We start from the raw sequence: 576,716 nt of genomic DNA on the forward strand, positions 1-576,716 counted from the left end.
TGTAGTGTGTACTGAATCTAGGAACATACACATGTCAGGCAAATATTCTACCACCAAGCTACATCCCCAGTTCTTACATAGGTTTTCAATAAAGGCTTGGTGAGTGATTTTTCAGAATGCCATGGGAACTCACTTTTTCAAAAGCAAACCTTGTGAAAAAGATAAAGCATGCTGACCTATATATTGTATATTCTGTGGTCATTGGCTTTCTAACCTCAAAATCAATCTCTAGCCTTAAAGGCCATTCAAAAAGGGCATTGAGGACAGCCTTGTGGCGTCCAGTTCTGTTGTAGCACAGTAGCACAGTCCCGGAGTAATGTTGGTTTGTGTTTCAGATAGGTGGTTTAGACCTTTAAATGCTGTGTTCTGAGACTCTTGGCTTTTTTCCCCTCCCTTTCCTCGTCTGCCCTCCCTCCCTTTCTTCTTTTTATTTTTTTTTTGTGTTTACATGCATGCTTGTGTGCACATGCGTGGTGCCTCATGCATGCTTGTGTGCACATGCGTGGTGCCTCACACAGGCCTAGAGCTCACTATGTAGCTGTTCTGGTTTCATTCTGCTGCTATGACAAATACCACTGCCAAAACAGCTCAGGGAAGGAAGGAGTTTATTTCTCTATAGTGGTATGTTATTTGTGTTTTAATAAATAAAGCTTGCCTGAAGATCAGAGGGCAAAGCAGCTGCACTAGTCAGCCATACAGGCCGGGGACTGGTGGCACACACCTTTAATCCCAGGACTCCGAGAAAGAAGCAGGTGGATCTCTATGAGTTCATGGCTACTCTGGGCTATACAAACTCAGTCCAGAAACAGAAACAGGTGGTGGTGGTTCACAGCTTTAATCCCAGTATCCCAGCACAAGGGAGATGGAGACAAGAGGGAAATGGCTGGGTGTAGAGAGGAATATAAAGGGGATGAGACAGGAACTCAGTGGAGCGTGGCGCCTGAGGTTTCATGGACACTGGATCTCGCCCTTTCGGCCTGCAGATTTGGTAGAGGCAAGAGGTCTCTCTTGGTGGTTGGCTGCTTTGCTTTTCTGATCTTCAGCTTGAACCCCAATATCTGTCTCCGGGTTTCTGTCATTTATGCTATGTTTCACCTTACATAAATTAACAATCAAGACAAGCTCCTAATCTGATCTAGGCAATTCCCCTTTCAGACATGTCAAACTAGCACAATAACCAAGGATGGCTCTGAACTTCTGATTCCTTCCCTTCCCCCTCCCATGCGCTGGAATTGCAGGCATATATTCCATGGTTTATACGGTACTGACAATTGAACCAAAAGTTTCATGTGGGTTAGCAAACACTCTACCAGGACAGCTACACCATGAGGTGAGTTGCTTATCTCGGAGGGATTTGGCTGAGTTTCTATTTGTGGCACTCTGGTACAGTGCAATGATAGGGTATTTGCCTACCACGTGTCAGGTCCTGGGTTGGATCCCCAGAAGAGAACAAAGATTTACAAAAAAAAATTAAATAAATCAACCAGTGTGTAGTGTGTGTGTGTGTGTGTGTGTGTGTGTGTGTGTGTGTAGACTGGCCCAGTCAGTAATGTGCTTGTAGTACAGGCACCAGGATTTATTTATTTATTTATTTATTTTACAATATTCTTTCTGCTTGTATGCCTGTAGGCCAGAAGAGGGCGCCAGACCTCATTACAGATGGTTGTGAGCCACCATGTGGTTGCTGGGAATTGAACTCAGGACCTTTGGAAGAGCAGGCAATGCTCTTAACCACTGAGCCATTTCTCCAGCCCCCAGGCACCAGGTTTTGAGTTTCAACCCCAACATCCGCACAAAAGCTGGTCACAGTGAAAAGCAATTGTCCCACTGCTGGGGCTGAGGGAAAAGACAACTAAACAGGCAGGTTTCTAGAGCTTCCTTGGCAGCCTAGCCAAATCAAGGAACCCTACATTCAGTGAGATACACCCTATCTCAAAATAATAATAATGATAATAATAATGGAGTTCTTCACCATCTTTCCTCCAACCAGCCAGCAGCCCTCACTATGAAGGTGGAACTGTTTTAGCAGGTAGAAGATCTATCCCGGACCCAGGTAGTGCTACGCCAGACCATCAGGAAGTTTTTCCAATTTCTTCATGCAGAATGCGAGTCCACATTCCTTTCCAGAAGGAAATCTCTGGACACTGTCTTCTACAAACCAAGTGCCCAAAGGACAGTCGGAAGAAATTCAAAAGGAAAGAACACACCGTGCAATCAAATTCCAGCTTCCCGACACTGGTGCATCTCTTCTTGATAAAATGGCTAAGACGAATCAGAAACCAGAAGTTAGAGTTGGTTCGGAAAGCCCAGCAGCAGCAGATTGTCAGGGCTGCCAATACATACGTACGCACATACATACATACATACATACATACATACATACATACATACATACATAAATAGGCTGAACAGGCATCAAAGAAGACAGCAATGGCTGCTGCTAAGGCCCCCATGAGGACAGCACCTAAGCAAAAGATTGTGAGGCCTGTGAAGGTCTCTGTTTTTAAAAAATGCACAGCCGGGCAGTGGTGGCGCACGCCTTTAATCCCAGCACTTGGGAGGCAGAGGCAGGCGGATCTCTGTGAGTTCGAGGCCAGCCTGGTCTACAAGAGCTAGTTCCAGGACAGGCTCCAAAGCTGCAGAGATACCCTGTCTCAAAAAAAATCTAAATAAATAAATAAACAAACAAACAAATAAATAAATACATAAAAACAGTGACCCCTAACAAGAGCCCGACTTTTGCCGGGCGGTGGTGGCGCACGCCTTTAATCCCAGCACTTGAGAGGAGGCAGAGGCAGGCGGATCTCTGTGAGTTCGAGACCAGCCTGGTCTACAAGAGCTAGTTCCAGGACAGGCTCCAAAACCACAGAGAAACCCTGTCTCGAAAAACCAAAAAAAAAAAAAAAAAAAAAAAAAATGCATAGCCCAGGCTGACCTTGAACTCGTGATCTTCCTGTCTCTGCCTCCTTCAGCAAATCCTACCAGCCTGTGCCACCTCAACCGGCAGTAGGAGAGAATTTTAAATAAAGATCCATCTGTAACTCTACATATGAGAGCAATTGAGGAAGACACTCCATGTTGACCTCTGCCCTCCATACATACACACCCATGCATACACACCCATGCATACACACCCATGCACACACCCAAATGAACATATTACATAATACATACATACATACATACATACATTTTTTAAATTTAAAGATAAAAAGAAAAATTTTTTAAAGTTTCCATTAGGGATGATAAAAAAACATTACATAGAAGGAGAATGGCAATGGTTGCCTCATTAATATTAAAGTCCGTAATAGTCCTGTATTGTACAATTAAATTGTAGGACCCAGCCCTGACAAGCTCAAGAGGCCTGAGTCTCAGTAGTTTACCCTAAGGCAATGCCTGGTTCCAAGAACGACCACAAACTGAGACTATCCAGGCACCACCCAGAAACAGACCATCCAAAGGAAATTCTACCATTCCAACCATTGTAGGCACCCCTAGACAAACGTCAGCCAATCAGAGCTCCTGAACCTTAGAAATCCTGCACCCCCACCTTTGCTACTATAAAGACCCAACCCTAACTGAGCTCGGGGCTCTCAGAACACTTCAATATGTTGGACACAGGGAGAATCTGAGTTTGCAAACTTGTGTAATAAAGGTTCTTTGCTTTTACATATAGGACTTGGTCTCCTAGTTGGTTTTTTTTTGGGGGGGGGAACTCTGTGATCTGAGCATAACATAATTACTAAAATGGTAAACTTTTATGTTATACATGTTTATCATATAAAATAAGGCTGAGAGACTAACTTGGTTCACATTCAGAGCATTCTCACCCACGTGTCTAGATCACCAGGCCTCATGTAGTACTTTTCAAATCCTCACAAAACCAATAACAAAATAATTAGCTTATTAAATACTTATCATAGCCTAGGCATTGTACATTGTTTTATGTCATTTGTTCTGGGCTAGCCCTGAAGTTACAATCCTCCTGTTTTAGCATCTCGAGTGCTGGGATCACAGACCTACCTATGTTACCACATTCAGCTTGAACACTAGGGTTTGAAACTGAGTATTCTTAACTGGGCAGTGGTGGTGCACGCCTCTAATCCCTCCCTGCACTTGGGAGGCAGAGGCAGGTGGATCTCTGTGAGTCTGAGGCCAGTCTGGTTTACAGAGCGAGTTCTAGCACAGCCAGGGCAACACAGAGAAACCTTGTCTTGGAACCTCCCCACCTCCCAAAAAGCCAAAATTCTGAGTATTCTCGAAGACCAATGGTTTTTCAAGACAGGGTTTCTCTGTGGCTTTGGAGCCTGTCCTGGAACTAGCTCTTGTAGACCAGGCTAGCATCGAACTCACAGAGATCCGCCTGCTTCTGCCTCCCGAGTGCTGGGATTAAAGGCGTGCGCTACCACCGCCCGGGAAAAGATGTATTTCTTTGTGTAATAACTCTTTGTTTATGCCTGAGTGTGTATAGTCACAGCACTTGAGTTGCAGGGGCACTTGGAAGTCCAAAGGGGCTCTTGTATCTCCTGGAACTAGAATTACAGGCTGTTGAGGTGCCTGCTGTGGGTTCAGTTAATTGACCCAGGTCTTCTGCAAGAGCAGTTAGTGCTCTTAACTGGTGAACCATCTCTCTGGCTCAGAGAATTAATTTCTAGGGGTTGGGAGTGTGGCTCAGTTGCTAGAGTGCCTGCTTAGCATGCACAAAGTCCCAGGGTCCATCCCCAGCAACACGTACAAATTCAGGAACCAGGCATGATGGCACACATCTGTAATCCCAGCATTTGGGAGGTGGAGACTGGAACATCAGGGCTTCAAGGTCACCCCTGGGCTACACGGAGTCCGAGGCCACTGTAACCTACATGATGCACCGAATGATGCCACCACCACCACCACCACCAAACAAACAAAGCCAGCATAAAAGAGCACATTAAAGCCTCTGCTAAGGAGGAGAAGCAGCCAGCTCTCCTTCCCACCTGCCTGGCAGTGCTCACACGAATTCCTTCCCTTTAATTTCGTAACAGGCCTCAGATATGGGAGCTCTGATTACCCTCATTGTAGAGGAGGACGTGAGCCGCAGCGGGTATAATTTTCCCAAGGTCACAGAACCACTTTTGACACCAGGAAAATAGAATTTAAAATCTCTTTGTTACTACTGTATATTGTGTACGGGTGCACTCACTACAGAGCATGCGCATGTGGAGGTCGGAGGGCAACTTTGCGGACTCAGTTCTCTCCTTCCACCTTCCTGTGGGACCCCAGGATTGAACCCAGATCACAGCTCTCAGGCTTGTACAGCAAGCACCTTTCGCCTGCTGGGCCATCTCATTGGCTTCAAGTTAGGATCTTTAAACTGCCCCCCTTCCTAATAAGAATATTCTCAGCCGGGCGGTCGTGGCGCACGCCTTTAATCCCAGCACTCGGGAGGCAGAGGCAGGCGGATCTCTGTGAGTTCGAGACCAGCCTGGTCTACAAGAGCTAGTTCCAGGACAGGCTCCAAAACCACAGAGAAACCCTGTCTCGAAAAACCAAAAATAAAATAAAATAAATAAAAATAAAAAAATGAAAAAGAATATTCTCATGTTTCTAATACCAGAAGGGCAGAATGGCTAGCCTCTCTTCTTATTTCATTGAAGATGTCCCCCTGCATCACCTCCTCCTCATGACTGATCTGTTGATTATAAAGAGTACATAAACGAACCCCTTCACCTCTAGGCTGCCATCCTTACCATCAGACAAAAGTAGGAGTCTCCAGGCAGACGTGCCTCTTTTGTGTACTCCTTTTTTTTTGTACATCATCTTTCTTATTAGGTTTCATATTGGATAACATCGATAAGCACAGATTTATATGAGCACATCAATGAGCGAGGTACATAGGCTCTAGGGGGTCTTCCATATTTCCATGTCTTGAATTTTCCTCTATTAGCTGAAGTTTTTCTATTCCTGGAATCCTCTTACTCAGATCTCTTACTTGCGTCCCACCGTTTTGGGTGACCGAATCACCCCGTCATCCAGCCCCTCACCTTGACCTTGAGCTATGAGCCACTTTGGGGAAGGGCGCATCGCTTGGCCTGTCCACTTCAACCTCTACTACGACAGAAAGGGGAGTCCAGAAAGTGCCAGAGGCTCTTTGAGTGTATCTGTCAGCGTCCGTCTGCCCATCTAGTTCATTTGCCTGCATTTTTATACAAAACCTAGTGTTAGGCCCTCTGAAGAATCCATATTGGTAGCGATTGCACGCCCCCACCACGGAGCTTCTGAATATTCATGTGGGAAGCAGAAGGGCCGTTATCAAAGAAGGGAGAAAAGGCAATTCATAAATATTAATAAAGGCAGGTCCACGTGCTCCAAGGAAAGCTATGAATGTTCACGAGAGGATGACGTTCAGGCCCTGGGCGCGCCCGTTGGGCGGGTGCCCGAGTGCGAGCGCGCCTCCGGGAGCTCGGGCACGAGCGCGGGGACCCGGCGCCGCCGGAGCAGCGGGGTAGCACTCGCTGGCTGGCTTGCCGCTGTCGCTGCGCTGCACCGGGCTCCTGCTAGTCGGTGGATGGGGGTGTCCGGCTGAGCCCCGGGATCCGCGTCCCTCCAACAGGACCCACACAGGTGAGGTCTCGGGGTTAGAGAGTGGGGGACGACGACCTTAGTCTGAACTAGACCCAGTACTGGGGGGCAGGGGATCGAATCCGGGTGATGAAGGAAGCCAGAGGACTTCAGATCTCTCATAGGACTCCTGGGATATGCGCGACTCTCATCCCCATTGGGTCCCATCCACACACTGAAAAAGAAGGGCCCGTGGGCCATCGCCCTGGTTGTACCCAGTTGTGCGGGAGCTCAGCACCAGGGCCCCGGAGTGAGATGCTGGATTGCTGGATACTAGTGGCATCATTTCAGAGCATCGTGTGTGTGTGTGTGTGTGTGTGTGTGTGTGTGTGTGTGTGTGTGTGCTTGCCGGGAAACACGGCCTGATCGTGCTGGAGCAATGTGGATCCCCTATATCAATCCAGGACCGTTATCTGGTCCGGTTATCTTGGGCATCTCAAAATCATCTTTGTGCCTGCAATCTACTTGTGCCCCCTTGGCGGGATGTGAAGGCTTCCCCAGACGGTGCATTCTCGCAGTGTCAGAACCTCTGACTGCAGTCCTGGGGGAGCGATTGTTTTACTACACAGAGCAGATCGGAGAAAGAGCGAGTGTGGCAGAGAGGAGTGGTGTGTGCAGAGCCGGCTGTCGTCCTGAGGGCCCGGGGCGCTGCAGATCAGGGGGCTCAGCTTAAGGGGTGTTATACAATCCGCTCTTCTGCCCTCTTGCCTTTCCTTTCGCATCCTGTCTTCTGGCACGACTCACACCATTCCAGGCGTCCAGGTCTTTTTTGGCAAAGGGACAGTGGAGTATGTGCAGGGGCTGCGTGGGATGAGCTGGGCTTCCTCGGAGTGCCAGCCATTGTGCTGCCTAGAAGAGCCTTTCTTTACTCTGACAGAAGAGGGAGAGGAGGTCTGAAATGGAGGTGAATGGAACAGAAGAGAAGGGGGGAAGGGTACGGAGTCCAGTGAAGGGGTTGCTGAGCCATGCGCAAATGAGTATTTATTCTTTCTGGCAAAATGGACAGCTAACGCTAGCCAGGTTTTGCAGAAGAGCAGTGAGAATCTGGAAGTAGATACGCGAGGACATTTTAAGGGTCTATATGGGGAGGGGAGCGAAGGGGAGAGGAAGCACAGATTCAACTAGAGAGCAAGTGATGGAAAGAATAGAGAGATGGAACGGGCAGTGTGGAGGTGCAAAGAGGCCCAGCGGTGAAATGTCGCTCCCATCCACCATTCTCTTAGTTCAGTGAAGAGGGGCTGGTGATTTGTGCTGCAGACCCAAGCCGCAGCAGCTTCTGTACCGTTAGGCTGCAGGGAGAGGCTTATGTGCTTCCTATCGGGTGTCTGTTGAGCTCTCTGTGTGTGCATTTCTCTTCCGAATGACATCACGCATTTGGAGTCAGAAGAGATGGAATAGATTGTATGAAAGGCTTAAGCTATAGTCTGCACTATGTTCTATAATAACAAGAATACAACGACTTGCCCATTACTCCCTCTCTGTCATTTTTATATATCTAGTTATTTTGGAAGCACAGGGAGGATGGTTATTATATGGATTAACATCAACTTTTTTGTGTGTGGGAGAGGTGAGAAGAGAAGCCCAGGTGTCACACACGCTAAACAAGTGCTCTATGACTGAGTTGCTCCTCCATCCTTAACACTTGCTTTTAAAGGAGGAGGGCTGGGAGAGAAGCTGAGGCTCGAGGTCTCAGCAAGCTTGCCAGGATGGAAGGATGGAGGGGCTACTTCAGACATGTCAGTTGGGAAATAAAGGTAGCCTACCTAGAGGAGTACAAAAGAAAATGAAGTAAAGAAGGCAGGTAGGGTACCCCATTAAAAGGGGTGCACCAACACACCAACCCCTTCTCGAGGCTTGACTCTTGCTTCCTCTACCACAGCCGGAGATACAAATGCTCTGTCTGGGCTGGGTACCGTATTAATACAGATTCCCATTTGTGCTCTCAGATTTAGCATCATCTACCCGATCATTTGCATTGTACTTCATGTCTCCTGGGTAGAGTGCTGATGAAAACCAATCAGTACATCTCATGGATTGTTCCTACTAGCCTTGTTTCTGGGCTCCGAACCTTGATATTCATGTCTTCTTTTATAATACTTTTTTAAAGTTTGACTTGATTTATTTATTATCAACCATGTGTCTGTGATGTGTGTGAGTGTAGACACGAATGTGCCACAGCACAGTTTGGAGGTCAAAGGTCAACTTTCAGGCATTGGTTCCCTTATGGGATCCAGGGATCAAGCTTAGGTCCTCAGGTTTGCAAAGCGAGCACATACAGCCCACAGAGTCATCTAGATAGGCCATTTCTTTTATAATCTTGTAGTGGAATTTTTTTTTCTCCAGGGTTTGTCTGAGTCAAATATAGACCACTCTCTTTTTTAGATTTTTTAAATTATGCGTATGTGTCTGTGCACATGAGTGTGGGTGCCCTTCAAAGCCAGAGACATTGGACCCCCTCCCCCCGACTCCTGCTGGAGCAGCTGTGAGTCACCCTACATGGGTGCTGGGAATTGAAGTTAGTGTGTGCTCTTCACCACTGAGCCACCCCTCCAATTCCTAAGCATGTTTAAGATCTGTATGGTAGTCCAGCATTCAAAGCTCAGTACGTTCATTTGCTTTCTTGTTTGAAGCAGGCTTTCGTGTAGCCTAAGCTATCGTGGCACTGGCTATGTAGTTGAGAAGGACCATCAATTCCTAACCTTTCTTCCCCCATCAACCCAGTGCTAGGATTTCAAGTGTGCATCATCGCCACAAACAGCTTGAAGTTGTCTTAGTCCCGGATTCTTCTCAGACTGGCTTTTGTTGCTGGTTGATGGTATGAATTATGCAGTCTGGAATCAGCACCCCAGCTAGCGTCATCTTCTTATCCTAGATCCTCTGCTATTCCCATAGAGAAACACACATTACAAGGAATCATAAATATCTGTAGTCAATTGACAACTGATCAGTTTTTGTGTCTCTCTAAATTGGGACCCGTGATCCAGGAAAATTTGACCAAGTGAATTAAAAAAGAGTCCTTGATGGAGAAAAAAAAATTGCCCAAATTCTTTCAGCACTTTTCCTCTGACTTGGTCACATTTTGAAGCAGTGTACACAGAACATCATGGCAAGGATATTTTTCACATGACACATGCTTATCCACAATTTTTGTTTCTTGATTTTACTTGTTTATTTGTTTGAGACCAGGTCTCGCTATGTTGCCCTGGCTGACCTGGAACTCATTATGTAGACCAGGCTGGTCTTGAACTCTCAAAAATCTGCCTGCCTTTGCCTCCTGAATGCTGGGTTTAAAGCCAGGAGCCATGACTCCTGGCAACCACACTTTCATGTAAATAATATATCCTGATTTTCTTAAGAAAGTAAGATCGGGCTGGAGAGATGGCTCAGCGGTTAAGAGCATTGCCTGCTCTTCCAAAGGTCCTGAGTTCAATTCCCAGCAACCACATGGTGGCTCACAACCATCTGTAATAAGGTCTGGTGCCCTCAGGCATACACACAGATAGAATACTGTATACATAATAAATAAATAAATTAAGAAAGTAAGATCACCTTCAGTTGTAACTTTATTTACTATATTAAAAAAATTTAGATTCATTTATTTTGTATGTATGAGTGCTTTTCTTACATGTATGTCTGTGTGCCACATACATGCCTGGTACTTTTGGAGGTCAGAAGAGGGAACTGGATCTCCCGGAAGTGGGGTTATGGAGGACTGTGAGCTGCCATGTTGGTGCTAGGAATCAAACTTGGGTTGAACAAGAGCAAAAAGTGCTCCTAACCACTGAACCATCTCTTCAGTTCCTACTTATTATTATTTTTAAGTATTTTACTCTTGTGTGTATGCGTATGTGCACAGTGGTATGCACACATGTGTCTGGGGAGCCTCGGGGTTCAGAAGAGTTTTTCAGATTCCCCAGAAGTGGAGTTACAGGCACGTAGTTGTGAGCTGCCTGGTGTGGGTGCTGAGAACCAGACAGAGGTTTTCTCTACGAAAGCAAGTTCTCTTAACCGCTGAGCCATCTTCCAGGCCCACAAATGTGATTTTAAAGCACATTTTGTAGATGAGAAAACTGAGGCACAAAGTGCAGATAATTTGCCTAAATTCTCACAGCTAAGGTCATTAGACCAGGACAGAAAGTGAGGGTCTAGGTTCTCAGATATCACAGACCAGAGTCTGAATTGACACAGATCTTTCTACCTTTTTTGGTTTTTCGAGACAGGGTTTTTCTGTAGTTTTGGAGTCTGTCCTGGAACTAGCTCTTGTAGACCAGGTTGGCCTTGAACTCACGGAGATTTATTTGCCTGCCCCTGCCTCTGCAAAGGCGTGTGCCACCACCACCCGGCCTTTCTACTTTTTGTTGTCCTGTGAGCTCTCTCTCTCTCTCTCTCTCTCTCTCTCTCTCTCTCTCTCTCTGTCTCTCTCTCTCTCTCTCTCCCCTTTGGTCTGAAATTTCAGGGCCTTCTTTTGCAACACTTTTTTCTGACTACTCCTGTGGTAGTTTGAATGTAATTGGCTCCCATAATCTTATAGGGAGTGGCACTATTAGGAGGTGTGGCTTTGTTGGAGTGGGTATGGCCTTGATGGAGGAAGTGAGTCACTGTGAGGGTGGGCTTTGAGGGTTCCTATGCTCAGGATACCATCCAGTGTCTCAGCTGACTTCTTATTGCCTACAAGGTATAGGACTTTCAGCTACTCCAGCACTATGTCTGCCTTCATGACACCACACTCCCTGTCATGATGATAATGGGCTGAACCTCTGAAACTGTAAGCAAGCCACCCCAATTCAACGTTTTCTTTATAAGGTTTGTCATGGTCATGGTCATGGTTTCTCTTCACAACAATAAAAACCTTAACTAAGACAACCTCCAAACTTTTTCCCCATTTTTTATTTTATGTGTAGGTATTTTCCTTGCTTGTATGTATGTGTACTGTGTTCGTGCGGTGTCCAGGAAGGTCCGAAGAGGGTGTTGGACCCACAATACTGAAGTTAACAGATTGTTGTGAGCAGCCACGTGGGTGCTGGGAATCAAACCAGGATCTCTTAACCACCAAGTCATCTCTCCAGCACCCTACACACAGACTTTTAAATTGTTATTTCTTTGAGATGCCCAGCATCCTCCTTTATGATCCTTGAAAACTCTGATACCATTATTTACGTTATTTACTTTTTTTCCTGGTTTTTTGAGACAGGGTTTCTTTCTTTTTTTTTTTTTTTTTTAAATGTATTTATTTATTATGAGTACATGTTCTGCCTGCATATATGTGTGCAGGCCAGAAGAGGGCACCAGATCTCATTGCAGATGATTGTGAGCCACCATGTGGTTGCTGGGAATTGAACTCAGGACCTCTGGAAGACCAACCAGTGCTCTAAACCACTGAGTCATCTCTCTAGCCCCATAATTTACTTTTAAACTGATGGTGAGAATTTTTATCATTAAACTATTTATTTTCCTTTTTAAATGTCTTTACTAAATCTTCACTACCCCAGTGACTTGTTCTTAGTTTATTGGTGTACACAGTATCTTCATCCTGTGAATTTCTGCACCTTTTTGGTACCTTGAGTTACTCTTGGCTCACATTCACTGTCTAAAATGGTTCCTCTAGGCCGGGTTTCAGTCATTCTAGATCTCTGACATCTAACATCAGAATTTCTAGTGACTCCCTCTCTTTCTGACCCATCACTGGGATTGTCACACGTTTCTCACTCTTTTTCCTCCTCTACATATGAGGCTGTGTGATCTCATATCCTTCAAACAGTGATTTTTCTGTCACTCTCCTTTTTTTTCTTTTCCTTTTCTTTCTCTCTCTCTCCCTCCCTCTATCCTCCCTCTATACTCCCTCTTTCTTTCTTTCTTTCTTTCTTTCTTTCTTTCTTTCTTTCTTTCTTTCTTTCTTTCTTTCTTTCTTTCTTTCTGTCTCTCTTTCAAAACTCAGGCCTGCTTCATACTTGATACAATGTTGAGGATGACCTTGATCCTCCTGCTGGGTTAGTAAAGTGGCAGTAATAGGTTTATGTACTAAGATCCATAACCTCATTAACTAGTTGGCTAGGTTTTCAGTACCATCCATAATTTCTCTTCTATTGAGCAGGCCCTAAGTCCAACACTAGACAGCTGTTGGTTACCACCAGGATATGAGTGCCACCGTCGCACCCTTGGGAATATCTTGCGGTGCTGTCATTATTACAGTTCATAGGTGGGACCATTGGTTGCTTCCCTCCCTTGGCAGTTTGCTCAGCACCTTTTGTTACTATGTAAGCTTGTCCTCGGAGAGGAGGCTTTCAGGTCAGACCAAGCTCAAAACCCCCAAGTTTCTGAAGTACATGCTGTCTTCAGCAATAGGAACTTACCTTCAAGCTCTGATGGGCAGCCAAGGGCAGCAGTGATCGCCTGCATTGCTTTGGGAGTCTGCTGGACTCTTTTAACTGACAACTCTAAAGGGGGTTTCATATGTCTGGTACTGAGGGTTTTTTTGCTAGTCTATGATTCTTGGGGGGGGATCATTGTTAACCCAAGTAACATAAATTTATTTAATCATATATGTAAACATATGCTCATATACTTATATGGATTATAGTAATGTTAGGTAAATAAAAAATAATGTTTCCTTATGGTCTTTTCAAACACCCTTCTTACTATTTTTCCCTCCTCCTTTCCTCTTCTTCTGATTGAAGTCTCTCCTCCATCCCCAATTAAGCCCACCCCTTTTCTTCTTATTTCCCCCTCTGTATCACTAGTGCCCTGTTAGTGCCCTTTCTAGCACTTTCGCCCCTACCCCATAGTACAATTTTGCTTTCCTGGTTTTTAATGGCTACTCCAAGTTATACACGCACCCCTAAAGACTGACTTTGAGACTGACCTTGAACTGATCCTTCTGCCTCTACCTTTTGCTGCTAGTGTTTAACTATGCTTCACTATGCTGCACTAAATGATGTTTTTAAATCCACAGAACAAAATACTGTGGCTTGAAATGGAAACCAATTTTACTGAAATATAGGTTTAGCCAAAGACTTTGTAGGGGTTTGTACACCATAATGGAGAACTTCTGATTGGCAATTGGTTGAGCATTGCTTTAAGGTTGTGTTGGGGTAATGTGGTGGCTGCTAGGCACACATGAGTTGAATACTTGTAAGGAGGGTAGTCCAAAGAAAGACTGTAACTATAAAATGCACACCGCATTTCAAATGACTTAGTACAAAATATGATCTCTGTATTTTTAATATGAATTATATATTAATATAGCCATACTTTGGATATATTGGATTAAGGAAATATGTTTCTATAATTAAAATATAAAGCTATTAAAATGAGTTTCTAAAGGTGTTAGTTCAATGCCAGCATTTTTATAGTAATTCATGAGGAAATCAGATCCTGGGATACGTGCCACTGAGTCAGCCACTGCACTCAGGAGTCTTGGCAACCTCTCATTTTTCTCTGTTGAGAATGATCTTAGTTAGGGTTCATATCGTTGTGATGAAACACAATAATCAAAAGCAACTGAGGGAGGAAAGGGTTTATTTTTGTTTATGCTTCCCCAACACAGTCCATCATCAAGGAAGTTAGGAGAGGAACTCAAGGTAGGAGCCTGGAGGCAGGAATTGGAGCAGAGGCCATGTAGGAAAATTGCTTATTGGTTTGCTATCCATGGTTGCTCAGCCTGCTTGATTATATGACCTCCACATGCCTGCTTGATTATATGACCTCCACAATGGGCAGGGCCCTCTCATATCAATCAAGAAAATACACCGTAGACTTGCCTGAAAGCAAATCTTATGGAGGTATTTTCTTAATTGATAGTTCCCTTTCCCAAATAACTAACATGTCTCAAGTTGGCAATAAACTAGCCAGGACAGGATGGAAACCAGGGCCTCTACCACTAAATTACACCTCCAGCCTTACTCTATTTGGTTTGGAGTGTATTTTCCCCCAGCATTTTGTCTCTTTCTCTCTCTCTCTCTCTCTCTCTCTCTCTCTCTCTCTCTCTCTCTCTCTCTCTCTGTCTTTCTTTTCCTTTTTCATTTTGAGATTTAGTCTTACTATGTAGTCCTGGCTGGCCTGGAACTCATTATGTAGAAGAATGCCATTGAAGTCAGGGACAATCTACTTGCTTGTGCCCCCAGAGTTTTGGGGCTACAAACATGTCCACCCTTTCTGGCTGGCAAGCCTTTCACATAATCACCCTATCATGTTTCCTGTGCAAACTAGAAATGTTCAGAACATATTTTGATGTCATGGTAACTGGCTTGATCTCAGCAAAAATATCAGAGTAAGGGCCAGTTCTCACCCAGCATCCCCTCTGCTTTGTGTAGAGTTTAGTTTTGTGTATAGAAGTAGAGAGTGAGCACTTAGTGGGCAAACCTCATGACTTTTGGTATCTGTAGAGACTTACACATCTAACTACCAGAAATCATATAGAACAGAAGAGAAAAGCTGGCTACCTTTCCATGTTACCAGGAAGGAAGCTGGGCATGTGTAGAAGGGTGGCAGATGGTGATGCTGTTGGACACGGTATATGGGGCAGAAGAGCTTGTCTCAATGATACACATTGATTGGTTGCCTGGCCGCAGGACAGTCAGTGTGCTAAAGTCCTGGAGGATGTCCAAAGGACGTCCGTGCCTTCAAGGAACTTGTATTAAAATTGGGAAGGGCCCTAGCTTTGGGGACTGAAGCGTAAATTCCAGATGAAGATAGGGTTTGGCTGGGTGGTGGTGGCACATGCCTTTAATCCCAGCACTCAGGAGGCAGAGACAGGCTGATCTTTGTAAGTTCGAGGCCACCCTGGTCTACAAGAGCTAGATCCAGGACAGGCTCCAAAGCTACAGAGAAAGCCTGTCTTAATATATATATATATATATGGTTTGAAGAGGGCTGGATGGGGGTGTGGGTCACAGCTGCTGGGCTTTATAAGACTTAGATGTGTAGTCCTTGTGCAATATTCAAGATGGCTGTGGTTTTGGCCTTTGGAACACGGAGGCTGAGTCTCTCCTCCCTCCGCCCTGCCTCCCCATACCTTCTAAACAGGTTATCTCTCACTCTATATTCCAGGCCCACCTGGAACTCACTCCATAACTCAGGCTGGCCTGGAACCTGAGACAGGTCCACCCCAGATTCCCAAGTGCTAGAATTATATTTGTGAGCTGCCATTCCTGACTAAAAGCTTAGTTATATTCTGTGTAGATTTTTTCATTGGGTATACCCGTGATAGGGATCATACACAGAAATCTTCACATACACGGTAAGCACTTTGTCATTGACCTATATCCCTTATCCCTGGGGCTTTATTTCTTTTTCTTTTTTCTTTTTTTTTTTTTTTTTTTTTGGTTTTTCGAGACAGGGTTTCTCTGTGGTTTTGGAGCCTGTCCTGGAATTAGCTCTTGTAGACCAGGCTGGTCTCGAACTCACAGAGATCCGCCTGCCTCTGCCTCCCGAGTGCTGGGATTAAAGGCGTGCGCCACCACCGCCCGGCTTGTTGTTGGTGTTGTTGTTGTTGTTGGTGGTGTGTGCATGGGCATGGGTGTCTGCATGCGTGCATGCATGCGTGTGTGAATGTGTGGATATGTGTCATATCCTTGTGTGCATGTGTGTATGTAGCTGTGCTCGCCGATGTGAGCGGATGTGGAGGCCAGAGGTTGGTATCCACAAGGTTCTCTTAATTGCTTCTCCACCATATTTTTTCACCCGTAGAATGGAGGAAACTTTGTCTAAAGCCGAGTGATAGTATAGATGGGAAATACCCTGTCAAGATTGACAGCAGCCACAGCACTGAAGGTACTTAGGGCATCCTTATTTTGTAGAACAGGACCTCTCTTTGAACCTAAAACTTGCTATTTCAGCTAGACTGCCCGGCCTGTGAGTCATCTGCCTATCACACCCTCCAGTACTGGGGTTACAGACACACACTGCTCTACGCCAATTTTATGTGAATTCTGGGGCTCTCAACTCAGGTCCCTATGCGTATGCAGCAAGCCCTTTACACTCCGAACCATCTCTCCAGCCCCAGGATAGGTTTCTTGTTTCATTAGGCATATTTTATTAGTGCATATTAATTATCCAAGATGACAATTATGTTTCATTATAATTTTTTCACGCATTTTTATAGTGTGCTCTGATCATATCCCCCTCCTTTACCTTCCATGCTCCCTTTCAAGTCCCCTTCAAGCTCTTATCAAACAAATCCCCTTCTACTTTCTTTCTTTTTTTTTTTTTTTTTGGTTTTTCGAGACAGGGTTTCTCTGTGGTTTTGGAGCCTGTCCTGGAACTAGCTCTTGTAGACCAGGCTGGTCTCGAACTCACAGAGATCCGCCTGCCTCTGCCTCCCAAGTGCTGGGATTAAAGGCGTGCGCCACCACCGCCCGGCCCCTTCTACTTTCATAAGCATTTTTTAAATCTAGGTTTTGCATGGGGGTGGAGGACTCTTCGTTTTCCAGGGGATGTAGAGTAATGGAAGATGTGATCTGGCTCCTCGGCAGAACTGGCACGGAAGCTCGGTCCAGACTCACGCTGCCCTGTGTGTTTCTTCCAGGGAAACGGAGCTTGACAGTTGCAGTCACCCCACTGTGGTGCCAGGATGGAGGCCCCGCTGGTGAGTCTAGACGAGGAGTTTGAGGATCTGAGGCCCTCTTGCTCTGAGGACCCAGAGGAAAAGCCGCAGTCTCTCTACGGCTCATCTCCTCACCACCTGGAGGACCCTTCCCTCTCTGAGCTTGAGAATTTTTCTTCCGAAATAATCAGCTTCAAGTCCATGGAGGACCTGGTGAATGAATTTGACGAAAAGCTCAATGTCTGCTTTCGGAACTACAATGCCAAGACAGAGAACCTGGCTCCGGTGAAGAACCAGTTGCAGATGCAGGAGGAGGAGGAGACTCTTCGGGATGAGGAGTAAGACGCCTTAGCTCTTCTCTCCTGCACCAGGCAGAGTCCACGGTTGGGCTTCTTGACCTAGAGCTAGTGCCGGTCTAAAATGTTACGTGGGCAGGACTTACATGCTTACGTTACCGTAAGCTGCTGGTGACAGCTGACATTACTCTCTACGTGTCTCCCTGTAGTCACCCTGGGAAAGCTTTCTTGGGTTGAAGCGTTAGAGGAATAAAGGGTTCAGGTTTTTCTAAATACAAAATAGACTTTTTTTTCTCAAGACAGGGTTTCTTAGTGTAACCCTGGCTCTCCAGGAACTCGCTCTATAGACTAGGCTAGCCTTGAACTCACAGAGATTCACCTGCCTCTGCCTCCCAGGTGCTGGGATTAAAAGTGCCACCACTGCCTGGCCCAAACTAGAATTTTAAGAACAAGAAAATGTAGGGATCTAGCTTCCCCTCTCTCCCTCCCTTCCTCCATTCCTCCCTTCCTCTCCACCTCTCTCTTTTTATCTTTTTTAAAGATTTACTTTTATTTTTGTGTATGGGTGTTTTGTCTGCAAGTATATATGTATACCACACATGTGTCTATTTTTATAGAAGCCAGAACAGGGTTTGGGATCCCCTGAAACTGGAGTTACTGATAGTTGTCCTGCCATGAGGATTCTGGGAATTGAACAATGTTCCTCTGAAGATCAGCTAGTTCTTCTGACTGCTGAGCCATCGCTCTAGCCCTGCTCTTTTTCTTTTTACATATTTACATACTGTATATGTATTTGTGCACATGTACGGGCACATACGTGTCATCATGTATGTGTGGAGGTCAGAGGATAAGTGTCCACCTTCTACCAGGTGGATCCCGGGGCTTGAACTCAGGTCATCAAGGCTGGTGGGAAGTGCTTTTACCTACTGAGCCATTGTTCAGGCTCTCTCCCTTCCCTGTGGTACCCTTCCCACACATTAAAGATAAACTCCAGAAGAGAATTAATTAGCTGGGCAGTTTGGCTCAAGAAACACCTAAATTACAGAATTACAAATCTCAAAATTGTTTATAACTCCCATTGAGATATGTCTAAGTAAGACAGCATCTGAATTGAGAGCCCTGGACAAAAGAAACTTGGAACTAGGTGATGCGGCCTGCCTTTGAGTGCTTGCACAGATTTCCCATGTGGCTTACTGACCACCATCCAGGGCCTTAACAGATGTGAAGGAGAGAAATCTGAGGGAAGCATTTCCTGAGGCGAAGCGAGGAAAGAAGCAATCTTCTCCATAAAGAAGCCTGTTCCGGGGCTGGGAACTTGGCTCTGTTGGTAGAGTGCTTGCCCAGCCCACAAGAAGCCATGGGTTCCATCCACAGCACCAAGTAAACTGGGTGTTGTGGCTCACGACTGTAACCCCAGCACTCAGAAGTGGATGCAGCGGGATCAGAAGCTCAGGGTCATTCTCAGCTACAAATACTATTTGGGGCCAACTTGAATACATAAGATCTAGTCTCAGAAAAAAAAAAGCATTTGAAGGGTTTTTAGAGATTTAGAAGAAAATGCATGAGTTCCTGTATGGATAAAATATGCATCAATTTTTCTTTAGAAATAACATAAAAAATGTCAAGTAGTTGGATTGTTAGGACCAACTGTATTTTGTCCCTCCCCACCCATGTGGGGTCTCTAAGCCAGGGCTTTGTACTTACTAGACAACGGGGCTACTGCCAATCTACTTCTCGGCTCCCCCTTTTCATTTGTGGACTTGAGTAGGAAAAAAACCATCCATAATAATTGGGTAAGAAATATATTGAAGACCCTGATTGCTTGATGGCTTGAAATTAGACAGGGCTGCCCCTCTCGAAAATACAGGAGCTGGGCATGCTCTGTATCCCTCACTGTTACACACCCCGCCCCTTACACGGGGCTTCGTGTGCAGTAAGCGACCACATGGTGTTCTTAAATGGATTATTATACTAGTGAACGTGCTGGATGAGTAGTAATAACTCACCTTGTAGATCCATTCATTGTATTTCTAGGCCACTCTTTTCTCTTTAATTTATGCTAGTTCATGATCAAACATTTCACTCTGGTGACCGGACCTATGACTGTGGGTTGTAGGTTTCAGTTGAGTTTTAATATTTCCAATCGATTCTTTCAAAATTTTGCGCTAGTTATAGTTTGCTGAAAAAAAAAAAGAGACTATTGGGCTTTATTAGAAACACAGAGTCTATGAATCCTAATTTTCCTACTCTCTGTGTGACCTTGGTCAAGTCCACTTAGCTGTAGTAGATTGCAGGGGTCCTCATTTTTGAAACCTCCAGAGCTCAATTGTGATGAAGCAGGGCTAAGGACTTGCAGAGAGCCCAAGTTCCTCCCTCACTTCAGGCATGCTCTGAAAATGGCGTTTTAAAACGAGTCCAGTTCCGATTGTATTGCTTCCAGTTAATCATCTCTTTGCACCTGAGCCCTTCCTCTGCCTATTAAGGTGAAAGCCCAGTGAGCGGCTTCTCGTTCCCACCTGGCACATTAGCAGAGACCGCTCCATGTTAATTACCATCACAGGGGATTATTGGGCTTCTCAAGCAATGGTTTTCTGTCCTGACTGCCTTATTGATGCCTCAGCTAAGAGACTCAGCTTGGATAATTGCTGAGCTGGAGGTAGGGGAAGATGTGGGGAGTAGGAGGGGAGGGAGAGAGAGGTCAACACTGTACTTTCCAGGCACATAGTGCATATAGAACCTCTGTAAAATTCAAAATAAAAGTAAGAATCACGTTGCCTACTTTGTTTTGCAGGCACTATCCAGATCTCTCAGCTGTGGAATTGTGGCTAAGCAAAGGAAAAGGATGATTCAAAGGTTAACCTGGTCCTAAGTCTCCCCTAGTGCTGCTGTGGTAACCTGCTCGGGTTTAGTATTTACAGGGATGGCTCATCCCCAAATAAGCTGGAGAGATTTTAAGTGGAATTAGAGATAAAGCGTAGAAGCCCCAAATAAAGAACAAGGGGATTCGTGGTGAAATGAAATTTCTTAAGACAGCACAAAGCAGAGGAGATGCAGCAATTGCCCACAGGTCATCCTTTCTGTAGTTAGGAACCATTTGGCCAATAGGGGATTGACTAACTTGTCAATATATCTCTGATTCAAAGCACAGAGATTCTGGCATTAAAGGAAAGCCGTCTAGGTGGCACACACTTGTGCACTCTGGAGGAAGAAGCAAGAGGATGACAAACCCAAGGCTACATAATCAGTTCTAGGACAGTCTTGTTTGTATGAGACCATCTTTAAAAAATATTTAAAGGGAGAGCCAGATTTAAATAGTATGTATTCTATCTATCTATCTATCTATCTATCTATCTATCTATCTATCTATCTATCTATAATCTGTCCCTCTGTCCCTCTGTCCCTCTGTCTGTCTATCTATCTATCTATCTATCTATCTATCTATCTATCTATCTATCTATCTATCATCTGTCCCTCTGTCTGTCTATCATCTATCTATCTATCTATCTATCTATCTATCTATCTATCTATCTATCTATCTATAATCTATCTGTCTGTTTGTCTGTTTGCCTGTCATTTAGATAACATCTATCTATCATCTGTCTGTCTATCTATCTGGTTTTGAATTCCGTTTCAGAATCATCTCCCCTCCTCCTCCCTCCCTCTCACTCTTTCCCCTTTCCCTCCCTCGCCCCCATTTACTCCCCTTCTTCCTGTCCCCTTACCCTTTTAGGTTTTTTTTTTTTTTTTTTTTTTTTTTTTTGGTTTTTCGAGACAGGGTTTCTCTGTAGCTTTTGGAGCCTGTCCTGGAACTCCCTTTGCAGACCAGGCTGGCCTCGAACTCACAGAGATCCGCCTGCCTCTGCCTCCCGAGTGCTGGGATTAAAGGCGTGCGCCACCACTGCCCGGCTAGCCTTTTAGTTTTTGAAAGAGGATCTTGCTTGAGACCACACTGGCCTTGAATCCTCCTGCCTCGGCCTCCTGAGTACTGAGATTAAGTGTTTACACCACCTCCAACTGGCCCGGAACCTATTCTTCATTTATGTGCAGTCACTCTTTTCCCTAGAGCCTCTATGAAGTTACTATAAACTGAGAGCGGGAAACCACGCCAAAGAAACCAGAAACTAGGAATGGACAGCTCTTACCCACTTCCTGTCTTGCTAGGGTTGTTCTCAGCCCTTGCAATATTCAATAGAAGTTTAAATGATTGGCAGCAATAGCGGCTTCCCATTCCTCAGACAGGATTTATAAGCTAAAGAGAATGTTAAAAATAAAGTTCACACAAGACTATCACTAGACATATTTTAAATGGCAGATAAGTCAAATGGGGAAATTTGGTAGATAAGTTATCTTTAAGAAATTCTGTTCTTTCTAGCTTGGTGTTGTTGTTGGCACACACCTTTTAGTCCCAGCACTCGGAAGGCAGAGGCAGCCGGCTCTTTGGGAGTTCAAGGTCAGTCTGGTGTACAGATTGAGTTCCAGGACAACCAGGACTACACGGTCTCAACTAGAAGTTCTCTTCTTAGAGGTTCAGTTCCCCATGTACAAGGGAGAAATACTGTTGTTCTATTTATATACTCGAGAGAATCTAAAAATGTTGTGCAAAGGTACGACTACAAAAGCGTACACATGTGTGAGCATGGGCCTTGTATTATTGGACTTGGAAATGGCTGACTCAAAGACAGTTATGGAATTTGTTGCTAGCTTAAAGTTTAATTAGCACTTTGAGCTGCTTATTATATTGTCAGTCTACATGTCTAGATTGTGTGTGTGTTTATTAGGACTGATGTAGCCCTGATGGTATGTTGCCAGGTTCAGGCTTGCAACGTGTATACATGTCTTTGTACAAATCTACTCCATTAGGGCTGCTCACACTCAGACAGCACCCTTTTTCAAATGCCTGGCCCACTTCAGTAAAAGTCAGGGTAAAGGATTCTACGGACACCAAGACCAAACTAAAACACACATATAGAAGCTCATGTTTAGGATTCCGGCACTAGGGGCAGTTTCAGGAGGATTGCTGCTAGTTCTAGGTTAATTTGGGCTACAAGCGGGACCTTGTTTTAAAGAACCAAAAGAAAAGAAGTATGCAGACAAAGAACCTTCTCTCTGACCATGGGGACCAAATTAAATCTCAGGCTTCAAGGCTGCCTCATGGCAAGGAAAGAGACAACCTGATTAATCTTGTATGTTTGGTAAATGAAAGTGAAGGGAGCTTGCAAAATCTCTCTACTTGGTTCGAGGCCAGCCTGGTCTACAAAGGGAGTTCCAGGACAGGCTCCAAAAGCTACAGAGAAACCCTGTCTCGAAAAACCAAAAAAAAAAAAAAAAAAAAAAAAAAAATCTCTCTACTTGGATGGGAAAGCAGTCTGTGACAGCTAACACCCCAATAATCACCAGTGTTAAACTAGGCTGATCTGGCTAGCTAGGGGAGTGTCCCCTTCCTCCTTCACCACCCACATGAATCCCTCCTGAAACTGAATCAAATGGTCAAGGAGTAGAACCTTCCCAGGTAGAGCCATCCTGAGGAAGCTGTTCTTTGGCCAAGGATATGCGAGCCGCTGCCTTCTCCAGCTAGCACCTCCAAACAGGCAAAGTCTCCCTTCTCCACCTTCTCCACAGTAAGAGTAAATGACAGGATGCTTCCTAGAGTGCGGCATTTATCTGTTTGTTTATTGTTCTGGAGAGGGAGCCCAGGCCCTTGCACATACCAGACCAATGCTTGTTACACCACTGAGTTACATCTTCTTCCCTGAGAAGAGTTTAAATCTCCCTGGGCGGTGGTGGTGCACGCCTTTAATCCCAGTGCTTGGGAGGCAGAGTTAGGTGGATCTCTGTGAGTTCAAGGCCAGCCTGGTCTACGAGAGCTAGTTTCAGGACAAGCTCTAAAACTACAGTAAAACCCTGTCTCGAAAAACCAAAAAAAAAAAAAAAAAAAAAGAGTTTAAATCTCAAAGTAGCCAGGTGTGGTGGCTGTTATGCCCAGATCTCAGAATCCCCCCAACCAAACCAACAAGGAGACCGAGTCCCCTATGTAAAAGTGAAAACAAGATTGCAAACTCAGACTCCCTGTGTGTCCAACATATTGGAATGATCGGAGAGCCCCAGCCTCAGTTAGGATTGAGTTTTTATAGTAGCAATGGTGTGGGGTAAGGGCTTTCTAAGGTTCAGGAGCCCTGATTGGCTGACATTTGTCTAGGGGTGCCCTGGTGAATGTGTGCTGGCAGGTGATCCTATCTATTCAAAGGAACATTAGGAATTTCCTTTGAATGGTCTATTCCTGGGTGGTACCTGGTGGTCTTAGTTTGTGGTCTTTCTTGGAACCAGGTATTGCCTCAGGGTAAACTACTGTGATTCAGGCCTTTATTGAGCTTGTCATGGCTGGGTCCCACAGTGGCCTTAATCCCAGCAGAAGCAGGCATAAACAGGGATATTGCTGAGGGTTTGAGGCCAACCTGGGCTACAAAACGCCTTCCAGGATAGCCAGGGCTACATAGTGAGACCTTATCTCAAAAAAAAAAAGTATAAAAGGGAATATATCCACTCATAAGAACCCTAAACTGACCCCCCCCCCCATCGGCCACCACATGGGTGGGGGTCTCCATTCTTGAGGCTGGCTGGCATGTTCTGCCTTTGCCTTCTGTGAACCACAGCTGTGGGCTGGAGTCCCCCAAAGAAGTCCTGGCACCCCCTGATCCCCAGTCAGAATAACGTCAGTGGGGACTTTGCACTTAGAATTGGTGTCTAAATCGCTGCTTCAGTTTATGATTTGAAACTCGGTTTATCAAATTCTGATGCCCATACCAATGTCAGCCATAATCTGAATCACGAAGAGCTGAAATCGTGGGGAGGCCAGCAGGTTTGCTGCTGTGCGGCCAGTGTTCAAAGGCCACCCCTGCTGTTAGTGAATGTGTAAATCTGGGCGATGTGATTGCCAACAGTGCGTTCTAGGTTCTCATAGGCAACAGCCTGGAGAACTGTGAGTGATGAACGCGTTCATCTTCATGGACAGCTTAGAGGAGGGCTGCGCTCAGGAACTGCATGTGAGAGAGGACGGCAGTTGAGTGACTACAAGGGAGTGCAAGAGACTGGAGGAGCCTCAGCTTGAAGGTCATTCATGGACTTGGAAGGATGAAAAGGAAAGAAAACACGAAGATGGTTTGAAATCTTCAGGACATACAGGGTTGGGAAGTTGCCTAGAACCCGAAATTAGCCTGAAAATTCACTAGTTGCTGAAAGTGGTGGCACACACCTTAAACTTAGAGGCAGTCCGGATCTACATAACAAGTTTCAGGCCAGCCAGGGCTATTTAGTGAACCGGTGTCTTCAAAGTAAAACTAAACGGCAGAGTAGTCAATGAAGGCTCAGGGATGAAAAGCTTGTGACTATCAGGTTCTGGACTTTAGCAGTCTCAAGGTCAATAGAAGAGGTGCAGTCCCTTGAGATCCCAGCTTCCCTTCGGGAACAAAAGACACAGCCTATTTGGAACTTTGCTGAGTCTCGTTTCTCCAGCATTTCCTGCAGGGACACAACTGCAGGAGGATTCTTTCCCAAAGCATTCATTCCAAAGCACAGTGATTTAAGAGCAGGCCCATGACCTTTCCAGTGGGGGTGGTGGGTGGAGCATTTTTTTTGAGTTAGCAAGACGTATTTTCTTCTTGGTTCCACAATGCTGGTGGGACTTGGCTTTATACAAGTGCCTGACAGCACCTGGGATATCATTCATGGTTTAAGATGCAGGCTCCGGGGCTGGGGAAATGGCCTAGTGGATGAAGTGCTTGCCACATAGCATGAAGACCTGAGTTTGGATTCCCAGCACCCATGTTAAAAGTTGGGTGCAGCAGGTGAGTTCGTGTGGAACATTAGTGTTGAAGGGGCAGAGGCAGGTAGAGCATGGGGACTCACTGGCTGCTAACCTAGCCAAAATGATAGGTTCAGCGAGAGACTTGGTCTCAAAAAAATACGGTGAAGAGCAATAGAAGACACCCAAAGTCATCTGCAGTTGGCTTTCTTTCCACCCAGCTCCCAAATAAATATACATGAAGACTTATTATTACTTACAGACATCCAGCCTTAGCTTGGCTTATTTCTTGATGACTTTTCTTAAATTATCCTGTCTACCTTTTGCCTCTCGTCTTTTACCTTTTTCTGTTTCTATATGTCTTTTCTTTCCTTCTTATTCAGTGTCTGGCTGGGTGGCTCGCTCCTTATTTTCTCAGTCCCTTTTTTGTCTCTTTTTTTCCTATTTATTCTCTCTGACTGGCAGCCCCGCCTATCCTTTCTCCTGTTTTGCTATTGGCTGTTCAACTCTTTATTAGAACAATCAGGTGTTTTAGACAGGCAAAGTAACACAGCTTCACAAAGTTAAACAAATGCAACATAAAAGAGTGCATCATCAACAACAAAAAGAATGCAACACATCTTTGCATCATTAAATGTTTGACAGCATAAAAATGTAGCAAATCTTTAAATAATATTCTATAGCAGTCATCCTCTGGTATCCACACACACATGTACAAGGTGAATTTGCATACACAACCCCCACACACATGCACACACAGGAAGCAGGCTCTGAAACCTTGCTGAGTGGCTGTCACATGAACACTTGATGACTTTATTCTCTCAAAGTGCTTTCTTGTATGCTAAATAAAAAATACCAAGTAGATGCCTCTCCTCTCCTGTCAATAAATTGTTTTCATGAGTTTTTTTTTATTTACCGGTTTTACATACATTAATTTTCCAGAAAAATCTTTTTATGTATCTATATAATTTATTCTATTTTTAGTTTTATGACAGTTACCTTATAACTGTGTATTTGATTTCAAATGTCTGTGATCAGGTGCCTACTAATTCATTCATTTTCCTGATATGCTTGTGACATCAGAATTTTTTTCAAATCATCTCCGCTCATCCTTGTACCTGCTAGGCAAATGCTCTATCACTAAACTATAACCTTGGTCCCCAACACTCCCTTTTTGCCAAAGAGATGTTAGGAAATCAAGTGACCCTTTGTGTGTGTGTGTGTAAAGAATCAAGAAGAAATATAACATCTTTCCCTTCTAAAAACTAATTGTGTGACTATGCAGCCCCCGCTGGCCTGAAACTTAGTATGTAAACCAGACTAGCCTCCAACTCATAGAGATCCACTGTCTGTGCCTCCCCAGTGCTGGGGTTAGAGGTGAGTGTCACCATGCCCGGCTTTTTTCCATTTTGTACATTTGCTTTAGTACAAATGGAAACACGGCTCCTTTAAGCTCTACATAAGAAGAACACATGGTTGTGTTGCCGTGTGCTCCCTGGGGCACTTTGGAAAAGAAGTGAACAGTCACAGTATTGGTATTATCCTCTTGCCCATGTTAGATTTCAAGGCCCTAATTCCTGAGAGAAGACTGGAAGCCTCTCAAGTTGAAATATGTCACCAGTCTCAGATAGGGTATCTGCCCAACCTTCTCCTCTACCCTCTGGTTCTCTTAGACTATAGGAAAGGGCCTTCTGAGATTCAAGAATAAACTATTTGGTCAGGGTACAGATTAATTTCTAAACAAAAATGGAACACCTTTCCCTCTGAACCCTCTGGACAGGGCCCCAGCCCCATGCTCATGACTTTCCCCTCTGGACACGCCTTGACTTCTGTTTTTCAGCTGCTGCCCCTGCATGCTGGAAGGCAGATGACCTCAGCCTGGCACACACAGCAGCCTGTCTCTGGCTTGGCCCGGCTCTTCCTTCCTTCAGGCGGGGTCAGGCCGCAGATGTGTGCTAATGAGAGCTTTTCTTTGTTTACAGGGTTTGGGATGCTCTGACAGACAATTACATCCCTTCACTCTCAGAAGACTGGAGGGACCCAAACATTGAGGCTCTGAACGGCAACAGCTCTGACACGGAGGTACCTCTCTGGGGCCCGCTATTTAGTCAGGATTGGGGGGATATGGAAACCAGATAGAAAACTGTCCGACAACTCAAGAGCCTTCTAAAGCACTAGTTCAGAGTCACTGTCGGGAATACAGCATCGCCAGACTCAATGTCTCTCGACGGCTGTTGAGAAAGATAAAACATAAGGTAGGAAGGAGACCTGGTGTGTCTGAGGTCACTGGGATGGCCATGCATAAAAAGAGTAAGAATGGTGTCTTCGTTAGGGTTCCTACTGCTGTGAAGAGACACCTTGACCACAGCAACTCTTAGAAAGGAAAACATTTAATACGGTTTAGAGGTTTAGTGTCCATTATCATCGAGGCAGGAAAGCAGGCAGATGTTGTGGAGAAGGAGCTAAGAAATCTACATCTTTTTTTGTTTGTTTGTTTCTTTTTGTTTTTCAACACAGGGTTTCTCTGTAGAATTGGAGCCTGTCCTGGAACTCGCTCTATAGATCAGGCTGGCCTCAAATTCACAGACATCTACCTGCCTCTGCCTCCCGAGTGCTGGAATTAAAAGCTTGCACCACAACCACCCCACAGAAATCTACATCTTGATCTGCAGATGGCAGCAAAAGAACTAAGACATTTCCTCCAATGAGGCCACGCCTCCTTCAGCAAGCCCACACCTCCTAATAGTGCCACTCCCTGTGAACCTATGGAGGCCATTTTTATTCAGGTCTTCTCAACTGGCCACCCACTTCCCCAGGCATTCTGATGGCATACCTGTAATAATCCCAGCCCTCTTGGGGCTGAGGAAGGAGAACTGCCATAAGTTTGAGCAAGGCTACACTAGAGAGTGAGACCCTAGTCCCCACAGATATACAAACAACAACATTTTTAAGAATTAGGGTTTAGTCCCATCAGAAACATTGTTTGAGCAAGCGCTGGTGGACTGTAACGCCTGCTGGTTAGAGCCAGGGCCCAGATGAGTCGACTGCACAGTGGGTAAGAAGCTGTTGTGTTTGTTCCTTTTCAAGTACAGAAGATGACTTAGGGCTTCAATGGAGCTGAAGAGATGGCTCAGTAGTTAAGAGCATTTGCTGCTCTGGCAGAAGACCCGAGGTCAGTTCCTAGCACCATGTCAGATGGCTTAACAACTGCCTGTAACTGCAGCTCCAAGGGATCTGATACCCTCCTCAGCCTCTGTAGGCATCCTCATACAAATGGCATTAAATTCACACACACACACACACACACACACACACACACACACACACACACACACACACTTTTAAGAAAAGGAAATTGGTGCCTTCTTTTAAGTTGATTGTATAGTCTCTCAGAAAATCCATAGTGCTCCTGGTGAACTGACTGTATATATATATATATATATACATATATGTATACACATATATAGACTGACTGTACATACATAGACTATATATGTAGTGGTATTTTAGTCAGCAGAGCAAAGCATCTCTGACTGATTTATAAACTAAGGTGGTGCACGCCTTTAATCCCAGCACTCCTGAGGCACAGGCAGGCGGATCTCTGTTCAAGGCTAGTCTGGTTTACAAAGCAAGATCCTGTACAGCAAGGGCTACACAGAAAAACCCTGTCTCAGGAGAAAAAAAAAAAGGACATTTATTCCCCATAGTTCTAGAGACTGGAAATCTAAGATCAAGTGGCCGGCAGATTCAGTCTGTGGGGAAGGCCAATTCCTGTTCGTGGGTGGCACTTTCTTGTGAGGTTCACATATCGTAGAAGGGGCAAATGAGATTCCTTGAACTTATTTTATAAGGGATTAATACCATTCACAAGGGTTCTACCTGCGACTTAAGGTGCTACTGGCCTTGTCACTTTGGAGGTCGATGTTTCTGAAAACACTGAGTGGTGGTGGATGGGGGAAGACATCCACAAACACTGACGTCATATGCAGGTGAAAAGGCTGCACAATGGTATTTCGCTGGGGAGTAGTGGCACACACTTTTAATCCCAGCACTTGGTTGGCAAATCTCTGTGAGTTCAAGGCCAGCCTGGTCTACAAGAGCTAGTTCCAGGACAGGCTCCAAAACTACAGAGAAACTCTGTCTTGGAAAAACCAAAAAAAAAAAAAAAAAAAAGACAGTTTCTACTTTGTTTGGCTTTCTAGTTTCAGCCATGAAAAAAATTGACAATTTTGTATTCAGAAATGCTGGCACAGCCCTGGGTGGTGGGGACTCAGCAAATGGTGAATAGTGGTGTATCACGTCTTCCTGGAAGCTCAAGAATTGGTCCCAAGTAAAAGAGCAGGAAGCAGATTTCCCTGACTGGGCACTCTATCTGCAGACTATTGCTCAAAATACAACAGTGAAGAGATCAGCATTTGTTGAATGCTTCATATCCTTCTTAAGTTTTCTAATCATGAGCAGTACAGAATACTCGGGACCTCAAGGCTTCATTGGCAGGCAAGACAATGACTTTGAGGCAATATTTTACTGCAAGAACACTCACACTGACATGGGAGCCTGGGTCTCAGGTCCACTCTGAACTCCTGCTGTGCATTTTCTCTTGCAGCACAGGTCTGTACAGTATCTTGTAGTCACCCAAAATAAAAGACGGTCGAAATAATGCAATGAGTCTAGCTATAGAAATCAATCAAGTCATCGTGATTCAAGAGGCAGATTTTGCTGGGTTATTTAAGTCTGGCACAGGACAGGTGATAAAAGTTGATGGAAGAAGTCCGCTTTATCTCATTCTCCATTACCACCTGGCTTTATTAGAAGAATAAGACTTTAACTGAAGAAGAACTTTAACTGACCCCAGTTTAAATGACTTAACAGGTTGACCAGTACTCCGAAATCCTTCTGTTAGCCTGACAAACCAAATACTCATAGTATATGTATACAACTGGGCAGTCTGGATTTCATGAGCCTTTGTAATCTTCTATTTGTGGATATTGCCAAGAATCAGTTGTTTGTTTCCCTACCTCTTTATGCTTGTCTTTATGACTAAAATAAGGAATTGAATTAAATATCATAGACACTGTTCAATCCTGACTGCAATGAGAATGATTTGGGCTTTGTTGAAATCAAAGTGACACATTTATACAGTTACAAAAGATCAACCACCCAGTAGTGATGGCATACACATTTAATTCCATCACTCGGGAGGTACGCCAGGTGAATTTCTGAGTTCGAACCAGCCTGGTCTACAGAGCTAGTTCCAGGACAGCCAAGGCTACACAGAGAAACCCTGTCTTGAAAAACCATTCAGAGCCGGGCAGTGGTGGCGTACACCTTTAATCCCAGCACTTGGGAGGCAGAGGCAGGCGGATCTCTGTGAGTTCAAGACCAGCCTGGTCTACAAGAGCTAGTTCCAGGACAGGCTCCAAAACCACAGAGAAACCCTGTCTCGAAAAACCAGAAAAAAAAAAGCCATTCAGAAATTTATGAACAAAGCTGCTTTGGACATTATTATATACATCATTGTAGGAGTATGTGCTTCCCTTTCTATTAGGAAAGCCTGGGGGTCTGGAAGGCTGAGCCATTTAGCAGATCTATTTTTAACTTTTAAGGGATTGGCAAACCTGGTTTCCCTGGCTATGAACTATTGTGAGCAAATTTTGTGTAATGATCTTTCCTGTCCCTGTAAGAGACAAGTCACGCCCACTCCATCCCCTGTCCATCATGAGTCCCTTCTTTTCTGTCTCTCTCCCAAAGAGGCAGCTTTTGTCTCGTTCCCTTCTCCCCAGTTCTTCCCTTCCTTCCCCCCTCTCTGCCTCTCTCTACTCTTCTCCCTTCTTCCCTTCCCCCTTTTTCCTTCCCTTCCATAACCCACTAAATAAATACCCACTTTTTCTGCATGATGTGCCTATCTGTCTTGGTCTCTCACCACCTTGCGGCTCCCTGCCTGGGACCCGGCTGCCTTCGTGGCCACCATGGTCTCGGGACTGCTGCCTACTGCTGCCACTCGGGGCCCTGCAACATTTTACTTAAACAAACCATTACATTGGTGCCATTGAACTCAGTAGGCCCTGCTGCTGCTTGGGGACCTGCTGCATGGTCTCATGGTCCACTGCCCACCACTCGGGGACCTGCAGCATTTCTGCTACTGTGCCCCTCGGGGATCTGCAGCATTTTACTTAAACCATTACATTTTGTTGCCTGTTTGAGACCAGGTCTCACTATATAACCTAGGTTTTCCTGGAATTCACTTCACAGTTTAGGCTGGCCTCCAAGCTTCCAGTCTTTCTAGTTTAGCCTGTTTGAGCAGAGATTATACTGGGCTGTGGGTCAATAGGCCCAATCCTATTCTTTCTTTCTTTCTTTCTTTCTTTCTTTCTTTCTTTCTTTCTTCCTTCCTTCCTTCCTTCCTTCCTTCCTTCCTTCCTTTCTTTCTTTCTTTCTTTCTTTCTTTCTTTCTTTCCCTCCCTCCTTCCCTCCCTAATTTCCTTTCTTTTGTTCTAAGGTCTTATGTGACTTTCTGAGGAAACACGAATAAATGTCCATTTACCTCCTAGATAGGGCATTGATGACAAACCAAAGGAATCATTATACTCAAGTCCGACTTAGTGAAGTGGTGAATTTATTGAGGTTACTTATAAGAGCATGGATGACAAAGGTCTGCATCCTTGAACAGCTGCTCCCAGCATGGGTGGAGACTTGTGAAAACTTCATCCTTGGAGCTCCTTGCACAACTAGAGTCTCCCATTGACAACAATTGTTACTGATTATATGACTTTAACGAGGGGTCTGGTGACTCTTGTCACTTTTGGGAGCTTCCTGGGTCTTAAAAATACCATATATTAGGCTGGGCAGTGGTAGTGAACTCCTTTAATCCCAGAACTTGGGATCCAGGCCAGCCTGGTCTACAAGAGCTAGTTCCAGGACAGGCTCCAAAACCACAGAGAAACCCTGTCTCGAAAAACCAAAAAAAAAAAAAAAAAAAAATTAATTAATTAATTAAAAAGATTATATTTAAGTTCATGGTTAATGCATTCATTGATAGATTAAATGAATAAATTCCTTGAAATCTATTATTCAGGGATCTGGGGAGATAGTTCAGTGGTGATATACTAACTGCAAAAGCATGAAGATCTGAGTTCAAATCCCCAGCATCCATGTAAAAAACTGAGCATGGCCTGTGTACCTATAATCTCACTGATGGGAAGTGGAGCCAGAGGAGGCTTACCCAGCTAGCCAGTCTAGCTGAATCATTAAATTCACAATAACTGGAGCTGGAGAGATGGCCCAGATGTTAAGAGCACTTACTCTTCTTCCAGAGGACTTAAATTCGGTTTCCAACACACATGCTGGGGAGCTCACAACTGCTGGTACTCTGGCTCCAGGGCTAAACCACCATCCCCAACTTCTAACCTCCATGAGCACCTGCATTCACACACACACACACACACACACACACACACACACACACACACACACAAATATTCTAGAGAAAAAGTCCAGGCCCAGGTGGTTTCATTGCAGTGATCTACCAAACATTTAAAAAGGAAACAATGGCAATAGAACATAAATTCATTCACCAAACAGGATAACATCCAGCTTGTTTTATGACCTTTTGTTGTGTAGCTATTTGCTCTGAATTGAAGCATTCCCTCTGAAAGGGAAGAGAGAGACTCACAGGACTCAGGAACTAAATAAAAATACCCTAAGAAGTAAATGGAGTAGGCGGGGCTTGTCCCTTAAAGGGACAGGGTACCCGGGTGACAGGCCAGGCCATTAGATCATAATATTAATTTTTTTTTATGGCTCTTTTGCTTGCATGTTTGTCTGTACTATATTTATGTGCCTGGTGCCTGCAGAGGTCAAACGAGGATATCAGGTCCCCTGGAACTGGAGTTACAGATGACTGTTAGATGCTATGTGAGTGCTTGGAATTGAACCTGGGTCCTCTGGAAGAGCAGCTAGTACTTTTAAACACTGAGCCAGCTCCCCAGACTTCTTAATTTCTTTTTTCATTTTTCCTTGGCGCTCCATTTTGTTCCTTGTAATGGACCTGATTCTATACCTCTCCACTTTGTTCAGTTTTGTTTCCTTGAGACAGGGTCTCACTGTGCACCCTGGCTATCCTGGAACTCACCATGTAGACCACACTGGCCTTTGATTCACAGAGATCCACCCTCCTGCCTATGCCTCCCAAGATTAAAGGTGAGCGCCACCAGCTTTTGTTTTGTTTTATTCCAGAAGGGAGTAGGGGAAGCTTACTGACTTGTCAAGCAGTCTTGAGCCTTTAGATTCTCCTTCTCAGCCTCTTAGGTCTCTGGAATCACAGGCCTGTGTTATTATGCTCTTGGTATTTTTATAGAGTGTTTTCTCCAGGGCACACTGTGCATTGTACATTTCAGTTATCATAGTCTATTTAGAAGAAATAGTGTTAGGCCGTGCTCTTGAGTGATCGAAGGGTCTATCATTTCCCCTGGAGATCCTGAGAGCTGGCATGTATCTGTATTACATCGTCCTCTAATTAGAAACCCCTCCAGTGCCTGGTGTGAGAGCAGTGTTCCTCAGATGCCCCTTAGGGAAGGAGACTGGAGTCTGATGAGTCTGCAGACTAGCTCCCTCTGATTTTGTAAGACACCCCCATCCCAGGCTCTGTCAAGTTGTCTGGTGTGTCTGAGACAGGAGCCTCGCTGCTTCAACTTCACCGGTGAAACCACCAGCTCTCCCTAGGGTGACAGGATTGTCGCAGCCTTTCTCCATGGCTGCTAGAAGAGACCTGGGGTCCAGCTGCCCCCAAGGAAACACCCCAACATTTTCTATTGTTTTTTTGAGACAAGGTTTCTCTGTAGCTTTGGAGCCCCCTCCTGGAACTAGCTCTTGTAGACCAGGCTGGTCTCAAACTCACAGAGTTTAATCCTAAGTGCTAGGATTAAAGGTGTGCACTGCCACCACTCAGTGCACCCCTACTTTTTAATCTCACTTAGTCCTCATCTTTTTAACCTCATTCTCACTGCCAACCTGAGGGCTCCGGCTCCCAAGCTTTCCAACATCTTCAGTGTGAACGCATTTACCTTTGAAGGTCTGCTTGGAGAGGGTGTGGCTCTCCGGCCCCTGGGCCAGCAGCTGCTTCCCAGCAAGCACCTTATTCATTGCTGACTTCCTTTAACATATTTTGCTCCTGTGGAATAGTCTTATTTTAAATCCACTTACTCTCATTTTATTAGAACCTGGGGAGGAAGCAGAGGTAACTGTGCGTGCAATGTTCGGTGTGCCTTCCTTCTACTGCAAATAAATGGAAACAGGAGGTGGTTTAAATAATTGTAGCATGTGGGAACTTCAAGAAAGACAATGTGGGGATCCACTTAGAGGTCCATTGTAGCTTAGCTGTACATAGATGATGCTTGGTGAATAACTGTGCACTTAGATTTTAGGTCAAAATTTTATCCTTGAATTGTACATGTAGATGCTATTATTTGACAATTATCTACTCTGGTTGGGTTTTTAAATGAATCATTCTATTCTGTTCCTGCCTATGACATAAAAAGATCATCTTTTGACCCCTGTAACCTTCACTTCATAGTAGATAGTGATTGACGCTAAGATAAGAGGAGACAGACATCCGGGACAGGAAGATCCATCTTTGTAATTCATCTCCAGGCAACGAGGAGGCTCTGTTATGTGGAGGCGGTGCTGAGTCTGGGCCCTGACTGCACCACCCTGTCCTCTCTTTGTCATTTGTTCACTAATTCTTTCAATAAGTGTTTGTTGACCAAATACCATGGAGCATCTTGCTGTGCGAATACAGAGCCCTTGACTTAGCCCACACAGATGGTTCCTGGTTGTTCACAAGCACAAAAGGGACATAGTGCCATTCCTTGGGGCTGAGCACACACTGTTAGGTTCCTTTTATTCTTCCTACTTTTTTGACTGGAGGTAAAAAAAAAAATGCATCTTTGTTTTCTTAATGTTATTGCAGCAACCACACACATTTGAATCAGTGGAGGAGGGGTGGGAAATACGTAAAGAGGCTGAATATGAAGTAGAAATTCTTTTTCTAGGAACAGGATAAACTGGGATGCTTTAGCAAAAGGCCCTGGCTTATAATTGCTGTTGGACACAGGGACTCAGCAGACTCTTAAGCCTTCCGTGGATGGCTACACAGCAAGTGTTACTGGCTCTGCATGAGTTTCCAACTTTTATTTCATGGTGGCAATCCTGATGCACACCTTCTCCTCAAAGCAAGATGATAAAAAAAAAGCTTGCTATGGTCAGCTCCCATTCTGGATCTATGTCTCCTTAATTCTAGGAAGAAAGACACTGGGTGGATACTTTTTCCTTACAAGATCCTCATTCGCTTTGACAGCATTGGAAACGGCTATCAGGTTTGGTCCACAAATGGGTGCCACGTGACAGGCTTGTGGATCATTTGGGGGAGGTACCTTTCTCATGCCACACGAGTGGCCAAGGAAGTGACTCTGATGTCTGGTCACATAATCGTAGGAGCGTCCGTACACCGTAGTATCCAGTGCTGATGTTTTCCAGAACGCTTCCTCTCTTGTTTGGTTAAGCCTTTTGCTCAAAAATACTACCTCGGTTTGGGGGGAAAGTGGAGTCTGTAAACAGCCAGCGTGATGGGAAAAGGTTTGTCCGGAAGTGACAGAAGCTGTCAGAGCAAAGCAGGGTGTGGGGTGGCAGTGGGGGCGCACAAACTTGGTGGGACCAGGTCGAGGTGACGCAGCGTGGAGAGTCAGAACACAAACCGGACAGAAGACGGAGACCTGAAACTGGGCGGATATGGTGAAGCCTGTGACTGAGCAAAGGTGGCAGGAGGCGGGAGGAGCGGGGCTCTCTTGGGGTGCACTGTGTGTGCCGAGCCTTTTGGTTTATTCTTTTCCCCGTGCCTGATTTCTGAGAAACAAGAGAACAAGGACCGCTTGTAGTACTCACAACAGTGACATTGCTCATGGTGGCTTTTCTAAGGCTGTAATTGGCTTTCAGATCTTTGTCTTATCCTAATAATTTATTCCCAGACCTGAGAGGGCAACAGGAAAGAGCACTCCAGGAGTGCCTCGCTCAGGCCACAGCTGGGGCTCATTAACGGATGTCTAGCCATTAGCCTTCCTTCCCAAGAAGCCCTGCCCGCCACGTGTGGGAGAAACTTGGGGCAGAAGAGGATCTAGTTCAAAGGTGCAGTATTGAGTTAGTGAAGAAAATGCATTGATGCTCGACCACATTTCAGAAAGTGTAAGCACCCATTTGCCTTGCGTCTGGTTTTGGTTTTCTGGGGCTCTCAGGCCTGGAACGACCTGGGTAGATATGGTCTGAGGATGACCTTGAACTCTTGATCTTCTGCCTCCCACCTGCTGGGATTAGAGGCAGACTTGACTACACTTGGTCTTTCCCTGTTTCTTCAGGATGAATCCAGGCCTTTGTCTTTGAACTCTATTTGTAATTTTTTTTTAAATAAAGTATTGGACTATGTAGCTCATGCTACCCTCTTTTAGCCTCTTGATACCTGGGATTGTTAATTCCACTGGCAAGAATAAAACTACTACCACAATTTGAGCTAAATTTAAAGCAAGTTTAAGGGCAGGCCAGCACTGCCTCCTAAGTCAGGTTAAAGAGAGCAGCCTGAATCCATTGTTGGGACCCCTAGTAACTAAAATCAAAGGAGTAGTTGCAAAGCAGATTTATAGAAGAGAGACAATGGGGCAATAAGAAAATACAGAAAAAAAAACCCTCAAAAACATCTTGTGATCAGGGAGGGCAAAGACATTCTCGGCTAATCAAGGGCTGGGCAGTGGTGGTGCATGCCTTTAATGCCAGCACTCGGGAAGGAGAGGTAGGCGGATGTACAAAGTTTTAGGACAGACTCCAAAGCTACCCAGAGAAACTGTGTCTCAAAAAGCAAAACAAGGGGGCTGGAGAGATGGCTCAGAGGTTAAGAGCATTGCCTGCTCTTCCAAAGGTCCTGAGTTCAATTCCCAGCAACCACATGGTGGCTCACAACTATCTGTAATGAGGTCTGGTGCCCTCTTCTGGCCGACAGGCAGACACACAGACAGAATATTGTATACATAATAAATAAACACTTAAAAAAAAGCAAAACAAAAACAAAACAAAACAACAAACTAAAGAAAGAAAGGTCATGGATTGGGGAAGATCAGGTTTTAGGAAACTCAGCTCTTAGAGTACATAGAAACTTCTTTTTAACAATACAACTGAACGGCTTCTGCCTTCAAAGTGGAGTCAGGCAGGTTCCTGGGGATTACAAGTGTACACCACCATACATAGCTACACATTGCATTTCCATAGCCTTCATTTCAACCCTTCATATCTGATTTGAGTTATAGACTAAGGTTCCTGTCAGAGACTTATAAGTCCAGGGGCTGAAGAGATGTGGCTCAGAAGTTAAGAGCACCAGCTGCTCTTCCAGAGAACCTGAGTTCAAGTCCCAGCAACCACATGGTGGCTCACAACCATCTATGAGTGGGATCTGATGCTGTCTTCTGGCACACAGGTGTTCCTGCGGACAGAGGACTCATATATAAATAATACAAACAAACCAAGTAACTCATACAGAAAACAAAATCCTCCCGTTTCCCAATAAGAGCCACATTCCTACCTCAGGACTGCCTGACTCTTGGGAAGTTCTGCCATGTAAATGTAACTATGAACAAAGTGTGGCCCCAGGAGTTTTGTTCTGCCCAGTGGGGAGCTGTAGAAACAAGCAGTACCGCGGGTGGTAGCCTTGGCAGAGACACAAGCGTATGATGGATTCCACTGCAGAAATAGATGCTGCCATCTGCCCAGCAGCTCCTCCCGTGATTCCCTCTCCCTACCTGCCTTGCCCCTTCTCCAGGTTGAGAACAGATGGCATTCATGATATATTTGCTGAATGTTTTTCCTTATAATGACAACGTCCTGGCTTTAGGCAGAGATAGGAGGGCATGTGCACGGTTGGGGAGTACCTGCCAGAGTGGAGCTCAAAGAAGGAAGTTTTGAGGCTAGATTACACAGCAGCTGGGACCTCACCCCAGTGCTTCCTGATAGAATAGGAAGAAGTGTCCCAGGGGACAGGCCAACCAACATATTAGCTCTCAGAACCAAGGAAGAGCGGCTCCTATATGCGAGGTGGCTCTGTGGAGGGATTTCCTGGATCTCTTTTGCCAACACCTGTGTGATTTTCATCTGGATTCTTGGAAGGAGAGATTCTTAGGGTGGGTGACTGAATGTGTGCAGGATGCGAACATAAACTCTGGATCATTAACGGTTTGCAGTACGGCCAGTGAAGCCAGAGTTGTTGCGATGTATTGTTGGACTTAGACACCTTCGGGCATCTCAATAGTTGTGAACTTCTAGACTCTTTGGATTATAGAGTTGAGGGGGCACAGGACAAATGAACTAAACAGAATTCCCTTTTCACTGTTTTTCTTAGGCTTTAGTTTGTCCTCCTTGCTCTTTTCTTTCCTTTCGTTCCTTTCTCCCCTTCCTCTCTCTTGCCCAACTGACACTACTTAAAGCATATATTTGCTGCATGAGCTAGCTGTGATGTCACTCACTGTGAGAAGGTTCCTGCTTCATCCGAGGAGAACCTGCTTGGGAGTTAAAGAACCCTGCTGAGCCCCTTGAGTCAGAATGGTGCTGCCCACTCCTACCCTGTTGTCTTCTTCTGGCCATGCGGGCAATGCCTGCTGTATGACTGAATAAGATGAAACTCAGACTCCTCTCCATATTTTCTCTTTATACGACGGGAGGTTAAAACGACCCTTCAGTTAGTCTTGGTGCTAATGGTTGGGCTGTTTAGACAGCGGGAGGCTAGAAAGGGGCAGCGTAGCTAGTCTACTGCTGATGGTTACATTGTCACTGCCCCTTCTCCTTCAGATCAGTACAGTGGGAGCCTAAAAAGGGGCGGAGTAGCTAGTCTACTGCTGATGGTTACATTGTTATTGTCCCTTCTCCTTCAGATCCACGAGAAGGAAGAAGAAGAGTTCAACGAGAAGAGCGAAAATGACTCTGGCATCAATGAAGAGCCTCTACTCACAGCTGATCAGGTATGAATGAGAATCCCCGCTCACATCCCGGGAGGGAGCCTTTGTTCTAATAGGAAAATGTGGAAGACGGCATCCGTGCCTCATTCATCCAAGTCAGAAGAAAGATACGCGGTCTCGTGCTGCCTTGCTGATGAGTACAGTAGCTTTGATAAGAGGCTCTTTATGTCTCAGTTGATCTGCTCACAGTAGACATGGACACAATTCCTAGGACCTGGGTTGGTTGTAGCACTTGGTGACAACAGCTGGAGCCATGTTTAGTTTCCTGGCTTTACTCCCTGAAAAGCCTCTGTAGACTATTATTTTTCTTTTTTAACGTTATTTTTTATTTGTTTCTTTTTGTTCTTTAATTTTGTTTTTCTCAAGACAGGGTTTCCTCTGTGTAGTCCTGGCTGACCGGGAACTTGCTCTGTAGACCAGGCTGGCCTCAAACTCAAAGATCCCCTGTCTCTGCCCCCCAAGTCTTGGGATTAAAAGCATGTGCCACTATGCCCAGCTCTCTGGAGATTCCTTATACTTGGAGCTTGGGCACTTAAGGAAGGGGTCTTAAATGCTAGTTTTTTGAAGACATGGTAACAGGTGAGTTTTCTGTGTGGTGGATGTTTTATCACATTTTATAGAACTCTGGAATTTTTTAGCCTTCCAAAAGGCGTTTAGAGACATTCTGTCTTTGTGGGAAGGGGGAGGCCATGTTTCACTTTAGGGATGGAGTTTATGATGTAATTTTAGTGATTCCTCACTTCAGAAGTGCTGAGTCTTCTTCCCAGTCAACAAACATCTGTGAGTGCTTATTTGAGCTAGACACCACGCCAGCTTTCGAGCTGTTCTGAGTGCGCCCCACTGGGATCAGCAGAGCCAGAAAGAGCATCTTAGTAGAGGTGATCTTCAAGCCTATGGCTAAAAGTAGGATTCAGTTTTTTCTTTTTATTTATTTTTTTAAAAAGTAGGATTTAATATGGGTAAAGAATAGGGGATTGGGACTGGAGAGAGATGACTCAGCGGTTAAGAGCACTTGCTGCTCTTCCAGAGGTCCTGAGTTCAATTCTCAGCAGCCACAACCATCTGCAAAGGAATCTGGTGATCTGGTGCCCTCTTCCGGTGTGTATGAAAACAGAGCACTCTTGTACATAAAAACATAAAAATACATAAATAAATAAATCTTTTGTTGTTGGTTATTTTTTTTTTTTTGAAACAGGGTTTCTCTGTAGCTTTGGAGCTTGTCCTGGAACTAGCTCTTATAAACCAGGCTGGCCTCGAACTCACAGAGATCCGCCTGTCTCTGCCTCCTGAGTGCTGGGATTAAAGGTGTGTGCCACCACTGCCAGGCCATAAGTAAATAAATCTTAAAAAAAGAAAAGAAAAGAAAAGATATGGGATTGAAGGAAATCATGTCAAGAACAGGTGCGGTGTCCATGCCTGTAAATGCAGTGCTTGGGAGGGAGGTGTAGGAGGGTCAGGAGCATTTGGTCAACCTTATTGAATGAGACCCTGTCTCAAAAAGCAACAAAACAAACACAAAATAAAAGAACATGTCTAAGCCAGGCCGTGGTGGCACACTCCTTTAATCCCAGCACTCGGGAAGCAGAGGCAGGTGGATCTCTGTAGGTTCAAGGCCAGCCTGGTCTATAAGAGCTAGTTCCAGGACAGGCACCAAAGCTACAGAGAAACCCTATCTCAAAATACAAAAAAAAAAAAAAAAAAAAAGAACATGTCTAAGAGTTACTTTGTTCTGTTTTGCTTTGTTTCTGACTGGCCTGGAACTCTTTATATAGACCAGGCTGGCCTCAAACTCAACCTATAATGAAATCTGGTGCCCTCTTCTGACATGCAGGCAAACATGCAGGCAGAACACTGTATACATAATAAATTTTTTAAAATAGATTTATTGTTACTTCATGTCTATATGTGAGAGCCTCTATGCATGTTGGTGCCTGGTGCCTAGAGAGGGTGTCAGATTACCTAGAAGTGTAGTTACAAGCAAGAACTACCAGGTGGGTGCTGGGAACTGGACCCAAGTCCTGTGGAAGAGCAGCAACTGCTCTTAATTGTAGACTCACCTCTACAGGTCCAGGGATAGCAGTTTTTATTGTGACTTGAAGGGAGGGATCGTGCCGCATTGATAGGCTCTCTATTCGTCACCTTTTTCATTAATTTGAACAAATACTGAACAAAAGCCAGCTGGTCTTTCTTTTGAAAAAGGAGTTTTGACCTAGGGAGTGGCTGTCTTCAGGATACCTGGTCTAGGGTGGGTTCATTTCCCAAACAACAGAAATAATGGCTTGATGTCTCAAGTACTGTCTAGGAGAATTCTGGAGACACAGCTGTTTTCCTCCTCGTTTGGAGTTGTTCCGGGAATGTGTGCGTCCCTTCCCACTCCTCCCCCCTCCCCCATGTTACAAGAAGTGTGACAATTAATGGCCTGGGTTTTGTGTTATAGTTGGGCAGTCCTTCGTATCATGCCAAAGCAGTCTTTTGCCTTCTTCCCCCTTTTGTATTGGGGTATAAAGGTGTATGGAAAATTAAACACGGGTGGACTCAGAAGTAAGAACTCAGTATGCAGTAGAGACTGAATGGCCCTCCTGGTACTATCCTATGTTTGTGTGCTTCTTTCTTTTTTCTTTTTTTTTTTTGGTTTTTCGAGACAGGGTTTCTCTGTGGTTTTTTGGAGCCTGTCCTGGAACTAGTTCTGTAGAGCAGGCTGGTCTCGAACTCACAGAGATCCGCCTGCCTCTGCCTCCCGAGTGCTGGGATTAAAGGCGTGCACCACCACCGCCCGGCCTGTGTGCTTCTTTCTTATCTCTGTTCCTCCTACCTAACTTTTCTAATCTTCATGCCCCTACCCTGGAATGTATGAACCCGCTGTGGCTAGGAGCCTGGCAGAAGTCACCCGAAAAGGTGGCTCGTGACATTCTCCTTTCTATTTTATTTTATTTTCAGGACCAGGTCTTAGTATATAGCCCTGAGTGACCTGGAACTCATCTTTTAGAACAAGTTAGCCTTGAATTCAAAAATTCATTTGCCTCTGCCTCCCAAGTGTAGAAATTAAAGGTTTGTGCCTCCACATTGGCCCCTCCAGGACTCCCTACCCATAGAATGGTGCTGCCCATACTTAAGGCGGGTTTGACCTCCTCAGCAAACTTAATTAGAACTCCCTCACAGCCATGCTCAGAGGTTTGCCTCCCAGATGACTATTGGTATGGACCATCACAGTCACAGGGAAATTACTCTCAGCCAGAAAACCCTGAAGGGGGGCTGTGCTGCTTGGTCACATTTTATAAAAATGCCCTTCAAAGACAAAGCATGTCCTAAATCTGCAGGTTGATTTGAGAAAGTGTGTGTATAAAAACAGGAATTATTTCAAAAGAAGAAACCCTAAGCCTGTTACTTCCTGTCCAGCCCCGCAGGACAAGACCTGGCTCCAAGATCACCGTCTAAAGGTGGCGTCAGAGCACTGGGAAGAGAAGGACGCGTCTAAGTGTGCTGTTGCCACTAAACTCATCCAGACCCACTTCCTCGTGAGGGCGGGGCTTACTCCCTTTCTTTCTGTGCCAACAGCTAGTGTCCACTTCATTCATTCTGTGTGGCAGCATCTGTCTTGACCCTCAGCTTATAGGAGCTGAGCCCCATTAACAGTCAAGTTCAGAGCTGGGCTTCTTGCCTTTTTTTCTTCCTCTCCAGACATCGGTTGTCCTTCTATCATTTTGTGATCTTTAGCTTCAGGTTGTACTGGACTGCTTCGATTCCTGTCCAGGAGAACTCTGGAGAAACAACTGTTTTCCTCCTCGTTTGGAGTTGTTCCGGGAATGTGTGCTTCCCTGCCCCCTCCTCCCCCCTTCCCCATGTTACAAGAAGTAATTAATGGACTGGGTTTTGTCTTATAGTTGGGCAGATAAAATACTTTCCAACTCAGAAACAAAATGCTTAGCAAACTGAAGTAAATGTTTACTTCCAGGCAGCCCTGCTTCATTTCCTGAAAGAGCTGCTAATTTCCAATAATGCATTCATCTAAATGGAGCGCTTGGAAGAGGTTTACATGAAAGTGCTTTACATTAAAGACAGACTACGTGCAATCCTTTGATCGGGTCTATTTTTATTATTATCCAATATTTATGAAGACAGAGAATAAGTTAGGAATGCTGCTGAGTACTCAGGTGAGCTGGAGCACCCCAGGAGGGAACAGAGCTTGTGCTGTATCCTTAGGTGATTGAGGAGATCGAAGAAATGATGCAGAACTCCCCGGATCCCGAAGAGGAAGAGGAGGTGCTGGAAGAGGAGGATGGAGGAGACATCTCATCCCAGGCAGACTCAGTCCTGTTGCAAGAGATGCAGGCCTTGACACAGACCTTCAACAATAACTGGTCCTATGAAGGTGAGGGCCTGGGCTGGGTTGACTAAGGACCAGACTCCTCATTGGTGCCAGGTACTGCTTTTTGTGGATATACATTTCGTACTATAGTTCTTACTATGAAACCTTGACTGGCCTGCAACTCGCTATCTAGACCAGACTGGTCTTGACCTCACAGATTAAAAGATTGCCTCAGATTTAAAGACTGTGCCATTGTGTCCTGCCTAGGTACTGTTTATATTTGGCTCTCAGAACTTGGTCTTTGCCCTAGTGCAGAGTATGAAAATCCAGGAGAAAGGTAATATCTTCCTGATTTGGTATTAGGAGAAAAGTCAGTGTTTCTACAGAAAAAGAAAAAAAATGTAGAATAAAATTTAAGTGCTAAAGGTAAACAAACAAGACTAAAGTAGAATAACTAGGACACTGAATATATGTATGCACACACACACACACATACACACACACATACACACACACGCACACACCCATACACACCCATACACACACATACACACACATACACACACACACGCACACACCCATACATACACACCCATACACACACACATACACACACACGCACACACACATACACACACACACACACACACACGGTAGGACAGTGACTGTAGCATTTGCCGTGCATTCACGATACCGTAGTATCATAGGTCCAAGCTCCAGTATTCTGTGTGTGTGTGTGTGTGTGAGAGAGAGACAGAGACAGAGACAGAGACACACAGAGAGACAGAAAGCGAGAATAAGAGCTAGCAGTCTTCGTCTTCTCCATGTGCCATCCTCAAACTAACTTCACGCCCTGCCTCTCAAGACTGAACTGTCATCTGGAGGTTAAGGGATTTGTCCAAGCCCACAGCTAGAGAAGCAGAATCATAAACAGAAGCTCCTTGCCACTCCGAAAATCTTTCCCACAAAAGTACGGTTGGGGGGCAATTTTATTACTGAGTAAGCATTAAATGAGAACAGTCTACAGATCACAGGCAATCCTCCAAAGGACAGCAAAAGCTGAAGGAGATTGTACTCTTGTTATAACTAAGTGAATGGAACCCATTACCTTAAGTAGGTTTTGCAATTTGTAGTCAGGTGGATGAGCTAGGCCCTGTGCTTCCAGAACAGTGGGAGATTAGGTCGTGATGATTACATTTATTTCAAAGCAGTGGCTCTCAATTCCTGAAGGAAATCTTCCTGAACTGTGGAGATGGGAGGAGGCTTATTTAACTATTAAATTTTTAATATATGTTTGAGAAGGGAAGACAGAGAAATTCTAAGAGAAAAGGGAGATAGAGAAGAGGAGAACTCTCTCTCTCTCTCTCTCTCTCTCTCTCTCTCTCTCTCTCTCTCTCTCTCTCTCTCTCTCTCTCTCTCTTTTTCTGCCTCCCCCGTGTGTGTGTTGGGAATTGAACCCAGTGCCTCATCCATACACTCTCACTGAGCTACACCCTCAACACTCTTCCTTTCTTTCAGTGGGGAGAGCGAAGACCCCATTTTCAATTGATGCTTTTCCTCGCACCCTGTATACATTATAAGAGGCAGTGCAGATAGCTCTTGAAACCAGGGCGATGAACTCCGGAGTCCAGTCTTTTAATGCCTGTCTTACATTACCAAGATCTCTAACACAGATTTATCATAATGACTAAGAGCAGGCTAGATGAAGCGTGAAATGAAAACGGCGTACAAATCAGCAGCCGTCTTAGGGATGACTGTGTGCATGCTGATCTGCAGGAGGAGGCCTGTTCTTGCAGCCAGGTCACTGGGAATGGGAGGGTGGGGCTGGGAGAGAAGGCGCCTCCATCTGTCAGGGAACCTAGGTCAAAGTTTCAGGAAGAGGTGGCAAAAATTGAGATAAAAAAATCAGGCACCACGTCCTGAAAACAAAACTGCCTGGCCCTGAGGAGATAAAGCAGGCAGGGCGTGGTCACTGCAGGAAGCCAGTAGGGTGATGGAGTGGGTTTGGATGCCTAGCTGCATTCACCACCCGCCCAGTCAGGCCACTCTCAGCACACAAAGGGCCCAAACAGAAGCAAACAGCAAAGCAGAGTGAAATGGCAAAAAAAAAAAAAAAAAAAAAAACAAAAAAAAAACAGGAGGACAGCTCAAATACACCCAGGCTGAGCAGAAATAAGAAGGGAAGGAGGGCCCTGAGGTGACACAAAAGGGGCTCCCTAAATCTATTATATCTATTTTACTAATATGTTTAATTGGCATATGGCAAATTAGTGTGCTTATGGGATACAGTGTCATTTGAAGCATTTCAATACATAAGTAGCTGGCTTCTCTTTCATCAATACATGATCATTTCTTTCTGGTGGAGTTCTCTCTCTCTCTCTGTCTGTCTCTCTGTCTGTCTGTCTGTCTGTCTCTCTGTGTTTGTGTGTGTGTGTGTGTGTATTGCTAGGATCTGAGCCCAGGGCTTCTTCCATGCTAAGCAAATGTTTTGCCACCCAGTTCATCCTCAGCCCTGGACCAGGAAGATTTAAAATCCTTTCTGCTCACTGGGTGTGGTAGCACACACCTGCAGCACCAGTATTCGGAAGGCTGAGGCAGGAGGAGTGAGAGCTAGAGACCATCCCTGGCTACATACTGAGCCCTTGTCTCAAAAACCAAAACAGCAAGGGCTGGAGAGATGGCTCAGCAGTTAAGATTAGTGGATATTCTCACAAAGGACCCAAGTTCAGTTCCCCAGCACCCATATGGCTACTTAGAACCATTTGTAACTCCAGTTCTAGGGGATCTGATGCCCTCTTCTGGCCTCTGTGGGTACCAGTTACATACATGCAGGTAAAACACCCATACACATTTAAAAAGTGTCTCTACTGCTTTATTTTGTTTATTTGTCTGTTTAGTAGACAGTGACTCACTATGTGGACATGGCTGCTGTCCCGGAACTCTATGTAAGCAAGGCTATCTTTGAACTCACAGAGATGGATCTTTCTCTGTCACTGTGCCACTGTGCCTGGCTTTCCTACCCTTTTTGGAACAGTCAATCCATTGACAGTGATCTAAAGATATTATAATTTACACAGACTTATGCAACAAGATGTTAAAGGTATCCATGTCTGTAATCTCTGGTTCCCTTTCTTTGTCTTTGGAAGTAGCCTGCTGACTGATAAGGCTTCATTTTTTCCTTCCCTTTCCCAGTCTTCCCTGGGTCTCCCACAGTTTGCAGTGTAGACTGAGGCATAGGACCATACACCCTCAGGTCATGTTCGTTTTAGTGTCAGCTGTCTCCATGACTTCTTGGGAGAAAACACTACCTCTTATGTCAGTGTTCATCACAGATACCAAAGCCACAGTATTATCCCCATCAACCTATTCTATGTGAATATGACAGAGACAGAGGGCAGATGAAGAGCGAGCAAGGTATCAAAGCTGGGCATGTTCTTCACTGGTTACAGAGCGCCCGTGCTTCCTTGTGGACACTTTTCTCCTCTACTTCATTTGTTTGTTTGTTTTTAAGACAGAGTTTCTCTGTGTATCTTTGGCTGTCCTGGAACTCCTCTGTAGACCAGGCTGTCCTCAAACTCACAGAAATCTCCCTGTCTCTCCCCCTCGCCCCCCAGTGCTAGGATTAAAGGTGTGCACCACCACCACCCGGCTTAGGTTTTTCTCTTCTATACATGATATAACACCCCTTTCCTCCTTGCCTTTCCTCTAAATTGTGATGGTCTTTCAGAGAAATGCTAAGGAGTTGGAGGGGACGCCATCTAAGAATGATCCTATCTCCAGCATTTTCATGCCTGTCTGAAGGTATCACTTTCCAAATCCATCTTTGTCTCTAGGGCTGAGGCACATGTCTGGGTCTGAGCTGACAGAGCTGCTGGACCAGGTAGAGGGTGCCATCCGTGACCTCTCCGAGGAACTGGTCCACCAGCTGGCCCGCAGAGACGAGCTGGAGTTTGAGAAGGAAGTGAAGAACTCCTTCATCACGGTGCTCATCGAGGTTCAGAACAAGCAGAAGGAGCAACGGGAACTGATGAAGAAGAGACGGAAAGAGAAGGGGTTGAGCCTGCAGAGCAGCCGAATAGAGAAGGGAAACCAGATGCCTCTCAAGGTATGTGAGCAACCAGAACACTAGAAACAGCCAGCCTGGAGCCCTAACCATCGCACGTCCTGATATCCACCCTGTAGTAGACTCCTAAACAGTTAGAGTTCCAGCTGTGTGACAGTGGGTCAGGAAAGCAGGGGATGCCTCCTGTCTGTCCAGCTTCCCCGAAGGCCTCTGGTCTAAATGGAGGACATACTGAATAAGAATTAAAAAGTAAGTAGATACGACCCGTTCTCCAGGTCCTTGAAAAGATGGAGTTCAGGATCTCTGCCATTGGCATGGATTACTGCCCAACCTGGTCCCTTTGGGGCATGTGTAGAGTATTGCTGGGCTGTTCGAATGGCTGAAAACTGCCAGAGACCTGCTTCCGTGGGGTTCAAAAGAGATGTGTGGAGACAGCTCGGGGTGGGGGTGGGGAGGTAGATGGATAGGAACTGAGGGTGAATCAGGATGGCAGCCAGTGTATTTATTGAAAAAAAAAATACACCTTGTATATTCTATACTTGCATATAGGACTAAATGGGAGAAAGGAGGCATGTGAGCTGGGGTGTGACTTATGGTCAGGGTTTGAAGAAGCTAGCATTGACCTTGACAAGTTAATAAGCATCAGTCATCTGTTAATGGAAGGGTCACAAGTTCCTCCTGCCAGAGATCGGAATGTTTCCCTATTTAGCAAGCAGAAACTTTCTTTAAACCCCCAAGGAAATAAAGACTGTCTAAGTGCCTGACCTTGGGAAAAGGACTTTCATGGGGCGGGGGGATCAGACACTCCATTTTAGAATATTGCAGTTGCTTGTATGGCTTATCCAAATAGCTAAAGCTTAAAGTGAACAAAGACGAGGCTAGATACACATTACTGTGAACCCGAGTAGATAGATCTTAGGAATTTATAAATTGTCATTATCAAATATACTTTATTTATTAAGCATGTGTTAGTTATCTAAATTTCCTAGCAGCTTGGCGTTAACTTGTGTGGGAGCAGGCAGATTTATCACGCAATATGGTACCACGGTGGCAGGGATATTTTTCCAAAGAATTATTTTGTTTAGAGAGGCTGCCATTTTATGTATTTTCATCCTTCAAAGTCCACACAAAATTTCCCAAAGGGAAAGGCATAAGGGAACTCCCATAACACATAGCAAGAATCGCTAAAAATCAAAAATAAAAGGTGCCAGGAATTGTGTTCTGCAAAGTCAAAATGCTGGAACTGTGTGAAGCAACAATGGTTTACATGTGGTCCACGCCAGAAAATGGCTGGATGGCTCACTGGTTATTAACAGGATGACGTCCATAGGTTTATCTAAGCTGCTTTTCACAAACCTATTGAATTAGGCCTGGGCCATGTGACTCTTGAAGTTTTCTTGGACCAGGCCACTTCTGGAAGCCTGCCTTTCCTGATAGCTGCATTCTCTGCTTCACCCTATGGTCTTGGCATCATAGTTCTCCAGAGATGCATTGTTCTGAATTACTTTTGTTTACGTGATACAGGACGAAATGAGGAAGTCTAGAGGGTGACAAGGGAGTCTTGTAGCCCTTAGGGACTTACCAAGATGAATCTCTGAGACTGCTCACTATTCTTGCTTAAATTCTGACTTATCTGTGTGCGCCAATGGCTTACGTTGTGGCCACTTATCCAAGGTAGTTCGACAGCTGATGAGCATTTGAGCCAAGACACAGAAGTCCCTGGGGTGGTGACACTGGGGCAAAAAGCCTTTGCCCATCTTGAGTGTGTTTCTTCCTTAGCGCTTCAGCATGGAAGGCATCTCCAACATTCTGCAGAGTGGCATCCGCCAGACCTTTGGCTCCTCGGGAGCTGACCGACAGGTATGTGTAGCCAGAGTTTGCTCTTTCGTTCTTTTAGACAACTAACAGCTCAGCTTCCTCACCGCAAGTGAGAGGGATGGAGGCACAGCACTTATCCCAGAATTTGGGCAAGTGTGAGGTACCCTAACATTTTCTTCCACTCCTAAGAAAGACACAGAAAATGTCTTTCAAAGGTCGTTTTTGGTTTTTGTTTTAATTCTGGGACATGAATAAAACTTAAAACTCAACACCAAAAGGAGATCTATGAATTAGTTTGCCTTAAGAATAAAATACAGGCTGGAGAGATGCCCCAGCTATTAAAGACTAGGCTCACAACCAAAACCACAAGAATAAAGTGTATTGGGAGAATCTGTTTCACAATAGATTCCCATCTTAGCGCCTAATGAGTTCTCCCATATTGGATGACCAGCTGAGACAGTGCCTCCAATACCACCTCTTCAACCTCCAGCTCTGATTGTAAGTCACACTGTGATGTCTCTTTCTTACTTCCATGTAGTCAGCTTCGAAGTAATGCAATGAAATACCCGAGACAATTAACCTTAGAAAGTTATTAACTCTATTTGTTTTTATTGGTTTGACACTTGGTAAGGTGGCATCCCTGTGGGTGTGGGTGTGTAGGAATGAACAGGCCCATGTTAAACTTGAAGAGAGAAATGGAGACAGAATGGGGTGGGACACATAAAAGTTCAAGAGAGAACACTTAGTAGCCTTGAAGGGCCTGCATAATGACCTCCCCCTGAATCCTAGCCTTAAAAGGCCATAGTGCATCTGGGTACCACAACCCCGGGATCAAGGCTTTGCATATGGACCTTTGGAAGACATATTACATCCAAACCACAGCATCTGTGATGCAGCTTGAAGTTCTGGCTATTAAGGCAGAGTTCAGCAGTTTTGTTGGTTATGTGCTGTGATCTGTTGCTAGGTCCTGGAGGTGCAAAGGTGAGAAGTCTTGGCCTCCCCCCGCCTGGAGGAACAGAAAATCTAATGGACTTGGCAGTGTGTGCACTGGCAACTTTCAAGTGTGGGTGGGATAAGTGATCGTGAAGTATGTGTGCTGTTTGAATGGTTGAAATGGAATCCTACATGTTAGAATTTTACAGCCATATCCTAGAAGACATCTAACCAGTCCTTCCTATTCCTGGGAGAACTGAGGCCCAGAGTCATAAGGCAGTTTTCCAGGGCCTCACTGCCAGTGACAGGGCCCAAACTACAATTCCAGGACACTTGGCCTTGAACTTATCACCTTGGACTTCCTTGGGGCATGACTTAAGATCTCTCTGGCTTTCTGGTCTTTGAGGTCCACTGGGTGGGTACCTGAGGGTTTGCTTTATTGTAAGAGGGAGCAAATCTGACAGTCAAGATCTTGGGCGGAGTGGATATGTCATTTGACAAAAGAGAAATAATTCCTTCATAAATTGCACCGTACCCACTGCCCCTGTTGTTATCTGAGAGGAGAAAGACTCCCCAAGGTTCTGAGATCAAAATATATTTTATCATATTAAGAATGTAGAATTCGCAGGGCAGTTAGTGGCGCAGTCCTTGGGAGGCAGAAGCAGGTGGATCTCTGTGAGTTCAAGGTCAGCCTGGTCTTCAGAGCCAGTTCCAGAACAGCCAGGGCTGTTACACAAAGAACCCCTGTCTCGAAAAAGGAAAACAAAAAAAGAATGTGGAAGTTGGGGCAAGGGGAGTTTTCCCCACTGAATGTGGGGAAAGCCTTGCCTTAGAGATACATGAGGGGGAGGAAGCGAGTTCTGAAGTAGCGGTGTGCTAGTGAGAGTGGGTGGTGCCCAGATTTTAAAGCAAAGTATGGTCTCTGTGCAAGTTGCCCATTGTGCCTGAACCCAAGAGGGAACAGTAACTCAGGCTCTGCCTGCCCTGTTTGTCTTGGCAGTACCTGAACACGGTCATCCCTTATGAGAAGAAATCCTCTCCTCCCTCCGTGGAAGATCTGCAGATGTTGACAAACAGTGAGTTCCTCTTCCTCAGCCCCAGACCTAGGATGCCATCCCTCCTGGTCCGTGCACTTCTTCTTCTCAGTTCCCCGATTTCTCTAGAGATAGTTTCGCATGGGGCAAAATTCTCTGCGTATCATATCCTCCTGAGCAAGGCAAAATTTAAATACCCTACTGTGGCCCCCAGTTTTTTTTTTTTTTAAAGGATGGGGAGGGACTTGAGGGGTAGGCAGAATTTTCTGTTTTCCCTGCAGCTCCGGGGCTTTGTCTACCTCAACTGTCTACTTCAACTTTCTACCTCAACTGTCCATCTGGGACCCTTGGAGCAGAGCGCTCTGTCTGTGGGCCCCCATTGTAGTGTTGATGTGAAGGCTTTTGGGGTGGGGCGAGGCTACTTGGGAAGAATAGAGTCAGTTTTCCTTCCAGGAAGTGACTGCCTCTTCTTCACTTAAGATGCTTTGTTCTGTATTGATAGATTCTGAGCTGGGGGCGTGGGGGTAAAGGGGTGGGGGTGGGGGGGATGCAAACCAACACATAATAAAGCGCTTTTCATCTGTATATGACACAGTACAACCTCAAAGGAACAGTGTCTGATAGCGGTCTTATCGCGTTTCTCTTATGTAGTGGGAGCTGTGTTCCTGCAGCCCCAGCTCCTGGTCGCCTGGTTAGCTTATGCCCCGAAATAACAACACACAAACTGTATTCTTTTAAACACTGCTTGGCCCATTATATCTAGCCTCTTCTCGGCTAACTCTCGCACCTGGACTAGCCCATTTCTAATAATGTGTGTAGCACCCCAAGGTGCGCTTACCGGGAAGATTCTAGCCTACGTCCATCCTGGATAGGAGCTTCATCACATCTGCCCTGGAGAAGAGCGGCATCGCGTCTGGCTCTGAGAGGAGCTGCCCTGCATCTGCCTCTGAGAGGAGAGCTATAGAGTCTGAGCTCACTTCCTTTTCCTCCCAGCATTCTGTTCTGTTTACTCCACCCACCTATGTTCTAACCTATGAGGGCCAAACAGTTTCTTTACTTTTTAACCAATGTCCTTCCTCCATCACTCTTAGGAGGAGAAAATTCTAGACTGAGACTTGGTGACATGCTCAGTGGATTAGATAGAAATTCCATTTCTTTCCAGGTAACTGAGCTTGCTGAACGACAGCTCACAAGGCTGCTCAGTGCACTGTGGCTGCCCTGAAGGGGATGGGCCACCGCAGGGCTATTGGTCATGCTAGAGAAAGGGAGAGGGACTTTTCACTCAGCCTAGGAAGACAAATATCCCCTACTGCACCCCCACCCCCAAGTTAAGGGTGAAGAAAGGCTTCCTTTTTAGCCATCTGGGGAACAAAAGCAGATCTTGTGGCAAACAGATCTTGTCGGCATTCATAGACATCATGTCCTTGAGAATCAGGGATTTTAACTTCAAAGTACATTTGCTCGGTTTAGACTTCTGCATTTGTATAAGTATGCACCATGATTGGTTTTTCAGTACTACGAACTGATCCTAGGGACCTGTGCATGCTCTGTGACTTTGAGGTCAGCCAGGTCTACAGAGTGAGTTCCAGGACAGCTAGAGCGACATAGAGAAACCCTATGCAAAAAAAAAAAAAAAAGTCTAGGGCAAAGCACCTGCTGTGCAAGCCTGGAGTTCTGAGTTCAAGCTCCAGAACCTACAGAAAGGTAGATGGACAGAACCAACCTTATAGAATGGTCTTCTGACTTCCACATAGGACCCATGACCCAAATGTATACACATGTATGGGCACACACACACATAATAAATAACAGTTATTTTGAAATTATAACCAGTGTGTCCATCATTAGAATACTATAGGGATATGGAAAAGTGGACAAAGCAATTCAGTGTGCTGGTCAGTTCTATATAACTGACAAAGTGCCTGAGGAAATAACTTAAAGGAGGGCAGAGGTTTTTTGACTCTGCTTCAGAGGTTCAGTTCATCTGTTTCCGGGTCCATGGTGAGACCGAGCATCACGAAGGAAAGGGGACAGTGACATGGCCGCTCATCTCATGGCTGCTGGAAAATCCAGAGAGCCCCACGGGCAGGTCCTCAGGGACTCACACTCTAACTAGGTCTCACCTTCTAAGGTTCCATCTCCTGCCAATATCCCATCAAACAGAGAACATATCGGTCCATTGATGATTTCAGAGCCCTCATGATCCGATCACGCCCCCAAAGCACCATCTTTGAACATTCTTGAATTAGGAACCAGCTCTCAGTGCATGAACATTTGGGGGACATTTCAGACCAAACCATAATGTTAATTTTCTCCATCATCACGGTGACTACTGTGGCATTTCAATTATGTTTTACAAGTTTCCAGATAGTTGCAGCTTCATGAGCTGTGAAAGTCTTGTTTAGTTTACTATCTGATGTGTGTGGGTGTTTTGCCGACCTGTAGGACTGTGCAGCACTTGCACGCATTAGATAGACGAGCGCATCAGATCCGTTGAAACTGGAGTTGCAGACAGTTGTGAATCAACATGTGGGTGCTGGGAATTGAACTTGAATCCTCTGGAAAAGCAGTCTGTGCTTTTAACTGCTGAACCATCTCTCCATGAATTTGCATCTAAAAATACAACACAGACCCAGCAGGATTGCTCAGCAGGTAAAGGCCCTTGCCACCGAGTTTGGGACCTGAGTTCCATCCTGGAGGCCACATGGTAGAAGGAGAGAACCAAGTTCTCCAGTCCTCTCTCTTCCTCCACATGCATGCCCTGGTACACACGCACACCCACTGTAGCACGTGTAATAAAAATTCTTAGGTACAGCAGGAAGCAAACAGAAGAAACCAGGATCCCCAGCATCTAATTCTGTTGAGATGTCTATATATCCAAAAACATAAAGGAAACAAAACCCTGATAGGCTGTGGGTTCAGTCTTTTCCCCTGGCCATGAATGGTGATTTGTATCATCATATTGAGTCCTATTCTTCACCTGGTTCTGACCATGTTCCAAGTCCTGACCATTACCCAGCCTCAACACAGACCTGGATTTGGGATCCCACCCTTGTCGTGGTTGCCTCCTGACTCAGGGCCCGCCGATCTTCACTGTTCACTCTGCTTATGAAGGTGAAATACGACTGTTGGAAAGAGTTAGGTAGCATAGAAACAGTCCCAGAAGAAGCATCCTCTGTGGTCTCACATTCAGAACTGCTTACCGGTTTCATGCACTGTTCTAGATTCTTCTATGTTAGCATACATTTGTTATAAAGCTAATACATGTTTTTCAGCCTTCTTCATTGATAAGTCTATTTTATATATGTAGACCTCTCATTTTCTTAAGGTGGTATAAGATTACAAAACCCTGTCTCAAAAATCAAAAAAAAAAAAAAAAAAAACGACTACAAAGGCTAGACACACTAGTTTGTTTAAGGAAGCTTAAATTGGTGAAGGAATCTATTGTTGGGTGCTTTTGTTGAAGTTATAAATAAGGCTCAGATACTCTCTTACAGAATTTCCTTGTGTTGACTTCTATTAATGTAAGTTGTGAATATGTGAGCATGTTGTTTAGTTAACAGAAAAGGATTTATTTTTGGGGGGACAGAACATGAGCTAGACCAGTGTCCTAACATTGAATTACAGTCTCACCCCCCAGAAAATGCAGTTTTAAAACTTTTATGAAAGTGTTCCTTCAAAGCCTTTAGGTTTTCAAAGCTTTCCTACTGTTTGTTTTTTGTAGAAGTCAAGTAGATACTTCAGCAAGCGCTGTGAGGACTCCCTGGGAGTCCACAGTTCTTCAACTCTGCACAGTCTAACACTGTAGTGGAAACTTCTATGACCTGTAAGGCTTTGAAGTTGACCTGACTTGAGGAATGAAGAAAGGACAGACACACAGACAGAAAAGCTGAGGTTGGGTGGGCCACATACCCTAACGGAGATGTACCAGGAGAAACCTGGAAACTCGGCGCGTTAATTTTATTCATCCAAATTGAGGATGTGGGTTTATTGCACACAGCTGAACCAGGATGCAATAATCATCTGATAATCAGCTGATCTCTGCAGGGGAGCAATTTCAGGTTGCAGTCAAGGGAAGCAGGAAAGTATGCTTGACTGTTTTTAGCTAAGGGTCAGTGATTCATAACAGCTGCATTTGGACCAAAGGAAGGTTTTGCCATTTCCCTGGGGCTGAGGCATCAGGGCTCTTGACCTGACTGTACTCATGTCAACAATACACTTTCACCCAGGACTTCATTTCCTCCCCACAGGAAATAGCAAAGATTTGTCTAATAAACTTTATTTGTGGTCAATAAGTTGAAGGTGAGGATTATCACAATAACATTGTTTGTTATTGTTGTTTTTCAAGACAGGGTTTCTCTGTAGCTTTGAAGCCTGTCCTGAAACTAGCTCTTGTAGACCAGGCTGGTCTCGAACTCACAGAAATCTGACTACCTCTGCCTCCTGAGTGCTGGGATTAAAGGCATGTGCCACCACCACCCGGTGCAATAACATTTTTTTTTTATGTGAGTAGAATATCTTTAAAGATAGTTTCAGCTGGGTGTCGGCAGCACATGCCTTTAATCCTATCACTTGGGAGACAGAGGCAGGCAAATCTCTGTGAGTTTGAGACTAGCCTGGTCTACACATTGAGTTCCAGGCTAGCCAGGGCTACATAGTGAAATCCCGTCTCAAAAACAAAACAAGACAGTTTTATTAGTGATTAGCAATTAATATTTAACATTTAGGTTGACTATCTCCAAAAACTGATTTTATCATTTTGGGCCATTGCTTTATTTATTTATTTGCTTCATTTATTTTTATTAAAGATAAATATTTGGTAGGTGGTATAGAAGTTATAGATGAACCAAAAGGGAAAAATCGAAAGAAGTCCCTGTTAGGTCCACTCTGCAGAGACAGCACTACCGCTCTCTGCGAGTGTTCGCTCTCATCCGGAGAACACTGACTCTTGGAAGCCTGTAGAGGACTGCGCCTACTTACACTCAGTGAATACCAGGTTTCCTCACATCATTTCTTTCTCGCTAAGGGTGGACATTGTCTGGCCTTAGAAGCAAACCCCATACCCTGATAATATCTTAGCCCACATCTCCCTCTCTCTCCTCTAGTTCTCTTCGCCATGAAGGAGGATAATGAGAAGGTGCCTACTTTGCTAACGGACTACATTTTAAAAGGTGAGAGCATCCACCCTCCTCGCCGAACAGAAGGGCTCCTCCGGGCTCCTGTGCCAGCTGTAGAGCTCATGCTGAAGCCCCCATAGAGCGCCCACTGCAGGCCAACCAGGTTATGGTCCCATAAACCCCTCGTTCATCATAAGGGGCTTCACTACCAGGCCTGGGGAGATTCTTACTTCAGGTCACCAGTGCGTGTGCTCGTGAGGAACAGGACACCAACAAAGAACTTACTCTAGAAATCCAGCGGCTTTTGCACCATGTCATATGTAGTTAGGAAAAACAAAGCCTGGGAAGAAATTAATACCTTTAATATTAACTTGAAAGGAGAATGTTGTCATGATTATCTTTGTCTTTTCCTAACCTTTTTTTAAAAGGGAGTACAACTGGAGAAGCAGGGCCCATACATGCTAGGCGAGCATCCTCCCATTGAGTCACAGCTTCTGCCCTGTAACTTCTTTCTGAATTACTATGGAAGTTTTCAGAGCGGGCAACAGTAAAGAGGATTAACTCACAGCTAACCTTTTATTTTGTTTTTATTTATTTTTATGTATATAGGTGTTCCCCCTGCATGCGTTTGTTCTCCTTGTGTGTTCCCAAAGAGACCAGAAAAGGCCATCAGGTCCCTTGGGACTGGAGTTACAGATAGTTATGGGTTCTGAGTTATGTGGGCTCTAGGGAATTGAACGTGGGTCTTCAGGAAGAATAGGCAATGCTCTTAACTGCTGAGCCATCTCTCCAGCCCCAGCCAGTGCTCTTAACCCTTGAACCCTCTCTCCAGCCCACACCAGGCTTATTTATACTCCTATTCCCGTTTTGTTTCGAAGCAGATGTCTGTTAGTATTTTTGCATTCATAAATATCTCAGGGTACAATTCCAGAATCTGAGAACTGGACACATAGCCGTAATGCCATTATCCAACTAGGACTGGGGATGGTGATGGGTGGCTTGCCTGGAAGTATGAGGCCCTGGGCTCCATTTCCAGAACAGCAAAAAGGGAAGAGGCAAGGCCGCAGGACAAACTTAAACATTGTGTGTCACTGGTGACCTGACCGCGGTTCAGATCACGTTGGTCCCCACAGTGTTTCCAGTTTATTTGCTTGCATCAGGACCTGGTGATGGTCCTTAAAATGTGATGATTTATCTCCTAAGTCTCTCTCTGCCTATCTTTGTGTCTCAGCTACTTCCATCTCTTCTTCCTGCCTTCCTCCCCCTGGCTGGCCTCAAGCCCTTCTGTAGCTGAGAAAGACCTTGAAATCCTGATCTTCCTGTCCCCACCTCCCAAGTTCTGGGATTACCATGAAGCTCAGCCAACAATGTATCTTTAAAAACCAAAAATACAAACAAACAAACAAACACCACAAAAAACCATATATAGCCTTTCCTTTCCTTCTTTATTTAAATTCATTTGTTAAATTATAGAATAGATTTGTCCTAGATTAGTCTCAATTCCAGCCCAAGGTTTACTTTATTCTTTCGTCTCCTTTATTTATCCGTAACTGACGGAACGAGAGACTTGATGAGGTCCAGGCTGAGGACTTTTGCTAAACACCTCATGCTGTGTGGTTGCAGGCCCGCATGAGAAGCCCTGCACTGTCTGGCTGTCTTCTCTTTGTATGTTGCCGGCCATGATGAGCACGCATTGTTTGGACCCATCATCTTTGAGCTCACATTTACATGTAACCTAGAGCCTTGCAAAAGGCTTATGGAACCCGGTTATGAAATCCCAAACTGTGCTCTTTCTATGAGGATCAGAGGGGTTAATATTAAATTTCAATAGGAAGAATTTAGGTTAAGAATTAGGAAGAACTTGTGACTCTCAAAGACTTTGCAAGAATAGAAGCTTTTCAGAGAAGTGTGTAGAGGTGGGTTAAATGAGGTTGGCGAGCCGAAAGCTAGACTGTGACCCACCGAAATGTCAGTGAATTTAGAAAAGCAGTTAATATTTATGGGGCATATTTTACAAGTCTCTCAGCAACCCTGTGAGTAGTGGCTCAGCTCCACCCTAGCATGGCCAGTGAAGGCATCTCCGTAAAGTCACCGCGTTAGATCCTCCACGGACCCTGGAGACTGCAGTGCTTGCTCATTGTGACAGACACCTGTCATTCTCTTCTGTTCCTGGAAAGATGACTCAGGACTGCAGCCATGGCCTGGTCCTTGGGGGTGGCTTTCTGCACAGCGTGACCTCCGCGTGACCTCTCTCCTCTTCTGTTTCAGTGCTCTGTCCAACCTAACCTCACCTGGGGAGCAGCCTCACTGCAGGAGGTCACTGAGCAAGAACGTCATTCCATCACTGGGATTGCATGACACCATGTCACCTCCTGCGTGTATTTAAACGTGTATAGCTTAACCTGGATTAAACACGAGCAACCGTGCGGGGGGTCCTTTGCTGTTGGCTTCTAGTGCTAGTAATCTTTGGATGCATGATCGGGCGCAGGGCCGGTGATGCTCCTTCCTCACCGCCTGTGTTGGGGAAGGCAGGTGCCCTCACCACTCATTACGTAGTCTGGCTCCAGCCCTCAGCCCAGCTTATACTCTAAGACTAATTTTGAAATAAACCTTCATTTAATTAATATTCTTCATGCTTTTTGGAGAGTGGTGTCCATTGGCTCTGTGTTCCAAACCCTCCAGGGAAATGATGTCTGGCTGTTTTCAAATGCTGGCCTGTGGCCATGGCGCTGTGGCCCTGTGGTGGGTACGGGTGGATCCATGTGATGTGGTGAGGTTGCCTACGTCACAGAAGGAGGCCGTTCATAGTGTCCTCAGTTTTCGCTGCTTGGCTATAGTATGTGGGGTAGAAACTAGCCAGTCTGAAGCTAGGCAGAGATGGAGAATCCCAAGCATGAACCTGTAAGTGATGCACCTGCAACGCCTCCATGGGGGTGCTGGGTTGGATTTGGGGGCCTTGGAGCTGGAGGGAAGTAGCTCTGTGGATCTCAGCTCTCTGGGAGAATGCACCCAACCCTTTCCTGCACTGAGATTTGTCACCATGCCCTCTCTGTTCTCAGTGGCCTGTGGGGAAAGAACAGTATCCTATGACGTGGCTCCTCCTGGCTGCAGCCCTGAGGCCCAGCAGCACTAAGTCCTTCATGCAGTCTCAGGCTTTGATAGCAGGCAACTGTCAGCCTCGCTAACGTATCACGGATGCTGGCTCTGTCCTAGCATAGCCTGAATTCCACGGCCTTTTGTCTTCTAGCTTGTAAGATACTAACACTAACAGTTCCCATGCTCCTGGCTTTCAAAACAAAAGAAGGTGGTCACTGCATCCCTGCTGCCAGCCCTATCAGTTTCTATACATTGTCTCACGTCCCAGCAACCTGGAGTCACAAGCAGGTACGTATTCATATCTTCTGGGCTTTCCAGAGGAGAAAGTCATGAAGCAGAGATGGTCAGTAACTCACCTAAGGCTGCTTAGGAGACAGAGATGAACCGACACTTAGGCCTCATCCAAGCAGACCTTCTCTTGCTTGCTTAGTGTTTGCTTAGCCACATGAGCCGCTCCATAGAGAGCCTGACAAGGACGACCCTAGAAGACAGAGAGTGGCTTCTCTGCCGCTCATTCCCCAGGCTTTGCCTTCCTTGAAGCACATAAGAGGCAAGCTTTGAGGATGGGTAAAGGAGGGAGGCCTCACTCTACCAGGGAGATGTCAGAGTCCCGGCAGCCCTGTCTTGTGTTGTACATAGCACCAAGCGATACAGAGAACCCCCACAGAGGACACCCGAGCGGCCACAGGAGGTAAAAGAGACTGCAGAGCACACACACAGATCATCAGGATCTACACACTGACACGGATACTAGGCCTTCGACAAGAAAGTGACTTCAATTCTGCAACTCATCAAGAAAGTGACTGCAACTCATCAGCCGCAAGACTACGGATGCTGAAGGTCACTGGTGACATGAGATCATTGGGAAGGTTAACATTGTGCCAGTTGTAGGGTTTTTCATCAGTTTTAGCAAAGGGGAAATAACACACATACACACACACACACATATACACACACGCACTTTTCCTACTTTGGGTTTATCAGATCTGGGTCAGCCACTTCTTTTTCCCCAATTTATCCTGCCAGCAGGTGTCTGAAGCATCCGGAGACAAGCTAATCAAAGCCAGTGGTAGTTAAAAATAGCCCTCAAGTGTCTGGGACCCTCTTATTCCAGGAGGAGATTATCGGAAAGAGAGGGGGAGAAGGGCGCCTTGATTTTGTCATCCTTTCTGCAACAGGAGTTGAGAGGGTACGTGAAAGCCATCTCACAAGATTTTGTGCCCCCTCCCCTTCCTTCCCTCTATCCCCGAGAGTCAAGGTTTGGTGTCCAGCAATACTGAGCATGCCTAGAAAAGAGACAAAAATCCTTGGTCTGGCCGAGCCCACCTCCAACAAGCCCTCCCCGTAGCTAGCTAGTGTTTGCATCAAGTTTTGGGAAAGCATCACTGCGCTCTGAGTAGAGCCTAGAGCTGGAACCTAAGGGTGCTCAGCCAGTGTTAACAGGTAAAACCAATGCTCTTGTCGGGCGCGCCCTCTGCCCATTGTTCTGGAGTAACACAGCAGTGTGGGGCGGAGCGGAAGCCCAGACGGTGAGCTGCATTTCCAGGTCTGTCACAAAACCCACACCAACTCTCGGAAGTCCAATCCACAGGAGCCCTCCCAGGGCAGGGTGGCTGGGAGGTCAATGAATTCAAGTGCGTTTCTATTAAAAGATTTTTCTAAACCTAGTCTGATCAAGTCCCTGGAAGAAAACTTATTGTGGTGCTGGAAGTCAGCCTTTAATTACGTGGAGTGGAAGTACATGATGGGGTGGGGTGAGCGTTTCCCCAATCTTCTCTGGTTTAGGATGAGAGACAGCCATGAACCCTCAGGGAGAAAACAACATGGCAAGTGATTGGTGGCTCCAAGTTTTGTAGGACGAAATTGGAATTTTTCTGTGAAGTTATAAAATAAGCCCTTTCCACTTTGGCTTCAATGTCCGGAGTAGAACCATCTTCAGCTGGTGGTCATAGAGACTGTAGAGAGTCAATGAGTAAGCATTGATCAGGGCCTTTCCAAGACAGGTATGGCCTTCCCGCTGGTCTATACCCCTAGCACCGACCCCATTGCTGTAAGATGTATCACAACTTAAATCTTCAGCTACTTGACTGAATCTATGCCATGGGCACGGCTCAGCACCTACCGTATCCTAGGCTCTCCCAACACAGCCTGGTCATCTTGGGCATTATAGGGTCTACATAGGAGGCTGGGACACCCCAGAGAGCCCGTTTTTTTCCTGTTGAGAAAGCAAAAAGTAGGAAGAAGAGCCTCATTTCCTGGAAGCCAGGAGAGGTGACTCTCAGTCCTGAGCCAGCCTCCATGATTAGCATGCACGAGAAGGGAGTAATTATATGCTATTTTAGAGGAGAGACACTCCCATTCTTGATGGCGCCTGACTATGTATTTCTTTGTGAGGCTGAGAGGATCGCCGTCATCCTTTGGATTTCTGACTGAGCCTGAGGTTTGCTCTCTTCCTTCCGTTGGGAGGGAAGCACAGGCCATTCTGCTGACCCGGAAGGTGCTTTGGCTTTCTAAGGCCTTGCTTCTAAAGAACAATGAGCCACCTTAGCCCACAGCCCAGCAGCCCCACATCTTTTCCAAGCCCTCATGCATATTCATCTTGCTTCCCAGAGCTCAGCATGGAATATGCAAATTAGCCAGGCTGGAGCTGGTTGGCATTTCTATAATAGCTTTGTCTGAAAAAACCCCAGGGACACAAGCTCTCTCTCTCTCTCTCTCTCTCTCTCTCTCTCTCTCTCTCTCTCTCTCCCTCCCTCCCCCTGTTCTCTCCCTTCTCTCCTCCTCCCCCACTCCACTGTCCCTGCTCTCCCTGCTCCCTCATGTCCCAGAACAAGAAAATGAATCATAGGATGCAGGAAGTGAGGAGCCAGGGGTTTGTATTCCAGTTCAGCACATTTCCACTTCATCCTTGGCCCTCCCTTTCTCCTGAACATAATTATTTTATTGTCTTCCACCACCAATATTGCTGGATCTGACAGTGCCCCAGAGCCCTCGGCCTGTCCTCTGCTCTCGATTGACCCCCTTTCTGTGTGGGCACTTATTCTATGCCAGCTTGTCCACAAACTCCCAAGTGCTTTGTGTCCTTGTGCGGAGGAGTTAGTCCTAAAAGCCTTGAGTACCAGACCTTGATCTCCAGGCAGGGGGTTACCTTTCTACACAAGACCCAGGAGAAGGCTTGGCTGTTGCTGCTATGTCACTTGGACGCACAGGTCCCTGAACCTCATCTGTGCAACCATCAGCAAGGGACTCTCGCCCACTCCTCCGTCCCAGACAGCTTCTCCTTCGAAGATCAACTTCCTGACTTTCCTTCCAGGGCACGCCTGCCACTCAGCAGGTCTGTGGAAAGCAGATCCTTAATTCAGGGGACATAGGTTCTGTCTTGCCTGTCCCTAAGGGAGCATGCCTTGGGGAGGCAGACTGGGACGGCAACCAGCATTTTCTAGTGCTGTTCCATCCAAGGGCCATGGGTCAGGGCATGTTCAGGGGGGCAATCACCTCCTAGAACTTCTGGGGTGAAAGGTCTCCCTTGGTCTGAAGGCTGGTTCTGATCAAGTTTGATAGAGGCTGATTATTCTTAGCTGCACTACAGATTGGGTCTAATAGTTTCATTTCCAGTGTAGGGATTGAGCCCAGGGTCTCCAATCTTATTCCTAAAACAATGTGGGGGAGTCCCCCGGGGGGCTCACGGAGCAGCAAGCTCCGGTGGGTCCCGCAGAGTTCCCAATGCCCGGCGGTTGTGAGCAGACCCATGGACACAGAAAGTAGCCATAAAAGCATTTATTGAAAGGGGAGAAAAGGGGGAGGGAGGGAGGGAGAGAGAGAGAGAGAAAGAGAGAGAGAGAGAGAGAGAGAGAGAGAGAGAGAGAGAGAGGGAGAGAGAGAGAGAGAGAGAGGGAAAGAGCCAGAGAGAGCGCGGCCACGCTGAAGAAACAGAAGAAGGAGAGCCAAGATGGCGCGGGCAGGTCAGAGGTCAGATGGCATGGGCAGGTCAGAGTGGGCGTGGCTTGTCCCTTAAAGGGACAACAAAGCACAACACCACTGAGCCACACTCCCAACCTAAAGACTGACTTCTATGTAACTCTGGCTGGCCTGGAACATCTTATGTAGACTAGGCTGGTGTTGAATTCACAGAATCCACCTGTCTCTCCCCGCCTAGTGCTGTAACTACAGGTATATAATGCCATGTTTAGTTAAAACCTAATTTTAATTAGATTTTTGTTGTTGTTATTAGGGTTTTTTTTAGACCTTAAGTGGGGGTTTTATTGAGATAAAAGGAATTGGGGAAGAAGGAAGAAAGAGAGCGGGGGTGGGGAGAGAGGAAGTCTGTTATCAGTTTTTTGAGACATGGTCTCATATAGTCCAGGCTAACCTCAGACTTTCTATGCAACCAAGGGTGGCCTTCAATTACTGATCCTTCTGCCTATGCCTCCTAAGTGATGGCACTACAGGCATGAGCTAAGGCTGCCTCCAAAATAACATATATATTTTTTAAATTACTTAATTTGTTTAAGCCTTAACTTCTATATTTTAAAAGTGAGATTACTGATAGTAATATTTCTAGTAAAAATTTCAGTTCTGTTTTGAAGAATCTTTAATGTCTTAAATGCACACTAAGTACTTTGTAAGTGGCTTTTACTAGTAAATTCTGAGGAACGTGGTGAAAGAGCTGGACCCTGTGGCCTATCTAGCTTTGGAGATGGTCGTTATTTTTTTAATCCAAGAGACAGAGAAGTTCTGAAAATAAAAACAAAAGAAGACAGATGCACCCTATTCCCCTAAATCAGCCTGACAAGGACTCTAGCCTTGTGGCTGTTGTTTGTCTTATTTTATGTTTTTGTACAGTGTCTCAATATGTAGCTCAGCTAGTCTCAATCTCTCTCTCTCTCTCTCTCTCTCTCTCTCTCTCTCTCTCTCTCTCTCTCTCTCTCTCTCTTGTTCCCCACACAGATAGGTTTCTCCGTGTAACCCTAACTGTCCTAGAACCAGCTCTGCAGACAGGTTGGCCACGAACTCAGAGATTCACTTGCCTCTGTCTCCAGAGTGCTGGGATTAAAGGCGTGGACCACAATCGCCTGGTTTAGCCTCAGTCTCTTAGTGATCCTCCTGCCTTGGCCTTCCAAGTGCTAGGATTATGGATTTGATCGATGGTGCCCGAGTCTATCCATATTAAATCCTGCTTAGTGAGAGAGGTGAAGGAGGAGGGGCGTGGACTGGGGCTGATTGTAGAACTCCTGGGCCCCCAGGGCTGGGGAAGAAGAGACGAAAGAGCAGGCAGGAGGCAGATGCATTCTGCTTCTTCATCAGGTTCACTCCAAGAAGTGGTGGAAAAGAAGGGGTGTCAAGTCAGAGTTATTTTGAGTTTGCAGGATAGGTTCTATTTTCACTGGCAAGGCGACAGGTGGAGTGACGGAAGAAGAAACAGACAAAGCTGCCCAGCATCGTTCAGAGATGCTGAGTTAGGACCCAGTGTTAGCGTTGAGTGAAACTGGAACCTGAGGGTGACTCAAAGACACCCAGAAGCAGCCCAGACTCCCTGCAGGGAGACTCCTGCAGCAAGCACAGGAGCCCCAGAGCCAGGCAGCGTCTCTGCTCCTGCACGTTTACTCCTCATGCCTCAGCTCTCCCATCTGGGGTAGAGAACGGAGGGATGCACTGGCTCTGTGTATGATTTGGCGTTTTTTGGCTCTGGAAGGCAATGGGCAGTGTGAGGGGGAGGAGAAAGAATGTTTAGTGTGCGGACCTGAGATTCCTATATGCTATGGGTGAGAGGGTTCTCTGACCCACTGGTCTCCTATCTGGGATTTTGTTTATTAATTCTGAACTTAGACTCTTGCTGAGTTGCAAACCCAAGCTTGCGGGGACAATGCTGAGGACGTGGAACATTCTCAGCTCCGAGTGACTGAGTGACGACTGACCTGAAGGGACTTTTGTGAATCAAGTTCAGAAGTCGAGAACCTCTGAGGTGCTGTTGAAAATGGACCTTACAGGTCCAGACTCTGACGTGTTTTGATTTGCAACTCCAAAACTCCTGCTCAGCAATTCTAAGGTGCACTCCAGCTGGGAACCCCTGGGATAGGATTGTAGAAAAGATAACAGAAGCCACTGAGTCTGGAGGGAGCTGGGGAGATTCCATCATAAGAGGGAAAAGCTATTTGACCTCCTTCCTTCCAACAGGAGTCACGGTGTCGATACACACTCCATCCAGCCTAAAGGAGAGCATGGGTTGGGGGTGTAGCTCAGTGGTAGAGCACCTGTCTAGAGATAGAGGCCAGGTTCCATTCCCAGTAATTGGACAAATGGATGGATGGACGGACAGACGGACAGATGGATGGAGCAGGAAGTATATTGGGTATTGGAAGCTGGGTGGTGGTACTCATCTAATTCCCTAACTGGAGTGGGTATCTGGGCAGCTTCTTCAGGAGGAGCTAGAACTGTTGAGTCGTACCTACAGCACTACCGTTTCATGAATATCGACCGAGCATTCTTCCTACCGCAAGAGGCCCACAAGATGGCATAGCTAGCCCTCAAGAAGTCTGATGGAATAAACATTTTACAATGCAGTGATGTGAACAACCACCAGAAAGCCACATGAATCACAGGTGAAGAGGAGGTTCGTACACACCTGAAGTGAGTTCTCTGAATAAATAAGCTGAAAAAAAAAATCAGTAAAGGAAAAGGTATAATGAGATCCACACAACTGAAGGGAATTGTGTTAAATGGCTGATTGTAATGAGATGCACATAAATTGTAAGGCTTGTAATGAAACAAAAAAAATCATATTCTTGCCTGGTAATACTGGGTGTAATGTCTACACCTGAAATAAGTCATCTCGGTGTGCTGAGTGTAATGAGATGCACATAATTTTAAAGAGTTTAATGAGATGAAAATAAATCAAACACTTGTCTTAAAATGAAAGATGTACAAAGATGCACACACCTGAAGGGCATTGTCCTAAATGGGTTCAATTTAATGAGATGCGTTTAATTTGCGAAGGGGCTAAATGAGATCGGCCCAGAGAGAGGCTGAGAAATCTAAAAGAAGACCTGCTTGGAAGTGGTGGAATAGAACCTGCCTTGTGGGCTAGAAGTAAGATGTCAAGAAGCACACAGTATGATGCAGGCAGCACTATCTGCTGGCCTTGGTTCTTATCCCCTGGCCTGCGATGCCCTGCAAAGCTGAATTAACATCAGCCCAGGTTGATGCTGTACGTAGTAAGCACCTATGAAAGCTTAGGGGATGGATAAATGGCTTTGAAGTTGGAGTCTGTATGGAAAAAAGGAAAGAAGGGAACTATGTAGGACCTTGAAAGAGGAGCCGGAGACTCCTGTTCTCTTCTCCTTTCCCCTCCCTTCCCTCTTCTCTCTTGTTCTTCTTAGGTGGGGTCTCTTTATGTAGCCCAAACTGGTCTCAAACTCTTACATCCTCCTGCCTTTATGCCTTAGATGCTTGGATTACAGGAACATATGCCTACCTATGTCTATTTATTTATTTATTTATTTATTTATTTTTTGGTTTTTTTTCAAGACAGGGTTTCTCTGTGGCTTTGGAGCCTGTCCTGGAAGTAGTTCTTGTAGACCAGGCTGGTCTCGAACTCACAGAGATCCGCCTGTCTCTGCCTCCCAAGTGCTGGGATTAAAGGCGTGCGCCACCACCACCCGGCTTGAAAGGGCCTTTCTGATGGACTGGCAGTGAGGGACAGAAGCTAGACTGACCAGTTTCTTGGGCCCTACTATCAGAGTTTCATTTTAGACTAAGGAAATCCACTTACCCCCCACTCCGTACCCCTCCCTGTCATTACCACAGAGGACATCTCTTTGGGTTGGGTAGCATCTGAATCATGCAGACAATGGCTTGCTGCCTCCTGAGAACACAACCACCCACACCACAAACTCACTTCCAGTTGTCAGCATGGGTGAGAAGATGGCACCCCGGGATGGAAAAACCTTGGGCAGAAAACCACATTGGTCTAATTTCTTCGGGACATATTTTCTGCTGTGTGTTTTGCAGAATCCTTAAAACATATGCCTTGGAAGAAGCAGAGACAGATCAAGTGAATCTAAGGAACAGCTAAACAGTTAAATAGGCTTCTTTTCCTGCAGGACTTTTTGGAGCCCTGACTATAATGTGCATTGCACAAAATATATGACATATTTATCTAAGAGCATTGGGGTAATTTGGTTGGTATTTATTTTAGCTAAGAGTATTCAACCAATTTGGTCATGAAATTTTTTTCTTTTATATATATTTTTCATATATATATATATGATTTCTTACTTTATTTGTATGTGTGAGTGCCCACATGTGTGTTATGTACACAGTGTGCCTGCCTGGTTCCTGCAGAGGTAAGAGAAAGGTGTCCTGACTGGCAGGTATCCTTACAGGCAGTTGTGAGCTGTCTAAGGGGGGGGGGGGTTCTGGGAACTGAATGTGTGTCCTCCCTACAAGAACAGCAAGTGTTCTTAACTGTTGAGCCTTCTTTCCAGTTCCTTTGAATGTGTGTGTGTGTGTGTGTGTATGTGTGTGTATTCATTCATTGAAACCTCTTCTTGAAGTGACAGTGAAGTCTCTCCCAATTCTCTCTTTTTACTTATGTTTTATTTTTTGAGGCAAGTCTCACGTATTCCAAGCTGTCCACTAACTGATTATGTAGCCGAGGATGGCCTTGAACTTCGGGTTCCCCTGCCTCCATCTCCAGAGGGTTAGGACAATTTATGTGATCTACCATGCCTGGCTCTCCATCTTTCCAGTTCTGGGAGGTGATGTTGTAATGGGTTTGTTATCTTTTTGTGAATCTTCCTACTTTTCTGACCCCTTCTGCATCCTTGGCCTGGCCGCAGGGAATGCAGAGATGAGTCTGGGGCAGACCCTGCCCTGGACATAGTATGAGGGTTAAAGCTGCTGCTTGGGCTGCATCTCTTTCCACGTTCCAGGACTTCCTACCTATAATCAAAGTAAGGTGGACATATGAGAGTGATGTGTGGACCATGGCTACACCGACTTGGATGATAAAGTCCTGGGGCAACAGTGGGGAAATACAAAAGTCTACATGGGAAGAGAGCTGCGGTCAGGTCTCCACTGCAGTGCAGAGAACTGTCAGGAGAGGGCAGTGCAGAGCTTCCTCTGTCCTCTCCATGCTCTGACTTAAAAGAGTGTCAAGCTGGACCATCTTCCTCTCCAGACACCCACCAGAGGTCACCCTGAAAGCCCCCTACTTTGTGCCTTTCTGAGGGAGGTCAGTTCAACATAGGGGATTCTGGGGCTCCAGATGCTGTCTGGCCCAGATCCCACTGAAGGCATAAAGGACCTCTAAGGAAAGAGAGAACTGTGCACCAGCATTTCGGTAGGTGATAAGATTTACTGAAAACTTCGCGGCCACATTCAGTACTGGTTTGGTGGATACATTGGAAGGAGGTTGCATAACATTAGGCAGGTGGAAGGGGCTGGAAGAGATGTAGGCATGTGTACCCATGTGCACATATGCACACATGTCTGTGCTGATTAGGGTGCTTGTCACGGTGCTGAGTGGAGGAAGTTATGTGTGGATGTATGTATTTTAACAAGAAAAATGAACCAGAAGAGGAAACACGTTTTATCCACTGCGTGTTGCAAAAGTCTCACGCCAAAAAAGCTTGCCTTTCCTCTAGGTATGGCATCAAAAGGGAGTAAAAAAATGATTGGATCACCCAGATTATAAATAAGGTTATTTGTTTCTCAAAAATCCCTAGTAAAACATTAAATATCAGCTCTTTTGGGGGGAGAAATACATTCATTTCCGGGAGACCTCAGAAAAGTGACTATCCTTTTGCTCCGCCCAACCAGGTAGAAGAGGGGAGGCCCTGAAGGTCCCAAGGGTCCCCTCCGGTTGAGCCAGATAGCCACTCACGTCCTAGCACTGAAGGAGATGGTTAATGCACACTTACAAATGAAACTGCACATCCATCACATTAAACCCAATGGAAAACACACACGTGATCAGTCCTGCCATTCACAGCCATAGAATAGGAAGGGACAGGAGGAGCGGGTGCCAATCATGGGCCCTCCGAGTTGGGCTTGGAGGGTGTGAGGGCGGATGGTAGGTAGCCTCCTCCCAGGAGCCCCCAGTTCCTTCAGCGCCGAGCCCAATGGTGTGTGCAGATCAGTTTGTCCACCATCTTCCTGCCACGTTGGGTACTGAAGGCAAGAGCAGCAGCACGTCTTCAGCCCCTGGCTTCCCACTGGGATAACGCTTCTTTCCGATGTGTCTTCTGCCTTCTCTGGAGGATGGAATGGAGAAGGAGGCTAGAGGCTGGCGGTACCAGCCTGGGAGCAGAGGGATACCATGGGGACCTGTGGAGGGTCACAGAGGGGCTGGGCTATCTGAAGAACTCCATCTGAGGAGAGGAGCATCTAGGGTAAAACGTCAAGGTCCTATCGTTACAGGAGATGTGATGTGATCGCCTCGGGACAGATGTGGTCCCCAAAGTCATCTTAATATGGCTCCCGATCCAGGTTCTGCCGCCTGCTTGGTCCTAGAGCTGACCCAGATGGAGAGCCGCTCTTAAGCTCTTCAGGTTGGACCCACTGACAATGCATTTCCAAGACAAAGGAGAAGTCTCTTTGGGCTTCCATCCCCTTCTCCTAAGTCCACGGCTGCTGTGCTAAGAGACAGGGTCCTAGTGGGGCAGGCTGGAGCCCTGTGCAGTCTGCGTCCCACTCGGATCTGTAGGATACGGTGTTGCCTCAGGCCCTCCTCCTCTGGCCGCCAGTTATGCATATGGACCATCCTTGAGTGTCTTTCAAGGGAGCTCAGATTCTCCTGGGGGGAAATGTTAGACCCCCCCTCTCTCACCCTTCCCTCCAAGTCTGCCCCTTGGCAAATGTCCACTCTGCAAAAAGCGCCTGTCCACCTCACAGGGCAGGGCTTGTAAACAACCCAAGTCCTTTTCCGTGTGGAGCCATGGGTGCCACCTGTCTTCGGGTATTTGGTGAGTCCAGATCTCACTCTGCCTTCCGTCACAGGCTGACTGGCCCCGGCAATGGAGTGCCCTGCAGTCCGAGGGTCTGGAAGTAGGTGTTCATGGAAGCGTGGTGGTTGGGAAGGAGCAGGGTGTTTTGCCTCTGCATTTCTTCAAGCTATGATTCGGGGAAGCTAGGGCCCAACTTTCTTGGTGCTGCCTGCCCACATCCCCTCCCTCCCACCCTGAACCCTCCTGATGACACTCCTTTCCTGCTCAGTGACCAGTGCCACCTGGGCTGCCTGACTACTCCAGGGAGTCACTGTGTTCCAAGCCCAGGTCGCTGACATTCGTTGTCTGCAGCTCATCTGCCTCCTCCTCTAACTCCTCCTCCTCTTCTTCTTCCTCTTCCATATCGTCTTCATCCTCTTCTTCGGTTCCATCCAATGAGTCATCGTGTGCAGCCATCATGGCCTGCTGCATGGCCATGGTGGCATTATCGGAGGACAGGGACTGCAGGTTGTCCAAGTTGATGGAACCTGCATGGGAGAGGAGAAAGGTTAGGTTACACAAGGGCTGTTGGTCGGGTCCAGCAACTTTAGTGATGGACAGGGTGGATGGGCTGGCTCGTGGGATGGTTTGTAAGAGCACCAAACACTGAGTGAGACAGTTCACCATCATGGAGATGCCCACCCCTCCATTCTTTGGCTTCTCTTGCACCATCCCAGGCAATACCCCAGGCTAATACATACTCAGTATTCTCTATGTAAGTATAGGGAGCACTTTGAGTTTTATTTATTTATTTTAGTTTCTAACTACTACGCTATGAAGCAGGATCCCTGATCCCAACTCGGATGAGGAGGAAACTAAGTCTCAGATAGCTAAGTCATGGATTCAAGGAACTGTGTCAGTACTGACCGAGCCGGGATTTTCTGAAAACTTGCCCGGCACCACCTCTATTTATTCCTCTTCTACCTCGACAGATGGTCACCCACCACACAGAAACCGGGGTACAGCCATATGCATGAAGCTATGCATGCACATGGGCGTCTCCACCCTACTGCCCACACAGTGGCCTTCACGTGCCAACCTCAGAGTTGTCTCACTGATTAAATTATTCATTGTTCACCAGAAAACCAACAATTTGAAGAGCATGTATGAAGGGTGTGATGGAGAATCTGGAGGAACAAAGCTTCTCTTGGCCTCTGTTCACAAGCCAGATGCCCGCCTTGGTATTTATAGATGCCGTGGCCTTGGAGAGCTAAGCCGATACTGACTGCACTGAGCAACCCAGGGATATGAGGAAGGAGGAGGGGGTTCTGATGAGCAGTCACTGATGCTAAGGACTGTCATCTTCCACTCCTTTGTGAGCTTGCTTTACGTTTGTTAAAAATTTACACAAGGAGTTTTGGAGTTCTTTTGGCTCGTACTTGTAATAGTCATCCTAGCGCTAAGAAGGCAGAGACAGGAGATCAGAAATGCAAGGATTTTTCTTTCCTTTCCTTTTCTTTTCTTTTTTTTTTTTTTTTTGGTTTTTCGAGACAGGGTTTCTCTGTAGCTTTGGAGCCTGTCCTGGAACTCCCTTTGTAGACCAGGCTGGTCTCGAACTCACAGAGATCCGCCTGCCTCTGCCTCCCGAGTGCTGGGATTAAAGGCGTGCGCCACCACCACCCGGCCAATGATTTTTCTTGACTACAAAGTATGTTTGAGGCCAGGCTACATGAGATTCTGTCTCAAACAAAACAAAACACAAGCATGCAATAGCAAAAACAAAAATGTGCACACAACATCCCTTCTTATAGTAAGACTTATAAAAAGTAGAGGAAAGCTTTTTATGTGAAGGCACAATGACAGGGGCCCTGGTTGGGTGAGGAGACGGTCATTTCTTGAATCTTTGCATTCCAGGAGCCCCACCAGCCCCAGCCTATGGCGAGTCCTGATCTTACCATCAGGGTTCGTCCCTGGGGTGCCACCCTGCTGCTGCAGGACCCCGGCAGCAATGGAATTGGGCCAGAATCTTTGGGTGGGCCGGTGCTGAGACTTGATTTTCTTGGCTTTGGGAGCAGGATCTGGATTGCTGGCATCGAGCATGGGCTGCAGGATGCGCCTCCGAGCGTTGATGAACCTGCCCAGGGGGAATTGTGAAGATCTGGTTAGTGGCTATCTGGGTCACATGGGTGGTTTTGGGGTGGGGAAGATGTGAAGGCTAAGCTGCTCCGTGGTGTCAGTGGTCAGATGTACCAGGCTTGGGGTACCAAGCCCTCTGTGTCTGAGGAGTTTGTGAATTACCTGGGGCTTGGTGACCACAGGCAGTGTGGGAAGAAGGCATGAGGAGTTGTCATTATTTTGGGGCATAAGCCATACAGATGGCTGGGTGCCGGGGTCGCAGCCCCACCGCTCATATTACAACACAAAATCCACCGGTTTTGAACAGAGAAAGGAAGAGTTGTGCTCAGAGTCACCGAATTCTGACTTGGATTTATGACAGTGGCCCAGCTTTAGGGTCTAGTACCATCCATCCGGCCTGGCCAGAACAGATAAGGATACTGATGTTCCTGTGGGCTCAGGAAGGCATCTCTCCCTCCTCCTTCCCACCTTACTTTGTAAAATGCTTTGGTTTCAGCACATAAGGAGTTGGGTAGACCAAATAGCCACAGCTGGCTGTACCTTTGCTACCTGATGCAGGACCCTCTGGTCTGTCTGCGCTGGGCTAGTGAGCCCAGATTCTCGGGCAGTGTTGGTTTCTAGGGATGTGTTTGACCCAATCTCCCAGCAGAGGGCGCCGAGAAGCTGCTGTTGCAGCCCAGGACAGGCTGAGTCAGGTTCCCCGACTCAAAGAGGACTGGCCTGGCAGTGGAGCTGAGGCTGAGGTAGGTGTGGGCATTTTACCTCCTTTCCCTGATCCGCATTCCCTTGCCAAGTGTGTGCCCCTGGATCTGAGAGCCTGTGGGCAGGTGGTACCAACTTACCAGTTGTTAACTTGCAGGAGGGTGAGGTTTGTCTGGGCCGCAATCTGCCTCTTCTCGTCTTCTGTGGGGTAGGGGTGCTGAAATGAAAGAAGGGCCGATGAGCTGTAGCCATGTGGTTGGCCCGGAGTTCATCAAGACATGGACACAACCGAAGGCTTGGGAGCCCAAACTGGGGAAAGGCAATGCTTGTTCTCAAGGGCGATAGGCCTAGCGTGTACACAGAGGCTCCCAAGTGCCTTAGACTTCCCAGCTCATTCTCATAATGGAGACCAGGGTAGTGTTTAGAGTCCGTTCACTATTGATCACAGGACACTTTCCTCTGCTTCTCACTTGATCCCTCCGGAAGGCGGCTTTCTCCGAGCTAGGATCAACAATGGCCTCCAAAGCCATGGAAGGTAGTAAGTGGGGGAGAGGGATGGGGATGGATCAATGCAAGCTAAGTTAATTGATATTTATATCTACTGCGTGTCAAGATTTACACTAGACATTTGGAAAGACAGGATAAATATATCGGTATACTGTTGACGCCGAACCTTTTAACCCTTTGGAATGTTTCCATACCTTTAGCTTCATTTCATCGAACCAACTGCGAGGCAGATCAGATGAGAAAACTGCCCCCTGTCACTCGGATGGAAGTACTGACTCAGTTCTGCAGACTGTGGCTCTGTGTGCCCTTGTGGAGGGCTGAGTGGTACAGGTGTGCCCTGTACATGCATGCTGCATGCTTCGGCCCAGCCTTGATTATGTGTTTACTCTCCCTCTTCAACCACACTTCATGAGGGTATAATATGCTCTTTTGAATGCGTGCTTGTTGCCATCACACACAAATGACCACTGACGGAGGAAGACAAAGGAAAGTTGGAGATGCTGTGGTTTGGGTACTGAGTGCTATGGAAGCTTACAGGAAGGAAATATGAATTGGCCGGAACCCTGGGAAGATGGCTAAGGGGAGTGGCATTAGAGAAAGGAAAAATCTGATTGGATGTGGTACCTCATGCTTATAATCCCAACACTTCAAAGGAGGAAGCTGGGGGATCAGCCTTGTCTATAGGAGACACTCAGGGAAAAAAATAATCCTAATAAAGAAACAGAAACAAAAGAAAGGGAAAGCCGAGGGAAGCAGGTCTTGAGGCCAATGGGTGCTGAGGCCGATAACAGAGTTAATGTGTTTCTAGGGCTTTCTGAGGCTTTTGAACACGTGTCTAACATCCAGTAGGCATCATGAGAATCAAAGGGACCAAAGATTCTCCTAGAAGCAGGGGAGACATGGCGGTCTTCAGGGTAGAGGGCCAAGTCATCCAGCATTCTCAGACCAGGACCATTCTTTCTGCTTGTGTTGCCTGTAGAATAGAAATGCTGGGACGTTCGAGAGTCCCAGAGATTGGGCCTCACAAGCCTGCTCTGCTGTGACTAGCTGTGAGACCTCAGGCCTGGCACTTAACAAGACATTATTAAGTTATGTAATGATTAAATACTTGTAAAGAGTTCGTACTGCAAGGATGGGGTGGTGTGGGCAGGATGTTTAAAGCTCACAGAGGGAGGAATTGGAGTGCCACAGCATTGGAGTGCTGTCATTAGCAGTGAGGAAGGAAAGCAGCCTCTTCAGCTGGCCTCAGGATCATGTGTTGCTTAATTTACACCTCTGACCCTGACCACCACACCAGGGCATCTGACCCTGTGACTCATACAATATTAAGAGGCTAACAAGAAGGAAAACATGCCAACATTACCAGGACCAATTTCATGCTAATTGGGAGGGAACAGAAGGAGGCCAGAAGGGAAGATATCAGGCCCTGGACCGGAAGGGACTCTGGGACCCTGGTGATTCACAAGGTTCACAGGAAGGTGCCAAGCAGCCTCCTTGTCCATGGCTGGTAGATCTATGAACCAAGTCATCCCTTGTTACCTATGAATGGTTGGTTCTGAGATCCTCATATATATCAACATCTGTAGATGTCCCAGTCTGGTTCCATAACATGGCACAGTATTTACATACAGCCCATACATCCTACACAGAGCTGGGCACTGAGCACTCTGGAAGCTCAGAGAAAGGGAATCCATGGTGGCCAGATTCTTCTGGGTTCTGAGTTACTTACAATACCTCAGACAATCATATGGAAATATGTTATATTAGTTAGGGAAATAATGTTTTTTTTTTTTTAAAGATTTATTATTTCATTGTGTGTATGGGGGTGTGGCCACAGAAGCCAGAGAAGGATGTTGGATCGCCTGGGGTTAGAGTTACAGATAACTTTGAATCACGCAATATGGGGGCTGGAACCTGAATTTGGGCCGTCTGGAAGAGAAGCTAGCATTCTTTTTTTTTTTTAATATTTATGTATTTATTATGTATACAATATTCTGTCTATGTGTATGCCTGCAGGCCAGAAGGGAGCACCAGACCCCATTACAGATGGCTGTGAGCCACCATGTGGTTGCTGGGAATTGAACTCAGGACCTTTGGAAGACCAGGCAATGCTCTTAACCTCTGAGCCATCTCTCCAGCTCGAAAAATAATGTTAAGAAAGAGAATTTGTATGTGCCTAGTGTAATTTTTTTTCAAATATTTTCAGTCCACACTTTGTTCAATCTGTATTATATGGAACCTGCAGGTATGTGAGTTGACCACAAAAAAAAAAAAAAAAAAAAAAAAAAAAAGGACTGTCTTTCAGCCTCCACATTCTGCATTACTGTTCTACAGCTGAAGCTTCTTCTCTTGTCATCCCACTGCGGGCACTTATAAATGTCACTGAAAATTTGTCACAGGTCAAATCCTCAGAGAGGCCTTTTCCAGTTCTCTGAGGCCTAGGTAATCACCAAGGCCTCTGAGTAAGTGCATTGCCCTTATCATTCAGGGACATAAGTATCCTCCAGGAAGCCGCGGGCTGCTCTTTGGCAGGAACCCTGGATCATCAGATGTCACCTCCACAAGTCTACCAGTCATGGCAATCGTGTTCGCGTTCAGTGATGCTATATGAATATACAAGTCAGCAGACACAGGAGGGACATGTGGATCAGGTTGGTTCTTGAGCTGAGCTAAGTCACCAGCTTACACAGGCTAGATGTCGGCTGCTTCCAGAATTCTAGAAGTCAAATACATCTGAAGTTGGGAGTTCACAGCTGACGTGAAGGGTGTGTATGTGTGGGTCCTCTATTGAAGGTGGCCTGTACCAAGGTGTCTTTAGATCATAGGACAGAGGTGGCTTGGTTTGGTTGGGAGGCTGTCTAGGGAGGTGGGGCCTCAACTTGGCTTTGAGGAATAGCTGAGCTAATCCAGTAGAGAGATAGGCCTTCCAGGCAGGAGCCTTATACCATGACTTAGCTCTAAGCCAGTCAGCATCTCTTCTGCTTTCCCCTGTTAAGGCGCCTGAGAGGGAAGTCCCCAGCCTAGCATGGAAGGATGGTGCTTTCTATCTCTTAGGAGGGGACTACCAGTACTCAAGGGTTGAATACCTCAAACACAGATGGACAGACTTGTATCTAACAGCTCAAAGAATGAGTATTGCCTAAGACTTGCTGATTATTAGATATTAGATCCCTTACTACTTCCACTACCTGGTCCCACCACCTCTCCTCAGAGCAGTAACTGAGGAGGCAGGGTGGAGGCTGTGGCTAAGTAGAAACACTTAGCCCAGCTTTGGGAACAGGTGTGTGAGCCAGAACATTCCTGGCACCGCAGCTGAGGGCCAGAGGAGCAGCCCAGCTTGTACACGCCTCAGACCACATGATTCCTGAGGACAGAATCAAAATAGTCCTGGCTCCTGGTCAGGCCACGATTGAGTCAGTGCTACTTTTAGCACAACTGGAAAGGCTTGAGGCCAAGGACAAGAGAGGGAGTGGAAGGAGATCTTAGGAGGTACGCACTGTGCCATGGGAGCCACCCTGTGACCACCAGCTGGGGGGACGCCCCTGGAGGCGCAAAGGAAGGGCCCAAGCTGGAGCTGAAGCACCCTCCAAGTGCATGAGCCTTCCTTGGAAAAGGTATAGCACTGAGCAGAAGATTCCAGATCCTTCTCAACATCAACCTGAAGACTTCCACAACTGGGCAAGGCTGCTCGATGGTGAAGAACCATTGAAGAGAGGGCAGAGTCTTGCCTCACCATCTGAGGACTGTTTGGCCTTGGCTACTTGACCTGTGTCTTTCATTCTTAGCTTTCTCTGGTTATCATGGGAGTAGGAAAGGAACCCATTTACTGGTCTTCAGAATGACGAAATGGGCTGGCAGAACAAGCGTGTGATTCTGACAGATGTATACAGGCCTCCCAGACTTCTCCAGTTGAACACTAAAATCTAGGGACTTAAAGTATGTGCATTAAATGAATGTTTTCTTGTTTGTTTGGTTTTTTTTTTTTTTGCAGCTCTTCCTGACTGCCCCCTTCAAACCTCCACAGTTCTTATCTCTTAGGGCTCAAAGGACACTGAAGTAAGTAGCTTTTAGTTTGAAGGATGAGCTCTGGTCAGAAAAAACTAGTCTAGTAATGATTTTTGTCATCTCTGACAACTTCTTTTGTTCAAACCCACCCTGGTATGACCCTTCCACCTTCTTAGCTCATGTGCATCTCACTGCATGGTTGCCAAACCTTTCTCCACCCCACCCCAAGCCCCCAACCTCAACAACCATATGGCAGGGGCTTGCCTTGGGGCCTTCATTCTGTGGGCATGGCACAGGTTAGGAGGGCCTGTGACCCAAAGGGAGGCAGCCAATAGGGCCAGAGTTCATTGTGGTTTGGTTGCTGTATAGTTTTCTACTGTGGAAGTGTCCCACCTCCTGCCTTGAGTCTCTAAGCTATTCTTTGTCCCTGTAGCTTCTATTTCAGCCCATTCATCACACTGCAATAAGACTGGTTCTTTGTAATTTGCTTCCATCCCTGCTCCTGCTCACCTTAAACCCACATAGTCTCCTTCCAGCTTCAATGCTTCCTTAGATCCCTCCCACTCATAGGGGTAGCTTGTTATCTACCACCCCAAAGAGAACAGTAGAACAGTTGTCAGGTTTTTTTTTTTTTTTTTTTTTTTTTTTGAGAAAAGGTACCATAAGTTTCTCTTTCTCTCCTTCCCATCTGCACAGAGATGGCCTGGCCCACTGTGTTTGGCACTTACTTGTTGAATGAATTCATGTGGAGGTTTGGGCTATGTGTAGCCTTAGAAGGAGGATAGATAGTGACTCACTGATTCAGATCCCCAGGAATTAGGTGACACCCCCCCCAAGTCACCCTACTGCTTCTCCTTGATTGACTGTAAAGTGTTTGTGGGGAATCAAGAGGGGATACTTAAGAATCTATCAAGATACCCCACTTCTGCTGGGCGGTGGTGGCGCACACCTTTAATCCCAGCACTCAAAAGGCAGAGGCAGGCAGATCTCTGTGAATTTGATGCCAATCTGGTCTACAGAGCGAGTTCCATGTCATCTGGGGCTACAATCCTGTCTCAAAAAACAGAAGAAGAAGCCCCATTTCTGTAGAGGGGTCGCAGACGTGAGTCTATAAATAACATGATTTCTATATGGTTTGGATCCTGAACCTGTCTCTCAGTAGCTTCAGATCTTGGCCAATTTTCCTCATCTGCAAAGTTGGGAAATCATCCTGCCAGCATCAAGGTGGCTACATGGATGACGTGAGTTCACAGAACTGTGTGTCACATTCCGTGTGTGTTTGTTAAAAAGAGGTCAGAGAGGGAAGAGAAATCTGTGGCTCAGCACACATGCTCCAGCTTAGAAAAGGCTGCAGGTGGTCTGCTGTCCGCCAGCAAGAGCCCACGCCCTTCTGCAGGTGTGCCATGCTCCTCTGGTCTGCTGTCTGCCAGCAAGAGCCCACGCCCTTCTGCAGGTGTGTCATGCTCCTCTGGTCTGCTGGCCGCCAGCAGGAGCCCACGCCCTGTGGTGTACCATACCATGCTCCTTTCCCCCAAAGGGCTTTCTTTCCTGCATCCTCAAAGACTGCTAGGTCCTGTGCACATGTGTGTTTTCTCCTAACCTTCACAGGTTTCCGAGGGATAGTGTGAGACTGTATATCTCTCATGACATTTTTGGAGGGCATCTCTGAAAGCCACCAGTCTCCTGTGGACTGTCCTGGACTCTCCGACACTCTGTCACCCACCCTAGGGAGTCAGAAGGCAGCTTCTCTTTCGGTACAATGAACAGTGGGTGTGAGTAAACAATCTCATGCCATAGTAGAAATTCTAGGCTTAAGACTCTTTGGCATTGAGAGGTGGGTGCCCAAGAACAAAGCCAGCTGCTTTCTGCTTCCCATTCTGGCCATGCCACGGTGCCATGTGGGTCATCAAACTCCAAGGTAAGAAGGTAAGAACAGGAATGAAAAGAACTTCATGATGAGAGTATTTTGGAGGGAGGTTTTAGACCCTTCTGGCAGCAACAGTTAAATGTTAAAGCAACAGTGGACGATGATCACTTGAGAGACAATTGTCATCCGAAGTGACCACCAACATCCCACTCAATCCCAAGCCCAAGCTGTCCTTAAAGTCCAGCCTAAAGGCCAACTCCTTTCCCCCAAGACCTGTGAATAAACACCTCCAAACTGCTCAGAGCCTAAAGACTTCTGGAGCCCATCGTCTCCCCCTTGAGCCCAAGAAAGGGCTGTGTAGAGATAGTGGTGCTTTACCTCAGCTATGGCTTGGGGGCCAGGATTGGCCAGAGGCCCCTGACTGGTCTCCACAGCAAGCAGACCAATGACTTGGCTATTCTGAGAAGACTGGGGCACTGGGCTCTGTGGTGCCACCGGCACCCACCGTCACATGGCACTCAGCGCAGGGTGCTCTGAGATGGTTCAGACAGTCTCTCTGTTGAACTCCATCTGCCTTTCTGGGATTTCGACCAGACTTTTCCACAGTCATACAGAAGTCTATGGGGACACTTCCCTCCTGCAGACAGCAGTATTACCCCTGTGGGATGCCCACAGCAGCTGGCTAAGTGAGGACACTTCAGTGTGTGGAGAATGCGGGGCTATGCAATCAAGCCACCGGCAAATTAGACTTTGTTCTCAGTTCACAGATCTCAGAGAAGCACACCGCTAGCTCTAGTTATACAAGTAGTAAGGGGCAGGTCAGTGGTAGGGTTTGGTCCCCTGCACCCTAAACCAGGCTATTCTATCTCTAGCCACTTGTCAAACACTGTGCTTTAGAACACATTAGCAATCGTCTTCAACATGGTGTGTTGGTTAGCTTTGTCAACTTTATACAATCTAGAATCAATTGAGGAACTGTCTAGATTAGGTTGGCCTAGGGTACGTGCTCTGTGTGTGTGTGTGTGTGCGCGCGCGCACATGCACGTGTGTGTGATAGGAGGGACACATTCTTTTTATTATCTTGATAAGGAAAGATCCAGACAACTGTGGGCAGTACCATTCCCTGGGCTTGGGAGCCCAGTTTGTATAAGAAAGGAGAGCTAACAAGCTAGCAAAGCTATCGCATCCATTTCTCACTGCTTTTGACTGTGGATGTGACATGACCAGTTGTTGGAAGTTCTTGCCTGGATTTCTCCACAATGATGAACTGTACCCTGGAGCCATAAGCTGAAAAAAGCCCTTTCTCCCCTAAGTTCCCTTTCCCAGGAGGTTTAGCTGCAGCAACAGACACAAAGTCAAACAGCAGACACTGCTCTACCTGCTTTAGAAGGAGGAGCTCAGAGCTAGGGCAGCTGACTGACCTGTTGAAAGCCACAGAGCAAGTGAGCATGGAACCAAGCAGGACCACAGCAGGTCTACAAGCCTCCCAAGCTCGGTGCCTGATGCCCTGCCGTCTGCCTTACTTGAATGTGCTGCTCCTACATTTGAATGGGTCAGAGATCTACAGTCCTTCTCATCCTTTCCCCGGAGGATGTGCCTCCTGTTGTCACTTTAACAGACACCCTCCTCTGTCTGGGCACATCTCTGAATATGATGTCGAAGGACTTTGTGTAAAGCCGGGCGGTGGTAGCGCACGCCTTTAATCCCATCACTCAGGAGGCAGAGGCAGGCGGATCTCTGTGAGTTCGAGGACAGCCTGGTTTACAAGAGCTAGTTCTAGGACAGGCCCCAAAGCTACAGAGAAACCTTGTCTCAAAAAACCAGAAAAAAAAAGGGGGAATTTTGTATGATCTGATACTTGGTTCTGGACAGCTATTCTGTATCTGACCAGCACAGGCAGCCAGTGTCTCTCATCTTTACTGACTCCTGCATTCTTGACTCTTTGGAGTGTTTGCTCTGTGTATTTAAGTGTTTTGTTTGCTTTTGAGACAGGGTCTCACACAGCCTAGCCTTGAATTCCTGTTTCTCCTGTCCTTACCTTCCAGGTGTCTAGATTAGAGGCATGTACTGTCATACCTTGGCTCCTGGCTTTAATAAAAAGATGATGATGATGCACGTAGGTATGTTTCTCCCCGTGTGTGTGTGTGTGTGTGTGTGTGTGTGTGTGTGTGTGTGTGTATGGAGATCAGAGAACAACCTATGGGAATTGGTTCTCTCATCCCACCCTGTAGGTTCTGGGATTACCCAACTCATGTCGTGAAGCTTGGTGACAGGCACCTTTCATGCTAAACCATCTTGCTGGCCCCAAGTGTCTTCTTTCTGAAGACTCCCATTCACTTAGCAGTGCTGCCCATGCATCCTAGTTTTCTGTGTCACCTTACAGTCAGGACTCTGCACCTAGGACTTCCAGGTCCCTGGGACTTGCAGGTCAGATTTGCTGAATACGTCTTTGATGATATAAAGAAAGCATCCCTCAGAGTATGAGAAGAGACAGAAACTAGGAAGTGTCAATCAAGTCCTAGCTCCTCCTCTGGCACTGCATCCCGGGTTGATTCTCAAGACACTGTCTTAAAGTGTTCTCCAACTAGGTGGGCGTTGTTCACCTGCAACTAATCTTAGCTGGGTGTGAGTAGAGCAGAAAAGCCAGCTTGGAACTACTTCATGCCAAGCTGTGGATGACGGATGGCCTTATGGCCATGTCATGTTCTTGATTTTTCAGAGGTTGATAATTCTCTTAAATTTCTGTCAAATTTTTCTAAGACAAGTCATCTTATAAGACTTCCTGGGTGACACTGGAAGCATTTGGAGCAGTAGCTGGGCCCGTGTCCACTGACATATCGGACACTGTCATGTTCTAGCCTCACCACAAGTCACGCAAGCTGGAGGTTGTATTCCCATTTTTTTTTCATCAGAGGAAATAGACTTAGTGAAAAAACTCCCTCCAGACATCCTTAGTCATCAGAGAAATGAATATCAAAACAACTCTGAGATTCCATCTTACACTTGCAAGAATGGCCAAGATCAAAAACACTGATGACTACTTATGCTGGAGAGGTTGTGGGGAAAAGGGAACACTTCTGCATTGCTGGTGGGAATGCAAGCTGGTACAGCCCCTTTAGATGTCAGTGTGGTGATTTCTCAGAAAATTAGGAAACAACCTTCCTCAAGACCCTTTTGGGTATATAGCCAAAGGATGCTCAATTGTGCCACAAGAACATGTGCTCAGCTATGTTTATAGCAGCTTTGTTTGTCATAGTCAGAACCTGGAAACAATCTAAATGCCCCTCGACCAAAGAATGGATAAGGAAAATGTGGTACATTTACACAGTGAAGTACTACACAGCAGAAAAAATAATGACAGCTTGAATTTAGCAGGCAAACGGATGGAGCTAGAAAACATCACTTTGAGTGAGGTAACCCAGACCCAGAAAGACAATTATCACATGTACTCACTCATAGGTAGTTTTTAAACATAAAGCAAAGAAAGCCAGCCTTACAAACCACAATCCCAGGAAACTTAGACAACAATGAGGACACTAAGAGAGACTTACATAGATCTAATCTACATGGGAAATAGAAAGTAGAAAAAGACAAGATCTGAGTAAATTGGGAGCATGGGAACCTTGGGGGAGGGCTGAAGAGGGAGGGAAGGAACAGGGAGGGGAGCAGAGAAAAATGTAGAGCTCAATAAAAATCAATTTAAAAAAACTTCCCTCTAGGTCCTCCTGTGTCCTACTCAAAAGACTCTCTGTAGAACACATTGATGTATCTAGATCTGGGGGGCAAGTGAGTCCTGCCAGTGAGCTGGTGACAAGACCCCAGCTACATAATTCCTTCGAGTCTTAGAACAGTGCTCTGTACAGGGAGGTGGCTGGGATACAAAGAACATCAGTGGGGTGGTTGACAGAGCCACCAAGATGCCCAGGCAACTGACTGACTTTCACCTCTACTGTCCACTTTGGCCAGGAGCCCTGCACAGGGCATGAGCACCACCTGGAGGTGTAGCCAGTTTCCCCCAGCCCCTGAGCCTCGCATGCAAGACACTAGGGATGCTGGTTAGATAGCCGGGGAACGGAGTGTCATAAATCCTTCTGTATCCACAGACATTCAGGTTTCCTCAGCGTCCAACATGGAAACAGCCCAAGTGTCCCTCAGCTGATAAAGGAATATAAATAAACTCAGTGTGATCTAGACACACGGTGGAGTGCCATCAGCCCAAGACAGAACGACAGTGCTTACTGCAAGGATGGACCTGGACAACATGACACTAACTTAGCTACGCCTCCAGCCTCACGATACTAATTAAAAGAACTCCGTCACAAAGACCATCTTATGATTTACTTGAGTAAGATTTCTGGAAGAGATGATCCACAGAGATAACGCAGTGGAGCCCAGGTCCTGAGAGGCTGGGGGTGTTGGCTAATGGCTGTGGGATTTCTTTCGGAGTACGAAAAATTTCTGGAATTAGGTAGGTATCATGATCGTGCAAGAGTGTAGCTATACTGAAACCTATGACATCGCTTTTATTCTGGAGACAGATTATCTGTCGCCCAGGATGGTTTTGAACTTGTGTCATTTAAACTTGCTTTGCCCTAAAACTTCTGATCTTCCCGCCTCCGCTTTCCGGTTGCTGGGCTTCCGTGCATGTGCCGTGACTCCTGCTATAGTCCTGTATTCCATGCCGGGGATCTGCCTTGCTAGACAGGCACGCTACCAATGAGCTACACACGTACTCTGGAATTATATATTTTGAAGGGTAAATTTTGTGGTGTGTGATGCTAATATTCCAAAAGTTATACAGAGGAAACCCCTGGTTCCTCTTTTGTCCTCTGATTTATTTTATTTATTTATTTATTTATTTATTTATTTATTTATTTATTTATTTATTTTTACCACAGCAGGGATTATAAGAGGACCTGGAGCAGGGCCCTGAGCTCTGTGTGACTGGAAGGAGGTGGTTGTGAGTGGTGCACAGCTGGCCCTGGCCGCCAAGTCACACCAGCCTGAGAAAACAAACGGGGTGGACGGGGAAGGGCATGTATGAAGGAGCCTCACTGCGATGTCTGAAACCCAAGCGTGGGTGCATAAAACCCCACACTCTCCCCCGACAGGTCTCTGGCTGAGAGGATAGGGACTCGGCTTTGCTTTGCCTAGACACTGGTGTGAGCGTTGTATATCCGCTCCCTGAGGTCAACGTGAAGGCAGTAGAGCTGAGTGAGACCTTAGGTCCCACTGTTAGGGCTCAGTTTCTCTTGAGCTTCTTGTCTGTGTGATTTTGTGGAATGTGAGTCTTCTCTGGTTCTTAGCTCTGTCACTGGCCACACAGGACAGTAGGACCTGCCTCCTGGGGTGCTTGTGTGTGCTAAATGAGACATATATGCTATAGCCCTGAGCCTGGGCTGGCTGCTCTAGGGAGTGGTGGGTCCTGCTGGGACTTGGGCTCTTCTCCAAGACCTCCTGGCACATAGAGTCATCAAGTTCAGGCATGGAGATGGATAGAACTGCTGGCAGGTCAGGGTGTCAGGTATTGGAAGGAGCAGGGGTAGCGTTACAGCTGAGGTAGAGGAATGGTGACTTCTCCTCCTCCGTAGGAAGAACCCTCTTTCAGGGCTTCCTGCCTGACCTGTGTGCTGTGGACCTATTGCTTCCAGCTGGAGTCTAGCCTCTTTGGGCCAAAATGAAATAGCAAGAGAATGTCACCACATTCTTTAGGGACTGAAATCCAGCAGCTAAGGACGACAGTGTCCCCATCTCATTCCAGCCTTGCCGCTAAGAAGGCTCTGGGGGTTAACCTCCCACCCCAGGTGCTTTCTGTCATCTCTGTAGCTGCCCACAGCACAGGAGAGCGCACACAACAAGAGGACAATAACAAGAGGAAAATACGACGTTTGCCTGATGGAATGGCAACAGGAAAAGCTAGCGTTTATAGAAGTGCTCAGAATCACCACGCAGCCAAGGTTATGGAATGCTCCGCCTATCTCCTGCAAACCATCCGCTGGCCTCAGACCCAGGCTGGAGGTGAGCAGAACGCTCTGTGGCAGCTTCGCCAGCCAATATACCGTTTAGGAAGTCCGCCACACGTGTGTCCCGACAGGTGCGTGCCAGCTACACACGTCACTGTAGCTTCCGTGATGTAACGAATGAAATGCAGTGCAGAAAGAAAGGGTCATTACTGCTGCGAAAACTAGGTAGACAGCTTTAGAAAACTTGAGACGCAGATTTGCTTTAAAATGCTGAGTACCTCAGCTTGGGTGGGACACATACGAGAGACTGGAATGAAGATCTAGAGAGATCCTGTAACCAGATTCAAGGCCCAAAGTCCATGTTCTTACTTCACTTGATGTGAAGTCGGGATTTGAAGATGTTTTTATCATAGGAAAGGTTTATGCAAGTAAAATGATGAAGTTTAGTCAGAAAAGGATGTTGGCTCTCTACTGGAAGATTAGCAAAGGAATACATGTATATCTTCTAAATTAACATAAAGTATGTCTTTAGGGTGGCGGTTTCTTTTTAAGCTAGCCTTTCAAATTAACCGACCCATATGCTACTGCTAACAGAGCTGGAGACAGGACATGTACAGTACCTAGATATATTTGGGTCCTTCACATCTCCTCTTTCCTAACACTGGGCAGCTGGTATCGCCCAGTATGTGAAGCCACAGTGAGATATCCCCAGAACTGTGGTCCCGGGGTTCTTTCTCAGAGGAACAATGACAACATCACATGTAATTCAGAGCTCAGCTGTTTGGAAGAAATCTTGACCCTCGTCCTTCTTGCAATCCACCATGTGGCTTGGTACACTAAGAATAAAGAAGAGGGGCTGGGGAGACAGATCCGTGGGTGAAATGTATGAGGACCCGAATGAATCTGGATCCCTGGCACCCACGGAAAAGCAGGGTGTAGACCAGGCTGGCTTTGAATTCACACTGCCCCTTGAGCACCAAAATTGCAGGTGTGTACCACCACACCTAGTTTATAACCCCAACACTGTGGGGTTGGAAATACGGGGACTCTGGGGATTTTCCTAGCCAGCCAGTCTAGGGAAAACAGAGAGCTCCTGCCCTGTGAGAGACTGTCTCAGAAATTAAGGTAGATTGTGATAGAGGAAGGCAATCGACATTTTCCTCTGGTCGCTGTATGCATGCACTAGGAAGTGCACCCCAGCCCCATGCAACCAATACATTTCTCTCTGTTTTCTGTCTGTCTGTCTCTCTCTCTCGCATACACACACGCACACACATACACACTTTTTTGTTGTTTGTTTTTGGGTTTTAGAGACAGGGTTTCTCTGTAGCTTTGGTGCCTGTCCTGACCAGGCTGGCCTCGAACTCATAAAGATCCACCTATGTCTGCCTCCCACAAAGGCATGCGCCACCACCGCCCAGTGCATGCGCGTGCGCGCGCACACACACACACTTTTAAAAAGTAGACAAAACTTTGTAGAACAAACAAACAGTTAATCATGGAATAACTTTTAAAAGATCTAGTAGGTCCCCCAAAGGTCCACACATTGTGAATCAAGGATTTAAGGTTCACAGATGACCAAGTCTTCTTGGGAGACTTGGCACGGCTAGAGAGACTATGTATATAGCCAGATATACCCATCTACAGCAAGCACTAGAGGAGGTTTACTGTCAGCGTCAGAGGATGGCAAAAATCAGCAGGTACTTCAGATCAAAATGACAGACACATCAGCTACTCACCTCCAGATTTCACGATATTGGGACTCAGCCTTAAAAACCTTGTCCCAAGCTCAGTCTTTGGGAGACAAGCAGGAGGAGATGAGTTTGAGGCCAGTCTGGGCCTCATAGCAAGACCCTGTCTCAAAAATGAAACCAACCATAACAAACGTATATAACTTTGTTCTTTGCTATTGCAAGAGAAGGATCAAAAGGGAAGAATTTCTTTTTGTTGTTTTTAGGCAGGGTCTTGCTATACAGCCCTGGGCCAGCCTTGAACTCACGCTTTTTCTGCCTCAGCCTACCAAGTACCAGGATGGGTACCACTACCATGCCTAGTTTGCTAAGGGCTGAACATAGTTCTGTATGTTTGTCCTCTCTTCCAGCTTTCACCACTCTGAGGAATAAATGCCACCGGAATTATCACCCAGCAACTGGGAGAAACAGTCCATACCCCCCCCAGTGTACCTGTCTTTAAGCCTGTCCTCCCTCTATTGTGTCTGGTCACCAGGCACTTCTTAGTGTCTCTGATGGAGCTGGGCAGTGACAAGTTTGTCTCTGTGTGCACAGCTGACCATGCTGTGCTTTCTCTCTCTCTCTCTTTATTTATTTCATTATGTATAGTGTTCTGTCTGCATATATGCCTGCAGGGCAGAAGAGGGCGCCAGATCTCAGTACAGATGGTTGTGAGCTGCCATGTAGTTGTTGGGAACTGAATTCAGGACCTCTGGAAGAACAGCCAGTGCTCTCAACTGCTGAGCCATCTCTCCAGCCCAGCCATGCTGCTCTTGATGACTCTGCCTGTATGGCTCAGCGCTCAGCCATGCTCTGCAGAGGACAGCTACTGAGTGTACTCACTTTGATAGAGTTGCCTCGACTTCTTCCATTTAGCCCTGAAGTTCTAAATTCTGATTTGGGAAATCCAGTGACCACTCTCACCTCATTTTCACCCTCCCCCTTCTTAGCCAATAGCAGCAACAAGTATCAAAAGTCCTTGGACTCTAGGTCCCATTTAAGCCTTCTCCAATCTTCTCTGTACCTGATGATCTAGCAAAGCCTTTTTCTGAGACCGTAGTCTCTGCATGCACAATGTGTTACCTGTGCAATGAGCTATCAATCACTCCCTGCTGTGATTGCATGCCCCCAGCGCGCATGCGCGCGCACACACACACACACAGATGTACACTCATGCACACACACACACACACTCACCATGAGATGCTGGAAGAGCCAAGAACGCATTATATTGGTGGCATGCTTGGGCAAGACTCCTCGTTTGTTCTTGGACTTCTTATCCTCATTGTCCAGGAGGGAGGTGAGGTCAAGGTTAACCTTCAGGGCACGTGAAGAAAAAAATCAGCATCAGCAGCCTGTGAGGCCAGTGGCTAGGGACCTGTCGCCATAGTAATGGCACACTCTCACTGCCAACCCCCTTCTCCCAAGTTATTCTTGGGGCCCTGGGGAGGTCACCTTTCATCTCACCCCATACCACCCCCTCAGAGAATGGAGATGAGGCTTGGCGTGAGGGGAGCAGGGGTGTAGGAGCAGGGGAAAGGGGGATGGGAGAGGAAACAGCAGAAAAGGATCATGCACAAAGTACTGAGGATGAGAATTTGCTACAAACCATCCAATAGTAATTAACATTTCTGTGATTCTTTACAGTTTGCAAAGCACTTTCCTGTCCCTCACCGCAGCTAATCCTCATCATGGTCATGTAGGTGGGCTGGGCTGGCTGCAGTTGGTATTAATCCTTTTTTATTGATAAGAACTGAGTCTCCAGAGAGGTTAGGAGACGACACAAGATCATAGAGTTAATGTCAGATCACAGGCATCTGACTAGATCTTTCTATAGATCTGAACTCTGTATCACTGAGGTACAGAGTCGTGGGAGCTGAAGACCAAACCCAAGAAATACAGAGTACTTTGATCTAACTCTGTGAAGGCAGCAAAAGCCCTGGAGCTGATAAAACCTTGTCTAGATCCAGCCTCCTATCCAGGAAGCAGCCTCTTAGAGGTGAGGATTAAGTGAGTCACTTGCCACAGTGCCCAGCACACAGTAAACAATCACAGCTAGCCTTCCCACTGCTCATGCGCAAGTGCACACACCCACACACACTCACCTGCGTATTCTGGATCTGGATGGCTCCCTGGGGGATTGCTTGGGTGACCACCTGACCTTGGGAGGTTACCATGGTAACCGGTTGATATAAGGCTCCACCTGAGGAGACAACCAGTTTTGGGGTCCCCTGCCATGAAGGTGGGAAAAGAGAAGGCCAGCAGGGTCCCCAGTTGCTTGGCACTCACAGGTGAAGACTCTTAGGGACAGTGGCAGGATGGATGACTGTTCCCTTTGTCAGAGAGGAGTGGGTGAGGTGAGAGATGGTGTCCAGAGGGAAAAGCAGAGCCTTTGGTGGGAAGCATTTAGGGGAAGGGAACCTTACTCGGTCTTGAATGTGGGCGCTGGGGGCGAATCATGACATTTTGACTTAAATTTGTTCCAGCCCATCATAATCAAGTCTTGGTGGTCACGGCGTGGAGAACATTTCGGTCAGGAAACTGAGTGGAAGTCCCTCCCTCACCAGAGGACACTCCCTACTCCCATAATTCCCCAGGGGCACTCTTTCCTCTCCCAGGATGCTTCCCACAATTCCCAGAACCCTGTACCAACCTGACACGACTTGTGAGTTGACGGTTGTCATGGCGATGTTGCCCTGCTGGAGTGCTGAGGCTGGGACCACAATCCCCTGGGGGTTATTGGAGACTCCAGACATGGAATTGGGGGAATTCTGCAGGAGGTCCTGGCAGTAAGGGAGGGGTGGTTTGGTGACAATGTCCCTAAGAGCTTAGAAGCTACAGCCCCTGCCCCCACCCCCACCCCACAACTCCTGTTACTTCCAGACACAAACCAGAAGACAGGTCTCAGGACGTCTTAAAATAAATAAACCAAAGACTCATAATAGCCCTACACTTACATTTCCTTCCAGTGGCAACCTGGGGCCAGAATGATCCCCTAATCTTTGAACCTCACTGCACCTACATTTTGGAATATGCAGTTATGAGCTATGGGTTCCAAGCTCAGAGTCCCTTCTTTAATGGGTCGGGGTGTGTTCCAGGCTTGACATTTTAAAAACTCTCCAGGAGATTCTGACTTGCAGAAACCCTCCATTTGTGGCTGGAGAGATGACTCAAGTTATTAAGAGCACTGACTGCTTTTCCAGAGGGCCCGGGTTCAATCTCCAGCACCCACATGGAAGTTCATAACTATCTGTAACTCCAAGATCTGACACCCTCACACAGACATACATACAGGCAAAAGACCAATGCAAATAAAATAATATATAATAATATATCCCAGCCTCCATTCACCTGCTCAGCACTTACTCATCTGCAGGCTCAGTTGCCCAGATGTTCGTCCTGGCCCTCCCCTCTTCCAGCACCTCTGTTCTTCACCTACCTCCAACACAAAACAGCCTCCACTGATGTGTTTGTCTGTTCATTCACCCTTTGAAGTGCTGACTTTCACGCACATGCTGGGCAAGTGATCTACCACCTAAGCCACACCCCCATCTCTCCAGTGATTTGCTTTTGGACATCCTTAGTGCCTATATTATGATACTAAGATGTTTGTTTAAGAATAGTAAACAAACAAACTTGTGCCACTATATACCCTGTCTTCTAATGGCATCGCATGTAAGCCTCCACGCCAGCACACGTTATCAACTCTTCTGTCTTCCCTGAATTTCAACACAGAATTATACTGGGAACAGAATCTCCTTGGCCCAGATTGTTAACCAATTTGCTTTTGCAGTAGCCAAGGCAGCTAAGAAGTAAGTTTTTCTTGTGTCTTGTTCCCCTCATCATTGCCTTCTAGCGGTCAGTAAGGAAGTCTTTGGACTTGATGTGGAAGGTCTCCTGATACCAGAGGAAGAAGGCTTCGCTGCAGGCCTCCCGGATGAAGCAGTGCCCCCGACCCCTGCTTTCTGGGTACCTGGACATGGTGACTGGGTGACTGAAGGAGGTGTGAAAGAGGAAGGGAATGTGTGAGAGATGGATGTGTTTAGGTTTGGAGAGGGAGAGAAAGAGGGCAATAAGGTACAGAGGAGGGGAGCTTGGGAGCTGAGCCTGGCTCTCTGAGCTCTTTCCACCCTCAGATCCTCACCAGAATACAGGGCTTGAACTAGTTAATAGACCCAATGGCCAGCAAGGCCTACATTCCAAAGCTCAAAGCTGGGATCAGAAGGCATGATTAACAAAGAATTGGAAGCCGGGCGGTGGTGGCGCACGCCTTTAATCCCAGCATTCGGGAGGCAGAGGCAGGCGGATCTCTGTGAGTTCGAGGCCAGCCTGGTCTACAAGAGCTAGTTCCGGGACAGGAACCAAAAGCTACTGAGAAACCCTGTCTCGAAAATAAAAAAACAAAAAACCAAAACAACAACAACACCAAAAACAAAACCCAAAGAATTGGAGACAGGTAAGTAGTCAAGAAAATGGAGTAAACACGGGGTGAGCTTCTTAACTTTTATTTTAGGACTTTAAGAAGTTTGATCCATTGGCTTTCAGGAGCAGTTGGAATCTGGATTGAGGAAGCACCCATGATTAGAAGGAAGCTCTAGCCAATGACTGCCTACTGGTGGTTGCAAACAAAAGGAAGATGTCACAGGCACAGAGCACAGTCACAACACTGTGCCTTCCACTGTGGCATCCTGTAAGTCACGAGGGAGGGATGTGGGAGTCGGCAGTGATTTGAGTTTGACTTGATTCTGCCTGGTGAAGATAGCTCCCTCTGTGTCTCCTCTCAAATTACCCCTTTACCCTCCAGGACCATCCCAGCCCAGAGTTGGAGGAGTAGCATTTCCCGAGAAGCAGGACCAGGGTCTGGGGCCCAGTCCTCCATCCCACCCACTGCCCCATAGGGCCTCTGGGGCTGCTTCTCTACGAGGGTAAGGCAAGAGGATTCTATTCTATTCTTAGTTCTTGGCTTTGGTGACCTTGGCCAAGGGAGAGGGCAGTTCTTGCCTTGGCTTCCCCTCCAGAGAGCTGGGTGAGAGCTTCCCACTAGTGAGAGTCAGCTCTTGATCTGTCTAGTCACACAGTTAGAGTTTAAACTGAGCTTAGCACACAGAAGTCTAGAAGCCACACAAAGTCATTGCCCATACCAACTTTCTGAGTGGCACAAGAAAATAAAGTTCTTCAGAGGGCCTGGTGGCTTACTTAGGTCACACAACTGATTGCTAGCCGCGGGACTAGAACTCAGTCCTCCTTACCCTCACCCCATTCACAAATATTGAATAACTACTTTGGGTTTCAAGGGGCTTCTTAAATCTTACCCATGGAAGATAAAAACAACCCAAGTCCAGAAGCACATGGAGAAGACGGTCATCTTGGGAACCACATCACGCCCCTCTTGGATACCCCTTATTTCCTTACAGAGTTGGTTCAGTCTTGAGGCTTGAGATCTCCTGGTGACAATTTCCCATTCAACCCTTCCCACTGAATGGAACCGGTACTAAAGATGGTTGAAGCAGGAACGAACTAAAAGGTAGATTTCACAGAATGGGGGAGCCCCGATGTCAGTATACCTAAAGCCACGGGAAGGAAATACTCAACAATCTTCATTTGGAATAAGCCACGTGTGGCACTCCTCTTCTGGTAGAGCTACATGAGGGTTTTAAATATAAAGACTTGTCCTAGACTCTCTTCACAACCCCAAAGTATCCAGCAAGGTTAGGAAAACACAAGGAAACATAACATAAATATAAGACGTGCCTTCTGGGATTCAACTAACACACACTGTTTTCTAGCCAAAGACAGAGGGTGAGCCCTACCTGGACACCCTTGCTTGCTTACTCAGACTCTGGCTGCTTTTCTTCCTGTGGCTTGGAGAGCCTCCATGCACACTTACTTGGTTTGGGGAACTAAAGGTAACTTTTGTTCTGACTCGGATCATTTTCTCCCCTACTCTTCTCCACCCTACTCTTGTTGTTTGGCTGTGAGGTACTGAGAGGGAGCCAAGGTATACCAGCAAAGAGGTGGAATGGAAAAACTTCAGGGTAGAACGTGTAGGCAGGGCCAGGGGTGGCCACATCTTAGCTGGGGCAAGAAAGAAAAAGCAAAGTCCTGACTCCCTGAAGTTGGTGTCCATCCCCTACATCTGCAAACAGGAGCTGCTTCACACACAGATACATACACACAATAATATATGTGTATATATGTATATGTACATGCATATGTATATATATATTATTTTGAATAATGTGTGGGTGTGCAGGTATGTGCTCATGTGAATGTAGGTGCCCTCAGAATCCAGGAGAGGCCATTGGCTCCCCTGCGGCTGGAGTTACGGGAGTTGTGAGTCACTTGATGAGGGTGCTAAGAACTGAACTCAGGTCCTCTGCAAGAGCAGTACGTGCTCTTAACCACTGAGCCACCCCTCCAACCCACACCGAGCTGTTTTTAAAGACATGAGTTCTCAGGGCCACCGAATCAGGCCCTCAGCAATCTGCCTATTTCAAAACTCTGCTCAGGTGGCCTCCAGCATCAGATGGATCTGAAGAGTACCAGTTAACCATACACATGAAAACCAAAGGGTGTTTGTTACCACTTGGCTTCATGCTAATCTCACCATCACCTTACAGGGCTAACAGGAGAGAGATTGTCCCATTTTCCTTGAAAGGATTAATGTCCAGAGAATGGAAGGGGCTTCCCTGACTCAAATAGCTGTAAGTCCCCTTGAATGTAGGATGGAGGCTCACACATAGAGGAGTTAGATCCACTTCATATAGCTGAGGCCACCTGAATGGGAGAGCAGGGGTTAAATCCTGCCCTCAGAGTCCTAGAGTCTTGGTGTTCTTTACATAGGAGGAGTTCAGCTGAGACCGCACACCCAGACAGGATAGCACAAACTTTGCCATGTGCCTCTGTTGGCCTCGTCCAATGTATCCCTGGACTTTGGTGCTAAACCTCAGAAGCCTAAGCATAGCGCCCCCCCCCCCCCCCCGGTCTCAGACTCCACTTGCTGGGATTCCAGGCTGCACACTATTCTCTAACTCTGTGCAATGGTGACAAGGCAGCTCTGACTCTCTAGGGACAGTCTCAGTCTTTTCTGAAAAAGCCACGTGGCGGCAGCAGCAGAAGCCCTGGGGGAGAATCTATTGACTAAATACACGGTATTGTCATCTCCTCAACAGCTTCCTCGGAGGCTTATCTGCCTGTGTCCCCAGGTGGATGCTGCTGCGTGGAATCACAGAGAGACACCCACGGTGAGCTGAGAAGCACTCCGGCTGCAGTGTTAGCGGCCTCTCCCGCATCCAGTCTTGTATCTCTGTTCGAACTGCCTGGGTACCAGGCCTTAAGAGCTGCCTGTCCATTCCAGGAACTCTGCTGTGTCTCTCTGGGGAGCCACTGGAAGCCTGGACTCCACAGGTAGTATTATTAGAAGCTCCCCATTCTCCCTCCCGCCCCCATGCACTGTTTATTTGAGAGGCAGAGGCAATGAGTCCCTCGGAAGTGGCTGAGCAAGTGGGAGCAGCAAGTTTACAAAAGCGGAGAACTTGCTGCCACCGCAGCGTCACCCCTGTGGTCATTGCTCATTCTTACAGACGTCAGTGGTCATTCCCGAATCTCATTTGTGGAGCAAAAAGGTGACTTCTTCAGAGGAGGGACTTTACAAGAAGGGCCCTGGGGAGTGTATGAAGGGTCATGGAACACACAAAAACTGACTGTGGCTACAAACCTGGATACGAGGTTTGACTGCACCAGGGGAGAGTTGAGCTCTCCTGAGCCTTGTCTCTTCGCTCTCAATAAGGAAAGGATCCAAGATGCCCAGAAAGTTATTTTCTACCCATAGAAGAAATTTCTGGGGAAAAAACCAAGCCAAACCAAAACAAAACACAATGGGCTAAAAAATAAAAGTATGAAGGATAGAAATGGTGGAGACATTTCTCTTGATTTGGAATTTATATCTTACTAGGATGCCCCTGAAATAGGGAGATACACTGGATGACCTTGCAAAATCCCTTGCAATTGAGGATTAAGGAAAAACCAGTGATGGTCTTTAGGATTTCAGCGGAAGGATTAGGGCCCAGCAATCTGCCATCCTTGCCCTGGCCACTAGGGGTCTCTGTGGATCCACAGCCTCAGACCAGTTTACCAACCCCTCCCAGAAGGCTAGGTCCAAGGCTTATGGACCTGCCGTGAGAGGAGGATGGGGTGTATTTCAGTGTCCCACTTCCACCAGAGAGCTTGTCCCACCTTGTTAGACATGGCCATGGACAGAGCCCCTGAGTCCTCATGGTTTCCTAACACCTTACACAGGGAGCACGGAAAAGTTCTCTCTTGCTCAATGTCTTGTTGCTTTAGCGTGGGGATGTTTCTGAGGGAAAGGAGGCTGGCTCTCACTTCGACACTGCCCAGCACAGTGCTGAGTGTGTGCTAGGTGCTTGTTAGATCTGTGGCCCAACTGGGCTGTATGGGTCTAGGTGTGTGAGGAGGTTGCCTCTGTCCCCAGACACCCTTTCTGGCAAAGTCCCTCTGTTCCATCTTAGCCTAAGAACAGCTAGGTTTGCAAAGGCAAGGAAGCTAAGCACATATAAACGAAGCACCTAATCCTGTCCTGTTCCACCCCAGCTGGGGGCTTTGGCCTCCGGGAAAAGGCAGCCCAGGCCTGCAGGGACAAGTTGCAGCTGCTGCTCTTAAGGAACGTTCCTTCCCGGAAGGAGCAGAGCTCTCGGGTTTCACTCACCCTGCGGAGAATAGAGGCCACAGCTCTAAGGCTCTAGAAGACTCAAGCAGCATAAACTCTCTTCTTACCTCCTCAGTCTGGGATGTTGGTTTTCTGTCTAAGGTGATCCCCCTGAGGTGAACCACCTTCCTCTGTCCCCACCTGGCCTGAAAAGTCACAGGTCACATCCTCAGGATGCTCAGCATGCGAAACAAGTCCCAGGGCTTTGGCAGAGGTGACTGGAGCACACCACCTTCAGCCCCTGACAGCTTTGGAAAAGCAGAGCTTGCTGTATGTCAGAGAGAGGCCCACTCTTATGAGGGAGAAATGGGCCATCGGCATCCTCCATAGGCTGCCCAGGAAGGTCAGAGCTAAGAGCTGGTTCCTTTGTAGGCTGCTAAGCCCAGCACCTCAGGGCTGTGCTCACTTCCTCCTCTTCTCTCCTCTTCCAGTCAATTACCAAATCCAAATTCATGCTCCGAAGTAACCCATTACATCACTTCTAGTCTCTGCATCCCTGAGCTCCCATGTGTGTAGCAAGATGTCACCAAATTATAAGACAAACATAGGCTCAGTAGTAATCACACACACGACCATTACTTAGTGTGTGGTGCTCAGCCAGTGTCCTTCTCTTTTTTTCTTTTCCCTTGGATGCAAAAAGAAGAAAATATTGAGTCACGCAGTAGTGGTGCACACCTTTAACCCCAGCACTCAAAAGGCAGAGGCAGGAGGATCTCTGTGAGTTCCAGGCCAGCATGGTCTACAGAGCAAGTTCTAGGACAGCCAAACTGTTACACAGAGAAATCCTGACTCGAAAAGCCAGAGAGAGAGAGAGAGAGAATAATGTCCAAATAATGCCCATCTGAAGTCTTGTGGGGATAAGTAAAATATTATACATATGGTACCTAGTACTTTTTATGTTTGAGACAGGGAGAGCTCAGTCAATGCTGCAGGGGCTCCTTTCTCATCAGTTTATGCTGTAGCCATAAAAGCTCAATTAATTTGCCTTGCAATGTGTCTCTAGCTCTGACCCTATTGCTTATATGCCTATTTTCTTTAAAATATTTAGCAGTTGGCTACAGTAGTCAACATTGAAATATATCACACTCAGGCCTGGAAAATGACTTAGAGGTTAAGAGCACCAGTGCTCTTTCAGAGAACTGGGGTTCAACTGCCTATGGCTCCAGTTCCAGGATCTCTAACAACCTCTTCTGGCTTCTGTGAGTACTGTATACACATGATACACAGACACACATGTAGGCAAAACACTCATACACATAAAATTTTTTTAAAAAGTTAAAGAATAAACATTTTAAATATCCCTCTCATAAATTCAGTTTCATGATAGTCCATCATTTCCATTTCAAGGTCAGAGACTGTCATATCCATTTTTATGTCCTCAGGACTCAGCGGGTTCCACGAGTGCTTGAATGAACATACGATACGTGAATGAATGACTCTCTTTCCCCTTCTCTCCAGGGATTCTAATAAGCTGGCGGCTCCTCAGACTTCTTTCCATCCTAGGAACACTTACCTTTAGAGATGCCAGTAGGCTACAAACTCTCCCAAGCCTGCCTGAAAGGCTGCCCCACCCCCATCCAAGAAGCCTGACCGTTGAATCTGCAGCTTTTCCCACCACGCTGGGCAAAATTCTCCATCCTGAGATGTGTTCATCCCATTTCAGGGCAGAACTGGACCTAGCCATGAGTCTTGTGCTGGCTGGGTCTCAGGGTCGGCTCTCCTGGGAGGTGGCGGGGAAATGAATGATCTGAAGCCACATATGTGGTGTGCTCAGTCTAGGACCCCTTCATTCGGCCCCTTCCCTGCTCTTCAGCTGTTCCTTTCCTATCTTTCCCAGCACTCCAGGCCCTGAGCATTCTACATCTGACAGAATTCATTCTAGACTCCTAGTTCATGCCCCCTGGAATTAGGAACACTCCTGAAATAGTCACCCGGGCTCTCACAGGATCTAATGCAGTGCACACGTAGTCTCCTGGGCTCTCACAGGACCTAATGCAGTGCACACAGAGTCACCCGGGTTCTCACAGGACCTAATGCAGTGCACACAGAGTCACCCGGGCTCTCACAGGACCTAATGCAGTGCACACAGAGTCTCCCAGGCTCTCACAGGACCTAATGCAGTGCACACAGAGTCACCCGGGTTCTCACAGGACCTAATGCAGTGCACACAGAGTCTCCCAGGCTCTCACAGGACCTAATGCAGTGCACACAGTAAGCATCCGCAAACAACTGGAAACTGCATGAGAACCTGCCTATACTTGAGCTGACTCTACTTCTCCAAAGACAGAGACGGATGACCTTCAGATTAAATTAGCCCTTAGTGAGGCGAGAGTTGGTTCTCTCTGGTAGGATGGTTTAGTTAGTATCCTCTAAGGACAGGAGAACCCAGAGCTGAGTCTACAGTGTGGTAGTGGGGAAGCTGCCCCTGCAGGATGCCTGGGATGTTACTTTGGAGTAGGACAGCATAGCTTTCTGGGGAGGGGGAAACAGCTAAGTGTACCGAGCTAGTTGAAACCCTTGAAACTGTTTCCCACCTCTGTGTGGTGGAATCAGTATTTCCCCATCCCCACCTTTGTCTCACTCACTCAGAGAAAAGGAACAAATAGAAAAGAAAGACTAAGCTTGGAATAAGCCAGATCCCACAGGGTGAGTGAAAAGCACAACATGCCATCTGGGAATGGGACTGTCGATTGAAACACAAAAATGTCTCCAACTTTGCCACACAAGGCATTGTGATCAGCTCTCAGGGAAAACCATGAGTCAGCAGTTTGCGACAAAGCTGGCAGGCAGCTGGGATGTTGAGCTGGAGGATCGTGTTCCGGAGGGGCAACACCCCTCCTCAGGTCAGGCTGGCACTTGGGGCAGCTATTTCAGGCTGGAGGGGATTAAGGCTGGAGCATGACGAATGAGCATATTCACACACAACACACACACACACACACTCTGCCTCTTACATCGACTCTGGTCCTTGTCCTCAGGAAGACATGGGTCTGTTTCTTAAATGAGCTCTTGCAAGACCCCACCCATCCTGGGAGACAGTGGCAGAGCCTGATTGGATGACGACGCACAGCAAACCCTATTCACCTTTACCCCTTGTGCCCAGACAGTGTGCAAGCTCAAGTTCATCTAATTCCTCCAAGCTGGACCATCTCCCCCTACCTCCACCTGGCCTGAAAAGTCACAGGTTCACATCCTCAGGAAGCTCAGCATGCAGCAGCAGTCCCAAGCCTTGGCAGACTGGAGCACACCGCCTTTAGCCCCTTGACAACTTTTGAAAAGCAGAGCTTGCTGCGTGTCAGAGAGAAGCCCACCCTTATGAGGGAGAGATGGGAATCAGCATCCTCCATAGGCTGCTGGGGAGTCCCTAAGCTAAGAGGGTGTTCCTTAGTAGGCTGTTTAAGCCCAGCACCTCAGGGTTATGCTTGCTTCCTACCTCTTCTCCCCTCTCCCAAGTGCTTTTTTTTTCTTTTTTCTTTTTTGGTTTTTCAAGACAGGGTTTCTCTGTAGCTCTGAAGCTTGTCCTGGAACTAGCTTTTGTAGACCAGCCTGGCCTTGAACTCACAGAGATCCGCTGCCTCTGCCTCCCCGAGTGCTGGGATTAAAGGCGTGCGCCACCACCGCCTGGCCCTCTTCCGAATTCCTGCTTTCCCGCAATTCATTTCTTTATTCTGTTCATGCTCTTCATCTTGCTATGGCCACCATTCCTCTTCCTGTTGTCTTTCGGCCTTGGCCTCATGTTTCCTGTCTTTGCCTCTGTCAGTGTCTCTCGTCTCATTTCCTTCACTTCTTCTTCCTGAAAACTTTGGCCTCTCCCTGCCTCCCTCCTGAATGATGCTAACCTTTGTTTGTCCTTCCTCCCCCTTTTCTTAGTTTTTTTCCCCTCTTCCTCCTCCCTTTGCGCACCCCACTACATTACTTCTTTCAACCAATGCCTATTGGCCCCTGAACACACAGAAGACATCATGGCCACAGCTGGCATCCTAAGGCAACAATATTGAGGGAACAAATCTATTTCAAGAGGATATTAGCAAGCAGAAAGCACGGGTAGCTGTTTTTAGATCTGTAATAAAGTGATCTGGTGATTTCAGATATATAAAATGCTGTGTCAAGGCGAACGACATGTGCTTTCTAGGAGAGGAAGTGAGAGATGCAGCTTCTCATCTAACATCACATGTGGCATTTGCAGCATTAATGATAGGCTCTCAGGTGCGAGAAGGAAAGGGTTGTCATAGAAGAGGGTGGGTGAGATCTCCATAGGAGAGCAACCTGGCCACAGCCTCTGGGAAAAGGCTGGTTCAGCCTTGAAGACAAGAGGGATTTAAGATGGAAGATGTCCCCTCATCAGGTAGGCATGAAAAAAAATGGCTGTGGTACCTAGAGCAATGTGGCTCAGACATGAAAACTGAGGCTAGACCTATGAGGTCTTGAATGTCGGACAGGCAGATGAGAAAACCCTGGTGGCAATCGGGCTCTGTAGACCACACAGGCTTCAGGATGAGAAATCCAGCAGCAATGTAAGCGGAGCACAGGTGTGGAGCAGGATGGAGGGATGGCCAAGGAAGACAGGTGGGAAGGAGGCAGGGCAATCAGAGGAAGTGCGGGGACTAATTTGAGCTACACCAACTGGGAAGAGCTACGTTCTTTCCCTCTCTGTCTTTGGGTGTCTTTGTTTCACTCAGCTGCCTGAGTTTTTCTTTCTCTGGGATCAGAGGCCTTTCTGGAAAGGCTATACCATGGCCAGTCTCACTCAAGCTCAGAGACACCGAACCTGGGCAACGCGCCCAGAGATCTGGCTTTTGCAGTTAGTGGTTCTAACACCTGGATCATCCAGAACCCATGTTCCTTCCTGACAGACTCCACTTTGCTGTAAAATGCCTGCTTCCTCCAGGCTAGCTTGTCAACCTCAGACAGACCTCCAACCCTGAGGGGCCACTGTGGCTGCTGAGCCTCCACCCCCTCCTTCCTGGCCTCTCCATCCCGCTACCTTGGTACACCCCCCAACTCCAGCGCTCAAGGTAGAGTCGGAGGACCCAGGAGGAGAAATCCAGGGCCTCTCCAAGGACCTGATTATTTCCAAAGACTTGTGCTAATTTTCTGATATGATCCTCACATCTCTGCGAGGCACTAAATCCTCATTACTTTTCCTGACCGATGCATTCTAATTAGATCAACACTTAAAAAAAATTCACAATAGCCACAGGATGGCTTTCCATCTCATTAACTCTTCACTTATTATTTTCATGAAAATTACTGATAAAAATGTGCATCTCCATTTGGTGAGGCCTCGCAGCCTCCTCAGCTCCTATCTTACATCTCTCCCGTCACCGGGGCTGCGCAGCGTCGCCATGGTAACCCACAATAATAGAAACTAATAAATTACAAACGAGATGCTCGTTGAGCAATTATTGTCCTCTTTTATGCAAGTTTCTTGCTAATTTCGATCATAAGGGAAAGTACAATAAGACTCTGAAGGAATGAGTCTATTTCAAGAGAATATTAGCAAGCAGAAGCCAAGGCTGCTGTTTTTAGATCTGTAATAAAGTGATTTGGTGATTTTAAGCAATACAAGGAGGAAATAAACTTCTTTCCCCACGTCCTTTGTCGTTTTTAGTATCAAGTCCCAGAGAGATCGCAGTGGGGTAAAAGTGATGCAATACTGAGTGTACTTGTGAAAGTGGGGGGGTCACAATGTACAAAGTGTGTCCCTCCCCTCGCCCCTGTAAACCTGAGTCCTAATACCTAAAATGAAAATGGCATAGCTCCTTAGGTGACTTTCACAGTAGCTTCCACTACTCACCCTTAGAACGTTAACCTGCATCCCAGTCCCTGTCTGAGGAAGAGGGCCACCGTGAGCCTCCCAGAGGCACCTGTGTCTGTGTGTGTGCTTTCTGGACTTCAGGAACTCGGTGAGAGGAAACGACGTTGTGAGCCTACAGTCTAGGTAGATGTCAGCAAGAGTATACGGGAAGAGTCAGGCAGCTTTTTGAGTTTGTAGACCTGGGGAACACATTCTGTCCTAGAGAGAAATGTTCACTCTTCCCTATTGTGTAGAACAGGCACCATCTCCTCAGAGGAAGGTAGCAGGGGGAATCTTAGAAGGGGTTGGCTAAGGTGTCTTTTACTGAGGCCTTGCACCTTAGGGGGGCAGAGGTACCAGGGAGAGTAAACAGAGGATGAGCAAGAAGCAGTCCTGTGGAATTTCTTATCTACTAGGTGCGCAGAATTTGGGGGAAGGAGCAGTTTCCCTGATACTTTCTTCCAGGAGTGCCAAGAGCCACTTTATGCCCTCCAGAGGAGAATGTTTGCCAGGAGCTCTTTCTACCATCCCCAGGTATCAGTTAGGCAACTATCATTTCTCCTTTACGGACTAGGGCCTGCCCACTTCTTGGTAAATCCTGGAGTAGGGAGTCAGGAATTTCTTTGGAGACTGTTCTTTTTTTTAGATATGGTCATTTAGGGCATGCTCAGATCCTGGCAGGTAGGAGTCTATGTTAAAAAATAATTTTTGTTTTTTAAAAAAAAAGCAAAAAACCTATCCTGGTTAGGTATGGCGGTTAAGGTAGCAAGATCGAGAGTTTGAGATCAGCTTAGGCTACATTCCAAGACCCTGTCACAATCAAGTACAAAATAAGGGCCAGTGCTGTCAGATGGAGGGAGAAAAAGGGCCTCCCTGTAAAAGGGTCTGATAATTCAAATTGCTTTGCCCAGGTCGCTGGAGTCCTTCAGACCTTTCTGCATGCCTGGCCAAGGAGCTAAGGCCCATCCCTGTGTGTTACCTGTGAGTGAAGGTTTATGGAGGGCTGGTTGGGGGAGTAGGGGCCCCCGAGGTCATTCCTGAGCAGGTTATCGCTGTGCATCTTGGTTTTGAGGCAGGTGATATAACGGTTGCAAAAGTCTTTGCAGAGTTCATTGACTTTCTCCAACTCTAGCAGGTGGATCCTCAGGACCTGGATTGCCTTCACCATCTGGGGAGAGGAGGAGGAGCTGTAAGCCAGGTGTCTGCGTCACATCCCCGTCCCTCAAGCCCCCAGTCCCAACCTTGGCAGAGGATTGGTGCCTGTCATTGCTGGGACTCCTGTTTCCCACCCACATGGTTTAAACTCTCCAGATGAGCTGTTGTGACTATTGCTCGCTTTTAGCCCACTGCTATCACAACTGTTCTGGAGGCAGTTGTGGTCTTCTGAGAACAGCATTGACCTTAGCAATAGAAGTCCAGGTTCAAGCTCCAGGTTTGCCATAGATTGTCTATGTAACCTTGGACAACTTGCTGAAACTCTCTCTGCGCCCCCCCCCCCTTAGTGTCTACTAAATGGGAATGTTACACCCTCTCCAACAACTTCACATACTGAGATATCACGGGAGAGGAACATGGCAGCTTTATACAGCTTGAAGTATTAAGCAAAACCAAGAAAGACAGTGATCAGAGTTTTTTGGAAATGCCCCAGAGGTCAGACATTGTCTATTCTTAAGTTATATTCCATGAGCTTCATGTAATATGGGCTGTCTTACTCTGATGACATCTGCTGACGGACTGAATAATTCAGCATGACTTAGCTGGGCGCTGGGTACCAACTGTCTGCTTTCCGTACCCTTCTGGTTAGTGCACAAAGGCCTCTTCAAATGGACATCCCTGATCCTATTATGGCTAGAAGCTACCTTGTATTTGAAGTTTTTTTCTTTGTTGTCATTATTGTTTCTGTTAGGGTTTGTTTCATTTATTTTATTTCATCAGTTTTTTAGACAGGGCTTCATGTAGCCCAGGCTAGTCTCTAACTCATTATACAGCTAAGGATGACCTTGAACTCATAACCCTCCTGCATCTACCTCCCAAGCACGAGGATTACAGGCATGTACCACCAAACTCAGCTTGTTGCTTTGATCGTCATAAGAGGAAAATACATGGAAGGTATGGAAAACACAGGACAAAAAAAAAGTCTTTATTTTATTTTAGGGTAATAGTCTTTATCCAATTACCCTAAAAGAAAAGATTCTGTTTTCCCCTCATTTATTTTAAACTTTATTTATTTATGTGTGTGCATATCTGCTATGGTGCTCATGTGGATGTCAGAAGATAACGGTGGGAGTCAGGTCTCTTCTTCCATTATGTGTGTCCCCAAGATCGAGCTTGAGGTTGTCAGGTTTGACAGCAGGTGGGTCAGCTTGCTGGCTGACATGTATATATTTTAACCAATCTCCAATAAACTTAACACATACAATTTTGCTTTCTGGTGTTCCCTTAGCTCATCAACTATGCTTTTCTAAGTTCCAGAATTGTTTTCTCTATCTCTCTTTTGGACTGTGAGCGGAGAGAAGGCAGGGATGGCATCTAATTGGCTCACAGCGTTATCTTATTTACATAGAATAAATATTGAATGGATGAGAATTATTTTCAATTGTTACATATGAGTCCATATGTGTGCTTTATTTAACTAAGTCTCTGTTGCTGGGTACTTATAGTACATTCAAATTTTCAGTTTTATTTAGAAAAAAGTTACACAATGCGGCTAGAGGGCAAAGTAGCTCTAACTCCATTGTAGAACACTTACTTGCCAAAGCATTCATTAGGCCTTTGGTTTGATCTACACACACACACACACACACACAAACCCCAGAGATTATTTTCTAAGTACGTAGCTTTGTCTTCCATTTCTGCATTATTTCCTCAGTGTGAATTCCTAAGAGTGACAGGAGAAAAATCTACATACATTGCTATGGATCTTGACAAATAAACGCGAATTGCTTCCCAACAGGGGCTTGTTCAAACGGTGTTAGGATAACCAGACATCCATAAACGAGCAGATAAAAAAAAAAAAAAAAAAACCTGAACCTTAAACTCCACATCTAATACAGAGATTAATTCAAATGGAGCATGGGCCTAAATATAAGACCTCCCACTCCCAAAAAACACAAAAACCAAACATTTTTAGAAAAAAGAAAATAGAGTCAGGTGCTGTGGCCCATACCTTTAATCTCACCCCTCAGAGACAAAGGCAAGTAGATCACTGAGTTCAAGGCCAATCTGTTCTACAGAACAAGTTCCAGGACAGCCAGGGCTACACAGAGAAACCCTGTCATGAAAAACAAAACAAAAAAGAAAGAAAATAGAAAGTCTTAGTATGTAGGGTTTGGCAAAGAAGTTTTAGACTTGATACCAAAACCATCATCTAGAAATGGAAGAGTACGTGCTTGCTAAAATTAAAAATGTTTGTTCTTAGAAAGAACCTGCCAGGCATGGTAGTATAAACCTTTAATCCTAGGACTTTGGAGACAAAGGCAGGAAGATCTCTGTGAGTTCAAGACCAACCTGACTTACATAGGGAGTTCTGTAATAGCCAGGGCTACATTGAGAAACCCTGTAAAAACAAACAAAAACAAAACAAAAAAATCATTATCAACAACAACAAAACCCCGTGAAGAAGATGAAAAGACTATGGACTAGGAGAGAATATTTACAGACCGCATATCCGACAAAGGGCTTGCACCTCGAATATGTAAAGAACTCTTAAAACTAAATGGCAAAATAACAAGCAACCCAATTAGAACAAGGGCAAAAGGCATGATCAGATGTTCTGCTGAAGAGGATATACAGATGGCAAATAAGCACACGGAAAGATGTTCAATGTCATTAGCCATTAGGGAAATGGCAATTGCAACCTTAGCGAAGTATCTCTGCACACATATGCATAGTTACAGCTAGAAACCGAAGGCATGCGAAGAACTGGACTGTGGCTCACTTGTGCATTGATGGTGGGAATGTGAGGCCACGTAGTCACTGCAAACAGTGGGATAATTCCTCACAAAAATTAAGCATGTTTGCTCCGTGTTATGAATGTCTTTAATCCCAGTTGAGAGGCAGAGGCAGGCAGTTCAAGGCCAGCCCGGGTTATCTAGTGAATTTTAGATTATCCAGGGCTACATAGTGAGAACCTGTATCAAAAACAAAACCAAAAATGAACAAACAAAACAAAGCAAAACAAAATATCCAAACTAAGCGTGTACTTATTATATGACCCAACAGCTTGGGGGCATTTATTCCAAAGAAATAAAAATGTACATTTTCTCTCTCTCTCTCTCTCTCTCTCTCTCTCTCTCTCTCTCACACACACACACACACACAATGGACAGCTTTATATCAATATATCAAATGGCCTCAAACTAGAAACAGATGAATGGATGGTACATCCATGTCACAGACTACAGATAAATGGATGGGATGGTACATCCATGTCACAGACTACAACTTGGCAATAAATAGGAATTAACGATTAATACACTCAACAACTTGGATGTATCATGGGGAATTATGCTATGAGAGAAAAACCAGTCGTAAAGGGATATATGCTAATAGCACAGTGACATTTGCACAACATCCTTGAAATGACAAAACTGGAAGACAAAACAAACTAGTCATTGGTGGGATAGAGTGAATCATTCTGTACCTTGACTATAATATGTGTACATGAATCTAGACATGACAAATTCACATAGAACCTGCAGATGAGTGTGTGTAAAATTGACAAAAATCTGAATATGGTTGGTGGCTGTGCTCTGATTAAGCAAGAAGGGAATCAGGACCTCTCATACTAACGCTTACAATCGCCTGCAAATTTATAATTATATAAAAATAAAAAAACATGTAGATGGGGTTACTGCCTTTCCTTATCTGCTTATGTTGACATGGATAACGTGTGGGTGATTCTAATGCCAACCTCCTAGTTTTTGATAGCGTTACGATGCCTGGGGACCAGCTCAGACAATACAAACATGAAACAAGGGGGCTGAGGTTGGTCAATAGTTGGTAAAGCAGCACTTGCCACAAGCTTGAGCTTGATTGCCAGGTCAGGTTTAGAAACACAAAGAAGAAACTGTCTCCCTGAGAACTTTGACTATGATGAGCAAGGACTGAGCTCTGAGCTCAACTAATTCAGGTTTCTACCAAATTGAAACGAAGGGTCACAGACTGAAGCTGGACACAGGGCTCTGTTACAAGGTCTCACCCTACAGAGGCCAACTCCACGAGGCTGAGATTGACGCACAAGGAGCACACCAAGTTAAAGGGGACAGTGATGATGCTCGGATAAGTAGTTTGGACCGAAGGGAACTTGAGAAAGACATGTTCTCATCTGCGTTTTCTGCTTGGCTTCAGCCTGGAAGGTCTTGTCTTGTGTCTATTAGGATAGCCAGTCCAGTGCGCGGCGCACAAGAGATACTGAGGACGGACTGGCAACACTGAAACATGTCTTACTGTACGTCTGCCACTGGGCTAAGTCCATTCTTTGCTCTGTCTTATTTATTCTAGCAACCTCTTCTGCAGGCAAGTACTCTTATTGCCCACCCACACTTTATAGTTGAAGAAAATGAAGTCCACAGACAGCTTTTCGTCCCAGTGGCACACAACTGGTAGGCAATAAGAAGCTCTATGGCTTTGCCCCTGAGATCAAATTGCTTCTATGGTGTCTCAGGAGTCAGGTATGTTAAAAATGATGGTAGTATAAAGAGTATGTGGTTCGGGGGCAAGTGAGGGCCTGCAAGGTGAGGGGATTGTGCAAACACACCAGGACCTGTGGTTGCAGCCTCTCTTCTAGGCCATCCCTACCACTGGGAACCGACCTTATTGTTTTGGATGGTCTCTATGTTCTTTCAATGTGCTGATTAAGAAGTTCTTCCTTACACAGAACTCAAATCTCTCTTGCCTTACTGTAAAGGGCTTGCTCAGCTTTCTGTAGAACCAAGGACATCGAGTGCCTCCAACAACATAACCTTCTTCATTTAATTTGATCACTGCACTTAGCAAGTCATCTGACTTGAATAAATTGCTCAACTATGTTGAGACAAACCCAATTCTAATATTATTCTTTTTTCTATTTCCTTTCTTCCCTCTCCCTTCCCATCCTTCCTTTTATCTTTCCTTTTTTTCCTTTTCTTCTTTTTTCCTTCTCATTAGCAAGACTATCCTATTCTGCTTAATATTTGGAGGAGGGAGTGTAGGGTATGGAACCAGGGCCTCTCACATGCTAAGCAAATGATCGATCACAGCTGTACCCAGTGAGAGTCTGCATTTGAAAATCAGCATTTTATTTTAAAATAGTCTTACACACACATACACGTGCTTGTATAAATGTATACAAGCATCATACCCCCCAAAACATGCACCTTTATTCATTTAAGTACATAATCAAAATGTATTTATTATACAAATATGGAAAAGCTACAGATAAGTTAAACAGAGTAAAAAGCAAAAACTGTATCTATATACCCCGAATGCTTAGCTCAAATGTAGTACATGCACAGTGTGTTTTAACTAGTTCTGGTGTGCAGGGGCCAAAAGCAGTCATATCCTGGGGTCTGATAAAGCACAGATGAAGGATTAGTCTTTTATGGGCTAATAGAATTGGTTTAAAGATTTAAGAAGGTAGAGTAAATCATAATGGTTCTCTGAGGCAATGAATATGTAGGACCTCTTCAATATTAGAGAAATAGATGTGCGGTACGGTGCATGAGGGCGGGGACTGCACGTAAGGCAGAAGGCCTGTGGCGTCCAGAGCCGTGCAAACTGCACGTGAGTCCAGGCTCTCTGCTTGCTCTTTTAGTGCCAGTGGACAGGGTCAAGGTTTACGCTGAGCCTCAGTCTCCTCATTTGTAAAATAGAGGTAAGGGACATGCCTAATTCGTTCAGGGCTAGCAGGTAAAATGTGAACATACTTGGTAAATCACAAATAACCAGCTACATTTTTTCCCCTCTTGTTTTCTCATGTAGCCTAAAGTGATCTGGAACTCTCTATGTAGCCAAGGATGATCTTGAACTTCTGGTCCTCATGCCTCTACTTCCCAAGGGCCCAAATACATGCCAAACAACAAAACAAAACAAAAAACCTTCTTTGAATAATTTCTCATAGTCCGTTAGCTTTCCTATAGCTACCCTATATTGGACTAGTGGAAGAATAATCCCTGGGTTCCCTCTATATTTCCAGTGAATAAAGTATTCGTCATCCTATACCTCTAACTTTTGCTATTTTGCCTCTAAGTAAGAATAAAAGGCTGATTTATTAAACTATTTTTTTTTTTTTTTTTTAGGGCAGTGGGGAGTTTCGAGACAGGGTTTCTCTGTGTAACAGTTCTGGCTCTCTTGGAACTTGCTTCATAGACCAGACTGGCCTTGAACTCATAGAGATTAAACGTGTGCGCCACCACCACCTGGCTTATTACTACTCCAAATCCTTCAGCACATTAACAATGCCCTTTAATTTATTTTTTAAAAAGTTTTGCTTATTTTTGACTATTTGTATACGTGTGCGCCAGTGTAAAAGTTTGGATGAGTGCAGGTGCCCCCAGAGACCAAAAGAGGATGCTGGATCCCAGCAGCTGGAACTACAGATGGCTGTGAGCTGCATAATGAGGGTGCTGGAGCTGAACTCTAGCCCTCTAGAAGAGCAGTGAGAGCCCTTAACTGCTGAGTCATCTCTCCAGCTGAAATGCCACTTAATTTAATACTACCATTATGTGTGATAGATGTGTCCTTCATTCCAGTTTCTCAGGTTTTATTCTGTCAGCTTCTATCTCCTCTTTCTGTTCCAAAATAAGAATTCTGCCTCCTTTGAAGATGACCCCTTCAAAATAGCAAATCAAGATGCTATTCTCTTCTGTAGTATTCTGGTATTTTCAGGCATCCTACAGGCCCAGGAAAGTACCCAAGACAGGACAACCTCTTTTCTATAAAGTCACACACTGTGATGTCCTGAATTTATTTTTTGTTACCTGGGCATTTTGGAGAAGTGACTTAAGCTTTATCTATGCAACTTAGGTTAATAAAAATATCTACACATGAACATTGTTGCGAACCTTGAATAAGATTATGTTTGCAAATGTTACTGGCATGTATCATAGGTGTTTAATAATGTCTAGTCTTTGTCCTGACGCCCCTCAACCACCACACATAGCTTCAAGTCCTTTTCTAAATGGCTGCCTCTCTTTTAGGTCTTGGCCTCTTCATTTTCTGATAGTAACTCCTTGTCTCTCAAAACATTTGTATACACAGCAGTTTACAATTTGCAAAAGGCTTCTCTCTCCATTATCTTATTTTGAGTCTCTTCACCCCAGGGATGCAGGCAAGATTATCTATCACTCTGCTAGAGATAAAGGAACAGAGGCTCAGAGATGAGATAGCCTGCTCCCTTCCTTGCCTTGGGGGCAAACTCTTTCCACTTTCACCTTCTGCAAATTGGGAAGGTGGGTGCTCTCGTAGGGAAGAAGAAGTTTATAAGCCTGCATTCCTAAATTGTGAGTTGACATTTCCCATGGGTCACTGGAGTAGACAGAGCTCAACTCAAATGAAGAGTTTTTCACGACTGGAGCAGCTTGGCTTGTCCAGTTGGGAGTGCAGGGTTACTAGGGTGAAAAGGGGAACACGGAAGAAAGGTGAATGCCAGGGCTGGAGGACTCTCAGACGTGTGGATATTTTATGGAAGCTGTCATGCATGGCAAGTTAAATCACATTTGAGTCATGACTGGCATCTTCACCTGCATGGCATCAGAATTTAGAGAAGCAGTGAGGGGCTGGAGGGCACAGCCTGGGCTTCTCAAGTTAGAGGAACTTTCTTCAAGCTCAACTATGTAACTTCGTGGCTACAAGACACTCGTTCGTGGGTTTTCTCTCTCCACTGAATGGGGATAATAGCTGCTCTCTGCCAGGCTCGTGTGGAGACGTCAAGGAGGTGGTTTTGGGGACGCAGAGGTTTCTGTCTTCCCCCTGAAGGCCTTGAACAATTCTTAATCTCTGTACTGTAGTTTTCTCGGCTATAAAATAAGTTAATAGCGATTTGCTGGTCTCAGGGTGGAACTTGGTGGCATAGTGCTTGCAAGGTCTTGCATTTAACCTCCAACACCACAAAACAAACAAAGAGTGACAATGTTTTCCTGAGAACGGAAGGAGACGTGACTGGGAAGATAACAACAAAACAAACACAAACAAAAAACAACTAAAGGAAGACCTGGCTCTTCTAGAAATGTCAGAAGACATTAACACTCCCTCCCTCTCTCCCTCCGTGTGTGTGTGTGTGTGTGTGTGTGTGTGTGTGTAATACCTGAGAGTGGAGCTGTGTTTCATGGCTCAGTTCTCTTTTCTATTTTGTCCAGAGTTGCGTGATCCTGTGTGTTATTTCACTTCTTAAAAAGAGGACGATGAGACTGGGGAGACTGCTCCACTGGTAAAGTGCTCGCTGTACAAGTGTGAGGACTTGAGTTCTAGTCCCAGAACTCACATAGAAATGACAGACGTGGTGGCCTGTGCATACATGCACACATGTTCCCAGTGCTGGGAGGTCGAAGACAGTCGTCTCCCTGGGTCTTCTTGGATACCCAGTGAGGGAGAATAAGTGAGCTCCATGCCCTACCAATGAGAAAAACTCTCTCTCTCTCTCTCTCTCTCTCTCTCTCACACACACACACACATACACACACACACACAAGGGGGGGAGAAAGAGAGAAAAGAGTGTTCTGAGGATTGAACCAACTGCCTCCAGCAAATGGGCATAATATTGTTAATATTAATATTAAGCTTTGCAGGTTTGGAATGGAGATTATATAAGATAATAGATGCAAATAGTTTAGGATAGCACCTGGTACCTATAAGAGCTCTATAGATGTTAATTATTATCATGGTTGATATTCTTATTTCCTTTCCTTTCCCTGGTGGCTGTGAGGTTTGCAGGTCCCTTCTAGGCAGAGAGCCTGGACTGAAGGCTGAGGTGAGTGACTTTCAGATCAGGTTTGGATGAGGTCTCTGTGGGCCCACAGCTCTGGGCTGGCTCCTTCACGAGTCTCCTCACTCCTAGATTCTGGCCTCCAGGCCTGCCTCTTCAGAGTGGGCCCAGGGGCCTGGGAGGCCCCATTTTGGAACTGGCTTTGCGGTCAGGCAGCCATAATCTGTCCCCGGAGCCACACCAGAGCCTCATTAAAACGTGCCCCATAAATGTTAAAAAATTTACACATAAAAAAATTCCATGCATGAAACTGAAACCGTACGTTTTACAGCCTTAGTTTGAAATCTTGCATAATATATAAAACCGTGGCCTTGCACCCGGGGCCCGTAAATCAGGTTTTATAAAACAAAAAGCTTTTACCTTTCAAAGGGGTTTGGGGAACTTGCAAATTTTACAAACTTTACCAAGTGCCAGTCAGAGGCTGCTGGGCCCAAGGAGTGGGTCGGATCTGGAGGCCAGGTAAGAAAGAAACCTGGTGTAGGAATTGTAGTAGATCCCAGAGGACTCAGGGGGATTCCAGATTAACCACCTGGGAGTGGAAAGCCGCCCCATGGCACAGAAATGGACGAAGGGAAGGTCCTAGTGGGGGCTCCAGGGAGAGATATTATTGGTGTCATTCTCTTATTTGCGAGCAAGGACTTTACTGTCACCAGGGAGGGGCGGAGTGCCAGTGGGAGAAGTACAGACTCAGTACTCTAAGGCCGGGGCTCTCCTTCGTGGACGTGAGGATCGCTTTGTAGAAAAAACCGTGGGAGTGAACTCCTTTCTGAGGTTGCATTTCTAAACCCCAGTCTTTTGTGTAATTACGTTTTTCTCCCAGTAGAGGCGCTGTGGAGCGGCGGCCTTACAGGTTTTTCTCCCTCTGTGACTGGGATCCTCTCAGATATTTGGGGCAGCTCTAGGAGAGCTGACTCAGCTGTTTCCATGGAGATTTGTCTGGAAAAGCGGCTCTGGGAGACTGTGAGGAGCAGGGGAGGGTGAGACAGGCGAACAGCTCCGGGAAGGGAAGGAAGAACAGTTAGGGTCTGTCCAAGAGGTTGAAAAAGTAGGGAAGGGTCAGGGAGAGGCTGGAGGAGGGTGTTGGGAGAGAACCTTCTGTAGGGCAAAGATTTGGGGGATCCGAGTGCCCTCCTGACAATCCTAACTATGAAAGTCAATATTCAAGGGCAAAGGAAAGCTGCCCTCACACACACATATATAAAAAATAAATCTCTCAATTATCTCAGCTCATTTGCTTGGGGTCCCTCATTTTATGTCCCTGCTCGGCTGCGCAGTATATCTGTCCGGAGAAAGAGTTACAGTCCGTTGGGCTACGTGTGCGGGGTTGTAAAAAATACAGATGCCAGATTAACTGGCTGTGGCACTCGGCAGCTGATTGAGCTGGTAATAACGGAATCTGACCTTTTTCTAATTTCTAATTATGTGCATCTTGGCTGTGCTGGAGACATGATTCTTGTTCTAATGATGGCTCCTGCGCTTGGCCTCTGCATCTCCCCCTTTTGACATGGGGCTAGGAACCAGCGGCAAAGGGCACTGCTGGATTTCACGCTACCCTACACCAAAAGTTTCAGGATCCAGACCATACCTACTGTGTCTTTGACAGCCAGGATACAGAAAGGCTGAGGATTTGAAACACTACCACAGTGAGATTAATTTTCAGATGCAAAGCATTTTTAAAGGCCAAGTTCATCAATTTATTATAGTCACGTGAGCTAGGGGCAGTTAGCTGTAGAGATGAGGAAACTGAGCTTCAAAGGAATTCAGTCACCAAGATCATACAGACAATGATGATGCTAGGGTCATTACATGTGTGTGTGTGCACACGTGTGTAGTGGGTCCAGTCCCAAGTCTACCCTGACTTTGAGAAAGAGTAGTCTCTTGACTCCATAGCAGTCTGAAGCTGGATTCTGAGGAATTCCTTTCCAAACCGCAGAATCTTCTGATTCCGACCAGCTGAGGAGCAGGGCAGGGCTGAGCCAGCCTTGACCCACAGTCCAGCGGGTGGGTCAGCACAGTGGAAGCTTTCCTAGACTCTAAGAGGCTGTAGCCAGGGTTCACTGCCCATTAGGGGATAAGCAGAGGTAGATTTGGGGTTCTCAATGCCTCCACTAATATTCCTGGCGATCAGTAAGTATTTCTTCCATGTCTGAGTCAGCCCCCATTCTTAAATCATCATAGCACCCCAAAATCCGAAGCCAGGCAGGGTTCTCCTGGTGGCAGTTATCTCAGGTTCCAAACACAGAAAGAAGCAGTGGTGTGAGTAATTCATGCTCCCAAATAATACCGAAGTCATTCACCCGGTCTGTATATGTACTAAATGTGGGTGTATGTGTCCACAAGTGTGCTCATGCATATGTGTGCCTGGGAGATGAGCATATACTTTTACTTTCTTTTTATAGCAACTTTAGCTTCCCGGATTCTGTTCTTTTTGGGGAAGTGGATAACAGCTGAACTCTGGGTAGACGAGGTTAGCACTACCACCATTCAGTGAGTGCACGCGTGTGCACGTGCCTGTGTGCGTGCGTGCATGTGTTGGAGGACGGATTTGCAGAGTTCCCAAATTCACCGTGATAATCTGGACACTTCACAAACACCAAAAACTCAGGTCCTGTGAGGCCATGGTGGCTCACACCTGTAATTCCAGCACTTGGGGGGTGAGACAGCTGGAGCTCTGTGAGTTTAAGGCCAGCCTGGTCTGTAGAGGGAGTTCCAGAACAGGGCTGTGATACAGAGAAAGCCTGTCATGAAAAACCCAAACCAACTAACCAAACAAGCAAAACAAAAAACAAAACATCAGGTCCTGAGGTTATTACTTCCAGGAACCACTCGGCATGATGGACAGCACACTGGCTCTCAGCACACTCCATGATGGACAGCACACTGGCTCTCAGCACACTCCACGATGGACAGCACACTGGCTCTCAGCACACTCCACGATGGACAGTACACTGGCTCTCAGCACACTCCACGATGGACAGCACACTGGCTCTCAGCACAGTCTATGAGGGATGAGCACATTGGCTCTCAGCACACTTCTTCCATAAAACTGCCAGGCTAGATGAGAACTTCAGATTCCAACCAACCCAGGAGCCACGGATGCTAATGATGGCAGTTGCCTTGGAAATATAAAAATGCAGAGTCACAGGATCCCTTTGTATCAGCAGAATCACAGTTCCCTAGTGCAGCCCAGGAACTTGTATTTTACAGGATGTCGTGATTATCTGAGTGGCAAACTATTTGGGAGCATGATCTACTGTGTCCAGTAAGACCAGGTCTTTCCCTGTGTGGACAAGCTCGAACATGCCACTTACCTTCCTTCATACATCTGCCTCCTTTGCCACGGCCGCCAGTCCTCCATGAGGACTCAGAATAACTACCTTTGGCTTCTAGCTGCCAGTCCCCCACTTCCCATTTGTTTGAACCGTAAGGCAGCAGGGGTCAGATGCTGGCACCACATAGGTAGAGGCAGAGAAAGCTTAGGCAGCAGAGCTTGCTGCTAGAATCTTCACTAAAAATGCTTTGAACTGATTCTCAACCATGAAATAGTGTGCATAGTGTGGGTTCCACAATGGGCACTCACAACTTTCTCTTGGATTAGTGAATGAAAGAAGCACTTTTAGGAGATTTGGGTGGGATCAGAGGACCGGAAGACTTCAGCCAGAATGTAAGGTAGAGGGTCTTTACCAGATTGTCCAGTTCCGGGTCATCGCTGAAGAAGGGTTTATGTTCCTGCTCCTGCTGGTGGACAAAGTTCTCGATGTCCACGTCAAAGCTGGCGGAGGTGATGCACTCAGAGCCCTGGGTGGCCTGTTCACATTTCTCAAACAGCAGCGTCAGAAGCGGGAAAAGAGGGTGCCTGTGGGGACATTAAGAGCTCACACATGCGCACAGAGAGACCAGGCTGCTGCTGGGGCCCCCTTTCCAGCAGTTCCATCACTTCTTTTCCCAGGGTCCAACTCCTTGAGAATGTCCCCGGTTCCCAAGGTCTGCCAAGGTGGCAACATTTTGTTTTCTGGCATGGAGAACCCACTTCTGGGGCCTCCGAGGGCTCCTACCTTTCCCCTTTGGTCAGATAAACTGCATGGAGAGGCTATAACTCTTCAAAGATATTGGTGTCCATTTCAGACTCAGCGCGATTCCAGGAAGGAAATGTGGGAACTATCTAGAGAGTTCTTGGGTGTGGATGTTAGCACTAAGTGGCATGCAAGCAAAGATTCGTAGCACTATTTAGGTTAAGTACTTCATCTTGCATATGCCCATTATAGAAACACACACACACACACACACACACACACACACACACAGAGTCTGAAGCCAGCTGAGGGTAACAGATGTGTATAAACGGTTGTGTGTTTGCAAGTGTACACTGGGTGAAATATATGAGCCCCCAAACTCATCCACATATACCCATGTCTGTTGGCAGACTCAGTTTCGTCAAATATCCCAGTTGCGTTTGTAAAATCTGCCTGCAGTTCCACCACCAAATCCTTAGCATGGCTGGAATTAAATGGTTATTTGTATCATTCTATGCTTTTCTCCAGGACAGTCTCTGTGTAAATGATTGCTGTATCCAAGAATCTTGCCATGTAAACTCATAGAAGGCACTTAATAAATCACTCGAGACTGAATCAATGAATAAATTGTGTGTGCGTGTGTGTTTCTAAGGTAAGTTTATATGAGCATAAATGTTTAATCAGATGGGTCTGTGGGTCTTAGTGTAGAGATCACCACCTCCTAGAAGCTTCCTTGACTACCCACTGTCTCCATATCTCTCTCCCAAATCTCTGAGTTTTTGTTTCATCTGCCTACTTACCTAGACTGTAATCAGGGATCAAACCTATTCATTCACTCCTGAACATCCAGAGTATGGCAGAAGTATATGAATCCTCACAGACATTTGTGGAACACAGATGTTGTATGTTTGCACGCTTATTTGCAGACATAACGACACATCGCACTTATTTCTGCACCACATACTCCCGTGTGTGCCTAGGCTGTTGACTCTGGCATGGAGAGAGCCCCAATCCCTTCCCCTGTTCGAAGAAAGCATCTGCACATCTTGGATCTTTCTCCTCAGGCTCCTGAGACCACAACATCTGCTTCTTTATTTTCTATGCAGCACTGTTTCATGGGAGAGGAAGAAGAGGAACCTGTGCTGGATCTGCCTGCTGGTCCTCTGCCACAGGGGTAGCCCGGCTGGCACTTTCCTACAGAACTTTCTGCAGTGAAGCAAATGGTCTTCAGTTTGCACCATCTAACACAGGAACCACTAGCCACTCGAGGCCAATGGGCACTTGATATACGGCCAGTGCAACTAAGATGATGAATCTTTAATTTTATTGAATTTTAATTAATTCAAGTTTAAATAGTCACATGTGGCTAATGACAACCACATTGGGGAACATAGTATAAGTCCTGAGGAGAACAGATACTGGGAGCAGAACCGAGCCTCTAGCCAGCACAGTATGTTCCATATCACTGACTGGGCTGAGGGAAGCCCTGATGTCTGTCCCACCCCAGAACCCCAGACAGGAGTGCTTAGCCTCATAAAATCATACTTGCCCAGCCTCGGTCTCTCCACTTAAGTGTAGAAGGGGTGGGAGGATAAAGGGAGATCTATTCCCACTTCAGATGACCAGCAGATCCATGTTTAGAGAGCTGGTGTATAAACTACTGGGCCCCCAGGCGTATACTGGGCTTGGAGCATGCAAGAAAGAGGACCAATATTTAAGGTTCACTCTCGTGCATCCCAGAATTGCCAGGAGCTCTAATGCACCCAGCAAGGAGCTGACAGGGAAAAACAATGGGGTGAATTTAGCTCCCCCGTTGAAGACAAAGAGAACATGAGGTGAAGGGGTTAAACTCCAGTATAAGTCTTCATTTGCAGCCTCCAATACTGCAGCATATTATAGTCTAATCTAACCTGATCCCAGTTTAATGCAAGATTCTCTTGGCCCTGAGTGGAATACCAAAGAAAGCCTCAGTGGCTGTAATTTAAGCAGAGCCCTGCAGTGGTTTAGCTGAGGGCCATGAAAGGCAAATTCCAGACGGTGTTATGAATTATTGCGCCTTATGAACCTTCCTACTCTCAACAGATGCCTGCTGCCATTTAAACAGCCACTAGATCAATTAGGAATGAAAGGCACAAATCGACTCTGTACAAGGGCACTAAATTACCAGGAACTAATAATCCGAAGCATCGTGCCAGGTGGTGGGGGTGCAGCCCATGCCCCAACCCACAGCAGCCATGCGGTCACTGCACATTCCTTCCTCACTGGCTGGAGGGAGGGTGGGCAGCTGCCAAATGGAGAGTGTGTATGAGTGTGCATGTGTGCGTGTGTGTGTATGTATGGGAGTTGAGTGCAGGCTCTCTGTAGAGCAAGTGTTTGTCCTATGTCAACATGCGTATGTGCATGTGATTTTGTGTTCATGTAGTACATATGCATATAGGGTTGTGTACATGCAACTGGGGGACTGACTTTGTATGTCACAAGTGTAGTATATGCCTTACCTGTACTAATGCATGTGCAGAGTTGTGTTTTCTGTGTACACAAGTGGCATGTGGGGTGGGCGGGTGGGGCCTGCCGGGATTCAGTGCCCCAGCTACGAGCACAGGTTTCCTCTGCTCCTACTCTTGCCTCTGCGGAGCGGAGCAAGCAGCTTTCTTTAGAATGGTCAGGGAGGGCCTCTCTGAGGAAGTGACATTTAAGTTAAGCCTGGAATGATGAGGGGCAACCATGCGAAGAGCTGAGGGAGAGGTGTTTTCAGCAGGGAGAAGGAAGGCAAGGAACTCTGAGGTGGGTGATGCGGTCAGGTGTGATAGTGTGATGGGGGCAGAGAGGAGAGGAAACCACAGAGCTAATACGGCTCAGGTGTCAGGCTATGAGATGCTTAGTAGGTCCAGGCCAGAGCCACAGGGCCACAGAGCCAGGCTTGCAGGGGTGGGGATGGGGCAGAAGGTGGTGGTGTCCAACATAATGAGGAACTACATCACCCTCTTTTGCAGAAGCCACTGTGTGGACCTGCGCTACAAACCCTCCACTTGTACATGTCAGTCTCCTTCGAACGGTTGTAGGAGACACATGTGGGGCTTTTTGTTTCGTTTGATAGTATTTTCTTTCCTTATTTCATTTCATTTATTTGTTTGTTCGTTCGTTCATTCCCTTGCTTGTTCTTTTGTTTGGGATGTGCAGGTGCTACACTGCACAGAGGTCAGAGGACAACTCGCAGGAGCTGACTCTCTCCATCTACTTTGTGGAACCCTGGGGCTTGAACTCATGTAGCCAGTAAATGCCTTAACTCATTGAGCCATCTTGCTGGGCCACATTTTGGGGGTATTTATTTTTCATGTTGGTTAAGGTCCATGGGATTGTCCTGGCCTCCCGCTCTCGACCAGAGCTGGGGAGCTGAGCAGCACTGTCAGCACCCCAAACCTCCCTTCTCTTATCCCACCAGGCTCCTGTGACCGTCTCATCCCACTAACACAGGAGCCCATTCTCAGGAGCCATGCCAGGCTAATGGGGTGCTCTCCTAGATCACTCAGTGAACTAGTCCCCTACTTGCATGGGGATGGTTAGACAACATTACCTCCAGGACCAGTCCAAGCAACCAGTGGCCCTGATGGGTATTAGGACTGCAGTTGTGGCTTTGGGCTTCCCTAAGGCTGTCCCCAGGGCAGTTACAGGTAAGCCCACTGTCTCTTCTGCATTTGTCCATCATGTGCCTGCCTAAGCTTTGTACTGTATTTCCTAAGCTATTCTTCCTGATCCTCAGATAAGTGGAGAAGAAGTCACAGCCCCCATTGGGCTCCATTGAGGAGTCCTTCCTAGCAGCTTCTGCTTCAGGCTTAGAGGACAACTTTAATATAGAAGGGAGCTGACATCTAAGCAACCAGGGATGAAAACGGCCCTGGGGATGGAATAAGGGGAAGAATTTCCTAATGTATATATATGACCTTGGCTTCTAGCACGTCAGTTTGTCCAGCTAGGATGTTTGCTTTTTGGTGTTGGCAATTAAACTTAGAGTCTCAAGCATAGCAGACGAGTGATTTACTACTGAGCTGCACACCCAGCTCAAAAACACAGGTTTTAAGGAGCCCTCCCTTCTGCTGTCCAGGTCCGTGCGCCCCTGGACCAACACCCTTTAGAAGCTTGAAACACGAGGGTGGGGACTTAGTCCCCAGGGCCCGGAAGACGAACAAGATATGAGAGATGGTCATTAGACTTTATTTCCAAAGAGCAGAGGACATTTGACCTCCACAGGAGCTCACCTTCTCCCTCCCTACCCCTTCCCAACTCGGCTCCCCAAAGCCACCTCCCCCCTGACCGCCCCCCTCCACCCCAATCTCTCTTAAGCCGTTCAAAATTTGGAGGAAATAAATCTCACTGCACTAATTCAGTGAGAGTTTGAGCCTCGTCAGTGCAGAACAAATAAAAGGAGTGAACCGGCATGACATTTTACTGCAGAAGAGAGGTCGTTTCCAGCCACTAATAAAAAGGATTTGACACAGACTAATAAAGAGAAATGAATTTCTCTAATGGCCTAATTTAGCACATTCAGCACTGTGCCTCCGCCTGGGTGCTGGGAGCATGGACAGAGGCAGGAGGGTGGGAGAGACAGGCTGGTCCCTGGGAGAGGGGAAGAAGGGATGATCTCAAATAACATTTTATTATTTCTTTTCTCTGTTCCGTGCCCCTGGCCCCACCCCCACCCTCATCACCTCTCCCCAGGAGCATCCAAACTCAAATCAAGCCCAAGGTATGCAGTTCCTGTTAACGATCCAAAGAAATAAAGAAGCTCTCTCCATAGGATTGCAGCCTTGTGCGAGCTTAAGAAGGTGATTAAACCGGATGTGTTGATTTCTACAGGGGTTTAAGTCATCGTTTGGTTTAATTACTTCTGACACGTCTGCCTTCCTGTTTTCTACATCACCCAACTACGCTGGTCAAGAGCGCCCAGTGGGGGGCTAGGTGGGTGGGACTGCTCTCCCCAGGGAAAGCAGATAGATCAGACAGGGACCGTGTGCTGGCTGAAGCCCTTGGCAGAAGTTCCCACCACTCCTCTCAGCGAGGAAAGCCTGAGACCCCTGGGACCGCTATAGTCCTTCTGCCAAGACCAAGAGGCTTTTTTTCAGGGTCAGAAGTTGCTTACCCTACCTCGCTGAGGCCTCTGGGAGTTGGTGAGAATCCACAAAACCCTTTTCACATCCCCCTTCCACTTCAAGACAGGTTCTTCGCAAAGACTGGGGCTGAAAAGTTTCCTGAAAGTTTGTGAAGACCCGGGACGGAGACCCCAGCTTTCCTGGCATTCTTCTACACTCTCTGACTGAGTTCCCCTCTGTGGCTGCAGCATGTGTCTCTTTATGAAAAGGACTCAAGAAAAGATAGCTGGGTCCTTTCCCATTTCCCTTTCTTCCTTCTTAGGCAATTTGACGGTGCTGCTTCTTTTGTTTTTAATTTAAACCATTTTTTCCCTACTTAGTGAAGAATAGAAACAGAGAAACAGGGTGGGGAACAGCTCGGGAGAGGCTGGGAGTCAAAAACGAAGAACAAGAGCGTCAGAATAGACACACAGTCAGAAAAAGCCACCGCAGATTGGAGGAGCTCAGGGATGCTCCCAGGCACCGTCCTTGTTCTCTATGGAAGATAAATCCTGTCAAGTCTCTGTCCCTTCTTTTCATGTGACCTTGGCCAGGCTACAGACCTCAATTATGGGTCCAGCCAAGTATGTGGCCACCTGATTGGGCTGTCCACCTCCTCCTGGCCCCCGTGGCCACCCCGGGAGCCTCCAGACTCCTTCAGTACCATCCCCCATCCCTCCCAACTAGATTCATCCTGCTGAGGTATGGGCAGAGGGAGCCCAGGCTCACTGCCCAATCCTCCTAGAGCCCCAGGTTCCTTCCAAAGGGAAGAGTTAGGAACAGCCCTTCCCAGATGGGACAGGATGATGACCAGAGGGTGGAAAGGATGATACGTGATAGATATTTCTGGGTGGAAATAATCTAGAAGGACCAAAGTCACAGACAGAGTCAGCCTGCTCCAGAAAACACTAATCTGTTGGCCAGAGGGCCAGCTGGGGTGGGACACTAAGGGTGGGGCTGGCAAGAGCTACCGCTTACCCTTATTGCCACGCATGGCTGCCAAAGGCCTTCCTTCCTTCCCAGAAACTCGACCCAGGGGCTGGCATTGTGATCCTTTATTGCTAGTATCCCAGGCCAGAGAACACAGGGGTCACAGAGACAATATCCCAGAAGGCACTGCTCCAGGCTCTGACTCTGCACTGGACCCCACTGACTTCTTGCACGGTGCTTCCCGCCCCTACATTCCTTCTATTGGTTGGCAGAACCCAACTCCACACACCCTCTCTTCTGTGAAGACACTATGGGTCACTCTAACAACCAGGCTGTCCAGTTCTTTCATAGTCACCGCAGGAAACTCTCAGGTTTCTCTCATGACTTCACTCATGGTTCAGAGTGCGAAACAGGCGAGTTTGAAACAAATACAGACTTCGGAGACAGACAGGAACATGACATTTGGGCGCATTACAGAATATCTCTGAGCCTCAGTTTCCCCTTTTATTTAACAGGGATAATCCCTCCCATGCATAACTAAATGAAGACTGATAGTCTTTGGCCCTGAGTAAGCTAGCCATTAATACTCATTTATCCCCTCTGGAGGTGTGTGGACTCCCTTGTGCAAAGCAACAATGATACCATCCACTTCAATCCATTTATTTTTCCTCGTCTGATGACTCATTTGCCTGGATAATGAGCCCATGTGCTAATTTCAATAGAGACTCAGAAAGAGAGGGGGGGAAAGATGGGATGCCATTTTCAGAATGCAAAATCAACTTCCTTCCTCCCTCCTTTCCTTCCTTCGTTTCTTTCTTTCTCTTTTGAATGAACACACGGAGGACAGAGATCAATTTCCTCTGTCCATCTTCACTTTAGTCTTTGAGACACATTGTGTTGTACTGAGCTTACTGCTCATCATCCAGCTAGGCTGGCCGGCCAGCAAGCCCCGAGAGACCAGCCTGTCACGCCATCCCAGCGCAGTGCTGGTGTTACAGTCATGCACTGCTACTCCCAGCTTTCCCATGGAAAGTTGAGTAGCAGAACTCGAGCTCTTTATCCCGCTGAACCGTCTCGCCAGCCCAACATCGTGCTTTTAACGTCTAGGAGCTCGTTCTAATTTTCCGATGTGTTCTTATCAGCACGTCATCTGCCAGGGACACTGTTTTCTGATGTCTCTCTGATGGCAGTCACAATAGCTTCCTGGCAGTGCTATCTCCTGCTCTCTATGTTGCTTTGGAGTCATTGATACAGGGTTTTGGTATGAACCCCAGGCTGATTTTGCATTTGTGATGGAGCTCAGGCTGGCCTCGAACTCCAACAATCTTCTCATCTCAGTCTCCTGAGTGCTGGGCTTAAAGTCATGAGCCACCAGGTCCAGCCAAAACTTTATTTTCCTTTAATCAAAAAATTACTTTATTTCCCTATGAGGTTGACTCCTATTAACCAAAGTTGCTGCACATGAAACCGTTTTCCTTCCCACGAGGTGAGCGACTGCTGTCTGTGACCCGATAACTTCCTAAATTCCCAATGAGTGCAGTGACAGAGAGTAGAACTAGCAGGGGATCAATAGGGCTCTCACCACCGATGAATGGGAAGACTCAAATGAGGCAAGCAGTAACTAGAGATGAGATTTCGGAGACAGGAGCTTGTCGTTCTTTCTGGCTTCGAGTCTGCTGTTACTGGGCAAGCTTGAGTCAGATTTAGCCGTCTGACAGCTTGTGGACATGGCTGCTGCAACAGGACCTGCTTCTGCTGGGGTATGTGGGTGGGGAGGGGTGGAAGGTCTTGGGGTGGGGTGTTAAAAAAGGTGCATGTTCAGCCTCTACTCCCCCCCCCCCAACTTTGAAAGCACCAGATGGAGAGAACAGAGCAGGGTGGGGGAGAACAAGCCAGAAGCCCCTGGTTGGATGTATTTTTACTTCAGGTGTGACGTTGAAAGCATGCAGGATTATTTTTAGTCCTGCCCAGTGGGCGGTATGTTCGCCTGGGTTGCCTTGGAGAGGACTGCTTCTTGTTACTAAATCGGAGCTGCATCTGTTAGGGTTCCTGGGCTGCAGCCCAGCTCTCTTCCCCCAGGTGGGTGGACAGTGAGTGTGGGACCCAGGCAGGCCAAATTCCTGCGCGAGCGCATGCGTGCACTTACACACACACACACACACACACACACACACGGTGGGGGGGCTGGCACATCAAAAACAAAATTAATATGAAATCTCAACAATGTGGATGTTAAGTCTACTCTACAAGAGCAAAAAATCTAAAAACAAAACCTTACATAGGACTTCTGCCCAGCCCTTTCATGAAGAGCAGAGGTAACAGGCACGGAAAAGAATTGGCTTTCCCTGAAATTAGGCAGCTAATGAGTGGCAGTCAGAGCTTCTATCCCTGTCACCAGAAAACCAGGCAGCTCACAAACAGGTCGTATTACAGGAGAGGACCGGGTTAGAGGAGGAGAAGGGAGCTCTGTCCTCTTTACCTTGGTCACCGGCAGGAACTGAACGCATATTCACAAATATTTGGTGGCACTAGCTGAGTTATAAAGAACTCTTAAAACACACTCACGGCAATCCACCCCGTGCCCTTTATACACCCATGCTACTGATTAACAAACTCACACGCTGTGTGGTTGAGTAACGTCACCTAGTAAGTGATTTGAAACTTAAACCTGGATATTCAAATCCCAAGTGATAAACTCTTCCATTTCTCGCACGTGGTAATTTTTTAATTTTATTTTATGTCTATTTCATTTATTTGTATGTGGTTTATATATATTTATATGTGGGCAGGTACGCATGGACAGTCAAAGGACAGCTTGGTAGGGGTTGGTTCCCTCCTTCCACCATGTGGGCATCTGAGGATTGAACTCAAGTTGTCAGGTTTGGCAGCAAGCACCTTTAACCACAGAGTCACCTCACTGGGCCTCAGATGCTAATTTTCTTTCTTTTTTTTTCTTTAAGATTTATTTATTATCGCCGGGCGGTGGTGGCGCATGCCTTTAATCCCAGCACTCGGGAGGCAGAGGCAGGCGGATCTCTGTGAGTTCGAGACCAGCCTGGTCTACAAGAGCTAGTTCCAGGACAGGCTCCAAAACCACAGAGAAACCCTGTCTCAAAAAACCATTAAAAAAAAAAAGATTTATTTATTATCTATACGGTGTTCTGCCTGTATGCCTGCAGGCCAGAAGAGAGCACCAGATCTCATTACAGCCACCTTGTGTTTGCTGGGAATTGAACTCAGGACCTCTGGAAGAGCAGTCAGTGCTCTTGACCGCTGAGTCATCTCTCCAACCCCCAGATGCTAATTTTCGATCACTTCTTTCCTTTCTTTATTCCACCATCCTTGAATGTTATGTATCTTGGGTTCAGAAACCAAGCTTCCTGTGTATCCGTAAGCTTCGAGACTTCTGCCAAGACAAGAAATCTCTGTTTTATCAGCTAGGTTTCCAGAAGTACATCCTCTGCTAACAACACTTCTCCGTGTGGCAACATCCTTCAGCATTTACAGAGCCCTGTTTTTCTCGTTGGATGTCTACTCTATGGAGTAGAATGGCCTTTCAGAAGAGGTTCAGTGATTTTACCCAATGATAGAGTCGGGAGACCCAGGCTTTGCTCTATGTTCTTTTCACTAACCATGAAATGGATCAGTGTATAGCAAATGCAGAGGGCCATTGGTTAAAGGAGGGGGGCTTAGGTCAGCTGAACCGTGGTAAGGAGCCACTGGAGAAAGACACCCTAAAGCCCCAGTATGCTCTTACTCCACCCCACTTCATTTGCACTACTAGGGAGCCCAGTACCGGCTCCGTTCCCTTTTGTAAAGAGGCTGTAGTCACTGGTCACTGAGGTCTCTGTGTACCGAACACTGTATGACCTTGTGAAGATAATTCTTCGGGCTTCTGGATTCCTGGGTAAATTACGTCTTGGTGGGGGTATGGGCACAGCCTGTGAACAGTTCAGTTCTATCTAGATGAAGACTGTGAGTTCTATCTAGATGAAGACTCTGGGCATACTGTTCCAGAACAAGGCAGTTACAGCCCGCTGGCCCGCCGGGAACCTGTGCAGAAGCCAACCTTGGGCGGAGAGCCTTGAGAAGCCAGTGGAGAGGGAACAGAATGGGCTTTCCTTGGAACCAGAGAAACCAGAGCCCGGTGTCACTTCCTAAATAATGGCTTCAGAAGTCTGGAGCCCCTGATGACAGCCACTAGCTGAGATTTTCTTTCCCATGCCAGTAAACCCAGCTGCTTCAGAGAGCAGGGAACAGTCCCTAAAGTTTCTAGCCCATAAAGCCTAGCCAAGGACACAGTCTGGAACATCTGTCCCTTGTACCTAGTACTTCAGAGGCCTTGGCCTAGAGCTGGTCCCGACTTCATCCTTGGAATGGCTCCGTTTCTCTCACGCCATTCTCGGGCTATACCTTATCTAACACATTCCATGCATGACCAAGCAGAGTGCCAGTGAGGACAGAGAGTTAACCCCAGGGGTCACTTAGTAGTAGCCAAAACACTTTGTGGTCACAGGGTGGACAAATTCCCTCAGCGACGCATCGTTAGGAAGCAGCAGTTCCCAGGGCCCTGGCCAGGAAGTTGCAGAAGGGGGTAGTCACAACAGGACCCCTGCCCCCTTGTCCAGCCTGATTGCAGGGACACTGGCTTCCTAGCATCACCCAGTCCAGACTCTGGAAGGCCGGCTTCAATGATGCTGTTCTCTCAGGATTCGCCTCCCTCTGAAAAAGCAGTGTGACTCTCCCGTACAGGGCCCATGCCTAAGTTAGACACTCGGATGCATTTTGGAGCCCTTACTATGGGGCCAAGTTCATCCTTCAGCTACTTTCTGCCTCTACTCTCCTCCCTCCCTGTCCATTCCTCCTTTGTAATACCTTCAGGTCTCAATATGATGTTTTACATCACACAGCACACTAAATGAATGCTTAATTGAATAGCATTGTGAGAATCACTTGAGTAGGAGCCCCCTCTCATCTTCGTAGCCCCTGCCCTTGACTTCCTAGTCCTACTGACCCTGCTTGCTTCAATTTTCCAGAGCTGACACCTAGAGAGACCACCACTTCCCATCTGCCAGATGTGCACGTGGGGTGTGCTTGTGCACTAGTGTGGGGGAATAGACGTGCCCATGGCAGCCAGAGGGAGATGGCAGATCTCTTTTGTTCCTCCCCACCTTATTTTAGGAGTCAGGGTCTCTCACTGACCCTGAATCCTAAAAAGGCTGGCCAGTGAGTGCCCAGGATCCACCTCCCCAAGGAACCCCATCACTCAGTTACAAACAAGCACTTCTTTTCCCCCTCTGTCTCTGTCTGTCTGTCTCTCTCTCTGTCTTTCTTTTTGATCCAAACTCTGGTCTCCATGCTTGAGCAGCGAGCACTTTATTCTTGCACCTCTCCTCAGCACCCGCCCCCACCCAGGTTCTTTCTAATCTTGGCCTGTGCCAATCTAATCCTGACGAAAAGATAGTATTACTTTTGCTCCCATTTACAAATGAGGAAGCCGGGACATAGAATGACTTAGTGCTCAGTTGTAGAGCCAAAGTGTGAAGCAGGCAGCTGCCAAGGCTGTTGTCCTATATCACCGAATGTTTCAGACTGAGTAGGCCAAAGCCACAGAGCTGGGCCGGTGCTTAAGACCCTCCAGGCCACCGAACACACATAGCCCTCTGCACTGGGTGACACCTAATGCTGCGTAACTTTACCCTAGCTATTAGTGTTTTCTTTTCTCCGGTTGAGAAAATGGAGGCTCGGAGAGATTAACTCGCCCAAGGTGACAAAGTTAGTTATCGCCACATCTATTTCTAGAACATTATTCTATTTCCCCTGCCTAGCATGGGTTGCTAGGCTGAATTTGCACCTCCAGCTAAAAGGACTGTCAGGATCAAGGCTTGGGATTCGGTGACCTTTAGGATGGTCTCAAGGGAGTGATCTGAACGCAGCTCGGCTGTCCTGTTTCCTCCCTTCTCTGACAGGTGCGGATTTGAGAGGAACCCAGTCTGGCTGCAAGAGGAAAGAGCGTAATATACATAGCGCTTTAGGAATGCACCTTGCTCTATTGAATGACAGCTGGACTTGGCACGAGATCTCAGGGGGTAGGGCACACCTGGGTGGAAGCTCCCAGCTAATTGGCTCATGAGATCTGGAACTGATCTGAAGAGTCATGTATGTTGTATGCAAAAGTCAAGATTCTAAGACAGGAGAAAAGAAAAGAAAGAATGGTTGAAGGCAGGGCTTCTGGAGCTGCCATGAGGGAGTTTGCTCCCTGGGAAGCCCGTAAAGGCTCTTGGGCAAGGGTGGATGCTGAGAAGTGGCTTGCTCAAGCGCACCGAAAAGCATTGTGTAGAGTCCCCAAAGGAGAAAACCCTCTGCCTCGGGGTCCAGTTGGAGCACCATGGTACTTATGCACTTACTCCACCCTCAGCACTTTTTGAAGCATTAAGTCATTAAAGACAGAACACTGCAAACTAAGATTTTCATGTTAGACCGGAGAGGACAGAACCAAGATAGGATCAAGGCCTTTGAAGGCTACTCCACGGAATCTGCACGGAGGATTATTTCCCTTCCCCCGTTTGTATGTAGGGACTGTGTATCTGTGATCTGGCTCCTTGTATGGGGATTGTACTTCACCCTGGCAAGACTGAGTCCTGTGTATCTCTTTCAACCCTTCAGTAGCCCTTTCGAGTGGGTCATGGAAGGAGCATTTACACCACAAAAATTGGCAAATGCTACTAGACTCTCCCCGCTCCAGCCACTTGCCAGCACATCAACCTAGGGCATGGTGTATTTATGGGGCACTGTCTAACCTTTTTAATTAGTGCCCCCAACAAGTATTATAACACCCTCTTTGCCTAAATTGCTAAGGTTGGTTTGTGTGAAGTGTTGGGGACAGAGCAATGAGCAAGATTGACAGGGACCCAACCCTGTCCTCATGGAGTTAACAGTCTAGCGAGTGGAGGGCACGAAAATGTTAATCCCAGACGTTAATCCAATTAATTTAATTGTAATGGCACAAAGGAACACGGGGCAGAGAAGAGGAGTCACCCTCTCCGGCTGATCCTGCAGCTGACCCTCTAGTGCTTTTCCACGGGGAAGCAAAGCACAACCGTTTTACTCTTTTCTTTCTATCCCGGCCCCCCCGCCCACACGTCTTTATCACAGGTAACTTCACCGCTGCCCGTGGGTCACAGCTCTGAGGGTTCTCCCACCAAAGGAGAGGCAGCCCAGACTTTAGCTGAGCATGCTCGGCAAAGTCGCCCTCCTCCCCCACCCTCGCACCTGGCCAGCCTAGCTCCCTGCCACTCTTCTGCTCCCCAGGACATCGCGGTTTCCATGGGAACCCACACACTTCAAAGGGGAGCGAAGGAGACTGGAGGGGAGGAGGGGGAGTGAAAGCTGGATTAACCTCACCCTCTTGGCCCCGTCTCTGCACTGCCTCCTAATCCCTCCGTCTCAAGCTGCACCCGACACCTGACCACCGTTCAGCCGCGCTGCAGGTGGGGTGCTGCAGTCCAAGTTACATTTGAACTTCTCTGGAAGGAAACATCAGCGTTGCGGTGGGGGCTGAGAAAACCGAGGACCATCCAAACCTAAAGCCTCCTACTCCACAAGCCTCCCCTCTTCCTGTTCCCTCTCATCATTGCTCCTGGGCCACAAACACAATTACCCGGGATGTGTATCCAATCATGGGATCTGCTTGGATTAGACTGAAATCATTAATCTGAGCCGGAGCTCCTGGTTGCCTTGCTGATTAGCCCAGATGATGCTCTGGTATGATCCAATTAAAGACAAGTTCTGCTCGACCCCTCCCCCAGCCTCCAGATCAGAAGGGAACCAATACATTTCATTAACATATCCTTATACACAAATAAAACCTTGGGGGCACTGGCAGGCTCCCTTCCCTTTGTCACACTGCCCCTCTGCCTGTCAGCAGGGGCTGTATCAGTGGGGGGTGGGCAGCCTCTCCCATCTTCCTCCATCTATAGTCCTAGAAGGGGCCACAGGGAAGACTTCCAAAAAAGTAGCACTAATCTGAATGGGAAAGGTCTTATTATATTTATTGATATAAAATGTGGACTCCTTGATGTGTTTGGAACAACCAAACTGCCCCGGGCAGGCAAATCTAATTAAAATTACCGACCGTACAGGAGCCTGGGCATCCAAGCGATGGCTGCGGAGAGGGCTATTGGTACTGGTAGGAGAGGTGTGAATGCAGGAGCCACTCTAGGGCTCTGGGCCTCGAGCAATAGGGCTGGAGGGCTGGGGAGCTGGGCAATAGAATAGGAGTTAGCTCCAACCTATCCAGCCATGTTGGCCTAGGAGTGCCTCTCCTGGGCCAGATCACAGCCTACCTTGGGCAAATGCTCAGGGCTTTTGTTGGGTTAGCCCCAGAGAAGAAAAAGGGTGAGCAGGAAAAAGTGCTAACTGAAGGAAGTTCTGGGCCTACTTCAAGGGACACGGTGGACAGGTCTTGGGGAGCAGTGGGTCACCTCTCCTGCAGCTTGGCTTGGGTGCAGCGTGATCCTGGAATCTTGGGAAGGACTTGGAGCCCATGGATGTGTTGGCCTTGTGAAGTACAGTTTTGCTTTATGCCAACCACGGTGCCAGGTGCTTACCTGGTTGCCTCATTAAATCTTATTAAATATGCTGCTTGAGTCTCTCATGGACCTGAAGCTCAGTGAGCGGTAGGAGCACAAGCCTGAGCTTCCAGAAACTTTTTATGCCTAGCAGATAGCATGATTGGATGCACAATGGTAATTGTGTTTGTGGCCTAGGGGCAACAATGAGAACGAGCAGGAGACCAGTGGGGTAGGGGTGGGAGCTTTATGTTTATGTGTGCACTGTCTTCTCAGCACCCCACCTTGGCCTCTCTGATGGTAGAAACCTATTTTTTTTTAAAAAATTATTTTAATTATATGAATGCTTTGCCTGAACCACAAAGCCAGAAGAAGGTATTGGACCTCCTGGAACTGGACTTACAGACTTTTGTGAGCTGCCATGTGGGTACTGAGAATCAATGAGTCTTCTGGAAAAGCAACCAGGGTCTCTGACCCCTGAGCCATCTCTCCAGCCTGCAAAGATCCTCTTAATCAGAGACACCCTCTATGATCCATGCTTACTACACACCCCCTCCGTATGGTTCTGCGAAAAGGCACAAGATGAGCCTCTCATGAACATATGAACCCCCCAAGACAATGTTGAATCCGGAGGTTTGGGGGACCCTGAGACATGGTCTTTCTAATCAGTTCTCACTTATTTAATATGCTGCTGCTGGCCCACCGACCACATTTGGAGTAGCAATCTAAATAGAGTGTAAGCCTGAGCTTACACTGGGTGGCTTTCAGAGATCATTTACTTCCTCTTCCTTCTCAAGCTGTTCACGCTCACAAAGGCACACAAGAGTTACCCAGGCTCGTGGACAGGCAGCTGTGAAATCTCTCTTTCCACCTACAGCTGCTCTTGCCATGGGCTGATCCTGACCCTGTAACAGCAAGTTCTGTTTAGCCTGAAAGGGCTAGCCTATGCTTTTCTCCAGCTGGTGGAGTCTCTTGCTCAGCCAATAAGACCAGCCACAAACACTGCCTCCCAAAGGAAATCTGTCCAGTTGCTCTGAGTACACAGTGGTGCCTTCTTATTTGCATATCTATTGGGTCCTGGGGTGACAAGCACTTGTGTTTACCTTCCTACCTCACCCTCTTTCCCAGGAGTCCAGCATAGTGCCTGCAATATTAATAGCAATGATTCAGTAGGAGAGTATGAGGGAGGGAGGGAGGGAGAGTGGACACCAAGGGAGGCCCCTTTGTCCTCCCCGAGAGCTACCAAGACCAGTTACTGTGAACAGATTCCAGAATTCTCTGGGCAGAGCTCTGAATCCACAGGCAGTGGGCCTGGCTTGTGCGTTGCACAGGCAGGGACCAGGTACTGTTTTCTTTTTCTGCAAGACCTAGGTGTTGGCATTAGAGGCAATCAGCTTATCTGAGCAACTAAAAATAATGCTGCTATAATGATAATAACATCGCTAATTGCTACCATTATCATAAAGGCATTGTCTTTGGGGTGTAGGGAAAGAAAGGAATCACTCTTCCTATTCACTTGTCTTCCTGTTTGTCTGTCTGAAATGCATCATTCCCCGTGTTACTTGCATTAGCTGTGATGTATCCTGCCAGGGTAAGCTGCACTTACTGGTGCATGGGAACATGTGAACCTGCAGAGGTGAGTGCAAGCCAGAGCCCAGCCTCAACACCAAGTGCAGTCTTGGGCATCTTTCCTTTGTACCGTGGGATCCACATGAACAAATGACAATAAAATCTCATTCAGGCCTGTTTTTAGATAACTACACCTTGTCCTCCAACCACACACACTAGAACTAGAGTTCATTAAGGCAAGTGGGTATTTCCCTGAGCTTCACCACCTTCTCATTCAGGATGCTGCCCTGGGGACATGGTGCAAGCAGAATGAGAGGAACAAGCTACCTGCTCTCAGCAAGCTTTCACTCTGGGGAAGGGCCAGGACCCACACAGTCACATACAATGTCTATTGCAAGGCAGCATGGATCAGAGTCAGTCTGAGGAGCAGCTGCTTCAAGTTCAGTACTGACAAAGACAACTCACATCCCTCTTCTTGACTGACCAACTGATTCAACCTGTCTGGACCTGCAGCCGAGGACTATGTGTTTTAATAAGCTCTCCCTATTTGCATACACACCGTTTATTCACTGCCAAGTTGTAGATGGTGCAATCAGATGCCTGGCCAGCTTGTTGGAGTAAAGGCAATGAGAAACATGGCGAAGAGAGGGTTTGGTTAGCTGAACCGAGGGTTTCTGAGGTTCATTAGGGACCATCTTCCCACTTGAGATGGTAAGGGCATCCTCATGGCTGACACTGTCCAGCCTTTCCTATCACCCAGAGATACTTCCTGCAAGTTAAAGCAAACCCACAGTGGATTCTGAATTGAGGGATGCTCAGGTAACCGCTGCTGGCCATCACTGTTGATGAGTCTACCCTCTGTACCTTCTGACCTGTATCTCTCAGTCGAGACCGGCTGGAGAGTCCCCTACCTGTACACAGCTCGCTTGTCAGCCTCCAGCTGGGCCTGGGGATCGATGGGGGCACTGGGCACAGGCGTGCTGGCGGTAGCTGAGGGTGCTGAGATGTGGACAGGCTGGGCCTTGGAAGGTGGCTGGGTAGTGGCTGTCATCTGCAGAGAGAAGAAAGAAGGCAGATTAGATGGAATGAGAGGTCTTCCTTGGGCTGTGCTGTGCCTGGGAGGGAGAATGTGGTCAGGAGAGCTGCACCTATGCAATGCATCAATGCATTTGCTGCAGTGGGCAGTAACGCAGTCTTCTCATTTGTTTAAATGAATGTGGTCTAGAAAACAACTCAGTAACCAGGGAATGGATGCCCAACACACTTTGAAAACAGATAAATTTATTTTATTTCACTGAGACAGGATCTCTTGTAGCCCAGGCTGCTTTAAAACTTGATCTGCTGCCGAGACTCATCTTGAATGTGTAAGCTACCTGTTTCCACTTCCCAGACACTGAGATTACAGGTGTAGCTTCTGAGTCTTGACCTGAGAACTAGTTCTTACTGTAAATGTTGTTATCGTTGCTCAGAGGTGAAAACAAACAAAAAACCCACAAAACTACAATGCAATAAACTATTCTAAACAATTCTACACTAACTATACCAATTCCTTTTAATATAATATATTGAATTTTCTGACTAAATTTCATTTAAAGAAATGGTCCAATATCTCTAAAAATTTGAAAAGCATTATAACCAAATTTAATTCTATTGTCTTCTCTTAGTTAAATAGACCCCTAAGATGGTGACATGTCAACATATCTGAGGTTCTCCTCCATCCACCTAGTCCTGACACCATGATAGCCTTTGTCACATTGTTCTTGGACATAGCACACGTCTGACTCTGACTCTAGTGCCCTAGTCACCACCACTTGCACCCAACTGACCATATTTAAATAAAAATGACTGAGGTTTCAAAAAAAATTTGTCAAGTAAGTCAATGAATAAATGAATGAATATTCAAAATCACAGCTTGTGTGTTCCTAATAGGATCTATGTCCTTGCTTTATAGAAAAAAAGGGTTTTGTGAACACAGCATATAATTGCTATGTGTATATCCCCAGGTGCCAATCTTTAAAGAAAAACTCGGCCCCTCTCCCTACTCCCCTTGCTTTATACTTCCTGTTTGTTCCTCACCGTGACCATAAGCTATATGTCTATTGGATTGTTTTCTCCCTACCCCTCTCTAAAACTCAAGGAGGGCTCATAACAATTGGATTCCATCACTAGTATTAGATAAATGTTGAACCAAGGGATTAATGAATGACAGAGGATAAATGAGACACTGTAAAAAATATATGTTTTACTATACTGTATCATTTTTGTCAAAAGAAAACATCCCTGCCACTGTGGGATGCACGTGCAAACTGGTTGCAGAGGGGGCTTGGTAGAGCATACAGTGCCTCGAAGCCAGTAGACAATTGCTTGTCCCTTTATTAACCTTTGACCTGAGACAAATCCCTTAAATTGCCTAATCTCAAGCTCCTGTTTTCTCGCCAGTATGCATTTAGGATTGATGGTCTTTAAAGAGGTGCTACATGGACGAAGAGTGAGGTAAATATTGCACTAGACTTCCCGCCGCAGAAAGAGGACATACGCAGTGAAGACGATGGTGGTCCTCGTCACCCTGGTCTGGCCCTGGTTCTCTCATCGCTCCCCTCTAATGGGCATGTTTGCAGGTGCTTCCAGAGTCCCTGCCACGTACTAAGCACTGCGCAATGCTCTGGGCTTGCCGAGAGCAGTGCAGGCAGCTTGGAGAATTCGGCAAGATCATTAAACTGGCAGATGAGGGAATTACAGTGTAATTCTCCCGGGCAACGCATCTCCCACTGTATGTGGCCTGGTGGACAATCGCTTGGACAGTGAACTATACCTCATCGACGATAATTAAAGGACAGACGTCAGCATATGGGAAGTTTCTAGGCAAAGGCTACATGCTTTCTTTTGGTTTTCTTTTTTTTTTATTTTTCGTTCTTTCTTTTTTTTTAAAACATTTTTCTTGGTGATGGAAAGGCTGTCTAAGAAAATGTTCAACAAATTTGCGGATGATGAGAAACTTGGACCCAAAAGGTCTTTACAGATTTGGACGACAGGGTAAGCCTAATAAGATTATTTTTCATCTAATAAGTTTAGATTGAACATTTCTAAAAATAAAACATAATCAATAGTGTATGTGCAGAACAGGGGATACAGGGTTGGTATCAATGCATTAGCTGGTGGCTAGCTCAATATAGTCAAGGTGTAATGTGTCTGTGAACAAGGAACAAGCAAATCCCAACATGAAGTAATGCTGTCTGAGGATGCACTAATGAAAGCCTGGTGCAAAGAGTGAGGGGGTTAGGATCCTGTTTCCCCTCGGATTAAACAAGTACATGGAGGCACATTCGGAGGACAGCTGTCCAGCGTGGTGAAGGGACCCTGTAGCTTGTTGCATGATGACTACCTGAAAGACGTTGCATGTGGAAGCATGGTTTGGTAAGCAGGGGAAATGGGGGGGGGGACATGAGATTCCCCCCTCAACATCTGAATGAGGGGATTATGACAGAACACGGGAGTTGTAGAATGTACTCTAGCCCTGAAGCAAGCACAACCACAAAGCTCATCCGAGGGGAAAATGTCAACGCACTGGTACACTGGGCTGTGTCCACTAAGTAAATTGTCTGGTGTCCTTGAAGGCATCCAGAGGCCTCTACTAAGATGAGCCATGGAGCAGAGAAGCGTGAGGAAGGTACTCCTCTGCCTGATTGGGTAAAGGTAGTGGAAGGCCCTGATGGGATAAAGATGAATGCTCAGAATAAAAATTAAATCAAAATCGGCCATTTGCAGATCTTCCGAGAGACCCCGAGAGACTGTTAGAGGGTGGGAGAGACCAGAGCTGGTTTGAGAAGGAGAATGGCTCAGAGTTAAGTGTCTCATGGGGGCCGATCCAGCAAAGTCTGTATTTCTTTCAGGTTTGGAGGGTGAATGTTTACTTCCAAACAGGTTTCTTTGGCTAGCCATTTCCAAAGACCTGGAATTCAAATAGGACCAGTCACTGTTCACAAGGTCAGAGGCCCTACAGGGATATGGGGTAATTCGAAATCCACTTTAGGGGCAGCAAAGTCTAAAGAGTAGGAGCAGGGGCAGAATCTGGGTGAAGCAGGGCAGGACATGGCTGTTAAATGGCCTCATGGAACGGCCTGTGAAAACTGATGGTTGAAGTTTTCGGGAATTTTGCAAGCTGGTTGACGTCTGGGTGCCTTGAAATTGGCCACGGTGGGAGCACTTACAGCAAGGAAATTGGTGAGTGGTGCAAATCAGGGCTGAACCCTCCTCTCCAACCCCTGCCCCAAGAGCCGACTGCTAGTTATTCACCAGCACACCACTAATTCCAGGATACTCCCCAAGTGTCTTCCTCCACTCTCCTCGGCCTGACATGGGAGGAAACTAGCCTTCATATCCATCCCCGAGGCCATTCAGTACATTCCCAGCTGGTCTCAAAGCCACTCCAGACCCTGGCGTTTCCTTTAAGGAAATTCTACCTGGCTCACTGGGGATGAGGCAGGGATGGCACTAAGGCAAACATGAAGCACTGTCCCTGCACTAAAGGTAGAGGAGGTTAAGACAGAGAGGAGGAGGAAGGCAGAGTTGAGCAATGCCCCTAGAGCAGACTAGGGGATCAGAAAAGACTCAGGCAAGTGAAGAAGCCTGAACCAGGCCTGGGGTTGATGATCCTCTACCGGTTCTTAGTGACATGTTTTGGCACAAGTCTCCTGACATCATTGTATTTCCCAATGTGAAAAAAATATTTGCTCCACAGGCTGTGAGGCCTCATTAAGAGGACAAGATCATGTCTAGGCGAAAGGGCAAGATGGTGATGGCCCATCTATGTGATTCTTGCCTCTTCTCTTAGCTGTGGGCGAAGACCCCGAGACCGGCACCTGCCTGCTTCCCTTTCTTCGACGTGAAAATTACCAAGCTTCTCTGGTTCCCCAACATGGAACCAGTGCAGCCCAAACCCCAGAGCTCAAGGACTCCTGTCCCAGTCATTCTCCCTCGCCTCCTCCTCCTTCTTCCTTCTGGTATGAGCGTGGATGATTTGCCTATATGTAAGTTTGTGTACCACACGCATGCCTGGTGTCCTCAGAGACCAGAAGATCCTCTGTAACTGCAGGTGCAGACCTTTGCAAGCTGCCATGTGGGTGCGCTGACTCCAGCCTAGCTTCTCTAGAGAGCAACAGGTGCTCTTAGCCTCTGAGCCATCTCTTCAGCTCCCTTGTCCTAGTTCTTAAGTGATTTCTCCTCTCTCCCTCCTATAAGTGGGAAGGGTTGAGGCTCATGAAATACATGAATAGATGTACCATATCTAGGGGAGCTAAGAGATTCAGCTCTCTGACAGTCTTGTCTTCATGCCAGGATGAGTAGAGGAATGTCTGAATGGATGTAAAAGAAGCCAGTGCTATTCTAGCTTCCTTCTCTAGTGCTTGTATGATACCTTTTCCATTAAACAACTCCCTTATCCAGTTTCATCAGCATCTAGGCAAATAGTAAAAGGCTGCAGCAGGCTCTCACACTGAAGAGCAATTCTGTGCCGTTCCCCTGTCCACTTTCAGACAAGAAAACAGACGTGCACACAGCTGACGAAACTCCTGGAGACCCTCGTTGCCGGTGTCTATCGCCTTACAAAATTTCAAGTCAATTTCCCCAACAGTGACTGTGCTGAAAGCCCTTCTAACAGGTGGAGCCTAAGTAGAAAAGTGTGGAGGGCTTATTAGCCCAAAGTGGCTTACTGCTGTGCTGCTTTTTCTCTTGGAGGCCGCAGAAGGATGGACCCTCCAGGGACCCGAAGCTAGAGAAAAAAGCGGATGACTAGGGGCTTCAACCCTGAGCTCCGAATTGCTGCCAACAGCCAGAATCCACTGGGAATTCTGCTCTGATATCACAGAGGTGGAAGGCCGTAGCCTTGAATAGAGAACCCCAGCAAAGTCTCCCTAGAAAGGCGCTGTGTACTGGGGAGAGCCGGGCTATGGGCATCACACAAAAGTAGCCCTGAGTCTCACCCTTGATACTGACTGCTGGGCAAGTTTGCCTGTGTAACTTTCCCTTCTGATGCATTATCGGAGGAACGGGAGTGATGTTCCTTACCCCCTATCCCTGCTGAGAGGGCAGCTGTCCCTTTGTGGTCCTGAGAGAGACACCTCGGAGTGGGCAGGACACCTGCTCCGTGCTTGCATGACCAGGTAGCATGGTTCCAATTATCTCCTAGCTTATCTGGCTCTCCTGTCAGACTGGAGGATGCGTGAGGGCAGAGGCCAGGTCTTGCCTGTGTATTGCTGTAGCGCCGCTGTCTGACGCAGTGGCCATCCAAACTCTATGGAACTTAGGAGTGGATGGTGAGGAGCAGCTAGGACTTCCCATCATGCACTGCTACCTTTCTAGCTGACCCAAAAGGCTAGATCATAATGGGGAAGTCTCTGACCACACACCTGATTGGAGCAGTGGGCACCCTGCCAAGATCTGGAGCTAATGGATCTCGGCAGGATGTGCTGAGGTGGGCACCTCCTTTACACAGGCTCTTTCTGCCTGTGAGACTTGGGCAACTTCTTCAACCTTTCTGATCCCTGTCTATAAAATGGGAAGAATTCTTTATGCCTACGGTGAGAGGTGGTTAGAACGAAATGAGATAATACATAGAGAAACAGCTGGAACTTAATAAGCCTCGACATGGTAGTGGCTGTTAAGATAATCCTTGTACCTTAAATCCTGTACCCCACTAGCTGGTTGCCTCTCTTCTCCTCTGTGGGTCTGCCCTGGGGTCCTGTGACATCGGTATACCTCCGCCAAAAGAACCCACTCTGTAATACTCCCAGGGAGGTGGGGCCATAGAATGATAGAAACAAATACCTCCAGTCATCAACCGTCCCCTGTGCAGTGGACTCAGTTCCAGTGAGTCCCAGGTGCCCTCTCAGTTGCACAGAGTGAACACTACTCTCTCCATTTCCACCAGGAGGGCACATGGGAGCGTGACAAAGCATGGGCACTCTGCTAACTGCTCCATTGCACTTTCTGGGTTTACCTGCAGTGCTGGGGACCGAACCCAGGGCCTTGTGCATGCTAGGCAAGTGCTTTCCCCATGAGCTACCCTTGGCTAAGGGCTGTGGATTCTTCCTTTTTTCAGTCTTCTTTTATCTTTCTTTTATGTATCCTCGGAATCCATGCCCCACCATTTGCCATGCCCTTCCAGGCCCATGCCTCCTGGGTTTCCTCACTACACACAGTATTGTTCTTGTGTGTCTTTGATCATACATCTCCTTCAGATTCCTTGCTACAAACCTTGATTGATCCATACCTGTAACTTCTCAGCACAGACACTTCTAAGACACATCCCTTTCCCCACCTCCTCTGAGCCCTCGACCTGGCAGGAGAAAGGCAGGATGAGCAGTCCTAATGGAGCCCAACAGATTCTGAGCGGGTCCAGCCCATCAACGGCTTCAAAAGCTCCAGCCAGTAACTGGCACTCCCTCTAGGCAGGAAAAAGCCAGCATGGGTTCATTTTCGTAGCACCCGGAGACTGCTCAAAGACCTACCTGGGGCCAGGTGGTGGCAGCGCCCTTTAAACCCAGCACTTGGGAGGCAGAGGTGGGAGGATCACAGTGAGTTCAAGACCAGCCTGGTCTACAGAGTGAGTTCCAGGACAGTCAGAGCTACACACAGAAAAACCAAGAGACCTGCCTGGGAGAGGGTCATTACTTGAAGCCATTTGGGCAGGACAGGTGGGAGGCAGCATCAGGCTTGGCCAGTGCCCACACTCTCCGAAGAGGTAAATAATGGACTCAGAGTTCTCAAAGCTGGGGCCTGTTCACTGAACCCCAGCAAAGGGGACCAGCACTCCTCTCTTCACTCTTGTCCCTCACACCGCAGGGTTCTGGGCTGCCCGAAAATGGCTGATGATTCCCATGGCTGCCTCTGTAGGAAGCATCCTCACTTCCACTCCCAAGAATCCATTCTTTCTTCCACACTCTTCAGGATCAGGTACTCTTGGCCCCTGCCTATCTGTATCTGTACACACTCTCAACATCTGTGATATTAAATGAATAGTGGACAGAATAAGTGAGTGATGGTTAAAATGCTCTGGACAAGCAAGATGCTGCAGAGGGCTCCTCAAGATACCTGCAGTCACCCTAGGGAGGGGGAACATTGACAGAATCAGGCAGCACTTGGCAGGAGGAGTTCCTGGGACAAAAGGCCTGAGTCCTCTCCACCAGGGTCCCTGGGCCAGACAAGTCCACAGAAGAGATAGGGTGCTGCTCAATGGGGGAAGGGGTCTTGACTAATGAACTCATTACACACGGCCTTATAGGCAGTGGCTTAGAAAAGTGAGTCTTATCAATAGTTGCAGCTCCCCCATCTTCCTAACTGCGTACCTGGAACATCACTGACAGGAAGCTATAAGAGAGGCCGGGAAAGGGATGGAAACCCTGTCTCATAGGTCTCAGCTTTGTACAGTTTGGGGGGGATGTGACCACTCCCCTCTTTCCCACTCATTTCCACAGGATCGCTCACTTCTGTCATAGTCCCAAGCCAATCAATGATTTTCAGTAGACCCTTTGGGGAGCCTAACAGAGTCTGATTGTGTGCATGTGTCTATCTGTGTGTGTGTGTGTGTGTGTGTGTGTGTGTGTGTGTTCTTAGCTGGAAAAACATATCTGATATGCCTATTGTGTTCCTAATAAAAAAGTAATTAAAGTTCAATCCCATCTGGGCCAGAGAGATGTGCAGAAGACGCAGTGAGGAATCAAACCCCAGCATGGCTGAGCAGACGCCGAGAAACCCACACCCCGGTTCATACCACAGTGTTCACAGGTGAAAGGCAAGAAGGGCAGAAGTTCCTCTTTACCCCTGCAAAACCCAAGGCCCCGCTGGGACAGGAACTCCAATTCACTTCCAACACATAGCACACAGTTGGCAAGGCCTGCAGGAAGCACTCAGCGTTTGTTCAAGAAGATGAGCGAATGCAAGCGATCATTACTGAAATTACTCGCCTGGGTTTGTGGACGATAGCGGAAACAGGGCGAGGGTTGTCCCAAGATGTTTGGCTGCCTGCTGTGGTGGACATCCTACTCTCCAGTCCACCAACTCCAAGAGCAACAGGAATCCTGGTGTCTTACTCACCTAGCCCCTCCTGCTAGGTCCCAGGGACACTGAGTCTCCAAAGATGGCACAGGAAAGGACACAGCGTGTACAGTGCTCCTCAGCCCTGCTGTTGACTTGAATCACCTGTTCCCTGATTTATTTTAGGCTTTGCATCCTTGGGCTGCCAACTATTTTTGTAGCTGTTTGGGATACTTGTCCTGCTTGGAGACAAGGAGTTAGACAATAAGATCTCTGTTTCTGGTGATGGCAGAAACTGAAGTAGTAAGTTAGTCAACAGCAAAACCTAAACTAGGTCCTGAGCATGTTTATTATGGGCTTTCTAGTCCTGGGGCCGGTCTATCATCTCCTATACAGGGGCAGAAAGGGCCCAGCTAGACCTGGAGTTTGCTTTTGCCTTCTCTGCAATGAAGAATCCAGGTCTAAAGATATGGGTGGCCCAAGCAGGCAGGGAGAAAGGTCACTGAATATAAAGGGAAGAAAGGCCCACAACAAAATAAAAGAGAGAGAAGAATCTGTTTTGATGAGTCAAATAGACGGAAGATGGGTCTCCCATATGGTCCCTCGGGTGTTGCCCCCAGGGGCAGGGGGAACTGTCAATCATAGCTACAGAAAAGGCTTAGGAGAACTTTCAAAGCAGATGAATTAACTCTATGCTGCAAAGTGAATGTGTTTCACAGGCAGCTGAGCAGAGGATCCTGCTAGGCAGGGGGCTCCTGGCCTTAAAGAGATGAGAGGGATGTAAAGGAGTCCGATAACATCTGAACCTGCTTGCCCGGCACAGCTGCATGGCCTGGATGGAGGCCATTCACAGCCAGGGGGCCCATCCACCCCCTTCTGCCTTGTTAATGAAACCAGCATGGGGATCCTAATGACTGATCAAAGCCCAGCCAGCTTCCCCAGGCCTGATGCACCCCTGGTTCTGCTTGGAGCATCAGAGCTAGGATAGAGAGGGGAAGCCAGGGAAGTGGGTCAAGAGAGGATGCTGTGGAGTCTGGCCTCTGGCTCGTCTTACCTTCCCTTGCAGGAAGGGAGGAAAGCATCACTCTGAGCCTGGATCTATGAGTGCAGTTTCCTTGGTTCCTGACATAGTTCTCTTTACTCCAAGGGCTGCAGGGGGACAGAGCAGTGGAATTCTGTTTTTATCAAAGGGCTTCCTTCTGAGTTGCCATCTTGTGCCCTCTGATGAACGAGGAAGCCGGTCCTGAGTAAACTGTCAGAGTCCCTCTCAGAGCAAGTCTTGTCATGTCATTCTGTGTCAAGTCCAAGCTACCTGCCTACTACTTATTCCTAATCTCCCCTACCCCCTGAGTGCCACGTTCACCAGAGCTGAAAAAGGATCCATTAAGATTTCTGCTTCCTTCACGATAGCCACAAATAGCATAAAATATCTTGGGGTAACTCTGACCAAGGAAGTGAAAGATCTATTTAACAAGAACTTTAAGTCTTTGAAGAAAGAAATCGATGAGGACACCAGAAAATGGAAGGATCTCCCTTGCTCTTGGATTGGGAGAATCAACATAGTAAAAATGGCAATTCTACCAAAAGCAATCTATAGATTCAACGCAATCCCCATCAAAATCCCATCAAAATTCTTCACAGATCTGGAAAAGACAATAATCAACTTTATATGGAAAAACAAAAAACCCAGGATAGCCAAAACAATCTTATACAATAAAGGATTGTCTGGAGGCATTACCATCCCTGACTTCAAACTCTATTACAGAGCTACAGTATTGAAAACAGCTTGGTATTGGCATAAAAACAGAGAAGTCGACCAATGGAATCGAATAGAAGACCCTGGCTTTAACCCACAAACCTATGAACACCGGATTTTTGATAAAGGAGCTAAAAGTATACAATGGAAAAAAGAGAGCATCTTCAACAAATGGTGCTGGCAAAACTGGATGTCAATCTGTAGAAGAATGAAAATAGATCCATATCTATCACCATGCTCAAAACTCAAGTCCAAATGGATTAAAGACCTCAATATCAGTCCGAACACACTGAACCTGATAGAAGAGAAAGTGGGAAGTACTCTACAACACATGGGCACAGGAGAACACTTCCTGCGTATAACTCCAGCAGCACAGACATTAAGGGCATCATTGAATAAATGGGACCTCCTGAGACTGAGAAGCTTCTGTAAAGCAAAGGACACTGTCACTAAGACAAAAAGGCAACCCACTGACTGGGAGAAGATCTTCACCAACCCCATAACTGACAAAGGTCTGATCTCCAAAATATATAAAGAACTCAAGAAAACAGACCGTAAAGGGCTAACCAACCCAATTAAAAAATGGGGCACTGAGCTGAACAGAGAATTCTCAACAGAAGAAGTTCGAATGGCCAAAAGACATTTAAGGTCATGCTCAACTTCCTTAGCGATCAGGGAAATGCAAATCAAGACAATTTTAAGATACCATCTTACACCTGTCAGAATGGCTAAAATAAAAAACACCAATGATAGCCTTTGCTGGAGAGGTTGTGGAGTAAGGGGTACACTCATCCATTGCTGGTGGGAATGCAAACTTGTGCAACCACTTTGGAAAGCAGTGTGGCGGTTTCTCAGGGATTTCGGGATCAACCTACCCCTGGACCCAGCAATACTACTCTTGGGAATATACCCAAGAAATGCCCTATCATACAACAAAAGTATATGCTCAACTATGTTCATAGCAGCATTGTTTGTAATAGCCAGAACCTGGAAACAACCTAGATGCTCTTCAATGGAAGAATGGATGAAGAAAATATGGAATATATACATATTAAAGTACTACTCAGCAGTAAAAAACAATGACTTCTTGAATTTTGCATACAAATGGACGGAAATTGAAAACACTATCCTGAGTGAGGTAAGCCAGACCCAAAAAGAGGAACATGGGATGTACTCACTCATATTTGGTTTCTAGCCATAAATAAAGGACATTGAGACTATAATTCGTGATTCTAGAGAAGCTAAATAAGAAGGTGAACCCAAAGAAAAACATATAAGCATCCTCCTGAATATTAACCTTCATCAGGTGATGAAAGAAGACAGAGACAGAGACCAACATTGGAGCACTGGACTGAAGTCTCACGATCCAAAGGAGGAGCAGAAGGAGAGAGAGCACGAGCAAGGAACTCAGGACCGCGAGGGGTGCACACACACACTGAGGCATTGGGGATGTTCTATCGGGAACTCACCAAGGCCAGCTGGCCGGGGTCTGAAAAAGCATGGGATAAAACCGGACTCGCTGAACATAGCGGACAATGAGGATTACTGAAAACTCAAGAACAATGGCAATGGGTTTTTGATCCTACTGCACGTACTGGCTTTGTGGGAACCTAGGCAGTTTGGATGCTCACCTTACTAGACCTGGATGGAGGTGGGTTGTCCTTGGACTTCCCACAGGGCAGGAAACCCTGATTGCTCTTAGGGCTGACGAGGGAGGGGGACTTGATTGGGGAAGGGGGAGAGAAATGGGAGGCGGTGGTGGGGAGGAGGCAGAAATCTTAAATAAATAAATAAACAAATAAATAAATAAATAAGATTTCTGCTTCCTGGTCAAAAGCTCATGCAGCAGGGTCTGCTGGAGATGCACAGACAGGGAATATTAAACATCGAATATCTACACCAGTAGACCAGATGATTTAAGTATGTGTCTTGCCTGTAAACCAAGAACACTCATGGAACAGTAGGCATGTGTCTGTGTTTGAGGAAGGGTAGGGTGGGGCTTGTTGTCTTGTGCTTCCTGGGGCTCGGTAAGGGTGGAGAAGCTGCTGCCCTCACTAGCAAATCCGTTTCCTGGATTTGCCGATGGAGCTACAGAAGGGAGAACTTGGCATGGTGGAAGATGCTGCACGGGCATATGCTGCCTGACAAGAAACAGGAGGACTTCCAGGTATTTCTGAGGTGGAAAGAGAGGATATGAACACCTTCTATACGACTAGAACTAGGAGTCACAGGGTGGTTGATACCACAGGAATCGTAGAAAAGAGAGCAGAGTGACATTTGCTGATATTTTATAAATATATAATAAAGGGCCATGACTTTGAGGGTTCCATTAGAGTTGGCAGCAATTCTGAATAGTAGTGGAGGCTGTAGAAATCTCAGTGACTGTGATGGCCAGGCCCACAGTGACAGAGATGCATAAGAGCAGAAACAGTGATCTAGGAATCAACACAATGCATTCAACTGAGGTCCATGCATCTACTTGATACCTCCCTGTAGACAACATTTTCATTAACCAATCCTTATAGAACTCTGAGTTTGAGCATTCCCCCCCCCCCCAACTCTCCCCCGTATCTCTTCAGTGCTTAAAATGAGGGTCTGGATCAAGGGCACAGACACAGCATATTGGAATTAAAGTGTTACAGCTTTTTTATTTTTTTTTTTGACAAAAATACACTAAAGAGAAACCAGAGTATGAGGTATTGGAGCTACACAGTAGAGGGCGCTGTCGCTTCAAGGGAATTCAATAGAAAGCCAAGGGAAGGAAGGTATCTGCTTGAAGAGTTCTACGGGGTTGTTGTTTTTGCAGTTTCTAAATATACAGTTAGTCTTCAGAGTATAATAAACAGGATGATGTCCTTATGAGAAGTCACAGAGTTTCCCCCGGACAAACTCAAACAGCCCAGAGAGCTAGGAGCCACTTAGCTACCATACCATTTTGGCTTATGCCCAAATAGCATGGGGCCGTAACCATTAATGCTGCTCTACTAAAATGGAAAAGGAAAAAAAAAGTCTCCCTCCCTTTTAATAACTTTATTCCCCAAACTTCAAGATGAAAATTGCCAAGTTAAGAACTTGCCTAGAAAAAAAATTCTAATTTATTATAAAGAAGGTCCGGGGCTTGGGAATTTTTTAATGCAGATTCCTAATTTTCCAAAGTGACAGTCTCCTGTGCATTTGAATAGATTATGCTCAGTATTGCTAGCCCTTAGCACAACGGGAACATTATTAAAACGATTGCATGGGTCTCCGAGGAGTGGCTCTGCTTCTCGCTCCCTTTCTCATTTTGGGGACTCCATATCAGAGACTGTCCATTCCTTGCCTGTGAAAGAAACTGGGTTTCCGGGGAGGTGACAGAGAGTTGTGCCACATAGGGAACAGAAGTCACAGATTAGACCTGAAGGGGTAATGAAAGAGTTTCCTGAGAGTCCCCCATTTAAGATGAGTCCCCTGTGTGCCTGACCCACGGTCCTATTATAAGGCCAGGCTTTCCCGAAGACACCGTGTCGGAGAGCAGCTGGTTCCTTAGGATAATGACATTACAAGGGAAATAGAGCAGGGTCCCCCCCCCGCCCCCCCAGAAGCTGGAGTTAGCTCTTGAAAGCTGAGAGGGAGGAAGGCAGGGGGACTAGCTGCACGGAATGCTAGTGGCCAAGCTCACCCTGGCCCTGAAGGACAGAGAAAGCAACCTCTGGGGCCATCTGACTTCAAACCCCAGTATCCCAGGACCAGAGAAAGCAGCATTTCTTCCACAAACCAGAAGATGCCGGAGTCTCTGTTTGGAAACCTTACCCCCTGCTTCCTTCCACCCACTCCATCTCCGCCTTCACTTTTCTTCTACAGCCTCCATCCTCATCCCATTTCTTAATGTTGAAGAGCTCCGGAGAAGGAACACGAAGGTGTGGTGTCGAGCAAGCCTGGACACTAAAGAGGGGGTGCTGGGAAGTCACTGAGTGATGAGGGTTTCTGTACTTACGGGGAGAGGAGTCAGAAATGGTCAGCAAAGCGGTCTCACACCATCTGGCAACCTCCCAGAAGTTGGGAGTGACATTGTGTGCAGGACAGCTGTGCTGGGCTTACACGAAAGCTGGGGCATCAGGAAGCCATAGGTCCTGGTGGGAACAAAGCCCTCTGCCCTGTCTACACACCTGAGTACTTGTGGTCTGTGAGGATGATCGTGTTTGAAACGCTGGCTGGTGTACAAGGGATGGAGAAGGTCAGAGGATGGGGGGGGGGGGCTGCTGAGAAGGCGCAGGAGGGCCTCCCTTTGTTAGAGGCCAAGGGGACATTCTAGTGGGCGCAGTTCACATGCCATTCACCCAGTAGGTGATTATTGAGCTAATATGAACTGATCAGACTTGCTCCTAGAGAAAGGATGAGAACACCAGGTAAAGGCCCCCAAAGGGTACTCTCCTGTGAAAGCATAGCCCCAGAACTCAGGCTTTTGGAGACTCAGGGGCCGGTGGGAGACAACTAAAGTCTAGAGACAAGATGGGATAGATCTCAGTGACCGCAAGAGCCCAATCCACTCAAGCTGGCAGCTTCCCGGGGGGGGGGGGGGGCGGGGGGGGAGGGGCAAAACAAAACAAAACAAAAACCCCAGAGGGACCAAAGTGGTGGGAAGACACCGCTGTTGAAGGTCACAGGTTTTGCAGCCAGGGAGGGAGTTTCAGAAGAACAGGGAGCTGAACTAATGATGGAAGACGAGGGTTGGGGAAGGGGAGTTGAAGTCATGGACCAAGATTCCTGCTTTTTCTAGAAGCCCAGCGGAGCCCGAAGAGATTCTTCTAACAGGCAGGTAGCCAGGTACTGCTCTGAAGGACTCAAGAGACCAGGGGAAGGGAGGTCTGGTCCTGGGATAAATGGGAAGTCTCCTAAACACTCACAACTCATCGCATACCAAGATCGCCAGTATGAATTTTGCCCTAAGCAGGACTGAGGGCTTTAGCTGTTCTTTTCAATGTCTGCAGGGAGAGAGTGGCAGACAGACTCCAGGCTATGGTCCTGGTGACAGAATTAACCTAGGCAGTGTCTGAGTCTGGTGTTTTGTCAAGTCTGATGACTCTTCAAGGATCTGTATTCTCCAGACCAGACTCTCCAGAGAAGCCTCCCCAGGGCTGACCGGCTAAAGCTGAGGTAGGAATAGCCCAGTTCCACCCTCGCGTGGGATTTCCAAGACTACTGTACCTCCCCATTCTTCCCTGGCACACTCACCTGGGGGCTGTCCTGGTAGGGTGGGGGAGGGACATTCTGCGTGGCCATCATTGTCAGAGCTGGGGCTGGGGAGGCATGTTGCATCATGGGATTAATTCACATGGAGGATCTGCGGGCAGAAGAAAAGGGGCCGCACCATTAGTACAGGGTACAGGCAGCCCAGGGAACTAACGATCTCCACGTTTTTTTTTTTTTCTCTTCCACCTGGAACACCTGGATTTGATGGGATATGCAGGGACTGGAGGTTCTTCCGGGGAACAAATCAGAACTGTGGGAGGGGGCTAGGTAGAGAGGGGTTTGCTGTGCTATTTTGACTCAAAAGAAGTAATATCCAAACGATACGTAAAACAATCCGTACCCCGCAGTGATGCTTTGCTCAGCATCAGCTCAGCAATGGAGACGCAAAGGGTAGCTTGCCTGGTGGCAGGGCTACCTCGTCCCTCCCCCTTTGATGAGGGCATCCCTTGCTCAACCCTTCCCAGGCATTCAGGAGAGCCTTCCATCAGCATTCCCCTAGGCCTCCTGCTTCCACACTCGGGGTCTCCAAGCCCAGGCTTGCCCTCCCATGTGTGCTCATCATACCCCCTAGTGGTAGCAAGGGGCATGGCCATCTGCCCTCCTGAAGACCAGTCCAGAGGGGATGTGCCAGGAGGTTTTGGGGGCGGGTGGAAGAACAGGAAAGCATTAATCACTTCCTGGTTTTCTTAGATTCATACTGTGACCAGGACTTTCTCCAGTTTTGGTTCAATATAGTTATCAGTATGTAGAGCCAGAATGCCTCTTACATAGGCAGGGGCAGATCATGAGGGGTGTGTGTGTGTGTGTGTGTGTGTGTCTGTGTGTCTGTGTGTCTGTGTGTGTCTCTCTGTGTATGTCTATTCCACTGCACCCCACACCACCCCCTCACCAGTGCACGCACTGCCCCCTGAGGACTTCAAAGTTTCTCCTTGAGCTAGACCATGGTTTGTAAGCCGAGACAGTCTGGCAGTGCCACCCCAGGAAACAGAATGCCCAGAGAGATGCTGAGCTGCAATGGATGCCCTGAAATATTTAGAGACAAACACTCACACTGTAGTTGCTGATACAGCTCTGTCCAGCATGGGGCAGGAAAGCCTAGGAACATGAGGAGGTAGAAATTGTCTCCTGGGCTGGTCAGTTAGAAGTCTTTGTGAGCCAGTGTTCAGACTTCCCTGTCTCTCCCTGAGGGCATTGGGGGTGGTGGTGGTGTGTGTGGGTCCATCTGTCAACCCCTTCCCAGAACCTTCCAAAATGTCCACATACCTAAAGTCTGTAGCAACCTAAAGGCATCTTGGAGCAGAGAGAGAGAGAGAGAGAGAGAGAGAGAGAGAGAGAGAGAGAGAGAGAGAGCATGTGTATCTCTCTGTGTGTGTATATGAGTATGCGTGTGTGCATGCACATGCACGTGGTTGTTGCTATTACCACTCTTTTCAGGAAGGGAAGGAAAAAACTTCCTTGGCCTGAGCCGAGTCTCCAAAGTACCAGGCATACCTTGACCTCAAGCGCACACGCAAAGCAGTGGGGATTCATGTTTCATTCAACAGATGCTTATCACATATCGACTCTGTACAGGGAACTGTGCTCAGGAGTGAGCAGGATGGATGAACGCAGCCAGATCTTCTCTCCAGGGGGTACGGTTGGTGGAGGGAGGTGATAATTTGGCAGGAAAGAAGAAAGTAAAGTGGGGGTGGGGCTGGCAGGGCAGGGAGCAACAGCTTCTCCTAGGCCAAGTGAGCATATTGGCTTAGGAGGCCTGTGCACACTGCCTCAGAAGTGTGCCTTGCATCCGTCTCTACAAGGTGGTCTAGCCTTTGCATAGGTGCCCAGGAGAGAGCGAGGGGGAGAGCCTGTTTCCTCTGCCAGGACAATATCCAGGTCTGTCTTTATGGCCAGGCTTTGTGTGGGTTGTTTGCAGCTTCAGGGAGCAAGGGCAGACTGGAGAGAATTACAGAAGGAAAAGGAGGAAACAGATTATTTCCTCCTCCGCCTCCCCCTTTGTAGTGTGTGAGATGGATCCCAGGATGCTATGTTCTACATCTGTACTCCACCACTGACCTACATCCCTGGGCCAGAGGCAAATGTCCTGAGACATTAGAAAGACCTTCCGAGCGAAGACCCTTGACGCAAGCCGGGTGTGGTGGCACACATCAGTAAACCTAGCACTTGGGAAGCAAGGCAGGAAGTCACAGCAAGTTTTGAGGGCAGCCTTGTCTATATACTGAGTTTCCAGGCCCCTAGGGCTACATAGTGAGATCCTGTTTCCTTACCCTTCCAACCCCCCAAAAGACTTGATAATAAAACGAGTATATGAGCTCTTTTGAAACCTCGGAGAATAAGGAAATAGAGATCGTGGGAGATGATAAGAACTCTGTCAGATAAAACAACTTTGATGGGTCTAGAGTTTGGGACGTTGTATGGGATGGGAATGAGCCAGGACCCCCACTCCCAACACATACACAAAACACCAGTCTTAGATGTTCGATTACCGAGGGCGAAAAAAAAAAAAAAAAGGTGGCAGGGTTGCAATATCAGAAGTCTCCGGAGGAGGGCGCACAGGGCAGAGACACTCCCGGAGCAAAATCTAGGAAGGTTTTTCTCAGCCTGTTGGGGCAACTGATTCTCTTAACATTGGGTTTGAGTTTGTTGGTAACTTCATTCCGTAAGTAAGAAACTCACAGTGAAGTCAACGCAAAAAATCTCCCCAAAACTTAAAAAGAAAACGAACCAAAAACTCAAACAGGAGAATTTTGATTAAACAGAAAAGTCACAAATTCTTCTTCTTTTGTTCCCGATCCCATAGTGGAAGCAGGGTCAGTTAAGAGAAATACCCCTCGATAATGTCCGCTGCAGGGCGAGGAAGGCTAGCTCCGAGTGCTCTGCTTCTAGAATCAACCATCCACAAGGCGGAGACATTTTTTTTTTTTTAGTTCTCAACCTGAGCCAGGCTGGGCAGCAGGGAGTCTTCATGGCTCTGGCTCCTCCCCTTCTCTGGAGTCACCATAAGCCCCTAAGCCACTGCCCACTGCCCTCTAAGGATTTCTCCTGCAAGAGAACTGGAGGCCTTTTCAAAAGAGGCTTAAGTTACTCTCAGCTCGAACAAGCACAGAAGCTTCTGGAAACTTGACCCTCCGGAGCTCAGCTGTCTTGAGACCCCCCCCACCATGCTTATCGCAGGAGACTTGCTGTACCCTTAATCCCTCCACGCACACACGCACCCCCATCCGGCTTGATCCTCCTTGAAAGGGCATAGACCCCATCCTGGAGAGGAATGTGGGAATCCAACTCATCCCGTCAGGGTCTGGAGGTGTGGGGGGTCCTTCAGTAGTAGCTGGGGTCTTGGACCTTTGGGGAAACCTGCCCTATGCAGTTTCTTTGGCAGCAGAAAGAGGACCCAGTTCACGGCTCAGGGCTCAGGGCTCCAGGGCTCCACGGTTTTATTCAGCGGTTCTGTGGGGTTGCTGGCCCTGTCCAGAGGCCCTCTCCTTTCTGTCACCAGACACCACACCAGGGCATTCAAGGAACTACAGCCAAGGCGGTAATTGGAGGGCTCTGAGGATCAGTTACCCTGGAGAATTCCTTGCTCTGTAGGCTCTGCTTGAGAATTTTCTCTTCAATGCTGAAGCCTGTACTATGAGGTAACTACAGGGTGGGGGAATCCCACGCAGCATTCAACTTCACAAGGTATCCAGCAGGAGGCGATTTGTGTCGCTGATACCAAAAGGAGCCAAAAGTGCCATTTTTGCAGGCCCAGGAGTCAAGTGAGGTAGTGGGGGAGCAGGGCCACAAAGGAGGGTACAGAAGATTCTCCAGTTTGGGACATGGGAATGTGCAGCTTAGGGATGCCCCTCTCCCTGCCTTCACAGCTCTAGCACCCCAGAGTCAGCACCACGATGCCCTCAGACTGGAGCCCAAACTCCAGAGTGTTGACAAACACAGGCTTAGAAAAAAAAAATTGCCAAGCTCGTTAGAAGGAGCTCATTAGGACTTGTTGACATGAAACCCATTAGACCAATTAACATTCCATTAACGGCCCGGGGCACCAAGGGGTTAATGCTGCTGGGCAGTAATTGGGCAGGGGTGTAAGGGTTGGGGGCTCAAGGCCTTAAGGATGAGAAACAAAGACTAATTGGGAACTGTCTGGCCAGCTGGTCTGACAGCATTTGTTCCTGGCCCCTGACCCTAGTGGGGACTAAATTGTATCCTTGCATCCGGTGCTGAGGTAGGAGAAGGAAGGAAAGACCAGATTTGCTCTGGCCCCTCCCTGTCACGCTCCTCTGCTTCAGCCGGGAGATGGCAGGTGGTTGTTGTAAGAATGAGGGGGAGGGGCACTTCCATCCTCAGACCCTGATGATTCTGCTTCCATCATGTAGTCCCCTCCTCCTCCCCCTCTGGTCTTGTTTTAGTCAGCTTATTTTATATTTTATTTTTGGAATAAGGGTCTCCCTTAGGTAGCCCAGGCTAGCCTTGGACTCACCATCCTTCTGTCTGGAATGTTGGAGTGGTCCTGGGGATTCTGCCCACCGTCCAAAAGCAGTTAAGAGAGCTCTCAGACCACCCTCTAGGAAACCCTGTTTTCTCCTCCTCCCTCCCTCCCTCCCTCCCTCCCTCCCTCCCTCCCTCCCTCCCTCCCTCCCTCCCTCCTCCCTCCCTCCCTTCTCTCTCCCCTCTGTCCTTTCCTCAATCCCTCCCTCTCTCTGTCTTTCCATGGGTTTTCTTGCTCAGTACAAGCAGAGCCTATGAAGGTCTCACTCGGAGACTGAGTCTCAGTTTCCCAATCTGCAAAATCAGCTGACTAAGATTTACAAGGTCATTCTTAAATCCCAGGCTTTGGCCTGTGTTTAGGGTCCACAAGTCTACATTCTACAACCCGTAGGCTTTCTTGTGCAAACGCTTTTCCTTTTGGATTGTAGAATAAAGGAAGCCCCCAGCATCTGCAGAATCAGGGACCACAATTAGTCCCCCCCCATATATATGTATGCATGTATATGTATATGTATATGTATATGTATATGTATATATATATACTGATTTGAACGGCAACAATTACATTGTAGCTTCATTCCAAGTGTCAGTTCCCCATTCCTCTTCCTCCCCCAGTTCACTTGCAAGTGGAGGTGGGGGAGGGTCCTGAGTTCAGCAAAACAGACCCCTCTCACATCCTAGCCCATAGACTCCTAGGTTATTTCTCCACCTGCATCCCCAAAGTCTTTCCCTCTCTGTACAGCTGCCCAGACCAGCGGTTCTGACGTCTAGACAGTTTTGCAGGAGGCTGAAATAACACTGTGGACTCAGTAGGAGGGGCCTACGGGCTGCATTAGTAACCTGGCTGGCTTCAGCTTCTCCCTCAGGGGCAGCCGCCTCAACCATTCTTTCCCTTCAGCAACAAGGTTTGTCCCCTGTGACAGACTCCAGTCCAGTTCCCTTCCCAGAAGCCACCTGTAGGCAGCATTGTAGGGCCCCCTCTTTATTGCATTATATAATATAACCTGTTTACTAAATCAAGGAATCAGTCTCCTCAGGATTTACAGTTTTGGATGTGTATAGAGAATTGGACTTTGAGTCAAATTTAAAAACAAATAAAAATGAGAGGCAGCTGTTGCTGATAGTGTGATATTCATCTTTTGGAAACAAATTCACCCCAGTGCTATAAATTATGCCTGGAAAAAAAGTGTTGTTGGTGGGAAGGAATTGGCTAGGTCTCCTCTGCTGGCAACTCAGAGCGATGAATCTTGAAATAACGGTGTCAACCTGTCACTGATTTCATGTGACTCTGTGGATTTATCTAAAGAAACGCAGGCGTGTAGATGAGTGCGCGCGCGCGCGCGCACACACACACACACCACTCTCCCTAGGTCTCTGTAAAATTAAGTAAAGGCTAGAAACCACACGCTGGAAGCTGAGTGTCCACAGGAACGCTGTGGTCCTCGGACGCCTGGAGTTAGTACAGATAACAGGACAGGGGTAAGTCTGCAGCCAGTGGGGGGGATGAAGGAGGATGGAGTGTAACCATTGGTTACAAAGTTCTAACATGTGAACAGGGACTTTACATCTGAGCAGTTTTCCTGATTGAAATGTTTTCAAAGGAGGGAGACATGCAGGGTCTTTATGATGGGAGCTGGAGAATCCTTGGAAAAGCCAGGTACCCCAGGACCTGGACCCGTGAGTTATCACAGCTCATCAAACACATCAAACCCTGCAGAATGCACTGTACAAGATGACTCATGAGAACACTGCTAAGGCTGGGAGGAAGACTCTGGACCTGAAGTCTGGAGACATGAAAGCCAGAGACTAGCAGATACTACTTCCTGCTCCCTCTGATTTCAGGATGTTGTGGCAAACAGCAGTCCTTCGCTTAGTCAGGTGAAGCCCAGAGTGGCTCTTGGAATCCAGGCACAGGATCTATGGTCATATCACTAAGAGAAAGATGTGTGGGCTAGGGTTTGCTCTCAGGTCTGGTCCTTCCGTGTCTCTGTGTCACAAGGTTTGCTCTACAGTTACCCTAATCCCAGGACACACACTGGAACTGGCCCAGAGCCTGGGTTCTTGCTGAATGACACAACCAGAAGGCCCACTTCTCTAATGCCCCTCTGGCTCCTGCTCGCATCTACAGACTTGTGTAGGAAGCAGCGACAACAACAAGACCCACCGAGCCCTCTGGCCACCTATAGCTCATCATGCTAAAATTTTCTAGGGTTTCCTACATGGAAGGTGGTGCCGGGTCACGCCCTAGTATCATGACGATGGTCTCCAGGGAGCAGAGTGGGGACACAGAAGATTCCTTAAGAGATGTGAAAATCCCTTTCCCTCTCTCTTCCATCAACCCTGAGTGCCTCATGGAGCAAATGAGTAACGCAGACCTCCTTTTGGCTCCTCATCCTGAGGAGCCGTCCCACTTCCAGGGCCCTTCACAGGTCAGCTTTCTCTACCCACCGCCCACTTTGTTGCTCACCCTTGTCTGGGATAACAATATGTCACCGTGTAAGTGGACCAATGAGTCTTTTCTGAGCAGCCCTTTATGATCCAGCCTAGAGATGAGCACCAGATTGCTCTAGAAGCCAGTTCTGGAGCGTTATTTTTCCACTCCAAAAGGCAAAGAATTTGATTAATCATGGTTTTGGATTAGGCCCCAGCCTTTGCTGGGAGCACTGAGAATTACTGAGAACCATAGGCCCTCATCATCGCCCTCAGCACCTCCTCACTCTTCAGTGAACAAAACTCTCTTTCCTTGGATCCCGCTCTAGCAAAGGTCTCCCACCGACGGGCCTACTGTCATGCTCTGTCACTCGCGGGGACATGGTTGTAACTCACCGAGGTCCCATCTTATCTGGGCTCAGAGTTCGCTGGCTCCCAGCCCCCTCCAACTGTTCCTCCAGTTCAGTCATTCTTCAGCTTGGTGTGAAAACACAGACCAGGGGCCAGAGCCCCCTTCCTCAGCTGCTCCCACTTGTTACCAACTCAGCGGAGTGGTGGAGCCTCTGTCTCCTGCCTCCCTGCCTAGCTGTCACACCTTCCCTGGCTTCAAAAAGCCGCTGATATATTTTACAAACTGAAACAGCAATTTAATTCCCCCTGATAGCAGCAATTGTCCATTAGATCCTCCTACCGAGGAGCTTAACAATAATTCCTTTCATCCAACTGCTTGCCTCTTCTTGATCTGAGAATCAATCCCATAAATAGCAGGCAAGAGTTTGCACATTACTCTCCCCTCCAGCTTTTAGCATTTTGATGAAGAATCTCATCTCTTCTTTAAGCACTTTACAACTTGGCAATTTCTCTCCCTTTGGTTCCTTTAAACAAAATAAAACGACAACACAAAACCAGAAAGGGGTGGTTGGGGTGGGGCGCGGGGGGGGGGCACGTCTGCTGTATGGAGGCAGCAACATGGTGCTCTCAGCGCTGTCCCGGGAGGGAGGTTTGTTCTCCCTGCTGCTGGGAAGCAGAAGGTGGTTCCCGCACTTCTGATGGGTTAGGCTGCTGAAAAGGGGTGCCGCTCTGCCCCTGTGGGGTGTTATTAGCCTCTCAAACTTTATACTCCCTGAAGCTGGGTCTTGTTTTTGTCAACGGTATTCAACTTAAAGAAATTTCCCTTTTCCCAAACACTCTTCTTTGTACTCAGAAATGGAAGCAAGGGGACAAGATCCCTGCCCACCCCTAAGGCAACCAACCCTCTTACCTAAAGATAGAATTGTGAACTTTCTGTTTTGTTTTAAAACAGGTCTATGCTAAAGGCTCCCTGGAAACTATTGAGGATCACAGTGCCTCATCAGGGCCCTGAGCACCTCCCCTCTTCAGAACGAGGGCTTCTCTCTTGAGCCGCTGGGATCATAGTCATGCCCTATCACACCTCGTCACCCTCCTCCCTTTTTTATCTCCAGCCTTCTGCGAGTGAGTCTACCCAAACATGGGTGGGAGAAAGAGAGGAACACACAAAGGAGGGGGCTTGAGGCTTTGGATGCAACCACGTGTCTTCTCCTTTGCAGCTCCAGTGATTAGTGACAGAGGAGAGCCCTTCAGCTCTTCCACGGGGTGTTGGCGACGGTAGATTGCCAGGGCATCCGGGAGACCCAAGCCTGGCCCCCTGAGATCCCACCACGTGTTCTCTCTTGTCTGCACACATGGAGAGAAACAAGTCTAAAGATGAACCCAGGGACTCAGAAGACAAAGTCCCCCTCGACACACTCGATTCCCAGGTTTATTATTATTTGTGGAGAGCTGACAGCAGCTTTGGGAACAGAGCTGAGAAAACAACACAGGCAGGCCTGGCCCTTGAGGCTCCCAACTCAACAGAGACAAACAGCTCAGATGCTGGGGATCCAGGATGATTGAAGCCAGGCAGCTACCTCCCTGATGCCCTGCCTGCCTCTGTAGACTAGTCTGAGGGTTGAGGGTGGTCCACCAACTTAAGAGGGGAAGCAAGGAAGGGCTGGAACCTAGAGCAGGGAACTTCAAAGCCTCTTAAGTTCATTACTCGGTGAATCTCAGATTCCCACGGAGCCAGAGCCTTTTCAGAGAGTCTGCCAAGCCTTTTCTTCTCTGAGAAGCACTAACCTGTGTTCTCTGAATGATCCTGGCCCCAAGTCTTTAAATTCACCTCCAGGAAAAGAACAAAAACCCAAACCAAAATGATCGAGAAGCAACCTTTTGGAAACAACTGATCTCTGGGCTGGGCTCTAATTATGACCATCAGCTGTTCTGCTATTAGCAGCGGGTGCCCTGCTCTGGTTCAGGGGGAGTCCACGACAGTCCTCACTGCGGCTAGAATGGGGGCATGTGCCTTGACTCTATGTAACTGATGTCCCAAGAAACAGACCACAGAGGGAGGAGGATGCCAGCTCTGATATGAGGGGAAGTGAGTCTCTTCCTGGGCCCCAGACTCATACTCCTTCTGGCAAACATGTCCTCTGTCCCTGTAAGATGTGTCCTCTGCATCTCTTGCTGTGTTTCTTGTCAGTTAGGGCAGTATTCTGTATTTCACAACTGTGTCAATTCCTTCATCAAATTTTTGTTCCAAACACTATTTGGCCATGAAGGCTTCCTTCCTTTCCAATTCTCCTCAGGCCCGCATCAACAGTCAGACCTGGGACACCACAGCAGGACAGGTGGCTTTGTATGTTTCCAAGTCATCAAAAATTCCCCTTCTCTACGACTTCTTGTCCTTTCTTGTCTAGTGATGTCTTTGTTCCCCCAGCAGAGACAAGCTCATGGCTTGCCACTTGCTAGGTACTTTTTGTGAGATTGAAAGTGTACGCAACGTGAGTTCACAGGTCCCTTCCTCATGCACACACCTAGATGGCTACAGATCCATTTCTTTGGCTTATTGTTAAAGTGTAAAACAAACACACCTGGGACCCTTTAGGTCCAGCTGCCATAGTGTCCCCAGCAAGAATGAGTGTGTGGGTTCCTTCCCTCATCATGAATTTTGATGAGGGTAAGACAGTAACACGGAAGGAATAGCGACCTTTTAATGTGCCCTTACCTTGAGTAGGAATGTTTTAGGAAAACAGGGAAAGAGGAAAGGAAAGGAGACCAGCATAGAGAAGGCAAAGTGCTTATGAGAACAAGCTGCCATCTTGAACTTGGCCCTCTACCGAGGCTGTCCTTTGATGTTCACGTGGTCCAGAACTCTAAAAATCATAGGATGTAGAGAATGCTGGTGTCCTCTGTGTGTAGCATGTTGGCTTTGGTTGACAGCTAATGCATGTGCTTCCCTCCCCTTCCCACAGTGGGGCTGCTTCTTCCCTGCTGCTCCTTCCTGCTGGTGCAGTTATCCTGGTAGCAAGCAGGGCTGGTCCAAATGTATGCAAATATTTGATTGCATTCTGCTCTTGTTATTTTTATAGAAAAATGAATGAGTAAGAGATGAAAAAAGAAAGTGCTGATACCAGAGATAAGAATTGGGGGTGGGGAGGTCTTGTAACACGATAAACCCGAGACAAGGATGGAAGGCATTTAGCGTGTTGGAAGCAGCAGATCCGGAGTCTCCTGCCCTGACTGGACTGTGTGCTCAATTAGGAAGGGAAAGAAGAAAATCAAAGAATGAACATGAGATAATGAGCGTCTGGCTGAAGACTGCACCAATGCAGAGGCAGCGCATAGTTGGGAACCTGATGCTCTATTTCCCAGTCTAGGAGGAACTCTGAAAACACATCCTGTAGGCTCAAGCCGCAGGCTGCCTGTTCCTGACTGTACATGCTACCATCGGAGGCCAGAACTCTGACTCACACTGACCCAGGTCCTGTCGGTGCCTCCACGTCAATATGAACCCAAGGGCTTTGTTGGGGCTTAGGTAGAGTAGGGAAGGGGAACCCTGTAGTTAGTCTTTTCTCTGTCTCCACATGACCTTCTTTGCCACCCCACCAAGACTTTCCAGGACCATCTGCAGTGACTGAGAAGAGTCCCTATTCTAGGTGTTTTAAGCCAGGGCACTCTGTAATTAGGAAGCGACTCTTTCTGGCCACATCTGCCTAAGTTCTAGCCGTGCCTCTCCACAGAAGGCCCCTCTGCTGTGCCTGTCTCCCGAGCTTTCTCCTTCCTTCTCAGACCAGAGAGACTCTGGGCAGCCGAGAGAGATATTGTCGGAAGACAGCAATAGCATGTTTTTTCGTAGCCTCTAAAGCAGGCAGCTGTTAGACATAAGGGCAGATCACTGGGCTGTGCTTTGCCTCCCACTGGCTCCTGGCTTCCTCCTGCCATCCCCTTCCCTTTTATCCCAGCCTTAGGAAGGAGTCTGCAGGCCTCTGGCTTCTCCCAGGGAAACCTTTAGTCATGCTCTGCCCGTCCAGCTGCATCAGACCCGGAGACGTGTTTCATATTGGCAGCAGACTCTCTGAACACTAGCAACTTGTCTGAGGAGTGTAGCTCACATGGAGCCTTTGCGATGACGACTAATTTCCTATCGTTATGATGTCGATGGAAAAGAACGGGCTCTGCCTTCAGCAAGTTAAACCTTGTGCCTCTCTTTCCCCTTCTTTCTCCCTAGAAGATAAGCCTCTCCTGTGTCAGGGCAAGGACCAGTGGGTGGAGGAAAGAGTGGAGAAGATAATTTTGCCCACTGGTCCTCAAGGACCAATTAAGAGGCTCTGACTTACAACAGACACCAACCTCCTGGGAGCTGCAGAATGTAAAGGAAAGTAAGCATCCTGACTCATTTTGTCCGGAGCAGGGTGACCTAGGTAGGCAGGGAAAGTGAGCTGTATGAGGAAGGTCATCAGGGTGGAAAAAATGTAAACGGCATCATCATTTAAGATGACATCCCTCAAGGGCATCGATTGCCAAAGCAGGGATGGATGGATGCAGGCCCCTCGGTGCTCTCTTCTCCTGAGGTGCCCAGTTGTATGTGGTCAGAGCAGCGGAGGCTCTGGGGCACTCAGAAAGCCAACCTTCAAAGTCCTTGTCCTGGGATTTGTACAAGGGAGGAAATGATCCCAGTGGGAGACTTGAACCACTAGGATTATTTCTTAAGCAAGCGATGTATGCATGTGGGTTGGCTTTAAAAAAGGGGGTGGTGGGGTGTCCTAGTTAGGGTTTCTATTGCTGTGACAAAACACCATAAACGGAAAGCAAGTTGGGGAGGAAAAGGTTTATTTGGCTTACAATTTGGGTTGAATCTCCTGGAGGCATTTCCTCAGCTGAGGCTCCTTCCTCTCTGATGACTCTAGCTTATGTCAAGTTGACACACAAAAACAGCTAGTACAGGAAAGTAGGCAGGATGAGTAAAGAGAGATGAAGAGGTAAGGAAGCTCATTGCAGAGGGACTGGGAGGGTCAAGGACAGTGGATGCTGGGGAGACAGAGGACTCCTAGCAATGATTCGCAGCCGGGGGATGGCTGCCACGCTGTCCTTATTTGTACCCCAGTTTTTCCTTCACCACATCTACTCTGGCTCAGGAGCAGTGGGAACTCAAGGTTTTAGAGTTACTAGTCAGACGGAGTGAGGTAGGTCATGAACAAACCAGGAGCTCTGATTTCTCAGAAAAATTTGTTCAGGTCAAGCAGCAAGTTGGCTATAGGATGGTCAGTAGAATTCATTTCCCAAATAGCAGACTCAGTAACCAACCACTAGGCTCCTGGCAATGTGTGAGCAATGGGTGTGTCCTATGGAGAAGACAGAGACTATGAGGCGGGGAGTGGGGGTAGGGTGGAGTGGGGGAAGGAGGGAGGGAATGAAGGGTAAAGAAATAATAAATGAAGATTTCCCTGAGCTGAAGCCAAGCAAGTAACTTCAGAGTCAAGAGGATCCCAAGGACTGGGGAAAAGAATGACAAAAGCAAAGCAAGCTTTAGGTATCAATTCTGAACCCCCAAAGAGAGGGGCCGGGAAGATGGTTCAGCAGTTAAGAGCACTGACTGCTCTTCCAGAGCATCCAGGTTCGCTTCCCGGTGCCCCACATCACAGCTCTCAACTGTCTGTAGCTCCAGTTCCAGGGCACCTGACACTCCTGGCAAACACCAATGCACATAAAATATATCAAAGAAAAAGAACGGCGCCCACAATTCCCATGGATCTTCACAGGCAGAGAGGAAGCTAGAGCAGCATCATGAAGACCTGAGGCACAGAGCTGAGGGTGCTTCTCAGTGGCAGAGCATCTGCCCAGTGTGAAAGGCCTGAGAAGAAGATTATGATCTCAGCCAAACTGTCAGCCAAGGGTGTAGATGAAGTCAGTGAGAACTCACCTCAATTCCCATTCAGCAATACAGAAAAAGCATATCTAGAGGTGATATTCCAGCAAAACCAACAATTCTGCGTATTACAACATATAAGGAAATGCAGGGAAGAGGATAGTATTTGTACAAGAAGGAGCAAGTAAGCATGACTGCTGACGGGGGAAATCCAGAGGGACCGGGAGGGGGTCATAGACCACTGTGCTCCTGACCCTGGGGATCTGTCTCTTTCCTGCAGTCAAAACACACAAGCAGATTATGTGGCCGAGTGACATTTCCAAGTCCACACTGGGTTCAGTGCCTTCCAATAAAGTTCAGTCCTTTTTGTTTTATTTTGTTTTGTTTTGTTTCCAAGACAGGGTTTCTCTGTGTATCCCTCTGGAACTAGCCCTGTAGATCAGGCTGGCCTTGAACTCAGATTCAGCTGTCTCCCCTAGAGTTGGGATTGAAGATGTGGACCACTGCTGGCCAGCATAGCTCAGTCTTCTAAACAACCTCCAGTCAGAATCTAGGGGTAACTAACACACAACAGAATGCAAATTTTCTAAGTCTCAAGGTAAAGAATGTAGATAATATACTACCCCTATACCATATACACACTGTATGAGATGGTATATAATATGCTTTACATATAGTGCTAGATATTATACTGTTAAATACAGCATTTCCTTTCTCCCTTTTTTTTTTCTTTTTAGTTTTTTGAGACAGGCTTTCTCTGTGTAGTCCAGGCTGGCCTGGAACTCACTCTGTAGATCAGGCTGGCCTGGAACTCAGAGATCTGCCTGCTTCAGCCTTCTGAGTGCTGCTATTAAGTGTGTGCACCACTACATTTTCATTTTTGAAGCAGGGTCTGGTCACATTATGTAGCCCAGGCTGGTCTTGAACTCTTGACCTCTCCTTAGCCTCCTGGGGGCTGGGATTATAAGCATGTACTACCAAGCTTAGGTAAATTTTAGTTATATATTTATATATTATGCACATATCCTATAATAAAAATTATTACACATAGTATTTAAAGCATTATATTTGGAGCTGGAAAGATGGCTCGGTCAGTGGTTAAGAGCATTTATTGCTCTTGTAGAGGATCTAGATTCAGTTCCCAGCATATACGAGATCACTTACTACCATCCATAACTCTATTTCTAGGGAAGCCAATGTCCTGAGAGCACCAGACATGCATATGGCACACATGCATACATGCAAACAAAACAACCATACATATAAAAATATAAAATAAATGAATCTAAAACATTTTAAAAGTATTACATTTTATGTACCATAATAGTGTATAGAATCATAATATAGAGTATTTAGTTTCATTGCAAAATTAGAAATAAAATTATAGTGAAGGAGAAATGCCATCAAGATGAAAAAGAAAGGCCAAGCATTGTGGATTATGCCTGCCTGGGATATTATTCAGGAGGCAGAGGGAGGAAAATTGCTTTGTGTTCAAAACCAGCCTGATCTACAATAATGATTTCCAGGCCAGCCAGGAGCTACAGCAAGAAACTGCCTCAAAATCACAAAAATAAAAGAGAAAATGTAAAAAAAGATGAAAGAGAAAAGAGACATGAACTTAGGATTCTAATGTATATACTAGTAACATATAGAGTAACATATATGATAGATAATACTACATATAATATAATATATATTATATAGTAAATGGTATATATAGTATTATATGGGATTGTGTATATTGCATTATATATACTAGTATATATTATTTTGTCTGTTTTAGACTGTTAAGATTTAAATCTATAGAGTATGTATTATATATTATATAATACTATACACTAAAATACTATCAAATATAATATTATTGTTGTTGTTGTTATTGTTACTGCTATCATTTTGAGACAGGGTCTCACTATGTAGCCCTGGCTGGTTTCAAGCTGGCAATCCTCCTGCCTTGGTCTCCCCAGTGCTGGGATTCCAGGTGTGTGTGACCATGACTTGCAGAAACTGTGAGCCCTTGACTGCCGGTGTTAGCTCAGACTGACCTAAGTGCAGTTGCCTGAAAGACTAATAGCATCTACGCAGAGATTGGGTGGAGGGGAGCTAAGGAACGCCTTCTTAGAGGACCTCTGGCTCATGCTCTTCTTTCACAGATACTAGACTTACATGGGGCCCAGAGACGGATGATGCAAAGGAAGGACCCCCAGCCCAAGAAGTGCCCAGGAAAGAGAACTGCACATGAGGAGGCAGAGCATCTAGCCAACAGTGGAAACCCAGATTAGGACTTTGATGCTGAGCTCGTAGAAAAACTTTCAGAAGAGGAGAAGCATTTGGGAGTGCCCAGCAGAAAGGTGGCTGGACCTTGGAGAAGCCTGGAGAAATCAGGCCAGAGCCCCCTTGCTTAGTATTCATGACAGCTTGAAAGAAACAGATTCAGTATAGAAAGAAGGTTCCTTGGAACTGCTAGAGAGGGTCTTTGACAAGAGGTGACATTTTTTGAGCATTTCCCAGGCACCAGAACTGTGTGAGGTCACTGCCATGAAAGCCCTATGATAGGTTTCTGTTCTAGTTACATAGACAATGATGAGCTGGGTTTGTCATAGGTAGCTCCAGCATTTGGGAGGCTAGGGAAGGAGATGGAGGCTAGCCTGGGTTACATAATTAAAATCCTCTCTTGGAAAAAAAATATAAGAAAGAAAAAGAGAAAGGAAGGGAGCAAAGGAAGGATTGGGGAAGAGCGGGAGAGGGGAACAAGGGGCAATGGTGATAAAAGACCTCAGTTCTAGAGCTTGCCCAAGTCCTGGAGCCAACAAATAGCCCAGCTAGGAACTGAGCCTTTGCTGGGTCAAGTTCAAATGTGAGTTTATGCGTAATCAAAGGACTCCCATTGACACATGCTGACATGTCCTTCCCCACTGAGGAGACAACATGTGCTGCTCCCTTCTGGAGTCTGAACAGGGAACCAGCTCCTTGGCACAGTGTAGCACTGCCTGGGTTCTTTGACTGGACCATGGGGCTGGGCTAGAACTCATGTTTACCCAACAGGACTTAGAAAGTTCCCACCTAGGAAAGCACCTGCTGTTTGGGGAAACAGTTTCCTTTTCCCCCAGTTCTGAGCATTGAGCATTGATGGTGTGCCTCCTAACGACACAGAGACTGGCCATGAGTCTCTGAACCTCAGAGGCATGAGCCAACACCCAGCGTGAGTACAAGCAGGAGCAGACACCAGAGCCCTTGGTTTGATTATCCTTAGCTTTGATTATCCACCTTTGTCCTCTAACCAACCTCAAACACACATTAATGGCCCTAACTGTCCTTTAGATCTGAGCTAGCCTCCATAGCCCATTCTGTGTCTCCCTGGGAACTTCTGCCTCCACTGAGCTTGGTGGGGGGGGGGGGGGAGCAGGGAGGCAGGCAGGCAGACCCAGGAGAATATGTATGTCAGTTAAGGTTTGTCGTTTACACGTGGAGATCATTAACGAGACTTATTTTTAAATTGTAATTGCAAAATGTAAATGCTCCCCAAACTGATGTGTAATTGCTACCCCATCCACCCCAGCCCTTCCCCTCTGCTGCCAGCTTTGCAAGGAGAGAATTAGAAAATAAAAAGGGGGTGGATTATGTAAGCAAAACGATTTTAAAAAAAGAGAACGAGAGCTAAGAATTTAAGTGAGACAGCTGGCGGCTTCTCTGATTGCCACACTTCCAGCATTAGCTACAAAAATCGTCCTTGCCAATAGCACCCATGCAAGCAATAGTGTCAACTGTACTTAGGTTCCAGGACACACCACCCTGCCGCTCACTTGGAGAGACAATTCAGTGGTGAGTCAGTGTGTCAGGGAGTTTAGGGTGAGAGGTTGGGTTTCTATTTGAACTGATTCCCATCTTCTTGGTAGAAGCCCCCCTATTTTCCAGAAAGACACAGCACACATGGGAGCTGTCTGTCAGGTGAACTCTCTCCCCATTTACTAGCAGTTATAAGATGGCACAGGGGTGCAGGCTGGCCTGTGTGAGCCTAGCAACAACCTTAGCCAGGAGAGAGCAGAGTTCTATCAGGTAGTCCCCGGGGAAAGCCACAGTGCCACCTCAGTCTCACGGAAAATCGCTGGACTTGGCTTCAGGAGGCGACATGCTCACACTAGCTAACCCCATCTGCAAGCCTGGTTCAGACTTCCTATCTTTTATGTGCCCTCCATATTCCTCAAGGTCTTCTCCCATCCTCTATGGACATTGAACTACATCATTGTGTTCTCAGGCTCCAAATGCCAATAAGATTGTCAGCCATGACTTCAGGGGAGTTGTCCCCCACAAAATGTAGTTCTGTCTTGACTCCCGTGGACTACTCATGGCAAAGCATGTTGACCCCCATCACTACACCAGCACCATAGTGCGTCTGGACAGGAAGTGAGACAGTCAGGGCTGCCTGCTCTTTTCTCCTCAGACTCTTCTATGAGCGCTTGTGACCACTAACTACTTGCTTGGGAAACTGGAACAGCCACATTCACTTGTGTGTGTCACCAACTTCCTCCTTCTTTATAAAAGAAACAGGTTTTTCTGAGCAACACGCAATAATTACTCAGAAGGAAGGCTGGAGGATGGTGAGGTTTACAGGGGTCCCAAGACATCATGAAAACATAAAATCCCAGACAGTGTCTTTGGGAGTCAGGACTAGATCTCACCATAACAGACCCAATCCCAGTCATGGCATACAGGAAGACAAAGGGATGGTTTTGGGTAATGGACTTCTAAATCGCTAACCACATTGCTACATAAGTCTGCGGGATCCGAAGGGAGTTAAAAAACCAAAAAACCTAAACCACAATAATAAAACCCGCACCCACACCTGCTAGGAGGCTTGAACGCGAGTTCTCTATTCAAAGTACTTAATCCAGTCCAAGGAACTACTTCTCCAAACCCATCATAAACCCCTGGGGTGCAGTTTCCTTCCCATTCATCAAGTCCTTTGGGGTGTACATGTGTGAGTCCTTACCTGCTTCACAGGGTAAGGGTCTCTGACTAGGGGACTGGCCTTTGTCATCAACATCTCTGGGTGACACTTGTTCCAGCACTGTGCAAACACAGTCATCACCACAGGTGTGTGCAACAGCCATTCACCCGTACCTCATGGAAAATGAAGAGCAGCAGAGAGCTCACAACAGGCCTGGCTAGGGAGGTGGCAGAGAGACATGAAAGATACAGGCAGTGCTTGATATCAGAGGCTGTCTTTGCTAAATAGCTGCTCAGGCGGCCAATTGCTGCTAGAAGGGGTTTTGGGGGAAGGACAGTGTGTGTGTATGTGTGTGTGTGTGTGTCTTGGGGTGGAGGCTTCAGCAGACTTCAAAGGGTAGAAAAGCATGTCTTACTGTTGGGTGATCCCACTGCCTCTGGGATGGTCTTCAGGAGGTTCACCCTTTCTTCTCACTCCCAGCTGGGCCAGAAATGCTTCTTGTCAGCCACGGAGAGAGCACCTGCAGAAGGGGACAGTGGGTTTCAGGAGGGGCATCCACACAGAGGAATGGGCTCTCTCACCCAGTTCCTCCTCCCCAGGACATGTCTTATTATACCGTTTGGCCCATACACTACGGGACGGTTATGGAGTTGCAAGGGGCTGGTGATTGAAACACACACAGAGAGAGAGAGAGAGAGAGAGAGACAGAGACAGAGAGACAGAGACAGAGAGAGACAGAGACAGAGAGAGGTCATCCTTGAAACAAGAATGCCCCTTTAATTGTGTTCCAGGGCAGTTTACATAGGCTCTCCTTGACTAATGTCCAAGCCCTAGCTCTTGAAATTTTTCAGCTGCAAGCCCACTGGAAACCACTCCCCTGCCATCAGGAACTCATGAGGGTCTCATCCCAGAGCAGCTACAAGCACAGGAAAACAAGTTGTTTACTCCGGCAGACAAGGGGTTGCAGAAAATTCAGGGTCTGAGGGTCTGCAGTCCCCAGAATCTTATTATAGAAAGAATGGATTCTATTTTTGCTACGTACGATCCAACTGTAACTGCTGCCATTCAACTCTCTCTCCTCAGCATGGCTGCTGAGTCTCGCCCGCATCTTTGTAGGCCCCAAACTGTCACAGCTGGACTTGCCCTGTTGCTGTCTGTCTGGTTTCCTGACCTCAGGTTGACTACAGCTTCTCACCTGGCAGCAGAGAGGTCTCTAGGAGTGAATTTGGACCCTGGGACAAGTTGACACCTTGTAAGATGGGAACTCAGAAGGAGCAGAGCAGCATGCTCTTTGGGTCTGATGCTGAGCTTTGGGTCCGGGTGCTGACTGGCAGGCTTAGCCTAGCAGTCCGAAGATGGGAGGGACTTGAGGAAAACAGGAAAATAGAGAGGAAAAGACAGGAGAGGAATAGACCAGAACCAAAGAAAGACAACCCGAGGCCTAACAGGAGCCTTGGCTGGCTGCCTTTAAAGGTTACTTTTAGGGTCAAGTGAATTAATTTTCCTAATATTTGAAATGAACCACGGCGTCTGAGGCTGAGTCTGGGTGGTCAGCCTTGCCATTAGGTCTAGCCAGATATTTCCTATCCACCCCGTGACTTTCTTCTGAGGATGAGTTGACTCCAAGGAGGCTCTGTTAGGAGTCAGCATGAAGCAGGGCTACTCGAAGCTGTACTTCCAAGGCAACAGCAGGAAGTTCCTCCATCCAAGAGCCTTAGCCCTGTCCTTGCGGCAAACGCATCTATTAACATCAGCAGCCCCTTCCTAGTTAACACCAGCTTAGTGCAAACACATTTGCACCTAAGCAAAGAATGTAATTAACAAGAGGCATGACAACAGGGGCCCAGAAAAGCAGCCCAGGTTGGGGTTGCAGCAGAGAAACAGAAACTAGACATCAGCCTGAGCAACAAGGCTTTTCTGCCTAGTGTGTGTGTGTGTGTGTGTGTGTGTGTGTGTGTGTGTGTGTGTGCCTTGCTGGAGAGGTGAAGGTGGCAGACAGACAACATCCAGGATCCCCAGGGAGGTCAGAATTCCCAGTGGCAAGAGAGAATAAGGTGTGCTGGGATAGGGTGAGCTTGAGAGATGTTTCTAGAGTAAACAGGTAGCCATTGCGTTTCCACTAACAAACGCCCTCTGGGTTAATACAACCTCCCTGCCTTCTTTATGCCCCTCACTCCTCCCAGGAGGAGATGAAGAACACTGAGACACATTTGCAGGTCTCTCTGGCCCCTGGGAGGCCAGAGAAATCAGCACCAATGGAGGATGGGGCGCTGTTAGTGCCAAATTACTCCTGTCTCATTGCCTTCACCCTCCTCCTCCATGTAACCTTGTCCGTGAACTCTGTAATGAGCCCCAGGGCTCTGGATACAGAGGCTGCAACCTTGGAGGCATGTCTGATTCCTCTTCTTCGAGATCCACGTAATTTTCACTCCCCGACACTATCTCTTCTCACCACTTCATAATCAGAGATAAGAACCATCTTTCCTCCTTTCCATCCCCTGTGGCACAACCTAGACAGGCCATCCTCCTTGGTCACACTTGTCATGCTCCTGCCTGGTCTGTGCCATCAACCCTCAGTGCATCCATACAAATGACTTATCTACAAACAGTAAGAGAAGGAAGTCATGGCCTTTCGTGGGCTTATAGCTGCTCCGCCACCAGGACACCCAGGGGTATCTTGCTATCAGAGGCACTCAGAAGCACGCTAGTGACTACATTAGACCAAGCAAAGCTTTCTGGGTGCCTGCTTTGGGACCGTCTCTGTCTAGGTGTATCCCCCTCTCTATTCCCAGGGGTCCACTACTCTCTACCCAATCAGAACCACTCTCCTTTGCCACACCTGGCCCACAGTTCTCTCAATGCTACCCTTCTATATTTCTACCTGATAGGACCCTAGCCGTTCTTTAAGGTTCATCTCAAACACTCTGGTGGCTGCCTCAGCAGCCAAAAGTAATTTTTCTTCCTCTGTGTTTCTAAGTAACACGGTGCTTGTCATTCTCTGCAAGCTCTTGCCATATTCTGTCATATTCTGTCATATTCGGTCATCTTACACGCCGTCATCTCTTTCTAAACTGCGAACCTCAGAGCCAGAAACCACACCTTACAGGATCTCAGTCTCCAAAGTACATTAATAGAAAATACTTTATTTCATTATTAAAATTAATCTTCGAAGTAATATTTTATCACCTTTACAAAGCATATTTACTCATTATAGAAAACAGATAAATAAGAGAAGTAAAGTTATTAGTTGTAATGCTATAATATGATGGCCAACATTTGATATTTGAAACAAAATGCTTGTTTCTTAAAATAGTACCATATTAACAGAATTTAGTATTTGACAATATAGTACAACTTTCTGTAAGGGGAATTTCTCTATCATCATCATCATTATTAGTTTTTTTAAGACAGAGTTTCTCTGTGTAGCTCTGTCTGTCCTGGAACTTGCTTTGTAGACTAGGTTGGCCTTGGACTCACAGATATCGACCTGCCTCTGCCTCCCGAGTGCTGAGATTAAAGGCATGCACAACTACCACCTAGCAGAATTCATTTTAATAATTATATAACATTATATTTTATGAATGTACTATAATTACCCATCTAAAGTTTTTTTTTTGTTTGTTTGTTTTTGGTTTTTTTTCGAGACAGGGTTTATCTGTGGTTTTGGAGCCTGTCCTAGAACTAGCTCTTGTAGACCAGGCTGGTCTTGAACTCACAGAGATCCGCCTGCCTCTGCCTCCCAAGTGCTGGGATTAAAGGTGTGCGCCACCACCGCCCGGCTAAAGTTTTATTTTATGTTGTTTAGATTATTTCCAGTTTTTCTACCATCAGCAAATAATGACCATTCTCGCCAGCTGACTTTTACCCCACTCCTGCTCATTTTCCTAGGGTGATTTCATGCGGAATTGCCAAGTCCAAGGCTGCCTTCCTTTTAAAGACCTTCCACAGAGTCCCTGAAGGAGGGTCATGCTCATGCCCTACCAGCGGCGTAAGAGAAACATCTTTTTCCTTGCCAAGTAGTTGTTCCCATTTTATAAGAGTGGCTAACGGGGCTTAGGAAAGCCAAACCCAGGTATGTTTGCACCTTTTCTCCTAACAGCTGAGGTTCCATACATCTCATTTCCCTAGCCTGCCCTCTTTGTTCTTGTTTGTCTTTCCAGGGCAAAGCGAATGCTTGCAGTTGGCAGTGCGCACTCAGTGTTGTTTTCCTGGGAGGGGAAGAAAGAGGTGGGCATGCTTAGGGGGCCATTCCTGGAGCCCTTTCAAAGTTATCCTTCCCTTTTGTGCTCCATGTCTCTGAGACCCATGTGGCAGATGGGAGAACCCCTGTGAGCTATTGTTTGTGATACCTCCTCCTTCTCCTGTGAAGCTGCAAATCTCTTCAATTCAGCCTGTGTATTAAGAATCTACCAGGAGCCTGGGCCTGAGCCCAAAGATGAGTCAATCAATCCCCAACCTCTCTCCTCTCCTCCCCCTTCCAACCTTCTTCCCCTGCCCCACTTTCCTTCCTTTTTCTCTTCCTGTCCTGTAGATTTCATATTCGAAGTTGGGTGGGAAGTACTGCCATGTGTGTTTGGTGCTGCTTCTGGCTGCTGTTTTACCATCCTCTCCTCTGTCAGGCACATAAAGATGAGGTCAGGGACAGGCCTAGGTTCAGAGCTAAGCAAGGTAAGAAATCCTGTGTATTTCCCACGTCCTCCAGCTTCTGTCTCTCATCAAGCTCCTTGTGACCCTAGAGAGTGTGTGTGTTCGCGAGTCGGGAAGAGCATTCTCCTGAGGTCCTGCTGCAGTCACAGGCTTCTGACTTCTGCTCTAGCTGCTCATCCACCTGCCCTGGGGTGATGCTGGGATTCCTCGGATAGGATTCAGACCAGCATTAGTCAAGAGAAGCCTACCTGCCTCCCGCTCTGGGATTAATAAAATGCACATTAGTGAGAGGGAGGATGATCAGAGGTGACACGGGCATGCCCCTGCGTGGGACACAGCTTCAGGGCTACAATATACATAGATTTCTCCTTTCCTAGAACTGACAAGCAGCTAGCTCCGTTTGTTTCCCTACCGCCCACAGGAAGCTCGGAGGCAGAAATATAGCCTATAATCTCCTTTCTGTCACTGGCAGTGATTCCTCCGAGCATAAGGAGGGCAGCTCACATGTCACAAAGCTCCGAGGAAGATGAAAGACAGAAAGAGGGTGGAAGGGAGAAAAGAGGCTGCAGATGTGTGGTTGCCAACCGTCCTAACTCAGCCACCTCAGCCCTCAGCATGCTCCTTTTTCACCCGGGCCAACGCCCCCACCATCCTATTCGTCACCATTCAAAGTCCTCCTTTCACGGGCAGCCTGGGTTAATACCGCCTGATCCTGGGCTGAAGCTAGACAGACAGCCTGAGGGGCAGACTTGAAGGACACCCAGAGAACCAAGCCCTGTGGGACCGGATAGGAAAATTCAGAAGTTTGGGAGACAAGAAAGGACCAGAGGTTTGACTTGAAGATAAAGCCCTTTTCATCCTTACTACTGCCCAAAACACCAGAGTAAAGTTTGCAGCTTCTTAGTTCTACCAGACCACACCTTATGGCCCAAGTTCATCTCTACCAGGGAGGGCAGCTCCCCAGAGAATGCCTTTATCTATTTTGCCAACTTGTGCTTGGATGTTTTTGCAGAGAGCAGGACAGTGCCTGGAATCTCTGGTCAGGGACCCAAAGAGAAGGCCTATCCCTTCCACCTGAGGACGTTCCTCCTCCCTGGTGTACTCAATGCCTACATAGAGACTGCACTCAATCCGGAGCCCAGCTGATGGCCACTGCTTCAGTAAGTACGACTGTGACAACGTAGTTTGCCTACCACGTCCCTGCTGCAATTTCCCAATGAGGGACATCCTTCCTTCCGTGTCAGGGTGTGCAAGCTAAGGAAGTATGGCCGCCAGTTTTGGTCACCCACAGATATGTTCTGTGATGTCGGGCAAAGTCTTTCCCTAGTCTGAAAGTAGTTTCACCATCATTCCTATTGTTGGCCTCTTCGCCTTCTACAGACAGGAAGCTGAGCTTGAAAGTACCATCCCATCTCTAAGGATTCACGATCATCCGTTGAGCCAAACTGTCACCCTAAGGAAGGCCTAGAATGCAGCAAGAGCAAGGACTCCGGCCTCCAGGGACCTGACTGTAATGTTGAGGAGCAGAGGTACTCTTTGGGAGTCTGCGAGCCATCTTCAGCCTTGGTTCACCATGTCTCTTCTGTGCAAACCCCAGAAGCTTTCCAAGGTCCAGAAGTCACAAGTCTAGATTTCCTAAGCTTTCCCTCTTGTCCTTCATTATCGGCTTGAACCTTGTCCTCTGATCTAATCCCTGGTACTTCTGAACTTGAATCTTTGCCCCAGCTGAGAGAGGCTGCCCCTGTTCAACACCCAATATCTAGTTCACAATGGCCTGCGCATCCTGTTCCCTGCTAGAGAGCCCAGCACTTCTTTCTTTCTGCCTCCAGTTCCTACCAAACCCTAAGGTTATCTCCAGTTTTATCCCTCCACAGATGAAGATCTTCCCCTGTCTATGATGGGCCCTTAGGCTTTCTGTATTTTCTGAACTTCAGCTCTTTAAGTGAAACGCAATCTCCTTGGTGGTATCATCAACCTGGGTCTTTCTTCCTTTCTTTTTTTTTTTAAATTAATTAATTTATTTAATTACTAAAGATTTCTGCCTCTTCCCCGCCACCACCTCCCATTCCCCCCCCTCCCCCAATCAAGTCTTCCTCCCTCCTCAGCCCAAAGAGCAAGCAGGTTTCCCTGCCCTGTGGGAGGTCCAAGGACCACCCACCTCCATCCAGGTCTATTAAGGTGAGCATCCAAACTACCTGGGCTCCCACAAAGCCATTACGTGCAATAGGATCAAGAACCCATTGCCGTTGTTCTTCAGTTCTCAGTAGTCCTCATTGTCCGTTATGTTCAGCGAGACCGGTTTTGTCCCATGCTTTTTCAGACCCCGGCCAGCTGGCCTTGGTGAGTTCCCGATAGAACATCCCCATTGCCTCAGTGTGTGGGTGCACCCCTCGTGGTCCTGAGTTCCTTGCTCGTGCTCTCTCTCCTTCAGTAAAAAACAATGACTTCTTGAATTTTGCATACAAATGGACGGAAATAGAAAACACTAACCTGAGTGAGTTAAGCCAGACCCAAAAAGAGGAACATGGGATGTACTCACTCATATTTGGTTTCTAGCCATAAATAAAGGACATTGAGACTATAATTCGTGATTCTAGAGAAGCTAAATAAGAAGGTGAACCCAAAGAAAAACATATAGGCATCCTCCTGAATATTAACCTTCATCAGGCGATGAAAGAAGACAGAGACCAACATTGGAGCACTGGACTGAAGTCTCACGGTCTTTATTTCTTGTACTCCTCTGTGCATGCCTAGGTTAGCACTGAGCCTGTGTCGGTCATGCAAACTATCATTCTTGTCACATGGAGAGAAGACGTTACTAGAAAATATTAACTCAGATCAATGCCCTCGCCGAAGCGGTTCAGTCAAGAGTTTGCCTACTTAGTTATCAGTATTAATTGCCGAAGGCATTGCAATTCTCTATGCTTCACTGTGTCCCTGAATCGACTGTTTTTAACTGAAGATGGGTTCACACGCTTCCTGCACTCCCCGAGTGTGAGAAAAGCAGCATAGAGAAGTGGTGTTGGTCAAACATGGGTTTGATGCCAGGCCTCGCTCTTCCCCTCATATAACCCGAATAAGTTGTGTAGTAACAGCTTTCCCTACTCTGAGAAATAGGAGCATCAGTTCTTAGCTCATGGGTATCTCTGAGGATGCTATGGTATTATATCACATACACGGCGCATTTAGTGGGGAGTCAGCGGCTCTGCAGTGACGAGGAGCAGGGCTTTAATAAACAGTGACTTGTCCTTCATAGTAGTAACAGCAATGGTACACTTAGACATCATGTAGTAAGAATCTACCCATCCTTCAAGAGTCAGCTCTTCGTGTTTGTCATCGGTTACTGTGACCTATAGTAGGAGTTATATTGACCACACGGGTGATTTTTATTTTGTTATAGAAATGACATAACCTAAAACTACTGGGTTTTGTTGTTACCATTGCTGTTCTCTGATTTCGGCTTCTGAATCTCAAGGCTTGAAATGGTTTTCCTATACTAACTGCACATTTTCAGAGTCAACATATTTAACGGAAGTAGGAAAAGGAGCATTAAACTGCAGAAACGCAGCACTCATGAAATAGTCTAAATTTGTGTAAATTATTCACCAGTCCTAACTCCTTGCATCCGACTGGGTAACTTTCTCAGCTTGTCCCTGTAAGTCACTTATATGCATGTTTTCATACTCGGTTGCTGTTTTATGCTGTAACTATTCATGTTATAAATGAGATTGAAGAAAAGTCTTAACAAATAATAACAGTATACTGGAAGGGATCACCAACATAAAATGGTACTTCTGTGGTGTTTTACTCGATGGCTTGAAGTTGCCTAGGAAGGGAGGCCATATGCAGTTCATAAAGGCAGACTTCCGCCATATCTTTTGGCTCCACCCCAGTCCTTTGTGAGTTTTGTCACATTGCCTTTCAAAAACCAAAACTTCCTTAAAAATACAAAAGAGACCTAAGCAAGCAAAGCAAGCAAGCAAGCAAGCAAGCAAACACTTGCTTAGCTATATATCACTACGGCCATAAAATTGTTTTTCGTCATTGCTAGTCACCCTTCTCTTTGGTTTCAAAACTCTCAAACTTGCAATATTTAAGAATTTTATACTACATTTTATTAATCATCCATGTGTGTGGACGTGCATGCATCCTGGTGTGGGGCTCAGAAATTCTGTGTCAATTTTCTCCTATCATGTGAGTGCTGGGGAATCGAACTCAGATCCTCTGGTTTGTCAGTGGGCTCCTTCACCCGATAAGACATCTCCCTAATGCTTCTCACCCTTAATCTTGAGACTTGGAATTCTGCCTTCAGAATAGATACAAGAAGGCAGTAAAGGAGAAGCCTAGAGGTTTTGGTTTTGGTTTGTTTGTTTACTCTTGAGAGATCAGTAACGATGTTTATGCATACAAATGTGTGAACACAGAGGGGTATATTGCTCAGTAATTCGAGAGCATAGGCAAGGCTTTGGTTTGGGTCTCCAGCATCACACACAAAAATCTAAACGAAAGTATTAATATACATGAAAAAAACAGATGTAAGAGATTTCAAACCATGGTTTTATTTATTTATGTATGCATGTATGTATTTATTTATTTATTAAAGATTCAGCTCTCCAAAGTTTTCTTTCAGGCTACCCTTCCTACCTAGGGTGAATCACTCCCTCCCCTCTGCTCTCCCAATAATTAAGGTCATACTTCTAGGATAAAAGTCCGAAGTTCTTAGCCACGCCCTACAGGCTCTCTCATTGAATTATTTTCATATGTTCCTACACGTGTCCTTCAGTGAAGCACTGAGCGTCTGGAGAACAAGATTTCCCACATTGCATCTCTAGCCTTACGTCCCACTTGGTGTGTGTTTATGAAGTTAAGAAATGGACAAACGAATAGGAATGCCAAGAGCAGGCAAGAGATTTGGCCAGAGTTTGGCCAGACAGAGAAATGAGCTGTGGGAAGGACTGGAGATAGAAACTATCATGGAAAGGAAAGTATCCTTTTCAGTAGAACAAGACCATCCTCTCCCACCCCAGCTTTAAAGATACCCTTAAATTTGCCCCACAAGGTTTTATTTCTTGGGGGAAAACTTGCACTATTGGCAGACCTCAACACTGAAAATCTGCAAAGCCTTGCCTGTGTCTAGCTCCCTTCACCCCAGCCTCCCTAGCAAAGTCTTTTCCCAGTCATCAGATCTTCATCCCTGAACCTTGCTTCCTCGCTCCTTAAGTTGATGGACGACTCCGCTTAGGTACTGAAACAGTCTTCTCCAGAAGCAGGGAAAGGTAAGTACATCTTGACAGCATTAAGCTGTCCTTGTTTTGACCCAGCTGGAGTCAGCTATGCCTTTCCTCTACCTCCCCACTGCTATAGTTTGGCTGGCAGGAACCTCCTGGTCCAGCTCTGCTCCTGCCCTGTACACACCCTGCTCAACACTGCAAAGATGGCTCTAGCCCTAGCATCTCCTCTGAACAGATCTTTAGCTCTTACTGCACCAGCTCGGGATGCTCTGAGGATAAGATGTCTGCATTCCTAGCATCCACTGGGTTAGCTAATCCTCAGAAGAATCTCAACCCCACGTATCTCCTGAGATCTCAATATGTATTTTGTGTATATCAGGTATTTAACAAATATCTGTTGATGAAAACATATATAAATATATATGTTCAACAGAGGACTGCCATATTAACATACTACATTGCTGATCTCCTTCACAAGGAGGGATATTATCAGTTTAGTTGTTAATCCTCGTACCACCCTGTGAAATGGACGATACTAGTCCCATGTTAAAAGGGAAGTTGAGGTTAGGGAAATCAAGTGACTTTCCCAAAGTTACAAGGCTAGGTAAGGGGAGAAATGAAAGGGCAGGGCCCAAGGGTTATGGTGCAGCCGGTTAGCATAGCTCCTCAGTGCCCATGCCTCAGCTCACCTGCCCATCTGCCCCTCTGCCCACCTCTGCCTACCACCCTGTCCACCTGCCCCCTGCCCACCTGTCCCTCTATCCACTTGCCCCCTCCCTGACCACCTGTCCACCTGTCTTTCTGCCCACTTAACCACCTACACACATGCCCCTCTGCCCACCTGTCCACCTGCCTACCTGCCCACCTATCTTTCTGTCCACCTGTCCCTCTATCTGTTCACCTGTCCCCTGCCCACATGTCCACCTATTCACCTGTCTTTCTGCCCACCTGTCTACCTGCACACATGCCCTTCTGCCCACCTGTCCACCTAGCCATAGGTCAGATGTCAAGAAGCAGAGTTGCTTTTCTACCTCACCTGGGAAATAAATAAGAATAATTTTTCTTCTCATCATTTGGTGAGTCAGTGACATTTCGTTTGACAAAGGATATAGGAAAAGCTTCTCCTGAGACTAGTTTTGGGACCAAGCTCTGATAAAATTGCTTTATTGAGAAGGGATGCCAGGAACTGATCTCCGGATGGCCTTTACATGGAGTAATTTATGCAGAAAAAAAATACATATTTTTAAAGAAACACACATTGATCTCCACGTAGTCACAATGACAATGGTAAGGACAACGCACACACGAATGCGCGCAAGCACACATACACACACACAGACAGAGTCAATTTCTCTCTCCTCCCTTCCTCCCTCCCTCCCTCCCTCCCTCCCTCCCTCCCTCCCTCCCTCCCTCCCACCCTCTCTCCCTCCCTCCTTCCCTCCCTCCCTCTCTACCTGCCCCCCAACACTCAAATGCACAGATTCTGCTCATGGTCAGACCATGCTCATGGTCATAGTCACAAACACTAAAAAGTCAAAGCATTCCAAGTCAGGGGATCTGCAGCCACCCCCACCCCCCCGCCCCCATACACACACTTGCTACACAATGCGTGGTCCTGACTCCCCCCTTCTATATCCTCTGGGGAAAACTGCAATTTTCCCATACAGGAAAATCTCAGTCGTTAAGGAACGCACCAGAAGCATGTCATCGAAGAGATTAATCTCTCAAGGCCCCACCTGAGTCAGGGCCCTGCTCCCTCCTGTGTGATCACACTTCACAGGAGATGGTGCCAACCAGATGACCTGCTGCCTAAGGCACAGCTCCACTCAGGGAGATTTATATCCTGCGCCTCACTCAGGCCTCCACCAGAACCTTCTCTGAGGCGAGCAGAGGAAGGAAAAAAAATAAAGGGAAATGAAATGTTCATAACTCCGCTCCAGATGCTACTCAGCAATGGAGGGGATGGAGAAGGGAGACACTTAAGACGCCTTCCTCCCCAAGCTGCTTGCATAAGGCTGAACTGGCAAGGTCCCGAGAACCAGGAACTCTTTTCTCATCCTGGAGAATTGTGATGTAGGCTCAGGAGAGCCCAGGATGCTCGTTCTTATAGAATGAACACATGAAAACTCAAAGAGGCCAGAAACCGCGCAGGGATTAGCATATATTGTACTACACTGCTCTGAGCCTCGGTTTCTCCTTATGTCAATAAGGTTAGAACTGACGGTCACTTCCAGCACGGTCTGTATCAGGGGCCGCCTTGCTCTGCCTTGATGTCACATTAGTAAGACTTTCCATCCTTCTGAATCTGCTAGAGCATTTATCATCCCAAAGCATGTCCAGTCATGTCCGCTGGCTTTCTGTGTGAGTTGCACAATAGCTGGAAGGCTATAGTGCTACAATCAACACCTCCAGTAAGCAGACAGAGAAGTCAAACTGAGATTATGTGTCTTGGTTTCTGTCACAGAAAGAATCAGCATTGATCCAACTTCCATGGAGTCACCCCTATTTAAAACTGTTATAACACAAAGCTGTGAAAGCCCTAGAGTTTGAACTAATACGCCCCCGTCCCCTTTCTTTTTCTCGAGACAGGGTTTTCGGTGCAGCCCTGGCTGTCCTGGAACTCATTCTGTAGACCAAGCTGGCCTCAAACTTTCAGAGATCTGCCTATCTCTGCCTCCCAAGTGCCGGGATTAAAAGCGTGCCCCAGCACTACCTGGCCAATTTTTTTTTTTTTTAATTGTCAGATTGGTTGAATAATGACTGAATTGTGTGTGGCTTAGGATAGAGACCTGGAGGACCTGGGTAAAGAAGGTCCTTCCTTTAGGAAAAAGTCAAACTCCCCTTTGGCTATTGGAGGGGGGGCAGGATGAAAAAAAGGGGGAACTAAACTAAGATTCAGTCACCCAACAGGTGTTAGTTGAACATCTGCTTTGCGTGAGGAACTGCTCAGGATCGTGACCAGAAGTGATAAAAAGCCTGGCATTTACGAGGCTTGTACTTGGCTGGGAGAGAGGTGGGAGCGGAGATGACAATCACGAGACAACAGAGGAGCTTTATAAATAAAATACCGTGTCAGGTGACAACAATGGCAGGAAGGTAAAAGACAGAGAGTAAAGTATCAGGAGTCAACAGATACTTCACAGAGCTGACATGGGAGCCGGAGGTAGACAAGTGATGGCTGGGCGTGGTGATTTCAAAGAGAAATGTTCCTCACAGTCTTTGGTTGACAGTGTTTTGGGGGAAAGATTTAGGTGCTGCAGCCTGGCTGGAGGAAGTGCACCACTGGGGTAGGTTTTGAGAAGAAAGGCCAAGCTCCTCTACTTTCCGTTTTTCTTTTTCTGTTTCGTCCGTGTGGTTAAAGACATAAGCTCTTAGCTTCCTGTTCCTGCTGCCATGCCTTCCATCTGCGACGGACTCTCATCCCTCTGGAACTGTGAGCACAAATAAACTCTTCTACAAATTACCTTGGTCATAGTGTTTTGTCATGGCAACAGAAAAGTACCAAATACAGCTAATCAATATGATGAAAGTGTGTTATCTGCATATATGAAAATGTCATGATGAAACCTTGTCTGTTGTTTTTTTAGAACTGGGACTGAATCCAGAGCCTCACATATGCTAAGGCAAACCACTGGCCACTGGACCATATCCACAACTGTCTTTTTGCTTCTCTTACTTTATTTTATTCATTTATTTATTTATTTATTTATTTTTCAGATAGGGTTTCTCTTTGTAACAGTCCTAGCTTTCCTGGAACTTGCTTTGTAGACTAGGCTGGCCTCGAACTCACAGAGATCTGCCTGCCTCCAACTCTAAGTGCTGGGATCAAAGGCTTGCACCACCATATCCAATTTTTTTTGTTTCTTTTAAATGTTGAGGGCTAGCTTTGAGTGGTGGTGCACATCTTTAAATCTCAGCATTTGGGAGGCAGAGGCAGGAGGATCTCTTGAGTTTGAGGCTAGCCTTGTTTTTTTTTTTTTTTTTTTTTTTTTTTTGGGTTTTCGAGACAGGGTTTCTCTGTGGTTTTGGAGCCTGTCCTGGAACTAGCTCTTGTAGACCAGGCTGGTCTCGAACTCCAGGACATTCAGGGCTACACAGTAAGACCATGTTTCAAGAAAAAAGGAGAGAGGATAGATAGATAGATAGATAGATAGATAGATAGATAGATAGATAGATGGATGGATGGATGGATGGATGGATGGATGGATGGATGGATGGATGGATAGATAGATAGATAGATAGATAGATAGATAGATAGATAGATAGACAGACAGACAGACCTGGTTTTACTAAGTTGCCCAGGCTGACGTTGAACAAGCCCAGGCACCAGGTGGACCCTGGAATTATAATTCCCATACTTCAGCCCCCCATAGTAACTGAGATTATAGTTCTGGCCCAATGACCCAGACTGGCTAAGATCCTTATTTTATATAACTATATACTAGGAAGGGTTTGGGAAGTAGAATGCTTGCCTGGGATGTGTAAGGCCCTGACTTTGATCACCAGCACCTCCAAAAACCAAACATTAACAAACACTAGTTTTTGAAAAGGCAAAATAAAAGGCAGAAAAATTAAGCTCCTCCAGTAACTTTAAAATCATAAAATAGGCCAGAGTCTGAGAGCCCAAGGGATATAAAACTCAAAGGATACAAGAAGGTATCTATAGGGAAACAGGTCCTGCGACAAGGCATCGGAGGAGGAAAGAACAGACAAGGGAAACCTCCCCTGCTGGGATAAGGAGGGGAAGTTCCTCATGCTATCGGTGCAGAGTTTGTCACGCTCCTTCTCTACCCACATCTGCTGTCCCTCTGGCATCTCCTCAGGTTGTGGGCTAAGTGCAGGTAAATGAGGTGCTCATCTCAGGCACAACGTTCAAGAGGAGGAACCAAGACTAGAGGAACCCAGTAAGGCCAGGACAGTGGCCACACCTTGTCTACTCTCACTGAAGCTAAAGGAAAAACCTGTAGCACGGTCCCTATTTCATGTATACATGTATCAAAATACTGTATTGTGACCTATGAACATGTATACTTATATGTCAACAGAACTGTTTTAATTTATTATAGTTTGCTTACCATGCATTTGTGTCATTAATTTTTCTTTTTCTCTTTTTATTTTTCATTTTAAAGCAATTGCATTAAATATTATTTCGTTTGATGATTGAATTTTAGGGGTCTCCTTAAACTTTGTGTCTGAGTCTAGACAGACCTCTCCCCATGACTTCATCCAATGTGAACTCATGCAAAGCTTTGGGAGGAAGAAGAGGGGCCACAGGAACAAATGGGAAGGCAACACAGGGAGAGGGAATCCTGCTAGCAAGACAGAGGATACCGTCCTAGGGGAGAACCTCAAGATGTGACCAGGAGGGTCTAGACATTCTTTCCTCTCTGGAAACCTTGGGAAGTCGAGCTTTCTGCAGTGTGAAGGAAATCTCATGTTGGTCTGCTGGAGTGTTCAGCAGGAAGAGGACCACTCACTCTAGAAGGCTTGGGGAGCGTTAGGGAGGGGAAGAAAGCTGGTGTTTCCTATAGTCCTGCATTCAGCATCCACCGAGGAGCAAGAAGAGAGGGTGTTCTGCAGTTTTAGAGGCTAGGGAACAAGAGGGAAATTTGGAATGAAAGGAACATTCCTGAAGGACGAAGAGTAGCAGCCCTATGTGTCCCCAAGGGAGAGCTCAGTCCCCAAACCCCATCCTATTTCCTCCACTGCAGCTCCCTGCTTCCCTTCAGTGTTCTCTGAACACCAAGATCAAATCCTAGGGCTTCAGGTGATGATCCGTTCTCACACCCTTATTAAAAAATAAGATACATATTGAACACACGTGTTTGAAACCTTTTATAACCCTGCTCCTACCTAACTTCCCAAGCTTATTATGACTCTCCTTCATGTACCCAGAGGGGAGAGCTGGCAGGTTACATTGCCATGACCTGAATGTGACTTGAACAGTTCATGTTGGAACCTCATCCCACCCAGGTGGTGGCGCACACCTCTAATTCCAGCACTTGGGAGGCAAAGGTAGGAAGATCTCTGAGTTTGAGGCCAGCCTGTTGTACAGAGTGAATTCCAAGACAGCCAGAGCTACGCAGAGAAACCCCGTCTTAAAACAAAACAAAAAGAAAAAAAAAGGAAAGAAAAAGAGACTTCATCCCATTATGGTGACATAAAGGGGTAGGGACTTGTAGAAGCAGTCACAAGGGCTCCATCCTCCTGGATGGGACCATGCCCATATATATACAAGCTTAACAGGTGCTTCCTAGCTCTTCCACAACATAAGCATCAGCTACACAGCGTGAACCCTTACTGAATCTGCTGTAGCTTTATCTGGGACTTACAATCCTCTAAAACTGGGAAATGCATATTCTCATTAAAAGCCACCAAGAATAGATGGACGAATAGAGACTGCTTGTTTCTGTGAAGATAGTTGTATTAGAATCTGGCCACACCCATTTGTTGACTGTTATCTATGGCTGCTTCCCACTCTATGGCATAGCTGAACCCAGTAGCTATACAATATCCTAGAAGAGATTACTGTCTGAACCTTTGCAGGAAAGGTCTGCTGATTGTGGCCTAGGTTGTGGCTCAGATGTGTTCTTCCCTCCTATACAGCCTCTGCTCCCTGATCCCACCAAGCCTGTGTTTATATCCAGGCTGGACCCGCTCTTCCGATGCTCTTGTAGCTGCCCGTTCTATAATTATAAGTAACATTCAATTGTTACTTATTCTGTGATGTCTCCTGAGTTCCTGCAAAAAAAAGAAAATCTTGCATCTCTTTAAAGCCGTGCACATTGTTGGAATGACCACATAATTCATCTGTCATACTGGAATAATTTTCAGAATGAAAGAGAGCATGATTATAATTACACAGGTTTCTCCTGAGAACATTCCAGGCGAAGCAGGTCACATGGGCTCATCTCTTAGTGCCTGTTTCCTTCTGCCTTTGAGGGGAAAACTGGTCACCTAGGTTGCTTCTGCAAGGGGAGCATTCTTAGGGTAAGGGGAGTGGGTAGTCTAACATGGCCTCAGGCCTGTAGTTTCCCTGCTTTAGCCTCTCAAGTACTGGGATTGCAAATATGTTCTACCCAACTGGCTTTATACAGGGAATTTTTGACCCTTAGAGTATAAAATTTCATCAGTGAATACTTGTTGAGATAAAAGAAAGAACGGTGCTGGCCCAAAGCTAGACATGACTCCTTCTTGGACAGAAACAAGATGGGATATGAGCAGATGGAGGAGCTGCTGACTCTATGGCTCAGTTTACAGCTGGTGCCATCCCATGCTGGTATTCGCGTGGCTGTGCCCACTTGCCCAGAACCACAGACCACCATGTGCCTAGGCCCCCTGGGTAATGCCTGGCTCCCCTGCAACCCCCATCAGCTTCCTCCCAGCCCTGCTAATCCTTCTCTCAGCAGCTTGCCCTCCTGACATCTGGCCTCATGGAGGATGCAGTGCATCTCCTGCTCTACAGGGTCCCCATAGGCACCAAAGTGCCGGGTTGACAACGGCCACGGCAGCCAGAAGAGCTTGACTGGCTGCTCGCTATGTTAGGAAAGAGCCAATTCAAGGACTCGAGTTTATTTTTGTGAGCTCTGAGCTGAGGCTGAATGCTGGGTGATGAGAATTTAGATATGCATCTCCCTTCATAAGGCTCCAGCACATTCTATAGGCTTCTGCTCACTAAAATAGGAGATAGGGAGACAGCAAGGGACAGATGACCCATTTAACATTCTTGGCACTCCCCCATCTGTTCTCCACCGAACAGCTAGAGACATCTTTTTGAAGTGCAAATCTCATTCTACTCTATCCCCATCCTTCGCAGGTCTCAAATACACCACTGGTACCCACCCTTCTGAACATCAGCTCCCACATTCCCATGATGCCCATTGAAGATCAATGAGCTCTGGCCCCGTCTGACCCGTCAGCATCACCTAGCTCAATCTCTGCACTCTGGGTACCATGATCTTTGGCCCTTCTAACTGAATGTGCTTCTTCCCACCACAGGGCCTTTGCACAAGCTCTCACATCTTGCTGGCAGGCACTCCCTCTTTATCTGCTTTGTTTTCAGATCACAGACTAAAACCCACTTTCTTCAGGAAGCTCTAGCTGACCGCTCGGACCACATAAGATTCTTCCCCTATGTCGTGTTTCCTAGTTGAGTTGGAACACTTGCTTAAGTTTGTAATTACACACTCAGTTGTGTGAGGCCTGTTTTCCTCATTAGGTTGAAAACTCCGTATGGGCTGAGACCCAGGATTTTTTTTTCCTACACCCAGAATCCTCAGCAACCTACAAACATTAAGGATGCTAGGGGCTGGAATGTAGTTCAGTTGGTAGAGTTCCTGCCCAGCATGCATGGAGACCTGGATTCAGTCCCTGGCACTGTATAAACCATGCTTGCTGGCACACATCCGAAATCCCAGCACTTGGGAGAAGGAGGCAGAAGGATCAGAAGTTCAAAGCCCCCCCCCCCCCGCCCCAGCTATACAACCAGCTGATCTGTCTTAAGGAAAAAAATAGTTGACAAAATAGGCTCCAACAAAAGGCAAAGGGTGAAGTGGCTACCTCTGACCTTTTTTCAGATTGACAAAATAAGAGTTAAAGATGCCTACTTGTTTCTCTTCATCCCCTTCTCTTCTTCCTTCTTACACAGCTATTTTTAAAAGCTTAGTTCATTGCCTGTTAGTTCACAGGTTAAAGCAACCAAACAAGACAGACCCTGGTGAGGACAAAAGACACCCAATGAAGAGGGTGAGCCAGTACTGACCAGCTGGGACGCTCTTGTTTCCTCTCATCAGCCTTCCCACAGCACGGACGACTCACTGAGGATCCAGAGAGGAATCCTCTGCTCGTGGGCCACTCCCTTGCCCCTCCTTTCCTGCCCTGGTTTGAATGTTCCCCTCTAAAATTCCTGTGAAATCCAGCTGCTACTGTGTCAGAATTAGGAGGCAGCACGTGTAAGAGGTACCGAGGTCACCAGGGCTTTGCTCTCACAATGGTTTCATGGAGGCTTTGTTTGTTTGTTACTGGAATGGGTTCCTGATAAAATGAGTGAGTTTGGCTGATGTCTTCCTGACAGGAACATGGTCTCTTGCCCTACTGTTATATGATGATGATCTCAAGAAGGCCCTTGCTCTGGGACTTCTCATTCTCCAGGATTGCGAGGGAACACACACACACACACACACACACACACACACTGCACATCATACACACACCACACCCACCCACATCACACACCATATACCACCACACAACACATGCACCACAAACCATACTCACACATACACACACCACATGTACCATATACAACGCACACACACACACACAAACACACACACACATGCTATCCAACCTGTAGTATTTTGTTACAACAAAAAACAAAGCGTTCTCCTTCCCTGCACCTCTGTCACTTCCGCCCCTGGCTCCTTGCTGTAGTAGGGCGTTCTTTTACATCCCCTCATCTTGCTCCCACTCCAAAGCAAACTCCTTGAGGCTGTGCCTTCCATGTCGTTGACTTTCTACATCTCCAGGCATCCGGTTTTTTGTATTTGAGAAAGACTACAGATTCCTGATCTTGCTCAAAAGGGTTTCTAATGTGAGGATGCCTTCCTAAGGTGTAGATCCCAGAGTAGCGGTAAGTTTCGGGTAAGGTGTAGTACCAGGAGGCCACAGGGCACAGCTGCGCCAGCTGTGCAGAAAAAGCCAGTTCTTGGGACCAACACTAAGCCTCCTAAGCTCAGCCCACATGGGGACTGCGATGCAGCTGGCTCCTTGGCAGGCTCATAGGAAGTGGGGAGCCGGTTAGCTCGCCCTCGCAGGTCTGGAGACACATCTGTAGCCTATGTGCTCACCTAGACTTGCATTACCTCAGCACAACACCAGGGCAGCTGTACTCTTAAAATGGAGCAGGAAGGCCTCGTCAGGTTCCAGCAAGGATAAAAACAAAACGGCTCTCACCTGCCTGGTGTTGAGCCCATGTACCACAAGAAGGCCTTTCTGCTTCTGGCCAACACACAACAGGGAATCCAGCGCCCTGGGCAGGTACTTCAGGCTGCCCGCCCCCGCAGGATGATGAAGCAGCCCACCAGGTCAGGAGCACAGGGATTAATAATGCATCAATTTTAATGCAGGGAGAGGATTTTTTTTTCTGCTTCACAAACAGCAAAGTGAATGTTTGAGCATCCCAGCAGGGGGCTAATGAGGACTCTGATTAGTTATTCGGGCTTCTCCATACTGCCTCCATCCATCCTGCTAGGGAGGAGGACAGGCAGGCAGTGGGGAGGGGGGGGCTGCTGTGTTCAAGGGCTATTATTACATGATGGCCTCGGCCTTGTCTCTGAGCAGGTTTCAGCTGAAAACTGCAGTCCCCAACACACACACACATGCACGCACACACTCACGCACACATGCACACACGTGTGCACTCACGCACGCACAGACAGAACCCCAAATTGGAAAGGTCCTTGGAAATGACCTGGTCAAATGAGGCATTTGGATGAGCAGAGGGACATGACTCTCCATGACCCTCCTCGGAAGCAGTGTCAGCCATCCTTCCCCATACCAAGTCCCAGCCTGCTACTCCCAGTTCCTCCCAGCTCCTTCTTTCTCCAAGGGAATGTTCTGTGTTTCCTTGGGGAAGGCCAAAGGAACCCACTCAGGGATAAATAAGTCAGTGCCCAGCTAAAGCTGTCTGTGAAGTTGTGATCAAGATTTTCCTTGTTGGAAAAAAATCTCTGCCCCCAGCCCAGGTGAGTTGTCAGGCACTAGGCAGGCAGGGTGGGGTAATAGAGAAGGTGGCTTTGGCGATGGCTCCTGAGAAGGGGGAACCTTTGACAGAACCCCCAGGGCTAGAGCTCCACCTCCTCGGTTACCAATGGTAGGCACTTAGGCCATCTTTGAGCTGTTGCCATCAGGTCCTCTACAACGACCCTGGTCACTTCCTGCTGACCTTAGGTCATGGATGAATTCTGCTCATCCCCAACACAGGGCACAGGAGGAGGTAAAGGCATGTGGAGAAGCCACATGCTTGCCGGGAAACGGCCGGGCCATAGAGTTGCCCACATTTTGAACGATGGAGTGCTAAGCGAGAGCTTCCTAGCTCCCACCTCCTCCAGTTCCCAGACTATCTGTTGCCACTGGGTCCCAGACTCAGCGCGTAAGCAGCTTTTGCGACATCACAAGCAAATGTCATCACAGTGAGCACCTTTTCCTGCAGGTGTCCTGAAAGTCCCCAAGATGTCCCCCTCCGCATGCTCCTGAGGACCTATCTGCCATCACACCAATACCAAATTCTAAGAGTACACGCTGAGGTCCTTTATCAGCTCTCCCCAAGGTCGGGCCCAGTCTCATTGTCACCCTCTCAGGCCCTGAGTCTTCTAGGGGACTCAGCACCACGCTGCTATGCCGATTCTGAGGATTCGGCTATTGCTTCACACGCATTCAGAGCGATGACAGTGACCATCTGCGGAAGGTGTCCGTGTGCCCGCCTCTATGCCCAGCGCCTCACTCGTGTGGCTCTCAGTTGTCCCACTCTTCCCCGAGGGCCTGCTATGTCTACAACTGCACAGAGTGTTGAGCAACGGGACTGTCTGCAATGATGGGGACATTGGACCTGTGCTCACCAATGCATGTGACTGTGCTGTCACCAAGACTTTGAATTTTAATTCAATTTTCAGTTTTATTTAAATGTATAGGTGGCCAGCGGCCCTTCTATTAGCACAGACTTAGAGAGCCAGGCTGCTAATGTGCTCAGTGTCACACATTGGTAAAGAGCATGGCCAGGATTTGAAAAATGTCTGCTCCTTAGGCTCACTCACTCTTCCCGTGAGCCTGCCTTCGCGGCATCGTTAACCAAGCCCGTGAAGACAGGAAGGACAGGACAGGAAGCCCAACCCACAAGACTGTGATGTGCTCACTCGCTCTCTACATCAAGTCTGTAAAATGGGAACATGTGTCCAGGGGACAATGAGTAAGACTTGTGTCTGCCTCCAGGTACTTCCAACTCAGTTGACCTAGGAAGAGCTTCAGTTGGGAACCCCAATGGGTCAGATGCCACCTGGATCTCTTACTGAATCGATTGGACCATACCTCCAGGTCCATCACCTTGCGTGTTCCAGCTGTTTTTGTTTCTACCTGATCTTCCCTTTGCAAGAATGGAGCCATCGGCCTTGTAGGCTTCCAAGAATAAACTGAACCCTCTTCCTCTCCTTCCTTTGTCTCCTCCTACTCTGGAGGCAATCTGACAATTCTTCCCAAATGTATGTTAAACCCTCTCCTTCCCATACCACTGGATATGTCCCCCAAAGCCTATGGGGTTCAACCCCCTCTGAAGCCTCTTTCAAACCTCCTAGCTACCATCTGCTCCTGGCCTTCTTGGAGCTCGAGGCAGTCTCTCCAGCCTCCATGCTCCTGTGTCTGTTGTCCCCTTTTCCTGCAAGGCCCCTTCTGGCCTAATCTCCTTAGACCACCACCTTCAGGACTCAGGTCAGGTGATGCTCCCTGGGGAGCTGTGTTGGAGCCCTCTTATCTCAGGACTGCAATCTCCCATGGCCCCAGGCACCTGGGTGATTCTGCTTGCCCTACTGACTAGCAATGACTAGCAAGGTGGTCTCCCCTTCCCACCGTGCCCTCTGAGGTACTTAGCTGGTTCTTGCACTTTCTACACCTTCAGTGTGTATGGCACAAGATGGAGGTTGTGGTGGGATGTACAGGGATATATAATCTTCTTCTCAGCCGTCCCTCACCCCACACACCCTCCCTTTCTCACCATGGCTTGGCTTGCAGGGAGGTGCTGAGGAGCATTCCTGATTTACCTCACAGCCTGCTCTCCTGAGGCACAGCAGGGAGACTTCCCACAGAAGCCGGCTGTGCTGCTCAGCGTGAGCTCTGACAGCTTCACAGATATTTCAAAATAACCTGTTGTAGCCTCAACCAGAGCAGGCTTGGGTCTGTGACCCCCAAACTGGCCTCTCCCTTGGCTTTGCTTTGACCGTTACCAATCTGCATCCCCCACCAGGTTCTTCACACAAGAGAATAGCCAGACGCTGGCAACAGCAAAGGTTGCTTCAACTGAAGGTGTGGCATGTGGGCCTTGGGACCAGATCATGCTACTTGGTCTTACTCTTTACAAAGCCTTTCACACATTTGCATCTGGCCTTCACCACTCTCCTGTGTGCTCAAGGAAGTCAGGTTCAGCTGCCCATTTTGTGGGGATGAGGGGCAGAGTGACCCACCCAACCCCCAATGCCTGATTTTCAGTTCTGACCCAGCTCTTCTGATGCTAAGCTCAGTCTACAGGACAGTGGTGCCAAAATCTTCACCAAGAAATTTAAGTCAAGCATGTTGGTCCAAACCTGTAATGCTAGCACTTGGCCACATGAGGCAAAAAGAGTGTTCAAGGATACCAAGACCGTACTTCAAAGGGGAACAGGGGGGCAAAGTGGGAAAAGAAAAAAACATGTAAAAAAAAAAGTTCGGGTGAACTTTCTGACGTTGTTTTATGTTTTGTGGCAGAGATTTGCTGTGTAGCCCAGGCTGGCCTTGTCTTCTCCATCCTCCCGTGTCAGCCCCCTGAGTGCTGGGCTCGCAGATGTGCACCACTGCAACCAGCTGAACAAAACAGCTTGTTTTAAAGGATCACAGAAGTAGAGGGTTAGAGGAGGGACTGGGAGTTTTATCTGAAGATGTGCTGAGCCCGAGGTTTCAGTGGAACTCTGAGCAGAGCAGGAAACTTGGAATCGTGGCTGGGGTTTTGTTCTCCCTCCTAGTTCACTGTACGGTCTGATCATATAGCTATCCGATATTCCCCAACACTGGCTTTTTTTTTTTTAACCTTTTCTCCTCTATAAGTAATATATCTCTGACTCTGATTTTGGTCTAAGACTTTCACCACAACTCAAATCTCCCTGTCTCCCTCTTGAATCACCCCTGAATCTCTGGGGCACACACGGCCTCATTTTGGTTTTAGGTTCTCATAGCATTTATATATTCTAAGATTCTATCTGTCTTATTTTACCTAGGGCTATAGCAGTTTGTATGTCTGCCCCCTCCTAAGGCAGGGACAAATCTGGTTCACGTCTGTGTCACTCACCGTATGTAGTATCGTGCCTTGGGCGTAAGAGCTGATCAAAAAATATTAGTGGGTGGAATTTCATTGTTAACTGTGTCCCAACGGGGGCTGGTAAAGAGCATAAGACTCAGCTTTTGTCTTCTTAGTGTTGAATGTAAAATGTAGGGACATCACACCTTTGTCTCAACCCTCGTCTTCAACTCTGAGCTGTATGGTGATTTAAAAACTGTCATGCTAAAGACTCAACAGGGTTCTTATAAATGTCAGGCAACACTGAAGAGTAGCGGGACCATACTTCAGTAGGACAGTCAAAAGACCAGAAGGACTGGAGCCTGAAGACCTCTTTGAACACTCATCCCCCTCACTTCTCTCTCCAGTAGAGAGCAATGCTTGAAGCAAAATGAAAAGAAACACAAGAGCTTAAGGCTGCCTCTGCCAGGGCAGACATGGGAGGCTACCAGTTAGCAGGAAGAAAATGCATGTTTTAATTCTCTCTTGCATTTGTCTTTTCCAAGGACAACAATCACCAAACCAGAAGGATGATCCAGAAAGAGTTCAGGTTGAAGACAGGCGAGAGGATGGCAAACTACACCCCGCAGCTTGAAATAAACTCAAGGCCGAAGACAGCAGCAGCTGCACCTTAGTGCAGGGAGAACTGAGAGCTGGACCTGGAGGGCCAATTTAACTGTGAACTGACGAAAGGAATCATTTTGGAAACAGAGATAGATCTCTGTTTTCACAACACACATTAGATTCCGGCAGTCACCAAGCAGAGTTTGGTATTAATTACTAACAAAAACTCTATATTGGATGAATTGCTTATGAAAAAAAGGGACAACCAATGATCAGAATGGCTTCATTGGAAAATGATGTCAGACTAAATTATTTCTCTCTCTCTCTCTCTCTCTCTCTCTCTCTCTCTCTCACACACACACACACACACACACACACAGACACGGTGGGGAGGTTTTCTACATTGGCAGATACAGAAACTGAGAGGTGGGCTGTAGAGATGCATGGTGAGTCAAGTATTAGCGCATGGGCGTGAGCACTTCGGTTCAGCTCCCCAGGGCCCACATAGAGATGGGTGCAGCAGCTCTCCCATGTCTGGAAGCCCATCACTCCTGCAGCAACCGGAAAGTGCAGATAGGAGACACCCTCGGAGCTCATAAGCCAGCCCAGCCCAGTATATGCAGTGGTGAACAAGAGACCTTTTCTTAAAGTAGAAGGCAAGGATCAACAGCCAAGGTTGTCTATTGTCCTCCACATGGATGCTGCGGTGTATGCTTACCGCACTCACACAAACAAACATAGATACACACACAAGCACACTCAAGATGAAAAGAAAAGGCCTGGGGGTATCTTGACTTCAGCAAGAAATACATCAGTATTGCATGATATCTTTCTGGATGCATGGGGAAGGAAAGTTGGATGGGAGGATGGGCAGGTGACTCCCTCTCCGCATGCTCAGTACTGAAGCCTAGACCAGTCTGAAGGGAGATTTTTTACACTGAACAGCCAGCTGTGTACTATGAAGCACCGATCTGTAGCATTGTCGAAGGTACACTTAGCACCCAGGCATCAGAAGGGTTAGTTGATATGTTTAAGAAAGTGACTGAGAAAGAGCTTATGAGGCAGTCGTGACAGACAGAAAGCAAGGGGTGATACTGGACAGAGATGGATATATATTTATGCTGTCAGAATAAAACACAACGCGTACAGGCTGGAGCTAAAGCATTTGACGATGGAGAAAAATGAAGCCTGGCTGAAAACTCAACAGGTAGCAGCTGGCTGGGGTGTGCCTGCCAAAAGCAAAAGAAAAGAAAAAGGAAGCATCATGGCATGAAGAAGACCATTGTTCAGGTCCATGGAAGGAGCACGATTCTGTTTGCAACTGTCCAGAATTGAATACTTATATTTAAACTGGTTTCTAACTCATTCATAATAACACGAAATGCACATATCAATGGGGTACAATATGAAGTTTCAATACAGGTATACTTTGTATGAAATCAGATTAAATGCCTATTTCTTCAAAATATCTACCATTTGGTTTCTGGTAAAAACATCCAAAATCCCTTCTTCTGGCTTTCTGAAGTGCACAGCGCCTGATGCTATTACAGTCACCCTGCTACACAACAGAACAGCACACCATAGCTTCTTCCTCCTAACGTAGGTCCTCATCCCTCTAGCTTCATGGAGCAACACGCTTACTTCACAAGAAGAACATGGATGGGACACAGCCCATCTGTGGAGGAAGTCTGGATGCTGGAGGAAAGAACAGACTACAAGACAAAGAGCCTTGAGGAGGGGCAAGCCTGTTAGTTCAACACACATTTGAAGAACTCTGGTACAGAAGACAGTTGGGCCTCTACTATGCTGCCCAGAGATTAGGTCTAGGACAGAAGGAGGGAGTAACAGAGAAAAAAGTGCCACCTTTGTGTTAGGGACTTCCACCAATGAGAACTGTCCTGGGATGGGAGATCTGCCTTTGCCAGGAGTCATTAGGAAAAAAAAAAATGGAAGCTGCCTGTTGCAGGCACCTCCAGTGTGACAGGTTAAAGCAGTTGACCTACAAGGCCCCTTTCGAGTTCTAGGACATTACGAGACCCCTGACTGAGCAAGATGTTTCTGATTGGGGCACAGCCTCCCCAGAGCCCTGTGAATATATTGCAGAGTTCACCATTCCCTTCACCGGTATCATAAATCTCATCCTACATCCTGGGAAGACTCTTGGGAGAGATTGTCGTGGCCATGACATGTGGCATTTGGAAGGGAGCCAACATTTTCCCTCTTGCTCTGCACAGAGACACCCCACCCCCACATTCCTGGAGGAATATGGCTCCCTCTTAATCTTTCTGTGTCCAGTTCAGACACAAGCCACACAGCTGACCCTCATGGCCCAGCAGCCGATCCACAAAAAAGTTGCAACAGGAAGAGGTCACGGGACACATAAGGAAAACTTGCCCATGCCAAATGGCTTCTCGGAACCATATGCTGGACACCCACAGAGATAATTGGTGGCTGTGTGAATTCCGTTTCTAGTCATTTCTGTGTTTTTGCCCACACTGCTCTCTGTCTCAAATGTGACGTCCCCCATTGTTGCTTTTTTGGGTGTTTCTCACCCCTCACCCCTGGCCTATAGCCATAGTGATAGAATATTGTCTCCTTGCCAACACTCTCCCTACCACATTCAATTGTACTCTGCGCTAGATTGTGGTGAGTGCTGTTTGTGCCTGGGGCGTGTCCTCCACCAGAGGGCAAGCTCTTTGAGGGTGAGAAAAGTTCTTTTGCCTACTGTTAGCCTGTAAGCTGGAGGCAAGATGGCAGCCAGAACAGCCTTGAACTGGCTGTACCAGAGTTCTAGCTGTGGCTAGACCCAACACCTCTTTGCCTTTTCTTGGTAGAGAGTAAAATGAATACCAGAGAATTTCTCTAACGTCCGTTCAAGGGTCATCGTTTTATGATTTCTGTCAATAAATGTTGTCGAAAGGATATCTCTTCCTATACATTCTGCCCTCATTTCTGGAACATGGCTGATGAGTTTTGGTTTTTGGAGACAGAGCTCATATGGTATAGTTGCCCTTGAACTGACTATGTAGCTGAAGATGGCCTTGAACTTCTTATCCTCCTGCCTCCAACTCCCAAATCCTGAGATTATGGTGAGCACCCCTTAACCAGTTAGTCTGAACCCTTCTGTGCTGTCTTCCCATTATCCTCCATCTATCTCCATTTCTTCATCCTTCCTTACTTCTAATCAACATTTATTGAATATTGTTTTTGTGCTGGGTCATCAAAATGGCTAAGATATGTATATAGCTCTTAGAGAGGACAGTGTAGTAATCTTAGAGAACTTAGGCATAAAATATTAATAATATTGTATGGTTGGGATTTTTTGCTTCGTTTTTTAGTTTTGGTTTTTCAAGACAGGGTTTCTCTGTGTAGCCCTGGCTGTCTTGAAACTCACTCTGTGGACCAGGCTGGCATTGAACTCACAGAGATCCACCTGCCTCTTCCTCCCAAGTGCTAGGATTAAAGGCCTATGTCACCACTGCCTTTGTATGTTTAATTTGGGGTGTCTGTAGAGAGTAGGAAGCCAAAAAGGGCTTATGAGACAGGGAGTGAGGAGATGGTAGAACCCACGTAAATTGAAAGTAGAAGAGGAAAAATAGTTGGGGTTAAAGGTTTAAATGTGGATTTGTATGAGGAGAGAAGGGAGACGAAGGAGTGAGTACAGGTTACTAAAGCTAAGAATACATGAACAAACGGCCTTTGTAACCTAGTCCAAAACAAAACAAAACAAACAAAAAAAGAAAAAGAAAAAAAAAACTTGAACACAGGTATCATGCTTCCTAGAAGACACAGGCTATTAAATGAAAATTTCAGGATAGGTGTGGAATAGGAGTTATTGCTCAAGAAGGCCACCACATCACCCAAAATAACACAGGCTATTACCATTGCTCTTGGTTGCTCACCAGAACTAGGAAGTAAAACCTTACTGCTGCAGACACAATATAGTTGATTATAAGATATAAAGAAACCAAGTTGGTACTGTCCCAAAAATTTCCTGCTAGCTAGCCTTCATAGTATAGAAAGAGTTGTGCAGGCTTCTAGGGGAGCAAAGTCATCAATAGCATCACGTAGCAGTGAACTAATGCTATTGTAATCTGCCAGGTGAGATGTGCCCACTGGTGCAATAGTGTCAGGAAGGTTAGAGAGGTAACCATCTGCTTTCTGGTGGGATCTGAGGCCTGTTTCACAGGAAAGAATTCATCCTGGCACTGAACACATGGTCAAAAACTTATAGCTTGGGAGGTTATAGACCTTGGCATGGTGGTGGGGAAGTATCTGCTACGGTCATACTAAAGAGACAAATTGTCAAACTGCTTCTAAATATTGACTTTTATACTCCTAAATGATGCTGCTCTCAGCCTTGGCCAGAGACTAGCGGAGGGCAACAATTAACATAGAAACTCTTAAACAGTCCAAATGCTAAGAATAAGTGATCATTGAGCATATAGTTGTAAATAGGACGTCTCTATCAACCCCACCTCTTCCCAAGGTTGAGGGAACTTTGCAGGTGGGAAGGGGAGGGTGGGGAGGTGCGCTGTGAAAATGCTGCTTCTGAACACGACATGGCCATTATACTTGCGCGCACTCACTGCTGCTCTGGCTACCTGCCCAAGATCAAGTCAACAAGACCCGTTAACATTCCTGCGGGCTGCAATAACTGGACTCAGTGGGTTAAAACAAAACAACAACAAAAAAAAAAAAAACAAGACATAAAACGGGGGGACATTTCGGTAGGTGTCTCGGGGGAAGAGAGGAGGGAGTGGACATGATAGAGTTGTATTGAATACATGTATGAAACTACCAAAAATAAAAGATATTCTGAAGCTATTAATAACATACAAAGTGATAGTGCTGTAGCAGGGATTAGTGTAATGTGTGCTAGGTACACAGGCGGGGTACTGTTGGGGAAAAACAACAACAAAAAAGAACAACAGCGGAAAAAACAACCAACCCAAAACCCCTCGTAACCCTGTACCCTGACCTATAATCTGGAGACCTTAAATCCTTTCCCTCAGCACGCTCTCCCAAGGCAGCTATGAACAAAGATACATCTGTGCAATATGGAATCAGAGGTGCAGGAAAGCCTGTGATCAGATGTAGAAGGAGCCTCAGGCCCCTCTGTGAGCCACCCCGGGGTCTCTAAGGTCCAGAGTCTGCATTTCCAAACTGCTCTCCTCTCCCCTGCCCCCATCACAGAGGCACACTCCGCAAGTCATTTATTCCTCCATAACATTTGCTCGAAGGAACGTTACTGCTGAATTATAGCTGGGCCCATTATCTCACAATAACTGTCTGGGAAATGTTAATGTTAATGCATGGATCATGCAGAATGCCACATTAGGGGTTTTATGGTGGACATAACATTTTTATGAACTTTTTCTCGGGTAGCACCAGCCTTTGATGGAAAGAAAGGGAAAAAAAAGAAAGAAAGCATGAAACAGAGGAGAAAGGCCAGCTTGGGAAAGGCAGTCAGTCCTGGGAGACCGACAGCAGTAGCCTCGGAGAGCCCGAAGGCTGCTTCTCCGACTTCTGCTCCCCCAGGGCCAGGCCCGCCCTGGCGGGGCTAGGGTAGGGGCACATGTGTGTGAATATCTTTAGAGTTAGGTATTTGTGAGTAAGGAGCAATCAGCCAAATTGGCAACCGGTGGAAGAAAGGGTCTGCCGGGCAGACCCATAAAACTCAGCTTTTCAGCCACCTGCCGCTGGCTGGGCATTTGGTGCCAATGTATGCCGAGGGGGGTGGGAAGGAGCGCAAGAAGCTTGGTGGGGTGGCTGCCACACCTCTGAGTGAGAGGAGGGGATCTCTGGCAGAGCTGGTTTAGGGGCTCACCTTGGGAAGTGACGGCTAATGGCTTAAGGAGATTTTAATTTCTGCCATTAAAAAAAGAAAAGAAAAAACACAATCTTGAGAACGGCAGTATTTTACACCTGGCTTTAAAAAGGACCAATAAAGACCATGTTTAGCATTTTATTTCCTTTCTCAAAACTAACGATCTTTGGTTCTCATCTCAGACATATTTTAAGTGAGCTTGGATCTCCTACCTCCGGAATATTCTTTCAGGAGACTGGATTTACAGCTCTGTTCCTCACCTGCCCTGGGCTCCAATTTAAGTCTCATAATCACAGTGCTTCGATCAGCTTGTCTTTCCCCCCACTCCTTCCTCCTTCGCAACCACCGTCAGTGATGTTATTGCCATTTGTCTTCCAAGTCAGGATGCTGTGTAGTCCCAGTCCCGGTGTGACACCTGCATACAGCCGGTCCTTTGAGCGCATACGGATGGGCTAGACTGGGTGGCAGTGCTGGTCAGCAGTTCCTCCTCAGAGGACCCAGTGGGTGCTCAAAGAGCTGGCCACTGTGGAATCGTGATAACCTCTGAGCTGGGGCAAGAGGAGGCTATTGAGAGGTCTGAGGTCTCTGAGGGGTAAAGAGCACAGAGCTGGAAGAGGCTGGCTCCTTCTGAGGGCACACCTGTGGACATGTGCAAACCTAAGCAAACACCTCGTTTGGGGAGGCATCCTGTCCATCTTTGAGGCAAGACAAGTGTGGCCAGAGGCTTAAGGTCAAGACGCTGCCACTTCTTAGCTTAGAAAACCTGACCTTGTCCTGAGTGAGGTAAGCCAGACCCAAAAAGAGGAACATGGAATGTACTCACTCATATTTGGTTTCTAGCCATAAATAAAGGACATTGAGACTATAATTCGTGATTCTAGAGAAGCTAAATAAGAAGGTGAACCCAAAGAAAAACATATAAGCATCCTCCTGAATATTAACCTTCATCAGGCGATGAAAGAAGACAGAGACAGAGACCAACATTGGAGCACTGGACTGAAGTCTCACAATCCAAAGGAGGAGCAGAAGGAGAGTGAGCACGAGCAAGGAACTCAGGACTGCGAGGGTTGCACCCACACTCTGAGGCAATGGGGATGTTCTATCGGGAACTCACCAAGGCCAGCTGGCTGGGGACTGAAAAAGCATGGGACAAAACCGGTCTTGCTGAACATAATGGACAATGAGGACTACTGAGAACTGAAGAACAATGGCAATGGGTTCTTGATCCTATTGCATGTAATGGCTTTGTGGGAGCCCAGGTAGTTTGGATGTTCACCTTAATAGACCTGGATGGAGGTGGGTGGTCCTTGGACCTCCCACAGGGCAGAGAAACCTGCTTGCTCTTTGGGCTGAGGAGGAAGGAAGACTTGATTGGGGGAGGGGGAGGGAATGGGAGGTGGTGGTGGGGAAGAGGCAGAAATCTTTAATAATTAAATAAATTAATTAATGAAAAAAAAAAGAAAAAAAAAAAAGAAGAAAACCTGACCTTGCTTTCTCAAAATCCGAGTCTTCGCACCATTGAATATAAATTACATACTTGCCAGGTACAGTGTGAGTATTCCCTATTCAAAAATCAAATATTAAAAGTTCTAGGTACTAGAAGTGGAAAAGTCCATGCCTGGCATGTAACAGGCTGTGATGAAAATGCTTGTGCACTGTAGATGCTATTCTTTTCAAGGTGTATGTGTAGGTGCACATGAAAACATGAAGAAATCGAGTATCTAAAAGGAGCTGGCATGAGGACCCAAGTTTGGGTCCCCAGCACTCACTTCATCCCTATAACCCTAGCACTGGGAAAGAGGAGCTCCAGGGTCAGTGGGAAACCCCTTCTCAAAAACCAATGTAGAGAACCATAGAGGACACCTGGCATGGACATATGACCTCTACACCCAAGCACTTACATACAGGTGCACACATACACACATGTGCACACACCTGAATGCATGCAAATGTATACACACCACACCCAAGGAAATGTGTCTGCACTTGAGCTTCACCTTACCTCTGTGTACATGCAAATACTGAAATTAGATCAATAAATAATAAATTAATAAACCAAGCAGAAGTATGGAAGTATTTCTGTCTCAAGTTTTCAGATCCTTAAACTCCTTTTTTTTCTTTTGTTTTTTTCAAGACAGGTTTTCTCTGTAGGTTTGGAGTCTGTCCTGGATGGAACTAGCTCTTGTAGACCAGGCTGGTCTTGAACTCACAGAGACCTGTCTGCCTCTGACTCTGGGGTGCTGAGATTAAAGGTGTGTGCCACCACCGTCAGATCCTTAGCTCTCTGAAGGCTAACATACCCTCCAACGCCCTCAACAGTTTCTGTATTGTGCTGACTGAGTGATGCCCCACTTTGAGATGAAAGCCCGATGAAGGCTAGGATCTTAACTGCTCCCTTCACAGACTGATTGCTAATACCCAGGACAGTACATAGCAATGATATATATGCACACACACACATACACACGATGAATGAGTACCTCTATTTCCCCTATGCTCACCCTGGGTAACTCCCAAGTATTTGCCCTGAAGCTTTCTGGGGGATGAATATCATATAAGATTATTAAGAACTTTCCAAGCTTCCTAACATGAAGTGTTGACTTTGGGGGCCATTTAATGCATTCAGAACTTGGGATGCATATGGAGTTTGCTCCATCCCTCATTTCCACCCTTTCAGTATGAAATGCTGGTGTACCTGGGCCAGACAGCGGGCTTACAGCCCGCCTTCTCAAATACCCCCTCCTGAGCCTCCCAGGCTGCTCCCCTCCTTCTGGGCTGCCACGTGCTGGCTTCTGGGGACCCCCTGCCATATGTTCCATTTCAGCTCTAAACTGCATGTTAATTGTTCTGAATGAGCAGCTCCAGCTGGAAAAGCAGGCAGGCCGATTACAGACCTTAAGATAACACCCAACTTCCCGTAAGTCAGGGGATTTCCAGCGAAGGAGACTGGAAAGCCTTCAAGGCCAGAATGGAGCGAGACGGAGCCCCAGGAAGGAAGTCTGCTGTCTAGGGCATCACTGCTCCTTGGTCTCTACCCAAGGAGACCTATTTTAAGGCCACCACACCTGAAGCCCTCACCTCACCATAGAGGGCCCCTCTAGATTTCTGCCACATCCTGTATTCTCAAAGAAGACTCCTGGGATTCACCTGTACTGTGCCTCAGTGACTTTCTTTCTATCCGTGTGAGTCACTTATATCTATGGGAGGGAAAGGAAGGACAGGAGAGATATAGAGGGGGAGACAGTCTTGCAGTGGAATGAGAAGGCAACAGATAAATACATTAAATAGAATGTCTTCCCTACAAATGATGCATTTTTCAGTAGTATGAGGGGTGTCTTTATACACACACACATACACACACACACACACACACACACACTTCTACAGGGAGTTGAGACCAAAGCTCTATGTGCAGTCTTGGTTGTCTTATTACTCCCTATGAGGACCAGGCTCCCCTAGAATGCCTGTCTCTACCTCCCGAATGCTGGGACTAGAGATGTGCACCATCATGCTTGGCCATCTTTATTTTAATAAATGTGTTTATTATTGCACGGGTCCAGAGAGTGTTATATTTGTGGGGTCAGTGTTCTCCTTACACCTTCATGAGGGTCCCAGGGATTGAACTAAGATCGTCAGGCTTGTGCAACAAGGCCCCGTTTTCTGCTTGCAACAGGAACTGCCTCAGACTCCCAGGTGCAACAGAGTCCCTAGCCTAGGTAGGGTCTCTCTGAATCATTTTCCAAGCACCTGCTAATTTCATCACCAGTTCAATGATGTAGACACAGCTTTGCTCTCCATTTCTGTGCAAATTTCTTCCACAGAAGAGAAATATTGAAGAGGCAATTTTTATTTTATTAATTAATTTATTTAATTATTAAAGATTTCTGCCTCTTCCCCACCACCACCTCCCATTCCCTCCCCCTCCCCCAATCAAGTCTTCCTTCCTCCTCAGCCCACAGAGCAAGCAGGTTTCTCTGCCCTGTGGGAGGTCCAAGGACCACCCACCTCCATCCAGGTCTATTAAGGTGAGCATCCAAACTACCTGGGCTCCCACAAAGCCATTACGTGCAATAGGATCAAGAACCCATTGCCATTGTTTTGAAGAGGCAATTTTGACAAAAAGGGACAAAACATATGACGGTGTTATGGGGCCAGGCCATGTGGAGTTGGGAAGATTTCTGAAGGCCATGATTCATGGGGAAGGCAGTTGAGGCAGCACCCTGGGAGCTCACCACCCACACACCCACAGCAGTTCAGGCTTCAGACAGGGGAGGATGCACCCCTCCAGCTGTATCCTTTTCTAGCCTGGAGGCTGCCTAGAGCTGTGGCAGGGGGGTCTGGGGGCAATGATCAGAAGTTCTGAGTCTGGACCATGGTGTCAGCTTTGCCACCAATTAGCTGTGTAACCCCAGGCATAGCACACGGCCTGTTCCCCCACTGTAAAACAAGGGCACTGAAAATCTTGCTCTACAGCATCCTTGGGGTGACCGGAGGAGCCTAAGAAACATAAACATGGAAAAGGCTCTGAGACTGAAAAGCAGAGTAAGCTCAAAAGTAAGAAATTTAAGTTCCATTTCTTTCCAGGGATTGGAGTATCTCCTAACCAGCGGGGGTTAAGGTTAGGAGATGGAGACTGTGTAACTGGAAGTTTCTCACCTGGTTCTCGGCAGGCAGAACTGCTAGGGAAATGGCTGGCTCCCTTTAAACCAGATGGTCTGAAACAGGGTCCCCTCCTCCTTCTCCCTCTGGAGGTGGGGGTCAGGAAGGACAGACAGGAACGGAATGTTTACTGTGTGGGGGTTCAGATTGCAGCTGTACCTAGGGACTCCACAAAACTCTCACATCTCAGAGATTCCCTGTGTTTTCTGACTTCCCAGGAGGGCACGGAGCGGGGGACTTAGAAAGGCCCTTTGAGATAGTTTCTGACCAGAGAAGCTGGGCAGCAGGGCCAGTGTCTACTTCCTCATCGGGTACTGGAGATATCTGAGAAGATGACTCTGATAATGCAGTGGAGCTGGAGACCTAACACTCCCGTGGCCTGCCGCAACCTCCTTGACTTCACCCCCCCCCCCCACTGGACTACAGAATGGTCAACACTTCCCTAACCCAGGCTCCCTCCAGCCAAGAAGGGCAGTGGAGAACAAGCCAGAAATTTAATTTTTCCCTGGAGGCTTGCACATTTAGTTAAGGTACAAGCTTAGCCATGCTGTCAATGGCAAGGCGGGGGGGGGGGGGGGGATCTGTGGTCTGTAGGTACCATAGGTGGAGTCTCATACCTCTATCGACACCAGAGGGTGCTGCCAGCAGGTCTCTGATGAGACATGACCTCATTACTTAGCGGGTGGTGAGGGGTAGGGATAGTTCATGGCCAGAAGTGACCAGTCCTCTGCATCTCTCAAGCCTCAAACTTCTAGGTCTGGAGACCAAATGTGGTTTTTCCAGTTATGCCATCTTTGCTGTGCTTTCCTTGCCTACAATGCTTTTGTTCCCCTCCTTGCCAGTGTAGTGTCTACTTCAAGGTCCAGCTCTGATGTCATTTTTTCTGTGAGTGCTCCCTGGATGTCCTCCAGGCAGCACAGTCACCCCCAGCTCTGGACTCTTCTGGCAGGCAAAAGAGCCATGTCTACATTGCCAAGACCGCTCTTAGATCGTCATCAGATAAGCAGCGTCAGGTTCCAAGCTCCTTGTAGCGTGGTCTGCCCTCTTTGCGCACAGAGCTTGCGCACAATAGGTACTTAGTAGATGTTGACTCAGAGGGCAGTACATCCTTTCCTGGCTTCAAGAAATCAACACCCAGCAAACGAGGACCGGAGAGATATCTGGACTTCCTGAAGGTTGTCCTGGGCAACCACTATCTTTCCAAATGGCCTCTCACTGTCTGCCTTGTGCCCAAACCCTGAGTCCACCAAACCCAAACTGTTTTCTTATCAACGATGAGACAATAGATGATCTTTTGACATTTCCAAGGCTGTTTGGAAGAGGGAAAGATAATATGTAATAAATTCATATACTTCTGTGTGTTTCTTGGCTCTGGCAGCTAAAATTTCCATCTCTTTATGCAGGAGTCCTGGGGAGCTGAAATCCTTGATAATGCCAAACAATTCAACACTTTACACTCTCTTTACTCTGTCTGCACCACGGAAAAATATCGACTTGATGCTGCCAGCTGTGGGAAGTGAGATGCCATATCCTTTCTGCATGCAGAAGTCTATTCCCATTTGCAGGGTGAGAATTTGGATCCTGAGTTTGATCTAGGCAAAGCAAAGGGCAGCCTGGTACTCCTTGCCCCCAGGTCCACGGGCTGCAGGGTGTTGCACACCTGAGACTATCTCTCTGCCCTTCTGCATGAGCTGCTCCGTTCTCCCGCAGAGGCTCCAGCAGCAGCAGATCAGAATCTCTGATCTGAGTTGCAAACAGCACTTCCCTGAGCTTAGCGTCAGCCAGGGCCCTGGAGGTTACAAAGCTGCTGCCTTCCAGCTCAGACTCTCAGCTTGGGACAACACATTTCAGCCCTGGGGCTGACATAAGCATGCATTACCAGCACCTCTGTTTCCTAGAAGAGGAAGCTGGGGACAAAGACCAAGACTTGCCCCAGCCACACTGCAATCTTGCTAGCTCTTCTAGCCCCTTCTTCCAACACCTCGCTGAGAAATTTACCTATTTGTCTAATCACTTTTGAGTCTTGAACAAATATTAAATGCCTGTGATATGTCAGGCATTGTGTTCAGGTCCAGGAAGCTTTCTGAGAGTCCGGGAGCTCAGCTTTCAGGGATCCTACAGAGACAAAGTGCAGAGCTCTTTCTGTTTGAATGAGGGGAAGTTACTGGGGCAAACAAAATCTGGCTCCTGTCGGCATTTTCAAATCCCTCTTCCCTCCTCAGCAGCCGGTTCCCTCCCCGGCCTTATGCGTGCACACATTAACCTGCATTCCAGGCACCCTGGAACACATTGAACACCTGGAGGCTCTGTTTAGTAATGTATCTTCTCTCCCTTTCCTTTCGTAGTGGTAAGAGTGTGAGTTTAGGTTTAAATATCGGCTCTAATGCTAGTTGGAGAACTGTGGTAAGTTCTTTAGCCTGTCTGTGCTTCCTTGGCTTCATATATAAAATGGAGGTACTGATAATGCTATATAATAGAAAGTGGAATCATACAAGAACGCATTTAGCATGGTACCAAGTGCATGGTATTAAAATATTCTAGCTGCTGGGCCTGAGAGATGGTTCAGCAGGTAAAGGCACTTGCTGCCAATCCCAGGAAATGTTGTAGAAAAAGAGAACTGATTTCCACAAGATGACCTCTGACCTCCACATGTGCGCTATCACACCTCCCACCCTACCCCAATAGATGAATGTTATAAATCTTAAAAAAAAATACTGTTGCTATTAATTAATTAATTAATTAATTATGCCATGTTGGGAATGAAACCCGGGCCTTGTATGTGTTAAAAACTCTACTACTAAGCCAAACCCACAGCTTATTATTATTCTAATGGGAAGTGTCCAAAGGAAGGATAAAACGGACTGGGCAAAGAAGAATCTCCTGCCTTACACTAGTCCAGCTTGGTTGCCTCCAAAGATGCCTTTCCATACTTGGGGTGTGAGCCACTCTCTCTGGTCTCCTTTCCGTTCCTATCCCCTCTCTATCTCCACAGTATACAGCTGGTGACTCCACAGCTCAGAACCAGCTGCCAGTTGACATCCTGTGCCTTCCTGAAGAGAGAGCAAGGCAGGGAGTGGGAGAGGGCCCTCAACCCTGAAACTAGGGTTTGGTGGAGTGTCAGCCCTCTATGGAGAAAGAGAGTCATCTGCCTCCTGGGCCTGCAGCCAGCTCATCATCAGCTCAGCACTATGAAGACAGTTCAGAAACCAGAGGAGAGAACGAAAAAAACCTTCTGGGTGTATGCCACAGCTTTTAGGGAGCTTTCTTCAGGGTCGGACCCTGAGACCAGGAAACAGAAGATCCATACAGGAAGATCCTCCCACTCCAAGAAGGAGTTAAGGAGGTCAGCCAGGACAGTAACCAGCATTTTACCAATGGCATTTGTAAAAATGCACATTCCCAATCAAAGGATCCACAGTAGCCCTTTGAGGCCAGCATGACCATTATTGTTAACTCTGTCTAACTGATGACTAGGTTGGGGCCCAGAGATGCAGCACAGCATGCCCAAGGTCCTGAGTAGGTAAGGGCAGCAGGACCCAAGCTTCCTTATCCTGATTCCTAGGCAAGCCCACCTTCATTCTGCCAGCAGCTCTCCCAGGGACCTTGATCATCTCTGTTTCACAGGGAGAGAGCTGAGGGACTCATCCAAACTAGCTCACACATCTTACACCAAAGAAGGCAAGAACAAATACAAAAACAAAACAAAACGAGTGGCACGGTCTGACTGTAGTTGTGACTGAGTGTGTCCCCGCACGTGTTAGCAGCACTTGCTTGCACTCTGATAAGATAGTGATAGCTGGTCAGACCAGGTCTGAGAAAGGGACAGAAAAGGACTAATGTACAGGCAACTCACATAGATTGAAAAAAACCCCGAGAATGTGTCAAAGGTCAAGAATTGTAATCTGAGACCAAAAGTTGGAGCTCCTAACAGCCCTAAAGCTCAACTTTCATTCATCTACCCGCTCATTATTATTCCACTCTGATAACAGGTCCCAATCGCTGCTTTCACTTATTCATCCATCCATCATTCTTTCGTGCTAATTAAAATTGTTTGATACATGCTGTTCTTCCCACTGCTCAGAACATAGGACATGGAGACCTGTCTGTACCTGACCCAGGCTCCCCACTTGTAGGAACTGAGGGCACTGGGGAAGAAACAACTATATTCTATCAAGCTCCGAGCCAAGTCAACCCCTCCAGCTGTTACAGCACAGCTCGGCATCCTTGCAGCTTGAGCCTCCCACTCAGTGAACTCCAGGGTTGAAAGCTAAGTTGACCCAGGTATGTAGTGAGGGACGTGGTACCATCCTCAGCTCCATGGCCAAATGTGATGCTCCTGAGGTGCACAAGCAGCCTCCAGCCCAGGAGATAAGCTAGCTGGCAGGCTTGTCTCTCAGCAGGGTGCATGCTTGCTTCTCTAGATGCCTACAGTCCAACATCTGTCTCCGCTGGTATATCCAGCACCAAGGTACTCTTCCATCTGTTTCCTTAATGCCAGCTTCTGAGGGGCACCCTGCAACCACTCACTCTGGCCTCCTTTGACTTACTGTCCCTCAACTGCCTTCACTATACCTGAGTCCTCCTAAACCTGCAAAGCCCTCTCCCCTAGCACAGTTCCATCCAACAATCATGTCTCTCATATCCATGTGGCAGGTCCTATGGTGTCACATACCAGCGAGAACAAAGGTGATTAAGGCTGTTGTCCTTTAAAGGGGGGTACCGTGGATCAGGAATCACAGAAGGTGACAACGAGCAGACCTATGAGGAGGGAAACATGGGGCCCAAGGACAGGCACAAGGTTCAGCCGGGATGAAGAAAGGACTGGGCTGAGCTTCAACAAATAAAAATAGCGTGGGGTGAGAGGAGAGTGTTCTAGAAGAGGAAACAGCATTTGTAAAGGCAGTAATGGCACCACACAGCAGGAAACAATGCGTTTAACTTGAAGGACAGCACAGAACGAGGCTGCCAAGGCTAGAAGGGTCCAATACGCCAAGCTCAAGGGCTTAGCTTTTTCCTACCAGGAACAACTTGCTTTTTTGTTTTTCAAGACAGGATTTCCCTGAGTAACAATCCCAGCTGTCCTGAAACTAGCTCTGTAGACCAGGCTGGCCTAGAACTCACAGAGATCCAGAAGCCTGCCTCTGCTTCCTGAGTGCTGGTATTAAAGGCGTGCGCCACCACCGCCCAGCAACAACTTGGGTTTTTTTTTTTTTTGGTTTTTTCGAGACAGGGTTTCTCTGTGGTTTTGGAGCCTGTCCTGGAACTAGCTCTTGTAGACCAGGCTGGTCTCGAACTCACAGAGATCCGCCTGCCTCTGCCTCCCAAGTGCTGGGATTAAAGGCGTGCGCCACCACCGCCCAGCAACAACTTGGTTTTTAATACACAGAATGAGTTCCTTCAGTTCAAGAGCCTGCTCGGACTCAGCCCCACACCAGCACTGGGAATAAGCCCCAGGACCCTGTGAATGGTAGGCGAGCACTCCACCCCGACTGTGCATCCCCAGTCCCTTCTCGGGTCTCCTTGTTACAGTGCCACTCACTCGGCTAAAAATTCTCACCTAACTGGAGCTGCCCCCACTGCATGGAGAGGAGGACTTGTTCTCCATCCAAGTTTAGATCTCCAGAAACTAGCAGCTGGCAGGAGATACTAGGTGCCCAATAACTAGTCCACCGTTGAATGAATGAGCTCAAACTGGAGTCGATTTGCTTGCCTCCGGATGTCTGCCTCCATCCTAAACTCTCTGTTTAGACTGACCTGAAACTGTTTCCTCCTCTACACAGGAGGAAGCACAGCACAGCTGGCTTGGCACTTCGCTGGTTTGCATTCGCAGATGCAATTACTGAGGGATGGAAATGGTAGTTTGTTGCTGACCTGTGCCAGGTATCAGGGCTACAGCCTAATGGTTGTCAGGTTGTGTCCGTACTGAACATGCACACACTTTCTCTTGTCCTTAGTCCCTAAACAGTACTGCAGAATGACTCCTTACATGGCATTTACATTGCGTTAGGTTTGGAAAGGAACCTGGAGTTGATTTAAGGTACACTGGAGGATGCGTGTAGTTTATATGCAAATGCTGTCACATTTTTCTTAAGAGACTTGAGTATCTGTTGACGTTGGTACCGGAGGGAAGTCCTGGAATCCATCCCCCATGGACACTCATGGACAACTGTGCTCCGAGGATTGCTGAGAAGGGTAACAATATTAGTGAAAATGCTTTAGGCACTACTTAGCACGCAATAAACACCCCTGTGTTGGTTCCCCTTCTCTTTCATTTACCTGGGGCTTATTAATTACCTACTAATTGCTAGGCACTGTTCTAGGCACCATGTTCAAAGCAGCAAATTAAACAAACTCCCTGGTTTCACAGGACAGACTTCGAACCGGAGGAGGCAGATCATAAACAGGCAAATGCAGAGAAGAGCCAAGAAGGTAGGTTACAGTGTTAAGGGCAGGAGCAGGGGTACAATCTGCTTCTCTATACATGCAGTCATAGAAGCTGTTTGGTTAAATGACAATTGAACAGAGACTCAGGTGACCTATGTGCGTCCCCAGAGGAAGCATGTCTTAGGTGCAGGGTGGGGGGAGGGGAGGACACAGCATGGAGGCCCCAACAGCTCGAGCAAGCACTGGAGAAACAGTGGACTAGGCAGGAATCTGGATCATCTAAGGCCCTGTGAGTCGCGGGGGAGGCTCCGAATGTTTGCTCTGCAGGAAATCCTCTTGAGGGCTTTTCAGCAATGGAGTGACATGACCTGACTGACTGTCATTTTAAATGGAGACTCTGGCAGCTGGGTGTAGCACTGACTGAAAGGGAAGGGAAAAGTGGGGTGAGAGGTTAGGAGGCTACAGCCATAATCCAGGCAGGGGACAGCAGGAAGTGGAGCTAGCAGGGTGGGCAGGAGAGTGGGGGCGTGTCACATCTGATGAGCTTTCTGAAGACGTGGTTGGGGAGTAGGAGAAGAAAAAGAGCTGGGATAACCCCAGTGGGTGTACTCCACCTCTGACTGTCCCCCCAGTCCTCCCTTCACAGATCTGAGTGACTGGAAGCATTGATTTGCCCTTTACTGAACGGCAAAGGCTGCCTTCCATGCGCTGCCTGGCATGGGGGTGGAGAGAACAAAAGAACATTCTCAGAGAGCTTTTAAACATATCAGACAGGAAGAACTGCACATATAATGAGGAAAGTGCACAGAAAAACCATCCATGAGGGAATAACCCGGCAGAAGCCAAGCACCAACACACAGCAGACAAGAAAGGGCTGGGCTAGGGTGTGACTCAGCAGCTGGGTCAGCAGCCAGCACCCCACATTTGTGAGGCCCTGAGTTCAATGTTGGGCATTGAATGAAAGACAAAGAAGGGGTTAGGAGAACCTTCGGGAAGGGAGCAATTCATGGCGACTCAGGTTCAGACACTTCTTTGAAGGTCACCTTCTTGGCAATTTCAGTGAAGTGACTTTGTCTCAAACTTCCCTGAGCTCATTGTCACAGCTGATGCTAGGATCTGCAGCCTTCTTCTATGTGACCCCCCTCCCTAAGCTTCCTCACAAGCCTTCTTTCCCACTGTGTGTGTCCTATCCTCAGACCACTGTGTCGCCCAAGGGACACACCTGAGTCCTCAGTGCACTCCTTGGTGCTGAGAGCTGTGTACAAGCAGACACATAAAGACATGTGTACACACAAGTGAACACACAAGTGCATGTCCACAGACTCACACTTTCACCTACATTTACATACACATCCTAGCTCATGTGAACGCATGACTCTCACACCCATGTTTCTAGGGCTAACCACTTTCCCAAGGACTTTCATCTCAAGTGGACATATCCTTTGCATGTTGGCAATATCATGATTGTCCCAACACTGGCTTTAAGCCCTAGATTTAACTGTACCGTGATCTCGTGAGTAGATATTGGCATCCCATGGTCCCGATCTTCCTTTGCTGTCTTGTCAATCTTCCTGATGGATCTGAGTAAACTTCACTCTCTGCTCAAAAGTGAAAGCTCTGACTGGTCCCTCACTCATAGCAAGACAGAGCTCTGGTTTCTCACCCAAACTTTTCCTTCTCCCCCTAATCCTGTCTCATTCCTCATTCTTAGAAGACCCCAACTTTGTACCCAAGATAAATGGAGAGCCAGCAGTTCTGGACAGATCTAGCTGTATCAGTCCTTCCTCACATAACCCCCATGACAGCCTTGCAAGGTGGACCTGGACCTGCTCACTCTGGAAATGAAGAGATGGATTCTTGGTTAGATTGACACCCGGCAAGTTCCAGTGCTGGTGGACAGTCCCTTCTACTCTCACACCACCCCTTTCCACCTTGCTACATTGTGCCCTGCTTCACTTTATCTTCCCACAGACGAGAGCTGGCTCATGGTCTTCAACTCCAGTAGCTTCTCTTGCTATTCCCCCTCCATATCCTGTTCCAGATCCCACCTCCCCTCAGCCTTTATACCCCAGATCCCCCCCTCCACTAAGCTCAACTTCTTCCAGCATTGCCATTCAGCACTGGCTTCTTCCCGTTGGTGTATGTAGCCCTTTAGGATGTTTCCTCAACTCCTGCCCCTACCTTCTCATCTTGCCCTTGTGAACTGTATGCTTTATGGGAGCAGGGACTTCAGTTTTTGTGCTTCAGGACTCACCGTTGACTAATGGACAGACTCCATAAAGGATATAGTCCATAAATGCGTCAAGCAATGAAAATCTAGTAACAACGAGTTCCTTACCAGAAGTATTCAAAATAACTTCAAATAGGAATCGCTTGTATTTGTGTTTTATGTGTTTCCTCTAGTTAGCATGGAAATCCTTCTCTAAGATTACTAATTAAATAGGATAGGGAGGATAGGGAGCTTTGTGATGTAAAAAAAAATATTGTTATAGCATTAGTGGTGGTGAACTACAGAGCCCAGCTGAGGGGGCAGCTTCCTTCCTCAGATGCAGTTTTCCACTGCTCAGAATGTTCTGGAACATTCCATCAAAAAAAAAAACCCTCCTTTAATCAATGTTGGGGAAAACAAGATTAAAGGTAATATTCCTAGCCATCTTAAAGACATTCAAGTAAGAAATAAAAGGAAGATGGGAGAGGTAGCCACCCCACTGAGGAGAGAGAAGAAAAGAGAGGACGAGAGGGGAGAGAAAGGAGGGGAGAAGGGGAAGAGAGCTTTACTCGTGATCTTATGAGGATGGATTCTTCCTAGAGTTTACCCGATGAGCCACTCTTCAAGTCTGCAAATGTGTTTCTAATGTAAACATCAGCATCATCTGCAACTTACTTTGTCCTGTCCTCAACCCATCCTCATCCCATCCTCATCCTATCCTCATCCCATGCTCATCCTATCCTCATCCCATGCTCATCCCATCCCATCCTCATCCCATCCTCATCCCATCCCATCCCATCCCATCCTCATCCCATGCTCATCCCATCCCATCCCCATCCCATCCTCATCCCATCCCCATCCCATCCTCATCCCATCCCATCCTCATCCCATCCCATCCTCATCCCATCCCCATCCCATCCTCATCCCATGCTCATCCCATCCCATCCTCATCCCATGCTCATCCCATCCCATCCTCATCCCATCCTCATCCTATCCTCATCCTATGCTCATCCTCATTCCATCCCATCCTCAACCCATCCCCATCCTCATCCCATCTCATCCTCATCCCATCCCATCCTCATCCCATCCCATCCTCATCCTATCTTCATCCCATGCTCAGCTCCATCCCATCCTCATCCTCATCCCATCCCATCCCCATCCCATCCTCATCCCCATCCCATCCATTCCATCCTCATTTCATCATTTTCCTTCTCCACCCCATCCCCTGAACCAAAACCTAATCAAACAATAAAGAACCAAACAGCACCCACTCCTCTACTTTTTGGGTTCTGTTTATCCTAGACTCCCCACTTTCCGGTGTTCCTCAGGGTTGATAAATGTCACAGTTGTTGGGGAGAGCTAGTAACAGAGTCCAGGAAAAAAAGCATGCAAAAAAACATCCATGCAAAAGCAAGCTCTGCCACTGAGCCACCTCCCTCACCTAGTGTCCCCACTCTTGAAAAGTTGCTCTTCCTCTCTTTCAGGTCAATCACTTCTCAGGCATAAGGCTCTGTGGACTGCGTGGAAGAGAAACTACAGCCTGCTTATGCTGGCAAAGGGAAGTGGAAAGAAAGTGGTCTTCCTGTGAGTGCTAACTGTACCAGTCCTACCTGGGCCCGCCATGGGCCCAGTCTTTCAGGGAGAGTCAAGGATTGAGTCTCATCTGTGCAGGACACAACAAGAGCATCCAGAATCCACATGACTTTTGCAAAGAAGTCTGTGAACCTGGACCATAGAATCAGCACCCTTAGCAGACCAGGCTTCTGAGCACTGTGCCCAAGGCAGGGGTTCAGTGGGGGCTGGTTGTCTCCTGCTGCTGTCACTGCGACCACCAAAGAGCCTGTCATTAAAGCTTTGTCCCCAGTTTTCTGATTTACATGTACAAATAATCGCTGTCAGGGGCATGAGCCCCAGAGAGCAATAATAGATTCTGGTAGTAGCAGATGCAGGAAATAAAAACAAAAATGAAACACACCAGCCTGGCAGAACTCGATGCCGGGAGGAGTCCTGGGGGAGCAAGGCCTGCTGGGTATGCAGACCTGAAAGGAGACAGCAGTAAAGTATCGACTGCTGTGGGTTCCTTGTAAAAGTCAGTAGAGGGTGTTTTGTAAAATTGGGGTAATAATATACAGACATATTACCCTGAATGTGCCTGATCTCATCTGATCTCAGCTAATCAGGGTGAGGCCTGGCAATAACTGGATGGGAGACTGCCTGGGAATACTGACTGCCGTGGGTTTGCTGGTCATGACTGTACACCATGCCTACCTTTAACCTCAGCACTTCGGAGGCAGAGGCAGGCAGATCTCTGAGCTCAGAGGTCATCCTGGTCTACAGAAAGAGGTCTAGGACAGCTAGGGCTATATGGAGAAACCCTGCCTCAAAAATCAAAACCAAAACAAAAGAAGAAACTGTGGTAACATACATATGAAACAAACATGTCAGCTTAACCATTTTTAAAGCACACAATTCACTGCCATAATGACATTCACGCTGCTGTGCAAACTTGACCACTATCTGCTCTTAATAGTCTTCTGTCACCCCAGCAGAAACGCTGTGCCTTTTAAAGTGATAACAACCCATTCTCACCTGCTCCAGTTCTCAGCAACCACAATTTACTCCTCGGTTGATGACTTTTCTAACTAAACTGTTCATAAAGTGGAATCATACAGTATTTGTCATTTTATGTCTTATTTTTATGGATACCATGTTTCTAAGGTTCATCCATGTTGTAGCATGTGGCATTCCTTTTTTCTGTGGCAGAATAATATTCCATTGGATGGTAATGAACACCCATCAGTGGATGAAGACTTGGTTATTTTTAGAATTTAATCAATCAATATGAAAATACAGTCATAAATCAAGGCAAGTGCAAATACATGTTTGAGTCTCTTTTTTGGAGTCTACATGTAAGAGGGGAACAGTTGGCTCGAATGGTAACTCTCTGACATGAGGATCCAGTGTGTGGCTACCTTATGATTTATGAGAATGGTTCAGTCTCTGCTCAGGAGACAGAGTGCTGCGCACAGTGGTTTTAAGAGGCCACACAGCATCCTTGTCTGCTCTGGAATGGGTACAAAGAGCACCAGGGACCTTAGGAGAAATAATTCCCCTGGCTCTCTAAGTTTGCTTTCTAGTGTGTTCATGCATACTTGGGAAATGGTCCACCATAAACTTGCACTCCAGGAGACAGCTATCCTTAAGCTCCACTTACTGCTTCTGATGGGTGTCACCTGCTCTAAGTCTCTTGATCTGTTCTGACTACTGTACCATCCTGCCAGAACCAGGTTTGGCAAAGTGGGATCCCTCAAGGCAGAAAGTGGATATGGCACCCTTGGCGCTTAACTCTGCCATCACCAGGGCTCTGGTGTTAGGGCATCATCCCCCGTGCCTGCACCCTCTGCCAGGCACGCCCTCCTCCTGTCAGACTCCTGTGGTTAGCTCCTGCCTACTCCCTAGACTCAGTTTGGGTGTCACGCCTCTGTACTGTTTCCTTGATGAAGTGGGGTAGCCACCTCTGACTCCCATAGTGCTTCCCAAATTCTTTCTGGCAGCTCTTATCAGCCACTTCTTGTTTTCAGGTTACTGACCTATTATCCTACCACATTATCAACATAATGAGAGTATAGAATGAGCGTCTTATCTCTGCATCCCTAGCCCTAGAACAAGCCCAGCACATTGAATGAATAGATGAATGAGAATAAAGAATGAATGAACCACGTTGCTTAATGAATGTCTATTGAATGAATGGGTGCATGAATGAATGGGGTCCCAGGGACTGAAATGTGCCTGGTACATAGACTTGGCCTATAGCCAAGCCCTCATTCATTCATCCATTCATTTATTCAGTACAATCACTTCTATGTGTCAGTCTCTGTCAGGTGCTGGGGTCCAATGCTAGTGAGATCCAGGTTCTGTTCGCAGGAAACCCACCAAAGAGTAGATGTAGGCAGAAGCAAACAAGAAATCTACAACAAATGACCCCACTGCCCCAGAAGCTCACAGGGACTTGCATCACATCAAAAGACCAAACAGGGCTTCTCAGCTCCACCAGTTGCTGGGCACAGCTGGCTGTGGAAGGAGTGGCCAATTAGCATGCTACACACACCTGTCGGTGACTGCGCTGAGGATTTAGGGGTGAGAGAATTAACAATCAGGAGGATTTTTGGAGCTCCCAGAACCCAGCCCAGCTCACATCAGAGACCTCATTCTCCTTTAGGGATTCATTCGCTCTGCACAGCTGGTTAATTTTTCATCAAGAGGTGGGGGTTGGGGGTTGGGCGAGTGCTCTGATCCTGTATTCTTTCATGCTGGAGATGGGGCGAGGAACACAACCTTCTATCCACTTTATTATTATTTTTCTTAGATGAAACAGGAGCAGATTGTGGTTGCCAGGCAAGACCCAGCCCTTGCAACGCCTGCACCGCCGCTAGCTGATGAACAGTTATTGGGCAAAGGATAAAGCATCCAGCAGGCTCAGGCCTCTGGTGAAGGTGCTTACACATTTAATGAGCACCGGGTGACATGCTAGTGGCGAGCAGGGATTGTTTTAGGGGACTGATTTAAGGCTCTCATCTTCTGTCCCACCTTTATTCCCTTTTCCACTCAGCTCTGGCTAAACTCAGCCCCACTCTGGCCCTGGGTGGTGGCTACTTGCTCTTCCGCGAACACATCCTTCTCCTCTAGGGACTCCAGTCACAGCACCGGGGACATCTGCTACTGTTCAAATCTGACCCAGAACTTGGAAGTTCAGGGCTGACGATAATGTCTGTTTGTTCATTTGGAAAATGGAAAAAGAGGAAAAACAAGGCGATGACCTCTGAGGTACCAACGTGTTTCACTTCTGTGGTCTCGCTTGATTCTCATTAAGAGCGCTTACTGAAGGCCTTCTATGTGCCCCACATGGAAAGGGACCCCAGGATGTAGCGAGATGAGAACAGGGTGACAAAAACTGCATCATCTGCGGGGTGACAGGAGCACCACGTCGCTGGGAGGGAAGGGAGCAGCTAAAAACACTGTCCCCTAGCCGGGCGGTGGTGGCGCACGGCTTTAATCCCAGCACTCGGGAGGCAGAGGCAGGCGGATCTCTGTGAGTTTGAGACCAGCCTGGTCTACAAGAGCTAGTTCCAGGACAGGCTCCAAAGCTACAGAGAAACCCTGTCTCGAAAAACCAAAAAAAAAAAAAAAAAAAAACCCAAAAATAAATAAATAAATAAATAAATAAACACTGTCCCCTGCATGATGTCATCCATGAAGGGTGCTCTTTCCCTCTTTTCTCAAGTGCATCCCAACAGAAATCTCCCATAGGACAATGGAGAGAGTTCACCGCTCTGCAGGGCCCAGGATTGCTGGGGATACAGCCAGCAGAGCTGAGGACTTTCCAGCTGTCCATTCTCATAGGACCTCTAGGCCTGAGATAACTGAGGGAGATGGATTCAGAACAGTAGACAGGTATCAGGCACTTAGGACTTACTGTGTGCTTTGAGTTGTGCTACGTTCCCGCAAGCTATGTGCATGAGATCATCCCCTCTCTGGAAGAAGGCAGTTTTGTTATAGAGACAGAACCTACGGGGGAGAATCTGATAGATGGTGTACTCTAAACAGCAGGCAGTGAAGCTTATGAACCTCCTGGGGATACGGCAGAGATGCAGACTCAGACTCCGGGGTCTGGACTGAGTGGAGACATGCAGCGGCATTTCTCACAGCCTCCTAGTCCATGCTGATGTCACTGGTCCCTGGACCACACTTTCAATGGTGAGGCTCCATCCTGAGATCTCAGAGGAGCCAGCACCCGCCTAAAGGCTGTGTATGCATGCATGGTTTGCAGTGAGCAGGGGACAAAGTGTCAAGTAACGAGACACAGAACAGAAGAAAAACAGGCAGTGGTTGTCTTGCTCGGGCATTCTATGGGGCTGACAGGTCATGGGACACTAAGAAAGGATCTTGACAACATGGAAAAACAGACTCAAGCCTGGGAGCCAGGGACAGTCTCTAGCCCTGACCGTATGACCTTGGAGTAGCCACTTCCTCAATCCAGAAGTGTTTACAAGGAATCCAATGATTCTCGACCTGGGCAGCATATGAGAACATCTGGGAAACTTTTCAAATAACAAGAGCCTGGCCCTCTTCCCAAGGGTTTTATGTAGTGGTCTGGGGTAGAGCTCAGGCCCAGGTAGTTTTGAAAAGCTCATGTGTATCCTGGGCCCAGAACTATCCTGCTAGACAACTGACCTCTGAGGTTCGGCTTAACTTCCTCATCTTTTCATACAGACAGTGAGGGCCAGGAGTCCTGGCTTCTGTTCCTGGGCATGCGGCCTGGAGCAAAACACAAGATCAGAGAACCTCTAAGAAAACCTCCTCCGCTGTGCCAGAAGTCTGAGCAGGGCTGTGGAGGAGGCCAGGTGGAGGGGCCTCCCTGCCCATCTGGTTCCCATTAATCTCCAGGCGTGTTTCACATCCCTGGCAGGTACTTGGAGCTGGGAACAGCCCCCTGGGTGGCCCTCAGCCGGGCCCTTTCAAGCCAAGCCCTGCTGACAAGCTACAGGGCTCTGTGAGGCCCTCCTGGCTTCCAGTCACCGTCCTGTCTTCTCTTGGGGATAAAAATCCCCTAACAAATAAGAAACCAAAGGAGGCAGGCCCAGGAGCCTGGCTTCTCTTTCATTAGCAGTCTGTCACAGAGCGTGAAGGACTCCGATAAATTCTGCTGCTCAGCAGCTGCCGAGGAGACCCGGGAGGAAGAAGATTCATTTGCTCCCTCAGAAGACTGAGTCTTCAGGAATTTCCAATTCCTTTCCTCCCCCACCTACTCAGCTAGGAATTAGTCCAAAGCCACGTGTTGTCCAAGGTCAACCTGGAGATATCCAGACTTGGGGGCCTGGATGGAGTCACAGGCTGATTGAAGGAGGCATGGGCCTGGGGGAAGGCTCAGGTCCTGAGCACCCCTTCTTTCCTGCAGACATGGGGACGAGGAGTCAGACTGTTTAAAGGTGAATGTGTCCTTCCCCAGAGCGGGAACCACAGCAGCTTTATGTAGCTACTTGGTGTGAGTTGCTCCACCAAGCTTAAGTTTGCCAGGTCCAGTTGGCGGAGGTGCATGGGTAGATTTCTTGCCTGGAGACCGCCTTGACTGGACCCTTCCCAAAGAAGGCATGGTGCTGTTCTTGGGTCTGGGCTCCAGAGTGAGGTGAGCCACAGTGTCATCATCTCCTAAGCTGTGTGACTTTGACTAAGCTAATGAACCTTTGTGCCTCCCATCTATAAAATGGGAATAATAAAATGTGTACCTCATAAAGTTATTATTGCCATCTCCTGAGAAGGAGAAAAGCTCCTCTCCTGGCCTGGCAAGCTCCCAGGCAGCAGGAAGCGTAGAAGTGCTTGCTCCGGAGTCCACACAGCACGTGTGTTCCCAGATGAAAGCAGCAGTGGAGTCCTCCCTCTCGGGAAGGGACAAGGAGAACTCATCCTGTGGTCTGTGTACACACAGTGTGTGCTGTCCTTCAACGCTCTGATCAGGCATCTCCGGGAGGCTCTGGTCAAGCAGCAACACCAGCCCCTAGAACACGAGGACGGGCTGAGCTCCCGTGGCTACAGACATCTCTAAAGTTAGAAGTCAAGGCCAGATGCTCAAGGAACTGTGTGAAAGGGAGGAAGGCACCAATTCAAAGCTTGGCCCTGGTCACAGTCCCACCAATCCGGGTGGCCTGAACCTGGGAGGACCAGCAGGGTCCAGGTAGACTGTAGGAGCAGATGTTGAGGACTCCTTTTCCCTACAGCCTCAGTAGGCAGCAAGGAGAGGTCTGTGTAGGCTCAGGAAATAGCATGGTGCCCACCAGCTAGTGTTTGCAGATTAGATGCTAAAACTTTTTTTTGTTTGTTTGTTTTTGTTTTTTATTTTTGAGACAGGGTTTCTCCATAGCTTTTGGTTCCTGTCCTGGAACTAGCTCTTCTAGACCAGGCTGGCCTCGAACTCACAGAGATCCGCCTGCCTCTGCCTCCTGAGTGCTGGGATTAAAGGCGTGCACCACCACCACCCGGCTTAGATGCTAAAACTTAAAAACAGTGAGCAAAAAGCCATTCTGGGCCAGTAAAATAGTTCAGTAGGTAGAGGTGCTTGCTGCCAGACCCGACAACCTGACTTCAAAACCCGAGACCCATGTGGAAGAAGGAAAAAACCAAAGTAACAAAAAACAAAACAAACAAAAAAAATTCCTGCAAGTCTTGTGTGTGCGTGTGTGTGTGTTTGCGTGCTCACATAAGTACTGGGAACTCCTGGAACTGGAGCTAGAGGCAGTTATGAGCCACCCAGCATGGGTGCTCAGATCTGAACTCAAGTCCTCCCCAAGAGCGATGCTCACTCTTAACTACTAAGCCACCTCTCCAGCCCTGGGGAAACATTTTATGTTCCAATAGAATTCTTTGCTTCACTTTTTTCTATTCTTTATTTCTTCCTTTTGTTCTTTCTTTCTTTTTCTTTTTAATTTTGTGTATAAGTGTTTTGCTTAGAAGTCTTTCTAAGTATCACGTGTATGGAGATCCCACAGAGGGCAGAAGATGGCATCAGGTCCCCTGGGATTGGAGTTACAGACAGTTGTGAACCACTGTGTGGGTGCCAGGAATCCAGCCTGGGTCCTCTGGAAGAGAGCAAGTGCTCTTAACCTCTGAGCCATCCCCCCCAGCCTCAATTCTTTACTTTCCAATGGCTTCCTAATACTTTTAAGGCATGATTTGGCTTTTTACAATTTAATTTTTGACTAATTTGATTTATTTATTTATTTATTTATTTATTTATTATGTATACAGCTAGCCAGAAGAGGGCACTAGACCTCATTACAGATGGTTGTGAGCCACCATGTGGTTGCTGGAAATTGAACTCAGGACCTTTGGAAGAGCAGGCAATGCTCTTAACCACCAAGCCATCTCTCCAGCCCGACTAATTTGATTTTTAAAGATGCAAGTATTTGGAATTCCAAATATAGGAGGTTCTCAGGTTTTTGATACCTACCCACTGCAGGTTTTTTTCTTTTCTTTTCTTTTTTGTTTGTTTGTTTTATTGTTATTATTTGTTTGATTGATTGGTTAGTTGGTTGATTTGGGTTTTTTTCCACAGGGTTTCTCTGTGTAGCCTCGGCTGTCCCGAAATTCACTCTGTAGACCAGGCTGACCTTGAACTCAGAGATCCGCCTGCCTTTGCTTTCGGAGTGCTGGGATTGAAGGCGTGTGCCACCACTCCCCTGCTTTGAGGTCAGTGCTGTAGCCCAGCATCTGTCTTCAGTATCCATGCTGCCTAGGTATATCTACCATGAACTGAACATGCATCGTGTGCCTGGCCCTGGGCTGGGGCTTTTCTTGCGATGTTTTAGGAACCTCACCATGCCACAGCCCTCGCTTGTGGCATATCTTCTGAGACCAGTGGTGTGCCGGCTTAACCTGCTTTCTAGAAGGATATTTTCACTATGGTTAGTTTTAAGCTATCAAAGTCAAGTTCCCAAATATGAAGTTGGGAAGAGACTCAGTAGCACATATCACACAGTAGTTCCTCTATATATCTGGTAGGTAGACTGCTTAGGAAGGCAAGAATTTTGAGTGTTTATTACCTTTGTTTTAATATAATTTATCTATTATTTTTGTTGCATTTTCAAGACAACGTCTCTGTAGCTCTGGCCATCCTGGAACTCCCTGTGCAGACTAGGCTAACCTTGAACTCATAGAGATCTGCCTGCCTCTGCTTTCTGATTACTGGGATTAAAGATGTACAACACTATGCCCTACTTAATACATTGGGCACTGCCTATATATGATTTAATTTTAATAATGGCTGTGCACAGTCGCTGACTTCTGAAATATCTGACAACTGAAATGTCCGCTCTTTTAAGCTGCCCCAGCACACTACCCTGCCTAGAACCCAGCTATTGCTCCCAAACTTCCTGCTGGCTCTCACGCCACACAGCAATAGGAATAACACCAGCTCAGCAAGTGAGGTACAACAGACTATAGGTTGGGCCCTTTATCCACACCTCACAGACAAGTGTGTAGGTGAAGTGACATGGGAGCTTAAGAGACACCAAGATTTCGATATTGGATCAAATCTAAGTTTGCTAGCCTCTCACTATGAGTGGGAAATTTTTTTCTTTAGTCTAGGCTGTACACGTGCGGTGCCCTGGGGCAGAGGTTTTCAGAGTTTCTTCTCAGTCTAAGGTTAAAATCCTAGAGGTCAATAGGAATATTGGCTAAATCCCTATTTTGGTCTCTGAGGCAGTGGACAAGCCATGCCCCATAGGCCTTGGATCTCCAGCTACAGAGAAAAGGGACAATAATCTGCATGGTCTTGATGGTTCCAGACTCTAAGGCATGATGGGACAGCACTTCTACCCAGCAGGTCTCAAGGGCAAGGAAGAGCCTAGATCCCATCCTCTGCCATGCAGCAGCTTGCTCCCAGATAGGGCGATTTTGTGATTCTCAAAGTAGAGCCCTCCCCCACTAGCCCAGACAGTCCCATAGTGGTGTCATACTGGACACCTAAACAGCTGGACCACAAGGTGCCTTCATAGAGATTGGAGCATTCGGTGATAAGACAGCCAGATGAAGAATGGTTTGAGAAAGGCTGTTCAGAGCCAGGGATGGAGGCCATCAGGGGAACAGTTGACCTCCAGAAGTCCCTGGTGGAGGTTGGACTTGTGTATTTCCTGAACTAGATTGATTCCAGGCCTGGAATCCATCATTCCCTTCATAATACAAATAATCACCAAATGTGCTCAAGCACTTGGTAGCCTGGATATTCACTCTAGCAATTCTCTGTGTGGACAGTGATTAGACCATCATTATCTTAATGCTTCTTAATTTATCTTTCTGATTAGCAACTTAGCATTTTATTTGCAAAAAATAGCCTTCTGCTGGGTGGAAGCCAGCCGAGCACAGCAGCTGCCATTTCTCTGCACTAAATCAGGCCAGGCTTAAGTTGGTTTTCTGGTGATGCTATTTCTTGTGTCTTGGCTGTATTAGGCACCACAATCCATCATGGTTGTTGTTGTGGAGCAAAAGCACACCCCTGGGGGCCTGTGGGCAGAGAGGTCACCTCTACTCAGTCGTAGGGCCCAGGATAAGACACACTCTAGGAAAGGCTCCCAGAGTCTCTGCTCTTGTACTGCTCGTGTGAGGGTGGGGGGTGGTACAGGTATGCAGTAATATTTGCCATTAAAAAAGCACTTTTTTTAAAGCAATATTTGGGATCTACTATCTCATTTAATTTTCAAAAACACCTCTCTATATGCATACCACGATCATTTCTGTTTACCAAGACAAAAAAGGTGGCATATTTGCCCAAGGTCCTAGGGATACGGAGCAGCACAGCTAGTTTTAAGCAAGCTCTCTGTGAACTCTCGGGACCAGAGATCCTCACTGCTGTATTACACGGTTTTTTTCTAGACAGCATGAGATAAAAGGTTCTCCAGCGAGCACTGCCAGGGTGACTCCAAGAGAGTAACACCCTTCTGGTTTCTTACACACAGAAGCACCCTGAGAGCAAGCATCTTTTTATTTGAGCCACAGACAACATTCCTTTTTATTTTTTTTTAATTTACTTATTTTTATGTGCATGGGTATTTTGCCTATATGTATGTATGTATGTATATATGTGTGTGTGTGTGTGATACATGCATTCAGTGCCTGCAGGAACCAGAAGAGGATGTTACATTCCCTGGGACTAGAATTACAAATGTTTGTGAAGCGTCACGTGGGTGCTGAGAATTGAATCCAGGTCCACTGGAAGAGCAGCCAGTGTGATTAACTGCTGAGACACCTTTCTGACCCCACAGACATAATTTTCACATTTCCCGTTCTCTACCACCATGAGGAATTAGTTCCTCCCTTTCAACCCTTTACCAACTGCTTTGCTCGAGTCATGTGAAATCTTCCTTCTAGTCACCCCTTTTGTTCCCCCATATTTTAGCAGATCACACTGTGGTGTGGGAGGTCCTTCTGTCTATGAGTCGCTTTATTGGTTAATGAATAAAGAAGCTACCTTGGCCTGTGATGGGGCAGAATAGAACTGGTTGGGACGACTAAACTGAATGCTGGGAGAAAGAAGGCGGAGTCAGGAGAAGCCATGTAGCCCCCCCTAGAGACAGATGCTGGATACCGGACAGAACTTTACCAGGTGAGCCACAGTCACACAGCAATACACAGATTAATAGAAATGGGTTAACCAAAGATGTAAGAGCTAGCTAGCAACACACTTAAGTGACTGCCCAAGCAATGATTTAAATAATATTGTTTCTGAGTGTTTATTTCAAGTCTGGACAGCCGGGAACAAACAAGTGGACTCCTACAACAACACTGCTCTAGGTTTTTTTTCCCCTTCTTCCATCCAGAGGATGTCTTTATCTTTTTCTGTCCCTGTACCATCCTAGCACATCTCTGCCAAGAAGAGATGCCGTTGTCCCTAAGAGGTCCATCGTCATTCCATTTGGATGCTCAGACCCCTGTTTCCTGTGTTTCAACTGTTCCTGACTCATAGGCTGAACAGGGTGCCTAGACATTCAGGTATAGGAGGGAAGGGTAGAGAGTCATGAGTTGGTCTCCAAGCTTCAGAATGTCCTTAAGTATTGAGAACAATACTGAAGGAGCAGGTGGCTGCAATGTTGTGTCTTAACCCCAATCTGAGATCTTGAGGTTATATCTGTTATCCCGTTCATCTCCCTGGCCATTGGATGTAGCTTTTCTAAAATGGGATTATAGAAATCTGGTCTGTATCATCTAATATGCTAGGTAATAGTCATATGAGGCTCTCAAAATTAAATGGAAAAGTAACTCAGTCCCACATTTGTCTAGCCTTATTTTAAATGCTTAGTGATTGCATGTAGCAAGCAACTACTAAACTGGCCAGAATAGCATAAGGACATTCCCATCACCGCGGAAAGTGCTGGTGGACTGCCCTCGTCTGAATTCAGTCTACTTGAATGCCTTCATAAGCGAAGTTAGATACCTACAAGGTTCTAATTAAAGCAGACCATGATCTCACTAGACGGGAGGGTCAATTCTTTTTAAAGTGTGGTGTCTGTACCAGTAACATCACTGAGAATTTGGAAATACAAATTTTCAGGTTGACAGCAGACCTACTGACTACAGAGGTGAGGCCCACTAATGTATGGGTAATAACCTTCAGGTGATTCTGATGCCCGCCACACACTGAGACAGCTTTGTGTTAGTTACCACAGTAATACTGCCATGAATATTATTTCATTTAACCTCAGCATGACATTGTTAGATTAACAGCATATTCCCATTTTACAGACCAGAAACTGGGAGTCAGAGTAGGAAGTAACTAGCCCAAGTTCATACAATAAAGGCAGAGTTCAAGCCAAATATTACCAGCTTCCAAGTCTCCCAACTTGGAGTTCGCAGAGACAGCCTCCTTGTCAAGTGTCCTTTAAAAGGCTGGGCATATTTTAGTTGGCAAGCTCAGCAATGAGACCCAGGGCAGGAAAAAAAAAAACATGGCTAAAGCCCCCAAAGCAGCCAAGGCAACAGTGCTTTGGTGGCAGCAGCCACTCCCAGTTAACTAAATCAGATGATGTCAAGGGATACCCACAGGTCCACTAGAAATGGCTCCCAGTAAGTACACCAGACCAGTGGCTCACAACTGTAGCTCTTTGACAAGGTCTGTTGCCATTTGGGGTTATCTCTGCTGGAAGAATTCAGATGCGGAGTCTACCACTGGGGGATGGCAAAAACAAGGCAGCCCTTTCTTGTCCTAAATGAAGAAAGGAGGCAGATTTGAGTAACCAAAAGCTATGCCCTCTCTACTCATGGACATAGTCTTTACCAAGGTCTTTCTGGTCTGGCCTGACACTGGGGAATCATTTTATAAGGATGCATTGCCTTCAGGGGGCTGGGATGCACTAAAAATAAAATTTTCCCTGGATAACTGTAGCTTTGCTTTTTTAAAAAGAGTTTAAGAAACCCTCCAGTGATTGTATTGGGGATTAGAGACAGAAATTGCTGTTCTTTCTTTAATCTCTGCAGTGGTCCCCAGGCTGGCAAGCTGGATTTCACAGGAAAGAAACACACGGTTTGTTTTGTACAAAAGTCATGTTCTCCAAATAGTCAACAAACATCCGGTGAACACCTACGTTATCCAGCCCCATCCCTCAGGTCATTTCATTTAATCTTCACTACAACCCCATAAGGACCTGTGATTTAAGACAGTAGCTCTTGTTATCCCCACTTGATGAGGAAGGAAAGAGCAGTATTCAGCTGTTAAGTGGCCAGTCAGAACTCAAGTTCAGGTTTGCCTATCTTTGCTAAACTATGCAAGCTTATCTTGTTTAGCAGAAGGATCAGGTAAGGGACGCTATTGGAATCTGGGGCCAGAAAGGAAGAGAAAGTACCCATGATGTCAGGGTATCAGAGAGTATTTGTAGTCTATACTGCATATGGCCAGAGTTATGTGGCCCTCTCTATCTCTATGTATGTCATATTTATACATATACATACAGTTAAATATCACAGGTACATATATCCCATGACTCCACCTCTCCCAGCCCCCTCCTTCATACACACACATGAACACACAGAGATTACCAGCCCTGGACATCAAGTTATGGATTATCTTTGGAATGTGACCAACCTAAAGATGGAGAAACTATCTAGCTAATGCCCAGGAAGCCAATACAGTCCTCTGTTTACCTCTGTGCTTCGAGACCCAGAGCCTCTTGTTCCGTGACAGCTACCTGCACTCTATGTGTCTGGAAAGCAAATGGTCCTAAATAGATGGATTAAAAGTTGTGCAAAGTGTCGCACGACTCAGCTAGGTGACTTTCATCCCTGACTCCACAACAGCCTGAACCTGTACCACCTGAGCTACTATGGGTTGGCTGTAGAAGCTGTGGGGTGCCAGAGCCTCTTTCTCCAGGGGATTTTGCTTAAGAGCTTTACAGAGGGCACTCAAGAGAAACATGTACTGCCCCTCAGCTTGCCTGAACATCTCATGGCCAGCTCTGCACCAGGAAGCGCATTGGAGCTCAAATCCAACAGCCCTAAAGACTCTCACTCTCGGGAAAGTAGAAGAAAGGGCCCATTCTGCTTGTGAGTTAGGTCTGCTCGTGCCGGCCTTCCCAAAAGCAAGAGCTAAACTTTCCAGAGGAGATGCGACCTCTACTCCCTGAGCCTCGGTCTCAGCCCTCTCCAACGTTGGAGACCCCCATCCATACAGTTCCCTGGTGCCCCAGGTTAAGAGGGGTGCTTAGATGCAGAGCCTCAAGCAGCCTCAGGAGTCTGGGGGCAAGTTCAGGCTGTCATGAGGTGCATATCAAAGCCGGAGTTTAAAAACTGTACTGGGAATAGTGCAATTATCTCGCTTCACCACATTCCTCAGCCCCGACTGAGGTTTAATTAAAGCCAAGTAAAAACACAAAGTCGCCATTTCAGATATCCACTGCATGCTGGGTAAAAAAACGAAAGAAGAAAAAAATCCTTTATCAGGGACTTAATTTTTTTTTTCTGTGGGTATCTTCTGGCTCTGTTGGATATTATTCCTTCATAACAGTCCCTTTAAAGAAAAAAATATATATTTAATATATATGTATAAAATGAGTTAATCCCCCATAATCTCCTTGAGTTGTACCTAAAACACAGTTTCTTGCAGGTGACCTTTCCAGAAGAGGCTGTTACTATGGCAACCGCATTGTTTGATTCTGTCAAGAGAAAAATACTGCATGGAAATGTATTTAATTTTGCTTAATTTGATGCTGTATTTAACACTTGCACAGGCTGAAAAGAGAGAAGGGTTGGAAGGCAGGAGCCAGCTCATCAGAGCCAAGTTCATCGGCATCCTCTCCTGAATAGCCAAAGGGCTCTCAGGGTGCCCTGATTCATTGGGCAGGAGTCTGCCCTTGGTCTCCAGATAGGGGCTAGCTCTTCTTCCTGCTCCACCTTCAAGATTCAGTAAGAAGCAGGTAGATCAGGTTCATGATGCACACCCTTGGATGGGGGAACCCCTTGAGATAGGCACCACAAGTTAAATAAGATGGTAGTACATGGGCATGGCGCACTTTGGGCCACAAGTTCTGTTGCTTCTGTTTGGATAAGAGACAATGGAATCAAAAACTTCTTATGTCTCTTTTATCACTAAGCCCATGAGTCCTTGGATAAATGTGGCTCCTCTAATAGAATTTGGTCTTCATGGAAATGTTGCCGTGCACAGGATACTCAGTGACTCAACCATTTGATCAGCACTAGGCCAGTCCAGGTGATGCCACAGGCCAGTCTTAAAGGGTAGTCTCACCCACTGTACATCCAAGGTCATCTACTTGTTGCTCTACAGGTATGACCACACACGGGCATGGAGGTCCTAAAGCCAGGTAAGAAAGTATACTCCATCCAGGGGTCACTGGGAGTGCTAGGAATGGAGCAAGTACAGTTTCTGGTGGTCTCTGTAAATTAGGTACGTGTCCCTAATAGGGGCCACCACAATGAGCATGAGGTTCAAACAACACAGCAACACCATGTTCTCCTAGCTCATCCAGTACCCACTTCTCTGGGTCTCTTATGCCTTCACCTGCCATAGATGCACTGTGTATGCAGACTCTACGTGTAGCTCTGTTTTGAATAAGCTTTGTAGCTGATGACCTTGGACAAGTTGTTTAACTCTTTGGGCTTCATAGTCTTTATTTGAGAATAGTGTTAACTAAAGGCTCTTCTTTCTTTGTCGTTCTCCTGATATGACTACTGTGTCGATAGCTGACATACTTCTAGGTGTGAGCTACCCAGTTGTAGGTGTGAGCTACCCAGATCTTCAGTCACCACATCGTACATACTCTAGCTGCTTGCTCTTTCCCAGGTTTCCAGCTGAAGGATCTACATCTTCATATCACAGGCAGAAATCAGTGTCTTCATACAGAGAGTTTTGTGCCTTTAAGGATGGACCTAGCATGCTTGAGTTGTCAACAGGACTCTATTTCCTGGATTGTATGCCACAATATGAACATTCTATACCCACATCCTGTGCCCTCATACTTTCTGGAAAACTCCTTGCATTCTTCAAGATTCCCCCTTCCTTCCTTCCCTCCCTCCCTCCCTCCCTCCCTCCCTCCCTCCCTCCCTCCCTCCCTCCTTCCTTCCTTCCTTCCTTCCTTCCTTCCTTCCTTTGCTTTAAGTGAAATTCAGCTTTGGCAGAAAGGTATATTCTTCAGAAGCCCTTTCCAGTTTGACTATTTTGTCTTCCATGACCTATGTGCATCAGAACTTGGCATGTATCCATCCCACCCGATCCACTGCAATTTCTACACTCTATTTAGAACTCAAGTCTTGCTTGAAGCATTCATTGTCAGATCTCCTAGTAGCCTTTCTACATATACAGCACTGTTATCCAACCACCGTCCTATGCATTCCTCCTCACTCTTCATGTGGTTAGCACCTAGACCACTGATTCCTCTATCATTATTCCTGCTGTCATTGTCAGGGACTTCAGCATCTATAAAAATGGCCCATTCAGTGCCCTAGCCTCTTGATTTTGTTGATACCCTGGCTTTAATGAACACTTGATTCACTCCTATGAATCCCATAGTCCAAGCCATTCCTTAGACTCTGTCACACTGATCACTGAGTCGCCTACCTCTGAAAGTCCACTTCTGATACCATCACCTTAGTTAGAGTTCACTTCTACTGACAATCCCAGCCCAGAAATCCTTCAGCCTTACTTTATTTAAAAGCTACCCCTTGGCTATCCATGTCTATCATTCCTTGTGTGTGTTCATTTCCTCTTTATCCAGCTCGGACTGCACAATCTAACACTAAAACTACCCTTTGTCAATAACTTGAGCTTCCTCTAAGCTCTTTTTCCACTGCCCCAGCTTGGCAGAGCTCCATCCCTGGTATCCCACCCCCTTATTCAGGGTCCGCACAGAGCAGCTGAAAAATGACACAAATTTGCTGACTAGAGCCACTGCAACCATGACCACAAATCTCACTCAACACTCTCAGAGGAACCTACTACCCTTCCCGAGAAAATTCAATTTCCCAGTCTCTGGGGAGGCCATCACACTTCCTTCTCCCTCCCCAAGTCTCTAACTTTTCCCTCCCCAACCCCATTTCTAGCTGATGACCTTGCAGTATATTTCATAGACAGAGGGTTTCTATGAGATGAGAACTACTTCATTCTTCCATCAATAACCCTTTGATTGCATCAACATCAGAACCAAAACACTCCAGCCATCTCACCCCCATCACAACGGAATCTGTACAAGGCCAGCACTTTCTCTTGGCTTTCAATCCATTCTTCTTACCATTTCAAAGACTTTTTTTAAAAATATTTTTATTATTAATTCTTTGAGAATTTTATGCAATGTATTTTTATCATGCTCACTCCTAGGCTTCTCCCGAGTCCTCCAGAGCCACAGATCCTCATTGCTTCCCTGGTCCAACTTCATTTTTTCGTTTGTTTTTGTTTTTAATAACACAATGGCTCCAGTTAGTGCTACTCACAGACTACTGGGGATGGGGCTAGCCACTAAAGTGAGATCAACCTAGTGGGAGACACAGGAAACTGACTCTCTGTCCTCCAGAACCCATCATCTGTCTGAAGCTCCTCAATTAGGGGTAGGGGCTCATGAACCTCTTTCTACCCAAAGCTAGAATGCTGAGTTGATCTTATGTAGGTAACTATAGCTGCTATGAGTGTGTGAACACAGTGGTCTTAATCATGTCTGGAAGATACTGTTTTGTTCTGGTCTCCCTGACTTCTGGCTCTTACCTTCTTTCTGCCCCATAAGCCTTAGAGAGGGCGTATAATATAGGTGCCCTATTCGTGACCGAGCACCCTGTTTGGACAAGGACATTTTTTAAAAAGCAACTTTTCTGCCTCTTTCTGTATTATTGTACCCTCCTGTATACACACAAATGAAACCTCCATATCGTCCTCCACCTAAGTGCTCCCTCAACGGCATTCCCACCCTACTTTCCAACCATCGTGAGATTCCTCTGCTCAGCAAGCCTGTTCTCTTCATGCCCACTTTCTCGTCTGCCTTTCTCTCTCCACCCCACTCCAGTCAGGTTTCATTATCCACCCCTCCACTGATGACCAGTCCCCACGGTGGTGAGCAACTCACCATGACAGAGCAAGTGTTCCGTTCTCTGTCTTCATCTTCATTTTCCAGAAACATTTGGCACAGGTACTCGATTGCTACTTCTCCAAAACCTTTCTCCTCCAGCTTCTGCCACCCCAGTCACCTGACTTTTTCCATAATTCGTTGGCATTCCTTCTCTGTTAACTCTGTCATCATTTTCTAGAGATACAAAAACCTTCTTGCCCTTTTTATTGTCTCTCCCCACATGATCTTACCCAATCCTGTTTCTTCAAATGCCTTCTCATACACTTGTGTCTCTCAGGCTGACATCTGGCCATTCTTCGTCCCGTGTCCCAGATAGGCGTGTAAAACTCTCTGCTTAGCCTCCTGGCCTAGGTGTCTCGGAAGTGTCCCACACATGATGTAGTCAGAGCTGATTTTTACTTTACTCCCCCTGCCTCAGACCTCTATACCCACTCAAGCAAGCTTCCCCAACTAAGTGAAAAGTACATTCTCCATCCAGTAAATAAAAGCCCGGAGTCCATCTGGGGTCTCTTGTCATCCTTCCACATCCTCCTCATGAGGAAGCCTGCAAGTTCTACTCCCACCATAAGTAGATATTCAGCAACCATGCTCTGTCTTTATTGCATAGCCAAGACCAAGCCAGCAGGGCCTTCTGTCTGGATACTAGACATCTACAGCAGCCAGAATTGTGCTTCTCTAGCAGGCAGTTCTCCTCAGTCGGCTGTCCCAATGGCAAAGCACTGTTTCAAGTAGACAAAGATTCTAACATCTTTTCAGGGATCCCGAAAGTCCCCCATATAGCCTTTTGCCTAGTCCTAATTTCTCTTTCCCCTACTCTTGCCTATGAATTCCCTAGGCATACATTTCTGAAGATTTGCTCTTACTTTTCCTTCAACTTGAGATGTTCTCCCCTCCTATCCATACACAGATGCAACTTTCTCATCCATCACCTTCAATCCCTGCATCCCACTCACAGGAAGCCTTCCCAGTCTCCATCCTAGGCACTCTCCCTCAATATCTTCTGCTCCACATGGATCAAGACCTAAATTTTCCTTATTCTGATTTTGTTTCCTTGTTTACTCTCTTTCCTTCTCCTCAGTTAGACTGTGACATATCTGATACGGGAACTCTGTCTTAGTTAGCATTGGTCTCTGCTCCTCTAAGAAAGCCTTAAACATAGCACACACTTACTACTATCTGTTGCCTGGTTCCAGGATGGCACCATTTGCAGCTAGCTGTGCTGCCAACCCTGTCTCTGAGCTCTAGGACCAGACTGCCCTATAATCAGTGCAAAGCAAGAGTTCCCATTTATCTAACATTCCCTACAGGCTGCCATTCACCCTTCCAAGCCCTAGGGTATTTAATAAAGAAGACTAACCATCTAGAGAACAGCCAGAAGGACTACCACCCACAGGGTCTCTACCCAGATCTGGGTGAGGGCCTCTTTTCTGCATCCTGCAGTGTGACTTGTTTACAACTCCTTGTCTGTGTTCTGAGTGCTGTGATTTCTATACAGTATGATTAGTATTTTTAACTTTAAAAAAATGCATGAAAACAAACAAGCAGACAGAAGGCCATGGTTTTATGAATTGCTGCCCTGTAGACTCCAATGCATGAACTACCATTGTGAGGGCATACAGCCCCACAGTGAGTCTCCCCTCTAGGTTCTAATAAGGAAGTAGGCCTTTTCCAGGAGGTAGGCTTCTAGAGTCTGGGTTGCTACATCAGCCCTAGAAGCCTTCAGAACATCCTTGCCTAAGAGATCTACCTGCCCAAAGTCTCATAGTGACAACTAAATTTGGAAGACAGGCCTCCAGACTCAGACCAACTCATAGGAAGACGGGCCTCCCGACTCATAGGAAGGCGGGCCTCCCAACTGACATGAAAGCACAGGGATCATGTTTGTTTGTTTGTTTGTTTGTTTTTGCTTCCATTTTTTTCTGTCGTAGAAATGTGATAGAAAAAGCCAGGTGTGGTGGCACACACCTGTAATCCCAGCACTTAGAAGGCAGAATCCAGGAAGATGGGCAGTTCTAAGTCATCTCCAGCTACAGAGTACATCCTAAGCTACCTGGGCCATATACGACCTTATCTTTAAAAGAAAAAGAGAATAGCTCATGAACACTTTCTGTTAAGATCTCTCCATCTAGCCTAAGGCTGAGAAATATTTCCTCTGTGCTTCTCTTGGCAGAGAGGGCATCTCTTGGACAAAGGACAATGGGATCCACATCTTGTCCTGGCTTGCTTTCCCTCAACTCTTCCTGTCCAGAGCTCTCCTCTAGCATGCCCCAGTCTTCTTGCTTGGCCCGCCCGCCTGCTGCCTCTCTGGTTGTTTGCTCAGAAACTGGGCTCTGTTTGCTGAGCCCTTCTTCATTTTCAGATTGCCTGGGATATTTTCAGCTCCTCCCCTGGGTTTTGGGAGAACATCAAGTGGCAAGAAGCACACTGGGCTCTCAAGGTGAACACCTACAATGGCCCAAGTCCCATCTAGGGAATCTATCCACCTTAGCAACTGCCTCCTGGTCTGCCTACTGCCGCTCATCTGGGCTCCCAGGACGCTGGGTATGTTTTCAGGCAGACAGACAACAGCGACTCATATTCAAGATGATAGCACATAAGTGATGGGCAAGGACACCTAGGACCTTAGGCTTAGATGGTGTAAGACCAGAGAAATAAAGAGGAATAAGACAGCCAGAGTAACCCAGTCCGTCACTCCTGGAAACTGGTTTACTTGTTGCTGAATATACATGGCCCCATAGTGAAGGCACTAGAAGTAAGGAACAATAAAGGAACACCCTAGACAGAAAAGCTGAGTTATCCCTGCATCTTTTTTTTTGACAGCATCCAAGTTTAAAACACATTTCTTTAATGCTCGCTTTAGTTCCATTGGAGAACAAGGCCCGGATCCTCTGCATTGTGGAGAAAGGGCTCTGACTGGAGAGAGGGAATAGTCAAAGAAACAAGAGATACAAAAGCAAGGTCTGAACTTAACCTCTGATTGTCTGTCTCTTCACTTCAACTGTGTCTCAGTCAGCTAAGCTGTAAAACTGGGACAACAGACTCCGTCTGAGTTGAGGTGCCCATTCCCTGAAATGACACACATATGGGCTAGGCGTGGTAATCAGTAATGGGCTTTCTAGATTTTGATTTTTAATCATCCATTAGACCAAGCACTTAGCGATTCAGACAGACTTACAGAAAGAACCTGGAGAGCTGTCTTTATACCTTACTGCTCTTAGAGACTCTGAGGTGCCAGCATTTTTCTCTATTTGAAATGTCTCTCCCTTCAAGCTTCCATTCAATTTGTATCAAATATTCTAGGAGAAGATGCCAGAGGCCTGGGTTATTGGATATTTGTCGAGTTCAATAAAAGGTACTCGGTGGCTCCAGGCTGATGATGTTCCATGGTTTGTCACTATAACACTTACTGGCTATGGCCCTGCCACTCCAGGCACTGGACATTAGGAAGAGCAAGAGCGGGTTTTATTAACCAAGCCAAGGGACATGAAGGTGCATCTGTCAGAGAGGATGGAGCGGGGTGGCTTCCCATCAGAGATCAAGCCTCACCATCGATCCTTTTGGAGTCAGGTCATTTCTTGTCTCTGTGTGCTAAGCAGAGTCAGGACAAGGCTCTGGGCTATGAGACGGAGAGAGGCCCACAGAGGCAGCCCTTTTTTATAGGCCTTAGATTTCTATTTCTTGAAAGCATTAGTTTATGGTGATTCCTCCTTTAACATGACACTCAATGAAAAGCTTAATAGAAGTGAAACCAGAGCCTTCTGGAAGGAAGAGACCGAGTCTCTGAAACCCAAGTGCCCAGCACAGTGTCCTGAGGTGTGATACCTCCATAGTCAATACTAAACGAATAAGGGAAGCTCGTGGTGGGCTGAGAGCTGAAACACATTAGGGTTCTGATTTGGTTGGAGGTAGGCCTGTACAGCAATCCAGGAAAAAAGACCAGGGAGGGCCAAGGAAGAAAGAATTTTGTGGGATGTGTCCAGACACTATTTAGGTTTGGCATAGTTCAAATGGAGGTTTGTTTTCTTTTAAAAAATTTATGCATACATGCTTGTGTGTCTGTGCACACATGTGTGTATGGATACCAAGGGAGGTCAGAAGTGGACATTGTACCTTTTGGAGCTAGACTTACAGGTGTAAGCTCTCTGATGTGGGATCTAAAACCCAGTTCTCTGATAGAGTAATCAGCTGCTGAGCCGTCTCTCCAAGCCCCCAGAGAAAGATCCTGAATGTCTTATCAGATTGGAAATAATGTACAAATGGGAGTTTGGTCTTAAACGTAAGATAGAAGCTTACTTTCTGAAAGAAGAACAAAATGACCAAGAGGACTAATACAGAGCTCCTGACCACTTTCTTAATAAAGGAGGCCAGAATGAATCCTAGGTCATAGGTAGGACCTAGTCCTGTGGCTGTCCCTATCTACAGACAGGAAACAGCAAGGGAAGGGTACTGAGAAGTTCTCAAATATTCATGATTTAAATCCCTAGACAGGATCACCATCTCCTCTGAAATGCCCAGAGGTAGAACCATAGACATGATCATTGAAGAATCTTAGATGTCACCTCCAAGGCAGCTGAAGCTGAGCATCTTTGATTCCAGTCAAATGAGGGCACCCGATATACCCGAAGATCTCTCAAGTCAGACATCAACTCTCTCTGCAACAAACAGGCATGGTAGCACATGCTACCTATAATCCTAGCACTTGGGAAATAGAGGCAAGAGAATCCTAAGTTTGAGGTCACCCTTAGCTATAAAATGAACCAACCTAGGGACAGCTAAAATGATGCAGGCTTTTGGTCCCAGCACTTATGAGGCAGAGGTAGGTGGATCTCTATGAGTTCAAGTCCAGCCTGGTCTACAAAGCAAGTAGAGAGAGACCCTGTCTCAAAAAAAAAAAAAAAAAAAGAAGGAAGGGGAAAAGGAAGGAAGGAAGGAAGGAAGGAACTAAGGAGAGAGGGAGGGAGGGAGGAAGGAAAGAAGGAAGAAAAGAAAGAAAAAAGAAGCAAAGTAAGGGGGGAAAAGTAATTGTGAAATGAACACAGGCCCAGCACCAAGAGTCCAAGTCCAGGAAGGAGCAAGGTAGTAGTTTTGAGCTCCACATTTCTTCCCATCATCTTATTTTTGGAGACAAAAATTTGCCATTTATTTTCGTTTCATTCTCGGCGAAGTTATAACAGACCGGCAGTTTGTTGACTGCAAGAGACTTTTCCCAAGCCAAACGTTGTCCCCTTATTATTCTGTGCCACTTGAAATATTAGCAAGAACCTGGGCCACAAGTGGATGGACGGCTTTGAAGCTTGAGGACACATACTGAGCAATGCCAGGTCTGGGACACTTACAGAAGACAGTCAAGGGATGAAAGTCTAGAAATGCCATATTAAAACTGAAATCCAAACCCTCAAAGTCTGGACTCTGGAGGTAAATCACAAAGGTGAAATATGTCAAGGTAGATTCAACGGTTTCCCCCAAAGAAACTTCCCCTAACTACAAAGGGAGGACCATTATGGAGCCAGGAGAGAAGATGTGGATACAAGTCATATGGTTTCCAGAATCCTCCCCAGAAGGATCCAGAAGAGTGGGTGGTGGTAGCTGTAGTGTTATTGGCAAGGTTGTGGCCCATGGGAATCCATAAAACTAGGAACACTGAGTTATTCAAATATTAACCACAAGGAGCTGTACTGACAGACTCCTTAAGATAGCCAGGAAGTGTGTTTGACTGGAAAAGGGGACTGAGCAACGGTAAAATATTCAGGAACTGCTTATTCTCATTTCCACCCCCATCTTTTTTATTGTTATATTTCCAGTACGCGCCACAATGCCCAGAACACGTAGGACACTCAATAAATATTTGTTAAATGAATACATGCATGAAAGCCAGCTCTAGGAAACTGTTCACTGTCACACTAAAGCCAGGCCTTTGTGAGGACCCATTAGGATTCCAAGGGCCTGATCCAGTCCCATGAAACTGGACTGAACAGCCCACATCCGAATGCTCAGCAGCCTTTCAGATGGATGCTGCCAAATGCACTCGAAGGGACTCAGGACACCCCTGCCTGCCACTCCAGAGAAGACAGAATAGATCTCTGCCTTCCTTCCACAGACTCACTTCCAGCCCCACTCCCGCTAGACGGTTGATGCCATCTGCTTCCATCAATCAAACGAGTACAAGTCAAAAAAAACAACCAAGAGTCCAAGGGGCTTCGGTGTCAGGGACTTTGGTGTACCTGTGCAAGCGTTAGCAGTCAGGCTGGATTCCCAGCCTTGGCATTAATTGTAGCCCGTGTGCTATGATTGGAATTAAATGACATGCCAAATTAAAGAGTTATTTTTTCTAATAAATATTTTGCATAGGATGTGTTTATAATGGCATTAATTATTTATGCCGCCATATAGAGAAAGCATAAATATAAAAAGAGAGAGAGAGAGATCAGATGGTTCCTGTAGGAGAAATAAAATGAAAATTTCCATCAGGATGATGAATACCTGCTTTCCAACTTTGGGGCTGGGCCTGGGGGGAGGCAGAGAGACAGGGACATCTTGAGAACAAATCTGACACGCGCTATGGAGGCTTTTGAGGGAGGAATATGTTAAAAATGAAAGTGAGTACAGAAACTTTAAATATTTAATACCTGCATTAATTCTAATTCACACTTTCTTTATTTTTCAGATTAAAAATTTACGAGAATTTCCCATCTCTTTCATCCATCTCTTCCCATGGGGCACTTGGCGGTCACTGTGCCAGGGATGTCTTTAGCAGCATTTGGGTCACAAAAGGAACAAGGACAGTAGCCGCTGTCTGATCACCTCCCCCGTGACACCTGCTGTGAAACTGGCTCCATTCCCAACTCCCCTCTGGAAAGCTACTGCTGATGCCAGAATGACTGACAGAAGCAGACACCATTCCTGGGCCTCCAGCCTGCCCAGGAAGCCCGTGGAATCCTGACATGGTGCAGTCAAGTTGCGCATCTGAAGAGATCGCCCAAGTCCTGAGCTGGAGGGTACATGCTAGATACACACTGGCCTGAGGACTCCAAGCAAGAGGCTTTTGTCACATGCAGCCAAGAGGCCCCTCTGCCCTCACATGTTTTTATTCTAAAGTTGCCAAATCAGTTTTATAGGCTGACCTGTCACCACAAGCCAGTGTTGACGTGGATGCAAGGAAGATGTCGCCTTCTCCGCTGGCAGAGTAACTTCTGCACTAACACCTGCTCCCAGCTTCTACCCCGGCTCCGTTCTGGAGAAGCCGGTGAGCAAACTCCAAGGTAATGGCAAACACCAGAACATACGCCCTCATTCCTTTATGGTGCACCTTCCAACACGGTTTGAACCTCAGAGTCAAACTTTCATTTTACATAGGCAAAACCCCATGTTCCAGAAGGTCCAAGATCTCCCTACCTCAATTTGAATTCCTCCCACTGCCGCAAAGTTACTCTTAAAGCAGCAGGTAGTGAAGAAGGGAAACTGGAGCCAGAGGTGTTGATTAACTGTACTCCTTGACTTCAGAGTGACTACAGTGTGTGGGGGTCCCAAACTATCAGAACTCTGGGGGATAAGTGACCTGGAGCCTCCACCATGTCCTCATTCCATCCTTTTCCCTCAGCTACTCTGGGTTGACTGTGGGACTACAGTCAACAAGGAGCATGTTTGAGAAAGTCGTAATGGCTCTCTGACCCTTCAGCTCTAAACTGTCCTGTCTTTTCCTCCCTCTACCCTCATACAGAGTCCCCATCTCAAACACACACACACACACACTCACACACACACAGACACACACTCAGACATACACACACATACATACACAACACACTCAAATACACACATACATACTCAGACACAACACACAAATACATACACACACAAACACTCAGACACACACTCACACAGACACACACTCAGACATACACACATACATACACAACACAACACACACACACACGCATACACACACTCAGACACACGCACCACTTACCACAGTTCCTGCCGAGAACACCTTCATAAATACTGCTGATTAGGTCCTTGTTCTAATGAGGCCTCTGATCCCAGACAATTCCCTACTCCTGCCCACTCTTTCTCGAGTCTACTGCTTCACAAAGTGTCTATAAATCAGATGGGGTGACTCACACAACCACACATGTCCACACACCTAGGCTCCCTCCATCAGGAAGCTGGGCAGGAAATCTCACCTGAAGTGGGACAATGAGCTGCAGGTCAGACTCTGAGAGATGTTTGGAGCTGGTATCTTTATTCCCAGTTACCTGCTGAAGTCAGGTTGTCCCTTTCAGTGAAAATGAAGAGTAGTAATCACCCCAGCTCAGAGACTGGAGGATTCCTCTAAGTAACACCCTTTTCTCTATCACACCTGAAAGAGCCCCATCCTGAAAGGGCCGGAGACGTCCCCACCAATAAACACGTCATGGGTATGTAAGAAGGACCAGCTCCCGTCGCAATCCCTTTCCCATCATGCCTTCAAGACCAGCGTATTCTTTAGGAGCCTTCTCTTGATCCCTAAGGATACCACCCCAGGACAAAAGTGAAATCCACATGGGTACTTGAGATTGCTCATAAACACATGGATGTTTGGTATGCCAGCCTCAGCATATAAATATCCCTATGTGGTTGAGACCATCTTCAACAGTGGAGGAAGAATGAAGGGAGAAGTGGTGATTTACCTCAATAAAGTCACAGACCCAGGTCTGTGTAGTGGCTGATGACGGCAACAGTCACTAGGAGAGCAACACCAGTTCTGATACATTGCAGGGATACAATGTTTCACTTCCAGTGGCTCCAAATAGTTCCTCTGTCATATACAAACAAGTCAAAAGGGAGGTTCACTTTTTGCAGATGCGACTTTCTAAGACCTTGGTAGGATCTAGGCATTCTGGGGTGGTCTCTTCATTTTCCCCTATTTTCTCTCCATTTCTTTACATGTCCTGGCTGGTTTTGCTTGTTTTTGTCAGCCTGATACAAGCTTGGGTCATCTGAGAAGAGATCCTCAACTGAGAAATTGCCTCTGTGAGACCCACCTTTGCCAAGTCTGTGAAACACTGTCTTGATTAATGATTGATGTGGAAGGGCCTGGCCCACTGAGGGCAGTACGGACCCTAGGTAGGTGGCCCTGGGATGTATAAGAAAGCAGGCTAAGCAAGCCATGAGGAGCAAGTCAGTAAGCAGCACCCCTCCATGTCCTCTACTTCCAGGGTTCCTGCTCTGCTTGAGTTCCTGTCCTGACTTCCCACACTAATGGATCCACCTGGAAGTATAAGATAAAAACCCTTTCCTGCCCAAGCTGCTTTTGGTCATGGCGTTTTAACACAGCCATAGGAAGCCAAAATAAGGCAGAAATTACAAAATAAAATATTGGGCAGTGATTCTTCCCCTTACATGAAAATTGATTCCTGCCGCAGAGAAGAGGCTCCTGGCTGGGGACTCTGCGTGCTGTGATTCACTAAAGGAGAGGTTCTTGAAGGTGGGGCCTAGGGTTGGGAGGCCAGGAACAAGGAAGAGTGGTGCCTTACACATAAGTTCTGAACTGCATGCCACTCTAGCAGCAGGATGAAGTCTTGGGCTGTCTCTATCCCACAGGGGTCACGAGTCATCGTTGTCTAGTGTATCCGCGCTGCACACACCACCCACTTGTCAGTCATCGCTTAGCGGCCGGCTCAGTTTTCAGATGGCATGCTGCGACATCACAGTGCTCACGTTCTACAGACCTTTATTTTACGTAGTAATGACCCCAAAGTACAAAAGTAGTGGCAAATGGCAATTTTTTTTCAAATTTATTTTTTAAAACAATCTTTTCTCATTTTAAATATCAATCCCAGTTCCCTCTCCCTTCCTTCCTCCAGGTCCCCCCACCTCGCCACAACCTTCCACCCACCCCACCCCCCATCCACTCCTCAGAGAGGTTAAGGCTTCCCATGGGGAGTCAACAAAGTCTGGCATACCATGTTGAGGCAGGACCAAGTCCTTCCCCCATATATCTGGGCTGAGCAAGGTATCTGTCCAAAGAGAATAGGCTCCAAAAACCCAGTTCAAGCACTAGGGATAAATCCTGGTCCCACTGCTAGTGACCCCACAGACTGCCCCAGCCACACAATTGTCATCCATATTCAGAGGGCCTAGTCTGGGCCTATGCAGGTCACCCCCTCCCCCATCAGTCCGGAGTCAGTGAACTCCGACTAGCCACTAGCTCAGGTCGGCTGTGTCTGTGGGTTTCTCCACCATTGTCTTGACCCCTTTGCTTATATTATCGCTACTCTATTGCTACTCCCTCTCTTCGATGGGACTCTGGGAGCTCAGCCCAGTGCTAACTGAGGATCTCTGCATCTGCTTCCATCAGCAACTGGCAATTTCATTACAGTATAATTGTTCCATTTTATTGTTATTGTTAACACCTTGTTGTTCCCAGTCTATAAATTAAACCCTGTCATTGTATGTATGTACAGGATGAAACAGAGTAAATTTAAGTACCATCCACAGACATCCACAAAAGGACCTTGGATATCCCTTCTCCTAAAAAGATGAACTCTTTGATAAAGTGAAATATGATTCATTTAATTCATAACCCCATGATTACTTTTAAATTGATTTTAAACAAACTAATACCTCCTTCCTTCTCGTATCTGCATATACCCATCTAACATCCAAAAACAACAAAAAAATCAGAGCTGTTTTCTGACTTTTCTCTTGAGCTCAGGAAAGAGGGAAAGTCTCTCAAGGAAAGGAAATAAGAGCTGGGATGTACTTAGGTGGTAGAGCTCTTGCTAGTGCACACATGTTTCTGGAAGTGATGTGTAAAGGTGACCTGGGAAAGCACCATGTCTGAGTTTCAGTTTCCTCCCTTCTGAAATAGCAGATGACTTAGCCCTTCAGGAGGGGGACAAGCTCTCTGGTAGGCCAACCATTGCCCTCTGCTCCTTCTTGAGGGAGCATATCTTCCCTTTAAGGTTCCTCCTGCTAGGTAGGTGCTTGGCAGCTAGAACATGTTCCTCCCTTGCTCTAGAGCACTGTCCCACCCTGGGAAGCAAAGAGGCTACAGTGGACCCATAAGCACTCAAGACACAGTGAGGGTAAGGGGTGGGGCTGTGCGGATCATGAAGAGAGAAAGGCCTGGGAATCTCTTACAGAAGCTAGTGTTTACTGAAGTGGGTTTCTTCATAAGATCTGAACGAGGCTACAATGCCCCCCTATGCTGAAGTAAAATGGAGTTTTTAGGGTTTTAGCGTTGCGTTTTTTAAAGGGTCTGAAGTTGTAAGGAGCCTTGGAGTTCTTCAGGGGCCTGTTTGGCTTTGGAACCCTTTCTTTACCCCTCAGAGCCTTCTGTGCTGTGGCGTCCATGCTGGGAAGTGCTAATCAGAAGCAGCTCTCCCGTTTCATAGATGGGGATACCCATTAGTTTCTAACGTTAGTCACTTTCCTGAGCTCCCCTCATGGGGGAGGGGCTAAGCCACACCTGTTTCCAGGGCTTAGAGAAACTGTGTCTGGGTGCAGCCCTGCTGCCTGTGGACATCTGTCCCCTTGTTTTAAGAGAGTGGGGACTGCGAACCGGGCTGCTTGAAAGTGAAACCCCTGAAGAAAAGCGATCAAAACAGCTGGACAGGCCACCCTAGTAACACTGTATGACTTTCCAGTCCTTCCAGGGACCACCCAGGTGGCATCTTCAAGTCCCAGCCCCAGTGCTCAACCCCATAGTTCTTAGAGTTAGTCATCAGCTCTGTCCCTACCCTGAGTTTCCTGATTCCCTGGCAAGTTTCTTCTAGAAATGAGCTCCTGTCCAGAAACTATGTCCCCAGGGTATGTCCACAGGGACCCAAGATGCATTCTGAAGGACCTGGGGAAAGACCCGGGGCACTGGCCAAGTTCCAAGGCATGCCGCAGACGCAGCGCTGGTGTCTAGTAATAGCCCCCGGCATCCATTTCCACAGGGTGTCAGTTCCTTGTCAAGATGATGGACCAAGGTCCCTTGTAACTCCTAGACTGTCTTCACCTGTTTCTGACGGTGTCAAGGATCATCCCAGACTGCTCAGTTCAGGAAGTTTTCTCCCGTGCAGCAACAGTTTCCCCGCCTCTAAAAACGGAGAAAGCTGACTGGGGCTCCATTCCATGAGGTCACAGGGATGAGGCAAGTGGAACTCACCCCCACACACCGTAATACATACACCTACACTGTACATCACCCGAGACTTTCTCCTCCAGCTCTAAGCCTGGCCAAGCAGCTATCGTCCATGCCCAGACAAAAGCCTGAGCTATCTTCCGACCAGTGCACGCTTGGGGGTCTGGGGATATAGGCTGTGGGTGGTAGCAGCGTCACCGAGAGAAGATCAGGGCCAGCCAGACCGGAAGACTGCCTGCAGTTTTGGCTTCTGATCCAGTCGCTGTGTATAGACAAGACGGAGATAACCGCTTTCTGTGGGGCGGAGTGGAACCCTGGGCGCCCTCTCCCCCATCCTGCTCTGTTCCTCAGCACATGCCCTTGGGCTGAGCTAAGTCCAGAACCCGGCTGAGTAGGGGAATTGTTCTGAGAAAGTGGTCCGTTGGCTGGTTGCTATGGAAACCGACATACCACAGCGTTGACCCCAGAGAGGTTTAGCACGCTCCCCCAGCAGGGATGCCAGCAGCTGGACTGCAGCTGTTACAGCATAAGTGGGGGCTGTGGAGCTGCCGCCAGCAGTCCCTGCTGTTTGCCTAAACTAGGCTGGGCAGCAGAGTCCCTCTGTGGGCTCCAACCCCCACCCCCAACCCTACTTTGCTCTAGCCAGGAAAGGAGCCTGATATCAGCCAGGCTTGATGGGGGTGGGGAGGCACAGAGCTGCACTATCTCAAGAGGAGGTCTTTATGAAGTACAGCATTTCTCAAAGGGTGCAACATCCTCTCCATTATTTCTGTGGAAACTGAGCCCTAAGGAAGAGGAATTTTGGTCCCCAGTTACACAGCAGAGCAGGGCTTAGACTGGCCCAGGGCCCTGGCCATCAATGCTACTGGTGCTCCCATGGCAACTCAGTCTTCACTCCAGAATGCCTCCCAGACAGGGTGCAGACTGGTCATTCCCAGACACCAGCAAGGGAAGAGAGGGAGGGGGCATCAGTAAAGAAGCAAAAAGAGTAGAGGGATTGGGGTGTGGGGAGTTGATCGCAGGAACAGAGAGGAACACACAAAGAGGAGAAGGCGTGCGAGCGTATGAGCAGATGGTAGGGAGTGGGAGAAGTAGACAGAGTTGAGAGGCAGGGACTTCGAGGAGGAGGAAGGGAAGTGAGGAGGTCCTGGAGTGGAGGAGGGATGGATGAGACAGCCTAGCAGCTGGTTCCCCAGTTCCCAGCTGTGGTCTGAAGATTTCCGTCCAGAGGATTGCATCAGAAAGCAGAAGGACAGGACAAGAAACACAGGAAGAGGCAAAAATGGAGGGAGAGGCCTAGAAGTGGGTTTGGGGGAGGTATCAGCTGCCACTCCATAAAACCTGGAGTCCCTCAGGTAGCCTGAAACATGCCCACCAACTACCTGTCCAGCCATGACTCTGTGTTAATCTGTGCTAGGTCCTGATGTTCAACAGATACCTTCTAGAGCTGGAAAGATGGCTGGAGAGATGGCTCAGTAGTTAAGAGCACTGACTGTCCTTCCAGGGGACCAGGGTTCAATTTCCAGCACCCACATGGCAGCTCACACCTGTCTGTAACTCCAGTTCCAGGGTTTCTAACCAGTCTCATACAGACAAACAAGCAAGCAAGCCACCAATGAACATAAAATAAAAATAAATTATTTTAAAAAATACCTTCTTAGACAAGGTCTCAGAAGACAGCTTTCCTCCTTGGGCAGCCCTATCGACTGGTCCGCCACCCTGCTGTATCCCCACAGGAGACCAAAACACAGACTTTTACTTGCCCTCTAGTCTGACCATCTTTCCTGGAGCTCAAGAGTCATCGTCATTACTGTTCATGGAAGGAGAGATGTGCAGAGGGACCCCTTCTCTCAAGGCCACCTCCACATTCCCACACTGGCCCTCACCCTTCTTTCCATGTAGAACTGGGTTTGCCAGCAAAGCATCTTATGAGCCAGTAGCCTCCTTAGTCCTGGCTAAGACCCCCTCCACCTTACTTCACAATGAATTAATTTCTCTTTTAACTCTTCCCCACCAGTCAGCCGAAGCTTGGTCACAAGGCACTGGCAGATTGTCTACATTCTCCTGCCCTCCTAAGTCTCCAAGAAATTGCTCTTATGATGGCTTGATCCCATGGACAAGGGATCTGGATCAATGAGGGAATAAACGGTCACTATGACAGCCCAGAACTAAAGGTCTAGTGTGGCAATGGGCCTGCAGATTGGTTTTGCCCACATATAACTTCTTGACAAAATGTGGTATCTCAAGAGAGTTATTTCTGTTGTGTTTACTGTTAGAACAATGGCACCATCAGAGCTGAAACCCTACTTCTTTTGTTGGCCAACTCTCTTTAGAGCAAGAACCCGCTGGCCAGTTGTGAACTCAGACTCAATTTGGGAAGGAGATTTGCTGGTCAAGAATTTTGCTGATGCTTCCAGTCTGGCCAGTGAGATCATTGAAGGCATTTGTTGAGCAGATGACTCCCAATTCCAAACCTAGCACTGTGAAGAAGATGATGATGATGAGGGATCATGGGAGGAAATCAGGACAAGGACCCCTGACTAGAAATTAGAATAAGCACAACTACACCAAAAAGGAGATAGTGGTGGCCGCGGAGTATTCTGAGGGCTGGTGTGATCATACGGCACGCCCTGTCCCAGAGAAGCAATGTCCTGACCATTTATCAAGGCAAAGCTGTGTAGTGAGTGGGTTTAAGCAAAGTGTAAACGTGAGGTTTAAGCCAGGTCTATGAAACCATCCAATCCAGCCCAACTCTCTGATTTTAAGACGCATCAACATCTCTTTCTAATAGCAAGCATCTCTCTACCCCTTACCATGAAAGGGTAGGCCAGGACCAGGAACCAGGAACCAGGACTCGAGTTCTAAATCACTTCGCGATTGGTCATATCCCATATGAATAATGCACCAGCATTTACGGTTTCTAAATCATTGCCACTATCACCACCTTATTGAAATTCTTATTACCTCATGTGCTGCAGTTAAAGCTTATTTTCCACATGTGATGGGTGAGCAGAGAGAAGCACACATCAGTCAAGGCCAAACTTAACCAACCAAGACTCCCTTCAGGGCCAGCACCCTTACCCCTACAGCATATGGCTTCTGTGTTAGTGTTTCCTGTTCTCACAGATGCTAGCACGTGGCAGATGTTCAGTAAACATATGCCCAGCCAGAAGGTGATCATTTGTCCTAAAGGCCACTGCAAGATGTGTTCAGTCCTGCCTGTAAGGTGGGCTTGGAAAAGAAAGGGAGATGCTGCTGCACGAGCATGCGTGCATGATCCTTTGCAAGGGACATCATCCCAGGCATTGTGCTGTCCTTTTTACGGGATGATGATAAAAGCAATGGAACTAGATTTTTAAACTTAATTTCTAAAACATTCTCACAATCCCCAACCTAGGTGTGCAGCAAATATTTTACTGATGAAAAGGCAAAAGCAAAGACTGAGAGGGATACAAGAGGAACGGTAGAAAAGGGGTGTTCAGTTGATTGGCTGCGATGTGGTCCTCAGGTGGAGATCATCTGAGACCACACGGGTTCCAGACAGGCACCCTACTGCAGGATGCTGGTCAGACCTCCTTAACCAAGACAGATGGGTGCTTGTCTAGGTACTGAGAAGAGGAAGTGTGGAAGATATCCTTCAGGAAGGGGGAAAGGGAAAAGCAGACGTGCACAGATTAGACCCAGTGCACAACAGCATAGACAAGAGGCCGGATCGGTGTGGATCCCTGGGGTACAGAAGCCCAGAGGCAGAAAGGCTAGGGGACTTAAGAGGTCCAAGGAAAGAGACCCAACTCTTGGTGCGCATGGAGTGCTAGAACCAGAGCCTCAAGACAGACTCAGAAAGATCATTTTAGCGACCCCCTAGTTCTGAATGTTTTAAGTGTTGAAGCTGGCAGAATGCCTCAGCGCTACTTGTTTATGTCCAAGTGTTAACAACATGGTAGACACACGTGATATTGAATGAGTAAGTGCCCGAATAAAAATATTGTTGTTTAGAGGCTGGCAGCACCCTGAAGCCGGTAACTGAACCATGCAGTGGTGTGCGAAGGCCTGGAGACATTGGCAAACTCCTAATCCATCCAGGAGAAGACAGATCATACGCTGTGTACTTCTTACTGCTTTTGGTGTTGGGTTTGAAAATGGGTGCTCTGTGTCTATGGGGGTCCCCCTTGAACCAGTACTCAATTTATTTCGATTTGATTGAGGTGCTATGAGATCCCACTATGCACCATACACCATGCATGGTCTTCCATCAAAGGCTGAGATGCACTGGGACTTACTGCCTTCCTGGCTTCTGTGGTAGGCTCTCCACCCCTCCTCTTCTGCCTTCTGCAGCAGCGGCTCAGGGGGTCCCAAGGTGAGGGATATTCTCTCTGTTTCCCTTGGGAGCCAAGCGCTTCCTGACTTGGTTAAAGAAAACCTAGATGACCCCTCCTGGCCATGCTGACTTCCCTGGCTGCCGAAGGCAGAAGAGGAGGGGTGGAGAGCCTACCACAGCACTTCTCTCCCCTGCCATTTCCTCAGCAGCTCCCTCACTGGCCCTGTTTTTCAGACCTCTAGTAATAAAAACAAGCCAATAAAATGAACATGAAAATATATTCATTAGGATTTATAATGCTCATTAAAACTGCCTGTGTACGAAAGCATGACTTAGCTTCATATAAGTGGGAAAAAAATGCAAATTATACTGCATGCAAAGAAGATATTTCCCTAATCGTCCAATCAAATGCCAGCCCAATTATCTGTGGCCAACCCAATGGGTTAAAATTATACTCTCTTTCCTTGGACACAGTGAGGCGCCTGAAAGTGTTTCATTTTAATAAAAATGAAATCTGGACCCTGCAGAAAACCAGCTTCACTAATGACGTGTTTACACAGAGAAAGACAATTTCTAGTTAATGGTGATTACTACCGAGAACAAATTAAACTTCCCGGAGTATATGGGTTAGAGATAATGGGAAAGGGGGAAAAAGTTATGGTTTTAGTGTGTGTGTGGCAGCATGGGGGACAGGGTGATGGAGGAAGGAAGGAGCAAATGGAAGTCCAGGAGGAAGCTGAGGATACAGGGATGCCGGGGCGGGAGTGGGGACAATTTCAGTGACTGGTTCTGCCAGCTTGGGCCGTGGGGGAGGCCTGCGGCTGGTTCTGGGCTTTCAGGATCCCAGGGCCAGTCACCTTTGACTGCAGAAGGGCTGGATTCCTCTGCAAGAGCAGGTGTCCTGGAATCTATCACTCTGTCATTTTGGGAAATCAGGTCACTGATTCTCCCTATCAGCAGTCATAAGTTTAGAGCATTGGAAAGTGTTTCCTACTCCACTCTGTTGACTTAGCCATGGGACCAGAGGCAGGCCTGCCTGGGCCCCAGGTTTCTCATGCAAGGCCAGTAAACAAGCAAATTCCGGACGGGCAAAAGAAAACCGGACCAAGAGACAGACCGAGAGAGAGCATGGTAACTATGATGGTGCCACCACCATCGCCTCACCCTCCCTGCGATTTGGATATGGCCTGAGTGTGTCTCTCCCAAGGTTTCATGTTCTGGAAGTGTGATGATGTCGAGAGCTGGCGGCACTTTTGAGAGGCGGACTCTAATAGAAAGTGGCTAGGTCACTGGAGACACTGACCTCACCAAGACTTAATACCTAGGTGTCAAGATTGAGCCTAGCTCCTGAGCTTCTCTTCATTCCTGTCTACCACTGTGATGGTGGCTGCCATACGGACCTCACCAGAGCCAGAGGGGCCAGTACCTAGTCACTGAATCTCCAAAAGTCTGAGAATCTCCCAAACTCATATTTTTTAAAAAGTACCGTTCCCAGGTATTTTGTTATGACAACAGAAACAGATAAATGTATCATTCTGGATGGTATCTCTTTTCACACTCTTGGAGCAATACCATCATATTCCTCATTTCACCTCTTTTCAAATATTTTTATGAATTCTTTGAGAATTTCACACAATGTGATTTGCTCATAGTGACCCAAACACCTTTCCCTAGCTCCTCCTACCCTCATCTCTCTTAATTACTTAACTTTGGTCATCTTAAAAAAAAAAAGACCCCCTGGGAACAGTTGTGCTGACCATACACTCGCAGCCAGCCACCGCAGTTTGATCCACCTACCACGGTCTCCCCTGACCCCTGAAGCCATCAACTGTCACAGTTCCTCAGTTAGGGGTGAGGATAATGAGCCCCTCCTCTTCCCCATTTTTTAGAACAAAGAAATTGAGGCTGAAAGTTGTTATGTAACTGCGCAGTTTTAGAGGTCGAGCAGATGACGACGCTGGCTTTCAAAGTGAGCCGTGATGAGGCTCACTGCTGGAACGAGCACGGAGCACTGTTCTATTACGGGCTTTGAAAACTAAGTCTCCAGCCCCTGCCCAGCCCGGCACGCAACTGCCTCTCCACCGGTTTGACCATTAGGAGCTATGAAGTTAGACACTCTTTCAATCTCATAAGAAGTGCCAGATCCCTTCTGCCCCTTGACTCATTTCTCCCCCACTTCCTATACCCAGCTGGGCCAGGGGCAAGGCAGAGGGACCCCTCCAGCCTGAGTTTTAATGTATTTTTTTTTGGTAAACAAGAGCAATTATTTGTGAACAGACCCGGATGCAAACAGCCCCCAAATCAGGGATTCCAGCTCAGAGGCACAGAATAATACCGCTTTGGGAAAGAGTTAATAATAGTAAAATTAAAATTGTAACTGAAGCATAATGAAGAATGTGTTACAAACAGGCACTGAAAGGGAAAAAATAAAAAAATAAAAATCCTTCACAGATTAGCCCCTATGGAATCGTGATTGGCTGAGAGCAACAGTAGACAATGTGCAGAAATGCAACTTAATTATCCTGCAATTCTTCACGTGCTACCAAAGCCACACTGGAAGACTTAGATGTTGGCGGCAGAGGCGACAGCAGCCTCCCTCTCCCCGGTTCCTGGAAGAAGATCATGATGAAGGCAGCAGAGGCAGAGAAGAACATCAGGACAGATCCTGAGAAACCAAGAAGTGGCCAACTAGCTAGAAAGAAAACATCCCTCAGGGTCTCCAGAGCCAGTCAGTTGGTGAACACAGAGGAAGCTGTGAGGACCAGGGGTACAAGGATGGAAACTCTGCTGGGGAGACTCGGATGATCACCGGTCCCCAACCCGGTGAATGGCCTCAAAGGAGAGCCCAGGCCTTTCAAGCCCAGTACTGGCTTAGCATAAAGGGTGCTTTTGTGGAGAAATTTGGGGGTCCTTCCTTTCCTCACACAAGCATAGGGGTACTACTGGGTAGAAAATGCCTCCCTTGTTCCAGTTTTTCCCTTCCGGGACCTATACGGGACTTCAGAATTGGACAATCAACCCAGAAGAAGGTGGAGCCTTCACTCTGAGTAGCAAAGTCTCTTTTAGGGATGTTTCTGACAGGATGCCTGATCCAGAAGTCTAGGACCCAAAGCCTCCAAGGTCTGTCATTCTCTCTTCTGAATCTCTTCAACGTTGCTGAAAAAGTGACACCCCAGCCATCTACATATTTTCTTCCTCTAAGAGCTCTCCTCTCTTATTGTGAGTAGGCAATCCTAGGGACAGGGAGATTGTCACCGTTGGTTGACTGGGTAGGTCACACGCAGTCCCACTTAGGAATGGGAATAACCTCCTGAGGTTTCAGGCAGATTCTGAAGTTTCTGAGACTAAGAGGTCTCTATATCCAGCTTCACTTAGATCCTCCCTAGCTTCTTCTCCTTGTCTGACTCCTTAGGCAGCCTCCTGGCTTTGTTTGGCTGGACCCTGAGATGTAGTGGAAACCCCGTCCAGTTGTTTTTGAATCAGAAAATGGACTAAAGAATCGCAGCCTCTTCCTTGAAGAAAGGATTTGGGGTGCCAGTCCTGGGGCTAACCCTTCATTTCCGATCATGGGCGGCAGAGTCACACAAGTCCAGAGGAAGTCAATGTTTCTAAAAGAAACAACCTAAAGGTGTCATGAGGTGATGAGGATGCTGCCAGTAACGCTTCTCCCAGCACGTGAATACGAGTCTTGTCATCGGTCCACATTGGGTTACCCCTCTGTGTAGTGAAGTTGGTTCTGTGACTCAGGACTGAAGTCACTACCTTGGCCACATCAGGTATCAGTCTGGATTCATCCCTTTCATCTTTCTGGACAGGCCAAGCTGCCCTAATTACACACTTAAAGGAGCACCCAGTAGACATTCCACACCTTCCTCTTGCTTGTATTTCCTTTACTCCTGATTTCCATATTCTAATAAAGGGAGGTGGTTGAGCCCTCAGAGGGCATCTCTATCTCCCTCTGAAAATTGATAGTGTTTATTTGGAACACTGAGCTTGAAAGATTGTGAACAAAATCTGTCCCCCCACCCCAATGTATAATCTCAACAGCCGTTCCTCACTAGCTTATCAGCCTGTATAGAATTTATATCTTTCATATATCTTTCTGAAAATGTCTGGTGCACTTTTAAGTTTTTATGAAGTATTCTAGGCACCCTTCTACACTATTAAAATAAGGTAAATTGTCTAGGGGCTGGGCATTGCTCCTCAATGTTGCCCCAGGACCTGGCATGAGGCAAGCTCTCTATAAACATTGGTTAAATTAGATAAAATGCCAGAGCCAAAGTCAAGGCTTCAAGATTAGTGTCATTCCTGTGAATTTCAGCATGGAAATTGGCTAGACTCATGTCAAGTTCCTGATCTCAAAAGTATGAGTATAGCTTGGGCTCAGGCCCAATGGGGCAATGAAGAAAATACTGCAGAGTCTGGAAGGTAGTAGATGCATGGTTAGAGCCCTCACTAAGAGTCACGGCATATATCGGCTCATTTCGTCCACACAAGCTAGGGTTATGTTAAGTCCACTTACTGTCTATGGAACCTGGGACAGTCTCTTTCCTTCCTGGGGAAATACTAACTCCAAAAGGTTAGAGCTGTGTCACTTACTATTACACCCTTGTGTAGATATCGACAAGGTCTTCAATCAGTGTTCATGAACTAAGTGAGATTTTGTTTTTCCCAATGGCAGTGGAGATGGAACTCAAAGCCCCAGGTTTGTTAGGCAAGTCCTCTATCACTAAGCTAGATCCTTAACTTCCAAAGTGACATTCTGACTAGCTTCATGTCACGATCCTATGACTTCTTACTTTAAGCTGTTACTCTGCCATAGGCAAGCCAGTCTCCCATTTCCCTTGGGTTCAGGAGGTCTGATCTGTTATATCCAAAAGCTTCTTCGGCCCTCAGGCTTTTAATTTGCCTGACATTTTCTTGATGTCAGAGAAAGCAGCATATGGAAGGATTTGGCTTTGGGGCAGGAGAAAAGGGGAGCTCATCAGAGCAGACAAAGGACTCTTACCCCAAATATTAGAAGGGGAAAACTCAGTAATTGTGGCCCCCTATTGTGTACGGAGCATAGATTTCCAAAAGGCTTATGAGTCAGGTAAGGCAAAACTGGCTTCTCCCTTCATCTTACAAACATTGACAACTGAGGCTCATAAGGGGGCGTGACTTAAAGTCAGGCAGCTGTTTAAGTGACCCTGCTTCAAAACCAAGGTCCCTCATTTTCAGAGCTTGCACAACGCAACTGACACTTGTGTTTCCAGATGATTGGTTCCAGAATCCCTTACAGATACCAAAACCTATAGATGATTGAGTCCCTTAAATAAATAAAATGGTACCAAAATCTATAGATGATTGAGTCCCTTAAATAAATAAAATGGTACCAAAATCTATAGATGATTGAGTCCCTTAAATAAATAAAATGGTACCAAAATCTATAGATGATTGAGTCCCTTAAATAAATAAAATGGTACCAAAATCTATAGATGATTGAGTCCCTTAAATAAATAAAACGGTACCAAAATCTATAGATGATTGAGTCCCTTAAATAAATAAAATGGTAGCGGGCAGTGGTGGTGCACGCCTTTAATCCCAGCACTTGGGAGGCAGAGGCAGGCAGATCTCTGAGAGTTCGATGTCAGGTTGGTCTACAAGAGCTAGTTCCAGGTCAGGCTCCAAAGTCACAGTGAAACCCTGCCTCGAAAAACCAAAAATAAATAAATAAATAAATAAATAAAATGGTTCCTAGTTACTACATATATCTTGAACATGTTGCCATATTCTGTTTGTTTGTTTGTTTTTCAAGACAGGGTTTCTCTGTGTAACAGCCCTAGCTGTTCTGGAACTTGCTTTGTAGACCAGGCTGACCTTGAACTCATAGAGATCTGCCTGCCTTCTGCCTCCCAAGTGCTGGGATTAAAGGTATGCGCCACCATACTTGACTCCATATTCTTAAAATATTGTAATAGTTACCACAGCATAGACGCTGTGTAAAATGGTGGATAAACAGTATTGTTTAAGGAATGATGACAAGAAAAAAAAATCTGCACATGTTCCGAACAATTGCAATCTTTTTCTTCTTGAGTATTTTTCATGCTTGCCTGGTGAAATCGGCATGGAGACCATGCAGATATTGGGGGTGACTGCATCCTTCTACTTACCCACCCTCACCCCCACCCCCTACCCCCATTGCCCTTGCTGGCTGCCTTGGGATGCAGAAGAGCCTTGCTTGCATAGTGTGAGGAGGGAGCTGCTGAAGTTGTGATCCCACTCCTCTGAAGGGAAGACTTTTCACAGCCGCTTTGGCAGAGTGACTATCAGTGCATGGTTTGAAGCTTGCGGAGATGGGAAACCATGGGTAACTTTTCTATTGGAATCTTTAAAGCTGTATTTTATTCATAAAGGCTGCTTGGAAATTGCCCAATGCTAAATTTTTGCTGAGGACATCAGATGTGTACAGCTCCTTTCTCCAGTTGTCTAATGGCAAAAGTGCGGCGCCCCTCCATTGGCTTGTTTCCTTGGTGCATGCGCTTTTCGGTTCCTGGAAGCTGGAGGGAGCCTGGTGTTACATAAGCTCCTCATCAGAATTAACTTCCAGCCAGCACTGCTTCCTTGGTCTTCCCACCCAAGAGGAACATTTACCTCAGCCCCATATCTTCCCAGGGTGCACAGAGAGACTTTGGTCCCAGTGACTGCCCCCTTATTACCAGGCAGCTCCTAGGGGCATGGAGTCCACCCTGGAGCCTATTTTGGGAGCTTGCCCAGTAAGGAAAGAGAACTGAGGATCTTTTGCTGTGGCCTCGAGGGTTCCCCTTGAGTTCCTAGGGCTCCCTGACAGCATTTATTTATTCATAGAAAACCTACTGTGGGCCAGCCTCTGTGCTGGATGCCCAGGATATGAAAAGGAGCAAGCCAAGATCCCTTCCAAAAAAAATAAAAAAAAAAAAATCCAAAGTAGAGGTGACAGACATGCAAAGAAATAGAAGCAAATCAGCAGGGCTCTAACTGAGCAATATATGTATTCTGAGAACTGGGGAGGAAGGAACTGCTTGCTGTGTTTAGGGGAAGGAGGGAGGGAGTGACATTTGCATAGAACCTGGAAGAATGTGTCCTAATGAAGACAGTAAGAGGAATCACTAAACGGGGACAGAACCAAGCCATCTCCCCTCTGTACAAAAGCACCCATGCTAGCTCTCAGGGAGCTAGACTTCTTCCTTTATTCTGAGCAGGAAATGCAACCATGGGTGTCTTTCCTGATCCCCAGTTCCCTCCTTTCCATAATAGACACTATAACAACATCTACATGATCGGAGCGATATGAGAACAAAATGATATGTGTCTAAGCGCGTGAAAAGGTGCCTACCTTGATAAGTGTGAGCGGGTGCTGCTGTGATGATTATCTCTCATATCACACTTGCTGGCAAGCATCCAAGGACCCTAGTGAAGTTGCCTGAGGCATTAAGACATTGATGGTTCTACTTAAATCCCTGCAACCCAAACATGAAAGGATGAGCCTTTTACTTTTTCTGGACTCTGAACTAGAAACTCCTTTGGAAGAAGCAACCTCTGGCCCGGGAGCTCCTGGGGCAACACTGGAAGTCTTAGCATAGGTCATGATCTGGGGGCAGACGTCAGAGCTGATAGAGAGCTGCTCGGTTCGGTGCACAGGGGTCCTTACGATTTGGATGAAAGTGACCCCTAACACTCTTTCATACTGAAGGTTGGTCCTCAGCTAGTGGGCCTAATCTTTAAGAGGTAGGTTGGGTTGTGGAAACTATTATCTAATCAGTGGATTAACACGTTGACAGATCTATCATTTGATTGCATTATAGCAATATGATGGAGGTGAAGAGAGGTTAGAAGAGATAGATCACAGACTTGGGAGCTCCACGATGTCTGAAATCTCTTCTTTGTTCTGATTATTTTGGAAGAAAAATTGTATTCCATTCCTGTTTGGTGGGAGTGGGCAGCATGTGTGCATGCCTTGGCATGCATGTGGAGGTCAGGAGACAACTTGTGTGCGCCGGTGCTTCTTTCCAATAGGTAGGTCCAGATATGGAGCTCCAGTTGCCGGGCTTGGCAGCAAACGCCTTTGCACACGGAGCCATCTTCCCAGCCTTGTTTGTTTTGTCAATGCCATGAAATGAGTCTTTCATTATGCCCTCTCCGCTGTAATGCTCTGTCTTAGCACCATGGGGCCAGGCAACCACAAACTGAAATCTCCAAAACCATGGGGCCAAATAAATCTTTCCTTACTTCAAGTTATTTTTCTGGGATATTCATCATGACAGTGAAAATCTAATGAATACAGGAGTGCTTTGGAAGAGTCTCCAGATTAACAGCCTAGAATTCCTTGAAGGAGGGAGCGAATGTTCATGGGCAACCCACAGGCCTCCCAGGCAAAAGTGCTCTGCTGCTTTTGATGACGATGATCAAGGTACCAGCATCTGCTAGAATTTGAGCTCAGAGTTCCACAACCTGCAGACTGCATGGACCTTTCAGTGAGTCACACCCTGCCCTGGTTTCGCACATTTGCCCAGTCACCTCCCAAGTGTGTTCCTGCTACATCTGGGAATCTTACAGATTAATACGCTTGTCTCTACTGCGGATCATTATGGGCTCTTGCAACAGCTGCCTACAAGATCTCCTGACCTCTGTGCTTGCCTCCCTCCAACCCACTGTGCGGACTGAAATAGTAGCAATCCTTCCAAAACACAAATCTTGCCAATTAATCCCCTGCTCAGAACTCTTCAGGGTCCCACGACTAGTCTCTAGGGAACGTAGCCTTCAAGACCCTCCTTGATGTTTCGTCCCACCTCTCTCCACAGCCTTTGTCCCACAGTGTGTCTGCCAGATGGAAATTTTACATTTTCCCCTCACCTGCCAAGCTATCTCTGGCGACCAGGACTCAATTCATGAAGTTAGCTTTGCCTGGAGTTATTCCTCCCACCCCCTGCCGCTTGGCTGACTCCTCATCCTCCAGGTATCAGACCAGACCACTCTGCCTCTGGGAGCCTCCTTGGATCCCCTGAGGTTTCCCGAGGTGCCCTGCTGGCTGCTCACAGAGTGTCTGCCCAGACCTGATTACAGCACTTACCATCCTGTACTGGTGGTGCCCGCTTACCAATCATCTGTTTCTATTTCTCCAAAAGGACATAGCCCCTGCTGAATGGAGCTCAGACAGAGCAGGCAATAAACACAAGCTGAATGGATCACAAAAGGACAAATGAATAGACAATGAGCAAGTGAAGGAATGAATAAATGAGCGACTGAGTCAGGGCACATGAACTGAAAAGACCGGATTATACAGAAATGCATAACCGGAGAGCATCCCTGCTGTGGAAACTGGGCACACAATACCAAAGGTAGAGGCGGGGTGAAGGGGTGAACAACTTTGGGGGTTAATCCAGCATGCAGAGAGCAACAGAGGAAGGGGTGGGGGCTGCAGAAAGGCATGGAATATGTGTGTGAAGAGCCCCCTTTCCTCTGTTCTCCTCCTACCCTTTGCATAAATCGCAGCTACCTGACAATAACCTCATCAATAGGGGGACTTCTACTATTTCATAAACTTTCTTTAAATTAAAATCCAGGCAACGCACACACACATACACATATACCCCACAGACATCTTCTTTGCTGAAAAGTTGCTCCCTATAAAATAAAAGAAGCTGTTTAAATGTCTTCCTTCCAAGCTAGCCCCACAGAGCTGGAGCTGAGAATACATTAGCCTTTAATGAAGTGAGACTCTCATCTTGCAGGAGACACCTCATTTAGCGCAATTGTTTCAGAGCCATTACAGAAAGACAATTACAAGGAAGCGGGGAGAGTAATTGGAAATGCTGGCAGGAGTTGGGCGAAATGATAATAAATAAAAATATTCAACCTAATAAGCTTCCAGGAGGGGGTGGGATGAAGAAAATCAACATAATTAGAACTGAACCTTAGCAAGGAAAAACAGACAGCAGGGTGGCAAGTGCTCAACTTGTACAGGAAGGAAGAAGTCACATGTCGCCAACCATGTTTTGAGGGGCTGTGGGCCACTGGCCCTTCTGGAAAGCTGTTGAGGGACAGAGAAAGTGCTTACAACCCAGGGCCCGCTGAGGGTTCAGCGTGTATTCCTCCTACACACAGACACCTGGGTGTGCAAAAAAGGCGGGCCTGGCCTGCCACAGACGAGGCATACCCACCGAGAACAGGCGAAGGGGACCCAGGCATGAGCCTGACTCTGCCACCGCTGCTTTTTGCTTGTGTAAACCACAAGCATGAACGGGTTGCTTTCCGGGCCTCGGTTTTCACATCTCGGCTTGTCTCCAACTCTCTCTGTGGGCTTGTCTTCCTCGCATGTTCTCATCTGATCGGTCTCCGTTTAAGTTCTGAAATTTCAACACGGGAGCCCAGAAGTTCCGCTTACCAACTGGGTCTATTTACTATTACATAAGATCATTCCCAGCCCTCTCTGCTTGCTGCAGGAAGGCTGATTCTCCAGCTTGCTGGTGGGTAGGGGCTTTGCCCAGCAAGGCCCAGTGCGGTTCCTGCCACATGCTGGAAACTGACAGAGAGGGCTGGCTCTTCCTGAAAGAACGAGTCCTGCAGCATTTGCAGAGGAAATGGGCTGCCTGGGACTGGCCTGAACAGGGCGGGGCCAAGCAGGGGTTGAGGCAAGGTGTACTGCTAGCAGTGTGCGGCCCAGTATGTTCTGATTTCTCAACCTGTTTGAAAATTTACATCAGGGAAATGTCTTTCTTGATTTTTTTTAAAAAGGGAATACAAGTAAAACTTGAGATCCAAGATCTCAAATGTGCGACCCTATGAGAATTCCCAGAGACAATCACAATAAAAATCCGACCCATTGTTTATTTATGCCACATGATGGCTCCCTACTAATTCACAAATGTACTGTCTGCATGTAAACAATAGAGGATTCAACGAAAATCAAATTTTAAAGCTTCCAAAGATTGTCTAACAATCATAATCAATTCAAACTAATACTATTCCAGCCACACTTATCTATGGCTGCCTGCTATGTACCAGACACTGGGGAGTTGGACCCCCATGTTCCTTTCCTTAAGAGACTTGCTATCTAGCAAGATTCAGACTGTAAACTAGGTGTGGGAGAAGACACCTTTAATCCCAGCACTTGGGAGGCAGAAGCAGTCAGATTTCTGTGTGTCTGAGGCCAGTCAGGTCACATAGTGAGTTCCAGGACAGCCAGGGCTATAGTGTAAAGAGATCCTGCCTCAAAATTAATTAATTAGTTAATTAATTAATACTAATAATAAAAATTCAGGATGTAAGGCTCTACACATGAGATAAGGCCAATACTCTAAAAACTTGGTCTCCTCTCCTAAGCAGTGGCCCACTGGCCCAAGTCTATGGTTCTCAGATGTTACTACACTTTATCAGTAAATGTTTAATACATTCTCAACAGCTAAGTACATGGTTGTATACACACATGCATATCAAACACATTGCCAATATTTGATGTGATTTAAGAAACATAATGACAAAAGCAATTCTAGTCCATTCGAATACCAAGCAGAATTCAACACTTGTTTTTCTTCTGCAGGTCATAGCATCTGGTTTCCGGTCCTGGGACCGAAGGTGCCTCCGGGTCCATCAGAACCTTGGAGGAGAAAGTTCAAAGCCAAGGATAAGAAAGGAACCTGAGTGTCTCCCTCTTAGACAAACTCAGAGTAATGGTCTTGTTTATTCTTCCATTGGGCAAACAGGTATGATCAACCAGATTGTGCCAGGAACCATACTAAGGAGAGCAACGGCTAGAAGCATCAGCCACCAGCCATGGGCTCTCCATGTAAAAGGACAAGCATAAGTTATCTGGGATGTAGGTACACTGGCCAGCATCGGGAAGTTCAGGCCAGGGGCAAGGAAGGAAATATTGACCTTTTACCAGAAGACTCTGTAGAAAAGATGGCATCAGGACTAGGAAGAAAAGCAGGCTTTGGCCGTGTGGAGGGAAAAGAAAGGCTCCCTGACCAAGGTAAAGGACATTACATTAGGAGGTCAATTATCTGTGCCTGTCCATCTGGAGATCCCATATTCTGAGACTGGGCAATAAAAAGCAAATACTTATAAGAAAGAAAGAAGCTGGGGCAGTTTTGGCGCACGCCTTTGATCCCAACATTGGAAGGCAGAGACAGGGATCTCTGTGAGTTCCAGGCCTACCTGGTCTACAGAGCAAGATCCAGGACAGGCTCCAAAGCTACAGAGAAACCCTGTCTCCAAAAACAAACAAGCAGAAACAGACAAGAGAGGCTAGCAAAGACTCTCTGACTGAACCAACACTCTGAAAACTAGAGATCTAGTCTGCTACTCTGACAGCCCCTCATCTAGCTCTCTAGTGGAGGCCTTAAAAGTTGCCCAACAAACAGCATGTTTTGGGTACCAACGCTAAAGAGAGAGGAGAGCTTCATAATGAGGGTCTAAGTATTCCCATCTACTGGAGAGAAGCTGAGGCATTGCTGGAAAAGACATAACTGAAGACCATTGCCATGATGTCATTGGATGCCTAGTGTGTATGGGTTCTCATCAACAGAGAACCTGAGTTCTCAGCGAAGGAAGGGTATGGAGAATATTGTAGGCAAACAGTCTCTGTGTCCAAGCATAGCGTCTCAAAAAAGGCACAGAAGCCAAAAGCCCTTTGGGATCTGGCAACTGCAAAGAAAGGAAGGACTGTTGGTTCCTGGGAGGAGATGAGAGGAGGCTGTGGCCCTTCTCAGGGTGACCCACTGGGCCTAGAGCTGGGTACCACACACAGCCAATGCTTAGTAAATATGTTTTGATTGGAGACTGCCATTTCAGGAAGGAAGAACTAGGATAAGCAATTCATTCTTCTAAAGCCCCAGGCAGCGCCACATACTGAGGTATGTTTATTAAAGTCTTTTGATGAGAAAAAGAAGCAAGATGAGGAAAGAGAGGAGAACTGAAACAGGGGTGGCCGCCTTCACCTCCACACGTTCCTAGTTCCCAGAACCGAGGCTCTAGGTCTATGTTGGGAAGGTGGAAACTTATGACATGTCTTAAACCTCTAGCCAGAGTCACGCATGCCTTTTGGAGATTATCATTACTCTTTAATTGGCTGGGAACCCAAGCAAAAATAAGTTTCTGTCTGATGAGAGGGGAAAATGAGGGAGTGGGATTTTAATCTGGAACCCGTTGCTCATGCCTTGCACCCTAGCTCCCTTGGAAGGCAGGGCAGCCTGGGGAAGGCAAAAGTGGCAGGAACTATTAGGAAGCCACTGGCCTAGATTGGGGTACTCTCTTGGCTCTTCTGCTGTACCCCCCACCCCCGAGGTCTGTAGATGAAACCTCAGGACCTCTCTTCCCTCCCTAAAGGGAGCAGGATAAACATGGCAGCTGCTCCCTGGGCAATGTAAGGTCCCAGGATAAGAAAGTTCCCTGGGAGCTGGACCAAACTCCCCATAAACGAAGGTTTAAAGATATGCTGACTTAGAGATCCAAGTTCTCCTTATGTTTGATCTTCCAGTTGCAAGCCATAATCAAAGAGAAGCAGGACTCCCAGCTTACTTCTCTAGTAGTAAGTGTGGTCCTCCTACACGCCTTATCAGAGATCATTCAATGGCAAAAGAAAAGTTCTGACATAGACTTCATAAGAATGCACTATGAAAATAATTATGTGAAGTCAAATTAGGACAAATCCACGAGTCCACCTCCATGCAATACAACATCTAGAATAATCAAATTTATGAAAACAGAAAAGAAATTAGGTCTTATCAAGAGCCACCAAAGAGTTATTATTTAATGGGAACAGAAGTTCTGTTTGGGATGCTGAGATTATCCCAGAACTGTAGCATGAATAATAAAAAAAGCACAGAGATAGAAATTGGGGTTCAACCCGAAAACCAGAAAAGCAAAGTAGCCCAGCCACTAGAGAAGTCTTACCTCTACCAAGGCAGGGCGACCACAAACTAAGCAGACTAAACCTCTTTCTCCTCCCATTTTATATTCCCTCTAGTGCTGTGATTAAAGGCGTGAGCCACCAAAAAAAAAAAAAAAGAAAGTTCCCTGGTCCAAGAAGGACCCTTACTAGATGAATCAGCCATAAGAGTTCTCTCCCACAGCAGCTCCTGGCCCCACCCTCGCTTCGCATTTTATATCTTGGAAGGCAGTACCCACCCCACTCTCTGCCCCCTTGCCACGGGCCTCCAGACCCTGATACTGTGTCCTTCTTGGGACCTAGGAATCCTGGGTTACAGTTTGGTCCCTTTCCTATGTATCTTTGATAAGAGATTGCCTCTTCTAAGCCTCAGTTTCCCCACTCTGGGCTCAGAAATTCAGTGGCCTCTAAGGTGTCTTAACAGACCCTAAGCCTCTTCCTTGCCTCCAGGCTTCTTTTCTTCTCTCCCTGCCCAACACCCAGGGTTTCTTACGGTGATCCGGCTGCAAGCCAGTGCTGACCCTCACAGGTCCTGGGAAGTCCTAGCTATCTTAAGTCATCCTAAGAGCAGACAGGCCTCAATACAACCAGGCCAGGTAGGTGGGTCGAGGAGTTAGGAGAAACAGCAAGTTTTCCAATCCAAAGTCATTTCCAACAGCTTCATTTGAGAAAGTCATCCCGAGAACAGTGGGAAACTGCTTTTGGAGTCATGGAAACTTTCAGGAAAAAGTGTTTGCCCCGCTTTCTAGCCTTGGTTCCGTAGGCAGATGGCTCCCTTTTCTGAGGCTTGTCTCGAGGTGGGAGAGTTACAACAGACACTGGGCTTTCAAGGTTGTCTGTCGTAGTACAGATAATTCTGTCATTCCTCCTACAGTAGAAGGACAGGCGGTCTCCTAACACACCTGACAAACTTGACAGTGATGGGGATTATATGGTCCAAGGCTTGAGGAGCTACCACCCAAGCCCAGCCAGTCACCAAAGCTAAGCAGTTTCATGATAGAAAACTCCACCTTCCAGCAGGGAAGGCCTCCCCAGGAAAGACCTAACTGGGTGACCTAAGTGCGATATGCGTTAGATTTTTAAAGTGTTTTTAGATTTGTTTTTACTCATAAGAGCACTTTTTCCTGCACATATGTCTGGGCATCACATGCATACTTGGTTACTGGAGGAAGTGGTGAATAGAATCCAGGGTGCTGGGAATCGAACCCAGGTCCCTCACAAGAACAATAAGTACTCTTAACCACTAAGACAGCTCTCCAGTCCCACTTTAGATTTCCTTTTAATTAGGTTTAAAATGAAAAGTGACAACAGTGAGCTCTTCCTGTCCCTGCAGGCATTTATTTGGCCCTAGGTGGAGACCAGTTGCTCCCAAATGACTTGGTCATCCCCACAGCAGTTGGGATCTCCTACACCAGAAAGTGACTTGGTTCCTGGCAAGTCCCAGCCTGGAGAGGGATCTGCCTTGTGAGTCAACCTCACAGGCACTAGGCCTCCCCCTGATGCCTCCCCCAGCCCAGCCTAATTCGGTCCTAAGTATTCCTAAGGTGCCTTCCAATTTCCTGCTGTAATAAATGGCACAGAATGCAAATGGAGGTGGATGTGGGACACAGATGTTTGCACTAATTTAATTGAGGGAACACCTTGGATTAAACACTTTGCAAAACACTCACAAATAGGTTCAGTGCATTTGGTAATGAAAAGCCTCCCAGCCCCCTGGCACTTTGGAGAGGCTGCCTGGGGCTGGGAGTAGAAGGGTCTGGGGGAGAGGCCCAGAACAAGGGGAAGACAAGAAGTCTTGAACCAAGGAGGAGGCAAGGGAACCAAGGCTCTGGGAGAGCTACCAGAAGATCCTCCACCAGCTGGGACCCACCCTGCTAAGAAACAGAATCTGGCGGGACTGGGGATAAGGTAGGCAGCATCTGCCTTCACAGGCGGGCACCTGCTTACCTCTAGGGGTCAGCAACAGACAGATGCTCCTATCCACAGAATCCGCCTACAACCTGGAGGCCTTTACCCAGCAAGCTGAGGCATCATTTGCTTGAATGGGGTTTGACTTACTGTGTGCACTATGGCATGGGAGGCAGACATTAACAGACCCAGGTACACTGCGAGAGAATGCTTTAGGGAGGTAGATATACCTGATAATTTGGGAGCCACAGAAAGGCCAGCAGTTTGGTGTGAGGGGGTCAGAGGCCAGTGGAAAGCAAGAGAGTTTACTCAATTAGAAAAGTGCTTGCCATATATGCATAAGGACCTGAATTCATCAGGACCTGAATTGGAAACCCATGAACCTACATAAAAAGCTAAAGTGGTTGCATGGGAACTGGGGAAGTGGAAACAGGAGATCCCTAGGGTTTGCTGGCCAGCCATTCTAGCCAACAGGCGAGTTCCAGGTTCAGGGTGAAGCTTTGTCCCAAAAAATAAAATGGAGATGCACTTGAGGAAGCTGATATTAAGTTCTGTTTTCTACACATGTATGTATGCATGTGCATGTGTGCTCACAGACACATGAACACATGCAAAGATCAGCAGGGAAAGAGGAAGGGCATTCCTTCCTGGCTAGAGAACAGAGTTTGCAAAGACAGTGCAGCCTTGAACTCCTGGGGAGAGGGGAGCGCATACGTGAAGATGGGCTACTTTCTGAGGCTGCTCCAACCTTATGAAGTCAACTGAAGGGGAGACAGCAGAGGTCTCCGGGGTAGGCCTCAGTCCCTGAAAGTTCTAACAGGTAAGTCTGGCATCAGTTAGCTCTTCTAATCCTCGCTCTGTGGGTCTCAGAGTTCAAGCCAGCCTTGGATGATTTTATATGCCTGAAAACAGAATCCCTAATTTTCAAATACAATGATTACTTCAAGTGCAATAACCATTATAATAATAACCTCTTATACTTCTGCAGTGCTTTATAGTTTATAAAACACTTTCATATGTCTCTTAAATTCCTTCACACTACCTTCCAGAAAGACAGAATGGGGAGTATGATTATTCTTGCTTTCTAGATGAGAAAATCAAGTCTCATGGCCCCAGCTAAATATGCAACAGAAGCAGGACTCAGACTCAGCCTTCTCACACCTCAGGGCATGTGAGGGCAAACCTTCACTGGCACATTTGAGTGTATGTTGAGCACCTACAGTTAGACCCTGAGACCTCAGCATTGTCAAGAAGTTCCGCAAAATGCAACCTAGGGGAGGAGATAGCCCACGGAAAGACATTTCAGAAGCAAAAGGGAACAGTCACCAAAATCTAGGCACTAAGGAAAACACAAAACACACATACACATAGTCATGTTCGCATAGATCACACTTGAAGATCAGAGCCAGTTTCCCTAGGCTAACCCTACCTGGCATAAAACAGACTTTTACTTATGGTTGGGCAGTAGTCCAAAACGGTCCAGAAGCAGCAGACAAGGTCACCCTTGGGTCTTGGGCTCCCAGCAGCATCAGCACACACAGACATGCACCCATAGGCATCGTCGGCAGCCTGACACATCTGAGCTCTGCTGGTCTCGGGAAGAGTCCACACTCCCAAGGTGATGCTGGGTTTAGGCAGGTGGATGAGTGGGTGGATGACAGAGTGAAGAGGTGAGAAGGAGAAAGCACAGAAGCCTTCAGGTCCCTACAGGAGACTCTTTCCGGGGTCATCATGGGCCTTGCCCTCTAACGAGGAGCTGCATTTCGCTAAGGAGGAGCTGCATTTCGCTCAGTCGAAGTAATACTCATTTTACAGGGTTTGTGTGAACCTGAGTGAAATGAGGCACTGGCACCTATAACACAAGGGCCAGGGCTCCCAAGAAGACACAGAAGAAAGCACCAGTTTTACCAGTGACCTGTGTGAGCTAAGCAGAAACAAGCCTCATGATTTCCCCCATCACCTTCTTTTTGCTGGGATGTGCTCCCCCATCACGCCACATCTCTCTTTTCCACCCACTCACCTAGGTGTTCCAGCCAGGACAACTGTAGAAGCCTGGGTTAAGGAAGCATGTGAGGGATGGGATTGAGGGCCTATGGCTGCCTACAGAGAAAGAAGGAGAACAGACAGCAGAGGAGGGGAGAAGCAGGCAAGACCCAGAGGAGGCAGCCACAAGGGAACTAGGTGGCCCTGGATGAGGGAATTCCACACAGAGAAGCAGCAAGTGCCAAAGCAGCCAGGCAGAAAAGCACAGGAGAAACAGCAAGGGTGGGTGGGTCATTTGGGACCTCAGTGGCAGGAATATCCCACCCCTGAGGGCCTGTGGATGGGGCCGGGGTGGGCAGACGGCATGGGAAGGGAAAAAGAACCTGAAAAGCAGACCATGACTGAAGCATGCATCCCATGGTCAGCCAGGCCACGGAAAGGCCACGAGGTGTGGTTCAAAACAGGAGTTGAGTGGTCACATGGAGTAGTCCCTCAGGAAATAGATTCCAAGACTCTCAGTGAATATCTAAAGCCATGGAAGGTACTAAACACTCTCGCCTGCCCCATCCATCCATCCATCCATCCATCCATCCATCCATCCAACCGTCTGTCTGTCTGTCTGTCTATCTATCTATCTATCTATCTATCTACCTACCTACCTACCTACCTACCTACCTATGTTCTCCTATGCACATACATATATACGATAGTGTATAATTTATAAATTAAGAAAGAGATTAACAATAGCTAAATAAAATAGAATAATTATAATCTTATTACAGATTATCACCACATATTACAATAAAAAGTCATCCAAATTTTAAGAATCATTTACTTTTGAAAGTTTCCATGTAGCATTTTTGGCTAGGGATTGGCAGTAGAGAATCCACACTCAGAAGGCAAACTAACAGATCAGGGTGGCTGCTATACACACAGGACTAATTGGGCTCCAACTATGGGGGCACAGGCCTGTCCTCCTCTCCATCAAGTCTCTCCTTGACCAGCTCTGATGACAAATGAGCCTGACAAGGAGGTCTCCTCTTCGATCCACATAATTAATTATCCCCGGAGAAATGGCCAATTTAGGAGCACGTTTTTCTTTCCGAAGAGCCAGACTGGCTGACTAAGTGAAAGCAACAGAAGTCCCACAAACAGCCGAGCACAGACACCCCCACCCCACCCCACCCCAAGCCCCCACCCAGGCCAGGTGCAGCAGGAACAGCACTTGGAAGTCCTTGGAAACCTCCTTCTGAGGTTCGCGGCTCTCCTGGAGGGTTTGGGGAGAAGCTGAGAGTGGTTATTTTACTAGTGGCCGTGTCAGGCGATAGGGAGGAGGAGGGAAGCGCAAAGCCATCCTGTTGGGTGAACGATTTGTGAGCGACCACATTTCCGTGGGCAAGGGAAAGAGTGAGAGGTAGGAGTTTCCAAACCCTGCTCAACAGTGCTTCCAGCAGGACAGGGTCTTCTTCCCTGTTTTCCTTCCCCTCCCCTAATTCTATCTAAGCCCCTCACCAAAAAGGTTTACGGAGAAGTCTCCAAATAGCCCCCTCTCCAGCAGGCACAGTCACACCAACTGAAAGGAGATTTAATTAGCAAAATCTCGTTAGGCAAACGAAATTATCCGTAAGACAATACTCTTCTGGACAGGGGGTATGATTAAACAAAGCCATTAATTGAGAGAGTCGCTTTGGCAGCTCCCGAGTTGCGCTCATCTCCGGGCAGGCTCCACTCTGCCTCCGTGGACTGGGGGAAGAGACTCTGGCCTCCTTCTTCTGCCAGCCTAGCCCTCCCCACTTCATCTCTGCTCTTCCCAGGGCCCCTCTGGTTAGGGCTGCAGACCTCGGCATCTCATCAGCGGCCTCTCTGCTGCCAGATTCCCGCTAAAGTGCCTTGATTGCATAATGTCTATTTGCATAATGTAAATTGCAATCTCCTAGCTTGGGAGGCAGGAATCACAGAACAGCCATTATTTTTTACCACTCCACAAAAATTCTACATTTAGAAAGCAGATTTGCAGCTCAGAAAGCCGTATAAATCTGAATCCGCCAAAACGCCATTAAATCACACCAATTAAGCTGGACCTATGCAGAGACCCTGCCACCGCTCTCCGTTCACTTCAGCCCACAGAAGGACACAGGACACTGGAGGCTGGGGTAGTGGGGTTGGAGGCAGATACTGAGAGGAGGAAGAGGCAGGGAATTCTAGTCTACAAACTTGACCAGCACCCCCACCCACAACATCCCTCTTAACACACCACACATACACACACACACACACACACACACATACTATTCCAAAAGGACCTGATATGACAAGGAGGGGAAGCTGATCTGTGTTCTTTAGGCTCATTGTCTGATGTCTTATAGGTTGTACTCTGTCTTGACTGTAGATTGCTTTTTTGAAATTATTATTATATTTATTTATTTATTCATTTATTTTTGAGAAAGCATCTCTGTATATGATCATTGCTTCATCGCTGGGTTGGAACTAGCTCTGCAGACCAGGCTGGCCTCAGACACACACAGAGATTTGCAGGCTTCTGCCTCAGGGATTGAGAATACAAGTGTGCACCACTGTGCCATTTGCTTCAGACTTGGGATTTTGGAGAAGAAAGTGTAACTTTAATCAAAAGCAATGGAGGCGGGGGGGGGGGGGGGGGGGGTCTAAGCCAGGTACTTCACAGAGGATTAAGACCGATTCCTATCAGCTCTTTATTAACCTTCTCTCCTCTCCAGCCCAGGGGAAGAAAAACAGTGGGAAGGCAAAGACAAAAACCTGACTCTGGGTTCCCTGAAGAGCCTCTCAGAGGGTCCTGGGGAAGAACCGAGAGTCACAAGGCCTCTGGAAGGGCGCTATTCCCTTGGACAATCCCCCAGCACTCCAGCCTTTCTGAAGCAGTATACCTGGATACTCTTTTGCCTCTTTATTGCTCATTCAATATTCATTTGTCAAAGGGCAAGATGCTAATGTGTATTATTAGAATATCAATAGTTTATGAGTGAACTTTATGGCAAGTACAGTTAAAGGCAAGATTCTGGACCATTTCTCAGAAGCAATAGAAGGGAGTGCTCTTTCTTCCTGGCGTCTTTCCTTCTTGTCCTTTCTTAAAAGTCTTTATTTACTGAACAAATGAATGGGAAAATCACTGTTGAGCGCTGCGTAGCAGGAACGACTCCAGCGTGCCCACGTCTGGATCCACCACAGCCGTCCTGGAGAGTGGCGACAACATGGTTCCTATAACTGCCCAAATTTAACAGATTTCCTGATTTAAATATTATGAAAGGGGAAAGAAAGGAAATTATTCCACACCTTCATGCCAGACTATCTTCATAAAGTAGGACCACTTTAACTATACCTAAGGAAGTTCCCATATTCTCTACCTACAATCTGAACACTAAAGGTGACACTGGGGATGATGTCATCAGACAGTCTCTTGTTAAAGAAGAGTAAACTGAGGCTCTTCCTTTTAAATTTAGATTTTGTTGACATAATAATTGTTAGAGGAAGTTCAGTAGTTGTCTATACATGCATACAATATACACTGACCAGATAATGAAGTAGTTTAAGTCTCAATAACAGAGAGCTGAATTTCAACTGTGCCCAGACTTCCTTCCTATGGCACTTCCCTTGTCCTCTGGGCCTTCCCTTCTTCGTATATACAGAGCTAATAACAGAATCCCATGAAGTTCAGTGTGATGAGAGAATGCACCCCAAGGGCTTAGCATAGCGCCCAGTATACAGTAAACACTCAGCAAGCATTGCTTACTAATATTAAATTTGACTTCATGTGGAAGGAAGCCAAACCCTAGTACCTTTTCATCGAGACTAAGACCGCTTATCCCGTCTCTTCCCTGCCTAGCTCCTGGCACTAGTTGTTCCCAAGAGTCAGCCCTTGTAAGATGGATTGGTTCTGTTTCTACTCTTGGGTGACTTGGGATTTGTTTTTATCCCTTAAGCCCCAGCAAAGCAGTCAGAGCACTCAGATTCCCTTCAAAATGTAGCAGCATCTATATCGGGCGTGGAAAGGGGGATGAGAGTAGTTCCTTCTGGGTACAGGCTCCCAGACCAGAGTAGGTGTCAGAGGGAGAGGAGACCAGCAGATGGCTTGGAGGACCCCGGGGAAGTTGGTGTCCATCAAATCTTTTGTAGTCTTTTAAGCTCTGAGCTTTGCCTGGAGCCTACCCCAGCTTTGACGGCCATGGCAATGGAGATATGGGAAGCCTTGATGTGAGAAAGACTCCTTGTTTACAGGTCTAGAATCCTCTAGTTCCGAGAGTTTAGGCTGTGGGTTATAAACCTACATTCTCTCTGGTGTGGACCATGAGATCACGGTTTCTCCCAGCCCAGGACCACCTAGTACTACCACACTCTGCCTAAGAAGAAGCTGAGTTTGACTTGGAGGGGTTTCTAAGGCTAAGGTTTCTTCCCAGGGTATAATGTGTGTTATGGTGGCAAATTGTTGTGCATTGTTTAAGCTCACCGAGAAGCAGACTCTGGAAGCAAGGTTGTCCCTCAGCACACTTCAGACCCAAGAATGTTTATGTGAGGTGTCCTCTAAAACCCCTGTCCTAGCCAGTGGTGGTACACGCCTTTAATCCTGGCCCTTGGGATGCAGAGATAGGCAGATCTCTGGGAGTTCGAGGCCAGCCTAGTCTACAAAGCAAGTTCCAGGATAGCCAGGGCCACATAGTGAGACCCTGTCTCGAAAATTCAAAAAATAAAAAAAAAGCCCTGTCCTGAACCAGGCTGGCCTTCTGGTTCTGTGACAGGGAGAAAGAAAAGTAATTAGCAGCTGAGGTCTTAAAAACATCATGCCCTTGAGAATAGTTTGAAGGTTAACCATTTCCAACCCAGGTTACTATTGTTTATCCCACAATGTAAGGAGGCCTCCAGTGGGGGCAGGAGGCAGAAATTCAGCCATGAGAAGCTAAGCCATGGATGGAGACTCAACTGGGAACTCCAGCTGACTGCCTCAACTTCTCCAGTTGGTTTCTTCTGGATGATTGTGAGGACAATCGTCTTCCTCTTGTTATTTATTCTTTTATTTGGAGTCTCGCTCAAGGGACCCTTTGCTCTGTATAGGACTCTCTCAGTTGTGAACTCCAATGGGGCTTTCCCTGTCAGTTTCTGCTGATGGTTCATAAGCCCCTGATTTGATTCTACGTTTTCTTTGTGCTCTGAATTGGGATACTCCAATTACCTCTACCACCTAGTCTGATGATATTTTTGCTAGCTGTCTGCTGCTTCTATGCTCCTCACTATTTATTCCTTTATCTTTTGTTTGCTATCTACTTAATAAACTCACTCATTCAAAACTGATAGTACAGCTATCATAGATCATTCTCCAGACCGTACAGAACACATCGTCCCCCCAGGAAGGGCCAATTTCAATTGTTCAGGGAAATGGGTGAGGCCCCATTGTACAGGGCCAATAGCAGTTGTTGTAGGTCATGGTTTCCAAAGATGAGCGCAACAGCATGCAATGGCTTCCATGTCTATAGGTTATATCGTAGATTCAATTAATTACAGATAAGAAATATTTGATAAATAAAGTACCTGTAATGAACAAGTCCAGGCGTTTTGGCTCCCTATTATTTCTAAATAGCATAGTATCAGCAACTATTTACACAGCATTTACATTGTGCTCAGTGGTCTAAGCAATCTAGAGGTGATTTCAAGCATGTAGGAGGATGTACATAGATTGCTTGTGAATACTATGCCTGCCAGTATCAGCATCTCCATCCCAGATTTGAGGCTCTGCAAGGGTTCCAGAACCATCCCTTGTAAATATGGAGGAATACACACATACACTTGCACGCACACACATACACACACCTCAAGCTTGCTCTTCTTTTAGCGGGAAGTTGATACTGTTGAGAGGTGGTGAGGAGTGTGGACCTCTGGACCTGTTTTTACAGACAGAATGAAGTGGGGCTACTTGGCTTTATACAGCAGGCCATGAAAGGCAACGAAGCCTCCACCTGGCTTTTGTTCTCCCTAAGGCTGCTTTGCCTTGGAGTTTAGCAGCCATATTGTAAGGAAGCTCAGATCAGGTGGAAAGGCCATGAAGGTCTGACTAATGGGTCTCAATTAAGAGCTAGTACCAAAGCCCAGAATTTTGAGGGAACAAGCCTGTGGTGGTTATAGCACATAGCTTTTGAGTTGCCATAACTGAAATCCTGTAACCAGTAGACAGAGACAAGCTGTCCTCTCTATTCCTATATAAAGTCCTGACTCACAGAGTATTTGGGCAGAATACACATTCAGCTATTGTGTTTGTATGTCAGTTTGTTACACAGACTAGTAACCAAGACACCACTAGAATAAAACTCTCCCTGTTGTTTCCAGCAAAGCCAGTATCATTTCCACTATTTCCACACAAATCCGGCTATTACTTGTTTCCTCTGAATTCCTTCGGTCACTTCAGATATTCCGTCTCTTCCTTTCTTATCTTGCCCCTGTCACTCTGCGACTACTGTCTCTCTTCTGTCTCCCTCTCCAAAGGGCAGGATCCTTGCACCCGAGGTGGCTTGGGCAACTACAACCTGAAAAACCTTTGACTCCTGCCCATCAAAGAGCCCTGGACCTGCTCTTAGGCTCCTCGCTGTAGGTCCAAGAGTGTCCCTTTGCCGGAGCTTTTCCTGGGTTTCGGTGCCCACTGCTCAGATTGCCCACCTTCCCCCACACAATGCAGAAGGAAGATACAATTTCTCTGCTACTCTCAGCTCTCATTAAGGTTCACGCTCAGCTTGCTCCTTAAACTTGTCTTGACTTATGAGGTCCCAGTAACCTCCGGTATGAGGAGACGTCGATTCTCACAGAGGTCATCCAGCTTCCCTCACCCACATCCACACCGCACCTCTATGCCCAGTTATAGGCAAGCTCTCCTGAAACGGGATGGAGAAAGGCACCCTTCCCCACCCTCCGGCCTGGGAATTCGACCACTCCAGAGTCAGGGCTTCAGAGGAGGTGCCCTGGGAGCAGAGGCCCGTCAATCACTCACTCAGGCAACCAGCACTGAATTGCAGGCCATTAGGCAGAGGACCGGCGCCCTGCTCACTCACCGGGTAGTCATCGGCAGGATGTTAGCCGATCGCAAGTCGGCCATTCTTATGATTTATTCAAACACTCATCACAGTCAATCTATTTTTACACAGAGGTGAAGATGTGCACTGATAACGGTTAATCATTTATAATTCCATGGACTGGTTGAAAGCCAATGTACTATCAAAGTCGCAGTGGTAGTACCTCAGCCTCAGGTAGCCCCTGAAGCACAGTAGAGGAGTCTTTATGTTGGGCCAGGGTAACCCAGTCACCTGCTAACACTTATCAACTGAAAACCAGGAAGAAGGTGAGTCTCAGCCCTGCCCCCACCAGGAACTCATGCCCTGCTGGAGGGTGCACAAGTCAGAAGAGTGGACAGTGGGGTAGTGCTGCAGTTACCCAGACGGGAGAGGTCACAGTGAGCTGGAATTACCAAGAAATGGTGGACAGAGCAGGCTTTGGCCAGGTGTTACAAGTGGGCAGACTGATACCGAGTGTGGCAGCCAGCACTGAGCCGTCAGCCTCCGATAAGGTGGAGTCGTTTGAGTGCTGAAGGAAGGAAGAGATCGGCAGTGTTTCCTTTTCTCTCCTTTGTATATCCCCAGAAATAACTGACCAGAAAAGAGAGCATGAGCTAGAAGCATGGCCTGGATTGGGGCCTGATGTCCTCCATTCTTCCCTGCACCCCTTCTCAGGCCACAGACAGAAGTGGCTGAGGATCAGGTTGGCCTTGCGAACTCAGTGACTTCCTTCCTTAGCACTCACGACACGTGTAACATATCAACTCTACCTTTATGTCCAATCGATACGGTCTAATTAAACAGCATGTCATATTACAGAGCCTCGTTGTCGCCTTCAGACGTAATCTAATTAGAGCCCCACTGTATTTTACGTTGTGACCGGTTCATTGTTCAGTGTGTCTCTTCTGCAATGTGCAGCAGGCAAGGATCAGGCTTCAGGCTGGTCCTGAACCCATAACTTTATAGGGTCAGTGTGGAAAATGCCAATCAAAGTTACTTACAGTTTGGGGCCTCTTTTCTGGTGAGCAGCATGGAGGACAGAAAGCCTTAAAGTTTTGTTCCAGGCTTCACCTGCCAATAAAAGGAGACATGTTTATAGACTGGGTAAGACTCTGCTGGGATAACCAGAGGGTAAGAAGCAGGGTAGGCATGGGGTAGACCCAGGGGTGAGCCTGCCGAACAGCAAAGCTGGGACTAGCAGCCCTGTGATCACAGAGGAGAAAAAAAAAAAAGAGAGCTCTCAGTGGCTAAATGCTGCATGCTGTCCAAAGCGATAACTGCTCACTGGAACGTCTCACCTGGTGGAAGACCATGTGCTGGGAAAGACCCTGTGCAGGGGGACAGAGCTGAGAGCCCTTATGAAAGGCTGAAGGGTGAACAGGGAAGTCTGCACAAGGGAACAAACAAAACGGACCCCATCGCTCATGGCGAGAAGATAAAAGTCTTGCAGCAGGAGGAATTCTTTCATTTAAAAAAATTTTGAGATTATGATATAATTATGTCATTTCCTGTTCCCAACAAGGGGAACATAAGGTAAAAAAGTCCAGTGGAGTAGGAATGAAAATATGCATGGAGAGGAATGATGGGGACAACTTAGAAATCTAATTTTTTATTTTCTTTCTGGGATATTCTTTTTAAAAAAAACAGAAGCATATGTTTATCAGGTGTTTGCTCCATGATCTACAAGCACTGAATGCACAAACAACAGGATCCTTGGGTCCTGTTTTTAAGGTGTTACCAGCACCTCACTGGGGAAGTAAGCTTGCCCCCAAGAAAGAATACCAGCGAAGGCAGCATTGTACAGAGTTATGCTAAGTTCTGGCAGAGAACGTCATTCTCTCTCCACCATGCAATGAAGTTAGCAGGGTTGAAGCACTCAAGGGAAGTTTCACAGGAGGTAGGATGTGAGTCTGAATAGGCATGACTCGGCTGGTGGGAGGGAGAGGGTGTCAAGCATGGAACGTTTGGACTTAAATGTCTCCCAACGGCCTGTGTGTCAGAAGCTTGGTCGCCAGCGTGGCACTATTAGATGGAGAGGCAGAGCCTAGTGGGAGGTATTTAGAACACTGACGGGCCTTGAAGTGGATGGCATGACCCCAGTTTCTCCCTCTTTGCCTTCTGCTCTTCAGTCAGAAGGTGAGCAGTTTTACTCTGCCGCATGATTCTACCAGAACACACCATGGCACAGGTCCAAAGTCATTCGGCCAATCAGCTATGGAGTAGCCCCTCCAAGACGATGAGCCAGAATCAACCTTTCCTCTTTATAAAATGATTGTCTATGATACTTTGTGATAGTGATGAAAAGCTGACTCACACGGGGACATGCTGAAAAGGGGAGGTGATCTAAGGAAAGACGAAGAGAGGAGTGTGGAGGGCCCTGGGACAGGGTCAAGGTTTCTCTGCTTGGTGGATTCCAAAGGGAGAAACGATGCCAAGCAAGCACAGTGGTCTAAACCATCCAGGACCCTGAGTATCGGGCAGAAAAAGATCAGGTCTGGCATCCGAGCTCCTAGTTACTGAAAGCTGTTTTGGTAAGGACATAGTAGGACATGGTTCCACTCTCCCACTCACTTGGGCATTTCCCCTTTAACTAAGACAAGAAAGGCATCCTGGGGAAAGGAAGACTTTCAATTAACTGCAGGCATGAAATATAGCAAGATGCACACATGGAAATAAATTGTCCCTCTTATCCATGATACACTCTAGGCAAAGGCTCTTTTGTGGCTGTTTACTAATGGCTGCATTATTCCTGGTCATAGTTGATGCAGATCCCTCATGAAGTAGACCATGTCACTAGACTGTTAGTCACTGAGGAAAGGAAACACATCTTGCGTATCTTTATATCTCTTGAGTTTTGCAGAGTGCCTCAAATGAGCCAGATTCCCAGTAAGTATCTGCTGAGATGTTGAATGATGGACACTGTTTCCTCCAGAATCTATAAGAGTGACCAAGTACCAGCTCTTAGTTGGCGGGGGTCTCTGATGTGTATTCTTCTTCCATCCTTCCACATTATTTCTGAGTACTTCATGAACTGGGGACACAGTCTCTAGAGTCTATTAAATGAGGCAGTGTGTTCTCTGTCTGCCCTTCAGTACCACCCGTCTGAGACACCAGTAACTTAGAAACTATAGCGGACTTTTCTTCTGCACACGATGCAAAGCCAAGAAGGGAAGCATCTATGCTAGAGGATCGGAATCCAGATTGCCCTAAGGCACTGAACGAGCTTAAAAAGATGGCCTAAACTAGAACATTCATTTTTCCATCACCAGCTTTTATTTCTCGCACACCAACATCATGACAACCACAAATGAAATAATTTTGAAAGTCAGGGGCAAAATTGCCCACAATCTCATTACTTGAACCATCAAATTATACTCTATGTCCACATGCAAATCCATTTTCTTAATAAAATTGTAGGAAATGATTTGACAAGTATATGCACACAAATCTTGGCTTTTATACAAAAAAAAAAAAAAAAAAACAAAACAAAAAAAACAACTGCAGAACCATAATGGGTTGAATCAGTTTGAAAAACAACAGAAGAACCTTGGGTCATCTGAGTTCAGTGCAAGCTCAGGATATGCTGTTGATGCTGCCAAGCTGTTGAATGTGATCTCAGTAGCCATACAGTGTCTGGCTGAGCTGTGGGTGATGTCCTTTGGACTTAGCAGCTCATATTAGTTCTGTATGACGAAATGCTGTTGTATTTTAAGAATTTTGACATTGATGAGTAAAAGAAAGAGGAAAAGAGATGTTTGGTGGTTAAAATCTAGTGGTTACAAGGGCGTACATGTTTCAATTTAAACTTGATCATGGGCAAGTTCCTGAATCTCTCTGTGCCTTAGTTTTTCACATTTAAGATAGGACTAACGAAACTCGATTCTCAGTGTGGCTGTGGGGTTGGGAGGTACCATACAACCTAAGATGTCTTAGAATAATGTCCCATTCAAAATGAGCACCTGCTGGGCACCAGCTATTATTGCATTCTTTTCTTTGGGAAGAGGCTAGGAGGTGGAAAACAGAGGAGAAACAGGACTTGTATCTGCCTTTTGTCCCTCTTAGTAGTTTCCCCGGTAACAGAGTTAGGAATACCATTGCCTAAAGCAACCTGCTCCTCTTCCTCATGATAGACTGCCAAATACGTAAAGAAATTGCAAAAGAGGGACTGTCTTATTCTAGAAAGTAGGCTCAAGACTAATCAAGGACGAGAGAGAGAGAGAGAGCGAGAGCGAGAGAGAGAGAGAGAGAGAGAGAGAGAGAGAGAGAGAGCGCTAGTCTTCACATACACGGGATTCCCTAATAATGAGAAACATTCAGAAATGAATAAGGCTCCACTCCAAATAGTGACTGATCGTACCGAAGGAGCCTCCTGCACTAGATTAGATCTGTGCCAAGGAACGATGTCCCAGATTTGGCCTTCAGCCATTAGCAAAAGAAAACGCATACACATTTGAGAGTGTGTGTGTGTGCGCGTGCACGTGCGTGTTTAAAAAGCAGCATTTCTAATTTCTGTGAGCATGTATGTATGTGGTGTAGCCCATGTATGTGCATGTTTGCAGTATGCACAAATGCAGAAGCCAGAGGAGGACTTCAGGTAGCTGACCTATCACTCTGAACCTTACTCCTTCAAAGCAGAGTTTCTCACTGAACCTGGAGCTCATGGTTTTTGACTAGACTTGTAGTCAGCAAGACCCAGCATCCCCCCCACCCCCATAGCACTGGGGTTCCAGGCTCGTGCAAGATCATAACCAGCTAGTTATTTGAGTGCCAGGATCTGAACTTAGGTCTTCATGGCTGTACACACAGTGTTCTTAACCTCTGAGCTATGATAAAAGCCCTTGTAATTCATATTTTGATAAAATATTAATTGTGCCACCTTTCACCATCATCTCATAATGCAATTCAACCTAGAGAAGCAGAGCATATATCTTAAAGTTGAGGGTCATCCCTTCAGTGGGGCGACTAAAGTATCATCCAGATCATATCCTCTCCCAAGAGTCAGCTGCATAGTTACTCTCGGTAGTTGTGACAGCAAGCACAAGGCCTGCACAAGTTCCAGCCAGGCCAAATTCAAGCACAGACTGGGGTGGGGGGATGGGCTAAAATCCACCCCCACCTGAGGAACTGTTGGCATTTGATAGCTTCTGGGAGAGTCACCTTTGTTTAATGATGCGACCCTTGGAAGCCTGGCCACACTCCAGGGCAGACCTCACCCCCAAGAGAAGTAGTGTAACACAAACTGGACTCCATGGGAGAAAAGAGCAGCGTGTAGTGTGGTGAAGGTAGAGAGGGCAGATATGAGAGGAGTCGAGGGGTGAATTATGATCAAAATACAGGACATTGAATTCTCAAAGAATTAATATAACTACGTCAAGCCACATTCTCTCCCCTTTCCCCTCGTCTCTGGATTTCGATCTGTATGCCATCTCTGTTTCTTTGTCTCCAAATGTCTGTCTCTCTCTTCATCTGTCTTTCTGTCTCTGTCTTTCTCTCTCTAACTTTCTGTCCCTCCTTCTTTTCTTTTTTTTCACTCTACTTGTTTCTTTTCTCCTCACCTCATTGAAATAGATTTTTAAAAATTATGTTATATATCCTAATTATGGTTTCTCTGTCCTCTACTCCTGCCAGTTCCTCTCAATCTTCCCTCCCATCCAGGTCCAACTCCTTTCTGTCTCTGATTAGAAAATGAACAGGCGTCTAGGGATATTAATAAGATATAATATAATATAATTACATAAAACAAATGCTGACATATTGGAAAAGGACAAGCAAACAAACAAAAGGAAAAGAGTGCAAGAAAACGCATAAGAAACAGATATAAATGAAGAGACCCATTCATTCACACACTCAGGAATCCCATAAAAAACACTAAACTGGAAGCCATAATATAGATGCCAAGGACCTGTGGAATAAAAAGAGAGAAGAACCCAACTTAAAAAAATAAATATATAGCCGGGCGGTGGTGGCGCACGCCTTTAATCCCAGCACTCGGGAGGCAGAGGCAGGCGGATCTCTGTGAGTTCGAGACCAGCCTGGTCTACAAGAGCTAGTTCCAGGACAGGCTCCAAAACCACAGAGAAACCCTGTCTCGAAAAAACCAAAAAAAAAAAAAAAATAATAATAATAATAAAATAAAATAAAATTAAATTAAAAATAAATATATAAATATAATAAAAATAAGAAATAAGATAGAATTTTTAAAAATGGAAGAAAAGAAAACCCCGATAGAACATTAGGAGACAAGGAACCACCAAAAATGCCATTAAGTTTGTTTTTTGTTGGCCATTCACTGCTGGGTGTGTAGCCTACTCTTAAGAGTTGTTTGTTTCCCCAGTGAGACTCCCTTGGAGGAAACTAAATGCTCATTTGCAAGTGGTTACCAACTGGAGATTGCATCTGTGTTAGGGATGTAAGGAACATACACTCTGTCCCTCCTGTCTTCACCTGTCTGGGTCTCCATCTTGGTATCTCCATCTGTCTCTGTCTCTCTGTGTGTCTCTATTTCTGTTTCTCTCTGTGTGTCTTTCTGTCTCAATCTCTGTCCTCTCTCCTGTCTCTGCCCCACCTCTCTCTATATATATACACACACATACACACACTTGCACTCCCACACACATATGCAGTTTCTCCATGTTCTCTTATTTTTCACTCCTCACCATGCACCAAGGGCGAACCACCATGCCTGCACCCATGTGCATGATGTGTTAGAGCCTTCCAAAGCTAGCACTGTGTGACCTTAGCAGGCAAATACCATGTCAAAGGCATGCAGTCATGTAGTAAATATGACAATTAGAACTTCAGCTTCTCTTATTCACTCTGAACATGATATGGAATTATAAATGAAACTGATCATTCACATGCATAGACATGAAGGATTCTGCAAAATAATAAACAAAAGGGAGTTGCTGGATGTGCATGCTTGTTTGGAAAAGAGATAAGGTGAAGGAAAGAAGAACGCTTCCCCTGGAAATACTTCCAGAACTTGACAGCCATCCGTGAGCCACACCAGGTAAGTTAGAAGGATGAAGGAGATGGTGTTGCCCTAAACAAACCACGGTCCAATACAGACTATCAAGAGTAGTCCGAGACAGACATGTAGATTCATGCTGACTATGCAATTATCTTCCTGTTTGATCTTGGAGAAGGACCCTTAACCACTTTATGCCTCAATTTCCCCATTAGAAACCGATAGTTAAATGCTTAAAAAAAATTCTTCCACCATCTGCATATGAGAAGGTCCTGATTAATTTCCAGGGGAAGTGCTAAGTCTCTTCCTAAAGGGTCTCAGGGTGCAATTGTGGCTAAGATTAAAGACGCTGGAGTCAGACATGTGAGGGTCAAGCTGGGGCCCATTAATGTTTTCATCTCAGCCTCTCTCAGTGTCAGTCTTCACCTCTCTACGAAGAAGAGGACACTGAAAACAACAAGTGAGAAAATGCACACACCATGTTGATTGAACAACTTGGACAATATTAGTAACTGAATAGGATTATTGATACTATTCAGTGTCTGAAAGGGACTGGAAGCAGCTGAGAGGGAGAGAGACAGGCAAATGGAGAAGACTGGGGTTCTGTGTTCATGAACTGCCCAGAACTTTCAGTTTCCCTGGAGGCTCCTCTTTTCGGAAAAGCTCCTATAGGTACATGAGCAAACCTTCCGAAACGGAAATGAGTGCAAACCTTAGCTGGACAAGGCATTCATGGAGATCCCTATTAAGTGACTTTAGGTGGCACAGTCCTGTGTCCCACTGCTATAACGCCAGAGTCCCCACACTGCTCCACCTATCATGGATGATATTCTGTCATTGCTTATATTTGCCCTATGAGAGTGCCATTCAGGCACTGGAACTCCTAGCCAGCAGGTTCCACATGACGTGGTAGCTGAGTGAACAAACATATCATTACTTAGAACCAAATATACAGGGCTTGAAAGTCTTACTCATTGACACAGAGGATACTGGATAACTTTCCTCTAAGGCTAAGTAGACATAGATTCTACTTCTATACCACATCCTTGGCTCTTTGGATCACAGGCAGGTTGAACACTGAGTGAGAAAGGACCTACATTAGTCCCTGGACCACATTCCCGACTCTCTCTAACGTTGATATTGTACTTGTATGTGTATATGGAATCTTAGCACTGGTAGGTAGCCTAACCCTAATCACTAAGCTATAAAGAAGAAGGAATCAGAGATTCTCTGACTCCTGAACACTAGGTGGAAGCCTGTGATTTGCTCTCTGAGCCCAGAGGGAAGACCCACCTATACTGAGCCATGTGAGCTCACAGACCAGCTGGCCTTTGCAAGGTGGAAGGCCTGCTCACAGGGCAAGTTATCCTGACCCTGGCGACATCCTCCTCAGTGCAAAGACAACAAGACCCAGGGCCTGCTATCTCCATCAGTTAGCTCAGCTCCTCTGCTCACCCTGTGTCTTACATTCCTTCTGAAGACTCCCAGTTGGCCTTCTGGGTCCAGACTCAGCCTGATCTTGCCTATCCATCCCCTCTCCACTTCTGGAGAGTTTTTTGAAACACAAGTAAGATCACATTCACTCAACCATTCCAAGACTCAGTATCCGTTTGATTGGAAGCATCACCCCAGTCCCTGGCATCCATCCTAAGTCCCCTCCCCTGGGATATTGGGTTTGAAGTGTTATCCCAGCCTCTGGCCTGAGAGTTACCTTGGTCCAGACTCCACCCCCAGAAAAGCCTGCCAAGTGCTGACCCCTCCCCAGGGAGGGTCAGGACCACTCCCACAGGCTATTTAGGCTTGCACAGGAACACGCGGTTTCGGGTTTTGCATGGTTCCCTCTCTGTCTCTCTTTCTTTCCCTCGCCGCCATGCTCCTGCCACCCCGGAGTGCTGCATTTATTAAACGTGGGCATCTTTGATTTGGTCTAATCTGGTCTGATTGGAATTATTTGCATCGGCAGAGAGGCTCATCTTAAGAATATTTCTAACACCGTTGTTTTTCTAAATTCTGACAACACTGAAATGCTTGGGAAATTTCAAGTTTAAAAATGCTCATTTACAAATTTGCTCAAAATAAAAAAAAAAAAAAAGGTGATTTAGCCATGCCAAGCCTGCACATTCACTGAATGGCAGTAGAGGTCAGTCATCCCTAAAATCTTAGTGGGCACACGTCCTCCTGTTTGCTGCCTAAGAAGAAAGCAGGCGGCACCGGAAGTCTCTTTTGTCATGGGGCCAGGTATCTGAAGACTAACTCCTGCTGCCTGTGGAGGAGTTTCAGGTTCAAGGTGACAGAGAGGGACAGGTAGGGTAGCAGGTACGTTCTCATCTCTGTTGGACCCAACTAAAAGCTGAAGGAGGACATCTAGAAGTGAGGAAGTGCTCCCACGTGGACCCAGTGAGTGCTCCACTCTCTTGCTTCCTCTACTCTTTTGCTATAGGGAGTGAGCCAGGAAGGGCTTTCTGAAGCTTTTCAGGAATGCCAATGGCCCCAGGCTGCCCAAGAGACTTACTCCCACCCACCCCACTCCTGAGGCTCTACCCTTAGTTCTAGACTTTCCTATTCACCCCCTTCTGTGGCAGCTGCACCCCTCCCTTTATTTCCATCCCACTCTTCCTATCAAAGCCCTAACAGCACATATTTTGTTAATTGTACAAACCTAATGGGGGAATGCATTGGCAAAAAAGGGTAATGGCCATCAGACCAGCAATAAAACAAAATTAATGGCCCATAGGAAGAAATCATGTCCACTTAATCCCAGCTCTGAAACTCTAATAGAATAATGGAATACCAACGGAGGGTTTTTTCTCTCTATGCAGATTGCTTACACCATGTTAATCACTTGCAAAGCAGGCCACATACCACTCTGGCTCACATGACCCTCCAGGGAAAGTAGCAGACCAGAAACATTCAGTGCAAGGCTCATTACTGACTCGCACCACGGAGGCGGTAACACCTTCCCTCCCTCCCCCAGGTGACTCAGGACAGCTAGTGTGGGGCGTCATTGAGGGCCATCAGGTGTGGTGGGCTGGAAAGCAAGGCACAGAATGCCTAATAATAGCAAGCGTTTATTGAGTGCGTATTATGTGCCAGACACTGGCTGGCTGAGTTCTTCCTGTCTACTGAATTTCTGCAGATCTCATGCTCATTCTGTAGAGTCACACAATGCTGTGAGGTAGACACCGGCCACCATGTGTGGCTCTTTACAGTCAAATGCTAATTAATTAAAATTAGATACAATGCAAAACTCAGTCTCTGGACTCAGGCATCTTCATGTCAAGAGTAAGATGGCCACATGTGGCTCCGAGGGTGGTACTTGAGTTATCAACTCACTTCTACTACGACAAAACCAATGCACACAAAGTTATGTGCCTTGGCCAATGTCAAATAGTGAATGAGTGGCCAACTCCAGGACTAGAATCCAGTGACAATCTTCCGTGGCCATGGGGGATGGGGGTTGGAGCCACACCCAGGTTCATGCATGGTCCCTATAATAGTCAAATAGTCAATAGCTATAATAGTCAAAAAGTGGAAGCATCAACAAAATAATGGAGAAATGACATGTGGCTGCTGTAGTTTGGATCTGAAAATTCTCCCCAAAGACCCATGTATTAAGACTTGGTTACCCACAACCAATCCCAAAAATGGGAAGAGAAAAACCACCAACCCAAATCATCACGGCCAAATTAATTAAAGCAAGGAAGTGTAATCACTTGCTTAATAGCAAGCTCTTTATTTGTGTTCATAGGCTGCCTCCCCCTAAGGAGGGGTTCTGGTGGTCAGCACTGGATGTGAGGAAGATAAGGCTTTTATAGCTCAGGGGTGGAGGGTTTCCATATGAGGGATCTGGTGGGCAAAATAGGTGGCGTTACAGGATAAGAACATAAACATAACACGTTAGTCCCTCCTGAAACAAAGATATGGTTACAAGGTGAACATAAGAAGATAGTCAACAGGTAGTCATAACAAGGTAGTCATGGAATGTCTCATAACCTTTTGAAACAAAAGTAGCGTCACAAGATGGTTCTAAACAACTTTTTGAAACAAAGACGTGATTGCCATTCCTGGAACAGGCAGTACAGAACCATTTGAGGTTAAGGTTACAGGTGGGGCATAGCCAAGTCCTTGAGAAGCAGAGGTTTAATCATAAACAGGAATGAACCTAGTTTATCTTTAGTCTAAGATGGCTTTTAAACCTAATATGGAGGCTGGCTGGCTCTTCACAATCAGTGACGCTACTGGGAGGTGATGGAACTTAGAAGGAGGCAGGACCTACTGAGGGAAGTTAGGTCATTGAGGGCTTGTCTTTGAAAGAGATGTTGGGACCCTGCCCTTTTCTCTCTGTCTTTGCCATCCTTCAGGAAGCAGGCCTCCATCACCACACAATCCTACCTCACGCACTGCACCAACACTGCAAAGCAAAGGGGCCATGGCATGGACTAAAATCTCTAAAACCAGGAGTCAAAATAAACATCTTTTTTTTTTTTTTTGGTTTTTCGAGACAGGGTTTCTCTGTGGCTTTGGAGCCTGTCCTGGAACTAGCTCTTGTAGACCAGGCTGGTCTCGAACTCACAGAGATCCGCCTGCCTCTGCCTCCCGAGTGCTGGGATTAAAGGCGTGCGCCACCACCGCCCGGCTAAACATCACCTTTTAGAGACTGTTTTCTTTAGTGTTTTGTAACACGGACACACAACTGACTAACATGGGTCGACGCATATAATGGTGCAGAAGAAACTTGCTAGAACACGGGTGAACCGTGAGGACGTTACGCTAAGTGAAATAAGCCAGCACAAAAGGGCAGATACTCTTTGATATCTGCCACAGTCAAATCCACAGAGCCCGGAAGCACAATGATGGTTGCCAAAGGTTGAGAGTAGGGTGGGCCGGGTGGGGAGTTGTTCAGTAGGGGTGTTTCAGTCTTGCAAGGTGAAAGGCTAGTGGTGATGGCCGCACAACTTCATGGATAAACTTAGGGCCACTGAATGTTCAGTGCGCTTCAAAATTGTTTTATCTCATGTACATTTGGGCACACACACACACACGACCACCATGAACGCCGCCTAGTTTCTGTGGGCAGGTGAGGAGAAAACATTTAGGATCCTAAAAAGTAGGAAAGGGAGGCACTCAGAAGTCCTAAGACAAGATAAGACATGGGGAGCCCAGGAGTGCTGGCAGAGAGAGCAAGGAATCCAGAGTCCCTGCGGCCACAGAGAAAGAAGAAGGGCTGTTTTCTCCCAAATGCAAAAAGCTGCGAAAGCTGTGGCTCAACCACAGTGACTCCAAAGGGCTGGTACTGGGATTAAAAACAATTTATGAAATTATCTGACATTTTAAAACAGAGGATGGAGGACTAGTGGGGAGTGGGGGAGAACAGCTCTCTAATCTGACATAAAAGACAGTCTAGGAATGTGTCCACAGCAAGAAATGATGTGCACGAAGTCCGACAGGGGGAGGGGAACGGGAGGCAGAGAAAAGATGAGCGGTTTAGAACTCTTAACCTCTCGACGTCGAGTGGGAGGGCACAGACAATACAAAAGAATGGCCTTAGTCACCCCAGACCTAGGACCCTGCACAAGTCCCTCTAACTTTCTGGGCCTCAATGTCTTCATCTTTTGGACCAAATGGCAGGACTAGAGCAAGAGCAGCCTTAACATTTCAGATGCCTGCGAGTCCCTTAGATTTTTATCCAGAATGGTGTGTATGTTATTCTGGGAAAGTGTTGTGAATTATAGCAAGATTCTGAGGCTGTCCACATTCCCAGAGTTATAAGTCAGAAGGAAAGATGTCCACCAGGTGCATATTCAGCCAAAAAAGTCCTAAGATTCCAAGAAATTTTGGACGAAACATCAATAAATCTTTTGGTCTTAACCCAAATGTTTATGCTTGCCTTGCCTGTGGGAGACACTGTAAAAATGCAATAAGGGTATCCTGATATACTTTGAAAGGTTAAAATGCTGTCTCTCGTGCAAGTAAATATTCTTCTCGGGGCACTGTTTGGCTAGAAGGCTAGAAGAGAAACTGTGAACCAGGCATGGAGGGGGAGGGAAGAAACTGCTCCCGCTTTGGGGAACAAAGCCATGTGACACAGGAGAAGGGTCAGCTGCAGGATGACCCTGGACATTCCTCATTTGGTTAGAATTGAAGAGGCCCCAAAGTCCCCTCTGGAGAGGGGTCTGGCTCCAAAAGAAAAGTAAATACAGCCTACCCAGGAGGTGCAGCCCGAGGCAGAACAAATGCACGTCTTTGTGCTAACAAGTCCCCACTGGCATCTGGCTTTACTTTGCATAGAATTCTCAGCTGTGTGACAAGAGAAAGTGACAATCTGAGGATTCATCAAGGGAAGCAGTGCAGGCGAAGCACAGCATTTTGCCACCAACAAGCAATAAGGACTAAACCAGGGTCATCAGGGCAGGAACAGAAGGGGCAGCGCCTGCAACCCTACGAGTCAGCTACAGCAAAAGACAAGCTGGAGTTTAGAGCTGGCTCAAAGTGGGAACATGGCTGGAAGTGGTAGCATGAGTCTGCAATGTCAGCACTTTGGAGGCAGGAGGATTGCCACAAGTTCTAGCCCAGCCTTGACAAGATTGAGAGACCTTGTCTGAAAACACCAACCAACCAATAAAACAAAATAAAACCCTCCTTTTTATTTTACATTTAAGACACGAGTCAGGGGACAGGATTTATTTATGGAACCCCAGATGGGAAACCAGGCCAGGGATTCACTCATATATAAAATGTTTTTTTTTGCATGCCAGTCCTTTTGCTAGGCTGAGTTCAATGGTGAACAACAAATCCAGTTCTCTGACCTGCAGGAACCTACATTCTATCTAGTAGGCAGGTTCTTAGTCCTTGTGCTGTGTTCAACCTTGGATAGCAATGAATACTGTCTCACACAAAAATCATAAACATGAAACATTATGAGTTTTCTGACGTGATCTTTGTAAGCGGTGAGGTCCTGTCATGATGACATCAAAGGTGGAACAAGCCTGGGGTGAAGGATGAAGAGGCGGCAACAGAGTCTCCCCAGCAAGTACTCCCGGAACTTTCTATCTCTAGATCCCTTTGGAGATGATATATACCCATATAGTGGGGGGCAGTGGGGCTAGCCATCTTTCTTAGAGCAGTACTGGAAAGAAGAAAATGTTGGTATTAGGTCCAGACCAAACCAACCATCCTGTGCCTCTCAGAGAAGGAGTCCCAGAACCCCTCCAAAGAGCATTAAGGCACTTCCCATTCATTACATCCCAACTTGCCTCCTGGGGCTGGCCCTGAACATTGTTTCATAAATAACTGAACAGGGCTGCAGGGTTAGGCAGATGTGCACAGTCCTGGCTGATGATGAGGGACTTTGGCTGTGCTGAATGGTTCTGGGATGCTGACTCTCAGCAGAGGGGTGGACCGGTGGAGAAAGCAGCCACGCGGCTGGTGTCCCCACCTGGCTCCCTGGATCCCAGCGGGATGCTGCGAGAGCATTTGCTTCCAATTGTTCTTAGCCACTAATTCGGCTCCAGGGTATAACACCAATCTGAGAACAAACGGAGTAGGAAAACCATGCCTTTCCTACGGAGACCCGATTTTACCATAAACAGGGGAGGAGTCGGGGAGGGTTTCTGGGTTCAGTGCACAGACCACTGGGCACTGTGGCAGAGTCACTGGGCACTGAAGTGGGGCCTCCTGCACTGAGGCAAGATGGTATCTCTGCCCTCCAGCTCCCAGGCACCCCGGCTGCAGTGCCATCTGCTGAGGCTCACCTGCTCATTGCTCCTCCGAGGTGCCTCCAGCAGAGGACAGATTATTCTGATGGCGGGGAGATAGAATATGGTCCCTTGCTAGCAGTAACTACCCAGAACAATCCCTCCTGTGCAGCTGACTGTCTCCACCTGGCATCTGCCTGCAAAAGAGCTTGCAGGTGGTAGAGGGTACAGGAGAAGGCTGGGGGGCTCTGCCCACATAGAAGGGTCTAAAGGCCCGCTGGGAGCAAGACTTGCTCAAAATGCCCTCTGTTGGACTACAGATACGTTCCCCATAGGCAACCTCTGGAGGAAACACAAGCTCAGCTCTGTTGGTGGCAAACTGAAGAGCCAGCACCCTCCAGGGGCAAAGGGGAAGAGGTGGTGAGTGAGGCCGAGGCCGGGAAGCAGCTACCTCCTCCTGCGCATTGCCTGTGCAAAACCGCCAGTAAACAAGAGGCCCTGCTCACCGCTGAATTGCCTTCTTATGTCTTAGAGTATTTAAATCGGAGGGCTTTCGGTGTGACCCTCTCAAAAGCAAAACAGCAGACACAACGCCTTTTCCAGTGCACACCGCTTCTACTCAGCCTCCCAGAAGACGCGTCACGGTTTCCATGACAAAAATGCCAGCCTTGCTAGCTGATGATTTAGCTGTTCAATAATTTCATAAATCCGACCTTGAATAAAAGTACAGGAAAGGGAACAATTTTTTAAAAAAATCTCCGAGCAGTCTAAATATGTTTCACGGAATCACGTTTATGAACCTTATTCAGAAAGGATGCTCTAGAGCTTTTCTTAGGGCTCCTTGCTTTATTTCTGCACACATTTTTAGCAGGTTAAGGTATCTAGGTAGGCCTCTACTGTCTAGACATCATAAAGGAGGAGTAGGGAGTAGGGGAGCCTTAAAGGAAAACTTTGGGGTCTGCAGGGCCAGAGAGAGGGCCAAAGGGTGAGCCTATGAGTCATCCTGCAAGGCTAGTCATGGAAGACTAATAAAAGAGGTGAGTGCCTGCCCACAATGTGTTAAGCATCCTCCAGGTACTAGAGTCCAGTGTCCTTGAGGGCCTTAGAGTGCTGAGTCCTTGCTCTGGGCTGCCTGTGTATTCAGAAGTTGTTGTGTGGTATTTCCATTGCATTCCGACAATAAAGTTTGCTTTGAGTCAGAGGGCAAAGCTAGCCACTAGCTGATCAAAATAGAGGTCTTAGACTGAGGACAGACAGGAGACAAGAAGTAGTAAGGCAGGGCTGAAAGAGGATCTCAAGCTTTTTGGACTGAGGAACTGACGAGAGAGGAGGGGACTGGTGGCTTCCCTGCTTCTCTGATCATTCAGGTTCTTACCCTGATATCTGACTCCCGATTTTTCTTGATAAAGAATAATTAGATAAACACATCAAGAAGTTGCTTGAGTTTCTAATTGATTGGTTCATTCATTCATTCAGCAAGCATTTGTTTGACACTGGGTCACTCCAACAAGGTGGGAAGAAATGAAGGCAGGGACTACCTGTCCCTCACAGCGTGCTTCACGGTGCTGTCTAGGTATTAGAAAAGGCATCTAGACAGTGGAGAGGCAGACAAGCTCAACCGTCTTTTAACCCAGGCCCTAAGTGCTTTGAGGAGAATTTCTGTGAGAGGAGGCAATGATAATTAAGGATTCAGCTGGAAATGTCACAGGACCAAAAGCTTCAAACTATATCACCAAGAAAAACAAAACAAAACTTCTCAGGCCTGGAAAAAAAAAAAAGGTGTGGAGAACATCTTAGAAAAAGGTGCAGAGGGAAATGGTGAAAAATCAGAGCTGGGAGGAGTAAGGGAGATGAGGTTGCAGGATTGGGCTTCCTCGTCTGCATAATGGCCACTTGGGACCACCGGGGTCTGAATTGCTCCAGGCTCCCACATTACCTGGGCTGCCTCTCTCCCTGACCCCGCGTTTCTTTAGCTTTCACACAGATTTGGAAGGCAGCATTTGCATTCACAGTTCTTCTCCAGGTACCAGCTCATGACCCCAGTGATACATCCTGGTGGTACCCCGCCACTCCAAGCCTGCCCTGTCCCTCAGACAACAGGTAGCACTGCTGTCATTGGAGGACGCAGTTTTTGCAGGTGGCGGGGGAGGGGATGAAATTCAAGCAATCTCTCCTGAAGAATGAGAGTTAATAATTTATAGATTCATTAAAAGAAAAAAAAAACCTGCTGAAACAAATTTCATGCAAATTGTGTGACAGTCGACGGAAGTGTGCCAGTGTTGCTTAGCGAAGCGTAATAAATATATGCAGCCCATAATAATAAGTTACTTAAACTTGGGTCACTAAATGATTTATTAATTGTCCTCGAATCCTTCCCACCTACAACCAAAACCAAGACTGTAGTCATATTTTACGCTAATTCACATGCTTCCAACACCGAACAACATTGCTGCCCACGGCTGCCCATAGCTGTCCACTCCATGTTTCATCCTTACCCCACCTTTACAGATGGCCATGCTGTCTCACCAAAGAAGTACATGTGCCCCAAACATACAGGCATACACTACATATTCTTGTCTATCTCTCACTCTGCCATTAGTGCCCCCGGTGCCTGAATCCTGACAGAGCCCAGGCAACTAGCCCCAGGTTCATTCATAGCCTGTGTCTTCTCCATCAGGAGTACCACGTCTTAGGACACACTGACCCAGAGAGGAAATGTGGGTTTCTGCTAGCGTGTACACCGATCAGGCCTCTTCCCCACCTTGGTCTATAGGTGATCTCGGTGCTTCTACTCCCTGAAGACCTCACCTACAGAGCAAACACCTCCTTGGGATTTGGATTTATGGAGCCACTCTGGAAGGAGTGATCTTCACTGGCAAGCTAGAGCCGAGAACCTTCAGTGGGGCAGACTTCAGCAAAACATGAAACTTTGGAGGAATATTCCCTCTGAGGAAATACTGCCTCTGTGGATAGAGAAGGGGTGAGGGGTTCTGGAATGAATGGGAAAAGAATGCCAGAGTTGGTGATTCTCGGGGGTGACGGCCCTGGTAACAGGAAGTTGCCCCTGTCCCCAACGGCTTCTCCCCAGTCTTCTCATCTGACTGGGGCTCCCTTGGGATCCTTCTCTATCTCTATGCTCTTTCGCTCTCACACCCAGCACAGGGGGTGTCACCCCCACCCCAATAATTCCTCCAATATGTCCCTACAGCTCCATGGCTACTGCATAGTGTTGAGCTTAGAGGCTGAAAATCAGAGCTCAGTCCCAGATGTTTTGTGGAATTGGTTTAGGAGGTATTTTTGCTGCTGGTGTTTTTCATGGTAATGGTCTGGGTTTGGTTTTTTGCTTGCTTGTTTTATTTTGTTTAAAAATCTGGTTTTAGAATAGACTACATATATAGCACAGTTCACACAATTCTATACTTTAAAATGGTATACACAGTGATGTCTGCCTCTTACATCTATCCCTCACCTGTTCAAACAAATACAAACACGGACTCTTGCCCTTCCAGTCCTGTGTACATCTGCAGCGCTTTTGGTGGGCTCTGCTTTTACTCACAATATATTTTGGAGATCTTTCCACATCAACACAGAGAGCTTCCTTATATTAAATATGTAGTCTTCCCTTGTCAGGACATTCCATAATCTAATTGGTCTTCGATTAATGGATGCTTGAGTTCTTTCCAAGTTTTGGCTATCACAAATAACGTTGCAAAGAACATAGCTATACAGATGCCGTTTCACACAGACACAATTATCCCCTGAGCATCAGTGTCCAGATAGGAAAATTGCAAGTCAAATTGTAGTCTAAAAGGCATATTATCTCTTAAATTTATTTGTTAGTATATTTTTATTTTTCAGTGGGAGGGATCAGACTCAGGGTCTTGCACACACTAGGCCACTGACTTCATCCTTAGCCCCCCATTTTCTGTTATGTGTATGTGTTCATGTGTGTACTCATGCACCAGAGGTCAGCCTAATCTGTCATTCCCCGGGAACCATCCGTCTTTTGAGTCAGGTGTCTTACCAACCTGTGAACTGACTGCCTAGGCTAAGCTACCAGCAGCAGGTGGGCTCCAGGCATCTGCCCATCTCCTCCCTAGTGCTGGGATTCCAAGCGTGTACCACTGTGCTGGCTAGTTTTATGGCAACTTGATGCAAGCTGGAGCCATCTGAAAAGAGGAGACCTTTTTTTTTTTTTTTTTTTTTTTTTTTTTTTTTTTTTTTTAAGAAATTGCCCTCCTAAGATCTGGCTATAAGGCATTTTCTTAATTAGTGACTGATGGGGGAGGGCCCAGTGCATTGTGGGTGGTGTCATCCCTGGGCTGGTGGTCATGAGTTCTATAAGGCAGCAGGCTGAGCAATTGATGCTGGGCCATGATGACAAACCCATAAGCAGCACCCTCCACAGCCTCTGCACCAGCTCCTGCCTCCAGGTTCCTGCCCTCCTTGAGTTCCTGTCCTGACTTTCTTCAGAGGGGAACAGCAATATTGAAGTGTGAGACAAACCCTTTCCTCCCAGGTTGCCTTGGTCATTGTGCTTTATCACAGCAACAGTAACCCTAACTGGGGCATGGCACCACACCCAGATATTTTTATTTAACATGGGTTCTGGGAATTAAGCTCAGGTGCTCAGCTGCAAAGCACACACTTTACTAACGAACTCTATTTCCAGCCCTGTTTTGTTTTGTGGGTTTGGCGGTGGCGGTGGCGGCGCGACTGCTATCATTCGTTTGATTTCGTTCGGCTTTTGCTTTTGTTTTCAGAGGAAATCTCATGTAGCCCAGGCTAACCTCGGGCTTACTGTGTCATCTAGTCTAGTCTTGAACTCCTAATCCTCTTGCCTTGGCCTCATGAATGCTTGAACTCTGAAGGTGAGCCTCCACCACAGACATGTGTAACTCTGCTGGGGCAGAGGCACTTGTAAGGAGCTCGTGTCCCTGCTTATCATTTGTCTCTTGGCGATGCTGATAATTTTCCCCAGTGGTTTTTGTTCTGATTTTATAATTTTTTAAATTCAAATACCAGCAAGGAGAAAAAAAAAAAAACAATTTCTTGTTATCTTCAGCCCCCACTACTCTCCGAAATTGTGTAACTCCCTTCTGTACTCTTTGCAGTTGCTAGCCTAGCCAGCAGTGTGCTGTTTGGAACTTCTACCGCCATCCTGTGACCCAGGGGAAAGCTACTTAGACCAGCCTTCCATGAGACCATAAGAGAGGAAGAACTGAGTTCCTGTGAATGTTGTTTAGCCCTGCCCCTGAACTTCACTGTAAGAAACAAAATTTTAAAAATATGTATAGTTCTAGCTGTGTAGGGTTGGATCTACTCCTGCCAGCTACAAAGGCCTTCCAACAGAGGAGTGCCTCAAATATCTTTGAAAAGGTCTGGACCCATGTCTACCTGCTGCTCGGGCAAGGGTTCTAAATACCCTGGCAATGTCACCCAGAATTTAAATATGTTCACTAGTTTCTCCATTACCTGCACACTGAAACCCAAGTATCTCAGCGCTCAGTCCAGCTGAGCCTCCCCCTCCCTTCCTGGTGCACAGGGCCATGATGTGGCTTTGTCCTTGGATAGCTCCTTCCCTCCCTCTCCGGAGTAAAGCCCAGGACAGTCGGTACCAACATTACCTCCTGCAAACAAAGTTTTGACCGAGTACCTGTCCCCTCCCCATCATGGCCATGATGGCCTCCTCTGTAGATTCATGAACTGCAGGGTCTGAGCCCATGTCTACTCACCCTTCCCCACCCTGTGGGATGCTGAAGGCAGAGGTAAGGTTGCCACACCCGCTTCTTCTGAACTCAGCTGAGGGCCTTGCAAAAGCTGGTGCTTCCCAGTGCTTACAAGCAGACTGAGATCCTTCCCCCACCCATTTATTCCCATCGGTGATCCTGAGTCCTCTGCAGCCCAGTTCTTTAGAATCAAAGCCTTCCCACCAAGTCCAGTCACCTTAGAGAGCAGCTGAAAGGAAAGTCCCACCCAAATGGACCTGCTGGAAGGAGACAAGCAGATGAGCCGTCGTCACCAGATAAAAACAGTCTGCCTTAAGCCTGGCACTATACCTAGTACTGTCCCTCAAAGGTCCATGTGTTAATAAACTTTGGTCCACAAGATGGTGTGCGTGTGTGTACGCATGTATATGTGCATATGTGTTACATGTATAAATATGTATATGTATATATGTGTATGCTATATGTATGTATGTGGGTATGTTTGAATGTGTATATGTGCATGTGTCTATATTATGTGCATATGTTTATTGTGTGCATATGTGTGTATAATATGTATATTATATATATGTTTATGTGTCTTTGTGCATGCATATCTATGTCTATGTGTGCATCTATGCATGTGTTGGGCATGTTTGCATGTGTATGTATGCATTGCATGTACCATGTGTGTGCGTGTGAAAATGTATATATGCATATGTATGTGTGTGAGTGTGTGTGAGTGTATACATGGGCGTGTGTGATGGGGGAAGAGAAAATAACTCCCATAGTCCACTCCTTCGTTGTACATCCCAGTCAGCCAAGCCTGAACATGCTCCAAGTGAACTCTCCACGTGGTCAGCAGAGGAAGCCTCATTTATTAACCACTTCTAACAATGCTTCTCTGTTACCCACAGTTCAGACCAGCCACGTGAAGTCAGAGGCCCTGCTCTAATGGGACAGCAGAGTGGAGAGGGAGGGACTTTTGTTGACTCAAACTGACTTCCAAGGACAGCCCTTCCCCAGTCAGTCCCACTGGGGTCAAAAAGAGAGCCACATGCCAATCGGTTTTCAAGGATGTCCAGAGCGCTGTGGACACAAGCCTGTCTCTAAGAATTCATCTGGAAAAAGAGAAACAACATCCCTGACTGCCAAGCAAGGAAAGGAGTTGAGGGGGAGACTGGAAAATGAAGGGATAGGTTTGATTCCGCTGCCCTCAGGCAACTGCCCAGTCCCCTTCCAGGTTGATATCTACTTCTCTGTCTTCTGCAGTGGTAAGAGCAACTTACTCAACCTGCGTGCTCACGGTAAGAGAAACAGGTATCAGAGAAGGAGAGTTCTTGCCCACAGTCACACAACATGATAGAAGCAAAAAGACTCAAAACCACAGCTCAGCTTCTAGCCCCAGCTGTATCCCTTCTGGCCACCCAGAACTGCCCAGTGCCCTGACCTCTGGGGAACAGCAGTCACACCAGGATTTTCTCCTGAGTGGGACAGAGAGGCAACCCTTGGGGGCCTGGACCCAACATAAATTCTGATTCTTCTACTAGCTCCAGGGAGAAAACATCCTGGGTTTATTTAACAGCATCGCAACAGCTGGGGAATGCCTCCTTTGACACATCCAGCCAGCCTCTAAAAGCAGTGACGGCTGATGCTGACTGCAGAGGCAGACCAAGGCTCTCACCATGCCAACTTCTTTGAAGTTGGAAAAACAAGATGCAGAGAGTAAACTGCTGAGTGTCATCTGTGACCACTCAGCCCCCAGGAGAAGAGAAAGACATCATCCAAGTCTCCTCCGAGGACCTTCATCCTACCTGCTAGTCTCCATTGGTTACAGGATACAGGGAAATAGCTGTGCTCACTCAGGGCTGCTCCTGCATTTCTAGATGAAGGAATCTGGGCAAGCAATGTCCACTTTATAGATGAGAAAACCAAGGCTGGAAGGGATCCTGGGGTTCGTGGAGCCACAGAGCTACATGATACACAGTACTGTGTGAGCATGTCTCCTAACTCAGAATCCAAGTGCTCGCTCTGTGGCCCCAGCTCTTTCTTGCTCATTCCAGCCTTGATTTGAAAACCAGTGGTTCTTACAACTGGCTCCCAAGCCTTTCCTCCTGCAGGGAAGAAAACAGTCCTCTCAGAGCGAGGCGATATTTGGACAATCTGGGGGCCTCCAGACTCCTCCGGAAGACTCGGCCTTCCCCTCCCAGGACCTAGCAGCTCTGCCAAAACAAGAGGAGAAAGCTTCCAACAAAAGTTTGTTTTCATGGAGATTTTATTTCCTTCACGGAGGTTCTCCCACCACAGATTTCTCTTTGTTGGCGCTTGCATTCAGAAGTCACCAGATACACAGCCCCTGACCCCATGGCCCTTGGGGATCACTCGTCTTTATCTCTCCTCCCAGGCCCACAGGCTGCTCATTCCCCTACTCAAAAGACCCTTTGAGCTGCTCTGCAGAGGAGGGCTTCCCAGAGTAGGCAAGAGCTTGAGTGGGGCCAGACCCTGCACATCAGGGTTGGGAGAAGACAGGAATAGACAGTGGAAGGGGTGGGGACATAGGACTCTGTCCAGTGAGGTCATGGAGGGGGAGCCTGGCCACACTCCGATGTCTCTCCATCCAGGACTGTGTTCCCTGAGAGTAGGGACACTAACTAGAGATTTCAGGGAGAAGAAGTTGATCTCTGAGTCTGTCCCCAAAGTGTGGCTCGACATGCATGGAGGCAGGTTCAGCTTAGGTTAAAATCTGTGCCTTTTCTTCACAGCCCTTTTCAGATTGCTGGAGTCCACAGCACTGAGGTTTGGCTCTGGCTTAGTTATCCATATAATACAGGTGCTAGAACAGCCCTCTGGTAAGTGAACTGAACAGAGAGAGCAACTGAACCCCTCTGGGTTCATCCCATCATCTGCTCAAACAAGGATAATACCATTTCCAGATTGGTGTGAAGGCGACCCCAGACATGAAATAGCCAAGAAGATGCCTGGCATGTAGTGGGTGACCCATCCCCCACCTCTAACTGCTGTAAGGACTGTTTGGCACCGCAGTACTACTCTCTATTCTACACAAACCATTTCAGGGGTTTTCTTCAGGGTGTACTCAGGTTGGATATAGTCAGACACTAGAATTTTAGCTTTTCACACTTTGTGGGTGTTGGTCTGTTTGTATTCATGTTTGCTTGTGTGCAGTTGCACATGCATGGGAGTGGGGAAGAGCATGTACTTGGCTCATACATGCCAAGGCCAGAGTAAGTTTTCTACCAGACCAAATGCCTACATTTTAAGGATCTTCTATTTATTATTATTACTATTGTTATTATTGGTGGTGATGATTTTTCCACACAGGGATTTTCTGTGTAGCCCTGGCTGTCCTGAACTCACTCTATAGACCACACTGCCTCTGCCTCCCAAGCACTGGGATTAAAGGTGTGTGTGTCATCATGTCCGGCTCGTAAGGATTTATTGTAACTTGTCCCAAAGAGACAGCACCATTCTCAGTTTTCAAAGCTAATGTCTCATTTGGTCTACAAATGGTCTCACTCCAAGTTAGCAGATGAGGAAACCGAGAACCACAGATACGAGGTGGTTTCTCCAAAGTCACCAAACAGAAGAGCATGAGGCCAAAACTAGAGCCAGCTAGTCTAACATCTGCTGCAGGTGGGTACCCCATGCTGTCCTCAAAAGGACAAGAAGGTGGTGAATGAGGCATCTTGGGGTTCAATACAAAGTCACAAAAGATGGTGGCTTTTTTATTACAGAAAGCAATAAGACTGTTACAGCCTAGATTTGAAAGATTGGACACTCAGGCAGCTCAGAAGGAGCAAAAGCAGGGACGACAGGGCAACTTTCCATGTGTTCACAGCTAGACTATGAGTTCAGACATCACTGTCCCATTTCCTCTTTGACTTGAGGATCTGTGGAAGGGAGCCTTGTGCCAGACTGACGCAAGAGGAGAGACTGGAGGAGAAACCGAATCTACTGAAGTCTGATTTCTAGGCTAACATGAGCCAAGTCAAAGAAAACATTGAAGTCTACATCCTGCGTTCATGTGCGCCAAGTTATAAGTTTAGATTGTTAATTAGCCATCTAACTTCAAGATTTCCAGCACACCGGAACAGATGAAGATGGGGCAGAAACTGAGAAGGCCACTGAGTACAGAGCCTAATGAGAAAACCTTCAATTTGAAGAATCGCTCTGTGGCCATGATTCCTCTACACACACACACACACTGTTCATCATGAGCAATAGTTCCTCTATACACACACATGCACACACACATTGTTCATCATGGGCCATGATTCCTCTACACACACACACACACACACTGTTTATCATGGGTCATAGGTCCTCTACACACACACACACACACGCTGTTTATCATGGGTCATAGGTCCTCTACACACACACACACACACACACACACATGCTGTTTATCATGGGTCATAGGTCCTCTACACACACACACACACACACACACTGTCCATCGGTCCAGGAATATACAAAGACGGTGATCTCCCTCCATCCTCCCACCTGCTCTTCAATGGGATCCCTAAAAGCATTAAGCCCTGACTGATCATCCAGAAATCCCTCCTGTGTTCCTGATCAGTGTTGTCCTGCCAGGGTCAAGCCAGGCACAGGGCCAGCTAGCAGACAGGTGAGAAGCAAAACAACCCTAGGGTGGCCCCGAGGGTACATCTGCCCAGAAATACCAGAATCTCAAATCCATGACCAGCTCCAGAGAGAAGGCTCCCCTGGGCTTCCTGTTCCCAGTCTGGATGGGCCTCCTGCTCAGTCTTTGAAAAGGAGCACTTTCAAAGGGGAGATGAGGAATTCCCCTGAGCCAGGGGAAGCTGAATCTGTATTGTGAAGTGATTTCAGTCTCCTCTTGCTTTCAAATATACTTAATCAACATGAATAGGATCGCAAGGGCTGGAGCTCCTACAGGTAGGATGAACAGAGAAGAATAATGCTCATAAATCATTTAGCATGCAATCCAAACAGGGCTGTATTTTTTTCTTAAAGGAAAAGGTGATACAAACGAAACAGAACCATAAAGGAAATCAAATACACTGCGATTTGTCACCAGAAGTAGAGAGTGTCTGCAAGAAGGGCAGAGTAACTCTTTTATGCCATTCCCATCTGCAGTCTGACCTCCAGAACTCCAGAGTGAATTCTAGCTTGACTTTCTCCTCTCCTTTCCACAAAGCCCAGAGAAAGGGCAGCTGATCAAAACAGCTGCATTCCCATCTACCCCTTCACCCCAGTCAGGGACTGGCTGTCTCCTGAGCTGCTGACTCCACAGGGCACTGGGAGATTCAGAAGGGACCACTACAGTTCTGTGACTATTTTATCCCAGGGCCCAGCTTTACACTGGCCTCTCAGAGAGGCCTTGCTGTACGCCCCACAGAATGATGTCATGCTAGCTCCTCTCTGATACCTTAAACTTCCTTGTGTTCCCACAAAAGCAGTTTTTACTACTTGACCTTATATGACGTGGATGTTTACTGTGTCTCCCCTGCCAGGACATAAGCTTCAAGGGGGCTGAATACTTGGTCTTTTGTTGACCATTCTATTTCCAGGACCTGAAACAGTGTTTGATATATAGCAGGCATCCAGAAAGTATTTGCTGAATGAATGAACAAATAAATAAAATAGCTCCTTCCCTCTCAATCACGGAACATTCTCGATAATAAAACCTGTCCACTTCAAAATAGGGAGATACAGTTAAGAGTTAGGTAGGACTCTGTTGCTTGTCTCTGATTATATAACTTTGACCCAGAGTCAACTTTTCCTGCTCACTAACTTCATCTCCTCCATAAAGAAGGGGTATCACCTCTTTTCTTCTTTCTTTTTAATGGCACCTCCCAATCTGTCAGCTTTGTCATAATGAAACTGAATATCTCCTTTCCAGTCACTGGATGTCAGAAACTCATTGAGGTGAAGGATGAACACAAGTGGCCTCTTTCTCTGAGAAGTGCATAGCTCCAGAATTAGCTGCTGATGCTCCGGGAGAAGATCTGATGTGGGAATGACAAGCCAGGCTTTCCTGAAGTCAGGTGTCAGAGTACCTGCTGCTGGATAAGGAGCATTCCTGATACAAACGGAGGAGAACTGGAGAGAGGAGGTCCAGGTCTGCTCAGGAATGCACTGTGGGTGCCAATCCATATGTTTTCAGCGTAGTCTGTGTGTGTGTGTGTGTGTGTGTGTGTGTGTGTGTGAGAGAGAGAGAGAGAGAGAGAGAGAGAGAGAGACACAGAGAGAGACACAGAGAGAGAGAGACACAGAGAGAAAGACAGAGAGAGACAGACAGACACACACACACAGACAGAGAGAAAGACACACACACAGAGAGAGAGAGAGAGAGAGAGAGAGAGAGAGAGAGAGAGAGAGAGAGAGAGAGGCGAGGAAGGTGTTTGGGGCCCAAAGGAGCAGGCAGCATCTAAAGACTTTTCAATCTCTCTAAAGAAGATAATGTCCACCAATATGTTGTCAAAAAGCCCTTAAACAAAGAAGGTAAGAAACCCAGAACCAAACACCCCAAGAATCAGTGTCTTGTCACCCCGCGCATCCTGCAACACAAACAATGTATTACTCTGAAGAAACCAACCACCAAGAAAAATAAGAAGGCTGCAGAATGTACTAAACTTTTGGCCAAGAGAATGAAGGAAACCCAAGAAAAATGCCGGGAACAGATTGCCCAGAGATGTAAGGCTATCTTTGCTGTGAACTTCTACTTCTGAGTCAGGTCAAAAACAAATTTAAGAGTAACAAATAAATGATCAGACCTTCAAAAAACAATGCAAACAAACAACAACAACAAACAGAATGCCTATTGCCCCAGAACTAAGAAGAGAAAGAATGGGAAGAATCAGGAGAGCTAATGGACGGGGTCAGACACGCAGCAGCTGACAGGCACTGTCCCCTCCGTTCCATACCACGACCTTCTGAAGCTCATATCATAATCCCCATTTTACAGGTAAGGAAACTGAGGCTCATAAACACAAAGTGAGTTGTTCATACTAACATGCCCTGGAAATTACTAAGAATTTTGATTCAGGTCTGCAGATCCTAAAGCCACTTCCAAGCAACATGGTGCCCGCACACTCAAGTCCATCCTTTTACCTGAGTATCCAGGGGAAAATCTAGGCTGTGCTCAGGGAAATTTCAGATTCTGAACTTTTCTAAGACAGCGATGGGAATGGTTAGGGTGATCAACTCATCCTGTTTTCCTGGGACTTTCTGAAATTTAGTTTACCACTAAATTCTCCTGTCCTAGGAAATCCCTTCACTCCAGGAAAGAGGGAGTAGTTGCTAGCCCGAGGTGGAATGGAGCCGCTGCTAGCGACTGAAAACTGTGTAAAGACCCTTAGGAGCCCACACTCCTCATCTTCCTGCGGGTGACAACGTGACTGTGGCAGCATGCCATCTCTGAGATGTAGGTCTGAGCTCTCTCTGGTGCAGAGGAGTAGGGGCCTTAGGGGAGTTGCAGACTCCCTGTGTCCTGACTGCAAACTTTGGCCTCAGAACAAGAACCGTGTGGGCTCCTTCCCTGAGGGCGAGATGACCTCTCCAAAGTAAGGAGGGCAGATTCCTGGAATTCCATCAATGTGGCTTTGGTTTTAGCAGATCACCTCCGACATAAAGGACTAAAATTCAAGACTGCCAGTAAGTTACTCAGAAGTTCCTTCCACAGGGCTCTTGGGATGGACCCTCCAGGACCTCCAGATCAAAGGATTCAGAGAGAAGGGCTGCCTCTGTGGGCTTCTCCTCCTGTAATGGAAGCCACCCCTCCACTCCCTGGTCAGGGATGAGCAGAATGTTTAGCACACAGCTTCACTCTACTGTCTGTAGCTGACCCCTCCAAGGTCCATTCCCTACTCCAGGTGTTCTCCTCCATCATTACAACACCTTGCTTCACCTTAAATAGACTCCCCTCTGACTATGAGTGCTGCAGAGACAACAGATACACTGTTCCTCACCAGTGCCAGGGCTATCATCAAACCAACCCCAGCCCAGAACTTCAGTAGAGACCAAACAGAGGTGAAAGAAGGACAAAGAAAGACACTAGGGTGGGTCCTGGTGGTCACATGGAATGCAATTCCCTCCCACCTACAAGCTTTCTACTTTCGAGGACTTAGGAGAGGGACCCCTTTGCCTCTTTATCATTTTAAAACAACAAAGACAACACCAACCTATTGGTGTCTTTTGTCTAGAGCTGTAAGGACTCACAGCCCAGCTGTCTTCTTCGTCCTCCCATCCTTCCTTGCTCATCACTGGGTAGCACGCTGCTTGTAAATGCTCTTTGAATACATCAGCTGAGTGGGGTTGGTGTCCATTGGTTCTGTGCCGTTTAACTTTCCCTGGTCTCCTCCCTCACTTGCTCAACATGCTGTACCTTTAACTTTTCTTCCCTTCTGCTTCTCAACGCTGACACTACCTGGGCTCTACCCCTCCAGCCTATGACACTAATCAACTCTGTGTGTGTGTGTGTCTGTGTATGTTTCTCCAGCCTATGACCCTCATCAACTGTGCTGTGTGTGTGTGTCTGTGTATGTTTCTCCAGCCTATGGCCCTCATCAACTGTGGTGTGTGTGTGTGTGTGTGTGTGTGTGTGTCTGTGTATGTTCCTCCAGCCCATGGTACTCATCAACTATGTGTGCGTGTCTGTGTTTCTGTGCATTTCTCCAGCCTATGGCCCTCATCAACTGTGGTGTGTGTGTATGTGTGTGTGCGTTTATATCTGTATTCCTCTTGCCTATGGTACTCATCAGCTATGAGTTGTATATCCCTCTGGCCTATGTTACTCATAGACTGTGCTGTGTGGGGGCTTTTGGTTGTTGTTGTTGTTGTTGTTTCATGTGTGTGTGTGTTCCATCCACCTACGGTACTAATCATCTGCGTGTGTTTTTTGTTGCTGTTGTTGTTCGTTTTGTGTGTGTGCGTGTGTGTGTGTGTGTGTTCAGCGTTTTACTTAAGTTGCCTGCCTTGATCTATAGCACACAGTCTCTCAAGACCGCAGGGATTACAGTGAAGTATAAGTAACATTAACTCAGAAGGCAGAGCCCCACTTGTGACACCCCTTGACCTTCTTTTTCTTTATCTGTGAAGCATATGCAATAGTCCCTGCCTGGACTCTTAACTAATTAGATTAGAACATAGACTTAAAGCATTTGTAAATGATAAGATGGACATATAGACCTACTTAATTTTAAAAATCATTTCTTATTCTTTTACATTTAGATTCCTCTCACTGCCTTTCTTCTCTTTCACAAATAAACGATCTAAAGGGTGACCTGTGCTCACAGCTCCACTTCCTCTTAACTCTTTCTGTCCTGACTGCCTGACAGCTGGCTGATGATCCCATCACTACAGTGGTTTGGAGAGTGGAATCTGCAGGGAAGGGGAGCCCACCAAAACAGCATTTCTTTTGCTTTCTTTTCTTTTCTCTTTCTTTTCTTTTCTCTTTCTTTCTTTTTTTTTTTTTTTTTTTTTTTTTTTTCGAGACAGGGTTTCTCCGTAGCTTTTTGGTTCCTGTCCTGGAACTAGCTCTTGTAGACCAGGCTGGCCTCAAACTCAGAGAGATCCGCCTGCCTCTGCTTCCCGAATGCTGGGATTAAAGGCGTGCGCCACAACGGCCCAGCCCCAAACAGCATTTCTTGATGTAAACAGACAAATGAGGAGTCACCTGTTCAAGTGGAATTGATTCTAAAGTGGCAGGTCCGAGTGAGGCAGAAATCCTGAATTCTTAGCAGGCTCCACAGAAAGTCAGAGGTCAGCCTCAGGTGTCCGTCCTTGCCTTCCACCTTGTCTGAGACAGGGCCTTTCTTATTCACTACTGCTTCTCCAGGCTAGCGAGTCCTTGTGCCTCTGAGGCATCTCCTACCCCACACCCTCGCCTCCCATCTCACATTAGGATCAGTGGGATTACAGATGAAGGTTTCCACATCCAACTTCACGTCAGTTCTGGGGATCTGGATTAGTGACTTTTCAGAGCTACGATGAAATACCATGACCAAAGGTAACTTATTTTGGCTAATGGTTCAGAGGGAGAGTCTATAATGGTGAGAGGAGTATGGCAGCAAGAAGTCAGGGAAGGAAGCTGAGAGATCACATTTCAACAGCAAACACAAAGCAGAGGCTATGAACTCTCCGAGTGTACCCCAGCGATGTATTTCTTCCAGCAAGGCTATCCCTCCTAAAGATTCCACATCTTCCATAAACAGCTCCACCAGCTAGGGACCAAGAGTTTAAATACATGAACCTATGGAGAAGATTTTTACATTCAAACCATCATAGAACCCAAGCTTACATTTTTATCCTTACAGCTCCCAGCCTCTGAGACTCTGCCTTGTTCATCTCTGTACTTTTGGAGTACTGTGGTCTGTCTGGAACATAGTAGGTGGTCTATAAACCTGTGCTAGACTAATCTGGACTCCGCCCACCCCTCCCCCCAGTCATGTGACATCACCCCAGTGTACAGCATCTTTCTTTCTGGAATTCCCTCAACACATGGAATCTGTGGCACTATTCATTTAGTAATTAATTAATTTTGTTCCTCTGTGTGACATCTCCTGCATTATAATCTTCATTATTATTTAACTTTATATCATTACTTTTCACAAACTCCTCCCCCAATTAGAGGACAAAGCCCTCACAGATACAAGTTTAGGGCTAGGGTTCAACTGTATTTTATCTTTCTTAAGTGTCTCGAACATATTGAGTACCTAATAAATTTGTGATGATTTAATTGCAGATAGAAAGGGAAGGCCAGCTTTGAGTGGTGGCCCATATGTCAGGGCAACCCATGGGTTGAGAAAGGAGGTGAGAGTCCCAGATTTAAAGCAGGGCCTGCTTAGAGATGTTAAGTACATGAGGATCAGAGAGGCATAGCTCAGTCTGCAAAGCTCCACTCTTCCTCCCCAAGCAAGAATCATGATCACTTTGGGGTGAATTATTACTTATATGTAATAAAATACAGGGTTGCAATTCTAGGTTCAGAAACAGGAGTCACATAATGGTATGACTAAGCCAATAATCAATTTCTCTCTCTCTCTCTCTCTCTCTCTCTCTCTCTCTCTCTCTCTCTCTCTCTCTCTCTCTCTGTGTGTGTGTGTGTGTGTGTGTGTGTGTGTATGTGTGTGTGGCTCATTAAGAATCCACCTGCCTAGCCTTCCTAACACTGAAGACCAAGTACACAAAGATAACAGTGGAGTGGGAAATGTGTGCTCAGAAGCTGGTTCAGATCAGGCATCCAGGGACACCCCTTCCAGACTTCTCCAGGATGGACCACATGCCCTAAAAACAAACAAGCATCCTTGCTATGAGCCAACATACAGCATGGATATAAACATAAATGGTAACTCCAGCCATGGTGGCTATCCTGTCTGGTTTTTACGTCAACTTGGCACAAGTTAGAATCATCTGAGAAGAGGGAACTCCAAATGAGAAAATGCTTCCAGAAGGCTGTAGGCAAGTCTGTGGGGTATTTTCTTAATTAGTGATTGATGAGAGAGGGCCCATCCCATTGTGCCTAAGGCCATCTCTGGGCTGATAGTCCTGATTCCTGTAAGAAAGCAGGCTGAACAAGCCATATGGGGCAAGCCAGTAAACAGCACTCCTCCATGGCTTCTGCTCTAGCTCCAACCTCCAGGTTCGGGTCCTATTTAAGTTTCCCTTCTGACTGCTTTCAGTGATGAACTGTGATGTGACATCAGCAAAATAAACCCTTTCCTCTCCAACTTACTTTTGGTCATGGTCTTTCAGCACAACTAGAAAAACCCTAAGACAATGGCGAACACCTGTAATACCAACAATTGTGCAGCAAGGGCAATTAAGTCACATATTTGAGTCCAGTCTGGACTACATAACCAAGGGCTTGGGCCAGTGAGATGTCTCAGCAGATAATAAAGGCACTTGCTACTAAGTCTGATGACCTGAGATTGATTCCTGGTAACCACATGGTGGAAGGAGAGAGCCGACCCCTATATATTACCCTCTGACCTTCACATATGTACAACAGCATACAAGTGCTCACATACATAAACACATACAAACACACAAGTAAATTAATGTAGTCTAAAGGGCATGGGCTAAGGATATAGCTCAGTGGTAGAGCACATGTCCTAGGCCTAGCACGATTAAACAAACAAACAAAAAATCAAGCACTCAGACTTCAAAACATTCACAACTGAAATAAGCCCGGTATGGTTTCAGTGACTAAGTGAGCAACATGTAACTAAAAGACTCTGTACATGACACTATGTTGCATTTGGGAGATAGGAAAGCACAAAGGACCAGAACCTACCATCCAGGATTTTATATATATATATAACATTATACACTGTGACTCCTGTTTCTGAACCTAGAATTGCAACTCTGTGTGTGTGTGTGTGTGTGTGTGTGTGTGTGTGTGTGTGTGTGTGTGATGTGAGCTAGGCACCCTGGAGGATTTAGTGTGACCCTTAAGCCAGCAGCATCTGTACCACCTGGAGCTAGGATTTCTGTCCCACTCAGACCTGCCACCTTAGAATCCAACACACATTTTAACAGGTGACTCGTGTATGTCAACACCAAGAAACACCGCTTTAATGGGTTCCTTTTCCCCGAAGATGTAGCTCTCCAAAACAAAACCATGCCTAACCCTTGGCCAACGTGCCCCAAGTCACACTTCCCCTTTTCAGAAAGGACTGGCCCTTGTCCTTATCCCTGGGATCCTTCCCAACTCGTGTGTCTAGGATTCAAGAGACTCTGAAGAGAAAAATTAATTCTCTTCTGTCTGACATCCCCCCCCCCCCCGCCCCTTGCTCTCTCTGTGGGCCTCTGGGGAAAACAATCCCCGGGACTCTAGGAAAAAGGCAGCATGGTTTATTTTTTTTCCCAGAGCCTATGACTCCCCATCTCTGCCCCTAGCACCCTGGGGAGAAGGAAATACTAAAATGTTCAAGGGAAGCACCGGTTTGGGCAAATGCAATTTGGTTAGAAAAGGGTTAACTCAAGATCACTTTGGAGAAGACACAAATTCTGCAGTACGAATTTTATTCATTGTTTCTGGAAACTGGGTACCTGTGGGTGGATATGTCTGACTTAGCCACACAGCACTGCTTGCTTCTGCCTCCCAAGCACTGGGATTACCAGCATAACCCTAGTTTAAACTTGCTCCCAAGGACCCCTGGAGGGAAAGGAAGGGCATGGAGGTTATGGTTTAAAAACACGGGCCTTTCTCAGTGCCTGAGAAAGTGTGTCCCCAAGGAAGAAGAGTGAAAACTGAGAGTATCCATGTAGTTCTGACAGCATATCCTACAAGCTCTGCCCATTGCCTGGCCTCTGGGGTCCTCCCGTTACCCTGCAGTTGACCTGATACTCTGACAAAAGACCCAGAACCTAGACAATAGAGGTGAGGCTCAAGGCCCAGGCCCTCCACCTCTATCAGGGTCTGGGGATTTTCTGGGCAGTATATTCAGGAGGCTGAAGTCATGGTTACCAGATACCAGAGCATTCCAACTCAGACTTAAAATGAAGAGCACAGAAGGAAAATTTTACCACAGTGAAATTCCATTACGAGGGTCGTATATTTACAGACAGCAAATATTTTACCTCATAATAAAAGAGATTTTTAATTCCCCAAACACCTGGCAGCTGAGGGTGAGGAGAGGGCAGGAGCATGAGAAATGAATTCACCCATTTCCAAAAAGAGTTTCTAAAAAAAAAAAATCAATGTTTTAAAACATTTTCTATTTAAATAGTATCATCAAGGGAAGCTTTCTCGAAGATCTCCATGGAAATGGAAGTGGGCATGAGTGTGTCAGCCCTAGAGGGTTTGTTGCCCCCCCTCATGAACTCGCCCTCCCCAGATCCCTCAGGGGGCTCTCATTTCTCCTGTATCCTGCCTTCTGGACAGAGCAAGGTTACAGATAGCCATAGTGTCCCCTGGAGGTGGCTGAGCATGCTCTCGGCATGGTCTCCTCTAGCTAGCTCCAGGGAATGTGGGTGGGGAAGGTCGACTCTGGGGTACAGTTTGTACTTCTTCCTCGACGGTTCACCCGCAGATGGCTGTGGCCTCTTGTGTGATAGCCATGCCCTTTTCTATATGGCAGTGAAAGTACCCTTTCCAAGGAGATTATAGGAGGTGCAGGCTCAGAGGCAAAAGAGAAAGGGTGGAGTGGGGTCCAGAGGCTAGCAGTCACCTTGCTACACTGCCAGCATCTACTACTTCCCCAGGACCCACAAATATCACACATAATGCCCCTTGAGGGAGTGGAGGGGGGCAAGAAGGGTCACAGCTGCAGCTTGGCCAGCCCCAGCCTCCAGCACATCCAGAGTGAGATGGGAGGGAGCCCTCATGGGGTCGCCATTCAGACTCTGTCTTTTTTGGGGGGGAAAGCCAAAGAAAAACATGTATTTATAACATGAACTTCCCTCCCCTCCATTCCCTCAGCTAACTGATTAATTAAATGAATACAAAGGCCGTCTTGTTGGGAGCCCCAGCCCCATGGACCCTCTGTGTTTTCTTTAAGCTGGCCTAGCAAACAGGAAACAAAAGGCTTAATTCTGTCTGGTTTCATGAAGGAGGCTGTATGTCACAGCCAGAGGCTGGGGCTCTGCCAGACCCCGCAGAGCAGCCACAAGGCAGCGCGAGACCCCCAGCCCCCAGCCGAGCCCACCACCTCCCAAACACACAGCCTTCCCTGACCCTTGGCTCAAAGTAATCTGGGCTGCCTCTGGGGGAAATGCCTACACAGCAGGAGGAACAGAGAGGAAGTGGGCAGTGTCCAAGAGGAGGCTCTGGAAGAAAAGCTGTGAGGAAGTGAGATGGAAGAATTTGGTCCCCATGGCCATTTCCAGCAGGAGACTGGGAAGGGGCTAAGTGTAAGGGATTGCTGATGGTGTAGGATAAACAGCACTCTTTTCTAGCTGAGATATGACATCCTGGAATCTGTCAGATGGGCCTCTCAGTCTGGTAGCTACACAAGTAACATAAGCCCACATCACAGGTGGAGGCTACAGCCCCGGGCGTGGGGGATGGGGTGAAAAGGCATCAAGGATCCATCCTACACCATCTCTGCAGTCCCCCTCCCCCTTTCTTTTCTTCACCCCCCCCCTTCCTCCCTTTCTCTTCCCTTTCTCTCTCTCCAGCTTTGCTGTCTTTTCTGTAGCCCTTCCATATCTTCTTGGAATTCCCAGTATGCTCTAGGTGGGGGATTGCTCCCCGCCCCCCATCTCCAGCAATCGGAGAAGGATTTCAGCTTCACTCAGTGTAGCCTGAGAAGGGCACAGAGTCTCAGAGCTCCTCTGGCCAATGGCTCTGAGTGGCGATAGCACCAATGCTTCATTTGAGTGTTCCTAGCTTACCTTTCCAGCCCCAAACAGAACCCCTCTGCGACAGGTAAGCTCCCACTCCCTCCTCTAGGGTGTCTGGACAGAATCAAGTGGAAGTCTGTGTTTATCTTCCGTCTGAGCCCGCGGATCAGAAAGGTTTCATGGAAACCAGGACCCCAGACATCAGTGAGATCAGGTGAGGAATGACATCAGGAGAAGGCGATCCCTTCTCTGAAGACAGTAAGTCTGAATGAAGGCAGCCTAGTCAATCTCTGTTGTGGTTTGGGTCTAAGACAGCCCAGGTTCCCAGCTGATGGTCCTGTAGAACCTTTGGGATACAGGACCTGATGGAAGGATGTGGGCCAGTAGAGGTGGCCCTCTAAAGACTATAGCCCACCCCCATCCCCAGAACCACTCGTCTTCCTGATCCATCAAGACATAGAGATGGCACAGGGCAAGTCCTTCCACTACAAACTGAATGGCTCCTGCCTCCATTTCTGCCCAGGCCATGATTCCTGTATCTCCTCCCGAGTCGTTCCTGTCAGGCATTGTGTCAATGTGACAAGAGAAAGTAGTGGGCGTGATCTTCCCACTTCAAGGGCTCACAGGGTTCACTCCACAAAGCTCTCCTGAGCGCATGGAGGGATGAAGTAGTCCTCCACTCTCTACAGAGATGCTCCTGTCTGAGAGATTGTACATTTTAGAGGAAGGTCTCCCTGTGGAAGAGCGGCAAAAAAGAGTCAGCATACATGTGCCCCGCCTGAACCAGTCCTCTGCCCCCTGTCCCTTATCAACGGAACTGGCCGTGTAGTGATGCTCGGGCAGGCACTGAGCGTGACCTCCTGAAGGGTGCCTAATGAGCAAACTAGACATTAGACTCCAAATCACACTAATACATATGACAACAAACCATGATGGCCTCAATGAAGACATGGGGCAGGAAAGATGCTCCGGTCTGAGTCTAGAAAAGAGGTGAGGACAAGAGAGGAAGCTGGTAGATGACGGAAGGAGAGGCAAGGGCTAAGGGAGTGACTCCATCATGGAGAGGTGTCAGGTCAAGACTCCAGTTGACAGAACTTACACCTGAGGTCAGTGGACATGAGGGGAGGAGTCAAAGGCAAAGACGATGCCCAGGCATTTGAGCCTCACAGCCAGGGACATGTGGGGAGATGAGGCAGAGGCCAGGGACACGGGAAGGAGGACAAGTTGGCCTGATCCTTTCCATTCCTCCTCTCATCTCTTTGTTTTATGTCTTCATATAGCTAATGCCTATGATAGTGAAGAATGAAATGCCTCTGCCCTTTGGCCCAGTTGCCTTCAGAAGACAAAAGGCCAGCAGCCAGGTCTGATGAGGTCCCTGTGACAAGGTGCTCTCTACACATACAGCATCTTATGTCACTAAGAAGCATCTTATGTCACTGTTCTATAGATATGAGATCACACAGAAAGGAAGTGAGCTACCTGTCCCTGCTTCTACAGCAAGGGTAACGAAACTGGGTCTGTAGGCCACGTTTGCTTATCACAAGTTAGTCTACCAAGTAGATGCTACTTCTGTTCTTCCAGACCATAAGAGCCAGGAGAGACCCATGAAATCTTTTTTTATTACTATTTTTATTTTATTATTTTGTCTCTATTTTGCCTGCCTATATGTCTATGTACCACAATCATGCCAAGTGCCTGCAGAGTCCAAAGGAGGGAATTGGATCCCCTGTAACTGGAGTTACAGATACTTGTAGATGGCCATGTGGGTGCTGAGAATTGAACCCTGGTCCTTTGGAAAAGCAGCCAACACTCTTAACCCCTAAGCCATCTCTCCAGCCCCAAGCCAGTGAAATTTTAAATAGACCATGAGCCCCAAATTGCTGTGCAGAAGGAAATAAAAGAGGCATGCTTGTGGGGTCCCTTCTTTCCTTTCCTCTTTCCATTTTGTTTTCCTTTTCTTTCTCCTCCCCACCATGTCTTTCAAGGTGCAGAAAGTCAAACTTGGGCTTCCATACTTCGTTCCTACAAACTCTACCAGTGATTGGATTTTCAACCTGACACATTGCTTTCTTTTGCAATCGCTGATTTGATGCCTTCATTTAATTGCACAGTAAATTTAATTTTTACTGACTGAGTTTGAGGGGTGGTGCTGGCAGGGACAGTTAGACAAGGGTGAAATTGAAAACACGGAACTTCCTGCAAACAAAGTCTGTGGCAACCTATATCCCACCCTGCCGGGAGTTCTCCAGCCTCTTTAGAACAATCTGGAAGCTGTTCGGACTGTTTTATAAATGTTCCATCAGTCCCTTGGAAGGGTCAGAGGAACCAGGCAGAGCAGGGGAGCAGAAATACACATCAAGTTATCGCCTGAGATTTGACTGAGGGTATGGGGCCACCCAGGACAAGAAGAAAAGAAAGAGGAGAAAAAAAGGAAGAAGGGGGAAAAGAGATGGAAGAAGAAAAAGAGGGGTGGGCAAGCCTCAACTGAGGTGGCCCACATCTGTGTGAAGGGCAGGTACAGTGAAGAGAAGAGATGACCTACCCTGAGGTCACCACGACCCATTCGCAGGAGTCCCATGAGATCTGAAAACAGACAGCTACATCCAAAACCAAGGGATGTGCACCAGTTTCTAAGGACGCTCAGCTGACCCTTGTTGTTACCCTGACAAAGCCATAGCCAATGTTTCTTTTGCTCCCTGTTTGGTCAGGGGTGCGGTGTGAAGCAGAATGATGTTACCAACATGCCACACTCCCGGCCTCATCATAGAGATTTGACGCCGGCTATCTCCAAGGACTCCACGGAAGACAAAGGCTAGAACTTGCCTCCCAGGTAGCTCTGAATGTCCAGTAAAATGGGGGTTCAGGAAGAGAGATCTGGAGGCTTAACCCTTGGCTTGGAGAAGCTGTTAGGGAGGTTCTGTGATACTGTGAGTAGTTAGGGGGAACTGGAGACTGTCCCTGGGCTTGCTGCTCACCCACCCATACAGCCTGAGCAATAATTAAGTGAATCAGAAGGTCACTGTGTCTATAATTAATTGAGAGATGTCAGCTCCTTCCCATCTGTGATGTAATGAGCGATACAAGGACCAAAGCGTTCCCAAGCACTATCAGTCAGCTATTTCAAGCACCCACTTCCCTTGGTGAGGAAGGTCTTTGAGACAAGGACCTTCAGCGCATCACTTGCTGCAGCAGGCAGACATCTACTGAATGTGTGAAACATGGCTAGTGAGACTGAGAAGCTGCATTTTTAATGTGAGTTCGTTTGACTCCCTTTAAATTTGTATTTAAGTAGCCACAGAGCTCTCAGGGAGGGCAAAATCAAATAATCTCAGGGACATACCTTCTTCATACCTCCATATCAAGAGCTAATACAGAAGCCCTTTTCTCAAACTCGTGGTTGGGGGAGGGACACTCTCTGCTAAGTAGGAGAGGTGCCTCTTTACCCTCATCAGTGAGCAGGGCTACTCCGTTCCCAGCATGTAGTCTTACAGGTGAGCTCCAGTTCTGTGCATCTGGGGCTTTGGGAGTGCTTGGATCCTGTGCCTCTTTTTGTTGTACTGATGAGAGGAAATTTAGACCCAGAGACACGAGGCCGATTTGCCCAAGGTCACGGGGAAAATATGTAAGAGGTTTGACCCAGACAAGACTTTACTGACTCTCAGATCCTCCTCCGGCATGTGGCCACTGATCAGGAAGCTGCCTCTGAATACCAATCCCTGACAGCTACTCTCCCACTCATTCCCGATGAAAGAAAGCCTGGTTAGAAATGTACCCTGACCTCTCAGGAAGTTTCTTGGGAGATTCTTTCCTACCACTCAGGGTCTGGTACAAGGAGAGATAGTTGGTTCCACAGAAGAGGACCTTCTGCTTTAGTAACCTCTCAGAGTACAGTCCTTGGGCAAGAAGCAACCCAACGCATGGACCAACCCTGAGCACAGAGTGTTCTGCAGACTGAATGGCTGATAAAATCCTTGGCTGGCTGTGGGTCACACACAGGGATACACAGGATCAGAGAAATGGACCTCCTCTTGGTTGAGAGTCTGGAGGAAGCTGTGGCCAGTACGTGCCAGCATGTGCTCTTTGGGACAGTCACCCTTTTGAGGATCCCACCCACACCCAGAGATCAAGCTGAGGCTCTGTAAAACATGGGCTCTTCAGTTTCCTCCAAAGAGCTAGTGCCCTGCCCAAGTAGCGGTGGGGCCTATAGAACAGCGGTTTTCAACCTATGGGTCACGACCCCTTTGGAGGTCACAGGGGTCGCCTAGAACACAGGCATTATGACTCATAATAGTAGCAAAATTACAGTTAAGAAGTATCAATAAAAATAATTTTATGGTTGGGGGTCACCACCACATGAGGAACCATACTAAAGGGGCACAGCATTAGGAAAGTTTAGAACCACTGGGCGAGAAGCTTGCGAGCCAGGACAAAGGCCCTAATCCTGGCATTCTGAACCTGAAGCCCTATATCTTAGGAATTCTCAGGATGATGCTCCCAACTGGAGCATCATCAACCATGAGTACCTGCATGTCAAATTCCCTCGAGAGAATTTTATCAGACTGTCAACGAGGCCATGACCCAAACATATTAAGAACCATGATACCCAGAATAAGTTCTGGAGTTTGGAAAGAGTACCAAACTTCACTTGCTACCACCAGGAATCTTTCGCTGGGTGTTTCTCTGTTGTAAAAATGAGGCTCTTGCCTACAAGCACTTGCCTTTCGTTGGCATGACTAGTGTGTCGACCCACCGAAGAAGCATCAGGCCGGAGGTCCCACTCTAAACCAGACTTCTAACACCTGGCCAGTCTCTGCATTCTAGTGGTTCCCCAGAAGAACTCTGGAGCCTTTTTCCCTTTGCAGTCTCCTTACCCTAGCCCAGGTCTCACCACCCGAGGCGGTTAGAGTGTCTGCCTATGGCGGTTAATGTTAATCGCCAATTTGACAAAAGCTAGTTTTACCTGGGAGATGGGCCGCTAGGCACGCCTGTGGAGGAGTCTCTCAGTCACACTGATTGGGGTGAGGGGACTCACCCATTGTGAGTGATGCTGTTCCCTGGGGAAGGGGAACCTGGATGGATGGAAGGGTAAACTGAGTTTTAGAACACTGCGTTCATTGTTCTCTTCTTCTGTCAACTGAACGTGACCTGCGGTTTTATGTTCTTGATGACTTGACTTCCCTGCAACTGGCACTGTGAACCAAATAAGCTTTCTCCCTTCCGTGGCTTTTGTCACAGCAGCAGGACAAGTAACTGAGAGTGTCTCACAAAGCTGCTGTGACGGAGATGGAGACGTGATCCTGTTGCCAGGTAGAGAAGTGGGAGCTTTCGGAGGTAAACGGGTCGTGAGTGAACGAACTAACGCTGTTTCCCAGGAGTGGCCTCCTGATGAAGGATGAGTTCTGCTCCCTTCTCACTCTTCTGGGGCTGTCACCTCTCCTTCTGCCAGAGGATGACACAAGAAGACCCTTGGCCTTGGACTCGCCTGCCTCTAGAAGTAAAAAAATAGATCTCTATTCTTTAGAGGGTTCTCTGTCTTGGGGAACACAACAGGATGTATTGGGAAACCTCTCTCTTCACTGCCAAGTCTTTTCTCTTCTTCTTGCCTCCCAGCTCTCCCGAGCACAAATCATCTTCATCTTAAAAAAAAAAAAATCTTAATTTCATAATCTCACTCACTTGCCTAAGACACTGTGAATTAGAGGTAGGCAAGAGAACGAGGAGACAGAGCACCATGGAAAGAGAGACGATACCCTAGAGCGGATCAGCACGGGTTCAAGTTTGGACTCTGCCATTTCCTGGCTGTGTGCCACTGGGCATGCTCTTCAGTCCCTCTGAACATCCTTTTCCATTGCAATTTGAATTTAGGCGGGGTAAAATGAGAACAGTCTCCTGTGTGGTTGGTGATTAAGTGCTCCGGTTGGAACCCAAACTCACTGACTGCTCATCCCATCTTCCCGCAGTACTAGCTGTGTGATGTTGGACAAGTTCCTTAACTTCTCCATGCCTCGGCTTTATCACTTACCAGAGTGTGGTGAGGATGGGATTCATGGAAAGAACTCAGAACAGCGCTTGGCATACACAGTGCTGAAGCCATGCTAGTGATTATGACGAGGAGGGTTTGTGGTGAGAATTTAATTACCTGGAGCATACGCTGCACCTTGGCAGCTGGCTCGCATGTCGTAGATGCTCAATAAATGACAACATCTTTCCTTTACTAGAAATGCATCGAATGAGTCCATCTTAAACGCCTAGAGTTTTGCATTAGTGGCAAAATATCCAAGTGGGAGCATTCCAACTCAAGCAGTTAAAAAAAAGGGGGGGAGATGAGGCCTCAGAGACATTGAAGCAAGACTGGGACTGGGGTCCTTTACGCTGAGGGGCACACCAAAACCCCAGGAGGAGCTGAATGTCCCCCAGCTATCAGCCAGAGTAATCACAGACTGCGCTCACGGGACCAAGGCCCCTGTCAAAGATGCTGTTGTGTAATAAAGACCCTCATGCAGGAACAGGGCTGGAACTGGGAGCTATGAGCCTCCCGGCCTATGACTCCCCCATAACCCAGCAAGCACTGAGACTCTCAGGAAACCCAGAGAAGAAGACCTGGTGATTTCCAGGTGGGAGGCATCTATGAAGACCAAGAGAGAATTATTGCTCTCAAGAAGGGGCAGGGATTGGAAGTGGCTGGGGTGGAGACTGGCTATTAATGTACTGTCATCAAAAGACCCGAGATCTCGGGATGCAGAGGACCCTGGTGGAAAAGCAGGAGTCATGAGTAGAGTTCCGACTCCAGCCTGTGTTACACAAGAGCTCCAGGCTCAGGGCTCACCAGAGACTAGGGAGGCGGGGCTCATGCAAAGGCATGAGATTTGACTTTGGAAAGCCCTGAGACATCACATTGCTCTTGGCTGTTCTCCTTCCTAGGGGGCCCTGCCAGCAGTTGAGAGCTTGGAATAGCTTCCAGCCAGCCCTTGGATATTGCCTTAGTTTATGAAAGGCCTTTACAGTCATTAGCATACTGGAAACTCAGAGTACCCTGGTGAGAAACTTATAACCAGACCCCTATGCTGCAAATCGGAGAAACTGAGGCTTTGAGGGGTTCTGTGGCTTGCCGGAGGTGGCGCATGTAGAATGTGCTCCATGTGGGCTCTAAACCCTAATTCCCAGATCTGAACTTCTGCTTTGTGCCATAGGCCCCCTCCACTCATCCTCTGCCCAACTCCCCCACCCCACCCCGCTGCCTCTCATGAAGCCCCTCCTTTTTCAGGCTGGGCTGGTTAGTTTTCATCAACTTGACACAAGCTAGAGTGACCTGGGAAGAGAGAGCCTCCTTTGAGGAAGTGCCTCCATCAGACTGGCTGTGGACAAGTTTCTGGGCATTTTCTTGACTTGTTATTGATGTGGGAGGATCCAGTCCACTGGGAGCGGTACCACTCTCGGACAGGTGGTCCTGGGTTGTTTTAAAGGCAAGGTGAACGAGCCCTGGAAGGTGAGCCAGTAAGCTGCATCCTTCCCTAGTTCTGTTTCAGTTCCTGGCCTCCAGGTTCCTGCGCTGACTTCCCTTTCTGATGCACCATAATTACGTGATGAAACAAACATCCTCAAGCTGCTTTTGGTTAAGGTGTTTCTCAGAACAACAAACAGCAAACCAGGCCACAGGGTAAAGACCCCAGGCCTTGGTTCACACAGCTCCTAGGCCCGCATCCTTCTTTGCACTGGGGCTTCCTCCCTGGGCTTCAGTGGTAGAGATATGCTGGGAGGGATCCAGGTTGTTGTAGCCACAGGACAAAGCTGCTGAGTCTCTTGTAATAAGAAGAGCTGGTGGTCTATTATGCACACATTTGTGAGTTATAAGCATTACACACAGAGAAGGAGGCACATAAATTAAAGTGGCCAACTTGTATGCACACATGCACGCTGGCACGGACAGAAGGCTGGCTTTAAATGGAAAAAATTAGCAGCTTGAAACAGTAAAAATCCTCAACTTTGCCTCAGAAAGATGCAGGGCCAACTTCACAAGAGTTTTATGTGTCCCATAAATTAGGGCTGAGAAAGGGCCTCTGCAGCATTCCTCGGCGAGACAGGGGCTCTCTGCCTGCAGATATGCTGTGTGGCAGCATTACAAATGTCCCAAGCAGTTTACATACAACGGCACAGCATGAGTTTGCTAGGGGATATTAGAGCTGGTAATTGCTATTCTAAAACTGGCCTTGTAAGCTTGAAGAAATGTTTTGAGGTGGGGGGGAGAGCCAATTTAAGAGCTTTATAAAGCCATAAATGCCTTCTGAACAAACCAAACGTAATCTATCTAGAGAGACAGGCCATCACTCAAACCCAATGGCAGACCCCACAATGCTGCATAGCAGAGTGAAAGATGCCCTAAAGGGCCAGTGGTTCACCTGCTTGGAGGTAGGAAGCTGGCCCACGTGGCTTGGGACTGTCATCAGGTGACCTGAGGCAATCTGTCCCTCATAGCCCCTGGTCCAATGACAGTTCACAGCGAATTCTCTGCCAGCACCTGCTCTGCTTTCCCCTCATCATCTCCCACACCTCATCAAACCAGCTGGCTGTGGCCTCCTTAGTCCTTCTCGGTGTCCTTTTGCTTCCCTTGACTTTTGGAGATAAAGAGGCTGAAGACTCAGAAAACAAGGCAGGGAGTCCCTCAGTTGGCCTCAGGCCCCTGTCTAGAAAATGGGCCAACGATTGCCTTCCAAGGCTATGGTGAGGCTCAAGTAAGAACCCACATGTGAAGCACCTGCCACTCGCACTTAGTAAAGGCAGCTTGTATTCTTTTATTGTTGTTATTACTTGGAAGGAACAAAGTACCCTAAGCTCACTCAGGTGAGCCTCCACTTTCCCCAGACCTGACTCCTGCCAGGATCCCCAGCATCAGAGTAAAACATCATTTATGTCCCTTCAAACCCCCACCCTCCAACAGCACACAAGATGGACACAAGCCCAGCTTTTCCTGGGAAATGATCCCAGTGCCCGTTTCCCGACTGAGCTGGTCCTTATCTCCCCAAGGTACCGTCAGACACATATTTCAGCCACTGTACCCACAACTGAGCACACACGCCCTGCCTCCCCGCACCACGATGCCAGGACCTGAGTCCTCAGCCAACCCCATCCTTACTGAGAGCCTCTTCATGTCAGTGAGATGTGTGAATTTCTCCAGGTTCCTGATAGCAAAATCCAGACTCAAACAGATTGGTCGGCCACCATCTGCCCTCACCCGCCCCCACCTCAGGGTCCCCCTGGGTCTCCTCACAGCGCCCTCCAATGCCACCGTAATCCTGCTCTCTTTTCCGATGTCGATATTTCATAACAGAAAACAAAAGCCATATAATGCTCAATTACCCCCTCTCCATTGTGTTTTAACAGCCCTATTGACGGCGCAGAGCACCACACAGGAGCAGTAGAAAGGGATTCCAGATCAAGCTTACAGTGAAATGTGGTTTGGGTTAGATGTATTTTTGTAGTTTCTGCAACACCTTATTAAAGTTGAAAGCTATATATAACAGCGTTACCAGTGACGCTTTTCAATGCCGTGGGGTTGGGTTTCCTTGCTGTCCAAAGCACACGTGACCGGCTGCCTGCAAACAGGCATTCCCACGCCCTCTCCTGGGCCTCCTGAGTGGCCCATCAGCACCCCACTCACCCCCCACACCCATCCCACCACAACTTCTGAACCAGAGCGTACAGAGGTGAGTCTTGCATCTCAGGCATCTAGTACTCCAGACACAAATCCTGACACCCTCTTCCTTGGCCTGTTCCTCCCCTACAATTCTCTCGCCTTTTAAATTTTCAAATTGCTTATTTTGTTTTTATTTTGAAATTAGCATACAAAATAATGAGTTTCATTATGGTACCGTCACACAAGCATATCATGTACTCTGTTCTTATTCACCTCCGTTCCCTTCTTTAGTGAACCTTCCCCTAAAATAATCCCCCTTCTACCTTCATGTCCCACACAGACACAATGTGTTTATGTTGTGTGTGTGTGCATATGTATGTGTGTATGTATGTATGTATGTATGTGTTTTTAAACTCTAGACAATAGGAATTATCTTGTATTCACTGCTACTATCCCCTAAATTCTACCCAACATGTTTCTAGCATTAGGATTTTGCTGATACCATACCTCACCCCTAGTTTGCTCACTTTTCTTTTCCTCTACTTTCTAAATTTCTACTCATCCTTAAATTCAAAAAACAAAATGAACACAGAGCTTGGTGACCAGAAAGTACTCTGGCCTGGTCAAAAATCTGCATCTGAAGGCTGGCCCTCCCGTTCGAGTTAGCTAGATCTCTGTGCAATTCCCTTGACTTTTCTTTCTTTCTCTCTCTCTTTCTTTGCTCATCTACAAAACAGAGTCTACACTATGGGGTGAGAAGGGTCTTCCCCAGATGAGATTCCTGAATGAACAGCTACTGTTTATTTTACACTTAGTAGGCACTTGATGTTGCCATGGGAATAAAAGGATGGAGAAGATGCAGCTCCTTTCCTCAAGAAACCTGCAATTTTATGGAGGACAACAAACATGCAAAAATGCAAAGGAAACTCACAGCAAAGCCTTCCAGCGCTGGTTCAGGACAGCAATCTATGAAAAGCCATGAGGCAGTACGTGATTAGATGCCAAATGGATTGTACAGGCAATAATTGCTCTAGGTCGAGGAGTTCAGAGGAGGAGAGTACTGAGGGGTAGGCTTAGTCAAAAGCGTGGCACGTGCAAGGTTGGAATTTATGCTGGCCTTAAAGCATGAACACCCCGGTTCGAGTCTGTGGGGATGGCCCAGGCAAACAGATCTTAGTGAGCAAGTATTCACAGACGACCATGCCAGACAGGAGCAGGGCACGGAACCGTGACTAATTAGAGCAGAACCGAGATCCCGTCCCGAGAAGCTAGAAGAAGCAACATGTCCACTTCAGCAGAAACCAGGCTACAAACAAGAGTTCTCAGTGCCAGGCTACAAGGTTTGAGCAATCTATTGTAAACAGCAAGGATCCAAAGAGGCGAACTACGAGGAGCCGTATCTTGAGAGATCAGGCAATGGTTTGCAGAGTGGCCTAGAAGTGCGACACACAGGTAAGGACACCAGGGAGAAAGCAGTTGAAGTAATCTGGCAGGAGGCGACAGTGTGGGAACTCGGGTGGTGCCGACGGGAATGCAGTGACATGCCAGGCACAGACAGAGGGCAGCCTCCGCCTCTGGTAGGTTAAAGTCTGGCTGACCATTTAATTTACTGTCTGAACTTGGACACTTTCGGAGTGGAAAGGGAGCTATTAACAACCCACACTGGGACAACAGGCGGAAACCAAGACCCTCCTGGGCAAACGAGAGGGATAGTGACTGTCCTAAGAGGAAGGGACAGAGAAGGGAGAGTCACTAGGATTTCAAACCTGGAGGCAGAAGAAGACACAGAATTTGGCAAGGTGGGAGGGTGGAAGAGGTAAGTGAATCCAAGCATGGAGGAGAGAGACTCTGAGAGGACTTCGCTCCCTTGAGTTGCCAAACAGATTCTGGTTCCTCCGAAGAGAACTGTGTCTCGCCTAAATTTTTGCACGGATATTTGTTAAGCTGAATTGAGACAACAAAGACCTGCTGATGGTGATCTAAACAGACTATTGGGGGAGTTGCCTCCTGCCCTCCCCCGCTTCTGTTTGTTCACGTGTGCCTGCCTGGAATTTCAGTGGCAGTCCTCCTTCATAGAATTGACAGGTGACTGTCGGCAGCCAAGGGAACCCTTACAAGGACTTGACCAGTCTAAGGCAAAAACACAAGCAAACAAGGGTGTGGCAGCAAGCACCTGTAATCCCAGCCCTCAGGAGACCGAGGCAGGCGCAACTCTGAGTTCAAGGTCAGCATGGTCTGCAAAGTGAGTTCCAGGACCGGCTGGGCTACACAGAGAAAGCCTGTCTCAAAAAAACTTTTAAATAATAAACAAATAAATAAATAATAAAAAAAAACCATGGCACCAAAATGGCCAACGAGACAAAATAGCTCAGCAAAGATTGCTCTGAACACTACAGAAGGGGCAGAGATTCAGTGCACCTGCCTCCCTTCAGAAGCCTGCAGAGCAGAGGAGGAGGCCGAGGAAAGGAGAGTCAGCCATTACAAAGAGGGCACGCGAGCAGAAACATAGCCTTCCCCTGCTCAGAACTGATCTAGACTTTGATGTCTAGGCATCTTCAAGGCCACCCACAGTAACATCTGCTGAGGATGAGCATCCAGCCCCAGATCACGGACGACTCCAGGACAGTCAACAGGCTGCCAACCCCTGGGACTCCAGCTGGGACTCTGTCCCACGTTCATGCTCACACTTCTTCAAAAAAACAAAATCCCAGAAAGGACATACAGCCCACTGGTCAGCTGCTGCCAGAATCGGATCTTACACAGCCTTCTTGACCCAGAAATTTGAGGCAGAAACGAGCCGTTGGCTATGAATTATCCAGGCACCTGCGGTTGCAGTTACTCGATAAAGCCGATTCCGCGGAGAGTGTAGATTACTCCTGAGTTAACGGGACAGGGGCTTGGGGTGAGGACAAAGTTGCCAGGTCCAGCAGCGGCTCATTACACTGAAAAGCTTCGTTTCCCATCCCCCACCGTAACTCCCTCTTGGAACCTTTCTGAGAGCATCCCCTCCACAAGACTCTAGCTCAGCTAGCCTCAGCAACAGCAAAGGAATAAAAACGAGCTGTGGCTGGCAAGGGTTGTCACCCTTCCCACCGCTGCAGACCCAGGTCACAGTGAGCTCTTGTCAGTCGCGACGCACAGTGACGATTCTCTTATGGGGGCGAAAGACTCCAGACATGATCAGGTCTACCAGAAAGAGCCGAGGGACAGCAGTCCTGCAACCCCAGGAGACAGCCGGATGCATCCCACAAAGTAAAGTTGTCCCCCCTCTATCCTTAAGAATTGGGGAACAAAGAACCACATCAACCTACAAACCAGGAAAGTTAGCAATTACATTGAACTTAGGAACGCTCGCCGACTGTGTATGTCACCTCATTTCTTAGCATTCATTTCCTCATCGCTCAAGTAGGGGCAGCAATAATAAGGAGTCTGTTTCCTAGGACTGTTTGTTGGAGCAAATGAGGTAATAAAGGTGCCCGCAACGTAGTAGGAGCTTAACAAACGTTTAGGTTTCAGTTCAGCTGACATTTTAATAATGTGGTTAGTGCCGCCATGAAAGGGATATTTTTTTAATTAACAGGCATTTTCTCTGAGCAAGACTCTAAATATGATCCTCTGTCAGAAGAAACCTGTATGTCGGGCAACAAAGACAAATGGACACAGCCAGCCCCAGAAGGGGCTATCCTCGGCTACAGGCAGCTAACACCAGACTCAATGATGAGGGACTGAAAGTGTCCCCTTCCCCCACAAATAAGGCATCAAACAAGATGGTCGCTGTCACCTCTGCTAGCCAACACTGACTCTGAGTTCTGGCCAGAGCAATCAGATAAGAAAAGGAAATAAAAAGAGCCCAAAATGGGTAGAAAAGAAGGCGACAGTTCTATTTTTAGCTGCTGTGATTTTATAGAGAGACAATCCCAGGGAATTCACAAGAAAGCTACTAGAATTAATAAATTCAGCAAGGTTTACAAGACACCAAGGAGAGACACCAGAAGTCCGCCTATGCTCAGGGATCAGTAGAACTAACATTGTGAAAACGGACATAGTGCCAAAAGCAGTTACAGATTCCATACAGTCCCCACCCAAACTCCAACACATTTTCAATATAAGTAGAAGAAGCAAACCCAAAATGCTCACAAAAATACAAAGGACTCCAAACAGTCAAAGTAATTCTGAGCAAAAAGGGCACTCCTGGAAGCTTCACAATACTGGTTTTAAAATATCCTATGTAGTCGCAATGACACAAACAGCAAGGTAGTATTATAAAAACAGACACACAGAGCAATGGAATAGAATAGAGGACCAACAAATAAAATCGAACACTTACAGCTAACTGATTACTGACAAAGGTGCAAAATAAAAATAATAAAGAGTAAACACATGTTAGGGAATAGATAGCCTCTTCAACAAATGGTTCTGGGGAAACTGGATATCCCATGTAAAAGACTGAAACTAAATCCCTACCTCTCACCCTTTACAAAAATCAATTCAAAAATAAATAGATCAAAAACTTCAAGGACAGAGCTGAAACGTTAGATCTACTGGGGGAAAGCATTTCAGAATATATGTATATATCATATATATATATATATCATATACATATGCAGCAGTCCCTAAAAAGGGCTCCAGCTGGTCTGCAATGACAAGAATTGACAAATGAAATTCAATGAAATTAAAAGGTGTTTGCACAATAACAACAAAATAATTACTAGGGTGAAGAGAGCCTTCACAATGAGAGACAACCTTTTCCAACTATTCCTCTGATGGGGATTAATATCCAGCATATATAAAGAACTCACAAATGAACAAATTATTCAATTAATAAATGGGTAAATAAACTGGACAGTTTTCAAAAGAAGTGTCAATGGTCAATAAATGTATGAAAAATGCAAACACATTATTCATCAAGGAAATGCAGTCAAAACAATATTGAGAGTACATCTCACCTCAGTCAGAATGGCTGTTGTTGAGAACAAAAGTGAGATACTAGTGAAGTTGGGAGAAGGGGGTATGGGGAGGGGCAGGATGTTTACACACAATGGGTGAGAATTTACGTTAGTCCAGCCACATAGAAATTAGAGTGGAGACTCTTCAAAACACTACAAACATAATGACTATGTGATCCGGATACACCAGCCCTGGATACATGCCTGAAGGGATCAGTGTCAGAATACAATAGAGACACCTGCATATCCATGTTACTGTGGCACTATTCACAATAGCTAAGTTGTGAAATCAACCTCTGTGCCTATCAACAGATAAACATATGAAGACTGTATGGTATGTATATTTAGCAAAATTTAATTCATTATGAATTATGAAAAATGAAATCCTGGCATTTGCAAGCAAATGGATGGAACTGAAGATCTCCGTATTAAGCCACAGATTCAGAAAGACAAAGGTTGCATGTTTTCTCTCATGCACAGAATCTAGATCTTTTTTAAAAGACATAAAAAAATCGGAGGACTCTCATGGAAAAGGAAAGGAAACAGTGGGAGGGGAGGGCCTTGTGAGTGAGTGATAGATTTGGTTGAAGTATATTACAGACATGTATGAAAATGTCATAACATGTTTGGCAGTGGTGGCACACGCCTTTAATCCCAGCACTAAGGAGGAAGAAACAGGTGGATCTCTGTAAGTTAATGCCAGCCTGGTCTATAAAGCAATATCCAGAACAGCCAGGACTACACAGAGAAACCCTGTCTCAAAAAATTAATTAATTAATTAATTAAAAATCGAAGAAAAAGAAAAGAAAAAAGAAAATGTCATGACACCTATTTTTGTACAGTCAATATATACTAATCAAAGTTTCTAATTTCACATACACATTGGCTATGTTTCTATGTACTAGCGGTGAACAAGCTAAAAAGAAAATTAAGAAAGCTATTTCATTTAAAATAGAACCTAAAAGAATGAACTACCCAGAAGCAAATTTGAAAAAGAAGGTGAAGGACTTGTATACTAAATACTACAAAACATTGCTGACATAAAAAAAGACGTTAACTACATGGAAAGATACCCCACATTCAGGGATAAGAAGATTTAATATTGTTAAGATGCCAATGTCACCCTAAGGTGAATCTACAGATGGAAATTGCTGTACAAATTCCAAAGTAGGGGTTGGAGAGGGGTCTTGGTGGTAAAATGCTTACTGTGCAAGCATGAGGACCTGAGTTCAGATCCCCAGCACTGAAACAAAAGCCAGGTGTAGTGGTGCATTCCTGTAAAGCCAGCCGTGGAAGGCTGAGACAGGCAGATCCCTGCAGTTCACTAACTGGTTAAGTGCAAGTCCAGTGAGGGTCCTGCTTTAAAATACAAGGTTTAGAGGAAGATATTCTGTGTCAACCTCTGGCCTCCACATGCACATGTGTGTGCACATTACACCACACACACACACACACACATCTTTTCATTGCTGTTTAAAAACAAAAACTACAACAATTGCTTCTCTGCCTTTTGGGAAAGATCAAGTATAAACTTCCAACAGGCTTTCAAATGAAATTACAAAAGGCCCCTAAGAGCCAAAACTATCCAAAAAAGGAAGAACAAATTTGGAAATCTTACACTGCCAAATTTCATATTCTTACCACTAACTTACAGTAGTCAAAACAGGGTGCTGTTGACATATGGATGGACATGGAGGCTGGTGGAATAGAAGCCAGACTCTAAAAGGAATTCCATAATCCATAGCCAATTGGTGTTTAGCAATAGTGCCAAGTCCACGCAACAGAGTAGTCTCTTCGATAAACAGGGCTGAAGTAGTTAGGTATCCATAGCCGAGGAATGAAGCTGGATCCTTATACATACCATCCACTCACATACACACAAATTAACTCAAAATGGATCAGTAACCTAGATTTAAGAGTTAAAGCCAAAAAAAAAAAAGAGTTAAAGCCATAAAACTTTTAGAACTTAGATTGCAACAATTTTTTGATAAAATCTAAAAGCAATTAAAATCAAAAGGAAAATACATAAACTAGTCCTCATCAAATTTAAAGTTTTCTCATTATCAAGTGATACAAGGGATATTATCAAAAAAATGAAAAGACAGCCTACAGAGTGGGAGGAAATATTTACAAATCATATATCTGGTAAGGGCTTAATATCCACTCTAGATAAAGAACACCTACAACCTGACCACAAAATGCCAAACTACCAAAGTTTGAAATGGGCAAAGATTTGAACAAACATTTCCCCAAGAATATAACCAAATGATCAATAAGCATCCAGAGAGGTGGGGGTGGGGGTGCACATGACTCAAATCAGCCACAATGAGACACTGCTGTACTTACTGGAGGAACTTACAGTCGTGGGTATTGGCAAGCATGTGGAAAGACTAGAACCCTCACGCAGGGCAAGCTGGAGTCTAAAGTGGCGCAGCTACTGTGGGGAATGTTTTGGGGTTTTGTTTCTTAAAAGTTAAACACAGAAGTGCCTTAAATATAGCCCAGCAACCCCACTCCTAAATATAGACCTGAAAGAAGTGAAAACGGAGACTTGAACAGAAACATGCACCCCAGTGTCCATTATAGCATCATTCACAGAAGATAAAAGCAACCCAGGTGTCTGTAAACAGATAAATGGGCAAATGAGAGATGGTTTATACACACAATGGAATATAATTCATCCATAAAGAAGGACTGAAGTTGGGATACGTGATACAGCACAGATGAACAAAAACATCATGCTGAGTGAAATGCTAGACACAAAAGGGAAAATACATTATGATTTTATTTCTGTGAAGCTGTCTAGAGCAGCCAAATTTATAGAGACAGGAATCAGATAAGAAGTTACCAGTAGTTAGGAGTGGGCGTGGAACTCAGTGACAAAACTCACACAAATGGAGTTACCATGAGCTGAGGAAACTGTGAAGTCATTGTTACAATGATTAATGCCACTGTGTTGCACAGTTAAAATTATTAAAACGGAAAATGCTATGCTAAAATTGCCATTTTACATATATTTAAAGTATATATTTTACTGCAAGAAAGAAAACATGGGAAAGGCTAATGATTTAATTTTGCATGAGATGTCACTGAACCCAAAAAGTCAAGTCAAATAACAGAAGTCTTTCCAGTTCAAACTGGTAAATGTAAAAGGGTGTTGCCTTTGCAACACTACTCCATTAGTTCTCAACCTCCCTAAAGCTGCAGCCCTTTAATATAGTTCCTCATGTGCTGACCCAAGTCATAAAAGTATTTTTGCTGCTATTTCATAACTGTAATTTTGCTACTGTTATGAAATGCAATGTAAATATCTATGTTTTCTGATGACCCCTGTTGAAAAGCAACACACAGGTTGAGAACTGCTGCTCTACAGACTAAGACAGCATACTAAGATATTGTTCTAAACGTGGGAGCCTGAGAAATGAACAAAGCCTGAAAAGAAGACCCAGAGATGGCTGCATTGTGGTGGCATGTGCCTTTAATTGTGGCACTTAGGAGGCATAGGCAGGCAGCTTTCTGTGAGTTATAAGCCATTCAGGGCCACCTTTTCTCAACAGAAGAAGAAGGAGAAGGAGGAGGGGGGGAGGAGAAGGAGGAGGAGGAGGAGGAGGAGGAGGAGGAGGAGGAGGAGGAGGAGAAGAAGAAGAAGAAGAAGAAGAAGAAGAAGAAGAAGAAGAAGAAGAAGAAGAAGAAGAAGAAGAAGAAGAAGAAGAAGAAGAAGAAGAATGAAGCTGGAACCAATGTTCCCTGAGCACATCTCACCTTCTACTGGGGAGAGGTGACCCACAAATAGGCCAAAATGGCAGTGGTGGGCTGTGGATTTAACATATATCACCAGTGACATATGAGAGTCTCCTGTCCGGAAACTGCTTGGTTGAACACACAGCCACCATGAGCTGTGTTCCTTAGAACTTGAAGGACCTCTCCAGACTGTGAGCCTAGCACCTGGGAGATCCAGATCCTCCCCAGACCTCACCCCAGGGAACCTAACTGAAACTAGAGCACCCCTCCCCAACTGTCCCCCTACAAGCTCAGTGGATTTCAAACAGCAAGGAACCCTTCTATCTTCCAGAAAGCCAAAGGGAAAAATTCCTACTTTAAAACCCCAGGAGTCCCTGTGGCAGAGGCAATAATACCTACTTTGATCTCTCTCTCTCTCTCTTTCTCTCTCTCTCTCCAAAAAAATCTAAGTGTTCTTCCCTAGTTCCCGCTCTTCTGTCAGGCCAGGTCGCATGCAGGAAGCAGTACAAAGGCCATAGAGAAGCTAGAAGCTGCATCCTTACTCTGAATTCTCTGACAATGATGGTGTTACTTCTGCCTGCCTCAGCCCCCACATTGTGAATCAAAGCAATATTCCCATAGTTCAACCTGTTACATGTAACACCCAGAAGGTGCCAGGCATGCACCTGCCTCAGGGCATGTGTATTCCTAAACAGCACCATGGCACAATTATCTCGGCCCCCATTTGTACAGTGAGGAAGGACCCAGGGACGTGAGTTAAGGCACTTGGCCAAAGTCATAGGCAGGGACTGGAACGCGGACCTGTTTTCTTCCACTGACTTCTGCTGTCACCGGAGGTGAAATCTGAGAGGAGGGCAATGAACCCCCAATCCCTTGCCATCACCTCATCCTGACAACTGATCAGGCGACCAACCAGCGTTGGTCAAGGATGCCAAGGCAGACCGAGTCATCATTCTCTGTGGGCTGACGGGAGACACTTGATGGTTCATTCATTTTACTTCATGGTACTAGGAAGCTAAGCATGTCTGTGCTGGTTACCAACAGCAGCCATTCCCAGCATTACCAAAGATGGCTCCCAAGTATCTCACAGGAAACATAAGCAGTGGCACCAGAGCCCCTGGGATGAAGCAATGGTCAGTGAGGCCGTGAGGCGACATGACTGGAGAAGAGAATCAAGGAAGCCAGCATCAGCACAGCCGACCCTCATTCCCAGGAGCTGCAAAGGCAACGCGTTGTGAGGAGAGTCCACAGCAAAGTCTGTGAGCCTTGTGCTCATGAGCTGTGCTGCTTGGCCTTTCACAAGCTCTTTAACCTCTCTGGACCTCACTTTGCTCAGCTGTTAAATGGGAGAGTTGCTCAAAGACTAGAGACTTAATGCCTCTTCCAGTTCTGATAGGTCATGAGTTCATTTCAGAACATAGTTTAAAAATTAAAAATCCGCCGGGCGGTGGTGGCACACGCCTTTAATCCCAGCACTTGGGAGGCAGAGGCAGGCGGATCTCTGTGAGTTCGAGGCCAGCCTGGTCTACAAGAGCTAGTTCCAGGACAGGAACCAAAAGCTACAGAGAAACCCTGTCTCGAAAAATCCAAAAAAAAAAAAAAAAAAAAAATTAAAAATCCTTGAACCCTAACACAACAACCAGCTCCATTCATAAATTCATTCATTTATTCATAAACATTGCTTGAAATTTTACTACAGCTATGTACTCTTCTGGATTCCAGCAGAGAGGAGAGAGAGAGAGAAAGAGAGAGAGAGAGAGCTGGGGTGTAGTTCAATGACTGGAGCAACTGTGTTGCATGGATATAGCCCTGGGTTTGTTCCCCAGCACTGCATAAACCAGGCATGGTGATGCAGGCCCGCCCTGAATTCCGGCACAGAGGAGATGCATAGAGATCAGAAGTCAGCTCAAGATACTGAGTTTGGGGTTTAAGGGCGTGCCAGGGAATGGAAGAAAGAGATTCCTGTATGGCTAGAGTCTTTAGGGAAGATCACATTATAGAACAGCATTTGGGTGCAAGCCTAGCAAAAGCATCGTGTCGACCACACAGGTATATAGGGGAAGGGTGTTCAGACTGCTGGAACAGCATGCACGGAGGCCCTGAGGCAGGAGCATGTGTGACTTGTTCCAGCTGCAACAAAGACGGAGGAGGTGAGGGTAGATGAGACGGAGGAGGCAGTGACATGAGTGTGGGGGAGGGAAGGAGACCGAGGCATGACACAGAAGTCAAGCCTTTGCCTTCCATTCAGTTATGAAGCTTGAGCCCTCTGTGCTTCTTATAAATGACACTGCTTGTACGTGTGAAGGCTGAATACTTGGTACACGTGTTCACTGTGAGCCTCCTCCTTCCACTCTGGACCAACAAGCCAACTGTAGATTTTGCTGGATTGATTCCATCTGGAAAGACAAACCCAGGTAGTAGGCACCACCGCCTTCCCTGCCCAGCCCCATGCCAGTCCTGAGCCTGGTCACTACTTCAAATCCTCAGACTGGACTCTGCTACCTCTCCTGAAGCTGCCAAGGTCTCCTCCCTCACCCCCACCCCTTTGATCTTCCTGACCTGTCTCTTCCCCACCCCCAGCTGCTTTCCCCCTCTTCCTCCTCCCCCAGGGCCTTTGGACCCGCTGTCCTCTGCCTAAAACACAACCCCCATCCATCTTTCCTGTCATATCCCATCTCCCTGTGGGTCCCCATGCCTTATGGTGTCTTCCTGGTCACTAATCCCATCCTTGAGGGGCTCCGGAAACTCGAGTTACACTTAGAATCTTTTGTTTGTGTGGGGTACCTATTGGTTTTGGTTGGTTGACTGGTTTTGGCTTTTTGTTGTTTTAAGATGATGGCTCACAGAACCTAGGCTGACCTTGAACTCCTGAGTCTTCACCGCCCAAATTCTGAGATTGCAGGACTGAGCTGCCATTCCCTAGCTCACTCTTTCTCCCTCTCTGTCCCTGCGTCCCTCCGTCCGTCCCTCCCTCCCTCCTTCTTTCCTTCCCTCCCCGCCTCCCTCCCCTCCCTTCCTCCCTTCTCTCTCTCTCTCTCTCTCTCTCTCTCTCTCTCTCTCTCTCTCTCTCTCTCTCTCTCTCCTATTTTGAGCCAGGGTCTCTCAGTGGGCCTGGATCTCACTGTTTCAGCTAGTCTGGTTGGCCAGTGAGCCCTAAAGAGCTGCCTGTCTCTGCTCCCTCAGTGATAAAGTTACAGATGTGCCAACACATCTGGTGTGATGGTTTGAATGAGAAGGGCCCCCATAGGCTCATATATTTAATGCTTTACTTGGTCCTTAGTTGATGGAACTGTTGAGGAAGGCTTAGGAGGTGTGTCACTGGGAGCAGGCTTTGAGGTTTCAAAAGACTCACACTATTCCAAGCGACTCTTTCTGCTTCCAACTTGTGTCTCAAGATGTGAGTTCTCAGTCACTGCTCTCTTTGCTATTATTCCTGCCTGCCTGCTTGCTGCCATGCTGGCCATGGATTCTAACCCTCTGGAAGCATGAACTCGAATATTAAACCTTTTGTTTTATAAGTTGCCACGGTCCTGGTGTCTTATCACAGTGACAGAAAAGTAACTAAAAAACATGGCTTTTTAACATTGAGACACAGATCGATTGATGCTGACCTCTCTAGCCCAGGCACTAAAACACCACTGGGAATACACTCCAGGCACCCAAAAATATCCGGAGAGTAATTACATGAAATCGTGAAAGAATGAAGGTATGCCCATGGACAGTGGGAACAGAAGAGGCACAAAATTGGGGTGCTATGGGTATAACCAAAACTGAGAATGAAGCACGGATGGGGCTAGTGAGCCCTTGCCTTGTGCCATTTCATGACTGTTGACGACACCTGAGTTGAGAATTACCGTCACATCTCAATAGCCAGAGGACAGAGGCTCAGAGGGTAAGCAGGTTTCCCCAGCTACAGCACCAGTGTTTGTGGTCTGACCTGCGCTCCCCGGTTCCAAGTTCTGCAGTCAGCAGAAAGAGTAAGTACTGCCCTTCTGTGGCTGGTGTGGAGAGGGGTGGGCTGGGTCACTGCCGCCACTTCACAGTGGCTGTCCATGAAACCAGACTAGATCTGTACCCAGTGTGCTCAGGATCCAGCTGAGGCTGTAGCAAGGATGGGGTGGTGCCTGCATTGTGCAAAGGCAGCTTCTGACAGCTTAGCCCTGGAGGAGCTAATGCTTTAGGAAGTCGGACATCCACTACCCTGCCTGTGACGCTGCCCAGACAGGGCTCAGGCAGGAGCAGAGGCCGCAGCACACTTCTGGCAGAGGCAGCTATCTCTCACCTTGCATTTGTCTCCATCTGGGAGGGGAAAAGAGCCAAGGCAGGAAGGCGCAGGGAGAGAGACCTCGATAGAGAACCGGCCTAAGGCCAGACCAGAGTGTCTGGGATTCTGGCCCTAGGCCTCCCCTAGCTCTCTGCAACTCCTTCATGCCTTGACTCCACCCTACAAGGCCCTCAGAGTAGGCTGAGCTTTGCCTGTGTTCCCGCAACATCCTGGACTTTTGTGACCCTCTTTATGGTTTTGATTTTCCTACAGAGCCTAAATGTCTTCCTCTCCAGAAAGTCTTATGAATGAGAAGCCCAGCTCTAGTTCATGGCTGTGCACTCCATACCTGAGCAAGGGGCGCAGTAAAAATCTACCGAATAAACGATGCCAGCCGCAAAGAAACCGAGGCCCATTTCTGGCTGAGGGACCTGGCAGAGTACACGGAGCATGCTTAAGGAGAGTGTGCAGGCACTTAGTAGGCATACAATTCTGCCTGGGTGACTCTGAGCTGGTCTAAAAAACTTCCAGGTGCTCCAAAATCCCCAAGGGAATCATTCATGTGCCAGTAGTGGGGCAGCCGTGAAAAGCCGTTCTGCCAGCTTTCAATCACGTCAACACGGTTGTCATCACTCTGCGAGCCGGCACGAGGGGAGCATGTACTTGTGTGTGTACGCTCTGCTTCAAACTAATAAGAAACATATAGTCTGTGCCAACCAGTTTTTCCCCCTCCCCATATTATATGGGAGGCACTGTGTAGGCGCTGTTACTTATGTTTATACAGCATGTATAACACATTCACATACGTTAACTTTCATGATCTTCCCCACAGCCTTGTGGGGAAGTACCATCAACCACTAGTTGACTGACAAGGAAAACGAAGCCAGCTTTCACTGTCACACAGTGAGCACATGGCTGGGCCAGCAGTTCCAGCCTGGGTTGTTGGCTTCTTCACTATCTGCATCCATCACTTTCCTATCTATCACTCTGATCCTATCCCAGCCAGCGCTGGAGAACTCACCCTGCACCCTGCATTGTGCATGAGGATCCTGTGAGCATGCCATCCTGGGTACTCTAGAGCTCACTGCACAGTATGCAAGTGAGGTGCCCTGTACCTCACCCTACAGTGTGAGTGAGGACCCCTGTGAGCACACCACCCTGGGTGGGAAAGGAGATAGAGGAACCCAGCTTTGTCCTTCACAGCTTCTGGCCACAAGCAGGAAAACTAACTGGGCCCAGACACTGGAGACGAATCATATACAATCTGCTGGGTCTTGGACCAATTCTCCAGTCTGCCCTAAGTTTCACATTCCTTCTTGGATCTCTGATGATAGCTCAGTGAAAGAGTACTCCCAGGCAGGGACTGGGCACTCACAACACTGGGAACAAGCTCCATTGATCTGGGGAAGATGCACTCTTCCAACACTGGCAGGGGCCAAGCCAGGGAGGAGCCACCAGAAGTGTCCCTCCACATTGTTTGGAATGACAGGAGCAGCAGCCTCCAGCCCCCACACCACCCAGCTCTCACACCTGCTTCTGTATGTCTTCCCCAAGGCTGGAGAGCTCAGTAGGATCTTCCATAGGTGCTCTCCCTGCCCCCTATAGTCAAACAAGTGCGTGCCTTCCCATCTTCTGCCGAACTGAAGGTGGCCAGACCCACAAACTGAATGTCCTTGGGCATCTCACAATCATCAACAAAAAGCGTGGTGTTTGATAGGCCAGTGGACACAGTGCAGCCTCGGTAATCGACAACATCCTCATCCTCCTTTAATAGCAGACCCAGAAAAACCTAGAAGACTATCTATTTAACTTCCTTTTCCTGCAAAAGGATCATGCTTACGCCCCGAGAGTCTAAGAGACTGTGAAGTCACGCGCTTGCTCCCAGTTAGTGTGTTAATCTGGTTGGGGAAGTGAGGCCCACACAGCTCACTGCTGTGTCTCCATGGAGAGTGGGCTCAGGCCACATCTGTTAAGTGACCAGTGGTGCCTCAGGGAGGACACAGAAGTGAAAATAAGCCATTATCATGCATCCTAAGCCCACAGCGTGATTCTGTGGCTTTGTCTCTCCCAACTCTTGGGGCTTGGAGCTATAGTCAGAATGCAGGAGGACGCAGGAGCAGCTTCCAGAGGGGAGAAAGCCTGGGGATCTCAGACCAGGGCAGAAAAGGCCATGCTCAGCAGCACTAGAGAAAGCATGGGGACAGTTCTCTGCCCTGTGCTCTGCACACTGGACCAGCATGGAAAGGAGGAAACCCACACCTAGTAAGGAATTAGACCCCATTATGAGCCAGCTAGCTGTCCTTCGCAGAACTGATGTCTGTCAAGCAGGTCACCTGAGGACCTAGTACTGAGCCCCCAAGGGCTTTTTCTTTACACACACACACACACACACACACGCACGCACGCACGCACGCACGCATGCACGCACGCACGCACGCACACACGCCCTAGCCAGCTTTGCCTTTAGCCTGACCCTGCCTGGCCTCAGGGTTTATGGAAGTTTTTAAAAAAATTCTGTCTTCTAGGTTTTGGCTTCCATGACAGCCAATAGCTCTCCTCAGTATTTGTGAGACAAAAGGCTGGTGATGGGGGAGGTGAATTGAACTGGGTTTCTGTTTTTAAAAACATTCTCAGGAGAAACACAGGTAAAGCCTGGCTAAGCGCTGCAGGAACTCAGAAAGGGGCTGAGTCCCCACAAAGGAAAAGGACAGAGGCAGTCAGAGAGACCTGGGCCATATTAAAGGATGTCTCATCACAGATAGGCCACAACAACTCCAGTTTCTCCTGTCTGTAAGATGACTTAGTGGTATCCTTTGGCCTGCTTCAGAAAGATCAGAGGATCAAATGGGTATGTATTTTCTTTTTCTTCCTTTCTTTCTTTCCTTTCTTTCTTTCATTCCTTCTTCCTTCCTCTTTCTCTTTCCTCTCTTTCTGTTTTTATTAATTTATTTTATGTGCATTCGTGTTTTGCCTGCTTGTATGACTATGTGAGGGTGTCAGATCTTGGAGTTACAGAGAGTTGTGATCTACCGCATGGGTGCTGGGAAATTAATCTAGGTCCTCTGGAAGAGCAATCAGTGCTCTCAACCTCTGAACCATCTCTCCTGCCCAGGGAATGCATTTTCTTTTTTCCCTTTCTTTCTTTCTTTCTTTCTTTCTTTCTTTCTTTCTTTCTTTCTTTCTTTCTTCCTTCCTTCCTTCCTTCCTTCCTTCCTTCCTTCCTTCCTTTCTTTCTTTCTTTCTTTCTGTTTTGTTTTTGTTTTTCTGAGACAGGGTTTCTCTGTGTAGCTTTGAAGCCTGTCCTGGAACTTGCTCGGTAGACTAGACTGGCCTCGAACTCACAGAGATCTACCTGTCCCTGCCTTAGTGATAGGATTAAAGGCGTGCTCCACCACTGCCCCGGGAATGTATTTTCTGAAAGAGGAAAGTACCATTGACAGCAAGCAATGCGCCACCGCTGCAAGTTTTTCCTAGAGTTTCCACAGTCCTCCTATGCCTGTCAGTCATATGATCATCTTTACCCTATGCATAAAAACACTGAGGCTCAGAGGGGTTAAAGGCTGTACCCAGGGACACACAGTTTAGTGACAGTAGATTCAGGGTCAGACTGCAGATGCAGACATCAATGCCAGTGACTCTTTCTCCCAGTACGCTGCCTTCTCGGCAGAAGAAGGGACTGCGGCTTCTAATGATGGTGCCTCACACTGAAAAAGCTACTCCCGTGGGTCCCAGGAAGGCCACTGGGAGCATCAGCTCCAACCCTCTGTGCACACGATCCTTGGTTCTCCAGGGACTGTGCTTCTCTGGTTGTTGTGTGTTGTCAGGATTCTTCACCGGGATTTGTGCTGTGGACGCTGTCTCAGCCATCTCCCGTTCATGAAGGGATCCACGTGGGAGGAAACATAGTCAGGGAACTTGGAGCTGAAGGAGACACTCAGAGCCAGTCAAAGTTCCTGACAGTTGCCTGACAGTACTAACATTCAGAGAGGGAAAGTCACCTGTCAAATGTCACACAGTCAGTCACTAGCCGGGTCTAAAGTGGAGTCCACTGTCTGTGGCCCCCGTTCTCTCAACCGTCCTAACACACTGACTGTTCCCCTGAAGGGTCCAAAGCATGGAAAGGGTGAGGGCTGGGCCTAGGGTCTCTGCTTCTTCCCCTTGGGTTCTGAGGAGGGCATGGACTTCACACACTAACTCATTCAGCGGCATTGCCTCCACTGAGAAGTCTACACCAAAAAGTTGCCTCAGAATCCACCGTGTGTAGAAAGAAACAGGCACTTTTGGCCACCTGGGACAGACAGAAGGACTGAGTAATTCTTTCTAATCCAAGCTGTCCTGCTCCACCCTACCCCCAGTCACCCTGACAGTCTTGCTGAGAGCCCAGAGCACGGTGACCTGGGGAGTGTCAGGTTTCGCCCCTCCCCCTCCAGCCCTCCCCACCCAACTGAAGAGAGCTCCTTCTCCGTGTTTGTGTCCTCAGGGAAGGAGCTGGTTGTGGCCACTCTTCCAGGCCCATGCTTCTCTTGCCTCCTCTGGTTAACAACGGGTGGGCACCTGTTCTCTCCCACGTCTGTATTCTCTCTCTCCTGGGTTTGTGTCTCCCAGACTCCCAGCTGCCCCGGGGGGTTGAGTATCTGTTTTTCTCTTCAGCCTCCAACCAATCTGCTAAATTCTCTGTACTGGTCCAAGGGGCCCCATGCCTTGTCCCAGAGAAGAAAAAAAAAATGTTTATTTTTTTGTTTTGTTTTGTTTTTTTAAAAAAGGAGGAAGCTGAAAGAGCCACCTATTATTGATTCTTGTTCCAAAAAGCTGTGAAGAGTGTGGAGAGAGCCAGAGTTGAAACGCTCTTTCTTCTGTGCCTGGCATAGTCCCGGGTGACACACAGTCTCTCCTCCACATTACCAGCTATGCTCCCTTATCCCCTGGGTTACAGGTGAGGAAACAGAATCAACGATCTTGAGCAAGCCTCTAAACCCATACAAGTAACACAGAGTGAGACTCTAAATACACCATCTAGGCTGGGGCCCCGTGTCCTTGCCTCTGTAGGGCCCTCAGGCCAGGCTCCAGTGGTTTGTCTTTGTCGTTGTCAATGCCTAGGACTGTCCCAGGCATACCAATGGCACTGTAAGTTCTGTGTAAGGCAGGACAAGTGCTTGTGATGCCCGACATCTGGACAGCTACCTGTTCTCTCTAGCCACCCAAATCAGACCAAGCACATGAAGGCTCCTCCAAAGGCCAAGTGAAGAACAGCTGGATTTCCAAACCTGACAGTGGGCATACACTAAACACAATGGCTAGTTCTTCATGAAGTGGGGGGAATTGAAAGACTGGCCTGATACTTTGTGACTTACACCTCCTGTGACCCCCTTCCTGGCCCATCTGCATCTTCCCCTCTCCCAGTACAACCTCCCCCTTTGTTCCCCTAAAACGAGCTGGACAGAAACTGGCCACAGTTCTACAGGCAGAGAACAGTTACACCACCCCTGTCATGTACCCCTCCAACACTGTCTGAAGCCTCCAGAGTCAGCCCGGGGCCCCAGGGCCAGCTGTTTTTCTCCGCATTCCAGCCAAAAATAATATGAGAACCAGGCTGTTCGGTGGAGACTTAATCTAATCTTCATTGCTTCAGTTTTAAAATATCCTGCCTGGTTTAGGGTTTCTTCTTACACATGGGGGTGTGTTTTTAGTGAGATAGGTCTTAACGGGCTACGCTCCTTCTTGTAATTAGAGACCCAGGCAGGCAAGGAAGACCTAGGGATAGGTGTCCAAGCCAAACACATCCCCCATTTGTATCAAGCTCTTTCCAAGTTACATGAAGCACTATGAACTGGGGTGTCCCAGGGCTTGGTGTTTCCTTGTGCCTAGGGGTTCTAGAAGCATTCTGGGAGAAGGACCCAGCTGTCTAACTATGCCAGCTTCTGCCTCTATCTTTAATCTCACCCACCCTGCTTCTCAACCCTTTTCAAAATGGAGACCATAATGTGACCTGCAACCTGCACAGTTGGAAAGGGTGTGTGGCAGAAAGGTTTACCCCCTAGGAATCCCCAGCAGAGTAGGGGAGATTTAAAGAGGAACACTCATTCTGCTGGAGCCGGTATCAGTGCCCCAGTATCAGTGCGAGTGAGTTACAGTGCTCACTGGGTTTCAAACTCCTGCACTGGAGCTGAAGGCATCTACAGCAAGCACAGATTTTGAAGAAGTGATGGTGTAACTTCTGAGACTTTCTCACCTAGAATCTGCTTTGATCTGCCAGAATGGAGACTGTTAAGTGAGCTCCAGGCTATGGCTCCTTCCTGATCAGCACCCATCCTTCCCTCACACCCCAGCAGGACCAGACGTCACAAGCCCTTCAGGACTGGGACCTTATTCCCCTGTTGTATGAAAAAAAAAGCAGAGACTGTATTTCTGGTAAATCAGATTCTGTGTCCATTGGAGGCACAAAGGATATTCCAAGGAACCACTGGAGGAGAGCCAGGCTGATTTTTCTCAGTCCAGCCTTGACAACCCCTCTTGGCGTAGTGAACAGTATATGAAATCACAACAGATTTCAGATTCAAAGATGTAAAGTTAGGCAGAAGTTGCACCCTTTCACAGAAGTCCAGACACTCCTTCACAGAAGTCTAGAAACATTGTGAAGACAAGTTCTGGAGCCAGGCAAGAGAGGGAGTGCCTGAAGAAGACCTTGCTGCTAGGAAGCCTCTGTGGCTATCTTCTCTAGTCTTTACAGCAAGCCTTGGACTTGCCCCATGCCCACCCTTCATTCATTGCAACCTACCAAGGGACAGCACATGCTACATTCCACTCAACAGATGAAGAAACCAAAGCCTGGCAGCTGGGGGACCCGCTGGAGCCACAGAGCCAGGCCCTCAAATTCCAGCCCAAATACTAGCTCAGCATGCTGACCTGCCAGCCTTGATTAGTATCCTCTGCTTCCTCCGCGTCTTCCTCCCTCCCCACCAGGTATTAGATTTAATTAAATTATCAGAGCCCCATTGCGACCATCCTGGGCATGCTGTCTGGATAGAACCCAGTGAGTGCAGCTCCTCCCTCTAAATTCTGCTTCTCAATATAATTCAATTTTCAATAAGTCATGGGTTTCATATGAAGGGTCTCGTATAAAGCGTGGTGTATTGGTTAAATTCAAGGCTCATGGAGACTCATGATGATTTCATCTTCCATATCACTTCTTCTGCCTTTCCACCGTCTCCATCCTGGAATCTGTATTTTATTTGATCCAGACACTTTGCCTCACATACTGTCACCTCTACAATTGCATCACACACACACACACACACATATATGTGTGTGTGTGTGTGTGTGTATGTATCTGTGTGTATACATATATGCATATACACACACACATATATATTACAGTGTGGCAACCCCAGTGCAACACAGCAGAGGCTAAAGGAAAATTCATAACAGCACCATTTACTTGCCTCCAATTAAATTTTTGAAATGTGCTCCGTATTAAGCAAATCAGGAACAAAAGTACAAAATTGGAGGTTGCACTTCTGAAAAGGTGGGGTGGTAGTGTAAATAAATACCAAGGAATTTTTGCAACATGTTGGAAGCCTATAAATTTTATTGGTTGTTTCTTTAATAAAAAAAAACAATTTCAATTGTTAACAACACGGTATTATTAAGCTTCTAACGTTTAAAAATCTAATTTGTCCTAACTCTGTGGCGGTTTATATTGCCCGATGAGTTCAGGAAGGGCAAGGTAATCAGGTTGATCGCTCGCTCTGGTTCAGTTCCTAAATGGAGCTAATAGAGACCCTTTTAACAGCCAGCCTTCTGCTTCTTAGGCCTGCCTTGGTCTCTAATGAGTTACAGCCCAGGGCTGAAGATGGACATGGCAGAGAAATATAACACACACTCCCGTGCACCTATAAACTTTAAGGCCGAGAGAGAGGAAGTATGTTTCCAGTTAAGTTAGAAAGCCATGAATTTAGGATTCTCCACTCATAAGACAGGAGTTCTCCTTATTTCATCACTAACTTACTTCAAATGTGTTTATGCAATTTATTGCTACTGAACTTCCAGGCAACTGGTGTAGAGTTAATGAAACCCAGCTTGGAGAAGCTCTGAGCTTTGAACAGCTAACCACAGTTTAAATGGTTATGACATGCGGTCAAAGCCACAGGCAGGCCCCACTACATTTTCTGTGTTAGTCAAAATCCTTCTCATCTCACCTTCTGTGCCAAATAGATTGAAAGGCAGGCGGGAAAAAGGAAAGAAAGAAAAAAAAAACACGCTGAAAAACAGCCTGCCTTGTTCTTCCTCGGGTTTCCCAGCCCTTTAAACCCATCTATCTTACTGAACGGCAAGGCAAGGCCCCTCCCCCAGGTCCCAAGTAAATGTTTTAGTAACAGTCTGAATTGGTAATCGTGTTGAAATCCTGAATCCCAGGTTGGGTTGAATTAAGCAGTGTGGGAGGGGGCGACCAGGGAGGCACTGAACAACCTTTTAAAGGTAGCCTCCGAAGGATGTACAGACGAAACTGGACAGGCGAGAAGTTAACGCATCTTTCTGAATTACGTGGACACTGACTTTTATTAATCCTCATTGTCACATAGTGTCATCCGAGCTCTGTTCATGTGGGAACCCCAGCAAGCTCCCTCTTTCTAAATGGGCCCATTTTGGAAGAGTAAAGGGGAGGTACTGGGTTTGTCGCTGCCGCACAATAAAAAGGCCCTTTTGAAAGCAGCACTTTCATTAACTTAAAGCAATCTATAGACTTAAAAGCACAGAGCAGTAAACTCCTAGAAAGGATCATAAAACAGCCAGTCTCGAGTTGGGTACACTTCGCTGCGATTTGCACGAGGCATTTTACTGTGGTCGTTGCTAGGCCCATCTCCAGTAACCCCCTGGCCCTCATTCCCTGCAGCTCCTCTTTCTCTAGGCTTTCATGCCTTTTCGCTCTCACAAAAGGGAGGCGGTGACCGGGGAGTCTCGGTAGGGTCAGCGCTCCCTCCCCCCGCTCAGCTCTCGGCTGGAGAAGAGCGCGCAGGAATTCCAAGTCTGGAAAACAACAGCTCCGCCGCGGTAGCTGTTGCCGCGCCCCGGGCCGCGGTGGCCATTCGTGGGTTCTGCGGCTTCAGTGCCCCAAAGGGCTGCAAGCGTGCATGGAGGAAATAACCCCCCAACACACACACACACACACACACACACACACACACACCTCCATCACTCAACCACTCTTTATCTGAATGACCAGAGTATAACCCCCACAACCCTCCCCCCCAGCTCTTCCCCGCTGCAGGACCTCTTCACACTCCACTCACTGTTGAGCTAGGCCCAAACCTTGAGAAGGCAGTTTGAGTGTGAGATATGATCCCGCAATGAGAAACACCTCTACACTCCTACACACACACACACACACACACACACACACACACACATTTGCACTAAGGTCCTGGGGCCTCAGGAAGGTCAGAAGGCAGAGTGAGAGGGCAAAGGAGCAGGAGCTTGGGATAAAACCGTGTTTCTTTTGAACACCATCATTTCACAGATTTGGGTGTGTGTGTTTGCGGGGAGGGTGTCATTTAAATCTGCTTTAGCTTGTTAACTTGGATTTTACCAGGCGATGAGCATTTGAATTCCCAAAAGTCAACATCCTGGAGAAGTCCCAAGAAAACGTGTAAGGGTAAGGAACCCCGAACTTCCTCCTGCCCCTAGCGCAGAACCTTGCACCGATGGGCCGGCCTGTGCGCTCTCCGACATTGCGGAGGATGAAGCAAGCACCGCTTGGGGATGAACAGGCGGCAAGTCGGATCTGGGCTCCCGAGTTCGGAAGTATCTTTCCCTCGGCGTCAGCCACTACTCCACAAGCCCTAGTGGCACCTCGCTACTAGCAGTCCCCTTGCCCACGTCGCCGGCCGCTGTCCCGGCGGACCACCAGCAACCACCTCGCCACGGGGCTGCGCCTGCAGGGTCAGGTCCTCGGATCCACTCCGAGCTGGGTGAGGCTACCTGATCACATCGCACGGAATCTCCCTAGATTTGTCTGCTTTCCGGAATCGTTCTCCTAGGACCCAGCCCTGAGCACCCCAAATCTTATCCTCCTCAAAACTGGCTTTGGGGGAGAAGCAACAAACATTCAGGGCTCATTCACCAAGGCTGGAATCAACTACTTTTCTTGCCTGTGTTTAAGCTTATCCTCCCTCACGCTGTCAGGACCCATACACGCATTTCTCCCCAGATTCCAATAGCCTGAACCCCAATAACGAGTCGTGATCCTGTGTTTCGGTCCTAAAAAACGTCACCCACTCAGGGGTTAGATGTAACTGGGAGCCCAGCGCCTACCTCCAGCCCTCTCTCTTTTGCCGGCGTGTGAACTACACAGCGACCCTTCCGTCCCAATTCTGAAAACAACCTTGGATCCTATAACCCAAACTCTAGCCTGCTCCAAAGCCCAGCCCTCCTTTTGGGGCTGATCCGCATCCCCCTCCCAATCCCAACCCGGGTCTCCCGCCCGCGCGGGAACCCTGGCTGCCCTGTGAAGGACTCTCCAGAAAGCTCGGCCCACTGCGCTCGTTTCTTCCTCGGCTTGGGAGCCCAGCAGATCTCCCTCGCCTAACTGAAAAGAAACAGAAACTTCATGTGGCACATTCAGGACCCTGACCCATCCCCTTCGGCTCCAGGTCGATTTCCGTGCCCACCCTCCCCTCCTTTTACGAATTCATCTGCTAGTTCTTCTCAAGGGCCCCTAATCCTCCCCTCCCCGCCCCAAAGACCCAACAATACGCAGAAAGCCAATGACCCTACAAATTCTCTCCCTACTCCCGGCTAGAGTCCCAGATCGTCGCCCCTCGGGTCTCGGTTTCTCTGACCCCCCCACTCATGTTCCCCGGTTCCCTCTACTGATACTCCTGCAAACCTCCACTCTCCCTGCCTTCCCGGGCCTCTCAGGACGCGACCGCCGCCGCTTGACTCCAGCCACCCGGCTGGTTCAGACAAGGGCTGCTCCCGCTTCCAGCCACTTGAAGGCAGCTCCTGGCTAGTGACACCGAGTAAGCGCCAGCCACCGGACTCCTAGAGCCCGGGAAAGGAGAAGCCGAAGCCGGCCCGCAGTTCCCAGCCTAGCCCCGCCGAGCGCCCAGCCAGGAGCCGCCGGCTGCTGGGATTCAGGCGGACGCGCTCGTCCTTAGGCTCGAATCCCGGGAAGCTCCGGGCGCACGGCTCCCAGCCCGCCCGTTCCAGGCTCGCGGGCCACTGCACTCTGAGTCCGCCGCCCGGCTGCTCATACCCGCAGACAATGCGCGCCCGGCCCCGGGCCAGAGCGGAGCGGAGCCGGGCGAGGCGGCGGCTGCGGAGCTGCGCACCGACCGGGTCCGGGAGCGGGTGGGCCCCGCGCTTCTCGCCGCCTCCTCGCCCGGCCTCGCCTCCCCTCGCGCCGCTTCGCTCCGCGCTCTCCCGGCGCTTCCCCAGCTTCTCTCTGCACGCTCCCGCCGTCCCTCTCTGCTCTCTGCCTCCCTCCTCCCTGCTGCCTCCCTCTCTCCTCCCTGCTGCCTCCCTCTCTCCCTCTCTCCTCCTTGCCCTGTCGCAATGAATAATACTCTGGCTTGGGGACTGGAATAAAACACACGCGCTCTGAGGCAGCCGCCCGCAGCAGCAGCCGCCGCCGCTGCGCCGCCGCCGCCGCCGCCGCCGCCTGCAAAAGCGTCTCTGACATGGAAATGAATGACAGCTTACCTGATGCCAATCTTCATCAGACTGACACCGGCGTGACAACACAGCCTATACTTCCCAGCACTGCTCGGGACGTCAGCGGCACAGGGACCCGCCCCCCGGACTCCCCCCCCCCCAGTCCCCGCGCGCGCACACCTCCCCTCTCCCCACTCCCCCTCATCGCCCCCACCCACTCCCAGCCCAGTCCTTCCCGGGCGAGGAGCTGCTAGAGTGTCTCCCTCTACTGGAGGATAGGCTCAGACAGCAGATGCGGGCCTGCTTGGTGCTGGCGGGAGGCAGCACGCACTGGGGAAGAAACCTCCAGATCTTACTCAGGTTGCCTGGCATAGGCAGCGCAGTGGACCCCAGAAATTCAGACGCACCCCTACTCCATGTCCTCTTTAGCGATCAGCTGGTGCAGAGTTCCAAGACAGCAGGTGCTGTAGAGATTGAGAAGAGGAGAAATTGTCTTTGGACCTCAAGAGAACCCCCAGAAAACAGAAGTCTTCAAACTGGCAAGAAATGTTCTCCCTCCATCACACCCCACCCCATTCCTGCCTGGCTGGCCTCGTTTTTATGATTGCATTTGAATAATTCTCATTACCTTGGCCCCAGCAAAGGTGCTCAGATGGTTAGTTATCCCCGGTCTCAAGAGCTTTTTTTTTTTTCTGCTGTGGGCTTCCTGGGGAGCTTGGTTCATCCAGGAGGTGACAGTATGATGGGGTGGTTCAGGGGGAGCGATAAGAAGGGGAGAGGCTTTATCAGAAGCTTATCCCTGGGCAAATGTCAGGCAAGCGCCTGGAAACCACTGATGCTTCCTTCTTAAAAGTACTTAGCCAGCCAGTGTATCCTGGGAACTGGGGCACAGTTAAGGTTAGGGGCAGCTCTGTCTCAGCTTGGGTCTGCTGGGGTGACCTAATGTGTTCCAGACACGGAAAAGACTCTTCACCTAAGTCACATCTACAATGGAAGACCAAAGCAAGCCGGTGACAACCATGCAGGTTTCCATTTAGTCAACAAAGACAAGCACCCTACTAAGTGCCAAGTATAGGTTCATCCACCCAGGGTGCAGACTGGCTCCTTTCCTACACAGAGGAGGAAAGAATCCCTTCTGCCCATACAGAGGAGCTGCTTCAGCCTCGGGCAGGTGGCAGTTGATCCTGTAACTCTCTCGCCAGTTTGGAAGCCTGGATGAAGCCGAGACAAAGTGCCTGATAGAAGCAAGGGAAGCTGAAAGGGAAAAGATCTAACCCAAGAAGTTGGAACCTGCCCTTTGCTCCATTTCAAGCCTCTGGGCCACTCCTCCCTGCCTCAGACACAGGCAACAATGAGAGCTATAAGATCCCAAGGCTCAAAGGAGACTGCATCACATCCAGATGTCCACATTCACCTGCAATGTTCCTGTGGGGGGCGGGGAGACAACCGTTCACCTATAGATCCGCTGCTACAGATGGGATTGAACCCTCTCATCTTTCTGTAGATGCCCCCAAAGACTTTCACTAGGTGGATTTATGTCACCCCAACCTCTGATCTGTGGCCAAAAACTATGGCTGCTGACAGCATAATCGCTACTATATATTACACATTGTATAATAAAATAATAATAATGACTCCTCTTGCCCTTTTTATGTAGTACAGAAACGCCAGACTCACTAACCCAGACACTGGAGGTCAGTCTGCCATAAAGTCTCAGAGGGAAACCTGCGGCATAGATGAGGAGAGGAGCTAACCCTTTGGCCCCGCCCAAGACTTCCAGGAAAAGGGATTGCTCTCTTTTGGAGGAGGTTTGCTGGTGAGTTATGAGAGCTAGTAGAGACAGAGGGAGAACCAGGCTGGAGGTGAATATTTAGCTGACGAGCGTACTATAGACAAAAGCCACATACCATCCATCTGTACTTATCCAAATCCTCATTTCCTAAAACCCAGTTCTGACGCCCAACTCATCTAAGACAGCAGACCCATGGGCATCAACTATTGACTTGTGGAGTCTTCTCAAATAGTACAATCGCCACTAATACCTTTTCATACTTTACCATGTGCACTGGAACTTTTAGTCACTTTAGCTTGCTTTGGCTATTATTGTAGCTCGCAAAGGCTTAAAAATGACATCTAACATGTAACCATTCTTTTTATAATTGCTGGAAAGAAATGTTTGGCCTCTGCCTACTACTGGTAAGGGTAGCTTCGAGACAGAGGCCCACATTACAACTCCCTTCCTCAAGCCACTTTTATTCTCATAGAGGGAGACAAACTTAATATATAAGGCAGTAAAAGAGCCATCCAAGATTCCAGCTAGTAAATAATTAATGAACATTTGTCAGTATGTCAAATTCCCAGGTTCCACATCTAAATCCTGGATCTGTCCATGAAGAGATAGAATAGAAATTAAGTTTGCAGAGTTTGTTCCAGATTTACAATGTATAAGTTGCAATTTCTTCCCCGTCATCCATACACGAATTGTCACATAATTCAATGCCGCAATGGTATAAGCAAGCAGTTTGCTACAGATCCCATCCATCACACACACACACACACACACACACACACACACCTCTGCATGTTGGAGTTCTTTTTATTTTTTTATTTTTTTGGGGGGGGGGTGTTTCGAGACAGAGTTTCTCTGTAGCTTTGGTGCCTATCCCGGAACTAGCTCTTGTAGACCAGGCTGGCCTCGAACTCCCAGAGATCCGCCTGCCTCTGCCTCCCGAGTGCTGGGATTAAAGGCGTGCGCCACCACCGCCCGGCCATGTTGGAGTTCTTAAGATTATCCATGACTTCTTTTCCTTCCACCTGTTTTTATTTGTCCTTCAGATGAGCAGTCCACAGCGGGTAGTTCCTCTATGCTCCAGATGTGTTCGGACAGTGGTCCAGTTGAATCCTTCCTGTATCATTCTATGAATGAAAACTTAGGACCTATCTGTATTGATCTGCCTAGGCTACTATAACAAAATACCACTAACTAGATGGTTTCAATAATAGACACTTATTTTCTCACCGTTTGGGAAGCTGAAAGTCCAAATTCAAGGGCGCTTTGCTTTCTGTGGAGGCTTATCTTCATGGCTTTCAGATGCCACCTCCTCTCTGTGTCCTCACATGGCCTTTCTCCTGTGCATGAACAAAGAGACAACTCTTGTGCCTCTTTCTTTTAAGAGGCCCCATTCCAACTGGATTTCAGCCCCAACTTTATGACTTCATTTAACCTTAATTACCTTATTAAAGGACCCATCTCCAAATACAGTCATATGGAGAGTTAGGGCTTCAACATATAAGTGGGTCAAGGGGTAGAGACACGTCAGTCTTTAACACTGCCCATCTACCAACTCTTTCCCTTCCCAGCTTAATTGTTTTTAAATGAACCTTGATCGAATGTGATGGGAGACAATATCTCCCTTTCTCTTAGGATCCCTAAAGCCTGGCATTATGCCCAGAATAGAAAACATATTAAATAAACGCTTATTGAATAGAACGGAACGTATTTCTCCATCATGGCTCCAGTTGTAGCTAAAAGACTTCTCACCTGGGGTACTTTGTTTTCCTAAATGGTCTAAGGACTTCTGATTCTTACCCCCATAGACAGAATATTCTTCCTAAAACAAAAGTTGGATTATGAGGCTGGAGAGATGGCTCAGAGGTTAAGAGTACCGGATGCTTTTCCAGAAGACCTGAGTTCAATTCCCAGCAACCACATGATGGCTCACAGCCACCATAGGATCTGATGCCCTCTTCTGGCATGTAGGCATACATACATGCAGACAGAGCACTCATACCTAAAAAAAATACATAAAACATAATTTTTTTAAAAAAAGATTGGATCACATTTTGATTTCCCCTCAAAATCACAGTGATTTTTTATTACCTAAGAGATTTAGCATAAAGGTTGGCTGAAATTTTCAATAAATAATAAAAATTATTTGCATATATACATACACAAAATGGAATATTACTCAACCACAAAAGAATAAAATGTTATCAGTCATGGCATTATAGATAGAATGGAAGGACATCACATTAAGTGAAATAAGTCAGCCACAGAAAGACACAAGCCAGTGTTCTTATTTATATGTGGAAGATAAAAAGTTGATGTCAAGTAACTACTGAGCTGATTATGCGGTACACACTGGCAATATTAAAATATCACACCGTGATTCATAAATACACACAATCAATATGTCAATTACACATAAGAAGTATTTTTTTAACAAGGATATAACTCAGTTGGTAAAGTTTTTGCCTACCATGCAGGAGGCCCTGTATTTGATTTCTGGTACCACATAAGCCAGGAATATGGTAGCTCATGCCTGTAATCTCAGCTCTTAGAAAGTAGAGAAAGATCACCTTCAACTATATAGCAAGTTTAAGATTAGCATGGATTATAGGAGACTCTACTTCAAAAACTAACAAAACAACAACAAAACTCCCACAAAGTTTGTTGGGCTATATAAGAAAAAGGAGGGAGGGCCCTTGCCTCTACAGTAGCAAGAGTGGGCTTCAAATTTTTCCTCCTCCTCTTTCTCTACTTCCGTTTCTTCTTCCTCCATTTCTTTCTTCCCCTCCTCTTTTCTTCCTCCTCTCTCATCTCCCTTATATTCTTCTATTTGCTTTCTCTTCCTCCTCATTCCACCATCCACTGGACCATAGTGTGTGGATTGCGGGCATCAGAACTTCTGGATGTTTTGATTCAGGGTTCCAGGTCCAATTCTAGAGAAAGTAGTCCTAGTAAGGGCTCTGGAATCTATATTCTAGGAACTCTGTGATGGAGAACTTTGGGGACAATCATTCCTGATACCGCTAGGCTCTCGGGTCCCAAAACAAACCCTGTACCCTTTCTCTCCCGTATCGGCTCTAGCTATTTCTCCAGCTAAGTCCTCGGTGCCATTTCATCACCACATTCTGTCTCTAAGACTTAGCCAAAACATCACCTCTTTTAATCATGATCTTGGGTCTCTCTCACTCCAACTTTTGGGTCACCAGGACCTGGCTCAGATCTCCAGGCTGCCACAAAGTAACCAGCCATCTGGGATGTTGCTGGTGTTCTCCGAGTCTTTGTTTCTGCACTTATAAAATGAAGATGGCAATAGAAGCCAACTGATGGGACCATGGGGATTAAGTAGAATCGTGACTGTAAGGAGCTTAGCACAGTCCCTGGCACATGAGAGGCTCTTCAATATGTGGCAGCCATTAGCTTTAATAGCTCTTTACCCAGGGCTACCACAGCACTTTGCTGGGACTTTGATTAGACTGCCTCTTTAATTGGCCTGAGGAAAAGGGACACTGTATACCAAGAGTGCTGTGACAGGCCCTGAGGGCCATAACACAGATAGTGGAAGTAAAAGAAAGAGGAAGGTGAATCCTGGCTGCCATGGCCTCCTTTCCCACCCTGGACCCTGGTGTTTGAGGGGCCAGGACCAAAAGAGAAAAGTTCACTTCTTTCCTGACAAAACACAACAGGACTCTGTAGAGTCGCCATAGTAAGTCTCCTGAAAGTTGGGCCACTGAGTTCTTATTAGAATCCAAGCTCCTGGCCCAGCTTGGATTCCTCACTTTTCCCTTGCCTTCCCTTCCCTTTCTTTCCTCCCACCTTTCTTCCTTCTGACCCTGAGAAAGCACCTTTGCTGATTCTTTCCCTACCTCTGAGGCGGGAGGACAAAATTTGACCACTGGGTACATAATGGCAATAATCTACAAGCAGTGATGGCTTCCTCTTTGTGTCTGCTTCTTAGCGCCTCTCCTTCTCCAACTACACATACAGGTGCATATTCGTTCCTCTCTCTCTCTCTCTCTCTCTCTCTCTCTCTCTCTCTCTCTCTCTCTGTCTCTCCTCCTTCCCTCTCAAGTGTGCTTGCTTGCCCAACCCTCAACTCCAGATGAGAGTCTGTAAGGCAGTGGTTCTCAACCTTCCTAATGCTGCAACCCTTTAATACAGTTCCTCATGTTGTGGTGACCCCCAACCACACCATTATATCATTGCTACCTCATAACTGTAATTTTGCTAATGTTATGAATCATAATATAAAGGGGTCTCGACCCACAGGTTGAGAACCACCACTCTGAGGACTGTGAGTGATTTTGCAGGGTCTGATGAAATGAGGAAACTAGCCCTATCAGTTTGAAAGAATTGAGAAAGAGTGAGATTGGGGCAAAACATTTCAGCTCTAGTAAGAAAAAAAAGAATGTCATGATGAGTTTAAAACTGAGCCATTTCTGAGAAACGGCATCCCAAGAGGATGGCCATAGAAACTCGAACAAGGATAACACAGCCTTCTGCTGTCCCATAAACACCGGAGACAGTGTTTTGAAATTTTGCCAGTCGAAACTGAGGGGGTTGCCAATGGAGTACACAGGGTAGATGTAACAGACCTAGTATGCATAGTGTAAAATATTTCATTACGAATTATTTTAGGGAGGCTCAGAGGTTAAGAGCACTGGCTGCTCTTCCAGAGGTCCTGAGTTCAATTCCCAGCAACCAATCCTCACAACCATCTGTAATGAGATCTGGTGCCCTCTTCTGGCATGCAGGCGTACATGCAAGCAGAACGCTGTATACATAATAAATAAAGAAACCTTTAAGAAAAAAAAGAATGATTTTCCAGCCAGGCGGTGGTGGTGCAAGAGGTGAGGGAGGAAGACTGGGACAGCAAGCCCTGGGCTGAACAGCAAGACCTTACCCTTTGTCTCAAGGAAAACAAAATCAAAGACCCAAACAAACAAAACATAAGAACAACCAAACCCTGAGGCTATAGCCCCATAGAAGAATGCTTGCTCACATGGGAAAACCTTAGGCCTGATCTCCAGGAAAACACACACACACACACAGATTATTCTAGGACTGAATTCATATCTGGTGGCATGTAGCAGGCCCACTGGGGTGCTGTGGAGTGGTGATGAGCAATTAGGGTTTTAGAGTGGTAGTCCAGTGGTAGAAGGCTTGCCTGGCATAAGTGAGGCCCTGAGCCCAATCCCAGGTGGTGTAATACTTTAAACACACAGAGTTTAGAAAAAAAATTATTTCCATCTGTTTCTTTTTCTTTTTAAATGTAGCTATTAGAAAATTTTAAATTGCCATGTGGCTTCCGTTCTATGTTATTGAAGACCCCTGACTGGAGCTGTTGTCTTGTTATGATGTCAGCTGTGTTTCTAGGCTGAAGTCTGTCGTTCATCACTGTAACATGTCACTCTGGCTCAATAGCTCCTCAATCTCTTTTGCTTCCCCAAGCCCTACCTGACTGCAGCAAGGAATGGTGGACATTGTTAAGATATCCATTGCCTTCCTCAAGCTGCAAAGGGAAAAATTCCATCTCTGCCAAAACAAAGACTCCTCTCTTCTTTCCCGGAGGACCCATCACCCTCATCATCATCCCCAGTGTCACACCTCTGTCCCCATGTCTCCATAGCTCCATCTATCTCCATTCTTACCACCCTCATCATCCTCATCCTCAGAGGACCACCCTGCTTCCTTCTGCTCCCCTCCGCCCCGAGGGATGAACTCTGTCAGCCACAGCCGTTGCCTCTGAGATTGCTTCCCACCATAAATGCTTCCTAGCTGAGGACTGTGCATGGCTGGCTTCATTCAACCTTGTTCTGGCCGCCAGAACCTACAGCTACCAGACTATAGGGTGGGAAGACGCAACCAACAGCTCTGGGAAGGATGCAAGCCACATTTCCCACAGGATCTGGATCCATCTTTTGTGCTGTAAAGGAAAATCTACAAGGAGTTAGCAAATGAAGGAGCAAGGTAGCCCAGCTCATCTAGCGCTGGGAACAGGATTCGCTTAACAAGGAAGAAGGAAGAAGTGTGACAACAATAATAACAGTGTCCGTTGACTGTGTCTCAGCTCCAAAACCCTAATTGCTCATCACCACCCCACAGCACCCCAGTGGGCCTGCTACATGCCACCAGATATGAACTCAGAAGTCACATTAGATGGTCACCATTTTATATTGCCTGTACTCCTTTTGTTCTTATCGGCTCTTCTGCTTCATCACTATTGGCTACTGTCACCGTGGCAGTGGCAATACTCATACCCAAATCATAACCCATCCCCTCTAAGAGCTCTACTTAGCTGTCAGTACACAGATCCATGGTCCTTCTGAATTCAAGTTCTCTCCAGAACATGATGCACCTGGATCTTGCTTTGTTCGTATTCTACAATTTCAAGTTTATACTTGTGCCTTGGCTCCCAACCCAAATAGACATAGAACTTCATAAGGAAAAGGAGCACATATTCCTTTCCTATCTTCCCATCTCTTTCCCATTTTCCTGCATTTGGCAATAATGTCAGCCTATATAAACTGATAAATAAATGCTAATGGCTTGACCTGCTGTGAGTATGTACACCTATCCGTCTACAGGTAGTGTCCTGCCCTAGTATTTACGGCAGGAATGCTTCTGTGTACCAGCTCCAGAGTAAGCATATGGACCTGGCTGTGTGGCTGCATTTTCCAGCTAGTACGGTCATGGAAGCTTAGCCACACATCAGCGCAGCCTTTCAATTTCCAGACATCTCTCATGATAATTTCCTGCCAAATCTTTGGAGTTGCAATGAAGAAAGCGGATAATTTGAATCGTTTTCCCATGCATGTTGAGATGGATTATAATCCTAATTTGATAAAGGCTCTTAATGACTCATTAGCTACTCTTGGCTTCACCTTGGGTCAGCCAGCTTCCCAGAGCTTCAGGCAGCTGGCAGCGAAAGGGCGGTGCTCTGGTCATTACACGTTCCCACGTCAGCAGCCCTAAAACAAAAGACACAAGGAGGCCTCAACTGCACAGCAGCCCAGGGATTCTCTTTTCCTCAGCTTCTGACTTTGAATAAAGCCTCTAATTCCCTGATAACCAAAATGCCCAGTCAGGGTCTCTGGACAATATGAGGAGATACAATATACAGAGTCTCCCCTGCACAGATAAGAGAGCTGTGGTCTCATCCTCACTGTGATCTGTGAAGGGGTGACTAGGTCCTGTCACCCCTTCCCAAAACCAGAAGGTGTGGCTTCCTGGCAGGTGTGGCAATTTTAATTTTGCCAACCCATTCTATTTCAGCCCACCAGGGCTCCAAAAGCACAGAAGGGGATTGGAGGAACCCATTCCCTTGCCTCTTGGAAAAGCAGCACTTCCTATAGTCCTGGACTTAGATGATAAGATGGTCATAGAAGTCAAGGTCACAATTTCCCTCCGGTCACCTACTAGAGACTATAAGAACTCCCCCTTGAACTTTACAGAAGTGTGTGTGGGGGAGGGGAGGAACAGACTGGAGGAGCTGAAGGGAGTCAAGGACACCAGGAGGACACGGCCCACAGAATCAACTTAATAGGGCCAATAGGATCCCACAGAGACAGTATCAGCAAACCCGGGGCCTGAATGGGTCTGCAATAGGTCCTCTCCATATATGTTGTGCTTGTTTAGTTTGGGGTGTTTGCAGAACTCTTAACAGTGGGAGAGGGATGTCTCTGACTCTTTTGCCTACTCTTGGGATCCTTTTCTTCCTACTAGGTTGCCTCATCCAGCCTTGATATGAGGGTTTGTGCCTAGTCTTAATGCATCTTGTTATGCTGTGTTCACTGAAATCCCTGCTCATTTCTGAAGGGAAACAGAAAAGCAGAGGATCTAGGGGAGAGGGGAGGTGGTATAGGGGACTGGCCAGAGTGGAGGAATGTATTATATGAGAGAAGAATAAATTTTTAAAAAAATTAAAAAGAACTCTGCCCTTCTTGAAGTCCTGAAATATTACGTGCGTTCATGTGGGCACGTGGGCTTGGGGCGATCGCCTCTTTTGGCCTCACCTCAGTGCCTGTTCGGCCTTTGGTTTTCCTCACAGGCAGGAAGGGCTTCCAGTTTCATGGAATTTTACCAGCCTCACAAGAAGACAGAGATGTACGGAACATCCATTTTTCCGCTCAATTTCTCTTTATTTATTACAAAGTCAGGCACTGCTCAGGGTGCTGGGATTACACTCATCAGAGAAACTGATCGCTTCCTACCCTCATGGAAAACCTTGTATTTAAGAGCTCCACAGTGACTTTTCTGAAAGAATAAAGAGAGGCGTGTAACACACTCAGCAGAGAGGAACCATAAGCCTGGGGACTGTGGCATGGCTACTCACTCCACAGAGCACTGAGCACAGAGCTAAGTCCTCTGGGGTAGAGCACACTGCCGGAACAGACACCGAGATCTGGCTAGACAGGAACGTTAGTGAAAATTTGGTAGAAGAGGTCTCTATTCACCCTGAATGGCAGCCAGTCTTCTCTGTCCCTCAAGAAACCGCAGTGTTTCCTTTGGATTAAGTGAAGAGGAGCAATATTGTAGTTGGGGATGGAAGCTTCCAACTAGGAGACAGGAAGAGATGAACATACCCAAAGACAAGCCCCGGTGTGCTCAAGAGAAAGGATGACTTGCCACCTGATCACCTGATGTCACCAATCATGCTTCCAGAATCGAATTGACTACCAGTGTTTATTTCTTAGAATTCCTTTTTTTCCCTTCCCATCCTGGGGCTTCAACCCAAGTCTTTGTACATGCTAGGCAGGCACCTTCCCTCTAAGGCCATAGTCTAGAGTCTCCCTACTAGATACATGCACAAACAGCCACGAGCGCCATAGATTTTATTTAAAAGCCTCAAGTGTGGAAAAGGAGACTGAAATAAATGGGGGAAATGGAGTTCTGGGGCAATAGGACTATTACAAAGGTAAGCTACAAAGAACAAAAACAATTCAAAAACATTTCATTTTTACAAAAAAAAAAACCCTCCTGTAATCATAAATCATGAATACGTTATAATGGAAAATAAAATTTTTAACTTCAGAAAGTCTCTGGGGGTCCAGGTTTACTCTTCAATGCCAAAACTAAAGATAAATTTTAAAAATTGCAATTAATAATATAGCTAAATTTATTTTTCAAAAATTAAACATAGGGACAACAAGAGGGGCCAACTGGTAAAATTGTACCACACCCGTGCACTCACTCACATACAAAATAAACAAAGGTTTTCTTTAAAAAATTAAATATAAATTTTAGATGATAAAGTTGAGGAAATCTTCCAAAGAATGAAAAAGAAAAAAGAGATTGATAAATGGGTACTAGGGGATAAAATGCTCTGATTACCTCAGCAAAAGGAATGAATAAGGATATACTCCAATGCCCACAACCATTGTCACTTCTATAACATAAGAGATAGAAAAGTTTCTAAAACTTTCCAAAAAGAAAAATGAAAGAAAGAAATAAACAAGCATAAGAACAACATCAAAGTTTTAAAACAGCAACATCAGAAGATGGAATATCAACTCAGTTCCAAAAGAAAATGTTTTTAATCTAAAATTCTACATTTCAATAAATTATCAGTCACATTTCAAAGGGATGTAGAGGTATTTGTAAATATTCAATGGCTCAAGAACCTCACCTTCTAGGCAACTTTTCTTAGGAAGTTTTTAGACGGAGGAACATGGAGTTAGATGATAGCACCCACATGGCAGCTCACAACTATTTTAACTCCACTTAGGGGGATCCGACACCTCACATAGACATACATGCAGCAAAACACCAATGCACATAAAATAAGAATAAACAAATCATTAAAAAGCATGTAAAATATGTATAATATATGTACATAAATATATGCACATGAATGGCAGAAATTAGTTGGGTTGATATGACTGCCTTTGAGAACTTCAAAGGGTCAAGTAAGGCAACTATTGATTTCCAAACTCTGTATTTATAGTATCTTAAATATAGTATAGTAGTATAGTAACTTAGACGAAACTGTTTTTCAAAGCCAATATGCTTCACACATGATCCACCTGGCTCTTCAAGATACAGAATCAGATAATGATTTAAGATTAAACCTTAATCATAATAAATAATGTACATTTATTAGAGACCTCCTGGGGGACTTGACTCAGACTGGGCCATGGAGATGGCTCAGTAGATAAAGGTGCTTTTCACACAATCCCGACAACCCCCACAAAGATGGGTTTGTGGTGGTTTGAATGTAACTGGTCCTGACAGATTCATAGGAAGTGATACTATGAAGAGGTATTGCCTTGCTGGAGTAGGTGTGGAATTGTTGGATGAAGTGAGTCTCAGTTCACTGCCTGCTGCCTATGGATCAAGATGTAGAACTTTTAGCTCCTTCTCCAGCACCATATCTGCCTATGTGCTGCCATGTTTTCTTGCATGATAACAATGAACTAAACTTCTGAAACTGTAAGCCAGCCCAGATTAAATGCTTTCCTTTGTAAGAGTTGTTGTGGTGTGGCCGTCTCTTCATAGAAATAGAAAAATCTAAGACAGAAGTTGGCACCAGGAGTGGGGTTGATAGACCTGACAATGTTTTTGGGACTCAGGGTTGGGAAAGCAGTGGAATGTTTTAAGCACTGCTTAATGGGCCATACTAGTAGGAGCATGGAAGACAGTGGTGCGGAGGGCAATTTTAATGGTGAGGGCCTGGCTCAAGAGGTCTCAGAGGAGGAGAATTCTAGCATGTGGCTTAGAGACTGTTCTTGTGATATTTTGGCCAAGAATGTGGCTGCTTTTTTGCCCTTGTCCAAAAAGTCTTCCTGAGGAAAAAGTGAAGAGTTTTGAATTAATTCCATTGGCAGAGGAAATCTCAAACCAGACTAGCACTGACTCTGTCAAGTGGCACGCAGTTCACTTCCTGCTGCCTTCAGATCATGATGGAGAACTCTCAGCTCCTCTCTAGCACCAAGTCAGCATGTATGATGCCATGCTTCCCCACCATGTTGATAATGGACTAAACTTCTGAACTATAAGCCAACCCCAATTAAATGTTTTCTTTTATAAGCGTTGTGGTGGTCATGGTGTCTCTTCACAGCAATAAAACCCTAAAAAAGCCAAAACAGAAAACTGAACTCAGAAAGTTGCCCTCTGACCTCCACATGCACACACATGCACAATAATAATAATAGTAATAATAAACAAAAATCAAAGAAAAAAGATTTAAAGATTAAGAAGCCTGGTTTAAAATCAGGCATGGTGGCTCCCACCTGTAATTCCAACACTTGGGGAGACAGAGATAAAAGGATAGTGAATTCAAACCCAGTCTGGGCTCTACAACAAGACCCTGTCTTTAAAAAATGTGAAGGAAGAATGTATTGGGAATGTAACTCAGGGGTCAAATACTTGCATAGTGCCTTTGATTTGATTCCCAGCACTACAGAGGAAGATAAGGAGGAGGAGAAAGAGGAGAAGAAAGAAAAGGAGGAGAAAGCTGTAGCTTCTGCCACCACCATGTGATTTCATCCCCCACTGTGGGCATTCCAGGCAATTCTCAAACTATTCAAATAATTATGATACTAAGATGGTTGGTTTTAATGGCAACTCACCACAAATTAGAATCACCTGGGAAAGGCCTTCAGCTGATGAATTGTACTGATAGCCTTAGTAGATGTGAGGAGATTTCAAGTGTGGGTGACATCACTGATAACAGCCCCAACAGAAGGGCATGGTTGGCAGAGGAGGATGGTGCCCCTTTTGATGATGTGACTCCCCTTTTGCTGCTGAACTGATTTACCCTGGCACTGCTGCTACTGCTTCCTTCACTGGTAGCAGGGCCAGAGTTTCCGGCCTTGACTGAGGACCAGCAGGCTATCAGGTTTTCAGAGCCAGGTCAGGACACCTAGCCTTATGGACTGAGCAACTACTGGATTCTCAGTCTCTCTTGTATGAGACAACTTGCTACTATTTTAATACAGCTGATTTAATAAATTATATGTGTGTATATATTCATGAATATGTATATAGTCATGAATGCAGATGCCTCAGTAAACAAACATTCCAATCCCCCTACTTGGTGAACGTTTAGCCATTTGCCTCCTCTTGAAAGCCCTCCCAGATGCCTCCTCCCCAAAATTATTACTCCCAGTTTAGTCTGATCTCGTCTTGCACCCATGTTTCAGCTGTCCATGAACTGTCTCTATCTGCATGTTGATCCTTCATGTAGACATAAGTTCGTGAAAGCTATGCTACAGGCTAAAAAGCCTCAACGTTTCAGTGACTTGCTGCACAGCCTCTTAGCTCTCTTTCTGCTTTCTGCTACCATGTCTTTCCATTGTGGGAACTTTCTGGAAAGCCAGTTTTACTCTGAACATGCCCTCCTTTCCTGAGAGAGAAAAGAGAAAATGGAGGCAGAACCATGAAAAGCCCCTGAAGGATCTAATCAGAAGTGACATAGTATTGTTCCTTGAATGTCATTGGCCAAAGCAAGCCCACAAAATGATGGATATTTATATTCACACACACAGATTAGGGCAGTGGACAGCGAAGGTGTTCAACCCTAAATGGAATTTCTTATCAACCCCACCTGTCCCCAAGGCTGTGGGAACTTTGCAGGTGGGAAGGGGAGGGTGGGGAGGTGCGCTGTGAAATGCTGCTTCTGAACACGACATGGCCATTATACTAGCGGACTCAGTGCTGCTCTGGCTACCTGCCCAAGATCAAGCCAACAAGACCTGTTAACATTCCAGCAGGCAGCAATAAGTGGACTCAGTGGGTTATTTTTAAAAAAATGGAAAGGACATGAAGATGGGAGGGGGATGTGGTTGGGAAATTGGAAGGGGAACATGATCAATGTATACATGTATGAAATTTCAAAGAATAATTAAAAGACGAAAATATCCAATGTGGATGGAGGAGGCTCATGAGGCCCATCCTTAGCTACGGAGTTATTGACAGTTGATGGCTGTGAGGAAGGAGAGTCATTTCCGTTGGCTGTTTTTTATTTTATTTTATTTATTTATTTATTTATTTATTTATTTATTTTTGGTTTTTCAAGACAGGGTTTCTCTGTGGCTTTGGAGCCTGTCCTGGAACTAGCTCTGTAGACCAGGCTGGTCATGTGGCTGCCGATAGGCGGCTCATGCTCCAGTGGCCCCACCCCCATCCACATCTGACAGCAGGAACTGGCTCAGCGGATTATAAAGAAACAAGGAGAAGAGAAGTTGAAAGAGGAACATGTTGGGGGTAGTCTGGGTCGGGGAGTTGAAGAAGGTTTGGGGTTGAGTATGATCAAAATACATTGTATCCATGTATGAAATTCTCAAAGAATAAATAAAATTATTTTTTATATAAGACAGAGAAAGGGAGGAGAGGGAAAGGGGGAGACAGCAAGAGAAAGAGAGAGAGAGAGATGTGGGATTCCCCTCTGTATGCTGTGTATTTGTTTTATTACCACTTGTAAATAAAGAAGCTGTTTTAGTCAATGGCTTAGCAGAGTAAAGCCAGGCAGGAAATGTGAACAGATATATATAGAGAGAGACCAAGTAGGCAGAGTCAAGGAGATGCCACGTAGCTGCCAAAGGACACAGACACCAGAACCTTATCCAGTAAGCCACAGCCTCGTGTCAATACCCAAAATAATAGAAATGGGTTAATTTAAGATGTAAGAAGTAGCTAGAAATATGCCCGAGATATCAGCCAAACAGTATTATAATTAATATAGTTTCTGTGTTATCATTCGGGTCTGAGCATATGGGAAATGAACAAGCAGTCTCCATCTATAAGAGAGAATAAAAGTTGAGGAACAGTGAGATATCTCAGTGCGTAAAAGCACTTGCCACCAAGTCGAATGACCCAGGGTTGATCCCTGGGACTCATATACTCAAAAGAGAGAACTAACAAGCTCAAGTTGTCTCATGCCTTTCACAGTCATGCCGCAGCTTCCTTATCAAGTGAATTAATAAGTAAGTAAATAAATGTAACTTATTGATTGAGGAAGACATCTGACATGGACCTTTGGCCTCCACATGTGCATGAGCACAGGCATGCACACATGTACAGACTCAAAGGAGCAAGTACATACCACATAAGTCCTAAAGAAGTTCAAGGCCGGGCTGGAGAGATGGCTCAGCAGTTGAGAGCACTGGCTGCTCAGAGGTCCTGAGTTCAATTCCCAGCAACTACATTGTGGCTCACAACCATTTGTAAAGAGATCTGGCGCCCTCTTCTGGCCTGCAAGTATACATGCAAGCAGAACACTGTATATGTAATAAATAAGTCTTCAAAAAAAAAAAGTTCAAGGCCATCCTCAGCTACATAGCAAGGCCAGTGTGGACTAGACGAGATCCTGTCTCAGAGGAGAGAGAGAGAGAGAGAGAGAGAGAGAGAGAGAGAGAGAGAGAGAGAGAGAGAGAGAGATTTTGATTGACTGATTGACTTAAGAGAACCTACTTCAGAGGGCATCCACACTGAGCTCACAGCATGAGGAAAATCATCAAACAATCATCAAACACTAATGAGGACACCAGAGTGCAGAGCACCAGGTGAGCCCCTGAAGTCATGCCCTCTCTCTGAGTGCAAGCCAACTGAGTGTGAAAACACACTTGCAAAGAGTTAGTTCTGTTATTCTACAGCACTCTACGGGGAGAGTCCTAATTCACAATGAGCTCATCTATGTATATGATTTATTTAACTTTTGACTTTATGTGTATGTGTGTGTGTGTGTATGCATGCATGCATGTGTCTGTGTATGCATGGAGGTGAGTGCACTCTGAGGTGAGAAGAGGGTGTTAGGTCCACTGGAACTAGAATTATAGACAGTTGTAAGCCATCTAATGTGAGTGCTGGGAATGGAACTCTGAGGTCCTCGGCAAGATCAGTGAGTGCTTACTCTTAATCGCTGAGCCACCTCTCCATCCCCACGCTCATGTATTTTTGAATGACTTAAAAGAGAGGAATTCAAAGGCTCCAACAGTGAGAAGGAAATGTAAATTAGCCAGATTTGATCAGTGCATATTGTATACACATACTGAGATGTCATACTGTACCTCATAAATATGTACAATTATTATGTGTTAATCAAAAAATTAAAAATCTTTAAGGAGATGGAGATGTTTGTTAGACTAATTTGATCATCCCTCACTGTATACATATATTAAATTATCACACTACACCCCATAAATTTGTATTACAATTAAAATAATAATTAGTGTGTGAGTGTGTGTGTGTGTTATGCACTTGTTCATGTAGGTGTGTGGAGGCCAGAAGTCAACATCCAATTTCCTCCTCAACACCCTCCATCTTTGTTTGTTTGTTTGTTTTAAAGGCAGGGCCTGGGCCCCAGTGGCTCAGAATGACCAGCTCAGCTACCACCCAGGCTGTCCACATCTGAGCCTTGGGATGGTCCACCTCAGCATCTAGGACTATCTAGGTCTATCTAGGACCTGCTGGAGCTTGTGAAGGGACTAGTCCTGTGGAACAATATCCGCAGATCTCCATGACTGGGGTTTGGGGTGCTAGGGATCTCCCAGAGGAGTTCCAGTGAGGACCCAGTGAAGATGGTGTGTCTGAAACCAGAGGCCTTGAACCAGTGAGTCAGTGTGATGAGCATTTGCTAGCTGACTGGACAAAAGTGTGACACACTGAGGCTCCCAGTGTCACCAGGAAATATGAAGAGGTGTTGGGGAGGCAGGGAAAAAGGAGAAACAAAGAGGGGTTTTTGTTTTTAGTTTGTTTTGTTTGTTTGTTAGCTTACTTGCTTTATTTTGAGTCTTTTAAAATTTTCTTTTGTGGGGGGGCAGGATATGGGGGGGTGGGAGGTGAGCAGGATTGGGGTACATGATGTGAAACTCTCAAAGAATCAATAAAGAAGTTAAAATTTCAATAAACAGACAAACAAGTAAATAAAGGCAGGGTCTCTCACTGAACGTGTAGATCGCTGACTGAGCCAGGCTGCGCTTCGGGCATCTTCCTGTGTTACCCTACCTCCAGCCCAGCTATGTGGTCATAGACACACAGAAGCTGGGGATCCAAAGTCAGCTCCCCATGTTTGCTTAGCTGGCACTTCACGGACTGAGCCATCTCCCCAACCCATACTAACTTTATTTATTTATTAATTATTATTATTTTAAAATAGGGTCTTACTATGTTGTCCTAACTGGCCTGGAACTTGATATGTAGACCAAGCTGGCCTTCAAGTCACAGAAATCCTCCTGACTCTTCCTTCCAAGTGCTGGGATTAAAGGTGTGTGGCGCCATGAGCAGCCAGTGGTTATTTCTAAGGCCAGAGTATGAGCTCCATGATCTCTTAGGTCTCTTCCAGCTCTAGCCTCTCAGGAGCTGCTATGGGACCCCTAGTCTGGAGTCATTGGTGCTTACTTCTCTTAGGCACAGCGTCCAGGTCTTTGCCTTGCGAGCAAAAACAGTTTCCGCAGTCACGTCACGTGCCAAAGGAATATGTAGAGGGTAAAAATCCATGCATGTCAGTAAAACGAAGTGAAAACTATTTCAAACACGGCTAAGTTCACAACAAAAATGTTAAATGGCAAACGCAGTTTCAAATGAAGCATTTCTGTTTTAAACACATTATTCCAGTCACGGGGAATCTGCAGCTACACAAAAGGTACTTGTCACATGACGTCCTGGGGAAGATTTCACGTCTGAATGTATTAACCCCGAGTTCAGGTTCACAACCTTTCTTCGAGCTTAGCACCCTGCCTGCCTTGGTTCAGAGCTGGGGCATTTGTTTTAGGAAGGTCTCGTGTTTGTTCTTTTGGGGACTGAAAGTGTCGCTCCTGATCATGTGTTTGTCCCCACCCTTCTGCATCTGTACCTGGGATTTAGCTTTTAAAGTGTGGACAGGGGTGGCTAAACTAAAGGGGGTTAAGAAATCATACGTGGCTAATGGATCGATCTACTCAGAGAATGCTGGGGGCTGAGCCCCACGTTCTCATCGCTAGAATACAAATGCTAAGCTGATCCTGTGTGGTTAGAGAAACCTGCACCTTTAAGCTCCACCCAGGAGCGGCAGCGTCCCCTCCAGTGGATGACAGCAGTGGCTTGAGTTCAGTGTCCCTAAGACTCATTCTTTGTATAAACTACCCTGTAGCGACCATAGCAACTCTAGCAATGACCGGTTTCTGTCATTTCCACTTTAGAGATGAGACGAGCAATTGCAGAATGGCTAATTGACCCACACGAGGCCGCATTTGAAGGAGCAGGAACTGGCTTTGAACCCAGGCAGTCTGGCTCCAGCGTCTATCCTAACCGTTCCCTGTACACTGTCTGTCGAGGAGCAGCATGCTGCCTTGTGACTTGGGTTCTTTCCTGACTACCCACTGCTCCCTGCACCCACACCAGCCTGGGAGACCTAAAGTCCACCCTCTAAATGTGGGCACCACAAACAAGATAAATGTGGCTTTGGCACACCAGAAAGGCTGAATTTCCATTGTCTACCTCCATCCAGGTTCTGACTGGATGCCATCCTGCCTGGTGAGGCAGGGGAGGTGTGTAAGGAAAGGTAACCTTCTCTAGGGACAGCAGGGTCCTGCCTTCTCACGGTCACTCCATCCCTAGGCAGGGCTCTTTCCCGTAAAGACCAATCAATACTGCCCCCATCCCACATCCCCACCCTTTCCTGCATCTCTGTCTATAACTGCTATCGATTACAGCTGAGCAGGGAAACAAATGCCAAAATACATCCATCAGTCCCCAAGGTGGCAAAGAGACTTATTAAGGCCACCGCACCTTCTTCTGCGTTCCTGCTTGCCCTAGCTTCCTCTGCCCAGGGGCCATTTCTTTTGGAAGGCCTCCAAGAGTTTTGCAGACATGATCTGACGGCTGGTGGAATTTCCTCTATTTGGGGAAAATTTAAACCCAGAGAAGGAACAAGAACAAGTCCCGCAGTGAGAAGATGAAAACCAGGTGTGTGAAAATGTGCGCCCTGTCTGTGAGCTGTGTGTATGGAAATGTGCACGGACCTGTTTGTTTAAAGAAAAACCCTAGGACTTAGTCACATCTCAGAAACATTTGGTAATTATCGCTGAAATTTTTACAAATCAATTCCTTCTGGTCGCTTAATGTCCTTCACTAAGTGGCTTAATTGTAAGATTTCACTTTATAATTGGGTTCATTTTAATGCAGAAAGAGGAAGATTTGCATACGCAAATGACAAACAGTTAACAAAACCCATTAACAGAGAAACAAGTTCCAAAAAGCCACACACCTGGGTTGTCGGTGGACTCAAAACATATGCACAGTCCCAGCCCAGGCAATCCTCACATCCCTGGCCTTGACTAGGGCAAGGAGTTAGAGGATTGCTGGGCCAGGAAATATTTCAACAAGGTAAAGTGGGCAAAACAAGGGATTTTGGTTTGCTAATGAAAACTCGGAGATGTGTTCTTTGCAAAGAAACTCAGTGGGTTTTAAAGACCCGTCAGTCTCGGGCAGATCTTTGATTACCCATGTCGCAAAGCAACAGCACTGACTTCAGGGTGCTTGCTGCCACTAACCTTAACGACCAAGGACCACCATGCTTCTGTTTCTTCTGCTATAGAGTGAGGAAGCTAAACTAGATCAAAGAGCTGTTTTGGTGGTGCATGTCTTTAGTCCCAGCTCTTGAGAAGCAGAGGCAGGCGGATCTCAGTGAGTTTGAGGACAGCCTGGTCTGCAGAGTGAGTTCCAGGACAGCCAGGACTGTTACACAGAGAAACCCTGTCTCAAAAAACAAACAAAAAACCAAACAAACAAACAACTCTTACCTTCACCATTCACTCTCTCGCCTGCCAACTGTGCTCGTTATGGAGCCCTCGCTATGAGCAGTTGCTACAGAAATGACAGAATCGCAAGGTGGTGGGGCAGAGTGAGGTGTAAATTCTAGGACACACATGCATAAGCACTGGCAGAGCCCTTCCCTTCTAGAACTTGTTTTCTGCTGGGGTGCCATGGTCTGAACGCACCCTACCCTTCACCTTTAAGGTATCTATAGGTAGAGACAATACCTTAAAGGAAGACTAAGGGTGCAGCTCTGATCCAACAGGACTGGTGTATTTATAAGAATTAAAGAAGATGAACTGGGAAGGCATGGTGATGGATGACTAATCTCAGGACCCAGGAGGCAGTGGCAGGCAGATCTCTGTGAGTTCAAAGCCAGCCAGTCTAGTGAATTCCAAAGCTATGCAGTGAGACCCTGTCTTGGAAGAAAAACACACACACTCTCTCTCTCTCTCTCTCTCCCTCCTGCTCTCTCTCTCTCTCTCTTACACACACACACACACACACACACACACACACAGACACACACACACACACACAAGCAAACAAACAGAAAAGATGGTTGTTTCTCCCCTGCCCCTGTAAGAATAGCTGAAGAAAGTAGTTATCTACAAGCCAGAAATAAAAGGAGCCTTAGCAGAAACTAACCTACTGACACCTTAATTTTGGACTTCCAGCCTCCAGAACCATCCAAATATTAATTTCTGATGTTGGGGTGCTGTTGGGTGGCACACACTAACACAGGAGGAAGAAGGGAAGAGTGCTGTATTATGGGAACACAGGTTAGGGGCTCTGCCCAAGCTTTAGCGGAGGTTTCCCTTGGGTCCAGCTGTCTGAAGGGCCAGGAGGATTCACAGATGAGGAGGGGTGAATACTGGATTGGCCGCCTGCATGGCAAGGATGCAGAGGTGGGAGTTTTGGGTTCACTGGGAAGCACTGAGCACAGTTTCTCTCAGTGCAGCCCAAAGGGTCAGAGGAAGAGGCGCCAGGATGAAAAAAGAGGGTGGGGGATGGGGACTACAAGCAAACATGGCCCTGAAGATCTCGAAGGCCAGGGAGCTGCTAGAACTTTGGATGATTGAGATTCGTCCCATGATGCTTCTGATTCTGCTGAACAAATGCCAAGATTGGTTCTGCAGGTGGAGAGAGACTGACAGCTGCTCTTACCCTCTTGTTGGCAAGCATGCAAGCCCCTCATGGGCAGGCTTTGCTTGTTCATACAAAGGCTTCCTTCTTACCTTTCAACACATCTTCTAGGACAGCCTCTCCTTACGGTATAGGCCTTCAATTTAACAAAAATCCCCTTGTTGTTATTAATAACCTCCAGCGTTTATTGCGTTAGTTAACACCAACCAAGCATTAGGCGTTGTTTTAGGGGCTTTATGTGAATTAGATCTTTTAATCCTCACATCAACATTATGAAGCAGATTCTATTAACTCCAGTTTATGGATGAGGAACCTGATGCACCAGAGATTAAGTCACCTGCTCACAGAGCTACTCAACTGACAGAGAAGCCAAGATTAAAACCCTGGGCAGTCTGGCAGTCTGATTTGGTGTCCATATGCTCTAAAGTAAAAGGGGGGGAGGCAGAGAGAGACAAACAGAGACAGACAGACAGACAGACAGACAGAGAAAAACTGGGCCTTGGCTAGGCTCCCCTGGTTAGTTTGAGTGCTGTAGCCAGGGCGAGAACTGTGATCTTTCTGATTCCAGAATCGGGGCTCCCACCCACTGGGAAGTGCTGCCTCCTGGGGGACTGGTGAAGCAGCAGATGGCTTTGATAGCCACTCAGGAAGTAGATTAGATAGGCCTGTCACGAGATAGTTGAAGAATAAGGACATCAAGGAGAGTAGCCAAGCAGACTGTTCAGCCAAGTGTTCACCATCTTGCACCACTTACCCCTTACACTCATTCATCAAAAGCGGATTCTGAGTCTGCTGTGTCCTGGGCATGGGGCTGATAATAGCAGAGGGAAGCATGAATGGCCGTGATACTCCCCAGCCTTCTAGATGGTAGGGCTGATAAATAAATAAATAACAAATTATTATAGTGTGATTACATTTATAGATCGATATGTATCTCTTCATCTACTGATAAGATTTCAAGAAAGAAGATAGCCTACCCCTGCCTACAGAAATCACCACAGCCATCACTGTAAAGATGGCGCTGATTGAGCCTGGCAAAAAGGATGACGGGAGCATCCTGGAAGAGTAGGTGAGGTGCTCAGAGTTTCCCAGAAGGAACATGATGGGAGCCTGCACGCCTGGACCACAGAGTCCCAGCATTAGAGCTGTCAGCTCCGAAAGAAGACTTAGAACAGATGAGCAAACTGAGCAGGGTCAGGCATCAGCTGCAGAAGAAAGCATCACACCTCAAGGCCCCGTGTGTGCTAGTCCTGCTGCAAACTCAGCTCTTAGTCTACGGCATGGCTTACCCCAGGGTTACACAGGCTGCAGCTGGCTGATATTCTACAGCCAGTAGTGCAAGAACCGCTACAGCTTCTGTACCTGCCTCCTGGCCTTTGTGAGTATGGCTCTGGAAAACAATGCAGAAGGAACAGGAATGGGGAATAAGAGAAGCCGCGTAGTTAGTCATGGCCCCTGTTGGTACACCTGGAAAAGATAAGTCTAAATCTCCATGACTATCTCCCTTCAACCCACTTCCTAGCCACAAGTCTTAAGTTTAGAAATACAGATTGTGTCCCGCAGCGCCCTCCAGTATTCTTTGTTGCCTGCTTTGCCAACTCTACACCTTTCAACAACTAATTTCATCTGCAGATTCTTTTTTCAGCTGGCGAGGGATAAACCCTGCCAAGTCCTCCTCAAAGATCAAAGGGTTGCATTTCTACTACCAGCCAGCAGGGGGCAGTCACGCTTCAACTCTCTGTACTGCCCGGGCAGCCCCAGCCCCCAGCCCAGTCACAACTCCTTAGAGATGCAAATTGAGAGGCAGCCTTCCTAACCAGAGAGGGCTGCTAATTCTCTGACGAGTATGCAGATTTCCATCTTGCCTTTGCCTGGGTTTATTTGTTTTACTTTGCAATAAATTTAATACAGACTCCCTGAAGCAGAGAGGCAGATGGACTATAAACTCTGCATTTTGAGCATCCTTACTTACTAGGTTAGTGTGGGTTTTGATCCCTGCTTAAATTATATCTATGAAATTTGACATGGATTTGGGTCTGGGGTTTGCTGGCTTGCCGGGACTCTGGAGCTGTTCTTAGGGAATTTACAAGGGTGGATTTGATTATTGGGGCTTTAATTTCTCACAGAGACTAACAAGGTGGCTGAGGAGACTGGCTGGGGTACAACAGGAGGATGGGAAAGCAAGAGAGTTGGGTTTCTCTGGGGCCCCAGCCATGACGTTATCAGGATTGTTTACACACGCCTCTTGCAAGGTCTGAAGCTAAACAGCACGGACCTGTTTGGAATCCTTCCTTCAGCCTTTCCGGAGGGAACTGCACAGTAGGAATACTCAATAGGACACTCAGAGCCTAAGGAAGGCAAACTCAGACACACATAAGGGGTGGATATCACTAAATACTAAGAAGAACGGTATAAATTAACATTTCGTATAAGTGTGAATTGGACAGAAATGCAACAGCCCTCTCCAGTGAGCAGCCCCACACCAGAGTGTAGAGCCTCCTCCTGTCTGCTTCCTGTAGCAGGTCACTGAAGAAAGACAGTGGCAGGAACCAGGAGCAGTATAACCTGAATTCTTGGCTCAGCTTCACCGATTCCTTCTCTGTCCAAATATTTGGGCAATGTCTTTAAGGTCTCCCAGCTTTAGTTTCTCTATCCACACAACTGAGATTACCTGATTACCATAAGGAGCAAGAAAAAAAAAAAACCTTTGATAAGGATGAACAGGACTGGACTGTTAAAAGTGAGCCATGAACAGACGCCACACTGAAAGCCTCAGTCAGGGCAGCCTTGTGAGTGGACTTTCCAGGGCCCTGTCAGTGAAGCGGACATCTCCAGGTAAGTCTAGCAAGGTGTGGTGGTCAACTGTCTTTCACTGCTCACCTGGTGCAGAACCTGCCTGAGAGCCAGAGGGAGAGGGCGGTCATCTGTGAAGTTTCTAGAAGCGTGAGATTCTAGGGATTGCTCCACAGAACTCTAAGGAAATCTTGGATCATTGAGGTTGAAGGAAATAGTGCAATTTGGACACCTCCCCACCCCCAACCATAGAGCCCGGGCAGAGTCACAATTGAGGGGGAAGGGGAAGAGAAGGACCCCTGGCTTCTGCCTCTACTGTATCTCTTTTGGATCAGAGACAACAGGGAAAGCAGGGCCCCAAGAGGAACACATTTGAAGAACACAAAGCAAGGAGAAGCAAAGATTTGGGAGCAGCCTGAGAAAGGAGGCAAAGAGAAGAGGACAGGTAAGAAACAGCGGAAGGGACAGTGACATCTTGACGCTTATTAAACTTTGGCTAGAATCAGCCACTGGAAGGGAGAGGAGAGAAAGGAAATAGGAAAGCTGCACATAAAGGAGAGGGTGGGCACCCAGTATGGGGAAGCTGAGATTAAATGGAAATGAGGGGCTTGGTCACCATGGAGAAAGGAGCTGGGAGCTTTGGCAGTGGTTTGTCTGTTAGCAGGAAAGGCGGGGATCAAAGAAGCGGCAGTGTGGCTGTGCACATAACCGGTTGGAAAATGACTAGCTGAGTTCAGCCCAGAGCCAGGGGCTGGGCGAGGAATAACTGGGTGGATTCCTACTAAAGCGATTGTTCCCCCTACACTCCAGGCTGCGGCCCAAAGGCATGAAACCGAAACTGCTCATTCAGAAGGTTTTGTTCAATTAAATTTGGTGGCTTTACCCCACCCATGGCACGATAATCTTGAATTTGGGGAACCCAGGTCCTGTAGCAGGGAGATGAGGAAGGAGATGGCAACTGAGCGTGGAGACAGAGAAAAGTCAAATGTCACAGCAAGGATGACAGAGCCAGGTGCCTTGATTTTCACAAGCCCTGTTGCGGAGGGGAAGATGGCCACCAAGTAGAGGCTTCAGGGCCAAGGACATGACCACACGTGTCCTCTAGAATTGTGGTGGGGCCATAGCCCCCCTCTACTTGCCTCCATCAGGTCTCTCCCTCTCTTTTGGGAAGGGGAGAATTAAAGCCGGGTTTCTTCTGTAGAGCCCAGTCTGGTCTCGAACCTGTGCTGTTCTGTCTCTGGCTTTCAGACTGCTGGAACTCCAGGCCTGTGTCGCCACACCTGACTCTAGCTCTTTGAAGAGCCCACATTAGCTCTATTTCAGAGCACTCCTCCCTCAGAGGCAAGGGACACTGAGCTAGCCCTGCTCTCCCTTCTAGACCATGCTCCAGGTATCCAGGCTGGATAAGGGAAGGCTATTTAGGTAAGAGTGGAAGGACCAGAGCAGAGTCACGCCCCAGCACGGGTTGCAGACCTAGGGCCAAAGGCCACAGGTTCCTTGGAAGGCAAAACAATGCTTCCGATGGGAATTAGAATGCAGGGTTCTAAGCTAGGGTCTCTATGCGTACCCTTGCATTGACCTGCATGTGGCAGCCCAAAGGGGTACAGTACGACTCAGGGCTGTGGGCATGGCAGAGGAAAGGGGAGAGGCACGGGCTTATAGTTGATCTGCCATATTAGGAAGACTGTGTTTTTAAAAACTCATTCATTGCTCACAAATTGACGTCTGGTGGCCTAGCCTCTCTCCCTTCAGACCTAAGACATGCTAGACTGTTAATCTCCAGCTATAGATGGCGCTTGTAAAAATGATGTTATTTCTAAAGGTTCTGTGTCACATGGGGAGTGTGGCCGTGTTCATCTCTGCCAGGTCCTGTAAGAGGGGGCCAGAGTCTCCATAGGATCAGAGCAACTTCTCCAGCGAAGAAAGATGTCTCAGGAGCAGCCACCTGGCCGCTGAAACTCTAAAGAGGCTAAGGTCTAAACTGATAAGAAAGAATTTCTCTTCCCTGGGAGGCCATCTTTTTTAAGTCCTTCATGATGGGGGTGGGGGTGGGAGTAACACTTGATTTCCTCAAGTACAGTAGAACCCCTTATCCAAGGAAAAAAGGTCCAAGACCCCCACCTTCATGTCACTCTTGTGCCTTTGGGGCCAATCTAAGTAAAATAAGAGCTACTCGAAGACGGACACCGAGATGCAGCAGCAGGCTTGATAACCAACGGGTACTGGAGACAACAAGAGGGCAGCTCTGCAGCGGGGGCGTCGTGGACATGGGCGCGGAGGAAGACGTGAGGTTTCATCATGCTGCTGAGCCGTGCTCAGAGCGCGGTCCAAAACACGCGCGTCCTTTACCTCAGAATTCCGCAGTTGAGAGCGTCAGGCTGCCACTGACCTTCGGTAACCAAAACCATGCAAAGCAAGAAGGGAGACGGGGCTGCACGTTTCACAGGAAACCGCCATTCCTCCCTCACCTGAAACTCCGCGACTGCTGCTGAGGCGCTTCAAATTGCTTCCAGAATCCAGCCTCTCATATGCTGCTTTCCGGGAAGAAAATAAATACATACATACATCCACACACAAATCAATAATCATCCTACATTAATTCTAACTCAGTTAAAAGCACAGACACGGGAAAATAAAAAGCAGCGATCGCCAAATGAAAACAGTCCGAAAGGAGGCCTGTTTAATCCAGAAAACTTTTACAGTGTTATGACAAACAATAGAGAATAAAATAAAATTAAAACAATAAAAAAAAAGAATACCCAGCAGTGTCCTGTTAAATAATTGGATGAGATTCATCAGGGTAGCAACTGGCGCTGAGCGTTTTTTAATTTTCTCCCTGCTGGATATTCTCTTCTCACAGTATCAACAAATAGATTAACTGCCTGTCAGAGAGGAGGCCCTCGCAGAGCAAAATTGAATTCTTTAGTATTTATTTTCCCTTTATGTCCTTTCCTCAAAGAGGAGCATCTGATTTTCCCCCCTCCTATTGACAGGACCTGATGCTGTCACTTTGTAGCCCAGACGCATAGCCCAGGCTGGCCTCAGACTCATGGCAGTCCCCCTGCCTCAGCCTCCGGAGTGATAGGATGCCTGACATGACTCATCACGCCTGATCAAAAACCCCGGATCTAGAAACGATTCATTCTGCTCCCAAGGACTGCTTAAGTGCATCATGCGAGCCGCTGGGTCCACAATACTTCATCCTGTTCCTGTCTTTTCCATCGAAGGCAATGAACTTCAAAAAAGCACGAGACAGAGGTGGACCTGGTGCTCGCTTTGTGTGCTTGTGGCAAGCGAAGACAAACAGTGCCATGGTGCTTTGAACAAACAGGAATTTTTCAGAAGTTCAGATAAAGGGATGGTGGGGGTAAGAGGAGCAAGGCACACCCTGTAATGATGTATAACCACAACCGACCAATGCTGTCTATGACAGTGACTTACTTTCAGGAGAACGTTACCGTTCAAATTGGACAAATAGCACCCATATGTTTTTTAATTATTTATTTTTTGAGACAAGATCTTATGCATACCAGACTGGCTTTAATCTACCTTGTGAGTGTTGGGAATTCAAGCATGCACCACCATGCCTGATTTATATGGTGCCGGGGCTTGAACCCAGGGCTTTGTACATGCTAGTCCAAAACTCTATGTCTCCAGCCCCCATGACTTTTTTAATTTTAGAATTTTGTTGAGCATTTATTTAGTTATTCTTTTAAAAAGCTATAAGTAGCTGGGAAATTATATAATTTTCTTTGAACTTTTAAGCCATTGTTTAGTGATGTAAATGGTCAATGTCAGATGTCTAGGAGGAGGCTTTCCCTCATTATAAAACAGGCTGTGCTGGGGGTCTAGTTCAGTGGTGCAATACTTAAATAATGTGCTGAAAGCCCTGGATTCAATCTCTGGGGCCCCTGAACATTAACTGGCTGTGAAAACTGTGATAGAATGAGAGCATTTGAACTAGGAAATCAGAATGTGTGGCAGTCCAACCCTAACTGGACAAATATCATCTGGGCAAGCTGGGACCTCAGCTTTAAGTCCAAGGAGAAGCCATAGGTGCTCCTTTTGTTCTCTTTCAGACAGACTGAGGAGCTCAATTTAATAATGAATATGGGAAAATGTGCAAAAAATTGAATGTTTCCATAGCTATTTGGGGGTGGGGAGTTCAAGACAGAATTTCTCTATGTAGCCCTGTATATCCTGGAATGTGCTCTGTAGCCAAAGCTGGCCTCAATCACAGATCCTCCTGCCTCTGTCTCCCAAGTGCTGAGATTAAAGCAGAGTACCACTACTGTCTGAATGAAATGTTATTAATTCATTTGTTTGTTTGTTTATTTATTTTTAAATTTTAAGACACGCCTTCTCTGTATGATATCCCCAACCATCCTGGAACTCACTCTGTAGACCAGGCTGGCCTCAAACTCACAGAGATCCATCTGCCTCTGCTTCTTGCATGCTGGGATTAAGGAAGTGTGCCACCACACCAAGCTAAACACTAATCACTCTATTAGAGGCAGGTTGTTCTTGTCTTTACATGCTCAGAGTCACTGAGATTAAAGAACTGCCACCTTCATTCTGTAAAATATGGAGACTTGATTGTGGCAGAGAAGGAAAGAATATAGCAAGAGGTGGATACAGCCCGCAGTCCCTAGCTCAGCTGTCTGCCCCCCCCCCCCATAGGATGGGGGAATGTGCCCTGCAGCTCTGCCCAGGCCCAACTCTGCATTCTTTGTTCTTTAGCTCCCAAGATCCCCTTCTCATTAAGTCTGGGAAGTGAGACAGAAACAGAATCACTTAATGGTGTCTGGGAAAGACAGTTGTCAGTTTTCCTGCCCTGGCCCTGGCCCAACTTTCCAATCAACAGAATTGCACTCAAGCTTGGACCCACCTACGTGAAGCTAGGGCAGGTCCAGTTCAATCAGACCTTTCAGGGATGGAGTTCTCGGGGGTGGGGAGGAAGCAGAAGCACAAAAGACGGCATGTAGACTGGTGCCAAGTAAGCAGTCCTTGAAAATAATACTAAATATAAATCGGTAAAGGGTTTTCCTCCCCATCCTGAGGTTCAAACTCAGGACCTTGCACATCAGCTAGGGGAGAACTCGAGCACCGAGCTACATCCCCCATTCTAAATTTATGGCATTTTAATAGATGATCCATACCTTTGGTCTTCCCAGATAACAGCAGCAACTTCAGAGCAGTTATTTGGCACCAAAAGGCAGGGGGCTGCTCAGATACTGCATTTCTTCAGTACTTAACTCCCCTATCATATTTGATATCAATCTAACTCACCAAAGGAAAATAAGATACAAACTCTTTTTGAAAGTAAAGACAAGTTTTAAAGCCAATGTAAGATAGGATCCCATTTACAATAGCAATAAAATAAAATAAACTGTAAGACACTGGGGGGTTAGGAATTTGTATGCAGGACTTTTTATAGAGAAAGTTTCTAAGCCCTGGTAAAGGGCATCAGAGAGAACTTGGATGAAAGATCGATTCTGTCATGCTTGTGTAAGGAATGACTTCCCTAGACTAACTGCGAATTTTATTTATTGCAGTCAGAAATCCCAGGAGATTTGGATGTGGAGGTGAGGGCACAGATGCCCAGAAAGACCCTAAAATTTATGAGGATGAATTAAGATCTGCTAACACTAAGATGGTTTAAAAACGCAAGAGCCAAACCTAGAAGACATGGCATCAGGTACTGAGAGATGCCACAAAGGTCAAACTCCCAGCACCGTGCAGCACTGTCAAGGGATAGAAAGCTTGCTGGGGGCACTGGGGTGTGAAGCCAGAAGCAAATGGGAATGGTACATGATGACCTGGCACATGACATATCTGGCATCATAAATCAAACAGTATAAAACATGAACTATTTTATAAATGCTGACATAAGTTTAGATCTCCACCTCACTTCTGAATAAACTCTATGGAGACTCAGTCCTGAACACTAAAGGTAAAACTACAAATTCAGTAATAGAACATACATAATCATATATTATGACCTTGAGGCAGGGAAAGAATTTTTAAAACAAGATTAAAAAGCAAAACCACACAGAGGAAAATGCATGGATTTTTACACCCAAATTAAAGATTTCTTTTGAGTGAAGTACTCCATCAGCAGACTCAGCAGACGGGTAATGCCTAGAAAAGACATTAGCAACCAACAATTGCTCGGGGAATCCCAACAAATTAGTTAGAAAGACAGGAATCAATAGAAAAACAGGCAAATTATGAATAGGTAGTTCATAGAAAGAAAAACCTTAGCTAGCAAGTATCTGAAGTAATGCCTAATTCCAGGAATGAAAAAAAAAACATCAAGCAAACATTCTACTTTATATTGAATAAATTAACAAAACTCAAAGTGTGATAAAGTCAAGAACAGCCATGTGAGGGACAATTTGGTTGAACTTATAGAAGGAAGACTGTGTACGGCCTGTGACTCTACATTGGCACTTTGTAGATAACTACACCCGGGCGACATCCTCACACGAGTGTATCCATCACCGGCTAAAGGCAGTACAAAGAACGGGCAGCAGCCTAAGAGTCTACTCTCAAGAATACCAGGGGATTTGTGGAAAGACAGGCTGTGAATGCTGCAGGGTGGTCGGCGGTATTGTCAGCTCTGCTTACAGCACTTTCGTAGGTAGAAGGACATGCATTACAGCAGGCACGATAGTGTTGGACTGTCACTTTTTTGGGTCCAATCCCCTCTACTCTCCAGCTTCAGGACAAGGCTCAAGTTGTCTATTGGGAGACTTGCCCTGACAAGTGACAGGGGATTTCCTCACCGAAAGTTTTCTCCCTCCTAGGGGAAGGCCAGTAGTCACTGATTGACTGACTGATTGATGCTCTGATATCTTTGCTTCAGTTTGGGAAACTCTGAAGTGTCCAGAGTCTTGTGAGCTCTGTTCAGTTTTTAATTGTTTCACATGGCCTCATCTTCTGTCCATCCTAACCCCCTGACTTCCTTCCCATGTAATACTTCATGGACAAACCTGTCTGGATCCCACGTCTCAGAATTTGTTTCTGGGACGCTCTGCCTAAGCAACACATTAACTAATTAAGAGTGAGAGGCATCTGTGAGGGGAACAAAGGGGAAAACAAGAATTTAGGAAATCAATAACGATGAAGATGGCATACCCTTAAAAAGAAGTATGATTGCCTCAGCTCTGCCACCCAAAGACAAGAATTAGGAACATGTGAAACATGTAACATGTCTAGGTGACTATGTGCAGACCTGTCTCCCCTCTTCTCTATAATGCAGCACCATTTAATCTTCTGCCTGGAGATAGATCAGGCAGAAGGAACAGAAGTGGAGATCAGTGAGCAAGGACTCGTGTTTTGTCTCTTTGTAAATGGGGACATCCCTAAGAACCAGATTGTAGAGCATTGGTCACCCATCTGTCCTTCCTACAGAGAGCTGAAAGAGATGGAAACAGACTGTCCATCATGAGAAGAAGCCTCTCTCTCTCTCTCTCTCTCTCTCTCTCTCTTATGTGTGTGTGTATGTGAGAGAAGAGGAGAGAGAGAGAGAGAAAAAAAAAAAAAACATGGCTCCACCTCAGGCAATGAACAACCCAAGATTCAACAATTGATAGATTTTGCACAGCAGAATCAAGAGACCTTTATGGCCTTGAGGGAGCTAGTCCTTACACTCAAGAGCAGCCCGGCGCTCTGAGCTGGAATCTGCATAGAGCTGGATGTTCATGTGTCCCGTCCCAACTCCCCTCCATCTCTACCCAATTGTGAAATTCTTTAGCAATACACCCCATGTCCCAGCCTATCACCTCTCTGTAATCTCCTCTCTATCTCCCTACCTCATCTCCAGAGCCTGCTGTCCTCCTTGAAGTCTCTGTGGTGTCTAGGTTAGTACCACACACCTGGGCACCGAGATAGAAGAAGCTAAGGAGAGAGAAGCAATGATCAACAGTCTATAAGTCCCGTGATTGGCCAGTCAGAGGCTGCAGTTCCTAGTATCCTCTTGTCCTGTGGGCAAAAAACAGAGCTCAAATAAACACAAGTAAAGGGTAATATGCTTTTCCTTTCTCATCCTTTTGGTATTGTATTGTTTTCATGCTTTCCAGATCCTAGAAGTAGGAACAGCCCTTGGTCCTTAGGAACTTATGGTTGCCAGGAAGTCTTGTAGAGAACAACTGATGACATAAATCATAAGAACGTTTCTGAGTACTCCCTATGTTCAGAGTAAGAAAGCTCACTTCACAGGGAAGAGTCAGTGGGTTTTGCAGGATCATCTCACTTTTGAGCAGCCTTGTAATTGATAGAACTCATTGTTATGTTCAAAATTAATTTTAATGTCCTCAAAAAGTAAACTGAATATAAAAATAAAGCATCATTAACAGCTATTTGGCTTTAAAAACAATAGTAGCTGGGCAGTGGCAATGCACACCTTTAATCCCAGCACTCAGGAGGCAGAGGCAGGCGGATCTCTGTGAGTTCGAGGCCAGCCTGGTCTACAAAGTGTGTTCCAAGACAACCAAGGCTATTACAGAGAGAAACCCTGCCTTGAAAAAATAAAAACAAACAAGCAAACAAACAACAATAACAACAAAACGAAGTCCTCAATAGTACAAAGTAAGACACATTCACTCCCAACTGTTTTATTCTACCCCTCACAGGTAAATGTAAGGAGTTGAAAGGTTCAGTGGAAGTGGTTTCTTTTTCATGATTTGGGGGTGGGTGAGAAGGGGTCTTACTGTGCAACCAATGCTGTCTCCAACCTCACAACCCTCCTGCCTTGGTCTCCAAAGTGTTCTGTGAAGTCTATTCTAATACTAGTTTTATACAGTAAAATAGAAATGGAAAGATTTTGAACTGAAGACTATGTCATCGTAGCAAGGTTTCAGAAAAGGAAATCTGGCAGGCATGTACAGCTTGGATCAAAGTTTAAAAAAAAAAAAAAACTTGAGAAGAGATGAGCACAAGGAGGATGGGATGACTCGATTCAAAGTGATGACAACGTCTGTCAAGCATAGTAGACTAGACCTCGTAATCAAAGGGTACATCTGTGCTCCCCGGTAAAAACCCGCTGAAACAACCAGAAACGAAAGAAAGGGACATGAACTCTCAAAGGTAGAGGCTGCAGCAGTGTCAAGCAGAAGTAGATGGGCTCTTTGAAATCACTCTTGTAGCTGCCCCCGGGGTTTCCCAAGGCCAGTGACCTGGGTGAGACTGCAAGCTGACCACAGGACTGCCCAGAGAGACTGCCTGACAGGAATCCACACAGAGAGAGAATAGCCGCTGCTGAAAGTGGGGGTGCGGCATCACTCAGAAACCAGGAGACTGAATGGGTCCTCAAGTTCCCTTTCTGACTAAGTTTTGGTAGTCAGGCCTGTGTTTGCCTCTGCAGAGGATATGAGGATTCCTTTATTGGAAATTTATCAGCTCTAGAACAATGGTTAAGTAACAGAGCTTCAACCTCCCAGCCTAGAGAACAGATCCTTGTTCAATCCTTTTAAGGCCATCCAGTCACCCAGACTAAGCCCTAAATACACACACACACACACAGAGCACAATAACAATACACACACAGAAACACACACAGCACAATAACAATACACACACACAGCACAGTAACAATATACACATACACACACAGCACAATAACAATACACACAGAAACATACACACAGCACAATAACAATACATACACACAGCACAATAACAATACACACACACAAATACACATACACAAATACACACACAGCACAATAACAATACTGTGATCTGCTCCCTAGCACATCGTTCTAAAATACTAATAGGTAATAATTAATAAAAACTGAGGGAAATTTCTAACATGAAAGACGGAAGTTAAGCTGATAGAATTTTGAAGAAACAGATAATTCAAAAAATAAATGGCAGCTTCAAAAATAGAATGAGCAAGTTCAGTATTGAGAGGATCAAGATGTGACATGTATTCTCCCTAAAGAAGAGAGTGGAACAGAGAATAATAAAGAACTTTTTCACATGAAAACAAAATATTAATGGGAAGAGTCAGTTGGAAACAACCCGAGACAGTCTCCCAGGAAACGGAACAACAAAAGCAAATCCATGGAAAAAATAGAATAAAAGGGGGTAACATCTGAGAATGAATCTATCCAGCAGTCCTAACTCCAACTGGGAGGGAGCAGAGAGAGCTGTTAGGAAGGTGAGCAAAGACACAACATGGATACTAACGTTTCCTTAGCAAAGGCCACAGTAGACCTGGAGGGAGAGCCCAGCGAATGTGCTGGTTAGAATGAGAATGGTTCCCATAGGCTCATATATTTGAATGCCTAGTGACCAAGGAGTAGAACTGTTTGGGAAGGATTAGGAAGCGTGGCCTTGTTGGAGGAGGTTTGTAAATGGGAGTAGGCTTTGAGGTGTCAGAAGCCCATGCCAGGTCAGTGTCTCTCTAGTTTTGCCTTCAGATCAGGTTGTAAAGCTCCCAACTACCGCTCAAGTGCTATGCCTGCCTGCTTCCTGCCATGAAGATCAGGGACTAACCCTCTAAAGAGTAACACGTCCCCAATGACACGTTCCCTTTTATAAAAGTTGCCTCTGTCATGGTGTCTTGTCACAGTACTAGGACAATGACTAAAGCAAGTGGATAAAGAGCTTGCTGTACAAACATAAGGAACTGCATTCAGATCCTCAGAGCCCATGTAAAAGCCTGCTAGTCACGGTTGCTACCTGTAATCCGTGAAATCCTAGCACTTGGGAGGCAAAGCAGAGGATCCCGAGAGCAAGCTGGCTAGCTAGATGAGATGGAACATTCCAGCTCTCAGAGACATCTTGCTTCAATAAAAAAACAGAAGTGGAAAGGGATCAAGGATGATACCCAACATCAACTTTGGCTTCTATATACATGGTCACACCCACCTATATGCATGTGCCCCCACACACTAAATCATGCATACATGGATGCACACACACTGCATTTGCACACCTTAAAAAGGAAAGAGGTCACAATGTCCCGGCACTGAGCATCTCTCTGGCACCAGCACAGTAAATGAAAAGTGACACTAAGAAATGTCACTGCACATTTTCAGACAGTCAGGGATCTAAAGAAAATTCTAAGCTTGGGTACATTATTCCTAATAGTCAACTTGTGGAAACAAGCCAGCTGTCCATCAACTTATTAATGGATAAGCAAACATGGTTTCTTTGTATAATGGAACATTATTCAGTCTTAACAAGGAACGTGCAATGACGTAAGTGAATCTTGAAATCTTATACTAAGAAGGCAGTCATGAAAGGCCACATGTGTACAATTCTGTTTACACAAAACTTCCAGCATAAACGGATCCACAAGGGGCAGGGCAGTGGTTGTGGTTGTCTGGTGCTGAGAAGGGGTTAGTATTGAGGGGAAATGGAGATTGTTTGGTATGAGGTGGATCTCTACAGGATGGTGAGGTGTTCCAAGAATGATAATGATAATTGCAAAACTTAGTTAAATATGCTAAAAATCACTTGGATAGTTTCTATGGGCGACATCTGAATTATGTCTCAACAAGGTGGATGTATTAGACAGTGGCAGGAGTAGGAAGGGAGGAAATGCCTTAAAAACTTCCAAAGGATTAAGAAACCTAATGTCAAACCAGGGGTGATGGCACACAACTTTAATCCCAGCAGAGGCAGGCAGATCTTTGAGTTTGAGGCCAGACTAGTCTAGTTCGAGGACAACCAGAGCTACACAGAGAAACCCTGCCTTGAAAACATACACACACATGCACACACACACACATGTAAGTGCACATATACGCATGCGAACATGCACGTGCGCACATACACACACAGTAAAAGGAAAAAAAAATCTGAATTTCAGGGTAAGAGATTGTAGCTCACGGGCAGAGTATGCACTCAGCATGCACCCAGGCCCTGGGTTCAGTCCTCAGCACTGAAGAAAAAAAGTCACAAAGGTATTGAATCTCTTGAAATATAGGTCAAGATACAAAAATAATGGAACAAGATTTTTTAAAATATGAGGCAAAATGACCTTTAAGTAGTATTTCTATATCTTGACAAATTATGAGTCAAGTTATAAAGTTCAACACAGACATTTTCAAAAGTGCAAGTACTAGAAAATATTTATCTCTTATAAATCATAGATCCACTGCTCAAAAACACACACACACAGTAGGGGGAACAGGAAAAGGGGGAGAAAGGGAGGGATAGAGAGGTAGACAGGGAAGCGGGGAAGGGGGACAGGGGAGACTGAAGGCCCAAGAAGTCAGAGGCTCCTTTAGGAGAAGCATACAAGGGATTCCCCAAAGACTGGCACTCAGATGACTGGCTTGATGGTAGCACTAAGATGGCAGTGGTAGAGCTTCAAGCCGAACTACACTGATGGGGAACTGATAAAATCCCCCCCAAAAACACCATGACCAAAGTGAGGGTACTTTATAGTTCTCTTAGAGATTGTTGGAGCAGACAGGGATGGGTATATAGAAAACTAAGGAGAATTTCAATGCACAAATATTAAGTTTTTAAGAAGCAGTATACACACATCTGTGTGTAATGAGTACGAGATTTAAGTTATTATTCTCCAGACGAAGAAAGCAATGATGCTGTCAAAGACTGGGGAGGGGAAGGCATCAAGCATTGGAGCTATATAATGTTGCTAAGAGAACAGCTGGATTTAAAATTAATGAAGATCAGACATGGGAGCACACACCTTTAATTCCAGCACTCCGCAAGCAAAGGGAGGCAAATCTCTGAGTTCATGACCATCCTGGCCTACATAGCAAGTTCCAGACCAATCAGAAATACACAGTGAGACCTATCTCAAACAAAACAAACACAAACAAACAAACAACAACAACAACAAAAACCCCACAAAGTTAAGGAGGAAGCCTGAGTTAGAACAGTGGTTGTAGGGACAAAAATAAGGAAAATAAGAGCTATTTGAGAGACGCTGTGTGTAAGACAGATTTGGGGATCTACATAGACAACAGAGGAATTGGAAGCAGAGAGCACACCCAACAGCCAACAAATTGAGGCATTCTGGCTTCACATGAGTGTGCATAGTGAAGCTGAGTCCTCGGAAGGACAGGCCTGCTGGGAGTGGGGCTAGGGGTGGGGATGGAAGGACGTGTCTCTGCGGCCTGTCTCTGTTAGTTGTGAAGGATCTGTACTCTGACAGCAGCTGGCTGAGAGGATTCGGAATGGGAAAGATTCCAGCATCTGCGGAGGTCTTAGAAATCACTCCCATCAGTCTTTCCGCTCTCTGTCAATCAAAGGGAAGCCCCGAGAAATCACAATCCGAGGAAGGAGACGTCTCCAGCCAACATCAGAGACAGATCACAGCCTCGAGAGCTAGGGAAGGAGAAGAACTGGGGGCAGCGGATGCAGCCCAGCTGGCCTGGCACGCAGGAAATCATGGACTACTTCCCAGCACCGCATAAACCAGGCATGTAATCCGAGCCCTCGAGGTGATAGCCTCCATTTTCAAAGCCAGCCTGGGATGCATAAGGCCTGTCCAAAAAAAAAAAGTTCAAGAAGGACCGTTGGCTTGGAAAAGTAAGTCCAATGGAGATGTGGGGTGGGGTGGGGTCGGGTGGGATGGGGTGGGGTCGGGTGGGATGGGGTGGGGTGGGTGGGGTAGCCAGAATGCACAGTGTCAGATACTGAGGGAAAGAGTGGACCTACCAGATGCTGCCTTGCACACAGCAAGTGCTCTCAAGTATTAGTAGGTATGGTTATTTCTTTTTCCTAGAAACATGATGGTGAAAAAACCTTTTGAAAAAGGCCAGTAGCTTAGTGGGAGTAACTCAAGCACTGATCAGTGTTAAGAAATAAAGCTGTGGACCCCATGTGTAGACAGAAGTGAAGGCCTTGACAGAGAGAGATAAGAGCGACAGCAGCCGTGTGAGTGGGAGGGGCAGGGTGGCAGAGCTGGGCATTAACAAGAGGTGCCGCAGTCATGAGTCTAGGAGGCAAGTCCAGACTACAGGGGAAGAAAGGAGAGCCATGTCCAGTTTGACCCTCCCATCTTCCTCCCCAACCCCATCTTTCTTTTTTTCTGAGGCAAGGTCCTACTGTGTAGCACAGGTTAGCCTCAAACTTGTAGTCCTCAGTTTCCAGAGTGTTAGGTGATAGGAATGCCCTACCACACCTGGCTTTCGGGATGAATTTATTTTTTTGAGATTTTATTTACTTTTATTTTCTGTGTATAAGTATTTTTCCTACATGTATGTCTGTGTACTGTATGTGTATGATGCCAAAGGGGACCAGAAGAATCTAGCATTGGATACCTTGGGACTAGAGTTATAGGCAGATGTGAGCTGCCACGTGGGTGCTAGGAATTGAACCAAAATCCTCTGGAAGGGTTGTATCTTAGTTACTTTTTTTATTGCTGTGGACAATATACCATGACAAAGGCAACTTATGAAGGAAAGCATTTACTTTGGGGTCCACAGTTCCAGAAGGTAGCAGAGTCCATGCATCATGACTGTGAGCAATGGCAGCAAGCAGGGAGACATGGTGCTGGAGCAGGAGCTGAAAGCTCCCAGATTGAGACTGTAAACATGCAGCAGGGGGAGGGAGGAACTAACCAGGAATAGCCTCAAATAAAAACCAGGAATAAAGCTCAAATAAAAACCAGGAATAAACCTCAAATAAAAAGCAGGAATAAACCTCAAAAAATAACCAGGAGCCAGGCGGTGGTGGCGCACGTCTTTAATCCCAGCACTCAGGAGGCAGAGGCAGGCAGATCTCTGGGAGTTTGAGGCCAGCCTGGTCTACAAGAGCTAGTTCCGGGACGGGTACCAAAGCTACAGAGAAACCCTGTCTCGAAGAACCGAAAAAAAAAAAAAAAAAAAAAAAAAAAACAGGAATAAACCTCAAAGCCTGCTCCCAGTGACACACCTTCTCCAACAAGACCACAACTCCTAATCCTTCCCAAAGAGTTCCAGTTAGGGACCAAACATTCAAATAAGGCCTATGGGGGCCATTCTATTTCAAACAAGCAGAAGTAGCCAATGCTCGCAACTGCTGAGCCATTTCTCCAGCCCCTCAGGAAGAATTTTGATTAACATGAAGGAAGTCTTTTCAAAACCAAAGTTCTGAGGGTCTTGTGCAGCCCAAAGGGTCCTCAAACATGACATGTAGTAGAGGATGACTTTACACTTCTGGTCCTTCTGCCTACATCTCCCCAGTGATGAAACCAGAGGCGTGTGTCACCACCAGCTTCAGATGCTCTCTTCCTGAAGAACACAGAAGAAGCAGTTGCCTACAGGAAGTTCTTACCTGAACTTCAGGAAGTCAGACAAGTTTAGAATGGTGATTTTTGCCCTCTACATTCATGAAATAATTATGGTTATCACATTGCTGTCCCAAGTCATTACAGATTTCTAGTGATAGGCACCAACATTTCTGCTAAACCATGTACCATGTAAATGGCAGCTCCCACAACAATTTATCCTGATTAAAAATGTTAATAGTGGCAAAACTGAGAAATCTTGCTTTGTGGTGACTGCTTGGGGAATTCCTCTAAGGGAGCAGCCAGAGTGGCGAAGAGCATGGCCCACAGGCCCACTAAGCGCAACCCATAGCTGCAGTGACTTCCCCTTATCTAAGTTTTACAATAAACAAGGGGAAGTCTATATTGCTAGAATGTCCCCCATTTGAAAGGTTTTTGCAAGCATTTGTCATGGGTCAATCGCTTTCTAGGGTTTCCCTTTTCCAAACAGAGGCTTGGGTGGTTACCGTTTCCTAATTTTCCAGATGAAGAAATCAAGCACAGAGACTAAGAAACATGCCTGAAGTGATTGGGCCAGGAAGGGGTAGAGGCAGGGTTAGACCCAGTCAGTTCACATGAGCGCCTGCCCGCTTACCAGGACACTGTGCTCCCCTTAAGGAAAGTCGTTTCTGTTTTTCACTTTGATGCTCTGCAAATGCCCCCCCCACCCCCGTTCTGGAATGTGAGTGTCCCAACAGAAGCATTCTTCACTGTCCCTGACTCTACTGTCACCTCCCCTTGGTACATGGGTGCGGTGCTGACTGCAATTATCCATCCCCGGGATGCTAGATAGGGTTAAGGTTTCTGTAGAGAATAAAGTAAACTCATGGATCTCCACCTCCGGGATAAGGATTCTAAGGAAGTTTCAAGCTAACCTTTTCACAGATGACTCAGCAGATCTATGAACCATCACGCTCCCTACATCTTCTGAAGGTGCAAAGGAACTGAATGCCTCTCAGCACCCTTCTTTTCACTTGGGAAGGGTTTTTGGACTGTGAACCCATAGTCATGTGCTCCACTCAGGCTAGGTTTGGAGTTAGCCACCTCTTAAGGTCAGAGCATCAGGACTTGACAGAGGAGCTGCTAAAAGTCGAGCTAGCATGTACATCACATGAAGGAGAGCCCGGGAAACCTAATCATGGCCTGTGGTTAATGGCGTTAGAAGAAATGCTCCAGAAAAAGATGGGAATTAAATCACTCGAGTCAACTATGCTCAGAAGCTGCTGGCCTTCTGATAGAATCTGGCGCCTGTCGGCAGAGCGTTTTACACCTGAGACTTCTTGCTTGTGCAGTAGCTGTGGGCACAAAGCTTCTGAAGGGGAAGCAGAGAAACGAACAGCTGAGCCAGAGGGCACTGGGAGGGCAGCCGGAAGGGTGCAGTCGGGCCAGGCTCCCCCAGTTCAGGTCCTATAGTTGTGTTCCAATTCCTTCATGCTTACTCCAGCACTGTGGTCTATGTCTCTTGGTTGCAGAGATTCACAGAGCCCCGACGTTTCTATCTGCCAGCTCCCTCCTTTCTCTCCAATCTTTCTATCTCTCTTTGCCTGGCTCCCTGTGTTTCCTGCTTCCTAGTGGCCATAGGCTGCCCCCCCCCTTTACTTGTTCTCAGCAATGGTCAGCACACTTCCCCCTTGTCCCCTGCTTTCCTTCAGTGTTTGTTCCAGAGGTAACTAGCATGTAAGAAAGACAAGACCAGAGTTGAAGAAATGTTTTATTTCTTTTCTTTCTTTTTAAAGATTTGCTTATTTATTATAGGTATGAGTGCTCTATCTGCATGTCCACCTTTATGCCAGAAGAGGGCATCAGATCCACTATAGATGGTTGTGTGCCACTATGTGATTGCTAGAAATTGAACTCAGAACCCCTAGAAGAACAGTGTTCTGAGCCATTCCTTCAACCCGAAATTTTTTTATTTCCATTTTCCTTCTTCCTTATGTATTCATTCATTCATTCATTCATTCATTCATTCATTCATATTGAACCAGGATCCTATGTAGTCGAGGCTGGCCTCCATCTCTACGTAGTGAGAATGTCCTTTAACTCCTCATTCTCAGCCCCCCACCCCTCAAGTGCCAGATTACAGGTATATGTCATCAAACCTGGCTTTATGTCAAGTTTTAATTACTACATCATTTGGTTTTACTTTTTTCCTCATCTTGATTCTAGGTCTTGTTTAAGTACTTGATGGCTACAGCTTATTCGTCAAATGCCATGTGGCATTTCTTAAATAATTCACACATTCTGACTCCTATTACTCTAGCTTCAAGAAAATGACCAAGGTTTTAAGGGTTGGGGACTTAAGTAGACCCTCACTGAGCCACAGATATTTGAGATTTTGAGACTAATGCAGGCTTGGGGATTTTATAACATCCAGAGTAAGTGGGCACTTGGGCTGTATACCCGGAGAAAAACACATGTGTATCACAGCTATCTCTGGTGAGTCCTCACTGCCCTTCAAGGTCATTGTCACTCCGATTTCTAGTGTATTGTGAGCAGCATGGGTGGAAAATCAAGTTCACTATGACAGTTGAAGAAGCTGATGTCAGGAGGGGGAGAAGGGCTCTAATTGAGTCATGAACCTGAGAGAGAGGGTCATGAATACCATGCATGTACTGGTTCCCAGCCATGAGTCCTCCTTTGCTTTTCCCAGTTCTGAGCCTCCTTGTTGGTCTTTTGGCTACTGCCAGACATCATTCAGTTTTTCCAATCCCCTCTATCAGTACCTCCACCCATAAGGTTAGTGTTGACTGGATGTTTATCTCAAGTTTCTGATTGTAATTCCCTGCTACCAACCCTGACTGGATCCCTCTTTCAATGAAGAAGAAGAAAGAAGAGGAGGAAGAGGAGGGAGGGAAAGGAGAAGGAGGAGAAACTGTTTCAATTCTAAACCTCATGAGGAGGAGGCAGTAGTTTGCAGTTGAAGCTGCCATGTATTTTGTAAGGATGATCAAAATTGGGTCCGTGTGGGACAGAAGAGGATCCCCAGAACCCACCAGACTCTCCCTTTAGCTTATTTGGGTTCAGAAGCACGTGATCTACTCAGAGGCCAGGGAAGGACTGAGGATGTCCTTTGTTCCTTTATAAGCTCAAAATGGAGAAAGAAGACCATGTGAGTCGATGTAACACCTTTCAGCAACACATGGCAGAGCTGTCACCAGCACGGCCCCCAAATCACACTGAGCTCCTTGAAACACTTCTGATTCAAAAGAGGACATAGAACAATGGTTGCTCATGGTATATGTCCAATAAATATTGTTGGATTAATGAAAAAACTGTTTTAGTATTCTGATACATGTGCAGGGTTTGGGAAACTCTCATGAAAAGAAATAGGTACTAAAGCTAAATGAGTTTGGCACTGAGACAGAGCAAAATGTGTTTAAACATGAAACAGAAGCCATGGCTTCTCAGGGCACCCCAGACTCTCTGTGTCCAATGACATCGGAGCAAATGTTGGCAGAGGGAAGAGCATGGTTAGTTATTTCTAAGACCCTCAAATCAGTGACACAGCTCTGTCTCCATGATTCAAGGAACATACAGGGCTACTTCCCATCAAAGAAAATAGGAAGGCCTGTTCCAGAAACTCTGATTTCTGCAGAGCTGGAGAGCTTGTGGTATTACAGCTTTAAGCTAAACAACTCTAGCTTGATTATCAAATATTAGAATTGGGAGAAACAGGCACTGATGCAAGTAAAAGAATATTCTGCTGCTGATTTAAAGACAAGTGAATCGCTAAATATTTTTATTAGCAGCAAATTTGCTGCTTGCTGGAACTAATTTCACGCCCTGTAGATATGGTGCTTAAGTTGGAAATGGCGTTAAATTGCTCTCTCCTTGAGGCGGGTAAGGCTTCTGGTGGTAACCACTAGATGGCACAGACAAGGTAGTTCTTTTAAGATAGGCAGCTTTGGAGCCAATGATAGGAAACGCCACAGGAAGTCCCACCTGCACTCCCCCTTTTCAGTTCAAAGAAGTGTCTTCTTTTGCTTAAAAAAAAAAAAAAAAAAGACCCAGAAAAAGACATTCCTCCTAACATTCTTGAATTTCTCCATTCAATTCTGTCTCCAAACTCAGAACACTTAGCACATTCAAGTGACCAACCATTTGTAAATAATATAGTATATAATGAGTTAGCACGCTCTCTTCAACTACACTCCAGGCTCTGGGAAGGAGAGATGGAGAGTGACTGCCAGAATTGGAGTTAAAGTGAGCAGCCAGATGCAGTAGGTCACAGAGCCACGACAAAAGAACGGAGGCCAAGAATGTGGCAGAAGGAGTGAGATCCAGTGAGATTCATGGCAAGACAGAAATGCCAGAAAGGTCATGGCGGAACTGGGCATCTGAAATCAGATGAGAAATTCAAAGCGGAGACAAGTCCGTGGCTGAGACTCAAGGAACGGCTGTGGTTCATTACCAGAGTTGGAGGACGTATTCAATAGTGAAGGTCAGAGCAAGCTGCGGTACGTTTATTGATTCCGGTGGGAGGAAACACCAAACATTGCATCTTGACTTTAGCAGGATAGTTCATAAATCTTCAAGGATTCCAACACACTATTTAATAAATCTTCAGTATTATAAATAATGTTGTAAAATGGGTCATTAGGTAAAACTGAAGCGGTCTGAACACTAACTAGGACTGGAGAAGATCTCCAGTGCTACCGAGTTCTAGGCAATATTTTTAGAGACTTGGATTAAAACATTCAGAGAACATTTATCAAAGGTGAAAGGAGACCCACGAATCTCAGAGGAATGAGAATCAAGACTTTCCAAATGAGTCTACTAGGCTGGAAAACTGAGCTCAGACTAACAAGATACAAATCAAATAAGCATTAATTTCTATATTTAGATTTCAAAAATAATTACACAGACCAATTATGGCAAGGATTGACAGCAGTCAAGGAGCTGAAAGCCATGGCCACTTTGGTTAGTCAGAAGGTATCAAACTGAGGATCCCAGAATCACTGATGACCAAATGGACTCCAGGTCAAAGGCAGCCGTAAAAGCATCAATATGGTCTCGGCCTTTCAGAGCTTTTGAAGCAACACCCAGCACCAGACTCCGAAAGACATACTGTCAAGCCCCAGTCCATCCAGATCCCTGAGACTGGAGGAAAGGAACGACGAAATACACTCAGAGTGCGGGAGCCCTGTGGAAAGTTGGAAACTGAAAACTAAGGGAAAGATTGACAGTTACCTTCATGTATTTTTAAAATGGCCTTCTGTGTGTTGCTACAAATGGCAAAATGAGACTCAAATGAGTAGGAATCTTGAGGAGGCAAAATTTGGCTCCGTGTAAGAAACAGCTTTCTAGGATAGGCATGCAACAGTAAATGGGCAGCTTTGGGGAACTGAGAACGCCCCAAACCTGAATATATTCAGGCAGAAGTCAAATGATCTCATAAGAGATTTATGGGAAATATGTCTAGACTAAATACCTGCCCTTGTAATTGCTTGCCTTTCAGCCGAGGCCTCACTGGCATCTGTGAGATACTGTCCAAATTCTTTACATCACACAAGCTGCCCCCAGACCCCTATGCCTGCTCTCCAAGCTCCCTCAATTTCAACCTCAGCACACCCACACTACAGACATGCCTAGGTCCTGGCCCATCACCTGCTTAGCCATGTTACACCACCAGATGTGGATGTGTGTTCCTGCAGGCTGCCTAATCTGCAATCGTCCAGAAAGGTCATGTCCCCTGCTCCTCCACCTTCCTGCTTTATACCTCCCAAACACCCTAGATTTGCCACGGAGGTAGATTTGCTTTTTTTGTGTTTCCTCCACAATATAATGTGAAAGATGTGGAAATATGTTCTATCTCTGGCTCCCCAGTTTCTACCATAGTGCCATAAGTTGCCTGGCGTGCGGAATGCATTTGGCCAGGCCTGTATTCCTTAGGTCAAAACACAGTCATGGAGTCAGGCAGTATGTGAAGCTTGCCAACAGAGGGTTCAGGGAGTCTTGACCACTCAGTGAACAGCGCTCCCTCTCAGCCCTCACTATAACACCTTGAGTTTCACACTGTATTTCTTTGTCTTTCAGGAGCATGGTTTCAATTTCTTCAGTGCCCTTATTCCTTGCCCTTCATCATTCCCCAGTGTTCTCTGTGTTTCCCACTACACAACCAGTAACTCCTTATTTAACTGCTTTAGCCAGGCACATATTTAGCAATCAGTGGGTCTGTTTATCATCATTTGCTGGTTAGATTAAGTTTAAATCCATCTACTGCCTTCAGGACCCTGAGTTTGTGTAACTTCATATGGGGACCACTTTGGTGTGATAGCCCAAAGGTTAGCCAAAACTGAAATCATCAAGACTTCTTTCTGCTCCTCATGGTGGCTCTCTCAGCTCAAAATAAATAAACAAAAATGGTGTATTTGTGAGACCACATTCTTTTGAACCAGTGTGGTGGCTCAGGGGGTAAAGATGCTGGCTACCAAGGCTGGTGGTCTGAGTTCAGTCCCTGGGACTGTCGTGTGTAAGGAGAGAACTGACACATGAAAGCTGTCCTCTGACATCTACGAGTGACATCTACAAGTGTGCTGTGGTGCCCCACCCCAACAAATAAATAGTTGCAAGAAAAAAAAAATTTGAGACAAGGTCTCACTAAACAGCCCTGGCTGGTCTTGAATCCATTATGTAAATCTCTCTGGCTTCCCAGAGATCTGCTTGCCTCCGCCTCTCAATTTCTAGGATTAATGGCATGTGCCACTATCCTTGACTCAATAATTTTTAAAGAGAAGTACATTGTTTTGGTTTTGTCATGGGGTATCACTATGAAACCATTCTGGTCTTGGGCTCATGGGCAACCCTCTTGCTTTCGTCTCCCATATCCTAGGGTTTCGGGCAGGAAACCCCCAAACCTGGTCAGAACTACAGTCTCGACCCTCCTTTAGCTTTAGGTCTGAATTCTAACTATTTGTCCTTTCCATCCTGGACGTGACCAATCTGTGAAGTTTTTCCACTTGACTGCTGCAAGCCACAGGAAAATCTCACTCTGTATTTTAAAGACCTCAAGAAAGATGGACCCACCACTCAAGACTGAGCCTGAACCTTTCTGAAAGGCCCTGATAGGACAGACAACCTGTGGTGGCTGATGTGACTGACAGCAGCTGGACCTGATCGTCTTCAGCCGCTTCTCAAGTGTGTGGGGGAACGGTGGAGCCCAGGCCTGTCATGGGCCATAACCATGTCAAGACATCTGGGGACTTGGAAATTGGAAACTCCCTGATTCTTCCAATACTCTTACTCTTTTCCATAAAGAGCATTTTGAATTTTCTTCCCCCAACCCACCAAATGTGCCTCTGCAGGCTTGGACTGGGCTTTCTGCATGTCCTCCCAGCGGGAGCTTGGAGTTGTGTCTCTCCTCCAGCCCTCTACACACATGATTTACAGAAGTTGAGAATAGCAGAACTCACAGATTCCTCCTCTGGCCAACCAGTTAATATCTGTCCCCCAGACAAGATGCCTGGACTGCAAAAGCTGGGACTCATAGATTCATATTCTTTTGCTTGTTGTCTGTTTTTTTAAAAAAATTGTTTTTTAAATTTGCATCTAAGCCGGGCGTTGGCGCACGCCTTTAATCCCAGCACTCGGGAGGCAGAGGCAGGCGGATCTCTGTGAGTTCGAGGCCAGCCTGGCCTATAAAGGGAGTTCCAGGACAGGCTCCAAAGCTACAGAGAAACCCTGTCTTGAAAAAAACCAAAAAAAAAAAAAAAGTAAATTTGCATCTATATGTATGGGCCTGTGTCTCTGTGTGCGTGCCAGTGGCAGCCAAAGACAGAACCAATGGCTTAGAGTCAGAGTTCCAGACATCCATGAACCTCCTCAGCCAGCCAATACGTGTGCTGAGAACAGAACTCAGGACCTCCAGAAGAGCAGCAAGAGTTGAATCATCTCTCCAGGTCCAGATGGTTTTATGTCCTCTTGCTAATTTTTAGAGCAAAGGGATATCAACCTCCATTTAATCATAATCCTACAAAGAAACTCTGCCTGCCCCACGGGGTGAGATGTAAGATTGAGCCTTCTCCCAGGAAGAATCATTAAAACCTGGTGCGGGGCTTGGGTTCTGAGAAGAGTCCTTCCTAGCAGGGGCTGTAGTAACCACAAGACGTTCTGGATGTTGCATGGGACAGTCAGATCATGTTATTTGCCTGCTCAAAACTGCTCCAGTCTCCCATACCATTCAGAAAAATGTTTATGCTTCCTGGTGAAGTCCAGCAATGAGGAGCCCCCATCACCCTCCCTTCTACGGGACTCTGATGCTTGTTTAGCCCTGAGGTCTTCCCCTGGTAGTTTATCTGCTCACTTTCTTCAGATTATTACTTCCTCGGTGGAATCTTCCTTGGTGGCCATCCACCATGCGCCTTCATCACTCATTGTCTCTTCCCTCTACTTTGTATCTTCATGTCACTTAAAGACTTCAGCTGTGGGTGTATTTGTTGATTACCTGGCTCTGCCTACTAAAATGAGAGTTTTGTGATTTTGTCTGTTCATTAATCTCACTTTCCAAAACAGCACAAAGTTCACAGTAACACGAAGTGAATGCCGTAAGGGATGAGCGATCAAGCTCAGGCAGATTGCTAGCCCTGGAGGGGTCAGTAGGTGGTATCTGGCCAAGAAACATAGCCACACCCCTCCGTTGTGTGGTCCAGAAGGCAGAGAGTAAAAGCTGCACCTAAGATTCATATAAATCCAGTACTCCCCTCTTCACCAGAATGCCAGCTTCTCAAATGGAGACAAACACAGTCAGAATTCAACTTCCTTTCCTTGCCCTACTCTTTGGCTTTAAAAAATAAACCTTGCGTGGTGGCGCACGCCTTTAATCCCAGCACTCGGGAGGCAGAGGCAGGCGGATCTCTGTGAGATCGAGACCAGCCTGGTCTACAGAGCTAGTTCCAGGACAGGCTCCAAAGCCACAGAGAAACCCTGGCTCGAAAAACCAAAAAAATAAAAAAATAAAATAAACCTTGGCGCTCCCTCCTAATATGAAAAAGGCCTTCCCAACTACCAGCTAAGACACATGAACTATATACGGCTGCTCTGTGTCCTAAAATATTTAGTGTGGTGTTTCCTTTTGTTAAGGCTGGCCAAGCTCTCCTTTGTCTGGGTAAGAACAACACTTTAGAGAAGAGACAAAATATCTGCCACCCAGTTGTTGAGCCGACAGGTTGAGTTTTCTCTGAGAACCGTTCCGATTTGTAAGGACTAGCAAATAATTCCTAAATCAAAAGCAAGTTGCTTGTCTCATCCGTGTCTGAGCTCTCAGAAGAGAGAATCATCCTCCTTCTCCAACCCTGGTGGGTGGGTGAGGAGGGGGGCAAGGCTTTTCACAGAACACAATGCTTGAAAGAAGACTGAAGGAAGGGATCCAGGTCTGCTTTCTGTTCTATTGTCTTATTCTGTCAGCTCCCACATCTCCCCAAATCCAAGCTTAATAATTTACAGCGGAAAGACATTTAATAAATAAGCGGCAGGATTGGAGCCGTCAGCTCCACACAATGGGGCTGTTTGTATCTTCCTGCTTGGCGTCAGCACCAACTCTCTCGGCTCGCTTCAACTGAAACAATCCCATTTGCTATTTTCATAAAATTAGTTCCTCTGCAGTTTCTATTAATCAGAACATTCTTTGGAGAGAATTATACTGGGATTTTATCACCATCTGAGTTCAACCATTCTGTAAGTCTGATGAATTTTTATCGCCTCTGAGTGGCAGAGAGGGTAAAACTTGAATGGGCTGATGTGAGCAGGCACAGAGCCCTCACTTAAAGCCAGCAAGGCCTGACAGATTGGGGAATCTGGGTCAGTCTCCAATGTTACACATCCGAATAGTCTCTCCCCAGAAGCATCTATGATTTCAAATATGCTTGGGGTCATGGACTTCCTTTCAATTTATACAAAAGCTACAACTATCCCACATCTGCCTCACTAAGCCACACAAGTCCAGCAGATCTATGGACCTCCCTTCTGCCTTCCATACACACGGCTACCTATGGACTTCAGGGTTAAAAGCGTGTGTTTTAAGCTCTTCCAATCATCCTTACCTCCCTTAACCATCTCTAGCTGGAGAAGTCCTGCACCTCTAAGTTCCTTGGTTGAAAGAGAAAGGATTGAAATGATTTTAGGGGGAAAGAAGTGAGGATAAAATCTCTCATGATGGCTGCTCATATGGCCCTCAACTCATGGGGCTTTTGGGAGGTTGTAGAACCTTTAGGACACAGGAGTGACGAAAAGGAAGTTAAGTCACTGTGAGAAAGGGGTGTGCCCTTCAAGAGGCTGGGGAGGGGGGGAGCTCCTCCTTCTTTGTTTCCTGGCAATGGCACAGTGAGCAGCTGGGCTCTATCATATGATCCCACCATGAAGTGTTGCCATGGGCTTCCAGACCAAGGGACCGCTGTCTCCCTCTTTTGTCTCAGCCTTGGAAAGCTGACTAGCATAGTGACTGGCCATATGCTTTTTGAAAAGTGAGGGGAAAAAAATGAAAAAGAGAATGCAATTCAAAATCTCTGAAATAAAGTCTAAATGTCTAATATATTGATAATGCTGTACAGTATAAGTTTTTGAATGAGACATGGGATAAAAAGTATAGAAATTTTGATGAATTTTCTACGCTGCCAGTTTACAGAAAGCTGACTAACACCAGCATCAGCCTAAATGAGGTAAACTCTGCCTGAGAAAGGAAATGATGTAGTTGGGAGAAATGCTGTACCGATGAACATGCTTCTAGAACTTTCTCTGTCCATTGAATGTGTGATTTTAGAAAAGAAGTAACTTAATCTGTGTCAATCTGAGATAAACTAATAATGCATGACTTCTGAAGTCCGCTCAGCTCCAATAGCCAGTTGGACCTGATTCGTTATCAGCATCATTTTGTGCTGTTTTATTGAGATAGTCTCAGATAAGGTCCTGACTGGCCTCACACTTGCCAGGTAACTCAGGCTGCTCTGATAATTGAGATCCTTCTGCCTCAGCTTCCTCAGCATTTATACTATAGGTATACCAGATGGCCTTACTGGAGATATTTAAGGTAAAACAATCAACTTTTCCCTCAGGTTCCCAGAAGTATTTTAAGCTATGACCCCATGATCTGTGTTACAACCCAGCTGTTGTTATTGCAGGGAAACTAGGCACAGCCAACATAAAAACAAACAAACACACTGTGTGGCAATTACACTTTACTTACGGTCATACAGACTTGAATTCCCTGTGACAGAGGATTTTTCTTTTGAGAAAATATCTACAAAAATTTCAAGGAATTTTCTTTTAATTTGGTATCAAAAGGAAAAAGGTTTTGTTTTGTTGTTTGTTTTTCTGTTTATTTTGAGACAGGATTTCTTCTCCGTGTAGTACTTTTGGTCTTGAACTTGCTCTGTAGACCAAGCTGGCCTCGAACTCTATCAATAGCAGAACAAATGAATTTACACATTTGAGAGGTTCCTTCTTTCCAGGACATAGTGAGACTGGAGGGCTGGGGACTGGGGGTGGAGGATCGCATGCACTAAATCAGATTTAGACAGAACAACTGGTTTCTTAATGTTTCCATATTTTGTCTAAGGACATAGGTTCAAGGGCCACATTTCCCAAATCTGGTATTGCTTTTGGTTATTGTCTGTTTTTCCTTCCTGCTTCCACAGTGGAGGATGCCAACTTTGCCGTTTCCTTTCACTGACCTGATCTTTTGATCAAAGAAACTATGTAGCCTGGGTACAAAATCTTGACAAATTCTGGGTGGCAGTTAGGGAAGACACTCCTCTCTAAGTGCGGATCAGCTGCCTGGATGGCGTGGCAATAATGAAAAGGGTTTATTTGACCTCGGACCTCTTTCCCCAGTCTGTCTCTTGGTTTCACTGATCCTTAGTTTGGTACGTGTCAAAAGCTAAGGGAAGAACAACGACCAAACAAACAAACAAACAAAAAAAAAAAAAACCCAAAAACAAAACAAGGCCAGGTAATGATACAGAACATGATGTTATTTCAGCTAGTGATCCGGACTCAATTCAGGAGAGATGTTAGCAATCCTGGGCCCCACCCACAGATTGAGGACTGGCTTTTCAACAGACGGAGGGACAGTAAGCTGGTGTCTAGACAGCGGAACAGCTCTCCGCACCTCCAGAAGCACCGACGCAGCTGCTCCACCGCGGGGCCGGGCAATCTAAACACGTACAGCGAGAAGCTAAAAAACGATCCTCCGGTTGTTGTCCGAGGGTTTAGTGGTTAAGGAGACGTGATTGACAAACATTGCTATCCAATCAAAACTGAGGACAGTGCATGACAGCCCAATCGGAGGGCGTAAAGGAGACCGACGTGTTCACCACCCACCACGCTTTGCGTTGCCCGGAGCCACCGCAAACGTAAGCTAACGAGGAGGAAGCTAAGTGCTGAAAGAGCGAGTTTGATTGGTCTATCGTAAATATTCTAAATGAAACCCTACTTGTGATTCGTCCAAAGTAGACCAAAGCCCCGGAGAGCTGAATGGAGTGCGAGATGTAAACCCGGGTAAGGGACCTGAAGGCCTGGTGAGGACCAAATGCTCGGCCGGCCGCGGAGGCCGGGAAGGCGAGGGCGGGAGGTGCGCGGACCCCCGCAGGCCACCCTGGCGGCGGGCCTGGGATTGCTGCTCGGATCCCAGGGTTCCCAGCTCCGCTGCGGGGAGCTGCTGTGTAGTGCGACCAGCGGACTGCCCTGGAAAACGGGCAGGATCCCCTAGGGATAGTGGAACACCCTCTTTCTACAGTCAGGTGTCATCTTGGTGGTCTTTAGGCGACCTGGCGTTGGTCTTCCCCAGTCTTGCGTGTGACTTGACCAACAAAAATGGAGGCATTAACCTAATGTTTTAAAGCCCAAACGAGGCCGAAGTTTTTAAAGTAGAAAAAATGTCAACACTCAGTCTCTTCGGTTTGTTGATTTTGGGATGATCTTGGTGTACATCCCAGGCTGGCCTCAAACTTGTGATCCTCCTGCCCCAGCCTTTTGAATGCTAACATGAGAGGTGTGTGCCACTACACCTGGCCATTCTAACTCCTTTTGAAGGTTTGGAATAAACAACAAAGAACTAAAAGGGAAGCGAGGTGTAGCTGCACACAGCTTCAGTCTCAGCACTCAGAAGGCTGTAGTGTCCGGATCTCTGTGAGTTTGAGGCCAGTCAACTCTACAAATTGAGTTCCAGGGCAACCAGGGCTGTTACATAAGGAAACCCTATCTTAAAACAACAGCAATAAAAACAAAACAAGCAGAAAACCAAGGAGAATCGCAAAGGATTTCTCCAGAAAGGCAATCCTGTCAAGTAACCTGTTGTTTTTAAGGACTTGGTTCTGAAAATTGGGGTACGGGTTAAGGTATCATCCACCAGAAGCCTTAATCTCCACGAACAGGGAGTTGTCCTGTGACAGACCTAGGTGTCTCCCTTAAGATTCTCAGCCTGGTGGGGAGCGCTGTAGTTTCCATCTTACGAGCTCTGGGTGCAGGACTTTCAGTTTTCCCTGAGAACTGGTGAAAGGGCATGGAGACCCAACCTTGGATGAAGGAAGAGTGCAGGACACATGTAGGCAGGGTCTGGAGAAATTTGACAGCAATAGACCTTATAGCCTCCATTATAGGGAGAAAAACAACAGAATCCCTGGCCTTGACTTGTTTTTGTCAGCTGCTAGGCAAGGCATTTAAATGTACATAGATAACTTTTCCTACTCTAAGCTACCTGATTCAAATGAATTCACTATTAAAACTGTGTTGGCTAAGCCATCAGCTCTCCAAGAAAATCTGAATAATATTCTGAATCTTAAGTAAATAAACATTTTTGTTTTGATCAAATCTCACTAACAAAAAAGGCTTGGGGATGCATGAGGCCCTGGGTTCTGTCTTCAGCACCCCATGAACAGGGAGTGGCTCATACACCTCTAATCTTAGCATTGGGGAGATGGATGCAGGGGGATAAGAAGGACATTGGAGCTGAGAGAGGATCAGCTGCTCTTCCAGAGAGCTGAGCCCAGTTCCCAGACTTAAAACCTCCTGTAACTCCAGTTTCAGGGAATTTCATGCCCTCTTCGGCCTCAATAGACACCTGCAGAGATGTCACACACACAAGCATGCATGAGACCCTGGGTTCACACCTGCACAGACGTCACACACACAAGCATGCATGAGACCCTGGGTTCACACCTGCACAGACGTCACACACACAAACATGCATGAGACCCTGGGTTCACACCTGCACAGACGTCACACACACCAGCATGCATGAGACCCTGGGTTCACACTTGCACAGACGTCACACACACGAGCATGCATGAGACCCTGGGTTCACACCTGCACAGACGTCACACACACAAGCATGCATGAGACCCTGGGTTCACACCTGCACAAATATCACACCCACCCACCCACACACCACATCAATAAAAACTCTAAAAGAACCCCCAAGAGAAGGTATAATTTGCTTATGAAACAATGACCTTCATTTTAGAAGTGTCTGAAGCTGTTTATCCCTACACCATCTGTGTAACTCGATGTCACCTGTGCTCATCATATCAGTGTGGATAGAAGATCAGCATTTCTGGTGTTACCAGCTTCTAGGTGATAAGTTTGCTCATGTCTACAGGTTATTGTATGGTGTCCAGAGCAGAGCAGTTAATCCTAGCTAGACATTTCCTTCGAGGCGGCCCCACCAGCTCAGCCAGTCACACTGGTCGCTTCTGATGTACCTTTTGGCCCCTTTCCATTTCCACAGCTAAGACAAGTGTTCTTTGTGTGTTCGGTTTTGGTTTTGCCTTTTCAAGACAGGCTTTCTCTGTGTAGCCCTGGCTGTCCTGGAACTCACTGTGTAGACCAGGCTGGCTTCCAAACTCACAGAGATGTGCCTGCTTCTGCCTCTGAGTGCTGGGATGAAAGGTGTGCGCCACCGCCACCTGGCGAGACAAGTTTTCTTATCTGAAGGATTTCAGTAGTGTCTGAACTGATCACTCGCCAGTCTCTGTCCCTAAATCATGCACACCCTGATAAGGGGAACTGGTTCTAAGCAAGAGCTCTGTCTGTCACTCTTCCTCCCCTTACCCTCCCCTCCTTTTTTCCTTTTTTGGTAACTTCATTTTCAAACAGCCCTACCACGTTGCTCACGTGGGCCTTGAGCTGGAAATTAATTATTCTTCAGCCACCCACATAACTCGGGTTATTGACCTGAAGCCACTAGACCAAGCTTTCAGTTACTTTTTAAAAACTAAGAAGTCTTTGCTTAATTTCTTCGGACTGGAGAGATAACTCAGTGGTTAAAAGCAGTGACTGATCTTCCAGAAGACCTGGATTCTATTCCCAGCACCCACATGGCAGCTCACTGGAGTCTGTAACTCCAGTTCCAGGGAATCTAAATCTTTACAGAGACATATATTCAGAAAAAACATCAATGCACATTAAATTAAAAAAAAACCTGAAAATTAAAAAAAAAAAAAAAGATCTCCCAAATGTTTTAAAATTAGGGGTTGTTGAAATCTCTGATTTGGGTAATATAATATAATAAAAATGTTGTGCCTACCAGCCAGATTAGTAAATATTAGCATTCTGGCATTCTGCTTATGGTTTTTATTTTTATTTTTTTATTTTTTTTTAAGATTTATTTATTTATTATGTATACAACATTCTGCCTCGATGTATGCCCTCACGCCTGAGGAGGGCGCCAGATCTCAGCACAGATGGATGTGAGCCACCATGTGGTCGCTGGGAATTGAACTCAGGACCTCTGGAAGAGCAGCCAGTGCTCTTAACCTCTGAGCCATCTCTCCAGCCCTATGGTTTTTATTTTAAAGAAACAAAGCATCACAAATAATTAAAAATCCCTTCCATCCTTTGCTCGTCCCATCCTGCTTTCCTCCTCCCTCCCAGAGACACCAGGATTGTTGTGTATAGTTTGTGCTCACTTCTCTTTGTTGTTGTGTTTTAGCGTGTCTTCCGGGTTGGTGCACTTGCATGAGTGCACATGTGGAAGCAGGAGTTACCCTCAAGAGCTCTGTCATTTGAGACCATGTTTTTTATTGACCGAGCGTTTAACTCAGCCAGACTAGCTGGCCAGAAGGCTCGGGGAGCCTCCTGTCTCTGCCTTTCCAACACTGGAATTAGATCATTTTTCACATGGGTTCTGTGATCTAACTCAAGTCCTCCTGCTTCCAGGGCAAGCGCTTTACTAATTGAACTGTCTCCCTATGCAGTACCCACACCATTATACTCTTAATACATATGCCTCTGCCTCCCGAGTGCTGGGATTTAAGGCGTGCACTACCACGCCTGGCTGGAGATTATTCTTTTAAGTTTAAAATATAAACCGTACGCTTTGGATTTCAGTTTACAGTTTCTGTGTATTTACTTATGTTTCCCCCCTAGAGCTTTGATTTTTATTGCTTAAAAAAGCTCCATATTTATTTCACTTTCCGACTCTGCGCTTAGGCTTTCAACACTTTCCCGATTTCCTGCTTCTCAATAAGGAAGCACACTTGATCATGTCACGGAAACGCTTAGCACACGTGGAACCAGGGTAGGCCCTGCTGGCGTATGTCTTTGTCTCAGACGATCTCATGCGGACTTGAGGTCGTACAGCAGGAACCTTGGACCGCATTCGGATTTAGTGCTTTCCCTGCCTTCTTGGTACAGAGGTCAACTGTTGCCAGGGGCTCCAAACAGCCTGGTTTTGTTAGGGCTCTATTGTAGGAAAGCCTACGACAGTATTTCATGTGCTGCTGGAGCATTCTGAGCACTGTCGTCGGGAGAGGGAAAAGAAAGAACAGTTATTTATATACTTACATATTTGTCCATGTGCATTTGCGTCTGTGTTTGTTTTAGATAGGCCTCCCTGGCCTGGAACTACTAGAGCACTTCCTGCCTCAGTTTCCCCCAAGTGCTGGTGTTATAGACACAGGCCACTGTTCCTGGTTTGCCACTTGCTTCTGTCACTCAGCGCTGCTTTTGAGATGGATTCAGTGTATGTAGAGCAAGTCCATTCATTTAAGTGTTCATTGTGAGAATATAGTAAATCCACCTGTCAGGTGTGTAGCTTTTCCCCTCCCACTTTGCTATTGAAATTACAGAGAATTTCCTCATTTGTGTCTGCTTATATAAGAGTTTTTAGAATTTTGTGTGAACTTTTCAAAGGAGATGCATGTCCCTCGGGGACATTTGAGGATTTGTGAGGCCATATTTAGCTATTATTGTGGTTGGAATACACCAGAGAGCTGAGAATGTTAGGTGTGTGATGTTGGAACAGTCCTCAGACAAAGAATTGCAGCTTGTGCAACCTTCCAGTGTTCTCATTTCATAATTATCTGGGCCTAGAACCTAACTCCATTTTTTTTGTGTGTGTGTTAACATAATGTAATTTTTGGCACAGTTTAATAAAGTGTAATTTCCAGGAATGTAAATCAAGGGAGAATTATACTGATCTGTGGTTTGGAACTTTAACAAGACTTGTTCCTCAGTCTAGAAAGCTCGTGTAACTGAAGGGCAGCACAGCTCGTGGTATTTGAGTTGCCAGCACAACATACCTGCATCGTCTGCCTGCAGCGCTTTCACACTTGTGGTGATTCTAAGTTTAGGTGCAAGCATCTGGCTACTGTACTTCATTATGTATTCTCGCGGAATCAGCCTGAACATTCATATATTTAAGCATATGCTGTTTCATTTTGAATTACTTCCACTCAAAATCGACTTCTGCACATGCTGCAGAGTAGAGGTCGCGTTTGATTGTCCTCTGGTTAGGTAATCGTTTGTGTTACCACCACCGTGAAACCCTTCACACACCGGGCCACGAAGCCATCTTCTTCCTCGGGAGTATGAAGTTCTCATGAGTGCACAGATCTGAGTCTGGGCTTCCAGTTCCCCGCTAGTGGTCCATGTGTCTTTGTCCCACTGTTTTAATTACCTTGTTTCATAATGTGTCTGCGGCAGTTGGTGACAAGAAAGGCACATTGCCATTCCTAGTTCTCAGAGTGGTGTTGGCTATTCTCGGCTCTTTACTCTCCTGTGTGAATTTAGGATTCATTTTCCAGTTCCTTAAAAAGGTATTTTTGGATTTTGGTTAGAATTGCACTGAATTTTTATGTTAAAGAAAAATTGAGATTTTTTTTTTTTAATTAAGCCAACTCATCTAAAAGTATGAGTTACTTCTCTACACGGCCTGCTTTATCCCACTGTCCAGGTACTTTTAAAAGGCCTCTTCATGAAGTTGCATAATTTTAGCTATGAAAAATTTCGCAAATATTTGTTGTATTAAATCATACTTATACATGTATGCATATGCATACATATTTTTACTCTACAAGTTTGAGCTCCATTCAAATGTTTAGAAAATAGTGAAGCCAACAGCTACTCACCTATCACTCAGCTTCAAAGAGCTATCTCATGACCAGTCTGTTTTACATCAGCCCCTCATGCCCACGACCCCCTCCAAAGAAGATGAAATGCCCAGGCATAATGTTCTGCTGTCTGGAATGCGTTATGTGTGTCTGTGCAGATTCATGTGTCATAAAGAATCTATACCATTTCTTTATTTTTAAAAAGAATCTATACCTTTTAAATACTATGTTTCACTTAAAAAATTAAAAAGGTAACAGTCTTGATTTAATTAACCATCCAGTGACGGTTGAATCATTTCACAAAAGGGTTTTATAGCTAAGTGTAAGACAACAGAAAATGGCATGAGCCCCAAGTATCTGTGGCTAGATACTGATTACCGAAGTTACAAAGTCAGGTATCCATCGCCCACGTCAAAAACCAGTTTTATCATCCATGCCCCATCCTGTCATTCGAGATATGCTGGAGCAGTTGGACCTGTTTTTGAACATAATATAATTGGAGTCTACCAGGAACTTTTTACTCTGTCCCTCACATAATGCTTGTGAAGTTCACCTACATCGTCAGATGTGATTGTAATTTACTCATTTGTATTGCTTTATACTGTCATTTGTATGACTGATTGTGTCCCTAATGCTCTACATCTTTACAGACTGCCAGTGACTTTTTGGCTATTTGCTAGATACATGGAGATATTTTGTTTGGTTCTGTTTGTATTTTTTTGGTGGCTGAGGACCTTTACATATCTTGGCCATTCAGCTATTCACTGTATAAAGTTTATTCTCATTTTTTCCTCTGATCTATTTCTGAAATAATAGTAAAATGCATTCATTTCAGTTTGCTAGTTAGTGTTGTGGTGCTTTTGTCTGTTTTGCCTGTACACTTGCGGAGTCTTTTTCATTATGTCCATATTTTTTCCTGGTTACATCTTTTTTGGCTAAATTATTCCTTCCAAAACTGTTTTTTTTATATTTTCATATCTTTACATATATTTTCTTGTTACTAATGTTGCTCCACTAGCTTACTTTTCATTTTGTTTTACCCACCTGTGGCAGACCACACAAGATGAAGTTTCCCATCCTAAGCATTTGAAGCATGAGTTCGGTAGAGCTCGGTGTTTACTTTACTGGGAAGCCGATCTCCAGAACTCATCCCGCAAGACCAGAACTCTGTGTTCATTGTCATTGCTCCCATTTCCTCCTTTCCCTTTGCTAGTGTCTGCCTTGTATGTCTTTTCCACATTCAGGTCCCATCCTCTCATTGGATTTTCTGTCACTTTTGTAAAGAGCTACTTTTACATCTCCACTCGGGCCACTGTGGACTTTGAGCTCAGCCCCTGCCTGCCCATCAGGCTTTGGATGTACATTAAATTCAGAGCACTTTAGAATGCTGCCATCTTACATATTGAGGTTTGCCATCACTTCCACCGTTTTGTGAGGCTCTCCCCTCGCCAGCCCGGTGCAGTGTGTTAGCCAGTGGTTCCCATCATCTTTCTCCACCTTGTTATGACCTTATGAATTTTGTAGACTGGCCAGATGGCTTCACTTATTCCTCAGCAAATATTTGTTGCACATAATCTTTATCCTGAAAAATGGGGATAGCAGGGAGGGAAAAGAACAGTTTCTGCCCTCAGGTGGTTTATTATCTTAATAAGAGAGACAGAAATTGAACTTGTAAACAAATTAATAGAAGTGGTAGCCGCGGAGGCTGGGGCGATAGTTCAGCAGTAGAGTATTTGCCTGGCATGCGAGAGCCTGCGTTATTACCTATACTTGGTGAAGAATGCTCTTAAAGAGAGAGAGAGAGACTGACTGACTGAGACTCTTTTGAGAGTTACTGTAGATGGGATGTCAGGGACGGGCTCTCCGAGGATGATGTTCTTCTGATGAAGCTACAATATCAACAATGAGGAGAGGCCAACCCAGACACACAAGTAACCAAATAACAGGTGCCTTGCTGGGGCCTGATGGTTGAATCCTGCCTGTGGAAACAGCAAATACCAAGTCCCAGAGACAGGGAAGTACTTCCCCGCCACAGTTACTGACATGGTACTCACAGGACTCTGCCGAGGAAGGACAGAGGCAAGTGGGCGCTCCCTCTGCTCCACCATCCTGCCACTGATTCCTTCCCAAGTGTGCTAGCACTGGCTTATCCCTTAACCTTCTCACCATCTCAGCTCGTGATAGGCTTTGCTTCTGCTGCAAATAAGACCATAGCATAAGTAGCTGTTTGCATCACATTGTGCCCTAATAGACCATCAGCTTCTGCTAGGCGTTGTATCTTTTTTACCTTTGTCATCCGAACTAGGAGCACAATGTTTTCCACAGTGGTCACAGCACAGTGGTGATTAAATAAACTTCTTTTCTTTTCTTTTTCTTTTTTCCAGTTCATGCTCGGAACCTCGTTTCCAGTAAGCTTACAACGGAACAACTCAATCTATTTCCATTGTGTTTAAATCACCAGGTAAAGAAACCCAGAAAGCTAAGGAAGACTCTGTCTTCTCAAGATTTGTCTCTGATACTGAGAAGGAAACTCGAGGAGGTGCTCTAGATGGCATTCCCTCATTAGTGGAGTGAATAGAGCCCACCAAAAGATGTCCACACCTAACTTCCAGTGCCTGCAAATGTGATTTTACTTGGCACACGGATCTTTGCATGTGTGATTAAGGACTTTGTCTAGTGATAACGGGCAGACAAGAAGATGGGGAGGTGTCATGTGGAGACAGGAGACACAAGCCAGGGAAATCTTGGAGCTACCAGAAACGAGGAAGCATCTTCCTTTAGATCCTATAGGGGTGTCACCCTGCAGACACTTCTGTTGGGGGCGTGTATCACCCTGCAGACGCTTCTGTTGGGGGGGTGTCACCCTGCAGACGCTTCTGTTGTCCCTGTGGTCTCGAGAACTGAGAGAAAATCCCTCTTGTTGTGAGCCTCAACTAGGAAACCAAGACTGACTTGCCTCTTGTATCGCTCACATGTAATAGTATGTTTCTGATTGCCATGACTGAACACGCCAGGTCTGGTAAAGCATATAGCATATCGTAAGTGCCCCAAAGCGTGACATCTTTCAGGGACTGGGAGTTTTCTTCCTTCTGCGAATAAGAACTTGACACAGAGTGGAAAATTCTGCCTTGTGATTGTCTGCTGGGTCTAAGTTCATTCCTCAGGTTTAGCCGAAGTTTCTGCTTCTGCATTGGCTCTGCAGCCTTCTGAGAGCCCCGGGTTAGTATTTGTGAATGGAGAGAGCTAAGATTTCTAATGTGGGCTTGAGTAGAAGTCAGAGTGGAGCAGAAGAGACCAGATTTGAAATGACAACCCGAGAGCAGACCGCAGCCTCATCCCAGCCCCCAGGTCCCCCACCCCTATTCCTGCACAAAGAAAGCTCTGGGCTCTACATTCCCGGTTTTCATTAAGGGACTCTGGGCCTGGACATACCTTAAAATTAAAGACCCATCATGAGTGAGCCTCCAGACATACTGGCCATCAGGATTCCTCGTAGAGTTAGGCTTTCTGTGTCATTGAACGCTAGGCACACACGAGGGGGCATGGTCCAGCCAGAGGCTAATCTGCTCTCTGCCCCCTAGGATGACTGGCATGGTGCTGGGAGTGGGTGCTGGCGTGTTCCTCCTTGCTCTGATCTGGGTGTTGGTGCTGCTGCTGTGTGTGCTGTTATCCAGAGCCTCTGGGATAGCTAGGTAAGGCATTCTCTCCAGCCTGGAGTCCTAGGTAAAAGCAATTAGAGGCGAAAATCGCTGACGCTCATTAAACATTTAGAATTCAGAAGATCATTTTTGTAATTACTGGCAGTTTGAATGAGTTGCATTTTAACCTCTTATCATAATCGCTAACTGTGTTATTTATGCTCAGGTGGAGGTGGGAGGACGGGAGTGAGTCTCAGTTCTAACTGTGGAGGGGAGGAGGGAGACCAGAGGTGACAGGAAAATCTGCTTTGGCTGCTGTTGAGGTCCTTGGGAGCTATAGGTGGAAGTTTGGTTTAATTGTTCAGATTTATGACACGTGCCTGGTCCAGTCCCTAAGGCTCCAGCCTGGGCCCAGGGACACGGAAGTTACAGAGAGTTGGCCTGGCCCTCTGTTCGGGCCAAAACCTAACCCTAGAGACACTAGAGATGCGCTCTCTGGGGGGTCATATCAGCAGTAAATGGAGAGCTACACTGTTTACTGAGGGGTTCTGATCTGAAAAGAACAAAGGTGTGTAGGGATGGTGAGGGGCGTGTTTGTGAACACGCACACTTGTGAGCACACACACTGTGTGCAGAAAACTATGAATTCCCATTGTTAGGAATTTGGAATTACCAGGAACAAATAGGGATGTTTCCAGCTGGTACCCGTCTAGGAAGCACGGCTTCGGGGTGGAGGACTTTGTGGACCTTAAGGGACTGAAACACATTGACCCTAGGGAGGAGCCAGCGCAGGCCCAGATGATGAAAAGTTGACTGTCGTCAGTGCTTTTGATACTCAGGTCTCTGTCCCCAGGTTCTCCATCGTCTTCGTCTTCCTGGGTGCTCTGATCATCACTGCAGTTCTATTGCTTTTCCCTCGAGCCAGTGAATTCCCAGCCCCAGAGGTGGAAATGAAGGTAAGGCTAGTGGTTCACTTTTGCCCCTATTCGCGGTTTTCCCCATCCTGCCCTGAGACCTGTTCAAACAATGGTGGGGTTCCCAGGGTGTTGCAAGGTCCCTGTCCCTTTACCCTGGGAAAGGGTCTGAGGAATCCCGCCTGTAGCACCACGAGGCAATGATTTATCCATTGTACTGTTGTTTGCTGCTTTCATGGAGTTGAATGGCAGTGTGGAAAGCCACTCCTTACTGTGGAGACAGAAAGAGAAAAGAGTTAGGATCTAGGAACTGGCGTAGGCCTTAAGTGTGGTGTCCCTGTTCCTTGGTTCAGCGTCTTAGATCATAGGTCAGAATTGCGGTAGTGTTCTCAGGGTGCTGAGTGACATGATTTTCCGTCCTCTGAGGTTGACTCTTTCCACTTGTGGTGTCAAGAGTCATTTCCACCAAGAAGAGCGGGAAAGAGGAGCCTTTCCGTAAGAAACAGAAGGGGGCATTGCAGATGAGTTCTGTATCAATGATTTTGACATCCTTATTCCTTAGACCACATCAGCTGGCCCCTCCCTCTGTAAATCGGTTTGTATCACCTCTCTCATTGTCCCATTTCTGCCAGATCTCCCTCGAGCCTCTTCTAGTTTGTTTCTGATTTAAATCTCCGGTTCTGCCATGTGTGGGCTGGTCTCAAATCCATAGGCTCTTGCCAAGGGCACTGGCCTTTTCTATACCATTGCTTCTTCCTGTGGCATTCTGTTTCCTCTCAGTAGCTATTTTAATTTTGAAGGAGAAAGCATGATAGTGGCCATCATTTCTTAAAGGACTACTATATGCCAAGAGCTATGCTAACTAAATGCCTTGTTTACATTGTCTCATTGAAACCACACAGCTCCCAGTGGTATGAGCTGCCTTTCTGGGGAAGAGGTACAGGTGACCTGCCCGAGTTGACACTGTCCAGGAAGATGGAGAGCAAGGACTTAAGCTGAACTCTGTTCTCAACATCTTCAAACTCGTTAGAACTCAACAGAGTATCAGACCGTTCTCCAGATCTGACAGGTTGTCGATTTGATACAGTCCACAAAATTCCATAATTTTTGATGTAAAATGAACACATACTTCCAGTTCTCCCTAGAATTAATGATGGTGAAAGGAGGAAAATTAGTTCTGGAAACTCTAAGGAAAATTGCGCTTACCACACAGATTCCAGGAGTTGCTCCCCTGGGTGTCAGGCTCTCTCTGCATCCGGCCTACCCTGGTGTCTTTGTTTTCAGGGGAAAGAGTGATGTGTGCTGCCATGTTTGTAATCACTGCAAATGTGAACGCTAGCACAGGCACGAGCGAGCGCTGTTTCTAAATCAGTCCCTCTATTCTGTCATAGGAGTTTTGGACTCAGGAGACAACGGGGACTGAGCAAAATATGTTTGTCAGCATGGCCTGCAGAATCGGAGTTCTCACTTTCAGGTTCTGAGCGCTGGCCCCTGCAGCAGCCTGGCTCAATACTGTATCAATAATACATGGCCTGGGCCTTCTGCACCCAAGGCCTGCTAATTGGCTAATTAAAAAGTGAAACAGTCGAGCGAGCAAACATGTAGCCCGCAAGAGACTTGTTCAGTACCAGAGCCAAGGTCAAAGTTATGTTAAAGCTGTTTTATCAAACTGACCTTGATTGTAAGTTGACTGTTGGGGTAGTCTCTGGAGCAGCTGGGGTGCTTCTTGATGTCTTTGGATCTCGTTCATATCACTGCTTGGATTGTTTAGGAGCTTTGTGCATCAACACTGTATTAGTGTTCTGTTGCTGCTATAACAAGAGCCTGCCAATGGAATGGTTCCCACCATAAATTTATTATCTACAGTTGTGTGGGTTACAAGTGCACCATCAGTCTCCCTGAGTTAAAGTCAAGGGTGGGCAGGGCCATGCGTCTTCCCAGTGTTTCTGGAGGAATGCCCATTTCCTGACCTCTTCAGCTGTAGAAGCTACTGCTAGTGCCCGGCCCATAGCCTCCGTCTGTGGTCATCTTCAGAGCCAGCAGCTACCAGTGTCACCTCTCTGGCTGCATCCGTCCCGCGTTTCTTTTCCCAAACCTGTTTTCTGCCTCTTCTTTTGTTTTGTTTTGTTTTTTGAAACAAGACTACGTAGCTTCGGCTGATCTGGAACTTTTTGGAGATCTCCAAAGTGTATTCAGTTTTTAAGGACTCTTTTTACATTGGGCCTGCCTGGAATGGATAATCCAAGCTTATCTCCCTACTTTAAGGTCACAACCATAACACCACTGTCTTGCAATCAGTGTGTTTCTAGGGGTTAGGAGCTCCGGGCCTTTCTTCAGGCTGTGACAGTTACTGTCAGGTATTTGGGAACCTCTCTTGGAAATGAGTTCTCATGGCTTCTGTGAAGTTAGGCACTCCTTTGGATGATGATACCTGCTTTCCCCACCCATTTAAATACCACCGCTTGGCTCTGGGGTAAAGAATAGAGCTCTGTTCTCTAGAAATGGACTGCAGACAACTGGATAGAGCCAGGACCAGAAACAGACCAGTAAAATTAGGACTTCACATATGACTGGTTACCAAGCAACCAACTGTATGTATGGGGCAAATTATGTATCCTTTTAGTGTTTTAATATCTTAGATAAGTGGCCACTTTCCTCGCTCCCTTGCAATTAGGGTTCAGAACTCTTCTGATGGAAGCTCCAGTCGTCTCGTTTTGAAAGCCACCCTTTCTTCTAAATTCATCCATTTGTTTCCTGTGCCTTATTATTATTAGTTGTTGTTGCTCCCCCTTCTTCTTTAAAAACCTTGTATCTTCTACTCAAGGAGCTGAAAAATTTTATGCTCATATGCAGAGGGAAACAGGGCAGGATGCTACTAGAAGTTACCAAGAAACCGTGGGCATAACCATCAGGTCTCAGGGGAGCGCAGGCAGGGTGCTGGAGTGGGGGTGATCCTGTCAGGTCTCAGGGTGATTCCATCAGGTCTCAGGGAACCAAAGGCAGGATGCTGGAGTGGGGGTGACTCCATCAGATCTCAGGGTGATTCCATCAGGTCTCAGGGGAGCGCAGGCAGGCTGCTGGAGTGGGGGTGATCCCATCAGGTCTCAGGGTGATCCCATCAGGTCTCAGGGGTGCGCAGGCAGGATGCTGGAGTGGCGGTGATTCCCTTTTGATTTCTTCTGTCTCCAGATTGTGGATGCCTTTTTCATTGGCCGCTATGTCCTGCTGGCTTTCCTCAGTGCTGTCTTTCTTGGAGGCCTCGTCTTGGTTCTTACTCAACATGTGCTGGAACCAATCTATGCCAAACCACTACGGTCCTGCTGAGTGCGTACTGGAAACATGGGACGCTTTGATGTCCTGGATGAGCACAGAGGCACGCTCCGGAGCCGTGATGACAGCCTTCATGTCTTCAGACCAGTGGAGTGTCCGTTTGTCACTAAGACACAGCTCTTGAGCCCCAGCTTTCAGAAACTCAGCAGCAAAGCAGACTCCGTGGGCGGAGGTTGTCACTGTCTGAAGATGGATACGACTGTGTGTCCAGTACCCATACTGTAGGATTCCTGTCTGGTTTGAATGGAAAGTGGTAACTATGATCTGCTTGGGGTAGCTGTTGAGTCAAGCCATCAGTCGTAGATCTGGGGAAAAGGAGGTTGAGGCTCTGTTGGCCAACAGAAGAGCCTGGTCCCTGTTGATAATGTCTAAGTTATAAGTTCTTAGTTGAATATTTGGAACCATGTGAAGGAGAAAGGTGTTCAGACACAAAGGCTGCTTTATCGCAATAGCGTGGAAGTTGTGTCAGGCAGAGGTTATTGACCACTCCTTATGTGATTCCACAGAGCTCTATAAAAGCAGTGAGTGGCATTTGCCTGAGTCCTAATAAAGCAATAAACAATGACCACAGGACTTTCTCTTCAAACTCCTGCCTACAGCTTTTGTATATTTACATTTTGAGTTTGCTTAGAGATTAAAAGAGAGAGAGATATGGGAATGTTAGGTGTCTCCCTGCTGTGTATCTTGGGTCTTCTTCCCCCAGGGTTTGGTGGCCCCTCAATGCCTAATTTAAGTATTTAGTATCATGTAAGAGTCCTCAAGCCGGGTGCTGGTGGCTCAGGCAGAGGCAGGTGAATCTCTGTGAGTTCAAAGGCAGCATGGTCTACAGAGTAAGTTCCAGGACAGACTCCAAAGCTACACAGAGAAACCCTGTCTCAAAAAACAAAAACACAAACAAACAAACAAGAGAGGCCTCTTTGAGCTTTGGCCTTTTCATTTTTCCTTTGGCAGTACTGGAATTGAACCTAGGGTTTTACACATGATAGGTAAGTATTCTACCATCCTATCCCTCAATTCACTTTTTATCTTGAAGAATAATTGTACTAGCTTGCCCAGGCTGCCTTGAACTTTCCCTGTACACCAGACAGGCTCTGCACTTGCCGTCCTGCCTTAGTTTGCCAAGTCGCTGGGGTTTTAGGCGTGAACCATTGGGCCTGGCTCTTTTTATCTTGTTCATCAATTTGTTAGTTGGTTGGTTCTTTGAGGCAGGGTCTCACTAGGGATCCTGGGCTGGCTTGAAAGCCATCTTGAGTACTAGAATTATAGGTGTGCCCAACATGCCTACCTGTCTGTTTTCATCTTGGGAATTCTTTCTCCAAAGTTAGTAAAGGATGTGTATTCTCCGCATTCTAACTTTACATTTGTCTAATTTCCCAGATTAATAAAATTTGTCACTAAATGGGCTGGAGGGTCTGGTCTGGTTCTGCTTTGGAAGTGCCGTCCTGCCTGTCTCTAGCAGAGTGAAGAGGAGCCTTCTAGTCTGAGAGGCAGGAGAACAAGCTGGAGAGATCAGTGCCTGCTGGATGCCTGGGCTGCAGCGATTCCTTTGAGACTTCAGTTTTATGGCATTCTATTTATTATGATTGCTCTTCTTTCTAAATAGAAAAATCCTGAGGTTTAAGGCGATGGACTCACTTAGGCTTCCCACAGCAGCCAGTTGGCAAGCCTCGGTGTGGCAGAATCCAGTCTCTCACAGTGGAGGACCCTCTGTGGTTGAGAACTTGAGGGTAGGGTCACTTCTTTTTCCTGTCTCTCCTGATACTGTTGTCAGGGTATAGGAAAACCCATTTCTACCGCCTCATGGAGCTCAGCCTCAGATGACCAGGGACCAGACTGCGGAGAGTCAAGGCTGGTGGGGACCAGGCACAGTCGCACCTCCATTTGCACTGACTCCATCTTTAACTTTAACTTTGGGGAAACTTCCCAGATCAGGTTTTATTCAGAAACCTTCAAATGAAATTCTTAGTCTGGCCTAGGGCCCATGGGGAAGAAATAGAAAACATTGCTCTGGCAGTGGAGGGGAGAAGGGACCATGTGGAAACTGTGAGGGAGGCAGGCAGTCTGGAGCTTAGTCTCCCTCGCAGAGTTCAAATGCTTCCGGGTGCCTGTGGCCTTCCCAGGGTGCCTTAGCCGGCGCAAGCAGAGCACCCGTCCTGACAGTCACAGATTGCCATGTGCCATGCGCCTTCTCCCAGGAGGCTTGCTGCCAAGGCAACTCTGGAAGGAAGGAAGGGCTTATAAATATTCCTGAAAATGGATCTATCTCTCATTCCTTAGCGAAGGTGTCCAACTAGACCCAAAGATACCAGAAGTGTGTGGGGGCTCTGATCCCCAATCTAGTTCATAAATGATTTAGGGTTACTGCTTCAGAGGGAGCAGTGTTACAGTAGCAGTCAAGGCCCTTTGAGGGTAAACTTCTGTTTAAGAGAATGGTATCTCTGGTCTGAGTAGAGACCTGACATCTCAGCTGGGCTGGGTCAAGCACCTGGCCAAGGGATCACCCCTAGGACAACAGGTACACTTCAGCCATACTACAGAGATAGCTGCAGCTGGGTGGTGGTGGCACACGTCTTTAATCCCAGCCCTTGGGTGACAGAGGCAGGCAGATCTCTGTGAGTTCGAGGCCAGCCAGGTCTTCAGACCAAGTTCCAGGACAGAGGCTCCAAGCTACACAGAGAAACCCTGTCTCGAAAAACCAAATAAATAAATAATAAAATAAGTAAAAAAAAAATAAAAGACAGCTGGAATGAAGATCCTTTTAGTGAGATACTAAGGTCTCCTCACCTTTCTAAGTACTAACTCAGAAAGAGGCAAATATTTCTTTCTCCTCTTTCTTTCAGATGTTGGTCAGAACCTAAGTGTGCTTTTTCTAAGTTTGGGCTTCCTTGCTTCTTTCTGTGAAGCCACTGCCCTCCCTGCCATGGTGCCAGCTGTCAGTCCTGGATGAATGTGGCTCTCACAGAGCCTTATTCTTCTGCATGCTCCTCCTCCAGGCAGCTGCCGAGATCAACAGCCTACCTAGCCTGTGGTTTTGTGTTTCCAATCCTAATAAAATTGCCCTTGAGCTTAAAAATAAAAACCTACAAAATCAGGACTGGGAAAAGGGCCAATTCCCAGCAACCCCTTGGTGGCTCACAGCCATCTGTAGTGGGATCTGGCGCCCTCTTCTGGTGTTCGTGAAGACGGAACACTCATGGACCTAAAATACATGAATAAATCTTTAAAAAGTACAAAAGTAAAACAATAAGAGGTGTCTATAAAGTCAGTAGATAGTACCTGTGAGATTTCATTTATCTACATAAGAATTTGGTAAAAGTGAAAAAACCCTGAATTCCTTCCCAGATATCATCAACATACAACTTTTTATAAATTAGTGTAAATGACAGGCTTATATATTAATAGCTGGCTTTATACAATGTAGACACAAACACACGTGTTTGCCCATGTATCATATAAAGTAAACTTGGCTTGCCTTCTACAGCTCTTGTCTGTAATAACTAGCATGGTGAGGTGAAACTTTCTTCTTACATACTCAAGGTAACCGTGTCCATGCTTAAAAAACAAATAACAAGAACAAAAATCCAGGAGTGGAAGGCTGAATGAAGCAATGACATCATTCGGAGACGGCACCATGGGGCACCCTGCAGTGACACCTGATGCATCCCTCCTTATGGAGACAGGGCTGGCGTAGGGTTAGCCCTCATCAACCCAAACGACGCCAGTGTCCATTAGCCGTTCTCTGTACAGGGCAGGTCGTGCTGTTTGTTCGCTGTCCAGAAAGACACGATTCCCTGCTGTTCGGAAGGTGGAAGGGAGAGGAGGTCTATGAGAGAACGAGTCGTTCCGTAGCCTCCCAGGACGGCATCCCGACGAGCTAAAGTAGCAGGACCTTCCAGCTCCATTACAATAGAGTCTTTGTCCGGTCAGTTAAGCGATAGCGTGTAACATTTTAGAAATATCTCAAACCAGCAAAGCATACTGAGTAATGTTTTGATAAGCAACTTAGATTTCTCACTGGTTTAAAAAAAAGGGGAGGGGGTAGATTCTTTTCTGATCTAGGGTTTCAGATAATTAATGTTAAAGTGTGTCAGTGCTCAGGCACTGGGAACACAGGGTTTCCTTCACCATGTAACACACACAGCCTGCATGCACTTCAGCACTCGTGCTGATGGAGCGAGGCAAGGGAGGATCAGGATGGAGGAATCCCAGGTATGTTAAATGTTTTTATTCTAATAAATTAATCAATTTCCTGTTCTGCTCTTCAAGACCTAAACTTTTCCATCAACTCAGCTGCGTTGCTACTAAGTGCTTCTGGTTCTCAGTGTGGAAAGGGGTGTGCTGTGACAGATGAAACACAGGCAGAGAAGACGGGCTTGCAGGCCAGTAGGAGTGACTCTCGGACTCGATGCTCCAACTCCCCATGCATTCCTTGCATCTGGTATCTCAGCTTCAAGATCAACTTTTGCTTTCAAATAACTCCTTAGTTTTACACTGGCCCGCCATTTGCACCCACCCTTCCCCTAACTCATAGCTATGAAGTTCTTTTGAACTACTAACATTGATAACAAATAACAAACATGTCAGTCCAGCCTTTGACATAACTGGATGCGACAGATACAGAAAATAGTCTGGAAATGTGTTGGTTATCCTGAATGGATTGTGACAGTTTAGGGCTGCGAAGGGCGTTCTGTAGTTGGTAGATCTGAACCTTTAATCTGTAGGTGCACCCCAACCCCAAACTTGGAAATAAGTGCACGTCATCCATGCAGACATGACACTTTTTGTGAAGTCACCGGGTGTTTTTCAAAGTGCACTGTAAGCACTTGGGTCGTCATGTTTCAGATCTATAAAGGAGGTCTTGTTACTGCCCCCACTTCACACAACAGGCACAGACTGGGAGGAGTCACTCAGCAAAGGGTAGGCAGGAGTCAAGATTAGAAGTGAGGCCCTTTGGCTCTGTGTATAAGCTCCTAACTCCTTCATATATCAGTCTATGTGTCTGTAACGCACAAACAGGATAAAACACAGATCCACTTGAGAGAAACACACAGAAGCAGCAGTGAAAAGTCTGGAATTGGGCAGGAGTGTGAGACAGTGTATTTTAACAATGTACTTAAAGACTCATGGATGAATTCAGAGACAGGCTGTGCTATTTGATTTGGGATACTGAGCCATGAAGCAGCCAGTAGAGGGAGCAATGCCTTCTGAAACGATGCCATGTGGCTATCCCCTGTATCTCTGTGTTAATTTTCTGGGATTTTACACGTGTGGTGGACACGTATGCATGTGAAGGCCGGAAGTTAAACTCAGGTGTCATTCCGCAGGTGCCATCCACCTTGATTTTGTTTGTCTGAGGTAAGTTCTCACCATCCTGAAGCTTGCGTAAGCTTTGCTGGTTGGCTAGCAAGCCCCAGGGATCTGCCTGTCTTGAGTATTGGTTTATATCTCAGCACCATGCTTGACTTTTTTTTTTGCATGGGACTGGGGGCTCAAACTCGTCCTCACGCTGGCACAGCAAGCACTTTGTCCACCCAGCTGGCTTCCCAGCGCTGGGGATTTCTTCCGCTTTTCTAAGCTTCTGTCCACAAGCTGGTCATGCCCCTGTTTACACCAGTGATGCATATTCATTTCCCCTGCTGCTGTCACACGTTCAACTTCAGGTGACTTAGAGCGGTGTGCATGCATTACCACCGCACAGGGCTAAGGACAGCATTTAGAGAGATCCTAGGGAGGAATCTATTTGCCTCTTTTCAGCTTCTAGAAGTCACCCACATCCCAGGGTTGGTGGGCCCTTCCTGTCTTCAAAGTCAGCAGTGTAACATCTTCCGGTCTCTTCACCCCTGCCTCACTGCCATTTATAGAGAGCCCTGTAGTTATATTGGGCCCGCCGGACAAACCATGTCAAGGTCCCTAATCTACTGTCTTGTCTTGGGTTCTAAGAAGTAGGATGTAGACATTCGGGGCGGGTGGCATTATACCTACTACATAATAGGGCCCTGTTTCCTAGCTGTAACGATGGCCTCCTCTACAACCACAACCTCCCTTCCTCCCACTGCCTCGTGGACAAGGTCTGTTGCTTTATCTCGGTCTCAGGGCTCCTGCACCGACCCTCCCCATGCTCAGTCTGTTTTAGTTCCCTCCTCACACCTTCAGTGGGACCCCCAAAGTGCTCAGTTGTACAAGAGGTGCTTTTCCTTCCACCTCCTCCTCCACTCACACCCCTCCTCATACACACTAGCCCAGCCTCCCAATGGATCTCTAAAGAAGAAACACAAAGAGTTATTGCCTTTTAATTACATGTGCTATTGTAGCATCTATGAGGAAGAACATTTTAAGCTTAATTGAGACCAAATGTGAAGTTAAATTAAACGAATAACTAATTAACGTAATGTTCCTGCATTAGCCCCGTGTGAGTGCAGAGGCCTGAGAGAAGACAGGTACTGAGCCTCTGGTGAACAGACTGTGCCCAGAACCTGGATGGGCGGCTGGAAGGGGTTGCAGAGAACCTGGCCTGGCAAGTGAGTGCGAAAGGGTACATCTGGGGAGGGGGTGTCCTCCAACCTTTGCGATTTCCCCCAGCATATACCTGCAGCCTAAGCCCTCATTTCCGAGGCCCTGCTCTGGGCTCCCACAAATCTTCTGATGCTTTCTAATGTCTCTCTTGTCTGCCTAGAGTGCATGTTTGTTCAGGCCCGGCTCCTCATGCCTCACCTAGGAAGGCTTGACAAGATTCACGTGAGCATCCACTGCCTTCCACCTCTCACTGCCTTGTCAAACAAAGCCCATGAATTCTTCCTTCAGAAGCTGCCCCGTTGAAGCTACCAGGCTCACCCCTATGGGCTGTCCATCAGGTCTGGACTGACGACTGGTGTAGCCCTCAACTTTTTGGCTTGTGTTGTTTATATTTTCCTGTTCTGTGTTAAGGGCAGCGAGATAGATCAGCACTATCTCCCTTCACATCAGTGCTATGGTCCAATGTTATTCCTGTTCTAGATGAGGAAACAGATAGTAGTAAATAATGAGGCTGGGAGGAGCAAGACCTCCAAGCATCCCTCTTGTGGCACTGACCTTCAAGGAATGGTGGGGAGGAGTCTGGAAGTCAAAAGTGCACAGGCTGCCTTCTCTGAAACATAATGGCACCACCTGCCCACCCAAGACTCTACCATGGGATGGTGTCACCATCTAGTGGTGTTTAGGAGTAACATGGCTTCGCCTTAAGTTTGCACCTTCTATATAGCATTAAAATTCTTTATAGAAAGATTGTGTGAATACTGAGCAAAATACCATGTGTCGGCCCCTGCCCCTTACCAGGTCTTGAATATAAGAGGTTCCTGGCTGATTGCTCCCTGCAGAATCAAAGTGAGGATCGGGCATATGAGCTTTATACTTTAACACACTGACCAACACAGCCTTCTAGTAAATGCAATGCTTGTATCTTTGGGGGGCTCTAGACTCCTGCTGTGTTGCACGTGTTATCAATGTCACGAGTATGCCCTCTGGGAATGGCTACTGTCACAGCAGCCCCAGAATACCAATCTCTCTGGTCCTGTGATGCCTCTTCACTGCACCACATGAGCCCCACGACGCTGCTATGCCAGGCCCCACCAAGGATAAGCACAGGCACGATTGGCAAAAACAAATCTGTATTGGCACTGATGGGCAGCTTAGAGGTCGGGCGGAAATGCCAGGAGTCAGCCTGGCATGTCATGATCCAGGACTCAGAGTGGAAGGAGCACGGGCATCAGAACACTGGGCAAGAGGGTGGCTGCAAGATGGCTCCAGGCAGCTGCTCTGTAGCGGCCACTTGGCTGAGTCAAGTGTCACATTCGTTTCTTGCTAAATGTCCTGCCTATGCTCAGTGTTGAGTCATTCTCGTATCCACTGTCCTGTTCATCCCTACAGGAGAGCTGCCATGCGGTGGGCACCCAGTGCTTAACACACACTGGCATTTTCGGTTGTGCCCAACGCCCTTAGTCTTCACAGCACTGATCCCAATGTCTTCATCCACTGAGGCAGCTTCAGGGTGAGGTACTGGACTCTGAGGATGGGATGCTCAGGAGCCAAGAGTGAGTTCCCCTCCATTCAGTACTCATGGCAGCCCCCTTGCTCCACTCTGGCCTTGGCTCTGCGAGAGCAGTGCTAATGCTTCAGAGTGGCTGCGTTACCAACAGGATCAGTGGGGGACAGAGAAGAGGGTCTTACTTGGGGAAATACATCAAGACCAGTTGATGGGCAAAGGGACAGAGAGGCCCAGCACCTTTGAAACAAGGTGAGAGGCCCCCATAGGTAGAGATCAATTACAGAGATTATAATTTAACATGGAAGGAGATAAGGCACCTTTTCCAGGCCTTGGTCCTGGCTTGGAATTCAAACAAGAAAGAGTCTGAACAGGTCTTCCCTTCTGCTTTCAGCCCCATCCCTTCTGATTGCAGCTCCCAGAGCTCAGGCCTTAGAGTCTTCCATTTTCCCATGCTGGGTGCTCGGCAGTCCCTTCCCAAAGTCTTCTGTACCCTCAGTGGCAGGGTGGGTTTGGGCTGAACTGATTGGATCAGGAGGCTTTGCCTCACCTTGTGATGGACGTTTCCATTCTCTTGCTCATAGGGAGCACTTTGGGTACCCTCCATGCTGCTCTTCCAATCGAGGCCTCATATTTGTTTATATCTGCATGAACAGGAGAGATGAGATGAAAGAGAAAGTAAGCTGCAGTTTAATAAGCTTCTGCCTTTCATGTGCACTGGCCGTAATTAGGGTTCCCTTTAACTTCGTGGGCAGGCTCTAACAAGCCAGGATAGTATGGAAAATAAAGTGTTTCTGCCACATGCGGCCACTTTACAAAGCATCAAACCACACGGGCCACCTTCTCTAAGAACCTCAGGACAACTCTAGCAGGCATTTGAGGGAAACATCCCCATTATGTTCAGCGATGCAGAGAACGAGGAGTCCGCCAAGGTCTTAGAGGTGAGTGTGCAGAGAAACCAAGAATGTCCAGGGACTTCAGGTTCTCAGCCTCGAGCACTCCCTGCACCCGTAAATCACTGTCCATTTCTTAATGACCTTCCAGAAAGAACCAGCCTGGGAGAGCTGCGGTGCCCAGAAAGGCCAACTATCCCCACAAACCTGGCTTCAGTTTCAGGTTCTGGCAGGACTGGCTCCTCACTTCAAATGAGAACGTCTGCCTCTCAAGGTAGCCGAGAGGTGAGCTACAGTGCCCAAGGCGGGCCTCCAATCCAGGTCACCACATTTCCCCCCTCCCTTTCTGCTTTTCTGCCTCTCCCAGGCTCCCTTCAAGCCTTGCCCGGAGGATGTAGGTGAACAGAGATAAATCACACTATCCAGTCCCATTCCCCTCCTCCAGGGCAGGCACAGCAGGACAGATCCCTGAATCCCTCCACTTTTAGTACTGCTTCCAGCTTTCTCCTGTATGATGCCTCTTGAAGTGGAAGTACTTTCCCAGACACTGTATACGGTTACCAAGGCCCCAGGGGGTGGCTCTTCATGTATACCATCCAGCCCAGGTCCAGGCTTGGCCAACTCCTTCTTAGGAACCCAGAAAGGCCCCAGGGACAGTTGCCCAGTCACCAGCACACCAGCCTCTTGCCAGCCACTGATTCAATCACTGACCTATGAACCTTCCATGTCTACCACCACCAGACACCAGGCAGAAACTACGCCGGACTTAGCCACTCTGATTGCAATTTGTTCCAGAGGCTTTGATTTCATAGTTGCCTTTGTCCACACACCCCAGGCAGAGGGGGCAGGTGACTTTGATTTCTGACATTTAGGAGGCATCTGCTCCTCAGCCTTGGTTCAAAGGATTCTCTATCTCTGCCCGCTTTGCCCTACGGGTGTGTCCAAAGCCCTCTATAGCGACTCAGATCCCCTGAGAAACACTTCCCAAGCACCATGCTCTGACTGGCTTGAATCTCCAGGTATTACTCCCAAGGAAACAGAGAAAGCTGGGGCAGGGGAATCACACACAGGAGAGGACAGGATCCACATGCAGCCACCATTCTGATGGCGTATTAGTCAGAGTGGAGGAGAATACTCACAAACTCATAGGACTTGAGGAAAATACTATCGTGCGTGGGTTAGGACCAGACTAGAGCTACGGAGACACACAGGGACAACAGAGGAAAGGTTAGCAGGTCTGGGGTGGGATGGGGGTCCAGTAGCACATCAAGGGGCAGGAGCTGCTTCGGGGTTCCTGAGGCCCAGAATGGACCAGCACAAATGAGTATCGAGTAACTGAGCACTGGGTGGAGTCCCAGAAGTGAGGTTAGGAGCAGGGCTTCCACTGTCAGGGAACTCACCCACTGCTTCTGCTCCAGGATGCCTTCCAGGCCAGGATCTCTTTGTACACCAACCTGCAGAGGAGCTGTGGGGCGTGCAAAGCAGAGGGAGAAGACACTGTGATCTGGGCCCTGCTAAGGAAAACAGCGCTCCCCACAGGAAGACATTCCAAGCAAAGGGCAGCTGCCATCTGCTCACCGTCTTAGAAGCCCTCGTGTTTTATGCCAAAGTTCCAGTCTGTAGACATAAAGCATTCCCCAGTGGCCATCTATGTGCCCCAAGAACGCTTACCAAGCAAGCCAGGATGTCAGCAGAGATGAGCATGTAGAAGACATTGTTCCAACCTGTGGGGGAAATCAGCCCGGCCAGCAGGGGCCCCAGAGCCGCACCTGTACAGGACAGACTCATGAAACAGGATTCATACCTCCCCTGACCACCGTTGGCAAGGCACCTAGGGGTCCACCCAAGTCAAGGCAGGGGTTCAATTGCCAGGAGCCCAAACCCGGAACAAACCTATGGAGCCGGTCCCGTCGATGATGGCTGTGACCGTGGACAGGGCCTTGGCGTTACCCTTCAGGCTCTCGTGTGTGCCCTGGGGAGACAGAGTAGGGTGAGATGAGCGGAACCCAAGCTGAGCAGAACCTCCGGGTAAAGGTAGCGCTGGGAGAAAGCTAACGAGGAAGGTAATGATGGGGGTCTGGGGTTGAAAGGAAAGAGCCCGTGGGGGGTTCTGTAGCACAACAGACAGGAAAGGGAGAAGGGGAACTGAACTTGTAGACAGAGCCCCTGACCAAGCCCTCAGACCAGCCTGATAGCCAGCAGTAGCCCACTCACCAGGTCAGCAGAGACCGCTGTGGTGATCAGTGCATAAGGGCCATTGACCAGGACCCCACAGATAATCAGCATCACTGGGAAGATAGCAGAGACGGCACTCTTAGAGATGAGGGACTGTGTGCACACAGTGTGTCCAGAGCAAGTGTGTCACAGTGTGTCACACTCCCTGGCCTTGACCCAGCACCCACTTCATGGAGCTCCCGGGGCAGAGCCTCTCTAGTGACTGTGTGGGGTTCACAGCTCCTCCTCACCTATGGAGCTGGCTATTCCATTCTGGCCAATGTAGTTGTACAAGAACATCTGAAATAGGAAGGAGACAGTTGAAGCCAGTTTTCTCTCGCTGAGCTAGACCAGAGTCTGCAATAGCTGTCTGCTCTGGAAGGCCACATACCACTTGTTCTTCCCGCCACATACATCCAGTCTTCTCAAGTCTTTGTCCCAGACATGGATGGTCTAACCATGGTCATCTCGAATTTCTTTTTTATTTTTTTGTTTGTTTGTTTCGAGATGCGTGTCATCCAACACAGGCTGTCCTGAAACTCACTCCGTAGCTGAGGAAGACCTTGAACTCCTGATTCTCCTGCCTCGACCTCCCAAGCACTGGGACTACAGGCATGTACCACCGGGTATGGCTCTATAATTTCCCCTTCCCCCCAAAGTCTTCTCTGGTGTCTTTCCTCGATCCCTTTATTATTCCTTGATCAAAACATGCAGCACCTGATACCCCTCCTTTCACAGGGCCTGGTCCTCCACTGGCTCTCACTTCTCTTTCTCCACATGCACCCAGGAAACACGCGCACGCATGTACAAAGAGACAGCTATGCATGCCAACGTGGAGACGGACACACAGGCATGAGGCCCCAGATATCTGATCACACGCACATGCGCGTTGAGATTATACACGTACCATGGGAGCAGCCAAGATGAGCATGATGCAGCAAGTGGTGGCCCTGCCATTCGTGTAGTCACTGATGAGCCCCGCCATGATGCCACCTGGAACACATGCTCACTCACACACTGTCCCTGACACAGCCACGCTGCTCCTCGTCTGCTGCCCAATTTTCCCATCACCCTGTCACATGCTGGCCTGGCCTCAAGAAAGACCATCTCTCTCTGCAGCCTTCCCCTGCACCCATCACTCCAGGAAACCAAAGCACGAAGACCGCCTTTCTTAGTCATGTCCCGCCCCCACCCGCCTTGCAGGAGCAAAAATGAGAATACACCAGGAGGTCTTTCTTCTCTGGATCCACTGCCCAGATCATAGCCTGCTGTCCCTTCTTTCTGCACCTCTGCATAGGAACAAGCAGGAAAGACAGCCTGCCAGAACAAAAGGACAGGGCCTCACCTATGATGCCACCAGCGTCAAAGAGTGTGGATAGGTCCCCAGCCTCCTTGGCACTAAAGTGAGCTATGGAAAACACACAAAAAAACATGATCAGATGCTCAGGGAGGCTCGGAGTAGCTGGAAGAGTCTCTGTGGGACACTGGTTCAGCCCAAAGAAGAAGCTGAGGACCCATGACCAAGTGATTGGCCAGGGCCACAGTGTGAGTTTGCAGTACCTTGGGATATACTCCTTCAGGCTCTGAGTCCCACAATACCCTCTTCTGGCCTAGACCTTTCAGAGCAAGGTACCAATCCTGTTGTGCCTCCAGCTCTTTCTCCTGGAGTGTAAGGTTCTGACTGAGCTTTGGCCCAGCCAGCCATTTCTTTGACCCACTCTTGACCTAGAAGCAAGTTCCATAAGGGCTCTTCCTAGGCAGAGCCACAGGAATATGCTAATGCCCACAGCCACAGGAAGAGACTGGCGGCGGGAACATGGGGACCTTGGGTTTAGAAAAGGGAACATTTAGAAGCTTGACTGGTAACTCCACCCTCGAGGCTGATTCATACTCTGAAGTCAGCATCAAAGCCACCAAACAAAGGGTCACAATGCCTACAAAACTGCCCTCCTACTCTGCCGGTATCAGAGAGAGGGGCCCCCATGTAGAGCTATGGGGCAAGCTACAGTTCAAGATCTGGAGGTGACTAATCCCAGTGGTTTCCTGGTCTCCCATTCAAAGTCAATGTGTGTGGGGCAGGACAGCCATTGTTCCTTTTCAGGGTTGAGAAAGGATAAAACAGCCCTGGGCGAAAGGTCCTGGGTAAGGGGTGGAGCCCTCAGAATCCTGGGGGTCAGGAAAGTGGAACATGCTGCTTTTTGGTGTGTTACCCCCCATCAGTGGAAAGCAGAGACTGAGCAGGTGGAGAGCAAACAGCCCTTCCAGCCACCACAGTGACCTCGTCCATCCTTATGTCCTTGGGTGGTGGCACTGGAGAGTGCCCATTGCATGGCGGCAGGTTCCCCAAAGTAGTCCAGAAGACTACAGTACAAAGACATCACTCTCATGAAGGCCCCTGGAAGAAGAGCCTTGGAGGCCGTGGAGTAAGATGGCCCCACACAGCCTCTTCCTTGAGGTGGAGGAGTTCCAGGCAGACTCCACCCACCTTTGGGCCAAGCAGCCCCCCCCCCCACCCTCAGGCTGGAGAAAAGAGGGTTGCAGGACAGAACTTTGTGCTCCTAAGGTCCAACTCAGCTCCCAGGGGGCCAGTGCCTGGAGACAGTGCCTGGGGCTCAGCATCCTACTTACTGAAATAAGCAAGCAAATCTCCCAACCGAAGAGAGGCCCAGCTTTGCTTAGGTTGTTTACCAAAGTCAAGAGTCAAACTCGGGCATGGTGTCCTCTTTGCCCCGGCAGAGACCCTGTTTCTCAGCTCTTCTTCCCCTGGGACTCACCCACATTGAAGATGTACAAGGGCAGCCAGTAGAGGAAGGTGTAACTGACTAACTTGGCAAAGAGCAGACATAGCGAGAACTCGATCACACCCTGGGCAGCACAAGAGAGGACACAATGAAAAGGTGCTTGAGAGATCCCCAGTCCAGTGGAGGTCCCACCGGTGTACAGCACTACCCCATGACTGTCATCACTCCCATACAAAGTAATCCCAAATATACACCCCCATCCTAACAGCAGCAATGTGCCTACTGCTTCATGCCATGTCAAGACAGCCCTCCTATACTGCCCTTCCCAAGGGACCATCCTACAGTCTGTACAGAAATTCTCGACGCTACCCTATCCCGATAGCTAATGGAAACTCTAGAGAGACCCTCCTCCCTTCATCCCACAAACATCTCACCGGAATTTTGAGTGCCCCCAGAAAACTGATGGCTGCAGGCTCGGAGCCCGGCTCCTTGAAAGAGCTGGCGGCAATGTCCACATTACTCTCCCTACAGGAATAGGGACCATTCACAGGATCCTCAGGGTTGTCCCGTTCCTTCTCCTGGTCATCCTGAGCAAAGAAAAAGATCCCTCCTTGTGGGCAGGGCCACTTACCAACCTTCTCTAATGGGGAAAGACAGTCCAGGTGAGAGGTAGGGGGCGCCCATCCTGGGGGAGGTGTATGTTTCTCTCTTGGGCTGGCAGGCCCACCAGGTTGTGGGCCCTCCCATGGCCAGTTCTTGTGAGGAGGGCAGGGCTAGGGCTGGAATGATCTACTCACATGGTGCTGAGGAGGGGTGCAGTCCACGTCTTCTGGATCTGGGGGAGGTAGAAGGACAAATACCTTTCTGAGAACTTGCCAATAGTTTAGCCCCTTCACTTTACGATGGGTCTAAACTAATGTAGAGTTATCCCTACATGCCCTGCATGGGCCCCAGCATTAAGGGAGCAGGCTTCCTAGGTCAGCCTGCCTCTTCTAGGAACTGTTATGACTGCTCTTGACCTGGTGGCGATACACCTGGCCTTGCCAACTCAGGGCTGTCAGAGAATGGGGAAAAAAACCGTAGCCGTCTGAATGTAAGAGGCACAACCCTTCAGCAGAGCGAGCACCCACTAGAGGCAAAACATTTAAACTACTATGTCCCTCTCTTCAGAAATCCTTGGGAGCAAGTACTTTTTCACTTTACAGATGGAAAGGGCAGTTCAGTGTCACAGAGCTCATTACCCAATACCCCGAACAGCAACGCTCACAGAACGTCTGCTTTCTCCCACAAACGTACGTTAGAGCATGGGTGTCCACTCACATTCAATAAGAAAGAGGAAAGTGATGATGCCCATGGCAGCGGTGATAACGCCAGGCACGATGAATGACAGGCCCCACTGCTGGTTCACCCAGACTCCGGCGATCAGGGAGCCCAGGATGTTACCCACAGACGTGTGGGAGTTCCAGATGCCCATGATAAATCCCCGCCTGCGGAAAAGGGGAGAAAAGGGGATAAAAATGGGGGAAAATACCCCGCCCAGCCAAGCCCAGAAGACTGGCTGCCTCTAGCCTCCAGGATGTGTGCACAACTGAGATTCTCAGAGACCCCAAGGACAGTGCAGAGAAAGCTTCTGGCTGAGAGCCGGTGCATTAGCCAGCTCCCCGGCAAGCACAGACGGGAACTCTGAGCACGGGGAAGTCATGAACCTTTCATTCTTCTTTTTGACCCCTATCAATGTCACCCTAAACAGGAGTCTTCAACTGGGGGTGATTCTATCCCACAGGGGACATCTGGAAATATCTGGAGATTTTCAATGCCCTTGCTTGAGTTTTGCTACTGGAATCTAGTTTTGCACACTGCAAAAACAGTGTGTGCGGGCAGCCCCCATAGCAAAGAACTGAACAGCTCAGACCAGCAGTGCTGAAGGTAAAAACAGGCAACCTTACACAAAAGCCAGTCCAAAAATTTTACCTTTAATCAAAAAATTGAAATAAACCTGTTAGGAGAAACATGTCTGCTCTATGGGTTAAATCCTAAAGATGAGGAAAATAGCACTGCCCTTTAGCCCCAGAGATGTTTCTTCTCAGTGGGTGAGACCCGGCAAGAAGACACGTTTTCTAATATTTTCTCCTGAAAGTACTCCAGACACCTCCCCTGTACCCCCGGGTCCTTCCCACCCCCTCATCACACTTACTTTCCCTTTCCAAACCAGTTGCCGACACAGGTCACCACAGATGGCCAGCCTGTGGTCTGAACAAGCCCATTGCAGACCTGTAGAAGACAGGGAAGGTAAGAGTGAGCTCAGCCATCCTGAGTGGAGGAAACTCAGTGTCGTGACTGAGGAGCGGGAAGACAGCAGCAGCCTGGGACTGAAGCAAGGAGACCACGTCCCTCTCTGCTCTGACCTGGGGATGGCCAGGGACCTCAAGGGCTCTCTCTTTGAGGGAGACAAAGACTCGAGTGCAAGACAGACTCATACCTGGATAAGCACAAAGTACCAGAGCATGTGGATATCCCAGAAGTACCCCAGACCAAAGAGGGAGGTGAACAGGCCGCTGAGCACCATTCCAGCTGAGAGGTAGTAACGGAGGGGCAGCCGCTCCCCAAAGATTCCACTGGAGAAAAGACAGGGGTGAGCTCCAGGTTAACGGTATGTCCACTCTACCACCTCCCTCTCCTACCCATGTTGCCGAAGCCACTGTGGCCGTGGTGAGCAGTGATGACCTGTGTCCTACTGCATTCCAAGACCGACCCCAGACCTCACTTTCAAGGCTCCTCTGCTTTATCTGACACTCCTTTGACAATTCTGCTGCCATGTCCCTCCCTGCTGGTTGATCAAGCCTTTTATTTATTTATTTTTTCAGCACATCCCCTGCTGTTTGGTTTCGGTTCCCACATGTCCCTTCATGGTTTAGTGTCATATTCAGATTGCCTTTCGGGTACCATGACTCGGACTTCCCTAAAGCAATGGAAGCTCAACACTCTAAATTCTAAATTCTCCTTTCTCCTTTCATCAAAGAGGCCTCTGAAACATCAGCAGTCCAGACGTTCAGCTCTTTAGGCGGTGAGAGCTTATAACCTTGCTATATATAACCTATCTTGTCCACCGCAGCTTCTCCCTCACACCTAGGTAAACTCCTCCCTTGGTTCTCCCTTTCCATAGCCTGGAGCAGGCCCTCTGCAAATGACCTTTGCGAATAGCCCTGTCTCCTGCTATTGCGTCCCTCGAAGTTCCCCTTCGGGTAACCCTGTGAAGGTTCTGCCTGCACTCCAAGCTGTTCCCTACTGGTAGGTGTTCACTGGCGCCTCCAGCCAGAGTATCCTTCCCCACGGCCATGTCCGCTGCTCTTCACACTTCAGAGCTCACCTGTGATGCCTTCCCTAAACTCCTGTCTTCAATCCCAGTGCACTGCCTGATTACCCAGCCTTCAACCATTTTCAATCAGCTGCTGAGATAAGGGTCTTTCTACCAGGCCATGAACTCTGCAGAGGTCACATCCTGCCTTGTCCATCTGTGATTTCTGACAGCAAGCTCTGCTGCTGGGTGAGACCCACACTGGCTGTGTGACTTAGACAGCACTGGGTAGGCTCTCCTTTGGAATCTGCATGTCCAGGGCTTAGAGGACCCTGGTCCATACCCACCGATGCTTCCTGTCCACCAGCAGCAGGTGAAGGGACACTGTGTTGACCACAGTGAAGGAAGGAGGCTGGCCATGGGCTAATGGCCTGGGTGGGGCCTTGGCTTCATGCCCACACCTAGGTACTATCAGATTTCCTGCCCCAGGTCAGTCAGGAGAAGCAGCAGTCAGGAAGCATCTACCCCACCCCCACCCCCAAATGGGCACAGTCTCTGCCTTTCTCTTACCTAATAAACATGCCAATGGCATAAGCCACTAGGAAGGCGTTGTCCACAGCTCCCAGTAACTCCGTGTAGTCATCTTTGTCTGAAAGCAGATGGGAAAGACAAAAAATTGGCTGGGTGGCTGACCCCACAGGAGCCCCTTTCTTTCTCCAGGAGGGATTGGGGAGTAGAGAGCAGCCATGTACCCGGTTCTTACCAAATGGACTCCAGCTGCACCAGGTGGTATCGTTGGGATCGTGGGTGTCATTTTCAGGTCTCACCAGCGCTGAGCAGTTCTGGTGCAGGCGGCTCTGGAAGGCAATGGCACACATTGGTCAAGGATCACATTGTTCCCTGGAGCCCACTCAGCCCAGAGAGAGGCAAGCAACCTGCTATTCAGTCCCAAGCAGCACTGCTTCTCCCACCACAGTCCATGTTCCCTCCCACCGGCACATCCTCCAGCAGGGGTAGGTGGCCAGAAGACACCTGTGAATGGAATCCACAGAGCCTAAGACCTCTGCCTTCTCAGCCTCCGCCCCCCCCCAACAATGCTGCTGTCTGGAAGGTGAAAAGGGGGGTGTGTAGGAAAACATTGCAGGAGGATTGTAGGAAAGAACCACCAACAGTGGGTATCTGGCAGGCCCTGCAGATGCTCGCCCTTACCAGCCAGCCTCACCTTAACAATGCTGATGGGCTTTCTGGACATGTGATAACAGACGTAGACGAGAAAGGTGAGCAGCAGGATGAAGCCACGGAACCTGGAGGAGAGAGGGGCAGCACAGTCTGCAGAGGCCCAGCCACCGCTCCTTCAAGGCCTTAGCACCAACGGTTTACCTTCAGGCTCTCTTCTAGACCCAAGCTCCCAGGGCAAAGGTCAGGAGAGTCTACGAGCAAACCAGCCCCCTTCTTTCCAACCCTTAGCCCTTCTAGGGTCTTATTGCAGCAAGGCTGTCTCTGTGTCTGGATATGTGGAGCAACTATGGCCACAGGGAATTGAGTCATTTTCTAAACATCTGAAATGATGGGCATGGCGTAGAGTTAAAGGGGAGAGGGGTCTTTCTACAGAGTGAGGTCCAATTTCCATTGTGCTTAGCAGACTTGGTCCAGACTATGGGAAGAAATGGCTCAGCTGGGACAGCTGGTGACAATGACTGAGTCCTCTCCCTCATGGTCCCTGGCTCATGGTCAGTTCCGCTCCACAGAAAGGTGATGGCTTCCTCTGTGGCTCACACACCCCATGTGACCTCCCCGGACCTACTTCTTAGCTCATGTGCTGTCCAGATGGAAAGAGCAGTCTAATCAAGAGTTGCTCCAAGTTTCCACCGCGCCATAGCCGCTGTACCTCCTGTGGGGCTTAGGGAGGATCCTGCAGGGCACTCCTGAGTCACTGTTTCCCCAGCAAGGCATCAGCTGAGTTGACTCAGCAACCAGGAACCAGAAGGTATATGGAAAAACTAGACCTCAGAATGGGGGGCTGAGGGGACAGCTCAGTGGCAGAACACATGATTAGTATGCTCGAGGCCCTGAGTTCTAGCCCACCAACCAACAAACTAACCTGGAAGAAAATGTCAGACGTTAGGAGAAGACTCATGCCTCTGCTCACTAAAGAGAAGGGCTGGGGAGAAGGGCGATCAGGCCCTGGAGCCCTCCTCTCCCTTGGCTTCATGAACCTAGGGCAGACACTTGGATGTTCACCCTGCCCTATCTGGTAATCTGTCCCCAGACTCTAAACTCACTTCCCCCAAGCATGTAATTAAGCAATGAGGGCCACCGCTTGTGAAACAAAAGGTGTTTCTGCAAAACCTTAATTGACTTGAGCTGCCAAATCCTGCCTCACTTCGCCCTGGACTTTAGCTTCCTACCAAGATGTCAGTTTCTATTCTTTCCATGGCTCTGTATTTTTTCTTTGAAACCTTGGATGGTGGTGCACACCTGTTGTGATAGCACTCAGGAGGCTGAGGCAGGAGGATTGGGAATCTGAGGCCAGCCTGAGCTACATAATGAGACCTAATCTCAAAGCACCTCCTTGGTTACTTGTTTCTGAGACACCTGTATCAATCACAGAGGTCTTCTAGGGACCAAGGAAGCCAAGGTTACCCCAAATGCCTGCCTGACACAGTGACTGACATCAAAAAGCTTGATGACACTGAAATTTTCCAGGTCTACCAATTATATATATATACATATATATACATATATATAAAATATAGCATATTATATATATGTTATACACACACATATAGCTGATTCCTAGTTCAGGGATTTCTAGAATTCTCTGTTAGAGAGACTCAGCTAGCCTAGGCAAAGAGCAATGGATGGATGGGAACTTCAAGCCTATAGTTAACTGGGCTGTTGCCTAATCCAGGGAAAAGCAGACAGCACTGAGTGACATCTCCCACTCACTCACCTGGTTAGTCTTCTGCTTCTGGCTTCTTCGATTGTACGTGATGGTAATATCAGCCCTAACTCGCTCACTCTCATCCGAGTCCCTGGGTACCTGTGCTTTCACCTTTAAGCCACACAGCTCAGCTTCTGTGACTACTATCTTGACTGACCACACAGAGGTGCTGGGGTCCTTGCCAGGATGTGTGGCCACAGTCACAACATATCAGATCCTTTCTGGTTCTGAACAACCTTTGGGAACTCAAGTCCCACTGTTTCCCCTGAGAGCCCAGCAGTGATGGCTGCTCAATAACAGACCCTACTGTTACCTGGGTGGTGTGGGAGGTCCTTCTGTCTATGTGTTGCTTTTATTGGTTAGTGAATAAAGAAACTGCTTTGACCTATAGCAAGGCAGAACTTAGCTAGGTGGGAAAAGCTACACTGAATGCTGGGAGGAAGAAGACAGAGTCAAAGAGAAGCCATGTAGCCCCGCTGGAGACAGATGCTGGAACTTTACTCATGGTAATACACAGATTAATGGAAATGGGTTAAATTAATAAGAGCTCGTCAATAAGAAGCTAGAGCTAACAGGCCAAACAGTGTTGCAAATAATATGGTTTCTGTGTGATTATTTCTGGAGTCTGGGTGGCTGGAAAATGAACAAGTGGCCTCCTACAACACCTGGAGAGTAAGGCTGCACCTCAGTAGACACTCATGAGATGAACAGAACCAACGAGGAACTAGAGGAACAAACCAGCTGTCTGAATCCTTCCCCTTTCACCTCGACCCCAGTGTCCACACTACTTTCCCCTGCCCATCTTTCTCTGACTTTATCCCATCTGAGTTCCCAGGTGTTCATCCTTTTCTGCTCAATGCCTCTTTCATCCAGCGTTTCATCCCTCCCGAGCATGGGTAGGAAAAGCCATTGCAGAGAAGAGACATATCCATGCCCAAACCTAACACCCTGATGTTCTTAGAAGAAAACAAGACTGCTTTTGCATCCATCCAAGCGCCTACCACGTCACAGGCACCACACCAGGGAACTGACAAATGCAAGAGAAATGGGAAGGAAGATCCTGCTTTCTGAACTTCATGGGTTAGTGGGGGAAACAGACAGAGAGGAGGGACCGTGCCATAAAAGCAGGAAGCCTTGTGTGACAAGGGAGTACAGGCGGACACGAAACCATTGAGATGGAAGCGGTGTCAGGCAAAGGAGCTGTGGTTTCAAAATCATGCAGGAGATGGCTAAGTCAACCAGGGCTGGGCAGGGGGATGTGCCAGGGAGCAAACACTGGGGAAGGCGCAGAGGAGTGAAATAACAGTGCCGCCTTGGGAACACCGCATGGCTTCAGATATCTGGAAGGGGGGACCGAGTCAAGCGGAGGACAAGTGGCTGAATGAGGAACGGCCTAGGCCAGGTAGGGCCCTGTGTACCAAGAAGTCAAGTTTGGGCTCTCTCTTGAGGAGGATGCAAAGCCATCAGAAGGGCTGGGCTTCCCTAGGCAGTGGTGCTGTGGACATGAGCCAGGTGAAGCCAGGGCGAAGCCCCATGTGGGCTTCCTCACCTCAAGATGGTGCCAGCCCGTGCCTTCCCATCCTGTCAGCCTCACAAGATGCCCTTGATTTCAAGCTCATGTCTATAGGGACAAAAAGTAAGGACTTAGAACCAGGCAAAGATAGCTCTCTTCCCCAAACCTGTTTACTCCTCTGAGAAGTACTTCTTCCACCTTGTTCCCGGAACTGCTGACAGATGTTCACTACAGATCTTACAGCATTCCTGACTCCCAGAGGATGCTTAAAAATGGCTGATGCTGTTTTAGATTAGCTCATGAAGAAGAGCAGGAAGGACTAGAGGCAGCTCTCGCTATTATTACAAGGGGATTTCTGGGCCTTTATTTGCCTGACAGAACTTAGGAGGCCATCAGTCCCTCCTCCCTACCTCTCTAGGATACCTACCTGGGTCTCCTAAGACACAAAAACCTGGGATTGCTTATGTCCTGCCTTGTTTAGGAAGAGAATTTGCAACCATACAGGGAAGCTGGGTAGCTGAGGTCTTCTGGGGGGCAGACAGGAGATCAACCAGTCCACACTGGCATCTGATCTGTGATTTTTATTTTCAAACCTGCCCAGCCTATATCCCAACCTCCAACAAAATAACCGGACCCCTAATTCAGCAGGAAGGACAGGACCTTTGAGAGTCAGGGTTCCTCGGCTGTGTTGCCTGGTGTTAGCCCGACACTGGTCTTCTCTGGGACTTCCTGCCTGGCCTCCAGAGGGTGGAAGGTTAAGCTCCAAGTCACAACACTGACTGGGCCCCAGCCTACTTGGAGCCAGGCCTCCTACTAGCCAGGCTCCTTTCAGGTATTCATGAAAGGGCCCCAGGTGCTGTCATTCAAAGAGGCCCAGAAACTGGAGGTTTAAGGTTGGAGCTAGACTTGAGGCTGCAGAACTCAAGCTCATTCACAGGCCAGACAGCTGAGGACTCTGGGCAGGGCAGGACCTGAAGGTTTCACTTCTCATAACTCCTTCCCTCGCAACCAAGAAGCCCCACAGGGGACGCAGGGACAAGACTTGCAGAGTCACGAGGCAGGAGATGGCCGTCCTGGTGTAGAACTGGGCAGGGCAAGCAGGCCAGGGGCCAAGGAACATAGACCACTCCATGTGGGGGTAGCTGCCCCATGACCTTCTAAGGCTTTTTTGTGTGTGTGGGGGGGCGCGGCACTTCTTAGAGTCCCACCTCCTCTACCACCAGACAGTGGTTACTGAATAACCAAATCAGATAGAGTGGGACCAGCTATCTCTTAACTGTTAGCTGACAACCCAATTCTTTCCCAGGACCTTGATAATAGCTTTATCAACTTCATTAAGACTTTGCACTAAGAGTGATTCTGGGCTAGGAACAGAGAACAAGGTGTCCCACAGTAGCAGGAGATAATAAACAAACACCACCCTTAATTAATTATTCTCCTTGCCATCACCACACGCCAACAAGACCCCAAGAGCAGCCTCTGAACTCAGGAGAGGTGGAAACGGCCCCTCTCCTCTCTCCTCACTGCTCCCTGCCTCCTCCTTTGCTCCATAGCTACTTCTCTGACAGCCCCGACCACCATGACTTAGAAAGACGGGGCTTCGATCACCACCCCTGCTTCAACCCGGGACAGCCCCGAAGATCAACACCAGGAGGTGGCTGCGGGTGACCTTGGCACTCTCCCTGAGGAAATGAACCTGGTGACCTGTTCTTGGGTGTGCCTGTTCTGGGGACAGTAGTTCTGGAGAGGAGAGAGGGCTGAGTACAATAATAACCAGATCAGGGTCAATGAGGACGGTGCCACCCTCACGCTCCATCAAGCCCTCCGTCAGTACTGGGAGATGTCCTAGAGGGGAAGGGCCAGGCAAGAACAGATGCCCAAGGGCAGAGTCCTGTGTCGTGCCTGCAGTGTACAAGAGTGAGCAGGGTCAGGCCAGGCTGGAGAAAGCTTTCATGGGACAGGGAGCAGACCCATGGAATCCCATGCCTCTTGTCCTCCTCCTCTGGGTCTGAGGTACTGCTCTGAGAGATGGAAATGACTTAGGGCTCTGCTGGCTAACAGGTGAATGCACCACTCTTCTGAACAATGGTTGCGCTCACAACAGAGATGGGGCTGTGCTGAGGGTCACATCCTTCCAGGACCCCCAGGAGGCCTGGCTTTAGCCTCACCCTAGCTGTCTCCTGAGTACTCCTAAGCTAGAGGTTAGAGGAGCGGCGACACCAACGCCTACACCACACACACCAACTTAGTGACAGTCAGCTGGCGGTGGGGTCTGGCTTCAGGGCTCTACCCCTATTTGGCCAGCTCTTCTAAAGCCCGCAAACTTGCTCCCTTCACAACCTTCCAGCTGGCCTAAGTGGACACCTTGTGCTGTAGCTTCTAGCCCCGCCCATTCACTCTTTCTGAGCACTCGGGGCTCTCCCCTAGTTGGCTTTCTTCTCAAATATATATTCCTTTTTTCCAAAAAGAAAAAAAGATTATCGCCTTAACCATAAATTTCATCTGGAATGTTCTGACTTCCTGTGGTTACTAGACAGTTGTTTTTTGTCTGGGAAGGATCTTGGGGTCCAGTCTTTGGTCCCCTGGATCTCTCTGATCCAGCATTCAATCCCAGCTAGAACGGGACTAGAAGCATGGCATTCGCGGAGCCGTTTGCAGACCCAAGGCAGCTTTTATGCTTTGTGCTGGTGTTTCTTTGGGACTGCCTGACTCTGACCTCACTGAGCCCTGGCTAGCTTGACTGAGAAAGGTCTCCACCCAGCTACACAGACAACTCCAAGCCGCCTCCTCAACCGTTCCTCACAGCTTGAGCAGACTGGCAACATTCGGAGCGGTGGGGGTTGGGCACGCGGCTATGTCCTTTAAGGAGGGAAAGAGGAAACACCAGGGAGAAAAGGGGAAGCCCAGAAAGCAGCTGCTGTGAGCTGCACTAATAAAGACGCGGGGGATGGGCCTCAGGCTCACGTGCGTGGGGGGGGGGGCACGACACAGGAAGGGGGTTAGACTCCAGCATTCCGGGGATCACTCCTTTTCAGGGCACGCGGCTCTAGCCCTCACAGCTCTCCCTAAGCAGTTCCTTCTGCTGCCCTTATCGAGCACCTCTTGTCAGGAGCCAGGAAAATAAGACGAAGGACAGGAACCATCTGGGACTCAGATCTGATTTCGGCCCTCTGGCTACAGAATAGGGAAAAGGACATCAGACCTAAGCCAAAAGAAGCTGAGCCTTCATTTCTGGTTCTGCTAACTTACTGTTGCTTTGGAGCAACTTGTTTAACCTCTCAAAGCTCAGTGTTATTGTTAAAATAAAAGAGTAAACGACCACGCAAGATCCTCACAAGGACTAACAAATACACAGGTAGCAGCCCTCAGTGTGTGCTTGAAGATTTTTCTGCTCTCTCTTCCTCACCAACTCCACAGCACAGAGCCGTCTGCCAGCCCTTTCCTTGTCCAGCTCCCAGGGGAAGAAGATGAAGGAATGGGGCAAACACAAACAGTGTGGGAATCGAGCTTCGCTCCTGCTCCTGCCAAAGCTATCTCCTCCACACCCATTCCCGCTCATCCAGCTGCTCTGTCACCAGGCTCCCTCCTCCAGGTCCCGAGTGAGTTTCTCCTCCTCACCCAGCCCTGTACGCCCTGGCCACAGTCATCTCTCTGGAAAGATGCCCGTGCAGACATCAACACCAGGCAGGCCCAGGGCTACGGACCTTCTGGGGGTTTGGTGGCTCAGGAACACCACGAACTGGCTGTCTGCTCAGTCCTGACAGGGGATGGAGTAACACCCACTGGATGGAAACTCCAGAGACTCTGTCGGCCTCCACACGCCTGGTGCCACCTGCTCACAACCCCACTCCAGGCTCTGGGTTCTTGCAAGATATGCTCCTCCTGGCTGGAGTACCACACAGCCAGTCCGCAGACAGAGGCTGCCCAATTCACTGAGTGCTTTAAAAAGTATTCCATTTGCATACACATAGTAAAGATAAAGATGCTATCAACTTGGGGGGGCATGGGAGGGGTTGGAGGGAGGGAAAGTGATAATTTCAGTTAAACTTTTTTTTTTTACACTACCCCTCTCCCCCAGGGTTTCTCTGTGTAAGAGCACTGGTATTCCTGGAACTCACTTTGTAGACCAGGCTGACCTCTAACTCACAGAGATCTGCTTGCCTCTGCTTCCAGAGTGCTGGGATCAAAGTGTGTGCCACCACCACCCCGGCTAAAAATATTTTTTTCAAAAAGAACTAAGTAAATGTAAAAAAATCAAACTTCTCATTTAATCTCAATGCCCTGAGATATGAGGGTTGTCATTTTCCTTGTATAGTTAAGGAAAGGTAGCCTGATAGAGATTGATTTGTCTAAAGCCAAATGACAGTGTGGGTTTTATTTTCCACCCACATGATCATCAGGAGTACGGGGGAAAAGACCAAAGGCTTGGGAGTCGGATGAACCCAGAATCAACTCCAGTACAGTCATCTGCCAGCAGCACAATGCTTGACAAGCCACACGCTTTTCAGTGTCTCCGTTTACCAGTATGTCCCGTGGGAGAACTAACCTTTCATTAAAAAAAAAAAAAAGACAAATTAATATTACCCAGTACAAAGTAGTACCTACAGAAAGCTTGCAGAATGACAGTCAATGGTTAAGCTTCCGGGCTGAATACAAGCCGAGCCCCCACTCAAATCTCTCCATGTGAACGCTGTGGCAGCCTTATGAGTAGGCTTTGCTGCTCTCCTTATTTCTCGGGTGAAGGGCTCAAGACTGCCTGCTGCTACCTTCAGTCTCTGTCGATGCTCTCCTCAGGGCAGTGTGAAAGTTGTGTGTGACAGAGTTCACTTCTAATATTCTTTCACACTGTACGCCCTTATCCTGTAGTCTCCATCTCGACTCATGTTTTGTTTAGCACAGGAAATGTGCATGTGTTAACACCCATCTGTTGTGATCCTCAATAACAGATGAGACAGAGAGAACCACCACGGTTGCATGCGTCCTGCGTGCCAAGCAATGTCTACCTCTAATCTCGAAAACGTCATGTATCAGACATACTCCAGGAGGTAGTTTTCTTCAAAATCAATTCAACTGACCTCTAAAAGACACAGACCATTTAAACCATCACCCTTTGACACTCGGTGCATGCAGCACTACTTCTAACATTGCTAACTCAGGAGTGGGCATGTAGCTCGGTAGCAGAGCATTTGCCTGGCATACACGAGGGCCTGGGTTCCATCCTTAGGGTTACACAAACAAACAAATGAATAGAACAAAGTAAAAAAAAAAAAAAAAGATTGATGACTGCTGTGTCCACAGCACCTCTCCAGATCTACCATTAATTCCAAGAAGGTGGGGTGACGTCTTCATTTTTTCTGCGAGCCCCAGACTTTTGTGTAACATCTTCATAGCAGAACTATACTTAGGGTCATGGGGGAGCACCTAAACTCACACTTTTCAGGAAAGATGGAAGAGAGCACCTATTGAAGATCCTCCATCAGCCGCAGAAGCTGAGCGTATTTACCTGAACTGTCAGACATTCCATCTGGAACCTCCTAGCTTCTACTGGTGAGAAAACAGAGGCCCCCAAAAGTCAGAAACTCACAGCACACAGTGGTAAAAGGATTCCTAGACCACTTAGAGTTGTTAGAATTTTGGAGACTATGGCAGCTAGAGTCGCACTTCAGGAAGTGTGCAAGTGGGACCGAGGGTTTAGTTCAGTTGGAAGAGTGCTTGCCTAGCATGCACAGGGCCCTGGGCTTCGTCCCTAGTACCACGTAAACCACAAGTGGTGGAATACAGGCGGATGTGATCACGGCTCTAAGAAGGGGGGAGGCAGGAGGATTAGAAATTCAAGGTCATCCTTGGCTGCGTAGGTGGTTCAAGGCCAGTGTGTGCTAGAGATCTTGTTTTTAACAGACAGTGCACAAGTGGTGTGTGTGTAGAAGGCTGTACTGTGCGCATTCCTGTGCTGAGAGGCTGACATAGGACAGACTCTTCACCATGATTCACCCTCATAGGGTTAAGGAGCAGCTCAGTGGTAGAGCTGCATAGTTATAAGGCTTTGTGGAGGGGAGTGTGGTTTGCCTGGGACTGTAGTAGGTTCCAGAAGAAGTCCAAAAAGAAGCAGTTAGTGTGTTAAGATCTTGCAAAGCAGGCTCAGGTTTGATGACTTGTCTCACAGAACTCTGAAAATCAGGTTCCTGGGAAACCACCTAGATTTGGTCTTTGACGTTTTAGAAAGAGAAGCGCTGAGACTAGCAAGGCTCACCATACCAATATCATCAGTTAGTGTTAGAATCGTGGGGGAAATCTGAAGAGATAAGCAGTTTTGTCTACATTAAACATAGAGATAAAATGCTATCATTTGATATTATTTCTGTATTATGTGTATGAGGGTGTTTGCCTGCATGTTTGTGCTGCCCGGGTCCCCCAACTCAGAATTTTTGTGTTGTATCTCTCTTAAGGTTTTTTCCTCTCTAAAAATTGTGTTTGTTTGTTTTTATAAGTTGAACGCTTACTCTTCTGATAGTCCCACTTGGACAACTTTAAGTACACAGTAGTGAATGGTCAGGAGACTTCTTTCTGGAGAAGCTGAATTGCAGGGATTGCTAAGCCAAGATGTGAAGGACCAGCACTAATAGCACAGGCGTAAGTGAACTGCTGTGACCGTCGCTTATGCTTGAAATGTTATTCTAGCTCTCCATTTTCAGGACACCCATAGAAGGAAGACCTTTTTCTTTCCTCTTAAGTGATCCATAACCCACAGCAATTTAATAGGTATTGTATTTTTGTAAACCGAAATGTAGAAACTCCGAGTCTTCTTGTTTTCCAGGGCAATGTGGCTATTTGTAAAGCTGCCATAAGAATCTCTTTTTTCTTTTTAATAAGAACAGATTTAGAAGAGCTGGTTATGTAATTAAGGCCTTGACTGGATACTGTCTTCAACAAGGATGGATATGTAATAGTAACTATATTAGACCCTTAGAAGGAACTGAGGCTTACTGTGTGGAGTCAATACCCAAGGAAATGGTTTTCTGAATTCCTGGTCTTCACAGGTAGAAGAAAGTTGCTTGGTTTTTTGGGTCTAAAAGTCTTAGGATATTTAGGGGATTCAGTAAAAGAAGGATCTGCCCAAATTTATAGATACAGCAGGTAAAACGTGATAAAGACAGTTCTTGGCATCTCAAGACAATAAATAGTAAATGACTATGAAAACCCAACAGTGCTGGACTACCTGTCGGAGACTGGAGCAAGGCTCAGTCAGCAAGGTGCTTGCTGCAGAAACTGAGCGTTATCCCCAGTGCCCACATTAAAGGCCTGGCACAGTGGTGGCTGAGTCTGTGCTTCCAGGGCGGGAAGGCAGAGACAGGTGAGAGCTACCTAGAGCTCCGTGGAGCTGAGTGTCAAGTTCTGGGTCCCAGTGAGAAACCCTGTCTCAAAGAATAAGGTGGGCTGCCTTCTGAAGGACACCTGAGGTTGGCCTCTAACTTCCACGGGGACACACATGCACCACCTACTAAAGGAAAACTACACACACACACACACATTAAATTATTTTTTAAAGGCTCCTTATGAAAACTTCTAGCAACACAAATTTAGCATGACCTACCTGGTTAATTAATGCTTTTGCTGTACATGGGCAAACAATGAGATTAAATCTAAGGAGATCTACTTTATTGTATGATCAAAAATTTTTAGATATTAAAAAAGCTGAAATGGAGTCTCTAGAGAAAACACAGTGTCGAGGAGAGGCCACTCTCCAGGCTATCTGCATCTTGTTTGTTATTTATCCTGATTTTAGTTTCCCTTGACACTGAACTATTTTATTCTCTGAAGTGGTAGCTAACCAGATAAGTCTTGTAAAATACATTCGCTAGTGAAATGGCATCGAGTCTTAATGTCTAAACGAGTTTATTTGTACTATGCTTTTAAAAACTATGGTAAAATATACACAGAAAAAAAGTTATTTCAATCACCTTTAAATTTAAAGTCAGAAGCGGCAAGCATATTCACATTGTGCAACCATAGCTGCTATCCACATCCACTCCTGTCTTTCAATTCTCTGTCCTGCCAATTATGACATCTTCTTGTTCCTTCATTATGATGGGAGGGAGGTGGACTCTCTAACCCAGGCTCATGCTAAAGTCCTTATCAGAGTCGTTTTATATCTTTCTGAAAACACAAAACTGTTTAATAGTTCCAAATTTAGAAAGGACCGGATAAACCATCTAAGGGATATTGTATGTGATGATTAGCCTGACTGAGAGGGCTGGAAACCAAACACCTTTAAAACCAGGCCAAATGGATCACACTCTAAGCATCTGCCCAATCTGTGTTAAGTTTTATAGTTTATAAACAATGGCAACCAACAAAATATTTTTAGCCCCCCAGTCGCTGCTCTTCCCCTCGCCCTCCGCAGGCCAAGCACATTGCTCTGACAGAGAGTGGCCAAAACCTTTTCTCCCAGCAGATGGGTGACCTTGTGGTCTTGAGGACAGTGCTGTGAAAGCCAGCTCACGCTTTTAAGGGTGACTACCCAGTGTTGGGGGGGCTGCAGCTCTACTCCCAGAGACCTACCCTAGCTGGGCATCCCTGAGACTGGAACGGTGCCCCCAGGCAGGCTCCCAGAACCAGTGATTTCTGGCTTCGGTTACCTAATCCAATCAATAAAATAAACTAAAATGGGACCAAAGATCCCTGGCCACCTTTCTCTTCTACACTCCCTGGCCTCGGTTTCCCACAGGCAAATCCAGATCCCCTAAGTGCTACATTAAGAGTTGGAGGTACTCTACAGGTACCCGCCTGTGTGCCTGTGTTTGCAGATGCGGGTGACAAACCGGAAGGATGAAGACTCTTAGGCAGCCTGTTCTTCACCAGGGTCATACATTAGTCTGGGCTGATGTGGAATTAACAGATCTTTGTTACTAACCGTCCTTGCCTGCGCCACTGAAGGAGCCCGGGCTTGAAAGAGCTAGAACTCCTCCCCCACCCCAGCCAGAGACAAGCAGAGACATCAGCCGCCCGCCTGAGTGCGTCTCTGAACGTCCCGGCAGCCTCCCTCTCCAGCCCTGCTCACCAGCTGTCCCTAGAGAAGGCACGAAGAAACCAGACACCCGGAGCCAAGGAAGACCGCATCTTGCGTGGCCGGTACCAGAGCTGGGAGGACGGAGGGCACAGAGCCGGCGCGAGTCCCCGCCACGGTCGACTGTTGTTTAAATGCCCCGCCGGCTGGCCCGCCCCAGCCAGGGTCCCCGCCCCTTGCACCTGACCTCCCTGTCCTCTGGGTAGCGCCTACGGCCAATCCCGGCAATCTCTCAAAATTCGCTAGCAACTGTTTTCTGTGCACTACCATCTGTTTTCTCGAACTTTTTCTCCGTGTCAGAGACCGATTGTTTGAGTTTCCTGGGGCTCCCCTTTCTGGTCTGTGCTTTTCCGTTTCAGTACTCAAGAGGGAGGGGGAACTGAAAACAGCAATCTTACAAGTCATCAACTCTGTGTGACGTCCTGTCTCTGCAGTCCTACTTGTTTTGAGTGGTGCTGTGCCGTGATACAGTGCAAACGAGGCACTCTGTGCGAGCTAGTGCAGTGGAACCAGTGATCTGAGTGCTATCACTCACCCGGAGTTCTGAAGAGTCCCAGGGAGGAAAAGTACTTAGCCCTAAACCCATCTTTCAAGTTCTGGTCCTGCCTGCTCAGATTCCAAACTGCTTACTAAGCCAGAGGGGAGCCTTCCCAAACCTACACTAGATAGGTTCTGTCCCCAGTAACGATGTTACGAGCACTCCAATCTCCCCTTTAGAGGCAAGCAGCCAGAGGGCAGTGAAGAGCTACAAGGAAGGGTCTTTAGTGCTCATAAAAATGCCTGCCTCTAGTTTGAAGATACCAGGGTGCATTTCCACCTATAAAATGACGCTATTGTGAGATTCCTGTATAGGAAACCCAGGGCGAAATAACGAGAAGGGAAAGAGAAAGAAGGGGGAAAGGGGAGTATTCGCCTGAAAAGTAAACTTGTTAATAGGAATGCGGCTGTGCAAATGGGTTTCAGCCCTAACCCCACCCACCCCTAACTCCTAGGAGTGCCCAGTCCTCAGAGCAAGGTCAGGGAGGTTGCAGCAACAACTCCACCAAACAGGGGAGGACTCAGGATAATAGACTTGGCTAGTCAGCCCTGGTACAGAGCAGAAAGAGGGTAAGCAAAGTTGTAAAACCCTCGGATACTACCAGCATTTGAGAGTATGGGTCTAGTGCCAGAAATGCAGGCAACAAGTCAAGGCCAGGGGTAAAGGGTTGGAGGAAGAAAGGCAATAGACAGGAGGTACAAATGCCAGGTCCTGTAAAATGCTGGAACACCAAGGGTATCTATCACGTAGAGTGACATAATCAAATCCTTAAGTACACCACACAGGGTCTGGGGAGATGGCTGAGAGCACCAGTTCTGTGAGTGTGAGGATCTGAGTCTCTAGTACCCACAGAGAAAGCCAGGCATGCTTCTTACAGCCTCAGCACTAGCAGATGAAGACAGGCAGATCCTGAGAGCCTCATTGGCCAGCCAGTCAGTTTACCCAAGACTGAGTATTTGTATTGACAACAATAGAGGAAAACACTCGTGATCCTACTCTGGCCACTGTATGTACAAGTACAGGCAAATGCACAACATATTACATGCGTGTGCACACACACAAATTACAATAAATAAATAAATAATAGCGCATACTGTGTGTGCCTAAGTATGCATCCCTTTCTTACCATTCAGTGAGGTGGGAATTACCAAAAATGCTTTAAAGCTCTCATTTGCCTGGGGCACTCCAACACCAGGTAGTCAGCACCCCTGTTTAAACAGAAGATACACTAGAGGAGTGAGCTGGCTTCCTCGGAAGCATAAGTACTGATTCCTAGTGGACTATAAGGAGGATCAAGTTGAAATGCAAATGAACCAAGGAAGCTGCTGGTTGGTCACCTGGGGTCACTCAGTAAGTGGATGTCAGTAGAGGAATGGAAGAGACCATTTCCGGAGCTTCTGTGATGCTATCCAGACTTTGGCAGTGCAGGAGAGCTAACTTTCCATTACAAAGAGTCGAGGAAGAAGGCTCACTACAGTGTGTTTTGCATGTTCTTTGGAGGTGTGCTGGTGTCTTTTGGTAGTCATATTTGCTGGGTGCTGGAACTCTCAGGGTCTGTGTGACTATGTCCCCATTATGTGCCAATAAGTGCCTGGGAGCAGACAGTCCTCAGTCTTTGCCTTGTCTATGGATTTGGGCCATGTATCCCTGTTCAGGGGCCGGAATGGCAACCGGGACATGCCTGTCATCAGTGGAACCCATTCATACTTGCTCCTGTGGGTGACCTAGATGCTCTCTGCTTCCTGCTGATTGAGAGTGACAAAGAGGGACATTACAACTCAGGTATTCCTTTTCCTCACTAACAGCACCTCTCCACTTCTGCCTCGCCTTCCTGTTGTATCCGGCACCCACACAGCGCCTTCTCAAACCCTGTGGGATGTGACTGGGGTTTGAAGAAATGAGGAAGGGAGGAGCCACTCAGTCAGCCACTGAAGGAAAAGATCCTAGTTCCTGATGGGTGGCCCTCTAATTCCTATGGATCAGTAGCAGGCACTTATGAGGAAGAAGCTCAATGTTAATGGCGGTTTTACCCCTTAAGCACCAGTTCCAACTGCCACTGAGTTTCTCTGACCACCATGTGACTTTCTGGACAGTTAATGATCTGGTTAGATCCTCTTAGAGATCTAGTAACAAGTGTCTTCCTTAATTTTATCAAAGAGATACAAGGCCTTGAATACTCCTGAATATTAAAGCCCAAATGCCAAATTACTAGGTTAAAAAAATGCAAATATCAGTATACACACAAATATTTATTTATTTTTTTCCAAATGATGAACCAATGTCATTTTATTGGGGTTTCTAATGGGATTTAGGTAACCACACAAATATTTTAAAAATACATTTCCCTCCTCCGATTTCTATCTTATAAAACAGACAATGGAACCATGGCTCAGAGATGTGACTGAATGGTCAGGAAGTTAGGATATTGAGGAGAAATGTAATACTAGAATTTTTCATTGCTTGGAATCAGGGACAATTCTGGCTCAGATACAACTCAACTTCAGTTTCCATGTCCACAAAACATGGATAATAACACCTATACTATAAGACGGCTGTAATAACTAGAAATTACTTGTATAAAAATATGTAATAGTTCCTGATCTGTTCAGTAGGTCTTGGCAGTAGAGAGATTATGATAAGACATTGTCTTGTAAAATCCTTAACAGTGTGTTTATGTATACATTCAGCTTAGCTCACTGATAATATAGTAAGCACTGTGATAGCCCATGTTGAAAAACTTGGGTGTTGACAAGGATGTATGTGGGGTTAAGTAAAATATAGAAAAATGAAAATGCTATTATCTTAAATGTCAGATACCGAACTCACACTACAAAGTTATTGTTAAAACCCTCACAGCCCAGATGATCATATTGGAAAGGATTACATTTCTTAATAAAAGCTACAGTTCTGAAACACCTGTCAAAGAAAACCTCCACTTGATAAAACTAGTTCCAAGCAGGGCTTCAGTTTCCTGAGGAATGAACTCAGGGTTAGTAGCGTTCTTGAGACTGGCTTTAAGGACCACATCTGCTGGCTCTCCTACAGTCAGCCTCGCAGGACACCAGTGGAGAAGCAGATAAGGAACAGCACAACCTGAAAGTCATTACAGAAGGGAGAACAACATGATAGAAATGTTAATTATTATTATAATTTCTCAAAGTTGCTTTGTTTAAGGGAGCACTAAAAAGGAATAAACGGCAGGGGTAAAATAAGTTTGTCTCAGTATCTTACAAGCTGCAGACGGTCTCTGAGTAAAGTAATGACTCATTCATTTACTGATTTAATAAACATTTGTTCAGTGTCAGTTCTGTGCTGGGCTGAGCGCAGCGGTGAATAAAACAGATATAGTGTCCTACATCAAAGAATTTACAGTTAAGTAGGTCAGAGATGTCCAGCGCAATCCCACCGCAAAGGTGAGTTGGAAAATCAATGCAAACAAGAAACAGGCTACAGAGTATGTTTATACTGCTAGGGAGCCCTGAGATGGGATCAAACACCTCTGAATCTCAGAAGCTCCACTATATGTAATAAGTCCAGATTTGAGGAACGTCTAGCTGCTTATCAAGTAGAAAAGATGGGAGTGTGGGGCTCACAGAGTACATCTGCAAAACAACGTGCCATGAAAAAGCGCATGATCTTGAAAAAATGGTACCAGTAAATTCTGCACAGCTGGCAGGCACATGCATGGTGGAAAACTACAGAAGAGATGACGTCTTTTAACTGTAGTGAGGCAGCGGGAAGCGGCAAACAGCCGTGGTAACAGCTGAGACTTCATCCTTTGCACAAGTTGTTATGACAAGAGGGTTCCATGTTTGAAGCTCCAGCCCTTGGAAGGCAGAGACAGGGGCATGAATTCTAGGTTAGCCTGGGCTATCTGGACACTGCCAGAAGGGGAGGGACAGACACAACTAGAAAAGTTAAGCCTGTCCAGTCAATGGGCTGAGCAAAGAGCAGTCATGCAATAACCAGCCCACTCTACTCAAGCGCAGAAAATTGCAGCTTTCGGCCAGGGCACGCCTTTAATCCCAGCACTCGGGAGGCAGAGGCAGGCGGATCTCTGTGAGTTCGAGACCAGCCTGGTCTACAAGAGCTAGTTCCAGGACAGGCTCCAAAACCACAGAGAAACCTGTCTCGAAAAACCAAAAAAAAAAAGAAAAAAAAAAAAAGAAAGAAAATTTCAGCTCTCCACTCAGGTTAGCCAGGACATGGGAAACAAGACTTCTACTTATAGAACCCCACGCCCCGAGGTGGCATCTGAAAACTTCAGATCTGAATCGATTTTTATCTCTTTCCAATGGTAATGAGTACTCCGTCTCAAACACCATACCATTGGAGATTCTGCGGGAACAGTTAGAAGACCCACTCCTTTCCATGACTGTCAACAGAGGCCACCCATCCTAACAGTGATGAGGTACACTTGGTCCCACAAGGGTGACAGGGAGGACCAAGTAGGAAACCTAAACTTTTACTTCTTGGCACCTAGCAAAGCAGATTAAAAAAAAAAAAAACCTAACACAACCCCAGAACATACTGTCACTTTCCTAGATAATGTAAACTCTGAGTTGGCAAGATGGCTTAGCAGGTAAGATGCTGCCAGGCCTGACAAACCGGAGTCAGTCCCTGGAGCCCACATGATGGAAGGAAAGAGCTGACTTCCAAAAGTTGTCGTCTGAGCTGCACATGTGCACTGCAGCACAGAAATGCAAACAGACAGTCATTTTTTAACTTTAAAATACACTTGCCATGTATGTAAGTTTCATTCTTGGACACGTATACTGATTAAGCAAATGTTTCCATCTACACAAAAAACAGTATGTAAACGTCCACAGCAGCTCATCTGAACAGCAAAATATTACAAATGTCCTTCAATAAGTAAATGGTTACAGGACAGGCGGTAGTTTAAGTGTGGCAGTGACCTAAAATCCCTGATTTGATACCTACCTTATCAGAAGTTCTTATTCTTAGGCCCTTATCATTTTTCTAAGTACTTTTACTAAATCTTTGCACCCACATCCTAGTAATGAACTGAAACAAGTTCTTCCCAGTTTATAACATCTGGGCTCAAGCTATAGAAAGATGGGTAAGCATCTATAAAATATGTCAGGGGCTTCCAAGTCTTATCAAATCCTTACATTACGCAGAATGAGGGGTTTGTAGTAAGGTCCTTTGCCACTGACTGTAAAAAGGCAAGGAAGCTTCTTTTGCAGTGGTTACTGACAACTGCAGACTCACAGCTCAGAATGAGAGACATAGAAGGCTTCTGTGACAACCTCCTCCTACCACATCTCCTCCCCCTCAGCCAAAGAAACAGTCTAGACAGGAAATCATCGATGAGAACTCTTAAAAATTGTGATATGGCCAGGGTGGTGGTGGTGCACGCCTTTAATCCCAGCACTCGGAAAAGCAGAGGCAGGCGGATCTCTGTGAGCTCGAGGCCAGCCTGGTCTACAAGAGCTAGTTCTGGGATAGGCTCCAAAGCTATAGAGAAACCTTGTCTCGAAAAACCAAATAAATAAAAAAAATGTGATAGGGATGCTGAGGTGTAGCTCTTTATAGTTGACGGCTTCTTCAGGGACGGGGTGGGGAAGGACTCAGTTTTCTTTAAGGGGCTGGACACTGGATGTTTGATCATGCTCCAGAGAGTATATGGGCAACACAAACTGAACTTTTTTTTCCTTTCCCCATTTTTCTCTCTTTCTTTCTTTTCTTTGAGGGAGGATACAGGGACAGGGAAGTAAACCTGGGAAGATGGGGACATAAATGTGACCAGGGTGTATTATATTGGTTAAGAGTATACTGCTTTTTCAGAGAGGCAAGGTTTGATTCCCAGCACCCAAATGGGTTCACAACCACCTGGACCTCCAGTTTCAGGGGATCCAAGGCTCTTGTCTAGATTCTGGGAGTACTATGCATGAATGTGGTACAGATATACATAAAGGCAAAACCACATACACATAAAATAAAAATAAATCTTTTAGCATTGATACATTTTATTGTATTTTTATTAAATTTTTAATTTATTTTACATATCAGCTTTCCATCCCTTCTATCCTATTCTTCCTCCTGGCTCCCATCTACCCCAACATTTATTTATTTATTTATTAACATAAATCTTAAAAAACATTTACAAACAATTATCACGGAGGGTAGAATGGCTATGTGCTTAGTTACAAGTAGCTATACTGTGTTGGGAAGTTTCTAACTACAGATCAGGCAAGTTTTCACAGAGCACTTTGCCTCAAAGGAAGTGTTTAAGGCTGAAAAATTCAAAGGGCATTTCACTCAAACAAAGACCAGTTAATCCTAAGGGACACTCCTGCCAACTGGCAAATGCTATTAGAGCACTCCCTAGAGTTCCAAGGAGAGGCTATCACCCCCATGAGGTTTACGAAGGGGCAATACCCACCTTAAACTCATGTTAGCAAGATTTTCTAGTCCCATCTACAAAGATAAGGGCTCCTGGCAAACACAGACACATAAAAGAGTCTCACAGTCTATTTCCTGCAAAGCAAATATACAGAACTACACCACCTACTATGCAAGAGCCTGAACAAATTCCCTACCCTTGTTGCCTCGGTGGGTCAGTATACAGAAATGCAAGTCCAAATATAGAGTGCTTCTGGAGCCTAACTAATTGATGAGCTATTCATCTATATATTTCCATTTTGCTAATGGTGAAGAGGAAGAGGTAGTAGATAAGGCTTTAAAAAAGACAAACAGAAGATACATATTTACTGAGCATCAGCTGTCCTTAATCAACGGATTTTCCAGGTTGAGCCACACGTAAATCTACAAAGGCACTATAAACAACTGTTGTCGGGAACTCCTAACTAGCTAAACTGCTCATTCCTGTTGTGTTAGTTAAGCTCCATCCCACTCTCCTTCCGACTCTTTCTGCTCTTGCTCTCACTGTTAGTCCCTCTCAGTTCTGCTCCTTGATGTCTCTGTAATCCTCTCCTTGTCTCCACTGTCTGGTCCCACTCTATCTACTGTTCATGATGAGGATAATGAGCTACAGCTGTATGGAAAGACTACCTGACCCCAGTCCCTAAAAGTCAGAGTTGTAGCACTGTCTTTTTTCTTTCACCTTAAAACTTTTTAGGTTTATGTGAATAAATGATTTGCTGGCATGTATGCATGTGCATCATGTATGTTCATGGTGCCCATAAAAGTAAAAAGGGGACATTGGAGCCTGGAGTTACAGAAGGTTGAGCCACCATGTGCAGCCAGAGCTCTACACAACCGAGCCATCTCTCCAGGCCCCCTCACCCATTTTAAAAGCTAGCTGCCTTTTCTTCCAGCAAAAGACATTTTTAAAAAATATATATACAATACAAGGTTCTAATGTATGACAGAAAAAGATGCTCTTATACCTTTATGGCAAAATGTTTTAAATTCCTTAGATAAAATACTGTGCCCACCTGGAACACAGGGTAGGCTTGGCCTCCTTCAGCTAAACCATAATTCAATCTTAGCAATTCAATAAGGCGGGTGGGTCTCAGTAGATGTGGGGACCTACATCGCTGAACCAGGAAGGATTTACAAACAGGCGTCAACTCACCCTCAGATTGAGCAAGAAAGAGCAGGTTGATTTGCAATTTAATTGGCACACCCACTAATTTGGCAAACTCTCTTCCCTTGATCTTCCACCTTCAGAAAACCTGGTTTTTGTGCTAAGTAGGTTCAGTATAGGATGGAGCAATGAATAAAGCTACCAAATACTATATCATCATAACCTGGGGATATAGAAAATGTCTTCATTTAGGCAGTAACATAAAAACCATACGTGATGTACTTGTGTTCCTATGCTCCTTCAGCTCAGTTCCAGTTAAACTATTCAGAAACAGCAAGGGACCAACGTGCTTGTGATGTAGGGAAGGCCTTGCCTCTTGAACTATTAAGGAACAACACCTAAAATGGTTGTGTACAGATATTCACATATGTATATGATGGTATACTGGGGATAGTAATTCTGCTGTTAACATAAAATATTCATGTACTTACTGTGTGCTAGGCAGCAGGCTAGTGACTGGATATATATGTATGCTCTCGCTGAATTCTCAGAATTCTATGAAGTTCTGTTTTTCCCATCTAAAGCTCAAGATAGCTTCAGTAACTGACTCAAGGTCACTCAGTGGACCTATGGTAGGACCAAGATTTGAAACATGATCACAAACTTAACAGTTATCCCACAGGAGTAGAAACTCTGAAGATAAAGCAAGAAAGAGCTTAAAAATATCAAAGGACAATTCTGACATGGAAGGAGAAAAATCCTTGAGCACCAATCTACAGAAAATTGAAACATGCCATATACCATAAGGAAGCTGAGATCTCAAACCTGGGTCACTTTACAGGAAAACTGATTCTATTTCTAAAGCAAGCTAATGGCTTACATTTTAAAAACAGGGAGGTGTTTCTAGACTAAAATCATTTGGAAATTTACATGTCCTTTTGACACCAAAGGACAAATTCTCATTGTCTAGAGATTTTATTCAGAGCGAAGATAGTAAATAATTTTTGAATTGAATAGCATGAATATTTGTTCCCTTAACTACCATTTTGTCCTTCTCATCATTTCTACCCTAACATTCTCTACGGCTTTTCATCTTTGATTTCTCAACTTTTATTGCCTGGAAATTCACAGATACGGTCTGTAAAACTAGGCGATGAGCTGTCTCTCTTGATTACTTATTGTGTGAGCTATTTTAGGGAACATCCATATTGACCCAGTCACCAGCATGAACCTAATTTCTATTTAGTCTGTAACCTCTGGGCTCTGGTCACCATCTGTAAATGCCTGTGTCAGAAGTTCCAAAACTGTGGGACAGCACTTTCTCCTTCACACCTCCTCAGATGGGAGAAGGGGGAAAGATACAGTTATATTAACTATTTCAGGCTTAAGACTTCTGCTATAAATTAAAAAAAAAAAAAAGAAAAACCCAACTCAAACACGAAATCTAGTGAAGAGAGTAATGTTTCTCACAAGCCTGCCACTGGGAACCAGTACTATCAAGCTTTTGATATTCATTTTCTTGAATTTTTTTGTTCTATTTTGTTAAATTGAGATGAATCTCAAGACATAATTTCATTTCACTCATATCTCCCTCAGCATCCGTGCCCACACGGATATTTTCTTTTTCACTGCTGGCTTCCTTGGGGATTGTGGTGCTGAGGACTGAAGCCAGGGCCTTGGGCACGCCTAGGTAGTGCTTCAGCACTGAGCTACACCTCAGGACCTATCACTGCCTCTCGCAAAATGAGTAACTAAGACTCTACAACTTCTTGAACACTTCTAACTTACCTTTTTCAGAGTTTCTCCTCTCAGCATCCAAATGAGGTTTACACGTTTTTGGTGCTCATCTTTATAATCCTTTAAATCCAGGTTGTAAGGCACTAGTTTGCTTTTCCTGCAGAATGACCTAAGTTCTAGGTATCTGCTTCCTCATGGTGCAGCTTGCTCCTATTTACTGTGAGTACTCAAAGCTTTTCTACGCAGTATCAGCATCCAGATCAGAAGATGACAAGTGACCATTATCTCACAAGTGTTTTTTGTCTGAGAAACCAGAAAATACCTAAAATCAGGCACAAAGTGATCGTGACATGTAGAAGATGAACTAGAAGACACAGTTTGCTTCTAAAAATGGAATATAAATAAGCAAATACAGAAAAGTCACACCTGCTCTCTTCTTTTTACTAGCTTAAGTGGTTAAAAACAGAAGCAGTTTCTAGTCTCTGCTTACAGTGGGTGGTCAATAAAGCTGCTGACTACCCTATTCCTGCCCACCATAAAAGGTCTAAGAAGGTGAGGGTGAGGTCTGGATAATTAAGTAATAACTGCAACAATACAAGGGAAAGAACAGAGACATTTCTCAAACTTAAGCATCTGGAACAAGCTTACTCAGGTTGGACTGGCTAGGAAAATGTGTCACACATATTTCTGATGGTTGTTCTCACAAGCAGACAGGTACAGACATCCTCTGTTAGCACACAATCCCAAACTTGCCTCTACCACAGAGTTCCAGCTCTTGGTATGGTTGTCAGCACATAATGAAGGCTGTCTCTTGGTAGAGCTGAAGCTGAGTTTCGTGGCTTGTGCTCCTCTGGCTGAATCCATGCCTTTACTCTAAGGGCCTCTGTTCTGCCTTCCTAGTCCACTTGACATGATCAGTGGGCAGTGCAGAAACCTTGCTGCACCCTTATCTCTGACAAGTCAAATCTACCAGTAGTCTATACTCAGCAAGAAGAGCAAATGAACTTGAAAATTTGAGGTAGGCCCAAAGGAAAAAATAACACATGCATACTGTATTAGAGCTATGCTGGGAATCATGTTGTATACTCCATTTATTTATCAAAAATGACTGTCCAGAGAGATTATTTGCCTTAAATTACAGCAGCAACAAGGGAATGGGAAACAAGGCAAAATGTGAGCTCTAGTGTCTTTTCTGAGGAAACAGTACACTAGGTAAAACTATTAATCATGAAGAACTCCCATTAATAAATTCCAACTGTCTTTGTTCTAGCTAGACTGTCTATAGATAGAGGACAGGGAAAGCCACTATGACCACATTCAACTATGGGAACCCAACATACTAACTACTGGGCAAGGGCATCATGTCATCCTTAAGGGTCCAGAGGGGAGGCAGCTTTGCTATGCAGGCCCAGAATCCAGATGCTTGAAGGACCTGAGCTGTGTTTAAATGTTTACTTAAAACACTTATACTTCAGTACTAGCTCCATTTATGCACAGCTGAATGTAATTATCCTGTGTTGAGCATTCCACTGAAAACAATGAAACAGAACACGGAAACAAATGGGACAAGTTGTTCAGTTATTTAATAAATATTGACAGAAAGCCCATTAAGTATCAGGCACAGCTATAACATTGGAGATATATAATAGAGTTTAACAAATACACACAGCTGGGCAGTGGTAGCCCACGCCTTTAATCCCAGAACTCAAAAGGCAGAGGCAGGCGGATCTCTGTGAGTTTGAGGCCAGTCTGGTCTACAGATCAAGTTCCAAGATAGCTAGGACTGTTACACAGAGAAACCCTGTCTCAAAACAACAAACCAAACCAAAACCAAAAACAAACCACAAACAATAAAACAAAAAACAAAGTTCCTTTAAGAAGTATATAATCCAGTGGGGGGAAAAATGAACAGTGTGTGATACAGCTCTTAAGTACCATGAAAGAAACGTTTAAAAAGGGAATATGGAGCCTTGGTGTAGGTGTGAGTGGAAGGGTAGTTTAAACAGTTCATCAGGGAGGCCTCATGATAAACGGCATTTGAACAAAGGTGAAGGTGGAAAGCCAAATATTATCATAGGAAGAAGGCATAGGACAGCAGATGAAAAGGCCTTGAAACCAAAGTATTCTTGACCGCCCAAGGAAGCACAGGTCGGTGCAGCTGAGCAGAGTAAACACAGGTGAAAGAGTCAAGAGAAGTCTTACATATAACCGGGATCACATTCTGTAGGGCTTTACATGACACTCTAAGGACTCCAAGTCTTTTCTGTGTAAAATCAGTCGACAAGGGAGTGGCATGAGTGACCTTTTTAATTTTGAATGGCCTGCTCTGTCTCCTGTGTTAAGAACAATGTGTGAGTTGCACACGTACAGAAGCAAGAAAACCAAGGAGGCTACTGCAGTAACTCTGGTGAAACACAATGACTTGGACCAGTGTTACTGTAATGGGGCAAGTATTGTAAAACAGTTGTATTCCGAGTATATTGTAAGGGAAAACTAATGAAGACCACACACAGCTTGCATAAGAAAGAGTGGAGAGTAACTCCATAGTGTTTGGTGAAAATAAGTTAGACGGAGATGGCATTTACTGAGATGAATAAGCATACAGTAAGAAACATTTATTGTTAATTTGTTTACAATGGATTGGCGAGTGTGAGTGTGTGTGCACGTGCTTTTTAGGAGGTGGAGGGAAGACAGGCTTTAGGTGTGCTACCTTTAATGCTAAAGTATAGTAGTATACACTGTAAACCTAGCACTCAAGAGGTGGAGGTAGGAGGATCAGAAATTCAAGGTCATTCTTGGCTAGAGAGTGTTTAAGGCCAGCATGGATTACAGAACACTCATCTCCAACAACACAAAACAAAACAAAACTGGAAAACCACTTAGAAAAGTTAACAACTAATCCATAAGAAAGATAGTTTGGAACACATCAAGGAGTGGAATAAGGAGAAAGACAGATAAACTCTGAAGGTATACACGTGGCATCATTGCTAGTGGAGTGATAAAGGATGAGAGAAATAGAGAAGAGTCAACGATTTCTACAAGGTTTGGGGGCAGAACTGTCATTAACTGATAGTGGGGACAGTAAAAAAAGAGTGAATCTGTGGGAAACCAAGAATATAGAAATGTCACTGATGCAGCCAAACTTAGAAATCTGAGGTTTAGAGATGAGGTCAGGAGCCAGAGAAATAAATTTCAAAATTGTCCATATAAAGATGACATTTAAAGTCACAGGAGAAAGTTCAAAGGAGCAAGGGGGAGGAAAGATGGAAAAAAAGGCAAGGACTGATCGTGAGATGCCCCAATGTAAGCATGGGAGGAGATGGAGATAAAAATGAAAGACATTAAGAAGTTGAAAAGGCACTTTAAAAAATGATGGATCACTTATATTAAATTGTTGATAATTAGGACGAAGTTTGAAAATGATGATGAATTTTGCAAATTGGAACCCACTGGTGACTCTGAAAAGAATTTCTTTTCAGAGACAGCCTTCCTAGGTAGCTCTGTCTCAGCCTCCCTAATGTTTGGATAACAAGCATGTATCACCACAGCCAATTTGAAGATTTTCACTAAAATAGCAAAGGCAAATTGCTAACGTGTAAGCAAGACAGCATGAGAAGCAGCAGTAAGCTCAGGGAACTCAATATTTTGTTTTAAATGGAAGCAAACAAGTTTAGTAGCAACTGAGAGGGCATGTCAGGTAAGTCGAGGTGGTTTTTAGTTGGCTGGTTCTTTGTTTTTCGAGACAGGGTTAATTTGTGTAGTCCTGGCTGTCTTGGAACGAGCTCTGTAGACCAGGTTGGCCTTGAACTCATAGAGATCGTCTCTTAAAGGTGTGTGCCACCACCATCCAGCAAGTTGGTTGGTTTTCAATATGGAACAAATTATAGCAGGTTTGTGTACTTATAGCAATATTTTACTTGTTAGAATTTTTTTGTTTTGTTTTTTAAGACAGGGTTTCTCTGTGTGGTCCTGTATGTCCTAGAACTCATTCTGCAGGCCAGGTTGGCCTTAAACTCTTGAGATCCACCTGCCTTTGCCTCCCGAGTACTGGGATTAATGGTGGGAGCCACCTAAAGAGAAGTATGGAGGCAATGTCTTTAAGGCAAAAGCATGGGAAAAGATGGGAAAACGGACAGCCCCATCATAGCAGCAGGATTACATAGATACAATGTAGAAACCTGTCAAGTTCCCTTTGGTCTAATTTTTCAGGCAAACAGAAAGCCTTGTCAAATAATAATGATGAGAAAATACAGAAATATGAAGAGGATTATTCAAGCAGCATTCATTCTCTTATTTTAAAAAAATTATTTTTATTTTTATGTACGTGAGTGTTTCATCTGCATGCATGTCTGTGCACCATATGCATGCAGTGCCTGAGCCTGAAGAGGGCGTCAGATCACTGGTCCTGGAGTTGCAGATGATTGTGAGCTGCCATGTGGGTGCTGGGAATTTCACCCAGCTCTGCTGGAAAAGCAGTCAGTGTTCTTAATCACTGAGCCATCTCTTTAGTCCCCTGTGTTCACTTAGTTTTTTTTCCAATTTAAATGCCCGCCATCTACCCTACCTATTTATCCATTTACTTACTCACTCACTCATTTTGTACTATTATTAAACTCCTAGCCGTAAATATGCTAAGCAAACACTGAGGTACATTTCCCAACCATAGCCTACTTTAAATTCTGGGCCCAAGTTTAGTCATTTTCCACACTGCAAAACCCTATTCCTGCCCCACAAACCAAAATCTATCTCTTTATGATCTGTTAGTTATCTCAGTCTCTTCTTTCTTAAAGGTCTCTGTTTATCTAGAAACGTGATTAAAATTTACCCTGTTAACTTAAAAAACTTGTCTTAGTTAGGGTTTCTATTGCTGTGATTAAACACTATGACCAAAACCAAGTTCAGAAGGAAAGGGTTTATTTATTTATATTGAAGCTAATGCTTCCATAACACAGTTTATCATCAAAGGAAGTCAGGACAGGAACTCAAGCAGGGCAGGAAGCTGGAGACAGGAGCTAATACAGAGACCATGGAGGGGTACTACTTACTGGATTGTTCCTCATGGCTTGCTCAGTCTGCTTTCTAGTAGAAGGCAGGACTACCAGCCCAGGGGTGGCCCCATCCACAATGGTCTAGGCCCTCCCCATCAACCACCAATTAAGGAAATGCCCCAAAGACTTGTCTACACTCAGATCTTAAGAGGATATTTTCTCAACTAAGGGTCCCTTCTCTCTGGTGACTCCAGCTTATGTCAAGCTGATACAAAACTAGCCAGGACAACAGTCTCACAAAATTTGGAACAAAAAAAACAACCTCAGATTTCAGATTTCCCTCTAAAACAAATGTATCACTTCAAACAGAATTCACGACACTGCCTATTGTGACAGGTTAGAGACTTAGGCTTCTCCTTTGACACATGCTACTTCTCTGAGTTCTGTAGCTCCACAAAGATACAGCCATTGGCCACCGTTAACATATGATCAAATTTCAATGCAAGCGGTGGTTTGAATGAGAATGCCCCCCCCCCCATAGGTTCATAGATTTGAATGCTTGGTCACAGGGAGCAGGCATTATTAGGAGGTGTGGCTTTGTTGGAGTAAGTGTGACCTTACTGGAGCAAGTGTGTCACTGGGGTTGGGCTTTGGGGTTTCAAATGCTACATCCAAGCCCAGTGGCTCTCTCTTCCTGCTACCTGAAGATCCGGATGTAGAACTCTCAGCTACCACCCCAGCATCATGTCTACCTGTGTGCCACCAAGTTCCCAGCTAAGACAATAATGGATTAAACCTCTGAAACTAGAAGCCTGCCCCAATGAAACGTTTTCTGTTAGAAGAGTTGCTGTGGACAGCCATAAATATCATAAAATATCTCGGGGTAACTAACCAAACAAGTAAAAGACTTGTATGACAAGAACTTTAAATCTTTGAAGAAAGAAACTGAAGAAGACAAAAGGAAGTGGAAAGGTCTACCACGCTCTTGGGTAGGCAGAATTAACATAGTAAAAATGGCAGTCTTAACAAAAGTAATCTACAGATTCAATGCAATGCTCATCAAAATCCCAGCAAAATTCTTTTAAAGACCTCAAAAGAACTGTACTCAACTTCATTTGGAAAGCAAAAAACTCAGGATATCCCCATCAAAATTCTTCACAGATCTGGAGAAGACAATAATCAACTTTATATGGAAAAACAAAAAACCCAGGATAGCCAAAACAATCTTCTACAATAAAGGATTGTCTGGAAGCATTACCATCCCTGACTTCAAACTCTATTACAGAGCTACAGTATTGAAAACAGCTTGGTATTGGCATAAAAACAGAGAAGTTGACCAATGGAATCGAATAGAAGACCCTGAATTTAACCCACAAACCTATGAACACCTGATTCTAAAAGTATACAATGGAAAAAAGAGAGCATCTTCAACAAATTGTGCTGGCAAAACTGGATGTCAATCTGTAGAAGAATGAAAATAGATCCATATCTATCACCATGCACAAAACTCAAGTCCAAATGGATTAAAGACCTCAATATCAGTCCGAACACACTGAACCTGATAGAAGAGAAAGTGGGAAGTACTCTACAACACATGGGCACAGGAGATCACTTCCTACGTATAACCCCAGCAGCACAAACACTAAGGACATCATTGAATAAATGGGACCTCCTGAAACTGAGTAGCTTCTGTAAAGCAAAGGATACTGTCACTAAGACAAAAAGGCGACCCACTGACTGGGAGAAGATCTTCACCAACCCCGCAACTGACAAAGGTCTGATCTCCAAAATATATAAAGAACTCAAGAAACTAGACTTTAAAAGGCTAATTAACCCAATTATAAAATGGGGCACTGAACTGAAAAGAGAATTCTCAACAGAAGAAGTTCAAATGGCCAAAGGACACTTAAGGTCATGCTCAACTTCCTTAGCGATCAGGGAAATGCAAATCAAAACAACTTTAAGATACCATCTTACACCTGTCAGAATGGCTAAAATAAAAAAACACCAATGATAGCCTTTGCTGGAGAGGTTGTGGAGAAAGGGGTACACTCATCCATTGCTGGTGGGAATGCAAACTTGTGCAACCACTTTGGAAAGCAGTGTGGCGGTTTCTCAGGAAATTCGGGATCAACCTACCCCTGGACCCAGCAATACCACTCTTGCGAATATACCCAAGAGATGCCCTATCATACAACAAAAGTATATGCTCAACTATGTTCATAGCAGCATTGTTTGTAATAGCCAAAACCTGGAAACAACCTAGATGCCCTTCAATGGAAGAATGGATGAAGAAAGTATGGAATATATACATATTAGAGTACTACTCAGCAGTAAAAAACAATGACTTCTTGAATTTTGCATGCAAATGGATGGAAATAGAAAACACCATCCTGAGTGAGGTAAGCCAGACCCAAAAAGAGGAACAGGGGATGTACTCACTCATATTTGGTTTCTAGGTCATTAAGCCTATAATTCGTGATCCTAGAGAAGCTAAATAAGAAGGTGAACCCAAAGAAAAACATAGAGGCATCCTCCTGAATATTAACCTTCATCAGGCGATGAAAGGAGACAGAGGCAGAGACCCACGTTGGAGCACCGGACAGAAATCTCAAGGTCCAAATCAGGAGCAGAAGGAGAGAGAGCACGAGCAAGGAACTCAGGACCGCGAGGGGTGCACCCACACACTGAGACAATGGGGATATTCTATTGGGAACTCACCAAGGCCAGCTGGCCTGGGTCTGAAAAAGCATGGGATAAAACCAGACTCGCTGAACAGAGCGGACAATGAGGACTACTGAGAACTCAAGAACAATGGTAATGGGTTTTTGATCCTACTGCATGTACTGGCTTGGTGGGAGCCTAGGCAGTTTGGATGCTCACCTTAATAGACCTGGATGGAGGTGGGTGGTCCTTGGACTTCCCACAGGGCAGGGAACCTGATTGCTCTTCGGGCTGACGAGGGAGGGGGACTTGACTGGGGGAGGGGGAGGGAAATGGGGGGGCGGTGGCGGGGAGGAGGCAGAAATCTTTAATAAACAAATAAATTAATAAAAAAAAAAACCTCAGGATAGCCTAAACAATCCTGTACAATAAAAGAACTTCTGGAGGCATCACAATCCCTGACTTTAAACTCTACTACAGAGCTACAGTACTGAAAACAGCCTGGTATTGGCATAAGAACAGACAGGAGGATCAATAGAACCGAATAGAAGACCTGAAGATCAGTCCACTCATCTTCCAACACCTGATCTTTGATAAAGAAGCAAAAAATATCAAATGGAAAGAAGAAAGCATATTTAACAAGTGGTGCTGGCATAACTGGATATCAACATGTAGAAGAATGAAAATAGACCCATATCTATCACCATGCACAAAACTCAAGTCCAAATGGATCAAAGACCTCAGCATAAAGCCAGCCACACTGAACCTTATAGAAGAGAACGTGGGAAGTACACTTGAACGCACTGGCACAGGGAACCGCTTCCTAAATATAACCCCAGCAGCACAGACACTGAGAGAAACAATTAATAAATGGGACCTCCTGAAACTGAAAAGCTTCTGTAAAACAAAGGACATGGTCAACAAGACAAAATGACAGCCGACAGAATGAAAAAAGATCTTCACTAACCCTGTATCAGACAGAGGTCTGATCTCCAAAATATACAAAGAACTAAAGACTGGACACCAAAAAATCACATAATCCAATAAAAAAAAAAATGGAATACAGACCTAAACAGAGAACTCTCAACAGAGGAATCTAAAATGGCTAAAAGACACTTAAGGAAATGTTCAACATCTTTAGTCATCAGAGAAATGCAAATCAAAACAACTCTGAGATTCCATTTTACACCTGTAAGAATGGCCAAAATCAAAAACACTGAGGACAATTTATTCTGGGGAAACTGTGTGGAAAAGGGAACACTCCTGCATTGCTGGTGGGAATGTAAACTGGTACAACCCCTTTCGATGTCAGTGTGGCGATTTCTCAGAAAATTAGGAAACAATCTTCCTCAAGACCCAGTAATACCACTTGGGTATATATCCAAAGGATGCTCAATTGTGCCACAAGGACATGTGCTCAACCATGTTCATAGCAGCTTTGTTTGTCATAGCCAGAACCTGGAAACAACCTAAAGGCCCCTCCACAGAAGAATGGATAAGGAAAATGTGGTACATTTACACAGTTGAGTACTACACAGCAGAAAGAAATAACGACAGCTTGAATTTTGCAGGAAAATGGATGGAGCTAGAAAACATTATTTTGAGTGAGGTAACCCAGACACAGAAAGACAATTATCACATGTACTCACTCATAGGTGGTTTTTAACCATAAAGCAAAGAAAGCCAGCCTACAAACCACAATCCCAGGGAACTTAGACAACAATGTGGACACTAAGAGAGACTTACATAGATCTAATCTACATGGGAAGTAGAAAGTAAAAAAAGACAAGATGTCCTGAGTAAATTGGGAGCATGGGGACCTTGGGGGAGGGTTGAAGGAGATAGGGGAGAGGCAGGGAGGGGAGCAGAGAAAAGTGTAGAGCTCAATAAATATCAATTAAGAAAGAAAAAATAAAATGAAAATAAAAAGAGTTGCTGTGGTCATGGTGTCTCTTCATAGCAACAGAACACTGGCTAAGATATCAATCTTGAAACATTTATTTATAGACTGAAATTAAAAGTCTTAAAGTTTTCTAATGACATTCAAATGCCCAACTTTAATATCATTCTATTAACTTGAAATCAGACAAGTCAACTAACCTGTTTTCAGAAAACCAAACTTAAACAAAAAACTTGTGTGAGAATCAACGAAACAGAAGTCAATACAACTTCTCCTAGGAAAGCAAATTTGTGTTAATACAAGAAAGCCAATTAAAAAAAAAAAATAAGGCAAAAACTTAAGTTTGAAGCCAACGTAGGCTACATGGCAAGGCTCTGACCCAAAACACAAAAAGGGGAGGGGCTGGAGAGATGGCTCAGTGGTTGGGAGCACTGACTGCTCTTCCTGAGGTCCTGAGTTCAATTTCCAGCAACCACATGGTGGCTCACAGCCATCTATAATGAGACCTGGTGCCCCCTTCTGGCTTGCGGGCACACATGGAAGGAATGCTGTACACATAATAAATAAATAAATATTAAAAAAAAGAAGGGAAACAAAAACAAACAAACAAAAAACCAAAGAATACATAATAATCATAGATGCAGAAAAAGCAACGAGGAAAACCCAGCAATATCAGGATAACAATCCTTAATAAGTTAGCAATAAAAGGGAACTAACATCATCAAATCTGATAAATCATAACTTTGCTCTTAAAGTAAGAAACACGACAAGAATGTCCACTTTGCCAGTTCTACGCAATGCTGTGCAGGGTGTTCTAATCATTTTATTTACACAGGAAAAAGAAACAAATGGCTGAATTGGAAAGAAGTAAGATTCTATTTTAAGATGACAAGATCCAATATATAAAACATTCTGGGCTGGGGCTGGAGAGACGGCTGGGTGGATAAAAATGCTTGGTGGATTAGCCTGACGATCTGAGTTACATCCTTGATCCCACAGTGAAGGAGAAACCTGACCTCTCAGGTTCTCTCACCTCCACACACACCTGGTAGTACCCAGTCAGTCTGTCAGTCTGTCTCTCTCACACACACATACCACAAACCTAATAATTAATTAAAAATAAAAAATAAAATTCTGGGCTGAGGAGGTAGTGAAGCTTTCTAGTGCTTGCTCAGCACTCCCAGAGTCCTGGGTTCGATCCTCAGCACTTCATAACTTCACAAGCTCAAGGTCATTCCTGATTACACACCAGGCCTGAGGCCAGCCTGAGTTACATATGACCCCATCTCAAAGGACGGAAAAGCAAGACAGGGCAATTTCATTTACAATAACGAGTACTTTAAAATCATAACTTCTTAGCAACAAATTTAACCTACATATAGTTTTTGTCCTCTGTAAATATAGCACAGTCCAGCAAAATTAAAGACATACACATATGAGATCTCATCCTATATTCATGGGTTAGATGACAAGAGTTCCCAAATTTATCAATAATTTAATATGCTCCCTATAAGAATTCAGCTGCTCTTCTGTGTTTTTTTGTTTTGTTTTTGGTAAGAGACCTTAAAACTATATGAAAATGCATGGACTCAGAAGAGTAAATTATCTTTAAAAAGATCAAAGACAAAAGACTCACACTTGTCAACTTCAAAACTCATCACAAAGTCACAGTATTCCAGAAATATTGTATGTAAGGAGAGACACACAGGTGAATGGAACAGAGCTGAGACTTCTCCAGTGAACTTTGACATTTCTAGTCAATTCTATGTGTCATATGGTAGTCTTTAATGAGTGGTAGTGGGATAGTAGGTATTCACATGTAAAAAAATGAAGTTTGACACATTAGTTCAAAAAGAATGGTAACTCTAAATGTAAAATTAACACTTTTAAGACTCAGAACATATAAGACAAACACTTGTGGCCTTGGATTAGGTAATAGCTTTTCAGACAAAGGCAAAAGCACAAACAACAAAAGTATATAAATAATGGGTTTCATCAAATTTAGGTCTATGCTATAAGCTTCAGAAACCATTAAGAAAGTGAAAAGAAGCAGGGCATTGTTGCACGCACCTTTAATCCCAGCACTTGTGAGGCCAAGACAGGCAGATCTCTGAGTTCAAGGCCAGTCGGGTGTCCAGAGTGAGTTCCAGAGCCAGAGCTACAGTGATACTCTGTCTATGAAACTGGCAAAGTATCTGACAAACATCTTCATAAGACAGACCCAAATAGCCAACAGGCACATCAAGAGAAAGATCAATATCAACTTCTGAAGAAATTAAAGCCACAATGAAAACCACATCACAGTCACCTGGGAAAGGGACAAAGTGTTAGTGAAGAACATTGGACCCTTCCATATTTGGTGATGAAAAATAGTACAACTGCTTTGGAAAACACTTTGCAGCTTCTCGAAAGTCTAGGCGTAAAGCTCGCATGTGATTCAGGAATTTTATCCCTAGATAGACACCAAAGAAATGAAAACATAGGGGCTGTAAAGATGGCTCAGCAGTTAAGAGCACTGGCTGTTCTTTGTGAGGACCCGGGTTCAATTCCCAGCACCCACATGGCAGCTCACAACTGTCTGTAACTCCAGTTCTAGGTATCTGACACCCTCACACAGATGTATACAGGCAAAACACTAGAGTACATTAATAAATAAATAAATCTTACAAAAAAAAAGAAATGAAAACATGTACCTACAGAATCCCGAGAACAATTGCTCATAGCAGAAAAAAACAAAATGTCTTCCAGTTGATGAATGAATAAATATGGTTTTATTATTGCTATTAATACTATTCAACAATGAAAAGTAGTAAAGCATTAATGAATCTATCAACACAGATGAGTCTTGCCATCAGGCTAGCTGAAAAAGTTCAGTCACAAAGAGCTCACATTGCACATTCCATTTATAAGAGAGGTGATGAATAGGCTAATTTACACACAGATTAGGCTAATGGTTATCTAGGATTAGAAAGGGATTTTTGGAGTGGGAAGACTTGAGAGTGACAGTCATTATGGATCCCTTCTGTTTTATTGTTAACGTTTTTAATTAGTAGCAATCACGTAAGAGTTGGCTGTCATAAAGGCAGCTCGCGTGAGGCCAGGAAGCCTTGCATTGTGCTTCCTAGAGAGCAATACATCAGGATGGCTAAAAGTGACCCCAAGAGACCAAAAGGCTTATGGCTGCTTATGCACCCTTTATATAGAAAGGCAGAGAAGATCACAGAAGAAAAGCTAGATGTTCTCAATATTGCAGGATTTCCTAAGTGCTCTGAGAAATGGAGACAATGCCCGGGCAGGGAATTTAAAACTGATGAAACGGCAAAGTTGGACGAAACATGCTACATTTGGGAAATGAAGGACTGTGGGCCAATCTGCAGGGGGCCTGAAGGAAAAGGCCACTATTGCTGCCCACAGATCATTGTCTGAATACTTCTTTTGTTCAGAATTCAGACCCAAGATCAAAGCCACAAATCCTGGAATCTCTAATGTAGACGTGGTTAAAACAAAAGAAAAACAACAACAGTTGAGTGAGACACCAAACAGTTTAAGTAGCAGAGAAAAGCAGCCATGCATCAGTAAGGCGGGGAGGCAGAGGGAGACACACAAGAAGGATGATCTGAGGACAAGTCAGAGACAGTCTCATGGTAAAAAGGGTCTTACTGAATTTGTTCACAAAACGGTGAAAGAACAAGATGAGGAGCGGCAACAGGAGGAAGGAGGGAAAACAACTATTTTATTTGGCTTAATTTCTTTGAGTCAGTCTCACGCAGACCAGCTGGTCTCAAACTCCTGATCCTTCTGCATCAGCCTCTCCATAGTACTGGGATTATAGGTATGTACCACCACGCTCAGCTAAAAAATGTTTATTTGTCTTCTTGCAAATACCACAGAGGGGAGAGCCAGGATCCAAACATCTTATTTGAGTTGTGTTTACTGTCTTCATTGGGTTTAATGTAGAATCTAGTCAGTCACTGCCCCCAGCTTCTCAAAGCCTTCAGTTTACTTAAAGTGGACACATATGTCTGGCGCTCCTGAAACTGTATCAAATTTGTACATGTTTCCAAACATTTTAAAATGAAAAGGTACTCTTGTGTTCTCCTTACTCTGCAATTTGCTTTTGATATGACAAGGCATTTTGAAGATGTTTCTGGCATTTTGCTTTCAGTTTGTGAGGTGATATTAGCATGGTTACTGGCTGAAAACTCTGAGTTGAAAATTGTAAATACCCGTAGTTTGTAAAGTAAACAAAAACAAAGTCTTGATGCTCCTTGCTTGGCATGGGGAAGATCCCTTTCGGAAGGGCTGTAGCTCAAGGTGTGCACTGTGAGGCTAAATCTGTTGACACAGGGATGGCTCCCAGTAGCTTCAGGTTGTCTTGCTGCCTTTCTATGTGACACAACATTCTGCTGACATTTTTTAGCTGTGAAAAAGAGAAGCTAGCATGAGAAGTGTTTGGTTTTTTAAGTTTTGCAAAGTAGATATACATTAGTTTTTAGATAAACTGCAGAATTCTTCATTGTTAGCAAAGAAACATCTCATCAACGCCATGTTCAAGAACCCTCTGTACCTAAGCATAATTTTTGTATGCTTTAGCTGCAGTGTTTTTGAAGCTAAAAAATTACATATTAAAAAAGTCACATTGCAGGGAGGTGGTAGTGCATGCCTTTAATCCCAGCACTCAGGAGGCAGAGGCAGGTGGATCTCTGTGAGTTTGAGGCCAGCCTGATCTACAACAGCTAGTTCCAGGACAGGCTCCAAAGCTACAGAGAAAATCCTGTCTCAGAAAATCAAACCAACCAACCAACCAAAAACAAAAAAATAAATTAAAAATCACATCAACTAGGAGCTGGGGAAATGACTCAATGGTTAAGAGCACATAATGTTCTTGCAAAAGACCTGAGTTCAATTCCCAGCACCCACATCAGACAGCTCACAACTCCAGTTCCAGGTGATCTGATAGCCCTCGGACTCACCCCCTGATAAATAATAATTAAAATTTAAAAATAAAATGGCTTAAAAAAGATTTTTTTTTTAAAAAAAAATCACATAAACTAAACTAGCATTGTACACATTTTAAGTGTACAGTTCAGCAATTAAGCATATTCACACTTTGTGAAACAGACTTCTAGGGCATTTTCATCCAGGAAAACTAAAACTCTATGCCATTACATGACAACGCCTCACGTCCTCTTAACGCCAGCTTCCACAAAGTACCACTTTACTATTTCTTTTATTTATTTATTTATTTATTTATTTATTTATTTATTTATTTATTTATTTATTATGTATACAATATTCTGTGTGTGTGTCTGCAGGTCAGAAGAGGGCGCCAGACATCATTACAGATGGTTGTGAGCCACCATGTGGTTGCCAGAATTGAACTCAGGACCTTTGGAAGAGCAGGTAATGCTCTTAACCACTGAGCCATCTCTCCAGCCCTCCACTTTACTATTTCTGAGAACCTGACTACTTTCTGAAGCTCCCATGTACAGCACTGTAATACTTGTCTTTGGTGATTGCTTTATTTCACTTAGCACAGCGTTGGTTGCAACATGGGACAGGAATCTTTTCTGAAGCCTGAGAACCCTTCTGCCGCAAGTGCGCACAGACTGTTAACCCTCCATTCATCCACACACATACGGCTGTTCTGAGTGATGTTACTACAAGTGAAGTGTGCAAGCCTGCTTCAGATAGGATTTCTGGTGCTTTCACACTTCTGGGTGGAAGCAGAACTGCTAGATCATGGAGTCTTCTTTAAAAATGGTTGTGAATGGACTAAAAGCCACTGGGCTGTGTATTTTAAATTGGTGACCTATTTATAGGAAATCATATCTAAATAGAACTATTAAAATATAATTTGTTAACAACAAATAAAATATATACTTACTTCAAGGATTCTGATCAAACTGGACAATTAATTAATATAGTTAAATAACTTGTTAATCTTCTCATTCATGTAACTTAGACTCTTTTTCAATAGCCTGCCTAGAAGTGAAGGCCTTTGTTTATTTTTTTGTGACATAGTCTAAGTGCTGTTCTTTAAATTAATTAATTTTTAATTCATGTGCACTGGTGTTTTGCCTGCATGCATGTCTATGTGAAGGTATTGTATTTCCTGAAATTGGTGTTACAGACAATTGTGAGCTGCCACGTAGGTGCCAGGAATCGAACCTGGGTCCTCTGGAAGAGCAGTCAAGAAATAATGTGAAAAAATAACAAATTTATAATAACCACGGCAATATTTATTTCCTTTGTTTTAGGTACGTCATTCAGGACATTTTTTTTTTTTTAAGACAAATGAAGCAGAACTTTACTCCTTGATCTCATGTATATCTTTTGGAATTTAATCATCAGCACTGGGGGTGGGGGCAGAGGCAGGAGGATCTCTGAGTTCAAGGACAGCCTGGTCTGCAGAATGAGTGAGTTCCAGGACAGCCAGGGCTACAGAGAAATCATGTCTTGGAAAAAAGAAAAAAATTTAATCATAATTATTTCACATAAAAGATATTAAAAAGTTAGAGTTTGACTTTTTGGCAGTAAAAATTATATAGTTGTAATAAATCAGGGCTGAAGAGAAGACTCGGCAGCTACAAACACTAGCTGTTTTTTCAAAGGACCCAGGTTCAGTATTCTCTGCACTCCCTTGGCACATAACAACATCTCTAACTCCAGCCCCTGGGGATCTGATGCCTTCGTCTGGTCTCCAAAGGCAACGTACACACACAGCACACAGACATACATTCAGGTAAACACTCATATACATAAAGTAAAAAAAAACTCAAAAAGTTAGAATAAAAATGAAATTAAAAAGTCCTGTCTTCAATGTCACTGACTGAGAAAAAAGGTAATAACTTAAAAAGTAAAAGAAGCAGGAGGAAAAAATCATTTTAAAGTATACCAAATCCAAACTTGCTTCACCTCTAATTACTATACAAAAGCAGAAAAGCCAACAGCAATACAGACAACCATTAGTGCTAGAAGCCCGTTCCTCTTCTGCTTCATCCTGACACTTTCAATACTGTCAAGACTCAAAAGCACAATTTTAGCAGGACGAGAGTAATATAACCTCAAAGACTTCTCATGAGTTTCTCTAATTAGACAAAGAACACTAAATGAACATTTAAAAAAAGCCAGCAAAAACTAAGAAACACTACTTTCTAATCACTTTTAAAATAATGGTTCCAGTGGTTCATATTAAATGCGAGACAAGTTTGGCATTCAACTTTCCGTGCTGGTCCCAAGGCAGATACCTAGCTATAGACAATTACTATGTGGGACTGGTTTCCTTCAGCTAATAATACATCTTATACACTTTAACAGCTTTCCTGAATCATTTTTTGTGTGGTTGATTGTAAAGGAAGGTGGAAATACTACCAGTCATTGGCACTGATTTCAGACTCTTATTGTAGACTTTTTTTTGAAGTCCGTCTATGTACAGAAGCAAAATTACGAATAGCATTTCGAAGAGTCGCGTTCCCCTCAGAGATATCAGAAGAGTTGATGACTGAATGTAAGGCCCGATTATATGCTGCAAATGAAGGATTGCACAACAATGAATAAAGTCAGATTCTATACAACTCTCCTACTTATTTTTCCTATCAGTAACACTTCTTTACCCATAATGCCACTGAATAAATGTTTATTGAATACTTAGAATAGAGCAAGCACTCTGTAAGCAAAGGAAAGAGAATACAGAAAATGGCAGCAGAGTTAAAGTTGCAGGGCAGTACTTCCACACACCACAGGCACGAACAAACGGTCACAATAATAGGAGACAGATATGAACCAACAAATAGGGAACACTGGATGGATTTGAGAAGCTGTGCCATTTAAAGTGGGCTTTGGGGATTGACAGAAGGAGAGAAAAGCAGGCATTACAGGTAGAGAACAAAGCGGATGAGATGCAGAAGTGTACGAAGAAGTTTGGTGAGGCTGCAGTGTGGCCTGAGACCAAAGAGAAGTACATAAAATATATCATGCTTTCACTGTTATGAGGAGAACTTTTAAAGTAAGGGAATGATAAGATTCATAGGATGGACACATTCATATCACAGAGATGAAGCACACCAACAATGGAAACACTGGCAACATTTTCAGTGTTATGTGAGGCTGACCGAGCTCCTATGTTCTGTAAGTCCATTTAGTGATGGACAAGAAACATTAGCAACTACAAGAATGATTCTATTCTCTCAGGTTGGGACAGTTTTTTGTTTGTTTGTTTGTTTGTTTTTCCAGACAGGGTTTGTCTATGTAACAGTCCTGGAATTAAGCTTTGTAGACTAGGCTGGCCTCTGACTTATAGAGATCTGCCTACCTCTGCTTCCCAAGTGCTGGGATTAAAGGTCTGTGCCATCACGGCTTGGCTACTTGGGACTCTTGACAGAGGTCCTTATCCTTCTCTGTTTCACCAGCGGAATAAACAGTCGAATGATGTGGGATTCCCCTCTGTATGCTGTGAATATGTTTTATTGTCATTGGTTAATAAAAAAGCTGTTTTGGCCAGTGGCTTAGCAGAATAGAGCAAGGCACGAATTCTAAGCAGACAGAAGAAGAAAGAAGGCAGAGTCAGTGAGACGCCATGTAGCTCCTACTTGGAACCTTGCTGGTAGGCCACAACCTCATGATGATGCACAGATTAATAGAGATGGGTTAATTTAAGATATAAGAGCTAGCAGGCAATATGCCTAAGGGATTGGTCAAGCAGTGTTGCAATTAATATAGTTTCAGTGTGATTATTTCAGATCTGGGTGGCCAGAAAATGAATGAACAGCCTCTGCCTAGAGCCTAATATGGATATACGCTTGTAAGTTTTTATTAGACACAATTAAAATATGCGAATAACACTCTTAATTTAGCCATAAAGGACAAACTCTTAATAATGTTCAACTAGGGGAAGATCTGGAGCCCAAGTCCTCTTATATATAATGTAATGAGTTGGAAATGCTTCTCTATCATAAAAAGGACTAACCAGAAATGAAACTATAACAATTTTCATTGTCTCACATAGTTGTTTTATAAAGGTATATATAAAATTCTCTTATATATAAATATATAGTAAGTTCTTAAATTCTAAATAACCATAATCACTATACACACACACACACACACACACAATTTTAATTACTATTAGGACTTAATAGTAATTCCTTAAGATACTTACCTCTGTAGTTTTTATAGAAAATGCAATTGTTGGCGCAGGTATCAGGATGAGCATCCCAAAAATCAGGACCACAACAACATAATGGAGGCAAAGTAATATTATACAGCTTCATTTTCTCCTGGACCTGGGCTCGCAAAGCTTCTACATATCTATAAAAGTACAGTGTGGTCAGGTCAATCAACTACTAGGAGAACAAGCACAAATCCTGATTTTATACTGCTTTTCACTGCTCTGTACCCCGACTCTTCCTATGTAGTAGGAAATAGCACAACACAGTGCTAGTCTCAAGATGTACTAGCCAGCCGGGCGGTGGTGGCGCACGCCTTTAATCCCAGCACTCGGGAGGCAGAGGCAGGCGGATCTCTGGGAGTTCGAGGCCAGCCTGGTCTACAAGAGCTAGTTCCAGGACAGGCTCCAAAACCACAGAGAAACCCTGTCTCGAAAAACCAGAAAAAAAAAAAAAAAAAAAAAGATGTACTAGCCAATCAAACAGCAATGGAGTATCCAACCTAAATGAGGAAAAGTAAATGAGAAGACAAATCAAAAGTGTCTGTCTTTCTTTCTCTCTCTTTGGTTTTGAAACAGGGTTTCTGTATGTGGCCCTGGCTGTCCTGGAACTTGCTCTGTACACCAGGCTAACTTCTAACTCAAAGATCCTCTTGTTTCTGCCTCCTGAGTGCTGGGATTAAAGGTGTGTGCACCACCACTGCCTAGCTACACCAAGTCTCTTAAGGAATATGAGAAAGCCTACTTTCTGTCTCTTCTAGAGCCAGAATTTCATACAGAATGTTTAAATTCACCTTACATATTCTTTTTCTCTCTGGTGCTGTTTCTCTCTGGCTCCTTTCATTTCTTCAAGCTGTAGCTGGGCTAAGACATCACTTATCTTCTGCTCTGAACAAGGCTCTTCACGACAGTGCGCTCTCAGGAGCCTCTGCTCTTCAGCATGGCGCTGCTGCTCTTTCCTTCTCTTAATTCTGAAAATGAAACAAAACATATTTAGGAATTTTTAAAAGCTGTTATTTAAAATTAGCTTCCTTATACAAATAACTCAAGAAGTTCACTCAAAAAAGGACAACACAAAATCAATTTAGCAACCCAAGAACTATTTATTTATTTATTTATTTATTTATTTATTTATTTATTTAGAAACCGTTTCTCTGTATAGCTCTGGCTGTCCTTGAACTCACAGAGATCTGCCTGCCTCTGCCTCCCTAGTGCTAGGATTAAAGGTGTGCCCTCCCTCATGCCCGCAAGAGCATTTTAAAAAGTGTTTGTGCTGGCTGACCTGAGTTTATATATGTATGTTGGGGTTTTGCTTGCATATATGTCTGTGTGAGAATTGCCACATCCTCTGGAATTGGAGTAACAGACAGGTGTGAACTGTCATGTGGGAACTGAGAATTGAATTGGGGTCCTTTGGAAGAAAGGCCAGAATGGTCAGTGCTCTTAACCACTGAGCCATTCTCCAGCCCCGAGTTTATCTTCTAATCTATATAAATTGCCTCTCAAAGGGAAACGAGAAGTTGCCAGTAAGACATTTTCTGTTAGAATCCCAGCACAAGAACAGGCTCAGGTTAAAACTGGTAGGCAGGACATTTGCCACTATCAAAATGCTTTAACAGGTACAGATTTGTCCTCACATCAAAGAAACTTAAAGGCAAACACAATAAAATGAAATAAACAACAGCTTTCATGACACTAATATCAACCACAAAACCACAGTTGTCCCTAGAAGATGACAGACAAAAAAGCAATTCCAATTACTGCCAACCTTCAAATATTGCTAACCTAGGCAATATTGCAGGGGGAGGAGAATTCAAATGGAACCTGGTAGATTTGAGTAAAACACATTGTAATAGCAATATATTTACCAACCTAAAGGTAAAAAACACAATGTTAAATATTGTCTTAGGGTTTCTACTGTGATAAACACCATAACCAAAAGCAAGTTTCGGGAGGAAAGGGTCTGTTTTGCATCTTATAACTCGGAAGTCACAGTCCATCAGTGAGGGCAGTAACTCAAGGCAGGAACCTAGAGGCAGAGATAGGAGCAGAAGCCATGGAGGAAGGCTAATTATTGGCTTTCGTCTCCTGGCTTGCTCAGACTGCTCTCTTAAATAATTTAGGCCCACCTGTCCAAAGTTAGCACCACCTACAGTGAGGTGGGCCCTCCCACATCCATCATTAATCAAGAAAATATGCCAAAGACTTACCTATAGGCTAACCTTACAGAGGCATTTTCTCAATTAGATTCCCTTTACCAAGATGTGTCTAAGTTTGTGTTACACTGAAAAAAAAAAACCCAAACAGTACAGATATCCAACCAAAAATTACCAAGTGTGGTGGTTTAAATGAGAATGGCCCCCACAGGGTCACAAATTTCAAGGGACACAAATTTCAAGTGCCACCAGGGAGTGGCACTATTTCAAAAGATTAGGAGGTATGGCCCTAGAAATTATTTAACTGAGGATGTGTTTTGATTTTCAAAAATCCTAAACCTGGCATGGTGGTGCATACCTTTAAACCCAGCACTTTAATCCCAGCAGGTAGATCTCTGAATTAGAGGCCAACCTGGACTACAGAGTGAGTTCCAGGATAGCTAGGACTACAGAGAATCCCTGTCTCAAAAAAAAAAAAAAAAAAAAAAGATAAAAGACCACAGTCTCTCTCAGTCTTCCCTCCTTCCCCCCCTCTGTTTATGGACCAGGATGTAGACTCTCAGCTACTGCTCCAGCACCTGCCTGCACTCTGCCATGTTCCTCATCATGATGATAATGAACTAAACCTCTGAAACTGTAAAACCCCCAATGAAATGTTTTCTTTTATAAGAGTTGCCATGGTTATGGTGTCTCTTCACAGCAATAGAACAGTGACTAAGACACCAAGTATGGAAAGAGGCAGGGAAGTAATTCGTTATGAGCAGAATAATCAAGATCATTTAACACTGTTGTGTTAGAATTACACAGAATGACATTCTCATGGTTATTAGTCATATCTTATATGTTCAAAAATAAAATCTGCTGGGCATGGTGGCACATATACGCCTTGGCATCCAACAGGCTGAAGCAGGAGAATCATCTCATGTGTGGCCAGCCTGAGCTATACGTGAGTTTCCAGGTCAGCCTGTGCTACATAGTGAGACCCTGTATTGAACAACAAGAAGTAACATGAAAAAGACTGACATAAATCTTCCAGGGTTGAAAGACGCAATTTCTGAGAGAAAAATATGCTAACTACGATTCTGTCATATATGTAAATGTGTAAGCATAAAGACAGAAACTCTAAGATGAATCACAGCAAAGGGGGTGCTAATTAAAAAGCAGATTAAATAGGTCAGATTAAAAATCTGGAAAAGAAATTCCACAGCCATATCTCCAAAGATGATATACAAATGGGCCAAGATGTGTGTGCAACAATAACATCACTCACTATCAAGAAAATGCAACCCAAAATTACAACAAAGATAAAATCATCTAGCCAGGTATGGTGGTGCACACCTTTAACCCTAGCCCTTCAGATGCAGAGGCAGGAGGATCTCTATTGAGGCCAGCCTGGTCTGTATACTGAGTTCTAAGACAGATATGTAGAGAGACCTTGTTTCAACAACAACAACAAAAACATCATTTAATATCGACCAGGATTGCTACATTAAAAACCCCAAAGAGCTGGGGATGTCCTGCAGTGGGTGGAGTGCTTGCTTAACATACAGGAAGGCTTGGGTTTAACTTCCAGATCACATAAAACTGGACATGGTACATTTCTGTAATTCTAACATCTAGGGGGCAGAGGCGAAAGGATTAGGAGTTCAAGGCTAGTCTGAGCTACACTGAGGTTCTGTCTCAAAAAACAGAAAGAAAAAGAAAATATGAGAACCATGCATGGTAGTGTGTATCTATAGCCCCAGTTACTCGAGAAGTCAAGAAATGAGGATCACAAGTTCAAGTCTAGCTTGGGCAAATAGCAAAACTTTGCCTGAGAACAAAAAGTAAAAGAATATGAGAAATTGAAAACCTTGTTAATGAAATTCAAAATGGCATGCCACTATGGAAAACAATTTGAAGTCTTTTTAAAAAGTAAAAGCATGGGCTGGAAAGATGCCTTTGAGGGTAAGAACACTGGTTTTTCTTCCAGACCCATGATTCAATCCTAGCACCAACATGGTGGCTAACAACTCCAGTCCCAGAGAACCTGATATTCTCTTCTGGCCTCCTTGCACATAGTATGTACATGGTACCACATACATGCTTGCACTCTCTCTCTCTCTCTCACTCTCTCTCTCTCTCTCTTACACACACACACACGTTCTCTCTCTCACACACACAAACACCTATATACATTAAATGAATAAATAAAAACTTAAAAATAAAATGACTTTGACTTTAAAAAGGTACAGTATACTTGAGCAGTTAAAAGGAAGCATATATGTGCAAATATATCAAGTATAGATCATATATATGTATATATGATATCAGCCAGTATGTATCTCAGAGCAAAGAAAATTATGAGATATAAAGAAGGGCACAGATGCAGAACCACTCCCCCACTTTTTTCTATTTTTGAGACAGTGTTTCATCATGTTAAGTCTGGCTGGCTTGGAACTCACAGCACAGACCAGCCTGGCCTTGAACTCAGACAGCTCCACCTGCCTCTGTCTCCCCAGTGCTAGGATTAAGGCTGCTGGGATTATACACCACAATTAGCCTATATCCCAAACATTTTAAAACTCAAGAGTAGACATTAAAATGTACGTAAGATTTAGCAGCTCAGTAATAAAGGGTTTGCTTAGCAAGCATAAGACTTTGGGAGTAAGTAAATCCACAGTACCACACACAAAAAATATGTTTTTGGGTCTGGAGGGATGATTCAGCAGTTAAGAACACAGGCTGCAAAACAAAACAGAAAACAAAAAAAACCAAACAAACAAACAAAAGAAAGAAAATTGGCTGCTCTCAGCAGGCACACAATGGTTCACAAACATCTTTAACTCCAGTTCAAGGTATCTAACACTGTTTTCTGGCCTCCTCATGTATCAAATACACAAGTGGTGCACAGACATATATGCAGGCAAAACACCTATACATATATTTTTAAAATGATCTTTATTCATATATATTTTATATATATCAAAAATATACATGAACCTGCACATATGTATAAGGTAATAACTGATAGAACTATAAGGAAACATTAAAAAATTGAAATATAGCTGGATGGTGGTGGCGCACGCCTTTAATGCCAGCACTCAGGAGGCAGAGGCAGGTGGATCTCTGTGAGTTCAAGGCCAGCCTGGTCTACAAGAGTTAGCTCCAGGACAGATTCTAAAACTACAGAGAAACCCTGTCTCAAAGAACAAACAAACAAACATTGAAATGTACATGGGGGGCCCAAGTCCTTCAGATCGAGCACCTCCTCCAAAAAAACCTGAAATGTACACAAAAATGTCAATGTCTTTTCCTCAATTACTGACACAGTAAGTAGACAGAATAATGGGAAGGATACAGTAGACTCTATGAACCAATTTTACCTAACTGAATCTACAGAATAAGAGTTTAAGCATACTAGTTTTCCAATTGCAAAGCTCTTGAAATTGAACATTTTGTCAACATAGACAATACCCTATGACCAGCAGTTCTCAACCTGTGGGTTTCAACCTCTTTGGGAACTGAATGACCCTTTCACAGGGGTTACCTAAGACCATTGGAAAACAACGATATTTACATCAATTCATAGCAGTAGCAAAAATTACTGCTATGAAATAGCAATGAAAATAATTTTATGGTTGGGGGGGTCACCACAACATGAGGAATTGTAATAAAAGGCTGTGGCATTAGGAAGGCTGAGAACAACTGCCCTAGACTATAAAACCAATGTCAATAAATTCAAAAGGATTCAAGTAGTACACAGCATATTTTCTGATCATAATAGAATTAAATTAGAAATGAATAAAAATTCTTAGAAAATTCAACATATTTGGGAACTGTATGATATACTTCCAAATAACTTATGAGAAAAAAAAAGTGGAATTTAGAAGGAAAGTTTAACTCAGTGAAATGATTTATACAGCTACAGAGTATTTAGTAAGGCAAGGGCTCAGGGAATAAGAAGAGCACTGGCTGCTCTTCCAGAGCACCCATTAGGTTTCCAGCACTACATGCCAGGTCACACTGTCTGTAACTCCAGTTCCAAGGGATCTGATGCCTTTTCTGGCCTCTGCAGGAACACACATGGTACACAGATATACATGCAGCAAAATATCCATATACATAAAACAAATTTTTAAAAAGAGAGCATGTAGTAGGGAATTTCTACCATTAAATGCCTATATTAGAAAAATAAAATAAAAAGGGCCCCACATCAAAGACCTTAGCTTCTACTTTATAAAAAGAGAGAAATTAAGTTCAAGATAAGTATCAGAAAAGAAATAATAAAGGAAATATAGAGATCTGAAACAAACTGGAAAACAAAGATAACAGAAAAAAATACTGAATTGAAAAGTTAGTTCTTTGATAACTGTTAAATCAGTCTAAATGTGAGGGAAAAGACACTAATTATTAATAAAAAAGTAAAATGCTATCATTACATATTCTACTATAATATAGAAGGCTCAGGACAATTTCATGTCAAAAAATTGACAACTTGGATGCAGTTACAATGTGAAAGGTACATATTATTAGAGTCCCATATCAGCAATAATGAAACTGCAGTTAAGAGATTTTTCTCAATGAGAAGCACAAAACCACATGGGTTTACAGGCAAATTCTACCAAATGATTAAGGAAGAAATGAAACTAGCTGACACTCATCCAACAAGACTGATGAAGAAAAACTGCCTCTCAAATATTCTCTAACACTAGTATTACCCTTAGGCCAAAACAAATATAACCCCAAATCAGAAAAAAACAGAAGTGCAAGTTAGTATCTCTCATCATACATATGACAAAGTAATATATTTTGTCTGTTTTCTCTTCTGGAGCTGAGGACTGAACCCAGGGCCTTGTGCTCACTGGGTAAGCACTCGACTACTCAACTAAATCCCCAGTCGCTATTCTCTCTATTTTTGGTCTACTATGATACTGCATTGAAATGTCTGTTTATGTTGGCAGCACACAGGAATGCACATTTAGCTTTAGGCATCAATAATGTGCCCTACAAACTTACTCAATTAACCTTAAAACTCCACTGGAATTTTACAAAGTGATCATGTCATTTTCAAATAAAGGCCACTTTTATCACTACTTCTTTGTTTAAGTTGTTTTATTTCGTTGTCTTGCCAGACTGCACTGACTAGAACTCTAGTATGACTTGAATGGATGTGACGAGAACGGGCAGCCTTGGATTTGGAAAGAAAGCCTTTAGCCTTTCATATCAAGTATATTAGTGGTAAGATTTTCAATAGATGTTCAGTATCAAAAAAAATTCCATTCTCTTCCCAATTTGTTGAAAAGGCTTTTAAAATTTTTTAATAGGTATTGGATTTTGCATGTGGTCCTGCATGAGGTCACTCCCTCTCTAACTCCATTCCTCCTTTTGAATGCTAAACCAATTCTGTCCCTGGGGTACAGCCCACCTGGTAATATTATGCTGCTCTCTTAATATGTTGTTAGATTCTCTTTGCTCAGAATGCTGATAGAGTTTTGAGTAGTAAAAACTGTGTTTATAATATTTCAGGTAGAAATAATAACTTTTGGTAATTCATATTACATTTTTGCAAATAATTTGTCTCTATGTTGTTCATGTCCTTAGTTTGTGCAAGGCTAAATTTAAGAAATACCTGGGTTGGATCTACATCTTATCTGTGCTTGTAGTAACTGGTACAATCACTTTGAAAAGTAGTTTGACAACTTCTTTAAGACTGAAATACATACCTATCTTATTCGGCAGGTACTTAGCCAAGAGAAAAGATAATATATGCCCATACTAACGCCTGCATACAAATTTCATTGAAACTTTATTTAATGCCCGTCTACAGAGCTTCAAAGAATGAAGCTATCTGGTTAGGGGCTAAAGCTCCCTCAAGTTAAAGCCAATGTTCATTTCCCAATCTGAAAATCCTTAGAGACTGAAGGATTATACTAGGTCTACTTGGTTTGTGTTCTAATGGAACAAAGCCTAAATGGCAAAGCACCCATTTAAAAGCCTTACTGGAAAGAAATTTCGTGACAAGTTCCATGAGTTTTAGGCTGGCCAGGAATTCCCCATGCAGCCAAATGTTCTAGTTTCCTTTCTGTTGCTATGATAAAGCATTTCAATCCCTCCTTAAGGGAAGAAATACTTTATTTAATGTTATACTTCAAGGTCACAGTCCATCACAAAGGGAAGTCAAGGGCAGGAAGTCAACTAGGAACCTAATGTAAGAACCATGGAGGAACGTAGCTTGCTGGCTTGCTCTCTAGCTCACTCCCTGGCTCATGTTTAGTTAGCTTTTTATACATCTTAGGACTACATGCCCAAGGAACAATGCCACTCACAATGCGCTGGGTTGCTTACATAAATTAATAATCAAGACATTTCCTCATAAACACACCCACAGACAAACTTGATCCAGGTATATTTTCAATTGAGGCTTCTCCTCGTAAAACACTCCCAGCTGTGTCAAGATGACTAAGGCTAAATGGATTTCAAGGATGACTTTTGGTCCTCCTGTCTCTTCCTAAGTGCTGGAATCATAGGTGTGTTGCCATCATGTAGTTTCCATGGTGCTGGAGATCATCCCAGGGATGTGTATATGCTAGGCAAGCAGTCTATCAAATGAGGTACATCCCCAGGCTATTCACTGAGTAGTTTAAGCCTACTGTTGAGAAGTACTTCTTTTTTTACATACATTTTTTATTGATACTTATTGAGCTCTACATTTTTCTCTGCTCCCCTCCCTGCCTCTCCTCTCCCCACTGCAACCCTCCCCCAAGGTCCCCATGCTCTCAATTTACTCAGGACATCTTGTCTTTTTTTAATTTCTACTTCCCATGTAGATTAGATCTATGTAAGTCTCTCTGAGGGTCCTCATTGTTGTCTAAGTTCTCTGGGATTGTGGTTTGTAGGCTGGTTTTCTTTGCTTTATGGTTAAAAACCACCTATGAGTGAGTACATGTGATAATTGTCTTTCTGTGTCTGGGTTACCTCACTCAAAATAATGTTTTCTAGCTCCATCCATTTTCCTGCAAAATTCAAGCTGTCGTTATTTCTTTCTGCTGTGTAGTACTCAACTGTGTAAATGTACCACATTTTCCTTATCCATTCTTCTGTGGAGGGGCCTTTAGGTTGTTTCCAGGTACTGGCTATGACAAACAAAGCTGCTATGAACATGGTTGAGCACATGTTCTTGTGGCACGATTGAGCATGCTTTGGATATACACCCAAAAGTGGTATTACTGGGTCTTGAGGAAGATTGTTTCCTAATTTTCTGAGAAATCGCCACACTGACATCCAAAGGGGTTGTACCAGCTTGCATTCCCACCAGCAATGCAATGTGTTCCCTTTTCCACACAATCTCTCCAGCATAAATTGTCCTCAGTGTTTTTGATCTTGGCCATTCTTACAGGTGTAAGATGGAATCTCAGAGTTGTTTTGATTTGCATTTCTCTGATGACTAAGGATGTTGAACATTTCCTTAAGTGTCTTTCAGCCATTTTAGATTCCTCTGTTGAGAGTTCTCTGTTTAGGTCTGTATTCCACTTTTTTTTTTATTGGATTATGTGATCTTTTGGTGTCCAATCTTGAGTTCTTTGTATATTTTGGAGATCAGACCTCTGTCTGATGCAGGGTTAGTGAAGATCCTTTTTCATTCTGTAGGCTGTCATTTTGTCTTGTTGATCATATCCTTTGCTTTACAGAAGCTTTTCAGTTTCAGGAGGTCTCATTTATTAATTGTTTCTCTCAGTGTCTGTGCTGCTGGGGTTATATTTAGGAAGCGGTTCCCTGTGCCAGTGCGTTCAAGTGTACTTCCCACGTTCTCTTCTATAAGGTTCAGTGTGGCTGGCTTTATGTTGAGGTCTTTGATCCATTTGGACTTGAGTTTTGTGCATGGTGATAGATATGGGTCTATTTTCATTCTTCTACATGTTGATATCCAGTTATGCCAGCACCACTTGTTAAATATGCTTTCTTCTTTCCATTTGATATTTTTTGCTTCTTTATCAAAGATCAGGTGTTGGAAGATGAGTGGATTGATCTTCGGGTCTTCTATTCGGTTCTATTGATCCTCCTGTCTGTTCTTATGCCAATACCAGGCTGTTTTCAGTACTGTAGCTCTGTAGTAGAGTTTAAAGTCAGGGATTGTGATGCCTCCAGAAATTCTTTTATTGTTCAGGATTGTTTTGGCTATCCTGAGTTTTTTGCTTTCCAAATGAAGTTGAGTTCCATTCTTTTGAGGTCTTTGAAGAATTTTGCTGGGATTTTGATGGACATTGCATTGAATCTGTAGAATGCTTTTGGTAAGACTGACGATAAGTACTTCTTAGGGAAAACAAAAAAACAACAAAAAGCTCTTCTGGAAAAAAACAATTACTCATTGTTGATGATGAACTTGGATCTCCAAGAGCTCTGATAGGGATATATAAAGAGATCAATATTATTCCCATACTTCCTGTGGATAGATAGATTTAATGGACCTGGGAAAAGTAGCTGTAAGTGTTCTGGAAAGGATTACTGTGAGCAAATGCTATCAAGTAGTACCATGTGCCAAAACATACCTTTCATGTAAACAAGGGTCAGTTAATGGTACCTGATTCTAAGAAACTGTTAGCCAAGTATGGTAATTTGGGTATGTGAGAAAGATAAGGCTTGATAAGGGTTACACAGAAAGTTCTAATCTAGCCTGGACTACAAAATGAATGAGAGACCCTGTATCAAAATAAAAATAATTTAAATAATAAAAACTCCCATAGCCATTTCAATATCCAGTAACCATTCATTCTGATAAGTAAGCGGTCATTAACACAAGGACAAGACATCCCACTAACAAAGAGAGATTACAATTAAAGGCTCAGATGATTGTCAAGATTTCTTACTAACAAAGTATTTATTTGAGGCAGGGTCTCACTATGTCACCCTAGTTGGCCCAGAACTTGCTCTGTACACCAGGCTGGCCTCCAATCACAGAGATATTCCTGCCTCTGCCTCCCCAGAATTGGGATTAAAGGCGTGCGCCACCACGCCTTCTACTAAAGTATGTTTAATCAAAGTGTATACATTCTATATTTTTAGATACAATGTTATTACACATTTAATAGGTGATGTTATAGTATAAAATAAAGATAACTTTTATATGCACTGGGAATACAATTCAAGTGACTGTCTTTTGTGATATTTACTTTATTGCAGTGGTTGGGAACCAAACCCATAGTATCTCCAAAGTGTACTTGAATATAACTCTAAAATATGCAACCCAGTGTTGCCTGCGTTAAGAGGTAGAGGGTGCAGAAGGCTGCCAAGGGTCATATGACAAAAGTCCTGAGGGTGACAGCTGCCCTAGTTAGGATTACTATTGCTATGTATGACCTTGACCAAAAGCAAGTTGGAGAGGAAAGGATTTATGAGACAGTCACTTCCACAGCATAGTCTATCACTGAAGGAAGTAAGGACAGGAACTCCAGTAGGGCTGGAACCTAGAGACAGGAGCTCATGCAGAGGCCACAGAAGTTGCTGCTTTCTAGAGTGCTCACCCTGCTTTCTTTTAGAATCCAAGGCTACCAAGCCCAGGGATAATATCATCCACAATGGGCCAGGACCTCCCCCATCAATCACTAATTAAGAAAATGCCCTTATGGAGTAATTTACTCAGTTGTGGTTCTGTCCTTTAAGATGACTCTGTGTCAAGTTGACATAAAACTAGCCAGCACAACAGGTATGTTTACTATCATGACACTGGTGGTGGTGGTTTCATGTGCTATACATGTCAAAACATACCAACTTTTGGTGCTAGGGAGATGTCTCAGTCAGTAAAGTGTTTGCCATACCAGCATGAGAGTCTGAGTTTGGATTGTTAGCACCCACAAAAAAGTCAGGTGCAACAGCATGTGTCTGTAACCCCAGTACTGGTAAATACTTTTTCAAAGATTTATTTATTCTATTTTATGTGTCTAAGTGTTTTGTATGTATATACACATGTACATCAGTGTCAGATACTCTGGAACTGGAGTGGTTATAAGCCATCATGTGGGTACTGGAAACCCAACCAGGTCCTCTGCAAGAGCAACCAAGTGCTCTTAACCACGGAACCCTTAACTCTTAACCCTCTAGCCCCTAGACTCATGCTTCTTGAATAAAGCAAGACTGCTAAAAATTCTAGGCCTCTATCTATGTGTGACAGACTGTCAATTCCAGGAGAAAATTAAAGCCTCCATTTTGTTAGGTTAAATTTAAGATCTAGACACCAATCTACAAAACTAAAAGATCAGGCACTAGAAAAATAGGCATGGATGCTGTCAGTGTGCAGTTAACTCATCTGTATTCTGATAGCTAACCACTAGCCACTCCCAGGAGAGAAAAACAAGGCCATGTTATACAAGGGTTTTCTCACAACTGCCTTCCCACATTTGCTAGTATTTTCTGAGCTACCCCTATAAATCTAAGCTGAGTATTTCTTAAAGCGCATAAAAACGTTTTTATGGTATGACTGAAACTGCAGCACAACATAAAGGTGTAATAGGGCAGAGGTGAGAAATCTCACTGCAATCTGGGCACAGGGAATCTCTTTATACCAGGGAAGATCAAGATTTAAAGGCAATGAACTTGGGAATGTGAGCTGGGTGATGAGGAAAAACCCCACACAGGCACACACAGAGGCAGTGCTGACTTTAACCTACGTGGTCTCAACCTAAGTTAGAGAACGGAAGGAAAAGACTGAGAGTGCCAACTCAACAGGCGAGCCTAAGATCACTGGTGCTTGGCTAGGATCTATGTTTTCTTCTTTGCTGTTTTTGTTTTTGGAGACAGGGTTTCTCTGTGTAGCCCTGGCTGTTCTGGAACCTGCTCTGTAGACCAGGTTGGTCTCGAACTCACAGAGATCCACCGGCCTCTGCCTCTCAAGTGCTGGGATTAAATGTGTGTGCCACCAGTGCCCAAATTACTTGTGTTTTCTTTTTTTCACTTTTAAAGAAAAATTTCTTTATTTTTATGTGTATGAGTATTTAGTTTGCATGTTTGTCCATGCACCACATGCATGTGGTACCCACCAAGGTAAAAAGATAGCATTAGATCCCCTGGAACTGGAGTTACAAATGGCTTTTAGGTACCATGCTGGTCCTGGGAATCAAGCCTGGATCCTCTAAAAGAGCAGTCAGCACTCTTACTACTGAGCCACCTCTTTAGCCCTGCTCACTACTTCTTAGTTATTATACTGTAAACTATGCTATGGTGACCTGGGCTTTTAAGGGGGGTTACAACTGCAACATCATGGTGGTCAGCAAGTATTTCTCCCCAACTCTGCTCTGTAATGGCTCCTCTTGATCAACTCGACTGGACTGAGAACACTCAGGGGCTAGTAAAACATTCTTTTGGAGTGCCTATGAGTGGGTTCTGACCACTGACCAAAGAACTTTTCAAAAGAGAGCCAGTTAAGAAACATACTTTGAGGACATTCAAATTTGTTATGGTCAGTAATTCCTGACCTTGTCATAAAAGCAAATCTGATGAAGTAGAGTGAGGTTTTCAATGATGAAATATAAACAGAGACAAGTGAATGACAACAGAAAAGATAATCATCAAATTCAAACCATGTGTTAGCTTGTGCACTACAACCAGCATCATAAACAATCTCATATGAAGGTTCTTCTTCTTTGGATGGTTCTCTTTATTTGGGCTGAAATCTTAGGACAGAACTGACGACGTGAACTGACTCCCTGCCTCCACTTAGATGTCCTTCTCTTCAGTCAGTCATCTCACCTTTCCGCCTCCAGTTCTACATTTCTTCACCCACTCTGAAACGGCTTACAGACGGAGCACTCCAGTGAAAAACAGTTTTTTGAGGTCATTTACTCCACTTGGTGCATGCTTTCTCTGCATAGGCAATGCTGTCCCAAACGGACAAGTAATTTAAAGTATTACAATATTTTGTGACACTCCAAAAAGCCACAGTACATAAACAAAAATGCATTCTATCTGTATACAAAGATTTGAAGGTGTGTTGGGGAAACGTCTAAAACACTGATTAAAAAAAAAAAAAAAAAGGCCGAGGAACTGTGGGAACACTTTCCTGACCTTACTGACTTGCTAACTACTCCTTCCTTCTTGAAACTTTTTTCTCAGCCTTTGAGTGCATTGTTTCTGCTGCTAGGTTTCCTCATGCCCCTCTCTGGACCCATCCTTTCCTGTCTGCCTTGCAAGCTTATCTTCAAGCTCCAGTAGGTATTTTCTTTCTCATGACATGACATTCTCTCACCCCAGTCTTAATCTATGGCTTCTGCTTCAGTTACCACCCACAGTCACCTGTAACTCACAAAGCCATAGCAGTGCCATAGATTACGGCTTTGAGATCCAAGTCTAACTGTCAATTTGACATCTCCACTGGATATCTCAGAGATATTTCCTCAGGGAAGAATCCATAATTGTAGTCAAAATTCTCAGGATAAGACTAACCACCACAGAGCACTTTCAGAAAGGAGCATAAAATCCAAAATGATAGTGCTACAAAGGTTAATAAAGAAACAAATGCTCTATAAACAAGTTTCTATTCTCTAATGTCTGCAACGCGTCTTATGCAAACACGCCTTTACTAGAAGCCAGAGGAGGCCAAAACAATGGTATGACTGCTATTACAATATTTCTCTGGTAATAAGGAAAAGTATTCTGAAACCAATGTCAATTTTTCTAAAAAAAGAAGAATCCAAGAGACTGCAAGTTGGTCTATAAATTCAATATACTGGGCATTTGCACAACTAAACAAGTAGATACTAATATTTACACTTCTGAAGTATACTCTAAAAACAAAGTGGTAACATTATGAATATGTATGTAAAACAAAATAAAAACAATAAGATAATTTAGGAAATAACTCAAAACTTTGTGGGGTTTTGTTTTACTTTGTTTGAGACAGGGTCTCACTAGGTAGCTTTGGCTAGCTTAGAACTCAATATATAGACCAGCCTGGCCTTAAACTCACAGAGATCCACCTGCCTCTGCCTGCCTAGTGCTGGGATTAAAGGTGTGTACTATCATGTTCTACAATATTCTTCTTATAACTCAGTCCTCTTCCACATTGTAAGGCCATTCATATCACTAATCCTTTACAAAGTGAAACCAAAATAAAGACACAGAACTAAAAATAGGGGTTATCTTTTGACCCTGAACCTTCTTCCTGTGTAATTATAGAAACGTACCAACAATAATAATACATTCAAATAAAAGGAATTCTTCTAAGATGGAGAAACAGACTTATTCATAAATGAAGAGCTACTCTGCTAGAAAACTACCTTCTCAAGGAGATGTAAGTCTGTCTCTTTGCTCCACAAGACTAAATCCTAAAGCCTCACTAGTACAGTCTCAGCCTTTGTTCATACTGTTTTCCTGTTCAACATTTTCCATGACTCCCATTTCATAACTCTGAAAGAATTATTCCTTACCAATTAATTTAACAAGGTTTGGGAATATAGCTCAGTTGGTAGGATGCTTGCATGGCATAAACCCTTGGCTGGATACTCAGCATGGCAGCTCACACCTGGGATCCCAGCCCCCCAGGAGGCAAAAGTAGGGAGTCCAGAAGTTCAGGGTCATCCTTGGCTACAGAGACTTCATGACCAACCTGAGCTACATAGATTCTATCTTCTCATCTCCAATGATAATGATAATAATAGGAAGAAGAATTTAACATTTCTTACTGCAATATTTACTGGATGTTTTTTCATACCTCAAGCCCATAGGCCCCAGTTTAAATTTATCCTCTATTTATGTATCTCTTTCTTGGGAGATGTGTTTAACAGTACTTCATTCATTTGGAAGCACAAGCCACAGATTTAGGTATCATCCTTAAATCCCTCTCTTAAAACTACCTTCTACTCTTTACCATCTTGGCCTACTCATGTGTGACAGGCCATGTTAAACATTTCTAAAAATTAGGCAAAGGAGCCACCAAATCTGGGACAAAGCCCCAGTTTTGCCACTGGTTAGATGTAATCTTATGTTAGGCAGATCACTTAGAACAAAAGCGATAAAATCTACCTTATCAAGTCATTGAAATGAGCAAATGAGCTAATACTTCTAAAGCATCCAATGTCATACCTAATGGTGTAAACATTCAACAACTGCTGGTTACTGCTACCATGAATGATGTTTGAACCAACTGATCCCAGTAGTACTGCAACTAACTCCCAATTAGGGTTTAATCCATACTTTTAAAATTAATTTCATTCTCTTCTTGTCTTATTTCAACAAACTCCTAGCAGCTAGTCTTATCTATTCCCATAATGCCTCTAATTGGGCTCCTGACTGTTCTCAGTATAAAGTCCAACTTCCTCCTGACACACTAAGCTCTTTATGATTTTGTCTTTATGTCTTAAGGCTCAAATCTTGCCATTTATTTACCTCTGATTACATTAGAAATATCATATTGTCTCAAATCACCACTTCTGCAATGCTAGTCCTTTAACCTACAATTCCCGTCCCCATTCAAATTCCATCTTTATCTCATGCCATTCCTAGTAATTCCTCAATACTGAGGTTTAGGAAGTCTCCCCTTTCTGCCACCCAGGCTCTCAACTTTAGTTTAAAACCAGTTTCTGTGCTCTCACATATTCTTTTGTTTCTTATAATAACACTAACACCTACTGAAAATGCATCATGTTCCAGACACCGTGTCAAATCATTTAGATAAGATACTGTCTTATTTTAATCAGCATAACACCTTTACAGAGGTCCATCATGTTATCCTCATTATATAAGGAGGTAGGAGCCATCTGGGAGTGGAGCCTTGTAACTCTTATTACAAAGCATGATGGTGATCTACTTATTTACCTTTTCCCTATTCCTCAGCCAAATCTACCCTATAGGTTTCTACATGGGATGTACTCACTCATATTTGGTTTCTAGCCATAAATAAAGGACATTGAGCCTATAATTCATGATCCTAGAGAAACTAAATAAGAAGGTGAACCCAAAGAAAAACATATAGGCATCCTCCTGAATATTAACCTTCATCAGGTGATGAAAGGAGACAGAGGCAGAGACCCACATTGGAGCACCGGACAGAAATCTCAAGGTCCAAATCAGGAGCAGAAGGAGAGAGAGCACAAGCAAGGAACTCAGGACTGCGAGGGGTGCACCCACACACTGAGACAATGGGGATATTCTATTGGGAACTCACCAAGGCCAGCTGGCCTGGGTCTGAAAAAGCATGGGATAAAACCAGACTCGCTGAACAGAGCGGACAATGAGGACTACTGAGAACTCAAGAACAATGGCAATGGGTTCTTGATCCTATTGCACGTAATGGCTTTGTGGGAGCCCAGGTAGTTTGGATGCTCACCTTAATAGACCTGGATGGAGGTGGGTGGTCCTTGGACTTCCCACAGGGCAGGGAACCCTGATTGCTCTTAGGGCTGATGAGGGAGGGGGACTTAATTGGGGGAGGGGGAGGGAAATGGGAAGCGGTGGCGGGGAGGAGGCAGAAATCTTTAATAAATAAATTAATTAATAAAAAAAGAAAAAAAAAGAAAATTCTAACTGTGTTTGTCATTTCTCATATCCCTAAATATAACACACCTAACAATAAGTAGTAGCACAATAAGCAGCTGATAAATTAATGGAAACCACATAATTTCATTCTTATAAGTGGGCAAAGAGAAGCAAATCAATTCATGCTTACAAAACCAATCCATGATTATTTTTGAAAGTGTTTTTTGCATTCAAGTTAAAACACACAACCTCCATCAAAGAATGCATTGTAAGGAAGGGCCGCTTGTTCATCCCTGCAGCCCGGCTAGCTTACACTCGAAATAACCACACAGAAACTGTATTAATTAAAATACTGCTTGGCCATTAGCCCTAACTTCTTATTGGCTAACTCTTACATATTAGTTTAACCCATCTGTGTATCACCACGTAGCAGTGGCTTACCAGAGATTCTAACCGGCGTCCATCTCAGGCAGAGGATCCATGACTTCCCTCTGACTGCTTTCTTCCTACCAGCATTCAGTTCTGTTTTCCCCACCTAAGTTCTGCTCTATCAAAAGGCCAAGGCAGTTTCTTTATTCATTAACCAATGAAAGCAACAGATAAATAGAAGGACCGCCTACAATGCATATTTGATTTCTTAAACAAACAGAAAGAAAAAAAATTAACCTATTTGTCAACAACATGATTTTAAGTCTGATGCCACCTGCAAAACAACCAGCACCTTTCACACTATTTTCTGAGTATAAATCTAGGAGAAGAGGAAGATTATCCAGTAGAAAACAGTGATTAAAAACCTTTTTTTTTTCTTTAAAAGTCAGTGTCTTGCTAAATAAAAATTCTCCATTGATTATGCCATGTGTCATAAGATTTAGGTTAGGCATCAAACCTACAGGAGAGAAATATTGGTTCAGTGAAATAAATTGAGCTAAATACATTTCTATTCTGTCTTTAACCTGATGGACACACAAAGAACTAGAAGATAGCTCTGATGTTGATCAGACCATAATTATGGCTAAAAGAAAGATAAATCTAGCATAGGTATTACAGACTTCCTCAAAGCCAATATCCTTACTTATTGAGTAAGATTATATAAGAACAGTTCTAAAGAACATTAAGAACATAAAGATTGAAGCTATAGATGCAGTACTGTTAGTTGATTTCTTGCCTAGCATACACAAAGTTTTGTGTTCAATCCATGCACGCCTGCAGTCTCAGCAACTGAGATGTAGAGGCAGGAAGATCAGGAGTTCAAAGTAATTTTCAACTACATAATCAACATGTCTTTAATCCTAGCACTTGGGAGGCAGAGGCAGGTGGATCTCTGTGAGTTCAAGGCCAGTCTGGGACAGGCTCCAAAGCTACAGAGAAACCCTGTCTCAAAAAAACAAAAGAAATAAAAAAAAAAAAAAAAAAGAATTTCTAGCATCATCTACCAAGGCCCTGAACACACTTCAGCAATTTTGTACTACATAATTATCTGAAACACATTCCCAGAATTAATGATTATGAAATCGAAATATCAAATCTGAAAAATGTTGAAAATCTTCTATATCCTGAAGGTCAAATATTCAAATCAATGTTGAATTTTTATGGAAAACTAAAATAAGCACATTCATTTCATTAGTATGAAAATTTACTCTTGTCTTTAATATGTGGCAAAAGTTTATACCAAAGAAATAAATATATACTACTTATAAAACTGTGTGCCCAGAGTTGCATAAAAATGGGTACTGAGAATGAAATGTTAAGAAGTCTTGCCCTATGGTGTAGGAAGTCCTTCTGTATATGTGTTGCTTTTATTGGCTAACGAATAAAGAAGTTGGCCTGTGATAGGGCAGAGTAGAGCTGGGCAGGGGGGAAGCTGAATGCTGGGAGAAAGAAGGCAGAGTTGTGAGATGCTATGGAGCTGCCAGAGGGGAAAGATGCCAGCTGGAACCTTGCTGGTAGGTCATGAGCCTCATGGTAAACTATAAAATAATGGAGATGGGTTAATTCTAGATCTAAGAGCTAGCTAGCAATACACTTAAGTGATTGACCAGGCAATGGTTTAAATAATATAGTTTCCGAGTGATTATTTTGTGGTCTGGGCAGCCAGGAACGCGTAGCGGCCTCCTACTACAGCCCTAGATGATGCCTGCTCCACTCTCAGCAATATAATCAACATTTTTGGTCTCCTTTTCTCCATCTGTCTGTCCTCTATTTATTAAACATTGTGGCAGTGATACAGACTCCTTACTGTGATTTTTACAAATGTCAGATACAATACCAACTCCTTTATATATATATTTCTCAATTTCTTTTTTTTAATTTTTATTTATTTATTATGCATACAATATTCTGTCTGTGTGTATGCCTGCAGGCCAGAAGAGAGCACCAGACCTCATTACAGATGGTTGTGAGCCACCATGTGGTTGCTGGGAATTGAACTCAGGACCTTTGGAAGAGCAAACAATGCTCTTAACCGTTGAGCCATCTCTCCAGCCCTATATTTCTCAATTTCATTCAATTATCACACCACAAGATGGGTATTATCTCCATCTCAGATGGTCAGGGAGACAGCCTGGTGGATAGAGTGCCTGCAAGCAACAGGACCTGTGTAAAAGCCAGAGGTGGTAACCCCAGCACTGGGGAATGGATTCATGAGGATTCAAGGGGCTAGCCTAGCTAAAAAAAAAAAAGTCAAACTCTAGGTTCTGTGAAGGACTCCGTCTCAAAAACTAAGGTGGAGAGTGACAGAGGTAGACACTTGACATCACTCATGTCTGACCTCTATATGCCCTACTCCCCCACCCCAACACAGTTAAGATCATACTTAATGGTGGGAAATTTAAACTTCCTTTCTAAGATTAGGAGCAACCAAGAATGGTCCTTCAACCATTTTCTATCAACATTGCATCAGAAGTTTCAGCAAATGCAATCAGACAAGAAAAGGAAATAAAGGTTAGAGACTAGGAAAAAAATGTCTTTGTTTAAAGATGATATATTCTCCGGGCAGGGGTGGCACAAGCTTTAATCCCAGCACTCGGTTGGCAGAGGCAGGCAGATCTCTGTGAGTTTGAGGCCACCTGGTCTACGAGAACTAGTTCCAGGACAGGCTCCAAAGCTACAGAGAAACCCTGTCTCAAAAAACAAACAAAAAACAAAAAAACGAAAAGATGATATATTCATCTACATTGAAATTCTAAAAGAATCATCAAAAACATTCTTGAAACAAATAGTAACAACAGGATTATATAAAAAGTCATTTTCCTACATGTCAATAAGGAACAGAGAAAAAGCAGATTATAAAAAATTATATATATATATGTTAGTAATCAAGAAAGAAAGAAAGAAAGAAAGAAAGAAAGAAAAGAGAAGAGAAGAGAAGAGAAGAGAAGAGAAGAGAAGAGAAGAGAGATCTATAAAAAGTCATTTTCCTACATGTCAATAAGGAACAGGGAAAAAGCAGTTTGTAAAAAATTTTATATGTGTGTGCGTGTGTTAGTAATCAAGAAAGAAAGAAAAAGAGAAGAGAGAGAGAGAGAGAGAGAAAGTAGAGCTGGAGAGATAGAGATGGCTCAGTAGTTTTAAGAGCACTGGCCACTCTTCCAGAGGACTCTGCTTTGATTCCCAGCACCCACACGGTGGGTTACAACTGTCTATAACTCCAATTTCAGGGGATTTGACTCCCACTTCTGGCCTATGTAGGCAACAGGCATGTATGCATGTGATATATAGACATATATGTAAACAAACACTCATACACACAAAATAAATCAATTTTTAGAAAAACATAAAAAATTATAATGGTAAGTACTGTTGACATGCTAATTCTCCCAGTCTTTTCTACAGATCATGGAATTCCAGTGCAATTCAGCAAGTAATCTTATGGACACAGATACACTAATTCTAAAGTTTGTAAAGAGATAAGATACCTTTTTTAGATACCTTGTAAAGATACAATCTAAGAGGAGAAAAATGAAAGAGGGCTAAAGCTTCAAACTTACTAAACACTTAAAATAATTAAGACTATGTAGTATTTGCAAAAGGAGTGAACAAATAGATCAATAAAATAGAACAGAGATTTTAGATATGGAAGTACATAAATGCAGTCAACTGACCTTTCACAAAGGGGCAAAAGTAACACAATGAAGAAAAGACAGTCTTTTCAGTAAGTGCTGCTGGGAAAATCTGAGTATCTTCATACAAAAATTATTTTAAACAAAGACCTTATATTTTGTATAAAAACTTAATTCAAACTGTACACTCAAGCATGATAGCACTTATTTTTAATCCCAGAGATTCAGTGGCTAACACAGAAAGATTATGAGTTCAAGACCAATCTGAACTGTATAGCAAGAATCTATTTTTAAAAAATCACAAAACAAACAACAAAAACTCACCTCTAAACTAGGCACGTGAGATCAAGAACTGTAATCTCAGCACTGAGAGGTGCAGATAGGAGGGGCAGCAGTTTGGGATCATTCTTAGATACAGTGAGTTCCAAACAAGTCTGGGCTTTGTCTTAAAAGGCAATAATAAAAGCCCCTCAAAATGGATTATAGAGCCAAACATAAAAACCATATAGTTCCTAGAAGATGATTTAGATATGGCAGAATTAATCCATGAGAAAGAAATGATAAACTAGACCATTAAAATTTTCTGTTCTGAAAAAGGAATTGTCAAAAGAATGAGAAGACATGACAGAAACTGAAAAGAAAGTATTTAAAAAGATTTTACAAAGATCTTAAACTCAACATATACATAAAAATTCTCAAAGTCAAAATAAGGAAACAATGTCATTAAAAACAGAGAAATAGAGCTGGTGTATCACCTCTCCTGACTTGTATGCATGGTTCTGGAGGAGAAAGTAAACATCAGTATCACCCAGCTATAGACCTGCTTGCAAGGTATACTGATGCAACAGTGGCGCAACTGCTATGGGAGTAACCAATCGCTTCTTGATTTGTTTTAAGGCCCACTTTATAGGACAGAAGTCATGCCTGACACTGCTAAAGTGACCAAGAACCTGAGACTAGACAGGCCATGAGCCCAGAGGAAAACATAGTACTATTACTCTGCTAAAAGAACATAGCAAAGAAATGGTACCTAATGATACATTGTTATACCCATAGGGCAGACATCACTCAACTCTCATCAGAGAAGATTCTTCCTGCAATAAATGAAAATTAATATGGAGATCCACAAATAGACAATGTGCAGAGAGTGAGAGACTTTAGAACAGTTAGCCCTAAATAAGATGTCTTTACAAAACTGCTGTGGGATAATGCTCTTGTACACTGTAAAGATTTGTCACTCATATTAGTTTAATAAATGCTGATTGTCCAGTAGCCAGGCAGGAAGTATAGGCAGGGCAATGAGACTAGGGAAGAGGAAAGGCAGAGAGTCAGTCACCAGCCAGAAACAGAGGAAGCAAGATGAGAATGCCTTACTAAGAAAAGGTACGAAGCCATGTGGCTAAACATAGACAAGAATTATGGATTGATTCAAGTTATAAGAGCTAGTTAATAATAAGCCTCAGTTAATAGATTGAACAGTTCATAATATAAGTCTCTGTGTGTTTCTTTGGGGCTGAACAGCTATGGGACTGGATGGGACAGAAACTTCCATCTACAAATGGTGACCAACATGGGACTCAAACCCATGACCCTGAGATTAAGAGTCTCATGCTCTACCAAGTGAGCTAGCTGGGCTCCACAAATTGCACCCAAATGTTTGGTAAGAATTTCCATATAAAGCCTGAGAAGGCTTTAGAAAAGGTTTCTAGACAAACAAGAACAGAGTCAAGTACAGTTTCTTGGTAACTGTCTTTTCCCCCGTTGGCTCTGTTGGCTGGTGGCAAGCAAAGGTGCGATTCCTTTAAGAGAGGTTTCCTGATTCAGTATTAGCAGCAAAAACTGCATGGTGGCTCTTTTAAGAGGTCCTGCCACCATATACTTAAATGGTGTTCATGAGCAGCAGGCATCAAGTTTCTTGGTGGTGGCATGAACCCAGAAACTCCAGAGAGTATGGTTCCTGCCAATACTTCCACCATGAAGCTAGCCCTCAGGAAGTCAAGGAATAGGCCAAGCTAGTCACCAAAGCTGCCACCTTCATCCTAGCCATATGGCTTAGCAGATTAAAGATTTATGTGGTCAGACAATGTTAGAGCTATACCGGAAAGACAGATTCAGATAAAAAAAACGTGTTAAAAAAAATACATGTAGGCTTGGGAGAAAAAAGAAAAAGGAGAAAGCCCTTTAAAAAAAGAAATAGAGTAGTTAGGCATGGTGACACATGCTTTTAATCCCAGCACTTGGGAGGCAGAGGCAGGAGGTTCTCTGTGAGTTCCAGGCCAGCCTGCCTGGTCTACAGAGTGAATTCCAGAACGGCCAAAAATACACAGAGAAATTCTGTCTCAAAAAGATCAAGAATTAAAAATAAAAATAAGTAGAGATTTAAAATCCACATAAAGATGGAAAATAAATACACAGAGAATCTGAAAATTGTATGTTATTGTGTTTTAATTGTTTGACTGCTGAGTAAGGAGCAACAACTGCTAAAAGGCAGTTGATGATAAATGCTGCTGGATTAATCCAACCTTTATATTTTGAAAATGCCTTGACTTCAAAATTTAAGTCAAAAGATGTGTTACTTTGGGAGAGAGATTCTGCTTTTATTTCCATAGGAAATAAGAGGCTGTAAATTCATTCTGAGTGAAGAAAAATATCAGGTTTGATTGAGGAAGATCTCCTGAAAAAAATCTCTGATAGGAGTGGACATCCCAGATGATTCAACGTTTTCGCGCATCTGTGCTGCAGCTTCCTCAGAGTTCTACATCCAGAAAGCCTCAAGACTACTGGCTGAGATGATCCAGCCTCACAGAAAACTCCAGTCAGGACTTGACCATAACCCTAAATTTTCTTTCGATCCTCATAAGATTACCAGTGCCCCCAATCAGCAGGAAGTAGCCTAGGAAACTACACCCACATTCCCAAAAAATGGATAATAGGTGCTTGTCTTTGTTTAGTGTGTTGGTTACAAGTTGTTATGCATAATGGTCAGGAAAAGAGCTAAACAAACGAGATTAGATTCAGGATTTTTGTTTTGAAAAGAAAAAAAAAGGAGAAATGCTGTGCAATAACACTTTTGTACACTGTAAAGATTTGTCACTCCTATTAGTTTAATAAAATGCTGATTGTCCAGTAGCCAGGGAGGGAGTATAGGCAGGTGATCAGACTAGGAGAATTCCAGGAAGAGGAAAGGTAGAGAGTCAGTCACCAGCCAGACACAGAGGAAGCAAGATGAGAATGCCTTGCTGAAAAAAAGGTACCAAGCCATGTGGCTAAACATAAACAAGAATTATGGGTTAATTTAAGTTATAAAAGCTAGTTAATAATAATCCAGAGCTAAAAGGTCCAACAGTTTATAATTAGTATAAGCCTCTGTGTATTTCTTTGAGATTGAATGGCTGAAGGACCAGGCAGGACAGAAACATCCGTCTACACCAAACCCCTCCCCTTAAGGCCCAGAGGTCTACGTAAAGGGAAGGCAGAAAGACTGTAAGAGCCAGCCAGAAGTAGGGGAAGACTCTAAAGCAAAAACATTTTCTAAACATAAGGCTGAAACACATATGATCTCATAGAGACTATGAAAGCAAGCACAGGATCTGCACAGGTTCAAACCAGAAAATTCCACAACTGAGAAGGGGATATGGGCATAAAGTCCCACTCTTAACCAAGAAGTTATTTGCAACTGATACATGATAGGAAATAAAAAGCTAGATTTTTCAAATGGAGTCTCACTGGGTGTATCAACCAACTCAAGGGCAGGCCCCATGCTCAGGACCACACACACACACATACACACACAACATGGATTTTTGAGCACTTTTTGGTGTGTGTGTCTTTTTTTTTTTTTTAAGTATGCTTTGATTTTTTTTTTTAGGTTTGTTTTAAGAGAGAGAGAACACAAAGTTGGGTTGATAGGGAGGTGGGAAGAATCTATGGGGAGCTGAAGAAAGGAAAGAATATGATCAAAATATATTGTATGAAAAAAACTAATAAAACTATAAAACTAAAAATAGAAACAAAAGACCTAAGTGAAAAATTGGCAACAGATCTGAATAAGCATAGCACCAAAGAAGATATACAGATGGCAAGTAAACATATGAAAAGATACTGCATGCCATAGATCATCAGGAAACTGAAAGTTACAACACTGAGATACTAACATATATACTTATAGAATGAAGAGTCCACAAACACTAACAAGGACATGATCCACATTTTGCCTATGATCCAGAAATCACATTCCTTCATATTTATTTATCTAAATGAGCCAGTAATTTATGCCCTCAGAAAAATTTACGTACTAGTTTGTTATAGTAGCTTTATTCAAAACTGCCAAATCTTATTAGCAACAAAGATGTCCTTCAACATGTCAAATGATAATGTAAAACAGGGATACATCAAGATGGCAGATTATTAATTAATTTTTTTATTATATATTTTTTAAAACAGCTATTTGGCTAACAAGTTGATTCAGCCAGTGAATGCTGAGAATGATTCTTAGAATGAAAAAAAACTGACTCTCACAAGTTGCCTTCTGACCTCCATGTGCATGAGAGCCCTTACACACACACACACACACACACACACACACACACACACACCATTTGTAAAAGAAACAGCTATCAACCCATGAAAAGGTGATGAAAGAAACTTAAATGCATATCAATAACTACAAGAAACTAACCTGAAAAGCTTGCACACACACCGGAGAAGGAAAACTCCCAAGGCCACATGAGAGGTAAGCTATTGCCAAGGTTAAGGGCCTTGAGAGGGAGGAAATGGCCCAGCACAGGTTTTCAAGGCAACGGAAATCATCTGTATAATATGTGTGTGAAGCCATTTCATTACTATATACTTGAATACACAAAATCAAGAATGAATCTTAAAGCATATCATGAAGTCTGGGTAATAGTGTGCTGATGTAGGCTATTCAAATGTAAAAAACTGAAGTAGTGGGAAAGTTGTGCATGTCTGGAGACAAGAGGTATATGAGAACTCTATTGCTCAATTTTGCTATGAACTAAAAATTGTTCTAAAAAATTAAGTGTATAAAAAAAATCAAAAAAAGACACAGTGGTGCAACTGTAATCCTAGCACTTGGAAGGTGATGCAGGAGACGACTACAAGTTTGAGGACAACTTACAGTGAGTTTCTACAGAGGAAGATTGCGTCTCCCAAAGAATATATATATATATACACGTGTGTGTGTGTGTGTGTGTGTGTACCTAATTATATCTTTAATACTTTAGATCAAAAGTGACTACTTCTAAGCTCAGAAGGCAAAACCATAAAATTGCTCCCTGATAATTTCTCCTCCTTTTTCCCTTTTTGGGGTAGTGAGTGGCATGGTAACTGGAGACTGAACCTAGGGCACCGTGAATGCTAAGGATATTTTACCACTGAGCAATACCTGAAGCCCAAACTTGATGTTTTCTAGCCCTTAGTCTTAGCAAGCATAACATTACCTTAGTAGTTATTTAAGCCTTAGAATGGGAATCAAAAGAACTTACTTTTCAATTCTTTTCTTTTGTTCTCTTTGTCTGTTTTGTTCTTTCACTTGCTCCCTCTCAATATCCATGAAAAGTCTCCTGTGTCTCAAGTATTGCTTTTGACGCTAAAGGAAAGAAGTTAAAATTATCTATCCTATTCACAGACAGCTTTGCAAAGGACAATATTCTTATTCTAAAGAGAAGAAAACTGTCAGATAATGAGGTTACATGTGATAAAGTCATCAACTTCCTCTGTATCAACAGCAGTACATACAATAAGAAAATTATGTTTTCAAGTACATAGCTACTCTGTTCATAGACAAACCAGTGAAAATGCAAATTTAATTTACCCTTAGTAAAAGCTGAAATAGTTAAAACATCATCTGAAGAAAAAACAGTGTATTAGTTTGACCTTAGTGTAGTCCACTTGTCAATAGTACCTGGGAAATTGTTATATTTGACATAATTAAGGTACATACTATATTTACTCTGTGTTCTCAAGCAGTATCATAAAAGGAGGGCCTCTGAGAAAGAAAGGCAGGCATTTTATAATAGAACAATAGCCCATTGAATCTGTAAAGACTAAAATCACATCACAAAGCCTACCACACATGATAAGAAGTGCAGAGGGATCAAGTCTATCAGGGTATCATGCTCATAAACAGAATGGACATAATAAAAGCAAGTGCTACTATACTATGCATGATCTGTTTATACCTTGGGATTTACATATTCTCTTTCAAGGACACAAGATACTCAAAGGGATGACATATCTACACATACACTACGTCAATATATGACTTCTTTGGTGAAAGAACCTTAATCTGAAGAATGACTCTCATTATTGAAGGTGCATCAAAAAATATTTCTCATCTGACATCAGCCCATGACCAGGATTTAAAACTGGTCGAGTACTTTTTACCTGAAGAGGAAAAGAAGCCATACATTTAAAGTACTCCTTTAAGTAAGCTAGAGTGGAAAATATACACAGATAGAGAAATTCACTTGGATCAAACATGTGCATCTCAAAACCTACGAGCCTAAAAGAAAAGTTAAGCATATTATAATGTCTTAACATCTTTGGAATTTCTGTTTTTATTCATTTCTTTCTTTTTAAAAAAGTATTTATTTTTATGTGTATGGATGTTTTGTCCACCTGTATGACTGTTCAACATGTGTCTGTACACTGCAGTGTCCAGAGAGGAGAGGGTTGGATTTTCTAGGACTGGAGTTTCAGATGATTGTGAGTCACCATGTGGATGATGGGAACTGAACCCAGGTCCTTTGGAAGAGCAGTCAGTGACAGTGCTCTTAACTGCTGAACCATCTCTCCAGGTCTCTAGTCTTTTTTTAATATTAATATTTTTTAACACACTTATTTTCTCTGTAAGGCACATAACAGCCTTCCCCTCCCTCTGCTCCTTATACTAGGAGTTGAATCCACACTACAACCTTTCTATACTTGGAAGTAATAGTATATTAGCAGAATAGTTGAGGGGGTATCTTAACCAGAGAAATCACCAATTTTTTTAAAAAGCACTAAAAATGCATCAAATATGGCACCAAATAAATTGCAAAAAGCTGCTTGTTTGTGATATGGAACTGAAACAGTCCAGCTGACAGAATACATTTTGGGTTACTCAAATATTTCGTATCTTTTGTGCATGTTAGCAAAGTGTTTTGCCTGTGATGATGCCTATGTACCATCTGCAAACAGTGCCCTGAAGAGGCCAGAAGACATCAGATCCCTTGGGACTAGAGATACAGATAGTTGTGAGACCCCCATTTAGGTGCTGAGAATCGAACTTAGGTTCTCTCAAAGGGTCAGCTCCAGAATTTCTGTTGTTTTAATGAGTTAAAATAGTGAACTACTTCCAACATCACAGAGAATTCAGAAGCATACCTCTTTCCTGTCTTCTTCTTGATCCACTCCAGACTGAAAGGCCAGTGAAGCATGGTATTTGCTCAGTCCCGACCGATACTCCTCATAAACCTGCTACAAAATTCAATTTACAAAAGTGACAAAATTGCTAAAAGTTCTGTGAATCCTCTTCATGTGTCTGACTACTGACTCTTCCTGGAACTGGCATGGCTAGAAGAAACTGGGGCTCATTACCTACTATATCTTCTAAAAGATTCAGGCTATTTTATGTCAAGTAATAATTTCTACTTTAAAAAAATAGTTTAAAATTCTTTATTTTAAAGTTATTTATCTTTAGTACCAGAATCAGGACTAAGGAACTAGACTGTCCCTGGCAACAGGATTTTTTGCAGGAGATGAAAATGTTCTTATCTTGACTGTGGTATGTTTGCCAACCCTGTGAAAACTCACAAATACCAAACTGTACAGGTAGCTAATCTTTATTATTTGTACTCACCATCATATTTACAAACTTGTCTACACGTTCAAATCTATACGGAACCTCAACACTCACAGTGCTTATGTAGTCCTTGGCAGACATGCAGAGACATGAAAGATCTGAGTAATGAAACATGCATGCTGCCAGCTGGGACTCTGTTTCAGCTCTCATAACATAAATAAGCATCCTTTATGCAATCTACATGGTAGCAAACTTGATGTGTTTTTGTGCTATCTGTTGGTGATTTCACTGGTTAAGATGACCCTCTCCCCACAGTATATTGCTGATATATTATCACTCCAAAGGATAGAAAAGTTGTGGTGTATATTAATTTCTTAGCACAAGACACACGTGCACTGGGGGTGGGGTGCTATTGTTAGGATATGCCTTGCAGAGATAATACATGTTAGATTAGTTTTGTTTACGTTTGAGTTAGTGATGCTGCCAGCTGAGATCAATGTTAAGGAATCAACGACACATATTTTCCTTTTGTGGTGCTGGGAATGAAAACTGGGTGTTTGTGCATGTGAAGCAAACACTCTACTGCTGACCCCACAGAACCATATAAATTAAATCAGAATCTTTAAACAGAAATATCTAAACCAAATACAGCATGTATATTAACTAAATGACCATAAATAAGCCCTGGTACATATGATCAAAAGCACTAAATAAGGAAAGCAAGGTCATACTGGGGAAAAGACAGTCTCTTCAACAAATTGTATTGGGAAATGGCTATTCACATGCAAAAAAAAAATGAAGGTAGGCCCTTAGCATATGCCATCTACAAAAATTAACTCAACATGAATCAGATCAAGAGATGCAAACATAAGAAAGCACACTACAGAATGCCTTGAAGAGGGGAAAGCTATTTAACACCAGATCAGGCAATTTCTTGAATATGATACTAAATATAGGTAATGTTAGAAAAAACTAAAATTAACTTTAGTAATACTTGCGAATACGAGTGAATACTCTCGGAGTAAAAAGGTAACAGGAAATAGAAAAAAATCTCAAATCTGATATGCTTGGAATATGAAATGCTACCCCCATCTGTTCATATACAAGTACCCAGCTATAGGTGCTACTTTGGCAGGCTTTGAAATGTTTATGAGGTAGGGCCTACTTGGAGAAAGTAGCCCATTGGGAGTGACTTTCAAAGACATACTGGGCCTCCACTCCCTTCCTCTCTTTCCCTCTACCATGACTTGAACACCCCTTTCTTCCACATATTTCTGCCACAGTGATATTCTGCCCAAGAACGTGGGACCAAGCAACCTGAAGTAAACCTCAAAATCAAGAACCACAATAGCCGGGCGATGGTGGTGCACGCCTTTAATCCCAGCACTCGGGAGGCAGAAGCAGGCGGATCTCTGTGAGTTCGAGACCAGCCTGGTCTACAGAGCTAGTTCCAGGACAGGCTCCAAAGCCACAGAGAAACCCTGTCTCGAAAAACCAAAAAACAAAACAAAACAAAACAAAAAAACAAAACACAATAAGCTATCACCCCAGAGACCAGAAGTACTATACACCTAAAACTACAATTCAATTAAGTCATGCACACACTAGAAGTTGGTTAACTGAAACTGAATCAGTTAACTCACAGATAGATTTTCACTGTGTCTGTTTTGCCTTGCTCTCTTATGACCCACTTTTCAAATAGTTAACACTAAAGTCAGCCTCACCAAAAAAAAAAAAAAAAAAAAAAAAAGGAAAAACATCCAAGAAAGTCCCCGACAAGATGACTTCCTACTTTCCTACTATTAGCATTAGGTTTACAGAAACCACAAACACCTGCTATTCCTGGTGACTTATGGAAAGCATCAAAACCACATCAACACAATTATAAGAATTAATTGCCAAGCTAGGTGTAGGAGCCCCATAGAAAACACTTGCCTAGCATGCACGAGGCCCTGGGTGTCCCAGCACAAACACACAAAAGCATTCATCATCAGTACAGAGCTCACCTGACTATAGCTGAAGTCTGTAACCTCTGACAAGATGAAACCTGGGTGTGAAAGCCTTCCATCTCACATTCGCTAGTTTGTTACCGGTAAAGCTTCTTCCATCACTGTCTCTCTAGTTACTGCCTTCAGCAGCAGAATGGGACATTTCACAGTTATATACTCCTGGTCAGTACAGCAATGCAGGAAACAACCCAAGTGTCCATGGGTGGATGAATAAATGAACAAAACGCAACACACACACACACACACGCACACAAATACTATTAATGACTTTAAAGTGAAAAAACTGTACTAAGCTGTAGCATTATGCTAAGCAAAGCAGGACAATCACAAGAGGACAAATACTGTAGGAAGTCACATCATGAGGTACTTAAAACAGTCAGACTCAGATTGAAGCAGGAAGGTAAGGAGGAGGGAGTGGGAGACTTTTATTTAATTGATATAGAGTTCTTGATAGGCTTTCAGATTTATAAGGTGAGAAAAAGTTCTAGAAATAGATGGGTGGCAGGCTACATATCTCTCAATGTGACGGTACTTATGCCACTGGAACGTATATTTGAAGAGGCTTAAAGTGAGCTGAGTGGTAGCCTATACCTATAATCCTAATATTTAGAGACTGTGGCAAGTTTTCATGCTCAATGTCAATCTGGGCTAAATATGGATACTGTTTCCAAATGTCAAAAATATGTTTATATTATAAATACAATTATTTAAATGCTAAATTTTGTATTTACAACAATTTAAAAAAGTTAAACATCCATTTATTGTGGGGGAGGAGGCAGATTAGCATGTCAAAGAGCATGTGTGGAGGTCACAGGACAACATTCAGGAGTTAGTTTTTCCTTCTACTGTGATGTTCCTAAGATCCTCAGAGATCAGAGAGATCACAGCAAAAGGCCCCTAACTTCTGAGCTATCTCACCAGGCCTTCACCACAAGTTTTAAAAGCACCTACATTCAGATGTACTTAAATGCTTACGAAATACTACAAAAATACATACACTAACATGATTAATGCTGGGAAGAGAATTGGAATTTTAGAATTAGGATTTCGAGGAAGGGCCTTAATGGGGGACTCATACTTTTTCTGTATACTTTTTGAGGGGTCTGAGGGAGGCTTCACTCCATGTACCCAAGCAGGCCTCAAACTAGATACCTATGTAGCATAGGATGACCATGCAGTTTGGTCCTCCTGCCTCCACCTTTCCAATGTTCCAACTACAGGCCTCCAACATCTCATCCAGTTTATGCAGGGCTGGGCATCAAACCACAGGCTTATTCATGTACAAATCAATCAAGCACTCTACCAACATCCCCAGTCTTCCTGTGTACTTCTAGTGTTTAAATGCTCTACGAGAATTTATCCATGTATTATATTTATATATCCCAACATTTTGTTTTAAAAGTTTTACAAGATTTTCATCATACATTACAAGAAGCACAGAATTACTTTTTTATATTTCATTTTTCTTTCCCACATTTATTTTTTTTTTTTTCATTTTAAACTGATCCATTGATAAAATCACCTCCCAGGCACTTCTGATAAGGCCTACAGCATTTTTGCTTTTCACAGTCTGAGGAGGAGGGTAGGTTTGGAGCAGTGTCACTGGCTTCCAATGAGTAAATATAATAGAAGTTAGAGACACAAAATGCTAGAAATACCTCCAAAAGAGTACCAGTATAACTAAATATTTTTATTTCTTTACTACACATAAAAATCAATTTATTATCAGTTTAATATGTGAAGTTTAAAAAGCCAGCTGCAGAACAATCAATATAATACAACGTCATTAAATAAAAATAATAGGATATGCAATCCAATCAAAAATTTATCTGTATGCATGTGTATGCAAATTAGGTGGTCTAGACTGGTGAACTTTAAACTGTTGATAGTAGATATGTCTGGAGAAAAGGAAAGGCTGAGGAAATAGAAAATGGAAAGGTAACCGATCTTCACGCTATCAATACTTTCTACGTTTAAAACTGCATTGAAAAATTCATTAAAATGAATTCTCCTAACTGATCACTTTGGGGGCACTAAAAATTAAATTGGTATCTATAAATAACAGATTCTGTCTAGTTGTATTGTAAAGATAAATTGAAATGGGACAGAAATGTCAAAATCAGAAAGTCAGTTTCCTAGTCAGATGAAGTAGAGGCAGACACTGGAAGTTGATTAAAAGACCAGTTAAGAAACGGTAAAGATCCGAGCTAAAATTATGACAACAAAAATACAAAGAGGAGAGTTTAATATGGAACTGTCCCCAATCTGCCTTATCAAGAGGATCTAAGAGAGCAAGATAATTTAGCAGGTTAAGGTGTTTGCTGCACAAGCACAGAGACTTGAGTTTGATTCCTAGGAACTGTGGAAGAAGACAGCCAACTATTCTAGTTTGGTTCTCTGTTTCTGTGATAAACACTGGCCAAAAACAACTTAGGGAAGGAAAGAGTTTGTCTTACAGGTCATGGTCCATGATTGAGGGAAGCTAAGGCAGGAACCTAAAAGCAGGAACTGAAGTAGAGACCATGAGGAATCTGTTTACTGGCCTGCCTGACCTGGCTTGCTCATCTACCTACCTTATACAGTCCAGGCCCATCTGCCCATGGACAGCATCACCACAGTGGGCTGGGCCTTCCTACATCAATTAGCAAATAAGAACATTCCCTTCAGACATGTCCACACCTATCTGGTGGAGACAATTTCTCAACTGAAAGTCCCTCTTCTCAGGTGTGCTGTGGGACAATGGTCTGTACCCTGTCACTTGTTTTTAAATAAATGCTAATAGACCAGTAGCCAGGCAGGATGCATAGGCGGGGAAACCAGGCAAGAAGTAGAGGCAGAGCGATGAGAACTCTAGGGAGAGGAAAGATTCAGTCTTCAGTCGTCACCCAGACAGAGAGGAAGCCAAACACAGAGGATACAAGATGTGACTGCCTCACCAAAAAAGGTACCAAGCCACGTGGCTAACACAGACAAGAATAATGGGTTAATGTGAGATGTAAGAATTAATTAATAATAAGACTGAGCTACTATGCCAGTCAGTTTAAAATTAATGTAGGCCTCCGTGTGTTTATTTGGGACTAAACAACTGTGGGACCCTGTGGGACAGAAACCTCTGTCAACAAATGGTGCCAACGTGGACAGCTAAAACCACTTATAACCTGAGAGAGTTTGGGAAATAATTCTAGACAAAAATGAACAGAGTTAAGCATGGCTTCTTGAAAGCATTTTCTCAGGTGGGCTCTGTTTGCTAGAGGCAAGTGTACCTCATTTAAGAGAGGCTTCCTGAGTCAGCTTTAGCTGCAAAAACCTTACAGCTGTTTTAAGAGAACCTGCCAGCAAACACTTAAATGGTGTTTATGAATTGCCGACCACATGATTTTTGGTGGTGACAGGGACCTTAAAACTCCACAGAGATGTGGCAATAAACATGGCTCCAATCAGTACCTCCACCATGAAGCTAGGCTCTCAGAAAGCTAGGGAATGGGTTGGATACAGCTGTCAAAGCCATGGCTTTAATCAGCAAATTAAAGACTCATGTAGTCAGAAAAAGAGAGATATACAGTAAAGATAGACTCAAATGAAGAAATAAATGGTTTACAGTGTTTAAAAATATATGTAGGCTTGTGAGAGAAAATAAAAAGGATAAAGTTCTTAAAATAAAAAAAACTAAGAAAGAGCGTAGTTGGGTGTGGTGGCACACACCTTTAATCCCAACACTTGGGAGACACAGGCAGGCTGATCTCTGTGAGTTCAAGAACAGCCTGGTCTACAGAGCTCCAGGACAGTCAAAGATACACAGAGAAACCCTGTCTCAAAAAGCCAAAAAATTAAAAATAAAAACAAAAGAAATAGAGTTTTAAATAAAGCCACATAAAGATGAAAATACATAGAGAGTCTGGATACTGTATGTTATTATTTTATCTTTAAATTGTCTGATGGCTGAGGAAGGAGAAAAAGTTGCTAAAAGATATTTGATTATAAATGCTGCTGGATTAACCCAACATATATATTTTGAAAATGGCTTGACTTTAAAATTTAAGTCAAAAAATATGTTACTTTGGAGAAGAGGTTTTGTTTTTGTTTCCACAGGAAATGAGAGACTGTGGACTCATTCCAGGTTAAGAAAAAAAATCAGGTTTGATTATGGACAACCTCCTGAAAAATCTCCAATAGGAGCAGATGGCCCAGATGTCTGAGTTCTACTTCCAGAACAGCCTCAAGACTGCTGGCTGAGATGATCAAGCCTCACAGAATATTCCTGTCAGGACTTGACCATGATTCTAAATTTTCTTTAGGTCCCTATAAGATTATCAGTGCCCCCAATCAGCAGAAAGTAGGCTGGAAAACTACGCCCACATTCCCCAAAAAAATATATTATGAATTTTTGTCTTTGTTTAGAATGTTGGTTACAAGTTATTATGAATAACGGTCAGGAGAAAAGCTAAACAAAGAAGATTCAATTCAGAGTTCTTGTTCTTAAAAAACGGGGGGGGGGGTACTGTAAGACAATGATCTGTACCCTATCACTTGTATTTTAAATAAACACTGATTGGCCAGTAGCCGGGCAGGAAGTAAAGGCGGGACAACAAGAATTCTGGGAAGAGGGAAGATTCAGTCTACAGTCGTCACCCAAATGCAGAGGATGCAAGATGTGACTGCCTTACCAAAAGAGGTACCAAGCCATGTGGCTAACACAGACAAGAATAATGGGTTAATGTAAGATATAAGAACTAATTAAGAGGAAGATGGAGCTACTATGCCAACCAGTTTATGATTAATGTAGACCTATGTGTATTTTGGGGGGACTGAATGGCTGCAGGATCAGGCAGGACAGGAAACCTCAGTCAACACAGGTGGAACAAGGTGACAAGCTAATGACAACATTGACTTTACAAAGCTGTCTCTGACCTCCACACACTTCATGGAACACAAACTTACATTTACACCATTCCATAAATACACAATAATAAGAAATTTTAATTGAAAAAGGATCTAAGATGAAGAAACAGAGGAGATATAAAAATAATCGCTAGGATTATAGCTTGCACAATTAAGTGGGTAAAGGAACAGTTTTGGAACAGGTACTCAGAACATCTTCAATTTGAGTACCTGTAGAATATAAGAGTTGAGTTGGTTACTGGGTATTCCAGGACAAATTTTAAAATCACCTAGTAGCTGAAGTCACAGAAGTAAATATTACTGCCTCTGCCTCCAGTGATATGATTAAAGATGTATGCCCAGTTTTTGATTTTCTTTACGAAAGTGTGAGAGTTTGGGATCAGAGAGATGATAGCTCAGCAGGGTAGAGGTTCCTGCCATAAAAGCCCAGTGGTCTGAGTTCATTCCCCACAATCACAGGTAGAAAATCATTTCTACCAGGTTGTTCTCTGACCTCTGCATACCCAGACATAAAGAGACAAAAGAGAGACAGATAGGCACAGACACACACAGAGACACACACAAAAAGGAATTATGAGAGTGTGGCATTGCAACAAGTAAAAAGCTAGGCAGCACTGGGAACCCTGTTATACTTGAAACCCTAAGTAGGAATTAGTATTTATCAGCACTGTTAATGTCTTTGGATTAGAAATGTAAGAAGAGGAATATTGTTCTAAGATTGAGGATTTTCAGGGTCTGTGTGAAGGTAGGATAAAAAGAAGAAATTCAAATCACAAACTTCACCCTGATTTAGGACAGAGGTGCCTCTCTTCTATGCTTTGTGAACGAATTATGTTGCTCAATAACTATCTGATTACACACCAGTCTCTTTTTGAGACTGTCTGAAATTCTAAGTGCTAGGACTTGTTTGCAGCTGTATCTGACCATACTTAAATAATGGCTAATGTTGGCAGGTACTCAACAAATGTTTGACAGCTCCAAGGCTGCTGAATGAGATATCCAGTCTCACAGTCTCCAGCCAAGGCTTAACAATTATTCAATTTTCTCAAAGTCCCCCAAAAGATGTCAACACTCCCAAACAACAGGAAATAGTCTAGAAAACTACGTCCACGTTGTCCAAAAATTGTTTATGGGTTTTTGTTATCATGTAAGTGGGGGTATTACAAGTTGTTATTGGTAACGGTCAGGAAAAAAATTGAACAATGTAGATTAGATTCAAAGATCTCCTTTGAAAAAAAGGGGAATGTGATGATAGGATAAAAGGGTATATTATTCAATCTACTTTTAAACCAAAAAAGCAACTATTAGTCTTAAATATTTTACATGGGTATGAACTTTTGTATATTGATACAAATTTGAGGTTATTTTTTCTATACTGTATATATGTTTCTACTATTTAAGGCATTTTTTTTTTTTTTTTTTTTTTTTGGTTTTTCAAGACAGGGTTTCTCTGTGGTTTTGGAGCCTGTCCTGGAACTAGCTCTTGTAGACCAGGCTGGTCTCGAACTCACAGAGATCCACCTGCCTCTGCCTCCCGAGTGCTGGGATTAAAGGCGTGTATTTAAGGTATTTTTGTATAATGATACAAATTTAAGGTTACTTTTGTTAGAACTTACTGTACCTATGTTTCTACTCTTGTTTGGAGTACTATGCCTATATATCTCATTTAAAATATAATGTATAATTAAGAAATATAAGTTATTAGTTATAATAGTTAAGCTTATGCTAGGTATGTTTCCAAAGTCATGCACAGATATATTTAGATAGACAAATGGCCTTTAAATACTTCAAAGACCTACAGAATATGGCATTTAATATTTAATAACCTAAGGCTTTTCATGACAGTGAAACATCTGTTTCTGGCAGCACCAATCTACTTCAGAGAAGATGATGGGCATCAAAGAAACTTCATATGGAGTTTGCTTTCTTTATGGCAAAAGCTAGCCATGTAGGCAAAGAAACTGCCCCTGCCTCAATTGCTGACAGTTACTGTCCAAACTGGACCAGCAGGACACAAGAAGAGTAACTGCCACACTTTGCCGAAATAAGGTAGGACAGTCCTTCAAAATTCCCTGCTTCACAGAAATGTCTTCCAGTCACACTAGGTCTGTAGGCCAGAGTTGGATGACCCAATTTTGCAGAGGAACTTTGGATGACTGTCTAGGCAGCCTGATATCCCTGCTATTAGATAATATTTCATCCTTCGTGGGTCTTTGGTGAAGTTGAAAATCACAGTTAAAATTTTAATTAGTTATAATAAAAGATAAATTAGGTATAAAACTAAGATAAGACAGATAATAAAATATTTTCTCCAATTTTGTCAAATACAAATAGACTAGATATTGTAACTGAAATTCTTAGTTAATAACTGTTTTTGTTATATATAATCTTACTATGTTAAAGTTAAAGCCCATCTTTTTAATTAGACAAAAAAGGGAAATGCTGGGGAATAATCCTTTTGTTCACTGTGAAGATTTGTCACTCAGATTGGTTTAATAAAAAGATGATTGGCCTATTGCCAGGCAAGAATTATAGGTGGGACAACCAAACTAGGAGAATGATAGGAAGAAGTGGACGGAGTCAGGGGAGATGACAGCCAGTTGCCAAGGAAGCAGGATGTATAGAAAATGAGGTAATAACCCATGAGCCATGTGGCAAAGCATAGAGGGGAAAACAGGTTAATTTAAATCTAAGAGTTAGCTAGTACCAAGGCTGAGCTATCGACTGAGCATTTGTAAGTAATATTAAGTCTCAGTGTGTTTATTTGGGAGTTGCTGGTAGGACAGAAACTTCTACCTACAACTAGGAGGATAAAGAGTTCAAAGTCATCCTCAACTACATACCAAGTTGGAAGCCATCCTGGACTGTGCATCTATCTCAAAAAAAAAAAAAAAAAAACCCACAAAATCAACAAAAACAAAACCAGAAAATAAACAAAAGGAACATGTATATAATAAATAATTGAAAATAGTTTTATACTGAGAAGTAAACAAACAGAACACAAGGAAATATTAAATATATACACACACTCACACAGGAAAAGGGGTGGGAGACCCATAATTTTGAAAAGGTAGCCAGGGATATCTTTTCCAAAGGGGTACCATATAAGCTAAAATCTGAAGAGTGATAAGTTGAGCTAGCTTTTTCATCACAGCAACAAAATACCTGAGAAGGTAAACTAAAGGAGGCTTTAAAGAGTTGTTTTGGGGGCTGGAGAGATGGCTCAGAGGGTAAGACCACTGGCTGCTCTTCCAGAGGTCCTGAGTTCAATTCCCAGCAACCACATGGTGGCTCACAACCATCTGTAATGTAATGAGACCTGGTGCCTTCCTTGCCAGCAGTATATTGTATGCTTAATAAATAAATAAATCTTTAAAAAAAAAAAAAGAGTTGTTTTGGCAGGTCTGGCAGTGGCAGTGGCCTTTAATCCTAGCACTCAGGAGGCAGAGACAGGCAGATCTCTGTGAATCTGAGGCCAGCCTGGTCTACAGATTGAGTTCCAAGACAGGGCAACACGAAGAAGCCCTGTCTCAAAAAACAAAACAACAACAACAAAAGACTTGTTTTGTATTAGTTTCAGAGGTGTCAGCCTATGTGCACATGGCTGTGCTGTTTCTGGGACCACATATTTGTAAGACAGATCATCATGACCAGAGCATGAATAGAGCAAAATGATACATTTCACAGTGGATAGCAAGAACTGGAGCAAGACAGGCAGAGGCTAGGAACAAAGTATATTCTTCCAGGACATAAACCTAGTGATGATGTTCTTCTACACTAGACCCCACCTCCTAAGGAGGCCAGCAATTTAATTTCATGATCCAGTTACTCCTCAACACCACTACCATAGGGGCCAAGCCTTCAAATGAGTCTTTTATACCCAAATCATAACAAACAGAAAGAATAAATGAAGGAAAATGGGGAGACTCTCCAGGCCAAGGAAAAAAACAAATGCAAAAGACCCACCTCAGAAAAGGGCCTTACTCTTTGGACTATTAATGACAATGTTGAAGAAGCATGATGGTACTCCCTTAAGCTAACTTTATAGGCCAAACTACAAGTTCTAGAAAGCAGAACTTCAGTCCTGAAGCCTCAGCCATGTCCTCCTTTCTGCCCTTCTTCTTCATGTCATTCTGACTCCCTGAATGAGACCAAGAGGAAATTTCCTGATTTCTTTCAGGCACCCTAACACTACTAGTTACCTAGAACCTTTGATTCTAAAATACATAAAACCACAAACAGAAATAATTTGAGAATAGAACTTTAGAGGGAATACATAAGACTTCAGAAGAGCCATAAAGAAATCTTAATAGACCCACAGTCTTGTGACATTTCTTGAAACACTAGAGATCTTAATTTTATATCCCCAAACTTTGGCCAACACCACCCTAACAAGTTCTGGCACAAGCTCTGAAATAAAATGTGAGTTGTTTGTTTTGCTTTTTTTTCTGATTTTTAGACAAGGTTTCTCTGTGTAGCCTTGGCTGTACTGGAACTCAGTCTGTAGCCTAGGCTGGCAATGAACTCAGAGATTTGCCTGCCTCTGCCTCCCGAGTGCTGGAATTAAAGGCATGCCCACCACCACGCAGCTGCAACATGGCTCTTGATTAGCTTCCCCACTTTCAGGCTAAAGGTATCTATAATAGTACACATACTTGTCTCCTGCTGCATGTTTCTCTCCAGTGTCTGCGTGGAAGATGTTCACGACTACCAAGATGTAAATCCTCTTGCCACTTCTCAGTTGTGTTAACAGATGGTTGCTGCTGTGTAAAACGTAAGCTCTAAATCACACATCAATTTGTGTAAATGGTGACATAATAGTGAAAACACTACAGGTTTCAGTAAGAGACCCGGGTAATCTAAATAAGCCAGAGTGTTCTAATATGTTAAATCATAAAAGTGGAAATATTTCTTATTAACAATTTTAATACATCTGCAAAATAATTTTACCTATAAAACAAGGATCATATCAGCATCTATCTCCCATGTTATTGTGAGAATTGAGAAAGATAATGCATACAAGCTTCTAAAAACTTTTGAGCGGTGCTGCAGAGATGGCTCAGAGGTTAAGAGCACTGACTGCTTTTCAAGAGTTCCTGAGTTCAATTCCCAGCAACCACATGGTGGCTCACAACCATCTGTAATGAGATCTGATGCCTCTTCTGGTGTGCAGGAAAATATGCTGTATATATAACCAATAAATAAATCTTAAAAAAAAAACATTTGAGCTATTATTAATACTTTATTGAGGTTAGCTATCATTTTTACAATGTTAGTATTAATAAAGATAATAACACTAATAACTTTGTTAGTAATATAACTCTAAAAAGCCCTGCCTAAACTCTTAACTGTTCACACTGAACTCCACTCTACCTGCTTGCATGCAGAGTCTGGATCCTGGATTTCATGTAAACTATATCTGTAGCACTCTGGATATAATTCCTTTTTCCATCTTTCATTTGTCATATCACATGACGACTGCTCATAGCTCCTGTACTAAAAAATAACATAAATATCAATAGAAATTGCCCAAACAGGAAGATAACATCTACAGCAGCAATTAAAGCTGATGAAGATTGAAGTAGGTTTCAATCAGAATGGCAAACAGAACAAAAAGAGTCTGTTTCTGCTCTTTGCCCATTATTATTGACCTTAACATTACATGCCTGAAGTGATCACTTCACTGCCTGTCAAATCTCAGGCCCAAATCTAAGCGATTTGTTCTTTGAAGCATATTCTTCACTACTATTCTCCCAGACAGGCTAGGCTCCAATACTGTGTTAACCATGTATACAGTCCTCCAAAGCAAATCCTCTTGCAGTCTCGCCATCCTCCATTCCTCCTAAGATGAAGTCCTTCTGGTACACTTGAGCAAAAGGAACTACAAAACTGTCTCAAAAGAAATGATCTTCTCATAATACAGGAGAAAATCCTAGAGTCACAACAGAACAAAGGTGTATGTGTATGTGTATGTGTGTCATAAAAAATCCAAATATATAATAAAGTAGGAACAAAACAATATAATAAATCTCTTATGGTACCATTTCTAGCAACCCTTACTTTTTCATCTATGTCTTCTTCAACATTTTAAAACTTTTACTTTACATTTATAAGTGTTTTCTAAGTGTTATGACTGAGCACTACATGTGTGCCTGGTGCCTGCAAAAGTCAGAGGGGACACTTGATCTCCTGGAACGGGAGCTATAGAAAGTTGTGAGCCACGGTGTGGGTGCTGGAAATTGAACTTGATTCCTCTGGAAGACAGCCAGTGCTCTAAATCACTGAGCCATCTCTCCAGCCTTCTCCAATTTTATTTTCAGGAGTATTTTAAAGTAAATCACAGATTATTTTAGCACATTTAAAAATAACTCGACATTTTACTCTTAGTCTTATGTTTACGTATTCCACATACAAGCTAGCTTAATAAATTGTCTGTTATTCTTTTTCAGGAGTTATTCAGCACTCATTCTATAGGTGCTCTCTACCTGTTCTCTAAGGAAAATTTGGTCCTGGATCTGAGGACACACCAGAGGTAACTCCTCTTCGTCTCTCTCTCCTTTCATGAAAGTTGACGGTTGCTTGAGAAACATGTCCTAAAAGAGAATAAAACCAATAATAATGGCAATAATAATCAGTCAGGGAAATAGGCTATCAAAATCTTGCAGGCTTCAGGGAGAAATCTATGTAAATCTTGATTGATGCTCAGGAATCAGGACAATGCTACACTTTTAATCCAAAGCTACTAGATTTTAATTCTTAAACTGCACACAGGAGAATCTAACAAACTCACCAAACCTTAAAATGGATTAAGGTCTACTATTTCTTACACTCTTCATGTTGGGGCAATAAATTTATGATAATAGAGAATAATCCTGGTAAATTAAAACAGATTAACTGCCTTTTGAGTGGGAGAATTTATCTGACTTACTAAAACAGGGTCATTTATACCATTAGGTACAAGATAGAACAGAGAAAGAGAAGAGCAAGAACTGAATTGTTAAGCATTTACACATCCTTCTTCACACTGAGTGTATTCTAACAGGACCTAGACTAGGTCCCCCAATACTATTCTGCCCTACCTCGTCTCTCATAAAATCCTGAACTTGAGGTTTGGGAGGCAGACACTGGTAACAAGCAAGAGAAAAGATTCCTCTCCCTTTCCCATATCTGTCATATCAGAGAATGGCTCCCTAAAATTTACTTTCTAAGAGAAAAAAAATGTCCAGCAGGAATAGTATGAAAGAAATAATAATGAAGACTTTGGTAAGAGCGTCAGGTAATTTTTAAATTCAGAGTAATATGAAACACAATCACAGAAGTCATGCTTTGTCAGGTTCCAAGTCAGCTCAGAGTTTTTGCAAGACCAAACTAACCTCAAAGGGTTAAGTTTCTGCTAATTTCTGTCCTTTTTCTGCTCTACCTTGCTCCTGATGGAGACCTGATGGTGCCTACAGAGATCCTGACAGACATCAGAGGAAGTGACTCTCTCCCTGTCTACCTTTCAGAACTGACTCTGGCTTCATCATATTTGCTTTAAAAAGAACAAACACTGTGCACTGATTGCTTAGTTAAGAATAACAGGCTGGCTCAGATTGTTGGCTTGGGGGAGAAGCTGGCCAACTACAACCCTACAAATTGTTCTCTCTGCACAGCCCCTTCTTCTTCTTGTGGTCCTTAATGTTCTCTAGCAGAGAAGTGGTCTGGAACCTCTGTTGAGAGATACAGCTGGTACTTGTAGGCCATGCCTCTTTTCAACTTCCAGCTGTCAAAACAGATGATGGCTGACAGAAATATTTATCCTAATATAGAATTATTTTTTACATATAAATCTCCTGGATAGAGAAAATATACTGCTGACATTACTTTAACATTTTGTAGGAACCCTGGAGTTTCAAAAATCAGTCAGGAAAGTGCCATCTCCAGCTAGGAATCTCCAAATCAGCTATAGAAGAATCTTTGCAGATTCTATTACAAACCAAAGTCACTTCTGACTTGTACCCCCTTCCCGCTTTATTTTACCTGGTTTTCGAGTGGAAGATCCTGCTCCTGACATTTGTGTAGATTACTCTGGTCTTTGGAAAGAACATCATGATCCTGACATTTAGGAAGAACATGTGGACCTCTTCTGTCCTGATACATAGGTAAATTATACTGGTGTCTGGGCAGAAAACTCTTTTCTTTAGGTGGGAGATCCTGGATCTGACATTCGAGTGGATGACTCTGTTCTTCAGATAATGCAAGCTGCTTTCTAGGTAGAAATTCCTGGTCTACTGGCAGACTATGCTGGCCCTGATGTTTAGGAAGAACATTCCAGTATTTAGAGAGAACATGGTGGTCTTTGGGTAAAGAGTCCTGGTCTTGGCATTTGGGCAGAAAATCCCGGTCTCTAGATGAAATGGTCTGATTTGGAGGTAGAAAATCATGAGCTTCCAACTCAATATTCTCATCCAGCTCAACAGTCTGGGCTTTAACAATGTCCTGACTTGCTGTCGTAAGAGCCTGGGCTTCTGGCTCTGAGGTCTTAAACTCAATTCCAGTGGCCTGGGTGTTTGGTTCAACACCTGGAGTTTTAGGTTCAATACTCGAAGCTTTGGGCTCAACATTAAGGACATCTATCACACCACTCTGGGATTCTGGACAGTTGCCTTGAACTTCTACAAAATAATCCTGGGCTTGTGGAAGAACATCCTGAAGGCTATGAAGATTCAATTGCTTTTGTTCATCTTCTTTTATCACAACAAATAATGGATTTTTGAATTTTACTTTCTAAAAGGAAATATAAATAACAAACACAAACTGCTAGATGGCAGCAAAAATCCAGATTTTCCCATAAGAATCCCAAAATAATCTTAAATGATAACATAATCAAGCAAAGCTAGAAGGGTGAAACCTTAGTATCTGTCCAACTTTAAAATAACCTGAGTCACCGGGTGATGGTGGTGCATGCCTCTAACCCCAGCACTCAGGAGGGAAAGGCAAACAGATCTCTGTAAGTTCAAGGCTGGTATGGTCTACAGAGTGAGTTCCAGAATAGCCACAGAGATACATCTAGAAACCCTGTCTTGAAAAACAAAAACAAAACAAAAAAATAACCTGAGTCAATAATCCTAAATACACCATAAATCCCTAATTCAAATCACACTTTTTTTTAACCGCTTTTTCGCGTTACTGGTGACTAAAGCAGGACTTTATGCATGCTAGGCCAACACTCTCCCACTGTGTTACATACTCAATCACCCCGCCTCCTTTTTTGTTTTGTTTTGTTTTTTGAGACAGGGTTCTCTGTGTAACTGGCTGTCCTGGAACTTGCTCTGTAGACCCCGTTGGCCTCAAACTCACTAAGATCCACCTGCCTCTGTCTCCTAAGTGCTGGGAATAAAGGTGTGTGCCACCATTGCCTGGCCATCAATCTTCTTTTTATTTTGGGATAAGTTCTCACAAAATTGTTCAGGCTGGTCTTGAACTCACACGCTGTATCCAAGGCTGATTATGAACCTGTAATCCTTCTGCTTCAGTCTTTCAAGTGGCTAAGATTATAGATCTGTGCCCCAAGACTGTAAATTTACTTTTTTGGCTTTACCTGAACTTTGCTGACAGCCTTTTCTCTGTCCTCAGAAAGGAGATCCTGCTGGTAACCCACACACCAATCTTCTTTCTCCTTTTTACCTGTCACAACAGATGAAATTTCCCCACAGCCAAGGTCCTAAAGAAAAAGCAATTAATAACAAAAATGAAAAGCAAAATCCAAAACTTCACTAAACATAGCTATTACAAGTAGAAACCATATCTTTACAATAACTTTAGAATAAAACTTTAGATATCACAAACAAGTCTAGCAAAACAATGTATTCAAATGTAATTGACTGTTATAGAGTACAAGGCTGTGTACTTAAAACTTTAAAACATTATTAAAAGAAATTAAAGATCTAAATACATGAAAAGATATTCCATGTTCAGACTAAAAGAAAATATTGTCTTTGACAATATTGCTGGATTTGGTGGGTGATCTATAGTCCCAGACCTTTGAAGATAGAAATCAAAGCCCATGAGTTGAGACGAGCTTGGGCAATATACTGAAACTTTACTTGAATACACACACACACACACACACACACACCCCACACATTGGTCACATTTCCAACACTATAGCTCACAAGTGGATCTACAGACTCAATAATTCCTTATCAAAATGTCAGCTGGTTTAAAAACAAACAAAAAACAAAAATAAGCAAAAAAAAAAAACGTTGAATTAACAAGCAAATCATACAGACACACAGAATATTAGAAAGAGAAGGGATAAGAAAGAAACCGTCATATTTATCATGAACTGACATCTGACAACTCAATGGGAAAGAATAACTCTTTAACAAATGGCATTAAGATAACTGGGTATCGACATAGAAAAGAATGAAGTGGACCCGTTCTTCGATTCATTCATGAAAATCAATTAAAAATGAATACAGACCTCAAAGTAAGAGCTAAAATTATATACTTAGAAGATCTAGGAATAAAACTTCATGATCCCATGTATGCTAGAGGTAACACTAAAAGAGCAAGAAACAAAAGACAACAATAAGTCAGACCACTCCAAAACTAAACTTTGGGGCCTATAAATGACGCTACTGTTAAAGTGAGATGATAGTCTATAGAATGGGAGAAGCTCACACGTCTGCTGTCTAATAAGGGAAATACATTCACTACATAGAGAGAACATTAAACCCTTACGATAAAAAGATTATCCAATTAAAAATTTTCAATTTTCATTTTCTTTACAAGAGATATAAATAGACAATAAACACCTATATCTACATTTCCCTACCTGATTTTCCATAAAGTTCTGGTAATGAATTGTAGTTAAAGGGCCTTCGTGGATCTTACCAGGGGGTTCCTCTCCTACTTCTTTGTTTATCTTGATGCATGCTGGTTTGCTAAGAAGTGCTTTCTGGGGAGATAAAACAAGCCAGTCCATATATAAATAGTCTGGGGAAAGCAATGCGCTCATGATACTCAATCTTTATTAATGACCTAGCAGCTTAGAAAAAAGGAAAAGAATTACCATTTTCATTTCAACTATACAAATAAATCACATGTCAACACGTCGAGTAAAATACACTGGAAGAATATATATATAAACTTTAGAAATGACAACGTGCAGTTATTCTAGCCACCAATGATTACAGAATACATTTAATTTCAGTCTTGGCAACCTAACAAGGGTCAAACAAGAACATGTTGAACTTGTATCTCAATTTTTGAATGACAGTGACAATTAGATAGGAGTATAATGCCACTAAAGTCTAGTAAGAAAATGAAGGCAGAATTTAACTGGGTTACAATGTAATTCTTTTCAATTAGTAGTTTCTGCTTCACACATACATGAATACAGGTCAGCTATGAGTAAAGATAAATAAAGGTGTACAAGTAAGAAAAAATTCACTAATTTCACAGATCATTCCCAGTTATATGGAGTGGATTTATTTCTATTCTTTTATCTGGAAAAAGGACATGGCATTCTCTGGAAACAAACAGCAAGTTTGAACTCATTATCGTTATAATAATAATAAATTACACTCATATGGCACCTCTGACGTATGAAACTGGTTTGCACAAGGATGTTATTTCAGGATTAATTCTCTCTTCTACAGGATTAATTATTTTAGTCAGGTCAGTGAACAGTATTTTCTCTGGGTAAACGGCAATTGAAAGGCCTGAGTACATTCCAAACAAACAACAGTCTCTAGGAACTAACAACACCTTTTTCCTGTCTGAGTAAAACTGTCCAGTCCCTTTTCTAATAGTACCCACCAATGACTCCAATAGTCCAAATACATGGCAAGTTTGAGAATACGCAAGGCGCAAAAGAAAAGGTATCTGGAAAGTCACAACAGGACAGACTGCACTGCTGCAGTTAAGCAGCACACAATGTGTGTGGTTCATGCCATATCCCAAGCAGGTACTGAGACCGGGAAAGAACTGAGAGACAGTTGATGGGCAGAAATACACTAAAAAGCCTAAGTAAGGGTCTATTTTACTAAAATCTGGAAGTTAATACAAAACTTGAGCAAACACATGAAAACACAAGAATTGAACATCCAAAGTAGTAAAATCTGAAATAAGTAGGATACCTAAACAATGCTATTTTGTTAAGTACAGGCTTAAACACTTAAGCCTGGATGTACACTTAGTTTCTAATTCTTCATTCTAAATTTAAGTTTAGAATTAAATTAATTCCTTTATTAAAAATATTACTCAAGATGAGCAGGTGGCACTCACCTTTAATTCCAGCCCCTAGGAGGCAGAGGCAGGCGGATCTCTGTGAATCTGAGGCCAGCCTGGTCGACAGAGTGAGTTCCAGGACAGCCAAGGCTACACAGAGAAACCCTGCATCAAAACAAACAAACAAAAAACAAAAAAAAAAAAAACAAACCAAACTAACAAAAACACAAATGTTAGCCTGTTGGTGAGAATACCGAGAGATCTCTCGGGGGGGGGGGCTTCAGTGTTCCTGGGGAAGGATGTAAGAAACAAGAATCTGAAACGAGAAGTGTGATGGGAAGATGAGACAGACAAACACTTGGATGGCTACAGTACAGGAGGATAATATTGGTCTTCTGCTCCCTTCTTGCACTTGCTGGGATCAAATACAGTGTCTCAATTTTGTGTAATGTTATAGATAACTTTTATTTCGAGACAGGGTTTCTCTGTAGCTTTTTGGTTCCTGTCCTGGAACTAGCTCTTCTAGACCAGGTTGGCCTCGAACTCCCAGAGATCCACCTGCCTCTGCCTCCCGAGTGCTGGGATTAAAGGTGTGCGCCACCACCGCCCGGCTTCCTTGTCTTTATTTTAAAATGTTTATAATACGTAAGTTTTACTTTTTAAAATTTTTATAATACATAAGTTTTACTTTATAGTAAGGAAACAGTGAACACTATTTTTTGTTTGTCTTTTGAGACAAGGCTTCTCTGTGCAGCCCTGGCTGTCCTGTACTCACTCTGTAGACCAGACTGGCCTCAAACTCAGATCTGCCTGAGTCTGTCTCACAGGTGCTAGGATTAAAGGCGCGCACCACCATGGCCTAGTGTTAACACTTGTTGAATAAATACATGTATTTTTAAAATTAAGATTATAGAATATGTAATTTTATATACTACTTTTTTCAGTTAAAAGTTTTCCCTGTTCTTCAGATATTATTTGAAAATCAAATTTTTCAAAAGAATGGCTACTATTTAGGTATATCTTAATTTAGTCAAGTATTCCCTATTAAATATTACTTCGATTATTTTGCATTTCTAAATTATGTTGATATAAAAATCAATTCCTAGATATATTTTCACATATTTTTAAAAGCAGCATATTGGAAATTAATTTACCTCATGGGCAGGAGAATCTTTCCTTCTACCATTTAGAAACACTGGTGTCTTTCTGTCACCCACAGTTTTAAAGGATGCCAGCTGCTGACGTGCCTGTTTCAGAGTTTGACTAAGCTGCCAGAGAAGGTGGAAAAAAGAAAACAAAACCAGGTTAAAATCCTAATACCAAATGCACTCAGTGTTCCAACAGGAAAACAGATCTCTATTATTAAAAGATGCCAGGTTCAGGACAAAAGGATTACTTGCAAGGAGACTTTAGTCTGCTCAGAGCACTTTATAATATTGCTGTCATTATTCTGTGATAAAACTGGGTAACTTCGTGACTTAAGTTCTATAAAGCAAACCCATTGAAAAAGATACATACCTTTTATACATAAAATGTCAGGTAGTTATACCTAAATATACTTAGGATTTATTGAGCAAATACATTCCTTATCTTCTATTCATCTTGCATAAATGTTTTTTATTACTCCTTGCTATAAGACTCCATACCTAGTTCTCCTAAAATTCTAATTTTCTTATGTGACTTTTTTCTGTACTACCTCATTTAAAACCTAATACTAGCCTTTTTTCAGATTTCCTTCTCCTCCAGGAAGCTTTCCTAACTGTCCTAGGTCATTTCTGTTGCTGTGACAAAAATACCCTGGCAAATGCAACTCAGTGGTTAGCGTGTGTGGGGAAGGAGTAGTTTATTTCAGTTTACTGTTCCAGGTCCACCATTGTATGTTGTAAGGAGGTTGCTTGTTGGTTCCCTACTGCTCAGCCCCGAAATAATCACACAGAAGCCATATTATTTGCAATACTGTTTGGCCAATAGCTTAAACATATTTCTGGCTAACTCATATCCTAAACTAACCCATCTCTATTAATCTGTATATCACCACGTGGCTGTGGCTTACCAGGTAAAGTTCCATCCAGCATCTGTCTCTACATGGCTTCTCCCTGACTCTGCTCTTCTTTCTCCCAGCATTCAGTTTAGTTTTCCCCACCTAGCTCTGTTCTACCCTATCACAGGCTCAAGACAGTTTTTTTATTAACCAATGGTATTCACAGCATACAGAGGGGAATCCCACATCAATTGCAGGGAAGCTAAGGCAGGAAATTAAAAGGGCTAATCACATTATACCCAATCAGCAACAAACTTGACTCCTTGCTCGTACTAGCTTAATTTCCCCATTCTTATTAATAGTTCAGGACACATGGCCTAGAATGGTGCTGCCCACAGTGGGCTGAGTCTTCCCAATCAATGAATTTAACTAAAGCAACCCTCCACAGACAAGCACACAGTCCAACCAGAAGCAGACAATCCCTCACTGAGACTCTCTTCCCGGGTGATTCAAGATAGTGTCAAGTTAATAATGGAAGTTGACTATCACATTAAGTTAATGTAGAGTGCAACACTGTACAATAGAACCAATTTATTTCAATTATTCTAAGAAACAGCTGATATGCAACCATCATATGATTTTATATTCACTCCTTATTCTAGTGATTTTAGTACATAACTATTTTCCTTTTCCAGTAGTAGAACCTATTTTATCTCTTTCAAATCTTCAAAGAAAGTCCATTTAGGAGGGGGAAAAAAACTGTGCATCTTTCTATTTAGGATACACAAAGCATCAGGAAAAGAACAAACATCTCCGCACTAATTAAAAAAACTACAGCAAGGCTAGAAATACTTCTAACCCACTACTAAAATGCTAACAGAATCAAGTCTTCCTTGAGGAAAACTATGACGTAGTGATATAGTAATCAAACTATGTAATTTTTACTAATAATGAGCAAAAGATTAAAAAAAACACTACTACCAGTCCAATGCTCTACAGTGTATCTTCTCTCTTTAGTCCTTGTTTCCAGAGGTCTACACCTGTAGCCAGGTAAACCAGTTGGAACCATTATTCTTCGTTCTAACAAAAAGAAGACTTCTGGATCAGGTGCAGAGTGGCAACAGAAATCAAGAGAGTTATTCACAATGCAAAAAGACATTCTGTGCACTTGGAGTTAAACAATGTATAGCGAGTTATATGCTGCTTTGTTCATTATCAAGTAAGATAGGTTTCAATGACCCATACATATGGCCAAAGATTTCAAAGGTCTGTTGTAGTCTGTTGTAATGCATCTAGAAACAGATGTCAGAATTTTATTTCCCATCAATTACTAATTTCCATTAGAGTCTGAGTCATAAGCAGGGTTTCAAGTGGTCTAACAGCCAGAAGAAGCACTGTGTTTTATTTCTCTTTCAATACCCTAACACTTTGCCAAGCCTCAACCTTGTGAAAATCTTTTCAATAAAAAGAACTATAGCAGTCTGAATATTGACTGCTATTTGGCCAACCAAAAATACTAGATCCTAATCCCTTAAACTCTGACATTTTATAAGGCACAAGAACCCTTGCTGATATGGTTAAGAGTACTAATATAGCCGGGCGGTGGTGGCGCACGCCTTTAATCCCAGCACTTGGGAGGCAGAGGTAGGCGGATCTCTGTGAGTTCGAGACCAGCCTGGTCTACAAGAGCTAGTTCCAGGACAGGCTCCAAAGCCACAGAGAAACCCTGTCTCGAAAAACCAAAAAAAAAAAAAAAAAAAAAAAAAAAGAGTACTAATATATGGACACAGTCTCAGATTATCCAAATGGACATTAACTGCCACTACAAGTGTCCTTGTAAGAGAGCAGTAGAGGGAGGGTCAGCAGAGAGGAGGAGATGGTGTGAAGAGGCAGACAAAGGCTTATAGAACGCAGCTACAAGGAAAGGAATGGTAGCAGGTAAACACCAAAAGCTGGAAAAGTCAAGGAACATATTTTCTTCTAAAATCTGTGGGAAGGTGGCCCTGCTGATACCTAAATTAGGATCCATGAAACTCAGTTTAGATGTCTAACCGCTAAACCGTCACAAATACATTCCTGACACTTTAGTCATTTAAGTTAGGTAATCTGGGTATGTGGGCACGGATAATAGAACTTGGGATGCTGAGGCAGGAACGAGAGTACGAGGCCAGCCTAGGCTACACAGTGAGTTTAAGACTGTTCTGGGCTACTGAGTGAGACATTGTCTCAAAAACAAAAAAGTTTGAGGTAATATGTTAGATGAGCCACAAAAACTATAACTAATGAAAGAGCAAGAATTAATATTCAAAACACAGAAAATAGCTATATCTAGTATAAAACTATTTGATAATTAAAAGAAACTAGTATAAATGAAGATTTGTAAGGTAATAGTTATCACTGTATATGCATGTACTTATATTTGTATGTTTAGAAGTATATTCAGGGGCTGGAGAGATGGCTCTGTTCTTCCAGAGGTCCTGAGTTCAATAACCATTAACCACAAGCTGGCTCACAACCATCTGTAATGAGATCTGGTGCCCTCTTGTGGCCTGCAGGGATACATGCAGACAGAACACTGTATACATAATAAATAAAATCTTAAAAATAAAATATATCCAGAATACAAAATTTAATAGTGTCTTTCTTACATAAAACTAGACACATAACTCAATCTTTTACAGCTATTAATTATTATTAACAGACTAGCACTGAATGGTTAGCCAACTTAAGCTTTTTTGATGAAGCTGGTTGTAGTGGCTCATGCCTGTAATCCAAACACTTGGAAGACTCAAGAGGACTGTTGCAATTTCAAGGCCAGCCTCAGCTAAGTAGTAAGTTCCAGGGCAGTCTCAGTTAAGGAGTAAGACTCTGTCTCAAAACAAACAAATGGGCTACTAGGAGCATATACTGTTCTTCCAAAGGACCTGAGTTCAGTCCCAACACCCATGTCAGGAAACTCACAACTACCTTAACTTCAGCCCCAAAGGATCTGATGCCCTCTTCTTGCTTCCACGAGTCCTACCTCCAACACAAACATCAGTACAAGTAAATAATTTAAAAAGTAATTCCCTAGTGGAGATGAAAAAATCATAACTGAACAGAAAACCCAGCAAATAAAAAGAATCAATGCAACTTCAGATAAAAAAAAACCTGCAGGATGGCTCAGCGGTTAAGAGCATTGCCTGCTCTTCCAAAGGTCCTGAGTTCAATTCCCAGCAACCACATGGTGGCTCACAACCATCTGGAATGAGGTCTGGTGCCCTCTTCTGGCCTGCAGGCATACACACAGACAGAATATTGTACACATAATAAATAAATAAATATTTAAAAAAAAAAAAACCTGCAGTTACCACCTGGTATGATTAATATTTATGGTAATGGCAATGAAAATGCTGAATTTCAATCTAAGAAAATTTTGGTATAGTAATATTATAAAGAGCCGGGATGGAAAAGTATGTGTAATGGCAAGAGGGAAAGAAAAGTGAGCCAAATTCTCACCTTTCCTAATGGAACATCAATAAGAATCTCTACCACATACTTATGTTGTGCAAGTTTCCTCTGAGATTGCACAGTCCGTCCCCCAGGGAACTCTTTTTTTTTTTTTTTTTTTTTTGGTTTTTCGAGACAGGGTTTCTCTGTGGCTTTGGAGTCTGTCCTGGAACTAGCTCTGTAGACCAGGCTGGCCTCGAACTCACAGAGATCCGCCTGCCTCTGCCTCCCATGTGCTGGGATTACAGGCATGTGCGCCACCACCGCCCAGTCCCCAGGGAACTCTTTAAACAGGAAGGTAAACAACCCAAAATTGTGGCAGGAAGTCCCTGAAACTGACCAGATTCATTAAGCCCTTCCCTGCCAGAGTGAGCAATCAAATCTCTGGGTCTACCTCAGACTCCGAGCTGCCAAGACTAAACAAGCTGAGCTTCACAGAAGACTCTCAGAGGAGGAAACCTGCAAAGACTCAGAGCAGGCCAACTGCCTGGAAGAGGTTTAGACAACGGAGGCCCCTGGGAAGGACATTCTCCAACTGTGGAGCAACCTGCAAGCTGTGCAGTGAGCTCCAGGTGCCCAGCTGTGTGAGCTGTCACCCAGGCTGGGGTGAGCCTTGGTGATGCAGCTGTCTTTGACTCTTTCTGCTTCTGTAAGGAACTGCTCCCCTGTGCTCCCAATAAACACACTGGTTCATCAGTTGGACTTCGGCGCTATCTGTACATTGGTCTGTTGTGGCTTGTGTCTCCCCAGCTAATGTTTTGTCACAAAACGGCTAATCACTCAGAAACATGAATGTCACTACCCAAACATAAAACTTTACAAAATATCAAAACTAAATAGTAGTTTTAGTGGAGGGAGAAATGCAAAAACAGGCAAAGCTCTTCTGTTTTTAAAATATGGATATTATATATACCTTTTTCTTTGTTTACACAATTACACAATACTACTTCAGAGCTTAGGCAAAGAACATAACCCTAGGTTTTCTTCCACCCACAGAAACACCAGTCAGCAAAAGTTCACTCACTCTGACTCTTTGAGAGACAGCATTTTGTACGTGATAAGTCTGAGGAAAACAGGCATCTCACAAGCTCTACTAAAAAAGGCTCACAGCCTCCCCCCAAGCCTTAGCTGCTTGGAACAATGGCTAAAGAGCTGCATATCAATTAATACAGGTCTGGATACAGTGTCTTCTACATGTTACATAACAGAAAGTGATATGTCATGCTCATAAACAATTTTAGTCATTAGCAAAGATACCTTTGCTCAAACTTATATTAATAAATGTCATGATTTAAGTGTCAAAATATGACCAGTATTATTATATGATAAAAATTTAAAACATTTAGCAAGTATACATGGCAAAATTTAACAAACATATTATATATGTATATATATCCTCTAGCTCTTTTAATTTGTTCATGTATTTTAGCCTACTGGAAGAACAGAATTTGTATGTAACCAAACTAAAACTATTAATATTGTGTATGTTTTTCATAGGAAAACATAGGGCTTAATATTTATAGAATGTTATCTACTTTTCGCTATGGAATGTATTATCAATTTAAGTTATGTGCAATGAAAAAATAGCTATCCAAAGTTGTTTTCTTTCAATATAATGCAGTATATTTACACATTATATTGATTTTGTAGTAGGGGAGTGAGTTTGAGACATGGTCTCATGTAGTCTAGATGGCCTCATACTAACTTCGTAGGACCAGTGTGCTCTTAACCAGTGTGCAGTATCTACAGCACCAATTGAGTGTATTCTTGATACAAACTTTTCTTGTGTGGGTTACTCTGAATTACCTGAATGGTATCTATGGTGGTTTGGATAAAAATGGTCCCCACAGGCTCATATATTTGAATACTTGGTCCCCAGTTGATCAAATTGTTTGAGAAGGACTAGGAGGTGTGATCTTATTAGAGGAGGCATGTCATTGGGGTGGACTTTGAGGTTTAGAAAAACAAACATCATTCCTAGTCGTCTCTCTCTTCTCTCCCCTTTTCCCCAACTCCCTACTGCTCTAGCACCATGCCTGCCTGCGTGCTGTCATACTCCCCACCATGATGATCATGGACTCAACTGTAGGCCCCAATAAACTGTTTCTTCTTTAAGTTTCTTCCTTAACACAGCAATAGAAAAGACAGCACCTTATAGATAATTCAACAATTATTTTGCATCACTTAAGTATTTACTTAAAAGGCTAGAGAGATGGCTGAGTAATTAAGAATGCTTGCTTCTCTTCCAGAGGACCTGAGTTCAGTTCCCAGGAATCACAACTGCCTTTAATTCCAGCTCCAGAGAATCTGATGCCATTTTCTAGTTTCCTTGAACCCACACACAGATATACACACACACACAAAATAAAAAATAAAAACAAATAAATCCTCACTACAAAAGGTAACTGTTTACAGGATAGGAAAAACGCTAGGAATCTGTGGAGTCATAAAAGAATAAAAACAGTATGTAAAAGAATGAAATTAAATCCATATGACACTCTCACGGTAAGAAAAATAATAAAGGATCCTTATATGAGACCTGAAATTCACTATCAGAAGGACACACAGGAAACACTTCAAAATTTTTAAGGAATTTCTAAAAGCACTCTAATAGCACAGAAAATTGTTCTCAGAATTAGTTGACAAATGGGATTGCATGACATTTAAAAAACTTCTACACAGCAAAAGTAACGAACCTTTCAAAATGAGAGAAAATTGTCACTAATCACACATCTGACAGAGGATTAACACCTAGACTTTATAAAGAACAGAAAAAGTTAGACACTAGAAAAGGGAAATCATCCAGTCAATAAATAGATTGAAAATACAAATGGCCAAGAAATACATTTTTAAATGTTCAACAGCCTCAGCTACCAGGGAAATGCATATTTAAAAACTACCTTGAGATTTTATCTAAACCTAGTGAGAATGCTGGCGTGGATATGAGGGGAAAGGATTATTATATATTACTGGTAGGAACACAAACCACTGTAGCCACTGTGAAAATCAGTTGAAAGTGTCTCAAAAACTACAAATAGAACTATCATGTGATCCAGCTCTAGCTGGAATCTAACTCAGCATATCACAGAGAGAGTTGCACATCCATTTTATGGCTGCACATTATTTAAAATAGCCAAGATAGAAGACATGCACAAATGTCTATCAGTGAATGAAGAAAACATGGAATAGATATACACAAATGGAACTCTATTCATCCATGAAGAGAAATGAAATAATGTCATTTGCTCGTTGACTGGAACTGGAGAGCATCTTGTTAGGTGAGACAAACCAGACGCAGACAAAAGCATTCCATTTTCTCTTATAGTTTTTCTTACAGTATGTGTGCACCCCAAATATGAAAGTAAAAGGAGGCTAAAAAAGAAGAAAAGGTCGACAAGAGAGAGCAGAACAAGTAGGTAATGAGGAAGGAAACAAAACATCATGTTTTCTCTTACAAAAAACCTAGGGGCCGGACAGTGGTGGCTCATGACTTTAATCCTAGCACTCAGAAGGCAGAGGCAGGCGGATCTCTGTGAGTTCAAGGCCAGCCTGGTCTACAAAGTGAGTTCTAAGACAGCCAGAGTGACAGAGAGAAACCCTGCCTTGAAAAACAAACACACAAACAAAAATCTAGGTTTTAGAGAGAGCAAAAGTGGGGAGAGAAGAAGAGGGAGGCAGGCTAGCAAAAGGGAAAAGGATAGGAAACAGATGGTAGTGGGAGAGGGCAATTAAAAGAAAGGTATAATGATATACATAAAAATCTCATAATGAAATTATTTTTTATGTTAACTAAAAAGTTATTTTAAAGAACCAAGACAGCAAAATATTCAGTGAGAAACAGAAAGTTAAAATGAACCATGCTGCATGATCTAAAGATAAATGTGTTACATGGTGAGAATGAAGATATGGTAAGATGTTTTTAAGACGAAATCTAAATAAAATAACCAAGAGACACCACAGAAAACAAAGCCTTAATAACGAGTATCAGTACTAACAAAAGGGGTTGTGGCCACTTGAAACCTCTTCCCACTCCGTGGCTCTAGTGCCTTAGTTTAGGTTCCTGATCACACCTGGTCTGTCAGCAGGTAGGGACTATCAAGTGCTAATAGGTAGGAGGCTGGGTAGAGACGCAAAGAGAAAAGTTAGCCAAATCACATTTGCATTAAAACTATTTATTGTGTGTGTGCGTTTGTGTGTGTGTATGTGAGAGAGAGAGAGAGAGAGAGAGAGAGAGAGAGAGAGAGAGAGAGAGAGAGAGAGAGAGAGAAAGAGAGAGAGGAGTTTTTCTCTCTTTCCAGCATGTGGGTCCCAGATATCAAACTCAGGTCTTCAGGCTTGGTGGCAAGCACCTTCACTTGGGAAAACAACAATACAGTGTCCCAAATCACAGCTGAAACTCAGAGGACAATCTGCACAAGTTGGTTTTCTCCTTTCACTATGCAGGTCCTTGAGAATAAACTCAAGATCTTTATATTTGGCAGCTTGAGCACTCACGACAGCTCAAGACCCTCTGCAACCCCAGTTCCAGAGGTTTCAATGTCCTCTTCTGGCCTCTGCAGACATTGCAAACACATAGTGCACAGACATATACATACAGGCAAAACACCCATCACTGAAATAATAAAAAGGGGGAAAAACAACTTAAAATTCCAACCCCAGTATTCTATTTTTCTATAGTTTAAAGAAACAAAACCTGAAAACTCACTAACAACCAGAAATAAAATTATGATGCCATTATCTAATCAGTTCTACACAAAGTACAGGAGTTAATGCTTCAACAATTTCATTGTCTGGCTTCATAATGACATCTAGTGGATTAAAAGTGCACTAGAAATGGTGAAAATAAAAACAACCATTGTCACAGGGTTGTGTGGACAAAAGTTCACAGGACCAAATCAGTAAGTCACCAGATATCCTTCACTAAGTCATATTTTTCAAGGAAAAAGAATGAAAATGTATACAAACCTTTAACATTTCATAATACAAAGGCTCTTTATAACTGGATTTCTTGTCTCACCTCATTTCTCTGTTATTTCCTTATGAACTACCAACTAGAAAGAGTTCACCACTTATTCTAGCATTACAGATCCCACACTTTTCACTGTTCCTATCTCAAAAAGTCTCTGGAATTTATCAATTTAGGTCCGCATACCAATTCAAAATAAGCAGTTCAATTCCACCCTTTGCATAAATTCTCTCTGTACAATTTCCTTAGAATTTTAAAATTTGGAGTTTCCACAGCACAACTTTTTTGGTCAAGCACATTAAATGTCTCTATTACTTACTAGATTTGGGGTATAGGAGACTACAGTATATCTATTTGGAAATGTAAACCCATCAAGGGTCCTATTTCACATATTAGTATCCCCCTACAACACTTAACAAATATAATCTGTTCACTTACATGCTGACTGCGTGACAGGCCACACACTGTATTCTATAGAAAAAAAAATCCTTATTGCAATGAGATTTATAGTTATAATCATGATGGTAAAGACTGGATTTTCCTTGACTCTTTTATCTCTTATAATGTAACCAGTGTCTAGTTTAATAAATTCTTCATTTTTTTTTATAAAGGGAGAATCTATGTGGTATCAAACTTTCTATTTTCCTGACCTGATTCCTGAAGATGAAGATTATAAGTATTTATCACTATATCTGGCTCCTATTCATAAACATTAAAAAAGAAAATTAAGATGATCATCAAAATGATTACTACAAAATACACAATGTCCCTGAACAATGAAAAAAGTTTGAGGCAAAAGAAATTTCAAAACAAAATTCGAAGATGATAGCATGTGCCTTCTAACAGTCTCTACTTACACATGTAGTCCAATTCGATTATGACCAAGTACTGCGAAAGTGAGTAAATCCTGAGTGGATGTGTGTTGTTGACATGGAGCAGACGTGTCAAGGACCCCAGTGCCTTGGAAGTGGAAAAGCCTTCCTTGGGTGAGGTTAAGAGAGATGGCAAATCCTTCTCTGCTCCATATGCAGATATTGATAACGTGTGCAGAAAAAATTCAACATAGCTTTCCCCACTCCCCCCAGGCATTTATGACTCCTGATCCAGCTGTATACCATAAGCCCTACCTCCTTGATCCAGCTGTATACCATAAGCCCTGCCTCCTTGATCCAGCTGTATACCATAATCCCCACTTCTTTGATCCAGCTGTGTACCATAAGCCCTGCCTCCTTGATCCAGTTGTGTACCATAATCCCTGCCTCCTTGAACCAGCTGTGTACCATAAACCCTGCCTCCTTGATCCAGCAGTATATCATAATCCCTGCCTCCTTGATCCAGCTGTATGCAATAACCTACCTCACTGTTGAACTCTACACAATAAACATGCTGAACTTTTAGCGTATTGTAGCTTCTCCATCAAAGAGCCCAGCACATCTGATCCCAGCTTTTCTGTACAGGTGCCCCTATATCTCGTCTTGTTGCCCCAGTTAGGTCAATCCCTGAACCTAAGTAAAACTTGGAAAAGTACATTAACTCAGGAAGTAGAATGGCTTTTATTTGCATGTGCTCATTGCAAATAAACAATTTTTTTTCTTTTCTTCTCACTATCCCTAAATATGTGTTTTAAAATAGGATGAAGAGGGGCTGGAGAGATGGCTCAGCGGTTAAGAGCATTGCCTGCTCTTCCAAAGGTCCTGAGTTCAAATTCCCAGCAACCACATGGTGGCTCACATGGCCTGCAGACATACAGACAGAATATTGTATACATAATAAATAAATAAATAAATAAATATTAAAAAAAAAATAGGATGTAGAACATTTCTTAAAGCAGAGGTAAGCAACACATCAATAAAAGCTCAGGTAACCAACCAAGAAAGGAACTGACTGGATGGGGAGTATGCTGCTACTCACGGTGCTTTCAATTTTAATTAGATACATTTAAAAAGTCACTAAATTTTTTTCCGAGTATTCTGATATGCTAAGAATTTAAAATATTATTGCTTGGCATATAGTAGATAATTTTATTATTAATTTAAAAAAGAAAAGAGAAACAAAAAATAATAAATTAAATACTTGTAACTATATTGAATTCCTTAGCATCAAAGGTTAACATCAGTTCTGTCTGTAGCTACTAACTGGCAATAACATATAAAGAACATAATTTCAGTATAACTGGGAAACTCGATGTTCTTTGACTTAAGACTCTAATAAATTTTGAATTATACACTTTTAATACCTTTCTTTAGCTGATTCTACAATGTCTTCTCAAAAAAGAATGTAATATATTATAATAAGGGAGATATGTATAATAAGGACCCCAGCACTTGGGAGATAGAGGTTGTGGGTCTCAGGTTAGCCTGAGCTACACAGACATTATCAGCCAACCAGCCAATCAATCCATAAACAATTTTTTAAAAATGAAAATAAGCACTATCATACTAGTCCTCCCCCCCCAAAAAAGTGGCAATAAAAAAGTGAAGTTGGGCTTGGAAGATAGCTCATCAGGTAAAGAGTTTGCTGTGCAACTGTGAAGACCAGAGTTCAGATCCCCAGAATCCACGTAAAAATCCAGGTGAGTTAGTGTCCATGTATAAATCCCAGTATGTGAGAGGCAGAGATGGGGAATGGAACACCAGGTTCAGTGAGAAACCCTGCCTCAATATATAAGACAGAAAGTGAGTGAGAAGGAAAATTGATGTTAACATCAAACCTATACATGTGCACACACATGTCTATACATACATACATATACTACACATACACACAAGAAAAAAAGTGAAATACAGTTTATTACCTCGTAATCTCTATTTTATACCCTAAATATATCTGTATGTTAGAGGACTGAGGGAAACATCACTAATATAAATGAAATGTACCTGTACTTACAGCGTGAGCTTGTTGTTTAAACAACTGATTCTGATTCTCTCCGTCTTCTGTTGCATCCCCAGGCACCTGGGAAGGGGGTAACCTACAACTTCCAATAGCAGCGTTCAAATTGCTGGGGAAAACACTTGTTCTTTTAGGAGTTAAATGTGTCGGATCTGAGCATTGCATGGCTATGTGGCCTTCCTTTTCTGCCTACGCAAAGGAAACGGGGGATAATGAGACTCTATTCCCTTCTAACACAAATAATCCCTCCCAGCAGCCATAAGATTTTCAACCAAAACAACAGAGTAGGGGGCAGGAAGCCTTAGCTGACAGAGTAGCCAACATTTACCAGGCACCTCTCACGTGCTAATAATTTAACTAGACTATCCCACTAGCTCGTCTACAATCCTGTAGGATTCAGTATCACATCATACTGTGATGCCTAACTGTGGCTGTCAACTGGAGTACGTCTGCAATCAAGGAAAACCCAAGCAACTGGGCACACCTGGGAGGGACTTCCTTGATCGGATGATTGAGGTGGGAAGACCCACCCTAATTCATTCTAGGAATTCAAACTTAAATCTATACCCAACATCCTGACATTCTTTTTCAAGTATTTTATGAAAGGGGGAAAAAAAGGCAAGTCAGAAGAACACAGGAATAAAAACAGTTTCTCTACATGAAAACTGGATTTTAACAACACAGAATCAACGGAGAAGCGATCCTGATGGGGCCTCACAGCTTATCTCACAGCACACAGCTTCCCCCACAAGCTAGCTCACTTAGGGACTCACTGCTTTGTAGGACTTCTGAAGGAGTTGCTTTTTCCTCAGCTTAACTTGCTGGTTTACCCGGTGTTGGACTTGTCTCTGAAAATGTTTCAGAGATTCTTGTTTTCTTCGTTGCTGCTCCTTTATTTCCTCTTCAATCATGTATGCTGAAGCCTTTGAAGAGAAAAGATAGAAAATGAACTTAAATGTCATCAGTTTTGCCCATGAGGAATGCCATGAATACAGAAAAGGTAGTCTATAATCGTGAAGACCGAGTCTCCAGAGGAGCAAGGAAATCAGAGTTAAACCCACTGTCTAAGTGTAGCTAGCAAGTCCCAGGAGCTCAGAGCAAGTCAAGAGCTTTAAAAAATGGAATGTGTGAATATCAAATCAAATCCTAATGTTTTATTCAATCAACTAAAATTAAAGATGTCTTCATTAATTCTTAATGAACTTGACCCTGTGTCATGGCTTCTAATATCAGTAGACAGTAGAAATACCTACCATATTGCTCACCATTCACCAGACATGTTTCCAATGTATAGTGCCATCCCCTTTTTGGGTGGAAGGGAGTATGTCACTATTATAGCCCCAGCTAGTCTGCAGCCCACTACACAGTTAAAGCTGACCTCAACCTCCTTCCCTGTCTCCCAAGTGCCTTTCACTCCATTTCTAATATAGCCTTCCTTTCATCCATCTAGTAAAGGCTTCTTATAGTTCAAGATTATCCAGAATTTCCTCTGAGCTCTTGTGCTGTAGCACATTTCATTTTAATATGAATAAAATGTAGCACTAATTCTCCTACTAGATTATGAATTCTGAGGGCAGGAAATGTTGAACACTCCTTTCTTTGGGTAATTTATATATGATGAAAATAATGCTTAAATTATATAAAATTGGTCTTCAAAAATGATATATCTTAATCTAAACAATCAATTCTCTTGGTATTGACACTCCTGTGTAGTCTTTTAACCCACACTGAATTTTATCTATCTATGTATAAACAGAATGAGGCAGAAATGTTGGGTCTATGACTTCCCCAACAAGGTCATTAAGTAACTTCTACTGAAGCTCTGGAAAGCTCACCATGGGGGAAAGCCAGCGCCACAAAAGAATTCTTACTGCTCTGAGACTCCCGTGGTCAGCGGAAACACAGCTAGTTAAACTAGCCAAATGACATGAAAGACATCCAGCCACCCCAGATATTCTAGTCATCCTAGCCCAAATTACACACATGAAAAAGTCTTACTGAACACGATAGCCTGCAAAGACCCAAGAACTTTAAAGGCCAGAACCCATAAAGCTGTCCCAAATACACCCAGTTACTTAAGCCACTCAGCTGAGGACCAGGACACCGAAGTAGATAAAGACATGCCACTTTACTCTGTGCAAGCCCCTGACACACAGCATTTCCTGCTTTATGCCACTATGTTCGCATGGGGCTTGTTATACAACAAGAAATGGGGGTGTAATATGCAAGAGAGATCTTATATAAGACCACAGTGATTTTTTTTTCATAATAATTTAATTACCAAAGAGAAATGAAGTTCTAAGCTATGAGGTTTTTATGCACCCTCAAGATCCCTTGGAATGTAGAATAGGTTATGCCCTTAGAGCAGCCAAGCAACTATTTACCCCATCTTTGAAATGACAGTGCTGTGCTTGTTTATAAGGATGGCTTCCCAGATTAAATATGCTGATCAAACTCCCTTTGACTGGAACTGATAACAGGATTATTTAAAAATAGGAAAGGAGACAATTTGTGCATATTTCAAGACTTTAAATATTCTGAATGTGTGAAAACTTAAACTAAACTATTTTAAACAACAAAAAAGGTATTATGGTAACAAATTTTGAACAGTTTGATACTACTGAGATTATAAAGGTATCTTAGTAATTAAAAAGAAGTATTGGGCCAGTGAGATAGTTCAGCAGGTAAAGGTTCTGATGAGCTGAGTTCCATCGCCAAGGCCCACATGGCGGGAGGAGAGAACCAATTTCCACATACACAAATAAATAGATGGAATTAAAGTGTATTGACTTCAATAATAAAAGAACTTTGTATCAATTTTTAATTATTGATTTCTATTTCACTCTCCTTTTTCAGGGCTTTCTCTCCTTCACTCCCTCTTACTAAAGAAATTCTGATGATATGCTTCATGTCTAAAGTGTTTTAATTTATTCTAATTTGTTCCCCTAAATCTAATCTCTCCCTAACCCTTATAACCTTGAGGCGATTAATCTAATTCAAACAGTTTGATCATGTAGCATATTTATAAATATTAAATAGTGAACAAAATCAATATTCCCCAAGACTTCCTATAGTTTGCCACTGCCCTGATTTTCAAATCCTGTCAAGTATTAAGTCTTCCACTCCAATCAATGCAACCCACCTTATAATCCTGAACACTTCCTGCTTACTTTCTGCTACCCTCAGTCCCCAGATTCTTTTAAACTTTCCTCGGTTATATCAGCCAAGTCGTATTTCTTTGATTAACTGAGACAGTCTTAGCACTTAATCACATGCAATTCAACTCTTGAAATCCTTTCTGAAAGGTGACAAGCTAGGTATAAATCAATGAATATGTAACGATATACATGACGAACATAAATAAAATTAACTTACTATATTGCATTGCTATTAACATTAGTAACTGGGGCGAGTTGATGACTTGGGTTTTGACTTGGCTCTTATATCTGACCTGGACCTCCCAAGCTAGCCTCAAATTCAGAGATCACCTGCTGCTGCTCCCGAGTGCCGGGATAAAAGGCGTGTGCCACCATATCTAGCCATTTATAATTTTTATTATCTTTATCTTTTTGTGTATGGGTGTTTTGCCGCATGTATGTCTGTGCACCACATATCTGCAGTGTCCTCAAGGACCAGAAGGTTTAGATTCTCTGGAATTGGAGTTAAAGACAGCTGCCTAATGGATGCTGGGAATTCTGCAAGAGCAACCATCTTATCTGCTGAGCCATCTCTCTAGCCCCACATTTATAAGTTTCAAAATTTATTTTGTATGTTTGTGTGTGTATGTGTGTGTCTGTGTGTAGACATGTACATGCCATAGTCTGATCTCATGTGTGGAGATCAGAGGATTTTCAGAAGTTGGCTCTCTCTCTCTCCCTCCACCTGGTTTTGAGGCAGGGTCTCTCTGTGCTTCAGGATAGCTGGCCCACAAGCTTCTGCAAGATTCTCCGGTCTCTGGCTCCCATCTCAATACAGAAGTGTGGGGATTACAGATGTACACCACCCCATCTAACTTGTACCTGGATTCCAGGACCAGAACCTCAGGTCATCAGGCTTGCACAAGTACCTGCTAAGCCATCTCCCGAACCCTTATGTAATACTTAAATGTGTCTTGTATCTCCTGTAAAATCAAGAGCACTAAGAATATATTTTTCACCCATGTTTAGTTCCTTGTCTACACTAAGAACATTGCAGATTTCCTGCATTCCATAAACACTTTCTGGGTATCTACATAAATTAGGCAATATCTATTTAATATAAAAACAAGTTTTAGAATATTTGTTCGCTATGCACAATAAAAGTTGAACAAAGAGCCAAGGGAGAGCCCATTGAAACACTAAATAAAAACCTTGCAAAACAGCTCTCATGTGTTAGCATGATACTCATTCAAACATTTACATGTGGTAAACTTTCGAAAGGGTGTCCCTTCATCTGAAATGCTTCCTCCTGTCTGCAGCAACTGCATTTCTGTTCTTTCAGGACCAACAAAGACCATATCTTCTCATTCATTCAACAGATACGTCCTAAAAGGCCTACTTTACACCAGAAGAGGAAGAAACTGCTCAGAGTTGAGCATAGGTGTCCTCTTTCTCTGTGTTTCTGTCAGGATTAAACTCTTTCTCTTCTATTTTCTTTCTTCATTTTGCCTTGATATTCATTTAAAAACTTATAAACTTTGAGCAGCTAATTAACATTTATTTTATTTTATTTATTTATTTATTTTTTTGGTTTTTCGAGACAGGGTTTCTCTGTGGTTTTGGAGCCTGTCCTGGAACTAGCTCTTGTAGACCAGGCTACTAATTAACATTTAAAGAGTGACCAACAGTCATTCATATCATGTTACAAAGTGTCTGCAAGATGTACACAGCAAACAATCAAATTTGTGAAATAAACTATTTACTGGTCCACGAATTATGTTCTGTATGGTGAGTAATAAGTACTGAAATAGTACTTGATTATGCCAACAAAAGATGGAAAATACATCATTATTGTATAATCCCTACACAAGAATATAATCTATAACAGAATAGAAACAGCATTCTTCTAATTAGAGGAGCTTACTAAAAAAAAAAAAAAGGTGGGCAGGGATCTCTGTACCTGGGTCAACTGACACTCACATGTGCGGGGATTTCCGAGCAATTTGGTGAGGCAGGTTCCACCCATGCCCCAACTGGTATTATGGCCTGGTTCCTCTCAGCCAGCACTGCCAAAACGTCCTTACTCTTCGTGGGGTTTAAAGCCAAGGGTAATTTTGTGGGATTCCGAGGCTTCTTGAGGGGCGCCATACCTCCTGCCATCTGACTTCTGCTTAGGAGAAAAGAGAGGGGCAAGAAATAAAAACGGGGGGGAAATGGTTTGAAAATTACTTTCCGGGAGGAATGAAAATCAAGGGAAGGAGAAACGAGGATTGGTTTGGGAGACGGAAAACTGCTCAGAGTTGAGCATAGGTGGGCGGTGGGGACAGGACTTGAGTCTGAGAGGATGCCCCACGGCAGCGAGAAGCGCGGCCCCACCGGAGCCGGTGCAGGAGGGCGGGGAACCTGTGAAGCTCGAGCAGAAGCGCGGGCAGTAACAGGGGAACCTGGAAAGCCTGGAGCCCGCCGCGACTCGGACCTCCTCACACTCAAACTCCGCGGGCTGCTACGGAGAGCCAGGACAACAAACCGCCACTCCGCGTCGGACGCCTGCCCTGCCCCTTCCGGCTTCGCGTCATCCCTCCGGGCAGGGAAGGGGCGAGGGGCGGGGATCCGGGCACGAAGGGAGGGGGTTCCGTCACTTCCGCTTCCTGCCCTTTGGATGGGAGGGCCAGAGCAGGTCGGGGAAATCTCCGATTTTAGGTTCCACCTCTGCGTGCTCGCTGGCGCTGTAGTCATCTCGATTTTATTTTCAGTGTAATTTTTTTGGTTCTTTTGAGACAGAGTTTTTCTGTGTAGCCCTGGCTCTCCTGGAAATCTCTTTGTTGACCAGGCTGGTCTCGAACTCAGAGGTCTGCCTGTCTCTGCCTACCAAATGCTGGGACTAAAGGCGTGTGCTATCATGGCCTGGCTTGTCATCTCCTAATCTGTAAGAGGGATGGATGTCTGGCATGATGTGCGGGCGGGCAAGGGTACGCAGTGAAAGAAAGCACCCAAAAGGTGATTCTCAACCTGTTGGTCACGACCCTATTTGGTCGCATATCAGATATCCTTTATATCCGATATTTACATTACAATTTGCAGCAGTGGCAAAATTGCATTTCTGAAATAGCAATGAAATACATTGTATGGTTAAGGTCAGCACAACATGAGAAACTGTATTGAAGGGTTGCAGCATTAGGAAGGTTGAAAAACACTGGTGTAGAACATCCTGCCAGGGCATCCTCAAAATGCAGATTAAACCAATAAATAGTAAAGCACACTGCTCCTTTACGCCATTCATAAGGTTTACAATGAAGTTTCACGATTATCCTCAACATGGTCTTGTGTGCAACCTAGTGAGTGGTCTCCAAACACTGCTTGGGCATTTGATTAAAATGAGAGATAAAAACTCATTGTTTTGATGTGAGTGTGGGCCTCTGGCATGCTAGACAAGCGCTGCAGCAAAATCCCCAACCCCCTTTACACTTTTGCTTTTGGTTTAGGGTCCACTAAAGTGCCCATGCTGAACTGGAACTCATTGCGTAGGCCAGAACTCGAACTTGCAATCCTCCTGCCTTAGCCTTCCCCAATGGCTAATGTTACAGGCATATGCCACCAAGCTTCACTTCAACATATATTCTTGTTTGGGAGATTTACTGTACAGTGAAGGGACATAGACAGGACATAAGACACTTGAGGTTATTCTTTGTGTTCTGTTTTTATTTTGCTTTACGCAGTACTGGAGTAAGCCCAGGGCCTCATTCAAGCTAGTCAAAAACTATATCCTCTGCCAATTTATTTTTAAAAACTAAAGCACTTTCAAACAAAGACTATATGAGATCATGGAACAAGCCATAAGCTTCAAGGGAGAGTTTTAGGTATTTAATTGATTGTCTGATAGGTTTTAATGGGATCTCCGATGTAGTTCAGGTTCTTCCTGTCTCAGCATCCCAAGGGCTGGAATAATAGGCATGCAGCATCATTGAACTGAGGTATAAAAATATTTCAGGTAGGAGCTGAAGAGACGGATGGTTCAGTGGTTAGACTGCTTCTTGCTCTTCCAGAGGACCAAAGTTCAGATCCTGGCACCCATGTGCTGACAACTTCCTATAACTCCAGCTCCAGGAATCCAGTGTTCTCTTCTGGCTTCCCTAGGTGCCTACACACACACACACACACACACACACGAATGTTCCAGGTAGAGAGTGAGCATCGGTGTGGGAGCAGTGACTGAGAAAAGCGAAGGAGGCTAGTATGCCTAGAAGAGGGCGAAAGGAGAAGAACTGAGACAAGATGACAAATCACATAGAGCATGTTGAGAAGTACGCTGTGCTGGGATAGGGCACCATTACAGGATTGGGAGCTACTGAGCACCAATTTGTCTTGAATTTTAAAAAAAATCGTCATTTTGTGTGTGATGTTGAGAATTAAGCAGGAGTGGCAAAAAGGGAGGAAAGGCTAGTTAAGAAGCCATTGCAGTAGCTCCATTAGGAATTTATGATGTCTTTGCCCCTGGTGCAGTGGTGGAAATGGTGAGAAACGTTGCAAGATTTTGAGGACCTGTTGAATGTTTAGCTAGAAATCTGGTGTTGTGGGTGTCACAGAGTGAGCAGTCAAGGAAAACTGGGGTTTCCTCTTGAGTCTATAGGATGGGATTGCTTTTCCGTGAAGATAGTCAAGGAGTGGAGTTGGGGTGGGAGAAGTTCAGGAGCTGTGAATAAAATTTCACTTACATACTCAACATCCAAGAACATAGTGGGATAAAAGTGCCTGGAGGAGAGTTCTGAACTGAAAGGGTAAATCTGAGAGTTATTAGCCTATAGATTCAAATCCATGACTCACTAGTCAATGAGTATAGACAGACTGGAATTGTCATGACTGGAAAGGATGAGGATGCTCTAAAGAGACATTTGTGTCCCTAACTATGGCTGTCTGGACTGTTGGAACAAAGCTGCCCCTAACGAATTGTACTTTGCCACACGAATCTCATGATTGGAGAAGGAAAAGGCTGATATCTGGCTCCAGCCACCAGGGAACCTGATTCCCCAAAAATCAGAGAGATTTTACAGAGGGCTAATAACTTGTCAGACCACCATGCAGGAGACAGGACTTGAGTGAATACCTTGATCAGGGTTGCTTAATGATGCCTTCCGTTTGGACCGCTAGGAGATGGACCCCTTTCTTCCTCTTCCCAATGTGATCACATTGAATAAATCACTTTCTGCTTTTCTTTTTGTTTGTTTGTTGTTTGGTTTTTAGTTTTTTGAGACAGGGTTTCTCTGTGTAGCCCTAGCTGTCTTGGAACTAGCTCTGTAGACCAGGCTGGTCTCTGCCTCCTGGATGCTGGGATTAAAGCCATTTTTTGCTTATCACTTTTAATATGGCTCTTTTAATTGCCTAATCAAGGACATGTGCCCAAGGCCAGCTTGTTAGGACAGCCAAGGCATGGTCTCTGATCCCTAACTCTGAAAATAAGAAAATAAGTCTTAGCTGGGTGGTGGTAGTGCACACCTTTAATCCCAGCACTTGGGAGGCAGAGGCAAGTGGATCTCTGTGACTTCCAGGCCAGCCTGGTGTACAATAACTAGTTCCAGGACAGGCTACAAAGCTACAGAGAAACCTTGTCTCAAAAGAAGAGAGAGAGAGAGAGAGAGAGAGAGAGAGAGAGAGAGAGAGAGAGAGAGAGAAGAAAATAAGTCTTCCTGGATATCTGACACCCTCTGCTCACCTCTGTGAGTTCCAGGCACACACATAGTGAACAAATGTGCATGCAGGCAAAGCAACTATATTCATTAAGTGAAATTAAACGAAGAATGAGGTCATTGGACAAATTATCCAGGAGAAAACTGAAGTCATGAAAAAAATATGACAAAAAACCAGATTGGCCATTGCCAGGAATAACAATTACCAAGAAATTGAGGCATTTCAGAAAAATATCTGCAAAGTGGTAGATGGATATAAATTGGAAAACAGTAAATGTTATAGTCAGATGATACAAGATTTAAAATTAGAGTTGAGGTTAAGAAAAAAGGGTTGGTTAGAAATAGCACTGAATAGCAAGACAGAATTCATCCTGCCTCCACCCATGTGAATAATAGACAGAACACAATCACTACTTGGGGACAAAGAGATTAAGTTGTGCTTGTGTGCGTGTGTGCACATACACTATAAAAAGGTATTGTTAGATCGCTCCTTGTCCTCTCCAGACCTTTACTTCAAATTCTTTACTTTCCACTAAAAGCGAGGTCAAATGTTTTCTAAGAGCCCATACTCATAAATCCAGAGAATTCACAACAGAGATTCATCTCCTTTTCTGACCTTTTCGCCTGGCTGCGATTGGTTGCTCAGCAAGGGAACTGTTGACTTTGAAAAAAGTCCATCCTCAAAAGTTTAAAATACCAAGTGTTGCTGGAAACAGAGTGTGGAGTCCCAGCTCTGGAGCAGCCCTCAGCAGAGTTGGGCAATCCTTTTTCTGCGGCTGGGAATCCCTGCTCATGTCTGCACAAAGCCCCAAGTCTCTGCATTCTTGGCAGCCGTCCACCTAACACAGAACCAATTGTTTTGTTGAAGACCAGGGAGTGGTTTGTTATTTGCTCACTACTCTCCTGATAGTGACTAGCTGAACCATACTTGTAACAATATAGAAAACTTTGTTACATGTTAAGTCCTCAGAGTCTATGCCAAGGAGAAGCTCTGTAACAGTAACAAACCGTCTAGCCCAACTCCTCGAGGAACAGAGTGTTAGGACCCCAACCCTGGGCAGCTGAGTCATACCCACTTTGATCTCCTCTCCAAGTTGGAGCAGGATTTCCCACAGCTAGCCAATGCTCTGGCGAATGTCCTAAAAGCAGACCATAGTGCTGTCTATCTCTGTTCTTCTTCCTCCCTCACCATCTCAAAGGTAACTTTTCTAACTAGAAGATATAGAAGGGTCCTTCTGCTTGCTGGGCAGATTGGGTTTTTGCACTAACATTTCAGTGTAAATGGCACCACAAATGGCACCTGATTTTTCTCAACAGCATCTGCTGTAGTGCGTTTTGCAAAAGACTCTCTAATTTTACCATGGATACAGAGTCTTTTTATCCTTCTTCTTGGTGTGTGGTTAAAAAGAAGAAGATGAGGAGGAGAAAGAGGAGGAGGAGGGGGGAGGGGGAGGAGAAGGAAGGGAGGAAGAGGAGGAGAGGAGGAGGAAGAGGAGGAGGAAGAGAAGAAGAAGGAGGAGGAGGAGGTGAGGGAGGGGGAGGGGAGGGGGATAGGGAGAGGGAGAGGGAGAGGGAGAAGGAGGAGAAGGAGAAGAAGAAGAAGAAGAAGAAGAAGAAGAAGAAGAAGAAGAAGAAGAAGAAGAAGAAGAAGAAGAAGAAGAAGAAGAACAACAACAACAACAACAACAACAACAACAACAACAACAACAACAACAACAACAACATAGGGGTCTCAGTGTCTTTCAACATTTCCAAATATGTATCTAGGAGAGACAAAAAATAAAAAGCCCATATCCTTGTCCAGGAAAGATTTGTCACATTTTGAGACTATTGTAATTCCTTTAACTGTTTTCTCCTCAACCTCTCCCTCTGATGGTGTGAGGTGTGGAGTCGCTAATAAGATTAGCTCTCAAGGCTATCCCAATGCTAAACTTTCTAAGTAGAAGGACAACAAGAGCAATTTAATAATACTACAAATAGTATTCATTTTTATTATTTGTAACGTAGGAAAACTCTTACTTGCATGACTGATACATAGAGAACAAGGAGACAAACAGAATAAGAACTACCTACAAAAACATGTTTCAAGAATTACTGCAGCCAGTGTAATGGTGCAGGCCTTTAATCCCAGCACTCAGAAAGCTGACCTCTATGAGTTTGAGGCCAGATTAGTCTACATAGTGAGTTGCAGGATAGCCAGTACCACATAGTGAGAATTGAGGGGTGGGTGGTGTGGGAAGTCCTTCTGTCTATGTGCTGCTTTTATTGGCTAGTGAATAAATTTGTTTCAGCCAGTGACTTAGCAGAATAGAGCTAGGTGGGAAAACTAAACTGAATGCTGGGAGAAAGAAGATGGGGTCAGGGAGTAGCCACTGCCAGGGACAGAAGCCTCTGTTGGAGCCCACTGGAACCTTGCCAGTAGGCCATGAGCTTTGTGATAAAATATAAAATAATAAACATGGGTTAATTTAAGATATAAGAGTAAGCCAGAAATATGCTTAAGCTATTGGTCAAACAGTTTTGTGTTCTGGGAAGCCAGGAATGAACAAGTGTCTTCCACCTCCAGGTGGGGGAAGCACAAGAATTACTGCAATTTTTGGGTTCTCTAATGCCAGATCCTGGTCTACATTCATGCAGCATTCCTGTCCTCAGATGGAAACTCTAACTGGGGTTTCTGAAATTATTTTTTTGAGGCATAGCCCTGTGTTGTAAGGAGGCTGCTTGTTTGTTTCCCAACTGCCAGACTCCCAAAATAATCACACAGAAACCATATTTGCAATACTGTTTCTCCAATAGCTTAAGCGTATTTCTGGCTAACTCCTATCTTAAATTAACCCATTTCCATTAATCTGTGTATTGCCACAAGACTGTTGCTTACCAGGTAAAGTTCCAGTGTCTGTCTCCAGTGGGGCTACATGGCTTCTCTTAGACTCCACCTTCTTTCTCCCAGTATTCAGTTTATTTTTCCCTGCCTAGCTCTGCTCTACCATATCACAGGCCCAAAACATCGTCTTTATTAACCAATGTATTCACAGCATACAGAGGAAAATCCCACATCACCTCCACTTTTCTGTCTAAATGAAAAGCAAGGTTTTAATTTTAACATAGTAAAATTACATATACAAAACAGATACCAAATAAGAATTGTAGTCACAATATTTATATCTACTTTATCTTTTATTATAAGTAAGAAAAACTATAACTATAAATTCTTCAACTCCATCAAACACTTCAGAAGGACATAATATTACTTAAGTTAACAGAAAGTACATTGTAAGCAACATCCAAAACTCTAGAATTAAGAGACATCTCACTGCCTGGATAGTGACCCAAAGTTCTTCTGCAATATTGGGGCATCCATCTTCAGCCTACAGGTCCATAGTATCTGGCAAACTTTTCCATGAAGCAGGAAATTTCAAAGACAGTTCTGCCTATATTGTCAGTTTGTCAATCACTTTTTTCTGTGTCCTACAGAATGTCTGGCAGGACACAGGAAACAGGAACCCCAAAGGACCATCTCACCTTCTTTAGACAATTTCAGCAGTCATTTTTCTGTGGGTCCTACATGTCCAGTTCATCAAGCAGTCCAGGTAAGAGTAGTTTCTTGCCTAAATGCTCCATAAGGAGTCTCTTTGATGCCCATCTTCCTCTTGAAGTAGCTTAGTGCTGCCAGGAGCTAATGTGTCTCATTGTCATGAAAAGTCCTGAGTTCTTAAACAATTAAATGCCATATTCTGTAATATTTGAAAGGTTTGAAGATTATCTAACTGAAATATATCTATCTATATATATATATATATCTAGAAAACTTAACTAATATGACTACTAGCTTGACTATTATAGATGATCATCTATTAACCTATATTTCTTAATTATACATTACAGTTTTAAGTGAGCTTCACAAACACAATACCTTAATCAAGTGCAGAAATAAACATATAACAGAATTGACCTTAATTTGTATCAATAAAACAAGATCCATACCAATGCAAAGTATTCATCTCTCTATAGCATATCCCCTTTTAAATTAAACAAACATTTATAAACAATCATTAAGGGAATTTGGGCCAAAATCAAGAAGACCAGAGTTCAAATTTGTAGACCTCACATAAATGCCCGGTGAACTTGGTGTCTCACCTGCAATTCCAGCTTTGGATGGCAGAAAGGGAATCCCCCAGATAAAGCTGCCTAGCAAGACTAGCCACATTGGTGAGCTCTGGGTTCAACTGAGCAACCCTGTCTCAAAGGAATAATATAGAAGAGGAACTGAGGAGGATTCCCAATAAGAACCTAGGGCTCACATATGCACATACGACATACACATGAAAAAGGGGGGGGATACAGAATAAGTAGCAAGGCACTACAGATAATGAAAAAGGGGGGGGGATACAGAATAAGTAGCAAGGCACTACAGATAACTATTTGAAGGAAGCCAGTCCATTTATTTGTGTTTGGCATGATTATTATAACTATCCATGTTTCATATTGACATTCTATATTCAAAATCTCTATAGGTAGTACTTTATGGTGGAGAAAACAAAGACTTTGAAGAAACTTTGAATTTATATTCATGGTTTCATTGCCACTAGTAATCAAATCTTGTTACCTGAATCTTTATTTCCAGATCTATAGATGTCAAAGTCTAAAAATTAACTTTTCATAGCTGGTTTGGTTGTTGTAAGAATTATAGAACATTTGCAAAATGAAGAATACATAATAGATTTTCTTTTTAAAATCTTTTCATTTTATTTTCAATCTGTTTTTATTGTCTTTTCCCCCAACTCCTCTTATATCCTCCCTGCCTTTCTACTCATCAGACTTTTTGTTCTTTTCTTCCCCTCTCATTCTCTTTCAGAAAAACCCCACAAAAAACAAAAATAAAAGCAAACAAACAGAAACAAAAAACAAATGAAAAGACAAAAAAAGTAACAAAAGCCCCACAAACACCTCACGGAGTTCTTTTTGTGTTGGCCAACTACTCTAGACTATTGAGCCTGCACTGGTGTATGGTTGATAAACTCAGTGACAACTTCATTGTAGAAAACTGATTTTCCTTTTGTCAGAGGGTATCAGTTGCAAATAGCTTCTTGATTAGAGGTGGGACCCCCATTTCTACATCCCCTCTCACTCCTGGGACCCCCTCTGGCTTGAACTTGTGCAGGTCTTCTGTGTGCTGCCAGAGTCCCTCAGAGTTGATATGCACATCAGTCCTGTTTTGTCTCAAAGACACAGTTTCCTTGGAGTCATCCCCACGGCAGTCTCTTCTAATCTTCACACATCCTCTTCCACCTAGATTCCTGAGCTTTGAGGGGAAGGTTCTGATAAAGACACCTTGTTTAGGACCGAATGCTTCAGTCTCTCCCTCTCTGAACATTGTCCAGTTGTGGATCTCTGTGTTAACTCCCATCTACTACACAAAGAAGCTTCTCTGAGGAGGCCCTGCTCCACGGGCATAGCACTGTGTCATCAGGAGTCATGTTATTGCCATGTTCCTTTAGCAGAATAACAGCATTAGGTTTTCCCCTAGACCCATACCTAACTTTCAGGTTCTTCGCCAGTTTAACATTGGGTTCCATCTTATGCAGTGGGCCTTAAATCTAAGTTTTTGTTTTTGTTTTTTTTTAAAAAGTGGTTGAAGCTAGGTGTGGGTACACTCACTTTTAATCCCAGCACTTGGGAGGCAGAAATAAAGCAATCTATAGGAGTTTAAGGCCATCCTGGTCTAGTAACAAGCTCCAGTACAGACAACACTATGTAGTGAGACCTTGTCTAAAGCAAAGAAAGAAATAAACAAAAAAGTGGTTGGTTACTCCATAACATTTGTGACACTATTGCACCAGCGGAGCTTACAGGCAGGATGCTGCTGTAGGTCTTGGGGTTTTTAGCTGTGTGATATAGATATTTACCTTTCTTCTCTGGTAGTGTGCAGAGTGCCTTCTAACACCATGACATTCGGTAAGAGTGAAGCTTCTAGTAGGCACCAGCTCAACTTCTCCATGTTTAATGACATAAGTATATGCTGTCTTCAGCAATAAGGCCTTACCATCAGGTTGTAGAGAGCAACCAGTAGTTTTGGCAATAGCCTGTGATATTTTGGGGTTCTGTAGAACCCCTGTAGCCAATGACTCAACAAGATGTAGCCCGTTCCTGGTACTGGAGGTTTAACTTGTTGACAGAAGATGTCTAGTTGGAGCATTGTCTCCTCCATTATATGGTGACTCCATTTAGATTATTTTCATATATGTATATATTGTTAGGAAGCTTCTACAAAAATAAGTTTCCATATGGTTTTTCCAAAGGTGTTTAGTGTAAGTTTTCCCTCTTCATATTCCCTTCTTTACTCTTCTCTTCCATCCCTCTCCCCATTTACTCCTCTTATTCCGGTTTACCCTTTATCTCTCCATATAGTATCTTTTTAAATAATTATTTAGTAATGTTATTTTTATCAAGATTTTCACTTTCCTGTAAAGCTTTCCTTCCCCCATTCCTTCTTACGTATCCACCTGTCACTGAATTAGGCACATGGCTCAACTTGGGATACTTTTCCATTCTCCTAGCTGCAGAGTTTGATCTACAGCAATGCCTCTGACCAAAACTAGGCTAACCACAGTGTTTAGACGGGGTTTGGTTTGGTTTGATTTGGGTGGTAGGTTATAGTTTGGTTTTTTTTTTGTTTTGTTTTGTTTTGGTTTGGTTTTGTCTTTTGTTTTTTGCTTTGTTTTGTTTTATTGGGTTTGGTTTGGTTTTTTGAGACAGGGTTTCTCTGTGTAGCCTTGGCTGTCCTGGAACTCACTCTACAGACCAGGCTGGCTTCACACTCAAGGAACTGCTTGCCTCTCCCTCCCAAGTGCTGGGATTAAAGGCGTGTACTGCCATTGCCTGGTTGTTTGTTTTTCAGCTCCACAAAGAGACTTTTCTCTGGATAAGTGCTGTATTGTCCCATCTGCTAACCACCAGCTACATATGGCTACCTAAATGTAAGTTTGTTTTCATTTATGTATCTGTCTGTCTATGTGTATGTATATCACAAGTGTGTGGATGGCTGTGGAAGCCAGAGGAAGGCTTCAGATCCCTCAGAGCTGGAGTTACCAGAAGTTATTATAAGACACCCCATATGGGTGCTGGAAGACTAAATTCAGGTCTTCTGGAAGAGCAGTATGGGCTCTTACCCACTGAGCCTTCTCTTCAATCCCATTTATCTAAATTTAAATTAATTAACATTAAAGTCCATTGAGATGGTGCATACCTGTAATCCCAGCTCTCAGAAAGCTGAAGCAGAAAAAAACAACTCAAGTTTGAAACCAGCCTAATTTACATAGAGAGTTCAAGGCCAGCCTGCGCTATATAGTAAGACTCTGATTCAAAACATAAATTAATGAATTAAATTTATCATATGTTTTCTCAGTCCTATTAGCGACACAACGCTAACCTCTGCCATACTTGACACTGTCAGTACAGAGCCTTCCCACTATTTCAGAAGGTTATAGTGAATTGTGTTGGCATTGTAGAGTATCTAGCAACTATGGTCCCATCAAAAATTGTAAGAAAGTTTCATAAATGAAGCTGACACCAATATCAGATGATTGCCTTGATAACACTTGAACACTCTATTTCCTGCCTCCACCCTAACTTTTTAAAATAACACAAGAAATCATCCCACACACTTTTTTCCTGCTAATAGTTCAATGTGAACTTCTATCATTGATGACCAAAAAGGACCTCATATAGTTGTTGTTGTTGTTGTTGTTGATTTTGAGGCAGGTCTAATTATGTAGCTCTAGGTGTCCTTGAACTCACTACACAGACCAAGCTGGTCTTGAACTCAGAACTCTTCCTGCCTCTGCCTCCCAGTGTTGGGATTAAAGGTGTGCACCATTGCACCCAGGCAAGCAAAGGTTCTTTACAAGTCACACTCCTTAGTTTCCAGATAGTCTAGCCAGCTGTGGCAAGGATCTGTAAGGGAAGCAAAACCAAACCCTTTAAGGGTAGCCACAAGGGGTGAAAATTTGGGACTGTTTTTGAAGCCACCTCTCCTACCAGTTTAATGTGGATCTTCCTTATTTTTTTTCTCTACTTTGACCCCATATAACAAATACCTTCGTGTCCCAAACCCCATTAGGGGCAGTTTGTTGTTTGTGTGGAAGTTAAGTTTTATTTGTTAGGGTCCAATTACCCATCTTTTCTTTCTTCTCCCATTGTCTCAGAGCTCTCCTTTTCATCTTTTTGTTTTGCAATTTTAAAAAAATTGTGTGTGTCTGTGTGTGCGTTTATGTGTGCATGTGTAAATCAGAAGAAGGTGTTGAATCACCTGGAACTGAAATTACAGGAAGTTGTGAGCAGCCCAGTGTGGGTGCTGGGAACCAATTTCAGTTCCTCTGTAATAATGGGAAGTGTTCTTAACTGTTGAGCCATCCCAGCACTCCCTAAAAGTCCTCTTTTGACCCACGGTTTACTACTTCTAGACATGTTGAAGGCAGTCACTAGATGCTTGCCTAGCATGCAGGAAGTCCTGGGTTTGATTCTCAGTCTCCACATTATGGAAAACAGCCATAATCCCAGCTTTCAGAAGGTAGAGGCAGGGGATCAAGAAGTTGCAGATTTTTTTCAGCTACATACATAGTAAGTTTGAGACCAAACTTACTAAAGGAGATCCTATTTAAAAAAAAAAAATAACTTCAAAATAATTTGAAAAGGGCAATTCAAATGTACTCCCAAGAATCTAATACCCACTGGAGGTTTAGATGTAACTTCCCCAACTAAATTTAAACTCCTAAATAGTGATTGTGCTATTACTTATTTTGTTTTTTGGTGCTGGGACTGATCCCAGGGCCTTGTGCATGCTAAGCACATGCTCTACCTCTGAGCTCCAGCCCCAGGCCAGCTATTGCTTTTGAATGTGCCCCCTACCCATGGTCCACCATTCTTAATGTTTAGGACATAGAGTTCTCTTCACACAGTAGGCAATTATTGGATGCTGGCCAGCTGATTCTCATTCCTGTGCCTCCCTCTTTGGGAGGCGGGTGAGAAGGGGGGTGAGAACAAATCCTTGCCTGGGATGTTGTTGGTGGGTTGACACCATCTGAGGACCTCGGAGAAGGGAAACAATGGTGCTTTTGAGGAGAGGGGCATCATCTGTGGCTTCCCTGTGATTTCCCAGCCTGTTTAGAGCCAACACCAACGCCTTGCAAGAGCGGAGCTCCGAAGATGCTCCCCGGAATGACCTCACATCTTAAGTAGGTCAGCAAAAGCTGACTGGCTCTCTCCAACTCTTTAAGGCCAATTAATTTCTTCCCTTTGTCCCTCTGGAGAGCTGCTGAATAGGGCACGTTTAGTAACCATAGCCACAAGCCCGAGTTCCTCTGGGTTTCTGAGGGGGTGAGAATTGTATTCAGAAATCAAATATTTACTCTCAGCACAAAAGGCTTTGATGTATTTTTCAGCTTCCAGGAGGGAAATGAAAGCACTTGCTCTCAGCCTCTCAAAATTTACCCAGGACCTCTGGGTACCCCAGGATCATATATTTCTCCTAACACACCCTGCAACTTTTGGAGATACATTATCTCCACCAAAGCCCTTTTCTCTGGGAGTCTCATCATATATGGAGAAATATCCAAGCAGCAAAACCACTGTGCAGGGTGAGGTGAGGGCTGCCTTTTGACTCCATCTCCACTTTCTATTTGATGTTTCTCAGAAGCCACTCAGAGAAAGGCCACCTAAGGAACTTTAGAAAGAAAACGAATAAAAAAAATATGTCCTTGGAGAGGGCCATTCCTCACTGTCCAAGCTTCAGAAAAGCTTGTTGTGCAGCGAGGGAGCTAGTTAATCTGCCTCTTGTTCTGAAGTTGCCGGCCAGGTCCAGCCCTGCCTTCTCACAACAAAGCTGCACACAAATTCCTTGTTTCCCAGGCAATGCTTCACAGCTCTGCAAGTCTCCTGGCGGCTCTTGGCCCTGTAGCCTCTCTCCATCACATCGAATTGAGCTGGGGAAAGCAGCAGTTACAGCATTGTTTGTGCACAGGCTTACAAATCAAACCCCAAAATACTTTTGGCAGTAGTGGGGAGGGGCACAAGGAATGAGCAGAAAGGGCCACCTCACATCCTGAGCTCAGTCAAAGACGCTGGTGGTCAAAGGTAGGACCAAAGCTGAAACTCAAAGACGCTGGAGGAGGATTTCTTGAAACGGCTGGGGCATTAGGATAAAGAAAGGCCTAAGTTTTCCTGGTCATCAACCTGGAGTCCTTGGCTCAATCTATAGTAGCTACATGATTTTAGCAAACTGCTAACCTTTTGGAAGTTTAGGTTTTGTTTGTAAAATGGTTATTATAATCTCTATCTAAAGAGGGTGCTGGGAGAATTGGCTTAGTAACTCAAGTGTCTGACAGAATCAGGTGAACAGAAGCTGCCTCCTGCGCGCGCGCGCACACACACACACACACACGAGTTAGAGGAAAGAATGTTTGGGTGGGATGCTTCCATAGGAGGGCCAGGTTAGAAGTCTGGGACACTGTTCTTCTCTGGCCCTCAGCTGCAGCCCTCAGCTCTAGTTGTCCACAATGGAAATTTGCTTGAGAAGCTGTCCACTTTTGTTTACTTCCTTTGCTTCTGTGTCTCCTTCTCCAATGTGTGACAACCTGTCCTTTCCTCTGTGCTCCTAGCTGGAGTTCAGATTCCTCTTCCAAGTCCATAGGTTCCTGTGGGTATAGAACTGGGTCCTCGCTCCTTTGCTGGCTATTGATGGTTCTCAGCTCCTAGAGATGACATAGTGCCTAGCCATGTGACCCTCACAACCAACTACTGCGGTCTTCAGAGTCAGCAAGACATCCTCTGTCTGTCTGTCTGTCTGTCTGTCTGTCTGTCTCTCTGTCTCTGTCTCTCTCTCTCTCTTAGATGCATCAGTGTAACTTAAGTAAGTGACTGGCTGGCTTGCTGTGGTGGGCCTCTTCTGTTGTTGAGAGACAAAGGAAGGGGGCTGGGAATCAAACCCAAGTCCTTCCACATGCATAGAACGTGAATGTAAATGCAGTGTGGATGGATCTGGGAGGAGTTAAGGGGAGAGTTGGGGTACATATCATCAAGATGCAGTGTGTGACATTCTCAAAAAATTGGAAAAATATATTTTTAAAAAGAATGTGGGTGGGATAAAATTTAAGAATGTGGGAAGGATCAGTTTTCCTGAAGGTTTCAAAGAAGGCAGGAAGGGGATGGGAGAGGCGGTAACCAATACCCCAAGCTGTTCTCACAGCTCTTGCTCTTCTTATCTCCTCTCCCTGGCTTCGTTTCTTTCCTTTTTACTCTTTTCCATCCTCAAATTCATGTTTATTTGTTTATTTTTAACATTTTTAACTACTTATTTACTCCCATTTTCTGTGCAATGGTGTTTTGCCTGCATGCGTGTCTATGAGAGGGTGTCAGATCTCCTGAAACTGGAATTCCAGACAGGTATAAGCTACCAGATGGGTGCTGGGTCCTCTGGAAGAGCAGTCAGTGCTCTTAATCACTGAGCCATCTCTCTGCCCCTCATGTTTATTTCTAGTTCAAAGAAGTTAGTCTTTTTATTCCTTGTCTGTACTTAAGGCCTTCCTTAACCCCTCAATGTACAATTTAGACATATCTCTTGCCTAAGAAATTCCCTTCCACAAAGCAATTTTGGCAGCCTTTGTGGAAGACTTGGTTGTATTTTTTTTTCATTCTTCTGCCAAAGAGTATTTACAGTTTGGTGAAGGAGAGTGATATGATTCAAAAAATGGCAGGAAGCGAATAAAGAGGAGGAAGGGGAGAGGGCTAAATATAAAATCCCCAGTGATGCAATGCTGCCACTAAGGGCAACTGGAAACCTCTGGCTGTGTTCTCGCCCTTCCCATAGCATTGCCCAAAGACCAGGAAGAGGCCAGTAGGCGAGGACACTGGAAAACCTAAACCTAGAATTGTTTAAAAAAGAATGGTACACTTCTGTAGACATGTATCCCTTATTTTTTCTTGACTCTAATTTTATTTTACATTACTCATATATATAATGGGTTTGTGACGTTTTATAATGAATATACATAACCTATTTCCTCATATTCATTCTCATATACTCTTTTGTTCCGTTCCCACAATCCCCTCCATCTTCCCAACCAGCCCCTCAGATTTGTGTTCCTCTGTGGGCCTGACAGGGCTAGAACTCACTATATAGCCCAAGCTGGCTTTGAACTCATGGAAATCTTCCTGCTTCTGCCTCCTAGGTGCTGGGATTACAGGTACACACCTACCAAACTCTACCCTTTATGGTGTATTTACTGTTGTTGTTTGGCAATACCAGGAATTGAAGCCAGGGCCTGGCACACATGTTAGGGTGAGCGCTGTAGCACTGAGCTACCTTTTTCTTTTATGGTTTTTGTTTGTGGTACCTCAAGAGTCTTGGTCCACGGGCCAGTAACACTCTAACTCTGGCCAAATTAGTGAGTCTCTCTGCCCTTGGTGTCCTTCGCTGGGAAATGAAGAAACAGAACAAAGATATATCTCTCTGCAGAGGGAGTCCACTGCTTGGGGTTGGCCCTTCAGCACTAGGAAGGCAGAGCACACACCACTCCCATTCCCATCCTGCTTTCCAGTTTTGTTGTTGTTGTTTCTCCAGTTCCTGAAGACGCTTACTTAGGATGGTGACTCAGTTAAAACCACTAGCTTCCCTCTTCCCTTGTTCCAGAACACACACTCTAGAGTTTCAGCTGGTGGGTAAGTGTATGGTGGATGGCTGGGGTGGGGCTCTGTGCTGAGCTGCAGGGCCTCTGTTGGAGTCAGCTGTGAGGGCAGCAGCTCTGGGCTGCTGAGGGTGCAGAAATCTCTCCCTTTCCAAAAGCAATTAGATGAGTACACCCAGAGGGAGAACCGAAGAACATAGGGAAGCATGACAGGGTGAGCAAGGAGAGATGACATAAACACAGTCCTTTCATAACTATTTTTGAAATCCCCTGTTTTGGATTTCTACACTGATGCAATAAGCCAAATCCAGCCAAATTAGTAGAACCAGGTTTAATAAACAGAGCAAAAGCAACTTCCGGTGACTCTGCGGGGGTGGCGTGGGGGAGACAGAAGAGAAATCATGTGACAGGTTAGTGCCCCTGTTTAAAACACTCTGTAGGCATGGTTCTGAGCATCTCAGGGGGAGGAGCCACCTCTTGGCAGGCTTTCTGAAGGTGGGGTCTGGAGAGAGTGGAGCATCCACCTCAACATCCTTTCATTGAAGAGCCTTTATTTATTAGAAAAGGAACGCATATAAGCAGGTGATTATAAGCTCTCTCTCCAAATCATCCAAAACAGAATTGCAAAATTGTGCATTGTTCACTAAGATGGATGAAGGCAAGGCAAAACCCATATGTGTTTGTAGTTGCTGTGATCTTCCCCTGAGCCTCTGCCTTTCAGGGTAGCAGGAGAGTCACTGTCCTCCTGAGCTCTATTTGTTAGGTCCTCAAGCAGTTCAGTCACTGGGACACTCGGACTGGCTTTCTCCTTCCTTCCATCCACCCCAGATCCTCTCTCAGAAGGATTAGAATGAGTGTAGGCTGTCTGTCTGAGGTGACATAGCAAGAGGCAGACAGTACGGTGTCTCTACATGCTGTTCTGAGATCCCCTCGCTGGTCCAGAGAGCTACTTTCCAGCCCTAACCACAGGGTGTAGGTCTGCCTCATCTCAGGCAGCAGAGTTCCTACACACAGGGCACCGTGCACCCTCTTCTGCTTTCTGCCAGTTCTCTTTCTGGCACCTCTGAGTCTTCCACCGGCTTATGGACGTGTGGACGTTCTGAAGCGCTTGCAAGCTCTGAACAGGTGTCAGGACCCTAAGCCTCACCGCCAGAGCGGGGGACAAACAGGGTGTTGAGTATTTAAATCCTTTTTAGCTCTCCCTCTGTCATAGTTTGTTTTCCACAGCACTTCAGACATCAGGCTTTCTGTTTCCTGAACATCATTTTTCCTTTTTCCCACTCAGGAAATCTCAATCTATCACAAACAAGAGTGGTTCCTCTAAAACATTAAAAAATAACTGTGATCTCTTCTACAGACTGCTCCATGATATCAGAGGGGCAGATGAAAGAGATTATAATCCTCTATTGTCCTTCACGTAGACTAGCTATTAAATCTTTCATCTTCTTACTCACTTTAAAATACAAGTTTAAATGCCGAAAGCGAAAGCTGACTTTCCCTTCTGCTTTGCACGTCTGCTGGAGCAATAGCTTTCCAGAAGCAGACAGGTGCCTTGAGTTGTCTATGAAAAAGTCACAGATTCAGAGGTAAAAAAAGAGAAAAACTTACAGACTTCAGAACATTTTCTGGAGTTCCACCAGGATGCTCTCCCAGGCTCAGATGGGCAGCATGGTGGTACTTCAATCTTAGAAAACTGGCGCGGCTGAGCTTGGTCTGGTTTGTAAAAAACATAGGTAGAGACAGTTGCTAGTTTGCAAAACGAAGACCAGGGATAAAAGTAATTGATGGGGACTCATGAAGCCAGGTGTGGCAGTACATGCCTAACATCCTAGCATTTGGGAAATGGAGGGAGAAGAATCAGGAGTTCAGGGCCACAATGAGACCTTATCTGGAAAAAATAAAAATAGAGGGAAGTTGAGAACTTTGGTGTTACTGAAATAAAATGATCCTTGCAGGAATGAAAAAAGAAGGAATAAAAGGCACCTTTAAAAAGGAGGGAGACTATGGGTACTGTTGAGACAGCTCCATGAGCTAAGGTGCCTGTGGCCGACCCTGATGACCTGAATTCAGTACCTGGGACCCACATGGTGGAAGGAGAGCACCAGCTCCCTCAAGCTGTCTTGTGCGCGCGCGCGCGCGCGCGCACACACACACACACACACTAAACAAATTATAATTTTTGTTTTATTTCCTTTTTTGAAACAGAATTTTTCTGTGTAGCCCTGCCTGCCCCAGAAGTCACTCTGTAGACCAGGCTGGCCTCGAACCCTGAGATCTGTTTGCCTCTGCCTCCTGAGTGCTGGAACTAAAGGTGTGGGCCACCATTGCCTGGCAACAAATTATAATTAAAAAGAAATGTAAAAGGTTATGGGAGAAGGACTCATGGGGCACCACTTCTTCCTAAAGAGTTAGATAGTTAATTGTTGCTAAGGGGAGAGAGAGTCATTTTCTTTAGTGGTGTAAAAATTGGGAGGTTAGCAATGCTCCAGTAAGAATCCCTCTGCCCGAATTTGGACTGCTCTTCAGTATCGAGAGGGAGGGGGAATGGTGTGGGGGGAGGAGAAGAGGAGTGGGGATAGGGGGAGGGGAGTGGGGGGAGGGGGCAATATTTGGGAGGAGGGGAGGGAAATGGGAAACGGGGAGCAGGTGGAAATTTTAATTAAAAAAGAATAAAAAATAAAAAAAAAAAATAAAATAAAAAAAAAAAAAAAAAAAATGTAATGTATAATTTTAAAGTAGAGGTTAATAGATAGTCATTTGTAATAGTCAAACTTGCAGTCATGTTAGTTATGTTTTCTAGATGTACTGAGATATATTTCAGATGGATAGTTGTTCTTTAAACCTTTCAAAGACTACAGAATATGGCATTTAAAATGCTTTAAAAACTTAGGACTTTTCATGACAATGAGACACATCTGCTCCTGGCAGTACCAGTCTACTTCAAGAGGATGATGGGCATTGAAGAAGCTCCTTAAGGAGTTGGTTAGCCATTCAGGCAAGAAACTATTCTTACCTGGACTGCTTGATGCTATGCTGTATGAACTGGACATGCAAGACCCACAGAAGAATGACTGTTGAACTTGTCTAAAGGTGAGCTGGTCCTTTGGGGTTCCTGTTTCATGACAGAACTGCCAGACATTTTGCAGTACACAGAAACAAGTAACTGATGAATTTTGCCAGTACAATACAAGGCATAAGAGATCTTGAAATTTCCTGTTTCGTGAAAAAGTCTGCCAGATACTAAGGCCTGTAGGCTGAAGATGGGTACCCCAATGTTACAGAAGAATGTTAGAGAAGAACTTTGGGTGACTGTGTAGGTAGTGAGATGTCTCTGTCAATTCTAGAGTTTTGGAAGTTGCTTACAATGCACTTCCTGTTAACTTAGGTAATATTATATCCTTCTGGGGTCTTTGATGGAGTTGAAGAATAAATAGTTATAATTATAGTTTTCCTTAGTAATGATAAAAGATAAAGTAGATATAAATACTGTAACTGTAATTCTTGTTTGATACCTGTTTTGTTATATGTAATTTTACTATGTTAAAATTAGAACCTTCCTTTTCATTTAGACAGAAAAGGGGAAGCAGTATGGGAAGTCCTTCTGTATATGTGTAGCTTTTATTAGTTAATGAATAAACCTGTTTTGGCCAGTGGAAAAAAAAAAAAAAAAAAAAAAAGAATCCCTCTGCCCATATCCATGCATGAACCCCCAATTAAACTTAGTGGAGCACAAAAAATAAGAACAAAACAGAGCAAAAAACAAATAAATAAAAAAGTAACTTACCCAACTTATTTCCAGTCCCCTCCCTGCTTCAGAGAGCTGTTTCTTTTGTCTTCAATAAACTTTGCTTCCTTGCTTGGCCATCCTCTGACCCAGGCCGAAAAAGATATGAAATTAACAAGAGGTTTTATTGGGAAGGTGCTTCCAGCAGAACTGGGAGGGAATAAGAGAAGGTAATGGGGGGGTGGGGGAGGATGGCAAATAAACAAAATATATACATGTATGACAAAGTCAAGGGATTTTTAAAAATTTAATTTGCTTTCCTTAAAAGGGAGAGGGCTGATGAAACAGGGCATAGTGGTGCATGCCTGGATTTCCAGCACTCGGGTAGCAGGAAGATCAGGAGTCCAAGGTCGTCCTCAGCTACGTAGAAAGTAGAAAGCCAACCTTGGATACAGAAGACCCTGCCTCAAAAACAAAGACAAACAGAAATGTGGGGTAGACCTTGCAGTGCCAACTATGAATTGCTAGTGAGCATATAAATGATTTGGCCTCTTTGGAAAACAGTTTCGGAGATCCATAAAATCTTAGACATAGGTGTGGCGGTTATGGTGTCATCTGAACAGCATATCCGTAACAGGCAAATCCACAGAGAGAGCAGATCAGTAGTTAGCGGGGCTGGAGGAAAGGACTGCAGTGACTGACAACTAAGATATGGGTCTTATCTGGGGAGAACCAACTGGAATTGGACATTTGTGACAGCCTCAGAGCCTGCTGCAAATACTTAAGCCACGAGCTGTACATACTAAAGGTGAGTTTCCTAATATATGAATGATATCTTAATTTAAATGCTTTAAACATTAAAAGAAAGGAAAAACACAGGACTGTGTGGGGTGGCCCTCAAAGTTGGAGTCTATCAACACAGACTAGTTTTGACTTTAAGGTGAAATACATTCACCTATAACTAAAAAGAAATAAAGAAAAATGAAATATCCTTTTTGGTGTTTTGTTTTGTTGATTGATTTGGGTTTCTATTTCATTCTGTTTTGGTTTTTGAGATAGGGTCTCACATTGTAGCCCAACTCAGCCTGGAACGCATGATGTAGTCCAAACTTGCCTCAAACGCACAGCAATCTTCCAAGTGCCCAATTCTCCGAGTGCTGGGATCACAGGCGTGCATCACTATGCCTGTTTTGAATTTTGGAAACAGGGTATCACTATGAACCTTAGATTGTTCTTGAACTCACAGTCTTCCTGCCTCTGTCTCCTTAGTGCTGAGATTGCAGGCATACTCCACCACACCCAGTCCTAAATGATTTCTCCCCAACAAAGCATTTGCTGAGCGTTCTATACCACGATCTTCACCAATCTCCCCGACAATTCCTCCAAGGAGTCTATCACTTTAGCGGTTTTACAGAGGTAAAATCAAGGGCTCACAGATACTGAGTCTGTCCCATTATCCCAGAGTAAGCAAGCATTTTATGAGAAGGCATGGGCCATGAGAGGAGTGAGTGCAGACTTGAAAGGCAGGGGACAAGCTAGGCTGTTAACACTGATCCCCAGGGTGCTGGATTGTGGAACGTTACCCCCATCTTTGCTCTGACAGGTTCTAGAACACTGGCTGAATGTAGGGGAATGACAGAGTGACTTTGGGAAGACACTTCCAACATCTCTCTGAACCTGGGACGGGAGAGAATCCCAACTAGAATACATGTGAAAGAAACAGAATTCAAGGGGCTGGAGAGATGGCTCAGAGGCTAAGAGCATTGGCTGCACTTCCAAAGGTCCTGAGTTCAATTCCCAGCAACCACATGGTGGCTCACAACCACCTGTAATGAGATATGGTACCCTTTTCTGGCCTGCAGGGACATATGCAGGCAGACCACTTTATACTAAAAAAATAAATCTTAAAAAACAAAAAAGAAACAGAATTCAAGCCTTTCCCCCAATCTTCTTCCCTTGGGGTAAAACAGGACTTTCCACGTCTTCAGCAATTCTTTCAGGCCTCTCATTTCCAAGGATATCCAAAACCTCCCCCCACGCACCCCCACCTTTTCTCCCTTATTAGAAGTCTGTCCTGAAGCTGAAGGAGGAGTGTGAGGTGGAGCCATGTAGGTTGGGACACGGAGGCTGGATCGGCATCTGCCTTGGGAGTGGGGCTTACTCCAGACAAGTCAAGAACTGCTGGACCACCAGAGCCCAGTACAATGGAACATGCAGTGGAGACTATCATGCCATGGAGATACCCCTGTCCAAACTAGGAGGGGGGCGAAGGGCTTGGAAACTAGAAAATGCTAGATCTGAGCAAAGCGAGAGGAGAGAACAAGGGCAGCAACACACAGAGCTCTGTGTATTCAGAGGGAAGTTGGCAGGGTTGTGCCCGGGCAGAGAAACTCCGAGTGGTACAAAGGGACGTGCCCGGAGTGGAGAAATCATGCTAATTGTCTGCACCAGAGCTGGAGAACGCCACCCAAAATGAAGAGAGAAAGGGGAGCCCTGTTCAGAGCCTCCAGGGCCCTGCACCTCGCTCCTTTTGTCTACCTGCTTCTCATCCAGCCAGGTAGGAGACCAGAAAGGTCTGGAGAAAAGAAGTTGGGGCTTTTGACGGAGAGGGAGAGGAAGAACAGAGCCTGAATACCTTCAGGGCTGGAGGAGGGGAGAGAGCGCTATGACCGTGGGAAGATCTCAGTGAATTAAGGAATCAGTGTTGAATATATCTCTTCATTCCCTGTGCTTCCTGCCTGGCCCCTGGCCCCCCTCCCCCAAGGCTGCATGACTTTGGAGCTTCCACGGCATTCAGTACATTAGATGGAAGGCATTGTGCCACTTCTTATGGGATGACTTGTTGGCGTGGGCCTGTCCAAGCATTCTTTTCAGGGGATTATGTGAGCTCTTGGTGGGAGGAGGAGGGGAAATCTTGGTGGTGAGCCTCCCAAACCTTCACCCTGGCTTCTTTGAATGTCAAACTGCTTGAAAGAGAAAAGAAGTTTGTAGGTAATGAGCCTCTTGGTCCAGGATAATAATCCATCTTATTCATAATTCACTCGAAGCCATAGACACCTACCTCTTGTAATGCCCCCTATCAATTCTATGGAGAACTGATCTTATTTTAAATACTGTCGATGTGTTTTTGTGTATATACGCACAATGACAGGGAGCCCAGAAATGCACATTTTCGTGTGGCAAACAGATATGTAGATTGTTTTAACAAAAAGCAGGAATCAGGGGGAAAAAAAGTCACCTGCCTCCGTCCAGGAAGCTGTTGCTGGTGGGGCAGGATATGGGTGGGCGAGAACCAGGGAATGTTTCCTTGTAGGAAGAATGTTTGCACTGAATCTCAGAGGATGAGAAAAATGGGTAGAAGCATGAGTGAGATGATTGTTGGGAAATGGACAAAGGTCAAGAGCTTGAAATAGTCTCGTGTGTTTAGGCAGAGCCCAGAAGTTCAGCAATGCTGAGAGAAAAGTAGGAATTGAGTTCAGCAAAATCCTTGTAAAACTGTCTCCGAAGATGAGCGGTAGTCTATGAGCAGTGGGCAGGGAAATTGAGTGATCTTTAGTTTGAGAACTGGCAGGATCAGATAGACCTTTGGATCCCTTAGTCTGCAGTGAAGCATTGATGGGAAAATGAGGCAACAGAGAATAGAGTGGAAGCCCCTTTAATTCTTCTGAGCTGATGAAACAAACAGCACAAAGTAGGTGGTTTAGGTAGCAGGACATCATTGTCTTGCAGTTCTGAAAGGCAGATGCTAGAGATCAGGGTGTTGATGGTGCCACGGTCCCTCTGCAAGCCGTAAGAACAGATCTGTCCCCGGTCTCTTTGGCTTGAGGCAGCAAAATTCCAGCCTTCAGGTGGCGTTTTCCTGTTTGTGTGTCTGTGTTCAAATGTCCCCATTTTACAAGGACGTGTGCGGAAGTGGATCCTCCCTGCTCCAGCATGACCTCATTTTAACTCCTTGGCTCTGCAAAGACTCCATTGCCAAAAGAAGTCTGGCCTTGAGATGTGGGGCTTGGGGGTGAGGATTATGTGGACTTCAGCATCTGAGTTTGAGGATAGGTACTTCAGCCCACAGCAAAGCTGTTTTTCTAATTATAATTCATGTTAATAAGATAGTAGTTATGAGCCAGGCATGGCGGTGCATGCCTGTAATCTCAGCACCTTAGAGGTAGAGGAAGGAGGATCGAGAGTTGAGGGTTATCTTTGGCTACATAGTGAGTTTGAGTCCAGCCTGGGCTCCGTGAGATCCTGTCACAAACAATATTAGCTATAACTTATGAGAGCTAATTATTGGACCCTAGACTATTGTCCTGCTATTGTAACAAGCAATGGAAGTGCAGATTCTGTAATAAATCTCTGCCATCTTTACTATATTATTTAGGAAAATGTCAGTTTCTGTAGTAGATAAATTTTAAAATTGAAGTCCTTGGCATATATTGTGTGCCAGTGTAATGAAGTGGTAGAGTAAGCCTGGGAAAGGAAGGACAATATTGTGTAGAGTTCTCAAGGAACACGCTAAGCTGATGGGACTCTGTTTCAGTGTGTAGAGTTCTCAAGGAACACGCTAAGCTGATGGGACTCTGTCTGCTTCAATGTGTAGAGTTCTCAAGGAACACACTAAGCTGATGGGACTCTGTCTGATTCAGTGTGTAGAGTTCTTAAGGAACACGCTAAGCTGATGGGACTCCGTCTGCTTCAGTGTGTGGAGTTCTCAAGGAACGTGCTAAGCTGATGGGACTGTCTGCTTCAGTGTGTGGAGTTCTCAAGAAACACACTATGCAGATGGAACTCTGTCTGATTCCATGTGTGGATCACTGTAGGGTTTGTCTCTACTTAGTCCAGGTAGAGAATTTGTTTGAGGCAGGGTCTTCTTACTCTATAGCCCTGACTGGCCTGGAACTTGCTATGTAAACCAGACTGGCTTCAGACTCACAGAGATCTATGTGTCAGTCCCTGTGTCCTGAGAGCTAGAACTAAAGGTGTTGGCCATCATGCCTGGCCAAAGAGAAAATTCAAAACCAACCAACCAACCAAAAAAACAAACAAACAAATAAACAAAAAACCTTAACAGATACAAGGAAGAGGGTTTCCAAAATAAGTCTCTGAGTGCTACATATCCCTTTCACTAGTTCTATTGGCTAGAACTCGCTACATGGCCATGCTAACTGTAGTGGAAGATGGGAAATGCAGTATTAAGATTGGCAAGGAGAGGGCTGGAGAGGAGGTTCCATGAAGAGGGCCCATTGCTCTTGTAGAGAACCTAGGTCTGATTCCCAGCACCCACATGGTGGCTCACAACCATCCACAATTCCAGTTTCAGGGGCTACAGTGACTTCTTCCGACCCCTGCATGCACTGCACACGTGTTATACATATATGTACGTGCAGGCAAAACACTCATACACATAAAATAAATTCAGGCACTGATGTTGACAAATTGGGCTTTCTTTGACGCAGCCTTCCCCTTCTTTGTCTTCACATTTATTTGCTTATTTTGTGGGAGTCCCAGCACATAACTGCAGAGGTCAGGAGACAAGGCAGTTCTCTCTGTCCATTTTGTGGGTCCCAGGTATCAGCTTTGGTGACAAGTACCCTTACCCATTAAACCATCTGGCTGGCCCCAAATCAGACCAAATTCAGCCTTCTTAAACTCACCATAGCACAATTCACAAGATATTCAAATAATGATATAAATCCAAACTTTGGAGGTTTTTATTCTCTGGACTTTTCTACTCCTCTGCCTGGTTTCTGTGCTGCATTTGAAAAAGTGGGTGGGTATTAGAACTGTCTGACATTGTAGTCCATGGCAACCTTGAATTTAAGGCAATCGTCATGCCTTAGCTTCCTGGATTCTGGGATTAGAGATACGAGCCATCACACCCACTGTCTTTTTTAGCCCACCATGCTGCAATGAAGATCCTTTTTAGTTTAAAAAATAGTGTAATTAAAAAACTCATAGGAGAAGATGCAGTTAACACAAGGATATAGTCCTATAGACACTTAGTAAGTGAGCAAGCCCATGTAATCATCCCTTAGACAAAGAAACAGATATGGCTAGGTTGGTGGCATAACCTTTAATCTCAGCACTTGGGAGACAGAGGCAGGAGGATTTCTGTGAGTTCAAAGCCAGGCTAGTTTACATAGAAAATTCCAGGCCAGCCAGGACCACATAGTGAGACTTTGTCTCAAGAAAAGAAAGAAATCTTGCTATTTCCTCTGAATCACCCGGTATTTCAGAAGCTATGTTAGCCACTGAGGCAGATACCTTCAGAACGACTCCTGTGTCAATGTTCCTTCAAAGAACCTTTATTTTCAGCATAAAGTTTATATCACAAGCTGAGCATGCCCAGAGGTATCCTGCCACAACTTTAATCTTCTAATCATGCACTCCATATCATATTGAGCATGTCCAGGGGTATACTCCCTAAGTGATAAAACTGGGCGTTGGCCCAACCTCTGAATGAGTATGTATAGACTCCCCAAATAAAATCTCTTCTCTGTCTGTGTTAAGGAGGGCAGTGCTTTGGAAATAAATCCTATGTTTTTCTTCCCTGCTTCAGATAATAAATCTTTCTCCACTTTTATGTCTTGGCTATGTTTATTTTGGCTTTGCACTCATCAAGATATGAACCCAGGTAGTTTGTGTTGCTTGTTAACCACAGAGTCAAGGAAGTGAATTTTTAAACACTTTATTGAGAGAGCCAGCAATCTAGGAAGACAGAGTGTTATCATTCCCAAATCTGCTCTACACAGACCATCGCCAACTGGCCCATTTTATAGGGAACATGAACAAAGACAATTAATCATTCCAAACTTCAGTCTGGTCCCTCCGGTCAGGTGACCAAGCCTTATTTTTATAATTCATTGTGTTGGTACTTTTCTTCTTATTTCTTCCTGTACTTTCCCCTTCCATGCCCCCAGCCCCATAGCGGGAGATTCACATAGGCCTAAGACCACTGAGTCTCCCATTCCTCCCTCAAGATTATCGAGTTACAGAGTGCACATATCGAATCCCATTAACAATTACACACTGCAAGTGTGTCCTTGTAATGTGGAATATAAAGCGCCCTTACCTGTCCCTTATCACGCGGTCACTTGGTTCCACTGCTGCTGGGTCTGTGCTTGATGAGAGACCATCAAAACCCTAGGGAACATGCACGCGAGAGAGCAGATCAACTCATGGCAGACAGAAGGTAGAGACAGACAGGAAGGGGTCTGGCAAGACATGTGCCCATGGACTTGCTCCTCCAAGCAAGCCCTACCTTTCGATAGCCCTCTTAGAACAAACCATTGACGAATTAATCCATTGAAGTTAATGCCTTCATGAACTAATCATCTCCCAATCTTCTTAATTACTAGAAAATGGAATCAAGTTATAGTTTAAATTTATATTTACATGATAATCAAGTTGAGCTTTTCTCATATTTTTATCAGTTAATTGGACTGCTTTTTCTGAAGCATCTGTTCCAAGTCTTTTTAAATATATATATATATATTTAATTATTTCAAGTGTGTGTGCATGTGTGTGTATGCTTTGAGTATGTACATGATGGAGTTACAGGTGGCTGTGTGTCACCCAATGCAGTGCCAGGAAACAAACTCTGGCCCTCTGGAAGAACAGTATGTGCTCTAAACTGCTGAGCCATCTCTCCAGCCCTTGTACCAAATCATTTGCACAGCTTTCCATTGAGTCATCTGGATGTTTTCTCCTGTTGCTTTCGTGTTTTTCTTCTGTCTTTGTTTTTGTTTTTGAAGCAGACTCTCAATCTGCAGCCCATGCTAGCCTGGAAATCACTATGGCAGCCCAAGCTGGCCACAACACCCAGCTGGTTACCAGGTTTTTTGTTGTTGTTGCTGCTGGTGCTGCTGCTATTTTGTTCTTTAGGAATTCTGTATCTATTCTCAAGTCAGGAAGACAGTGTCCTATTCTGTTTAAAATGGTATTTCCCCTTTCATACTTAGATCTCCAGTCTACTTAAACTGATATTTGTCCAACATGTTATATAGGGGAAAATTTATTTTTACTTCTACATATCCAAGGACTATTTATTATAACTATCGTTACTAGAAGAAGTTCAAGAAACCTGACATTCGGTGGTCTGTACTTGGGGAACCCAGAGTTGGTGGGAAGGACCCTGTTTACTCAAGAGTTGGCTCTAAGGGACTTATCATCATTAAAGCTCCACATTGGAGCCTGAGAAGACGGCTCAGTAGATAAGAATACTTATTGTGTAAGCGTGAAGACTGAGTTCAAATGCTCAGGACCCATGTAAAAAGACTGGTGTGGTCAACTTCATGCCTGTTAAACCCAGTACAGAGAGTCAGGGAGGAGACAGGAAGGTTGTTGAGGCTTTCTGACTGCCAGCCTGGCTCCAAGGTCGGTGAGTGGCTCTGTGTGAGGGAATAGGGCAGAGAGTGGAAGAGCAGGACACCCAGGGCTCCCTTCCGGTCTCTGCATAAGTGGACACACTGGCAAGTGCATGCTCACACACAGCTTAGTGGGGAAGTACATGCTCACACACAGCTTAGTAGGGAAGTGCATGCTCACACACAGCTTACTGTGGGAGTGCATGCTCACACACAGCTTAGTGGGGAAGTGCATGCTCACACACAGCTTAGTAGGGAAGTGCATTCTCATACACAGCCTAGTGGGGAAGTGCATGCTCACACGCAGCTTAGTAGGAAAGTGCATGCTCACACACAGCTTACTGGGGGAGTGCATGCTCACACACATCCTAGTGGGGAAGTACATGCTCACACACAGCTTAGTAGGGAAGTACATGCTCACACACAGCCTAGTGGGGAAGTGCATGCTCACACACAGCTTACTGTGGGAGTGCATGCTCACACACAGCTTAGTGGGGAAGAGTACACACGTTTTGTGGGAACAGAGTATAAACCAGGAAGTCCAAATGTTGAGTAGGGAGATCTTTCTCATCCGCGCCATCTCCTTCTTTCTTCTCTGGAACATTGCCGTGAACCTCCACCTTCTGGGAATGACTGGCTCCTGCAATTCTTTTTAAACATGTTTGTTACTTTTCTTCGAGTTACCCTTCACATCAATAAATGTGTTTTATGTTGGACAAGCTACATAACTGTTTGAGTCAGAGCCTTGACCCTAGCAACCCTAACAAGCTAGGCTCAGACACTGATCCTCAACAGGCTAATTCAAAAGACAAATAAGGAAGAGGCTGGTGCGATGATTCAGTGGATAAAGATACTTGTTACCAAGCTTCACAATCAGCAGAAACACACACAGTTGACAGGGGAACTGAAGTGCCCCGTGTCATCGAGCACATACCATGCCACCACCAAACAAACAACAAATAAATGTTTTTAAAAAAGAGAAAGCCAAGCCGGGCGGTGGTGGCGCACGCCTTTAATCCCAGCACTTGGGAGGCAGAGGCAGGCGGATCTCTGTGAGTTCGAGACCAGCCTGGTCTACAAGAGCTAGTTCCAGGACAGGCTCCAAAAACCACAGAGAAACCCTGTCTTAAAAAACCAAAAAAAAAAAAAAAAAAAAGAGAGAGAGAGAAAGCCAGGTAGCGGTGGTGCACGCCTTTAATCCCAGCACTTGGGAGGCAGAGACAAGCAGATTTCTGTGAGTTCGAGGCCAGTCTGGTCTGCAGAGCGAGTTCCAGGACAGTCAGAGTTGTTACACAGAGAAACTCTTTGCCCAAAAAAGCAAAAACAAGACAAATAATAAAACAGAGAAAGGATATTTAGTGTAGCCACATTGGGAAGAAGAATCAAAAAGGTCCAGTGACCCACCCCCTACAAGTCCACCTTTGGGGTACAGACATGAAGTTTAGGTTTATATTAAGAGCTAGAAGTATATGTAACTAAACAGTCCTGGTCACGATGCAGTCCTGCCTATTATTGACCCATCATTGTTTAAGCAAGGTAATCTGACAAGTCAGAATACACACATTATTATTGTTGCTATTATTGTTACTGTTATTTGCTAGAAGACGAGTTCTTTCTTTGGTTGACGTCAGGCTTTTTCTTCTCCTTTCATAAGATTCTGAGGAATTCCAGTTCCTGGAGACCATTGTTTCAGTAGTATTGACAGCCAAAGGGAGAGTACACGTGTCTCCTTAGAATGTCTTCATTCCTAGCAGAACAGTTGTACCAGGGCTTCTCTTTCAGAATTTGGAGTGCCAGACAAAAAAGAACATAATAGTTGTAAAAGTAATGGGAAAAGAAACCTTGGGTAGGACAAAGGGGGAGGGCCAAGGCGACTCCAAAGCTCTGGCCCTGTCACAGAAGGACAAAAACCCTGTCCTTGCTCTGCTATGGTCAGTTTGGTCATAAATTGACACATCATATCAAGTCTGCTCTAGTGTAGTAAGTAAGGAGTCCTCCTGAGATCTAAATAGTGGAGTATTAAATTATAGGTCAACTTGTAGGTATGATTTTTTTTATTTGCGAGAATGGACAGATTAACAAAAGTGACAGTTTCAATTCACAAACATGATAATTTTCATGTTGTCTTAGTATAGACTTAAAATATTCTTGAACATCTATGTTTCTTAAGGAGTAGATTAACAGCCCCTGACTCCCCTTTGCCTGAATCTCAAGGGACTTCTTCACGGTTTCTGTTTCCCTGCTTCAAGTCCCTGAATGATTTTGAAATATTTCCAATGATTTTGCAGTCATGGTCCAGGCCTGAACAGGAGAACAGCATACAATGCAGTAATCCCAACCGTTACACAACAAATGATGCTCTTTTTTTTAAAAAAAAAAAAAGATTTATTTATTTATTTATTTATTATGTGTACAACATGTGTGCCTACACACCAGAGGAGGGCACCAGATCTCATTACAGATGGTTGTGAGCCACCATGTGGTTGGTGGGAATTGAACTCAGGACCTCTGGAAGAGCAGCCCATGCTCTTTACCACTTGAGTCATCTCTCCAGCCCCCAAATGATACTCTTATATAATAAAAGTGATGGGGATGGGTCCTTTTCTCAGACTGCTGCCGGGGATGAGTTCGACAGAGGTCTCGGGGATAGTGATAGTGGATTGTGGAGACTGCCAATCCTGTGTTTCCAGATTTTGATGGCCATCAAAGAAAGAATTCAGAGATGAGACAAAGAAAAGAACTGGTAGAAAGTTAATTTCAGAGTGAAGGTGCCCTTAGCGGGAACAGGCCTCTCCAATACCACTCAAGAGCAAACCTTAGGTAACAGACATGGCAGGAAACTTCAGGAATGGAGAGGGTTTCTAGAGCAGGGTTTGCTCCATGCTTTCAGTCTTATATGTGGTCTTTAAACGCGTCAGGGCATCAGATACGTGACGGGAGCAGGGGATTCTGTAAGGCCAATGATCCAGACATATTGTGCTGCATTTAAGGACAGACGGTAGTTATTTCCATTGGTCTTGTTGCCCCAGACGATTTTAGATGGTCCTGGGTAAAGCTGACTTTTGCTAGCTGAGCCGTCTTGTGATGCTTTCTGTCATGTGGCTCTATGATGACGTCACCATCCCACCATGCAGTTTGCCTCTTTCCCCCCTTCTACGTTGCCTTCCTCAGGATCATCACTAAGTCGGAAGGATATTAAAAACCCAAAACAGAAAACAAAATGTTCCTTCTCTCAGAGAACAAAGTTCTCGCTGCCCTTGGATTATTGCATCTGGGTCTCGCTACCAGACTTCAGAAAGGAAATCATACAGTTGGGGAAAGCCCAGGGCAGGGCACCTAGGATGCTCAAAGACCCAAGCAAACAAAGCCTGTTTCAGACAGAAAGGATTACAAGTGTGATTCCTGGTGCTAGAGAACGGGTAAAGGTGTAGAGAGCCTTATAACGTGAGTTCAGCGTCACCCCTCTGAAGGTTCTGAAAGATAAATTTAAGGTATGGCGATTCCTTTAAGGGACAAAGCCAGAAAAGGATCAGGCTCTGTGTAGATACATTCTTGAGGTTTGCCTTTCCTCGGTGTCACAGGGTGTCAAATCCTCCTTGAGTAGATGCTTCTGTCCTTTATAAACACTAGGGCATTGTTTAGTTAGATAGATCTTGAGATCTTGCAAAGATGGTACCTTCCTTTTTTTTTTTTTTTTTTTTTTTGCCTGTGGTGGAACAGAGACTTTCTACACAAAGATGCCCGAGAGACAATGATTAAGCTAATTGCTCCTCCAGGTAAAATAATCCCCCTCCCTTTCATTACCACGCTAGACCTGAGGTGTTAGCTGTTTCCTCATTTCTGCGTCCTGCTTTGGCTCCTGTCCTAGCTCCCTGTGTCGCCTGAAAGTTATGAAACCCAAACTTAGATTCTTTCCAGTTTCTAGGCAACTGTTCATGCTCATCAAAAATGTTCTTGTCATCAGCATCCAAGAAAGATGGCGCCGTCCTTTTACAATGAGTGTGCATGTGTCCCTTCTCCTTGTGGGCATACCCATGGTCACAGGCATAAGGAAGGCCGACACTTGGGCTAGGGTAAATTAGGAGGCCGTCAAAAGTTGTATCGTCTCCAGTGTTTTTATCCACAATATAATATAAATTGATTTTTTTTTAAAAAAAAAAAGCAGAATTACAGGGGGAAACATCATTTTTAAAAAGGCTACTGAAGGGCTGGAGAGATGGCTCAGAGGTTAAGAGCACTAGCTAGTCTTCCAGAGGTCATGAGTTCAATTTCCAGCAACCACATGGTGCCCTCCCAGGTACCTATAATGAGATCTGGTGCCCTCTTCTGGCATACAGGCATGCAGAACACTGTATACATAATACATAAATAAATCTTTTTTTTTTTAAAAAAAAAGGCTACCGAAACCTTGAAATGGAATGGAATATAATCCGAGAAAGAGAGAGAGAGCGCGAAAGAGAGAAAGAGAGAGAGAGAGAGCGATCAGAGATTACATAAGAGAGAAGGATAATTAGTAAATAATAATGTCTTTCTAGTTGTCTGGGGTCTGGGGTTATCGCTGGTAGAGGAAAATGAGAGGCCTCAAGTTTGATGCTCGCGATCTGTGTTAGTCAGTTTTCCATTTCTATAATGAAATATCTGTGGCTGAACAGTTTATAAAGAAAGAAAGTTTACTTAGCTCGTAATTTTGGAGGAAGAAAGTCTAAGCCATGTAACATCAGCTGTGGAGCAGAGCTCACACATCCTATCACAGTACGGTAGATGGGCATCACAGAACATGTAGGAGAAGAGAGATCACACAGTAAAACAGGAAGCGGGGTGCGAGTGGTGTTTAGGATCATTCTAACAATTTAATTTCTGAAAAATTGGCACAAAGTCCCACAATAACTATCTCAGTTCTTTCCAAGGGCACTATTCACAGTGAGCTAACCCACTGGGCTTCCTTCCTTCCTTCCTTCCTTCCTTCCTTCCTTCCTTCCTTCCTTCCTTCCTTTCTTTCTTTCTTTCTTTCTTTCTTTCTTTCTTTCTTTCTTTCTTTCTTGTTTTTGGTTTTGTTTTTGTTTTTTGAGACAGGGTTTCTCTCTGTAGCTTTGGAGCCTGTCCTGGAACTTGCTCTGTAGACCAGGCTCTGCCTACTTTTGGATTAAAGGTGTAAGCCACCACTGCTCGGGCCCCACTGTACTCTTACAGGTTTCAGTTTCTCCTAATACCACCACCTTGGGGGAAGGCTTACAACACACAAACCCTTGAGGAACAAATCACAGCAGGGATGGTACCCAAAAGTTTTTATTTTTTTAAATGATTTATTTATTTTATGTACATTGATTGATGTTTTGCCTCCATGTGTTTTTGTGTTAGAATGACAGATCCCCAGGAACTGGAGTTACAGAGAGTGGTAAGATGTCACGTGGGAATTGAACCCAGAGCCTTTGGAAGAGCATCCAATGCTCTTAACTGCTAAACCATCTCTCCAGTCCTTCATTTTTTTAAAAAAAATATTTATTTTATTTTTATTTATTTATTTATTTGTGTATGTGTGTCTGTGTGTGCACATGTGTGTGTTAAGTGCCCACAGAGGCCAGAAGATTCCCTGGAATTGGAGTCACAGGTGGTTGGGAGCCACCTGGTATGAGTGCTGGGACCTAAACTTGGGTCTTCTGCAAGAGCAGTATGCTATTTTAACCAGTGCTCCCTCTCTCTGGTCCTTCCTTACTCAGTTTTGCGAACCTCCTGGGTGACTCCACACATGTAATTGACATGTGCTAATTCTACAGTTTTAGGCCAGGACCTGAGAAGTGACCTTGCTATTTGAGCATGGAGGTCTTTAAGTATACTCTGTGATTTTTCCCAGAACCACCTCAAGTCATACATACCAAAGCCCCTTTGTCCACTCTTTTGAAAGCTTTTCTAAATCTAGCCAAGAACGGGACCTAGTAGTTGTTAGACAGGAAGACCCATTTAAGCCATCACATAAACTCAAAGTTGAAAGAAACTTTGCAGGTTATGTGAACAGTTGGACTTTAGTCTGATACACAGGGCCATGGGAATGCCTAATAGCTCTTTGTGTTATTGGGGAGGAGGACTCAGGCCCCATCATCTCTTCTGCCAAAACAAGTAAGGTAGACGGGACCATATTTCATTTATTTCCATTTTTATGTCAAATTTTTAGGAAAATGAAAACATTTTTTGTTTTAAAAAAATGTTTGAGATTTGGTCGGGAATGATGACAAATGCATTTAGTCACAGTACTTGGGAGACAGAGACAGGTGGGTCTCTGGGAATTCAAGGTCAGCCTGGTCTATGTAGCAAGTTCTAGGCCAGCCAGACTACACAGTGGGACCCTGTCTCAAAGAAAAAAAAATGATGGGGGGGGGGAGCACTACAAAGACAGCTCAGAAGCTAAGAGCAGTTCTTGGTCTTCCCAAAGACCTAAGGTCAGATTCCAGGACTTAAGCCAAGAGGTTCACAACAGCCTATAACTTCAACTTCAAGGAATCCATTGTCTTCTCGACGGGCACCCAGAGCTGTGTAATACACACTCACATAGACACATATATACAGATAAATAAAAAACAAAAATAAATAATCTTTAAGGCTGGAGAGAGAGATGGCTCAGTAGTTAAGAGCACTTGTTCTTGCAGAGGACCCAGGTTCGATTCCCAGCACATACATGGTAGGTCATGCTATCTGTAACTCTAGTTTCAAAGGACCTGGCACCTTCTTCTGGTCTCCCTACGTACTAGACAGGCATGTGGTGCACATACATATATTCAGGCAAAACACCTATACACATAAAATACAAATAAATCTTTAAAAATCGCGTTTGAGGGGCCGCACTGTAGCTCAACTGATGAAGTTCTTGCCTACTGTACATGAAGCCCTAGGATCATTATGAACATGGCATACAACTGGGGGTGGCGACACATGTCAGCAATCTCAGGACTCAGGAGGTGGAGGCAGGAAGAAGATCCGTTCAAGGTCATTCTTGCCTATAGATCAAGTCTGAGACCAGCCTTGAATACATAAGATGCTATCTCAAAAATTAATGTAAAAATAGTTAGTTATGAAAGGGTGTTTTGGCATGCTTCTGTCACCCCAACACTCTGGAGGTCGAGGCAAGACGATTGTGAGGTAGAGATAACCCTGGACAACACAGCTAGACTCTCTCTCAAGACGAGAGAAAAAGTTCACAAACAGATATCTTTGTCCATCCTAACTTCCTCAGCTTACGGCTTCCCTCCAATTAGCGAATGATATTCAGGTATTCACACCTACAGTGGCTTTTTCTGCAGGGTCATCTCCTGGGGTTTGAGTGATATCGGCTGATGAGGGATAGGATGTGAGTGTTGGAAACTGCTTAGCGATCATGCTGATCTCACTAACTACTTCACTGCACAAACGAAGAAGCTGAGGCCCAGAGAGGTGGCAAAGTGGTGAGCGGGCTTTGCCTTGACTTTTTTACAGAAAGGAGGAGCCCATACTTAACATAGTACCTTCTCTTAAAACGAATGGAATGTGTTCAGCAAGTAAAATTTGCTTTAATTACCATAACTAAGCTTTTTAGTTCACTTACCTCTTGATTTGGTCCAGACAATCAAATACAAGTAGAAGAAATGGAAAAGCACAGCCCTACATCCCCAACTCTATCTATCTATCTATCTATCTATCTATCTATCTATCTATCTATCTATCAATCATCTATCTATCTATCTATCTATCTATCTATCTATCTATCTATCTATCTATATGAGATAGGATATATTGAGATAGGATATCATGTATCCTAGGCTGGACTCATACTTCAACTCACTGTGTAGTCAAGAATGATAAGAATGATCTTGGACTTCTCATCCCCTGTCTCTACCTCCAAAGAGCTGGAATTACAGGCTAGTGCCTGGTTTATAGTCACTATATTTTTCTTTTGTAAATGAGAAGAATGGAGCTTAGAAAGATTGTTTATCCAAATGCACACAGGCAGCAAGTGGTAGAGCTCCGTCTTGCAAGGCCTTATGGTTCCAAACTCTTCATTCTACCCATTCGAGCTCTTCCTCTGTAGAAAATACAAACAGGGCTGGCATTTAGGTGAATTCCCTGAACTTCCTCTCCAGTTGCCAAACTGTTTTATGAACTGAGCCCTCCTGGTAAGATACAGTTATACTTGAGGTAAGGACTTGGGATTCTCTGTGTGACTGGGAAGTACCTGTGCTGTCTTCAGGTCCTAAGCGTCTTCTTCCTGAGCATTGGCTCAGCATACGTTCCTCCTTCTCGAGGATTCTAAGTTCTGGTGCTTTCTCTATTTCCTGCCATCCTGATTCGTTATTAGATTTGCCTCATTGGATGTCAGTCAATATTTCTGTGAGAAGAACACATAGAATGTAGAATAGGTGTAATCTTCTGCAAGAGGTAGACAATGGGGAAAATGCCAGAGTGACTAAGCCATAGAAGATCTGGGATGGCTTTGAGGAAAGAAAGACACAGGAGAGATAGCAAAGGTCTGTTGGAGAGGTGATGGCACTGGTGGAAGCCAGGACTGGCAGGAAGCTAAGGGTTTGAAGGTGGATTGGGCTATGAAGCTAAGGGCCTGACACTGCCCTCTTCCCCAATGGGCCTCTGTCTGCAGTCCCCCTGGAGGGGGTGAACATCACCAGTCCAGTACGTCTGATCCACGGCACGGTGGGGAAGTCGGCCCTGCTTTCTGTGCAGTACAGCAGCACCAGCAGCGACAAGCCTGTGGTGAAATGGCAGCTGAAGCGTGACAAGCCAGTGACTGTGGTGCAGTCTATAGGCACAGAGGTCATCGGCACTCTGAGGCCTGACTATCGAGACCGTATTCGGCTCTTTGAAAATGGCTCCTTGCTTCTCAGCGACCTGCAGCTGGCGGATGAGGGAACCTATGAAGTGGAGATCTCCATCACTGATGATACCTTCACAGGAGAGAAGACCATCAATCTCACAGTAGATGGTAAAGCACTCTGCAGGGAAGGAGGCAGGATAAGAGCGGGACTGAGGCTAGACCCCAAAAAAACACAAAAGGTTAAGGGGGCATTAGAAGGTGGTGCTTAGGCACACCTAGCATAGAGTATTTGCACAGACCAGCCTGCTTAACATTTACAATAATCAAGGGCTAGATAACATCGCTCTCTCCATTTTGAAGACAGGGAAAATGAGTTAATAGAGTAACTTGCCCAAGCTCATATGACTGACAGAGCCTAACTTAAACTTAAGAGAGCTAGACCCAGATCTCCCCCAACTAAAGTGTCTTCTAGGCTCAATCAGCTTAAGTAAAACTCATTGGTTTTAGAATGGTGTTTAGGAAGAAGGGAAAGAGCACACTCATCATGGCTGTGTTGTTCAGTCTAGAAACTATTTGATAAAGAATGAGTGGATGAAGAAGGGATGGATGGATGGATGGATGGATGGATGGATGGATGGATGGGTGGGTGGTGGATGGATGGATGGATGGGCAGGTGGGTGGTGGATGGATGGATGGGTGGATGGATGGATGGATGGATGGATGGATAGGTAGATGAGTGGGTGGGTGGGTGGATGGATGAATGGGTGGGTGAGTGGGTGGATGGTTGGATGGATAAATTATGGGAAAGAACCTAAGCTAAGGATCTCAGCCCACAGTCTGAACTGTTGTATTTTGAAAGATGGGAGAATAAAGAAGGGGGGATAGTGTTGTAGACCATGATTCACAGGCATTTTCACTGCCCCCCTCCATTTCTGGGGCTCAGTGCCCATTTCAAGACCACAGGTGTTAGTGGCTTCAACCACTGTGCTGGAGCTCAGCGAGGCCTTCACCCTCAACTGCTCCCATGAGAATGGTACCAAACCCAGCTACACCTGGCTGAAGGACGGCAAACCCCTCCTCAATGACTCCCGAATGCTCCTGTCCCCTGACCAAAAGGTGCTCACCATCACCCGAGTCCTCATGGAGGATGATGACCTGTACAGCTGTGTGGTGGAGAACCCTATCAGCCAGGTCCGAAGCTTGCCTGTCAAGATCACCGTGTACAGTAAGTCTCCCTGCCTGCCCAAGACACGAGGGTTCACTGGGACTAAAGGCACTCCAGAGAATAACTATATAGAATAGTGGTTCTCAACCTTCTAATAAAGCAGCCTTTAATACTGTTCCTCATGTTGTAGTGACCCCAGCCATAAAATTATTTTTGTTGCTACTTCATAACAGTAATTTTGCTACCATTATGAATTGTCATATAGATTATCCGTGCTTTCCGACACTCTTAGGTGACCCCTGAGAAAGGGTTATTTGCCCCCTAATAGGTTGTGGCCCACAGGTTGAGAACCACTGATTTAGAGGGCGTGAGATGGGTTCGAGATGGGCTGACTGTCTATGGAGGACAGGCACAAACGGAAGGGCGGCTCCAGGGAAGCTCTGCCATTGCCTACCTACGCTACTGGGGCCCTTGTCTGTCCCCTCAATTGCTAGTGTCCTACTCACCGTACCTGCTCCCCTCTCAAATTGTCCCTACCTCCCCGCCTCTCTTTGCTTAGGACGAAGCTCCCTCTATATCATCTTGTCTACAGGAGGCATCTTTCTCCTTGTGACCCTGGTGACAGTCTGTGCCTGCTGGAAACCCTCCAAAAAGTCTAGGTGACATCAACTTTCACATCTTAGTTCTTCCTTCAGCCTATTTCAATCCCAGCTATAATACTGAGTGATTGACTGTGTTGCTAGCATTGAATCCAGGGCCATGTACATACTAAGCACACGCTACTACTGAGCTGCATCCCTATTTCCCAAGCTCTATTCTGTGTTTGTGTGTGTGCGTGTGTGTGTGTTTGTGCTCATGCACATGCTTGTATAGGTGTGAGTATGGGTATGTGTTGTTGGTGCTTGTGTGTGTAAATGCCCATGTATGTGGATGCCAGAGATAGACCTCCAGCGTATTCTTCAGAAGTCATCCACTTTGGGGTTGTTGTTGTTGTCATTGTGGGGCAGGATCTTTCATCAGCCTGGACCATATGAATTAGATTAAACTGGCTGGACACTGAGCCTCGGGGATCTGTCTCTCTCCGTTTTACCCAGTGCTGGGACTACAATTGTGGGCTACCACAGCCATCTTTTTTATGTGGATTCTTGGAATTGAACGCAGGCCCTCACACTTAGTAGGCAATCACTGCCCACTGAGCTATCCCTCCACCCCAGCTCCCGAGTTCTAGTCTCGTCTCTTTGATTTTTCCCCCCTCCTCTTTCCAGGTGTATTTTTCCATTGTATATGGTACTGCATCTGTGTTCAGTTACCTCTGATCACTCCGGCACTGCTGATGGTGGCTCTTTCTTTGAGTTATACAGTCTAGCTGGGTTAATGTGCTACCTTTTAAGTCATAGCACCCGCAGTTTACAGACAGAGATGTTGAAACCCACCCTGGATAAATGGCCTCCCCACAGTCACAATGCTAGCAACTATCTTAGCATGCAAACCTAGATGGGATGCTTTCCAAAGTTTCTGAACAACCACCATGCCCAGTCCATCTTCCCATCATAGGGCTTCTTCTTTGGCCATTAGATCCCTTCCTGGGTCTGTTGCTTAGCTTTTCTGTTCATGTCCAATAGCTCTGTTCTTGGTGGGGGTCGGTTGATTTGCAGGAAGAAGAGGAAGTTGGAAAAGCAAAACTCTTTGGAATACATGGATCAGAACGATGACCGCCTAAAATCAGAAGGTGAGCTCTCAGCCACCCACTGGCCTAGCCCATCAGTGCTCAGATCAGAGAGGCCTGCTGGGAAAAGGCAGAGTTATGAGGAAGTCCGAAGAGCAAAGCATACGGGAGCTGGGTGATATATAGGATTTGTCCCTGGACCAGACACTCTGTTCTTTCCTATGCAGCAGACACCCTGCCCCGAAGTGGAGAACAGGAGCGGAAGAACCCAATGGCACTCTATATCCTGAAAGACAAGGTGAGCCGCTCTGTCAAGGAATCTCCCTCCATGGAACGCTTGGGAGCCGATGATGTGACCACCCCTTTGCAGTATTTGCAGAAATCTTTGTGTCCTCTCCACTTTAGAAATAAAAAAAAAGAGGCAAGGAGAGAGAAAACTTGTGAAGGGCTAAACAAGTAAATGAGTGGCAGACCTGGCTTTCACGATATAGGCCATAGTCGTATGCAAAGCTGACTGGATGCGTTCCAAATATCATGATGTACCCCAGCTTCCACTGCATCCTGGCTACCGCCTGTCACAAGACCTGCTTGTGGGCTTCAGAGCCCTTTATCTGTTCTCTCTGCTCACATGCAATGCCCATTTGCCACGACCAGGTCTGAAAGAGGATAAAGAGACAAGGCTCTGATGCGTGCTAACATTTACTGAGTACTTGTCATGTGCCTGGGCCATACTAAATGTTGTGTGTTACTAGACTTGTGTCTGCCACCTAGTCGGACCTGGAGGTGTGGGTGAAAATTCTGAGAGAACCCCCCCCCACCCCCGCTTCTGTTGTCTCGTGACCGCTGACCCTTGTGGCGCTTGTGTTTGCAGGACTCTCCGGAGCAGGATGAGAACACCGTTACAGAGCCTCGGAGCACTACAGAACCAGGCCCACCTGGCTACTCTGTGTCACCACCAGTGCCGGGCCGCAGTCCGGGACTGCCCATCCGCTCAGCCCGCCGCTACCCTCGCTCCCCAGCGCGCTCCCCCGCCACCGGCCGGACGCACACGTCACCGCCACGGGCCCCAAGCTCGCCCGGCCGCTCGCGCAGTGCCTCGCACACACTCCGGACTGCGGGCGTGCACAGAATCCGCGAGCAGGACGAGTCTGGGCAGGTGGAGATCAGTGCCTGAGCTGCCTTGGGAGTCCATTCCGGTTGCCCACGGTCTGCTATCCGCAGCAGTGGGGGAGGCTGAGAAGTTCCGGGGCCGCTGGCCTGGTGCGATGGGAGAACGTGGCCAGATCCCCGTTTAGGGTACACACGTGTATGAGCTTGCACAAATGGGGTGGAGCGCTGATCTCGGTGTTAAGCCCTATTGCATGTGTGCTGGGTTTACTGGTTCTGTTTTCTGTGTTCTCAGTGGGTGTGAACTGTGCCCTTTTAGGACTACATAGATTATTAAATGTCCGGCCCAATCCCCGGAAAGGTTTTATGGTAACTAACATCTGTAATTTTACCCTGTGAGACATCCTACGCGCCCCCTAGGGAGCATTTATGCTTTCCATCCACCTTCCCTGACACCTTCGATCCCTAACGTCTATGGTACACCCCTCCCCCCAGTCCAAATTAGAGGTCACTTACCCACAAACGCAAACTGTCCTTAACTAAAGATGTCTGATGCTGGTTCCTTGGTGTACAGGGCCTGTTCTGATCACAAAGGAATTTTAATCTTAGAGGACCTTTCTGGACACCTGGTTCCCCATCCTTCCCGAAAGCGAGGGTGAACCCTATGGGCATTCTTTCTAGAACCCTAGGAACCTGGACTAGGCAAGGACAAAATATCAGGCTTTCAGTGCTTGGTGGCCTCCAGTAACTTCCTCAGAAGCTTGCTATACTGATCTTTCTTCCTATCTTTGCTCATGAGAATGTGGGTGGACGTGTACCTATAGAGCAGTAGTTCTCAACCTGAGGGTCACAACCCCGCCAGGGGTCACATATGAGATATTTATATTATGATTCCTAACAGTAGCAAATTACAGTTATGATGTAGCAATGAAATAATTGTTTAGCTGGAGGTCACCACAGCATGAGGAGTTGTATTAAAGGGTCACAGCACTAGAAGAGTTGAGAAACATGGCTCTAGAGATTTGCATGGCCACACACCACTGAGCCAGAAGCTGCATCTGGGAAGGACCTGATTTTGACCATTCACACTCTTCTTCCTTGCTTTCTTACAAAACAAGCATTTCAATCATCCGCAGAAAGGTTAAAGGGCTTCCTGGGGCTGTAAGGAAATAAGGTTCTGCTCTGCAGAGAAACCCAGAAAGAAGAAGCAGCTCCCCAGCCTGCCTATCAGGGCAGCCGTAGCATACTCCCTAGCCTTCTGTTTTCCACCTGCCTTGCTCCTAGATACCCAGAACGCAGGACAGTGGACAGAACCGGCTCCATAATCTGTACCATCAGAGAACTAAGAAGCTGGGCCACTCCCCAGGCACCACCTCTTTGGGATTTTAGAAGAAAGGAAATAACCTACTGTGTGACTACAGAAAGCACACAAATGGCTGAAAGACAAGAGGGTCCAGGATGTTCTGCCCTCTCTTACTTAATGCCCTCAGGGACCTTGTGTCTCCTGTCGCTCCTCAACGTCTAACTTCAGTTCTGTCTCTGCATCATCCCACAAGCGACTCCCAAGGCCCCATATCCATCACCTCCACACCAGAACACCAGCCCTGCGGGCACCAAGATTTCTAGCTTGCCTACATCCCCTCACCCCACCAGTGCGTCTCTCGGCTTTCCATTCTGATGGCTTTCTCCCTGCTCACGTGACTTGTCTGCAACTCTCCTTGCTTAGCCAGAACCCACAATCCACTAACCTTCCCAGCTGCCCCATCCACCATAAAATAGTGAACGTAGGTGATAGCGCAGGCAGGTTAGGAGATGTAAGACTTGGAGAAGGGGATACAGGGGTGAGGGATAGGGTGAGATGGAAGCGTGCCACACCCTGGTGCTGTATTCCGGCAGGGCTGACTTCCCAGACTCAAGCCGAATTTGCCTTAAAACGGGGGTAAGTAAGGAAGTTATTTTTTGTTTGTTTGTTTTCATTTTTGTTTCGCTCTGTTTTGATCTTCCTCTTTGTATTACTGGCATCTGGCAGAGTGTGTAGCACACCCCGGATGCTCAATAAACTTTTGATGAAATGAAAACGTTATCTCCACATATGCAAGCTGAACAAATGAGGAACCTAAACGCACAAGCTGTCTTCTCTTCTCTCACCTTCTTCCACTTTCTTTCCGATTCCAAATCATCCATTCCAAAGCCATCACTCCATTAATTAATTAATTCATTTATTCATTCATACACTCAAGTATTCTTTTTGTTACTAAATAAACGATCATCTCCCAGACACATGATAAAGGTATAATTATGCCATGACTTCTATCCACTAAACAATCCCACAGAGGAAGACAGTAAGTGAACAGATTATTCTAATACAGTGTAGAGGAGAAATAACAGAGATAGATACAATATAAGGTACTCAGGGAACATACATCAGAGGTTACAAGAGACAGGAGAAGCATGTACAAAAGTCTTGGAGGGCAAAGCACATAAGGAATTCACAATACTGAGCCATTGAAGTGGATGGCATTATTTTAGGAGACTGTATGGAATAGAAAGTAAGGAAAGCTCAAGATAGGCCTCTGGGGCCTGAGAGATTGTATTTTCTGAAGTCGGGTTGAAAGGATCTCACAGAGAAAACTTAAAAGGTATATCAAGAAAGATGGGATGAAATATAAGTGAAGAGGCCATCACACAGTCAAAGAAGAGGCTCTCAAGAATGATGGAACGGATATGCTGGTGCATGCCTAGAGCCCCACTGCATGGAGAGCTGACACAGGAGGACCTGAAGGTCAAGTCCAGCTGAGGCACATAGCGATGTCCTGTCTCAGAGAAACCAAAGAGGTGAGAGGCGGGGTGATAGAACAGCCAGGACTTCAGAGGGCTTCGGGTATGAAAAGGAATTCAAAATAAAGATTGGGGTTGACATGTAGCTCTGTGATAGGGTGCTTGCCTAGCATGTATGAGTCCCTAGGTCCAATCCCCAGGAAAGAAGAAGAAAAGAAAGAATCACAAAAGAAAAAACACACATTAACTTCGGCGGCAAGGGGACAGTTGGTCAACTTGGCACAGGGAGTGTCAGTCATGAGCAGGAGGAAAAGCAGGACGACTATAGGTGAGTCATGATTGACACCGTCCAGACTGGAGGCTGGAGTCTGGTATTTGAAAGGTCTTCCTGTTTCAGAAGAGCTTGCTCCTGCCTGCACACACTATATTTGGTCTCTATCACCAGGAGAAATTTCCAGGGAATCAGAAACAAAACAAAAATTTAAAATATGACGAGTCCAGGGTGC

At 45.4% G+C, this 576,716-nt stretch overlaps 6 protein-coding genes across 13 annotated transcripts; 3 read left to right on the top strand and 3 right to left on the bottom strand.

The window, feature by feature from the left end:
* Window positions 1-6,423: 6,423 nt before the first annotated feature.
* Window positions 6,424-59,170, top strand: Fez1 (fasciculation and elongation protein zeta 1). 3 transcript variants are annotated; one of them, XM_057768048.1, is made up of 11 exons: window positions 6,425-6,600; window positions 17,120-17,179; window positions 17,329-17,475; window positions 27,214-27,313; window positions 39,190-39,276; window positions 43,474-43,642; window positions 47,413-47,684; window positions 49,422-49,502; window positions 51,394-51,469; window positions 56,533-56,598; window positions 58,813-59,170. In XM_057768048.1, exons 3-11 carry the CDS (start codon window positions 17,339-17,341, stop codon window positions 58,827-58,829), a joined length of 1,005 nt encoding a protein of 334 aa, XP_057624031.1. In that variant the 5' UTR covers window positions 6,425-6,600; window positions 17,120-17,179; window positions 17,329-17,338; the 3' UTR covers window positions 58,830-59,170. The 3 variants fall into 3 exon arrangements, with proteins under 3 accessions (XP_057624029.1, XP_057624031.1, XP_057624032.1); XM_057768046.1 differs by having other exon boundaries at window positions 6,424-6,600; window positions 17,120-17,475; XM_057768049.1 differs by lacking the exon at window positions 17,329-17,475.
* Window positions 59,171-68,985: 9,815 nt separating this feature from the next.
* Window positions 68,986-340,263, bottom strand: Pknox2 (PBX/knotted 1 homeobox 2). 2 transcript variants are annotated; one of them, XM_057767846.1, is made up of 13 exons: window positions 340,172-340,263; window positions 271,237-271,306; window positions 166,662-166,766; window positions 148,164-148,272; window positions 133,078-133,217; window positions 115,643-115,814; window positions 102,977-103,165; window positions 90,129-90,258; window positions 89,581-89,678; window positions 88,673-88,792; window positions 73,544-73,620; window positions 72,521-72,699; window positions 68,986-71,113 (listed from the first exon to the last, which is right to left on the bottom strand). In XM_057767846.1, exons 4-13 carry the CDS (start codon window positions 148,248-148,250, stop codon window positions 70,881-70,883), a joined length of 1,425 nt encoding a protein of 474 aa, XP_057623829.1. In that variant the 5' UTR covers window positions 148,251-148,272; window positions 166,662-166,766; window positions 271,237-271,306; window positions 340,172-340,263; the 3' UTR covers window positions 68,986-70,880. The 2 variants fall into 2 exon arrangements, with proteins under 2 accessions (XP_057623829.1, XP_057623831.1); XM_057767848.1 differs by lacking the exon at window positions 148,164-148,272.
* A 37,707-nt stretch (window positions 340,264-377,970) lies between these two features.
* On the top strand, window positions 377,971-407,405 carry Tmem218 (transmembrane protein 218). 3 transcript variants are annotated; one of them, XM_057767623.1, is made up of 5 exons: window positions 377,971-378,098; window positions 400,523-400,599; window positions 401,720-401,830; window positions 402,630-402,732; window positions 405,880-407,405. In XM_057767623.1, the coding sequence occupies exons 3-5, from the start codon at window positions 401,721-401,723 to the stop codon at window positions 406,012-406,014; spliced, it is 348 nt and encodes a 115-aa protein (XP_057623606.1). In that variant the 5' UTR covers window positions 377,971-378,098; window positions 400,523-400,599; window position 401,720; the 3' UTR covers window positions 406,015-407,405. The 3 variants fall into 3 exon arrangements, with proteins under 3 accessions (XP_057623606.1, XP_057623605.1, XP_057623604.1); XM_057767622.1 differs by lacking the exon at window positions 377,971-378,098 and adding an exon at window positions 392,186-392,307; XM_057767621.1 differs by lacking the exon at window positions 377,971-378,098 and adding an exon at window positions 392,265-392,327.
* Window positions 407,406-413,678: 6,273 nt separating this feature from the next.
* On the bottom strand, window positions 413,679-437,019 carry Slc37a2 (solute carrier family 37 member 2). Its single transcript, XM_057767566.1, has 18 exons — window positions 436,696-437,019; window positions 424,403-424,484; window positions 423,944-424,037; window positions 423,751-423,829; window positions 422,365-422,500; window positions 422,080-422,156; window positions 421,206-421,372; window positions 420,683-420,720; window positions 420,320-420,472; window positions 419,919-420,009; window positions 418,490-418,552; window positions 418,052-418,137; window positions 417,396-417,444; window positions 417,145-417,218; window positions 416,824-416,902; window positions 416,602-416,699; window positions 416,331-416,395; window positions 413,679-414,681 (listed from the first exon to the last, which is right to left on the bottom strand). Exons 1-18 carry the CDS (start codon window positions 436,752-436,754, stop codon window positions 414,666-414,668), a joined length of 1,506 nt encoding a protein of 501 aa, XP_057623549.1. The 5' UTR covers window positions 436,755-437,019; the 3' UTR covers window positions 413,679-414,665.
* A 23,425-nt stretch (window positions 437,020-460,444) lies between these two features.
* On the bottom strand, window positions 460,445-532,728 carry Ccdc15 (coiled-coil domain containing 15). 3 transcript variants are annotated; one of them, XM_057768196.1, is made up of 17 exons: window positions 532,700-532,728; window positions 532,236-532,422; window positions 527,892-528,041; window positions 527,116-527,307; window positions 514,948-515,061; window positions 512,397-512,519; window positions 511,158-511,280; window positions 509,597-510,343; window positions 508,063-508,170; window positions 506,951-507,073; window positions 506,233-506,337; window positions 494,252-494,344; window positions 492,370-492,473; window positions 466,002-466,178; window positions 465,202-465,350; window positions 463,416-463,569; window positions 460,445-460,461 (listed from the first exon to the last, which is right to left on the bottom strand). In XM_057768196.1, the coding sequence occupies exons 2-16, from the start codon at window positions 532,413-532,415 to the stop codon at window positions 463,442-463,444; spliced, it is 2,616 nt and encodes an 871-aa protein (XP_057624179.1). In that variant the 5' UTR covers window positions 532,416-532,422; window positions 532,700-532,728; the 3' UTR covers window positions 460,445-460,461; window positions 463,416-463,441. The 3 variants fall into 3 exon arrangements, with proteins under 3 accessions (XP_057624179.1, XP_057624181.1, XP_057624180.1); XM_057768198.1 differs by lacking the exon at window positions 506,951-507,073; XM_057768197.1 differs by lacking the exon at window positions 506,951-507,073 and having other exon boundaries at window positions 506,233-506,340.
* A 21,753-nt stretch (window positions 532,729-554,481) lies between these two features.
* Window positions 554,482-575,542, top strand: Hepacam (hepatic and glial cell adhesion molecule). Its single transcript, XM_057769064.1, has 7 exons — window positions 554,482-554,897; window positions 569,321-569,662; window positions 570,438-570,719; window positions 571,219-571,318; window positions 572,315-572,388; window positions 572,553-572,623; window positions 573,197-575,542. Exons 1-7 carry the CDS (start codon window positions 554,813-554,815, stop codon window positions 573,497-573,499), a joined length of 1,257 nt encoding a protein of 418 aa, XP_057625047.1. The 5' UTR covers window positions 554,482-554,812; the 3' UTR covers window positions 573,500-575,542.
* Window positions 575,543-576,716: the final 1,174 nt, after the last annotated feature.

Source organism: Chionomys nivalis, chromosome 4 (genome assembly GCF_950005125.1).
Source record: "Chionomys nivalis chromosome 4, mChiNiv1.1, whole genome shotgun sequence".
NCBI lineage: Eukaryota > Metazoa > Chordata > Mammalia > Rodentia > Cricetidae > Chionomys > Chionomys nivalis.

What these genes read in the sequence shown, in the direction of transcription:
- Slc37a2 (XM_057767566.1), bottom strand. Translation starts at nt 436,754, where the DNA reads ATGCGGTCTTCCTTGGCTCCGGGTGTCTGGTTTCTTCGTGCCTTCTCT. An exon ending in AGCCCATCAGCATTGTTAAG is followed by an intron (nt 424,038 to 424,402) that starts GTGAGGCTGGCT and finishes ATTGCCTTCCAG; the next exon opens with AGCCGCCTGCACCAGAACTG. An exon ending in CTGACATCCTGGCTTGCTTG is followed by an intron (nt 416,396 to 416,601) that starts GTAAGCGTTCTT and finishes CACGCCCCACAG; the next exon opens with CTCCTCTGCAGGTTGGTGTA.
- Tmem218 (XM_057767623.1), top strand. Translation starts at nt 401,721, where the DNA reads ATGACTGGCATGGTGCTGGGAGTGGGTGCTGGCGTGTTCCTCCTTGCT. An exon ending in AGAGCCTCTGGGATAGCTAG is followed by an intron (nt 401,831 to 402,629) that starts GTAAGGCATTCT and finishes CTCTGTCCCCAG; the next exon opens with GTTCTCCATCGTCTTCGTCT. An exon ending in CCCCAGAGGTGGAAATGAAG is followed by an intron (nt 402,733 to 405,879) that starts GTAAGGCTAGTG and finishes TTCTGTCTCCAG; the next exon opens with ATTGTGGATGCCTTTTTCAT.
- Hepacam (XM_057769064.1), top strand. Translation starts at nt 554,813, where the DNA reads ATGAAGAGAGAAAGGGGAGCCCTGTTCAGAGCCTCCAGGGCCCTGCAC. An exon ending in TGACCGCCTAAAATCAGAAG is followed by an intron (nt 572,389 to 572,552) that starts GTGAGCTCTCAG and finishes TTTCCTATGCAG; the next exon opens with CAGACACCCTGCCCCGAAGT. An exon ending in TCTATATCCTGAAAGACAAG is followed by an intron (nt 572,624 to 573,196) that starts GTGAGCCGCTCT and finishes TTGTGTTTGCAG; the next exon opens with GACTCTCCGGAGCAGGATGA.
- Ccdc15 (XM_057768196.1), bottom strand. Translation starts at nt 532,415, where the DNA reads ATGGCAGGAGGTATGGCGCCCCTCAAGAAGCCTCGGAATCCCACAAAA. An exon ending in TTAAACAACAAGCTCACGCT is followed by an intron (nt 515,062 to 527,115) that starts GTAAGTACAGGT and finishes CTTCTCTGGCAG; the next exon opens with CTTAGTCAAACTCTGAAACA. An exon ending in AGAACTTTATGGAAAATCAG is followed by an intron (nt 511,281 to 512,396) that starts GTAGGGAAATGT and finishes CTTTTTCTTTAG; the next exon opens with GACCTTGGCTGTGGGGAAAT.
- Fez1 (XM_057768046.1), top strand. Translation starts at nt 17,165, where the DNA reads ATGGAGGCCCCGCTGGTGAGTCTAGACGAGGAGTTTGAGGATCTGAGG. An exon ending in CTCTACTCACAGCTGATCAG is followed by an intron (nt 39,277 to 43,473) that starts GTATGAATGAGA and finishes CTGTATCCTTAG; the next exon opens with GTGATTGAGGAGATCGAAGA. An exon ending in CCTCGGGAGCTGACCGACAG is followed by an intron (nt 49,503 to 51,393) that starts GTATGTGTAGCC and finishes TTGTCTTGGCAG; the next exon opens with TACCTGAACACGGTCATCCC.
- Pknox2 (XM_057767846.1), bottom strand. Translation starts at nt 148,250, where the DNA reads ATGATGCAACATGCCTCCCCAGCCCCAGCTCTGACAATGATGGCCACG. An exon ending in ACCCGGAACTGGACAATCTG is followed by an intron (nt 103,166 to 115,642) that starts GTAAAGACCCTC and finishes TCCTCTCCCCAG; the next exon opens with ATGGTGAAGGCAATCCAGGT. An exon ending in CCCAGGGACGAACCCTGATG is followed by an intron (nt 71,114 to 72,520) that starts GTAAGATCAGGA and finishes TCTCCCATGCAG; the next exon opens with GTTCCATCAACTTGGACAAC.